We start from the raw sequence: 576,716 nt of genomic DNA on the forward strand, positions 1-576,716 counted from the left end.
CCATAATATTTGAGTACAATAATCTGCAGCAGCTATATACTTGGCTTCAGCTGTAGATAGTGATATGGATGTCTGTTTTTTGCTAAGCCAAGATTCTAGACAGTCTCCTAGGAAAAATGCATTTCCACTTGTACTTTTTCGATCATCGACACTTCCGGCCCAATCGGCATCAGTGTATGCGGTCACAGTAAGAGTTGAGCTCTTAGGGTACCAAAGACCAAAATCAAGAGTTCCTTTCAAGTATCTGAGAATTCTTTTTACAGCCATCAAATGGGATTGTTTAGGGGCTGATTGAAACCTTCCCACCATTCCTACTACTTGCATAATGTCGGGTCTCGTAGCTGTTAAGTATAGAAGGGCTCCAATTGTTGACTTGTAATGAGTTGCATCTCCCGGAGGGGAGTCATCATCTTTGCTTAATTTTCAATCTGTGGTCATATGTGTGCTCATGGGTGCACAGTCTTCCATTCCATATCTTTTAAGCATGTCTTTAAGATATTTGGCTTGAGATATGAACATGCCTGCCGTGGTTTGAGATACTTGTAGTCCAAGGAAGTAAGATAACTCTCCTATCATCAACATCTCGAACTCTTTTGACATATTTTGAGCAAACTCATGGCTCATTTCATCATTATTACTAGCAAAAATCAGATCATCAACATAGACAAGTGTCACTAGTAACTTATCATCATCGGTCTTTATGCAGAGATTACGTCCTACCACCCCCTTTTTGAAGCCTTGTTGTTGTAAATAGTGATCCAATCTTGCGTACCAAGCTCTAGGAGCTTGTTTCAACCCATATAATGCCTTTGTCAACTTACAAACAAAGTCTTTTCCTTCTGCTAGATTAAACCCTTTTGGTTGCTCCATGTAGACTTCTTCCTTGAGTTCCCCATTCAGAAATGTTGATTTAATGTCCATTTGATAGATTTTAAATCCTTTTGAGCAAGAGAATGCCAAGAACATCCTGATAGCTTCCACACGAGCTACTGGTGCGAAGGTTTCTTCAAAGTCAATAACTTCAATTTGTGAATAGCCTTTACAAACCAACTTTGCCTTATTTCCGATGATTTTTCCATCTTCATTATTTTGTTTTTGAATACCCACTTGGTTCCAATTATATTTTTAACCTTTGGACAAGGTACCAACTCCCATGTCTCATTCTTCTCGATTTGAGACATTTCTTCTTCCATGGCTTTTACCCAATGAAGATCCTTGCTTGAGTAAATGTTTCTGGTTCTATTATGGATAGTAGAGCAACATCATTTTTCTTTGGTGTACTTGTCATCCTTCTTCAGGTTTGCATCCCTTCATCTATATTGCCAATATTTGCTCTTCTAGGCGATATTTTTGGAGAAACTTCATCTTTGAAGGGGTTTGAGATGGTTCTTTTTCCTTGGGTTTTTCATGATCTTTCTCTTCTTTTTCAGGGTCTTCTTTAATGAGATGGTCAACTTCATGTTCTTCAATTTCTTTTTCTAGAAGGTCTTCATCAATATTCACATCAATGATTTCCACTATTCCGTATTCGATTATTGTAGCACTTGTAGGCTTTGCTCCTTGTAGAATATCCAAGGAAGATCCCTTCATCAACCCGAGAATCAAATTTCCCTATTGAGCCATCATCGATTTTTATGAAACACTTGCTTCCAAAAATCTTTAAGTATTTTACTGAGGCAAGTCTTCCTTTCCATAAATCATAGGGAGTCTTCTCATTATTTGGTCTTAATTGAGTTCAATTCAAGGTATAGACAGTGGTCCCCATTGCTTCTCTCCATAATTTTGGCTGCAAGTCAGCTGCTATTAACATTGTTCTTGCCATTTCTTGAACTGTTCGGTTTCTTCTTTCAACTACCCCATTTTGCTTGGGTGTTCTCGCAGCCGAGAGTTCTCTTTCGATTCCATGTTCTTTACAGAATTCATCAAATTCTTTTAATGTGAATTCTCCCCCTCTGTCTGTTCTGAGACACTTAATCTTAGAGTCATTTTCATTTTGTACAAAAGATTTAAGATTCTTAAAACACTCAAATGCTTTGGATTTATATTTTATGAAATATACCCACATCATTCTAGTATAATCATCAACAAATAAAGCAAAGTACCTTTCTCCTTGGAGTGTCGAAGTTCTAGTTGGTCCACATAAATCAACATGGATGATCTCCAAAGGCTTTGATGTAGAAAACTCTTTGGTCTTGTGGTTGGTTCTAGTTTGCTTTCCATGTTGACATGGACCACATACTCCTTGATTTGGCTTGAATAACTTTGGGATGTCTCGTACTGCATTAATCTTGCTGATATTGATCAAGTTATCAAAGCTTGCATGTCCAAGTCGCTTGTGCCACAACCAACTTTCATCTGTTTGACTTAAGTAACATTTATCTTCTTGAATTTTGTTTAGAATGTAGATGTTGTCTGGTGTTCTAACCCCTTTTGCCACAAGTTCCCCTGAGGAAGAGTTCCTTATTTCACAGTCTTTAGTGCTAAAGACAACTTTATGTCCTTGATCACAGATTTGGCTAACACTCAAGAGATTGTGTTTGAGCCCGTTTACTAGCAAAGCATTTTGAGCTTTTCCTTTTACATTAATAAGGGTAACAGTTCCTTTTCCAACAATTTGGGCAAATCCACTTCCAAAGGATACATTTCCTTCATTTTTGTTCAATGAAACAAACTTCTTTTTGTCCCCTGTCATGTGTCTGGAGCACTCACTATCCACAAACCAATGATTTTCATCACTATGAGCACATAGAGCTAGGCCACATTTATCCATGTTGGGATTCTCATTTTTTTCTTTTCTTCTTTTGAGGGGGCAATTTTGTTCATTGTGTTCATTATCATTACATAATGAGAAAATTCGATCAAATTTGGCCAAGGGATCAAAAGAGTTGTAGGTCTTGATTTGTTTGTTTGATCCTTCAATTTTGGTGTTTCATTCTTACGGGCCATGCAATGTCTAGCTTGATGACCAAAATTTTTACAATAAAAACAATGCCCAAAAACAATAGTTTTGTACATGTTGTAATAGCCATGATTTGAATCAACATTCTTTCTTGGAGTTACTCCCTCTTCATTCTTTGAATTTGAGATGGGCCTTTGATGAAATAATGTTTTATACCTGTTGTAATAGCCATGATTCGAATCAACATTCTTCCTTGGAGTTACTCTTTCTTCATTCTTTGGATCTGGGATGGGCCTTTGATGAAATAATCTTTCTTCTTTTGGGTTGCTGGAAAGTACACCGACATAGCTTTTCACATTGTTCTTAGTACTTGATGATTCTCCTTTAAAACCTATTCCAGATTTTTCATTTTGAGATTTTTGATTATTTAGAATAGTGTCAAGTATTTGAGAACTTTCCCAACCCTTCTTGACTTGCTCCAATTCCTTCCTCAGAGATACTATTTCAGCTTCACGTTCTTCACAAACAACCTCTTTTTCTTTTAGCTTATTTTTCAAGAGGTCTTCCCTTCTTTTAATTTCCTTGTTTTCTACCTTGAGAGATGATTTTATTTCGTAATTTCTCATTTTCTTCAATGGCACTCATTAACAATTCATCTACATTTCCTTCTAGCCCTAAATCATCATCATTTGTGAATGCCATGAATAATACTTCTTGGCTTCCAGCATGGTTATTTTCTTCATCTGATTCTTCATTACCTCCTTTGTGGTGAGGGAACTGATTAGTTGATTTCTTTTTGATGACTACAAATTCATCTTCATCAGATACATCTTGCTTAGAGAAGAAATTCTTCTTATTGAATCCTTTCTTTTTGTATACCATCCTTTTAGAATTTTCCTCACCATCACTATCATGCTTATGAGGATATTTTGCAACATAATGACCTCTTTTTCCACATTTGAAACAAATAAAAGGGTACTTACCTTTTAGCTTAGATCATTTCTTTAGTCTTCGTACAAATTGTGCCAATTTGGATTCAACATCGGAGTCATCACTACTGGCATTCCATTTTTTCCCTTTTTTTGATTTTGAGGCCTTGAATGTTGCATCTTTGGAACTTGGGCATCCTTTTCTCATCTCATAGGCAATGAGGATTCCATGAAGTTCATCCATCTTGAGAGTATCTAGATCCTTCATTTCTTCTATAGCACTTACTTTGGAGTCAAATCTGTCTGGGAGAGATCTTAAGACCTTTTGAACAATAGTGCTTTCTTCAATGTTTTCTTCCAATCATTTAAGAGAGTTGACTATTTCAGCTACTCGGAGAAAGTATGATGCAATATCTTCTTCATCATCTATTTTCAGACTTTCAAATTGCCTTCTATGAGTTTGAAGCTTAGCCTTCTTAACTTTGGAGTCCCCATCATATAAGCTAATTAGCTTGTCCCATACTTCTTAGGCCGAGTTACAATTCACGGCTTTTGTAAATTCAGAATCAGTGATTCCACTAGTGATGGAGTTTAAGGCTTTTGTTAGGATATTCCGACACATAGGAAATAGTTAAGTTCAACTTGGTCTAGTATAGAGTTAAGTATAGAGTTAGGTAAAGTATGTTTCTTTACCGTTGTACATTTTGTAACTTACAATCCGACGGTCACGATATGTAGTGATCCGACGGTTCATTCTCTCCTCGGTATTACCGACACTTGATCCGTGGCTTGACACCCGATTGGTCCATGAGTTCTATTTAAAGTGCATGGAGGGTCATTGTTCGGGTAATCCGTGCATGAGAGAAGCTTATGTAAATTTTCATTCTTTGATTAATAAATTGCCTGTAGTACCCACGTTGGGACAGGCCGTGGACTGTTTCCCTCTTTGAGGGTTTTAACCATGTCAAAAATACTGATGTATTGATCTGTGATCTGGTTGTGAGCGGTGTCCTTTTGGAATTCTTTCTGAGGAACTTACCCTGTAAATTCCTACATGGTATCAGAGCTATTTGAGGGCCGCGTTCGTTGGTGATCCAAATCTGAAGCCGGTAGAACTGCATGCGGCTGTCGTTTCCTAGATCTGCTGTTTCTGACTGCTTTCGGGCCGAGAGGACTGCTCTGTTGCGTTCGGAGCATCTGTTCCAGTGAGGAACCCCTTTCGTTTCACGCGAAAAGGTTTCCGGTAGCCCTCGCTGCGTCATTTTTCAGATCGGGAGGTATACAGTGTTTTTTGCAGTTTACTGTTATTTTCTCTTTGCTTATTTCGGTTTCGGTTTATTTAGCCTTTTTTTTAACCGGATCTATACCTTTCATTTCTGCGTATGCTCTTTGCCCTGCGACTCTGTGCGATCTGGGCAAATCAGAAACAGAAAGGAAGGATTTTTCTCATGCGTATGCTCTTTTCCCTGCACCTTAGTGTGATCTCGGAAAATCAGAAACATTGAGAAAAATATTTAGTTTTTCGGCTAAAGCTAACTTTGAGATTTTTTTTTCAAATTTCTAGTTTTTTGGCTAAAGCTAACTTCGAGCCGCAAGGTTCGTTTTTCTTTGCATATTCGTGTTGGGTTTTGTGTTTTGTGTTTTGTAGGGAAAAAGAACTTTCTCAAGGCAAGCACGCAAACCAAGGCCCCCCTCTCTCTCTCTCAAATTTTTTGTATAGATCAATTGGTTCAAAGCTATTTTAAGAGAGTAGAGGTCTTGGGTTCAAGTCTCCATTTTGTGGGGGCGGATTTTTTCATTCCCGCACATTCGCGCACTTTGCCGGCAACGTCAACAATTTTTTTCAAAAAGCCATAACTTCTTCATCCGGAAGCCTTTTTCAGAGCCGTTTTTTTTTAAACCGCCTATTTTTTCGAGATCTATCCATTGGAACACTTACTTTCAGCATCTTCAGCTTCAGTTTTTTTAAAAAAAATGGAAAGTCCATGCCAAGTCATTCTTGACAGCACTAACTACTTCCAATGGGTAGCCTACATGGAAGATTTACTTAGAAGTAAAGGTCTCTTCAGAATAGCCACAGACCAAGAGAAGAAACCAAAAGATGAAGACAAGGCTGCAAAATGGGAAAATAGACAAGATCAAGCACGTGGTTTGATAGGGATGTCTATTTCTCCTGATCTTAGATTCCACATTGCAGAACTTGAGACTCCTCATGAAGCATTAGAAAAAGTGGCTAAAGTTTTTGGGATTAAAAATGAAATTAGAGCCCATCAACTTGAAAATGAGTTGCTTACTTTGGATCCTAATAATTTTTCTTGCATTGAAGATTTCTTGTCCAAATTCAAGACCCTTAGATATCTCTTGGAAGGTGTTAAAGTTAAGAAAGAAGATGGTAACCTTATTTATTCCATCCTTACTAAGTTGGGACCAGCCTACTCTGTATTTGTTTCCACTTTCCATTCTACAAGGGAAGCTTTCATTTGTCAAGGAAAAGACTACAAGGCCCCTTCCTTTGACTCCTTTTGTGATTCCTTAATAAGAGAACAAGAAAAACTCTTACACCTTGGTCTTCTTAATCTTGGAAACTCTTCCACGAAAGCGTTAGCCGCCCAGCAGCAACCAAATTCAAAGAATCCTAAGAAGTCATATCCTCAAAAGAATGGTCCTAAACCAACTCAGCCTCAAAATGAAAGATCATTTCAGCAAAATGATAAGACCAATAAAAACAAATGGAAGAAGACTGATAGACATTGTAACTTTTGTAATCGAGATGGCCACTTAGAATCTAAATGCTTTAAGAAGATGGAAGCCTTGGAAGCCGCAATGAAGAAACATAACATCCATGTGGAGCCTACTTCAACTTCAACTTCCGGAATGGCACTTTCTGCATGTCGTTGTCAATCATCTCAGTCTGGTTATGCATTAAATGTATCTTCTTCTTCTTCTCATTCTCATGAGTGGCTCATTGATTCTGGAGCCTCTTATCACATGGCCAAAAACCAAGCCATGTTTTCTTCTTTAAATGATTGTAACACCAAAAATATATATGTTGGTGATGATAGATCTCTTAATGTTGTAGGGACTGGAACTGTTCATCTAGACAATGGTCAGTTTAATGATGTATTATGTGTTCCAACCTTATCCTGCAACCTTCTATCTGTCTATCAGATAACTCATTCAGGTGAAGGTAAAATTGTTGAATTTTCACCTCATGATGTTGTAATCAAGGATCTAAAAGATCCTAAACAGATTCTAGCTACTGGTCTTGCTGATGATTCCACAAGGTTGTATAAGTTTCACAACTTTGGGTCATCAAATCTTCCCTCAGTATTTGTTGCTCATAATGATGAAGTGAGCAAACTTTGGCATGAGCGATTTGGTCACTTAAACTATCGCTCCCTTCAGCATCTATGTAAAGAAAATATGGTGACAGGTCTTCCTATGGTATCTTGCAGAGATGGTGTTTGTTCCGGATGTGTACTCGGAAAACATCATCGGGACAGTTTTGACAAACGTGCCTCTTGGCACGCCTCAGCCCCTTTACAGCTTGTGCACAGTGATTTATGTGGTCCTCTTCCTGTTGCTTCATTCTCTGGCTGCAAGTACTTCTTAACTTTCATTGATGATTTCTCCAGACGCACTTGGGTATACTTCTTAAAACTCAAGAGCGAAGTATTTAACACATTTTTGGCCTTCAAAGCCTTTGTTGAAAAACAATCTGGACATCAAATTCTTAAGCTAAGAACTGATAATGGTGGAGAATATGTTAAAAACACATTCATCAACTTTTGCACCGAAAATGGAATTCAAATGCAACATACTGTTCCATACACTCCACAACAAAATGGTGTAGCTGAAAGGAAAAATCGCACCTTAAAGGAAATGGCTAATTGTATGCTGCAATCTAAAGGACTCAGTCTTAGTTTTTGGGCCGAAGCAATTAATTGTGCAAATTATATAATCAATCGCACTCCTACTAAGGTTCTAGAGAATATCACTCCAGAAGAAGCTTGGAGTTCCATTAAACCAGATGTAAGTCACTTTCGTGTGTTTGGAAGTGAAGCATGGGCCCATATTCCAGATGAAAAGCATAAAGCTTTAGAACCTAAGAGTGAGAAATGTACTTTTGTTGGATATTCTGAAGATGTAAAAGGTTATAGACTTATTCCATTTAAGTCCAAAAATGTTATCATTAGAAGAGATGTAAAATTTGATGAAAATAAATCGGCCTGCGAGCCTAGTCCGGCGGATGTGCCACCTCTTCCTATCTCTTCTACCTTTGAAAACATTTCTTCTTCAGATGATGAAAGCGAGGATGATAATCTTCCCCCACCTTCTCAGGATCCTCAACTTCCAAGATGGGTCCGTGCTACTCGGGATGCAGCAGGTGATCTTGCCGGTGATCCTACAGATCAGCGACGTACACGTTCTCAGTTTGAAAGAGCCTCTTCTTTACTGGCTCAAGCTCCAGTAAATCATGATCCTGACACTTTTGCAGAAGCTTCAGGCCATCCACATTGGGAAGCAGCTATGAATGAAGAATATCATTCATTGATGACAAATGATACATGGGATCTTGTTCCTCTACCAAAGGGACGCAAACTTGTTAGATGTAAATGGGTTTACAGAACCAAGTATGGACCAGATGGGAAAATTGATAAACATAAAGCTCGTCTCGTTGCTAAGGGCTTTTCACAGGTTGAAGGCATTGACTACACTGAAACCTTCTCCCCTGTTGCCAAAATGAACTCTATCCGCCTTGTTCTTTCCCTTGCTGCCTCTTTAAAATGGGAAGTCCATCAGATGGATGTTAAATCTGCCTTCTTGCATGGGGACTTGCAGGAAGAAATCTATATGGAACAACCCATTGGCTTCATACAAACAGACTCCAGCCTTGTTTGTCGACTTAAGAAATCCCTTTATGGCCTCAAGCAAGCTCCTCGGGCTTGGTATGCCAAAATGGATAGCTTTCTTTTAGAATCTGGCTTTTCTAGGTGTCATTCTGACAATACTGTCTACACCAAGAAAGTGGGCAACTCTCTTATCATCCTTGTTCTTTATGTTGATGATCTTATTCTTACTGGTAGTGATCCCAACCTTATAAACCATGTGAAGTCCAGCCTTAAAAAGAAATTTGAAATGACAGACTTAGGACACTTACACTATTTTCTCGGTCTTCAAGTCTTGCAATCCAAGGAGGGTATTTTCCTTTCCCAGTCCAAGTATGCTTGTGATATTCTTCGTCATTTTCACATGGAAGACTGTAAGCCAGCCCCTTCTCCCTTTCAGTCTGGAGTCAAACTTTCAGTCTCTTGTACTTCTCCTGAAGTTGATGCTACCTTATACCGTCAACTTGTAGGAAAACTCTTGTATTTAACCCATACTCGTCCTGATCTTTCCTTTGCTGTTGGCCTTGTTGCTCGTTTTATGCAAAACCCCCGTGAAAGTCATTGGAAAGCAGCTAAAAGAATACTTCGTTATGTTCGAGGTACAGTACAGTTTGGGATTCATTACAGTGCCAAAGCAACTCCTCTGTTAGTTGGTTTCACTGATTCTGATTGGGCTGGTGACCCTGATGATCGGAAGTCTACTGCCGGTTATGTCTTCACTCTTGGTTCAGGACCTATTACATGGGCTTGTAAGAAACAGGCTGCCATTTCTCTTTCGTCAGCAGAAGCAGAGTATCGTGGTGCCGTGGAAGCTAGTAAGGAAGCCTTGTGGCTTCGTCAGATCCTATCAGAGTTTGGCTTTGAGCAGCAGCATCCAACCACACTTTGGTGTGATAATCAAAGTGCCATTCAGCTATGCAAAGATCCAGTCCAGCATCAACGCAGCAAACACATTGAACTACACATGCACTTCATCAGAAAGCTCATTCATGACCATGTTCTTGAAGTGCAATATTGTTCAACAGATGATCAGGTTGCAGACATCTTCACAAAGGCTCTCACAGAGGCGAAGTTCACTAAACTTCGATATATGCTTGGAGTTCAGGAAGTTGTCACTAAGGGGGGATAGGCTCTAGTGCCTCCTTCCTTCTCCTATTGTGTCATATTTGTAAATCCTTCAATCCTATCCCAAGTTGTTCTTAAAGGGGGATGTTAGGATATTCCGACACATAGGAAATAGTTAAGTTCAACTTGGTCTAGTATAGAGTTAGGTATAGAGTTAGGTAAAGTGTGTTTCTTTACCGTTGTACATTTTGTAACTTACAATCCGACAGTCACGATATGTAGTGATCCGACGGTTCATTCTCTCCTCAATATTACCGACACTTGATCCGTGGCTTGACACCCGATTGGTCCATGAGTTCTATTTAAAGCGCATGGAGGGTCATTGTTTGGGTAATCCGTGCATGAGAGAAGCTTATGTAAATTTTCATTCTTTGATTAATAAATTGCCTATAGTACCCACGTTGGGACAGGCCGTGGACTGTTTCCCTCTTTGAGGGTTTTAACCACGTCAAAAATACTGGTGTATTGATCTGTGATCTGGTTGTGAGCGGTGTCCTTTTGGTATTCTTTCTGAGGAACTTACCCTGTAAATTCCTACAGCTTTTGCATTTGCGATGTAGGCTTTCCTTTCATCTTGATCTGTAGGAAGAGTGGAAGGAGCTGTGCACTCATTTAAAACAGAATGCCAAACTGCAGGTCCAAGGGACATTCTCTTTTTCCAAAAACCAAAATTTGTGCCATCGAACAGAGGAGGTCTTCTTGACACTTCTTGATTTTTCATCACGACTAAGGATCCTTCTTCAAGTTGTTAGTGTGATATGAAGAAACCTGCTCTGATACCAATTGTTGGAAATACTGAGAGGGGGAGGTGAATCAATATTTCTTTTCAATTGTTAATTTTTCTCGGTTAAATCATTTATATTTAGAACACAGAAATAAATAACAGGACTGAATGCCTTTATTAATATAATCTTTGCAATAAATCAAGTACAATATATATATAGCTTCAACTAGTTGCCAAGCACCAATTTGGACTTTTTGTGAGGCTCCAACCTCCAGAGCACCAACCCTATCTTATCAAGGCACCAACCTTGGATTTAGGAGCACCAACTCCCAGGACGCTAATCCTTCCACAATTCTGAAGCACCAACCCAAAAGGGCTCCAACCCTCTGCTGTAAATTGTCTGGATTTGTTTGGTAGTAAATCTTTGCTCCCAACCCTACTGGACCTATGACTTACTTCTGTCCTCTTGCTTCTTCCACTTCTGCCAGACCTTCGGCTTCCTCTGTTTCTTACAGTTTTACCAACACTAAGCTTTCCTTGTTCTCTGTTTTATATGCCTGATACCCCTGGCCTTTGGCTTCCTCTTCACTTGCTTGATATTTCAGCTTCCTTTGTCTCTTCAAATTCACCAATACACAAAGGACGCATTAATTCGGAGGGGAGGCCGAATTACAAAAGTGTTGCATATTGAAAACTATATTAGAGAGGCTCTTTTTAATATTCATACAATATACATTAATTGTTCACGGAAATCGCATCACAAGAGAGGTTATATACATATTGGAGATCCCACATGTCACATCATTCCTTTAATCGCAATTGTAGCATCCGGAGGTCTTTTACAAGTCGTGCCCATAACATACTCTGTCCTCCGATATGAACATCATCGATCTTCATATATCAACATATTTAAAACAAAACATATAATGGGTGGTCCCACTAGCCACATCATCACCTTAATCACAATCGCAGTTTTATCAGAGCTTCACACATAACACAGTGATTCTGCTACTGCCGATGGAGTGGATGCGATGCGATCTTAAGCAGTAGTTAATAAACTCGTCAGGTCCATAACCTTATCACAATCGGCGTCTTGCGGTGTCAACCCTTTTGAACTTTGCGATTCAACAGATGCGATGTTTAGTTAGAATGGTTACCATAAATTGATCGGGTCTGTAACCTTATTGAAATTGGCAGTTTTCCATTGTTACATCTCTTCAAGACTTGCAATATGCGACGGATGCAATATTTCTTTAGGAGGTAATATAATGGTGCAGCGGGTCCACATACTTATATCGCAATCGGGGTTTTAATGTGACAATAGCTTTAAGGCTTGCGATGTGGCGAATGCGATGTTGTATTACAACATATTGTAATGGTGTTGTGGGTCTGTATATATATATCGCAATCGCAGATTTCAAGTGGCATTCCTTTTTAATACATGCCTTCCAATGCAGATGTTATATAACATTAAATCATGTTGTAAAGGTGTAACGGGTCCATAATAATATAATGGGTCCATGCAGATCCAATATTACAATAGGGAGGTTTATAATGGAGCGATCGGGTCCGCACCTTATTTTGCAATGCGACGAGCCTTTCATAACTTGCGATGCGGTATTCCAAGTGCAAGACTTCATGAGTGTGGGACTTCACAAGTACTTTCCTACCCCCGCTCTTCCAACAACTGTTGTTCTTGTTGGCTCTTTCCTTGCTGCGTGTTCCTCTTTGCGGGACTTCATGAGTGCGAGACTTCACAAGTACTTTCCTACCCCCGCTTTTCCGACAGCTGTTGTTCTTATTAGCTCTTTCCTCAATACGTGTTGCTCTTTGTGGGACTTCTTGGGCATATATTACATGCGATACTCCTGATATGGCTCCTCCGATGTTGACTCCTTTGATATGTTGGCTCCTCCAATATTTCATGCGATATCTCTGATATGGCTCTTACTCTTGAGCATATGCAATATTTTACTCTTACTCATGGCTTGGCTTTCCTGTGGCTCCTCCTCGCTCTTCCGCTCCTTGGCTTCTTGCTCCAGTTTCTTCACGGATCTGTTCTGCTTCTCTTTGGCTTCATATCATTATTTAGTATCTAGAATATTGCCATATTGACATCAATGACAATCTAGATCAACATGTGAATAGGCTCATATATAAACACGCTCATTCCTTGAGCATTTCAAAAATGACCACAAAACCCATAAAAAATTATCTAACAAAATAGAGTGTTAATGGACCATTTACCTTCTAAAAATGGTTTATCATAGAACAATTCTAGATAGTATGTGCCTTGGCTAGTTCTCATATGTAAGTACCTTTATAAATAAAAACAAATTAAATACCTAATTTTCCAAATTTTAAATACATTTCCAAATTTGGATAAAATGGTCATAATTCATTTGCAAACACTTTCTTAACATGGATGCTTTAACATGACAAGAAGAATTCCCCACAATTCCACCTCAATGAGAGGCAAACTAGAGGTGAACTATCCCACAAAGAAAATGCTATTCACGTGCATCAAGTATTGGAAGCATGGTGGATGGAGCCCATGACCCTCACCATTGTACAACACACCGCTAGTAAAATTATTTTTGTTTATATGATCATCGCTTTCAAAGCAACTAAAATTAACTTTCACATTGTTATACACGCAAGAAAAATGTTTCAAGTTAATTAGATAAAATGTCCATGTCTTCGCGAATACCGGAAAGAACATTTACCTCTGGAAACATAAGCAATTATGATCATTTCAATAAAACAAAAGTAAATGCATCTGGCAAACATCAAGTATGCTAAAAGACCATATAACAATCAACAAAATGTTGGCTTCTATTGTATCACATGAAAACGCCGCGTGTATAAGAGTAAATTCATTTAATAAAAGCAATGATGGCAAAGCAACCTAATTTATATTGCATTACATGAAGACGCTGCTTGGTTCATTTAACACTAGACTTCACTAAAGGTTGCCACCAAGCATTTAGTCTCTCTAAACTTTTTGATTGATAAATATTTCCAATTCTGTTTTCATCTTATATATGCTCCCAAACCACCGTTTAGGGAGGACATACAACAACGAAATAATAAGAATCCCCTAAATTTGAAACTTCTAGGAACTATAAGCAAATCCTGTCATAAAAACTAATGCTGCAAACCAGAACCCTGCTTCAAAGTCAGTTTTCTTCTTATATATGCTCCCTAAGCACCTTTTTGGGAGAAGAATATAAAATAAAATATAATACGAAGTCCCCAAAATTTGAGATACAATGTCCCCTAAATTTGAAAATTTCAAGGAACTATAAGCGAATCATAAAAATACTAATATTGCAAACCAGAACCCTAATTCCAAATCTGTTTTTATCTTATATATATGTTCCCTAACCACCTTTTAGGAAGAAGGATATGCAATAAAGCATTACACAGAATCCCCAAATTCTGAAACTAGAAGGAACTATAAGCAAATCCTACTGTAAAATTCTAATATTGCAAACCAGGACCATAGATATACAAGGTCGATCAGAATCAACCAAATATCAATCTATCAAGCAGTATTCGTAAATATAGGGCATCAACCAAACATCAAACACCCTAAGGCTAATCTCTGAAATATTAATCAGGAGAGGACATTTCACATTGCCATACTTTCAACCAAACATGTACCACTTCTTGTATGACTCCACAATCTCCAATTTTCTTGATAGATATACAAGGTCGATCAGAAATCAAGCAAATATCAATCTATCAAGCAATACTGGTATGATAAATATAAGCAAATATCAATCTATCAAGCAATACTGGTATGATAAATATAAGGCAGTTCACATTTTCAGTTCTTTCAACCAAACATTTACCACTTTATGAGTATCTGTGAAATATTAATCAGGAAAGTGCATTTCACATTGCCAATACTTTTAATCAAACAGGTACCACTTTTTGTATGACTATAATCTCTAATTTTTTGAAATGTTAGTATCCTGAATGCTATCATATTGCAGACTTCCCTGCCTCTTTCTTTCTGCCTCAAGTTGAAATGCAGTGAAATCTGTGTTTGTTATTGGTGCATTTCAATTCACAAAAAGTAACTTCCCAGAAGTTTACCATACTTTTATCTAAATTGATTGACAGCATCACAACTCAAGACAATAGCCTCATTCAATTATGCAAACAACAATCCCAATAAGTTGGCGAAATATAAACTTAATGGTTTCTTGTTGAGTTTGAGGAGATACTTTTAACAACTTTGAATGAGTTTGAAGGTTTCTCAATCAGCAATTGAGAGAAGCCATGTATTTCACTTCCCACATATGGCTAGCTTTATATCATATAATAATCCATTTCCCTATAACCAGTGCTCTTGTAGACCTTTAACAATTACAGAAAGAATAGTAAACACGCTGTCGGTTTAAATCTTGAAAATCAGCAGACTACAAAATTGCTTGCTGTCAATAAAATAAAAAGGATGAAAATCATGATTGAAATCTGATATAGTTTCCCTGTCTATTATTTTTTTCTACACATTTCACATGTCAAAAAGTCTCTTTGCTATGACCACCTAATGCTTCCTTGGCACTGATATAGGCAATGAAATGGAAATGGCATAGCCTCATGGAACGTGTAAGTTGCTTATCCAAAAACTGTTCAAGTGAAAAAGAGACCTCATTGGAAAGCTGCAAATTCTAATAGCAAAGATCTCATCCTATTGCTAAGTGCCTTTGTTGATGCATTTAAAACAAATTTGCTAATTTAATGCAGTATTGTTAAAATAATGCAATATCTCCAATGCCTTTTTAACTAAAGAATTCATATCTACGATAAAGAAGAATATTAAGATGAAAGAATTTGAGTGTCTTGAAGAATATAAACAAATGCGTAGCCATCAGTATGTAAACAAGTTTAACAGCAGCAAACTTGATATTGGAGATGGGTCTGAAAGAAGCTCTGTGACCTGCACTGCTCTAGTATGTTAATTACATCTGGAAGATAATGAAAAACCAACCAATGGTAATGCATCCAAAGGACAACCACAACAGTAAATCTATTTACAACAATTACAAGAGAGTACATGTGCAGAACCAAATCAATGTCAGTTCCACAAACATTTAAATATTTATATTTGGTACATTTCTACATTATTAGACTATTTATTTGTTCCTATGTTATTCAACCAAAGAAAGAGGAGGTATCTAAGTGAAGCCATTTGGAAACAAGAAAAAGTTAAAGCTTTGAAAACTTGCAGAATGAGAGAAATTAGAACAGAGAAATGATAAGAGGGGTAAAATCAGAAAAGAGAGAAGTGAAAGCTGCAAGCGTGTGCTGTTGAAGATAACAGAAATAGGAAACTGACTGCAAAAAAAGGAGGTTTGGTAAAGCTAGAGCAACTATAGTTTAGGTCGAAAACAAGAATGAAAATGTATCAGACAATAGATGAAAACTAAACTGCCAAGAAATAACAACGGGCATAAAAAGTTAGAAAGAAACTTTAGGGTAGTAGCTGACTCTGTCAATCAACAAAAACACATGGAATATATGAGATGACTCCCGTTTACTCTTCAATATAAGGCTACCACAGGCCACTGGAAATAACCAAAAAAAAATGCTGCTCAACTTAAAATTAGCAATCGCAGTAAGCTGTTCTTGCAATCCCCACAGAAAAAATTAATGATTAACTGAAATAGAGAAATAAGCATTGACCTCGATTGACTCTATACACAAGTTATCATCTTTCTTATGGGATGCCATTTCATAGCTCCAGTCAGTCCAGAGACTTGCAGGTTAACAACTAATTGTCAAAACAGCCTTCGTACAAACAATCTCTTCAGAACAAGTTGACCATACAATAAAATCTTGTTACAACCATCTCTTCAGACCAACATATTCACCAACTGATACAATCTTCTTACAAACGATATCTCTTAGAACCAACAAATTCATCATCCACGTCATCACCTGAAGAAAAAATTGTTTTGCCTACATATTGGCCTGCTGAATATTCCCCGGTGGTTTTGCTAGTGTCTTCAGCTGATGATGATGGTCTACCAAATCGTAAACCAGAACGTGTTGATCGCATTTCTTGAGCCAAGCCAGTGGGCAATTGTTCCTCTGTAGCTGAAGCAAGCAGATCATGAGCAACATTGGCATCTATGCCTGCTGACCCAGATTCAGGTTGTAGTGATTGTGGAGTGACAATTCTTGTTTCTGATACAGATTTGCCTGAATTCTTTGGCAGATTCTGCCTTAATATGTCAGCAGTTTGATTCTTTGGCAAATTCTGTCTTAAGCGCACAGAGTTTGGTATTTGCTTTACATGAGACAAGGGAGTGTCATCATCTTCTTCTTCTTCTAGTTCATCACCATCAGATTCACTGTGTACCTCTTCGTCGTCTGTTGTGTCATGTCCTTCAAAAAGTTTCTTTCCCTTGATGTTTTTTACCTTTCTTGGACGAGGGATATGATGCTTTACTGCAGCTGTTTCTTTTTCTGCTGCACATATAGACGTCACAGTAATAATGTCATTCAGATGCATTCAAGATATATGACCTTCATTACTATATTCAAACTGAGATCAGATGGGATGGTCGAATACTGGGTATATGAGTCTGTCAAAAAATTTATAGCCATCAGACAACATGCAGAGTGAAGAGTATGAGAGAGAGAATGAGCAAAACTTTCTTTGTAAAGAATGAAAAGACATGAACATATGCAAGATACATGAGTTAGGTCTTGTCCACATCTAGGGAGTATTTCAAGATGTTGATTGATAGCAGTCATTTTATCGTAATTACCCCCTTTTGACTAACTGAACTAAGACAAATGTTTAATGAACACTACCGCTTCGTGATAAAAGAAGGGAAATAATTATAAAAAATCCTTAAGATAACCAACTGTAAGACACTTTGAATGCCTCATCATTAGAGGATATGATAATTATCAGAAGAGCAAGATAAACAAGGATACCTTCTATTATCTAATGTCTTCCATTTACTAATAGTATTAAATCTTGATCAACAGTTATGAAGATAGCTGCATAAAATTTCAATTAACTGATAACCCACTTGTCACTCCAATGAATTTCTAGCTATTTGTCTGACTTGAACAACAGGTCAAATTGATAACTGGACCTAAACCAAGGTGGGTTACAATTATCCCTAGTTGGCTGAGTTTCGGGAACAGCCAGAGCACACCCTTAAATTTTCAAGGGATGCCAGGTTGAGGACGGCAATAAAATATATTCTATTATGAGGAAATAATCTCACCTACCCTCAGCCACTTAAAAGAAGAATCAGGGGATGAGATTTGATCCCGGGACTTCTGTGGACTTAGCCTAAGAGCATCTACCAATCAAGCTATCCCTTGCAGCTAAAATTGTTGGAAGCATTCTCATCCCACCCTCCACAATGGCCTCAGATCTGGAAGGGAATCCCCTTGCTCTCTCCCATAGAATCCAGCATCAATTAACATCAGATTGTATTTGAGACCATCTCTGCTGCTCCATCTCTGGTCCATATCAGATGGCATTTGAGCCTCATGACCTGATGCCATATTAGCCATTTCCACATCTCCGCTTCAATAATCTTGGTAGCTGCCTCTCAGCCTCAACAATTTGTCTAAGATTGTCACTGATTACAGAAAGGTTACAATGAGAGTATAAACTACAATTTTCTGCCGAAGAAACTGACCTGAGGGCCTACTCGATGTTTTACATGATCAGAAATCCAGTTTACATGTAGGTTCAGCAATTTTACCCTGCTGTACTACGGAATTCAATTTTATATTTTTAGTGTTTTAAAATCCATAACACTATAAAACACTTTTCAAATTAATTCTTACTTGTGTAATGGGGTATATAGCCATAATGTAATATATATAATTTCTATCATTAAAATTATGCTGAGAAAAGCAAGCTCTTCTACTGCCCAAGCGGGGGAGACCTTAAAGTTTAAACACTTATATGCGCATCCATCCATGTGTGTAGCACTAAAAAATAAGAAAAAATACACAGTTCTCTTTTAATTACAATAATGAGTAAAGATAGTATTGTACATTTTATATATTTGAAGAACAATAAATAAACCAGCATAAATCTACCTTAAACTTGGATCAGGCATTGAAAAAATAATGAGGTTTGCAGCTCGAGTTTTTATATCCTTACAAATGGTAGAGGTATGACGATCTCAGATACACCGTAGAGAAATGTAACAATCACTACTAAAGGAAGAGGCCTCCTTAGAAGTTAGAAAAGATGGAGATATGATGATACAACCCATTGACCACTATGTGTCAACGACCCATAGCAGTACACCCCATTTTTTCGTAAAAGGGATAGCGCCTGATCAATGTGTTCGTGCCGTCCAGCGATCATCATCAACTTGATCATCATGTTATATTGTAAACCCTTTCTGCATGTGTAAAATGTAAATAATCTCCGCAACCCGTGTCGTGTATGTAATTGCCTAGGTAAACCTACTTTTCTGGTGACGATCTACATTCCAGGAGGTTTTTTGTCTCATCGAACCATTCTCGGATGGTCGGCAGAGTTTTCCTTCAGCCTTACTCCAAAGTCGGAATGGATTTTGTCACTGGGATTTTAGGCGAGTCCTAGTGTTATAGATCGAATCTATGTAAAAGAGATTTGGGAATAATCCTAACTATTTGGTTACGTTATTTTATTACAAATTACTTGGTCTGCTGGATTATATGTGTGGGGCAGAAATGAATAGTTTGTGAGGGTCTTTTTCAAATGGTTTTCCCCCTTATGATGTAAAAATATGAAAATTATGATGTAAAGTGTCTTGAGGGTTGGAAAAAATAATTTATCCCCTCATAAGTTAATTAATTAAATTTTCTGGCCAAAAAATTAATTAAAATCCTAAACCAGAAATTTAATTAATTCTAGGTCCTAGGGAAATTTAGATTTTCCAAAGGCAAAATTCGTCGGTCCTTAAATTTCAAATTTTAAAAAGTCCTGGGAATAAAGTAAATTTCCCTGGGGTTAAGTCAAAGTGAAAATTTTGAGGAAATTAATTCAAAAATTTAATTTTTGAATTAATTAAAATGCATTTAATTGAAAAATTCGAAATTCCTCAAGAATTTAAAATTTCGACGGATGAGATTAAAAGAAATTTTAATCCTCATCAACAGTCGAGATTGCTTTGACAAGAATCACTCGAACTAGCCATTTGAGAATTTATCTTTAAATAGGAAGTCTTTTGTTAGTCAATTCATCTGGTCTCTAAATCGTGTACTAAACTCTCAAGCTCTCTTGTATACTTTTTTGAATTAATGCAAAGTCTTTGGGGTTTCAACGTTTTGTAGTGTTTCTCTTCATGAATTTATGGTAACATTGTTTTAATTTTTGCTTAATATTATGTGAAAACTAACAATCAATAGCTCTCTTAGAATAATCTGAATAAAGGTATCTTATTTAGTTTGTTGGATCTAGGGTAACATTTTAAATTTTGATTGAAGTAGTAGGTATCTCTATATTTTCAAAATTTTATTGGTGTTCTATTTCTCTACTTGATTTGATGGTTGATCTAGTGTTTGCAAAAGATCTCTCGGGTTGTCATTGAGCGTCTGGGGATAGTCTTCTATTGGACTAGCCAACTCTCAACACATATTTTCTGAAAAGCCTACTTCATATAAGCCTCAGGATTTATCTAACGATAATCTTTTTTTCTGCAGAGTGTTTTTGGGCTAGTACCTCTAAAATTTCAAAATATAAAATATTTTAAATATTGTGGAAATTTTGATAGATCTGACTATTAAGAGCCTTAGATTATCAGATCTGGGAGCGGAGTTGGACTCATATTCCTTCTGTAAATTATTTGTATAGATATGTTATTTACTTGAGTAAATCTGAAATTTTGTGACATAATTTTGAATTTTAACACTTTAGTTTTTGGGATTTTCTCTATTTTTGTACATATTGAGTATTGGGTTTTTCTTTTTTCACTTGTGCAGGAATAAATCTGAGAAATCAGCCAAGAAAATCTTCAGATCTAAGCTAGATCTAGACCCTGGAGGGCAAGATCTTGGATCAGATTGTTTGCAAAAATAGATCTGGGAAATCAGCCAAGTAAATCTTCAGATCTGAGATTTTTTCAAGCAGATTTGGGGGTTTTGAGACAGATCTAGGCCTTGGAGGGAAATATCTTGTCCCAAATATTTTTGCAGGGCCAACCATTAAAGATTTTGCAATAACTCTAAAGATCTTAACCAAAATAATTTTTTTCAGAATAAGGGTTTCAAGTTTTGGGGCTCCTAAGCCCAGATCTGCCTTCTCCTAGCCCAACACTATTTCTATTGGGCCTAATGCTAGCTCTCATTGGCCCTAGATTCCCCTTGCTCCATTTTTTATTTGAATATTTGATTTTTTGAAGCTAATGTTGGAAATAACACTGAGAGGGGGGAGGGTGAATCAGTATTAGCAAATCAATAACTTTTTCATTTCCATAACCAGATTCATATACGCTACTTCAGTGAAGGGAACTCGCGTGTACACACAACTGTGTTTAATGCAACTAGCGTATATCCAGCAAACTTATGATTCAGTTAATTCATCATATGTTGATCTTTAATCAGTGCATCAGAACTTCATTAACCATATAAACAGTAATCAGGTGCAGTAAAAACTGAACAGACCATCACACACATGAACACCAAGATTTAAGGTGGAAATAATCAATGAATGAATTGAATTGATTTACATGAGCAAATGAAGCTCAATAAGTAATACAAAGATATTTACAGAAATAGAAACATCAAGTTTCTATTAGAAAATAGAAACAACTAATTTCTTCTAAGAAACTGCTAAAAAGATAAAAATAGAAACAACTAATAAGAATGAGCATTAAACACTAGATAGCATTATTCTAATACCCTCCCTTAATGCTCAATCTATTTACAACACCGATAGACCCTCTGAATTTACAAACTTATCAGGACCAAGAGACTTAGTGAAGATGTTGGCGGGCTGCTCCATTGTGGGAACATATCGCAACTGAATGGATCCGTCTTCAACAAGCTAGCAAATGTAGTGACAATGGGTTTCTACATGCTTTGTTTGTTCATGAAAGACTGGATTCTTGGCAAGTTTGAGCACTCCCTGATTATCACAGAACAAGGGAGTAGGATCTATCTGGAAAACATGCATATCCGCAAGCATACATCGAAGCCAAACTGCCTCACAAGATGCCTTAACTGCTCCCTGATACTCTGCTTCTGTTGAGGAGAGAGCCACTGCCTGCTGCTTCTTACTAGTCCAGATGACAACACCAGATCCTAAATTAAACACATACCCAGCTGTAGATTTACGGTCATCAACCGAACTGGCTCAGTCAGAATTTGTGTAACCACTGAGTATAGGATCGAAACTTCGAGTGTACAGAAGTCCATAATCAGGAGTGCCATGCACATAACGCAGCACACGCTTCGTTGCTATCCAATGATCAGCCTTAGGAGCTGACATGAAGTGGGAAATGTAGCTCACTGCAAAACTGATGTCAGGTCTAGTGGCAGTAAGGTAGATGAGGCTGCCCACTAATTGCCTGAATAAAGTTTCATCCACAAGGGGTGAGGATGACTGAGCTGAAAGTTTGAGCCCTAGTTCCATAGGAGTCGTGGCAGGTTTGCAATCCTGCATTCTGAATCTGTCCACAAGATTTCTGGCATACTTGGACTGAGAGAGAAAGATGTTGTTCTCAGTCTGCCAGACTTCAACCCCCAAACAACAATGAAGAAGTCCTAAATTTGTCATATCAAAAGCGTTGCACAAATTCTGTTTGATCCCATGGATCAAATGTGTTGAGCTGCCAGTAATGATAAGGTCATCCACATAGACAACCACAAATAGAATATCATCACCAGTGTGCTTGATATACAGGTTTGCATCAGATGGACTCCGCTAAAAACCATGATCTGTGAGGTATTGAACAATTTTACTGTACCAAGCCCGAGGAGTTTGTTTCAGACCATAGAGTGCTTTGACTAATCTACAGACTTTCTGTTCTTGACCGACAACCTTGAATCTTGGAGGCTGCATCATGTAGACTTCTTCCTGTAAGTCACCATTCAGAAAAGCACTCTTTACATCCCTCTGATGGACTTTCCAATTGAACTGAGCTGCTAAGGCAAGGACAAGCCTTATGGTACTCATCTTGGCTGTAGGAGAAAAGGTCTCCTCATAGTCAATGCCTTCCTTCTGTGAGAACCCTCGAGCAACAAGGCGAGCTTTATACTTGTCTAGGGTTTCATCTGCTTTGTATTTCACTTTATACACCCTTTTGCAGCTAATGGGTTTTTTCCCTGTAGGGAGATCAGAAAGGGTCCAAGTATGATTCTTCTGAAGACTCTGGAATTCAGCGTCCATAGCCTATTCCCACTCAAGTGTACCCTTAGCCTCTGAATAGGTTTGACGCTCAAAAATACTGTGCAGGTTAGCCATAAGAGCAAAATTTACTGTAGACTGTTGTTTGCTCTTATGTCTAGAAGTTCTACCTTCATGGAGCTCATTATCCCAGAGATCACCAATGGTTTTAGCCCACAATTTAGGCCGGAGAGTAGAGGAACCAATATTAGGAGGAGATGGAGCAGGGGCAAGAACAATAGGAGCAAAAAGAGGAGGGTTATTTTCCAGAGGAAGCTCAAGTAGTGCATCATCAAATACTGATGTTGCATCATCCCTCCCATTAGGTGGACCTACCAGAAGAAGAACACTGTGAGGCTGATCCTCAGAACCAGTGTGGAAAAAGTCCCGAAAAAATCGGGATTTATTCCTAAAATCACGATTTTTTGGGCTAAACGATTATATCGGCCGATTTTTTGGCGATTTTTTCATAAACGAAAAAATCGCGATATTATCGAATTAATCCCGATTTAATCGGGAGTCGATTGAAAAAATCGGCTTGCATTATGACCGCGTGGATAAAATGCCGGAAATCGTTCATTTCGGTTCATTTTAATTTTTCACTGTCTGTTTTGGCTTGTTCTGCGCTGTGGAGAATCGAGGGTTTCAAGTTTTCAGTTTGCATTTGCAACGTTGCCATTGCGTTAAGACTCAAGAGGAGCCCGCAAGCCTCAAGGTATGCTCAGACTTCAGTCTTCAGATTTCTACCCGTTACCTGTATGCTGTTAAAACTTAAAAACTTAAATGTTTCTTAACAGTTAAATGAAAATCTTTCAGGTTTCAGCGGATTGTTTGTAATAAATTTGTAATATCATTATTCAATATTCATATATCTAATATGTATTATGTAATATCATTATGATTAATATATAATATATATTTAATATTACATATGGCTATGCGCATTGCGGGCAGCGGAAAGCCATTATCCAAATTCCAAATTTGTTATATGTATTGTGTATAACTGTTAACAATGATACCAAATTCGTTATAAAGTTATAAACTTATATGTATAATTTAAACACATCGTTCTATTATGCTCATAGCAGATTGTAACTTGTAAAGTTGTAAGTCCCTTAACACACTGTCCAAACAGAAACTGTTGGGTTTTTTAATAAGCCAGCTGCCAAACAATTACATGGTCTACGTCCAGACACTGCCTAGAATATGCAGGCCCCCTTCTATTTTGTGTTTTTGCTCTTTTATAGAACTTTTCTCAGTTCTGGGACTAGATCAAATATGATCAAAGATATCAACCTTGACAAAATCAACCCATTGAGGGCCTTGTTTAATAAATCTATTATAGAGATATCACTATCCTTTTGAGTTTTGACTTTAAATGTCCCTAATCAACTCTCCACTGCATAAGTAATTTGTCTCTTTCAAAGCACAGTCAACGTTGTCACTCAAGACATATCAGTGAACAGTGAACACTGCATAAATTGACTACGTCAACAATGGACAATCAGTGGAAGGCCCAAAACAGTATAGCTGTTAACATATAATAATAAATATATATGGCTTAAGTGTTCACTGTTCGGTGGGTCTAAAAATTTAAAAAATTAAAAATTAAAATTACTGTAAATTTGTAATTTAAATTTTAAATTTACTAATTTGTTTCTAAATTCTGAGTGCAATACAAATTAATAATTATATTTTGCTGATTTGAAGGCTGAAGCAATTTAATTTGTTTCAATTTTTTTTGTGCCCAGGTTTAAACTTTAAATTCAAGCTCAAAGTTTAAAACAAAATGCCAAGGATTTTGGATGCTATGTGGGAGTTTGGTGAGCCTGATATTACACCCGAAACTGGGGGGGTCAATAGAATGTATTTGACTTGCAAGTTGTGTGGCAAGCATATGTTGGGAGGCATCAACAGATTAAAATTCCATTTGGGGCAAATTCCGGGGCAAAATATTGAACTTTGCTAAAAAACAACTCCAGAAATCATCCGACGGGCCATTCAATCATTGATGGATAAAGAGGACGGAAAAGACACCAGGGCAGCACTAAGAAACCAACTTGTAGGGGGCTCAAGAGTGGGGGGAATTGAGAGTGGCAGTGCTTCTACAGCAGCATCACATTCCTCACCCATGGGTACTCATCCTTCTATCTCATCTTTTTTTGTTCCTAGAACAACAGTTGGTTCACAACCTGGGATCAAATCATCAATGAAAAAAAAGGAAAAGGCAGAGGTTGACAGGTTGGTTAATAGGTGTCTTCTATGGAGTGATGTTCCTTTCAACATTGCCAAGACAAACCCATTCTACCAGCCTATGTTTGATGTTGTTGTTGTCGTTGGCTCGGGGTACAAAGCCCCCACCTTTGCAGGGTTGAGAGGGCCTCTTCTTCAAGATGAAAACATTGATTGCACTGCTAGATTGGCAGAGTTTAAGGCATCATGGGAACACACTGGATGCACAGTCATGTCAGATGGTTGGACTGACCAGAAGGGTAGGACCCTTCTTAATTTCTTGGTTAGTTGTCCCAAGGGGACAATGTTTATGAAATTTGTTGATGCATATGCACACATTAAAAATGCACATACATTATGTGAGTTGTTAGACCTCTTCATTCAGGAAGTAGGCCCACGCAATGTTGTCCAAGTCATAACGGACAACGCTGCAAATTATGTTGCAGCTGGCAAGATGCTTATGGAGAGGTATCCTAACTTGTTTTGGACACCATGTGTTGCTCATTGCATTGACTTGATGTTGGAGGATATAGGTAAGATTCCTACTGTGAGGGATATTGTTGAATCACCCAAGAGCATAACAAAATTTATATATAATCATTCATCTGTGCTTAGCTTGATGAGAAGATTCACCAACAACAAAGAGTTGGTGCGGCCTGCCATTACACGATTTGCCACTACTTTCATATCTCTTCAGTCTCTGTTGAATTCTATGTGGGAGGTGAAGAGCATGTTCCTCTCAGCGGATTGGCGTTCTTTAGCTATTAGTCGCAAACCAAAGGGAGAGGGCATGTGCACACTAGTTTCATATGATCAGAGCTTTTGGGCAGGAGTACAGGAGGTGTGTGCCATTTCAAAACCCTTGGTAAAGGTTCTTCAGTTGGTTGATGGAGACAAGCCCGCAATGGGCTACTTGTATGAGGCCATGGATAGTGCCAAAGAAGCCATTCGTGCTTATTATGCAGATAAGGGAGACGAGGGGTTAGAGAAACAACAGGTCATATGGAGAGTGATTGATCAGTGATGGAACAATACCCTCCATCGCCCCATTCATGCTGCAAGTGTCTACCTCAACCCTGCATTTTCTTACACTTGTGGTTTCAGATTTGATGTCGAGGTGATGGATGGATTCTTCACTTGTGTCGAGAGGATGGTGTCATCTGACCAAGAACATGAGGAGATTTCTAAAGAAATGGAGGTCTATAGGATGGGAGGTGGCACATTTGGTTTTAACATGGCTATTAAGAATAGGACGACCAAAATGCCAGGTAAGCTTCAGTTTGTTTCAAACTTTCAAGTTTAGAATTTCAATGTTTTTTTTATGTTTCTCATTTTTCTTTTAACTTGTAGATGCTTGGTGGACAAGCTATGGTGCCAGAGTACCCCATCTCCAAAATCTTGCCATTCGAGTGCTCAACCAAACATGCAGTTCCTCTGGGTGTGAGCGCAACTGGAGTGTACTTGACAAAATACACTTCAAAAAGCGCAACAGGTAAAAACTAAAAAGATTTCAAATTAAATTTTTTGAATTCATTTGATTAATTTTAATATTTAAATTTTCTAAGTACTAATTTACAATCTATGACCCTAATATAGATTGGAGTCCCAACGCCTCAATGACATGGTCTACGTCTACTACAATCTTTGATTGTGGGTGAGACAGCTTTAGAAACCTACTGATGTGGAAGCCATCTCATTGGACAATATTGATACCACCTCTTCACAGAGAGTCGAGACTAGAGGATGTAGCAGTTGCAGAGGAGGGAGAGCCAGAGATAGAGGAGGAGGAGGTGGAGCAACATCAGGGTCAGGAGGCAGTAGCAAAGCTAGATGAGGATGCTAAGGAGAAGGTGACACCATCTAGGATGGGCAGCTAGATGAATAGCAAAATTAAAAAAACACAAAACTATTTATTTTTTTAAATTTTTTTTTTAACATCTAGAGTATCCACAACATCAAATAAATGCATTTCCACATAAACATGTAAAGAAAGCGAATATATAATATGTATATGAAGTCTAGTGCTACATCACATATCAAAATAGTGAATCAACTCCTGAATTTTGAGTCCTGTCTGTCTCAACTCTCAAGAGTCAAAATATCAACAAAAAATATAATAAATGTACATCATGAGTCATCTAAAAGTCATCAAGTAATCAGTCACTGAGATCCTCTTCCCCTTTTACGGGAATAGGGAATGGTTTTGCAAAAAAATTTGTGTTTCAGGTAATGAATTTTTTTTGGCAACTTGGGCAAGTGATCTTCAAGGCCTAGGGCCTAAGGGTTTGATCTCTAAACCATCTTTCTCCTCACGGTTTGCTACAGCAATCATATACCTTTCTAATAGTGGTGAAAAGCACTTCTAAGTGGTTTGAAATTAACTAAAAAAATTGCCAAAAAAAGTGATAGGTCATTTATGTTTGATGTGTATCAAAAATTTGGCCTAGATCTACATTTTGGGTGACTATTATCTTTAAATAATTCTGCTCCTGAAGTCTAAAATATAACAGTGGCAAAATTTCATGTGGGTTAGCCTAAAATCATTTTCTAAGTTGTATGATACATTAAGGAATTAATTTCTTGAGTTGGGCATTCATCATTAGGCTTATTTCATGTTTTAATTGTTGGCTGTAATAAGTATATCAGATCTGATATAATTCTGGAAATCACATCATAACAGGCTGAAAATTTTTGATAATTCATGTGGGCAAGTTTGGAAACTTTTCAGTAAATTTTTGGCATAAAGATATCATTGATAGCTTACTGTTTTCATTGTCATATTGTTGTTGTCATAAAAAATTTCTTACTGCTGTCCTAAAAACTAATTTCTGAAAATTAAGTACTCTGTCATGGAATTGTGATAAAATGCATATCTTTTGTTTCATAAACCAAGTATTTTTTGAGCATCTGTTGACATTGATTGTAAAAAAGTTTTTGTTCTCTTTGAGCTATAATTGTATCAAAAAAATTTGAAATAAGCTTGTGATTTAATTGTAATAATTTCAAGGGTTTATTTTTAAATCTTCATCCAATAAAGCGAGCATTTTATTTTGGTGATTAAAGGCTTTTGCGACACAAGTGTTTTTAATCCTCGGGTCTAACTTCTTCTCATCATCTGGTGCATTTGCATATAAGTTAGTTTTGCATAAATAAAATTTACTTCCAAGCATAAGCTTGGTCGATAGAGAGATAGGTATCCATCCATCTTTGCTTGAAAAGCTTGCTTTTAATAGTACTTAAAACGGTGACCTTGCAGTCGTCAGAGCCACAGCTCTCTGCAGATTTTCAGGAGAGGTATCGTTAATCACACCTTAGTGTGCTTCACCTTATCTTCTTTCTACCAATTACTACGGAATCAGGCTCAATATAGAAAGGATCGAAGGGTTAAAACTTAGATAGGCATTTAACTAAAATTAACCAAGATTCTTGCATCTCATGTTAGCTTTAGGATCTGCACTTCATATAAGATAGTCATTCACCCAAGCAGCAGTTGCAAATCAATTACTTGGTCCTAAATTTCCTAGCAAGATAGTTGACTCCATAAGGCACTGGCATCAATTGCTTAAAATCTAATCAAACCCTATAAATCTTGATAAATAGAAATCAAGTACTTGGTCGCTTCACTGTGTTTCTCGCACTAGCTGGTTTCCAACTAGTTCTCCGTCATTCCATTTTCGTGGTCTACCCCCCTTAGTCTGTTGTCGAGAGACAGCTTAAACAGAGAGATTGGCGATCAAGGTGACAGCGCCCGATTTAAGCCATTGTCGCAGTGCCTAAACATTCTATGTGACAACTTTTTTTTGGCACCTTTGCTGGGGATATTTTGTTCTCGGCACTTCAACGACATTTTATCTTCATTGTCCTCATATCATCTTTATTATTTTTACCGGCAACGCTAACATTTTTTGGTGCCATTGCCGGGGATATTTTATTATCGGCACTTCAACGACATTTTATTTTCATTCTCCTCATATCATCTTTATCATTTTTACCGGCAATGCCAACATTTTTTGGCGTCGTTGCTATGGATATTTTATTCTCGACGTTTCAACGACATTTCCTCATCATTCTTCTCATTTCTCATTTGAGCCGACAACGACAACATTTTTTGACGCCGTCGCCGGGGGCCGATTTATTGGGCCTTGGCTTTACAACATTCATCTTTCACCTTTCATCTTTCTATCATTCATTTAGGCAGGTAACGCCAACATTTCTTGGCGTCATTTGATCTTTTTCGCCTTATCTTTCGTCATTTCGTTAATCGTTTCATCTACACTTTTAGCACTTGGACATTTCGGTTAGATTCGTGCTTGGATGGCGACTCCACTTATTCATCCATTATTTCTCAAACAAGAAACCCTCCCTTATATCTAGTTGTTTGCCTTTTGGATCTTAGAGCTAGATTCATGTTCAAGTGGCGACTCCACTTCTTTTCTTTTTTGCTGAAGCAAGAGTAGTGTCTTCTAAATCATTAAGCCAATCAAGAATTTACATAGTATACAAAAGTCCACCTTACACCGTGGACCTCGGCAAAAAAGGCTAACTACCAAAGATGTGACCATCATCCTAACAGAGCATGCCTTCTAACCTTTGAAATTACATACAAAGTTAGTGCCAAGTGGGCAAAAAAACAAAGGAAGACCGTTGAAACATCCGGACGCATGCTCACCAGACTTGCCTTTAGATCTTAACCGTCCAAACCCCCGAGCCATCCACCGGTCGAGAGAGAAATCGCCCGACGAAGTCAAACGAAGTTTAACGGTCCAGCCCACCAAACAGCACGATCGTTCCCAACCGTAGATCTGCCCCACGAAATCCAACGGTCGTGAGCCATATCGCACAGCACTAGGTATCCGAACAATAGCGCCCGGGGAGGGCGGTATTCATTTTCTCTCCCCTGCCACGTGTAGGATCCCAAATGGAATCGCTCCCAAAACACTAAAACCACTTTCCGCTTAAGTGTCGTGCGATCACCAGAAAACCACCATAGCAGTGGTTTTCCTTCCCGCGAAAGAAAATAAAGGAACTTGTGGTTGCCAGAAAAGCCGAGCTTCCGTTCCCACGCATTCACTCGTCTGTGTCTGTAATGAAACCCTAGATTATTATGAACCTTACTACAGTGCGCCCACCTGGAAAACTACGAAAACCAGTTAACGAAAACCAAGGTTTTCCAAGGCCAACCTCCAAAGACCCGTCTAAAGAACAAAGGTGAAACTTTCTGCGTTATAGTCATTTCATACCCGCCTCCTTTGCTCTGTTACAAAATATGTCCATATCCTCTGTGGCTTGCTCGTTACAGAGAGCCTTTAGTCTGCTTTGAGGTATCTCCTACCACTTCCTCAATCCCTCGCCTTCGGTACAACACACTCCTTGGTTGGCCAGAATATCTGCCAGCTTATTGGCCTTTCTTCTAACATGGTTGAAACTAACTGTGCGAAGACCAATGAGATGACTTTGAATTCTTTGGAAAACCTGGATGAGCCTCCAGTGTTTTGAAACTTTCTCTGGTTCAACACCACAGCTAATTCTTTTCACCGAATTAATGGTTAACTCGGAGTCCGCTTCAATAATTACATTTAAGCGGTTATCCTGCTTCAGAAACTCTAAGCCTTGTTCCAAGGCCATTAACTCTGCCATGTTGTTGGTAGCTCTGCCTAAATGACCATGGAAGATAAAGATGATGTTTCCTTCTTCATCCCTTAAAACCCCTCCAAAACCTGCAGTTCCTAGGTTGCCTTTCGAAGCACCATCAATGTTTAATTTCAAAAAACCTGTCATAGGAGGATGCCAAAAAGTCCTTCTCCTCTTCCCTTGTTATCCCTTCCCTCTCCATGCCTTGAAGAATGAGCCCCTGCAAACCCAGTTGTCTGAGAATTCTTAAATCTGCCTTTGAGGGAGGATTCTTGGGTTGATTACGAACTGTGGAGCTAACTGTTTCCTTAAGTTGCTTCAAGATTAGCTCAAACAGTCTCTGAGGGGGATTTTTTTCATCCTTGAAAATTCTCTTGTTCCTTTCTTTCCAAACATTCCATATAATGAAGCTTGGCATTAGGGCCCAAGCCAAGCTGAGGAATTCATTGTCCGAGAAGTTTCTACTCCAATTGTTAAGGGTGTTAATGATACTCCCTTTGTCCCTATCCGTCTTTTGAAAAATGACAGCGAAAGAATCCCATAACCAGGAGGAGAAAATGCAGTTGTTGAGTATGTGCTCCATTGTCTCCTCTTGAGCTTTATAGAGCTGGCAAATAGAAGGCCCCATAATGCCCCTCTTTCTAATATTGTCCCAAGTCAAGATCTTCTTTTGAAGAACTAGCCACATGAAGAGTTTGATCTTCATCCACCCTTGGTGCTTCCAAAGTTTCTGCCAGATCTTATCTAGAACATGGGAATCCAGCTCTAAGAGAATACTTTTTGCTTCCTTTAGATTAAAGGTGCCTTCTTTATTGTTGCCCCATCTTAGTTGATCTTGCCCCCCTGCTACTAAGATCATTCTTTGATCCAGTATTCTTCTAAGTTCTTCTGCTTTTGTTTTCAAGGGTCTATTATCATCACAATTAATGTTTCTCCAGATTCTCCACTTTTCAGGATTCTGAGTATGATCCCAGAAATCCTTTACCTTACTTAATCCTTGGATATCTGTTTTATTCTTAAGGCTCAAAAAGTCCTCTTTTAGCAATGTTGGTTCTTGTTGCCATCTATCCTCCCAGAATAGTGCTAGATCTCCCTCTCTGATTTCCCAGAAGCTATTATTTTGTACAAGACCCCTGTTCTCCCAGGCTTTATTCCAGATGTATGACCCCTTTATAATTTCGGACATTCTTATGAGGTCACTTGTTTGCCCGGAGTTGGCATATTTCTCTTTCCAAATACTTGCCCATTGAGCATTTGGATCATGGACCCATTACCACCATAGTTTGGCCCCTAAAACTTTGCTGAGAATCTCCTGGTCATCCAAGCCAAGGCCACCATGGTGTTTGGGTCTACAGATTTTTTCCTAGGAAACCAAGGCCCATTTCTTCCTAGTCTCCTCCTTAGCCCAGAGAAAGTCTTTGGATATTTCTGAATTGCTGCAAAACTCCTTTTGGAGCTGGGAGAGCTGATAGCATAAAAATAGGGACAGCTTGTAGAATAGCCTTTGTAAGGACCAACCTACCAGCCAGATTTAAAGCTCTGCTGGTCCATTTTCTGACTTTGTCCTGCATCTTATTGATCAACAGTTCCCAAATGCTCTTGTGCATCGGTTTGGCAGTTAGAGGAACTCCCAAATATTTTGAGGGGAGTGAGTCTCATTGAAAACCTAGAATTCCAGCGATGTTTCTCTGAATAGCAATATCAGTATTAAAGAAAAAAAATTGATTTGGAAAGATTAACTTCCATCCCTGAAGCCCGGGCAAAGTCATCTAAGATATGTTTGTAAGTTGAAGCTTCTTTGACTGTGGGGATACCCTATAGCATGGTGTCATCTACAAATTGTTGATGAGTCAGAGCCTGACCATTCTCTATTAGTTGAAGGCCCTTGATCTTACCCGTTGCTTTAGCTTGTTTGATAGCTCGACTTAGTCCTTCCATCATGAGAATGAATAGAAATGGAGAAAGCGGGTCTCCCTGCCTGAGGCCTCTAGAAGGAATGAAAATCTCAGAGGGAGAACCGTTCACCAAAATTGAAAAGCTAGAGGTAGTCACGAGGGCCAATACCCATCTCACCCAATTATGATCAAAACCAAAGGCAATTAGAAGTTTCTTGATGTAGGACCAATTTCCCTTGTCATATGCTTTGGCAATATCCAGTTGCATGATCATTCCTGCCTGCCTCTTGCTAGTCAGCAACTGAACCACCTCGTGAGCTTGGATGATGTTATTTAGAATTTGTCTACCTTCCACATAACCTGATTGTTCACTTGAAACAAGTGAAGAAAGAAGAGGTTTGAGCCTGTTGGCTACTACCTTGGATATGATCTTATAAACCACATTGCATAAAGCTATGGGTCTATACTTGTCAGGGGTTTGAGCAATGCCCTGTTTAGGGATCAGGGAGATGAAGGAGGTATTGAGCACTTTCAGAATAGTTTTGTTCAACCTGGAATCCTCCACTAGATTCAAAATATCCTGTTTAACTATATCCCAACAAGCTTTTAAAAAATCCACGTTAAAACCATTCGGGCCTGGAGCTTTGTCCTTCTGCATTTCTTTGAGGACCTCACTGACTTCCTCTTCCGTTGCAGGTCTATTAAGATTGAAATTGTCCTCTCTAGACACCAGCTTAGGAATGTTATTAGTTACTTCCCTGATGGACTGCTCTCTTTCTGAATTGTTTTCCTGGGTTATGCCACGGAAGTGCTGAACCAATATAGAATCTATATCCTCATGGGAAGTATGAAGCCTCCCCTCCTTGTCCTTGATCAAGGAGATTCTGTTGTGAGCTCTATTGGCCATGGTCGATCTGTGAAAGAATTTAGTGTTACGCTCTCCTTCTTTCAGCCATTGGATTCTTGACTTTTGTTTCCAAAATGTTTCCTCTTGTTTGCCCAAATTCTCCCATTCTTGATGATATCTGTCAACTTGATCACTCTTGACTTTATCAAAGCCTTCCGTAATTAGAGCTTGATTGAGTATCTGCATTTTGATTTCCATTGATTTTTTTTCCACAAAAATATTGCCAAAATCATTCTTGTTCCATTCCTTAAGCCTGAGTTTGATGTGCTTTAATATTTTATGCAAAAGGAACACTCTTGGTCCTTGAATCGACAAATCTTCTGACCACCATTTTTCAATATTGCTGATGAATTCTGGGTGAGAAAGCCAGATGTTCTCAAATCGGAAAGGTCTGTTCCTTGGAGTACCTATGCCTTTGATTTCCAGTTGAATCGGCCAATGATCTGAGCCTCCAAAAGGCATAACTCTCGCTGTTATTTCTTTATCTATAAACATGAGGTCTTCTGAGATAATGAATCTATCTAATTTGGAGGCGACTTGAGCCTCTCCTCCTCTTTTATTATTCCAAGTAAAGAGGCCATTGCTCATTTCCATATCAACAAGATTCATATTATTTGTAAAGGTTTGAAATGCAACAGAATCTTTACTTAGAGCTCTGGTTCCCTCTTTTTTCCGAAAGAGATTTGATCATGTTGAAATCCCCCCCCATGATCCAAGGAATTCCTGCATGTCTGTCCCTGAGCTCCACAAGGGAATCAAGAAACTTGAGTTTATCCTCAAACCTTTGGGGGCCATAAACATTCGTGACCAGATAGTTATCCTTATCTCCTATAGGCTGAATAACAACTGATAAATAATTCCTAGATGCCTCTGCATCTATTATGCCAATCTTTTGGGGGTTCCAAAGAGTGAGGATGCCCCCTGCTATGTTCTCTGCTTTAACTTTTAGAAACTCAAATCTATTGAGCCATTTGCTATGAATTTGGTTTGATTTTTGAATGGAACATTTTGTTTCCTGGATGAAGATTATGTCCGGCGCCGTTTGTTTCATTCTATCACTAAGCATTCTCTGTTTTCTTTTACTGCCTAAACCCCTAATATTCCATGATGTAAACTTCATAATTAAAGATTTGTAAAGGAGTAGCTGGCTAGATCTTTCATCTTACCTGAGTCTATCATTAGCTTTCCACACTCCATCAAGAGCTCATTCTGCTTTTTTCTACCTCTTTTTTTTCCCAAATTTCTGGTTGCTAACCCAGGGGTTGTTTTCATAGTTTTCACACCTTTATTATCCTACTTGTTACTGTCTTTTTCCTTTTCAAACCCCTTGGCCTGAGTTTTCCATAAAAACAACTGTTGTATTCTATTGAGCTCTTCTTGAGGTACCAAATTTTCCCCTCCTGTGGTTCCTTGAATTAAGAATCCTTCTAGATCTAGGTGTTCCTTGTCAAGAATCTCTTGAAGCTCTTGGGCCTCCAGTTCCATTTAACTTTGGGTCATTTCCGGGTCCATCTCTAGCTCTGCATCGCTCATCATGGCTTCGTTTAGGTTATCAATATCTTTTATTTGTTTCTGAGTATCTTCTTTCTCCTTTTCTTCTGGACTCCCTTCCATTGCTTGATCTTCTTTTGTATTCACTTCTTCCTCCTCAAGAACTTGGAACTTGTTCTAACTGACCTTTTGCCCGTCATTTAGATGTTGCTTTGGCCCTCTTCTTCCTCCTTTTCCTTTATTTACCACTTTGTGAAAACTGTCATTGTCCTTCACTGTATTAACTTTGCCCTTGTTTTCTGCTTTACTGAGGGGGCAGTCTCTGTAAAGGTGCCCATGTTCATGGCATCTATGACATCTGAACGGAATATGTTCATAGTCTACTGCTTGCACCCATTCTTCATCATAAACTTCCAAGATAACCTCATCCGGAAGGGCTCCAGATAGATCCATTTCCACACATATCCTTGCGAAGGAAGTATATTTCCCTCTTCTTGTGGCTTCGGAGGCTTTGACAAACCTACCTAATTTGTTGCCTATAGTCGTTAGCGATTCTATTTGCCAGTAATCAAGAGGTAAAGAATAGAGCCTTACCCAGACTGGTACAGAGGTAAAAGTTTCGCGCTCTGGGACAAAATTCATCATCCATGGCCGCATATAAAGGCCAACTACTGCATAGAAGTAGGGCCCTCCTTCAAACACTCTATCTTTGTCCTCAATGTTTGTGAACACTACCGTGAAGAATCCCTTTGACCCAAGATGTAGGTCAATGCTTCCTTTGGGTTTCCAGTGATATTTGATCCAAGTTTGTAGAGCTTTTTCAGTGGGCCATAGTCCCATGAATTTGCAGATGATAGCATAAGTCCTCATGTGATCCCTGTGTGCCTGCAGAGTTGGATCATTTAAGATTACCCTGGGTGAAATTTCCGCCTTGGGTTTACATGGTCCCTTTTGTTTTTTGTCCTTTGCTTCTTGTATTTTGTGTTCTTCCTCCTTGTCTTTTGCATCCTTCTTATTCTTGGTTTTGATTCCTCCTATCTCCTCATCCGGGTTCCTTCTCCTTTCCTCTTCTGTACCGTTGTCATTCTCTAGAGGCTTCTTGCCTCTACTGGCTACGGCATCCTTGTAGGAGGGAGTGGAGCTCCCTCCTCTGCACCCCTCCATGAAGATTAACCTCTGTGACTCTTTGAAACCCTCACTGTTCTTCCGCTGTTCTCCCCCGTCAATCCTCCAAAAATTCATACCATGTATCATTCGGCGACTCCACTTCTTTCATTTCTTACAAGAATTTCTATTAGAAGCTCGCTTCTTGTGGATCTCTTGATTTTCTTGAGCAAGGGTCTCTCTCTAACATCCATTTGGTCACTCCTTATCCCTTGATCATGGATGACTTGTTTACCCCGCGTCAGTTTACTAACTTTCTCCATGATATGTCGAAAGATGGCATTCAGAAATTGTCTTTGTTCTCAGGTGGTGATTTAGTCGCTGCTAGAAAGGATCTAGGCAGGGTTATTCATACAATAATAAAAAATTGTAGTTCTTCCCAATATAAACATGAAGATGTCAAAATGCGTCTATTTGCCTTTTCTTTAGAGGGTGATGCTTTGAATTGGTTTCATAATTGTCCTGAAGATTCTTTCGCTTCTTTACAAGACATCATCAATGCTTTTACAGATAGATATGGTGATCAAGGTAGCTCGCCTTGTGCCCCTAATACTATGCAACAGAATGAAAGTGATCTTGTAAAGGATCCAACTGTCAATGAAATATTTCAAGACAATTCTCCATATCAGAATGTGCCATCCACTTGTACCGTTGCAAGACAAATCCATGATAGTGGAAAAGCATGAACAAGTTATCAAATCAGTGTCGACAATGAAAGGGAGAATGATAAGCATCTTATAGAAGAACTAAAGCAATTGGTTAAAGACATGCAGTTCAATCAAACACAACTGGTAAAAAATATGGAGCTTAATTAGGAAAAATTTATAACTAATTACGTCAAGGATATGAGAACTTTGTACACTCAACTGGAAAAATGTGATGAGGAGATGGAAATCATGAAAATTAAACACTCTGATCACATAGCCACCGTAGTAGAAAAGTGTGCCCAAAATGTGGAGGATATGAAGACCGACAGGAAGAGTCAGCATGCTAAGGAAATGGAAACCATGAAAGATAATCATGACAGGGAAATTAATTCTATGCAAAGCAAGTTATTAGCCCTAGAGGAAAATATGACAATCATGGAATTTAATCATTCAAATCACGTGAATGCCATGGAAACAAGTTACCAACAAGAAATAAGTTTGATTCAGAACAGATTGTCAACTATGGATGAAGAAATGACCATCATGAGATTCAATTATAATAATCAGTTAGCTATCATACAAGCAAATCATGAGAAAGAGATAAACTCTATGCAACATTGCTTGATGACCATAAAAACAGATAATGACAAAGTAATAAAAAATATGGAAGCTGGTCAGATATGCCTTCAGAATAAGTTATTGACCATGGAGGAAAACCATGCCAAGGAAGTTAGTGCTATGAAGGTTGAACGCTCTACCCAGATGGATGCCATAACAATACAAGTACAGAAACTTTAGCATCAGTCAGAGGATGAAAGAAACAAGGAAACGTCAACAGATCATAAGCCTCCCTATCTGCTGCAGCAAGCTCCATCTTATTATGAGGTCATTTGTTCCATTGAAAAGTGGCTAATTGAAGGTGACTCGGATAAAATGGAAATTAATAAGAATCAAGGTGATGCTTGCATGTTTGATCCACCGGTCATAAAAAATCAAGTTATAACTCATGACACCTAGAGACTGATCAATCATTCTTGACAGAGCAAATGCAGAATGAAGAAAGACATGCCATGCATATCTTACATACTTTATCTGAGAGGTTTTGAAGCAGAATCTTCCACATCATCAGTGATACAGCCTGCCACAAAGAAAAAGCGCAATAGAAAGAGAATGAGAAAGCAGTTTGATGCATCAGATGGTCGCGAGCAGCTTGATTTTCGGATAGGAACAAGTCCTACCGTGTGCAGGATTGGACATGGCATATCTGAGAAACAGCCGACAGATTTGCCTAAAAGCAGGCAAATCCTTAGTATGCACTATATTGAGCGCATCTGATGCCATGGGGCATTTTTGTATTGTATTTCTAACCTTATGCCCTGTTATTCCAGTATTTCATTTTGTAGTTAGATTTATGTTTTCCATGTTATTAGGATAGTTAATAAATGAAGAGCTTATTATATCTTTCTTGTGCTTAATGTTATATAATGATTTTTTGGATAGACGCTACTTATGTTATATTGTGTGTTGCGTGGATGCAGATTCTGGATTCTCACATTCCTCCAGTGCAACAACGTGTCCCCAAGTAGAGCCAAATGTTGACCACTATGTGGCAACGACCCATAGCAATACACCCCCTTTTCTCGAAAAATGGATAGCCCTTGATCGATGTGTTCGTGTCGTCCAACTATCATCACAGCTTGATCATCATGTTATATTGTAAACCCTTTCTGCATGTGTTAAATGTAAATAAACTTACCAGACCTGTGTCGTGTATGTAATTGCCTAAGTAAATCTACTTTTCTGGTAACGATCTACATTCCAGGAGGTTTTTTGTCTCATTGATCTATTCTCGGATGGTCGGCAGAGTTTTCTTTTAGCCTTACCCCAAAGCGAGAATGGATTTTGACACTGGGATCCTAGGGGAGTCCTAATGTTATAAATCGAGTCTATGTAAAAGTAATTTGGGAATAATCCTAACTATTTGGTTAGGCTATTTTATTACAAATTGTTTGGTCTTCTGGATTATATTTGTGTCGCAGAAATGGGTGGTCTGTGATGGTCTTTCTCTAATGGGTTTTCCCCCTTATGATGTAAAAATATGAAAATTATGATATAAAGTGTCTTGAGGGTTGGAAAAAATAATTTATCTTCTCATACGTTAATTAATTAAGTTTTCTAGCCAAAAAATTAATTAAAACCCTAAGTTAGAAATTTAATTAATTCTAGGTCCTAGGTAAATTTAAATTCTTCAAAGGCAAAATTCGTCGGTCTTTAAAATTCAAATTTTAAAAGGTCCCAGGACTAAAGTAAATTAATTATTTTGCTAAATTTTAAGCCTTTGGTCCCTAGGATTAAGTCAAAGTGAAAATTTTGAGGAAATCATTTCAAAAAATTAATTTTTGAATTAATTAAAATGCATTTAATTGAAAAATTCGAAATTCCTCAAGAATTTAAAATTTCAACGGATGAGATTAAAAGAAATTTTGATCCTCATCAATGGTCGAGATTGCTTTGACAAGAATCACTCGAACTAGCCATTGGAGGATTTATCTTTAAATAGGAAGTCTTTTGTCAGTGAATTCATCCGATCTCTGGATCGTGTACTAAGCTCTCAAGCGCTCTTGTATACTTTTTTGAATTAATGCAAAAGTCTTTGGGATTTCAACGTGCTGTAGTGTTCCTCTCCATGAATTTATGGTAACATTGTTTCAATTTTTTCTTAATATTATGTGAAAAATATCAATCAATAGCTCTCTTAGAATAATCTGAATACAGGTATCTTATTTAGGTTGTTGGATCTAAGGTAACATTTTTAATTTTGATCGAAGTAGCAAGTATCTCTATTTCTTCAGAATTTTATTGTTGTTCTATTTGTCTACCTTATTTGATAGTTGATCTAGTGTTTGCAGAAGATCTCTCGAGTTCTCATTGAGCGTTTGGGGATAGTATTCGGTTGTACCAGCCAACTCTTAACACATATTTTCTAAAGAGCCTACTTTATATAAGCCTCAGGATTTATCTAACGATAATCTTTTTTCTGCAAGGTGTTTTTGGGCTAGTACCTCTCTAAAATTTCAAAATCTTTTAAATATTTTGTGGAAATTTTGATAAATCTGGCTATTAAGAGCCTTAGATTATCAGATTTGGGAGCAGAGTTGCACTCATACTCCTCAGATCTGATAGATCTATAAATTATTTGTATATATCTGTAAATTATTTGTATAGATATGTTATTTGCTTGTGTAGATCTGAAATTTTGTAACATAATTTTGCATTTTAACACTTGGGTTTTTTGGATTTTCTCTATTTTTGTACATATTGGATATTGGGTTTTTTTCTTTTCACTTGTGCAGGAATAGATCTGAGAAATCAGTGAAGAAAATCTTCAGATCTAAGCTAGATTTAGACCTTAGAGAGCAAGATCTGGGCTCAAAGATTGTTTGCAAGAATAGATATAGGAAATCAGCCAAGTAAATCTTCAGATCTGAGATTTTTTCACGCAGATCTGGGGGTTTTGAAACAGATCTAAGCCCTAGAGGGTAATATCTTGTCCCAAATATTTTTGCAGAGCCAACCATTAAATATTTTGCAATAAATCTAAAGATCTAAAGCAAAACAATTTTTTTCAGAACAAGAGTTTCAGGTTTTGGGGCTCCTAAGCTCAGATCTGCGTTCTCCTAACCCAACGCTAGTTCTATTGGGCCTAGTGCTAGCTCTCATTGGCCCTAGATTCCCTTGGTTCAAATTTTTATTTGAATATTTGATTTTTTGAAGCTAATCATTGGTGGGTTTTTGCAGAATTTTTGAAAAATTTGTGTTTCAGGTATTGAAATTTTTTTGGCAACTTGGGCAAGTGATCTTCAAGGCCTAGCGCGTAAGGGTTTGTTCTCTAAACCATTTTTTCCTCACAGTTTGCTACCGCAGTCATATACCTTTCTAATAGTGGTGAAAAACACATCTAAGTGGCTTGAAATTAACTAAAAAAATTGCCAAATACATTAATAAGTCATTTATGTTTGATGTGTATAAAAAATTTGGCCTAGATCTACATTTTGGGTGACTGTTATCTTTGAATAATTCTACTTCTGAAGTCTGAAATATAACAGTGGCAAAATTTAATGTGGGTTAGCCTAAAATCAGTCCTAAGTTGTCTAATACATTAAGGAATTAATTTCTTGAGTATTTCATGTTTTAATTGCTCGCTGTAATAAGTATATCAAATGTGATATAATTTTGGAAATCACATCATAACAGGCTAAAAATTTTTGATAATTCATGTGGGCAAGTTTGGAAACTTTTCAGTAAATTTTTGGCATAAAGATATCATTGATAACTTACTGTTTTCATTGTCATATTGCTGTTGTCATAAAGTTTTTCTTACTACTGTCCTAAAAACTAATTTCTGAAAATTAAGTACTTTGTCATGCAATTGTGATAAAATATATATCTTCTGTTTCATAAACTGAGTATTTTTTGAGCATCTGTTGACATTGATTGCAAAGAAGTTTTTGTTCTCTTTGAGCTATAATTGTATCAAAAAGTATTTGAAATAAGCTTGTGGTTTAATTGTAATATTTTCAGGGGTTTATTTTTAAGTCTTCATCCAATAAAGCGAGCATTTCATTTTGGTGATTAAGGGCTTTTGTGACAGAAATGTTTCTAATCCTCAGGTCTAACTTCTTCTCACCATCTCGTGCATTTGCATAAAAGTTAGTTTTGCATAAATAAAATTTACTTCCAAGCATAAGCTTGGTCAATAGAGAGATAGGTATCCATCCATCTTTGCTTGAGAAGCTTACTAGTACTTAAAACGGTGACCTTGCAGTGGTCAGAGCCACAACTCTCTGCAGCGTCGGAGGCACCGGGTATGTTAGATTTTCAGGAGAGGTGTCGTTAATCACACCTTAGTGTACTTCACCTTTTCTTTCTACCAATTACTATGAAATCAGGCACAATATAGAAATGATCAAAGGGTTAAAACTTAGATGGGCATTTAACTAAAATTAACCCAGATTCTTGCATCTCATATTAGCTTTAGGATTTGCACTTCATATAAGATAGTCATTCATCCAAGCAGCAGTTGAAAATCAATTACTTGGTCCTAAATTTCCTAGCAAGATAGTTGACCCCATAAGGCACTAGCATCAATTGCTTAAAATCTAATCAAATCCTATAAATCTTGCAAAATCTAAATCAAGTACTTGGTCGCTTCACTGTGTCTCCCGAACTGGCTGGTTTCCAATTAGTTCTCTGTCATTCGATTTTCATAGGGTCTATTATCACCCCAAGAAATTCTCCTAGGTTGTATATCAGAGATGCTAGGGAACATTCGAAACTCAACAAAATGGTGGAAAAATGGTGGATGAATGAAAGAAATGTTGCATATTCAAGCCAGATAACCACTTCTACTATGCTTAACCCCAGACATGGGTGAACACCCCCAGACTACAAGGCTTTAGACCACCAATTACTCACATTTTTAAGAAAATGTGATAATGGAGAATACTGATCACACCAGCAGATGCACAGGACCCTGTGATGGCCAGCTACAACCAGTTAAAAGGTCTGTAAATCTATTTCCTAATGCACAGACAGGATGACAACTCTTTGGCATTAAAACAACAAAAACCTGCATACAAATTCAATGACACAACTAGATTCTAACAAGAAGGGAATGACAGCCCCTCTAATGCTAAGTATCAATAGCACATGAATAAATACATAACAGGCACAGCCTGGAACAAAGAAGAAGTGGAAAGTGAGCAATCAACAGCAAAAGAAGCTTGTATTAGTTAGAAATGAAGACCAAAAGCTGCAGGTGTCACAATAGTTGTAGTCTCCAGAAGTTGAAGTTTACACTAGAAATAACATTCATCAACTCTCAATAGATCTTGTTTTTGGGTTTATATAGAGTTTGTTTACAAAATTGCTTTGTTGCGCTATACAAGGAAGGATCATAATGACCAACAACCATATTAATTCTCTGAAATGGGCTTCTGTTGCAATCTCAGTGTCTTAATGAACAAAATCGACCTATTCTGATAGTTTGATGTCCTTCTCTGAGCAGGTGGAATGCTGACTGAAAGAAACCATAACTGATAAATGCTTTAACTGCTCGAGGTTGTCCTGTTTCCTTTTCGGCCATTTTGTCATTTAAATGTGGTTGCTGAGGATTTAATTGTGCCGGGTACAGGATTCTGACCTCCTTCCTCCTTCGGGTACACAGGACAGGTTGTGGACATGGGCAGCATGGCGGAAGCATGGCTATGGCGGGGACAAAGCTCAGCTGTTGGATCACGTGAATCAACGGCAGGGATCGCTTTGCAGGCGTTATTGGGAGACAAAATGATCGGAAGAACGTGGGCTGTCGGATCGCTGTCAAGCAGATCCGACGGCTATCAGGCGGCGGAGGTGATCGACTGTTAACGAGCGGGAGATGGGCGGTTTTACGGGCGGGTGGTATTCCCCGCACCGCCTTTCGGAGGTGGGCGGTTTCCGTAACGCGGGGCGCGATCCAGTGGAATTGTGACGCGTGGCCGACGCGATAGGTGGGAAACCGCTTTCCCCGCGCGTTAACGAGAGGGCAACTCGCGCGATCGGGGGGAAGCGACTACCGTCCGATGGCGCGACGGACGGTCGGATGGCGGGAAAACAAACAATGTTTAACGCGCGGGAAAAAGACTGTGACCGTTGGATCGCGACGATCAACGGCTGCGATTGCGGCTGGGGTTATATGGGCGCGGAGTCATATGGTCGGGTCATATGGCGGTTTTGAACTGCGTGCTCGGGGGCTGGAGGAAATATGGGATTAAACAGGGTTTAAATGGGTTATCGGGGTTTATAGTTGTTTAAACAAAAACGCCCGGGAACCGGGAAAAGAAGGGTTTAGGCAGGCTTTATAAAGGATTAGAGAAAAAGGAAATAATGGGTTAAGGGAGAATAAGGAGGATGGAAGAGGAGGCGGAAACAGAGGTGTGGGGAGTTATAAGGGGTAAGGCAAATGAAAGGGAAGGATAAAATAGACTGTTGCAAACCCTTTGCAACCCAAACCAACACTGCCTGACCTGATTTTATCCATTAAATGTTGCAAACTATAGCAGAGCTAACACTGGCTCCTTCTGGGGATGAGATCCTCCCTATGAGGTCTCAAGAACCTACAGACCAATGCCTTCATACAAAATCAGCTTAAAAACAGTGCCTGGTATCCATTGGGCATGGAGTCACACCAAGTCTGCTCTAAAACCTGAAAAAGAAACTACTTACAATCATTAAGGCCTAAAAACTTAAAATTTTAAAAATTGCCCTTCTGCTGGGCTACCAAAATTGTTCCTCCTACTCTCGGCCCCTTCATCATTGAGCTGCAAAACAGGATTTATTTGATCCTCCACCTCGAATAGTTTAGGACACTTGAGCTTGAATGGTGTACCAATGTGTTCATGTGTGAAGGACACAAAGACATTATTTGCTCTTGAATCTTTGTTTGAACAATCCTCTTCCGAGGAATTCCAAGACTGCACATCCTCTTCCTCTGTCATCCGATAAGCTGCCCTTTCAGTCTGTGTAGAGGCCACCTGAGCGGGCTTCAGAAAATCAAAACTGAGGTGATCAGTCTCAGCCTTGAGAGTAGAGCTATTACCTGCCTCAGTGGTGTTCAAGGGGCAACTTCAAGGGGTTGTCATTTGAGCAGACAGAGGGACAAAAGATGATGGGGAGCTTTCTTCTCCCTTATTGATCACTGGACAAGGGACAAAAGCAGGCTAGAAAATTGGCAGATCTGCATAGCCATGTGAAGATGCGTTGGCTTCGGGCGCAAATTCTTGGAGGCTGGAAGGACCTGCTGCTGACTGCTTCTGCTGATCAACTTGTTGTTCTGCAGCTACAACAAGCTCACGAGCAGTGCCTCTGGATATTGCTTTCTCATAAACAGCCCTTGTTAGGAAAGGAGCACCTTCCAAAACATGGACCTCCTCCTCATGCTGCACTTCTTCCATGACTATATTCTATAAAATGGGCCTTACCCCTTCATCTTCATTTGTAACTTTATTTCTTTGCAAAATCTACAACTGCTCCTGTGTTCCTCTATAAGGATTTGCCTTTGAAAGAGTAAAGGAACAAGGAGCTCCTGCTTATTGAAAATGTTGCTCAGCCTTTAGCTTGGAAACTTCAGAGGCCAAAAACTCTATCATCCTGGTTAATTCATCGATCTCAGTATCATAGGATGATAAGGATTCACCTCTCTGTCTTCTACTTTTAGCATCACCTTCGAGTCTTTCTACAACAATGATGTTTGCTTCTACTTCAAAGGCTGCAGCTTGCATATCAGCCAAAGAAGTACATCTTCTTTCTCTTAACAGCAGGCAGAACTGAGAATCGAAGGCATTAGCATAAATAAGCATGGCAGAAGCAGGGGTAGGTCTTACTTCAGCTGGCATTCTGTTGTACATGTGATTGAATCTGATGTTGAAATCAGACAGCAACTCACCATCTTCTCTCTGCAAGTTCCCAAATTCATCATGATAAAAGACCAGATCTTTATTATTTCCCCAGTGCTTTAAAAACACATCATCTAAGGCCTCCATGTCTGCAATAGACCTAGGGGGTAATTCTCTAAACCAGTTTCTAACCTCCCCATCTAGGCTTTGGACAAAAACCCTTATCCAGACATCCTCTTCATTGATATCCAGGTTATCAGCATAGCTGTAAAAGGACTCTAAATTCTATTCAGTTGTTACTCCTTCTGCACCAGTAAACTTTGGCAAAAATTCTTGATAATCTCCTGCAGGCATGGCATTCAAAGGGACAGGCAAGACCAGAGGTCCATACCTAGCAGCAACTATTCTTTCTATCTTTATGAGGGCTTGCTGGCCTGCCATGACTGAGGTATACGAAAGGGATACTAGTGGACTGAGTGGAATGAATCAATGAAAAGAATGACAAAAACAGAGGAATATGATGGACAGCATGGAAAGCTTCTTTCAACTGAGGTCCGAAAGGGAAATGAATGACTAAGGAGCTAAATGAATCTCTGAAGGTGACATTCACTAACAAAGATACATGGAACTTCTAAGGCTTACCTGGTCCTGATGCTCCTTACTTCAATATTTTCTTCTGCTAAACGATCTTTTCAGGATTAGGCACTGGTTCAACTGATTATTTCTGAAGATATCTCTGAACATGCCTCACCAACTGCGCCAGAACTGCAATGTGGAGTGGCCAAAGCTTGGTCTTCCTCCAATGGAGTCGCTAGATAGATGATTACAACCAGAAACTGTGTCCAAACCTTGTCTATCATCAAAGCTTCGAACTGTGTCGTTCTCCCAGGGAAGCTGAGCTTCAATTCTCCTCTCCCCGGCAACGGTGCCAATTAATGTTATCACCCCAAGAAACTCTCCTAGGTTGTATATCAGAGATGCTCGGGAACATTACAAACTCAACAAAATGTTGGAAAATTGGTGGATGAATGAAAGAAATGCTGCATATTCAAGCCAGATAACCACTTCTACTATGCTTAACCCCAGACATGGGTGAACACCCCCAAACTACAAGGCTTTAGACCACTAATTACTCACAGTTTTAAGAAAATGTGATAATGGAGAATATTGATCACACCAGCAGATGCACAGGACCCTGTGATGGCCAGCTGCAACTAGTTAAAAGGTCTGTAAATCTATTTCCTAATGCATAGACAGGATGACAACTCTCTGGCATTAAAACAACAGAAAACTGCATACAAATTCAATGACACAGCTAGATTCTAACACAGAGGGGAATGATAGCCCCTCTAATGCAAAGCATCAACAACACATGAATAAATACATAACAGGCACGGCCTGGAACAAAAAAGAAGAAGTGGAAAGTGAGGAATCAACAGCAAAAGAAGCTTGTATTAGCTGGAAATGAAGACCAGAAGCTACAGGTGTCACAATAGTTGCAGTCTCCAAAAGTTGAAGTTTACACCAAAAATAACATTCATCAACCCTTAACAGATCTTGTTTTTGGGTTTATATAGAGTTTGTTTACAAAATTGCTCTGCTGCACTATACAAGGAAGGATCATAATGACCAACAACCATATTAATTCTCTAAAATGGGCTTCTGCTGGAATCTCAGTGTCTTAAGGAACAAAATCTACCTTTTCTGATAGTCTAATGTCCTTCTCTGAGCAGGCGGAATGCTGACTGAAAGAAACCATAACTGATAAATGCTTTAATTGCTCAAGGTTGTCCTGTTTCCTTTTCGGCCATTCTGTCATTTAAATGCGGTTGTTGAGGATTTAACTGTGTCGGGTACAGGATTCTGACCTCCTTCCTCCTTCGGGTACACAGGACAGGTTGTGGACATGGGCAGCATGGCGGAAGCATGGCTATGGTGGGAACAAAGCTCAGCCATTGGATCGCGTGAATCAACGGTGGGGATCGCTTTGCAAGCGTTATCGGTAGACAAAATGATCGGAAGAACGTGGGCCGTCGGATCGCTATCGGGCAGATCCGACGGCTATCGGGCGGCGGAGGTGATCAATTGTTAACGAGCGGGAGACAGGCAGTTTTACAGGCGAGCGGTATTCCCCGCACCACCTTTCAAAGGTGGGCGGTTTCCGTAACGCGGGGCGCGATCCAGTAGAATTGTGACGCGTGGCCGACGCAACAGGTGGGAAACCACTTTCCCCGCGCGTTAACGAGCGGGCAACTCGCGTGATCGGGGGAAGCGACTATCGTCCGATGGCGCAACGGACAGTCGGATGGCGGGAAAACAAATGATGTTTAACGCGCGGGAAAAAGACTGTGACCGTTGGATCGCGACGATCAACAACTGCGATTGCGGCTGGGGTTATATGGGCGCAAAGTCATATGATCGAGTCGTATGGCGGTTTTGAACAGCGTGCTCGGGGGCTGGAGGAAATATGGGATTAAACAGGGTTTAAATGGGTTATCGGGGTTTATAGTTGTTTAAACAAAAACGCCCGGGAACCGGGAAAAGAAGGGTTTAGGCGGGCTTTATAAAGGATTAGAGAAAAAGGAAATAATGGGTTAAGGGAGAATAAGGAGAACGGAAGAGGAGGCGGAAACAGAGGTGTGGGGAGTTATAAGGGATAAGGCAAATGAAAGGGAAGGATAAAATAGACTGCTGCAAACCCTCTGCAACCCAAACCAGCACTGCCTGACCTGATTTTATCCATTAAATGTTGCAAACTATAGCAGAGCTAACAGGGTCTACCCCCCTTAGCCTGTTGTAGGGAGACAACTTAAACAGAGAGATTGAGGATCAGGGTGATAGCCCCCGATCTGAGCTGTTGTCGCAGTGCCTAGACATTCTGTGCGACAACACCTCCCATTAATAATACTAAGGACTCCTCCTAGAAAGATGTGGCAATCACAGTTCTCAAGTATGGGGCCTCCTTAGTAATGTTGCAGATACAATGATACGAATACCCCTAGTTCTTAGTACTAAACACTTCTAGAGAGATGTGACAATCACATCACTCAATAATGCGGTTTATCATATCTCCAAGTAAAATATAAAATACATAAATCCTTTGTACAACAATTGGGATATTAAGAGTGGTGTCTTGGGTATTCCATTTTTGAGAGTTATTATGTATTATTTATGGAGACAGGAACCTACCACTCCATCAACTAGTATAAATAGGAGAATTTCCCAATTTCTATGTGTCATTTGGAATTCTTTTATTTGGATATAGCATGCATTGTCCTTGTCATCTAACACAAAGTACCAACGGATGGGTCACCAACAAACCTCTTGGTCAATTAAAGGGTGATGCAAAATATGGAGGCATTGAATGGTAGGGTTGAGACTGTGGAAAGAATGGTTGTTCAATTAAATTGGTACACTAAGAAAGATCACTTAAGGAGGAAAGTTGGTCAACAAAGTTTCGATGAATCTCTAAGGAGGTTGGCCTCAAACCATAAGAAATCAAGGAGAATCTTGCTCCCTACAGATCCATTGCAAATTGCCTCTCATGTCAAGGATAGGCTTTGTCAAGTGGCCAACCTAGATGACAATGTACCAAACATTAGCGCACGTTTGAAAATGGGTTGGGAATTTTGGTGGAGAACCAACAAGTTGTGGTGAAAAATGTTGTTAGTCCTCCATGACTACCCTCACAATGAAAAATGAGCCAAAATTGAATCAAGGATGTTTCCAACCAAATGGTAGATGTGTGGAACAAGGTTTCTGACCCACTGTTTTAGTGAATAGCAAGGTATACATTTGTGTCGCACTTTCATTTTGCTTGTCTTAAGGCTTTCTATCTGAACAGCTATGTATGGATGTCTCCTTTGAACGTGTGCACAAACTGTAACCATTAGCTCAAATTTTGACAAGTATTGCTAATTTTGTCTCTCTACAATTCCATGGTTTGGGCAGATAAACCACTTGCCCTAAATTGTTGACCCTCCAAATACTATCAATCTCATTGTATCTTAACTATTATTGTTAAATATGTATATGCATGGTAAAGAAAGTCAGAAAGATTTCAGTGGACATGTAGAAGGGAAAAGAAAATTCCAAGCATAATATGTCATGTTGGCTTCCCTAAAACCAAACATATAATATACTTATTTAATTGCTAGAGAATTGCCTTAGGGACAACTCATGAGGCAGAAATAATTTGAATATGGGTCCTACTCCCAAGGACCATGTTGCACTCATTTTGTCAAAGTTCCGAGGAAGCAGATGTACCATATTTTTCTTCAAAGGATCGAGATCATCAACTATCAGCACTATGTTATTGTAAACCCATTCTGCAAGTTTTTAATGTAAATGATGCTAGTAAGACCATGAATGTATGTAACAACCTAAGTAAGATTATTATTTTGGCGACAATTTCATCATAGGAGGTCTTTCGTTTGACTAACTCATTTGTGTTACTAAACACAGATGGTCAACAGAGTTTTTCCCTCTGACCTCACCCCAAAGCTAGGGTGGAATTTGTCGTCCAAGTCTTAGGTGAGTCATAGTGTTCTAGCAGAGTCTTATGTAAAAGTGATTTTGGAATAATTTAAGTTAATTGGCTAAATTATTTTATTACAAATCACTTGGTATACTACATTATATTGTGTCACAAAATTGGGTATGTAATTTGAGGGTCTAAGCCGAACAGGGATTCCCACTTCAAAGGTTGAATCGTAAAAATCTTATGTAAAAAATATTTTAATGTATGATCCCTCATACTTAAACACCATAGCTAAAATATTATAAGGCGGAAAAAAATAATCAATCCCCTCAAGTGTCAATTCATTAAATTTTCTGGTAAAATTAAATTAAAATCCTAAGCCAAAAATTTAATTAATTAGAGTCAAAATTAAAAGTCTAGAGAAATTAAATTCTCTAAGTGGAAAAATTTGTTGGTATAAAAAAAAAATTGGAGGTCCTCCACCAAGGGAATATTGGATATTTCAAGAAAAATTGGACCCTTGGAGGTTAAGTCAAAGCCAAATTTTTGATGGCATAATTAATTTTGAACATATAAAAATGGAATTAAATGAGAAATTAAAAAATTCTTCAAAAAATAAAATTCAACAGCTAAGATTAAAATATGATCAAGTATTCTTCGACGACCAAGATTATTTTGACAAACATCAAGCCAACTAGCCGTTATTTTCGACTTGGATGATTTATCTGTAAATTAGGGAGTCATTTGAGTCTCTAGCCATCAGATATCTCGCTAAGAAATTGTTGTTAAAGCATTGATGTAACACTAGAGTCCCAATGGGAACATTTATTTGAATCATAATAAAGTATTTAGAGTGCAATTCAAGGTGTTCAATGTTCATTGATTCGTGGTATGTGTAGGGTACGGTGTTAATTTTAGGTATGTTTTATGCTTAGAGCAATTTATTTCAATTTTCACAGTTAGCTCAATATTTTTTCCAGATTAGCAATCACATCAGCATAATAGTAAATTGCAGATAGAACATAAACATAAATCGCAGAAGACAAGCCATGACAAGAGAACACAAGATGTGGCGCTAGCCAGGGACAAACCCCAATGTGGGGAAACCCTTGATCAATTCTTCTTATATGTCCTTCAATAGTTCAGCAAAGAGAGAGAGAGATAGTACATATACAACAGAAGTCAACACTTTGACTTATCTAAGTAAGAGCATAGATCATCTCTAAGTAGATGATACATGAGGTAACTGAACTCAATTGAAGACATGCTGCTTCAACTGATTATCCAAGATGACTCCATCCCCTATCATTGTGCTGCACCTCGTCATCATGTTGCACGTCACTACGTCGCACCATGCTACACCCATCATCACTATGCTGGACTTCATTATGCTTCACTAATCATGACTGTACCCATCACTATACTGCATCTCATTGTAGCATTTAATATCACTGTACTATACTAGCAAGTGTTGCACACAACATGCTACACTTTACTTTGTCATGATGCCGATCATTGTGTTGTAGCTTTTCACATCATGTTGCCCCTTATCACAATGTCATACTGTTGCACCATGATTGCTTGTTGTCCCATGCAAGTGCCATGTCTTTGTTGTCCCATCTACCTTTGCTGCACCATGTGACCTTATTGTCCCATCTTCCTTCGCTGCACCATGAGACCTTGCTATCCCATCTACCTTTTGTTGCACCATGACAACTTGCTATCCCATCTATCTTTGCTACACCATGAGACCTTGCTATCCCATCTATCTTGTTGCCAACACACCATGCAAACGTTGTTGTTTGTCACTTCATTACTGTTGTAATTTCTGGGACTGGTTAGGGCACACAACAGTCCCTAACCGTCCTCAAATCTAGCCCAAAATTGCCCTTATGAAACGCGGCCTAGGCAAGTGTAAACCCTCTGCCTCCACGCTGAAGATGAGGGTATAACATGACCCCAAAACAACCCACATTGTCCCATGTATCTTTGTTGTAGCTTACAACCCACACATCAAACCAAAACAACCCTCCTCTGCTTTGACCCTCTAGGAAGATATCTCGGCCCTCCTAACAGTAACTCGGCCTTCACATATGACCCTAAAACAACCTGCAAAAACCCACGTTGTTCGGTCTTCCTTACTGCAGCTAGGGCATGATAGATCTGCGTATTTGTGCAGTGTGAATAGGTCTTCTTCACAGTGTTATGTCTCTCCTTTAGGCAGCGTAGAGGGCAGGTTGGGCAGCATATAGAATCAGGGGTCTTCTCCCTTGGACTGCGGCTAGATCTTCCACTTTAGGACTGCGGCTAGGGCATCCTTTAGGACTGCGATTAGGGCATCCTTCTCCTAGATTTCTCTTCCACTAAAACCCAAAGCGAGTGGAGAGAAAATCAAGAGAGAAGTGTGTGTGAAATGACTCACAAGTCATCTCCTTTTATACTAAAACGTTCATCACATGTGGGGGTTTTTTGGTTGTTGGCCGACCTTGACGAATTGTCTTATAACACAAATAAATTCATAACTCCATGAATACTTATCGAAATCGAATGATCTTTAGATCAATCCTACACCTCTTGATGAGAGGGATCCAAGAAAAATATCAGTTTCCATAAATAAGATGACCCACAAGAAGTTTGGCCCTGGTTGCCAATTTTAACACTCCCTCTCAACTAGGGAGAACTCCATCTGCTGATCCATCTGCCAAATTGTACTATCTCTGCCAACAGTGCCCTGCATTGCTCTGCTCTGCTCTGTTGAACCATGAAGAAGAAGAATTGATCGAGAATGTCTCATACCATTCTCTACTGACCCGAAGTCAGTTCCATATGAAGAGACTGTGTCATACCACTCTTACTGATCCCAGATCAGTTCCAAAAGAGAGTGAGTTATGTCACTCTTACTGACCTGAAGTCAGTTTCACTGATCCTAGATCAATATCAAAAGAGAGTGTCTCAAACCACTCATATTGATCCCAGATCAGTTTCATTGATCCCAAATCAATGGAGGTCATCCTAACATAGGGAGTACGATAGATACAACGATGTGTCCATCGATAGTACTACTATCGTTTCTAACCCCATTTCCCTGCTCATTGGTCAGATGAGAGGTACTTCCCATGAGTCCCAGACAGCATGGGTAGGATGCCTCGACAGGAGAACCACTCATCTTGTCCCTAAGTCGCCACGGGCTATGCTATCACAGGGCGAGGCCGAACCATTCACACTATACACAACGCACCATTAGGGGAGGGTGAGTCGCCCTATAGTCGCTTGTTGCTCCAAGAAGTACCCCAAGCCCCCCAGAGCTCCCAAAGCTCAATGCATGCATCATGCAGGACCCTCAAAAGAGGGTCTCTCAATGACTCCAAGTCGTGCGGGAAAGTCACAAATTTGACCTTTCCCAAGGCTATGACAAAATATCTACGACCTGTACATCAGTGTCAATGCGATGGAGCCTCCTCGCTCATCGACGTACCATATCCCAAATAAGGTAGTATTTGATGTCTATATGCTTGGAGCGATCATAACACACGGGATTCCTCAATAATTGAATCCCCCTCTTGTTGACACAGAAGATCACGGTGGTATCCATCATGTGTGCAAACAATGCACTGAAGAGCTTCCGCAACCAAGCAGCTTCACACGAGGTCGTACTCGTAGCTATGTATTCGGTCTCAGCGGTGCTTATAGCAATCGACTTTTTCTTCCTACTCATCCAGGATATCGAAGCAGAACCCAAAGAGAACCAGCACTCAGAAGTGCTGTTGCAATCCTCCACACTGCCTGCCCAATCAACATTCGAATAATCATGCAACTTCACATTTCTGGCAGTGTATCTCAATCCATGAGAGATTGTGCCCCGAAGATATCTTGAAGATTCTTGGCACCAATTCAGTGAGGCTAAACCATCTATGAGCTCAACATGCTAACTGTAAAACATATATCTGGATAGGAGTTCACCAAGAACATCAATGCTAGAATAAGTTTATGAAACTCAGAGGCATTTCCCAAATCAGGTTCGGCATCACTACCACATAACTTCTGAAAGTTAAGATCCATCGAGGTAGTCACGAGCTTGCAAATCACCATTCCAAATCTAGAATCCAACTCCCTCTTACTCTTGCAAATGAGAGGGTCTACACCTGTCAGAAAGAGGTCGTCCTCAGAAGGTGCCAGTATGAGAGGTCTATCATCCACAACCATCAATCAATGGTTTGGATTGACTTCACTGCTAGTGAATCTCAGCTGCATCAGACAGCTATCAATCCTCTCATATTAAGCCTGGGGTGTTTGCTTCAAGCCATAGAGGGCTTTCTTCCACCTGCATACATGAGATTCCCGATCATGAATCTCAAACCCCTTGGGTTGTTCCAAACCTGTGGACCCGCTATATGAGGGGAATGGTCCCCTTGTAAGATTTTCCTTCGGTACATATCAGACATGTACCTTCATGCTCTTTTTGAATTCAGGCATCCCTGTCACCATCTGACTCACATCGGGTAGGGCCCCATAATAAGTAGACCTCTGGTGCTATAGATGAGATGTGACAACTGACATGGTCCCTAATGGACCATCCTGCAACTTGATACAAACTGCTAACCCTGAACTCATAGATAAAAGCATCTTTGAAAATTATATTTTCAAACACGTACCTTTCCATCGATGAATGCCACCCTGTAACATTTGACTTCCATTGCCGAAATGGACACCAAGTTCTTCTTGCGATCAAGTACATAAAAGAGATTTTGTAAATGAATCAAGTTACCCTCATTCAATTGAGGGGTAACATTCCCTACACCCTTTCCAGGATAGGTGGCATTGACTCCATGTATAATCCCACGATTGTTTCCATCTCTACCAAATTAGAGAGAGCACCCTTCTATCCGGTGAAGTGCCTTGAAGCACTACAATCAATAAGCCAGATTCTCAAAGAGTCTAAAGAAGAGGGCCAATACAAGATAACGCTTCTTTAACTTATCAGAAACAATATTTGATTCTTCATACCTGGGGTTCCTTACTTTCTTTGAAGAGTCGGTTATTTCCTTGATGATCTGCATTACCTGTCATTCCTTCAATTATTGAACATGTCCCTGGAATGATTGTCATCTTCATAAAGTGATGTGTCCCTGCTATTTGGACACTCCTTCACATAATGGCCAAACTTATTACAAACAAGGCATCTGCCTTTCCTTCCACCCTCAGATCTGAACTTTCGTTGAAGTGATCTTTAGGTAGGCCATCGGAAGCTTCCGCTGCGCTATTTTGATAGGCCATCGGAAGCTTCCGCTGCGCTATTTTGATAATATTCTCTGCTTCGACTTCACCCTTGGTGAATTTGAAGTGGAATGAGGAATCCATTGATCCTTTTGTCCTTTCCCAATTGTCTTCGGTGATGCTCTTTCACTCTTGCTTGGGCTTTGTCTTCACCTCAGCTCTGATACCATGTTAATTTTAGGTATGTTCTATGCTTAGAGCAATTTATTTCAATTTTCACAGTTAGCTCAATATCTTTTCCAGATTAGCAATCACATCAGCATAATAGTAAATTGCAAATAGAACATAAACATAAATCGCATAATACAAGAGAAGAACACAAGATGTGGCGCTAGCCAGGGACAAAACCCAATGTAGGGAAACCTTTGATCAATTCTTCCTATATGTTCTTCAATAGTTCGGCAAAGAGAGAGAAAGGGAGAGATAGTACTTATACAACAGAAGTCAACACTTTGAGGTAGCCGAACTTAGTTGAAGACACGTTGCTTCAACTGATTCTCCAAGGTGACTCCATCACCTATCATTGTGCTGCACCTCGTCATCATGCTGCACCTCACTATGCTACACCATGCTACACCCTTCATCACTATGTTGGACCTCATTATGCTTCACTAATCATGATTGTACCCATCACTATACTGCATCTCATTGTAGCATTTAATATCATTGTACTATACTAGCAAGTGTTGCACACAACATGCTACACTTTACTTTGTCATGATGCCCATCATTGTGTTGTAGCATTTCACATCACGCTGCCCCTTATCACAATGTTGTCACTGCTCACGCTGCTACACTATGATTGCTTGTTGTCATGACTATACCCATCACTATACTGCATCTCATTGTAGCATTTAATATCATTCTACTATACTAGCAAGTGTTGCACACAACATGCTACACTTTACTTTGTCATGATGCCCATCATTGTGTTGTAGCATTTCACATCATGCTGCCCCTTATCACAATTTTGTCACTGCTCATGCTGCTGCACTATGATTGCTTGTTGTCCCATGCAAGCACTATGTCCTCGCTGTCCCTTTACCTTTGTTGCACCATGTGACCTTGTTGTCCCATCTTCCTTTGCTGCACCATGTGACCTTGTTGTCCCATCTTCCTTTGTTGCACCATGTGACCTTGCTGTCCCATCATCACTATGCTAGACCTCATTATGCTTCACTAATCATGACTGTACCCATCATTGTACTGCATCTCATTGTAGTATTTAATATCACTGTACTATACTAGCAAGTGCTGCACACAACATGCTACACTTTACTTTGTCATGATGCCCATCATTGTGTTGTAGCATTTCACATCATGCTGCCCCTTATCACAATGTTGTCACTGCTCATACTGTTGCACCATGATTGCTTGTTGTCCCATGCAAGCACCATGTCCTTGCTGTCCCATCTACCTTTGCTGCACCATGTGACCTTGCTGTCCCATCTTCCTTTGCTGCACCATGTGACCTTGCTATCCCATCTTCCTTTGCTGCACCATGAGACCTTGTTGTCCCATCTATCTTCGCTGCACCATGAGACCTTGTTGTCCCATCTATCTTCGCTGCACCATGAGACCTTGTTGTCCCATCTATCTTGTTGCCAACACACCATACAAACGTTGTTGTTTGTCACTTCATTACTGTTGTAATTTCTGGGACAGGTTAGGGCACACAACAATCCCTAACCGTCCTCAAACCTAGCCCAAAACTGCCCTTATGAAATGCGGCCTAGGCAAGTGTAAACCCTCTGCCTCCACGTTGAAGATGAGGATATAACATGACCCCAAAACAACTCACGTTGTCCCATGTATCTTTGTTGCAGCTTACGGCCCACACATCAAACCAAAACAACCCTCCTCTGTTTCGGCCCTCTAGGAAGATATCTCGACCCTCCTAACAGCAACTCAGCCTTCACATATGACCTTGATACAACCTCCAAAAACCCACGTTGTTCGATCTTCCTTACTGCGGCTAGGGAATGATAGATCTGCGTATTTGGGCAGCGTGAATAGGTCTTCTTCAACGTGCTATGTCTCTCCTTTAGGCAGCGTAGAGGGCGGGCTGGGCAGCGTATAGAATCAGGGGTCTTTTCCCTTGCACTGCGGCTAGATCTTCCACTTTAGGACTGCGGCTAGGGCATCCATTAGGAATGTGGCTAGGGCATCCTTTAGGACTGCAGTTGGGCATCCTTCTCCTAGATTTCTCTTCCACTAAAACCCAAAGCGAGTGGAGAGAAAATCGAGAGAGAAGTGTGTGTGAAATGACTCTCAAGTCATCTCCTTTTATACTAAAACGTTGAGCAGATGTGGGGGTTATTTGGTCGCTGGCCGAACTTGACAAATTGTCTTATAACACAAAAAATTCATAACTCCATGAATACTTATCAGAATCGGATAATCTTTAGATCAATCCTACACCTCTCAATGAGAGGGATCCAGGAAAATATCCGCTGCCATAAATAAGATGACCCACATGGAGTTTGGCCCAAGTTGCCAATTTTAACATACGAGCTTTTCTATATTGTGCTAGTAATGCTAAAATTTGTTTTTCATTAGATGGGGATAAAATCATTCTATTGATAGATTTTGGGTTTATCTTAGATGATTTGATTTGCCATATTGTCTAACAAATTTTCTTGAGAATTATATATAGTGTTTTAGGTTCCCAAGTCCTTGGTCTCTGAGTTCACAAACTGTGGGCATAAACCGACTTTGTTTGGATTCCAAATATTTATGTGGTTGATTTAAATTTCGCTAAGGTTATAGTGTGCATTAATTTTCTAGAGTGTTTTTAGCCATTTATCAAGGAAAAAACTCCATAAGAAAATTTCTCAAAAATTATTTTAAAACCCTTGTATATTTGTAAAATTATTTTTTAAATTATTTTTGTTAGTTGGGGTTTTGGGTGTTTGTGAATCTATTTGTGCAGGTGAGATCAATTGAAGAAAGTTGAAATAGAGCTTGATCTAGGCCCTTGAGGGTAAGATCTAGTCTCTAAACTTTTTGCAAGTCTAGCTATTGAAAGAATTGAGTGGGAATTCAAATTCGAAGCAAAGTAATTTTTTCTAAAGTTGGGTTTTCAAGTTTTTGCCCTCCTAGTCTCAAACCTAGCCCTCCCAAGGCCAGTGTCTCCCTCTTTACCCCTTGCGTCAACCTAAAAAGGCAATGCGCCACCCTTTTTGGCCTCTTGGAGGCAGGTCGTTGCCTCTAAGGGCCTCGACCCTCTCTTCAGCCCCTTGTGTTAGGGTTTTAAGGCCTTTTTAGCCTAGGAGGCCTTGACCCCCCTTACCTACCCTAAACGATTGCCCTTTGGGCTAGCCGTGGGCTTTTCAAGCCCTAATCTACCCTCTAGCCCCAGCGTCAAGCCCTTTAGGGATTTTCCCTTCTCCTTTTCCCTTTTCTTGACCCTTTTTGCCTCCTTTTCAGCCTTCCTTGGCCTCTATTCCTTGGCCATTGTCCTCTTGAGCCTTTTCCTTAGCCTCTAGCCCTAATTTGACCCTTAGTCATTTCTAAAATTTTTGGGACTGAATATTGGTGAGTTTCGCTGATAGTATTGACCCTAGATTGGTGTTTTCATGTGGCATATTCATTGAAGGATTTTTTCACAAATTTGGCAAGTGATTTTCAAGGCCTTGCCTAGGGTTTGCTCTTTAAACCCTAATTTTTCATTGTTTTACTACTGCTGTAAATTTAATTTATAACAGTGATATAAGTGCCCTAAAACTACATCTAATTGGGCAAAATAACTCAAAATTTGCAAAAAATAAATTCTCCTAAAATTTGGCTACTTGGGTATTGATTATCTAGCTCAGATATGATTTTTTGCTTGCTGGAATTTTACTGCATAACTGAATATATCAGATCTGAACTTTTTTGAATAATTCGCTTAAAAGGCTCAAAATTTCAAATTTTCAGTTTGGGCAAATTTTTCCAAGGTTTGGACTATATTTGGCTTTTGTGGTGGCATAACTAAATCACTTATTTTCTGATCTAATCACTGTTGTAAAAAATGTTTCAAATCTGATATTTTTTTAATATCATGCCTAAAGGTCCTAAAAAATCAAAATTTTCAGTTTGGCAAACTAATTTTAAGTGTTGGTCATGTTTCGGTACTTCTTGTAACATTGACATATCACTGTTCACACACTTTCTTACTGCTGTAATAAGTGAATAAGTGAATTGGATCTGAAAATTTTCTAGACACTGCATCTTAAAGTGGGCTAAACTCATTGGCTAACCATTGGTAAATTTCATGATTTGAAGTGATTTTCTTACTACTGTCACAAGACTAGTAAGTACTGAAATTTCTGAGGTGTTACTGCTGATTTTGGATATTTGCGATCTAACATTCGCTTGTCTTGTTTTAAATTACAAGAATTTCGAAATTTTGCACTTAAAGCACCCATACACTTAAGCTCTAAATCATTGATATTGTTGATGGTATAAGCTACTTTGGCATTTGAAATCTAATTGCCATTGTGATAAGAACATCTTGAGTAATTGTGAATGGCATCTTCTTGTCATTTGCTAATTGACAATTGGAAATTTTGTCCTAAGCATTGTTTTAAAAACCCGCCGGTTTGAACCGGTAACTAGTCAAACCGGCGGGTTCACTAGCTGACCGGGTCAAACAGGTAGAAAAACCCGGTTTGACCCCTCCCTTCGCCAAAAAATTGGAAAAATCAGTCCTAACTGGCCGGTTTAGGATGGAACCGACTGATTTAGGACAGAACTGGCCGGTTTATGGTCAAATCGGTCGGTTCCATCATAAATCGGTCAGTTTATTGTTAGGGAAGCTATAAAACCCCACCGAATGCATTTTTGTGAGTTTTGAAGCTGTTTTGAGGGAAATTTGGGGTTGTTTTCCTCCAAAAATAGTCCATCCAAGGAAAACATGCCTACACTCTCATTTTCCTAACACATCTCAACCCTAGCAATGTTGGAAAAGTGGCATTTCCTTTAATTTTCATTTTCATCTTATTACTTAAATTTTTACATTACCATGAAATGACTCAGGATGTTTGAGAGTAGTTTCGACCTTGTTGGATTTCATATGGAGAAACTAAAATTTTAGATTTCACTCAAAATTCAGTAGATTTAATGGTTTTCAAGATTTCATGGTTTGGGGGTTTGCAATGTTTCCATTTGATTCTATCATGCGTGAGGGTATGAGATTGGCATTTGATCAAGAGCATGAAGCCCTTTAAGAACCTTGATGTTGGCGGCACTGATTGTTGAACTTTGTTGATGTTGGTGGTATTGATTGTTGAACTCCTCTAAGATGGCCTTAACAAGAATGCACCCTTCACTCAAAGGAAAAAAACTGGTTAGGCATGCTAATCTTTTTCTACCACATTATAAGGTTGAGGAGATGAACCCTTCACTCAAACCAAAATCATTGGTTAGGCATGTTAAACCTTTTCAATTTCTATCATGTTATAAGGTTGAGCAATCCAAGTCTGAAGACTTTGAGCTAGATGATGTTTATGTATCTCTTGTTGATGATGTTTATGTATTTATAATAGTGTTGAAACGTGAATCAATGATGAGTTTCATGAGTGACCATGTTGATTAGTGTTAAAATTGGCAACTAGGGCCAAACTCCATGTGAGTCATCCTATTTATCGCAGCTGATATTTTGCCTAGGTTCCTCTTGCCGAGAGGTGTAGGATTGATCTAAAGATCATTCGATTCCGACAAGTATTTATGGAGATACGAATTTATTTGTATTTACTTGACAAATTGTCAAGGTCGACCAACAGCTAAATGTGTGGCACACATGCCCTGCAAATCATATAAATACAAGTGAGGTTGATTCATTTTCAACTCATCTCATCTCTCACATTCTTCTCTCTCTCCTTGCATATTGGGTACACACAAGGAAGAGGATCTCTCTCACGTGGGACGTAAGAGGACGCAGGCTGAAGGAGGACGCAAGAAAAAGGACGCAAAAATAGTTGACTGCGTTGACCGAGTTTGACCGGGGTTGCAGAAGGTCTCTTTGACCAGCGTTGACCAAGCATTGACCTTAGAAGAGTGCAGTTTTGGTGTGGCTGCCTCTCCTAGGTAGGCTGCAGATTTTGGCACGCAAACTGAGGGAATCTAACCTCTAGTTTGACCAACGTTGACTGCCCTAGTTTGGGGCAGCAGTTTGACTTCAATCGACTGCAGTTTGACTGTGTTTTTGGGGTTGTTTATGTGCTGCTTCTTCATCTTGGGGTTCGATGACTAAATGATCGGGAAATTGACCAAGCATATTGGAGGTCAATTTCATCTTGTTTGCTAATTTAGGGCTTGCTGCTGCTGATATAAAATTACAGAATTCTGATTTTGTACTATTTCTCTTTGTTGAACTATTGAAGATAAAAGAAGATTTGATCAAAGGGTTTCCCCGCATTGGGGTTTGTCCCTGGCTAGCCGCCACATGTTGTGTCTCATCTTATCTTGTTTTCTGTCGATCATTTAATGTTCTATCTGCACTTTGCTTTATGTATATGTGATTGCTAATTAGTGGCTAATAAGAAGAATTGAAGTAAACTGCTCAAAGCATAGAACATACCATAATTTTATAGCTAGTGATTTGTAGTTTTGATGTCTGTTTTTGCTACTAATACTAAAGTTGTAGAGGAGTTTTAAGAGTCCTCAAACTCTGAGCCATATTATTTTTGCAACTCATGTTGATGATCTCTTGTTTAGTAGTGGTGATTTGTTTGATCATGATGAGGAGTGATCATGTTGTTGATCAATGATATGTAGACTTGTAGTAGGTTAGTGACCCCATAGCTTAGAGCATTGTTTTCGGACTCTAGAGGCCATTTAGAGCCTCATTGATTATGTATTTTGTTGCTGATATGTATTGCACTCTATGCCATTTTGATATATTCACCTTTACATGGTATATAGATGAGCAAACCTTGCATATTTTGTCTCTATTGGTTTAGAATCATTGTTTTAAATCTTAAAAATAGTTTTTTATTAAAAACTAATTATTTCATGTATTTTTTTAAAGACCGGTTCATTTATACCTGACTAGTCCCAGTTTGATCGGTTCTAGTTTGAAAACCAGTTTATTAGGTCGACCGGTCCAGTCGCTAGTTCCTATTTTTAAAACTATGGTCTTAAGTATCTTGTGGGTTGATTCATTGACACTTGTATCCTTAAGCAACTATCTTGTTTTAAGATTGTCTTCTAATTATTGTTAAGTACTCTTGTCACTAAAGGCTAATCCCCCTTTAAGTACTTAAACACTTAACCAATCTTAACTCAAGTGACTTCACTCATAATCATTCCATTGCATTCTAGTCTTAGCTTTGCACTTAATAACTTACATCCAAGCATAAGCTTGGTTTATAGACTCCCAGGACAACCCTCTCTCATCTAGCTTGAGGGATTCAACCCTTCTTAATGGTTAACACAATGACCTTGCAGTCGTCAGAGCCACAGGCTCTGCAGCGCCGAAGGCACTAGGTGGTTGGAACACAAGGGGAGGCATCGTTAATCAAGCCACTACCTGCTTCCCGTTGGCTTCCATCTCACAATCTACTCTAAAGAATGTTTCTCAAAATAGTTAAGGGAAAGGTGTTGAAAAGTGTAACTAGGTTTGGTCTTCATAATGACACGTGTAATGTAATTGATGAAAGAAGAAAATAAAATTATTTTTGTAATGTTTAACTCATGGGTTTCATGAGTAAGGAATTTTATTTTTAGGTAAGGCTCCCATTGTGAGCCTTTAGGGTTGGTCATAATAAAGTCTAATGAGTCAATGTCAAAGGTTGAAGACCTATTTGGGCACATTGTATATTGTAAAAAGGAGTTTTGTTTTAGTCATTAACCCTCCAAGGCCATGCCACAAATATCCCTTGAAGTCGGCTTACAATAAGAGAATAAGATGAATTCCAAAAGGCATGTCGACCTAGTCTCCAAGTAAGGTCGGCTAATTTACATGGGAAAACCACTATTAATAGGTAGCTCGGCCTTCATCCTAGAGACAGAATTCAGTCATGCATCTGAAATTGTTAATTTTTGGTATGTTCTATGCTTAAGAGTAGTTTACTTGAATTTCTTAATTAGCCCAATATCAATGTGCAGTTTTGTTAAATTGGCAACTAGGGCCAAACTCCATGTGGGTCGGCTTATTTATGGCAGCTGATATTTTTATTGGATCCCTCTCGTCGAGAGGTGTAGGATTGATCCAAAGATCATCCGATTCTGATAAGTAATTATGGAGATATGAATTTATTTTGTTTTTATTATCAAGCCGACCAGCTCTTATGTAGGCTCTAGAAGCCCAACCGACGTGTCTATTCATCATCCTTGTTTTAGTATAAATAGATGAATATTTGATGTCATTTGAATAGGTATTCTGGAGTGATCTCCTCCTCTCCACGTCTTGGGTTTTTGGAGAAGGAGAGATCATAGAATACGCTGGCCTAGATGATGCCCTAGCTCTCACGCAAATGATGCCCTAAATTACAGTCAGTATGCAAACCTATATGCTGTTCATGATGAATCTCTATACGCTGTTCAGGAAGTGAAACCCTACGCTGTTCATGGAAACACTTCATACATATACGCTGGCCTTACGCCTAGCATTACGCTGGCCATATGATAAACGCAGTAAAAGGAAGCTTCTATACGAAGCCCTTAAGGGACTTCTATACGCAGTCTAGAGAGCCACTGTCATCTAGCCGCGGTGATAAATAACACGCTGTTTGTTGAAGCCTAAACGCAGAGACTCGTTCTAGATGGAGCAGAGCCGCAGGGATTTTCGGTTAAGGGACTTCTATACGCAGTCTAGGGAGCCACTGTCATCTAGCCGCGGTGATAAATAACACGCTGTTTGTTGAAGCCTAAATGCAGAGACTCGTTCTAGATGGAGCAGAGCCGCAGGGATTTTCGGTTAAGGGACTTCTATACGCAGTCTAGGGAGCCACTGTCATCTAGTTGCGATGATAAATAACACGCTATTTGTTGAAGCCTAAACGAGACTCGTTCTAGATGGAGCAGAGCCGCAGGGATTTTCGGTTAAGGGACTTCTATACGGAGTCTAGAGAGCCACTGTCATCTAGCCGCGATGATAAATAACACGCTGTTTGTTGAAGCCTAAACGTAGAGACTCGTTCTAGATGGAGCAGAGCCGCAGGGATTTTCGGTGAAGGGCTTGACTGCACCTCGGATGGGTATAAGGTGCAGTCAAGCTAGATCTCGGTTGGATAGAACAGAAGGAACCTCAGATGGATAGATAATCTCAGCATAAAGATATCTCTGCTCTTTCAGAGGTACAATATTGACATAATAACTAACCGCAGTAATAACAATGATCCTACAGTTGCTATGACAATCTCGACATATATATATATATATATATATATATATATATATATATATATATATATATATATATTATCTTAGTCACTGTCTCGGTATACATTCTCGGCATAATCATGACAACCTCGACATTACAATGAAGGGTATTCAATCTCAGAAGCAACCGCGGATAAAGGTTTGGATTTGCCGCTGATAACCTCGACATTCTCTTTCCTGTAGCAGTCTCGGAATAATGAACAACAATGAAGTAGGGCTACGTTCTTAGCATCACTATGTAGAAGATCTTTTCATATATCATCTCGGCATTCAAATCTGTAATGATATTAACGTTCAAGTTAGATGCAACATATGATCACTGTACATATCGATATCAAGGAATGATCTCTGTATAGTTATAGGATCATGAGTCCTGATCCCGAAACAACTCTTTGAATGGTGGTATGAAAGATGATCTCATAAATTTGATCTCAGTGGCACTAATGTGAATGTACATCAACGATGATCTCAGTGAAAGGAACAACAAGTGAAGATGTAGCAATATAAAGGAGACATATATCAGCATAAAGGAGCAGCATGGAAATCGTTGTAACAACGTGTTAAATACTGTTGTTCTAAGGCATGGATAAGGTACGTTTGGGATCAGCAGTCACTAGGGAGTCTACAGCTACAGCTAGCTGCTTTGCTAGGCTGCAAGCCATAGCAAGCAGCTAAGGCTGTTCCAAGGCAGTATTACAGTTTGCTTTGAGTTCGGATGGCAGCATGGATTAGGAGAGACTCTCCTAGGTGGACTGAAGCCCTTAGTTATTTAATAGCTTGAAACCATGATGTTGAATGCAGCATGGTGTTGAATGCAGCATAGTGATGGACGCAGCATGGTGAATCAGTTGAAGTATGAGGACTGAGAAGTGTGCCTTCACCTGAGTTCAGATCTGCAGTCCTTGTCATCGGAACTATCCTGTCATCTTCATGATGAAATATCTCTGATGTCTGATCTCTTATTTTGGCAAGTCAAAGTGTTGACTTCAAATGTATTTGTACCATCTCTCTCTCTGCTAAACTTTGAAGATAAAAGAAGAATTGATCAAGGATTTCCCCACACATTGTGGGGTTTGTCCCTAGCTTGCGCCATATCTTGTGTCCTCTTGTCTTGGCTTGTCTTCTGCATATTATATTTATGTTCTATCTGCAGTTTATCGTAATGCTGATGTGATTGCTAACTGTGAAAATTTAAATAAATTGCTCTAGCATAGAACATACCTAATCTTAACAAGTTTAGCAATCACATTAGCATGATAGTAAAATGTAGATAGAACATAAACATAAATAGTAGAAGACAAGCCGAGACAAGAGGACACAAGATGTGGCACCAGCCAGGGACAAACCACAATGTGGGGAACCCTTGATCAATTCTTCTTATATTCTTCAATAGTTCAGCAGAGAGAGAGATAGTACAAATATACAAAATTGATATTTATGACAATAATAGAAAGTCTATCATTCTGCTAATGATGATTGATCAAAGATGTAGCCCTAAATTCTCATGACAGTCTTCAACCAATCACTAAGAGTGTTTGAGCATACCCTTTTAGGAGATCATCAATCTAGAAGCCTTCAACATAATTACTGTTGCAACATGTTAGTACAGTGGTTAGTTGTCCTGTAGCCTTAGATCCACTACACAGTCAACAATAGATTTGTTGCTATCATCATGATGACTGGTTAGGGTATCAAACCTTGTTGTAACAGTTCTCCAACAATCATCAAAATAGCCTAGGAAAACTCCTTGGTTATGTTGTTGATCTGGGCATATATAAGCCCTCAAGCACCCATACACAATCCTTGACTGTGGTGTTATGGCCTGCAGCCTAACACATAGTCTTCCTGTAGCTTCCAGGCAGCATAAACATTATTCCTTGTCCCTCCAATGATACCCCAACAAATTTGTTCCTATGCTCCTCTAACTCGGCCCTCTTACAAGAAGAAAACAGCCTCACACAGTCACAAAAGGGATGCCCAAACAGTCCCTTAACCCATGCCTCTTTCACGTTGTTAACAGGTTTATACTAGCTGCGTTAGGGCTCCTTCTTAGCTGTGAATTAGGGCTCCATTGACTGTGGCTTTAGGTCTTCTTTTGCTATGGATTAGGGCCTTCATATTCACTGTGTATTGAGCCTCCTCTTTGCTGTGGATTAAGCCTCCTTAGACTGTGGCTTGAACTCTTCCTTCACTGCGGCTAGGGCACCTTGTCTTGCTGCAACTAGGGCTTCACAAACTGCAGCTAGAGCTTCACAAACTGCAGCTAGGTCTCCATTATGACAGGGGCTAGGTCTCCTCTCTGAGCTGCGTATTAGGCCTCTTCTTGACAGCGTATAGGAGCCTTCCCTTTGACTGCGGCTAGGGCTAGATCTCCTTCTTTAGGACTGCGGCTAGGTCTCCCACTTGACCTCTCTTGCCACCAAACCCAAACGAGTGGAGAGAGATCATGAGAGATGTGTGTAACAAATGACTTGAGGCCTCCTCTATTTAAATGCAACGTTGAGGTTGAGCTGGGGGTTATTTGGTTGTTGGTCGACCTTGACAAATTGTCAAATAATATAAATAAATTCATATCTCCATAAATACATGTTAGAATCGGATGATCTTGAGATCAATCCTACACCTCTTAGAGAGAGGAATCCAAGAAAAATATCAGTTGCCATAAATAAGATGACCCACATGGAGTTTGGCCGTAGTTGCCAATTTTAACACTCCCTCTCAACTAGGGAGAACTCCATTTGCTAATCCATCTGTCAGTCTGTACTATCTCTACCATCAATGCAATGCCCTGCACTGCTCTGCTGAACTATGAAGAAGTGATCGAGAATGTATCATACCATTCTCTACTGACCCGAAGTCAGTCCCAGATGAAAGAGAGTGTTTCGTACCACTCTTATTGATCCGAAATCAGTTACAAATAAAGAGAGTGTCGCATACCACTCTTACTGATCCAAAATCAGTTCCAAATAAAGAGTGTCTCATACCACTCTTACTGATCCGAAATCAGTTCCAAATAGAGAGAGTGTCTCATACCCCTCTCACTGATCCGAAGTTAGTTCCAATTGATCCCAGATCAATATCATCCTAGCATAGGGAGTACTGTAGTACATGATGCATCCATCGGTAGTACTATGGTCCCTATCCTCATTGGCCAGATGAGAGGTACTTCCCATGAGTCCCAGACTGCATGGGTAGGATGTCTCAATAGGAGAAGGATGAACCACTCATCATGCCTACATGTCACCATGGGTTATCTCAAGGGAAGGCTGAACCACTCACCCTGTACACAACAAATCACTAGGGGAAGGCTGGACCACTCACCCTATGATTGTGTCTCAGCAGGAGAAGGATGAACCACTCATCCTACCTACATGGCAAACCACTAGGGGAAGGTTGAACCACTCACCCTACGATTGGTGATCGCTCCAAGGAGTACCCCAAGCCCCCCGGAGCTCCCAAAGCTAAATATCCATATCATACAACACCCTCAAGAGAGGGTCTATCCACAACTCCTAGTCATTCTCGGAAAGTCAAGAATTTAACCTTTCCCAAGTGCTTCGACAGAATATCGGTGACCTGCACATCAGTCCCAATGTGATTGAGCCTTTTTGCTCCTCGATGTACCATATCCCGGATAAAGTGGTATCTGATGTCTCTATGCTGGGAGTAATCATGAAATACAGGATTCTATGATAATCGGATCTCACACTGGTTGTCACAGAGGATAACGATGGTATCCAACACGTATCCAGATAGCTCACTGAAGAGCTTCCCCAACCAAACAGCGTCACACGAGGCCATACTCACAGCTATGTATCCGGCCTCAACGGTTCTCAAAGCAACCAACTTCTGCTTCTTGCTCATCCAGGATATCGAAGAAGAACACAAAGAGAAACAACACCTAGAAGTGCTCTTGCGATCCATCACACTGCCTGCCCAATTAGCATCAGAATAACCATAGTCCCTCATCTTTGGCAGTGTATCTCAGTCCATGAGTGGTTGTGCCTCAAAGATATCTCAAAAGATTCTTAGCACCAATCCAATGTGAGTGATGAGGCTCAACCATATATGGGCTCAACATGTCAACTGCAAAACATATATTCAGACGGGAGTTCACCAAGAACATCAATGCTACTATGAGTTGACAATACTCAGAAGCATTACCCAATTCAAGTCCGACAGCACTACCGCATAACTTCTTAAAGTTAAGCTCCATCGAGGTAGTCACAGGTTTGTAGTCCACCATTCCAAATTTGGAATCCAACTCCCTCTTACGTTTGTAAATGAAAGGGTTTGCACCTATCAGAAAGAGGTAGTCCACATAAAGTACCAATATGAGAGGTCTATCATCCACAACCTTAAATCAAAGGTTTGGATTGGCTTCACTCCTAGTGAATCTCAACCTCATCAGATAGTTGTCAAATAGTTGGCGATCCTCTCATACCAAGCCCGGGGTGCTTGCTTCAAACCATAGAGAGTTTTCTTCAACCTGCATATATGAGATTCCTGGTCATGAACCTCAAACCCCTCAGGTTGTTCCACATCTGTGGTCTTGCTATTACTTGAGGGGAATAGTCCCCTTGTAAGCTTTCCCTCGGTACATCCCAGACATATACCTTCATGCTCTTCTTTGAACTCAGACATCCCTGTCACCATCTGACCCATATCGAGAAGGGATTTGTAATGAAGATGAGCAAACCTCTGGTGCCATAGATCAGATTGTAGAGATGTGTCGCAAGATATGGTCCCCAATGGACTTCTTGCAACTTGATACAAAGTGCCAACCCTGAACCCAAGAGTAAAAGCATCTTTAAAATTCCTTTTCCAAACATGTACCTTTCCATCGATGAATGCCACCTTGTAACCTTTGTCTTCCATTGTCGAAATGGACACCAAGTTCTTCTTGAGATCAAGTACATATAGAACTTCTTGTAAATGAAACGTGTTACCATGATTCAATTTAATGGTAACATTTCCTACACCCTTTATGGGATAGGTGGCATCATCTCCAAGAATAATCTCAAAGTTTGTTTCCTTCTCTATCAGATTAGAGAGAGCTTCCTTGAATCTGGTGAAGTGCCTTGAAGCACCACTATCAATAAGCCAATTTCCCAAAGTGTCCGAAGGAGAGGTAGTGGAGAGGGCCAATATAAGATAATACTCCTTTTGCCTTCCTGGAGTTCCTTGCTTTCTTGGAGGGTCGACCATTTCCTTGATGTCCCGCATTCCTTTTTCCTTTGACATTGTACTTGTCACTCCTTCGATCTTTGTTGTTGAAGTTTCCCCTAGAATGATTGTGATCATCTTCATGTGATGTGTCCCTTCTATTTGGACACTCCCACGCATAGTGGCCAAACTTATTGCAAACAAAGCACCTGCCCTTCCTTCCACCCTTAGATCCAGTGTTTCCATTGAAGTGACCTTTAGACCGTGCATTATTTCTCCTTTTGGCATGAGCAGAGAAAGCAATGGGGTTGTCTCTATTAGAAGGCATTTCTTGTTCCACCATTCTTGTTTCTTCCTGAATGCATCTTGACATCAATTCTTCAAATCCCAGAATTCGATCATTATTGAGAATAGTGGTTCTAAATATATACCACTCAAGTGGGAGTCCTCCAAGGGTAGTGATAGTAAGTTCCATGTCAGGAATGACTTCACCAATCAATAGAAGATCATTCTTGATCTCAGTGATCCTTAAGAAGTAGGATTGAATATCCTTGTCCTTGCCCTTCTTAATATCCTTCAACTTATTTTGAGGAACAAAATTTGATTTGCATCACGAACCTTTAACATGCTTACCAATCTGTCATAGATTTCCTTGGAGGTGTTTAGATCGGAGATGTAAGCCACCAGACGCTTGTCAATGGAATCTCTAATAATCTTCTTCGCTTTGACTTCACCCTTGGTATACTTGTTCTTTGTAGCAGCAGGTGCATTTGATGTAGGCTCAAGGATTTTACCCTTCACATAATCCAACGCTTCTTGCTCTTCCAATGTCAGATCAAGAGACATCTTCCATCCATGATAGTCAGACTTTTCACGGAGCTTGTCTTCAGCCGGGAAGTGGGATGAGGAACCCATTGAGCCTTTTGTCCTTTCCAATTGTCTTCAGTGATTGCTCTTTCACTCTTGCTTGGTCTTTGTCTTCACCTTAGCCCTGATACCATGTTAATTTTTGGTATGTTTTATGCTTAAGAGAAATTTACTTGAATTTCTTAATTAGCCCAATATCAATGTCCTGTGTAGCAATCACATTAGCATGATAGTAAAATGAAAATAGAAAATAAACATAAACAGTAGAAGACAAGCCAAAACAAGAGGACACAAGATGTGGCACCAGCCAGGGACAAACCCCAATGTGGGGAAACCCTTGATCAATTCTTCCTATACTATTCAATAGTTCAACAGAGAGAGAGAGAGACAATACAAATATACAAAATTGATATTTATGACAGCAGCAGAAAGTCCATCATTCTGCTAATGATGACTGATCAAAGATGCAGCCCTGAATTCTCATGACAATCTTCAACGAATCACTAAGAGTGCTCAGGCATACCCTTTTGGAGATCATCAATCTAGAAGCCTTCAACATAATTACTGTTGCAACATGTTAGTACAGTGGTTAGTTGTCCTGTAGCCTTAGATCCACTACATAATCAACAATAGATTTGCTGCTATCATCATGATGACTGGTTAGGGTATCAAACACTGCTGTAACAATTCTCCAACAGTCATCAAAACAGCCTAGGACAACTCCTTGGTTATGATGTTGATCTAGGCATATATAAGCCCTCAAGCACCCATACACAATCCTGGATTGTGATGTTATGGCCTGCAGCCTAACACACAGTCTTCCTGTAGCTTCCAGGCAGCATAAACATTATTCCATGTCCCTCCAATGATACCCCAACAAATCTGTTCCTATGCTCCTCTAACTCGGCCCTCTTACAAGAAGAAAGCAGCCTCACACAATCACAAAAGGGATGCCAAAATCACTGTATATAATATCGCCGATTTTTGCAAATATCGCGGTATTTTTGGGGCGCTGAAATATCGCCAGGAAATATCACGATATTTTCACTCCCCGAAAATATCGTGATATTTCCGAAATATCACCAATATTTCGGCAAATATCGTCGGCTAGGTAAAAAATCGTTGGGTCACGGCTAAAAAAGGCAAAATTTGGGTTTTTTTTTTTCTCATTTTTGTTTTCTAATTGTTGGAGAAGGAAGGGGAGAGCATTGTTCTTGCTGTCAAGAAGGAATTGAGGGTTGAGTAGCCATTATCGCCACCAACAATGAATATTTTGTTGATCAAAAATTGAAGAACAGTGAGACAATCTTCATTTCTTCCATTAACAAGTATGTTCTAAAAAAACCCTATGTTAATGATTTTTTTGATAGATTTAGGGTTATTCTTGCTTGCCTCTTTGCCTACCAAAATTTTGCTTCTTCTTCTTTTTTCCATTTGCTATGATTTTCATGCCCATGAGCCAATGCAAGGGTTTTGAATTCACATTGCAAATAATGTAGCAAAAAAATTATTATGTAAAATGAGGTGGTATTACTTATTCTTTTTTGTGTATGGGTGGCATAACTTTAATCATTAATTCCAAAAAAAAATTTGGTGCCCTAGGTTTGAGTTAGCTCACTACAAAATTCATATATGCCAAAAGCCTTGGACCCGTTTTGGGAGTATGGGGAGCTTGATGGTAGGACAAATTGGGCATATCTATCATGCCAATTGTGTGGGACCAAGATCACAGGAGAGGTTACGCGATTGAAATACCATGTGGCTAGACTCACAGGACATGATGTTGGGATTTGTACAGTTTCTAGTTCAGAGCTTATACAAAAAGCTTTTGAAGCAATTGATGAAAAATACAGAAAGAAGGAAGAGGTAGAAAGAAACAAGGTTGAACGTGCAGATAGATCTTTCGAGATATCTTCTTCTGGTTTTGAGGCTGAGGGTAGTGGGAGGGGCTCCATAGCATCACCTGCTACTGCTAGTGCGAAGTCATCATTTTTTGTTCCACGAACAGGATATGGAGCACAACCTTCCATAAAATCAATTGTTAAAAAAAAGGAGAAGAAAGAAGCAGATAGAGTCATGGGGCGGTGTCTTTTTTGGAGCGACTTACCTCTGAGCATCACCAAAACCAATCCATTTTGGCAATCAATGTGTGATGTTATTGTTGTTGTGGGTCCAGGGTACAAAATTGATATATATGACTCTATGAGGAGTTGCAAGGGCTAATTCTTCAAGCAGAAAAGCAAGACATCAAATCTAGATTGGTGGAGTTGAAAAAAACATGGGAAGTTTCTGGATGCACAGTGATCTCTGATGGTTGGACAGATAGGAAGGGTAGGACCCTTCTAAATTTCTTGGTACATTGGCCTAAAGGTACCATGTTTATTAAATAAGTGTATGCATCAGCGCTTATCAAAGATGCAGCAACGATATGTGAGTTGTTAGATGGGTTCATTCGAGAGATTAGGGTGCAGAATGTGGTGCAAGTCATAACAAACAATGCAGTTAATTATGTGTTTGTCGGCAGGATTCTTATGGAGAGTCATCGCACATTGCTCTGGATTCCGTGTGCAGTACATTGTATCGATTTGCTGCTTGAGGATATGGGGAAACTCTCCTTCATCAAGGAGGTGGTTGATATGGCTAGGAGCATCCCCAAGTTTATTTATAACCTATGTCACAGGGTTCGGCGAACCTGAAGGTTCAGGTTCGAAATTCGCCGAACCTGAAAAAAAATTTTGAAATTCGTTCAGGTTCGCCGAACCTGAAAGTCGAACCTGATCGAACTTGAAAATCGAACCTGAAAAATCGAATTTGAAGATCGAACCTGAACGTACTTTAAGGCGAATTTCAGCGGTTTTTTTAAGGTTTGATGGTTTTTTTTTGGCAGTTTTGGGTCGCACACCGGTTTTCTTCATCGCTTCCCAGCCTGTTTCTCATTCCGTTTCCAATTATGTGTTAATAATTTCATTGTTGCGGCTGCCTAGCTGTTTCTCATTCCGTTTCTGTTCCCGTTGTCATTCCCATTCCCCCATTGGGACTACATTTATACACCACCATTCTTTTTTATATGCATGAAATATGCAGGGAGGGGAGTGGCCCGTGGCCCGTGGCCCGTGGGTACACGTTGCTTATCCGCCAAAACTCTGTAGTCTTTTTTCTTGTTCTGTTTTGTTTCTCGTTATGTAACATGTTTATGTTTCCTGTTTCTGGTAACCGTAAAGCCTTTACTAAGAGGTTTCTGCAGATGCTCGTGAGATAGTATACAGTTTCATTGTTAAATAGAGGGGCGCATATTCAACAATCAAAAGCCTGGTCATGTGTAAGTCTGGACTCTGATGTGTTGAAGAACTCTATAGTCAGGTAAAAATAGTGATTATTCTTTGTCCAAGAATGGTTTTGCCTCGTCCTACTGTGCTTGTATTGTAAAAATAAATTCTTCTGTTCCTTGCAATTCATATAGCCCAGTTGCAATTATAAATTAGATTGCTTTTCTCGTTGGTAATGGACTTGTATTGTAATGTAGATAATGAAGAAGCTAAATTGCCTTCATTTAGTATATCTGCTTTTCACATTTCTTTAAACACAAATTCACTTTTAGTGTATTAAGAGGTTTTCGCAGAACTAGCATATATAGTTTTGTCGTCAACAAAACCAAAAGCCTGGTCTAATACAAATCTAATAGTGAAGAACTTGACAGTCATCGGTTTTCAGTTGAGTCTGGGCTTGTAGACTTGTAGTATAGACTCTAGAATCCATTACCTTTTTATCTAATAGATATGTATTTAACATTTTCTGATCCCGTTTTTGAAATGTAGCTTTGCCATGCACTGGTGGATGTCTGAACCTGTGGATGTCTACCACCATTTTTTCCCAGGCGTTTATAAATGCCACCAAAATTGAGGAATTTTTTAAAACCTACAACTTGTGAGCAAGATGTAACATTATCAACAAATTTATTCTGCACTTGCTTCTCAGTTTTCATATTCATACTGATATTTTTAACTTTTTGCTATAACATACCATTGTCTTCTCTATCTACCACATCTTCAGTCTTATTTACAAATTACAGGGGGGCAGCCTCTTTGTCAATAAGATCATCTTCCACTGTGTCTAAAACCCAAAGATGTTACAATTTTGGGCAATTTCAAACAATCTTCTCCAACTCCCTGCTACCCATAAGTTATAACAGCATCGTTGAAGTTCAGCTCCATTAAGTTATTGCAAACAGAATAGATTGTTGGCAGATACTCAAGAATAACTTCCCAAAATCCTGACAAATACTGTTTATGGATCGATTTTGAATTTTCTATTATTTTGTCATATATATATATATATATATATATATTGAAAAATATGTATAGTCGAACCTAATGCCGAACCTCATTCGAACCTGATCGGAAAATTCGAACCTGAATCGAACCTAATCGTTGTCGAACTCGAATTCGAACTCGAACCGTGTGACATAGTTTATAACCATGCTTTTGTTCTTAGCCTCATGAGGAGGTTCACTAGAAACAAGGAGTTGTGGCATCCTGCAATCACACGTTTTGCCAAAAACCTTATTACTCTTTCGCCTTTGCTTCCATACCAGTTCAAGTTGAAGCAAATGTTTGTTTCTAATGAGTGGCGTGATTGTAGATACAACAGGAGACAGGACAGGAGAGCCATTGCAAAAATAGTGTACTCTAACACGTTTTGGCAGGGAGTAGAAGATCCGGAGGTACATCTATGAGGATGTCAGGTCCATCAGTGAGCAGTGGCTCGCCGAGCCAGAGGGGTGGTGCTCCGAGCAGTTCACAGAGCAGTTCACTAGGGAGTCCACTGATGGACAGTTCACACGGTACCTCAGCTTCTACAGGTTCAGGTACAAGCAGGAGGACAGCAGACAGACAGTCAGGAGTTCAGGCTACTGATGGTGATGAGGAGGAGGAGTTCCATTCTCCTATGGGAGAAGCATGCTCAGGGAAGAGGAAGCCCAAGTGGCTTCAGGACACCTTGAGAGATGCCACATCTGTTGCTGAGCCGAAGAGGCCGGTCAGAGAGAGTAGACCACCTGAGAGGTTTTGTAGCTATATGACGATGGTTACCAGCATCCTTAACTCTGAGCCTTCTAGCTATGAGGAGGCAGCTAGCCAGCAGGTCTGGAGAGAGGCCATGCAGGAGGAGTATTCTTCTATCATGAAGAATGATGTTTGGGAGGTGGTGTCGAGGCCTGAGGGCAAATCCGTGGTTACTTCCAGATGGCTTTACAAGGTAAAGCATGCTGCAGATGGCAGCATTGAGAAATTCAAAGCGAGGTTTGTGGCTAGAGGGTTCTCCCAGGTAGAGGGAGTTGATTATGAGGAGACCTTCGCTCCCGTGGCTCGATATACTTCGATCCGCTCCATTATATCGATAGCAGCAGAGATGGGTTGGAAGATCCACCAGATGGATGTGAAGACCGCATTTCTCAATGGCTTCATACAGGAGGAGGTGTACATTGAGCAGCCACAGGGCTTTGAGGTGCATGGGAAGGAGTCCCATGTGTGCAGATTGAAGAAGGCCCTTTATGGCCTGAAGCAAGCTCCCAGAGCTTGGTACTCCAGGATAGATGCATACTTGCAGGGGATGGGTTTCACAAAGAGTGAGGCAGATCCGAACCTTTACTTTATTGTGATTGGTGAGGAGCCTCTCATTCTGGTGCTGTATGTGGATGACTTGATCATTACAGGTGCAGAGAGACTCATAGAGCACTGCAAGAGAGATCTTGCGACAGAGTTTGAGATGAAGGACATCGGCTTGATGCATTACTTTTTGGGTTTGGAGGTGTGGCAGGAGGAGGGGCATTTCTTCCTGGGGCAGGGGAAGTATATTGTGGACATCCTTAGCAGATTCCACATGGAGGATTGTAGACCCATGTCGACACCGATGATCACCAACTGGAAGAAGCTTCATGCTTCGAATTCCGAGTTGGTGGATCCCACATTGTACAGGCAGCTGATTGGTTCCTTGATGTATTTGGTCAACACTAGACCAGACATCTGTTTTGCAGTCAACACGATGAGTCAGTTTATGTGTGAGCCTAGGAAGGTTCACTGGGTGGCTGCAAAACACATTTTGCGGTACTTGCAGGGGACAATGGATTATGGTCTGGACTACAGGCAGGGAGATGGAGTGAGATTGGCAGGATACACTGATTCTGATTGGGCAGGTTGTGCTTCTGATAGGAAGAGCACTTCAGGGTGTTGTTTTGGGTTGGGTTCAGCAGTAGTGTCATGGTTCAGCCGGAAGCAGCAGTCAGTAGCACTGAGTTCAGCGGAAGCAGAGTATATGGCAGCCAGTCTAGCTAGTTGTGAGGCCATCTGGCTTCGCAAGATGTTGTTTAGCTTATTTGGTCAGCCGTTAAGACCTTCAGTGATTTACTGTGATAATCAGAGTTGCATTAAACTCACGGAGAATCCAGTATTTCATGACAGGTCAAAGCATATCGGGATCAGATATCATTTCATCAGAGACTATGTTCAGGAGGGAGCTGTGAAGCTTGAGTATATTTCCACTGATGAGCAAGTTGCAGATATTCTTACCAAAGCCTTACCACGGGGCAAGCATGTCTACTTCAGAGACAAGATGGGTGTGGTGAGGAACACCTTCCTCGGTAAGAGGGAGTGTTGAAATTTGGTACCGGAGGACAGGTAGTTCCCTAAGGCTTTGATCTTTGGCCTAGGGAAAAGTGTCCAAAAGAATTTAATTTTTCTCCTAAAGTAACTTTATAATTTTTTATAAAGTTAAATCTAATTTGAAAGTGACTTTAAGTGATAAAGTTACTAAGTCTAATTTTAAAGTGACTTTTATAAAGTCAATGAAAAATTAGAAAGGGAAAGTGACTTTGGAAATAAATGACTAAGTGGGTCTTTATTAAAGTGGGGTGAATTAAAAAATAGAAAGTGAGATTTAAATGAGCATTTAATCTCAGCCATTGATCTAAATCTATTTCAGCCATTGGATTTAGGGATCACCCAAAAGTCATTTAGGGTTGGGTTAAGGGAAGAAAAGGAGGAAAAGATCATTCATTCTTTCATGAGCAGATTGGGAGAAGGAGAGCAAGAGAGCAAAGGAGATTTCTGGACAAGGAGGAGAAAAAGGCAGCAGTTTGGCACACTTACCAAGGCAGCACTTCAGCAAATCCGTATAGCTCAAAGAACAAGCAGAAAAAGGCAGTTTTTGTGAGCAAAACAGTGGAAAAATTGATTTTCAGCACGAATATCGAGGAGGCGATTTTTTGCACGATTTTCGAGGATTGTCCGTACAAGTCCGTACGGCCGTCCGTACAGTCTGTACGATCCGTACAGAGATAAGGTTGCTTGCTGGAAAAATTTCTGTTTTGCTGATTTTTGCTGAAAAATTTTCTCTGTGTAAAAAGGCATTTTCCAGAAATAAAGAAGAGCTCTCAAACTGGTTTTCCCCAAGAGTTGTAGGGGGTTTTTCCAGGGTCAAGTTGACCAAAAATATCAGTGTTTTAATGTGTTTTAATGGCTGTTTTTGATTGCTGATTTTTTAATTCTGCAATTTCCAGCATTCTGAAAAATTTCCAGAATTTGTGTTTTCAGCAATATTTATTTTCTCAGTCTGTTAAATGTATGGTTATGGGAATGGGCATTTAACTACATGGGAGAAATAAGGAGAAACTGAAAACCGAGGTGGGAAAACAGAAAATTTTACATTTTGCTTTACAATTCCATTTATAAGATGGTTTCCAAACTATTAGAAAATCGTATCAATAAGATTTTTTCTATTCATATAACTCTTGAACAGTTTGGTGTTTTACCTAATAGACAAATCCAAGATGTTGTTGCGATCACCCAAGAATGTATACACTCAATAAAAACTCCCAAATTGTCGACATTCCTTACGAAAATTGACCTGATCAAAGCATATGATCAAGTTGACTAGAATATGCTGAGATTGATCCTCCATAAAGTTGGCTTTGCTCATACACATATCAAGTGGATAATGCCCTGCATTTCTTCGACAAATTTGTCAGGCCTGATATATGGTAAGACGATGGAGTTCTTTAGGATTTCCACGAGTCTGCAATAAGGATGTTCAATGTCGCCATTATTATTTATATTTGCTATCAATGGGTTTAGCAGAGGGATAAAAGTTGCAAGGTAGGCAGGCTTGATATTAGGATGTAGGGTGAACAGGCACACAACTACACATCTACTGTTTGTAGATGATGTTCTTTGTTTTGGACAAGCCGATATATTGCAATGGAGGGATTTTCATAATATCTTGTCCAAGTTCGAGAAAGCTTCAAGACTTATGATGAATAAGGAAAAATCTAAATTGATCTTAGACAAGTTGGAAGAGGAGTCTACGACGAAGATTGCTAATTTATTTGGGGTCAAAGTCCACTCGATGCAGGATGGAGTTAGGTATTTGGGTTTTAATTTGAAACCTAACAATTACATGTGCTTAGATTGGGATTGGTTAATTCGTAAGTTTGATAAGAAGTTGGGCCTGTGGGAAAACAAATGGCTATCGATAAGCAGAAAATTAGTAATGATTATAGTTGTTCTTTAAGGCATTTCAGTTTATTGGATCCACCTGTTTCATCTTCCCAAGGCTGTTATACAGAAAATAGATGCAAGTATTGCCAGGTTTCTATGGTGTGGTGTTGGTAAAAGAAAGAAATTTTATTTGGCAAGTCTAGATTTAATTGCCAGGAGTGAGAATGTTGGTGGATGGGGCATTCGAGACACAAATACTTTTAATCTTGCTCTACTAACAAAGAATCTCGAGGGATTTTAATGGTACTGGCATATGGAATTTGATAATCAAGGAGAAATATCTCAATAATTTAGACCTTGAGGAATGGATGTGTATTGGTGCGCCAGAAAAAAGGAATGGCTCCTATATCTGGCGCAGCCAAATGAAATCCAAGACGTGGATGTGTGGTAACTTAAAATGGGAGGTTGGTCGGGGTGACAAACTGGCCATTGGACTTGACACACTCGAATGTTTTGTGGGTAATTATCTCCTATTAGTACCCATCCTACAATTTTTAAATGATTTAGGTCATTTTTTCTAGCACATATTGGTTCCCATCGTGGCTCACCACTCTCCTACTCTTTTTGGCCGCACTCCAATGATCTCCTTCTCCCGATGACATTTGATTTAGAATGGGAGCAATATAGGGTCAAGTTATGCCAAGCTGGAATAGTGTTGTTTGAGAAGCCAAACCAGCTTGCTTCGGGTGGTATTGAACTCGAAGGGAACATTACGGTGAAGGAGACATACTACATATCACAGGGTCTCAGGCCAAGGCCTGGGGCTCCATGGTTGTCCAAAATGTGGTGATGGGAGGCACCAATTAATTTAAAATGTTTTTTATGGCTTGTTTATCATAACCGTATTCTTACCCAGGAGAATCTCTCCAAAAGGGGCTTCCAGGGCCTAGGGATATGTCCTATGTGCGGTAAGGAGAGTGAAGAAGTGGTGCACCTCTTCCTGACTTGCCCCTTTGCCAGCGAGATTTGGAAAGAGGTGTCTAAATATTTTAATATAGACGTTGCAGAGGGCAGAGCCTCCATTTAAGCGTGTCTCTCAAACTGGATGGTGCAGCAAAAGCAATTTACAATGCTCCCATTATATATCGTATGGGTCATTTGGAGGAGCCGAAATACCTGCATCTTCCAGCAGTCTGTCCCTGATGCAAGGATTACTAGTTTGAAGATCATAGCTTTCTTTTTGGAGATTGGGCCATGGCAGCCAAAGCTATTGGAAGAAATTATGCTCTTAAGGAGATCAGTCTTTCTTCTCCAGTGGGCTTTTTCGACGATGCCTCAGTGGCTGGGGAATGTGAATGTGGTGCTAATATTGTTATGCAGTCAAGCCTGTCCTATCATTTTTCCTGATATGGGAGTTCTGGTACTAATAGCAGGGCAGAAATGGTTGCTTTGTTGGGTGTTCTGCGGTGTGCTTCCTGGTTGGCTATCGAGGAGATAGTCATTGTTAGTGATTCTAAAGCAGACATTGGGTGTGCACAGGGCCACTCCTCTTTCGGGACGCCTCTTCTACACCACTGGATGCAGCTTATACTTTCCTTGGAGGCATCTTTTAATTGCATCTCATTCTCACATATCTACCGAGAACCATAAATAATCTGTCTTGCCTGGCATTGTTGATTACAAAATTATTACCAACGGAGTTGTCTGTTGCCTTGGGGTCTTCTCGCTTTAGTGGGCATGCAAGTTGATGATGGTGTTCTTTTTGTCCCAGTTTTGCTGTCCCTTTTGTTTTCCCTTTGGTCTATTTTTGGTTTTGGCCCTCCGGGCATCATCGTCATGTTTCTTTGTTTGTGCTTCTGTTTATATTTCAGTATGTTTTCTTCTGGAGTATTATCAGCATTACTTTTTTCAATGGTGGTCATTGTGGCCTTTTTCATCTGCTTAATGTAGATTGCTGCCCTGTTCTTTTCATCATTATGATCTTAATGTCCTGTTCCTGGATTGTTTCAGTTATATGGGTTTCCGAGTCGAAGAATCATGCAAATGTAACTGCTTTTATCACTAATGAAAGTCAGTAATTTTTTTCTTGTCAAAAAGATTAGAATATGAAATGAATGGATACATTAACATTGCAAGCTCATTCAATCTTTTCTTGAGATAGAGAAATTGTTCAACAAAGAAGACATCTGAGGAAGTCAAGGTGAATACCTCCCTAGCTAAGAGGGAGTGTTGATTTTTGGGTAGTTGCGGTAGGTATTCAAGTCGGCCAAATTAAAAGAAGAAAAAATATATTATTTATGAGCTCATCAAATTCAGGTTGTCCCCACCATTCAAATGGGTGTGACCCTTGGTCAAAACCCACTTGATTTGACCACTATATATACACATTCAACCTCCTCCATTTGGCATCAATTCAAATGAACAAAAAACATCGGTTCTTTTGTTCACACATGTGACACAGAGGAGTTCTTCTGAACTTTGACTGAGCACTATTGAAGTTTGTTTAAACAAAGTTGACCGAGCCTTCTTCTAATCTGTTTGACCAAGTTCTGGGCAGAGTTTGACCGAGATCGACCTAGTTTGTTGGCTACTGTTTCACCAAATCTGTGACAAGTTTGATTGATACTTTCTGGGCAAGTTTGATAGAGTTTTGGGCAGTTTGTTTCACTGTTGTTTGACCTAGATTCTGGTCTGTTGACCAAGTAAATTTTGGGCAGCTTTGACCGCAATTTGACTAGGCAATATGATTGAGTATTTGGGCAATTTGATTGAGTTTATGAGCAGCTATAGGAGGATGAATTTAGGCTAGTTTGACTAGATTTGACCAGTGCTAGCTTGTTGGTCTAGTTTGACCAAATTTTACTTGGAAAAATCAGATTGTACTTTTGTTGAATTGAACTACTTCTAAAAAAGATTGTTGGGTTTTCTCTCGAGTTTGGGTTTCCCAGGTGAAAAATTTTGGTGTTTATTGTGCATGGTTTTTTTACTGTTATCTTTACTATTTTCATTGCATCTATTGTTGAATTGTCCAAGTGTAATTGCTTAATGATGTTTTGAAAAGTGCTAAAGTAAGATTGTAATCCATCAATCCATAGGTGCACATGAAGCTGGCGGCAATGGAGAGCAACCAATATTTGTGGAGCAATAGCTCCATTAATGCATTGGGGCAATATATGCCACCCATTGGATTTAACCAAGTACAAAATCCAATGGATGGCATATACTGCCCCAGTGCATTAATGGAGTTATAGCTCAACAAATATTGATAGTCAGCAATGGAGTGGACATGACTTTAGGGCTAGGTGACTTAGCCAAATGACCAGCTAATGGTGGTCCAACATCTCGAGTGCATAGATGTAAGGAAAGAGCAATCATGGAAGCATGAGTTACTCCTTTCCTCGGCTTTCTTTTTCCACCCTTCTAGTGCACCTTTTACTCTTTTATGATAATGCTTTGATTTTGGGTGCATAGCTCAAGAGCCCCAACTTGCATTTGAGAGATTTAGCATTTAAGTGGTACTTACCCGTTACATCAACCTAATTTTTCCACCCCCCTGCTGTGCCTTTTACTTCTTTATGATAATTCTTTGATTTGGGTGCATAGCTCAAGAGCCCCAACTTGCATTTGAGAGATTTAGCATTTATTACCACTTCATGAGAAATGAATTTATTGCTCATCAACATTTGAACAATACAAGGATTATTTTCTATGAAGCATTAATTTCTTTAGGAACCAAGTGATCACGGGGGTAGAGTTAATGTTAGGCTTTTGCCCATGCACTAATTTTTGTCCCAACCATCTTTTGCATTTTATATTTTTCTTTCATTGTGGTTTTTCTTTTCTTTCGTCTTTCTTTTAGAACAGTGTTGCAGGAAATGCCCCCCCCCCCCCCCCCAAGGATCAAAACCCCGATCCACGATCCGCATGGATGCGTGGGGGAAGCATCGTACGAAGCACATTTCGACAGAACCGAAACGCATTTCGGGCTGATAAACACACTTCCTGTAATTTTCGGAAGCGTGTGACCGAAATGCGTTTCGGTTTTCCCAAAATGCGCTTCATACGACACTTCGGTCGTACGAAGCGTGCAGATCACAAGCGATTCCATACAGCTTCTGTCGTTTCCGCCACACGCATAAAAGATCGTTGATTTTTTTTTTGTATTTTTTAAAGGTTGGGGTGGGTCCACCTTGGGTTAGGGTGAGGAATGAAGGGATTTAACCCCCCATTCATCTCTCATTTTCTCACATTGAGTTTATGAGAGCTTGGAGAAGAGAAGAGAGGAGAAGAGAAGAGAGGAGAGGAGAAGAGAAGAGAAGAGAAGAGAAGAGAGATTGGAGGAGTGAAGGAGGGGGAGCTTGGAGGACTTCCATCTACAAGAGCTAAAGAGGTAAGTGCAAACCCCAAACTCCCTTATTTTTTTGACATTTTTTTTGTATTTTTCTCCTCCCTCTCCTACTCTTTCCCATTCTTTCTACTTGCTCATTTAATTGCAAGTTGTCCATCACCTATATCCATATTCCAAGATGGTGTTCTTTTGGCTTCTATGTATCATTCCACTTTTGGTTTTAATGATGGCAAGGGGTAGTAGGAATAAAAGGGAAGAAGCACAACAGGATAGTGGTCCCAATATGCGTGACCCAATGTATGATGAGGAGAAAGGGTTTGAAGAGGAAGGGGAAGAAGTTGAACCTGAAGGGGACACTAAAACACTAGAGGGGAAAGCTGCATTGACACCCTTGTGGAACTATGTGACCAAACTTGAAGGGGGAAAGGGCGATGGAAGCTACAAATTTTTGTGCCCTCATGGTTGTCATGGAGGAAAACCATTTAGTGGTTCATATACCTGTGTGAGGAGGCACCTTTGTGGGGTGATGGACAGTGATGAAAAAAAGGGTGTTGTGGGGATACAAATTTGCCCAAACATTTCGGCTGAACACAGAAGAGAATACATCCAAATAGAGGAGGTTGTACAACAAAAAAGCAAGAAACAAAAAACACATTATGAATCAAGTGCAACCTCTAGATTTGGTAGCTCATCTCCTCATGGTACTTTTGGAAGCTCTAGAGGTAAAAGAACAATATGGGATTTCCTTAATGTTGCTGGGAGGGATGATGTGGATGGAAAGATAATCCGGTTTCTTTGTGCTTGCGGTGTACCATTCAATGTGCTTCGCTCTCCCTATTGGCATGAAATGGTAAAGGCCATCAATGAAGCCCCAAAAGGATACAAGTCCCCCAACTATGAGAAAGCTAGAACAGTGTTATTAGAAAGAGAAAAAGCAAAGGTTCAAAGAGCTTTGATACATTTTACAAATGAGTGGGTAGAATGTGGGGTATCCATTGTATCAGATGGGTGGACAAATATTAGAAACCAACATTTGATAAATGTTCTTGGTGTCTCTGCTAGTGGTGCAATATTTATTACATGTCATGGCTCCTCTTCCATCAGTGCATCTTCCCAAAACATTGCAGATCTCCTATTGCAATCAATCAAAGATGTTGATAAGAATAATGTGGTTCAAGTGATCACAGATAATGCAGCAAATTGTAAGGCAGCAAGAAAAATTATTGAGCATACTCATCCACACATCTTTTGGTCTAGGTGCCTGGTTCACACATTGAACCTTTTGATGCCTGATATTGTGAAGCATAAAGAATGTGGGTGGATTAAAGAGCTTTACAAGAGAGGGAAGCAACTCATTAAATTCATCACAGGGCATACAAGGGTAAACTACTTCTATGGCACTTACTCCAAGTTGTTGTTGTTTAAACTTGCAAAGACAAGATTTGCCAGTTATTACCTCACCTTTAGGCAGCTAGTGAAGGTGAGACAAGCTTTAACTAATATGGTGTGCGCTGAAACATGGGATGAAATTAACACTGATAGAGATGGTGCTAATGCAGCCAAGGACACTATTCTTGACATGTACTTTTGGTCATAGATTAAATATGTTTTGCAATTCACCAAACCAATTTATTACATGATCAAGTTTGGAGATTCAGATCGACCAATAATTAGGGAGGTGTATGAGCAAATGGATAGCATGTTGGGGTAGATTAAAGACATTGTTGAGCCTAGAGATATCACCTTGTACAATTATATTCGTGCAGAGGTGGAAAACTGATGGGAAATGCTAAATGTTCCATTGCATGCATTATCATCCATCATGGTTTTCAACACCAGCACTTGGGGGGAAGCAAGAGAAAACCACACCAAGATCAAGAGGTTCACAAAAAATATATGATTGCATTGAGTAAATTAGTCCCTAATGAGGAGAAGGCTGCCATGGTACGGAGACAGTTGAGCAACTATACGCTTAACACTGGTCCATTTGGGAGCATGCATGCAATTAGAGATTGAGAGACTTTTTCTTCCCTTGAGTGGTGGAACATGCATGGAGGGGCTACTCCACTTCTACAGACTCTGGCATTGCGGGTGCTATCACAGGTGGTAAACACTTCTTCTGCAGAGAGGCGTTGGAGCTCTTATTCTTTCATCCACACTGTTAAAAGGAACAAGTTGAGTTTAGACTAGGCAAAGAGCTTGGTTTATGTTCATTACAACTTGCGATTGTTGTCACATTACTGTGATGATGCAAAGACTAATAAAGACCTTACGATTTGGGAAAGGAATCCAAAGGAGCCCAATTTGGAGGATGGAGTGTTGCAATTAGAGCAATTAGAGGATGCTCTTATCCATACCCATTGATCAAGGCACTTTTCTAATTGAAATCGCAACATAATTAATGAAAAAACTTCCATTTTCTATTTTACCAATCAGAAATTTGTTACCAGATTTAAGGTTAAATTGGTAATCCTAATAGAGAATCCCTCTTTGTGTTGAAACTTGGAATGAACCAGCTTAAACAGAGGGGTATGACCACTGAGGTGACAATGGGTGATACCTTACTCTAAATGTGCATCTTCTTGTTGGATGTGAATAATTACTTAAGTACAAGTTTAGAAGGGTAATAAATCCTACAGTAAATCTTTTCTTTCCATATGACTTTAAGGGATCATTACCATAAGCACCTTCATTCCTTGTATATTTTTCTTGCAAATATTCCATAAATGTGAAATATGGGCGCCAACTGCTAGGATCTTCATCGGTGTTGATACCGTTCACCTTTCTCTGAACATCCTTAATTCTGTAAAATTGAAAAGTTAAAACACCAACTTGTAATACAAGTCACAAAAAACTTGACAAACAAGAAATGAGGGACAAAAATGCAACTTCATAGATCAATTCCTCGCATTCACTAAAGCAAGAATACATACATTTCTTGTACATCAGGCAAAGGCAATTTGAGTGCAAATTGCAGCACGCCTCCCTCCAAGAAAGGTAACTGCTTTGGAGCATCTTGAAATGCATATGCAATTCCTTCCTTCACAATTCTTAAAATATTTGGCCTATGCTTGTTGCGAGCAGAACCCAGAAATGTGGCAGATAATCGACTTGCAAGCTCCTTGCATTGGAAAAAAGACTTGCTTGTGGTCCAATCTTCTTCATTTTTCAAAGTCTCTATCATATGCCTTTTATATGCCTGACGAAATATGACATTTAAAATCAGTACATTTCTCTAAAAAAGCCTATATAATACATGAGATCATTTCAAATAGTTTTAGACCAAGTAATGCTTTAGATGTTTTGGATTGTTATTTCAATTGAACATGATAAAATTTCTTTCAAAATTCAAATGCAAACCTTTAGATTTTCCACAATCAGGAAATTAAGACTACTAAGATTCAAAAATGAAATAATCAAACTGACCGTCTTAACAGCTTCCAAATACATCAGGGGAAGATCATCCCCTTTAGAACTTTTCTTCAAAATGCTAATGAGATACTTTACTGTCTCAGCAACACTTCTTCCATGAAGAATAAAATTTGAAATTATCTCAGGACCAAGAAATTCCTGCAATGATGTCAAAATCTGAGCGTAACAGCAAATTGTGGAATTTCATAATTTAATTCAAAATAAGCATAGCAGACAGTGTATAGTCCATTAAAAACATGATTACTAATAATGTCATATATCCCCGCACTCAACATTTCAAATAACAACGAGGCAAAGCATGTGTGAAGCACATGTCTAACGCATATACCGTTTTGATTTTGCTGGCTGAAACATTACTAACATATCAGCGCTGTTTCTAAACAAGCTTTCTGCAAAAACACCCAAAATGCCCCAGAAAAATAATCTTGCTTTTTTCAAATGTGGAACTTCTAACAAGGCTATAATAGTTAGACGTTGTATATTCGAAGAACTAAGATTATGATGCAATTATCAGGAAAAGAGATGCATACATACATAAAACTTTTTAACAAATAGAAATGAAACTACCTAAGGTGGTATTGAACAGTTTAACAGATACACATGAAACTACCTAAAGTGGTATTATAGTTTCAATTCCAACAATTGGTTTTCACTTTCAAAGAGAAAAAATTCATGATTTTCATATTTATGATTATTTGTACTATTCCCAAGCTTGTGTACGTTCATTTTCAATGTATTTAAACAGTTTGAAGGCTACTGCATTGAGGTATATTTTATACATTTACTGCGCATCTATCTTTTCCCTTTACCCTGGCATATTCCAGCAATGTTGCTCAAAAAGGTATCTGATATTCTGTTTCTCACCAGTTCATATCATGGATGCACTAAACACAAAATGCTTTGCGTTTGGTGTAAAATTCCAATTTCAAAAGCAGCTAAGAGTGAGAATGCTGCAGCAGCACCCACTTGCTGGGTGCAGCTAGGATTCTATCCCTAGCTGCCACACTGCTTGCATGCACGGAGAAGGCATGATTGATACCCCAACATGGCAGGGGACCCATGAGAACATGCTAGACGATTTCAGTCTGGAAGTGCCTTTTCTGGAGGATTTATTTTTGGCATCTAAGGCACACTTTCCAGAAATTGCTTGACATCCAAGTAAGCACATGCATATAAGTCTACTTTTATATTGTTTAGGCCCTAGGGTGTAAGCAACGTACATGCAAGAGGTTCCTTCACTTGCAAGCAAAGGAAGTACATTTTTCACTAGATGGTGTTTGCTTAAGCAGCAAGCAAGGCCTGTTTCAGTGTGCCTTTTTGAGTCTATTCATGGAGATGACGATGCCTTATTTCAGCAGTTGAGCAATAGACTTGACTAATGTTATCAGAACTGAACCGTTGATCGAACCAGGAACAAGTCAGAACCAGACTTGAACCAATAAACAGGACCAAAAAACCATAGACTAAAAAATACATAAAATATTCAAATTTGAAAGAAAAACATATATAATCATGTGCATCCATATGAATCCAAACCATTTATACACAAATATGCAAAAGCTCTCATTTATATAGCATGTAAGGGTCTAAGTCACCTGACACAGGGACATCGAAGTCAGGACACGCAGGACACAGAGATACGAGAGTCCAACACAGGACACAGAGACCCCCTAGAAGAAGACATGTATATATATATATATATATATATATTAAAAAAATTAGTAGATAAATCATATTTTGATATTAGACAAATTCTCATGATGATACAAGTAACAAATTCAATCATAGATTCATACATGTACATTGGAAGATTGTAACATTATGCATACAATCATGATTCATCAATGATACAAGTTTACAACAAGAAATTAACCATAAACTGCAGCTTTCTCATTAAGTCATCAAAATCAAAATGTATTACATAGATACCAAGTCTTGAGGTCCCTTGACTAGGAATGCCAATGGAAAATTGAAAATCCAAAACAAGGAAGACACTAGGACCTGGAACCTAAGAATCTCATAGGTTGTTGGTTGTTGCAGTGCTTCCTATAGCTCAAAGCCATCAACATCAAAATCAGCATCAGTACCACCACTACTCTCTTTTGCATCCTCCTCCTCTGTATCCATTGTAATATCTGCATTTGTTGGTGTAGGGAATGACCCCTCAAGAGTAAGCCATCATCAAAAGTGACAAGCTCTAGCACTGGGTCATTAAGATCCAAGTTGGTCAATGCCAACTCAACACTGTTCTCCAAACCCATGTCATCAGGAAAGACATCTCACATCTTTGTCTTTCCCTTCAACCACTCCTCCCTCTGCCTGTAAATAAGACAAAGGTTGGTGTGCACATACATCATTGTCTCTGCCCTGCACTGCTCAAGCCTGCTCTTCTTCAAACTATACAAATTCCCATATGTGCTCCAATTCCTCTCACAACAAGAGGATGAAGTAATCCGAGAAAGGAGCCTCATGGCTGACTACTGTAAAGTGTAGAAATTTTTGTTTTCCCACCCCGGTTTTCAGTTTCACCTTATTTCTCCCATATAGTTAAATGCCCATTCCCATATCCATACATTTAACACTGAAAAATAATTTTTTGTTGAAAACACAAATTCTGGAAATTTTACAGAATGCTGGAAAATGCAGAAATAAAATTCAGCAGTTACAAACAGCCATTAAAACACATTTAAACACAGAGATTTTTGGTCAAGGTGACCCTGGAAAAACCCCCTACAACTCTTGGGGAAAACCAGTTCGAGAGCTCTTCTTTATTTCTGAAAATTGCCTTTTTACAGTGAGAAATATTCAGCAAAAAATCAGCAAGCAAATTTACAACTTATCTCTTTTCCCGTGCCTCACAGCAATCTGGAAATTACAGCAAACAGGACAGCAATAAATGTTGTACGGCCTCCTCGACTTTCGTGCCCACTTTCAGCATTAAATGTTGTTGTACGGCCAGCATTAAATGCGTTGTACGGACTGCAATAAATGCGTTGTACGGCCTGCAATAAATGCGCTGTACAGCCCTCGTTTTGCGTGCAGAAAAAAACAGCAAACTGCTCCTCAATTTTTGTGCAAACCACTCCTCGAAAATCGTGCCAAAATCTGCCTTTCACTGTGTGCTGAATCAGTTGTACAAATCTGCTCAACTGCTGCCTTGGAATGTGTGCCAAGCTGTTGTCTCCTTCTCCTCCCTGCTCAGAAATCTCTCTTGCTCTCCTTCTCCCAATCTGCTCATGAAAGAATGAATGACCTTTTCCTCCTTTTCCTCCTTTAATCTAACCTTAAGTGACTTTTGGGTGATCCCTAAATCCAATGGCTGAAATAGATTGAGATCTATGGCTGAAATTAAATGCTCATTTAAATCTCACTTTCTATTTTTTAATTCACCCCACTTTAATAAAGACCCACTAAGTCATTTATTTCCAAAGTCACTTTTCCTTTCTAATTTTTCATTGACTTTATAAAAGTCACTTTAAAATTAGACTTTAGTAACTTTATCACTTAAAGTCACTTTTAAATTAGATTTGACTTTATAAAAATTATAAAGTCACTTTAGGAGAAAAATTAAATTCTTTTGGACACTTTTCCCTAGGCCAAAGATCAAAGCCTAAGGGAACCACCTGTCCTCCGGTACCAAATTTCAACATAGAGGACGACATGTTCCCCCATGAGTTGCCCACCAAGAATAGGGCTTCATAGCCCCACATCTCTAATAACTTCATAGCCTCTAAATCGCCCAGTGCCAATGGAAAACTCTGCAAAGGCATCCTCCACCTCAACAAGGATGCTTTATCCTAAAATATCTGTCTCAATGCATCCTTCCTCCCCTGTGAAATCTCAACATCCATGTGAGGAGGGAATTTGCAAGAACTTCCACCATTCAACCACTCATGGGTATTGTATTTTGGATTCAATGAGTGAGCCAAGAAATGCAAACGTGTGCAATTCTTGGCCCACCTGCTGACAAGAATACCCTGTATGCTGGTGAAGAATACCTCCGTTGATGTCTCATACTCAAGGCACTCACTCTGAAAAATAATGGTCCTCACGGACTCAATCATGGAATCCCATCCCTCATAAACCTCTCCTAGGATGGGTTGGTCTATATTTGCAAATCATAGAAAAGAAATGATAGGGTCCATGATCCTAATAGTAAGATCTACTCTCTCCCACCAAGCACCATCAAATACTGTGTCCTTGACTCTTTCTCCAAAAATACCAAAACTCTGAAATAACCATCGACCCAAGAGCGGTCTTAACCTCCCTCAACCTCTTCAGCGTGATGAATGCAAAGGCAAACCATGTATCAGCAACCTTCAACAATGATAGATGTGTGTACTCTTTGCAGATTGTGAGGACACAGGTATGATTTTGTACAAAGTTGCAGATATGTCGCACATCCTCAATAAGAGTTCCAATCCAAGGTACATCAAAAGCAATAGATCTGAGTGTTAAATTCAAGGAATGGACAATGCAAGGTGTCTAGCGTCCACAATCATGCCAACAAGCTTACAAATAGGTGCATTGTCTGTAATGATTTGCACACAAGAATCAACACCTACATCTTCAATAACTTTAATGAACAACTCACCCATATGTGCATCCTTGTATTTTCCAAGAGCATCCACTGCTTTCAAGAAAACGAGTCATTTCAAGGAAGACACCATGAAACATGTTGCATCTCTCCCCAGATTACTTGGGAGTGGGAGCAAATCAGGGAGTGAATTTTTATATAATATATATTTTTTTATATTTTGATGCATATATGTCAACAAAAGTATGTAGAATGGTGAATTAGATATAAAAAGCATAAAAACATAGATTGAACCATATAACATCAATCACGTAGAATTTATAATCTTCATCAACCATGTCCCCAAGTTAGTAACATATAACATATTGAGTCTCATGATTCATCAATCTTGAAGTTTCAGCTTTCAAAATTCAATATATAACATTTATCATCATTGATCACAAAAGTTGTGCTTGCAAGCTAAGTGTAACCATTACAACAAAGAATACCTAACATGCAATGAAATGTCATAAAATGAAATGAAATGAAACAACTTTCAACTTTCACAAAGCATCATATTCATAATTCATTACCAATGAGTTATAATTGCCAAATTCAAACTTCAAACTTAAATTGTCATATATTGTTTACAAAAAATATCATAATAAATATGAAGGAGTCAACAGTTATAAAAACTACTAGAAACTAGAAAAGACAAGTAAACTATTATCTATTACTAATGCTTGGACCTCTTGCTGCCAAGAGAAATGTCTAATTCTTTAGTCTTGTTGGAAAATCAGAATCACCCTCTAAGCATTAACATAAGATAGAAAAAACATAGCATGTCACGTCAAGATTTTGTTTGAGTGATGGGTACATTTTTAGTAGGGTCATGATAGAGGAATTCGACAACCAATGTCACTAATATCAACGTACATAGAGGGATTGGTGCTCTTGATTAAATACAAGTTCCATAAGTTAATACATGACAAAATCCAATGGAAACATTGCAATCACCCCAATCCTGAAAAACTGATAAGTCTGCTGGATTTTGAATGAGATCTAAAATTCTACTTTCTCCTTATGAAATCCAATGAGGTCGGAACCACTCTCAAACATCCTGAGTCATTTCATGGTAATGTTAAAAACTTAAGTAAAAGGATGAAAATGAAAATTAAGGAGATGTCACGTTTACTTTAAGAATTTAACATTACCATGAATCGCATATCAATACTAGGGCCATAGGCTTGATCATTACACCGCCCCACTGAAAAATTATTTGTTTCTTTGAAAAAAATGTCATTTGGAATGTTATTGCAAAAGAAAAAATTACAAAAAAGGCTAGCGAGCGAATATTTTGCTCCTAAGGTCGCTCACGAAATTTGCTCCCTACAGGAGCGAGTTCGAGGGGGGGAAGTTGGTCCCCTGCAACCCTGATCTGTCCATCCATAAAAAACAATACTAACCCCATATGTTGGCCAGCTTGATTTACTAGGCTCAAGAATTTTTTCCACCTCCTCCTTTGCCTTACTCAACAATGTAGTTCTAAGCTTCTCTAACCCAGGAGGCACATACCCCGATGGATGTTGAAATTTGGGTACCAGAGGACAAGTGGTTCCCCAAGGCTTTGATCTTTGGCCTAGGGAAAAGTGTCCAAATTTATTTTTTACTTTTCTCCTAAAGTGACTTTATCAGTGGTAAAGTCAATTTAATTTAAAAGTGACTTTATAAGTGGTAAAGTTACATTCTAATTTAAAAGTGACTTTATAAGTGGTAAAATTACATTCAAATTTAAAGGTGACTTTATTAAAGTGAATGAAAAATTAGAAAGTGAAAAAGTGACTATGGAAATAAAACGCTAAGTGGGTGAGTTAAAAAATAGAAAGTGAGAATTAAATGCACATTTATTCTCATCCCTAGATCTAAATGAATCTTAGCCATTAGATCTTAAGGTAACCCAAAAGGTCATTTAGAAAATAAAAGGAGAAGAGAAGAGAAAAAGATCAATTCATTGTTTCATGAGCATTTGAGAGAAAGAGAAGAGAGAGCAAGGAGAAAATTTCTGAGCAGTGAAGGGGAGTAGCAAGAATACATTTCAGCGAATCTAGGCAGCAGCATTTATTGGCACGCATCCCAAGGAAAAACCGTAGAACAAGAGAAAGGCACAAAAATCGAGGAAGAGGGACAGCAAGTTCTGGGCACGTTTTTCGAGGCTGGCCATACAACATTTAATGTTGTTTTATTGTTGTAAAAATTTCTATTTTTGTTGTTTGCTGATTGGCACAATTTTCAAGGTGGAGTTCAAGCACGAAAATCGAGATAAGTTGTAATTTGTGGTTTCTGGAATTTTTATTGTGTATTTCAGTTTTTTTGTAAAAGCATTTTCAGAAATAAAGAAGAGCTCTCAAACTGGTTTTCCCCAAGAGTTGTAAGGGGTTTTTCCAAGGTCATTGACCAAAAATCACTATGTTATTTTCTGTGCGTGGCTGTCATAATTTTGCTGTGTTTTATTTCTACAATTTCAGCAGTTGTGAAATCTCTAAATTTGTGTTTTCAGAAAAATATTATCATTCCCAGAGTTTAGAATTTTTATCATGTTTGGATTTAAAAATAAATGCATGGAGTGATAAGGAAAATTGATAACCAGAGTGAGGGTTGAAATTTCTTCATGGTATCAGAGGTTGGTTCGCTGAAAAGTGCAGTTTGAGACAATAAAGTGAAAATTACAAGAAGCTGATTTTTACACAGAAAACAGAAACCTTTACCATAGATTTGAAAATTTCAGTTTAGTAGGACAATGAAACATGTCTTTGGGTTTGAAAGTTGAAGACAGGTTGGATGGGCAGAACAACTACAGTACATAGAAGGAGAGAATCCAAAGCAACTTTGAGGAAGCAGAAGTCTGAGGCATTATGGTAAATACCACACAGAACCCAGTAGCAGTACCTTCTGACCCTGTACAGTTGGCAGAGTTTAATGAAAAGAATGCTAAGGCAAAAAGATTGATTCTGGAAGGAATCAAAGACCATCTCATTCCTCATGTGAGAGGAAAGACTTATGCACATGAGATGTGAATAACCTTGACCAGTCTTTACTAGAGCTCAAATGAAAACAGAAAAATGGTCCTAAAGGAGAAACTGAAGGCCATTAAAATGGTTAAGACTGATAGTGCTACAGCATACCTCACAAAGATCACTTCAGTGAGGGATGAGTTGGCAGCCGTAGGTGAGATCATTGCACCCACTGAGTTGGTGAGAATTGCTTTGAATGGTCTTCCCAAGACTTGGGAGAATTTTGTGGATGGCATTGTTGCATGGGAAAACCTTCCCGATTGAGAGAGGTTGTGGGATGATTGCATTCAGAATGAGATCAGAAAAAACCATCTTGGGGCAGCCAAACAGGTGGAGGAAGATGACAATGTGGCATTCTTAGCAAGAGGCAAGAAGGGCAGAGCAAAGAAGCAAGCTTCCAACAATGGAGGCAAAAGCAAAGGTAAAGGCAAGCAGCGAAACAAGGAGAAGGACTATTCCAAAGTCAAATGTTGAAATTGTCAAAAGTTGGGACACTATGTTGTTGTGTGTCCGAAGAAGAATAACAAGAAAGGGAAAGACAAACCCATGGCATCCTCTGCAAAGATAGAGAGCTTCTCAGAGAGCTTGGGTTCATAGCTTGTGAGGCCACTAGTGCAGGATCACCTGCCATATAGGTTCAGGATCACCTGCCATATAGGTTCAGAGGCAGTGTGCATTCCCCGCTACTAGCAGAGCATCTTCTAGCATTTGGTATGTTGACAGTGACGCTTCCCGCCACATGACAGGAGTCAAAGAGTACTTCTTAGAGCTTTCAAAGGGTGACACTGATATGGAGGTAGTACTTGGTGATGACAGCATTGTTAGAGCAGTCGATGTGGGGACATTGACATTTGATAGGGGACCCAAACCTCCCTTGAAAGTGTCAGATGTTCTATATGTGCCTGGAAAGAAGAAAAACTTGATATCCGTCTCAGCACTTGAGGATAGAAGGTATGATGTGTTGTTCAGGAGAGGGCAGGTGCTTATATATCCTAGGGGAACTCCAGCTTCTTCAGCTAGAGAGATTGGTGTGCGCCATGCCAAGGTGTACAAGTTCTCATCCCAGCCCCTCATGGCATTGAGTAGCAACACCCGAGACAAGACTGACAGCAGATCTAACAGTTCAGAGTTGTGTGAGATTTGGCACCGCAATATGAGGCACATGTATCATGGGGCCTTGAGTACATTGCAGGAGATCACCACTGGTGTGCCAGATTTCAGTTCTGATCACCTTGATGTATGCAGAGAATGTTCTATGGGGAAGTTTGCCAGATCCCCTTTTCCCAGCAGTGACAGTAGAGCGACCGAGATCCTTAACTTGATTCATACTGATGTGAGTGGTCAGATGTCTCATGTATCCTTGAGTGGCTATGAGTACTAGGTTTTATTCATTGATGACCACTCCAAGAAGACCTGGATTTATTTCTTGAAGACCAAGAGTGAGGTCTTCAAGCGGTTTCAAGAGTTCGAGGAGGAGAGAGCTTTCAGGAGGTCACGGGAGTTAGAGTATCCAAAGTCACCAAACCCTCAAGAGCAGCTGAGTTAGTCACAGGGATCCAGTGGTCAGGGATCAGAAGGTACATCGATTACACTGTCAAGTCCATCAGTGAGCAGTGGCTCTCAGAGTCAGGTGGGTGGTTCTTCGAGCAACATGCAGGGCAATCCGCAGAGAAATTCACGGGGTAGTCCACTAATGGAATGGAATCCAGAAATGATAAAAATAGAATCCAGAAATTCCAATTTTAATTTGTCCTTGAATTAAAATTGTGAATTAAAATCGAATTTAGTCTCACTAGCTGCCTGGAAATAATTAATTAATTCATTATGGATTAATTAGTTGGAGAAATTCAAGTTAGAAGTCTTTCTGAAGTCATGCAACAGTTATCCGTTAAATTAAGGAGATTATCCCTTAATTAAGGCGATAAGATTGAGTTATATTTGAGTTGTAATTAGTTAGCTCAGTTTATTGAGTTAAGTCCAGTTAAATTAGTTCCAAACTGTTTGAGGAACTAATTGTGAGTTATTAGTCAGTTGATGCATGCATGCACTCAACCAGTGTACTCCAGATAACTAAAGATTCCCTCATCAAGAACTCATGCATGTCTATTCAGAGAAAGGCCCAGTTGAGATTAAAGACAAGGGCAGTGTACTATCAGTTGCATGTGTTTTCCTAGAAATGAAACTCATGCATGCAGTCAAGGTAAGGTTCCTTGAGGATTGCACAGTTCTAACAGTGTGTTAGAGCAGTGTGTGGGAGCAGTGTTCCACTAGGTGAAGGAGATCATCCCAGAGGAACTACGCAAGGAAATAAGAGCTTGGAGGGCAAAGGAGAAGGCTTGTGAGAAGCTTTGTTTGCCTGTGAGCATCCAGGAGGATTGTACTGAGAGCTGACTAGCTGTGAGAGCTAAGGCTTTGTATAATTCTGATGTATTTCCACCTTGTACGATAACACAGATAGTGGGGTTTTTAGCTGATGCTTTCCCCCGAGTATTTTCTGTGTTTCATGTGCATTGATTCTTCTTCTTATGGTTATATGTATTCAGCTCTAATTCAGCTCGATCTTTAAGCTTCCGCAAGTTTGATAGTAGAAGTAGATTATAGTATTTTGTTTTGGTATATTGCATTATCGAGTTAATCTACAGTCAGATTTTCTACATAGATCTCAGAGGTAGATTTGTAGAGAATTTGCAGGAAATTCTACACTTCGGGCAGCATGCAGGGCAATCTATAGAGCAGTTCACAGGGAAGTCCACTATTGGACAGTTCGCACAGTACTTCAACATCTACAGGGGCAAATTCAGGCATGAGGTCAGTTGGTAGGCCTTCAAGAGTTCAGGCTTCTGATGATGATGAGGATTCTTTCACTCAGGTGGGAGAAGCATGCTCAAGGAAGAGGAAGCCCAAGTGGCTTCAAGATACCTTGCGCGAGGCCACATCAGTTGTTGGGCCAAAGAGACAGGTTAGAGAGAGTAAACCACCTGAGCGGTTTTGTAGTTACATGGCATTGGTAACAAGCATTGTTGACTTCGAGCCTTCTAGTTATGAGGAGGCAGCCAGCAGGTCAGGAGAGAGGCCATGATGGAGCATTCTTCTATTATGAAGAATGATGTTTGCAAGGTAGTGCCGAGGCCTAAAGGTAAATCAGTTGTTACTTCCAAATGGCTCTACAAGATAAAGCATGCTGCAAATGGCAGCATCGAGAAGTTCAAGGCTTGATTTGTGGAGAGCGGGTTCTCACAAGTAGAGGGAGTTGACTATGAAGAGACCTTCGTTCCCGTAGCTCGGTATACATCTATTCGCTCCATTATATCGATTGCAGCAGAGATGGGTTGGAAGATCCACCAGATGGATGTGAAGACCGCATTTCTCAATGGCTTCATTCAGGAGGAGGTTTATATTGAGCAGCCGCAGGGCTTTGAGGTGCATGGGAAGGAGTCCCATGTATGCAGATTGAAAAAGGCACTCTATGGCCTGAAGCAAGCTCCTAGATCTTGGTACTCGAGGATTGATACATACTTGCAGCAGTTGGGTTTCACAAAGAGTGAGGCTGATCCGAACCTATACTTCATTGTGGTGGGTGAGGAGCCTCTCATTCTGGTGTTGTATGTTGATGACTTGATCATCACTGGTGCAGAGAGACTCATTGAAGGCTGCAAGAGAGATCTTGCTTCAGAGTTTGAGATGAAGGATATCGGCTTCATGCATTATTTTCTGGGATTGGAGGTGTGGCAGGAGGAGGGGCATTTCTTCCTGGGGAAGTACATTGTGGATATTCTTAGCAGATTTCACATGGAGGATTGCAAACCCATGTCTACACCAATGATAACTAACTAGAAGAAGCTTCATGCTTCTGATTCCGAGTTGGTGGATCCTACTCTATACAAACAGTTGATTGGTTGTTTGATGTATTTGGTCAACACTCAACCAGATATATATTTTGCAGTTAACACTATGAGTCAGTTCATGTGTGAGCCCAAGAGAGTGCACTGGGTGGCTGCAAAACACATTCTTCGTTACTTGCAGGGGACTATGGATTCTGGTTTGGATTATAGACAAGGTGATGGAGTGAGATTGGCAGGGTACACGAATTCAGATTGGGCAGGTTGTACTTCAGAGAGGAAAAGTACTTCCGAGTGTTGTTTTGGGTTGGGTTTGACAGTTGTGTCATGGATCAGCTGGAAACAACAGTCAATTGAGCTCAGCTAAGGCAGAGTATATGGCTGCTATTTTGGCTAGTTGTGAGGCCATATGGCTTCGCAAGATGTTGTTTGGTCTATTTGGTCAGGCATTGAGACTTTCAATAATTTACTGTGATAATGAGAGTTGCATAAAACTCACGGAGAATCAGTTTTTCATTATAGGTCAAAGAATATTGAGATCAAGTATCACTTCATTAGAGACTATGTCCAAAAGGGAGCTGTCAAGCTTGAGTACATTTCCACAAATGAGCAGGTAGCGGAACTTTTCACCAAAGCCTTACCACAGGGCAAGCATGTATACTTCAGAGACAAGATGGGAGTGGTGAGGAACACTTTCCTCGATAAGAGAGAGTGTTGAAATTTGGGTACCAAAGGACAAGTGGTTCCCTAAGGCTTTGATCTTTGGCCTAGGGAAAAGTGTCCAAATTTATTTTTTACTTTTCTCCTAAAGTGACTTAATAAGTGATAAAGCCAATTTAATTTAAAAGTGACTTTATAAGTGGTAAAGTTACATTCTAATTTAAAAGTGACTTTATAAGTGGTAAAGTTACATTCTAATTTAAAAGTGACATTATAAGTGGTAAAGTTACATTCTAATTTAAACGTGACTTTATTAAAGTGAACGAAGAATTAGAAAGTGAAAAGGTGACTATGGAAATAAAAGGCTAAATAGATCTTTATTTAAGTGGGTGAGTTAAAAAATAGAAAGTGAGAATTAAATGCACATTTATTCTCATCCCTAGATCTAAATGAATCTCAGCCATTAGATCTTAGGGTAACCCAAAAGGCCATTTAGAGAATAAAAGGAGAAGAGGAGGAAAAGATCAATTCATTCTTTCATGAGCATTTAAGAAAAAGAGAAGAGAGAGCAAGGAGAAAATTTCTACGCAGTGAAGGAGAGCAGCAAGAAGACATTTCAGCAAATCTGGGCAGCAGCATTTATTGGCACGCATCCCAAGGAAAATCGTACAGCAAGATAAAGGCACAGAAATCGAGGAAGAGGGACAAGAAGTTCTAGGCACATTTTTCGAGGCTCGCTGTACAACATTTAATGTTGTTTTATTGCTGTAAAAAAAAATATGTTTTGGCTGTTTGTTGATTGGCATGATTTTCGAGGTGGATTTCAAGCACAGAAATCGAGATAAGTCGTAATTTGTGGTTGCTAGAATTTTTACTGTGTATTTCAATTTCTTTGTAAAAGCAATTTCAAAAATAAATAAAAGCTCTCAGACTGGTTTTCCCCAAGAGTTGTAGTGGGTTTTCCCAGGGTCATATTAACCAAAAATCACTATATTATTTTTTGTCCGTGGCTGTCATAATTTTGCTATGTTTTATTTCTGCAATTTCAGCAGTTGTGAAATCTCTAAATTTGTGTTTTCAGAAAAATATTATCATTTCCAGATTTTATAATTTTTATCAAGCTTGGATTTAAACTAAATGCATGGAGTGATGAGGAAAACTGATAACCGGAGTGGGGGTTGAAATTTCTTCAATGGATCCCCTTGAGTTAAAGCTCAGCACATCCTCAATAAATAAAGGTGATCATGCAACATTAAATTATATTAAGTTAAGATAGAAAAAGAAGGCAATGGTGAGATCAATCTCTTCTCGCCTCTCTTGCTGAAATATCTTGTCCATTGGACCAAAGTGCCCTCATTTTTGCTGCTTGACCTGCACCCCCACCAGAACTCCCAAATGGATAACTAGCATTGCTTTTCCTCAAGAATGGAAGGGGATCATCATCCCCGTTTTTCTTAGATGATGCAGCCACCATTGCCACACCAACATTGGCATCTCTTTCTAATTCTTTCCTCTTAGATGCATTCACTCCTCAACATGCCCCAATTCCACAAGATGGTAAGCCCAACAAATGTGCTTTCACACAGAATAAGGTGCTCTTCAATTGGGTGTTGCAAAATTTGCATTTCCAAAGAACACTGGCTCCTCCCTTTAACTTGTTGCCTGGCCATTGGTCTCTTGAAACATACTTCCACAAAGATATTTACTTTCCAAAGCTTGTTGTCTAGCCAAATTGAAGTTTCTCTCAACATTGGAAGTTGTTGTTGCAGCCTCACTTCCAATAGATTGAACACAAGCAGACCCTGATGAAAGTGAAAGAGGGGGCATCGCCAATGGGGATATTCCTCCGCTTTTTTTGCCCCTTCCCTGTTGCCCTTGATTGAGCCTTGACTACTATAAAAATAAATAAAAAATGCAAACAAAATGGCAGGGACATTGTTGTAGCAAAAATAGAAAGAATAAAAAGGAAGAGACATCCACATACCTGTTGCTTGGGTCACCTCCAAAACATGCCAATCTCCTTTGTTGGTCGCTCCCACAGTCCCATAGCTCCAAAACCACAACTGAAAGTGAGCAAAAGCGGCCCAAATCGGCCTTTTAGCAACCATGCAGGTCCCTCTTTGCCAAACACGTGTCCGAAAAATCAGGATTCGGTGTGGTAGCAAATCTTATTCTCATGGGACACGAATCTCAATTTTCGGACACTCATTTGCCACGAATCGGAGATGTGTCCCTTGAGAATCGTGTTTGATTCGCCTGATTCGCGACACATGGGTGTGGAGGGGGGTACAACTCTGGCTACTTAGGTAAGTGTGCATATGTCCAAAATAGCACCAAGTGCAATCCATCTCTAAACCAAATATACATCAACAAATAGGATCTAGGAGACTTCTAGTGTTGATGTCTTTGCAGCATCAGGCAGACATTCTCCCACAAGGTCACATGTTGATTTGACTAGAGGGGGAACATTACATTCACCCTAGAAGTAGTGATGATTTGGCTAGGGGTGAATGGCCCAAGAGTAGACTTTCTCCCAGGGGATCACAATGATTTGACTAAGGGAGATTGATACATTTACCCATGGGGCCATGCTGATTTGGCTAGGGCTAAATGGCCCACAATACTCACATTGTTAGCTCTAGCGTGGAGTGATCTATTTTATAGAGCGGGTTTGAATTGTTTATCTAATGGGGTTTTTACCCATTACTAGGGCTAACAATTCTAGTATAATGTTGAGTTGTCATGTAGGCTCCATAAGTGGGGGCGAAGGGCCACCTCTATGTGTTTCCACTTAACGTTAGAGCTCTATATAAAGAGATAGACATGTGAGAGGCAAGTCAATCAACATAGCAATTTCTTTGATCTTTTCTAAGTGGAGGAGAATTTGAGCTAAGGCGAAAATTGTTGGAGATCATCTTTATCACTCTTATCTCTCTTGTTCTAGTCACACATGTGAGAAGAAAGGATAGTTTGAACAGTTAAATCTCTTAAGCATTTAAGGACTTATGTCGGTTATTTCAAGATTATTGCTTTTGTCCCACTCTGTTGTTAAATATTTATTAACTCAAACTGATTGCTTAATGACTCGTGCTAGGTGGGTTACTAAGATTCAAGAATATGATTTAGAGATTAGACCCACCAAGTTAGTCAATGGTCAAGGTTTGGCTGAAATGATGACCAAGGGAAATAAAAAAGCTCTTTGTTTGATTTGTCTTAACAATTCATCGTCGCCTGAGTTGCAAATATTAAGAAATCATGAATGGTACAAGGATATTATTTATTACTTGTTAAATTTAGTTGCTCACAGGAGAAGGGCTCTTAGATTAAAAGCCACTAAGTATTGCCTTATGAAAGATGGCCTTGGATGGAGAAATCTTGAGGACATTGTACTTAGATGTATTGATGAGATAGAGTCTAAAAAGTTGATTTCCGAGTTTCATTCAGGATTTTGTGGTGGTCATTGCGCTGCTAGAACTACCACCCACAAAATCCTTAAAGTTGGTCATTATTGGCCTTCGATTTTTTCTGATATTCATAAATTTGTTAGAAGTTGCCAAGCTTGCCAACTGTTCACTGGGAAGCAGAAGCTAGTTGCCCTTCCCCTACAACCTGTTGTTGTTGAGGCACCTTTTCAGCATTGGGGTCTATGTCTCATCGAGAAATTCCACGAAAATTCTAGCAATGGCTACTCATGGATCTTGATGGCTATCGATTATTTCACTAAATGGGTTGAAGCCATTCCTGCTAAGAATGCCACTGAAAAGGTCATAATGGATTTTATTGAAAATCATATTATTACTAGATTTTGTGTCCCAGCTAAAATCACCACCGATGATGCCAAGGCCTTTAGTTCTATGGAGTTTTCATCTTTTTGTTTTAAGTATGGCATTGTGTTATCCCATTCATCTAACTACTATCCTTAGGGTAATGGCCTGGTTGAATCAAGTAACAAAAACTTATGACCATTATCAAGAAGATAGTAGGAGATAACAAGCAACCTTGCAACAACAAAATCAAGTACGCTTTATGGGAAGATAGGATAACTAAAAAGAAAGCTACTAGTAAAAGTCCCTTCGAACTTGTCTATGGCATGGATGTGACATTACCTGTCCATCCTAAATTACAGGCTTACCAACTCCTTCAAAATTTTTCTAGTCATAAAGATGTTGTCCAAAACAGGATTGATCAAATCGTGGAGTTGGATGAAACGCACAAGAAAGCTTTTGATAGTATTTGCGAGAATCAGTCTAACATTACGAAAAGCTTTGACAAATCTTCTCGGTCTAGATCTTTGTAGGTTGGAGATATGGTTTTACTATGGGATCTCAAAAATGAAAAACCAGGAAAGCATAAGAAATTTCACAGTTTGTGGTTGAGACCTTACATCATCTGAGGCATTGTTGGGCCAAATTCATTCCAGTAGAGTAGATTGGGTGGTGAACCACTTGAATTACCTGCGAATGGCCAAATGCTCAAGCTATTCTTCAAAAATGACATTTGATGCCATGAGGCATCCTTTGTATTGTATTTCTAACCCTACACCTTGTTATTTCAGTATTTCATTTCTATTTTAGGATTAGATTTGCTTTTCATATTAATATAAATATTTATGAGCTTTTATTTCATGTGCTTAATGCTATATGATGATATTTGGATGGACGCTACTTATGTTATTTTGTGTGTTGCTTGGATGCAGATTATGGATTCTCACATTCTTTCGATGAAACAAAGTGTCCCCAAGTAGACTCAAATGTTGACCACTCTATGTCAACAACCCCATAGCAGTACACCCATTTTTTCGCAAAATGGATCTATCATGTTCGAGTGTTCGCATCATTCAGATTCATCATTATTAGCCATATCTACATTGGAGTTTTGTAAACCCATTCTGCATTTTGTAATGTAAATGGTCCTAGTAAGACAAATGTATGTAACAACCTAGGTAAATTTATCTTTCTAATGATGATTTTTATCCTAGGAGGTTTTTTGTCTCACCGTTTCATGCGTGTTTCTAAACACGGATGATCGGCAGAGTTTTCTCTCCAGCCTCACCCCAAAGCTAAAGTGGATTTTGTCATCAGGATTTTAGATGACTCCTAGTGTTATTGATCAAGTCTCTAAAAAACTGATTTGGGAATAATTCCAGCTATTTGGCTAGATTATTTTATTACAAGTCACTTAGTCTACTACGTCATATTTTGTGTTGCAGAAATGGGTAAATGTTAAGGGTCTATAATGAACAGGTGTTCCCCCTTCATGGGTTAGAAATGTAATATTTCATGTAAATAATATTTTAGCTATAATGCTCAAGTATTAGAGGGTTGGAAAAATTAATAATCCCCTCATGAGTCAATTAATTAAGTTTTCTGGCTAAAATAAATTAAAATGCTAAAGCTAGAAATTTAATTAATTTAAGTCCTACGAAAAATTAAAATCCTCCAACATTTAAAATTCGTGGGTTTTAAAATTTTTTATTTTTGGAAGTTCCGGGGCAAGGGAATATTGAAAATTTCAAGATATTTTGGACCCTTGGGCCATAGTAGTTAAGTCAAAATCAATTTTTTGAGGCAATTAACTCAAAATAATCATTTTTGAGTTAATTAAAAAAAAAAAAAAGTAAAATTCGAATTTCCTCAAAAAGTAACTTAATTTCAACGGTGATGATTAAAAGATCATTTGATCTTCATCAACAGTTGAGATTGTTTTGACGGGGATCAAGCCATCTAGCTGTTGGAGAATTTATCTATAAATTATAGGTCTCTCTCCATTATTTGGATCCGATTTTTGAAACGTGTACTTCCTCTGAGAAAGTTCTTGTAACTTTTTTCTCATTAACAAAACGGAAAGACTTTGGGGTTTCAGATGGTGGTGTTCCTCTTTCAGATTTATGTGGTAATATTTCTCTTAATACTCTACTGCTTTTATTTGTATTTGCTGGATAATAGTCTTTGAGGATTGATCTGTGCACAAGTATCTTGCACAAATTTATGATGTTTTAAAATATCATTTTGATTTGATAGAACTAATAGATATCTCTATTTCTTGATGATTTTATGGTTATTTTGAATCTCTATTAATCTAACAATCAGATCTAAGTGTGCAGAAGTTATCATTCAGGATTTGGGCATTTGGGGAAGTCCTCAGCTGGACCAACTGACTCTCGGATTACAGAATCTGAAGAGCCTATTATTCTTACTTTTTGAAGTCATCTTAAAATTTCCAGTTTATTAATAAATTTGTGCAAAATTGTTTAATTCTGGCTAATATAGGGCTTTGATCTGTAGATATGCTGGATCTGTAAAATATTATTGTTTTAAAATATCATTTTGATTTGATAGAACTAGCAAGTATCTCTATTTCTTGATGATTTTATGATTATTTTGAATCTCTATTAATCTAATAATCAGATCTAAGTGTGCAGAAGTTATCATTCGGGATTTGGGCGTTTGGCGAAGTCCTCAATTGGAACAACTGACTTTGGATTACAGAATCTAAAGAGCCTATTATTTTTAATTTCTGAAGTCATCTTAAAATTTCCAGTTTATAAATAAATTTGCGCAAAATTGTTTAGATCTGGCTAATATAGGGCTTTGATCTATAGATATGCTAGATCTGTAAAATATTATTGTAGATTTATAAATTTCGAATATTTTAATTCATTGGGATTTTGGGTATTTCATATTTTTGTATATACATGTTTTGGGGTTTCTATCTTTTGTTTGTGCAAGAACAGATATGAAGATTGCAGACCATTTTTGTGGATTTTGGAAACAGATTTGGGCCTTGGAGGGCAAGATCTGATCTCCATTTTATTTGCAAGTTGAAGAAAAAATTCAAGAAGATCGTGGGCAAATTATTTTTAGGGCCTAGAGGCCCTACGCTGGCCATCTCCAGCCCCCTACTCCCTCTTCTTTCCTTCTCGGCAAGTTCTCGTCCTCCCTTTCTCCTTTTTCACCCCTTCTTTCACAGCCTCCCTCCTTCTTCTTGGCCTCGCTTCTTTTTCTCGACCTCCCTCATCTCTCTCTCGGGCTCCTTCTCCTTCTCTTCCTCTTCTCCCTTTCTCAGCCTCCCCTTCTTCTCCTTAATGCCTCCTCAGAAGGAATTTATAGGATAAGTCCCTTAGATAGAACATCAAACAACACCGCTCACAAACAGATCATAGATCTGTACACTATGTATTCTTGACGTGGTTAAAACCTCAAAGAGGGAAATAGTGCACGGCCTGAGCCAACGCGGCCACTTCACGCAATTTATTAATGTAAAAAAAAAAAATTTACATAAGCTTCTCTCATGAACGGTCACCTAACAAATAACCCTCCATGCTCTTTAAATAGATATCATGGACCAATCGGGTGTTAAGCCATGGAACAAGTATCGATAATACCGAGGAGAGAATAAAACGTCGGATCACTTCACGTCTAGAACATATTGTGACCGTCGGATTGTAAGTTACAAAAAGTACATACTAAAGAAACACACTTTACCTAACTATACACTAGACCAAGTTATACTTAATTATTTCTGATGTGTCGGAATATGCTAACATCCCCCCTTAAGAACAACTTGGGATAAGATTGAAGGATGTACAAAGATGATACAATAGGAGAAGGAAGCCTATCCCCCCTTAGTGATAACTTCCTGAACTCCAACCATAAATCGAAGTTTAGTAAACTTCGCCTCTGTGAGACTGAGAACTTTTGTAAAGATGTTTGCAACTTGATCATCGGTTGAACAATATTTCACTTCAAGAACATGTTCATGAATGAGCTTTCTAATGAAGTGCATGTGTAGTACAATGTGTTTGTTGCGCTGATGTTGGACTGAATCTTTACATAGTTGAATGGCACTTCGATTATCAAACAAAAGTGTAGTTGGATGTTGCTGTTGAAAACCAAACTCTAACAGGATCTGACGAAGCCACAGGGCTTCCTTACTAGCTTCAACAGCGCCATGATACTCTGATTCTGCTAAAGAAAGAGAAATGGCCTTTGTTTCTTGCAAGCCCATGTAATAGTTCCAGAACCAAGAGTGAAGACATAACCTATAGTAGACTTTCGGTCATCAGGGTCACCAGCCCAATCAGAATCAGTGAAACCAACCAATAGAGGAGATGCTTCTGCACTGTAATGAATCCCAAACTGAATTGTACCTCGAACATAATGAAGTATTATTTTAGCTGCTTTCCAATGACTTTCATGTGGGTTTTGCATAAACCAAACAACAAGGCCAACAACAAAGGAAAGGTCAGGACGAGTATGGATCAGATACAAAAGTTTTCCAACAAGATGACGGTATAAGGTAGCATCAACTTCAGGGAAAGTACAAGTGTCTGAAAGTTTGGCTCCAAACTGAAAGGGAGAAAGGGTTGGCTTACAGTCTTCCATTTGAAAGTGGCGTAGAAGATCACAGGCATACTTGAACTGGGAAAGGGAAATACCTTCTTTGGATTGCAAAACTTGAAGACCAAGAAAATAATGCAAGTGTCCTAAGTTTGTCATTTCAAACTGTTTTTTAAGGCTAGACTTCACATGGTTTATAAAGTTGGGATCACTACCAGTAAGGATAGGATCATCAACATAAAGAACAAGAATGATAAGAGACTTACCCACTTTCTTGGTGTAGACATTATTGTCAGAATGACACCTAGAAAAGCCAGAATCTAAAAGAAAGCTATCCATTTTGGCATACCAAGCCCGAGGGGCTTGCTTGAGACCATAAATGGGATTCTTAAGCCGACATACAAGGCTGGAGTCTGTTTGTATAAAGATAGGAGGTTGTTCCATTTAGATTTCTTCATGCAAGTCCCCATGCAAGAAGGCGGATAGAGTTCATTTTGGCAACAAGGGAGAAGGTTTCAGTATAGTCAATGCCTTCAACTTGTGAATAACCATTAGCAACAAGACGAGCTTTATGTTTATCAACGTTTCCATCTAGTCCAAACTTGGTTCTGTAAACCAATTTGCATCTAACAAGCTTTAGTCCCTTTGGAAGAGGAACAAGGTCCCATGTATCATTTGCCAATAGTGAACGATATTCTTCATTCATAGTTATGTCCCAATCTAGAAGGCCTGAAGCTTCTGCAAAGGTGTCAGGATCATAATTCGTTGAAGCTTGAGCCAGTAAAAAAGGGGCTCTATCAAACTAAGAACGTGTACGACATTGATCTGTAGGATCGCCTGCAAGAGCACCTGTTGCATCCCCAGTAGCGGAGACCCATTTTGGAAGCTGAGGAGCTGAAGGAGGATCTCGAGAAGTTGGGGGAGGATTGTCATCCACGCTGTCATCATCTGAAAAAGGAATATTTTCAGAAGTAGAAGGGATAGAGAGAGGTGGCACATCCATCGAACTAGGTTTGTAGTCCAATATATTTTCAGCAAACTTTACATCTCTTCTAATGATAACATTTTTGGATTTAAGTTGAAGAAGTCTATATCCTTTGACATCTTCAGAATATCCAACAAAAATACATTTTTCACTCTTAGGTTCTAAGGCTTTATGTTTCTCCTCTGGAATATGGGCCCATGCTTCACTTCCAAAAACACGAAAGTGACTTACATCTAGTTTAATTGAGCTCCATGCTTCTTCTGGAGTGATATTCTTTAAAATCTTAGTAGAAGTGTGATTTACTATGAAATTTGCACAATTAATTGCTTCTGCCCAAAAATTAAGACTAAGCCCTTTAGACTGAAGCATACAATTAGCCATTTCCTTTAAGGTGCAATTCTTCCTTTCAGCGACACCATTTTGTTGTGGAGTATATGAAACAGTTTGTTGCAATTGAATTCCATGCTCAATGCAAAAGTTGATGAATTTGTTGTTAACATATTCTCCGCCATTATCAGATCTTAACTTAAGAATTTGATGTCCAGATTGTTTCTCAACAAAGGCCTTAAAGGCCAAGAACATGTTAAAGACTTCACTCTTGAGTTTTAAGAAGTATACCCAAGTGCGTCTGGAGAAATCATCAATGAAAGTTAAGAAATATTTGTAGCCAAAAAATGAAACAATTGGAAGTGGACCACATAAATCACTATTCACAAGTTGTAAAGGGGTTGAGGCGTGCCAAGACACGTTTTTCAAAACTATCCCGATTATGTTTTCTGAGTACACATCCAGAACAAACACCATCTCTGCAAGATACCATAGGAAGCCCTGTCACCACATTTTCTTTACATAGATTTTGAAGGGAGCGATAGTTTAAGTGACCAAATTGCTCACGCCAAAGTTTGCTCACATCATCATTATGAGCAACCAATACCGAGGGAAGAGTTGATGACCCAAAGTTGTTAACCTTATACAACCTTGTAGAATCATCAGCGATGCCAGTAGCTAAAATCTGTCTAAGATCTCTTAGGTTCTTAATTACAACATCATGAGGTGAAAATTCATCGATTTTACCTTCACCTGAATGAGTTATCTAATATATAGATAGAAGGTTGCAGGATAAAGTAGGAACACAGAATACATCATTAAATTGACCATTGTCTAGATGAATAGTTCAAGTCCCTACAACACTAAGAGATCTATCATCACCAACATATATGTTTTTGGTGTTACAATCATTTAAAGAAAAAAACATGGCTTTTTTTTTTCCATGTGATAAGAAGCTCCAAAATCAATGAGCCACTCATGAGAATGAAAAGAAGATACATTTAATGCATAACCAGACCGAGATGCTTGACAACCAGATGCAGAAAGTGTTATTTCTGAAGATGAAGTTGAAGATGAAGAGTGCTCCAAATGGATGTTATGCTTCTTCATGGTTGCTTCCAAGGCTTCCATCTTCTTAAATCATTTAGATTCTAAGTGGCCATCACGATTACAAAAGTTGCAATGTCTATCAGTGTTCTTCTGTTTGTTTTTATTTGCCTTATCATTTTGTTGAATTGATTTTTCATTTTGGGACTGAAATTGCTTACGACCCTTGTTTGGTTTAGGACCATTCTTTTTAGGATGCTACTTTTTAGGATTCTTTGAATTTGGTTGTTGTTGGGCTACTAAGGCTTTCTTAGAAGAGTTTTCAGTATTAAGAAGACCAAGACATAATAGTTTTTCTTGTTCTCTTATTAAAGAATCACAAAAAGCATCAAAAGAGGGGGACTTGTAGGCTTTTCCTTGAGAAATAAAAGCTTCTCTAGTAGAATGGAAGGTGTAAACAAACATGGAGTAGGCGAGTCATAACTTAGTAAGAATGGAATATATAGGCTACCATCTTCTTTCTTAACCTTAGCAACTTCCAAGAGAAGTCTAAGAGTCTTGAACTTGGACAAAAAATCTTCAATTGAAGAAAAATTATCGGGGTCCAACATAAGCAACTCATTTTCGAGTTGATGGGCTCCAATTTCATTTTTAATTCCAAAAACTTTATTGAGTTGTTTCATTACTTCATCAGGGGTATCAATTTCTGCAATATGGAATCTAAGGTCTGGAGAAATAGACATCCCTATCAACCCACGTGTTTGATCTTGCTTATTTTTCCATTTGGCTTGCTTATCTTCATCTTTAGGTTTAGACTTTTGGCCTAAGGCTATTCTATAAAGACCTTTACTTCTAAGTAAATCCACAATGTAGGATAGCCATTAGAAGTAGTTGGTGCTATCAAGAATAACTAGAAATGGACTTTCCATTTTTTTTTTAAATTGAAGCTGAAGATGTTGAAACTAAGTGTTACAATGGTTAGCTCTTGAAAAATTAGGCCAATTCAAAAAAACAGCTCTGAAAACGGCTTCCGGATGAAGAAGTTATGACTTTTTGAAGAAAAGTTGTTGAAGATGCCGACGAACCACATAAATGTTGGGAAGTGAATGATAATGTTATATTTAAACCCCCCCGCCACGGCCATCTTCCAAACTTAATCTAATTAGCTCACTTTCAAAAATAAAAATATTTTATATGACCCATTTTTATAAATAAGTGAGTCATTTTTACAATGGTACTTTATGAACTATCCACTAAATTGTAACTTAAATAAAAGATAAAGTGACTTTAAAATTATAAGTGACTCACTTTTTATAATTTGTGAGATCACTTTTACATAAAGTAACTTTAAAACATAAGTTACATGCGTTTTTTGAAAAAGTAACCCAACAAAAAGAAAGACTTGAACCCAAGACCTCTATTCTCATAAAGTAACTTTGGACCAAGTGAGTTAGTTTAAAAGGTTAGTAATTTTTGGAAAAGAGTAAGGGGTTTTTTTTTTGCTCAATGAAGCTTTTGAATGCGTCTTTACTTGAAAAACCCCCTTTTTGCCTACAAAACAAAAAAAACCACACAAACCAAAACGAACACGCAAAAGTAATCCAAGTCTTACAACTTAAAGTTAGATTTCGCTGGAAACTATATATTTTCGTCTATGTTTCTGGTTTTCCAAGATCACACTAGGGCGTGGCGGAAAAGAGCATACGCATGAGAAAAATCTTTTCTTTCTGTTTTTGGTTTGCCTAAATCGCACAGAGTTGCGAAGCAAAGAACATACATAGAAATGAAAGGTATAGATCCGGTAATAAAAAAAATTATAGAGGACTCTAAACCGAAATAAATGGAGAGATAAATAACTAAAACTGCAAATAAACATTGTATACTCTCCAAGTTGGTGTCCTTCCCTTCACACATTACTCCTTTCTATGATGACTGGGTCTCTTATTTTCCCACCTCCCGCCCTAATAGTCCCACATATGATTCTTCCTATCTCTACTTTTTCATTTGTCGCATGAGTAATCATGGGAGCAGGTGTTCTCATATTAACTGGATGATCTATAGGTTGCATTGGATGTATGATTACACTTAGTAGTTGCATAATGTAGCCATGCATGTTAGAGTAAGATGCATAGCATACTTATTTTGTATTAGAATTTAATATCATATTGTGTTATTGTTACAGTCCAACCCTAACCCCCTTATTTATGTAATAGGATCGAGTCATAGTTATAGAGTCAATAAAGCCCATATTAATAATTGTAAGTGGTTAACCCGCATTTAATGAAGGGATCACAGTTAGTTGCAAATGGGCCATGGTATTAGATAGATGGTATTAATAAGAACCATGGTATTGCCCCATGGTATTGCATGTATGAATCCTATATAAAGGATAGAGACTCCCCTCGAGGAGCATCGTGTCTTATTTTGTATGAGCTCAGCTCTATTAGAGGTTGCCCCCTCGAAGAGGCAAGTGAACATTGCTTTCTGAACAATAAAATACTTCTTGTTATTTCTCATTGTTCTATGTCCTGGGTATATTTCTTCGCATATTTGGTATTCTGGTATCATCTTGCAGGTTAAGAGTATAACAGTTATCATGCTAGATTAGACGCATATAGACTAGATTTACATTCTAGAGTAGATTTTCTTTCCTAATGATTTTGATGGACTAACAAAGCATGGGCAATCAAGGGATGCCAGCAAAACATGTTGCCCTATTTGCTTCATCAATGATGTGTAGGTAACATGTTTGCGGTCCCACGAAATTGTTGGTGTTCTCATGACCTCCCCGTTCGAGTACATGGCTCGTGCACTCTACTGAGAGCTCATGTCCCAATTAGAGCCAGATGTTAACCACCACCAGTGGTTAACCCCTATAAGAGAAATTTTCTCCTAGAGATGTCTTTGTTAGTTTTTGTAGCATCGGATGTGTTCTAGCCACGAAATTTTGTGAAGAGGCTAAAATACATGAGATCTCCAAAACCCAGAAATCGTTTCTAGAAATTCTGCCTAGAAATGACTTAATTAGATTATTAACCAGTTTTAAATATTTCCTAAGTCTAAACTTAGGAAATACGATTAATTAATATGTATTAATTAAGTCAAGGCAAGAATCATCTAAAAACTCACACGAATCAATCCAAAGATGATCCTAGCCATCGATTATGTTTTAATCTTAGTCGTTGGTGCTCCAACAGAGGATTATAAGAGGAGTTCGATGTTGTGATGGAGAAGACACTTCATCAGTTCGATTTCTGAGCAGATCGATTTCCAGAGTAGTAGCAGCCAATTGTCGGAGAGAGAGCTAGAGATCGAAGCAGTGAGAAAGAGGCAGAGACAGTGAGGCTATAGGAGGCATTCCAGATCCAGCGAGTGCATTTGTAGAAAGGCAGAAATGACTAAATTAGATTATTAGTCAGTTTTTAAATATTTCCTAAGTCTAAACTTAGGGAATATGACTAATTAATCATAATTAATTAAGTTAAGGTGTGAATGTTCTAAAAACTCACAGGGATCGACTTCAAGTTAATCCTAGCCATCAATTAAGATCTAATCTTAGTCATTGAAGTCTCAACAGAGAATTATAAGAAGTCGATGGGCACTTGGAAAAGATTCTTGAGAAGTTCAATTTCATGAGTAGATTGATTTCCAGAGTAGCAACAGGCAGTTGCTGGAGAAAGAACCAACGAGATCGAAGCAGTGAGCGAGGGGCATAAACAGTGAATCGAAGGAAAGATTTTCCAAATCCGAGGAGGCAGTAGCAAGTGAGTCGAATTATCCCCAAGAGGCAATGCTATGGGACTGTGCAGTGCTTTAGTCAGGCAAATCGATTTGGAGAGACGAAAAATCGTTCTCAATTCCAAAGGCCAGGAAGGAGTCCCAAAGGGTCGGAGAGACGATTTTCTCAGCTTCTAGAGGCAGAACGACTTCATCTGAGCCCAGTCCAAAGCAATTCGTCCAGCTAGCCACGCAGAGCAGCGCAAAGGCTGACGCATTGCTCTAGGAGGCCGAGTTTCAAATAAGGAAAGTCCAGCCAGAGATTGCTTGTGGGAGAAGTGTAATTCCCTTCAGTATTTTACTCTGATTTCTTTTCTTTGGATAGCCAATTGGGCATCCATAGATGTACTCAGATTTCACTATTGCATAATAAATAAAACCCTCACTATTGCATCGGTTTTCCCAAGTTGGGTTTTTCCAGGGACATTGGTCCAAAAATAATTGTGTCCACTAGCATTTCTTCCAGCGTTTATTCTTCCGCAGTTTTATTTGTGTAGGTTGCAGTGTGAGTTATTCACTATTTGTTGTAGGAAACAGTAAATAAATTGTTAATTAAAAACAACAATTAGGTAAATAATTTCCAATTGTTACAATAGGATTCAGGTTTCTGAATTTTCACAAATACAAAGAGCCTCCAAAAGACTTCACTGGCATAGGACCACATACATCAAAATGGATTAAGTCCAAAACTTCTTTGGATCTACTTTCGTTGCTTGGAAAAGGATTCTTAACATTCTTTCCAAGCGCACATCCTTTACATACTCCTTCATGATCTTCCTACAAATATAAAACACCTGAAACCATTTTCTTTAAGACTGGAAGAGCTTTATAGTGAAGGTTAGCATATCTTCTATGCAAAAGCTAACATGGATTAATATCATTATATACAAGTGTTTGAGTAGGTTGTTATAAAAGTCTATACAACCTTCCTTCACGAACTCCAATTACTCTTGTATAATCAATACTAGAGCCTTTGGGCCAAACAAGAGTTTTGCCATCAACAAAAGCTACTCTATCTCCTTTATCTTCCAAGCATGAAATAGAAACCAAATTCTTCTTCAAACCTGGCACATATAATATGTTACTGAGATGAATGTTATAACCTAATTCTAGCTCAATGGATATCTTTCCAATGCCTTTGACTGCATAACAGTGGTTGTCTCCAAGTTCCATCTTTTGTGCTAATCTTCCTTCCATCAGACTTGTGAGGTTGCCTCTATCTCCTGTCATGTGCCTTGAGGCACCACTATCTACTAGCCACAAGCCTTCACTATCTACAACAGAACCAGTAAGAGCAGAGAAATAGAAGAGTTCTTTATTACCTGGATTTTTGTTCTTTGGTCTCTTTGGAAGTTCTTCAAAATCTGCAACAAAGGCATGCTACTTTCCCTATTTCTTTCTATGATTCGATCTTTCAGGACAATCGTGTCTAAGTGACCAAACTTGGGATGTTGATAACATTCAACCTTTGACATGTCTCTCTTTCATTGAGGGGAAGATCTTCTTTCTTTCGTTCTTCTTCCTTCATTTCTTCTTCCTCCATTTCTTCCTTGAAAACCAAACTCCTTTCTTCCTCCACCTTTCTTGAAATGTGTTGCGTATGCTTGAGAATAGCCTTCATTATATCTTTGAATCTTTCTTCTTGATATGACCCTTGATTCTTCTTGAGTACAATTGGCCCATAGTTCATCACATGGAGCATCTTTTCTAGCACATATTCCTACTGCAAAAGCGTCCCATGATTCAAGTAGACCATTGAGTGTTGTAGTTACTAATTCCTTATCAAAAATGACTTCATCAATTGCTTGTAGTTGATCTCTTAGTTGAGATATCCTCATGAAATATGAGGCTATAATATCATTCCTTGTCATTCTAACATCACAAAGTTCATTCTTCAAACTCATGGCTTGACCAATATTGTTGATAGTGAACAAATTGGTTAGGGCATCATACATCTGCTTTGAAGATTGAAGACTTGAAACATAGGGAATCAAATGATCCTTGATAGAGTCCACAATGATGCTCATGGTTGTGATATCATCCTTCTCAAACTTTGCTTTCTCTTCATTTTTTTTGGTTCGTTGACCTTTCCTTTTACAATAACCAAGAGACCTCTTTTTGCAAGGAGAAGGTCAATCCTTGTCTTGCAAGCCCTCGAGTTTGTGGCTCCTTGTAATTTGTTTTCTGCCATCATGTGGGAACCCATGGTCATAAACAAGCACATAGATTGTAGATCTAGGGTTTAAGAGTGATCTCTTACCAACCAGCCTAGAACCCTCTAAACTCTGGATCTATCAAGCGCCGAGAGGGATCAAATCTCTCAAGCTGCAAACCTCTTTTTTGAGTGCAAAACTTAACGAAAGGTTTGCACCTATAGAGATTTGATCCCTATCAGAGCTTGATGGATCCAAAGTTAAGCTGGATCTATGTTGCTTTAATTATTAATAATTATAATTAATAATTTTTTACTTTATTTTATTTTATTTTAATTTATGTTTAATTTTCATGTAATTTCACTGAGTCAAAATATTTTAATTAATAATTATAATTAATAATTTTATTTAATTTTTCATTTTTATTTTTATATAGTTTGACCTGGTCAGAACATTTAGATAACATAACATAACAAGACATTACAAAATCTCTTCCATATTGGATTGGAAAGTGTCTCTTAGCACAAAAATGTAATATATATATATATATATATATATATATATATATATAGTGAAATGAGAGATGGTTTTTGGGCATGTGATATTGATGAGTCATGGTATTGGCCCATGGTATTATAACAAAAACTATTTACAAGTTAATAATAGCCATGTAAAGTCGACTCCGAAGCACCGTGTTGCAGCGCCTCAGGGTCTAGGGTAATAGCCCCCATATGACCTCCTGCAGTAGCTATCCATCTGCATTCGCTACCTACCTGTTGCATCCTTCACCGTTACGACGTGCGCACTCGCTCCTCCTCCTTTGATCGACCGATACTGCATCCCTGACTCCGTTCGCCACTGTCGGAATGGACTCGGAAGTTGTCGACTATTCAGCCAACCCGAATCCCTACAAGACAATATGGTCGCACCCACATGCCGTGTCAGGTTCTGGCTCATATTGTTCTCCGCCTTTCTCGCAACCCAAATAGCTACCTGTCACGGATCTCCCTGGGCCATCTGTGCCCTACCCGCCAAATTCTGTCACTCTGGACGCCTCTTATGGTCTTGAAATCCCTTCGCTTTCCCCTGCAACGCTCAATCTTATTGCGGCATGCATTGCTCCCTCTCCTTTGTTTGATTCCCCTCTCACTGATTTCCCCCATTCCTCTGCTCCCTCTGTCACCCCCTTGACTATCGGAATCACACAATCAGGGCTTTCCTCCCCCCACTTCACTTCTCCGGCAAGCATTCCTAACCCTAACCCTACTTGTCCGCTGCACAACTTCCCAATCCCTTCGCGTTGTTTTAGTATTCTGGTCTCTAACCCTAGGAGTTCCTCCCACTCTCCACATGTGACATTTCACAATAGCAGGGATCCCTTCCGAGACCACTTGACAGCACCTTGGTCCAACAAAGTGAAGAAAGGAAAGTGCGTAAAAGCGATGGACAAGGACATCAATCTCACGCTGGGGGAAGATCTCACAATGGGAGATGTGGTGGATACTGCTAACAGGGTTTTGGTGGGGCGAGTTAGGGGTCGAACCTATACGGCTAAGAGACTTCGACTCTGGACTATGGAAAGTTGGGGTTCCCTTCTAAAAGAACTGCCATCGATCATTGTTCTCACTCGCGGGTGGTTTGCTCTCAGTTTCCACTGGGAGGAATATACAGATTGGATCCTCTTGCGTTATTGGCATATTGAACTCGCCCCGGTGCTACTTAAACGATGGAGCCCCTTGTTTGATCCAGAAAGGGAGCAGCTGGGTGCAGGTCCAATATGGGTTCTTCTTCCAAGGCTACCACTACACTTTTGGTTGGAGGATGTGTTCATTCGCATTGGTAATGCACTGGGCACTTATCTAGATCATGACAAGATATACGAATCTCCAGGCAACAGGTCCATGGCGCGCATCCTGGTTCCACTAGATACAAGGGAAGGATTGGAGGAGAAGATCACCCTTCACTGGAGGCATTTTTCTCGCAAGCAAATCCTTGACTATGAAGGGGTCCCCTTTAGGTGCCGAAGATGTCACAAGGTCGGGCACCTGTATAAGGAATGTCCTCTTGTTTCGACATCGACTTCTCCTTCAGCAAAGGGCAAAAAGCATCAGCAACCAAAAGAACCTCAGGTGGAAGATCAACCTTCTTGCCCTGCAAGTCCGATGGATATGGTTGGGGAAATTGTTCGGCCACCATGCATTGTCCAAGTAAGCTTATTTCCCAGCCCATGACGAGATCACAGACTATTGTGGCAGCTGTTCATTCAACGGGTACATCTCCTCCTCTTTGTTCCTTTGTTTCATTAATTGGTAATTTACTGCATTCATTGTCTGCTTTTGCATCCATCCCCAGTTTGAACTCTTCCCCTCTCACTTATCCGCTTGATCCTCCACCGGTTATTTACTCCACCACCCCCCTGTTGTCTATAGCTCTAGCCCATCTAATCCATCTAAGCCTACCATCTCTTCTCCTCACATCCATATAATCACCAATCCCAGACCCCTTCTTTACCTGATCCGATTAGATTAGGTATCACATCTCCTGTTGTGGAGACCAAACCCTCTCAGGGGCAACCTTCTAAGATTTCAAAAGCCATTACGCTTGTAGGGGTCGATGTGGCCCTAGGCAGATAGAACACCATTGATAGGGTTCTTAGAGCAAAGAACACCCTAGCTCTGGTTCCCCCATGAAGTGGCTATCATTTAATTGCAGGGGTTTAGCTAGTCCCTCTAAAAAACTAGCTCTCAAGAGGCTCTTGGACACTGAGCCATATGACATTATTTTTTACAAGAAACCCTAGGGATGGCCAAGCAGATTACCTGGATTCTTTGCTCATTGATGCCTGGTTGGTGCTTTCATGCCTTAGATGTCATTGGGAGATCAGGGGGAATTGCATTGGGCATGAATTCTCATTCCATAAACCCTATCTCTATTTGGGGAGGCCCTGGGTTCCTTGGAATGGACATCTTCTCCTTGGAGCTAGGCAGGAATCTTCGCATAGTCAATATATATGCTCCTAATCACAATAGGTTGGAATTCTGAAACAACCTATTAGGGCTCTCCCTGATAAATAACATTACCATACTGGGAGGCGATCTTAACTTCACCATTGACCATGAAGAATCCTGGGGTCATCATTCACATATGGATCTTTCTCAGATTGACTGGATCAATTATTGGAGCAACATCAGCTTATAGATATCCCTATGAACAAAAAGATGCCTACTTGGCATAACAGGAGGATTGTAGATGCAGCATTAGGAAGAAGATTGGATCGTTTCCTCATCAAAGAAGATTTGTTAGCTACTCTCACAAATTACAGACAGTGGGTGGGATTTGGTGGGATCTCTAATCATTCCCCCATCTATCTAGAGCTGGTTGGCCCATCCCAAAAGCCCAGGTCCCCCTTCAAATTCAACTCGACCTGGTTAAAGGATCCCAATTATCACAGGTTAGTTAATGAGTATTGGAGAGATCACCCCCCATCAAATGATCACTGTTTGGCAGAAGGATTTTGTCAGAACCTCATGAATCTTAAAAGACTCTCCATAACTTGGGCCAAAGCTAAGAAAGCCAGAGATGATCAGACTCTCTGTGATCTTGAACACCAAATTGCTGATCTGACTGATGACCAAGGCGGGTACACTTCTATTGAAGCAAAGGCCACACTGACTGAGCTGGAGGCACAAAGATCCAAGATTCTGCTGGATCGGGAGGAGACATGGAGACTCAGAAGTAGAGCTATTTGGCTACAAGCAGGGGATGACAACACAAAATTCTTTCACAACTTTGCCAAGGGGAGGAGGGCCAGCAATACCATTTGGAAGATGCCGACTGAACATGGTCAGCCAACTCATACCTTTCATCAATTGGCACACTTGGGGAATACACACTTTCAACAGCTCTTCAAAGCTCCCCCCGGAGCATCACTTGCAGAAATTATTCGCATAGTTGGACACTTCCCTAGATTTGTGGATCCTGATTTATTCGAGGATCTTAACAAACTTGTATCTATGGGAGAATTGGAGAGCACCTTGAAATGGTTCAAGAAGGACAAAAGTCCAGGTCCTGATGGTTGGTCGGTGGAATTCTACCTATCCTTCTTCGAAACCATTGGATCAGACCTTCTTAATGTTATCGAGGAATGCAAATCTACTGGGAGAATGTATGAAGCTATCAAAACTACTTTCATTGCCCTTATACCTAAGGTGGACTCCCCTCAATCCTTTAATGACTTCTGGCCCATCTCCCTTTCCAACTGTCTGTACAAGATTATTGCTAAGATCATAGAAATCGTATCAAGCCTATCCTCTCTGATAACATATCCTCTAAACAATTTGCATTTCTCCACAATCGACAGATCCACGAAGCCATTGGCACCACCCAGGAAGCCCTCCATTCTATCAAGTTGAAGAATCTGAAAGGAGCCATACTCAAGATTGATCTCTCAAAGGCATTTGACCGAGTCAGTTGGCTCTATATCAGGATGTTATTAACTCACCTTGGCTTCCCTATCCCCTTCATTCGATGGATTATGTGTTGTATAACTTCTGTCTCTTTCAGCGTTCTCATAAATGGCTCTGCTTCCAACTTCTTCCATGCAGAGAGGGGCCTCAGGCAGGGTTGCCCACTCTCCCCACTCCTCTTCCTGATAGTCATGGAGGGATTAAACAGGCTGATCTCGCATGAAAAAAGAGTTGGAAGGTTGTAGAGCCTCAAAATCACGGATCAATGTATCCTTACACACCTCCTTTTCGTGGATGGTGTGCTCATATTTCTCAATGGAGGCATACATGACTACAACACTCTATCTGGTGTAATGCATTTATTTTGTACATCAACGCGGATGGAAATTAACTGACCAAAGTCCACCATTACCTTCTCGGAATGCTCTCCACAGGAACATCGTCATGCCTATCTGAAGTTTCCCTTCCAAAGTCTACAGCTGGAGGAGGGTTTAAAATGCCTAGGATTCCGCATCAAATCATATCGATACAAAATTTCTCACTGGACCTGGTTGGTGGCTAAGGTAGAAAAAAGGATTAACAACTACAGCGATCGTTTCTTATCCAAGGCAGGGTGTTTGGTGCTTATCAAATCCATTCTTGAAGCCACTCTAGTTTACTGGATGTCGCTTGTCTAGATACCTTAAGGCATACTCTCTAGAATACAAAGGATTTGCTGCAATTTCCTCTGGAAGGGGCATAAGGAAGGAAAACCATTTTCCTGGGTAAAATGGAGCCGCATTGCTTTGCCAAAAAAATGGGGGGGTATGGGGCCTCAAAGATCTCCCTGCCTTTGCACATGCATTGGCTGCCAAATTGGGTTGGCTCCTCCTAAAGACCAAAAGTCTGTGGACAGAAGTGGTCACTTATAAATATATTTGGCCTCAAAATCTCATGGATTGGGTTCAATTACCATCTTGGAACAAACATGGTATATCTGTTATTTGGAAAGTTGTCATACAAACTCTCCCCACCATCAAGAGAGGATTAACTTGGCAAATAAACAATGGCACAGCAGTTTGCATTGGGGTCGACCCATGGATTGGATGCAACAATCTGTACCAACTCCCTCCGGCACTGATTGCATTTCTTAACAACAGGGGCATCGTCACAATAGCACATATTGTGGATCAGCTGAATTCGTCCATATTCCAACAAGCATGGAAGTCAGCAGTAAATCTCAATATCCCTGAACAGTGGGCTCAGGATTGGAGGCAATACACTACTGCATTATCAGAATCACATGTTCGAACAAGGGATGATGATGATGAATTGATTTGGGCCCCGGCAACACATGGAGCATATTCACCTAAAGAGGGATACCCCATTATCCACAGTGCTCATAAGCCCACTATTCTAGAAGGTTGGTGGCGCGCGATCTAGAAACTTAAGGCACCTCCTCGTATGCGCCTCTTCATGTGGAACATCATCATGAACAAGACACCTACAGGCATTAATCTGATGAAAAGATCCTTTCAAGGTCCATCTTGGTGTGTCATATGTCATCGGGAGGAGGAATCAAATGATCATTTATTCCTGTCCTGCACAACCACTCATCAAGTTTGGGAGCAGGTGTTGTCAGCGTTAAATATCATTCAGAGATGGGAAGGAAACAACATCAAGGAGGCATGGAACAATTGGTGGAATGCATCCCCCACAATGAAAATCCGCAATCTTCCATTGGTCACTTGCTGGAATATCTGGTTAAGCAGGAACAAAATCATTTTCAAAAACATGCAAATCAATGTTGTTAAAAGCGCGAGCGGGATTAAATCGGCGCCGGGAATGAAGCGGAAAAAATCGGAAAAAGCGGGAAAAAAGCGGAAAAAAGCGTTTGGTACAAAAATATTCATTTTTTTTCATTTTTTTTCAATTTTCATTATAAATCGCGCTGCCAGGGACCCCCTAGCTTTTTTACAAAAAATCGCGCTTTTTTCGAAAAAAGCGGCAAAAAAAATTTTAGGCGCTTTTTTCCCATAAAAAGCGCGATTGAATCGGCTTAGGGAAAAAAGCGCGCTTTTAACAACACTGATGCAAATCAGATGGCCACTAATTATTTCTAGGATTTGCAACAGTTACAATGAAATTCCGGAGGATGAACAACCCTCCCCTGCCCGATCTATCACCCCTGAAGTCATTGACCATGAACACCCATGGGCCTACTTTGACGGTTCAGCCCAAGACCAGGGGTGTGGGGGGGGGGTCTCCTACTTCACCTATCTGATTCTCATTCCTTCCGCATTCGTATGGGCCTGGGTGTTGGCACTAACAACTTTGTTGAGCTCATCTCGCTTCGTCATCTATTATATTTTGCACTGAATCATAACTATAGACACATTCAGATCTTTGGGGATTCTAAGATTGTTATCAATTGGTTCAATTGCACATCTGTATGCCATGTACATTCACTCAAGAACATTTTGGATGATGCATTATTTTTAAAATCACAATTTGATCAGATTACATGTATTCATATTTACAGGGAGCGCAACAAAATTGCGGATCAGCTTTCAAAAGAGGCAGCGCATCAACCTAGGGGTGAATGGTTGATTCAGGAACAAAGACAGGAAGAGGCTTGTTAGTACTACCATGGGCCTTCTATAGATTGGACGTAGCAATGGGCCGACAGGCCCTAATTTATCATAGATTATTTGATGCATAACCTAGCAGAAAATCTACAGCAAAGCAATTTTGAAATTTTGTATATTTTTGTATAACTTTTACTGAACTTTGAAGGTCCACCCTAAATGGGTAATCATGTACAAACTTATATATTTTTTGATGACTACGGTCACACATACAACGTATGCCATGGGCATCTACAGCGTGTAATTTTCCACATATAATAGAAAATTACGATTTTTCCTAGGGGAAAAAAATAGCCATGTAAAGTGGGCATGAATATCCATGGTTAAAAAATATTGTTATATTGTAAGTTTATTGTAAGTATTAAAGTTTTTATGTGCTTATTAATTAAATTTAAATATAGTTGCATAATCATTATTTTAATTTATAAGGTAAAATAGATCTTAACTTATATGTTATATATTTTAAAGTGATATGTAAATTATGATTTTCTTTTATCTAAAAAGTTATTCGTAATTTTATTAAAAAACAAAAGTATAATATAACAATTTGAATTTTATTATTTTTATTACTTGTAACTTTTTATGGACACTATAACATTTGTGCTCTATATTACTTTTAACCATTTATTATTATTTAATTCACTTGACATGTCAATGTTTACAAGTCTTTTGCGCCTTATAAATTGAACACATCAATATAAATTTAATATATTGAGCTGACATTTAAAAATGTTTACATACTTACATTACACCTACACATCTCTCCTAATACTAGGTTGTAGAGCGCCTCTCGACGCAAAGAGTGAAAGTTTCTTCAAGAGCGATATCAACGTCCTTGTCGTCACCAAAGCTCTCATACCATGTTGATTTTTCAAGTGCAATAGATACAAGCACAATATTTCTGAACTATTGGTAAATACTTCGAATGATATGGATCTTCTTTTAACAATTCCGAGTTATCATTAAGCAATTACACTTCAAAAAATCAACCATAAACCATAAAAACAGTAGTGATCACAATGCACAAAAAGAGAAAACAAGATTTACCCTAGGAAAACCCACATGGGGGAAAAACCTAGCAACCTTTTTCTTACAGAAATTATTTAGTTCAACAAGAGATACATCTAATATGGCTAGTCAACTATGACATCAACAAGATCAACATGCTTTGTCAAACCTGGTCTCCAGCCCTCAAGTCAAGTCAAACCAAGTCCAACTTCTACCCTTCAAAATTTCAGCCTTCTTAGATTTGCCCAAAATTTTGGCATGCCCATAAAAATTGCCTAGAAATTCGGCCTGCCCATAAAACTGCCCAGTTAAAGTCACACGTGTGGAATCTTTAGAGAGAGATAAATGTGAGCTAGAGAGAGATCTTCGTCCTTCTTCTTCCTCTTGTCCTTCGTTTGGATGCCTACAACTTGTCTTCTTGTGTGATGGTTGAATGGTGCTCTTGTGGAGGAGCTCGATTGTCTTTGTATAGTGATCCACCTGCCCGAATTGGTGTGTCTGTTCACTGGGCCGCCTTGACTAACTTGGAGCCAAAATTTCAAATTTCGAAATTCTCTCTTTTAAATCCAACATGAAGAACATGTCTTATACAATTTCTTTCAAGGACTAAATAATCAAAATCACATGATAAACATGTCTTCAAATGCCTTTTACATTACAAAGACAAAAATATAACTATGAAGACCAACCATAGCTACAAAAATTCAACAGTCAGTCCAATCATCAGCTCTGCTAGGGCTTCTGGTCATTGATTTGCAGCCTGCATTTTTCCGTATAAAAGGCTAAAAACCTCATAGATGATATTCTATTAATAGTGAAAGAAAAATTTTATGAGTTTCTTATTTGCTCCTCCAACATTCTAGGCCCAAATTAAAAACAGACAACTTAAAACTTGCTAACACAATCAGTCATTCTCTAATGATGTCATAGCCTAGGTTTTAAATCACAATCAAGGATAGAAAAGGGAAAAGGAAGATCCAGATATAATGGACATTTGGAAACCTTATTGATTGTGAAAACACTAAATATGAATTTAGATGGAATCCTATGACACTCTCAGGCAACATGGATCCCAAATAACATGATATAACACATGCTCAGCAACCAAATATCCAATAAAATGGATCAAACGCATTCAAGTAGAGATCATAAGGCATGCATGGAACAACCTAGGCAAATTGTTGTCAATTCTTGAAGATAGGTGTAGCATAAAACAAATAGAATGAGTATAATGTAGTCATGACGAGAAAACGAGATGCATAAAGCAAAAGTTGCAAAATATTTGCATGTTGCCAATATATCTGTCATCAATCGTAATTGTCTATTCACAGAACAACCTAAGCACATTGTTGTCAATTCTTAAAGATAGGGGTAGCATGAAAAAAATAAAATGAATATATGTAGTCATCAAGAGCAGAAGAGATGCATCAAGCAAACGTTTCAAAAGTTTTACAAATGGCAGATATATTTGTCATCAAGGGTAATTATCTATAGAATTATGCCCTTCTAGCAATTGAAATTGATTGCAATGTTGTATTTTCCTTTTGTGTAGATAATGGTTCAACAGGGAAAGGTGGGAGGGGGAGCGAAGAATGCAAACGAAAGAAACAACTGATCATGTTCAGAATGACTTTCACCCCTTTCAAAAGCAAGAGAAGAAACATAATCATTATTTTTTTGTACTCAATTTCACTTTTAGAAAATAGCATGCTTGAAATGGAAATAAAAAGAGTAAAAAAATTCACAGTATAGTTTTTACTCGGGAACAGATTACTCAATCTCGAAAGCATCTGTATAATGCATGCACTTATGACTTTCTCCCTGCTACTTATTTCAGATCCTCGTGTAACATGAAAAAGTAAGAGAATTTAGTAGGTTTCAGTGTTTACCTTAGGGACCATGTCATGTGCAACCAATTTCGCTGCAGCACACATGACAACATCCTTCTGAGTTGTCTCATCAGCTTCCTCATTCATATCCTCTTCCTGTTCCTCATCATCTGGATGGTCACAAACATCATTATTTCTTTAGTCTCATATTGAAAAAATTCTAAGAGTCTATGTACTAAAATGGAAATTTAGTTAGTCCTCCAAAAGCACATTACCAGCAGCATTGAGGCGGTAATCACAAAGTTTCCAGAATTTTTTCAACATTCCCTCACTTGGAACGAACCCTAGGTTTTGCAGCTTGGTTGAGGATAACTTGGATTCACTGAACAAACTCCATACATCGGATAATATAATACATATCTGTGGCAAAATATTCAATAGCCAGAAAAAAATTTACAAGCTGTACAAATGCATGTTGAAATAAAATTCCAACTCGTGAACAAAGATTGAACACTTGCAATTCTAATATGTTTGAGATTTCAACATACCGTACAGCAAAGCATAACTCTTGCAATTCCTTGTTCCCATCTTTCAAGAACACTATCTGCAAAATATTCTAGCTGATCCATTAAATTATCATGTTTTGATAATAATGATTATGTAGCTGCTTCGGAAGGATTTTCGCTATCAATTGATCTTAAACTCCAAGCAATATGCAGATACATGTTCAAAAGAACAAGACGGATCACCTGTAAACAACTACTTCCACTGTGTAAGTAGTGTTTAATAACTATAACAATAACATACAATTCAAACTATTTTTTTATATTTATTGTCTACAAGAGCAATTGTATCAATAGGCACCTCATCATCCAAGTTGCTGAAATTTTTTATAAGACCGAGCATGTCTGAGAACAGAGATTCACTTGACACAAACTTTGATAACTGCAGTTGGTAAAGCCTTCTAAGATTCACTATCAAGGAGTACTCATCTTCAGATACCTGAAAATTATAAACATTTCATCATATATTGGGTGTATCAACACACCATTGAATATGGAAAAATTGTAAAAACAATGGACAAAATTACCCCGGCTTGTTTTATGGCAGATCTAAGCTTGAGAACAAGCTCATCTTCCAATTCCTTCAACTTATTCTGGGCAGAATCTTGCAAATCTGCCTGGCTTTCACTAGCGCAGAATGTGATTACCTTTACACATGACTTTAAAGTGTTTGCTTCCCCATGTTTGAAAAATGCTTCCTTTATAAGCTGAAGCACAGTCGTGAAATTCTGAGAATGCAACACACATCATTATTAGTAAGTACCTTTACTCACTTGACAATTCAAGGCATTCAAATATGTAGAACCAGCAAAATTTCGAATACAAACACAATTAGCTCTAGGTGTACCTGCTCTTGACGTTTGAGTGAATAAAGTTCAAGCTTCATATGCATGATTATTTCCACTATTGATGATATCTTCACCTTGTCTGCTAAATATTTTCTCAACATCTGTGGATAATGCTTCATCATACTCGCTGTTACTTCACGTTTATTATTGTCTAGTACCTCCTGCAACCACTCAGCAAAAAAATTAAAAAATAAAAAAATAAAAAAAAATTAGCATATATAATTTAGGTAAACAAGTTAACAATCTTTTGAGCAATGGTCAATTTTGAGATAAAAGTGATCTCCTTTTATTCTAATTGCAACAACTCTGTTAAAGCTTGGCAACAGCATTCCTAATAATAGTTACTTAGCGCAGCACTAAACTTAAGCCAATTTTTACTACATAATCTTCTTCTAGAGCCTCGGGACCTAAGTTGCATGAAGCGCCGAAACGTTTCAGAGTTTCCAAAAAGAGTACGTTTAGAAACATCACCTCCCAAAAATGGAAGCGTATGCCAAAACGATATATATATATAAAGTGATTAACACATTATCTTTCAAGAAAAAAGGGAAAAAAGACCTATAGACAACAATTTAGAAGGAAAACCAAGTCTATATTAACTCTCATAGATGATTACATGATAGTCGAGTTTCAGCCAAGTTTCGGCTGAGTTTCAGGTACGGGTACAGCCCGAAACGTCGGGTTCCTAGAAGTTTCGTGCAACATAGCTCCGGACAAAAAAAATACAAATCTCACTTTGATGTTGAAAAAACATGGGTTATAAATATTAAATATACAATGTCAAATTGTAACAAACATAATAATCATAAATAATATATATGGAAAGGTGTAAAGGTGTGTTTCATTCACAGGACACAACTCTTCATATGAAAGGGCGCCCCGCCTAGTATTTATAACAGGATCCTTCATTTGTAACATCATCATTCATTCTATCAATAAATATATATTTTATACACTTGTCTACACATACAACAAAGATATATGTAACATTGGTATCAGAGCCACGTTTTTTGATCACCTGGTCAGAGCCATGTTAGGCTGCCACTATATCCTTAGGTCCTGAAATCATGGAAATCATGGATACATATTTCTAGGATTAAGGGATTTTCATAAATTTCTATTAGAACTGTTATAGGAAATCAAAGGATTACTTTCAAAATTGCTAGAGGATTTTGAAACACCGAGTTCAGCACCTACAATAGAGGCTGACATGGACATGAAAAAAACTAGCATTGAAGAATGTTCTTTTTGAAAAATGCTATGTTGCATGAGTTTCTGGAATGCCAGAACATTGGGAACTTGGGTACGGGTGTCGGGAACAGCTAGAGGTTTCCCCAAAATTTACAAGAAACGGCTAATCGGGATTGGTAATATTATATAATAAAAAATTTAAAAATATAAAAATATAAAATATTTTTTTGATTATATAATTTATATAATAATCAAAATTAATATTGAATCAAAATATTCAAATATTAAAATCAATTCAAATATATAAATAATAAATATATCATCTCTCTTATATATAAATATATTCTTTGGGTGTCTCTCTCCCTGAGTCTCTCCCTTTTATATATATAAAATATTAAAATATCAAGTTCATTATGACACATGACGAGTCTTTGAAACAATCTGGCTTAAAAATACAAAAGAACAGTTTTACATATGTTTCTCTAGTTATTCTTAAGAGAAAAAGTAAAGCAACTCTAATGTTTAAGCATTGACTGCCACATATAATTTCCACACACAATCATCTGCGATATATATACATAAACAACAACAAAAAAATACTCATCAGCATGACATCCCAAATATTGCCCTTACATCGAGGTGCCACACGCTTCCTTAACCCATCAAGAGATTGCTCCAGTTTCTCAATTAAGGATATCGGTGTTAAGGATGTCTTTGGCCTTTCTTCCTGCGAAGATTTCAACTTAGGCTCATGTTTTGTGGGCAGTTCAGCGTATTTCTCTACAGATTTTGTATTCCCCAACCCCAGGGAATGCCGAAACTCCAAAAAAAATAGTCTTCAAAGCTCCCGGAACTTTCCCAAGCTCCTATTGCAGCTCCCACTGAAAAGGGAACGTTCCCATACAGTTCCAAAGCTCCCGGGAGCACGGGAACCATTGGAACGGGTTTCCCAACTCTTGGGAGCGGTTCCCGTGTAACATAGGAAAAATGTAACTAGTGTCAGTCTTAATAATGTAATAAAATGTCATTTTTATCATTGATATATTTATTATTATACTTATTATTATTTTATTTTGGTCAAATCATGTTCTTCATGCTTATAGAGTCAAAAAGAGACAAAAAGAAATTATTTTAAGTCAAAAGAAATGAACTTGAGTCAAATCCCATTTCGACTTTTGTAAGAAAAAGAAAAGAAATTTTTATTTTGAGTCAAATAGTCAACACAAGACCAAGTCAGCCTTCCTTGGACATGGCAGCCTTAAAGGCAGCTTTTCGACCCTCCTAGATATGTATATATACAATTCAACTCAACCACTCGAAGTATATTTACTCACCCACAACATCACATTGATTTTTGTGCAAGAACAAGAAGAAAACCCAGCTGAAGTCAAAGGAGAGAGAAAGATTGAGTTTTCTGCCCTAATTCTACTCACACGTGCGAAGGTTCTGCAATTTTCTGAGGTTGTTACAAGGCCGGAATTCGACCATCTATTGCAGGTCCGAAAATTCTGTGATTTGACCATATTTCAGAGATTTGACCAGCATTGACTTTTGTTGACTTTAACTTTGTTGAAGTAGACTTAGAGGAGTGCTGACTTGGGTTCATTGTGACAGTCTTGATCTCGATCTTGGGTCATGGAAATCTCATGATCTGATTCTATAAGAGAAGGATTTCTTTGGGTTTCCGCTTTATGGAGTTTTTCCTTGGCTTGGAACCTAATTTTGGTGTTCTTTGTCTCTTGTCATCTTTATGTTTTGGTTGGTAATTGCTTGATGAAAAGACATAAATTTAATAAGAAGCTAACAAACATTCACAAGTAATTATCAAGAGAAATCAAGCATCATCTTTGTTACACTTGGAGTTCTAACCAAGAAAAGGATGTGCAGAAGATTGGAAATGCAGAATATATAAAGAAGGCACCTGCAAAGTCTTTAAAATTGGATACAAGCAGCAATGAGGAAGATTGTTTCCAATAGATTCCTAGAAACTTATATTTGGCTAATAATAACTATTCGGTTGGGAAGCAAATGAATGTCTTTGGCATGGGATCATCCTTACTAAACAGTTTTGAAAACTATTCTAAACATGATGCATATCTACCCCCCAATCAAGGAAGGTTATAATTCTATTTTTAACAGCACATTGCCCACTAACCCGGCTTCGGATTTTGTTGCTCTTAGTGATTTAGAAAATGCAGAGACACTAATCATCGGGTATCTTGATGGAAAAGTTCAATATGCACTCTACCATACCGACATAATTGATCAAATCTCCAAGTGCATGGATTTCCTTGAGCCCAATGCATAAACATCTATAAATGAGTTGATGCCAACAAACAGCGGCGATGGAGAGAACATTCTCCTCAGATTTTCAAAGAAGAGACATGAAGAGAAACAATGTGAGGGCAGGGTTGAATATGAGAAGAAATTGAGAAGAGCCCAACTGAACAAACAAAAAAAGGCGCTCAAAGAGATTTGCACATTTTGCAAGCATAGCTCCATATTTAAAACACGTTTGGACTCCAAAGGCACTTGCTTAGCCAAAAAAGTTATTACCTGAAATCCAGAGCCAAACACCTGATGCAAATGAAGTTATAAACTCCGCCAAACCTGGTACCTAAGATGAGATCAAAACAGGATCTAAAAGTAGAGACTTTCTTGGCGGTGAGCCCCTTCAAAGTTCGGAGAACAATAGAAATCAATATATTTGAGTCTGAAGACAAATATGAAAATGATGCAAATTTTATTTTAATGTTATGTTTGTTGCCTTGTACAAAACCCCAAGCCCAATCTGTACTATTTTAACCTTACATTGACCATTAACCTGTCTTTGCTAATTCCATCAAAAACATTAGCAAAGGTGTACACGAGTTCCTCAACTAGATACAAGAAGTAAGAGTTGAAGGTGTACAAGGGTTCTTCGGCTAGATACAAGAAGTCGAAGTTGCAATGTCAGCAGCGATGTTTCCCCGTCGTATGACATCATCGGTAGAAAGTAAAATTCTAAAGTTGCCAAAAGACGCGACCATCCGTCTGACTCGTGGTATAAAAAAATTTATGTTTAAAATAGACGACTTAGGATAATAAAGAAATTAGAATAATATATTAATTAACAAAAAAGAATAATAACATAAAATATAATAGAAATAATGCCCATGGGGTTAGCTCAATTGGCGATCGCCTTGATAATGAAGTGTTGTGTTCCATGAGATTCCAGATAAACACCCCCCCTCGTGGATCAACCAACAATATATATGTGTGTGTGTGTGTGTGTGTGAATTTATATTTAAATTATAAAGGAAAAGGGGGAAGAGATGGCGTCCACAAGGAAGAAGACTAACCCCAACATGCCAAATTCAAACCCATGAAATAGATGAGCAACATGTGCAACCAAAGACAATCTTGATTATTATGCTTTGAGGACAATGCATTCCTTAAGAGGGCGACAACGTAAAAAACATAATAATAATAAATAATATATATGAAAAAGGCGTACAGGTATGTCTTATCCACAAGACACAATTCTTCATATGCAAGGGCACCCCGCCTAGTATTTATAACGGGGCCCTTCATTTGTAACGCCATCATCCATTCTATCAATAAATATATATTTTATATACTTTTGTCTACACATACAACAAAGATATTTATAACACAAATGAAATTAATTATGAGGTGCTCTACACCAACACATCGATAGCATAGTTCACACTTTGGTGTTAGCTTTTGGGGTTGTTGACCATTGAAGTATACTTGAAGACTCCATGCCCAAGGATATGTCAGAGGATTCTTGCACCTACAGAGCTCAGATATCATCAAAGCTTTTAAGCTCTTTTTTCCCTCTCTTCTTCTTCATTGTACTCAAATTTTGCAGCCTACGGGCATATTGTAAAGTGATGCTAGCATGATGAAATAGAGTCATGTAAAAGGCCTAGGTCGCTTAGGAATTTGTTATCAAGTGAGTTCACTCTAGGGAGTTTTTTTCACTTAGTTAATTATTTATGCTTTTCAATGCTTAATAATGAATTGAGTTTTTTCTCCTAGTTAGAACCCCAAACTTGGAGTGCGGCTTGATAGCGAGGGCTTAAGTGAGTCCTAGTGTCTAGAGTCAATGTATATTACCATGTTAGATCACTCACAAAGTTTCGCGGAATTTGATTAGGTCTAGGTACCATTTTTTAAATTATTAAAATTTCCCGCAAGGTGGGACTTTTAATAAATTGTCTATAAATTGTAATAATTGATGCCTAGAGAAATTGTATGGGGTATGAGTAGTCAAAACTGGACCTCTACACCTCAACTTTCTACTAAGACATACTTTGAGGGGTAAAAAATAAATTATAAACCATCACTACCCACTTTTCCTAAGTCTAGGGGAAAATGTGGCAATAAATTAGCCATTAATTAAATAAATGAGAGAAAATAAAGATTATCTTCAAGTTAAAGATGCTCAAAAATGAGGTGGAAATTCACCAAAAGATAAAGTCATGTTCAAAAGTGATGTGGACTCCACTTAAGACCAAGAACCAAGGAAAAGACATCAAGATTGAATTATCTAGAGAAAGACCACGAGTTCTCCAGCAAAATCGCTAAATTTGAGGAGGCAATTCGAGTTTCAAGATAGAGTTAAGAGTTTAGTGGCGATTTGTTTGAGTTCACATGAGATGAGGTGGAGAGTGGCCTCCTACCACTCTTCTTCATCTTCACACATGTCCTCCTCCCATTCCAATAAATTTCTCATCAAGGATATTGTGGAGCCTCTTGGAGGTTCAATTTGCATGAAGGAAATCTTGGTTGATGCATTGGGATCATCTATTGTGCCACTTGGATCGAGACTCTCTCAATGGGATTTTGTTAATTTTAGGTATGTTCTATGCTTAGAGCAATTTATTTCAATTTTCACAGTTAGCTCAATATCTTTTCCAGATTAGCAATCACATCAGCATTAAAGTAAATTGCAGAGAGAACATAAACATAGATCGCAAAATACAAGCCAAGACAAGAGGACACAAGATGTGGCACTAGATAGGGACAAACCCCAATGTGGGGAAACCCTTGATCAATTCTTCTTATATGTTCTTCAACGGTTCAACAGAGAGAGAGAGAGAGAGAGAGAGATAGTACATATACAACAGATGTCAACACCTTGACTTATCTAAATAAGAGCATAGATCATCTCTAAGTAGATGATACATGAGCTAGCTGAACTCAGTTGAATACATGCTGCTTCAACTGATTCTCCCATGTGACTCCATCACCATGCATTGTGTTGTACATTGTCATCACGCTCCACCTCACTATGTTGCACCCATCATCACTATGTTGGACCTCATTACCATATTGTTGTACCTTATGTTGCACCTTCCTGTACTACAACATCTTGTTGTACCTTATCATCTTGTTGCACTCACCAGTGCTGCCTCATACTGTACCTCACTGTATTGCATCATGTACCATTGTTGTCCCATGTGCCATTGTTGCACCATGTTGCCACATTGTTGTCCCATGTGGCATGTTGTACCATGTTACCATACTGTTGTCCCATGTACTTGCAGCGTCATGCTTGCCACCATGTGCTTATTGCACCTTGCCCAATGTGCTTGTAGCACCATGCTTGCCACCATGTGCTTGTTGTACCTTGCTTACCGTACTACTGTCCCAATTGGCTATTGTTGCACCATGTCATAGCGTGGTCCCATTTGTATTGTTGTTGTCCCAATTGTATTGTTGTTGTCCCATCACAGTTGTTGTCCCAATTGTGCCATGCCATAGTTGTTGTCCCATCTTCCCTTGCTGCACCATGTGACCTTGCCGTCCTATCTTCCTTGCTGCCAACATACAAACGTTGTTGATTGTCACTTCCTTACTGTTGTAATTTCAGGGACTGGTTAGGGCACACAACAGTCCCTAACCGTCCTCAAATTTGGCCCAGAATTGCCCTCATGAAATGCGGCCTATGCTAGTGCAAACCCTCTGGCTCCACGCTGAAGATGAGAGTATAACATGACCTCAAAACAGCCCACGTTGTCCCATGTATCTTTGTTGTAGCTTACAGCCCACACATCAAACCCAAACAACCCTCCTCTGCCTCAGCCCTCTAGGAAGATATCTCGGCCCTCCTAACAGCAACTCGGCCTTTGCATATGACCCTGAAACAGCGTCCAAAAACCCACGTTGTTCGGTCTTCCTTACTATGGCTAGGGTAGGATAGATCTGCGTATTTGGGCAACGCGAATAGGTCTTCTTCACCGTGCTATGTCTCTCCTTTAGGCAGTGTAGAGGGCAGGTTGGGCAGCATATAGAATCAGGGGTCTTCTCCCTTGGACTGCGGCTAGATCATCCACTTTAGGACTGTGGCTAGGGCATCCTTTAGGACTCCGTCTAGGGCATCCTTCTCCTACATTTCCCTTCAACTAAAACCCAAAGCGAGTGGAGAGAAAATCAAGAGAGAAGTCTGTGTAAAATGACTCTCAAGTCATCTCCTTTTATACTAGAACATTGAGCACATGTGGGGGTTATTTGGTTGCTAGCCAACCTTGACGAATTGTCTTATAACACAAATAAAATCATAACTCCATGAATACTTATTGAAATCAGATGATCTTTAGATCAATCCTACACCTCTCGATGAGAGGGATCCAAGAAAAATAACAGCTACCATATATAATATGACCCACATGGATTTTGGCCCTAGTTGCCAATTTTAACACTCCCTCTCAACTAGGGAGAACTCCATCCGCTGATCCATCTGCCAGACTGTACTATCTCTGCCATTAGTGCCTTGCATTGCTCCGCTGATCCATCTGCCAGACTGTACTATCTCTGCCATTAGTGCCTTGCATTGCTCCGTTGAACCATGAAGAAGAAGAATTGATCAAGAATGTCTCATACCATTCTCTATTGACCCGAAGTCAATTCCATATGAAGAGAGTGTGTCATACCACTCTTACTGATCCCAGATCAGTTCCAAAAGAGAGTGAGTTATGTCACTCTTACTGACCCGAAGTCAGTTTCATTGATCCCAGATCAATATCAAAAGAGTGTCTCAAACCACTCATACTGATCCCAGATCAATGGAGGTCATCCTAGCATAGGGAGTACGGTAGATACAACAATGCGTCTATCGATAGTACTACTATTGTCCGTAACCCCATTTCCCTACTCATTGGCCAAAAGAGAGGTACTTCCCATGAGTCCCAGACTGCATGGGTAGGATGCCTTGACAGGAGAACCACTCATCATGTCCATAAGTTGCCACGGGGTATCACAGGGGAAGGCTGAACCATTCACCCTGTACACAGCGTACCATTAGGGGAGGGTGAGTCGCCCTATGGTCGCTTGTTGCTCCAAGAAGTACCCCAAGCCCCCCGGAGCTCCCAGAGCTCAATGCATGCATCATGCAAGACCCTCATAAAAGGGTCTCTCAACGACTCCAAGTCGTCCGGGAAAGGAACAAATTTCACCTTTCCCCGGGGCTTCGACAGAATGTCTATGCCCTATACATCAGTCTCAATGCCATGGAGCCTTCTCGCTCATCGATGTACCATATCCCAGATAAGGTAGTATCTGATGTCTATATGCTGGAGCAATCATAGAATATGGGATTCCTCAACAATCAAATCCCCCGCTGGTTGACACAAAAGATCAAGGTGGTATCCATCATGTGTACAAACAACTCACTGAATCATTTCCACAACCAGGCAGCTTCACACAAGATCATACTCGTAGCTATGTATTCGGTCTCAGCAGTGCTCAAAGCAACCGTCTTCTGCTTCCTTCTCATCCAGGATATCGAGCAGAATCCAAAGAAAGTCAACACCCAAAAGTGCTCTTGCAATCCTCCACACTGCCTGCCTAATCATCATCAGAATAATCATGCAGCGTCACATTTCCAGCAGTGTATCTCAATTCATGAGAGATTGTGCCTTAAAGATATCTCAAGTGATTCTTGGCATCAATCCAGTGAGCCTCAACCAAATATGAGCCCAACATGCTAACTGCAAAACATATATCCGGACAGGAGTTCACCAAGAACATCAATGCTAGCATGAGTTTGTGAAACTCAGTGGCATTTCCCAAAACAGGTATGGTATCCTTACCACATAACTTTTGAGAGTTAAGATCCATCAAGGTAGTCACGAGTTTGCAGTTCACCATTCTAAATCCAGAATCCAACTCCCTCTTACTTCTGCAAATGAGAGGGTCTACACCTGTCAAAAATAGATCGTCCTCATAAGGTGCCAGTATGAGAGGTCTATCATCCACAACCTTCAAGCAATGTTTTGGATCGACTTCACTCCTAGTGAATCTCAGCTGCATCAGACAGCTATCAATCCTCTCATATTAAGCCCGGGGTGTTTTTCCTCAAGCCATAGAGGGCTTTCTTCCACCTACATACATGAGATTCCTGATCATGAATCTCAAACCCCTCGGGTTGTTCCAAACCTGTGGACCTGCTACATGAGGGGAATGGTCCCTTTGCAAGATTTTCCTTCGAAACATCTCAAACATGTACCTTCATGCTCCTTTTGAATTCAGGCATCCCTATCACCATTTGACTCACATCGGGTAGGGCCCCATAATAAGAAGACCTCTGGTGCTATAGATGTGATGTGACAACTGACATGGTCCCTAATGGACCATCCTGCAATTTGATACAAATTGCCATCCTTGAACCCATGAGTAAAAGCATCTTTGAAAATTTCACTTTCAAACACGTACCTTTCCATCGATGAATGTCACCCTGTAACCTTTGACTTCCATTGCCGAAGTGGACACCAGGTTCTTCTTGTGACTAGGTACATAAAAGAGATTCTTGTAAATGAATCGAGTTACCCTCATTCAATTGAGGGGTAACATTCCCTACACCCTTTCCGAGATAGGTGGCATCGACTCCAAGTATAATCCCACGATTGTTTCCATCTCTAACAAATTAGAGAGAGCAGCCTTCTATTTGATGAAGTACCTTGAAGCACTACAATCAATAAGCCAGATTCCCAAAGAGTCTGAAGGAGAGGGCCAATATAAGATAACGCTTCTTTATCTTATCATAAACAACATTTGATTCTTCATACCTGGGGTTCCTTGCTTTCTTTGAAGAGTCTGTCGTTTCCTTGATGACCTGCATTACCTGTCATTCCTCTGATCATTTGAAGATGTCCCTGGAATAATAGTTATCATCATCAAGTGATGTGTCCATACCTTAAACACTCCTTCGCATAATGGTCGAACTTATTACAAACAAGGCATCTGCCTTTCCTTCCACACTTAGATCCGGACTTCCCAATGAAGTGATCTTTCGGTAGGCCATCAGAAGCTTCCGCTGCCGCATTCTGATAATATTCTCTGCTTCGACTTCACCCTTGGTGAATTTGAAGAGGGATGAAGAATCCATTCATCCTATTGTCCTTTCCCAACTGTCTTCGGTGATTGCTCTTTCACTCTTGCTTGGGCTTTGTCTTCACCTCACCTCTGATACCATGTTAATTTTAGGTATGTTCTATGCATAGAGCAATTTATTTCAATTTTCACGGTTAGCTCAATATCTTTTCCAGATTAGCAATCACATCAGCATTAAAGTAAATGCAGATAGAACATAAACATAGATCGCAGAAAACAAGCCAAGACAAGACGACACAAGATGTGGCGCTAGCCAGGGACAAACCCCAATGTGGGGAAACCCTTGATCAATTCTTCGTACATGTTCTTCAATAGTTCAGTAGAGAGAGAGAGAGACATAGTACATATACAACAGAAGTCAACACTTTGACTTACCTAAATAAGAGCATAGATCATATCTAAGTAGATGATACATGAAATAGCTAAACTCAGTTCAAGACATGCTGCTTCAACTGATTCTCCCAGGTGACTCCATCACCATGCGTTGTGATGTACATCGTCATCACACTCCACCTCACTGTGTTGCACCATGCTACACCCATCATCACTATGTTGGACCTCATTACCATATTGTTGTATCTTAGGCTGCACCATGCTGCACCCATCATCACTATGTTGGACCTCATTACCATACTTTTGTACCTTATGTTGCACCTTCCTATACTGCAACATCTTGTTGTACCTTATCATCTTGCTACACTGAATAGCGCTGCCTCATACTGTACCTCACTGTACTGCATCATGTACCATTGCTGTCCCATGTGCCATTGTTGCACCATGTTGCCACATTGTTGCCCCATGTGGCATGTTGTACCATGTTACCATATGTTGATTTGGGGTAGCATCGGATGTGCTCTAGACACGAAATTTGGTGGAGAGGTTGGGGCACATGAGATCTCCAATACCCAGAAAGGGTTTGGGCAGATTCTAAACAAATCAGGAGATATTAAAATAATTAATATTTTTAATGGAGTCCCTAAGTCTAAACTTAGGGAAAATAAAATATTAATGTGTATTAATATGAATCTGTGTTAGAGTGGTCCAAAAGACATGGATCAAGCCAGATCTAATCTTAGTCGTTGATTAGGAACTTAATCTCGGTCGTTGATATGTCAACAGGAAAAGTATACGAGGAGGCTTGAGGGTCACTTGAAGAATACACCAGATGATCAATCATTCTATTCTCTAGAGCGGGTTTTGCTAAGAGAGATAGAATCAGTGATCGGGAGAGCAGCTGAGGGGCATTGAGTACAGAGAAACAGAGAAGGCAGAGATTGTGCCAGGAAAGCAGCGCAACAACCAAGGAGGGTGACACAGAGCCAGCAAGGGCTCACGTAGGGCCACGCAGAGGCAACCAACTGCTGCGCAGAGCACCAGAGGGGCCAACGCAGCTGATGTAGAGGCTCCCAGAGCTGACGCAAGGCCTCCTGGGGCTAACGCAAGCCAAGAAAGGCTGACGCAAGGCCAGCGTGAGATAGAGAGGGGTTGACGCAGTCCAGTTTCGGCAAGATGCTGGGGTTGTAGAGCAGTTTTGTGTTGAGGCGCTACCGGAAGGGTTTTCTGGGGTTTCAGCCAAGAGATTTCTCTCAAACTGTGAGGTATAGCTGCTAAGGAAATTCTCTGTTGGATAGGCCAATTTCGGCACCCAGATTGTACTCTGATATTGCTTAATAAGAAAACCCTCAGATAGCTGCACCGGTTTTCCTGCATTGGGTTTTTCCGGGGACACTGATCCAAAATAATGGTGTCATGTGGTGTGTTTGTTCTTGTTTCTTTTAGTTGTTGATCTGTAATATGTTGAGTATGCACTGGTGTTTATGTTCAGTATTTACTTTGTAAATAACTTGTTAAGGAAAAATAACAAGTAGGTAAGAATAAATCAGATAAAGTGCATGAAGGGTTTCTAAGCTAAGTAAACTTAGAAACTTCAACATGGTATCAGAGCGTGATTGCAAATCACAGGAGGACTAAAAGACATCAGACGAGCGGAGCAATAGCAGTAGAAAACAGTTGCCCGAGGTGACAGAAGTTGTTTCTAGCAGCGCAAAAGCCAAGGAAGTGTGACACAGAGCCAGCCAGAGCCACGCAGAAGAAGTCGGGAGCTGCGCAGAGCCTCAAAGAGGCCAGTGTCGCTGACGTAGAGGGCCAGAGCGCTGATGCAAGGCATCCCAGGGCTAACACAGACCCATCTGGGGTCAGAGCCAGCATGGGACAGAGAGGGGCTGACGCAGTTCACAAAGAAGCAGTTGTTGGAGTCTAGAAAGCTGCAAAAATATTGCAGAGTGGAGCTGGTGAGGTACTGTAGTCAGAACAGTAGCTGACAGAGCAGGGCCAGAGGAGTTGTTACCGAGGGTTTCTAGCCGAGAAACCTGGATCAGCGGTGCAGTTGCACAAGATGATCAAAGTAGAGGGCATCTCGACAAGTGGCAGAAGGATTTCCAAAAGGGAAATCAAGACTCAGAGGGAGTCCCAAAGAGAACTTCCAGATGGGAAGTAGAGACTCAGAGGAGTCGAACAGAGAACTTCCAGGAAGAAAGTAGCGGAGCGTCATGGCACTACACGGGGTAAGAGACCAGGATAGACTGGACGGAGCATCGAACTTCGCAGTCTGGAAGGCCAGAATCTTATCAGTGCTTGACAAGAATCGTGTCAATAACTTCACCTTGAAGGTTATAGCTATCCTAGTTGACCCCAATGATAACGACAAGTACGAAGAGGCGATGGTGAGGGCCAAGTGCATTATCCTTGACGGGGTCAAGGATCATGTGGTACCACATATAGCCGAGAAAGAAACGACAGTTGAGATATGGGAGGCTCTCAAGAACCTATACCAGCATACTTCTGTGCAGAGAAGAATGCTGCTCGAGAACCAGATGAGGTCGTATCAAATGAAGAAGGGTCAACAGATTGACACCTTCCTTGGAGGACTGAATGAGATCCGAGACCAGTTGACTGCTATAGGAGCGACACCGAATCAGGAGCTTATGGTGAGGACAGCCCTGAATGTTGTCTCAAAAGATTGGGAAGTGTTTGTCCAAAGTATTCTGGGCAGAGGGACTCCCCTACATTGGGATGAGATGTGGGCAGCTCTTCGCCAGGAAGAGATCAGACGGTAATCAAAGACAGGTAGCAGCAGCAAAGGGATCAAAGTTCAGCAGGAGGAAGAAGATATGGCCCTAGCATCTGAGGGAAAGCAGGAGAAGTGGAAGAAGAAAGATCTATCCAAGATCAAGTGCTTCCACTGTGGGGAGATGGGTCATTATGCGACCTAGTGCCCAAGGAAGAAGAGTAAGGGAGAGTCTTCCGAGACTAAGGCAGCGCTAGCACAGGCAGAGAAGGAAGTTTTGACAGACGATGATTGTGCCATGAGTGCACACATGCCACTTGAGCGGAAGTGGGGAGACATCGAGCTGTAGTCAGGCGGACTACAGGCGATGAGGGGCAGGATCCTCGAGGTACCCAACCTCTTGGATTAGACCTTGCTACGGGAGCCCCGACGAGGAGTAGCAAGACTGGCTGATGTGGATAGAGACAAATGCGGATGGAGCAGCAGAGAGAGCTACAGTGCAGGAGTCCCGAGATAGTGCAGGCTAGCAAGCTGCAGCAGTGCAAGAGGCACAGGAGTGTTGCACCAGTGCAGGAAGGCACAGAGAGGTGTGCAACGGTGCGAGACGAAGGGAGTTGTTGCAGTAGCGCAGAGGTCAGAGAGAGGGAGCAATTCTCAGCGGCAGAGGGAGCTTCAGCATCAGTGGGTGTTTCTAGCCCAACAGGGAGGTCAGTTGGGATATATTACTTACTTCTCAGTAACTGAGTTGCGGTGCAGCAGTGGGCAGCACGATGCAACATGATGAGAGGAGGTGCAATGCAGATGCAATGCTGGGAGGAAGGACCAGCAGCAACACGGATGTAGAGGGAGTTGTCGTACAGATGTACAGTGGCAGTGGCAGAACCATGGGCAACAGTACAGGAGGCAGCAGTGCAGAGGATGTTGGGCAGGAAGGCCTAGCATCAGCATAGGGACCGATGTCGGATGATCAGAGTAATACTCAGTGAGGAGTATTACAAGACCATAGTCCTTGCTAAGAGGGAGTGTTGATTTGGGGTAGCATCAGATGTGCTCTAGCCATGAAATTTGGTGGAGAGGTTGGGGCACATGAGATCTCCAATACCCAGAAAGGGTTTGGGCAGATTCTAAACAAATCAAGAGATATTAAAATAAATAATATTTTTAATGGAGTCCTTAAGTCTAAACTTAGGGAAAATAAAATATTAATGTGTATTAATATGAATCTGTGTTAGAGTGGTCCAAAAGACATGGATCAAGCCAGATCTAATCTTAGCCGTTGATTAGGGAATTAATCTCGGTCGTTGATATGTCAACAAGAAAAGTATAAGAGGAGGCTTGAGGGTCACTTGGAAAATACACCAGATGATCAGTCATTCTATTCTCTAGAGCGGGGTTTTCTAAGAGATAAAATCAGTGATCGGGAGAGCAGTTGAGGGGCATTGAGTACAAAGAAACAGAGAAGGCAGAGATTGTGCCGGGAGAGAAGCACAGCAGCCAAGGAGGGTGACGCAGAGCTAGCAAGGGCTCACGCAGGGCCACGCAGAGCCAGCCAAGTGTTGCACAAAGGACCAGAGGGGCCAACGCAGCTGACGCAGAGGCTCCCAGAGCTGACGCAGAGGCTCCCAGAGCTGACGCAGAGGCTCCCAGAGCTAACACAGAGGCTCCCAGAGCTGACACAAGGCCTCCTGGGGCTGACGCAGGCAAACAAAGGCTAACACAGGGCTAGCGTGAGACAGAGAGGGCCTGATGCAGTCCAGTTTGGGAAGACGCTAGGGTTGCAGAGCAATTTTGTGCTGAGGAGCCGCCAGAAGGGTTTTATGGGGTTTCAGCCAGGAGATTTCTCTCAAACTGTGAGATATAGCTGCTAAGGAAATTCTCTGTTGGGTAGGCCAGTTTCAGCACCCAGATTGTACTCTGATATTGCTTAATAAGAAAACCCTCAGATAGTTGCACCGGTTTTCCCTCATTGGGTTTTTCTGGGGACATTGGTACAAAAATAATGGTGTCATGTGGTGTGTTTGTTCTTGTTTCTTTTAGTTGTTGATCTATAATATGTTGAGCATGCACTGATGTTTATGTTCAATATTTACTTTGTAAATAACTTGTTAAAGAAAAATAACAAGTAGGTAGGAATAAATCAGATAAAGTGCATGGAGGGTTTCTAAGCTAAGTAAACTTAGAAACTTCAACACCATACTGTTGTCCCATGTACTTGCAGCATCATGCTTGCCACCATGTGCTTACTGCACCTTGCCCAATGTGCTTGCAGCACCATGCTTGCCACCATGTGCTTGTTGTACCTTGCTTACCGTACTGTTGTCCCAATTGGCTATTACTGCACCATGTCATAGCGTTGTCCTATTTGTATTGTTGTCCCAATTGTATTGTTGTTGTCCCATCACAGCTGTTGTCCCAATTGTGCCATGCCATAGTTGTTGTCCCATGTTCCCTTGTTGCACCATGTGACCTTGATGTCCTATCCTCCTTGCTGCCAACATACAAACGTTATTGATTGTCACTTCATTACGGCTGTAATTTCTGGGACTGGTTAGGGCACACAACAATCCCTAACCGTCCTCAAATCTGGCCCAGAATTGCCCTCATGAAATGCGGTCTATGCTAGTGTAAACCCTCTGCCTCCACGCTGAAGATAAGAGTATAACATGACCCCAAAACAGCCCACGTTGTCCCATTTATCTTTGTTGTAGCTTACAGCCCACACATCAAACCCAAACAACCCTCCTCTGCCTCAACCCTCTAGGAAGTCTCAGCCCTCCTAACTGCAACTCGGTCTTCACATATGACCCTGAAACAACCTCTGAAAACCCACGTTGTTCGGTCTTCCTTACTGCGGCTAGGGCAGGATAGATCTGTGTATTCGGGCAGCGTGAATAGGTCTTCTTCACTGTGGTATGTCTCTCCTTTAGGCAACATAGAGGGCAGGTTGGGCAGCGTATAGAATCAAGGGTCTTCTCCCTTGAACTGCGGCTAGATCATCAACTTTAGGACTGTGGCTAGGGCATCCTTCAGGACTGTGGCTAGGTCATCCTTCTCCTAGTTTTCTCTTCAACTAAAACCCAAAGCGAGTGGAGAGAAAATCAAGAGAGAAGCGTGTGTGAAATGACTCTCAAGTCATCTCCTTTTATACTAAAATGTTGAGCACATGTGGGTGTTATTTGGTTGCTAGCCGACCTTGATGAATTGTTTTATAACAGAAATAAATTCATAGCTCCATGAATACTTATCGGAATCCAATGATCTTTAGATCAATCCTACACCTCTCGATGAGAGGGATCCAATAAAAATATCAGCTACCATAAATAAGATGACCCACATGGAGTTTGGCCCTAGTTGCCAATTTTAATAGATTTGCTCCCATCTTTCTATTTAAATGAGCCATTGGTTCCTATTCTCCTATGACAAAACGAGCTCTTGTGCTTGGGGAGACTATAATGATTTGTGCACTTACACTTTAATGCAATAAAAGCCTTTGGGGTTCAACTATGAGGTGTTATTCTTCTATGGATATGGTATAATTCTTGATCATAAATTTCATTTTCTATTGGTAATGTTGTGTTTATTATTTCCATATGATTGCTAAAGATTTATTAGTGTAGTGTTATCTTACACTAGCATTTGGTTTTAGAGATTTGTTCTAGATAAGGAATGTTTTAGTAGATTTTCATATTAATCTCTAAGATTTCCTTCTCATATTTTTATAACCCATGTGGGTTTAATGATTCTATTTGAAGTTTTGTAGAAAAAAAATTTATCTGAATTGGATCCATAAAGAACTGTCAAAGAACCATGACTGTATCAGGTCGGGACAAATCTCTAAAGAATCCAAAACAGCGATCAAAAACACCCTGAACCAGTGGCAATGGCACCCAGCGTGGAACGACGAGGACCTCGGTCAAAGCGCGCTGACCGAGGCCCATGGAGACTGCGCAAGAGGTCAAAGTAGCCCCTGGGAGCCCCGGATCAGGAAAATAAGGAGGTTTTTGATGCGCGATTAGCGCATCGCTGGGCGAACAGGGCCATGAAGGAGGAAGCCCAATCACTTGGATGCATGGTGAGTCCGAGAACCGTGGGCGGAAAGGAAAAAGCGCTAAAGGACAAAGGCGGGACCCGCGCTTTGGAAACCGGCGGTATTGATCGAGGTGCCCTCAAACGGTAAGAGGTTTTGGACGAGAGCGGAGCGATTCCATTCATCGATCGACGCGTGGCAAGTGGAGGTGAGAGAAAACCGTCGTTGATCGCGCGCTATCGGTCGAGCAAGTCAACCACGCGAAACGTGCGTATGGCGTCGGATCTGGAGGCCCCAGATCGGACGGCTAAGATCGCACCCGATGGAGGAAGCAGAATCGACGAAGGAATAAGCCGCGATTTAGAAGGATTTGGAATCCGTTTGACCGCCATGGTGGAGAAAGACTTCATCCACGACGTAACTGAAGAAACGAACCGACGAAGTAGGTTGGCGCCATTTAGAGGAGGACATGTGGCCACTCCCTAAGCGTTGATGATGACGCCGAACAGGGAACTCCAAGCGCAGTTGCAGAAGGTGAATCGACAGAGGCAGAAGAGGAACCGAATAGTCTTGGAACGGATGGCTAAAAGCCATGAACAGAGACAAAATACAAAGTCAAGCCAGTCCAAGAGACGAAGAGAGGGACAGAGAACCCCAAAGACAGAGAAACCAGAATCCCGAGAGGAGGACGAAACACAGAGAAAGAAGGCAGTAAAGCAAAGCAGAAAGAGGACAGAGGGCCGAGCTTACCAGAGGCAGAGTCGAGCACCAGAGGCTTGAGAGATCCGAACCATCCCATAGAGGATCTGTCCAGGCTGAGCACCACCTTGGGCACTCCACTATAGACCAGAAGGTCACAGAGCTGGCAGGAAGAAGAAGTCTGTGTACTCAAGTGGCTTGGGGAATCCAAGAACCACCCTGCCAAGCAAAACCCTGCTTCAGGAGAACTCACATTGAGTCCCTGTATTGTAATTTCTGTACTTAAGGCAGAATAAAAACAAGGCCACCACTGAAAGCTGGACCGGAGATGTAGCCCTGGAGAATAGGGTGAACTCCTTATTAAATTCTTGTGTCTTTGTGTTTGCTTACTATATTTCTCTGTTGTCTTTCCATTTTAAATGTCTGTGTATTGGCAATCTGATCGATCCATTGCTTCAATAACACAGAACACACACCAGCACATGAGTCTGTAATACCTTTGTTTAATAAATCTTCAACTGATGTCACTCATAGGGTGAATATTAGATCATTTTTGGATCAAGTCTCAAGTGTGAGGGGACATTCTTGGAGGAATCAACCCACTCTTGAGCATGAACATGGAAGAACCCACATTGTGATATCCCAAAGTTTTATCATTTGATTTGTGTTTGCAAGGCCTCTTTGGCTTGAGCATGTGGTCAAGTCTCTTCCATTTAAATCATTTCTTTTAAATGTTGTGCTTACATTGATTATATTTGCTAATAAGAGCATTTTGTAGGTTAGGCAAGGAGAGAGGTCTTCCCCTTATTCCTCGGTCTAGACTTGTAGATTATTTGTAGATATTGATCTCTCATTCTTGGTGTTTTTGACTAACCTTGAGGGCTTATTTTGTAGTAGAAAAACCATATTCTTGTTGAAGCTTTTGCTCACCTTTTGTTGGCAGGATTGATGGAACCTACGGCTAAAACTATTAACCCTTTTCTTGCAAACCCTTAGTGCTGATTTTGAGACAACCTTGCCTAGGTCGTGACCTCTTGAAACCTTATTTCTCCGATGGTTGTGAGCTTCAAAGTGTTGTCCCTTCACCTCTGCTAGGTTGTGGACTTGTGGAGGAGATTCCTCTTCTCTCTTTGCATGAAAAGTGGCCACAAATCTCTATTGTGAGAGTGAATGCAAGTTGTCTTCTATTGTTGTCATAACAGTGGCTAAAACAGACCTATTATCTCTTTTGTTTGGGCAGATTTCATCTAAAAGGGGCTAGTCCTTTGAGCATAAAACCATTTGGAAATTTTATTCTCGTATTGAGGAGTTCATGCATGTTTCATTTGCCATAATCTTTTGTAAGACCTCCTCGAAATTCGAAGCCCTTCCTCACTATAAAAGGGTCTCTTATCTTGTAACATAATAATAATTAAAAATGACTTTTTTTCTTGGAGCTTGAGGAGCCATCCCCTTGGCATCCATCTCCTTCTCTTTTGGGAGAAGGCCTCTTTTCTTGTGTAGTTTTTTTTAGCTTTTCTTTCCTCCTTTTTGAAGTTAGTTTAAATGTGCTAACGCTCTCTTCATTTTGGCAAGCTAATATTTTCATGGTTTCATCTCAAGTCATCTAGTTGCAATTTTATATACATGTTTTGAAGATTCGTGCTCAACTTGGTTTATTGACAAACAATGTATCTCACTTTTGAGCATATCTTTGGAGTAACTCTTTACAAGTCCATTTATTTGCAACTTACCTTTGAGCAATCTAATTGTGCATTCTTTGGTTCATTATCTCATTTTATCTACACATTGAAGCAACTCATTATCCTATGTTCTCTAATGTTTACATGATGTAACTTTCACTTGAATGATTGTCATGAGATATTGCATGTAAATACACATTTTTCATTTCTTGTGAGTTAGTATTTATAAAGCATTGAGCTAATCTCCATTTCATTATTTCCATTGAGTTGTTGATACATGTTTTATGGAGCATCATTTCTAGTTCATGTTATATTGTGCTAAGTGTAAATCTTGATCACAAATATCATTGTTGTATCTCTATTGGAAACACAATTGTCATCAACATATCTCATTGGAAGCATTTCACTCATATTTAGGCATTTCATGTTACGAATATAATTCATATAAAAATAATAAATATAAAGATAATAATAATAAATAATAAATAATTAACTAATGGTTAATTAGTTAGTAATGAATAGGCATGTCTTAAAGTAATGACCATTCATGAAAGTGCATCTACCTAGGGTATATAAGTAGGCCCTCATTCTCATTTGTAATCATCTCATATCTCATATCAATTCTTATACAATATTCAATATACAATTACATGTCTTACAATGGACATTTCTAGTTCATGTTATATTGCACTAAATGTAAATCTTGATCACAAATATCATTGTTGTATCTCTATTGGAAACACATTGTCATCAACATATCTCATTGGAAGCATTTCACTCATATTTAGGCATTTCATGTTATGAATATAATTCATATAAAAATAATAAATATAAATATAATAATAATAAATAATAATTAATTAACTAATGGTTAGTTAGTTAGTAATGAAGAGGCATGTCTTAGAGACATGACCATTCATGAAAGCGCATCTGCCTAGGGTATATAAGTAGGCCCTCATTCTCATTTGTAATCATCTCATATCTCATATCAATTCTTATACAATATTCAATATACAGTTACATGTCTTACAATGGACATTTACATCTTTGAAGTATTTTAAAGATTTTCGTTGTGTATATGATTTTTGGTCATTACATTGGTATCAGAGCCAAGTTGGCAGATCCCGGCCTTTGGCCATCGACTTGTTACCATAACTAAAGCATTTCACTACACGAGTTGGAGTTTCTCCATTTTCGGTCAGGCCCTTGGCCACTTAAAAAAAAAAAGAGCTTAAAAAAAGGAATTGGAAAAAAATTTATAAAAGAAAAGAGTTAAAAAATAATAATAATAATAAGGCCTTTGGCCATTGACATTTCAATGATTCTAGTAAAAAAAATAGTACGATGTAAATTTTGAAGGAGAACATTCATATATAAAAAGGTTCAACATTATTGATAAAAAGTGCATGACAAAGTCAAAAGGGAATCTTTCCAAATATCTTTAAAACTATACGTAAGAGAAGGAAGAGTAGATAACATTATCTTGATTCTTCATTAAGTGGTTTACAAGCTCGTGGTTTTAGCAACCCATGGTAATTGTCCATGATATTTTCAAGATAAAAGAAGAACAAAAGGAATACAAAATCTATTATGTGAACGGTAAGTTTTACTTTTTACGTGGAGAAAATTAACTAAGACAAAGGCACATAAGAAGACATATATTTTATATTATACCCCAAAGAGGTGAGTAGACACATTTCACTAGGGTTGTAACTTCCAAAAAGAGAAAAAAAAATGGATTATAACTATATATAGAAGAGAAGACGAACAAAAAAAAATTATAAAACAAAATAAAGTAAAAAAATAAAAAAGAGTTTAAGAAAAAAAATTGTTAAGAATATATGAAAAAAATTAAAAATTAAAATATATATATATATATATTATAAATTAATTAATTAAAAGAATAAAAATAAAAAATTAAGTTAAATTAAATTAAATTACCAAAGAATGTTATCAAGTCAAGAAAATGAAGCCTAATTCAAAAATAATGAAAGAAGTAGTCAAGATGAGTCCCACACAACAATCACTATTTTGGACTAAATGTCCAAGTTGTCTAGACGAAATTGGATATACATATATTCAAAAAAAGTGCAATTTGGTTGTCCAAGCTGTGGAAGATTATTTAATACAGAAAAACATCAACAGAATGAGTAGATGCAAATAAAATGATTAAAGGAAAAAATCGCAAAACTTCAACAAAAGAACGAAGCATCAAAGAAGAAATATAAAGATATCGATGTTGAGAAATCTAGGGCATTAGCATTTGGCGATTTCTCTTCCATTATTAACTGCTTGTGAATGCTTTTACTTCTTTAGATTAGAATCTTCTTCTTCTAAGAATATTAGTGTTCTTCTTCGTCAAATAGTAACCAATGCATGAACATAAATCGACAATAGACATAGAATGTAGGCTATCAACTACGGCCAAAACCTCTCACTCTTTTAGAGGAAAACCCGCACAAATACTTCTTATAGAGATTCCAATTGACGAATACCAAGACCAAGACCCTTGACCTATTAGCCACTCCAAGACCAAAACACTAGTTCTCTATTTTCTGCTTTTTTCTTCTTCTTGACTCCTCTTCCCCTTCGACCTTCTTAACACTGAGATCATCTCCTCAACGAACTGTAGATATACTAGACATGGCACCGAAACATGTTAATGTAATGTCTCCAAAATGTGACCACTATAGCAGCACCGAAACACAATGATACATCATTGAATAATAGCTCCTTCAGAGCAACGAACTGTGGCTTCTATATAGCATCGAACTGTGGTTTCTATACCCTTGACCAATCTGTGATCTTCTACTGTGGCACCAAGACTCTCCCTGAAATCCGAACTACTGTTCTTTTGCTTGTCATTACAACTGTGATCCGAATTACATACGTGAACAGAACTCCTTGACTTCTCACCCAATCGAACTGTGTTTGTTTGTTTAGGGCACCGAAACTTCTACTCTAAAACAGTCATCCGAATCGCAAAGATGATTCGAACTTCTCACTGTCACTATCCACCCAAAATCTTAGAGACATCCGAACTTGTTTTCATGTGGAGATCCAAACTTGTTCACTGTCACTGTTCACCGAAACTTCAGAGAGATATCTAAATTCTGCACTGTGGAAATGCAAAGAGCCTAGCCATGTATATATAGTTGTTGATGCATGTAAATAAGCCGACCTATGATCTCGAACCGGTGTGTCTCCAAATAGGTGAGCCGACATGAAGAGGAGAGCTTGTGCTTGTCGTTGGAGGGCTTCTAGACACTTTTATAGACTCATACATTCTTCATACATGGCATAACTCTATATGATTTTTATGACAAGTCCTAAAGTCTCTCAATGGGAGCCATCTAAAATAAAATCTCTTGCTCATGAAACCCATGAAGCAAGCATTACAAAAATAATTTTATTTTCTTATTTTCATCATTACAAAAATCATAATTACATGTCATTTATGAAGACCGAACCTAGTTACACTTTTCAACACTCGAAGATCGGTTTCATGAAAAATCAACAGAAAGCAACGAACAAATTTGGCGTCTAAGGGACCAACATAAGAAATTACTTTCACAGATTAAAAATTCCAAGGTTAAGAAACAAAGACTAAAACAAGAAAAGGAAAGTTTTGATAAGCAACTAAAGGAGAGCGTATCAGAAAAAGAACAAGAAAAATTGTGCCTAAAAACCCTTAATCAAAAATTATTAGAGAAAATCAAAACTTTAAAAGATAAAGAAAGATACTAAGGACAAAGTCAACGATTCAAAAAATGGCGAACTTTCACGTCTAAGGAATCATAACCAAGTCTTACTTACGCAAATAAAGAAGCTTAAAAGTGACAAGAAATCACTAAATGACAAGTTAGAACAACTTCAAGAAGTAGTATCGAAGTCTCCAGTCATTTCAATCCAAGTTGAAGATAAAGAAACAAATATCGATCCAGTCAAAATCATAACTCAAGCAGAGGATAAACCTAACGAAGTGAAGACACATGCAGAAGTTACAGTTCAAACGATGCACATTCCAAATGATCAGTAGCCAACTCAACAACAACAACGCCTGAAGGAAATCATGAAACAACCACTAACATGATAAGGGAAAGTCCAATTAGAAGAATTATTTATCGACATCTGAATCACAATAGCAGATTTTCCAATCAATCTACGTACCAGTATCACTCAAAACATAAACGACAAATTTATGTTCCAAGAATACTGAAGTTTGCAGAATCTAGTCCAACAATAACTATTAATCACAAATTTTCAAAGATCAGAAGATTCCACCGAAGATTAATCTAGGATGTTCGATATGTTCTTAGTACGACAATTTTGTCTATAACTCAGAGCATCATATCATCTTGTATCAATGAAGATGAAAGTTCAAATACGAGAAGATATTCTCAGTAAGATTTGAGGACAAAGCTTCTTGAAGAGAGAGGCAATGTTGTGAATATAATTCATATAAAATAATAAATATAAATATAAATATAATAATAATTGATTAGCTAATGGTTTGTTAGTTAGTAATGAAGAGGCACATCTTAGAAACATGACCATTCATTAAATTGCACCTGCCTAGGGTATATAAGCAGGCCCTCATTCTCATTTGTAATCATCTCATATCTCATATCAATTCTTAAACAATATTCAATATACAATTACATGTCTTACAATGGAGGACATTTACGTCTTTTAAGTATTTTAAAGATGTCCACTACGTATACGACTTTTGGTCGTTACGTTTCACTTGCATACTAAATTAGACTTGCATCTCTAAAAACCACCTCCAAGCATAAGCTTGGTTGAATAGACACTTAGGACAAATTTCTCTGATTTTTGTTTCACTTGTGTATGGAATAAGGTTAAAACACCTAACCTCGCAGTTCTCTTCGTGGCTTTGTCCCTTTGTAGAAATGAAGGCAAATAGATTGCAATGATCTTGGGAAGGGTATCATTAACAACGAACAAGTGCCTCTTCAACCCATCTTCCTTGCAAGTCACCCCAATCTTTACCTAGTTGTAGGAATTTGAAAGGGAGGTTTCTCACCATAGATTAGGCATCTAATTAAAATTAACCAAGATATCTTGCATTTCACATAGTCTAAATTTGCATCATCTCATTTAACATCAACTTGATTTGTGGGCATTCTATCTTACTTGCAATTCTTTTGTACTTGTTATCTAAGATTTTTCTCATGGCTATTTGATGTTGTTATATTTTATTTGAGCATTTCTTTCAAAGTACAACCTTTCCTTTCTTGCAAGTTATATCTTTAATCTTTTTGCTCATATTCTCAAGTTGTTTCTTGTACTAACATTTGTTTAGCAATTTTCCATTTTTTGCAATTTATTGTCTCTTGAAAGACAGATTTTACATGCGAATATTATAATTTCACTTTAAGCATATTATTTCTTGCAAGTATATTGGCACCAGTCTAACTCATATATAATTGTCTTACAGGATTTATCTTGTTGAATTCATTTGTGTTATCTACATTGTTAATACTTATATGCTCATAGTTATTTGAACTTGCTTATCATTTATTTTCTTTCAAACTATCTTTCAAGTTGTTGAATGGTGAATATTCTAATTGTCTTAATTATCTCTAGAACTTGTTATCTTAATAAGCCTTCCTTTTAGAATCCATCCTTAGGGTCCACCACTCTTGGCTTTAGCTAGGAGAGAGCCTAGACGAAGAGAGTTGGGATTAGGTGACAGCCCCTTCTCTAAGCTTTTCCACCAAGGCCACACCTAGTTGGTTGAGGATGTTTCCCACATTAACTTAGGTGTGTAAGCGAGGCAGCAACAAGGGTTATTTTGAAAGTGTTTACACCATGTTTAGTGGTGCTCCATGAGATGTTGGGTGCACACTATATGGTTAGACCTTGATTGATCCATGATAAACTTGCACATTGCAGGTGGCTTAGTCATCGTTGCTAGACCTCATATGGATGCTTGCATGACATTCTTTCTTAGAGCATTCAAGACAAATTGGTGACAATCTACATGTTGACCACACAGAGAGGTTGCTTGCTTGGAGAACACCCTACGTTCAAGGAGCATTTGGTATTCTAGAGGAGGGCATTCAGCCCCACAAAGCATGGATTTACTTGGATCACTTATATGGACGCTTGACATTGACATATGCCAGCTAGGGTTGAGGAGACGGACATGTAGGTGGGTGGATGCAAAAATGGCACAAAGACTTGGAGAGGCAATGGAGCACTAGAGCCTTTGGAGGTGTTGTACCTTGGTTGAGGAGCACCATTACATTGGGCCTTCATTGAGGATCATCATTACCTTGGAGCTTGACATGTGTCACCTGCAAGAGGAGAGCTTCACATTTGTGGCCCTACTTGTATCTTGTAGGTTGCTTGTAACTACACTTGTAGACATCCCTTCAATTCTCATATGTATAGATGAAGGAGAGAGTTGTTATCATCATCATCATTGTACTTTTTTTTCTCTATACTTGTCTTTTCAATGAAAGGCACTAAGTTGTTGAAATTTGGAGCAGTTATGGGATGAATTTCCCAAAGACCGAAAAGAAGCCCATCTTGCCCCAAAGAGAAAATTCAAAATTGGTTAAAGAGAATTTAATTTGGGTAAAGGAAAATATTATTTGGCTCTCCTCTTATTATTATTTAATGGCACAAACTTATTTGGTCAAGTAATCATTGAAGCATTTATTTAATATTATTTGAATTTGAATTTTCCCTACAAATCTGCAAGTCGGCCTCATAAATTTTAAGTCGGCCTGCCCCAAAGGACACAACTCTTCACATATGGCAACAACTAGAAATTGGCACCTTACCTCCATCATTTGGCATGCAATTCGGACTTCTACTATGGTGGATTTCGAGCACATGTGGCATCTTTTCTGTGGCATACAAACCTCTTATATTCTATCTTATGCGGCCTTTTCTGTGGCCTGTCTGCAGCCTATAGTAGCTTAAATGTGTGGCCTACCTCAGTGATACTTCTTGAGAAGGCATGGAAGAATTTTTGGCACATCTTTTCTGTTTGAAAGGCCTAGCTTGGGCAGTGATCAAGGCCAACTTTTGAGACTTTCCTGGGCAGTTTTCTAAGCATGGATTGGTGACTAAATTTCTGTGACAAGGGCTGCTATGTTTCAGTGTCTTGAAGGCAGACCAAATCTCTATTTTAGGAGGGCCAAGAGGCCTAGCAAGGAGCAGAAACAAGGTCGCAGTACCCTAGATCATCAAACGAAGGAATTGAAGAAGTTTGAAGGCCATATAGGAGGGCTGATGTAGAAGCCATAGAAAGCTCTAACCAGGGCTGAAATTTCAGGATCTTGTGCACTGGCCAAAAAGTATTTGTGGACAGACATGACATCTATCACAAGGAATGTAGTATGTTCAATCTTCAGCGTATATGATTGATTGGTAATATATGGTGATAGGGCTATTCCATGGGTATAGAACAGCAGTAAACATGAGCCCTGATAACTGTGTGATTGGGCTGCCATGTGTGCCCAAGATGATTTGTCTTCTATGTGACAAACCACAGCCAAATGGGTAGCCTTGAAAGCCCTAGATTTTTTTTTCTTTATAGGACCCAAAAAGGGCTAGTTATCAAACCCTAACTCAATAAGTTGCAGAAAGATCGTCATCTGAAATTTGTCAGTGATGTATGGTTTGGATGACAGTTATATATGTTAGTAATTTTGACAATGATGTGAGTCTTGACAGTGATATGTAACAATGATTCTTAACAGTACTTATTACAATGATATATGGCAGTGTCCATGTGACAAAGATGGAAGTGATATATATATATATATATATATGGCATTAATGTGACAGATGTGTGACAGTGATCTTGTTATATGGCAGTGACCTTGATGTATTACAGTGATCCTTGTTCAGAAATATGACACTGATCCTTGCTAAGATGAATAACAGTGATCCTTGATTCAGTGACATTTGTGCCTATGATGTGATGTATGATCATATCCTTATGACCGTTGTATCAGTGCCTATATGACAACAACAGTTTTGACAGTGCCTCTATGACAATTGTGATAGTGCCTCTATGACAGATGCGACAGTGTATATGACAATGATGCTTATGACAATGCTGACAGTAGTTCTTGTGACAAAGTTAGGATGGCTTGTCAATACCTCTTTGAGAGGTATGTCTGCTGCTATCTCATGAGGATCTAGTATGATCCAGGATTGGCCCTAGGTGGCCTAATGTGATTGTTGATGAAAAACTTACGCCTCATGATATTTGTACATTGTATCTCAACTGAACATTTGATGAATATCTAAGAAGAATTTGGTTGGATTTTCCCCCTTGTGGAGTTTTTCCCTGATCACTGACCTAAATCCAGGTGTCTCTATTGTGTATGCTTTTCTTTTATTGTTCCTTACTATTCCGCTGCATTTTTGATGTTATTGTTCACTCTACATAATCGCTAATGATGATATAATGTGGTGTATATATTGTGAAAATGTTGAAAAAGTTTAAAATGCAATTATCTACAGCAAAGAATGATCTAGCCCTAAAAATTAACATAAGGTTCATGAGGAAACCTAGGAAAAATTATGAAGAGGAAAAAGGACATCTTTGTTGGGAGATTCTCTTGTAAGATCTTGGATACAAAACTTTGGAGATAATGATCTCATAATTACTCATGCACTTGTGCTTATTCTTGATCTCATAATTATTCATGCACTTTGGAGATAATGATCTCATAATTATTCATGCACTTTGGAGATAATGATCTCATAATTATTCATGCAATTGAGCTTATTCTTCTTTACACTTGAGTCAAAATGTAGGAGTGTTAGCCTCTCACTCTCTTATTTATTATTTTTTGTACTTTACCTATATTGTCTTGAGGCAAATATAGGGTTAAGGTTTCTACCCTAAGAAGACAAGGATCTAGGATTTGGTGATAAAACCTAGTGTTGTACTTGTTGAGGAAGAGGAGGAGAGGACACAACTTGTTAGTGCTACTCTAGCTTGTTGGAATATCGTTGGTTCCCTAGCTAGGATTTTGAAGAGCTTAGAGGGATGTACCGGCTTATCTTAAGTTAAGAATTTGTAACAGAACTTCATCTCTTATATATATATATATAGACACACACACAAAGTTTTCAGCTGTACAAAAATGTCTCATTGAAAATTTGTTTTTCAGCTATCTTTATCTTCAAGCTTTAATAATTTCCAGTACTAGCATGTTTTGTTGATTTGACATAAATTAATGTTGAAATAGTTTAGGGGATTAGCATTAGCATTGAAGTTATTGGCGGAAGATTAACTACTGTAATTACTGATGCTATAAATTATAAATTTAGATCTAGTTTATGCATGATGGGAATTCCCTAGAGGGTGAAACTTGTTGGCACACATTTGGTACCTTTCCTCTTGAACTGCCTTGTTGATCGGGGTTGAGAATCAGTAAAATGTTGTACATTGCTCCTCCTGTTTTATTATATTTCAAATCAGCCCTGAGGTTGCAAATTCGCAGGGACTGGATCCTGGAAACCTATACTAAAGAAGGAAAATCTTTGAATTTGCCAAAACTGCCCTAGAACTAGAACATTCTTCATCATGAGTTCAATCGAAACATGGTAATAATTGCCACTGACTTAAAAATATTTGCAGAATGCCTGCCTAGTTCAGCAAGATGCTCGTTCCAAACAATTACAATTTTTTAGCAGAAACATCCTTATGCACAAGTTTAAGTGCCATTCCAGATATCTTGCCAAATCCTGGTAGCTGACCATCAGTAAACTTCATTATGATTCCAATCAAAAAACAATCTTCTTGTTGTAATGTGTAAATCCAACTCAAGGAGATTGTAATGCAAACCAATTGAACACTAATGAGGGTTTTCAACTTCCTTTGACCAGTAATTGAACAGCCATTGTATGAGTGTCCGCCCAATAGTAGACCCAACTGAGAACCATCGAGGCAGATTAGTGGTCCTAACCAATGTTACCAGAACCAAACCGGTAGACCCCCCGAACAGGGAACTGGTAAAAAAACCACAAAATACATAAAATATTCAAATTTTAAAGAAACATTTGTATTCATGTGCATCCATATTAATCCAAACTATTTATACACAAATATGCAAAAGTTCTCATTTATATAGCACCTAAGGGTGCATATAACCAAACTAACACCAAGTGCAAACCACCTTTGTGTCGATTTTTCCATGCACTTAAGAATTAGGTTTGATTCTAAGATCACAATCACAAACACACTCAGATGCCACAACACAAGCAATTTGCACAGTTGGATAACATATAGCAGTCAATCAACTAGTACATAAGGCAAATTATAACCCACAACTTGTTATATTACAAACTTTCATACAACAATCTTAGGTCTCCCGTACCAGGGATCATGGCCCTTACAATCAGCCTTGATACAAGAATGACTAGGGCTTGGTATCAACAACTATGATAACCAATCTTTCCCCGAATAAAGTACACTTGACTTACTTGTCGAAAGTGCGCACTACAGTCCTTTCACTTCATGTACCTTGAACACATCTGGCAGGTGCTTTGCCTAATCTTGTGAAAATTTCATCTATCACAACAACTAGAAGTTATTTTTCTAATTGTTAATTTTTTTAACAATTTATTTCCAGTTTGCTACAGAAAACACCAAATAAATCACACTGTGATTTTCACAAATAAACTGCAGAAGAAAATACCGCTGGAACCTGAGAAAATTCTAGCACACGCACACAATAAAAATGACAACTATTTTTGGACAAATGTTCCCAGAAAAAACCCAACTTGAGAAAACCGATGCAACAGATGAGGATTTTATTATTATGCAATAGTGATATTTGAGTACAATCTATGTATGCCCAACTGGCAATCCAAAACAGCAAAAAAATATGGCCAAAATTATGTAAGGGAATTATCCTTCTTCCACAAGCAACCCTGACATAACTTTCCTTCAGAAAATTGGTCCTCCTAGACCCTTTGCATCGGCCTCTACGCAATGCTTGTGCATGCCCTATGGCGTCTATTGAAATTTCTAAGTCTAACCCGTTAGAAATTTTCCTACACTATCTGGTTTATTTCGCCTACTTGTTTAATTACTGAACAAGTTATTTAACCATATAAACACTGAAATAAATACAATGCGGTCTCAACCATCTACAGATCAACAACTAAAAGAAATAGACAAACACATAAGGGACACCGTCATTTTTGGACAATCGTCCCCGGAAAAACCCAATGCGAGAAAACCGGTGTAGCAATTCTGAGGGTTTTATTATTACACAGATTTTCTGAGTACAACTAGTTGCCAAACTGGCTCTCGCGATAGAGATAAAAAAATATGGCAGTAACACCTCTCTTCAGAAGCAGATATCTTGAAAGTCAGCCCCACGAAACCCTCTCCAGCACAATCTGCAGCACTACGTCAGCGCTCCTAGCCTATGCGTCAGCCTGAAACCCTCTGCGTCAACCCTCTAAGGCCCTGCGCAACCTCTCTAGCCCTCTCTGTCACTTTTGCAGCCTCTGCGTGGATAACGCAGGCCCTTCTGGCCTTTGCGTAGTCACTGTTGGCCTCTGCATGGCTCCCTCTAGCTCTACGTCTGCCTCTCTGCCTCTGTGTTGATCTTGCGGCACTATCTCTGCCTCGTACTCATTGCCCCTCGCTGCAACTCTGATCACTGGTTCGATTTCTCTTAACAAACCCCTCTCTAGAAAATCGAACTGACTAATCACTCTGGTGTATCTCCAACTGACCCTCAAGCCTCCTCTTATACTTTTCTGTTGAGTCTTCAGCGGTCGAGATTAAATCTCTAATCAACAGCAAAGATTAGATTTGGCTTGATGCATGTCATTTAGAACCTTCCAACCCAGTTTTATATTAATATCCATTAATATTTTTATTTTCCTAAGTTTATACTTAGGAACCCATTAAAAATATTAATTATTTTAATATCTCTCTCACTGGGTAGAATTTCCCCAAACCATTTATGGGTCTTGGAGATCTCATGTGCTTTAGCCTCTCCACCAATTTTCATGGCTAGATCACATCCGATGTTACCCCAAATAAACACTCCCTCTTGGCAAGGAATGTGCTCTAGTAATGCTCCACCACTGAACATTACTCTGATCATCCAACACCAGTGCCTGTGTTGATGCTTGGCCTGCTGGCCAACATCCTCTGCATTGCTGCATCCTATACTGCTGCCCATGGCTCTACCACTACCATTGCTATATCTATACGGCAGCTCCCCCTGCATCTGTGTTGCTGCTGGTCCTTTCTCCCAACACTGCATTTGCATTGCAGCCCTCTCTTGTCATGCTACATCGTGTTGCCTATAGCACTACCACTGCTACTATTGCACTGCAACTCAGTTACTGAGACGATGGTAATTGATCTACCTTACTACTGACATCCTTGTCAGGCTAGAAACCCTCCTAATGCGATGCTCTCTCTATTGCTATCCTGTGCTCCCTCTGCGCTGCTACAACAACTTTGTGCCTCTCACACCACTGCAGACCCCTTTGTGCCTTCCTGCACTGCTGCAACCCCCGCTGCGCTGCTACAGATCCCTGCACTCTAGCACTCTCTGTCACTACATCCGCATCTGCTTCTACCGACATCCGCCATCCTATTACTGTCACTTCGAGGCTCCCGTAGTCGGAAATGATCCAAGAGTTTGGGTACCTCAAGGATCTTGCCCCACATCTCCTATAGTCCTCCTGACTACAGCTCGATGTCTCCCCACCTCTTCTCTATAAGTATATGAGCACTCATGGCACAGTGGTCATCATCCTCTACCTCCTTCTCTGCCTTAGCTAGCGCTACCTTGGAGTCAGAAGCCTCTCCCTTATTCCTTTCCGGGACGTTGGGTTGCATAATGGCCCAGCTCCCCACAATTGAAGCATTTTATCTTGGAGATGTCCTCCTTCTTCCTCTTCCATTGTTGCCCCGCATATGCCAGAGTCACATCCTCTTCCTCCTCTTTCTTGATTCGGCCACCTTTGCTGCTACTTCCCGCCTTGGTCAGTCGTCTGATCTCTTCTTGACGAAGAGTTGCCCACAACTCTTCCCATCCTGGAAGATTCACTATGCCCAAAATGCTTTGGAGGAATGTCTCCCAATCCTCGGAGACTACATTCAGGGTAGTCCTCAACATTAACTCCTGATCCGGTGTGGCCCCAATGGAAGTCAATTGATCCCGAATCTCCTGCAACTTGCTGAGGAAGTGATCTATCTGCTCCCCCTTCTGCATCTGATACAATTGCAGCTGATTTTCCAGTAGCATCTTCCTCTGCATAGAAGTGCCTTGATACAATGTCATCAAGGTATCCCACATTTCCTTTGCCGTATTCTTCGCGGCAATATGTTGAACTACATGATCCTTGACCCCCTCAAGGATTATGCATTTTGCCTTGGCCATTGCATCCTCATAGATTTTGTTATCAGCTAGGTCGACTAGGATAGCCACAGTTCTCAAGGCGAAGGCCTTGATGCGATGTCTATTCAAAACATACAGGATCCTGGCCTTCCAAATGACAAAGTTGGATGCTCCGTCCAACATGTCCTGATCCCTCAGTCCGTTCATTGCCATCTCTGCTCTTCTTTTCGACTCCCTCTGAGCCTCTACTTCCCTCCTCGAAGTTCTCTCTTCGACTCCCTCTGAGTCTCTACTTCCCTCGCTGAAGTTCTTCTGCCAACTGACAAACCGCTCCTCTCCAATCCCTTTGCTCTTGCAATACTGATCTGGATTTCTTGGCTAATAATCCGCCTAGGTACCGACTCCCTCCACCTTGGTTTTGTCCCGTTAGGTATTGTTATGTTTTGACAGCAACAGCACCCACCAGCATCACAATCCACAATCTGCCCACAACTTCCTATGCCCCAGCAACTGAAGAAACCGAGCCTCTTGGCTCTGTGCAATCCCAACAGTAGTTGAATCACTCTTTTGGCCAATTGTGTCACTCCTACTTGGCTGAGAAAGATGATGTGGCTCTTTGTGAGCCCCTCACTGCTTTTGCGTTAACCCTTTCTCTGGCACGGAATGATGATGCAGGCCCTCTGCGTCACTCCTTCCCTGTTGCTTTCTACTTAGGAACAGCTCTGTCTCTCAGGACAACTGTTTCTACTGCAAATTCTTGATTTAGTTGGTGCCTTCAACTCTCCTGTGATCTGCAATCCTCTGATACCATGTTGAAATTTCTAAGTCTACCACGTTAGAAATTTTCCTGCACTATCTGGTTTATTTTGCCTACTTGTTTAATTACTTAACAAGTTATTTAACCATATAAATACTGAAATAAACACAATTCAGTCTAAACCATCTACAAATCAACAGCTGAAAGAAATAGACAAACACATAAGGGACATCGTTATTTTTGGACAATCGTCCCCAGAAAAACCCAATGCAAGAAAACCAGTGTAGCAGTGCTAAGGGTTTTATTATTAAGCATATTTTCTTAGTACAACTGGGTCCCAAACTGGCTCACCCGACAGAGATAAAAAAAATCTGGCAGTAATTCATTTCTTCGGAAGCAGATATTCTGAAAGTCTACCCCACGAAACCCTTTCCAGCACAATCTGAAGCACTGCGTCAACCCTCCTGGCCTCTGTGTCAGCCTGAAACCCTCTGCGTCAGCCCTTTGAAACAGCCTCTGCTGCAGCCTCTGTGTTATTTTCTTAGTACAACTCTCTGGCAGCACAATCTGAAGCACTGCGTCAACCCTCCTGGCCTCTGTGTCAGCCTGAAACCCTCTGCGTCAGCCCTCTGAGGCTCTGTGCAACCTCTCTGGCCCTCTCCGTCACTTCCTCAGCCTCTGCGTGGATGACGGCCCTTCTGGCCTCTGTGTCGCTCCCTTCGGCTCTGCCTCTGCCACTCTGCCTCTGCGCTGGTCTTCCGGCACTACCTTCGCCTCGTAGTCACTGCCCCTCGCTGCAACTCTGATCACTGGTTCGATTTCTCTTAGCAAACCCCACTCTAGAAAATCGAACTGACTGATCACTGGTGTATTTCGAACTAACCCTCAAGCCTCCTCTTATACTTTTCTATTGAGTCTTCAATGGCTGAGATTAAATCTCTAATCAACGGCTAAGATTAGATTTGGCTTGATCCATGTCATTTAGAACCTTCTAACCCAATTTTATATTAATACCCATTAATATTTTTATTTTCTTAAGTTTAGACTTAGAAACCCATTAAAAATATTAATTATTTTAATATCTCTCTCACCGGGTAGAATTTCCATAAACCATTTTTGGGTCTTGGAGATCTCATTTGCTTTAGCCTCTCCACCAATTTTCATGGCTAGAGCACATCTGATGCTACCCCAAATCAACAGTGTCTATCCTCTCAACTGCCTCTGATGAATTCGTTTTGCCTGTCTCTACTGAGAAAATCACTTCTTCGGCACTCTGGAACCTTTCTGGAACTGAAAACGATTTTTCCTCCAGCTAAATCGAGTTGCTTTTCTAAAGCAACTACGCAGTCCTTTGCGCTACCTCACTGGGAATAACTCGGCCTCCTTGCCGCTGCCTCTCCAAATCTGGAAAACTTCCTTCGGATCACTGTCTCTGCTTCGATCTCTGGCTCTCTGACAACCGTTGTTGCTCTCTAGAAATTGATCTGCCAAGGAAATTGAACTACACAAGTGTGTTCTCCATCACCACATCAATCCCTTCTTATATCTTCCTGTTGGGACTCTAACGGCCAAGATTAAATCTTAATTGATGGCTTAGATCATTTCTGAATCTATCTGTGCTAGACTATTCTCACCTTGACTTAATTAATTCTAATTAATTAACCAGCTTTCCTAAATTTAGACTTGGGAAACATTAAAAAATAGGTTAATAATCTAATTAAGTCATCTCTAGTTGGCATTTCCATAAACGATTTCTAGGTTTGGAGATCTCATGCATTCTACCCTATCCACCAAATTTCGTAGCTAGAACACATACGATGCTACATAAACTAACACTCCCTCTTAGCGAGGACTGTGTTCTCTCTAGTGCTGAACATCCTACCACAACACCCTATCTCTGTATCACCTCCTGTCACGCTGCTAATGTTTGGCCATACTGCCCACCAACTATTGCGCAACTCTAAGGTTGCATTTGTGTTGTTGCTAACACTGCCAACTTTGCATTTGCACTGCAACTACCTCTCATATGTTGTTGCAACTGCAACTACTGCAACTAAGAAGTATCCAAAATATTGAATCATTTGTGTTCAGTATGATGCATCTGTCTCCAGAGTCTCTGACTGTTACTAGCATTTGAACTGTCATTGAAGACTCTACATTGTTGTCAACTCTACACTGAGCCACTTGCTCTGTTGTTAACACTGCACTGCGCTCCTTGGCATATGACTACTACTAGTCTGCAACTGTCACTCTGGTACTGACTACATCAACTGCCATTGATCCATCCTGCTACTAAATACTACGGGCCCCCCGTAGCCAAGTAATGATCCATGAGGTGTACTCCTCAAGGACCTTGCCCGTCTCTGTAGATCTCTAGGGCTACAACACCAAATCACCCCACCTCACTCCTGGAGGTATATCTGCAAACATCGCAAAATCTTCCTCCAACCTGGAGGACAACCTATTTATATCAGCATGTGTTGTCGCCTGGTTCTGCTTCTCCTACTTGTCCTTCTTCCTGAGAGGACACTGGGTACTGTAGTGAACAAACTTGCTACCTCTGAAGCACGTGACCTTAGATAGGTCCTTCTTCTTCTTCTTTTGCTCCCCCTGCCCCTAACTGGGACCCTTCAGTGCAAGGGCCACATTCTCCTCCTGTTTCACACTCTTCGATCCGCCGCTACTGTTGCCACTGATGGTGCTCTTTAATAGAGCTCACCTCAACTCCTCCTGCTGCAAATCGGCCCACATCCTATCCCATCTTGGCAAAGTGTCTCTGCCCAATATACTTTAGACAAACACTTGTCAATCCTCCGAGACATTGTTTAGTGCCAATCGCACTAGCTCTGATGGTTGAGGCATTGCCCCAACAATTTCAAGTTGATCTCAGACCTTCTGAATCCTAGTGAGGAAGGGATCAATGCCTTCTCCCTTTTGCATCCTTATGCATTTGATCTTCTCATCCAGGAACATCTTCCATTGCTGGGAAATACCTTGATATAGTGTGGAGAGAGCTACCGAGATCTCTTTGGCTATACCTTTATTTTCCAGATGTGAGACTATATGGTCTTGTACTCCATCCAAGATCAACCGCTTCGCCCTTGCCATCTCCTTCCTGTATTCTTTGAGCTAATCTGCATCATGGGGAACAACCACCACATTACCTATGTAGGCTTTCAAGCTGTATTCATCTACAAGGGAGGACATCCTACCCTTCCAAATGACAGTTAAAAGCACCATCCAACCTATTGTGATCTCTAAACCCTACTATGGCCATCTCTGACTCTGTCGAAAAGTCCCTCTTTCCCTCTACTTGCTTGTTGCTCTGCTACTCGCACTCCCTGCTGAAATGCGCAAATCTACTAGCTACTACTGCCAATTTGCCTGGAAAAATCAAACTTTTGAGTCTCGAAGTTCCCTAAGAGAAATTTTCCCTTTGTTGTGTGTATTTTTCTCTTCTACCCAACACTGGTTCTATTGCTGCAAAACCCTCTACGTCCAACCAAGGAATCTACTCAAAGAATAAGTTGGAGTTGTTGCTGCTCCCTCTAACTACTGGAATCACTATCTTGAGCAACTCGACTTTTTTGCAACCCTGCAACTGAAAAACGAATTCTTGCCCCAGCAATTCGACCTGCCTGTCAATGAATTGCGCAACCTCTAGGAATTTCGGCCTGCTGCTCCCTCTGAGCAGTGAAATTATTTCCTCCGCTTCTAAGCTTCACGGTTGGTCACTCATGCTCTGATACCATGTAAAAATTTCATCTATCACAGCAATTGGAAATTATTTTTCTAATTGTTCATTTGCTTAACAATTTATTTGTCGTTTGCTACAGCAAACACCAAAAAGTTCACATTGTTGTTTTCAGAAATAAACTGTGGAAGAAAATAGCGCTGGAAACTGAGAAATTCTAGCAAACACACACTAAATATGACAATTATTTTTGGACAAATGTCCGGGGAAAAACCCAATTTGGGAAAACCAGTGCAGCAGATGAGGGTTTTATTATTATGCAGCAGTGAAATCTGAGTACAATCTATGGATGCCCAACTGGCAATCCAAACAACAAGAAAGTCTAGCCAAAATTATGTAAGGGAATTACCCTTCTTCCATAAGCAACCACGGCACAACTTTCCTTCAGAAAACTCTTCATCCTCGACCCTTTGCGCAGTGCTTGCGCAGGCCCTATGACATCAAGCCTCTGAACTACCTCTGATGAAGTCGTTATATCTGTCTCTACTAAGGAAATCGCTTCTCCAACACTCTGGAACTTTTGTTCGGCCTCTGGAACTAAAAACGATTTTTCCTCCAGCTACATCGAGTTTCTTTTCTAAAGCAACTGCGTAGTCCACTGTGCTGCCTCACTGGGAATAACTCGGCCTCCTTGTTGCTGCCACCCCAGATTTGGAAAACATCCTCTAGATCATTGTCTCTGCTTCGATCTATGGCTCTCTAGCAACTATTGCAGCTCTCTGAAAATCAATCTCCCAAGGAAATCGATATGCCAAGGAAATCGAACTGCACAAGTGTGTTCTCCATCACTCATGCTCTGATACCATGTAAAAATTTCATCTATCATAGCAACTGGAACTTATTTTTCTAATTGTTAATTTATTTAACAATGTATTTGTCATTTGCTATAGCAAACACCAAATAATTCACATTGTTATTTTCACAAATAAATTGCGGAAAAAATAGCGTTGGAAACTGAGAAAATTCTAGCACACACACTAAAAATGACAATTATTTTTGGACAAATGTCCGCGGAAAAACCCAACTTGGGAAAACCGGTGCAGCCAATGAGCGTTTTATTATTATGCAGCAGTGAAATTTGAGTACAATCTATGGATGCCCAACTGGAAATCCAAACAACAAGAAAATCTAGCCAAAATTATGTAAGGGAATTACCCCTCTTCCACAAGCAACCATGGCACAACTTTCCTCTTCATCCTCGACCCTCTGCGCAGTGCATGCGCAGGCCCTATGACGTCAAGCCTTTGAACTGCCTCTGATGAAGTCGTTATCCCTGTCTCTACTAAGGAAATCGCTTCTCCAACGCTCTGGAACCTTTGTTCGGCCTCTGGAACTAAAAAAGATTTTTCCTCCAGCTAAATCGAGTCACTTTTCTAAAGCAACTGCGCAGTCCACTATGCTGCCTCACTGGGAATAACTCGGCCTCCTTGTTGCTACCTCCCTAGATCTGGAAAACTTCCTCCAGATCACTGTCTCTGCTTCGATCTATGGCTCTCTATCAACTATTGCAGCTCTCTGAAAATCAATCTGCCAAGGAAATCGATCTGCACAAGTGTGTTCTCCATCACTCATGCTCTGATACCATGTAAAAATTTCATCTATCATAGCAACTGGAACTTATTTTTCTAATTGTTAATTTATTTAACAATGTATTTGTCATTTGCTATAGCAAACACCAAATAATTCACATTGTTATTTTCACAAATAAACTGCGGAAGAAATAGTGCTGGAAACTGAGAAAATTCTAGCACACACACAATAAAAATGACAATTATTTTTGGACAAAGGTCCACGGAAAAGCCCAACTTGGGAAAACCGGTGCAGCAAATGAGGGTTTTATTATTATGCAGCAGTGAAATCTGAGTACAATCTATGGATGCCCAACTGGCAATCCAAACAACAAGAAAATCTGGCCAAAATTATGTAAGGGAATTACCCTTCTTCCACAAGCAACCCCGACACAACTTTCCTTCAGAAAACTCGTTGTCCTCGACCCTTTGCGCAGTGCTTGCGCAGACCCTATGACGTCAAGCCTCTCAACTTCCTTTGATGAAGTCATATTGCATGTCTCTGCTAAGGAAACTGCTTCTCCGGCACTCTGGAACCTTTGTTCGGCCTCTGGAACTGAAAACGATTTGTCCTCCAGCTAAATTGAGTTGCTTTTCTGAAGCAATTGTGCAATCCACTGCGCTGCCTCACTAGGAATAACTCAGCCTCCTTGTTACTGCCTCCCCGGATCTAGAAAACTTCCTTTTGATCATTGTCTCTGCCCCTCACTGTCTCTGCTTTGATCTATGGCACTCCAACAACTATTGCAACTCTGAAAATCTATCTGCCAAGGAAATCGAACTGCACAAGTGTGTTCTCCATCACCAAATCAATAAGACTTCTTGAATTACCGGATTCAACATCATCTCCATTTGAACAGACCATAACAGTGTCCAGCACCTCCTTCAACAAAAAACACTTTCCAAAGAACAACAAAAATGGATTGAAAAGATTGCCGCCTTTGACATGGAGATACTACATAGAAGGGGAAAAGACAATGTAGTAGCAGATGCCATGTCTAGGAAGGACAAAGAACCAGCATTACTTGCAGTCTCAGTTGTTGTTCCTGAATGGCTTAATGAGATTCAAAGTGAGTATGCCAAGGATCCAGAAATAACTGCGATAATCAATAACCTTCCAGACAACTCAAAATTTGAATGGAAGAATGATATTCTATGGTACAAAGGAAGAATCTATCTGAATTCAAACTCCAAGTTTAAATCCAAGATACTCAAGGAGTCACATGATTCATTGCCAATCGAACATGTATGATTCTTTAAAACTTACTACAATGCACGACAATCATTCTTTTGGAAGGGGATGAGTCGCGATATTCAGAAATATGTAGCAGAATGTGACAAATGTCAAAGAAATAAAAGTGAAAATATTACGACACCTGGATTACTTCACCCCTTAAACATTCCGAATCAAAAATGGGAAGAAATATTGATGGACTTTATTGAGGGATTACCTATATCGGAAGGAAAGGCTAAGATTTTCATAGTAATAGACAGACTCGCCAAATATGCTCATTTTATTGCAATGAAGAAATCAGACTCAGCTAAACAAATTGCTGAGATATTTTGCAAAAATATTTATGAATTACACGGTTTTCCGAAAGTCACTGTGAGTGATAGAGATGCCAAATTTAAGGGCAATTTTTGGAAGGAATTGTTCAACCATATAGGAACCTACCTAATATGAGTTCTGGTTACCACCCTCAAACAGATGGACAAACGAAAGTTGTCAATAAATGTTTGGAAGCCTACCAACGTTGTTATGCTACAGAAAAACAAAATAAGTGGGTTCAGTGGTTGCATCTTGCTGAATGGTGCTATAATTCTACTTATCATACGTCAGCAAAAATGAGACCATTCCAAGCTTTGTATGGGTATGAACCTCCAAAATGGAAGATCTAGCTATTTCCAGACAAATCTACCAGCTGTTAAAAACCAACTAGAAGAAACCCAAAAAATTGTCCAAACCCTAAAAAAAAATTTAAATAGTGCAAGAAACTCTATGAAACAACAAGTTGACCGAAACAAAACCGAGAGATAATTTGAAGTTGGAGAATGGGTATTTGTCAAACTCCAGCCATACAAACAATTGTCCTCGAAACAAAAAGGAAAAAATAAATGGACACCGATGTTCTATGGACCATACCAGATCAACAAAAAGATCAGCCAAGTTGCATATAGTTTAAGACTTCCAGATAAAAGTCGTGTTCACAACGTCTTCCATGTATCCTGCCTTAAAAGAGCATTGGGTGACCATCAATCAGCACAAACAATGCTTCCATCCTTAGATGATGAAGGGTCATTTTAGAACCAGAAGGTATCATATGCACCAGAGAAAAGAAGCTTCGATCTCGTGTAATCAAGGAATACTTGATCAAGTGGAAGGACTTACCAGAAGAAGAAGCTTCTTGGAAGACTGAAGCATTTCGTCAACAACATCCATCGTTACATATGCTTTGAGGACAAAGCAATTTCTGGGACGAAGGCAATGTTATATAAAAATTAGTTAGTTAAGTAGTTATTAGGCAAAGGGCATGATCAAAGATCATACCCATTCACCAAGAGGCACCCAGGGGCCTCCCACAAATTCTAATCATCTTCTATCTTTTAATAATAATAAATACGAATTTGCTGAGTATTTGAATGCGTTTGTGCCAGAGGATGATATCTGCAGCTTGCAATATTATAATGTGAAACAACAGAAATCTGAACCTATAGAAAAAGACGATGAAATTATTAAAATACATTTCCAGAAAATATTTATGCAGAAATTACAAATGGAGCTTGTTGGGAGGAAGAAGCTGACTTGCATCCATCTGAAAAGTTTGAAGGAAAGGAACAGGTGGAAGAAAGTCCAAATAGCCGATGATCAGGAACGAACGGAGTCGATTAAAATGGAAATACTGATTCAGGATTCAGAGCATGAACCTTCAATAGCCAAATCTGTACAACCTGATGAGATTGCTGATCAGAAACCAGTTGAAAATACGGCTTCCAACAGTGGGGATGATGATGAGCAAGATATTATAGAAACTTGGCCTGAAACTAAAATCTTGTATACCGATACAAATGAGGGACTGAAACATGGGCTATCAATGTTCTCCTTAGACATAAATACTGACTACCGATTTACTGTAAAAATGTCGTGTTTACGGAAATGGAAGGCACGTGCCAAATTAAGCTCAACATGTGTATCACAATGGGCGAGGTTAAACAGAGCCCTTGCAGCTACAAATGCATGCCCAACTAGTAGTACAAGGACAACAAACTCAAGTGAATCAAGACATACAGGCCAGTAGCAAGAACTTGCAGCAATAGAGAAAGAAAACAATCTTGTTAAAGCAAACACAGATTTACAACAAATTAAATTGGATTTTGTAAAATTACAAACAGAATTCAATCCATTGCCATCTGATGCAGGGACAACAGCTGAGGGCAGTGAACTAGATTGGGACAAAAGCATCACTGATCCAATGTTCAATTTCGATGGCAATCTTGAAATTGAAACTGCTAGTCATTGGGATCCGTTCTCTGTGGATTCTCATCAGGGAGCTCCTGTCATTAGTAATCCTAACATCCCTCAAGGTTTGCGCCCCAGAATCAAGCATCTGAGGATTTTGGAACAATGCCTCCAACGAATGATTGGGACTCAGGCTATCAAGCACTCTTCGTCTGCAACAGAAAAGTTGCTAAGGCATGGTTAATGCAGGGATTCTTTATTCTTTCTTCAACGGTGCATGAAATTTTTTCAATTTAAGATCGAGTTTCAAACCCCAGACCTCTGTCAATTCAAACAATAGTTGGGCTCTTAATCTTTTATACGATACTGTGTTCAAATTTAAACGCAATTATAATTTTAGGCATTTTAGCATGAAAATTCTCTCTTTTTTAATGCAAAGGTCAGAGAGGGTGGCCAGTGCGATACAGACATGAATACAGCAAGTTGTATTTGTGGATTTATAATTCCTTAGACTTGTACAAGTATTAACTACTCTGTAGTTTATCCAGCTTTCATCCACTGTTTCATGGTCCTAGTGACGAAGGGCCACACTCAGGAAGCTCATTCATTAATTCAATATCCAATTCTGGAGTTCAGTACGGGTGGCATAGCTAGGGTTTTCTTCAAAATGCAGTCTTCCAACGCCAACCCTAATGGCAATGGAGAACTCTGCCAAGATGCAGATGAATCATCATATGTGCATGTTAGTGAGCCACAGGTGCCTGTGCCTTCAAATTGCCAGGAGGGTGGCATTTTACCTCCCATGTCAGGAGAAAATCCAAATAGGAAAACATTGGTGTTACACTTGGATGGAACTTTGATTCATGTCAGTTTTATGCAACCGCCAGCTAGCTATGATTTTAGCGTATGTCTTGAGGGCCACAACAGAACCCTGTGTGGAAAAAAGGCCTGGCGTGGATGAATTGTTGCAGCAATTAGGTAGTACAGGGTTGTATGAGATTGTCATCTTCGCGACGGGACTCAAATCCTATGCAAATGATGTGGTCGACAAGATCTGGATTCATTGCCTCCTTTGAAACACAATATCACATACCGAAATATAATTCCCCCAAACCACTGCCTGACAGACGCCATTGCAGAAAAGTTGAAGGAGTCCCCAATGCAGTGAAGGACCTCTCAATTCTCGGACAGAATTTGTGAAACATCATTATTGTTGATGAGCATCCAGCGTTTTTTTTCTACAACCAGAAAACACCATTTAGATCATTTACTGGACTGGCGACAACACTGAGGACAAATTCCTCTTTCAACTCTTGTCCTTTTGTCTAAAAGTTCAAGATGCAGATTCGATATGGAGCAGTCGAACCATGTCAAAGGCATCTGTCACAACCATATGGTATGCTGAATGCATCTGTTACAATGGACACGACTGTAGGAAACTATGGTGACTGTTAGTAATAAATATACTAACATAAATATAAATAAAAGAATTTTAATGATAAGTTTCTTTATAAAAATTATTAAAGTTACATTATAAAATTATAAAGTTACTTTACAATCTGTTTATAAGTTACTTTCTAAAAAAATAATTAATAACATATAACATAATAATATATTAAAAAATATTAAAATTTAAAAAGAAAAGAAAATCGAAAGGGAAATGGATAAACCCTGATTCCAACATATTACTAATGACAAAATTACACATGCCGAAGTGATTTACGCATCAAAACGAGAATTGCTTTCATTATGCTTTGAGGAAAAAGCATCCCTTAATGGGGTGGCAATGTAACAAACATAATAATGCGTAATAATTAATTAAAATGTATAAAGGTGCGTCTTATCAAAAAGACACATTTCTTCGTATGAAAGAGCACCCCGCCTAGCATTTATAATGGAGCCCCTTATTGTAACAATCATCCTATTCATTTTATCCATATATATATATATATATATACAATTGTGTATATAACATTTTAAGTACAAACAGCAATAGTGTTTGTTACGGTGGCATCAAAGTATACTGTTGAAGTATACGGACTTTGTTCGTTACAGTGGTAGCAGAGCAGTTTGTTCCTCGACTAGCCACTGTACTGTTCATCCATTAAAGTTTAAGTCCAGAAATCATGGGAACATATTCCCAAGATTATGACGATATGGATAGATGAGAATTATTACAAGAAATGAGAGAAATACTGGCAAAATCGATAAGAATTCTTGAATTTCCAGATTCAACACCTACTCTAGAAGCTGACCTTAAGGTCAAAGAAGATGATATCTCCAGCTTGCAATATTATAATGTGAAACAACAGAAATCTGAACCTATAGAAAGAGAGGATGAAATTATTAAAAATACAATTCCAGAAAATATTTCTGCAGAAGTTACAAATGGAGATTGTTGGCAGGAAGAAGATGACTTGCATCCATCTGAAAATTCTGAAGGAAAGGAACAGGTGGAAGAAGCTCAAACAGTCGATGATTCAGAACGAACAGAGTCGGTTAAAATGGGAACACTGATTCAAGATTCGGAGCATGAACCTTCAATGGCCAAATATGTACAACCTAATGAGATTGTTGATCAGAAACCAAGGGAAAATACGCTTTCAACAGTGGGGATGATGATGAGCAAGATCTTACAGAAACTTGGCCTGAAACTAAAATATTGCTTAACGCTACAAATGAGGGACTGAAACATGGGTTATCAATGTTCTCCTTAGACATAAACACTGACTACAATTTACTGTAAAAATGCTGTGTTTATGGAAATCGAAGGCACGTGCCAAATTAAGCCTTTTTAAGATAATATCACCCTTTAAGCATTTAAATAAGATAGAAAAAGGTTAACATGTCAAGTCAAGATTTTGTTTGAGCAATGGGTACATTGCTACTAGGGTCATGAGAGATGAGTTCAACAATCAATACCACTAACATCAAGGTACATAGAGGGCATGGTGCTTGTTGCCTCAAAATCTAGCAAGCCTTGTGAGGGGACTCACAAGGCAAGGACTAAACCTTGTTGCAACAATGAGGTAGAATGCCACTGTCGCCTCAACAATCTTCCTCCTGCTCTTTTGTGGAATTTCACCACAAGGGTGTCTTCCCAATGATACCTAAGATATTCTAGGTCATAAGGTTCAAGGTGATGAAGATATAGGCTAGATGAAGACACTCTTGAATGGACAAAGAAGTAATTCTTCTTGATATAAGGAAGAGTGTATCACACACCTGTTGGAAATAAAAGTAATTATATTAGGGTTTGATTCTCCTTTCTTGATAATTACTTGTGAATGTGTTGGCTACTTTTACTTCTTTATTATCTTATCTTTTATCAAGCAATTACCATAATATGTGTGTATGAAGATCACAAAACAAGAGACACAAGATATAGGCACTATGTCAGGGAAAAACCCAATCAAGATAATTCTTCCCTTCAATAGAATTCTTTGAGACTCTTCACCCTACACCAAGACCAGACCTTCCCTCCACACCAAGTCAGCCTTCTAGATCTTTGACCCCTTCCAGCAACTTCGACTAGGCAACAAACGCCTTCTGGCAATAGCAAAACTTAGGAGACTTCAATCTCCCAATCCAGACCACGAGACAGAGAGAGAGGCAAATTTTTTATTTTTCCTTTCTCGTTGGACTTCCCCAAACTCGCATTCACTTCGACTTGCCAACAACAGACTTTGCACCTTTTCCCAGCTGCAAGAGAACTTCAGACTTTTTCCTAGCTACAAGACATATTGAACTTGTGTGAGAGAATGATGCTCCAAATGAATTCAATGAGCTTGTATTTATAGGCTCCATGTGAGGTCGAATAGGGTCCTTAGGCCGACTTGATCTTCTAGGCTGACATGGTGTGGAGGTTACATAAATCATATTTGACTCAATACTTAACCTTTTTACATGATTCAAAAGCCCAAGAAGGGTCTCTTTAAAAGTACAATGACTCTATTGACTCAGAATAAATCCTAGAAGTCCTCAATGGGGACTTTGACCTAAAACATGGTGACCCAAGCATGAAACCCATGCTTTAATAAGTCACAATAATAATAATAATAATAATTTTCTTTATTCTTTTGAAAAGTACATTACATGATGACTCAAGTACATTAATGAAGACCGAACATAGTTACATTTTCCAACACTCCCTCTTAACTAGGCAGGTATTCATAATCTGCAAATACAATGGAAGATCTCAAACTATATGAACCATGAAGAACATTAGGCACCGCAATGCCATGGACTAGATTCCTGGCCAGGGCAATCTATCTAAGTGGTCTCTCAACAATTTAGGCGCTGCAATGCCATGGACTAGATTCCTGACCAAGGCAATCTATCCAAGTGGTCTCTCAACAATTTAGGCACCGCAATGCCATAGACTAGATCATGATCGGGGTAATCTATCCATGTGGGAATATGATGGACTCAAGCTTTCAGCCCCTCTACGTACCATCACGCTTACTTGCTAACCACCAACCCAAAAATCCAGGTGTGTATCCAAAACAAAGCTCAATAATCAACACCACTTTTCCAACTTCGGGAGCCAAACATCAACACAAAGTGCTGACCAGATGTCTTCCCAGGCAATGCTTCACTCACAAAGCCTTAACGTCCCTTGATCTTGCAAATCAAGGATGACCAATCTCTCCCAATCAAACTGATTGGTAACCAGCATGCTATCAAAAACTTTGAGAGATTCACCTGTACAAACACAAGCCCAATCAATAATATATTTTCACATGTACATAATCATATACAAACCTTCGAGGTCGTTCTAGATGTTTCTCCTCAATTCAGTAGGACTATCAACCGAATCTTGAATAGAAGATTCCTCAATCATATACTTTCCTTTCCTACTTATGTAGCAACATATCCTCCAAAATTCATTCTTCAATTAACACCAAGCTATGCCCTCCCTCTCAACCAGGAAGCACTTCTTCATTCGGGCTCCCTCTTAATCTTAGGGAGATCTCTTCTACGCAGGCTTCCTCCAACAGAAGAGCTTCTTCTTTTCGTCATCGAAGAATCTCTCACAGCTTCCAACCATTTCATCAGAGTTATTATCATCCTCGTCATGCTTGTCACATCAAGCATCTTCACCAAGTTGAAGATTGTGTACCTACACAACTTAGATAGCAAGTACAACCAAATCTATAGAAGCATGAAGTTAGTCATATCAAAATCACGGAGGCATTTTAACTATATCAAATACCCAGACTTAATTACAAACAAGAGACATATACTCTTCAACATCTTACTAGGGACTTTTCATAAACCCAAGACTACTTCACAGCAACTTTCATTCCATTTAGGGTTCAATGTTTCTTCCAAAGGTATGACATACCTTACTTTAACATACAGCAAACCCTAGAAACAATTACATCTAATAACCTTTCAAAATTCATACGTTAGACTTCCCACTAGGGTTTCATACAAATCCTAAATTTCATACAAAAGAATCAATCAAAGTCAATCACATCTTAGTCATTAACATGAACAGCTTCCACTAGGGTTAGTTGCAAACCCTAGATTTCTGATCAACCATCAAATCCAACCAAAACTCAGATTTCACAAATCTCAAATTATCATATTGTCATCATACATCAGAGATTTTCACTTCGACTAAGGTTCAACTCCAAACCCCTAGAATTTCATTTTCACAATCTCAACAATCAATAGATCTCAGATTGTTACATCACACATACTAGTCAATTTAACTACTCCTAGGGTTTCGCTGCAAAACCCTAGATTTCCAAATATCATCCTAGAATTTTAGACAAGGACTTCCATTAAATCCTAAAACTTATGACCATTAATAACTAGGTCAACCCATGTATCAAGAATTCATTACCATGCATAAGCATATCATATGTCCGACAACATTAATACATCTGACCTAGACCAAGCTAGGGATTTGACCAAAAGGACATATCTATATATACCTAGGGATTCATCATCATGCAAAGGCATTTCATATCATGTGTTAGTCAAACCCAACTTCACAATGATCAATAAGAGTTAGATACACAACAATCTTGATTACACTAGGGTTTGATCAGATAAACACACACATACCAAGGAAATCATTTCTAAGACAATATAAGGGTCTTGCTCACACATTCCACCAAATTCTAATGAGCTAGGGTTTCAATGTAGAAACATAGCAAACCCAACATTACCAAAACTTCAAAGGTTCGGGATTTTCGACCTTATCATTCAACCCTAACAAGTTAGGTTTTCCTCATCATACCAAAATCCCAAACATGACATCATCAAACTTCAAATAGCATTTCACAATATCCCTAAGCAATTTAGGGTTTTAGACATTCACATTAGCATACCCTTTGGTTAGGGTTTTCCAGACCCTATCTAGGGTTCTACAAAACCAGTTGAGTGGGGTGGGTAGATTTATCAAGAGATGAATCACCCAAAGCAAGAATCATTATGATTCAAAATAGCTAGACATAACAATGTTAGTAATAGACTGTCAAATGAATAATCCTTCAATATACAGAAATCGATGTATTTAAAGCATACCTTTGTTCCTTGACAAACCTTGTCTTGAGAGGTCCTCCTTCATACTCCTTGAGAATATAGCAGATGTCTTTCGGAACATGAAATTATGTTGGACTTCCAAAGATTTGGAGGTGGTCCATACTCCGCTTTTTTTCCTATGAATACCTCTTCAGCTGTAGTATTATCAAGACTCTTACAAGGACTTCTATTTTGAATGTATACCGCTGTCATCGCTGCTTTTCCCCATAAGGAGCATAGTTCGAATGCCTTCTTCAATTGACCTATTCTTCCTTTCAGCCAATTCATTTTTGTTCGAGATAATAGGGAACAATGAGCTCCCTCCTAATACCTACTTCCTTACAATATGCAATCAATTCCTTAGAAGTGTATTTTCCCACCATTGTCAAACCTCAGAGTTTTTATTTCCACTTCAGCGCTAAACTCCTTGAATTTATCAAATAATTCATCTTTTGTCTTGAGAAGGTAGAGTCATGTCTTTCTAATATGGTCATCAATGAATGTCACATAGTAGATATGACCTCCAAGTGATTTGTCAAACATGGGCCCACACACATCGGAACTAATGAGGTCTAATATCTCTTTAGACCTAGTTTTACTAGATTCACAAACTCCAATAACCCTAGCTTTTATCAATACTAGAGTCTTTTTCCCAAACCAATACTTTTCCATCAACAAAATCAATTCTTTACCTTTTATCTTCTAAACAATAAAAAGCAAACTCCTTTTCAAACCTGGAACATATAGAATGCAGCTTTGATCCATTATCCAGCTTCAACGAAGTTGATACCAGGCCTCTAACAACATAGCTTTTGGTGCTCTTGATTAAATGCTAATCGCATACCTTCATACTTGATATAATCTAATGAAATGCCACAATCCCATTGATCCTGAATTCCTGAAAACTGTTAAGTCTACTGAATTTTGAATAGGATATGAAATTCTATTTTCTCCATATGAGGTCCAATGAGGTTGGAACCACTCTCAACCATCCTAAGTCATTTGATGGTAATGTTAAAAATTTAAGTAAAAGGATGAAAATGAAAAATAAAGGAGAATGTCACTTTTACTTTAAGAATTTAACATTACCATGAGGGAGCATCTAGGAAGCATCAAGGGAGCACCTTGGGAGCGTCCGAGAAGCCCCAACCCAACTTAAGTCAAAGAAAAAATAATAAAAATATTTAGAACCCTATGGAACCGCCTATCTCCCTTCGGATCTGCTTGGGATCCGTGCCCGATTCGCCGTGGATCTGAGGAGGATCCGTCATCGGATCCGCGGAGCTGGCACGGTTCCGAATTTCCAGGAACCGTCTTCGCCGCCCTGATCCGCGTTTCCGAAATTCCGAACCGCGGATCCAACGACAGATCCCCCACGGATCCGTACGGGTCGCGGATCCTGGTTTGGATCCTTGGGGGGGGCACGTTTCGTGCAACACTGGGTTAATCCATATGTCCTATGTGCCCATCCCCTCAACAAGTCAGCCCCTTATCAAAGGGTAATGTGTGAAATGTGTCCCAACTACCACATCAAAAAGTGAGTCTCCCTAGCACTTATCCCGAGAAAAACATAATTGGTTGTTGCGGACATTTCAATAACATCCCGATTTTATCTCGGAATCACGATTTTTTGGCCAGTGTTTGCCGATTTTTAACGATATTTTGATGGTATCTTGATTTTGCCGATGTTTTGCTGATTTTTACCGATATTTTCCCGATTTTTTGGTTTTCCGGGCCCTTGCCGATTTTATCCCAATGCCAATGTTCACAACATTGCTGGGTACCTTGCCAAATACCCCGGATTGGTCCTTTGGTTAACAAAACATGACCACAGGTAATGAAAGGTCTCAAACTATCAAATCAATCTAGGGACTTGCACCACAAAGCCAACTTCCATATTAGAAAATCTTTTTGGTGCAGGTGATGCCTCATAAGACATTTGTCTCTGAGTTGTTGTCTATGTGCAATTATTCAAAACAAATACACAGCAAGTATTCTATCACTAGCAGTTACAACAGTATCTTAGGTTCTAACATATTTGTAAGGAAAAAAACCATTTTCAAGCATCAACTAAATAGGTTAACAAATACTCCTTTCCCTCATACATACATACATATTCAATACATATTAGCTAAGCTTTCAAGGAAGATGGTGTTAATGGAGTCGTCAATAGGCAAGAAGTAATATCTCTTATAACAACAATTGAAAGCTCTTTTATGAAATTGCAATAAAGGGGTGTTTCTACTTTAATATATGTTAATTAAGAATGCCACAGTACAGTAATGTCATAATGCAGTATTTCATGGAATTTGTAACCTTGAACTTGGGAAACCATTAAGTATCTCATTTCAGTTTTCTTAATGAAATTGAGAGTTTCAGTCCTTAGGATATACCTTCTGAGCTTTGCTGAGTGAAGGCTTACGGTTATCAGCAGTAGGAACAATCTTCTCTCCTACTGCCTTCTTCATGGAAGCACATAAAACACGAACAAGATTTGTGGCATCTTTCTCTGTAAGTTCAATCCTTGGATTGTCATCTAAAAGCATAGAAATGATACATTTCCAATCCTGTCAAGTAAAAAACCCAAACATGAAAACTCTAGACAGTGGCCCCATTAGAGACATGCTTGATCTTACACAGATAGATTTAAACCATAAAATGAAACAGCATAAACTGATTTTTAGAATCTTCTACTACCGCTTAAAATTAAAATGTCCAAATATGCTTTCTTAGCTTACTTTCATTGCCTTCATATCTTCCCAGACAGCATCAATCACATAGTCACTGAGAATTGGGTCTGTGGAAAACTCCTTTAATATTTGCAGCAACCTGCCTAAAGGAACTTCAGACTCATTTTCCATTCCTACCAAGTCAATAGGGATGAGTAATTAGTTATATTTCTTCCTGTGTAAAGCATTTTAAAGAATATTCTATGAAATTATGAATACTAATACCTTTCATCATGGGCTGTGAGCTGCTAAATTTCTGAGCTATTAAGTGGTCATACACTAATTCTCCAACAGCACGGCGAATGAGTGGTGATTCATCAATCAATAGGTCATACAGTGGGCCGAGGTCCTCATCTGGGAGAAGCTGATGCCTGGAATGTAGATAACAACATATACAAAAAACAAAATCAATTTCTAATCAAAGACTACTATTTATAAATACAGATGTAGAAATATTTAAAAAAAAATTACCTTAATAACTGTTTCAAGAGTCCTATGGCACTAACAGCCACGGATATATCAATATCATCTGCTAGCTCAATCATACGGTTACAAAATCGTTCTGTGAAGAGGCTAAGTGATGGCACATTATCATCCACCTCATATAGATTTTGCAGTGCCATTATAGAGATTTTCCGGACAGCAGCATTCTTCATTACCAAAACAAGAATAAAGACATGCAGTCAGCTTATATTAAAGATTGGGGGGCACCACATGCAATAAACCTTTCAAAATGTTACCTTATCATTCAAAGTCCATCCAAGGTATTTCAAGTATAGATCTTGTAAGAATAGGGATGGATAAGACAAAATCCATGAACCAATAGCTCTGATACATGCAATCCGAATATCTGGATCTACGTCTCGATAACGATGCATAAAAAGCCTGATGAAGCCAATTTTTATGTAGCTAATAAGTACATCAGATAGTCTCTGTCTAAGATAAAGCAATTGCCTTTCATGTAGACAAAACGCATCCACTCCATTTCTCTCTAAAAGGGCTGAATGCTCAAGATTAAGAAAATTAACTGTGATAAACTATGTAACTAACCCTGTAAATATTTTACGCATCATTTCCTCTGCCATAGTTATCTTTTCATGCGTCATAGACAAAGTCTTATTCAATGACTCCAAACGAGGGCCATCTTTCCTTTTCTTTTTCTCAGCATTCAACTGGCGTTGTGTAGTCTCACGCTGTCCACCGAGAGTTTTTGCAACGGTAACAAGTGATGTCACAAGCTGGAGTCCAACCAATGTTGTAACCTGTCGAAAAACTCTTGGAGGTGTACTGAATGAAACACAAGAAACAATGATCAGAGATTGCGATGTATGAACTTGAAGCACAAAAAAGTCAAGACTGATTTAAAAAATCAAATATTTTAATGTCTCAAAAGTTAAAAAACGACTAAAGGAACTGAAAACAGAACAAGACCAATGATCACAGACGAAGTGAAACATAAAATCCCAAAAAATTTCAAAGAAAATAAATTGAACACAAATGTAGATTATATTTTATATATCGCATAGTCTCTGGAATATGTTCTATAAAAAAGACCAACCATGAAAGAGCAATCACATAATCTATGCATTTCTCCATGAATACTTGATCAAACAAAGGTCCATCCTGGCATTCAAGAACAAGGCTGTCCAGAAAAACAAGAAGGTTATCTTTGAAATTCTTCAAATCCTTTTGCTTGGATCCAAGGTAGTCTTCTATATTGCCCTGGTGTTTAGTCAAGAAGATTTTTATTGAAATTGTACCCAAAAGCACAGGAAGATTCATATTCCTGGAAACATAATATTTCCACAAGAAGATATAACATATGATTCTTAAATTAACCTCAACAATTTTAATTGGACACATAAAAGGCTAAATAAATTTCTAATGGATACATCCTTGGCTTGGTTTACTAAGGAGACCACCACATCATCCACATCAATTTCGTCCAACGGACCTTCATCTGCCTGGTATTTAACTCCACATGCCTGTATGCAAATTGGTTATGTAAGTTGTATATATAAATAAAATCATTCTAAACAGAAAAATGGAAGTACAAGGATTTCATGTTTAGAGTCTACACTCTAGAAAACAAACCTCAAATAGCATTGTTAGTAACTCTGTTAAAGCAGCTTTTGTATCCGATTCATATCTCTCTACCCAGTTTTTTGCAGCCTGTGGTACAAGCTTTCCTTGATACTTGATGACATCTGTAGAAAAACAAAATAAGAGATTTTAAATTTCGTCCAAAACAAATCACAACCACCAAGATCACCTACCAGCTAGAGAGACAGAAAAAGGGAGAATTGCAGGGGAGAAAAGAAACCAATGAATATAAATGACATCAAAATACATTCAATTCCAATTGCATTTTAATGATGTCTTTAATTTCTCTATTTTCTTAAAGCAATTCAAAAGTTGAAAATCAGTAAGTCATGTCTATGAAAAAGACACACAAAGAATATCAGTTTTATTTGACTCAGACATCAATTGCTGATATTTAAAAAAATACTCTTGCCATTTTGGTGCATGCCTATATTTCCTCATATTCAAACTGAATGATGACATGGTTTAGGCAACTAGCAATGCTTTTGCTTGAACCTATTTTATGTTGCATGAGAAATCCAGTGTTCAATACTGGCAGTAAGGCACTGACCATCTTAGAACAAAACTTGATGCTTATCTTGGCGCATATTAACCATTTTATCCGTTACATCAAATAAACATTGTACAAAATATGCATACTCCAGAGTCCATATATGTTTTTCTTGGTTGAAATTGAAACTTTACTTTTTCCTTGGATATTACTTGTAAATACCATGGCACACTTTCTTACATTGCACATTTTGCCTTGTTTCTTGAACTCTCTCTTTCCCATTTACTGTAACTGAATCTATAACCTATAACCAGGTTTACTCATTATAGTAAATATTGACCTATTTCCAAACGTGAGTGCTTTGATTTTTTCTGGAGAGTGCAACTTCCTGTTATGGACAATCGTATATGTGAAGTGTCATTGGAAACAACTGCCCATTTTGGAAATATTGTTAGAGACAGTTACTGATGCCCACAGAACAAAAGTTCCCAGTCACAGTTTTGTAGAAATTGCACTTCAGAAATTTATGGCATGCTGGTTCTAGAGCCTTTGCTTAGATTCACAGTGATTACAGACTTGGATGATAATACTTCCCTCCCTTTTCTTTCAGTCGTTGCATCCAGCTTCAACACCACTTGTCATGCTCTGTTATCGAGATGGAGTTTTCACTCATGTTCTTTCATTTCTTCTCTGTATTCTTTCCTTCTCAAACCAGCCACTTACCTCTTGAGTATCTTGCTGTTGCTCTTAGATCTTTTATCCTTACCTATTGCTGATTAGCTTAAGACTTAAGGGCTGATACAGCACTTCCACTTTGTATTACACTGCTGTTACCATTTTAGTACCATCAACCTGCTTTTCTGGCCATTCGTTGAACATTAATAAAACTAAATTATTATCCCTCCATCCAGTCATAAGAATGTAGATGCCACATTGGTGGGGATGCAATCCTAAATACCTGTATTCCCTTATCTTTCCTCCCCCTACAAATGTGACCAAGAAACTGATTTCAACATTGCATGGTGATGATTGCTTCTCCTTGTCCGCCCATGCCACCACAATCAAAGTAGCCAGGCTTCAAATTTCTAAGGGCAGAGTAGCTTGGTATCAAAAGTAAGCACATCTACAATCAAATCTGAGATTCTTGGTTATGTATCAATAAGAAGCCATGCATGTTTTTCTTCATCTCCTCTTGCAACATAATGAAATCTCCAGAGTCAAGCACTAAAAAGCAAATTCAATTTGTCAAAAAGGAAAAGATTTCATGATAACTGTAGCATCTCCATTGGTTTTGAAATTTGTGTTCACATCTCTTTGTATATATTAGTCTTTGATGTTCTTATGTTTTCTTTTTTTTAGAAAAATGATGCTGATATTAACAAAGAAAAATATGCTACAAAGATTATATATAAGTGAGCAAGAGTCTACCTAAAGCACAAGAGAAAGGCAGTTAGGCCAGACGACACCCCAACTGCACAAACTCTTGTTAGATTTCCTTAAAACCCAGTAACTGATTTACAATTTTCTAAGTGTAAAAACCAGAAACACAAACAACTGTTGCACTGGAAACTTAAATTGCAAATACACTGAGTTTTATAACTTATCATGCACAGCAGAAAATAAATCAGATGATGTTGGAAATACTGAGAAGGGGGTGAATCAGTATTTCCTTTTACAATTGTTATTTTACCAATTAAGATCACTTAAAATAGAACACAAAATGAACAACAAAAGAAAAAATTTATTAACTATAATGGCAAGGACTCCAATCCTCTTTATAACAAATCAAATACAATGATACGTCAGGGCTCCAACCCTAGATGAAGACTCCAATCTTCAAATCGACCAGGCTCCAACCTGTACTATACCAAGCTCCAACTTGGTCTTCTTGAGGACTCCAATCCTCTCAACAGTTCAAGCTCCAACCTAGTTTTCACAAGGCTCCAACCTTGTGTGAGGACTCCAATCCTCTAGGGCTACAACCCTCTAAATCTAGTTCAGTTCTATTGAAAAATCAGAAAGGCAGAAAGATTTTATTTATGTTGATAATTACTTGTGATATTCTTATGTTCGTATTAAGTTTCTTGTGTTCTTCTTTTATCTTAGTTCATCAAGCAATTACCAAAACCATAACACGAAGATCAAAAACACCAGATGTAGGCAGACAGCCAGGGAAAAACCCCTATCAAGGGGAAAACCCAGTCAACAACTCTTCCTTCAATAGTTTCACGAGATAATCCAAGACTCTTTTACCTAGACACAGACTTCCTCCAATCACCAAGTCAGCCCTTCCCTTCTTCTACAGATAATAACCTTCTAGCAACAACTTCGACCTAGAACTTCAATCTTGCAGCAACATAACTTTGACCTAGTAGCAATAGCAGATCTTTGACCTAGAGGCAACAGCACTTCGACCTAGAGGCAACAGCACTTCGACCTAGAAGCAGCAGCAAAATTTCGACCTAGATGCAGCAGAAACTTTGACCTTGATGCAGCAACAAAGACTTCTACCTTCCAGCAGTAGCCTAGTAAATTCACACTTGTGAGAGATGGATTCCCCAGAAACTTCGATATTGCAACTCTTCTCCTTCTCCTGCAATTTCGTATTCTTCTGCTTCTTCTGCTCGTATATCGAACTTGTGATGAGATATATTCCAAATGAATCGAATTGCACTTTATTTATAGCCTCTTTTGTGGGTCAAATTACCCTAATGTAGGTCGACTTGATTAGGTGAGGGTTGACTTGGTGTGGAGGTGACAAATGACTTATTTGACTCAATAAAAATTCTTTTTACAAGATTCAAAAGCCCAAGAAGGGTCTCATAAAATGGACAATAACTCTAATGACTCAATATAAACCCTAGAAGTCCTCAATGGGGACTTTGACCTATAACATGATGACCCAAGCATGAAACCCATGCTTTAATAAGTCATAATAATAATAATAATAAAAATTTCTTTTTCTTTCTTTTGATAAATACATTTCATTATGACTCAAATACAATTATGAAGACCAAACCTAGTTACATTCTTCAACACTCCCTCTTAACTAGGGAGGTATTCATAATTACACATATATTTACAAGTACATGGAAGATCTCAAAACACATGAACTACGAAGAGTTTAGGCACACACGATGCCACAGACTAGATTCCTGACCAGGGAAATCTATCTGGGTGGGACTAAGATGGACTAAATCTTTCAGCCACTCTAGGTACCATCAAGCTTACTTGCTAACCATCAACCCAGGGAACTAGGTGCGTAATGCAAGGTCAGAGCTCTATGACCAATGCCACCCTCCCTACTTCAGGAACTAGACATCAACACACAGGTCGGCCAAATGTCATCCAAGGCATTATGCATTACATACGATGCCTCAACACTCCCGATTATTCAAATCGGTAACAAATCTCTCCCGATCATCAAGCATGCAAAACATGCTTTCAAAACTTCGAGAGATTTATATGTACAAACACAACCCAATCAGTAACAAACCTTCAAATACATAAGTAAACACAAACCTTCGGGGTCTTCAATCATCCTGATGCTACTTCACAATTTGTCACAGTGGGGCTTAGAGGCATCACGGTGGGGCTTAGAGGCTTCCCAAACAAATCTTAACAAAAGTTTCCTCAACCATATAGCTTCCTTTCCTACTTCACATGCAGCAACATATTCTACAATTGGATCCTACTTTCCTTCTTTCCACAGCACCCCAATATACATTATCCAATTTCTTCTTCAAGATATCCATCATGACTATAATATGCCCTCCCTCTCAACTTGGGAGATTTCTTCTATCCAGGCTCCCTCTTAACTTAGGGAGATCAACTTCTTTTCCATAGCATCGAAGAATCTTTCATGGCTTCATCCCTTCTTATCAAAGTTATCTTGATCATCATCATGCGTATCAATAAAATCAATTTTACTTACGAATATCTTCAACATCTTGAAGATTATGTACCTGCACAATTCAAACAACGAGTACAACCAAATACATATATAGAAGCATGAAGTTAATTATAGTAGAATCATACATTAGACTTTAGACATCAAATACCTAAACTTAGTTAGGTTCATAATTAGCAAGAGACTAAACTTCTATACTTCAACTTCTTACTCAGGTTTTTGTTACAAACCCTAGATCATTTAAAGTAACTCAACCAAGATATCAGTTTTATTATTTCTAGGGCTTCAACATTATTTTCAAAGATATGACAAACTCTTTTATGACATATTGCAAACCCTAGAAGCAATTCAAACAAGTGTTGTTCTACAATGCATCTAACAACTTTAGAATTCAGATGTTAGACTTCTACTAGGATTTAATGCAAACCCTAGATTCCATTTTTGAGATAGTAAGCCTTAGATGTCAACCAATCACAGCACAATATATATGGCCAACTCTTTGTAAGCACTAGACTTTATTACCACATTTGAAACAATAACAACATATCCTAGAATATCAGACTTCTACTAAGGTTTAGTTACAAACCCTAGAACAGTGAGCATCAACAATTAGGTTAACACATATACATATCTAGGATTACATAATCATGCACAAGCATATCACAACAACATATATCAAGTAAATCCATATAACAATTCCAATCAGGCTAGGGTTTCGATCAGACAAACAAACATACACCTAGGGTTTCATTTCTAGGGGTGTACTCTAGATATTATAAGGGTTTTGCTCATAAACCCTAATTTACTAAAACCTCTAAAGGTCTAGGATTTCAATACATAGACATTACCATCAAAATCCCAAACAGCAAAGGAATAGTATTTTCATCAATAACCCTAGGTGGACTATGGTTTTCACATTAGCATCAACATACCCTTAGGTAAGGGTTTTACAAAGAACATTTTTAGGGTTCCATAAGAAAGATCAAATGTATAAAGAGGGTAGATTCAGTCTAATGATTAATCACCCAAATAAGAATCTTTATGATTCAAAGGTCCTAGACATAACGATGTTAGTAAAGTAAAGCAGATTTATTAAAAGGAATGAATATACCTTTATCATGAAGATAACAAAGCTTATGGTCTAAGACATACCTTTGAGTTGTTTTCTTGACAAACCTTGTAGGACATCAATTCCAATAGAGCTTCTATCATGCTTTGTCTTGTGAGGTCTTCTCCATGACCCTTGAGCATTCAGCAAGTCTTTCCTAAACAAGGAAAATATGAAAAGAAATGTTATTAGCATCTAATACAAAAACATCTAGATAAGAGAAGGAAACCAAATATAAAAGAATAATATAAGGAATAAGATACTTATCTTTGAAAAATGGTGAGGGCTCCCTCTTAATCCAATCTCGAGGGATACGTATAACTTTATCAAAACAATTCAAAAATGTTTTTCCAAAGCACGTTAAACCTACAAGTACTAGAGATCAAAGCATAAAAGGAAAATATTTTCAAAGTAGAGGACTTAGTAGTGTAAGTCCTTTACTTATGATTCTTCAGTCTTGTTCTTCTTTGGAGATCCTTCATCAACAATATTTGCTTGAGCCTTATTTCTCCTTTTATTCCTAGGATTATGAGGACAATCACTTCTATAGTGACCCAACTTGTGACCACTGTAGCATTCAAATTTCAATCTTGGATAGGTCTATCTTCTTTCTTGGCCCTTTGAACTTCTTGAAGATTCATTTATCCTTGTGATGAGCGGAATAGGCATTTGAAATTTTCTCCTCTTCATTCTCTTTGTTGCTTACTAATGAAATTATGACTTCTTCTTGACTACATGCATTCCATAATTGTTCGAATGTAGGAGAATCCTTCCAACTGTTGATACCTAATGCAAAGGCATTCCAAGAAGTTGGTAACTCTAGAAGAGCAATACTTACTAGCTCTTTTTTAGGTATTATCTCATCTATTGCTTGAAGATCATCTCTGATTCTAGTCATCCTTACAAAGAAGGATGCCACAGTGTCATCTTTTGCCATCTTCATAGTTCTTAGTTCATTCTTAAGACTTGCAATTTGACCAAGATTCTTGATTGTGAACAATTTGGATAAGGCCTCATATATCTTTTGGGCGGAATCTATGTTGGATATATATGGGATGAGGTTATCCTTTATTCCATCCACCATTAGGGTCATGGCCAATATCTTTGTTTCTCTGAACTTTGCCTTTTCTGCATCACTTCATTCATTTGTAGGCTTCTCTACTTTTCCTTTGACTAGATCCAAGACTTTATTTTCTCGGGGATGAGATCTATCCTCTTTAAACATGCCCTGTAATTGGATGCTCCTAATTTGTTTTCTCCCTTCAATGAGTTAGACATGGTTTTTGAAGATAGTAGGCTTGACTCCTTATATGATCCTTTTCCTTTATGACCCTTATCCAAACTTCTTAAAACTCCTTATTCTCCTTTCAATAGATCTTCAGGTTGCCTTTTTCCTTCTTCTTCACCTTAGCTTGGATACCAAGTTGGAAAATCAGAAAGGCAGAAACATTTTCCTTATGTTGATAATTACATGTGATATTCTTATGTTCTTATTAACTTTCTTGTGTTCTTCTTTTATCTTAGTTCATCAAGCAATTACCAAAACCATAACATGAAGATCAAAGACACCAGATGTAGGCGGACAACCAAGGCAAAACCCCTATCTAGGGAAAATCCAGTCAACAACTCTTCCTTCAATAGTTTCATGAGATAATCCAAGACTCTTTTACCTAGACACAGAATTCCTCCAATCAACAAGTCAACCCTTTACTTCTTCTACAAATGATAACCTTCCAGCAACAACTTCGACCTAGAACTTCCATCTTGCAACAACAGAACTTTTTCCTAGTAGCAACAGCAGATCTTTGACCTAGAAGCAGCAACACTTCGACCAAGAAGCAGCAACAGAATTTCGACCTTGATGCAGCAGCAGAGACTTCGACCTTCCATGTAAATTCACACATGTGGAGATAGATTCCCCAGAAACTTCGATCTTGTAATTCTTCTCCTTCTCCTGCAATTTCGTATTCTTATACTTCTTTTGCTTGTATTTCGAACTTGTGATGAGATATATTCCAAATGAATTGAACTACACTCTATTTATAGCCTCTTTTGTGGGTCCAATTCAGTGTGGAAAAAGTTGGCAAAAAGTCGGCATTAAATCCCAAAAACCCGATTTTTTCAGCAAAAGGATTAAATCGGCCGACTTTTTGCAGACTTTTTCACTGCCGAAAAATTCGCGATTTAATTGAATTAATCCTGATTTTATCGGGAATCAACCGAAAAAGTCGACCATCTTGAGAGTTGATACTCAGACAAGACTCAAGATTCAGGAGTTGATTCACTATTTTGATATGTGATGTACAATAAGGGTCGAGTCTCCTCTAGGCAAGTTGGAAAGATCTGAAAAGGGTTATCCATCTATTGTTCTATCAAAGAAGGCCAAGTCTACTTGTGTGAAGGCCAAAGTTCCGGGAGGGCTGTAGCCCTCGTTTTGAGTTTAGATGAGGGTCGAGACCCTACACTAATCTTGAAAGGGGAGGCTACAAGCCTCGAGAGTCACAGAAGGCCGAGAACAATAAGGAAAACGGGGCTCAGAGGGCCTCAGGCCAGGTGTAGGTGAGGCTGAGTATAGCCTCAAGAAATTGCAGGCAAAGACTAGGTTCTATGGAGGGTTGAAGCCTACGATGGATGTTGATTGTTGAAGGTATAGTTGTTGAGTTTTCTATGGAAGTCTATCCTTGAATGTGGGATATGACAGTGGTGTTTAAGGGCTATCATATAGTGATTTGATAAGCAAAATTACTATGAGTTGCCACTACTGTTAGGGTTGTTATACAATGAATTTGATGAGGCAAATTTGCTGTGAGGAGGTTGAACAATAAGGGTTTTGAACAACTAGTATTTAGTGTCTTCGAAGGGCCAAACCACTGTGAGTTGATGATATACTTAAACGCTGATTGTACAGTGATTTGGTGGTCAAATCCACTTGAGAAGTAGATCTGGTTAGGGCTGAGTATATTGTGTATTTTGGAGCAGCAAATACTCAATGAGAAATTGATGGCAAATGAGACAAAGGACCTGCCAAGTGTCAAGGACAAAAAATGCAGAAAGGGTTGATCTAGATGGGCTACTTCAACAAGTAAGCTAAGTAACCTGACACGGGGATTCAGGATTCGTGGTGTCGGATTCGGACACGTTGACTCCCCGGAACAGGACACGTAGGATTCGTTATATATTATTTTATTAAAAAAATATATATATATATATATATTTAAAAATACATATATATATATATATATATATATATATATATATATATATATTAAAAATTAGATATTTCTTACACTGATACAAATTTATTGATTTCAAACATAGATCTTCATCTATAGCTATTAGCATGCATAGTACATACAAAATTCAAATACATGTCAGTGGTATTGGTCACATAAATGATAAATCTATTAAATCATGATTCATAATTCATAACTAAAAGACAACTTACAACTACATGATAGTAAGATAAACACACTGACAACTATAGTTTTCTCATTAAGTCATCAAATCAAAATGTGTTACATAGGTAGTGCTGGTGCAATGCCAATGGAAAATAGAAATAGAAAATATAAAACAACTACAGGTATACAAGCCTCAAGGCATCAATCAGCATTAGAATCAGCATCAATGTCCTCATCATCATGGTCCCCACTGCTCTCCTATGCATCCTCCTCCTCCCCTGTATCCATAGTCGCCTCTGCATTTGCTGGTGTGGAGGTTGACCCCTCTAAGTCATCAAATCTAACAGGCTCTAGCACTGGATCATTGAGATCCATGTTGGCCAATGCCAACTCAACACTGGTGTCTAGACCCATATCATCAAGAAAGACATCCCACATCTTTGTCTTTCTCCTCAACCACTCTTCCCCTCTGCCTATAAATAAGACGAAGGTTGGTGTGCACATACACCATTGTCTCTGCCCTGGACTACTCAAGCCTGCTCTTCTTCACACTATACAAATTCCCATATGTGCTCCAATTCCTCTCACAACAAGAGGATGAAGTCACCTGAGAGAGGAGCCTCATGGCTAACTGCTGAAGAGGAGGGCTTGTTGCCCCATGATTTGCCCACCAAGAATAGGGCTTCTTAGCCCCCCGTCTCTAATCACATCATAACCTCCAAATCGACCACTGCTAGTGGAAAACTCTGCAAAGGCATCCTCCACCTCAGCAAGCAATGCACTATCCTGATAAATCCGCCTGAATACCTCTTTCCTCCCCTGTGAGATTTCACCATCCATGTGAGGAGGGAATCTGCGAGAAGGTCCACCATTCAGCCACTCATGGCTGTAGTATTTGGGGTTCAATGAGTGAGCCAAACAATGTAAAGGTGTACAATTCTTGTCCCATCTACTGACAAGAATATCATGTATGGTATCATAGAAGGCCTCTGGTTATATCTCATACTCAGGGCACTCACTCTGTAGAATAATGCTCCTCACAGACTCAATCATGGAATCCCATCCCTCATAAACCTCTCCTAGGATGGGTTTGTCTGTATCTGCAAATCGAAGCAAAGAAATGATAGGGCCCATGATCCGAATAATTAGATCTACCCTCTCCCATCAAGCATCATCTAGCATTGTGTCCTTCACTCTTTTAGAGGCTACCTGATCTGTCATTCTCCCAAAAAACCAAAACTCAGAAATAACCATGGACCCAAGAGCGGTCTTGACCTCCCTCAACCTCTTTAACATCATGAATGAAGATGCAAACTGTGTATCAGCAATCTTCAACAATGATAGATTGGTGTACTCCTTGTAGATAGTGAGGGCATTTGTATGATTTTGCACGGATATGTCTTGCATCCTCAATAATGCTTCCAATCCAAAGCACATCAGAAGCAATGGATTTCAGTGCTAAGTTCAATGAATGGACAATGCAAGGTGTCCAAACACTTGTGGATATTTAGCTTCCACAATCATGCCAGCAGCCTTGCAAACAGGTGCATTATCTGTAATGATTTGCACACAAGAATCAACACCTACATCTTCAATAACTTTAATAAATAACTCACCAATAAACTGTGCATCCTTGTAATCGCCAAGTGTATCCACTGCTTTCATGAAAACTGGACCACTCAAGGAAGACACCATGAAGTTGATGATTGGGTGTTGTGCTGGATCTGTCCATCCATCAAAAACAATGCTAACCCCATATGTTGGCCATGATGCTACAATAGGCTCAAGCATTTTTTGCACCTTTTTTTTGCCTTCGTCAACAATGTGGTTCAAGGGACCCTGCTGGAGTCCCTTGAGTTAGAGCTCGGCACATGTCAATAAAAAGAGGTGAACGTGCAACATTAAATGATATGAAATTTTGATGATAGAAGGCAATGGTGAGATCAAGCTCTTCCCGTCTCTCTTTTTGGAAAATCTTGTCCATTGGACCAAGTGCTCTTCTTTTTGATGCTTGTCCCCCAATAGAAGTAGAACTCCCAAATGGAAATTTGGTGGTGGCTTTCCTCAAAAATGGAAGGGGGTCTTCATTCTTGGGTTTTCTTGATTTTGAAGCCACATGTTCCATACCAACATTGGACTCCTTTTCCAATTCTTTTCTCTTTTGTAAAGAAACAGCTTTACAAGCTCCAATCCCACAACCCGGTAAAGCCAACAAATGTGATTTCACACGGTAACATGTGCTTTTGAAAGAAATGTGACAAAAGTTGCATTTCCATTGCACATTGCCTGCTCCCTTTCCCTTGGTGTTTGGCCCATCCTCTCTTGTGACATATTTCCACAATGGATATTTATCATTGTCTTTAGGTCCTCCTCTTCCCTCAACATTACATGCAACAAACTCTGATGATATTGGGGGAGGAGGGGCATCTCCACCCGTGACATTCTTGCCCTTCCTTTGCCCCCTAACTGCTGCCTTTGATTGAGCCATGAATATTGTAAAAGAAATGAACAAAGCATGCACAAATTTGTAAACAAAAAATCATATACAAACTGCTGTAAGAAATGCAAAAAAATGGAGGTGAAATGCACTTACCTGGTGCTTGAATCTCCTTGTTGAATGCTCTACTCCCTTAACTCCTTGCTGCAAACCCTTCTCCACTTGCCAACAGCTCACAAAACACTTGCCAAATGAAAATATGCGTGGCTGTAATGAGCAAATACGCCCTTTTCATACCTGCGCAGGTCACTTTTTCCGCCTAGCGAGTCCTGGAAAACAGGACACAATTCCCAAAATCGTGACACGCTGCCAAAATCGTGACACGCAGTCGGATTTGACGTGGCAAAAAAGGACACGACGTGTCATGGATTTTGGACACGAATTTCGAGAGAATCGTGTCGGACACGACAGATTTGGATTCGTGGGGCCTATAGGACGAATCCGGTTACTTAGCAAGTAAGCTATATGTTTGTTCTTGTCTATTTCTCATTGGTTAGATCGCAGATCTGATGTTGCAGACTACAATCCCTAATGGATTGTGGATACTCTAGATGTTAAAAAAAATAAAAATAAATGAATATTTTTGTGTTTTTTTAATTTTGCCGACTTTTTCAAAAAACTCCCGACTTTAACGAGTTTTTCAACTTGTGGACCCTTGCCGATTTAATCCCGACTTCGACTTTTTCCACATTGGTCCAATTATCCTAATGTAGGCCGACTTGATTAGGTGAGGGCCGACTTGGTGTGGAGGTGACAAATGACTTATTTGACTCAATAAAAATTCTTTTTACATGATTCAAAAGCCCAAGAAGGATCTCATAAAATGGACAATGACTCTAATGACTCAATATAAAACCTAGAAGCCCTCAATGGGGACTTTGACCTATAAATGATGACCCAAGCATGAAAACCATGCTTTAATAAGTCATATAATAATAATAACATTTTCTTTTTCTTTCTTTTGATAAATACATTTCTTTATGACTCAAATACGATTATAAAGACCGAACCTAGTTAAATTCTTCAACAAGTTCTTCAAGATAATTTCAGTAATTCTTCAAGACATCCAAAAACATCTTCAACGAGTCTTGAATGGTCTTCTTCAACAAGGCTCCAAAGATGTCTTCAGCAGGTCTTCAGCAATTCCAAAAGATTTCCATTATGTCCTCAAGAATTCACAAGTTTAACCTCAATCTGGCTTTATGACATTGTCTCCAAGACTGTTTTGTCATCTGCTCAGCAAGCCTTCTTCAAGGGCCCACAAGACGGCTCTTCAAGGATCTTCAAGTGCACTTTAACAGGTATCTCCACGGTCTCTTCAAATAGCCTTCAGGGGTGCTCCAAGAAAAGCTTCCAAATATAGCCCAAAATCTCTTCAACAATTCTTCAAGCTATTCTAAAATAACTTCAAGGACACCTCAAGGTCTGCTCAAAGTCTGCTTCATAAAAGCTTCAAATGGTTATCTTCAAAACTAATCCAAAGGATGTCCTTGCAAGATATCTTCAGGGATGCTCCAAGGTATAGACTTCAATACTCCAAAATTGCCTCCATTAGTGCTCCAAATAGAGACAAAAATGACTCTGATCTGTGTTGTTATTCCAAGCTTCAGCCACAGGTCTGTGTCACAGATCCAAGGTTCACGGTGCCACAGGTCTGCTGCTCCAAAAGTTCAAGGTCTACTCTGTCCAAAGGTCTGTAATGTGCTCTGTCCAAATGTCACAAGGTCTGAGCTCTGGTCTCCTACGGGTCTGCAGATTATACTTGCAACAGGTCTGAAATTTATGCTTATAACAGGTCTGAAGTTTGTGCTTGAAACAGGTCCAAACTCTTGAGATTATGTCCACAGATCCAAGCTTCTTTGTATCACAGATCCGAGCTATACTGTTGCACTGTCCAACAATTTTGTAATTACCACAGGTCTTAGGCTATACTGACCAACAAGTCCGAGTTATTAATCTTCCACAGTTCAGAGAGTCCACAAGTTTAGCGCAGGTCTGAACTTCTCATATACCACAGGACCGAGGTTACAAAGATCTTATACAGGTCCAATATTAGATCCGAGGTCTTCACAGTGTACAAGAGATGGATCAACAACAAAAAACTAATCAGAAATCTCCAAACTAGCTTTCTTTCTGTTCTTCTGTTTTTCTTCTCCAAGTTTATGCATAATTGGATGATCTAGGTTGCTAATATATAGTAGTTTCGTCATGTTGTGAAGGGGCACAAGGTGTGAAGGGACACGTTGAGCCTACATAAGTCGGCTCGCCAATTTTTCTATTTTCAACATATTTCATCTTCAAAATTCAATATCTCCACAATGACAGGTAGCTAGAAGGTGAGTAAGAGCTCATTGGAAAGGGCTTGAAGCCCTCTACAAGCTGGTGTAAAAATCTTTCCAAGATATTGACTTTCTTGTCAATGGTAGCCCTGTTTGTTATTAGGGTTTCTTTCATGCATCTAGGGTTACAGCATGTACATTCTTCATCTTGGGCATATTAGGGTATCAGCATTCAGGGATTCCTCAATGCCACTGATTGCATTGAGGACATCCTCCATATATTCTTCATGTTAAATACCTAGGACTTTATTACCATCAGCATATACATATATTTTATGCTTAGGTTATCTTACATACACATAGGGTTTCATCCATATATACTTCAGCCCTCATTCTTCGACAGATCTAGGGCTTGCCATCACCAATGACACCATTTACATGGAGGTTGCTTCAACAATGCTAGACATCATATTGACATCAATGACAACTTTGACCAACAAAAGACAAACACATCAACCATAGAAAACAAGAAATATCCAAGAAACCTTGACTTCAGGGAAAACTTGCACTAATGTGTGTTTTTATTATTCTCTTTTGCAAAGGATTTTCTTCTAAGAATTACAACAAGGGAGAAACTTCTCTTTTATCACAAGAAAATACTCAATCACCCTCCAACTAAATTGATTCCCCTTCCTGCACAAGGGATCTGCGAAACCCCTGCACAGATCAGCAATTCAGCCCACATGTGTGAGCGCACTTCTTCTCTTTTAGGTGCACATGTGAATGGAATACTATGTTGAGTTGTAAGAGATCGATCCTCATTCGATTTCTTCTACTCCGATGTTGACTCCTATGATCTATTGAAAACCTCGGCTATTCCTTCGCAAATTTCTCACGCTTGATTTTGCTCAACTGACTTGCCACTTGCTCTATCTCCTCTTATAATTTTGATCTCAACCCTAAACTCCCTCTCAACAGCTGAGATTAAATCGTGATCAAGGGCCAAGATTAAATCATAAGTTAACTTGAAAATCTTTTATTTTCCCTAAGTTTAACTTTAGGAAATAGTTAATTAAATTAATAATCTGCTAAGTCGTTGCCTTGCGGGTTCCTCTACTAGCCTTAGCTCCTAGGCAAGCAAAACCCTTCTTCTCTACTCAAATCAACATTCCCTCTTAGAAAGGAAGGTGTTCTACACTACACCCAACTTCTCTTTGAGGTATACAAATCTTGTCCCTGGCAAAGCCTCGGTCAGAATGTTTCTCGTTTGCTCCTCTATTGGTACATACTGGAGTGTAATGATACCCTTCTGAACAATATCCCTGATGTGGTGATAAGGTATGTTTATGTGCTTGGAGTGATCATGAAACACTGGATTTCCTCTACATGATATCGAATCAAATGATACTATGTTGATGTGTTTGGGTTGATCATGGAATTTGTGATTCTTGGCCAACTTGATTGCAAAAATATTATCAATCAAAAGAGGAGAAAAATTCACTTGTTTCCCCTGCAAGTCTTCAAGAACTTTCCTAAGCCATACAATCTCCTTTGTTGATTCTGCAGCTCCCACATATTCTACATCTGTCGTGGAATCTGCTAGAACTGATTGTTTGCATGACCTCTAAGAGATAGCTCCTAATCCAAGGCTCATAAGATAGCCTGAAGTGGATACTCCATTTTACTTGTCTCCATCGAAGTCTAAATCAGAATATCCCATCAAGTTGAAGTCGTCCACCAGTGAATATTTGAGTCCAAAGTTTTGAGTACCTTTCAAATACTTTAGAACTCTTTTTGCAGCAAACCAATGTCCTTCACAAGTCTTTTGAATAGATCTAGAATGAATTCCAATAGTAAATAAAATATTTGGTCTGGTGTAGGTGACATAGATAAGACTTCCCACAAGTTGTCTATACTTGGTTACATCCTCAAATTCATTCCCTTTTTTTGATGTGAGTTTTAGATTTTGTTCCATCGCAATAGATAAAGGATTGCATTCATCCATGCCAAACCTATTCAATAGTTCTCCAATGTACTTCTTTTAAGGGAGCAACATATATTTTGAATGTTGGGTCATTTCAATGCCCAAGTAGTAGTGAAGGTATCCCAAATTTATCATCTCAAAGGTCTTCTTTGTTGAAATTTGGGGCAGTTATGGGATGAATTTCCCTAAAGGAACCAAACTACCCCAAAAGTAGCCTCCCTTTCCCCAAGGAAGAATTCAAATTGGTTAAAGGAAAATAATATTTTTAAAGTGGTCTTGGCACTCCTCTTTAGGGTGACAAATTTATTTGGGCAAGAAATCGTCTAGACGATCCATCAAAGAATTCAAGTCAAGTTATTATGTGGCAAATAATGAATTTATTGTGGCACACGTTCAAGTCGGCCTCTCAACAGTTCATGTCAGCTTTCCCAAGGGTCGTGACCCTTCATAGGTGGCAACAACTATAAAAGGGCATCTATCCTCCAACATTTTGGCAATAATTCGATGTTCCCCGAGGCAGATTAGCTCGCACTTTGTGATACGCATATATCTGTGGCACGCAATAACTATAGTGGCTTGCATTATAATAGCTCAACAGTGGCTCTCATATTTTGTGGTTCGCATTCTCTATGGCGGCTCGTATTAAATCAACTGTGCCCCGAATCTATATCTTTGTGGCACGTTGTTTTGTCACTCGCATCTATCTCCTTGTGGCTTGATCTATATCTCGTGGCCCATTGTTCTTGTGGCTCGCACTAGTAGCTCTGTGGCTTGCACTAGCTTCTTTGTGGCACGCACCAATCTCTGTGTGGTAATATCCTATTGCCTATCTCATCTAATTGTGATATTTGTTGTAGCATACCTATGGTAATCTCTTGTATTAGATGTTGTCATCCTTTAATATGACGAGGATTGTTCAAACGATGATATACTTTGGAGCAATGGTATATGTAAGAGGTTCGGTCATTGTGGCCTAATGTATTTGTGACAATGAGGTATGGATAATGATAGCAATGACTTGACAATATGAACAAACTATATGAGGCAACATATTTGTGATAGTAATGTATGATTGTGATTCTAGTTTAGTTGTGACAGTAACCTTTGTTCAGTAACTTTTGTGACTATAACATACGTGCCTATGACAGTGGAGAATGATAGTATGATGTGCAGTGACTCTTATGACAATAAACTATATTAGTGTTACTTATCATATATGTTGGCATCGCTTTTGTGTTTAATAGAAATGATGTATGGCCTCATGATAGTATGGTTGTGATAGTGATATATGACAGAGGTACCTGTCGCCTAAGATGTACACCTAAGTGTGGGATAAGTTTCCAACCCCACAAGGTATAGTTTTTATGGCGCAACCATCAGAGTAGGGGTTGTCACCTATTCCCTACTGACTTCATTTAAGCTCTCTCCTAGGCAAGCTAAGGGGGGTAGTCCCTAAAGATAGAAAACTAAGGAGAAACTTGTTGAAACAACAAGTCTAGGAGATCTAAGGGCAAGGCAATCACTTTTCTTAGTAACTTGAATTAAGATTGGACAGCAAGTGAGATTATAATAACTGAGCAATGCAAGGTAAAAGATAGATTTAATTAGATCAATGTGACACTTGAGATTAGTCAATGAGAGACCAATGCCTTAATAACAATGCTCAAACAAATTTAAAGTACTTGCACAATAATAAATGATATTTCAAGCTACAAGATAAGCAATGTTGCAAGAAAAATGTTAGTATAAGAAATCAAAACAATTGAATATATGAGCGATAAACTTTTAGGGAAAAATTGCAATAAAAAGAGACTTGTGCTTTCAAGTAGAGATAATATTCAAAGACAATAAGCTAGAAATGACAAGCACAATAATGTAAAACTTGCAATTATAGGTTGGGCCCACAATTCCAATAAGAATGATACAAAATGATGGATGAATGCAAGATCTATCTATGTGAAATGCAAAATCTTGGTTAATTTTAATTATATGCCTATGCTAAAGGTGAATGTCTTCTCCTCAATTGGCAGAAACTAGTCTCCAACAAGGTTGTAGAAAGAAGTATTGGAAAAGGAGGCTAAGGCCTCATTGACGATACCTATCCGAGACTTCTAATGACCCAAATTGTAATGTTCCTAACAGGAAACTAAGTGATATACACAGCATGCAAACAATCCAGCAATCAGAAGAACGGAATTTACATCAAGCACCCATGAAAACACTAAAAATAGAGAACTGTTGAGCTATTTTATTAATTCTTCAAGGGAAAATGTGGTGCACCTGGGCTTGTCTCAATGGACAAGCATGACAAAACCCAGGTGAGCAAATGCTAAGCTGAAGGCTACCCCAATTGCTGCACTAAAACTGAATTACGCTGCCCAGAAACTGCACTATCTGCTGACTTCGAAGGGTTGGAATCACTACTTCCTGAGCTCAAAAAATTATGAGATTTCAACTCCTTGCTCCTTGGTCTAAACCCAGAAAAACCTAGGAAGGGTTTGGTCTAGTTCAGACTTCTGAAATTCGACCCCCAAGGAGCCCAACCTCAGTTGCAACTGCAAAACTCAGCCTACTAGAATGAGGCTGTAAAACCTCCTGGAAAATGCCCCAAATCACTGAGATGATCCCTCCTATGAATCTCCTTCCTTCCCAGCTGAGATTATGGGTTGTAGCTCCTCCCCTCAAGTCCCACGAATTGATTGAACTGGCCCTTTACGATGTCCTCTAAGCCTGGAATTCAAACTGTTGATCTGCTACCTTCTATTGCCCCAAAACTCTCCCTGAATGTTGGCCCAATGATGTCCTTCAAATTCCTTGGCTTCTCCGGGTAATGGTTGGCCCAAGGTAACTCTTCCCCTCACTGTGTGTTCTCACTACTGGCCCAGAAATACACATTCCCTGAAAATAGCTGAATGGTTGGGCTATAGATGCTCCTCGAAACTCCTCGAAATGTTGTGGAACTGCCTTCCTAGGGTGGCACTCGAAGTCCCCCAAAGGTAAGGTTGAATCTCCCACTTGGGAAATTTGTGGTTGAACAGCGAGTTGACTCGGCTAAGCAGCTCGAGCAAACAGTGAAGTAAAATTCGATATACGAGAGTGAATGAATCCCCGAGTGAGAGGCTCCTTCTCCTTATGACTTCGTGGGCCTTCCTTTGCCTCATGTGGGCCCCTCCAACAGCTATTCGAATTCCCTCCAAGCCATTCGAATTGCCTAGCTTGAATTCCCACGTAGGTGGCCCCCACCTTCCACTAGCAAATTAATCTAGCCGAAATTTCTCCTAAGTCCCTCAGTCGAAACTGCTTGGGTCCTTTTTCGTGGCAAAATTGTGCAAAATTGTGTAGAGATAAGCTTGTTACAAATGTTTTTTGGAAGGGACATGACACAAATCCCTTCATTCCTACAAGGGATTACCCACAAGAGAACTACAAGGTCACCTGTTTTAACTATTGAGTAAGGGTCTAGCTCTTAAATTGAATATGGAGAAGGTTGTCCTAACTTTCTATACAACCAAGCTTCTTCTTGGAGGTAAATTTTAGGAATGCAAAATCTAAGATGATAGTGCAAATGATAATAACAATAAGATAAGATCATTTCAATGGCATGTGATTATAGCAAGATGCTTCAATGTAAGAAATGTTAAATCACTTACAACCAAGCTTATTGAATATCACTTAAAACACAAGATTATAAGATTCCCATAGTTAAACCAATGAAGCACTTTAAAATTTACTCAATGAAACAATGATAACAACTCAAATGCTTTTAGTTATAGTGCTTATTAGGATGTTCTCCACTTATATGATATGACAATTGAAAACAAGTGAGAATTAAATGATGCAAGCACTAAATAATTAATGGAAAATGAGATTGTTAACAAAATTAAACAAGAAGATGCATCTCAAAAGACTAGATCTGACTTATGATATCAATGAAATTCTAATCTAATCAAATGAGAGCAATAGAAAAGGTTAGTATCCAAATCTAAGACTAGAACAAAGAGAAACTAACTAAGAATATGAAGGCCCCTCCCTTTTAAATAAGGAGGCAAATATCATGGGGTTGAATCCCAAGCTCGCTTCAAGTAAGAAGATCAGCTTTATTATTAACTTTACAATGAGGAAGAAACCCTTTAGGACAATGAGAAAGGTTATTCCAATACCTTGAGGAGATCACAAAAAAAATGATTAACACTTCTACAACAAACAATCATTCCTCAAGCTGCAAGATATCAAAGAGGAGGGCACAAGCCAATAGATAACAAGCTTCAGAGACAAACGACTTGTTCCCAAACCTTAAGAGGCACACGGCCTTGATGAATATGACCTCAAAAACCCACAGCTTATCAGGGAAAAGGCTAGAAAACATTTAAATAGAATTTATGTGATAAATTGCAAATGTTTTAAAGCCTTAAACTTTCCAAATAAATTTGTTTCAGATATGAAGGGTATGTGGCCTTCTTGAGCTCACAGTTAAGAGGAAAGAGGCATCTTAGGCCTTGCGGCTAGTCTCCAAGAAATAGTCTCAAAGGATCAACTTCAAGAGGCTCACTCCTAGCCCAAAAAAAATGATTGATAAACCCCTTAAATGTGTGAATATATCTCTACAAAAAAAAAATCCAAGGGTTAGTCCTTAATACCAAAAGCGAAAATCAGACCCTAAAGGCCTTGTGGCTAGGCCAAAATGAATTAAACGAGGTTAGCAGCTAGCCAAATAATTTCAACAAAACTTGAGCCCAAAAATATCTGTCTATTTTGCAAAATATAGAAACCCAAGTCAGATTATTTACAAAAATAAATAAATGAAAACCCTTTCAAAATTTTAAATTTTAATGTGTAAGATAGAGCTCAAACCCTTGAGGCTCCCTTAAAAAAAAATATTTGATGAGATCAAGCCACAAAAATTTAAATTTATCCCCTTGAGAGGCCTATATGAGGCCTAGGTGCTTGCGGCCTTGAAGAGGAAGGCTAACAAGCTAGATGACCCTCCTAAAGATGAAGCGTTGAGCTAGAAACCCTAGCCGTCCAGGCTAGGTGAAGATTAGAGCCTTCACAAATCGATTTCTCCTTAATTTTTGAGATAAATCCACCTACAAACAAACTAACATAAAAAAGAAACCCCAGACATCTCCTCAGATCTACAAGAGAAAACCCAAATCAATATATACAAAATATACTAATATATACAAGGGTTACAAATTATATATAAGAAATCTATTTACAAACTTAGAAAGGCTAGATCAAGGAATGAGGGTTCCCGATCAGCAAATAATGGCTCTGTTGTAGCGGCTACAACCACCCTCCAAAATTTTGCCTTAGCTTCGTTTTGGAGCCTCCCTACCGACCATCTTCAGCAACATGTCTTGCATTGTCAAGTACACAAGCTTCAGTGGTTTTCTAGCAGATTGTCAGCTTGTGCATGATAGCTTGTTGCATCCCCCTCACAGGTTGTTTCTTCGGACTTGGTCCAGCTGCAGGTTGAGCAACTCCCTCAAGAAATTGCGCAATTCTGGAGGGGAACCAGCCTTCCCTCCAAAAATTGCGCAATCCTAACTGAAAGCCTACTGGGCTCCAGAATTGCGCAATCCTGCCTGTCAACCTTCACTAGAAAAACTGTGCAATCCAACCCAGCAGGACTACTCAGCCCAAAAATTGCACAATTCTGGGCAACAATCAACTGCTCAGCCCAGAAATTGTGCAATCCCTCTAGGACAGCCAGCCCAGCAGCTAGCAGAAATTGCACAAATCCACCCAGGACAACTGCTCAACCCAGAAATTGCGCAATCCTGGGAGAGAGTGACCTATTCCTCTCACCATTTGCACAATCCCTCTGGGACAGCGATCTCTGCTCAGCCCAGAAATTGTGCAGATTTTCATCCCAGGCTCGCAGACCAATGCATGTGCCTTCAGGTTGACCGATTCCCTCCAGGACCGAGCAAAACTAATTTGCATGCATGGATTGCTTCTCCCAAGGCAGCATGCAAAGGCATCCCTTGATTCAAGGATCTATTTTTAGTAGTTGGAGGTTACATGCAAGGATCATTTCAGAAACCTCCTGCCAAGTGTCGCTTTTCCTAGATTTGTGGCATGCGCGTCACAACCTCGATTTTATCAAAACTCATCAACCGAATGCTGCAGAGCTCATTCCTTACATCGACCTTGCAGCTCTAACATCCCACATTGCATCTAGGAGTTGTTGGCACATTCAGCTCAGTTATTTCGGGGTAAGCCCGCTTTTCATGTCTCACGTTGCATTTCTGTTGCTTTTTGTGTTTCGCTTTGTGTGAGTGTTGTCTGCTTGATTTTAGTGAGCGCTTGTTGTCGTTTTGATGTATGTTAGCTTGTAGAGGCATCAGTTTTCGTTCACATCTCACTGTTGTCGCATGCATAACACTGTTTTTGCACAGACGATCGCTGTTGCGGCGACTTGTTTCACACACATGCATGCTTTCTCGTTTTCTGAATCCCGCACTCACTGTTTGCATGCATGATCATTCACTCTTGTTTTCACTCAATATCACCATGCATCTAAACTAGCACTGCACATTTCCAGAAGCAAAGGCTCTGCCTTCCCTCTAGAAATTGCGCAATTCTATCCCAGCACTGACCTCCAGACTTGCATTGCGCAATTCTTGGAGGCAGCGTCCTGCTAGCCCCAGAGACTGCACAATGCAATTTGCTAGTTGCATGTCACTGTTGACTAAAATTGCGCATTGCGCAATTTCAATCCTCAGCAAGCCAGGCTAGACTGTGCATTGCGCAGTTCCAGCAGTCAGTCAGCCTCCAAATAGCCCGGGCTGTGCCTTGCGTAATTTTGGCAGTGAGTCTCCCGACCTCCCGGCGGAAATTGCACAACCTTCATGATCAGTCACACAGGTATGTTGCAAGCCAGTTCTTAAGTTTGTTCTGGTTTTCGACTAACAGGTTGCTTGCCATGAGTGTTGCTATGTCTCCAGGCATCATAGGGGTTCATCAGCGTCCCAGCAACATAGGTACAACAGCTTCCAAGATAGTAGAGTCAAAGACACCGTTAAGAGTACACCTGGGGATGCAGTCGATCAAGTGTCTATGAACTTGCCTATCTATCAAGACATCAAGTTGTTCATGGACAAGGATATCAAGATGAAATGGTAACAACGTCATAGTGAGAAGCACCATCAGTAGCAGCAGAAGGCAGCACACCTACATGCGACAAATGCAAGAGGAAGGTTGTTGATAGCATAGAGGCGGAGCAAAGCTGCAAGTTCAAAGCAAATCCACTCATGACGAAAGCAGCTTTGGAGATTGAGGCTATGAGGTGACGATGCGACACGAAGATCGCGCAAAGGCAGAGAAAGGAACAGAGAAGGAGTTGCATGTGCTGAAGCAGCAACTCAAGGAAGAACAGGAGTTGCACAAATGAGAGAATGAGTTGCAGCAAAAATAGGTATAGCAGGGGGCGCAACATGCACAAACTGATGGACCTGCGCCGGTACAAGTTATAGATCCATCCCAGCAGTTGGCACTAAGCAAACAAGGTGAGCAGTGTTGTTGATCGCATGCAAGGGAATTCAGCAGCGAGGCGAAGACAAGAAGCAAGTCCGACTGGAGCTGAACATGCATTTTGACAAGTTGATGCGCATGATCACCAGCACACACTTGGAGATCAGCACAAACACTATGCATCAGTATGTTGTTGGTCCAACTGCACTCAAGACAACCATGCGTATGCTATCAGACGATTTGGATGGAGAAGCCACATTAGTGTACCCGAATGCAACGGAGGCAAGAGTTCGCTTTCAGCAAGATGTCACCATTGAACGCACGAACACCATCACGGACAACCAAGCTTAGCATCAACTCACCACCTTTGACCATCACAAGGATGTCAAAGAGTTGGTCTCATCACAACGGTCCGAGTGTAAGTGATGTCTTGCATGGCTTGCTCAAGCCATTTTGTCTCACCTGGGCACATGTGCATTGTAATGTAACGTCTTGTCAAGTGGAAGTTCAAATGTCGATAGTTGAATATAACAGTCATAGAGTAGTTGAAGAGTCATGAGGGTAGATGAATGGTCACAAAGAGGGATGTGAAGGGTCACCCCACCCTTTGCTATAAATAGTCCCTCATAACTCATTGTAGAGGCTTTTTGGTCAGCGAAGCTTCCAATAGGAGTATCTTAGAGAAAGCTTGGACAGTATTGTCACGAGCCTTGGTTTCTCCACAGCGCAGAGCTAGTGTATCTCTTTGGAGGAGCAAGCGGTTGTGGCTGTAACGTTCCGCTGTCAAAACTAGTGGTTGGACATGGATGTATTGTATGACTGGAACTTACACTTCTTAATATAACAAAGCCAGCACGTTTCATGCATATGTTGTATTGTATTTCAGCTATCTTGAGTTCTCTAAATGATATATGTATCTGTTTTCTTACACATGCATGTGTAGCTATTTCTGTATATGTATATATGAATCTTTCTTAAATGTGTTGTTGGTTTAACCATCACTTTGGATTGCTAGCTAACTTGCCTTCCATGTTGTGGTGCATCTTTGCTCGTGTGTTCCCTTCTTAACTTCGTGCTATCACAGGTATCCAAGGGGCGCACTCATCTCACCCTTCGTGTGTTAGAACCTCTCATGCACCTTCTTTGACTTGTCGCATCTGTCACACCCTTGCTACCAACAAGGACATCTTACTTGCCTTTGTGCGAAACCGTGGTCAAGGAGATATTGCACGACCCACTGTTGGGACTCCTACACCAAACGGTCTGAGGTCTAGTTGGGACTTCTTACCAGGGAGATCCCCTGACATGTTGGCGAGTCCAACACCGTCAACAGGCTCTTATTAGCAAATTTCTTCATTTAATTCACAAATAAATAAAAATAGATAAGTTAGATAGCATTTATAGATGATTAATAGCCAAGAATCATCATCAGATAAGTCTTTAGAATTTAACAAAATAGACTCTTAATCTTTTGTGTTTTGCGAGTTAGCTAGTCCAACCAAAGACTTCCCCTCACGTCCAAGATATGAATATTAAAGAGATCTCTACACACTTAAGATCCAATTGTTAGATCAATAGAGGTTAGATAACACAATAATTTTCAAAATCTAGAGATACCTGCTAGATCAATCAAATTAAAATGCTTCTCTAAACCCAATAACTAATGCAAGATACCTGTGCAAATAGTTAATCCACAACTAGCTAATGAAATAACAATTGTTTAAATTTAAACCAATAGAGCATTAAGAACATTATTCAAAAAACATTACCACAAGAAGTAGAAGAGGAACACCACCATGAATAAACCCCAAAGGCTTCTTATTATTCCAGAAAAAAATATTACAAATTGAGCTTTCGAACTCCGGAGCTCATTAAACCATCCAAGGATGTTACAATGAGAAGCCTTAGGTTTCCTTATATAGTAAAATGAGAGATATAAATCCCTCTCCAAATGAAAAACGGCTAAGTCCAACGAAAATATTTATTTTAATTTTTCCTTCTCGAAACCCCCTCATTCAATTTAACCACTTGGACCAAAAAATAGGTTTTCCTTGAGAAATTATTTTACCTTGCCCAACAATTTTTTTGTGGGATTTTTCTGCCTTGGAAATAAGTCCTTCAAATTTATTTTTCCTCAGGAAAGTCCACTTTCTCCAAAAAATTGTTTTTCCACTAGGAGAGAAATTTTATTTTCTCTCATTATAATTTTTTGACTAATTTTTGGCTAATTATTTAGCCATTTTTGCCGGATTAAGAAAAAAAAAAATAAACAAATTGAGGGGATAGACATAATTTTCAACCCTCAAAAATTTGTCTAAATAGAGATTTGAGGTGTAGAGGTTCTGATTATGAGTACTCATACCCCCATCAACTTCTATAGACATTATGTTTTACATTTTAAATAATTATTAAAATCTCAACCACTGGGAAATTTTAATAATTAAAAGTAAACACTTAGACTTTACCAAAATCTGCAAGACTTTAGACATGATCTAGCATGATAATTTACATTGCCTCTATACACTAAGACTCACCTAAGACATCAAAATTGAGCCCCACCCTAGCTTCAGGGTATGCTTGGGAGAAAAACTCCGTTAGTTATTTGATGTTTTGGAAAAACACAAATAATTAGTTGAGGTTAAAAAACTCCCTAGAGTGAAACTCTTGGATGAAAATCTTAAGCTTACCTAGGTATTTTACATGGCTTTATAAATATACTAAAATCATTTTTACGTATGGCCCACAAGGTGGGCTGCAGAATTTGGATTTACAACCTTGACAAAATTGGTGAAAGATGATGATGATCTTTAGATGTTTGGTTGCTTGAACATGATGGAAAGCTTTGAAAAAATGTATGTAATATAGGGTAGTTGACACAGAGTGGTCAAGAGCACTTAAGTATATCAAAGAACCTTAATCCATAAGACAGTGACGAATGTTTGTGATCCATATGATTGTGACTCTACGATAGTTGTAACAGTGTCTATGATGATGACAGTGATGTGATATAATAACCATATCCTTATGACAGTGATGTGATATAATAACCATATCCTTATGACAATGATGTGACAATGGTGACAATGACTCTATGGCAGTGATGTGTGACAGTTATGACAGTGACTCTTATGACAGTTGTGACAATGCCTTTGTGATAGTGTATATTACAGTGATGCTTATGACAGTCATTCTTGTGACAAGGATAGGAGGGTTAGTGAATATATGTTGCTATCTTATGAGGATCTAGTATGATCCAAGATTGGCACTAGGTGGCCTAATATGATGTAAGACTTAAGTCTCGTGACATTTGTACATTGTATCTCAGCTGAACATTTGATGTATATCTAATAGAAGAAGAATTTGGTTGGGTTTTCCCTGGTCCTTGACCTAAATCCTGGTGTCTCTATTATCCATGTTTTTCTTCTATTGTTCGTTATTGTTTGGTTGCATTGTTTATTTTATTGTTCTCTCTACATAATTGCTAATGATGATAAGATGTTACGGGGTGAATGTAGTATGAAAACGTTGAAAATTTTTAAAAATGCAATTATCTACAGCAGAGACGAATCTAGCCCTAAAAATTAGCATTCTTCAACTCCCTTTTTATGGATACAATAAAGTTTTCATTGTTCCATGTTATTAATATATCATCTACATAAACCACAAGAGATACAATATTTTTGCCAGCTTTCTTGACAAACCAAGATTAAAGTGTTTGAGACTCAATTTCAGAAGATGCCCAGTTAACTTTCCCTACCAGGATCTCGGTGCCTGTTTTAGGCCATATAAGGATTGGATAAGTTTACATAGTTTATGTTCTTTTTCCTTTACAGCAAAACCTTCAAGTTGAACCATGAAGACATTTTCTTCCAAGTCTCCATTCAAGAAAGAAGTCTTCACATCCATTTGGTGAACTTTCCATCCATTTTATGTTGCTAACTTGCTAAGGCAAATTGAGTCTGGATGGTGGCCCATTTTGTTGTGGGGGCAAAAGTCTCTTCATAATCAACACCTTCTTCTTGTGCAAATCTTTTTTCCACGAGCCTTGTTATGTGCTTGTCAAGTGAGCCATTTGATTTGTACTTGTTCTTGTAGACCCACTCGCAGCTAAATGGTTTGGTTCCAAAAGGAGGGTCCACTAACTTCCATGTTCCATTCTTTATGAGAGCATCATACTCCCTCTACATTACTTCTTTCCATCCTCTTGAGAGGCAGCTTCTTTAAAGAAAGTTGGTAAAATTTAGTAGATAAATTCAATACACAATCACATGAAACATCAATATCATCTACATCAACTAAACCATAATTATCTACATCACCTCCATCTTATCTAGTGTAACCTCTGGTTCGTCTTTTCGACCTCATCAAGATGAACACTTTCAAGTGTTTTGGTGAGCCATTTTGGGGGCCCTTTCTAAGATGATCCAAATTGCTCCACTAATTGAGATGCGGGTGCATCAAAATTTAGCCTTGCAATCCTCTCAATCACATCACTCAAAATTCTTCCTGATCTGAAGAAGTGGTAGGGACTTCATGAGGGGAAGACAATGCTTCAGAAGGATATTCCATAGATTGATCCAAGATAGGGATCGCCCCTTCAAGATGTGGAATCTCATTATCAAATTCATGATATGCTTTTGCATGATTGAATCTATCCAAATGATCAAACTGTCGCACAACAATGTTGTCAATCTTGGAAGATTCAAGAAAAATCACATCTCTAGAAAGAATAAATTTTTTGTTTACCACATCGTAAAGACGATATTCGTTGGTTGTATTTGAATACCCCAAGGAAATGCACTTCCGATTCCTTGCATCAAGCTTACTTTTAGGTACTCGGCAACATCACCAAGATCAACCTACACTCTTGAGTCTTGCTTCTTCATATTAGAAAACAATTGTCAAATTGATCTCATATGTTGAGATACCCCATTGTCAACATACCATGCATCCCTAAAAATGTGTTAGTAGAAAGGCAAGACATCATAATCAGCCTTGGCTACAAACGTGTTCAATTGAGTTTCTGCAAAGCCAGCTGCATGCTTCTACTGTTGTTTCCCTTTACCCTCCCCGTCTGGACAGTGTGATGCATGATGACCAAGCTTATGATAAATGAAGTAGTTGGTTTTGCTCATGTCCTTTCCTAGATGAGCTTGACTCCTTACTCTTTCCCTTACCCTTAATGTGTCCTTTAGCTTTTCCCTTATTTGACTAATCAAATAGAGCTAGGCCATCACCACCCTTCTTATTGGCTTTTGACTCCATCTGAGTCCCCTCTTAGATATAGCCATCCCAGTGTCTCTCAATGTCAGGAAGGTTTTAACAAGTGCAAATACCTTTGACAAATGGTTCCCGTGAAGCTAGGAAACCATTCAATGTTATGTTCATTAGTTTTATCTCCGCAACTTTTACCCAACCACTGCAAGTTGATCACAAATATGTGTGATCTTCATAATGTAACTGGTGACTGTGTTTGATCCGTCCTCTATATGGATCTAAATTTGTTTCACAATGTCATCCTCATGTATAAACTTGAGCATCAAACATCTCCTCTATATTCTTCTCGAATACATAAGGAATTAGATGGTCGTTTATGGCATCTAAGATCATTTGGCAGGGATTTACTTCCTTTTTGGTGTGAGATGCCAAGTCCTGGAGACCTATAGGTGGATTCATAATGTCCTTGACAATATCCCAAAGATCATTCTCTTTTATTAAGCGTGTAACACTCACTTTCTATGCTAGAAAGTTCAAGGCACCATTCAATATCTCCTCAACTAGAGGCCCACTCCTACAATTTCCGAAATCAGAAACTATTGAATCAGAAAATAAAACTTTGAAGTCCTTCCAAGCATAGTATTAAAAATCGGTCACTCTGAACCGAAAACCAGTCAAACTAGCTAGTTCACTAGATAAACCAGCACAACAAGGCAAAACATTGGGTCAGAGGGTTGATTTTGCCTTTTTTTCACAAAAAACAAGCCTAACCGACCGTGGAACCACCTGGCAGATTTTTGGTGGCTTCTGAGGTGGTTTGGAGGGAAACTAAGGGTTTTTTCTCTCCAAAAACACCCCCTCCAAGCCAATAAAAGGAGGTTTCCCCTCTCATTTGCCTCACACATCTCATTTGGAGTTTTTGTGAGTTTCATTGGGAGCTTGGAGAGTGTTGAGTTTTTGTTGGAGTAGTCATCTTGGAGGCTTGGAGCTATTTTGGAGATAGTTTGGAATTGTTAGCAGACTTGGCATCTTCAAGAAGAGGCGAAGGAAGCTAGTTTGCATTTCCAGGTAAGGATTTTCACTTGAACAAATCCATATTTCATTGTTGTCCATGTATTTAAATTTTTTTTGTGTTTTATGCAACATTGTTATCAAATCTTTAGTTCTATGCTATCAAATTTTGTAGGCTAAATATGCCCATTTTTTTCCCAAATTTATCGTAGGTTTTCCATTTTTCTTGGCTACAATTTTTTTTTTAATGGCAAATTTCTTCGCAAATTTCAAATATTTCTAGCCACCATGCCTCCAAAAGCCAAGGACAGTGCATGGGCTCATTTTAATGTGATTGACAGAAAAAAGATATGCAAATTTTGCAAGAATCTATTGAAGGTGGGGGTATTCTCAGGTTCAAATAACACTTGGCTAGGATAAGAGGCCAAGTAAAGCCATGTGATGCACCAAAGCAAGTGATAGGTCCTGTTAGAGCAAAATACCTTGCCAAGTTTGAGGAGAATAAAGCTAGGGAGAAGGCTATCCAAGAAGAAATTGCAAGGAAGAAGGAAATTTTACAAGCCATGACCCCTTTCACCAATGACCCCTTTCACTATGTTCCTCCTATTCTTGGGTCTTATCAACAAGGCCAACAATCTAAAGGAACAAAGAGAACGAACGTCCAGAGTTATTTCTCATCCTCTGCCACCATTGCCTCTACTAATCCCACTTCCTCTCAGCCAAGTCGTTAACCCATTTTGGATGAACATTGGAAAAAACAATAAAAAGAATAGTCTTTTCAATACATTGCTAGATGGTGGTATGATGCAAATATCCCATTTAACGTTGCTCGCTCGCCTTATCACCAAGCTATGTGGGACTCTGTTATAGCTACAAGAAAGGGCTTCAAAGGCCCTATAGTGCATGACTTGAGGGGATCTCTTTTGCAAAAATGGGTTCCTTCCATTGATGAGCATTTCGCTGGGTATAAAGAGTCATGGCTCAAAACAGGTTGTTCCATCATGTCAGATGGATGGACAGATGGAAAGAACCGCACTATCATTAATTTCCTTGTTTCTTGCCCTCAAGGAACCATGTTTTTGAGATTACTTGATGCATCTGATAAGGCGAAGGATGCAACCCTTCTATTTGAGCTTTTGGATGAGGTTAGTCAGGCATAGGGGAATCACAAATAATGCCTTAAACTATGTTCTTGCTGGAAAGATGCTTGAGTCCAAATAAGACCATATTTTGGACTCCATGTGTTGCACACTACATAGACCTCATGCTTGAGGACATAGGCAAAGTGGAGTGGGTAAAAACATTGTAGAGGATGCCAAGTGCATTACAAAATACATCTACAATCACTCATGGGTATTGAGCCTAATGAGGAAAAACACTGGCGGCAAAGAGCTTGTTAGGCCTGCAATTACTAGATTTGCAACTCACTTCTTCACGTTGCAATGTCTCAATTCTCAACAAAAAAGCTTGCAGATAATGTTTTCTTCTGATTATTGAAATTTCATCTCAGTGAGCTCGTAGACAAGATGGCAAAGACACCAAAAAGAAAGTTTTTGACAATTATTTTTGGAAAAGGTTTGCAAAGCTTGTGAAAATTACCGAGCCCCTCGTTAAGGTGCTACGCATGGTGAATGGGGAAAAATTGGCCATGGGCTACATTTATCAGGCTATGGATCAGGCAAAGGAGCAGATACAAGCATCTTAAAAAGATAAGTTAGCTAAATATGGGCATATATGGGAGATCATTGATAATAGATGGAACAATCAACTCTATCGTCCTATACATGCAGTGGAGTATTTTTTGAACTCAAAGTATCATTATAAAGCTCGGCTAGGAGATCTGCAAGTCGGGGAGATCAGAGATGGATTGTATGATTGCTTGGAGCGCATGGTCCCTAACCATGCAGACCAGTTGGAAATACATAGACAACTTACTCTTTTCAATATGGCAGCAAGTACCTTTGGCAAAAACTTGGCAAAGATGGCAAGAGATGTGTTCCAACCAGGTAAGCAATTCCAATCTTTTTTTCCTTCAAAGTTCAATTCTTTACAAATTTATAAATCAAATTGTCTGTAAATATTGTAAATAAGTAATGAAATGAACTAAGTTACTAATTAATGTCTTTTTCTTTGCAGCACATTGGAGAGAGTCATTTGGTGGCCAATGTCATCAATTGCAAAAGTTTTAAGTTAGAGTCCTCATCGAAACTTACAATGCTTCAGGTTGTAAGCACAATTGGTCAGTTTTTGAGCGCATACACACGAAGAAGATAAATCGTTTGGAACAAAAACGGTTAAATAATCTTGTCTTCGTGCAATACAACCTTCGACTAAGGTGCAACCAAATGATGAACAGAAGACCTAATCTAGATCCTATTGTGTTGGACGATATTGATTGAACATCAGAATGGGTAGAGGAGACTGAAGATCCTGAGTTTGATGTTGATTTTGATATTGACATGGCGTTAGGGGGGGTGAAGCAGATTTGGTGGCGCCATTGGTACCAGAATTAATAGTCGCATCAAGCAAAGGCAAACAACCAATGGAAGGCACTAGTCGGGCAGCTCGACCAACTCGTGCTTCCATTAGGTCCACTTCTATTGTTATTGGTGGCAATGCTACTACTGAGGTTGCAGATGAGGCAGAGGCATCCTCAGACTCTGATCCAGATGATGTTTATGTAGCTCCTGTTGATGATCCTGTGTCTAGTAGTGGTGATGAGTTTGATCATGACGAGGAATGATCATGTTGATCATTGATATGTATCAGTAGACTTGTAGTAGACCAATGGCCCACTTAGAGCTTGATTGCTTATGTATTTTGTCGATGATATGTATTGCACTCAGTGCAATTTTGATATATTCACTTTTACATGGTATATAGATAAGCAAAATTCGCATATTTTGTCTCTATTGGTTTGGAATCATGGTTTTAAATCTTAAAAATAGTTTTTTTTATATTAAAAATTAATTATTTCATGGATTTTTTTTAAAATCAGTACATTGAAATCTGACTAATCTCGGTTTGACCAGTTCCGGTTTGAAACCCGGTTTATTAGGTGGACAAGTCCGGTCACCGGTTCCGGTTTTTAATACTATGCTTCCAAGTAATAAATTTACAACTGCAAATCTATGAGAATCTCAATCAAAGACCAAGCTCTGATGCCACGTGAGAATTTCAAGTCCTAGGTGGGTAATGTCCTTATGATCTCCACCAAACAAGTATATTGGTGAACTTAATTAATGCTGAAATTAAATTTCAGACCACAGCATCAATCACAAAATATCTAGAAATTAAACAACAGAAACATGACAATTATTTTCTCACATAGGTAATTACTCCAAATTAGTTTTGCCTTCATTTCCAAAAACTTACAAGGAAAGCTCCACACACTGCCCAAAAAACAGCACTGCAGAAATACCAAAAATTAACCTGAATTTGAAATCTTACATGTTTGAGAGGTATAGTTGCCGAAAAGAACAGCAACAATGGTTATCTGTTGTATGGGTTGTATGGCTGCAGTACGGTGTTGTTGTATAGATTTGTACTATATTGTTTGTACAATTATTCAGAACCAATGTAGAAGACTGTGCATTGCTGGAAACAACTCTTTCCTCACTGCCTGCTCTCTCCCTCTCATTGTCACTCAACTTGCTCAAGTGTGTGTAGAAAGCTTCTACCTTGCCCTATCTTTATCCTTTTTGCGGAGAATATATTCTTAAGATTTCTCCCCTAAGTCATGCATGAGATACAATTTAAACTCAACTGCAAATATATGACTTTTTCTTTTTTCTTTTACTAAATGAATTACAAAATATAATTACTTTTCAAAAATATCTCTAACTACTACTCGTATGCTCACATTAAACATGTGTGGAAGTTCCTATCCGCGCAATAATTCTCAACAATAAAACTCCAATTTCTAGCTTGAAAACTCTCCAAGTGATCTTTGACTTCTTCCTCAATAACAAGACTTAAAAGGAGAAATCTATGACAAAAGAAAAAATACTAAAGCGATAATTCTCAACAATAAAACTCCAATTTCTAGCTTGAAAACTCTTCAAGTGATCTGTGACTTCTTCCTCAATAACAAGACTTAAAAGGAGAAATCTATGACAAAAGAAAAAAATAATAAAAATATCCCTAGAGGAAGAATATGTCCAAACTCCAAAAAGGGCAGTTCCTTGCTTGACACTCCTTCACATACTATACTTTCCAATGTCGATGCTTCAAATGAGCAAAATCCTTCCTTTTAGGGGGCAGGGGAGCATCCATTGCTGAATCATTATAGTTCTACATGTTGATTGTTCAACTGCTAAAGATACAAGCACAATATTTCTAAACTATTGGTAATTGCTTCGAATGATATAGATCTTTTTTTAACAATTCCATTTTATTATTAAGCAATTACACTTTACAAATTCAACCATAAATCATAAAGACAGTAGAGATCACAATGCACAATAAAGAACACAAGATTGACGCTGGGAAAACCCAGCAACCTTTTCCTTAGAGAAATTCTTCAGTTCAACAAGAGATACATCTAATGCGGCTAGTCAAAACTATGCTTACAGTCAAACCTAGTCCACAACCCTCAAGTCAAGCCTTCAACAACTCACTTTGATCTGATCTGCCCTAGACCTAAATTTGGCCTCTAGAAAATGCCCAAAAAAACTCGACCTCCCAGAATTTCGGCCTGCCCAGAATATGCTGCCCAACAACTGCCCAGAAATTCGGCCTGCTCAAAATATGTTGCCAAGCAACTACACAGAAATTCGGCCTACCCAGAATATGTTTCCCAGCAACTGCCCAAAAATTCGGCCTGCCCAGAAAGGTCAGACATGTGAGTTCTTAGAAAGAGAGATGTGAGCTAAAGAGAAATAGATCTACATCTTTCTTTTTGTCCTTCTTCTTCTCCTTTGTCCTTCGCTTGGATGCCCAGAAAATGTATTCTTGTGTGATGATCGAATGGTGCTCTTGTGGAGGAGGTTGAATGCCTTTATATTGATGTTTTGCCTTCATGAATGGGTGTGTCTCTTCACTGGAGCCAACTTGACTTGAGGAAGAGCCGACTTAACTATTTTGGAGCCAAAAATTCAATTTTGAAATTTTGAAATTTTCTCTTTTTAAATCCGACATGAAGAACATATCTTATAATAAATCTTTCAAGGACCAAATAATCAAAATGACATTAATAACATGTCTTGCAAATTCTTTATACACAAGGGCTAAAAAATACAAATTATGAAGACCGACCATAGCTACAAAATTCAACACTACATAGTTCGAAACTAGAAAATCCCAATGAATAATCTATATAAAGGAGATTCTTAGAATTTAGAAGACATACAATTTATTTCAGCTTTTGCCTTCATAGCCCTCTTCTTAGTTGCATCTAATCCACAATACGTTTCAGCACAGTGACTCTTGACAACTTTCATTTATGAACATATTTTCTCTCTTTTTACTTCTACATTTATTGTATGGTAGGCCTTCTTTATTGTCACTTTTTGAAGTATTTGGTTATCAGATGCATGAAGTACATTAATGCACATTGATATGTAACCACCTATGATTTTTTGTTATTAACTTATTGGTTTCATTTAACATTTTCAACAAAATTGGTTGTCATAAAGTAGGAAAATTCGAAAGAGACAACTACAGGAGATACTGTAATTGTGGTACTTTTAACAAAAAGACAAGTTTGAAGCTTGCTTCCAACTTGTTAGATTTTCCCCGAACCAAGCACCCAACATTTAATTTCCAAGCAATAAAATTTCTGAATAAACACAGCTAGATTCCTAACAAAAATATTTATCAGAAGCAAATTATGATCCAAATCACATGAATCGCAAACAGATTTATGCCCAACAAATCAGTTCATCATTAATAAAACTCAGAACTTATTTGGGCTCCCCTTCTGCACATACAAAGTACCTGCCCAAACTACAAAAATCAACACAACTAAACACCCATACAATTTAAAATGTAAACCTTTAACAAGGAAATGCAACCAGAACAAAGAAAAAATTAAAAAGTTATAGATATCATTCAAAACCAATGTAGTGAGGAAAAACTTGCATGTTCTTATCAAAAACAAAGAAAGAAGAGGATGAAATGAGTTTTAACTGAGTTTGCTCACAACAATCACAGAACACAAACAATATGTGGCCCACTTCATTGTAATCACATGGAAGAACATTATATAACATGACCAATGTCCACAAAATTAGGTCCACATTACAGAGATTCTCTAAATGCATGTTGTCAAAACTTCTTGTTCTAATATTTCTCCAAATAACGAATAAAAACATGGAATAGTTGGATCATATATGCAGGTTGTCCCAGCCAAGTTCAAATCCCACTTGTGACATGTTTGCTCTTCTTGAGCCAATCGTTAATGAGGAATTACCATAAGGAATATCTCACCCTTGCCTACAGCTGGAAGGTTGGGTGTGTAGATACAGGTTAAAAAAATGTTCCACGCTATGTTTCTTATGAACTATCATTCTTGCTTCAATACATACCAATTAAACTAGGATCTCTGTCGGAATCATGTCCTCCTGAGAAGGCCTGGGCCCTCCTCCTTTTAACTCCAGGCTCTTTGCCCTTTCCGACTGTAGCCTCGACATTATGATTTCTAGCCTCTTTTCCCTTATCAATGCTAGGAGGGTGAGGTTCTTTGAATGAAACATCCCTCCCACCCTCATGCTCAGAATCAGTTTGAAGTTGACCTCCTATAGCGCCTATTTCAACGTCTGAAGAAACAAGCTTGGACCTTTTCTGCATATTGAAAAACAAAAAAATACAGAATAAGAAAGCAGGAAAATACAGAAAATTATAATGAAAGCAGTATGACCTCTACAGTGAAACAAATTAAAATATGCACAAAAGAACAAAACTTAATTTTGGCTTTGAATAAGAACCAAGAACATGTTACTTCCAACTTTGACAAACACTAATTGCCAATTTTGTTTAATAACTTTGTGTAACTATAAATACATTTTTGTTTTTCTAACATTTCTTCAGGTTACATTCATTACAAGGAAAATTAAGAAACCTGTTCCCAAAAAAATTGTAATATAATTTTTGAAAGCATAGGTCACACACAGTCTAAGCCTAGGTGAAAAAGCCCTTAGATGCAAGAACGGAAAAAATCTTGATGACTGGAAATATTAAAATTATATAGGCCCAAAAGTCAAAGAAAATAACGTCGCCATTCGAATCAAATTTCAATTTAAAAAAAAAAGCCTTTGTGCCATGGCAAGCTTCTATCAAAAGCATAACTTTATGAGCTAGGAAGACCTTAAGCAAAAGTTTAGCGTCAAATTTTTTGGCGATGATGATTTTTCAAAGGGTCTGTGATATTTTACCTGATGACAACCTTCAAAGACTTACAAATAAGAATGGTGTTAACTAGTAGAGGAAGTGTGCTTGGAAATCATGTCAGTATGTACTATGCATTTACAGGTGCTTTGCAAATTATGCAGACCGATGCGATAAACAAAACAGAAGATTGACATTTTGGGCCCCTGGTGTTAAATGGGTTACAAGAGTACAACTCATTGGAAAGCCATTCTTCAGCCCAAAAAAGCCCTTTCTTCACTTGGTCTCTAGCATGCCAAGCCCTAGCCGCCATGGATGTGTTATGCACTGGCAGAGATCCATCTTCACCTGGATCTATTAAGCACTGAGATTAAAGAAACGAAGAAAAAACCTCTCACACATACAAGATCCAAGATTAAGATGGATTTATGCCGTTTTTTTTATTTTATTTTTTTAGAAGATTGTATTTTCTGTTTTTTGGTGAAAACATATATTTGTATTACTGAAAGGAATCTGCATAGGTTCAGAAATTATATCAAATGTTGTTTGTTGAGAAGATCAGCAAGATGAACAGTTGTCTGAATGACTGATTATATACAAAACACACCAAAACTGGCAGGCTGTATTTACAGGAAAATTAGATACATCAAGACGCAAAAATTCATAGGTTATCTAAACTACCATCCTGCTACAGAGACCAAAACCACAGGCAACAACTTATCACCAGGGATATGAGGAAACCACTGATAGAGGTCATTTTCTAGGATCAGGTTCTCTTCTGCCACCGGGTGCTTGGGCCAATCACTGCATGATGGAGCTGCATGATTTTACAGTTGGAATCATCCTGCTTCTCCAGAATTTGCTTTGCAGGTGTAATCTATCAGGTCATTCAAAATTTGCACATGATTGACTACATCCTCAATCTTGCCCTAGTATAAATACAGGAGTGTTTGCCTTCTTTTGACCATTGCACATTGGAGAGAGATCACTTCTCTTGGATACTTGTCTTTTTCTCTAATTCGCTATTGAACACTAGTTGGGTGACTTCACTTGGGAGACTTTGTGATGTGGATGTTCTCTTTTCATGGATGATTATTGGTGAACTTTGATAATACATGCCATTCGACGTGAATTATCTTCTTCTATCTTGTTTATTGTTAATGGATAAGGGTTATTAAGTATTCACCATATTTTTGGTTGGTATCTTTTACTCTTTATTCTCCTTAAACAATGTTTTATTATCAACTTCTTTGACGTGACAGAAGTTAAGTTCCCCCCTATAATTGTCTTTGAAAATAGGACGCTAGGGTTAGAAGTCTAGGGGACACAAGTTACTCTCCTTTCTTCCAAATTGTTACTCCTAGACTTCAATAGCCCTAGAATGAGAAAAACATCAGTCCTATCTCCTGTGTCAATAATTTATATCTTTGAAATTCATTTTTTTATTTGTTTTAGGGTAAATTAGAGTTTAATAATTAATTACAGCAAAATCATTTATTTTCAACATTTACTGACTTAGATGTTATTGTCATAGGGTTATAAATTCTTTGGAATATATTGGAAAAGCAAACGTGTCATTTTAAGTTATTTTCCAGCCATAAATTAAGGCTGACGTCTAGGATTTTATTTGTTGTTATATGTCTTTTAACGACAGAAATATGTTGTAGTTAAATCTCTTGTATGCTCTTATTTCTAGCCCTCCCTTTTCACTTTGCTATCATAGCTTCCGAGGCTAACTTTATCACTGTTATAAACTAGTCTTTTGCTACATTTTCTGATTTTACATGCTAGTTTACTTCAGCAAAATGTAATTTCTTGAATCTGTGTGTTTGGGGAAATTCGTTGAGCCTTTATTGGTTGACCTAATCATCTAGAAGAGCCATTGGACCCTTTGAACTCAAATCTGAAAATTACTTTCAAAATCCACCATAAATCCTAATTACTCGATCTCCTAGATTGTGCTAATTAAAGTAGAAGCTTTAGGAGGCTCTTGACATAGTTTTGTTGCCCCAAAATCTAGCAGGTCTTGGGAGGGGAGCTCACAAGGCAAGAGCAAGACCAAGTGACTAACACTATGAGGTGTGGCCCACTGTCACTACAGCCACTACCTCCTACTATTTAGTGGACTTTCATCACAAGGGAGGCCTCCCTATATTAGGTCATCTAAAGGATATATCAAGTTGAAGAGTTAGAGGTGACAAGGAATAGGCTTGGAAGAAATACTCTATGTAAGAACAAGGCTCTGCTCACTCAAACAAGGCAATGTGTATCCTCCAAGAGCCCTAATTAGGGCACAAAGTGACCTAGGGTTTTAAAATAGGCAAGTTCAATAGGTTTACTTAGGATCACAAGGCCGAGAAAAAGCTTGAAATAGATGAGTAGTATCAATTTCAAGCAAACAAACCTTCAACAAGCCCCAAGTTCGAACCTAGGGTAAGACTAGGGTTTACCTAGGACAAACAAAGTTAACAAAAATGGAAAAATTAGCAGCGGTAAGAGATTAATTTTGAGGCAACGAGCTCACAACCAAGTGTTGAATCCCTGCACAAGGCAACATATCAACCCTAGTCGAATTCTAACCCTAACCCTAGCCTAGCGGCTTTCCTTAAGAGGCCAAAAATCAAAAATAGGGGAGAAAAATGTGTTTTGAAGGCGATTTAAGGTGTGATCAACAATGTGAATAAGGTCAGTGACTTGATCTTGGGTTGATGGAGTCTAAGGGATATCTACTTAGGAGAAAAGACTAAACCCTACGATGGAGTAAGGGAATAAGAAACCCTAGGTATCATTTTATGAGGGAGCAAAGTCAATGAGGAAAGCCTAACATGAAGAATCACTCATGGGATTGTCACACAAATTCTACAAGGGTAATGCATACAATACCATTGCGAAGATTTCATAGAAAAAGTTTCAATAATTACTAGCACGTAGAAACCCTAACAATATCGATTATTACATATAATAGCCATGAAAGAAATTCTAATACAAAGAATACTTACAAGAAACATACATGAACCAAACCTTTATTGCTCCAAAATGACATCTCCAAAACAAGAGAATAGCTCGATAAGGCAAAAACTCCACAATAGATCACATCTCTACAAAATAGAAGACAAATTTCAACTAGGTTGAGATCTTTAAGAGATCCAATTTAATCCACCAGTGATGATTAAAAATTAAATGAAATGGAGTGACCTCTATTTATATGAGGTCTACCTCAAGTAATTTAGCCTAATGAAGCCACTAATAACAAGTTTGACATAAAAAGAACTTGGGTTACAAACCAACCCACTAGCTAATGACAAAATAGACCATAATTTCCCACGCATGTGAGTTGTAGCCTCTCAAATTGTTGACGTCATGCTCTTTTAGGGCTCCAAATGCCATGTTAAGGTGTGATGAGGTGTCCAAATGTGTCAGAGTGCCTAGATCATCCAAAATTTGAGGGAATGTCCTCAAATCTTCCTCTAGTGTCCCAAGTGTGGCTAGGGTGCCATCATGATGTCTCCATGGGTCTCCAACTGTCAAATACGGCCTCCTTCTCTCAAGCGATAAAGCTTCTTCAGGTGCAACAAGCCCTCCCTAGTCTCTCAATGGGAGAGGAGAGACCATCCTCATCTGGGCTCTAAATCAAGTCATTCCCATCAGGTTGTGTCAAGGCCAGCCTGGGGGCAAACTGGGTCTAGTGGTGTCATCGTGAAGAATCATCAAAGCTAAGTCAAAGTTGACTAACGTCTTGGGTCCTGAAGGTCCTTTGGGACATGTAACATCCGTTCATGTTGTCAGGAGGCTCTAGTCTCTCAACGTTGCATCTATTAAGGCCATATACTTCTCTGACAGGCCTAGGTACCCATGGAGTGGGTACCATCAATGCTTGGGTTGTTGTGGACCACCTGACAAAAACAACATGAACTCAAATGAAAGCAACCATCCATCAGAGACTAAGATCAATAATGCATCTAAGAGGACTAAACTTGAATGTCAAGGACATGTCAATACTTCAAACAAGGATCACCTTCCGATATCTAACTAGGCCAAGTCCCATAAAGGAGACTTTTTTTTTAATGATCCACATTGCAGACTGTAGTCATGGTGATAATTTACAACACTCTCCAAAAATAGTAGCCCACAGATGCCTCTCATATATCATGCTCAACTCACTCACTGGATGATGGTGACCCAACACAGATAAGGTACATTAGCCATCGTTTTATATGAAGTGTTTACGTTTAATGTATAAGGAATGTAAGTAGGGATCATTGATTGAATCAAATCATAAATCATGACGCTTGGAAGTTATGCCTCTTGTCTTGTTTCACCTTGGTGATCACCACATGTATTCCAGCAAAGTGTTTCCCCTATTAGGGGTAAGGGTTCCAATGGGGGGTTTGATAAAGGTAACATGCCCATGTCCCTTCCATACTTAACACGTTCCATCTGTTTCCCCTTCATTTTCCTTTCTTTTCGGCTGGTTGTTACATCTACCCCAAAAAAGTTTGCACTTCATGTTACCATGAGAAGGGGCATGGATGCCCAAGGTTGATGTAGCTATATAAAAAAAGCGAAAGTTATGATATGAATTTCAAAATATAAAAGAGAAAAGAAAGGGATATTGATGACAAGTCAAAAGCTAAATAACTTGGAGCTTTACCCCCTCACTACAAGGCAATTGCCCCAAGTTCTAATGCAATAAGATGCATAATTAAAAAAAGGATTTAACTGAAATATCCTAACCCATATGCAAAATGCATACACATCAAAAGGGGGCATGAAAAGGAAAACAAAGAATATAAGAAAAAGGCAAAACGGAGATGGAAAAACACAGTTTCAAGAAAAGGGTAACTCAAAGCAATAAGTGCTCCCTCTACAAAGGCTCATGGGGATGAATATCACATGTGGCCTTGCATGTCAAAGACATCATTCCCATGAAATAACCCCAAGTCATACCATTGTCATTAACACTTACGCCTCGATGGGTTTCTTATAAATACTCTACTTCCTAGGTACTGGCACACCTAATAGGATTCTATGATGGTCCTCCCATACCTAAACTTGGCAAATTGCATAAGTCATAAGCTAGTGTGAAGTTTAAAGAAAATACCTAATATCATCTACTTAGTGGCCTTTACATTAAACATGACTCATTTTTTATGTTACATTCACTCTTGTACACATGTTGGTTGGTCACACCTAAATGCTTGGAGCCCCTCCTCGACGATGATGATTGCACAAAACTGAGAAGTGATCTTATGGAGGACGTTGATGATGTTGTTTTCCACACTTATTGAGGATGCTCCATGCTACTTGAGGACATTGGACCTTCTGATGACATGGATCCCATGTTGAGACGTCCTAGCACTCATTGGAGACGATGTGACACCCTTACGATGAGGTCGATGTGTTGAGAAATCTAGGGACAGCTAGATTAGGTGATTTCTCTTATTTTGATAACTGCTTGTGATGTTCTTTTACTTAACTTGATGTATTTGTTATTAGCTTCTTCTTTCACTTTATTATTATTATGTTCTTATCATCAAACAGCTACCAAACTATGAAGATCAAAGAGACAAGAGGACACAAAATGTAGGCTGCTAGCCAGGGCCAAAACCTCTCCTCTTGAGAGGAAAACCCACAAGAATTCTTCTCTTCTTATATAATGTTTAGATGACGAATTCCAAGACCTATGACCCTTGATAAAGACCCCTCCAAGATCAAGTCAGCCCCTTTTATGAGCTTGCTTCTCCCAAAGTGAACTCAATTCAACCTTGCTTTACAACAGCTACAACTACTCCTTTGACTGCAATTTCGGATCTACAACTTTGGCTTCTACTGTAGAAACCCTAGCTCGCACAAGTGTGTGGAAGACAGTAAATTATGTCTCCTTTTTAACTTGCTCAAAGTGTCTTTTCTTCCTTGGTAACTCGACTTCCTTTCTTGATTATTTTTGCTTCAAATTTCGGCTCCTTGTGATGGCGTCAATTCGGTCTTTCTTGCAGCAATATGATGCCCTAATTCTCTTCACACTTCTGGGAGATAATAGCCCAAAACCAGCTCTAAAAACTTATGTCTTCTCCTTTATTTGTTCTTCTCATTCTTCACTCCTTTTGGGTATTCTTTTCCTTCCTTGATCAAACTTGTCTCTTACTTCAAACAAACTTGTGTGTGTCCTCCCAAATGAGGTCAATGGCGCTCTTATATATAGGTCGAATGGCCCTTTCATGAGGCCAACTTGTCACAATTTAGGCCGACTTGTCTTGGAGGGAGTCTTATGACACTTTTGACTTACAATAATTTTCTTGACATGATACAATATGCCTTGATAGGGTCTTTACATATGGCCATGCCATCTTTGACTTCTTGACTTAATGACAAAACCTAGAAGCACTCAATGGGTGCTTGACCTGCAAATAACCTTGAGTATGAAACCCATGCTACAAAAAATAATAACAATAAATTTTCTTTTTCTCTTTACATCAAATATAAAATCATGATTACATTAGACATTATGAAGATCGAACGTAGTTACACATTTCAACACTCCCTCTTAACTAGGGAGGTATTTATAATCCATACAAGGTACTTGAACATTCTCATACTGAAGAGTTCTCATAAGATGAGTCAGATTGGTAAGCCATTTCATAAGCTATTTATTCATCTTACCTTAATGTATCTCATCATATCAACCAACATTGTCATATAGCAAGGCCTTGACTAATAGCTCTATCTCCCAACAAGAATAGAGCACAATGTTGGAGAGACAATGACTAATAGACACCTTCATCATTGTCTCTCAAGGCACATACCCCATCTGGATGTTCACAAGGTATGTCCTTCTAGGACCATTCCCATCTTGGATTAACACATCCTCATGGAATTTCCTCTTCGACTACTATTACCTATTGGATACCCTACCTCATCCTCAAAGAATATCGGAATCAATCTCAAATGCTTACCCAATCCTCCATTCGTTCTTCACAACATGAAGACAAGAATGATGTGTCTATCTCTCCCTCTCAACTAAGGAGGATCAGCTCATTCCTATAAAATGAATATACCCAAGCTCCCTCTTAAAAAGGGACTTGCCCGAGCTCCCTCTTGACAAGGGACTTGTTACCAATAGAAGCTCTCTTCGGTGGAGATCATAGTATTATCAGTTGCTTGTAGGGATCCTCCTTTTGGTATCATGCCATGAACTTCGACTTCTTCATCATGGAACAATCTTCTTCTTTGTAGGGCATTGGCCATTTTCTCTATCACTTTCTTTCAACGAAATATCGTGTTGAACCAATAGTCATGTCATCCTTTTCTTCATCAGGAAGTGAACATCTTGTCCACATCTGGTTATTCTTCATATAGCTACCTCTTCGAAGTCATGTTTCTTTCAACATCTTCTATCCAATCTGATGAGTACTAGTTGTAGGAGACTTCTAAAACTCTCTTTCAGTTGCCCTGTTAAAACCCAACCAAATGATTTCTCAAAAATCAAAAATGGACATTAAATCAAAATTACCTCTTTATGATGGCCTTTCATCATGACATCAGCTTCTTGCAACATCAACATCTTGCATATCGTACAAATCCATCTCCAAGACATTTACGAAGGTTTTTCTTCTCTAACATACATATCAGGGTCTTCACACCTTCTTCATGGAGATGTCATAGCTAATCCTTCTAGTCATTAGATGTTGATCATTTATATTATCTTACATGACAATAGATTCATCTTCTCACAAACTCTTCTTTCACCTTTCTTCTAATATTGATTCCTCAAGATCGTTTATACACAGTTCCTTCATTATCGGAACCATAGTTGCCAACCACACCATATTCTTCATGAGGTCATATTATGTTGATTTCATCTTCTTAATATGTAGAAGAGTTCAAGGCACATTGTCTACATGCCTTTATGCATCATTCCAATGGAAGATTTTCTTCTTCTATCATCATGCTCATGAGATAGAGCATTTTAACTATTTTATCTGCAACCATATGATGACATGACATTATCTATCTATTACCATATATACATACCTCTTCCTTCCTCGACCTTGATCTACTGACTTTGAATTCAAGAAGAACCTTAGTTGATACAATTCTGAGGCATTCTAATATGTGTAATTACACTGGCATGACTGTATGAAATTGTATTGTATTTTCTGTGTTTTTGGCTTAAAGTTTTGGGCATCCGTTGGCCAGCGAAGGAGTTCAAGTCAATCCATGATCCACTATTTGTGATCTATTCGAGTTTAATAAAGGCAGAGATCTAACTCGCACTCCTATAGCATGTTAATTTGGCAGCTTAGTGACAAATTCCAACCATTGGACTAAATTCCCCTTTCCGGGAGGACCAAATTTGACTTTTGAAGCACTTAATTTGGACAAGGAGAAATATATTTTTGATGATGAAACTTGTTACCACTCAATCTAACAGGGATCCTAGGAGGGGTTCGAAACAGGGAACTACTAGACCAAGTGGCAACAATGGGACAAGGACCCACTGTCACCTCAGTCGATGTGTGCTTCTCTTTACGTACTTTCACCAATGGGAGGAGTCTTGATATAAGGAATTCACTAGGAATGATGAATCAATGAGAGGGTGGGTAGTGATTTCTAGAGCCCATTCACAAGAGAAACTCAAATGATAGGGCTTGCTTGCTTTGGAAGGAAGGTGAAAGCCTCTCCAAGAAAGGCTCAAGGGAGGCTCAGACCTAGGGACTAGGGGTACTCCTTAATGAGGGATGCCCTTGACCTAGACTCCTTTTAGAAGCAAGGTTTCTAAGTGGCCTTGTGAGATAAGTAATGATGGAGATATGGGACCACAAAGAAGCCCAAGTGGACCCAAGCAAAACCTAGGGTTTCGAGTGAATCTTCAAACAAAAGGTCTAGGTCAAGCAAAGGAGAAAAAGGGATCAATAATAGGTGAACTTCCTTTGAGTTTTCAAGTGAATAGACCCCTTTGAAGGCCACTAACCTAGAAGGACCAAGAACCATATGGTTTTGGAGCTAGGGCTTGGTGTATCTCACAAACCGACCATGGGATTGACTTCAAATTTGGAGGGCATGTGGAAGACACCCCAACACAGTTCCTAGCCAACTCGCTAAGCAAAGTGATGGCTCTAATGGAATTCGTTGGATGCCCTAGCTTGGCCATCAAGGGTTAGGGCAGAAAAATGAGGAAAAGAGAAATTTTCAAGGTGACCATCAAGGATTGAGACCAGTGCCTAGCCAATTGTGGAGAATGGATTCAACGTGAATTCAATTTTGAGATTTTTGTCTTATCAAGGAACCTTATTACAACTTTGCATGCCCTAGAGAAACAGCTACAAAGTTATAACAAGGATTTATACTTTGTTGTGCAAATTTAATGCAATTTCAAGGCCAAAGTTCAATAACCCACTCTTAGGAACATTCGATCTTCTTGCCAAATTGAATAGCATATACAACAAGCCAAGATTACATGTGATTATGAATTTCGCATCAATAATTAGCGCACAAAAATAATCCAAGAATAGCATTCCATACATTAGACAAATTACATGAAAATTTTCGCATAAGAAAGCCACTTACATGACAAGAAAATTATATCCATCCATTAGACTTGCAAAAATGAAGCTCCAAGACAAGTAACAAATACCCAAACATCAAAATGCATCAATTGATCTCCAATTAGTCCATCAATAGCAGGTCCAAGTTCTTTTTTAACAAAGAGATCCCAACCCAAGTAATGATGAAAGATCAAATGAACCTCTCTCATATTTTTATAATCCTCCAAGGGATTCAAATGGTCTAATTATGCCTAATAAAGTAATGTGCAACATAACATCCTTTTGGTGACAAGCCCACCAAATAGCTCCACAATAAGAATAATTAGCCTATCAAGAGGGTCGAAATGATAGATAAGTAGCTAAAAGGGTCGTTGGAAGGCCAAATAAAGTTCAACATGTGCCAAAATAATAGAAGGGCTCCAAAAAAAGTGACAAAGGGGATGGTCCCTTGATCTCCAAGCAAATGACCTGCGGTGCCCCTAAGTGGTTGTTGGGGGCACAAAAACATCCTCATGGGTCTCCAACTAAATCGAACAAGCATGTATCCCATCTGCAAGGGTTGGAACAATGATGCAAGCCCTCCCTTTGTCTCCCATGGTGAGACACAACCCCATCTGGACCCTAGATCAACTGCCTAGTGTGTGGTGCAAGGGTGTAGTCGATTGGACAAGGTGGTCTAGGTGCATCATCATCATCAAATAATTGGGACACGAGCAAGCAATGAATGGTGCTAAAGCATCTCATGGCATGGTTATCTGCTCTCTGCTATAATGGAGGCATGTGGCTCTCAACGCACACCCTATAAATACCAATATGACCCTCTGGAGGGCTTGGACCCCATATAGGGAGACCAAACACCAAGATGAAGACCCACCTGCAATCCTACATAAGATCCAATGCATCTCCTCACCTTTCAGTACAACAAATCATTAGCGTAATTGAGCAAATGAGCTTACAAGTCATGGAACCAAGTGGGCACTTCATAGTGGCATGCCCTTCCATAATGAGCTTTAGAATGCAGAGATGTCTCCAAGTTCAAGAAAGAGGTTAATCAAGGAACATATTAAGTGGTTTCACCCTCTAAGGGAGTGACAAGTCCATGGTACATCTGTCATAAGGCTTGTGTCATGTGATATAATAATGGAACGGAGTGGAGCATCAAGGAAGGGCTCCAAGCCACATGCCACGGTACAAGGGTTGCTATGATACAGGGGACCCACATTTGGGTGTAAAGATGTAGGACGGAGCAATCATGGTACATGAGTTACCCTGGCCTTTGTTTTTCCACCCTTCTTCATTTGTCTTTTATTGATTTTTCTTTTATAACTGCTCGGGGTTCAAAGGGATGAGAGCATGATGCAAATGATATAGCAGTGAATACCCCCTTTAAGGTTGGGCCATTCATCGCCCGCCAAGTGTTGGGACAATCATGGGTTCTTTAGTGATTCAGGGGGGCAATATAGGGGCTCTAGGAACTAGGGTGATGGCCATGATTATAAGGGTAGAGCTCATGCTAGCTTTTGCCCACGTGCTAAACTTGTATGTCCCGACCATCTTTTGCATTTTATGGTACATTTCCTGTTGAGAGCAGCCAAATTATGCTTTTTACTTACTATCTTTTTAGCTGCATCAACATTTGGGGCATCGTTCTAGGCCCGACCCAAAGTGTGGACAAGGGGAGTAGGAGGCTAACTCCTTGTGAACCCAATGGACAAATGTGGACCCGGATGGGAAATATGTGAAAAAGGGTTATAATGAACGGAGGGGAGTGATGTATGTGGTGTTGGGAAGCGAGACCACACAACCAAAATCGAGGTTTCCCGTGTAGTGCCAATCTTAAAGCTAGTAGCCAGTATAAGAGATCCCATGGGACTAAGATACAAGGTTAACCATCAAGTTGGACAAGGGGACAAGAGTACAAACCAAGCCCATTCTTTCCGTTGAATCCCCCCACTAATCCATGCCCCAAAAATGTCCATGATAAGCAAGCAAAGATACCCAACTACATAATGAAATCCATACCTTCGGGGTTGGAAGGCCCACCTTCAAACATACAACCATAACAGATGAGCGAGGACACATAATGGCAAGCTCAGGAAGCGGAGATGGTGGCACATCGAGATTTCTAGTGGCTGCAAGGGGTTGTTGGCTACCAACTGAAGACAATCTAGGAGTAAAAATTTTCCTATGGGTATCACCCACAGGTGGTGGGTAACAAAAACCCACACTAGCACATTTGTTCAAGTCAGCCTAGAGGCTAATTAGCCCTCCTCCAACACTTATAAATCAAGGTCACCTCAAGCTCATTTAGACATACATCAACACAATTTTCTCTCTCTTCTTGGGTTCGATCTATCTGAAAATTGTAGGGATTCTTTCACACGTGCGAAGGAGAAAGAGGACGAAATTACAGGTGGCCGAAATTTGAAGCCGACTGCAACTTTGGCCAACTTTGACCAGCATTGACTTTGACTTTATAGGTAGAATTTTGATTCAATCTTTTGAGGGTATCTTTGTTTGGGCAGGCCGCATTCTTTGGCACAAAAACTGAGGAAGTCTAGGCACTTTGACCGCAGACCTATTGCAAACTTTGACCGCAAGCTACATCATTGTTTTGACCAAATTTGACAGCGCAGATTTTCATTGTTTTGACTTTTGGTTGACAAGCAAAGAAGGTCGAATTCATTGACCTTTGACCGATCTCTTAGAGGACTATTTTTTTCACTGGTTAGGGCACACATTGATGTTGTTGACTATTGTTGACTTGGACAAATTTGCACAAGAGTTGCCTTTTGTTGACTCTCTCTCTCCCTTGTCCCTATTTTTGGATATATCGCATGGCATATTGACTTGGTTGGATATTGGATATTGGCTAGTCAAAGATTGACTTTGACTCTTGCATGATGTACTCTCTCTACTAAACATTTGAAAACAATCTAATAGAAGAAGAATTGCAAAGGGTTTTCCCCCTTGAGGGGTTTTTCCCTGCTCATTGACCAAATATTGTGTCTCTTGTCTCGACTGCCTTTCATTATGGACATTGTATAATTGTTCTATCTACTCTTGTTGTTTTTCCCTAGTCATTTGATCAAATATTGTGTCTCTTGTCTCGGTTGTCTTTCATTGTGGACATTGTATAATTGTTTTATCTACTATTGCTCTACTGTTATTGGTTAATTAAAGAAGAGGAAATTGTAACTTGGATGTTATTGGAAATTGTTGAAGTGATAGTTGCACCATACAACAATTCTTGATGAAAAATTAACATAGCATTGAACAAACTTTAATAAAAACTTTGTGATACAAAGAACACAACCTCTATCCCTTGAAGCAACCTACGGCCAGATCTTTGAGCTTAGTAAGGCTTGAAAATGAAGGTCTCGTCTCTCCACTCTAAAATTATTTAGAACAGCGAAATATGTTATGGATTGTCTCCATATTCCAAAAGGTGTAAGGTCTTATATCTCTGTTGAACCTCAAAGAATTTGCGGTCAAGTTGCATCAACAATTAGGTTGTTATTTTGTTCATCCACTGTGATCCTGTATCTACATATATATACTTGTTGAAGTGCATGTCAAAGGAAGTGTAGTCGACTTACTGTGAAGAATTTTATTCTGGAAACAAAACAGAGGTATGTGACTTATGGTTAAAGTGATCCCAATTGGATCATTATATTGTTTGTCATCCATCTTGATCCATTTGGAGTGGAAAAAGTGGAGAAATCAGCTCAGGGGACCGTTTTTACCAACGAGACCCAGTTTGGCGAAACGGGATCTGAAACCTTCCGAGAGCGTTTTGAGGCATCAAACGACAGTTTTTTGGGAGTAAAACTTTGTTGCTTTGGCGCAACACTTTTTCATGCTATTCTACACACAGAGACCTTTCTAACGGCACAAGAAGCGTGTCAATCGGAGTTCGTATGCAAAAGTTATGCCACTCAAAAGTTGACCTTCTTGTTTTCACACCTATAGTTTGGGAGGATGCCGCATCAGCCCCCATTATTATGGAGAAGAGGTTAGTCATGTGTTTGTGATGTAAAAGGCTATAGAAGAGTCTATTTTGTAACTCTAGTTAAGATTTGATGTAGTCAAACTTAACCATTAGTAGGTTAACGGATTGTGTTATAACCAGAACACTAGGAGGAAGGGGCATTCCATTCTTTCGAGAGCATTTTGTTCCATAGCTGAGCAAAGATAGAGCCAAGAGACATAGGAGGTAGAGCACACAGAGAGGATCTGTGCACTGTAGCAGCCCACAGGCCACGGGCATTATTTCTTTGTACCTACATCCATATTTCCAGACAGAGAAAGAGAGTGAAGCGGCCCCACCTACCAGTTGGGTTTTCTTCCGAAAAGGTTTCCCACAGAGCATATCTTGTGACTTGTGTGTGTGTGTGTGTGCTTATTTTGTCGTGCACGAATATAATTGTACAAGGTGATATCTCTAGGCTCAACAATGTCTTTAATCTGCCCCAACATACTATCCATTTGCTCATACACCTCCCCAATTATTGGTTGATCTGAATCTCCAAACTTTATCATGTAATAAATTGGTTAGTGAATTGCAAAACATATTTAACCTGTGACCAAAAGTACATGTCAAGAATAGTGTCCTTCGCTGCATTAGCACCAACTCTATCAGTGTTAATTTCATCCCATGTTTCAGCACACACCATATTAGTTAAAGCTTGTCTCACTTTCACTAGTTGCCTAAAGGTGAGGTAATAACTGGCAAATCTTGTCTTTGCGAGTTTAAGCAACTGCGACTTGGAGTAAGTGCCATAGAAGTAGTTTACCCTTGTATGCCCTATGATGAATTTAATGAGTTGCTTCCCTCTCCTGTAAAGCTCATTAATCCACCCACATTCTTTATGCTTCACAATATCATGCATCAAAAGGTTCAATGTGTGAACCAGGCACCCAGACCAAAAGATGTGTGGATGAGTACACTCAATAACTTTTCCTGCTGCCTTACAATTTGTTGCATTATCTGTGATCACTTGAACCACATTATTCGGACCAACATCTTTGATTGATTGCAATAGGAGATCTGCAATGTTTTGGGAAGATGCACTGATGGAGGAGGAGTCATGACATGTAATAAATACTGCACCACTAGCAGAAACACCAAGAACATTTATCAAATGTTGGTTTCTAATATTTGTCCACCCATCTGATACAATGGATACCCCACAATCTACCCACTCATTTGTAAAATGTGTCAAAGCTCTTTGAACCTTTGCTTTTTCTCTTTCTAATAACATTGTTCTAGCTTTCTCATAGTTGGGGGACTTGTATCCTTTTGGGGCTTCATTGATGGCCTTTACCATTTCATGCCAATAAGGAGAGCGAAGCACATTGAATGGTACATCGCAAGCACAAAGAAATCGGACTGTCTTTCCATCCACATCATCCCTCCCAGCAACATTAATGAAATCCCCAATTGTTCTTTTACCTCCAAAGCTTCCAGAAGTACCATGAGGAGATGAGCTACCAAATCTAGAGGTTGCACTTGATTCAGAATGAGTTTCTTGTTTCTTGTTTTTTTGTTACACAGACTCCTCTATTTGGATGTATTTTCTTCTTTGTTCAGATGAAATGTTTGGGCAAATTTGTATCCCCACAGCACCATTTTTATCATCACTATCCATCACCCCACAAAGATGCCTCCTCACACGGGTATATGAACCACTAAATGGTTTTCCTCCATGACAACCATGAGGGCACAAAAATTTGTAGCTTCCACCACCCTTTCCCCTTTCAAGTTTGGTCACATAGTTCCACAAGGGTGTTAATGGAGCGTTCCCCTCTAGTGCTTCAATTTCCCCTTCAGGTTCAAATTCATCCCCTTCCTCTTCAAACCCTTTCTCCTCATCATACATTGGGTCACTCATATTGGGACTACTATCCTCTTGTGCCTCTTCCCTTCTATTCCTACTCCCCCTTGCCATCACTAAAACCAAAAGTGGAATGATACATAGAAGCCAAAAGAACACCATCTTGGAATATGGATATAGGTGGTGGACAACCTGCAATTAAATGAGCAAGTAGAAACAATGGGAAAGAGTAGGAGAGGGAGGAGAAAAATACAAAAAGAAATGTCAAAAAAATAAGGGAGTTGGGGGTTTTCACTTACCTCTTTAGCTCTTGTAGATGAAGTCCTCCAAGCTCCTCCTCCTTCTCCTAGCTCCTCCTCCAAGCTCTCCTCTCTTCTCTCTTCTCTTCTCCTCTCTTCTCCTCTCCAACTCATAAACTCAAAGTGATAAAATGAGAGATGAATGGGGGTTTAAATCCCTTCATTCCTCACCCTAACCCAAAGTGGACCCACCCCCAACAAGTCAAAATACCAAAATATAAAAAATAAAAATAAGAAAAACAGCATTTTTTTGCCGCGTGACAGAAAAGGTGGAAGTGTGTACGGAATCGTACGTGATTCGTACGCTTCGTCCTCCGAAGCGCGGTGCTTCATACGATTGAAGCGTCGTACGAAACGCACTTCGGAAAAACCGACACACGTTTCGGGCACACGCTTCTGGAATTGCCAAGAAGCGTGTTTACCAATCTGAAACGCGTTTCGATTTTTCCGAAGCACGTTTCGGACAGCACTTCCCCCACGCATCCGTACGGATCGCGAATCAGGGTTTAGTTCCCGGGGGGGAGTTTCCTGCAACACTGATCGGGACAACACACGGAACCAGACGAAGAAAGAACCCGGAAAAGATCAACTTAGTTCGAGAGTCATGAATCAATCCCTGTTCAAAATGGAAGAAAAAGTTTATATCAAGTCGTACCACGGCGAAATCAACACTCTGAAGCTGAACCATTGGTTGCAACAACTAAAAGTTTATTTCAACGTCCATCAGATCGAGGAAGGGCAAATGATTCCAATCGCGCTGCTGAAACTAGAGGGCCATGCACTGACTTGGTCAGAGAGCCACACGAAAACCGTGAGGTTGGAGGGAGAACCTCCAGTGACTAAGTGGGAGGATTCTAAAACCCTCATTAAGTCACATTTTTATGCCATTGGGTACATGGACGACCAGTGGATCCAGTGGCATTACTTCGAGCCAAAGCAAGTAGGAGTACATCACAGAATTCAGAAAGATGGCTATAATGTTGGGTATCTCTCCAAAGAACCCAGATGTACTCCTCAAGTATTTGGGGGGTTTGCACCGCCATCAGCGTGAACAAGTGATGCTGTTCAAGCCCAAATCGGTGGACGAGGCTTTTGTACAAGTACAATACCTGGAGAACATAGACCTGAAAAGAGCGCAATCAAGTGGATCGAAACAGAAGGAGCAACAAGAAGTTTCTAAGGAGGGGAAGAAGAAGCAAAAAGGGGGAAAGATAAAAAGACGACAACCACAGGACACCAGTGCAAAGATCCTAGCAACCACTACAACATTGATGGCCATACAAAGGAGAAGTGTTGGAAGTTGCATCCAGAGCTAAACCTGACGAACAAGAAGAAAGATAACAAGAACAATCCCATGGCTACTGATTCGAGCAACCAAGTTGAACACAGCTCAGACGTGGATGAGAAGATCGTTTGTATATCAGTGCAAAAGGAGGTGAATTTGAGTAGCCTTCAGCAACAGGAAGAGAAAGAAATGACCAAACTCTTCCATTTAAAAATACAAGTCAAAAAGACAAAGATTGATGCTCTGTCTAACTCAAAATCGCAGGCGAATCTCATTACATCAGAGTTGGTCAGGAAATTGGGGCTAGAAGTTCGTGACCATCCAAACCCATATCCACTGGGATGGGTAAATAAGGATGTAGAGCTGAAGGTAACAAAACAGTGCAAAATTAAATTTGCTATCAGTGTTGATTTTATTGATGAAGTAGATTTGGATGTGGTTCCCCTTCATCTATGTGGAGTCGTGTTTGGGAGTCCATACATGTACATGCGTGATGCAATATTCATGAGGAGAGCTAACCCATACCGGCTCATCAAGGATGGAAAATCATTCATCATCAATGCACACATAGGAAGTCGAAAATTTTACTAGCATACAAGGATGTGCTCCGAGAGCCTAAAGGGTTACCACCTAAGAGAGAAGTGGAGCATGAGATCCAGCTATTGCCAAACTCCCCATTGCCGAATATTGCGCTATACAGGCAGTTAGTTATAGAAGCAATTGAGGTGAAGAAACAATTGCAGCAGCTGTTGGAACAGGGTGTCATTCGACCGAGTACATCACCATGTGGTTCAACCATCATCGTTGTGCCAAAGAAGGATGGGACCTGCAGATGTGTATAGATTATAGGGCGTTGAATAAAATGACGCTCAAAAACAAATACCCCCTGCCCAGGATAGACGATCTGCTAGACCAGTTGCAGCAAGCAAAGTATTTCACCAAGCTGGACTTGAAGTTTGGATATCACCAGGTTCGAGTCAAACCGCCTTCAAAACCAGACAAGGTTTGTATGAGTGGTTAGTTATGCCATTTGGCCTACGTAATGCACCAGCTACGTTTATGAAATTAATGAATGATAAATTGCGCCTTTTTTAGATTCATTTGTTATTGTCTATCTAGATGATATAATAGTATATAGTGCTACCTATGAGAAGCATATTTCACATTTGATGCAGGTGCTAGAAACATTGAAGCACCAACTGCTAGAAACATTGAAGCACCCGCTGCTAGCAAATCTCAAGAAATGTGAGTTTGCACAGTAGTCCTTGGTATATTTGGGGTATGTGATCGGTGGAGGAGAGCTAAAGATAGATCCTTCCAAGATGGAGGCCATCATGAATTGGTCAGTGCCTACTAATGTTTTTAAGGTCGGGAGTTTCATTGGGGCAGCACAGTGCCTGAGAAAATGCATAGCCTCGTTCTCAGAGGTAACAGCGCCGCTCCATGCCATAACAACAAGTGGCAAGAGTTTCCAGTAGGGAAAAGGTCAACAAAGGGCTTTCGAGGAGTTAAAAAATAATATTAGTTAAGCACAAGTTCTGGCTTTACCAAACTTGCAGTGACCTTTCAAAGTGGAGACAGATGCGAGTGGGTATGCTATGGGAGTTGTCTTGATGCAAGGAGGAAGGCCCATTTGCTACCATTCTGAAGTATTTCATGGGGCAGTTCTTAACTACCCTACCTATGATAAGGAGCTCTATGCCATGGTGCAAGATGTGAAGAAATGGAAGCACTATATGACGGGAAAGGAGACAGTAATCCACACAAATCACCAGTGGTTACAGTACTTGCAGGCCTAGAGTAAGCTACAGCAAACTAGGAATTACAAGTGGATAGGTTTTTACAGCAATTTCATTTGGTGATCAAGTATAAAAAGGGCAACACAAACCAGTTGGCCGATATGCTTTCAAGGCCCCCCACATCAAAGATTATAGCGTTGGGAACTTTTATGCACATGGAGCCATTCACCCATGATGCATACAGAGAGGCATATTCAGAAGATGAGGACTTCAAGGAGGTGTATCAGCAGTTGCAGAGTCAAAGTCACGTGCACGATGGAGACAGCACTGTTGACTACCATCTCCAAGATGGGTTACTCTACAAGTTGGATAAGCTATGTGTTCCTGAAGGTGAGTGTTTGTAGCTAATTAGAGAGGCTCACACCTCCAAGGTTGCAGGGCACTTTGGTGTAGGAAATATCGTGGCTAACTTGCAGAGGTATGTGTATTGGCCCAAGATGCAAGAGCAGGCAGCTAGGTTTATAAGAGGATGCATGCTTTGTTGTACCAACAAGCCTAGTAACAAGGAACAGGGTTTGTATCATCCCTTAGCTGTACATATTCATCCTTGGGAAAGCATTTCCTTGGACTTTGTGGGAGGTTTACAGACAACCAGGAAGGGACATGACTACCTATTCGTGGTAGTTGATGTTGAAATTTCTAAGTCTAACTAATTAGAAATTTTTCTGCACTATCTGGTATATTTCTCCTACTTGTTAATTATTGAACAAGTCATTTAACCATATAAATATTGAAATAAACACAATGCAGACTCAACCATCTACAGATCAACAATTGAAAGAAATAGACAAACACACAGGGGACACCGTTATTTTTGGACAATCATCCCCGAAAATACCCAACTTGGGAAAACCGGTGCAGTAGTTTTGAGGGTTTTATTATTATGCAGCTTTTCTGAGTACAACTGGTTGCCAAACTAGCTCACCCTACATAGAAATTAATCTGGCAGTAATACCTCTCCTCGGAAGCAGATACTCTGAAAGTCTGCTCCACGAAACCCTCTCCAGTGCTTCTCTGAGGCACTGCATCAACCCTCCTGGCCTCTGCGTCACCCTGAAACCCTTTGCGTCAGCACTCTGAGGCTCTGCGCAGCCTCTCTGGCCCTCTGCGTCGCTTCTACACCCTCTGCATCACTCACGCAGGCCCTTTGCGCAATCATTGTTGGCCTCTGCGTGGCTTCCTCTCGCTCTGCTTCTGCCTCTCTGCCTCTGCACTAGTCTTCTAGCACTATCTCTACCTCTCTACTATGCACTCACAGACCCTCGTTGCAACTAATCACTGGTTCGATTTCTCTTAGCAAACCCCGCTCTAGAAAATCGAACTAACTAATCACTTTGGTGTGTCTCCAATTGACCCTCAATCCCCCTCTTATACTTTTTTTGTTGAGTCTTCAACGACCGAGATTACATCTCTAATCAACGACTAAGATCAAATTTGGCTTGATCAATGTCATTTAGAACCTTCTAACCCAGTTTTATATTAATACCCATTAATATTTTTATTGGGCTAAGAGGGAGTGTTGATTTGGGGTGTCGGATGTGCTCTAGCCGTGAAAATTGGTGGAGAGGCTAAAGCACATGAGATCTCCAAGACCCAGAAATGGTTTGGGGAAATTCTACCCGGTGAAGGAGATATTAAAATAATTAATATTTTTAATGGGTAGCATCGAATGTGCTCTAGCCACGAAAATTGGTGGAAAGGCTAAGGCACATGAGATCTCCAATACCCAGAAAGGGTTTGGGCAGATTCTAAACAGTTTGGGAGATATTAAAATAATTAATATTTTTAATGGAGCCCTAAGTCTAAACTTAGGGAAAATAAAATATTAAATGTGAATTAATATAAAACTGTGTTAGAATGTCCAAAAGCCATGGATCAAGCCAGATCTAATCTTAGTCATTGATTAGGGACTTAATCTCAGTCGTTAAATTGTCAACGAGAAAAGTATAAAAGGAGGCTTGAGGGTCACTTGGAGAACAAACCGAGTTGATCAAGAATTCGATTTTCTGGGGCAGGGCTTGCTGAGGAAATCGAAGAAGTGATCAGAGTTGCAGCTGAGGGGCAGTGGATGCAGTAACAGAGAGGCAAAGACATTACCGGGAGTATCAGCGCATAAGCCGGGAGAGGGTTGACGCAGAGCCATCTAGAGGCCAAGCAAAGCAGCCAGGAGTTACCCAGTGCCTCAAAGAGCCAGCGTGCGTAACGCAAAAGCTCTAAGGGCTTACGCAGTGCCTCCAGAGGCTGACACAGGGAGAGCTAGGGTGACATTGGGCAGACGTTGGGCCAGAAAGTGCTGACGTAGTCCCTAGAGGCTGACGTTGGGGTTTTCATGGGGCAGATTGGAGCAGGGAGTTGTCAGAGTGTTTATCTGGGATTTTAGCCGGAACATCTGTCTCCCACTGAGAGGTACTGTCGAGATTATTCTCTGTTGGGTGAGCCGATTTTGGCACCCAAATTGTATTCTGAAACTGCTTAATGATTAAAACCCTCAGATAGTTGCATCGGTTTTCCCGCTTGGGTTTTTCCGGGGACATTGGTTCAAAAACAACGATGTCACTTGTGTGCTTGTTTTGTTTCCTTCAGTGGATGATCTGTAATGTGTTGAGCATGTACTTGTATTTATTTTCAGTATTTACATGGTAAATAACTTGTTAATTAATCAGAGCAAGTAGGCATAAATAAATCAGAAGAGTACATGAAGGGTTTCTAACAGTTAGACTTATAAATTCCAACATGGTATCAGAGCATGGTTGCAGATCACAAGAGAACTGAAGACATCAGCCGAGCAGAGCAACAACAGCAGAAAACAGTTGTCCTGAGTGACAGAAGTTGTTCCTAGCAGAGAAGCAGCAAGGAAGTGGTGACGCAGTGCCTGCGTCATCAAGTTTGAGCTAGGAAAAGGATCAACGCAATGGCAGAGGGGAGCAGACTCGACCTACGCAGTGCCCGGTCATCTTTCTCAGTCAGGAAGGATTGACGCCCATGGCCAGGAGGTGCGGATTTCGCTGGTGTCGGGATTGCGCAGAGCCTAGAAGCTCTAACCTTCAGTTTGCTAGAGCTAAGAAAGTTGTGGGTAAGTTGCAAAGTAAAGCTGGTGGGGTACTGTAGTCAGAACATTACCTAACAGGGCAAGACCAAGGAGGAGCGAGTTGCTACCGAGGATTCCTAGCCAAGAAATCTGGATCAATGGTGCAACTGCACTAACGATTGGAGTGGGGGCATCTCGATATTGGCAGAAGGGTTTCTAGGAGGGAAATCAAGACTCAGAGGAAGTCACACCAAGAACTTCCACGAGGGAAGTAATGGAGCAGCGAGATGGCAGTGAATGAGGTAAGAGACCAGCACAGACTATACGGAGCCTCAAACTTCGTAGTCTGGAAGGCCAGAATCTTATCCGCTCTAGACAGGAACCGTCTCAAGCAATTTGCCTAGAGGACAATAGTGGTCCCAGTTGACCCGACTGATAACGATAGGTACGAGGATGCAATGGCGAGGACCAAGAGCATCATCCTTGACAGGGTCAAGGACCATGTAGTACCACATATTGCCGAGAAGAATACGGCAAATGAGATGTGGGAGGCCCTAACAAAGTTGTATCAGCGTACTTTCGTGCAAAGGAAGATGCTACTAGAAAATCAACTGCAGTCATACCAAATGCAGAAGGGAGAACAGATCGACACCTTCCTCGGTCGATTGTAGGAGATCTGGGATCGGCTGACTTCCATGGGGGCCACGCCGGATTAAGAATTGATGGTGAGAACAGCCCTGAACGCAGTCTCTGAAGATTGGGAGGTGTTTGTCTAGAGCATACTAGGCAAGGCGACTCTTCCAGATTGGGAGGAAATGTGGGCGGCTCTTCGCCAAGAAGAGATTAGAAGGCTGAGCAAGGTGGAAAGCAGCGGCAAGGGGATCAGAATCGAGAAGGAGGAGGAAGATGTTGCCCTAGCATCTGAGGGAAAGCAGGAGAAACGGAAGAAGAAGGACCTCTCCAAGGTCAAATGCTTCCACTGTGGGGAGCTGGGTCATTATGCGACCCAGTGTCCAAGGAAGAAGAGCAAGGGAGAGGCCTTTGAAACCAAGGCTGCGCCAGCAAGGGCAGAGAAAGAAGTGGAGACAAACAATGACTGTGCCATGAGTGCACACACACCACTTGAGCGGAAGTGGGGAGACATCGAGCTGTAGTCAGATGGACTACAGGCGATGAGGGGCAGGATCCTCGAGGTACCTAGCCTCTTGGATTAGACCTTGCTACGGGAGCCCCGAAGAGGAGTAGCAATACTGGCAGATGTCAGTAGAGACGGATGCGGATGGAGCGATAGAGGGAGCTACAATGCAAGATTCCCAGGACAGCGTGAGGCAGCTATGCGAGAAGCACGAGAGTGTTGCACCAGTGCAAGATGGCACAGAAAGGTGTGCAACAGTGCGAGATGCACAAAGTTGTTGCAGTAGTGCAGAGGTCAGAGAGGGAGAACTTGTCAATGACAGAGGGAGCTTCAGCATCAAGAGTGTTTCTAGCCTGACGGAGATGTCAGAGTTGGAGATCAGTTACTTACTTCTCAATAACTAAGTTGCAATGCAGCAGTGAGCAATGGTAGTGCTATCACAGCACGATGCAGCATGATGAAAGGGGTTGCAGTGCAGACACAGCAGTGGTAGTGACAGGGCCATGGGCAGCAGCACGAATGCAGAGGGAGTTGCAATATGGATGCAGCAGTGGCAGTGGCAGGGCCATGGGTAGCAGTACAGGATGCAGCAGTGCAGATGATGGGCAGCAGGCCTAGCATCAGCATAGGGACCAATGCTGGATGATTAGAGTGATACTCAATGAGGAGTATTGCTAGAGCACAGTCCTCACTAAGAGGGAGTGTTGATTTGGGGTAGATCGGATGTGCTCTAGCCACGAAAATTGGTGGAGAGGCTGAGGCACATGAAATCTCCAATACCCAAAAAGGGTTTGGGCAAATTCTAAACAGTTTAGAAGATATTAAAATAATTAATATTTTTAATGGAGTCCCTAAGTCTAAACTTAGGGAAAATAAAATATTAATGTGAATTAATATAAAACTGTGTTAGAATGGTCCAAAAGTCATAGATCAAGTCAGATCTAATCTTAGCCGTTGATTAGGGACTTAATCTTGGTCGTTGAATTGTCAACGAGAAAAGTATAAGAAGAGGCTTGAGGGTCACTTGGAGAACACACCGAGTTGATCAAGAATTCGATTTTCTGGTGCAGGGCTTGCTAAGGAAATCGAAGGAGTGATCAGAGTTGCAGTTGAGGGGCAGTGAATGCAGTAACAGAGGGGCAGAGATAGTACCGAGAGCATCAGTGCAAAAGCCAAGAGAGGGTTGACGCAAAGCCAGCTACAAGCCACGCAGAAGCAGCCAGAGGCCACGCAGAGGCGGCCAGGAGTTGCGCAGTGCCTCAGAGAGCCAGCGTGGGTGACGCAGAGGCTCTAAGGGCTGACGCAGTGCCTCCAGAGGTTGACGCAGGGAGAGCTAGGGTGACGCTGGGCCAGAAAAGGCAGTCGCAGTCCCTAGAGGCTGACACTGGGGTTTTCGTGGGGCAGATTGGAGTTGGGAGCTGTCGAAGTGTTTATCCAGGGTTTCAACCGGAACATCTATCTCCGACTGAGAGGTACTACTGTCGAGATTATTCTCCATTGGGTGAGTCGGTTTTGGGACCAAGATTGTATTCTGAAATTGCTTAATAATTAAAACCCTCAGATAGCTACATCGATTTTCCCGCATTGGGTTTTTCCGGGGACATTGGTCCAAAAACAACGGTGTCACTTGTGTGCTTGTTTTGTTTCCTTCAGTTGATGATCTGTAATGCGTTGAGCATGTACTTGTATTTATTTTCAATATTTACATGGTAAATAACTTGTTAATTAATCAAAACAAATAGGCAGAAATAAATCAGAAAAGTACATGAAGTGTTTCTAACAGTTAGACTTAGAAATTCCAACAGCAACTCCTCTGCATCCGTGTTGTTATTGGTCCTTCCTCCCAACACTGCATCTGTACTGCAGCCCTCTCTCATCATGCTGCATCGTGCTGCCCATAGCACTACCACTGCTACTGCTACACTACAACTCAATTACTAAGACGATGGTAACTGATCTACCCCACTACTGACATCCTTGTCAGGCTAGAAACCCTCCTGATGTTGAAGCTCTCTCTGCAGCTATCTTGTGCTCCCTCTACGCTGCTGCAACAACTCTGTGCCTCTCGCACTGCTGCAGACACCTATGTGCCTTCCTGCACTGCTGCAACCTCCTTTGTGCCTCTCGCATTGCTGCAATCCTCTCTGCGTTGCCAGGAACTACTGCACCCTAGCACTCTCTGCCTCTCCATCCGCATCCGCTTCTACCGACATCCGTCATCCTGTTATTGTCTCTTTGAGGCTCCTGTGGCCGGATATGATCCAAGAGTTTGGGTACCTCAAGGATCTTGCCCCTCATCTCCTGTAGTCCTCCTGACTACAGCTCTATGTCTCCCCACCTCTTCTCTAGAGATACATGAGCACTCATGGCACAATCATCATCATCCTCTACCCTCCTCCACCTTAGTCGGTGCTGCCTTAGAGTCAGAAGCCTCTCCCTTATTCGTCTTCCTAGGACACTAGTTGCATAATGGCCCAGCTCCCCACAGTTGAAGCACTTAATCTTGGAGAGGTCATTTTTCTTTCTCTTCCCTTACTGCCCCGCAGATGCCAAAGCCGCATCCTCTTCCTCCTCTTTCTTGACCCAGGCTCCTTTGCCACTACTTCCTGCCTTGGTCAGTCGTCTTATCTCTTCTTGGCGAAGAGTTGCCCACAGTTTTTCTCAATCTGGAAGATTTGCTCTGCCCAAAATGCTTTGGACAAATGTCTCCCATTCCTCTTGTGATCTGCAACCCTCTAATACCATGTTGAAATTTCTAAGTCTAACTCGTTAGGAATTTTTCTAGACTATCTGGTTTATTTCTCCTACTTGTTAATTACTGAACAAGTTATTTAACCATATAAACACTGAAATAAACACAATGCAGTCTCAACCATCTACAGATCAACCACTGAAAGAAATAAACAAACACACAAGGGACACCGTTATTTTTGGACAATCGTCCCCGGAAAAACCCAACTTGGGAAAACTGGTGCAGCAGTTCTGAGGGTTTTATTATTATGCAGCTTTTCTGAGTACAATTGGGTGCCAAACTAGCTCACCCTACAGAGAAATTAATCTGGCAGTAATACCTCTCTTCAGAAGCAGATATTCTGAAAGTCTGCTCCACGAAACCCTCTCTAGTATTTATCTGAGGCACTGTGTTAGACCTCCTGGCCTCTGCGTCAACCTGAAACCCTTTGTGTCAGCACTCTAAGGCTCTGTGCAGCCTCTCTGGCCCTCTGCATCACTCACGTAGGCCCTCTGGCCCTCTATGCAATCATTGTTGGCCTCTTCGTGGCTTCCTTTGACTCTACTTCTGCCTCTCTGCCTCTGCACTGGTCTTTCGGCACTATCTTTATCTCTCTGTTATGCACTCACTGCCCCTCGCTGCAACTGATCACTGGTTCGATTTCTCTTAGCAAACCCCGCTCTAGAAAATCGAACTGACTGATTACTTTGGTGTGTCTCCAACTAACCCTCAAGCCTCCACTTATACTTTTTCTATTGAGTCTTCAACAGTCGAGATTACATCTCTAATCAACGGCGAAGATTAGATTTGGCTTAATCCATGACATTTAGAACCTTCTAACCCAATTTTATATTAATACCCATTAATATTTTTATTTTCCTAAGTTTAGACTTAAAAACCCATTAAAAATATTAATTATTAAAAAAGACCCGCTTTAAACCTTACAAATAATAATGACATAGTTAACTTTAATATTTTTGGAATAAATAAATATTGATTATTATTAGAATTTTGACCATTAAGTTTAAAGGATAAATTATGATATATCAACCCTAAATTATGATATTCATCTTGTAAGTAATAATATATTTACCTAAAGTCTTAGTTACCTTTAATATTTTATTGGAATAAATAAATATAGATCTAATATTGATTATTTGACCATTAGGTTTAAAGGATTAGTTATGATATTAGTTATACTATTATTAATAGACCTAGTTTTAACAACCCTAGATTATGGATTTACCTAATGTAACTAAATTCTAGGAATAATAATGGTTTAATAATTTGTTTGGTATTATTAATTATTAGTAGATATAGATTATTTAATAAACATATATTATTTTATATAACTTATCATTTTAATGGACCATTACATTTAAATAATAAATATGATATATTCTAAAGAACAAGATCTAACTTACCAAGGACCATTAAATAATTATGACACAATTACCTAATATAACTAAATTCTAAAAATAATAGTAATGGATTACCTTTACTTGTATTTTATATTGGTATAATAATTAAATATAGATTAATTAATATATATTATGAGATATAATTTATTAATGACCATTATAATTAAAATATTAATATTATACTATGATTTCTCTTAATATTTGGGATAATAATAATAATATACCTATTTATTTTTAAATTGACAAATGAATTCCTTTATTTACCTAATTTAGCTTTTTCGAGAAATATTAATTAACTAATTTAGTGGTTTGACCAGGATCATTAGGTCAAAATTAGCCGTTAGCATTATAGCTGTTGGAGTCTCTGCACACTCTATTTAATCTCGCTAAGCCGGATTGGTTCTTCAACTTGTCCTGACGATGAACCACACTGGTTGGTTCGAAACGCGTCGACAAAAGATTGGTTATGTGATTTTGCCGAAGATTATCTAAACAATGTTATGGATCACAGAAGTCTAAATTCCTAAATATTAATTATTTTAATATCTCCTTCACCGGATAGAATTTCCCCAAACCATTTCTGGGTCATGGAGATCTCATGTGCTTTAGCCTCTCCACCAATTTTCATGGCTAGAGCACATCCGATGCTACCCCAAATCAACAGTTGACAAGTTCAGCAAGATGTGTGTTTTGATGCCCTCTAAAAAGACCATCAACGAATAAGAAGCAGCAAACTTGTTCTTTGGAAATGTTTGGGTGCACTTTGGGATACCAAGCAGCATCATCTCAAACAGGGACACAAGATTTCTCAGTGCATTCTGGACTACATCGTGGGAGAAAATGAACACAAAGTTGAAGAGATCTACAGCATTCCATCCACAAACAGATGGGCAAACAAAAGTAGTCAACAGGACTTTGGCGCAGCTTCTGAGGGGATACAACCAGAAGCATATGAAGACCAGGGATGAAAATCTAGTGTATATACAGCATTCTTATAACAGAGCAATCCACACTTCTACAGGGAAGTCTCCATTTGAGACTTGTTTTAGATATTTGCACCTTCACCTTTGGATATTGCATATAGGCAGCAAAGAGGAGTGGGGGACGATCTTACAACAGATGCCTTGAGTGCTGAAAAATTTATAGAGAAGATCAGGCAAATCCATCTACAAGTATAGGGAACACTACAGAAGTCGAAGGAGAAGTATAAGGCCAAGCATGATTAGCACAAAACGGAGAAATCATTCAAGGTGAGAAACAGAGTATGGTTGCAATTTACAGAGGGGCTACAAGGGCTTGGTAAGAAAATCAAGGCTCTAAGGTATGGTCCCTTTGAGATACTGGAAAAGATGGGTGATAATGCCTATCGACTTAGTTTACCACCATATATGCGCATTTACTCAGTTCTGAATGTAGAGAATTTGAAACTCTATGAGCCTTCCATGCTAGATCAGGAAGAGGAATAGGTCCTACCTTCTATGGAGGATTTGGCACCAAATGCGCAGGCAGAGTTGATAGAAGATACAATCTTGCAAAAGAGGTACAAAACTACAAGACAGGGGCAGCATGACCTTTGGCAGATTGGGTTGAAGGGACAACTTCTAGGCAAAGCTAAATGTTACACCAAAGAGAAGGTAGAGGAAAAATTTCCTCACCTCATTCAGTAAAAAGCTTTTGGGACCAAAAGCCTCCCAAAATGGGGAGGTGTGATCCGAATTGGATCAATATATTGTTTGTCACCCATCTCGACACATTTGGAATGGAAAAAGTGGAAGAATAAGCTCACGGGACCATTTTTAACGACAGGACCCAATTTGGTGAAACCGGGTCTGAAACCTTCCAGGAGTGTTTTGAGGCATCAAACGACGTTTTTGTGGGGTAAAACCTTGTTGCTTTAGCGCCACACCTTTCATGACATTCTACACATAGAGACCTTTCCAACGAAGCAAGAAGCGCGTCAATCAAAGTCTGTATGCAAAAGTTATGCCACTTAGAAGTTGACCTTCCTGTTTACACACCTATAGTTTAAGAGGATGTCGTGTCAGCGCCCATTATCATGGAAAAGGGGTTAGCCACGTGTTTGTGATGTAAAAGACTATAGAAGAGTTTATTTTGTAACTCTAGTTAAGAATTGATGTAATAAAACTTAACCACTAGTAGGCTATCGAGTTGTGTTATAACCGAACTACTAGGAGGAAGAGGCATTCCATTATTTCGAAAGCATTTTGTTCCATAGTTGAGCAAAAATAGCCAGGAGAGATAAGAGGTAGAGCACACAGAGAGGATCTGTGCACTGTGGCAACCCACAGGCCACAAGTATTATTTCTTTGTACCTACAGCCATATTTCTAGACAGAGAAAGAAAGCGAAGTGACCTCACCTTCCAGCTGGGTTTTCTCCCGAAAGAGTTTCCTAGAGATCATATCTTGTGTCGTGTGTGTGTGTGTGCTTATTTTGTCATTCTCTACTTTTCTACATAATTTCCATTCGCATGCATGCACTAATTACAATAAAATCTATAGATCTATAAATTAAATAAAACAGCAAAAGTGTAGAATCTCAAATTTTTAATATAGTATTATCAGATTTGTTGTGATGAACTGTCCAGTGGAATATCCACGACAGTTTACGGATCATTTGGTATCATAGCAGGTTTCTTTGGGTATTTGTGGATATTTGCAGGGGATCTAGGTCGGCGAGGTCGAAAATCGTAAAACCCTAATCATGGTCGACGAATCTGTAAACGAACCTCGTGATCTTGCAGAGGTGAGGTTTTCGCAGATTGAACAAGAAGTCACGGATATAAACTGCAATGCAAACCTCCTGATAGCGGCCCTAAGCAATAAGCTGGGGATATTTGGATAAGATTAGGGTTCAAATGCAGAGGACAAATCAGAAGGGGGATCAGGAAATCGGGACAACACGGAGAACCAGCCGAAGAAAGAACCCGATAAAGATCAACCTAGTTTGAGAGTCGTGAATCAATACATGTTCAAAATGGAAGTAAAAGTCGATATCAAATCGTACCACGGCGAGATCAATGCTCTGAAGTTGAACCACTGGTTGCAACAACTAAAACTTTATTTTATCGTCCATCAGATCTAGGAAGGAAAAAAGATTCGCGCAGCTGAAACTAGAGGGGCGTGCACTGACTTGGTGGGAGAGCCACATGAAAACTCTTTACGAACTTTCACCGATGGGAGAAGACCCGGTATATAGAAAGTCACTTGTGAAGGATGAATCAGTCACTTGTGAAGGATGAATCAACCAATGGATGTGAAGTGACCTTAATGATCCTTTTCCTAGAAGGGTGGTAAGAATAGAGCTTACTTGCTTGTTAAGCAAGGCACAAAGATTTCTAGCATAAGGATGTGAGGATTTGACGATTAGGTTAGAGGAATATGCCTTGTTAAGGAGTTTCCCAATCCTAAAATCCTTATTGGACTTGACTTCCCGACTGGTTCTCGAAGATTTGACTTTTTAAAGGTGTGGGACCACACAAGACCAAGTGGACCCGAGGTTAGGTCAAGAGGATAGGATTTAGCAACCAATGATATGCTAGACCTAATTAGGGAGGGGAAAGGGATCAAGGAATGAATTTTCAATGAAAGGCAATGCAAGGATCCAAGTGAGGTTTCTAGCCTAAGGGAAACCAAGGGCAAGAAATTGATATTCGAGCTAGGGCTTGCGATATCTCAAGATCCTACCATCGAAATCTCATGAAATTCGAAGGGCTTCTTGAGGACACACCAGCGTAGTTGTGGACCAAAAATCTAAGTATTTGGATGGCGAGATTGTGAGATAATTGATTCCCTAGGTGACCTATGTCGATTAGGCCTAGAAAAAGAGGGGAAGGTGAAAGAAATAAGCTTTAAAGTAATCACCAGAGGAGGACCAGTGCTTTGTCCTTTGGGAGAGATGGAGTCATGGAAGATTTGGAATTTGGATTGATTTCCACTTGTCAAGGAGGCCTAAAAGACAACTTCGTTGGGCATCAAGACTTAATGGAAGTAGCTTCAAAGTCATTTATATTTCGTTCAACAATATTTGGTGACTTGTCAAGACAAGGATGTCTCTAGGAACATTCATTCATTTAAACATGGCCCAATCATGATACAACACTATTTAGAGATTTAATTTCCACAATATCATTCCAAGAAAAGCAGCAAATTAACCCTAGAATAACGAAAATCCCAATATCATGAATGCAGCAAAATAAAGAATCAAAATAGCATTAACATAGTACTTACATGTAAGAAGAATATATCCGATCACCAAAGATATGCCAATCATAGAAGCTCCAAGACAAAGAAGAATAACCAAACATTGAAATTCATCCATTCATCCAAAAAGTTTCATCCTCAAAAGATAGCGAAAAATCTCACAAGAAGATATGATCCCATCCAAGTGATGATGAGAAAATGAACTCATCTCATTTGTATTTATACACTAATTAAGAGTTCGAATTAGTCTCTTAGGCCTACATAAGCCCCAAAAATAAAATAATAACCTAACTTTTGGTGACAAGCCCACTAAACTAGCTCATAAATGAAATAATAAACCTCTCCAGTGGTCAAATGATAAACAATACATGTCGTAGGGCCCTCCAAGATGCCTGATGAGGTCCATAGGTGCCATATTGAATAATAGGACCCTCAAAAGAGATGGACAAGGGGGTGGCCCCTTGTTCTCCAAACAATAAACCTGTGGTGGCACAATAATAACCTCGTGGGTCTCCAAAGATGCTTGTAGACCATCTGTAAGGGCTCGGATGATGGTGTAGGTGATGCCACATCATCCTACAAGTCTTGGGTCAGTGGCCAATTGCAAGGTACATTTATGGGGCTGACTGGGCAAAGGTGAACCAAGTGCATCTTCTTTGTCCAATACATGGATCTTGAGCCAATCTCTGAATATCTATGGGGATCCATGGAGTGTTGTCTACTGTTGTGGAGGCTCGTGGCTCTCAACACACACCCTACATGTGCCAATGTAGCCCTCTAGAGGGTTAAGACCCCGTATAGGGAGACCAAACCCAAGATGGAGACCATCTGCAATCTTGCATAAGATCCAATGCGTCCCCTAGCTTTCCAGTACAACAAGTCATCAAATAAATCGAGTAAAAGAGCTTACAAACCATGGACCACATGTGGGGACTTCATAACAGCCTACCCTTCCATAATGGGCTTTGGCATGTGCTAATGTCTCCAAACTCCAAATGGGGTTAACCAAGTATCCCATTAGGTGGTTTCTACTTTTAAAGGGGATAATATGTCCAAGGTACATCCTTTAGAAGGTGGTGGCATGTAATAAATGGGTGAATGGAGTAGGTAATGAGAAGGGGCAGCCCTAGGCCACATGCCAGGGTACAAGGGTAGCTAACAAAAGGGAAGCCCTAGGCCACATGCCAGGGTACAAGGGTAGCTAACAAAAGGGAAGCCCATACTTGGGTATATAATGTATAAGAGGGAACAATCGTGGTACAAGAGGTGCCTAGGCCTTGATTTTTCCAGCCTTTTTTATATGTCTTTTGCCTTTTTATGATTTTTCTTTGATTAACTGCTCGGGGCTCAAGGGGTAAGAACATGATGTGTGAGATATAGCAATGGATACCCCATTTTAAGGTAGGGAGGTTCATTGCCCACCAGGGGTTGGGACAATCATGGGTTCCTATATGATAAAGGGGGCTCATAGAACCTGTAAGAACCAGGATGATGACCATGATGATGAGGTAGAGCTCATGTATTGGCTTTTACCCACGCGCTAAATGTGTTTCTCCCGACCATCATTTGCATTTTGTGGGTAGCTAACAAAAGGGAAGCCCATACTTGAGTATATAATGTATAAAAGGGAGCAATTGTGGTACATGAGGTGCCCTGACGTTGATTTTTCCACCCTTCTTTATATGTATTTTGCCTTTTTATGACTTTTCTTTGATTAGTTGCTCGGGGCTCGAGAGGTAAGAGCATGATGTGTGAAATATAGGAGTGGATACCCCCTTTTAAGATAGAGCAGTTCATTGCCCACTAGGGGTTGGGACAATCATGGGTTCAAATATGATGAAGGGGGTTCATAGAGCCTATAGGAACCAGGGTGATGGACATGATGATGAGGTAGAGCTCATGTATTGGCTTTTGCCCACGCAATAAATGTGTTTTTCCCGACCATCTTTTGCATTTTGTGGTACGTTTTCCTGTTGAATGTGGCCAATTGTGCTTTACTTCTTTTTTTCGCTACATCAACCTTTGGGGCATCATTCTAGCCCTAACCGAAGATGTGGGAAAAAGGAAAGGGAGATCTAGCCTTATGTGGACCCAGTGGAGGAATGTGGACCCAAGTGGGAGAGATGATGAATGGGGTAATAACGAGTGGAAAAGGGGTAATATATGCGGATGAGGGAGTGGGACCACGCAACCAAAATCAGGGTTTCCCATGAAATACCATCCCTAAAGCTAAATGGTCAGTAAAAGAGATCCCACCAGGCTAGAATCCAAGGTTAATATCCAAAAGGGGTCTAGGGGACAAGAGCACAAACCTAGCACATTCTTTCCGTCGAATCCCCCCACTAATCCATGCCCAGAAGTGTCCATGATAAGCAAACTAGAATACAAAATTACCAAATGACAAGGCATACCTTTAGGTTCAAAAGGCCCACCTTCAAACATACGATCATGACAGATGGGTGAGGGACCACATGGCTAGCTCAAGTTGCGGAGAAGTGGCACAACAAGCTAGTTGGTGGCTACAAGGCGTTGTTGGTTGTGAGCTAAGGACCATCATGGAGAAAAAAAAAAATATTCCTAGGGATATCACCACAAAATGGTGGGCAACATCTGGCTACAACTAAAGACGTGATCTCTTGAAGAAGTGGGCGAAGCTACTTGAACAAGAGGTCACGAGAACTCCAGCAATCTCTTGGTTACCGTAGACCTATTACCTGCACATATAATAGATGAAAACACAAGGGCAGCATGCTTTCGCGGCGTCTCATGATCGCACATGCTTAATGTTAGGCCATAAAATCAACAAGAAAGTAAATATAATGCAAATTTAATCTAAATGCATCTATTCTACCATGAGAAATATCATATGATGTTAGTTCTAATGAGAAAATGAGCATGCAATGCATCCTATCCTAACATACATATAGTAAAGTTAATACTAAGTGTAACCATAAAGCCAGTGCAACCAACATATCATCACATCAATGTACATGTGCCTGCCAGTATGATTACTCATGTAGCAACTCCCAAATCAAATGTGGACATAGCCACATGGCAGATGAAGCAGGTGGGAGGCAGGAAAACATGATCTCCACTCGAGGTAAAGGGAAGTCCTAGGAGAAAGAAAATAGGTCGATCTAGCAGTCCCGGGCTTTCCTTCTAAGAACACAATGGTGGAATGAATGATCACTCTTAAGAACTCCTTATCACAATCATTGTTTATAATATTATGCTTTGTAGATGCCACAAGGTTGTGATGAGAGGGGAACAAAGGGTGAGGGAAAGAAGGGGTGCAACATATAGGTTGCTCAAGGTGATGGTTACATTGGAGAGGGGAGGTCATGGGGTGATCAAAACCCTGAGGGTGTGTCCAAGGAGGTAAAGTATAATCAATGAGGGCACTTCCTTGACACTATACTCGGAAGGGGGAAAGGGCTAATGGCCACTTGAGATCGTATGACAAGGGGTGAGGGAATCACATGATGAAGATTCTAGATGATGAACAATAGAAAAGGGCAAAGGGGAAGGTGAAGTCTCAACTAGATCCTTTTCCTGAAAATTCAACTCTAGAGGCTCAAATATACTCCCGGAATCATAAGGAAGGTAGGTATGAGCAAAGGCCTTATCAATCCTATCATTGTTGTTACCAAAGATAAGGCCTTCCCAAAAAGTAGAGTCATCTCCAACTGCTCCTTTTCATGCAAGGGCAAATGATAATTCTCCTTCCCAAGGGTATCGATGGATGTGTTCTCATAAATAATGCCTGGGAGAAAGGGAAGGCCACTCTCAACCTCATCCTCCTTGTCGGTGTCATAAATGGGAGAACAGTCAAATTGAGTACCAATGATTTCCCACTTCTCCTTTTCAATGTGGAAATAATCTCCAATGTCATCTTCTGAGAGGCTAATGGGATCATCTTTCTCAAGGTTTTCAAAAGAGGATTCATCAGGAGTAATATCCTTGAGAAAGGTAAGGTTGGTCTCAATTTCACTTCCCATAAACTCATCCTTCCCAACACGTGTCCTCAAAATCATCATTTTTATCATGTGGACCCAAGGAGGACTCGTCTTCCTGCTCATTACCTAGATTCTTAATGTCTTGATGATGCTCGATGAAGGATTTCTCTTGGATGCTTAATGCAGGGTGTACTTGAAAATGTCTAAGAAATCCATCAACGAACTCTTCAATAAATGAGATGATCCTAAGTTCGTGATCATGCAACCATGAGTTATGACCACCGAGAGATCCCATGAACAATAACATAAGGACATCTTGGTGAAGAACCTTCTCCCTTGAAGCATGTGCATTAAATCTTTCTATGTGGTCAATTGCGGAGAGTGGATCACCATCAAACACTCATTACCTAGATTCTTAATGTCTTGATGATGCTCGATGAAGGATTTCTCTTGGATGCTTAATGCAGGGTGTACTTGAAAATGTCTAAGAAATCCATCAACGAACTCTTCAATAAATGAGATGATCCTAAGTTCGTGATCATGCAACCATGAGTTATGACCACCGAGAGATCCCATGAACAATAACATAAGGACATCTTGGTGAAGAACCTTCTCTCTTGAAGCATGTGCATTAAATCTTTCTATGTGGTCAATTGCGGAGAGTGGATCACCATCAAACACGGGCACCCCACGTAGCATCCTTCCCGCGACATGATTAGGATGCCCAGGGATACTAGCAATGTCCAAAGTGGAAAATTTGTCAAAGAAAGACAACCTATTTGAGGTATACATGAAAAATATGTAGGAGTCGCTAGGGTGAAATTAAAGATGCCTTAAAAAATGCTTGCTTCACCCTACAAGCATCGACCTTACAGTTCAATGAATAATTAGGGCTTCGTTCTTCTAATGGAGTCGCCAATAAGGAGATGTCAATATGTCGTATGGGGAACAAAACACGTTTCATGTCCCCAGCAACGACACCAAAATGTTATCGCTCAAACTAGCAGGGGGCATAAAAGGAACTCTTAAAGGGACAACCGCTAGATCAAAAAGCAACAATGGAGGCTTAGCCCATTGTCACCTCAGCTAAGACTCCATACTCTTTACCGACTTTCATTGATGGGAGGAGACCCAGTATATAGAAAGTCACTTGTGAAGGATGAATCAATTAATGGATGTGAAGTGACCTTAATGATCCTTTTCCTAGAAGGGGTTTAAGAATAGAGCTCACTTGCTTGTTAAGCGAGGTACAAAGATTTCTAGGATAAGGAGGTGAGGATTTGAGGATTAGGTTAGAAAAATATGCCTTGTAAAGGAGTTTCCCCATCTTAAAATCCTTATTGGACTTGACTTCCCGACTGGTTCTCGAAGATTTGATTTTTTAAAGGCGTGGAACCACACGGGACCAAGTGGACCCGAGGTTAGGTCAAGAGGATAGGATTTAGCATCCAATGATATGCTTGACCTAATTCGGGAGGGGAAAGGGATCAAGGAATGAATTTTCAATGAAAGGCAATGCAAGGATCACAGTGAGGTTTCTAGCCCAAGGGAAACCAAGGGCAAGAATTGGTCTTCGAGCTAGAGCTTACGATATCTCAAGATTCCACCGTCAAAATCTCATGAAATTTCAAGGGCTTCTTGAGGACACACCAGCACAGTTGTGGACCAAAAATCGAAGTATTTGGATGGCGAGATTGTGAGATAATTGATCCCTATGTGACCTATGTAGGCTAGGCCTAGAAAAGGAGGGGAAGGTGAAAGAAATAAGCTTTAAAGTGATTACCAGAAGAGGACCAGGGCTTTGTCCTTTGGGAGAGATGGAGTCATGGACAATTTAGAGTTTGGATTGATTTCCACTTGTCAAGGAGCCATAAAAGACAACTTCGTTGGGCATTAGGGCTTAATGGAAGAGCTTCAAGGTCATTTATACTTTGTTCAAGAATATTTGGTGAATTATCAAGACAAGGATGTCTCTAGGAGCATCATTCATTCAAACATGGCCCAATCATGATACAACACTATTTAGAGATTTAATTTCCACAATTTCGTTCCAAGAAAAACAGCAAATTAACCCTAGAATAGCGAAAATCTCAATATCATGAATGCAGCAAAATAAAGAATCAAAATAGCATTAACATAGTACTTACATGTAAGAAGAATATATCCAATCACCAAGATATGCCAACCATAGAAACTCCAAGACAAAAAAGAATAACCAAACATCGAAATTCATCCATTCATCCAAATCTCATCCTCAAAAGATAGTGAAAATCTCACAAGAACATATGATTCAATCCAAGTGATGATGAGAAAATGAACTAATGTCACTTGTATTTATACACTAATTAGGAGTTCAAATTAGTCTCGTAGGCCTACATAAGCCCCAAAAATAAAATAATGTGTTAATAACCTAACTTTTTTTACAAGCCCACCAAACTAGCTCATAAATACATAATAAGTCTCTCAAGAGGTCAAATGATAAACAATACATGTCGTAGGGCCCTCCAAGAGCCCTGATGAGGTCCATAGGTACCATAATGAAGAATAGGACACTCAAAAGAGATGGACAAGAGAGTGGCCCCTTGTTCTCCAAACAATAAACTTGTGGGGGTCACAATAATAACCTCATGGGTCTCCAAATGAGTCAAAGATGCCTGTAGACCATCTTTAAGGGTTTAGGATGATAGTGTAGGTGATGCCACATCATCCTACAAGTATTGTATCAATTGCCAATTGCATGGTACATTTATGGGGCTGACTGGGCAAAGGTGAACCAAGTGCATCTTCTTTGTCCAATAGATGGATCTCGAGCCAATCTCTGAATATCTATGGGGATCCATGGAGTGTTGTCTACTGTTGTGGAGGCTCGTGGCTCTCAACACACACCCTACATGTGCCAATGTAGCCCTCTTGAGGGTTAAGACCCCATATAAGGAGACCAAACCCAAGATGGAGACCACCTACAATCTTGCATAAGATCCAATGCGTCCCCTAGCCTTCCAGTACAAAAAGTCATCAAATAAATCGAGTAAAAGAGCTTACAAACCATGGACCACATGTGGGGACTTCATAACAGCTTGCCCTTCCATAATGGGCTTTGGCATGTGCTAATGTCTCCAAACTCCAAATGGAGTTAACCAAGTATCCCATTAGGTAGTTTCTACTTTTAAAGGAGATAATATGTCCAAGGTACATCCTTTAAAAGGTGGTGGCATGTGATAAATGGGTGAATGGAGTAGGGAATGAGAAGGGGCAGCCCTAGGCCACATGCTAGGGTACAAGGGTAGCTAACAAAAGGGAAGCCCGTACTTAGGTATATAATGTATAAGAGGGAGCAATCGTGGTACAAGAAGTGCCTAGGCCTTGATTTTTCCAGCCTTCTTTATATGTCTTTTGCTTTTTTATGATTTTTCTTTGATTAACTACTTGGGGCTCAAGGGGTAAGAGCATGATGTGTGAGATATAGCAACGGATACCCCCTTTTAAGGTAGGGAGGTTCATTGCCCACCAGGGGTTGGGACAATCATGGGTTCCTATATGATGAAGGGGGCTCATAGAGCCTGTAAGAACCAGGGTGATGGCCATGATGATGAGGTAGAGCTCATGTATTGGCTTTTACCCACGCGCTAAATGTGTTTGTCCCGACCATCATTTACATTTTGTGGTATGTTTTCCTGTTGAATGTGGCGAATTGTGCTTTTACTTTTCTTCTTAGCTGTATCAACCTCTAGGGCATCATTCTAGGCCTGACCCAAGGTGTGGGAAAGGGGAAGGGGGGATCTAGCCCTATGTGAACCCAGTGGAGGAATGTGGACCCAAGTGGGAGAGATGATTAATGGAATAATACGAGTGGAAAGGGAGTAATATATGCAGATGAGGGAGTGGGACCACGCAACCAAAATCAAAGTTTCCCATGAAATACCATCCCTAAAGCCAAACGGTCAGTAAAAGAGATCCCATGGGACTAGAATCCAAGGTTAATATCCAAATGGGGTCTCGGGAACAAGAGCACAGACCTAGCCCATTCTTTTCGCCAAATCCCCCCATTAATCCATGCCCAAAAGTGTCCACGACAAGCAAACTACAATACTCAAATACCAAATGACAAGGCATACCTTTAGATTCGAGAGGCCCACCTTCAAACATACAATCATGATTGATGGATGAGGAACCACATGGTTGGCTTAGGTGGCGGAGAAGTGGCACAACGAGCTAGTTGGTCGCTGCAAGGGGTTGTTGGCTGTCGGCTAAGGACCATCCTGGAGAAAAAATTTCTCCCAGGCATATCACCCAAAAAATGGTGGGTAACAAGTTTGTTGACCACTATGTGTCGACAACCCATAGCAGTACACCCCCCTTTTCGCAAAAGGGATAGCAAATGATCGACATGTCCGTGTTGTTCAACTATCATCATCAACCTGATCATCATGTTATATTGTAAACCCTTTCTGCATGTGTAAATTGTAAATAATCTCAGCAAATCCGTGTCGTGTATGTAATTGCCTTAGTAAACCTATTTTTCTGGTGACGATCTACATTCCGGGAGGTTTTTTGTTTCACCCGAACCATTCTTGGATGGTCGGCAGAGTTTTCCTTCAGCCTTACCCCAAAGCCGGAGTGGATTTTGTCACTGGGATCTTAGGAAAGTTCTAGTGTTCTAGATTGAGTCTATGTAAAAATGATTTGAGAATAATCCCAACTATTTGATTAGGTTATTTTATTACAAATTGCTTAGTTTGCTAGATTATATTTGTGTCGCAGAAATGTGTAGTCTGTGAGGGTCTATCTCAGATGGTTTTCCCCCTTGTGATATAAGAGATATGAAAATGATGATGTAAAGTGTCTTGAGGGTTGGAAAAATAATTTATCCCCCTCATAAGTTAATTAATTAAATTTTCTAACCAAAAATTAATTAAAATTCTAAACCAGAAATTTGATTAATTATAGGTCTTAGGTAAATTTAAATTTTCCAAAGGCAAAATTCATGGATCCTTAAAATTCAAATTTTAAAAAGTCTCAGGACTAAGGTAAATTAATTATTTTGCTAAATTTTAAGCCTTTGGTCCATGGGGTTTAAGTCAAAGTCAAATTTTTTAGGAAATTAACTCAAAAATAAATTAAAATGCATTTAATTGAAAATTTTGAATTTCCTCAAAAATTTAAAATTTCGACAGATGAGATTAAAAGAAATTTTAATTCTCATCAACGATCGAGATTGCTTTGACAAGGATCACCCGAACTAGCCATTGGAGGATTTATCTTTAAATAGGAAGTCATTTGTCAGTCAGTTGATCCAATCTCTAGATCGTGTACTAAACTCTCAAGCTCTCTTGTATACTTTTTTTGAATTAATGCAAAAGTCTTTGGGGTTTCAACGTGCTGTAGTGTTTCTCTTCATGAATTTATGGTAACATTGTTTTAATTTTTGCTTAATATTATGTGAAAACTATCAATCAATAACTCTCTTAGAATAATCTGAAAACAGGTATCTTATTCAGTTTGTTGGATCTAGGGTAACATTTTTAATTTTGATTGAAGTAGCAAGTATATCTATTTCTTCAAAATTTTATTGTTGTTCTATTTCTCTACTTGATTTGATGGTTGATCTAGTGTTTGCAGAAGATCTCTCAGGTTCTCACTGAGCGTTTGGGGATAGTTCTCGGTTGGATCAGCCAACTCTCAACACATATTTTCTGAAGAGCCTACTTCATATAAGCCTCAGGATTCATCTAACAATAATCTTTTTTCTGCAGGGTGATTTTGGGTTAGTGCCTCTCTAAAATTTCAAAATCTTTTAAATATTTTGTCGAAATTTTGATAGATCTGGCTATTAAGAGTCTTAGATTATCATATTTGGGAGCGGAGTTGGACTCATATTCCTCAGATCTGTAAATTATTTGTATAGATCTGTTATTTATTTGTGTAGATCTAAAATTTCGTAACATAACTTTGAATTTTAACACTTGGGTTTTTGGGATTTTCTCTATTTTCGTACATATTGGGTATTGGGTTTTTCTCTTTTCACTTGTGCATGAATAGATTTGAGAAATCAGGCAAGTAAATCTTCAAATCTGAGCTAGATCTAGACCCTGCAGGACAAGATCTGGGCTCAAAGATTGTTTGCAAGAATAGATCTGAGAAATCAACCAAGAAAATCTTCAGATCTGAGCTAGATCTAGACCCTGAAGGGCAATATCTGGGCTCAAAGATTGTTTACAGTGATAGATCTGAGAAATCTACCGAGTAAATCTTCAGATCTGAGATTTTTTCAAGCAGATCTGGAGGTTTTGAGACAGATCTAAGCTCCGGAGGGCAATATCTTGTCCTAAATATTTTTGCAAGGCCAACCATTAAAGATTTTGCAATAAATCTGAAGATCTAAAGCAAAATAATTTTTTCCAGAACAAGGGTTTCAAGTTTTGGGGCTCGTAGGCCCAGATCTGCCTTCTCCTAGCCCAATGCTAGTTCTATTGGGCCTAGATTCCCCTTACTCCATTTCTGATTTGAATATTTGATTTTCTGAAGCTAATCATTGGTGGGTTTTTGCAGAAATTTTGGTAAAAATTTGTGTTTCAAGTATTCAAAAATTTTGGGCAACTTAAGCGAGTGATCTTCAAGGCCTAGGGCCTAAGGGTTTGATCCCTAAACCATCTTTTTCCTCATTGTTTGCTACAACAGTCATATACATTTCTAATAGTAGTGAGAAAACACATCTAAGTGGTCTGAAATTAACTAAAAAAAAATTGCTAAATACATTAATAAGTCATTTATGTATCAAGAATTTGGCCTAGATCTACATTTTGAGTCATTGTTATCTCTGAATAATTCTGTTTCTGAAGTCTGAAATATAACAATGGAAAAATTTCATGTGGATTAGCCTAAAATCAGTTCCTAAGTTGACTAATACATTAAGGAATTAATTTCTTGAGTTGGGCATTCATCATTAGGCTTATTTCATGTTTTAATTGTTGGCTGTAATAAGTATATCAAATCTAATATAATTCCAAAAATCACATCACAACAGGCTGAAAAAATTTTATAATTCATGTGGGCAAGTTTGGAAAATTTTCAGTAAATTTTTGGCATAAAGATATCATTGATAGCTTACTGTTTTCATTGTCATATTGTTGTTGTCATAAAGTTTTTCTTACTGCTGTCTTAAAATTAATTTTTGAATCTTAAGTACTCTGTCATGGAATTGTGATAAAATGCATATCCTTTGTTTCATAGAATGAGTATTGTTTTGAGCATCTGTTGACATTGATATCGAATTGCAAAGTTGTTTTTGTTCTCTTTGAGCTAAATTGTATCAAGAAGATTTGAAATAAGCTGGTGTTTTAACTACAGCATCTTCAAGAGTTTATTTTCTAAGTCTTAATCTAAAAAAAGGCGAGCATTTCATTTGGGTAATTGAGGGCTTCTGCGGCATAAGTGTTTTCCCATTCTCGAGTCTAACTTCATCTCATCTTCCGGTGCATTTGCATATAAGTTAGCTTTGCATAAATAAAATTTACTTCCAAGCATAAGCTTGATCGATAGACAGATAGATCTCCATCTGTCTTTTTTTGAGAAGCATGTTTTAATAGTACTTAAAACAGTGACCTTGCAGTCGTCAGAGCCACAGTTCTCTGCAGCGCCAGAGGCACCGGGTATGTTAGAATTTCAGGAGAGGTATCGTTAATCACACCTTAATGTGCTTCTCCTGATCTTCTCTCTGCCAATTACTACGAAATCAAACTCAACACAAAAAGAATTGAAGGATTCACATTTAAATAGGCATTTAACTAAAATTAACCAAGATTCTTGCATCTCACGTTAGTTTTAGGATCTACATTTCATATAAAATAGTCATTCATCTAAGCAGCAGTTGCTAATCGATTACTTGGTCTTAATTTCCCTAACAAGATCGTTGACTCCATAAGGCACTGGTATCAATCGTTTAAAATCTAATCAAATCCTATAAGTCTTGCTAAATCTTAATCAAGTACTTGATCACTTCACTGTGTCTCCCGAACTAGTTGGTTCCCAACTAGTTCTTCTTCATTCCACTTTTCCATAGGGTCTACCCCTCTTAGCCTGCTATAGGGAGACAACATAAATGGAGAGATTGGAGATCAAGGTGACAGCCCCTGATCTAAGTCGTTGTCGTGGTGCCTAGATATTCTGTGCGACAACAAGGTCCATAGCACTACCGATGGACGCATCATGTACTGTCGTACTCCTATGTCTAGGATGCATGGTGTTCAACAACTTGATCTGGGATCAATTGAGGTTCTACATCTGGATTGACTTTTGTTAGTGGATATTGGTAAGGTCTTATGACTCACTCTCGATCTATTCTTCTTCATTATTACATCATGGTTCAGCAGAGCAAAAATGAAATGACAGAGATGATACATGACGACAAGATGGCATGATGGTCAACGATGATGATGGATGGATTGACAAGTCGAATTCTCCCTAGTTGAGAGGGAGTGTTAAAATTGGCAACTAGGGCCAAATTCCACTTTGGAACAGTTCGTTTGATGGAGATGATAATTGCATTAAATTCCTCTTTTCGAGAGGACCAAAATTGATATAAATATCATCTCATTTGGACAAGTGGAAGTATGATTTTGAATTTATGCCCACACATGTGCAAATTGTTTAGATCGGTCACATCTTCATGTAGGCTCAAGAAGCCCAATGGACATGTCTCTTCACCCACAGCGAATTGTATAAATTCAAGTGACCTCACACCTCATTTGGCATCATCATCACTCACACATTCTTCTCTCTCCTCTCATTGATTCGTACAGCAATTGGGCAACTTCTCTCTCTCACACGTGTGGCAAGAAGGACGAGTTGCAGGACCGAAAATTACAAGCAGCAGACCAAGTTTGACCAGCGTTGACCAAGGGTTTGTTCACCAGCTTTGACTGCAATTTTTGGAGGATCTTTTGTCTCTTTAGGCCGCATTTCTGGGCACAGAATTCGAGGGAATCTGGGCAGTTTGACCAATGCTGACTTCAGAGTTGACTGTAGCATGACCGCAGAAAATTACAGCAGTTTTTCTCTCTCCTTTGACCAAGTTGTTTTGGGCTGACTTTGACCTCCTGATCAAGCCGAGTTTGACTGGGGAAGACCGAGCTGTTTTGAGGATGATTTATTGCTGATTTGACCAGTGTCAACTTTCTGGTTAGGGCTGAAGTTTGACTGCAGTTGACTGCAGAAATTGACAGGGTTGTTTTGACTTTAATTGGGCAGGTCAATTTATTTTTTGTACTCTCTCTCTCTGTTGAACATTTTGATATAATAATAAGAAGAATTGGTCAAAGGGTTTCCCCATCTTGGGGCTTTTCCCTGGCATCCACCAAATTTTGTGTCCCCTTGTCTTGGGCCTTGGCTTGTCTTTTGCTTATTGTTTTATGTTCTATCTACTTTTACTATCAATGTGATTAATGGTTAATGTGATTGCTACTGGAAATCTAAATTGGAAATTGCTATTGAGCTACTTAAGGAACATTGAAGTAATTGTGCTAAGCATAAAACATATCATTGTTAACTAGAATTAACAGTTTGGGAGAAGACAGGGTGGCTAAACGACTAGACAGATTCCTCCTAGTTGAAGCACTAGTGAATAGACATGGTCTCCTAGGCCAATGGATTGGAGTGGGGGGAGAATCCGATCACTCTCCTATAATTCTTGAGATCAAGGGAGGATCCTCAAAACCGGCCAGCCCCTTTAAAATGAAGGTTGAATGGTTAAAAGATGAGGAGTTTAGGAGTCTGGTTAGTATAAACTGGAAGCATTATGATGGGGATCTAGATAAGTCTGCGGCACAACAGTTTGGAGACAACTTGAGGCACATCAATATTTTGACAAAGGCATGGGCTGCTCAAAAACGAATTAGAGAGGATGAGGAGCTTTCTGATATCGAAGATCAATTGAATTTATTCTCTGAGACTCAGGATGAAGGGTTTAAAGATCAGGAATTAAGGAAGTGTTGAAGAGGCTGACCTCCAGAAGGAAGGATATTCTAGCAATCAGGGAAGTTGAATGGAGGCTAAAATATCATGCAATATGGTTAGAAAAAGGAGACAAAAACACAAAAGTATTCCAAGCGTATGCAAAGGGGCATAAGTCCATCAACACCATTTGGAAAATGAGCAATCAACAGGGGAGAGAAATCTCTGATTTTGAAGGTCTTGCAGACCGCAAAATTTTTCCCTCGCTTTGTGGAGGAGGAAGAAAGCAGGGAGCTAATGGAGGAGGTGTCAGAGGAAGAATTAAAGACAACCCTTTCCAGTTTTCAAAAAGAAAAGATTCCAGGGCCGGATGGCTGGACAATAGAACTCTTTTTGGGTTTCTATGAACTCATGGGGGAGGATTTGAGGAAAGTGGTTAATGAATCCAGAGAAGAGGGGCGTATCCTTCCAATTTTCAGTTCTACCTTCATAGCTTTGATCCCAAAAGTTGACAACCCCTCCTCTTTTGAAGAATTTAGACCAATCTCCTTATGTAATTGCATTTATAAAATCATAGCTAAGGTGATAGCGCTGAGAATCAAGCCCATCCCGTCAAAATCTATTTCCAGTGAGCAGTTTGGATTTTTGGATGAAGAAGCCATCAGGGTAGCGCAGGAAAGGCTTCATAGCATAAAAACGAAAAAATCTTAAAGGGGTCATTACCAAGCTTGATCTGTCAAAAGCGTATGATCAAGTTAACTGGCTTTTTATCCACCTCATCCTTACTCATATAGGTTTTGAGGTTCCTTTCTTAAATTGGATTATGAGTTGTATTCTTTTGCAGTTCTAATAAATGGAGCAGCATCAACTTTTTCAGAGCTGAGAGGGGCCTTCGACAGGGCTGCCCCCTCTCACCCCTTCTATTTCTTTTTGTTGCTGAAGGTTTAATCAGAATGTTGTCAGCGGCCAAAAGAAGAGGAGATTTTAAAAGGTTAAATGTTGCTCATTCAATATTAATCACCCACCTATTGTTCATAGATGACATTTTAATTTTCTGTAATGGCGATTATAGAGACATCCAATGCCTCCACGAAATGTTGATACTGTTCAGTACTGCTACGGGAACGGTGGTAAATGACTGGAAGTCTACTCTCAGGGTTCATAATCTGTCAGTACAGAAGATCACCAATCTGAGAAGACTTTTTCCATATGAGGTGAGGACTTTTGATGCAGGCCTTAAATACTTGGGTTTCCAATTAAAACCAAATAGCTACAGAATTGAAGACTGGTCCTGGCTTCTGGCAAAATTAAGGAAAAGATTTGCCAGCTAGACTCATAGGTGGTTGTCTCGAGCTGGGCATTTGGTTCTGGTTAAATCAGTGATTGAAGCTAACCTGGTCTATTGGATTGTGCTAGCATGGATTCCTAGAGGTATTCTGGAAAAAGCAAGGAGAATCTGTTTGAAGTTCCTCTGGAAAGAGAATCAGGAAATTGCTATCCACAACCAGTTTATGGACTGAAGTAGTTTATCAGAAGTACATCAGGCCCCTTTCTTTGGAGAACTGGATTCGATTGCCTGTCAAGCCAAGAGGTAGTATTTCTGCGGTTTGGAGATCAGTACTAAACTCTTTTGACCTGATTTCTGTTGGTTTGACATGGAGGATTGGAAATGGGCTGAAGTTGAGGTTGGGCTGTGACCCATGGCCAGGGAGCGGAATTGAGCATATCCTTCCGGAAAATCTGATAAACTTCCTAAGGAATGTGGGTATCACCAGCTTGAGTAAAATAGCAAACCCACTCACAACAACTATCTGGTCGCAGGGATGGCAAACAGCTGTGGACCTGAATCTTCCCCATGAATATTGGGACTGCTGGAGGAAATATATTGAAGCACTGTCAATGGCTCATATCAGGTTAATTGACCAGGCCGACGAATTGGTTTGGGCATTCAACCCTCATGGTTTTTATACGCCTAAGGGGGGTTATTGTCATGTGATGACTCAGGCCCAAATGGAGGAGGGTAAATGGTGGTGGAGGGCTGTCTGGAAGGGATAGTGTCCTTCAAAGGCAAAACTGATAACATGCTGCATTATGGTTAAGAAAGTTCCGACATGGGATATTATGCAAAGGAGGTATGCAGTAGGTCCAGACTGGTGTGCCTTATGTAAGGGAGAAAGTAAAACAATAGATCATCTCTTTTCTTCGTGCCCTTTTACCCAGCAGACTTGGAAGGAATATCAAGAATCATTGCGCTTCCAGTGTGGGTGGGGGGAATCAGATTTTGTTGATTCCTGGCATGCTTGGGTTCAAAACAGGAAATACAGAAACATTCAGGCTCTGCCTCTGATTATAAATTGGGGATCTGGATTGCCCAGAACAAGGAAATCTTTAGAGTGGCATCTGATCCAAGCAAGATAGCAGCAGAGAGTGTAGCTATACTCAACCATTTCCCTCAATCCAAAGATGCCCCTCCACCTAGAATTATACGAGAAGAACAGCTGGACAAATCGATCCTGTGGGGCTATTTCAATGGGGCAGCCCAAGAAAATGGAATATGTCTGGAGGGGGTTTTATTCTTCACTTATCTGAGCACCACCTGTTTCAGGTAAAAATTGGTTTAGGCAGTGGCTCAAACAACTGGGCAGAGTCCTTAGCTTGTCAAGCATTATTGGGTTTTGCCATTGAAAAAGGGTGTGAAAAAATCCAGATCTTTAGGGATTCATTGCTGGTGATCAATTGGGTTAGTGGGGCTCAACGGTGCAAAATATATATCGGGGAAATATTATGGATGAGCTATATAGATTATATCTAATCTTCACTCGATTCTCTTGCAGGCACATTTTTCGGGAAAGGAACAGGGCAGCAGACAGGCTTTCTAAGGAAGGCTTTCTTTGGACAGGGGTCTATGGCATGTGACAGAGATTCAGGGAACCGATCAATATGCTTATTACCATGGGCCTTTTGATGACAATCCTCAGTTTCGCCATGGTCCAATATAGCATTTGTGTTTACAAGTTATGGATACTTATATTATGATCTTATATATATTTCTAGCAGTGTTTGGACAGCTTCCTCTCTCGGAGACGTTAACAGTTTCTATGGGTTTGGTTTTGTTATAAATCAGCATCTGTATATGTCAATGGCAGTTATATGAGCGCAGGTTGTAGACAGTTCTCTTTTTTATGACAGGTTATATGTTTCTTTATTACTGGCTCTGGTACAAATCTGTCTTATTGTATGACAATGGCAGTTTTTTGTGAGCACTATTATGGATTCCTGTAGCATTTCGTCTTACTACAGGAACAGTATGTGAAACAGGTCAAGCTGTTTTTGCTTTTTGCCCATTTTGTTGTATGGTAACATATGGTACCTCAGCTATGGTTGGGGACATATTTATAGCTATGTTGTAGCAAGAATGAGACTCATAAGCTCCTCCTGATTTCTGGAACAGATAGCAGAAATACACAATGAAAAGTGTATATGTAAAATGTAATTTCGTTTATGAAATATTAATGGAATTACGCTTTTTTCTGGGAACAAAAGAGGCAAGCCGAGCAAGTGAACGGGGTGCTGTCGCAACCCTCGCCAGGGTTCAATTCCCACGTAGCTATTTGCCCAGAGTGGCCGGCGCACCGCGCAATAACAGCATCCCACCTCTTTCAAGGTTGGGGTTGATCGTCCCTTGATTAAAATTTGGAAGCATCTTCAATAGTATTACAAAAGCCATGTCCATCGTAATTTGTTGCACAAGAAGCTGACAAAATACGAGCTAAAACATAATACCAACAACATTCAGCTCCAATTCATGAATGTCTTAAGAGTGCACTCTCAGTCCCAACAGGCATACCCCTCGAAGCTTTACAATGATTTTATAATCTAGCCTGAAAGCGATTAAGAATAAACTAGGGTTATAAAACTGACCTGGGGTTGAGCAGACCTTTCAGCAGCGGCACGTTTTTGCCGAAGCACGCGAGCACCTTCCATGGCTGAATGATGGCGTCCCCTGCACAATTCAAGTTAATATGAGTGTTTCTTACAACCCAGAGCCATGAGAACTAGCTGAAAACTTTAAAACCCTTTATACCTTCTAACATTTTCAAAATATAACATAAAAAGAAAATATAATATAAGCCGAAGAAATTCTAGAAACGTGACGCGTGATTTGAATTACAGTTGTAGTGTTTTACCGGGGGTTTTGAAGAGCTTTGCTGATTGTATTGAGATCAGTTGATGTTGGTCTTAATCTGCGTGAAAATGCTTGAAGTTTGCAACGGAACCAAAGGAAAATAAATGAAAGATGTTAAAGGCAAACAAGTAGCATCTACGGCTGTCAGAATTCTGTGCCAATTGACGCCATGGCTGCTTTTAATGGAATTTCGCTTCGTCCACGTTTGGCCACTGCCTTGGAAAATGGAGGGAACCGAAAGGACTTCAAGCAACCCGGGCGTGCTACGAAAGCTTGAGCCCAGAATCTTGACGTGTCCGTGTTCCCCGTCAAATTGTTCTAGGGCTGCTCTGCCACATCATATCGCTCGGGGTTGGATACGAGTCCTGGTTTAAGATATTTGGATGAAAATGTGGGCAACCTATTAGTTCATATTGAAATGATATTTTTAACGTTTATGAGACTAGTTTTTGGGATCACTAGTTCTAGAAAAAAATATACTCACCTCCCTGCTAGCTGAATATATTAGGGATATATGACTTAACAAGAATTGAAACGTCTCATATTAATTACAAAAAGAGCACTGCTTCATATTGACTATAAAGAGAGTAAACTCTTTGGGGTCAATTACTCTTCTAGCCTCATCACAATAGGAATATATGACTTATTCACTACAAAGAGAGTATGACTTATTGACTACAAAGAGAGTAAACTCTTTGGGGTCACATATTCCTCCACCCTTGTCACAATAGGAATATATGACTTAGCAAAAACTGAGACGTCTCATATTAACCACAAACAAAGTAAACTGACTTATTCACTACAAAGAGAGTATGACTTATTGACTACAACTCTCTTTGGGGTCACATATTCCTCTAGCCTCATCACAATAGGAATATATGACTTAGCAAAAACTAAGACGTCTCATATTAACCACAAACAAAGTAAACTCTCTCGAGTCACATATTCCTCTAGCCTCTCGTATTAACCACAAACAAAGTAAACTGACTTAACTACAAAGAGAGTATGACTTATTGACTACAACTCTCTTTGGGGTCACAAACTCTCTCGGGTCACATATTACTCTAGCCTCTCATATTAACCACAAACAAAGTAAACTAACTTATTCACTACAAAGAGAGTATGACTTATTGACTACAACTCTCTTTGGGGTCACATATTCCTCTAGCCTCATCACAATGGGAATATATGACTTAGCAAAAACTGAGACGTCTCATATTAACCACAAACAAAGTAAACTCTCTCGAGTCACATATTCCTCTAGCCTCATCACAACAGGATTAACATGTCATTTTCGGAGAATGGAACCCAGGTGGTGAGGGAGCTGATAGGACACCTCAACCACTTGGTCTACCCTTACTTGACATTGAAGATGGGCTATGTGAATATTTTTATCATGGGTGAAGTCAACACAATCCTTATCATAAATAGGTTGCCCTCCCTCTTTTAAGGACATTGTTATCGGTCACTTATAATGCCTCTCTATGTGTGGTGGTTTTTTATTTTTTTTGGGTGAAAAGGCCTCACAACACTCCTCGTTTCAAGCTCAACCCTCTAAGGGTTTACACTCGTTAAGCTTGATATAGCTTATTTGCACTAATTTGTAAATTCTAGTGTTTAGTTAAAACTTGTTGATCTCCACTCTAGGATTCCCAATTCATAAAAGCCTTTTTACGAAAGGTGTTAATGTTTATGTAAACGATTTTTGCATCCGAAATTTTTTTGTTGTCATTTATATAAAATAACATATTTGCAATTATCCTTATTTTGGGAGTATATTTGGTCTATTTATACAACCTTGCCACCAACCTTTTTATCCATTCTTTGAGGTTTTTTCCTCTATTCTAATGTGGATAAGGCTTTTGAAACTCCCTTTATGTTTTTGGAATGAGGATCCCTTTAGGGAATTAGCACATCTTAAAATTTTATTGTCCATGAAGTCTATTTTTGTCTATTGTTCCACTTTCATTATATCTATGTGGAGATGAATTTGGGTCTTAGGTTTTTAGAAGAAATCCTTCTAGATGATGGAGTAAATATAGAATCAAAAGTTGGACTACAAATAAGTTCATTTCAAGGACATGCACTATTTTTAGATTGGTCAAAATAGCATTTCTTATTGAAAGTGGGTTTTCTATGCTAGCCCTACGAAGGCATCAATCCAGGGAATCACAAACCTTCTTGTTGGAAAGGGGAATGCATCATCATGTAGTTAACACAAATGTCTTTGAGAGAGAGAATGTAGTAGTGTATGAAGCTCACCCATGGAAGGATACTTCAACGTTGGTTAAGGAGATCCATCATATGTTTCCTAAAGATAATTCATCTCACTTAGAGAATAATAAAAGTCTCAATGGTGAGTCATCATGGAGATGGAAATGGATTGAAGTGGAGAAAGAAAGGAAACAAATGGCAACACTACCAAAGAGAATCGCTTCTCAATGTTAAATATTTAATCACATGGAGTCCATCGTTTGCCTTTGATATGACGCCTCTTACCTCTTTGTTAAAAGTAAATTCATTAAGAGGCAACAAAAGTGATAACTCTCAAAACCCAAAGGACTTTGGGACATTAAAAGAATTTTTATTAGGGAAGTCATATTAAGATTTTGGGTCGATGCTAATGATGTCTTTTATAAGTTTTATTTGCCCCATTGTAAGTCAAATGGAAACCTTGTGTAAGTTTTTTTATGAATTTTACACATTATAGCCAAGATCCCTCTAACTCCTTCAAAAAATTAAGGATCCCAACCTTCCAAACTTGGTTCTAACATTTTTTAAGTTTGTTGTGATTTAAAAAAAAAAGAAGGCATATCCATGAAATATTTATCATACAATTATCACGTAATGTGTTGGAAATAGTGCATTTAAATAGCTCAAGGGGTTAGCTCAATTGATCATCACTAATGTCACTGGGAATTTGACTCATATGTCGATAGGTTCCTAATTGGAATCCTCCTAGGTGAGGCACACTAGTCTACACTAATGTGTTTACTAAGAATGACATCATGAATGTTGGGAAACATCCCTTGGGTTTCCCTAAGAGGCTTTTCTTCCAAAAAGAAAAGGAAACCACATTCTAAATATTTCCAATGTTATATGGAATTTACATTATAACATAATTATGTCCTTTTTGAGACTTTGTGACTCAAGTTTGTGCACATTCCAAGAGAAACTTACAAGTTTTGTATAATAAAAGTCAATAGGAGTAACATCAATATAGGTTCATTTTAATTTTGGATCTACCAAGTGTCGAGAGGGATCAAATATTTCAAAATCGAAATCTCTTATAGTGCAAAATTTGAGGAATGTTTGCACCTTGAGAGATTTTATTTATCTTGTCTTTTAATAGATATGGAGTTAAGATGGATCCATGTTGGTTTTAAGAAACACACTAATAAAATGTTTTAACTACAAGAATTTTTTTATTTTCACTTATTTTACACAAATCGTAACATTTTATTTATGATTTAGATTCTCCACATTAAGATGTTAGTACATGTCACCTCATATTCTGAAGTGGAAAACATATACTCTCTCTCTCTCTATATATATATATATTTGTTATTAATATTTTTACAAATATATACATATGATATTTGTTATTAATATTTAAGATGTTAGTACATGCTCTCTCTCTCTCATTAATATTATATTTGTTATTAATATTTGTTGTGTTTTTAAAAATGTTACATGACAATTCCATAGTAAACAATGAAAATTACAAATCTCTCTCTTACCTTGAATTCCAAAGCACTTCTTAATGGAATAAGTACTCTCTCTCACACACACATTTGATGTTAACATATTTTATTCAACATGTCAAGTAAGGGTAGACTGAGTGGTTGAGGTGAGTTGTTAACTCCCTCACCACCCGTGTTTGATTCCCCGAAACGACATGTTCAGCCTGTTGTGATGAGGCTAGAGGAATAGTCGGCCCCAGAGAGTCTACTTTGATTGTCGTTAATACGGGACGTCTCGGTTCTTGCTAAGTCATATATTCCTAGTATATTCGACTTGCAGGCAGCTGTATATACTCTTTGTGTTATAGTGGCAATCGAAAGGTTTGATTTTGTGCCTTGGTCAGGTTACTCCAATGAGTTACAAATTCGCCATGGTGAAAAAAAATACTATTTATATCAACTCCATATCAAGAATGGAATAAATTACACATCTTCAAAACATAATAATCTTTTTAATTTAAATTATTTTATTTTTCTCCGTATATGGTTGATATAAAATTATGTTATTTAATATGGAAATTGAAATATTTTATTTATGGTTCACACTAAAAAAAAATGTATATTAATATAATTTTGCTTTAAATATTACATGTCAAATGAACATAGAATAAATTACACATCATGTGATTTCAACTAGCATAGACGCATCTTAACTATGGATCTACCAAGCGTCAAGAGAGATCAAATCTCTTCTAGGTTTGCACCTCAAGAGATTCAATCCCTCTCGACGCTCACTAGATCCAAAGTTAAGATGGATATACGTTGGTCTAATGATTAATTATAATTATTTATTTTATTTTATTTTTATGTAAATTGACATAGACAATTTTTTTTAATTAATAAGTATAATTTTATTCTATTTTTAATTTTATTTTTGTGTAATTTGACCAAGTCAAAATGTTTACATAACATAAAAGGATAGGACAACATCTCTTCCATACTGAGTTGGAGAGCACCTCTCGGTGCAATAATATTGTTTTTACATGCTATTTGTAAACTCCATATTAAGTAGCAAAGGAGTTACATAATTCCCACGTACTAAAAGGTAAATCATTTTTTTTACTTTTCATTACTTTGTCTCTCTATATAAAGTTGGTGTAAAATTAAGGTCGAAATTGAAGTTTTTATTTATGTTTGACATTCATTATTTTATGTTATTAAGTTGATGTAAAATTAAGGTGGAAATCGAAGATTTTATTTATAGTCGACATTGATTATTTTTGTTATCACTGTTTTTAATTTGTGAAGGTAAGTATTATTTTATTGTTTTTTAATGTCACGTTACGTGACAACAACTCCCTCATATTGGGTTGTAGAGCGCCTCGGTGCAACAATGGAAGCTAATAAAATGTAATTGATCTCAAAGGTATGAACATAGTGCTACAATTGTCCATTCACTTGCAAAAATTTACAAATGCAAAACTTTAGTAATCAAGGAATTTAAGGGGGCTAAAATCCAAATTGCAAAAAGTAGAAGTATTGATGTCATTACCCATTTCAGTTTAAATAAGAGTTAAACAACTTACTCTCTCTCATGCTAGACAAAGTGTGACAAAGATGACAATTAGGGTGGAGGCGTTTTGGGTTTTTTTCATGGTGATTTTGGAATACAGTTAATGCTAGGTAAAGCATGACAAGCGATATGGTTTGAGTATTGTCTCGTGATTCTAGATGTTGCAAAGGTTTAGGGTTATAATCTAGGGAAGTGATGGAGGCTAGGGTTTGGAGGGATTGTAGGTCTTATAATGGTATAATAGAGTTTGGGATGGGTTGATAGACTTGGTCTCTCATTAGTTCTTGGTTTGTGCACTTGAGGTATAATCACAAAGGAAACAAAAAATATGGGCAATGCCAAAGGCATTTGTCAAATCGATGGAAGAACATTTTATCGAAAGTGATAAAAAAATTTAGAAGGTACCAAATCATGGTAGAAGGTGGTATTGGGGTTTTCATTCATGAGTCGTGACCATGATGTTGCAGTAATAAATTCATCTATGTCATGCATCAATGAGGAGGTAGGAGGTAGTTATGCTCATAAGAATGATCCAACCAAGGTAGAGTACAAGGAAAATGTCAAGATTTGTAGGGGGCACCAACATTTTCTCTGCCCATGAATGTAAGTGATGGTTTGAGGGTTTCATTGAAAGTGGTGGACTTGGCCTTTGGAGAGAATGCAAAGAAGGGAAGTAAACAAGTGGAGGTTATTAATAAGGTAACAAGAGAAGCAATGGTTATCATATATAAGGGTGGGGGAAACACAAATCTTAATGCTAGTTCAAAGGAGTTAGTTAATAGGAAGAAGAATAAACCTAAGTGTTTTGAGTTTAGGGTAATAGGGACAAAGTTGATAATGGAATAATATATGGTGATGGAGCAAGTGAAAATATACCAAGCCATGGTCCTAGTTGGAAAATCCCTCGGCAAATGGATGTATGAGAAGTCTATGAACTTTTGGACTAAAAAGGTATGGAAGCAATAGTTGGGTTATGCTCCTATTTTCCATTTGCTAGATAGAGGATGAATTTCATTTGTAGTCCACTCTAGAAGAGACAAGGAAAACATTTTGAGAGATAAATGATACCAAGATAGCTTGATATTGTCCCTAAAGGAATGAATACCTTTGCTTGATCCTATGAAATAATGGATGATATTCAACTTTTGTGGGTGAAGCTCCATTCACTTCCTTTGAAATTTAGGTCAGGGAGAACCCTGAAATTGATTAGCAACAAGTTGAGAGTGAAGTTAGATATTGATGAAAAAACTAGATAACTAGAGAGAAAAGCCATGGCAAAGATTTTTGTGGAGATGAATCTCAGTGATGGTCTACGAGATGGTTTAGACATTTAAGTGGTATACAGGTCTCATAGACAAGAGATAGACCAAGTGGAGATTATGTTTGGGTTCCCTTTATGTCATTCTTGCGAAAATTTATTGTGTATTTTCATAGAGAAAGATATTAATAGAGCAACCATATAGATTAAATGGTCGTTAAATGTCAATATGCATTAAACCACTTACCTCATGATACATATCACATTTCCAAGATTAAAAAAAATAACTCATAAAAATTAGCTAAAGTATAACTTTATTTCAAATTATTATTACTATTAATTATAAACAAAATTAATATATCAACTAAACATATATAAATTTAAAAATATGTGTAACAAGATTCTTAACCATTGAGATGTTTATTTTATTAGTGCAATTAGGGTTAGCACAATATTTTTGTAATTTTGATAATTACCTTTTGGTGTAAATCTTCTTTTAAACTTATTCCAATATATCATTCAGTAATTATACTTCGAAAATTCAACCATAAAGAATAGTGGAATAGTAGAGATCACAACACGCAAAAGAAGACGAGATTTACCCTCGAAAAACCCACAAAGGGAAAAAACCTAGCAACCTTTTTCAATATAGGAATTTTGCTTGTTCAATGAGAGACACACCTAGACCTATGGTCAAACATGGCCTTCTCCTCCCAGTCAAGTCACCCAATCTGATCTTGCACTTCGTTTTGCCTATCTAACCCAAAATTTCGGCCCTACAACAGTTGCCCCAGTAACCCATAGTTTTCGCCCCCTGCAATAGTTGCCCCAAAAAAATGTGAACCACAAAGAGAGAGACTAATCCACATGTGTGATTTGCAAGAGAGAGAGAGAGAGAGAGAGAGAGAGAGAGATTTTGGCCTCCTTCTTCATCCTTCTTGTCCTTTGCTTGCTTGTCTAAACATTGTTTTGTGTGAGAGAATGCGAATACCTAAATGGAGGAGGTCGAGTTACCTTTATATAGTAGTTTGTCTTGGGTGAATGGATGTGTCTCTTGGCCAAGGCTGACTTGACTTGGAGGGAAGCCAACTTGTCACTTTTGGAGCCAAAGTTTACATTTCAAAAATTCAAATTTTCATCTTTAAAAAGTCACAATGTGACTTTGACTCAATTTTTTTTTTAATCAAGCAACTATAAATATGCTTTACAATGATAAATACAATTACATCAAGTGACAAAATGTACATTATGAAGAGTGACCATAGTTATAAATTCAACACTCCCTCTTAACTAAGGAGGCATTCGTAATCACTACCATAGGTATTTTCAAATTGAACAAATTTCTCTAAAGAAAAGGTTATCTGTCATTATCAACATACTCATCTATCATCAACATCCACTAGTGGCCATTTTCGGGGTGGTAACAAACCCATGGAAATGTCATCAACATATTATGACTCACTCTTCCAGTGTGATTAGTCCTCAAATCCCATGGCCTCTACCTAGGCCAAAATGTTGAGACCCTCAATTAGCAAGCACTCACTCTTCCAGTGTGATTAGTCCTCAAATCCCATGGCCTCTACCTAGGCCAAAATGTTGAGACCCTCAATTAGCAAGCACTCACTCACGCTTCCTAGTGAGCACCTTGGGCCAAGACCTCACTCAACCCCTTCCTCACTAGTGATCAGGTCTAGATGTTGAAAGGACCTCACTCCACCCTACCCAATGTGTGATCAAGGTCTAGAAGTTGAAGGACCTCACTCCACTATGTCTGGTGTGTGATCAAGGTCCAAGACCTCACTCCACCATTCCTGGTGTGTGACAAAGGTCTCCTCCATGAGATAGTCACTCAACACTGCTTGTCGAGCCCTCTAGGTCTCTTGGACCCATTCTCCCTTTAGGGACAACGTCCATCCATGTTGCATACATATCAACGATCCCTATCAATGAGAGGGGTAATCTCCACAAGTCCTAACTTGTCTTTGAAGTACATGAACTTGTCTCTTGGCAATGACTTCATCAGAACATCAGTTATCTGCTCATTGGTGGAGATGTATTCGAGCATTATTTCTCTCCTTTGCACCATGTCATGAATGTATTGATACTTGATCTCAATATGCGTTGACCTATCATGGAACACAACATTCTCTAAAAGCTTCACACAACTTTGATTATCGTAGTGTATCACTGTTAGTTCCAACTCTTGGTCAAACAATCATGTAAACAACTTTTGAAGCCATACTACTTTGGTATAGTCCTCCTTCGCTGTGATGTACTCTGCTTTAGCAATGTTGAGTGCAATTGACCTTTTCTTCCAGCTCATATAAATATCATAGAGGATCCCAAGCAGAAGCATATTCCCAAGGTACTCTTTCTATCTTCGGCACTTCCTACCCAATCAGCATTTGTATATCCTTGAAAATGTACATCCTTATTTGCAACAAATCTCAATACATGATTCATTATACCACACAAATATCTCAAAATGTGCTTTGCGTCAATCTAATGCTCATGTATCGATTCAACCTGGAACTAGCTCAATGTGTTCACAACAAAGCATATGTTTGTCCCGGTGTTAACCAAATACATCAACGAACTAATCAATTGTCAGTACATAGATGGACCTACCAATATGTAGTCAGAGCCTTTTAACTTCTTCAAGTTAGTCAACATGGGATTTGCCTTGGATTTGCAATCCAACATACCAAATCGTTGAAGGATCTCTAACACATATTTTCCTTGACCAAGGAACATGTTGTTAGGCTTCTACCATACTTCTAATCCTAAGTAATAGTGCATTAACCCAAGATCCTTCATATTGAACTCAAAAGGCAACTGCTTCTTGCACTGAATGATAAGAGGATTCACAAAAAGATAGAAAAGATAGATCAACGCCTTAGAATTCAGCCTCTTCGAGGGGGCAACCTCCTTTACATTACATAAATGAACAATTCTTGGATGATACAAATGAAAAGACCTCCTTTCTATATATAGGAGTCTAAGGGGTCATAATATAATCAGAGCCATCATAACAATAATAATGTAAGGGCACAATAATAACATTAGTGAGTTTCTATGGGGCACAATAGTAACAATATGGACACTACATGGGTACATCAATATAAGGGGGTTGTACTAATAACAATAAGGGGTTACCCTAGTAGTATAGGGGCCTAACATGCCCCTCTCCTTCAAAAAGTGTTGTCCTCAAGGCTTGAGTACTTATTGATGCTTCTGTATAAAATTCTTGTCCTCCCATGTGGAATCTTCAGTGGGAAAGTTCTTCCACTTGATGAGATACTCTGAAATTGATCGATTTCGTAGCTGTCGGGTTCTTGTTTCTGTGACTGCTCTAGGTTCCAATATGATTTTTCCTTCCTCTTCAATTTCTGGCAATATTGTTTGAATTGGGATCTTTTGCAACTTTTGAATAAGTGGCCATACTTCTTCATCCTTCTTCCATTCATCCCTTGCTTCGTTTATCCAATCTGGTTGGATAATAGAAATAGCACAAAACAATGCTTCCACATCCTCATCCTTTCTTGAGAGTGCATCTACAACAAAATTTTGCTTCCATTTTCTATAGATGATGTCAAAGTCATAACCCATCATATTTGTGACACATTTTTTATGTTCTTCTAAAGATAATAGTTGTTCTAAAAAGTATTTAAGACTATCATGATCCATTTTTATCTTGAAGTGTCTTCCCATTCGGTAAGGCCGCCATTTCTTAAGTGCATGTAGTATTGCCAACATTACCTTCTCATAAATAGCTTGCTTGAGATGTAGTAGTAAAAATACCCAATCACCTACATCAAAACATTTCTCACTAGGATGTTGATCTACCTGTTGTTTCATTCGATTTTGCACCAAAGTGGTGTTATCCTTTAAAAGTTGGAGAACTTGTTGTTGATGCTCGATGTGATCTTTCACTGCCTGAACCTTTTTCTTCTTGATATGTCCTTCTATCTTTAGAGTTTGAGGAGTGGTAATTTCTTCCAATCCTTTACAAGATATGGTCAAATTCATTTCTTGATGCTTGATGTGATCTTTCACTTCTTGAACATTTTTCTTGATATGTCCTTCTATCTTGATAGTTTGAGGAGTGGTAATTCCGTGTTGGCATTATGGCACAGGTGTTGTCCTTGATGGCAACTCACTTTGGTGACAGATATCAGTTCAGGCTCTCAGAATGAAGGAAAAGATATATACGCAGGTTCACCTAGATGAAGGCGCGTATACACACGGGTTAGACGTTACAAAAGACGCGTATGCGTATACACGCACTTTCATGCAAGGAAAAGCGCCTACATGTTGGAGAACTTACTTTTGGTCCGTGGTATTTAGTCCTTGGTAATTGAACCTATGGTTTTGGGCCATGGTATCTCGTCAAGAGTGTTGATCCCAAGTATTGGGTCCATGGTATTGCTTTGTTATGGTTTTGGACCGTGGTATTGTGGAAGGCCTAAGACTATAAAAGAGGAAGGAGATCATTTGGCAAAGTATGATCTGAACTATTGAATATCTGATAAAGTGCTAGATCTGAAATATTGATTGGGTTATGGTGCAGATTTGGATTTGATTGGAGGAGGAACCTTAGCGCAAAGAGAAGGATAAGTTCTATTGATGGGTCATAATCTTAAGGATTGAATAATAGTATCTTTGTATGATTTTGATCCATTATATGTGGCGCATGCTTGATCTATAAATCTGGTAATCTGGGTTAATTAAGGTCTGAATATTTGAAATTATCCTTTATAGATCTGTACGCAGGTTCAGTGAAGCGAAGGCGCGTATACATGTTGGTTCTGTGAGTAAAAACATCGTATACACAGGTTGGTCCAAACACAGAAGCGTATGCACGCAGGTTTCTGGTTACTGAAGTAGCGTACATCTCTTGAGTTGTGTTCTAACTGCTTCTGTTTATTGTTGCAGTGTTCTGGGTTCAGAATTTGGTGTGTGGTTACTGTTACTGTGTTTTGGGTATAGCTGTCAGAGAAATGTCTACTTGATTCAGTTCTAATTGGTGAAAAGGAGATTGTTTGATGCAGAAATTCTTGATGATTGATTGATGTTCATGGATCCAGTCTGAAAATTTATGAAACGTGGTCCCTGGAAGAAAGTGAAGGTTGTAGCCTTCTGTAGGCCAACACCTACGTACTAGTATCTTGGCTAGTGCAAGAGCTAAGGGGGTTGTAGCTCCCTTCCAGGAGAAGCTGGAGAACGAGAGAGGGTTGTAGCCCTCTGCAGGTAGAAGCCTGCGTACTGGTAAAGGACTGCACCAGTACAGAATCATTGTAAAAAGAAGTTTCTAATTAAAAGGAAGATAGAGATGAATTGCAGCAAGTGGTTTTCACCCACATTGGGTTTCCACCTTATATCTTGTGTTCGTGATTGTCTTCTGCTCTGTTTCACTGTTTCTGGTTACTGTTTATTTGATTAAGATACACAGATTAATAATCAACATCTGTAAGATAAAGTAAATTATAAGTTTGCATGGTATATGCGGGTTTCCTTATACGTAGTTGCGTATATACGTGGTTTTAACTAACTGAAGTAGCGTATATGATCTGGATTTGAAAAAGGGAATAATTGACTTAATAATACTGATTCACCCCCCCTCTCAGTATTATTTCCAACAATTGGTATCAGAGCAGGTCCTTCTGAAGAAGCTTGATCGCTTGAAGGAAGATCCATCATCATGAGCAACTACGAGAGAGAAGCATCTATCAGGCCACCAATTTTTGATGGGACCAACTTCGTCTATTGGAAGGTAAGAGTTATAGCCTATCTTCAATCTCTTGGTACAGAAGTATGGGATATCATAGATACAGGGTACACTTTTCCATCCACAACTCCTACAGATTCGGCTGGTAAGAAGCAATATGAAACAAATGCAAAGGTTGTTAATACTCTATTAGGATGTCTATCTCAATCAGAATTCGTCAAGGTTATGCAGTATAAATCCGTAAAAGAAATATGGGACAAGATTGTTCTGAGCTATGAAGGAGATGAATAGGTAAAACGAGCAAAACTTCAAACCCTCAGAATCCGTATGAAAATCTCATAATGCACAATGATGAAAGTGTGGCTAACTATTTCCTTCGTGTAGATGAGATTGTTAATTGTATGAAAAACTTGGGTGAAGAAATAAAAGAGGCTGTTATAGTTGAAAAGGTTCTAAGATCTTTGTCCTCTAAGTTTGAATCTAAAGTTTCTGCAATAGAAGAAAAGGAGAATCTACGGAACCTTACCATGTCACAGCTGCACGGAATTCTGACTGCTTACGAAATGAGGAAGGGAGGACCATCAGACAGGAGAGAAGCTGCTTTCAAGGCTTCAGGCAAAGGAGATTACTATGAGTCAGAAGAAGAGGAAGAATCAAATTTTGTCAAGAACCTTCAACGAGGTGCTGGAAGATTCAGAGGTAAGTTACCTTTCAAATGCTTTGCTTGTGGTCACTATGCTGCCAAATGTCCTCATAAAGATAAGCTTGACAAGGGTAAGGAACCTGTTAGATGGAACAAGAAACAGAATGTAAATAAGAAAAGCTATTACACTCATGAAGATAGTGATGGACTTTCAAATAGTGATGAAGATGAACAAGGTTGTAATTATAAACTTTTAATGGCTTTTGAAGATGATGATTTTGTGGATGCTATAGATGAAGAAGGTCTTTATGAAGAGATTTCTAGACTCAAAATTTGTTTAGAAGAGAAAAATGTGATCATAGATACTCTTCAATTCCAACTTGCTGAAAAGGAAAAACATCATGAAAAGTTAGAATGTGAAATAGTGGGACTTAGAAAAGAGATGGAGAAAACAAAAGCTCTTAATCTTAGATTTGTTAAAGGATCTGACACTTTAGATGAGATTATCAAAGTGCAGCGTTCTCCACTAATCAAGACAGGTCTGGGATATAATGAAGAAACAACTCAAGCACAGAAACCATCTACCTCCAAAAGTTATCTTGATGCAGCAAGGAGAAGTGAACAAAGACCCAATGGAAATCACCAGGTAAATCAGGGACAATCTACCTCAAGAATGAACAAAGACTACCAGGTAAATCGGGGCCAATCTAATTTAAGGACAAACAGAAGCTACAACCAGCCACAGGTAAAACCTTCTCAATTTGCCTCAAGAATGGATGTCAATAGAAACTACAATCATTTGGCTGGTAGATTTGATAATCACAGGAGTTTCTTCAATGGCCAATGTTTCTCTTGTCATAACTTTGGTCACAAAGCAGCTCAATGTGTTGCCTATAAGACAATCATGACTAGAGAAGCTCAAAAACAGAGGAGTATGACTGGGATCATGAAAAGAACCTACAATAACTTTTCTACTCTTGAAAATGAGATAGAATGTTCTATTTGTAACAATTTCGGTCATGAAGATTCTGAATGCAGGAGCAGGTTTCGGCAGACAACTCAGAAGGAGCAAGCCTCAAGTGCCAAAACATGGAGAATGAAGGAACCACAACCAGAGAGATGTGGTATAGCTTTATATGCGGAAGGGCAGGAAAATCAATGGTACATCGACAATGGATGTTCAAAACATATGACGGGTGATAAAGAAAAATTTCAGTTATATTCTGCCTTAGAGAAGAAGAAGAAGGTATCATTTGGAAATGACACCCCTGCGTTCATAAAAGGTAAAGGTTCTGTTCAGTTGAAAGAAAGGGTAAAAGCTGGAAATGTTATGTATGTTGATGGCTTAAAGCATAATCTACTGAGTGTCAGTCAGATGTGTGATCAAGGAACTGAGGTTATATTTCGATCAAATGGATGTAGTGTTCGTGATCTTGATATAGGAAAAACAGTGATCAAAGGCGTAAGAACTCCAAATAATTTATACATATTCAAAGAAGGACAAAATCAATGTTATCTAAGAAAGAATGATGAACACTGGCTATGGCACAGAAGATTGGGGCATCTTAGTTTCTCACAGATAAGGAAAGCATGCAAATACCAGGCAGTTCATGGTCTTCCAAACATCAGAATTCCAGACAATACAATATGCAAATCGTGTCAGTTTGGTAAGCAAACCAGAACTAACTTCCCTGAGAAGGAAGGATCAACTAGCAGGCCACTTGAACTTGTCCATATTGATCTATGTGGTCCATCTAGGAAAAGGTCACCCTGAGGAGAAGAATACTTTATATTATTCATTGATGATTTTTCCAGGATGTGTTTGATAGGACTTATGAAGCACAAAGACGAAGCCTTTGAAAAATTCAAATCATTCAAAGCCTTGGTGGAGAACGAATCAGATCACAGAATCAAATGCCTCAGGTCTGATCGAGGAGGAGAACTTACCTCGAATGAATTTTTCAATTTTTGTGAAGAACATGGAATAAGAAGGGAATTCTCTACAGCTAGGACTCCTCAACAAAATGGAGTAGTGGAAAGGATGAACAAAACGGTTCAATAAATGGCTCGTGCTATGCTTGATGAGTATGGAACTCCCACAACCTTCTGGGGTGAAGCCGCATTTGCTGCAGTTGTTATTCACAACAAGACAAATGTCCGGGTGAACAACACTCAAACTCCTCATGAGCTCTGGTATGGTGAGACTCCTTCAGTAAAATATTTCAAAATTTTTGGAAGCAAATGCTATATCAAAAATACTGATGAAAATCTTGGCAAGTTTGAACCTAGAGCAAATGAAGGCATTCTCCTTGGTTACTCTCCCCACAACAAAGCTTACAAGTGTTACAATAAAAGGCTTGGAAAAATTGTTGAAAGCATTGATGTAGTGGTTGATGAAGAAGGAAACATTCCTAGGCAAGTGAATTCCGAAGATTTCGGAGATGATGAAGACTATCCTTCAACATCCAATCAGACTTATGATGAAGAAGAAGCTCAAGAGGCACTAGAAGAACATATAAGGATAGAAGATAAGACTCCATCCAGGTATGTTCAGAAGAATCATCCAGAATCTCAAATTTTGGGGCAGAAAGAGGTAGGTATACAAACAAAAAGAACAATTGCAGAAGCTTCAAGCTATTTGGCATTGCTCTCCTCCACTGAACCACAAAATGTAAAAGAGACATGCAGAGATGAATGCTGGGTTAAGGCAATGGATGAAGAACTTGAGCAGATTGAGAAGAATAACACTTGGGAGTTGGTTCCTAGACCAAAAGATAAGAATGTCATAGGGACAAAATGGATATTCAAAAACAAGTTGAATGAAAATGGGGAAGTTATTAGAAACAAGGCCAGACTTGTTTGTAAAGGGTATGCTCAACAAGAAGGAATAGACTTTGAAGAAACTTTTGCTCCCGTTGCTAGACTTGAGGCCATCCGAATGTTCCTTGCTCTCTCAAGCTTTTAGAAGTTCAAAGTATTTCAAATGGACGTAAAATCAACTTTTCTGAATGGAGAATTAGAAGAAGAAGTGTATATTTAACAACCAGATGGATTCATCCTTGGAAATGATCCAAAACTTGTATGCAGACTTAAGAAGGCTCTCTATGGTCTTAAACAAGCTCCAAGGGCTTGGTATTATCGTCTGGAAAAATATCTTCACCAACAAGGTTTCTCAAAAGGATCAGCAGATAGCAATCTTTATATAACAATTGAAAATAACAAATTGCTAATACTTGTTGTGTGTGTTGATGATATCATCTTTGGCAACAATGAAGAAGCTATGAGTCAAAACTTTGCCTTGGTGACGCAGAAAGAATTCGAAATGTCCTTGCTTGGAGAACTGACATATTTTCTTGGATTACAAATCCAACAAAATGAAGGCGGTATCTTTTTATCTCAAACCAAGTACCTCAAGCAGATTTTGAAGAAGTATGGCATGGAAGATTCAAAACCAGTATGTACCCCTATGGTTACAGGATGCAGCCTCGGTGCAAATGATGAATCAGCAGCAGTGCATCAACCAACTTATAGATCCATGATTGGAAGTCTGCTCTATTTAACAGGTACCCGACCAGACATCATGCATGCAGTGGGAATGGTTGGAAGATTTCAGGCAAATCCTAAGGAAACTCATCTTCAGGCAGTAAAGAGAATTTTCAAGTATCTTCAAGGAACTCAAAACTATGGCCTATGGTATCCTAGAGATACAAATCTCACTCTTCATGCTTATACAGATGCAGATTGGGCCGGAAGCGTGGATGACAAGAAAAGCACTAGTGGTGGTGCATTCTTTATGGGTTCCAGATTAGTATCTTGGTTCAACAAGAAACAAAGTTCGATTGCTTTATCTACAGCTGAAGCAAAATATGTGGCTGCTGCATCTTGTTGCACACAACTCCTTTGGATGATGCAGACTTTACAGGATTTTCAAATCACTTGTACTCCACCTATCTCCATCTTTTGTGATAATAAAAGTGCTATCAGTATCTCAAAGAATCCTATCATGCACTCAAAGACGAAACACATACCGATCAAGTATCATTTTCTCCGGGAACAAGTGTTGGAACAAAAGGTCAAATTGGAGTATGTTCCCTCTAAGGAACAAGTTGTTAATATTCTCACCAAACCACTGCCCAGAGAAACTTTTGAATACCTCAGACAGAAGCTGGGAGTAGTTGATGCATCATCTAGCTGTTGAAATTTGTCTGTTTCAGAGAAATGTGGGTGTACGCGTGTTCCCTGAGAAGGATCTGCGTACATACGTCGGTTTATGCAGAGACAGTCGCGTATATGGTATTTTGAAAGGAATCAGTGGGGACAGACTCTGGTTGAAGAGAGTCTGATATGGGTATGACAAATACCATCTGGCACAGGTTCAGGGGGAGCAGATAATCTTCTAATAATGCATTGTTGGCATTATCTCAAAAGCTTTTGGTTCAGGTTCACAGCCGTTGATCTCAGGTGGAACAAATGCAGAAGGAGAACATAAGGAAAACATGGTTGCTGATCTAAATAGTGATTGACAGATGCTGCTGATATTAGTTATTGGTGACTTTCATAAGTCTTGCTCTAGATATTTCGTCTCTATGTCATGTATCTCTTTTATGGTGTCAAGGTCATGTAACAGCTTATTTTGGTTTCCCCACTATGCTTGAGATGAATAATGTAATGTACTTGGTTGTCATATGTAAATTTCTGATGTATCCCCACTTGGTTGGGTGATGTATGTATGTATAGAGTCTTTTGGTGATAGGAAGGTCTTTTATGATGTATAAGTCATGATTCTTCTTGAAGAACATATTTTTGCAGATTTTCCCTATAGTCAGGGGGAGCATGGTTAGCACAACAGAGCAAAGATTTCAGCATGTACTCAGGGGGAGCACCACCCTTTGCCCTTGATGACAAAGGGGGAGAATGACTTTGAGGATCTTGGGGTTGCCATCAAGTCCAAAGGGGGAGATTGTTGGCATTATGGCACAGGTTTGGAGCTATGGCACAGGTGTTGTCCTTGATGGCAACTCACTTTGGTGACAGATCTCAGTTCAGGCTCTTAGAATGAAGGAAAAGATATATACGCAGGTTCACCTAGACGAAGGCGCGTATACACGCAGGTTAGACGTTACAAAGGCGCGTATGCGTATACACGCACTTTCATGCAAGGAAAAGCGCGTACATGTTGGAGAACTTACTTTTGGTCCGTGGTATTTAGTCCTTGGTAATTGAACCTATGGTTTTGGGCCATGGTATCTCGTCAAGAGTGTTGATCCCAAGTATTGGGTCCATGGTATTGTTTTGTTATGGTTTTGGACCGTGGTATTGTGGAAGGCCTAAGACTATAAAAGAGGAAGGAGATCATTTGGCAAAGTATGATCTGAATTATTGAATATCTGATAAAGTGCTAGATCTGAAATATTGATTGGGTTATGGTGCAGATCTGGATCTGAATGGAGGAGGAACCTTAGCGCAAAGAGAAGGATAAGTTCTATTGATGGGTCATAATCTTAAGGCTTGAATAATAGTATCTTTGTATGATTTTGATCCGTTATATGTGGCGCATGCTTGATCTATAAATCTGGTAATCTGGGTTAATTAAGGTCTGAATATTTGAAATTATCCTTTATAGATCTGTACGCAGGTTCAGTGAAGCGAAGGCGCGTATACACGCTGGTTCTGTGAGTAAAAACAGTGTATACGCAGGTTGGTCCAAACACAGAAGCGTATGCACGCAGGTTTCTGGTTACTGAAGTAGCGTACATCTCTTGAGTTGTGTTCTAGCTGCTTTTGTTTATTGCTGCAGTGTTCTGGGTTCATAATTTGGTGTGTAGTTACTGTTACTGTGTTTTGGGTATAGCTGTCAGAGAAGTGTCTACTTGACTCAGTTCTAATTGGTGAAAAGGAGATTGTTTGATGCAGAAATTCTTGATGATTGATTGATGTTCATGGATCCAGTTTGAAAATTTATGAAATGTGGTCCCTGGAAGAAAGTGAAGGTTGTAGCCTTCTGTAGGCTAGCACCTACGTACTAGTTTCTTGGCTAGTGCAAGAGCTAAGGGGGTTGTAGCTCCCTTCCAGGAGAAGCTGGAGAATGAGAGAGGGTTGTAGCCCTCTACAGGTAGAAGCCTGCGTACTGGTAAAGGACTGCACCAGTACAGAATCATTGTAAAAAGAAGTTTCTAATTAAAAGGAAGATAGAGACGAATTGCAGTAGGTGGTTTTCACCCACATTAGGTTTCCACCTTATATCTTGTGTTCTTGTGTGTGATTGTCTTCTCCTCTGTTTCACTATTTATGGTTACAGTTTATTTGATTCAGATACACAGATTAATAATCAACATCTGTAAGATAAAGTAAATTATAAGTTTGCATGGTATACGCGGGTTTCCTTATACGTAGTTGCGTATATATGCGGTTTTTACTAACTAAAGTAGCGTATATGATCTGGATTTGAAAAAGGGAATAATTGACTTAATAATACTGATTCACCCCCCCCCCAGTATTATTTCCAACATTCCGACCAATGAATTACAAGATATGGTTGGATTCATTTCTTCTTTCTCAATGTGATCTTTCACTTCTTGCACCTTTTTCTTCTTGATATGTCCTTCTATCTTGAGAGTTTGAGGAGTGGTAATTCTTGGCAATGATTTACAAGATATAGTCTGATTCATTTCTTCTTTCTCTGGGGTTGGGTCCTAGCGTATGTCCTCTTCTTTTGATGTTTCTTGATCCTTTTCTTCCTCCTCTTCATACTCTATGTAAAATAACTTCTTCTCAGCACACTTATGACCTTTAGTGCATTTGCTATCACAATTGTAACAAAGCCCTTTTTCTCTTTTCTCTTCCAATTGTTGTGGTGTAACCCTTGTAGGTTGTGGAAGGCTAGGAGAAACAACACTTCCATTATTATAGTTGTGAGGGGTAGACTTCCATGTTGCCATAATTTTATTTTCCACTATGTAACAAAGCTCTTTTACTCTTTCCAATTGTTGTGGTGTTGCTCTAAAGAAGGTGTTGCTCTTTGTATCCTCATAATGTTCTATCATTTCCTCCGTGAAAATTGACCACGCAACAAGTTGTTTACGAGAACAAAGCCCTTTATACCATAAAAATTGATCCGGTTCTAAATATGAAGATGTAGTACATACCTTTTGTAACAGTGGTACACCATGTAGATCAAAATATTTCTCCATCTGTAGTATCCAATTTACCGGATCCTTGCCATCAAAATTCTTCATCTAGCTTTTTCTTGATATTAGGAGCTCGATCTTGAAATGATTATAACTCTGTAATTTCAGGTCTCCTAGTTCTGAAATCGCGACCTGTAGTAGCCCTCTACGTCCTATTTCCAATGCCACCAGTATGATCTAAATTGGATTCTCCAAGGAAGAGTTATGCCAAATCTCCCGCAGTGACCTGATTATAGACTAGTTCAGTAGAGCGAACTTGTACAACATGCCACGTGTCACTGTTTCAACCTTTGGCTCTAAAAAATATATACAAGAAACTACAGTTCATCCTCTTTCTATACCTTCTTATGAAATTTCAATCTGATGCTCAGAGAGAAAGTTATGACGATTTTCCCCAGGTCACCTATTTGGAATGTAATTCAGGAGTCTGCAAAAAGACCAACTTCCTCAGATCATATCTCCGCAAATATAGTGCGAAAAGCTCTGAAATTTGGACCTGAGGTTCTACGTGATTTCGTCTCGAATGGGTTTTTTTTTTAGCTTCTGAAACTTTGTAGCGAAAGAGTGATAGCGAAAATCCCATGATGACCTGTTTGGAGCAGTGAAACCCTAGAATCTAAAGCTCTAATACCAAATGTTATGAAACCAGCTCACAAAAAGATAGAAAAGATAGATCAATGCCTTAGAATTCAGCCTCTTCAAGGGCGCAACCTCCTTTACATTACATAAATGAATAATTCTTGGATGATACAAATGAAAAGACCTCATTTCTATATATAGGAGTCTAAGGGGTCATAATATAATCAGAGCCGACATAACAATAATAATGTAAGGGCACAATAATAACAATAGTGGGCTTCTATGGGGCACAATAGTAACAATATGGACACTACATGGGTACATCAATATAATAAGGGGGTTGTACTAATAACAATAAGGGGTTACCCTAGTAGTATAGGGGCCTAACACTTTCTATCTTCGACACTTCCTACCCAATCAACATTTGTATATCCTTGAAAATGTACGTCCTTATTTGCAACAAATCTCAATACATAATTCATTATACCACACAAATATCTCAAAATGTGCTTTGTGTCAATCTAATGCTTATGTATCGATTCAACCTGGAACTGGCTCAATGTGTTCACAACAAAGCATATGTTTGTCCCGTTGTTAACCAAATACATCAATGAACTAATCAATTGTCTGTACATAGATGGATCTACCAATATGTAGTCAGAGCCTTTTAACTTCTTCAAGTTAGTCAACATGGGATTCACCATGGATTTGCAATCCAACATACCAAATCATTGAAGGATCTCTAACACGTACTTTCCTTGACCAAGGAATATGTCGTCAGGCTTCTGACATACTTCTAATCCTAAGTAATCGTGCATTAACCCAAGATCCTTCATATTGAACTCAAAAGGAAAATGCTTCTTGCACTGAATGATAAGAGGATCGACACTTGTCAAAAACAAGTCATCAACATATAATAGTAAGATCACAGGTGCCTTCTTCACAACCTTAAAGGAAAGGTTTGGATTGGCTTCGTTGTTGGTAAATCCCAATATCGTCATATAGTTGTCAATACGAGCATACCAAGCTCTCAGAGCTTATTTGAGTCCATAGAAGGCCTTCTTCAACTTGCAAACATGAGATTCCTTTCTAAATACCACAAAGCCTTGATGTTGCTTTATGTACACCTCTTCCTCAATCACACCATTGAGGAAAGCAAACTTCACATCCATTTGGTGCAATTTCCATCCCAATGATGTAGCAAGAGAAACGATGGATCTAATAGATGTTTATGTCACAACTAAAGCAAATGTCTCATCATAGTCCTCTCCCTCTTTCTGGGAGAACCCTCTAGCCACAAACCACACCTTGTATTTGCCAATGCTACCATATGTAACATGCTTAATCTCATATATATTCTTGGAAGTCACCATTGACCTCCCTTCAAGCCTTGGCACAATTTCCTAAACATAATTCTTCATGATCGATTGGTACTCTTCATTCATTGCTTCCTTCTATACCTATTGGCTAGCTGCTTCTTCATATGTGAAAGGTTCTTCATCAATGAGTTTTGTCATGAGACTTGCATAGCTTGAGAACCTCTTAGGTTCCTTAACCTCACTAGATGTGCCATCAAGAGTTACAAGCCCTTCTGACTCTTCTAATGTGGATCTAAGCCATGTTGGTCTGTTCTTCATCTTTGGAACTATGATTGTTCATGTTAGATATTAAGGCCCTTCCGGCCATCTGGTACATTCTCTAGAACTCAAATGCTCCTCCCTTGAGGACTCCTTCAATTCATCCAAGGAATCTATGGAGACTTCCTTAGAGTTCCAACATGCCATTTTTTCATCAAAGGTGACATCTCGGCTAACCTCAATCTATTGCTTCTCTAGAATGTACACCCTTTAAGCCTTCGACGATTCATTGTATCCAAAAAATATGCCTTTCTTTCCCCGAGGCTCAAGCTTGTTCCTATTATCCATGGGGACATGAATATACACAAGACAACCAAAGATCCTCATGTGACCAACCTTTGGCTTCCTTTTAAAGAAATATTCTTCAAGTGTTACACCTTCCATAACTTTACGAGGGCTTCTATTTTGAATGTACACAGTTGTCTGTGATGCTTCCCCCCGCAAGTACAATGGAAAGTCCAAATCATGCATGTTATGAAACCAGCTCAAGAAAAGATAGAAAAGATAGATCAACGCCTTAGAATTCAGCCTCTTCGAGGGGGCAACCTCCTTTACATTACATAAATGAACAATTCTTGGATGATTCAAATGACAAAACCTCCTTTCTATATATAGGAGTCTAAAGAGTCACAATATAATCCAGCCGACCTAACAATAATAATATAAAGCCACAAAAATAACAATAGAGGGATTCTATGGGGCACAATAATAACAATATGGGGGCAATAGGGGCACAACAATATTAATAAGGGGTATAACTACAATAGTAATGGGGTAATCACTAGTATTATAGGGACCCAACAATGCATCATGGCCTTGACATATTCTTCAATGGACTCGTTCTTTCGTTCTACTACACTATTCTATTGTGAATTATAGGGGACATTACCTCCCTCTTAATCTTAGCCTACTTGTAGAAAACAACAAGCTCCTTCGAGGTGTATTATCCTCCATTATCAAATCTTAGTATCTTGATATTTTTCCCTATCAATTTTTCCACTCCAACTTTGAATCCTTGGAACTTGTTGAATACCTCATCCTTGGTCTTCAAGAGATATATCCTTGTCTTGCGAGAGAAGTCATCAATAAATATCACACAGTACAATGAACCGCCAAGCGATTCAGGGGTTCTAGACCACATACATAAGAATGAATCAATTCCAAAGCTTCCTTAAATCTATTGTCAGTGTTTGGAAATGGTTTCTTGATGTTCTTTCCAAGAGCATAGCCTTTACATACACAATTGTTCTTTTTTTGTAGTTCACTAACCCTTGACACTATTTGATTCAACTCAGGCAATGCTCTAAAATGAATATGTCCATGCCTTCTGTGCCATAGCTCACTTGGATTTATCTCATCATGCACTAGTGCTTGATCTGGTTTACTCACAAGTCTATACAATCTTCCATCACGAATCACAATAATCCTAGCATCATCTATACTAGAACCCTTGGACCAAACGAGTACTTTGTCATCCACAAAAGAAACTCAATCTCCTTTATCTTCTAAACAAGAAACAAAGACAATATTCTTTTTCAAACTTGGCACATAAAGAACATTGCTAATATGTACATTGTTACGAGATTCTAGCTCTATGGATGCCTTTCCAATTCATTTGACTGCATAGTTGTTATTGTCTCATAGTTCAACCCTTTGAGACAACTTCTTTTCTGTCATGCTTGAAAGATTATCACGCTACTGGTCATGTGCCTTGAAGCTCTAATATATACACCCACATGTCATTATCACCTGCAAGGGAACCTATCAAAGAAGAATCATAGAAGAAATCCTTATCACCTTTGGTCTTCTTTGGTTTACTTCTTCAACATTTGCTGCAAAAGCATGTTGCTTTCCTTTTCTCTTCTTGTTATTAACCATGTTGGGGAAATATCTCTTGAAATGTCCATATTCCTAACATCCATAGCATTAGATCTTTGATAAGTATTTCTTCTTCTTAGAGGAAGAATATCTCTTTCCTGACTTCTTGTGTTGAGGTCCAAACTTCTTCTTTCCCTTCTTCTTGAAATGAGCTACAAGGTCTTGAACTTCTTCATCTTGACGATATATAGTCATCAGTATTGCTTCTTCTTGAGCACACGATGTCCATAGTTGTTCAAATGTAGGAGCTTCCTTCCAAATCCTTATTCCTGCTGCAAAAGCATCCCATGATTTAGGAAGACCACTGAGTGATATAATCACTAGTTCTTGATTAGGAATGGATTTTCCAATTGCTTGGATATGATCTCTTATTTGAGAAATCCTTACAAAGTAAGAAGGCACAGTGTCATCATTAGTCAACCTTGTATTTTGAAGTTCATTCTTCAAGCTCATTGATTGACCAACGTTCTCGATAGTGTAGAGATTCATTAGGGCATCGTACATTTTTTTTAAAGTCTCAAGTTTTTCAATGTAGGGAACCAAATGATTCCTAATGGAGTCCAATATGATGCTCATAACATTGATGTCCTCCTCCTTGAAGTTTGCTTTCCTTGCATCATCTTCTAGTTAAACAACCTTTCCTTTCACAATGTCCAAAATCTTGTTCTTAGTAAGAAGAATATATGTTCTAACTTTCCAAGATTTGAAATTAGGTGCTCCCTCTAGCTTATTTTTAGATTTCATGGAAGAAGCCATAGAAATCAATCTACAAGAAGGAATTGAATAAAATGATTTCTATGGTTTTGTCAAGGTGACCTCAATGTTCCCTTCTACTAGTGTCCTATATTATAGTAGTCAAAAAAACAAGTTTTGTCTTTTAAATTTATTTTGGCAAATGGCTAAATGTTTTGCTATGATCTCTTAGAGATCGAGCTATTAATCTTAGTAAATAATGAAAAAAAATCATTATTGATGCAATTATGTTAGAGTGTGTGAAAGATTAATGTAAAGATAGTTTATGATTTCCTACAAGTTGAGTTAAGTGAGTCTAGGGTCATGTCTCATAAAAAATTATGAGTGAGGTCATAGTGTGTCTTGTCTTCTCATCATTGGCACAATTTTGTGGGGTCAGGATAGTCAGTTAGGGTGTTAAATCAAATGTGCCATGACAACACCACCAATACAACGGTTATGAGATGTGCTGCGCATCTTTCACTTGTTGCGCTTTTTTTACTAGGGCTCCAAATCGCAATGATTGCCCTTGAAAGGCAGTTTTGGTCACCTTAGGATTTCAAAAACTTGTTTTAGCATCTAAAATACTGGAGATTCATTCTTTCTTTCATCGAAATCTTTACAGACATCATTTGGAGTTCGTTGCGCTAAGTCTACAAGGGAGGTGTTGCGCTTAGAAATAGTCGTTGTGCTTCTACAATTCACGAGTCTATCACCACTTCCAAGTTCTAATTCCTCATTTTATTGGATGATTTGTCTTGTATGTTGTCCAATTTTCCTTTACCGGTCGAAGAGAACACTCATATGACCTTGCAAACTTCAAATTCCTAGTTTTCTGCATTTTCTTTGTTGTGCTTGGAGAATTCGATGCGCTTTCACATAGTCGTTGTGTTTTCTCTTTTACCTATGTCAAACATTCAAAATTTCGCTTGTCACCTATATCCCAGAGCATGACAATTCAATATAAGTGGTCTGGAGTCTTGAAAACTTGTTGTTGCCACCCTAGAATCTCAAGAAACCTATTCCCCTTATGTGTTGCGCTTTCTTGCTGCGCTAATGCTGCAAACATATTTTCACCATATATATTAAACCCTGTACCTATTTGCCATGAAATCTTTACAGGAGATGCATGGGGATGAGATGAATAAAATTACTTAATTTTAAGTAAAAATTCTTCATGGTTTTCGATAAATGAGCCACCGTCATCTACAACCATTTTTGGATTTTCTCAAAATACTTGAGTCAGATTTAGCTCAATTTTTGTGTGGAGAAAAACTATAATGATATTAACATGCTGACAAAAAATCAGCTCAATCTGGTTCATCATTTCGGATATATTATAAAATATCAATTTTTGCGCTCAGGCGTTGTGCTTTACTATAGATGGTGTTTTTGAAAGATGGAAGGTTAGAAAAATGAAAGGAGGCTTTTCCAAGGGAAGTTGATGATGTCCAGGTTATTTCCCACATGCATCAGTCATTGAGTAGATCATAAAGCGATCAGAGCTATATAAACCATCAACTCATTGCACTTATGTGTTGCGTGTTTACTGGTCTAGGAAGTAGCGCAGCGCCAGCATTGCACTTCCACATAGTCAACCTTTTGACCATGGAATTCATGTCTAAATTTTATGTAATTAATTTTTATGGTCATGGTTAATGTTTTGAGATGTCTAAGAACTTTGAAACTCGATTTAGGCTTGGTATTTAATGTAATTTGTTTAAGAAAGCCTTGGTCAAAACAATTCCTAGTTTTTAGAGAAGCAGTTCTATATTCGCTGCAGTAGGCAGAAACAAAAATCCTTTTAAGGAATTCGGTTCCTAGAGGTGGGAACTGATTTTTTTTATTATCTATTTATGTTGTAATTTTGATGAAGCAAAGGGTTGGTCAGGTTTAGGAGAAGAAACATTGTGCATTGTATTTTTTGATCTTTTCCAATGAATGAAGAAGATTGAGGTCTAATTTTATAGGGATTCCTGTATCAGTTTCAAATGGTGGCATGCTTCCTTGTATTGTAAGTTTTATCTTTGTTATCATCATGTTTTGAATGTATGTCTTCCTGTTTGGTTAAACAAGGATTTATCTCAGAATACACTATCAAATTGTTTTGTTATAGTTTGTTAAACAATCATTGTTTTTCCTCTTTAATGACATTTAAAATTCATCCTTTCAGTTAGATGTGTTATGTGTCATTTTTCCATCATTCCTCTTCTCACCTTCCACAATGAATTTAATTGAAAACACCAGAAGGACTGCCTTGCCCCTATTGAAAAATCCCTCATCTCTTCATATTTTCACTGAAAAATCAATCAACTTGTTATGATTGTATGCCCAATGGATATTTCTTCTCTCTTGCCAACAAACTTTTCAAAATTATCCATCTGAGCACCATATCTAGCCTAAGAGCTAAGTGACTGAAGATTTGGATAGAGAGAGCCCTCTTTGAAGCTGGAAGGGCTAGATTCCTGCTTCAAAGTGGTTTGTGGTCACCTTTGGGTTACAAAGTGCTAACATAGTGGCATCGTTGTCGGGGAGTGAAAGGTCCCATCTCCCCTAGGAAAGAATCCTAAAGATCAGATTTGACTTCTGATCGTGAACAAAAGCCAAACACATGAAGGTTGTACCATTCACCTAGCGACTCCAATCAAGCTTCAAATCATATTTAGAGACTCCAATGGAAAATGAGAATTGTTGACAGAGATATGGAAAAACTAGGTACCAAAGATTGAGTTTTCTTCTAGATATAATATGTTTTGTTATCAATTATTTCCTGTCCTTGCTTGAGAATATTAAAAGGGTTTTCCACTATTTACTATATTCAAATGAAGACTGTAAATATGCACTTATATATCCTTCTTCTAAAGTTGTAAATGCATTTCCTACTCGTTATGCTCCTTTAACTTTACAAGCCTCATTACATGATTTGCCATAAAATTATGGTCAGCGCATGCCTCAGTTTGATGGTACAGGAGATATTACAACACAACAACATCTTGATAAGTTGAGTGACTTCATATACCTAGGAGATGCTAAATTGAGACTTTTTGCTCAGAGTTTTTTGGGAGAGGTCAAGAAATGGTTTAGAAGTTTGTCAATTGCAAGTATTACCACTTTCCAACAACTTGAACAAAGTTTCCTCACCAGATAGGAAGCAAAGAAGAACCCTCTGCAAATATTGGTTGAATATGACAAGCTAAAGAGAGGTCTAGGAGAACAGATTCAGGAGTTTTCAACGTAATTTAATAAGGTGCACAACTCAATATCTGTTGAGATAACCCCCCCAGGGTTGGCTTTACTTCATTACCCTAATGTTTTCGATGCTGAGCTTGCTTATTAGCTCAGAAAAAGGAATCCAACCACAATGGAGGATATGCAAAGAAATTTTGTTGGAGTGGAAGCAAATGTGTTGACCAAAAGGGCCTAGATGAAAGATGAAAGAAGGGGAGTGGTTAAGGAGGAGCCTCCTTCATATTCAGATGCTAAGTTGGATGTTTTAATGAAAACAATGGAAAAGCCGTTAGATCGTTTTGTTGTTGATTCATGTCACCATGAGCTAGAAGATGATTATTTTATGTATTCACTTGAAGACAATCATGAAAGTAAATTGTCAGATCAACCTATGTTTTATGACATTGTAGAGGTTTTTGATTCACCTATCTATGATGAGTATGTGGGTGATTATGATATTGATCTTATAAAGCAGCCAATTGTAGGCCTTTTATCAGAAAGTGATTCTTTTCAGACAATTAATGACAGTTTTCAGCCCACATATCATAATTTCAAAATTGCAAATATAGAAAGCAGTGAGCCTACTGGAGGTGATTCTTTACCCTTGTGCTTTTCTTCATTTGAATTACTGAGAAATGGTTTTAAGGTCACTAATCAAGCACACAAATTAGAGGGTGTGGAAAATCACATAGGATTTTTGGAGCTGAATTATGATGACATGTGACTTCAACAATCTTTTCAAGGTCCTAATGTGGGAAACCAGGTAGTTTCTCCTTTGGATGATAAAGGGAAAGATATAGACAATCATTTAAATTTTTCTTCATATATTTTTTTTGTGAAATCTTTGGAGAAGCTAGTAATAGTTCAAAAAATTTATGCATGAGAAACCTTGACAATGAACCAGTTTACGATAGTTATATTTCACAGTCAGAAAATGGTGAGTCAACTCAGGATTATTCTTTGCCATTATGTTTTACTTCATTTGAGTTCCTGAAGAAAAATCTTAAGATCATCACTGAAACAGAAAAATGTGATTTGATACAAAATCACCATAGTTTATTAGAACAAGCTCACAATGGTGAAAATTGGGAGCGACCTTCTCAGGTTTTCAAAGATCCTATAGCTGATTATATGAAATATTTCAACAGTCAAGATTTGCATCTTTTAATTAGTTGTAAGTATGAAAATGAAAATGATGGTAAGCTAGTATAAAAAACACTCCCAAGAATGATTTTATTGCAACAGTTTTACGCATATTTTCAATCCTTTCATGACAACTCTAAATTGGCTTTGTGTGAGAGCAAAGATGTAGTTGAAAAGTTGCTACAGTATGATTGTCTTATGTTTTCATTTGAGGATCCTTTTGCAACATTCTTGGAGTCAGAAAGTGGGCCTAAGTTCTTAAATCTTGTCAAAGTTGAATTTATTTGCAAGTTTTTACTGGAGTTGTCATTAAGTAGGTTTCTCATTTTTCCTCTGAAGGAGTGTAAGCAAGGAGATGGAATAGTTGACAAATTACTTATGTAGTTGCACTGGATTTTTTATTTTACCTAATCAAGTAGCTCAAAGATTAGCTTAGTGTAGGTAGTAGTTTGAATAAGCTCAATATTTTGAGCATTTCCTTCAGCAACAATTTTACAACAGTTGCAGTTTGGTTTTCATTCCCAACTTCAGCTGTGGGCAATAATTTTAGTTTGAGTTTCAGTTTGCATTTGCTTAAGTTGAAGATTAGGGCATAGCAAGTTGCATTTTTCAAGTTGGGAGCAGCCCAATGGTCAGGCACATGGTCTGTGGTGTTCTTGGTACCTCATAGGGAGAATGCCATCCCAATTGGAGCCAATGTTAGTGTCCTATATTATAGTAGTAAAAAAAACAAGTTTTGTCTTTTAAATTTATTTTGGAAAATGTGTAAAGGTTTCGCTCTGATCTCTTAGAGATCAAGTTATTAGTCTTAATAAATAATGAAAATTTTCATTATTGATGTAATTATGTCAGAGTGTGTGAAAGATTGATGTAAAGATAGTTTATTATTTCCTACAAGTTTAGTTAAGTGAGTTCAGGGTCATGTCTCATAAAAAATCATGAGTGAGGTCATAGTGTGTCTTGTCTTCTCATCATTCACACATATTTTTTGGATCAGGATAGTCAATTAGGGTGTCAATTCAAATTGTGCCATGACATCACCACCAGTACAACGGTTATGAGATGTGTTTCACATCTTTCAATTGTTGCGCTTTCATGATTAAGTCTCCAAATCACAATGATTTCCCTTGAAAGGCGGGTTTGGTCACCTTGGGATTTCAAAAATTTGTTTTAGCATCTAAAATACCAGAGATCCATTCTTTCTTTCATTGAAATATTTTTAGAATTTGTTTGGAGTTCATTGCGCTAAGTTTGCAGGGGAGGTGTTGCACTCAGAAACAGTGATTGCACTTCTACAATTCATGAGTCTATCGCTACTTCCAAGTTCCAAGTTCCAATTCCTCATTTTATTGGATTATTTGTCTTTCATTTTGTCTAATTGTCCCTTACTAGTCGAAGAGAACACTCTTATGACCTTGCAAACTTCAAATTCTTAGCTTGCTGCGTTTTCTTTGTTGTTCTTGGAGAATTGGTTGCACTTTCACATAGTCGTTCCGTTTTGTCTTTTTCCTTTGTCAAACATTCAAAATTTCGCTTTCCACCTATATCCGGGAGCTTGACAATTCAATATAAGTGATATGGAGTCTCGTAACCTTGTTTTTGCTTCCCTAGAGTATCAAGAAACCTATTCCCCTTATGCGTTGTGCTTTCTTGCTGCATTAATGCTGCAAATGTATTTTCACCATATCTCTTAAACCCTGTACCCATTTTCCATGAATTTTTTTCATAAGATGCATGGGGATGAGATGAATAAACTCACTTAATTTTAGGTCAAAATGCTTCACGGTTTTCGAGAAATGAGCCACTGTCATCTACAACCATTTTTGGATTTTCTTGAGATCAATGAGTCGAATTTAGCTCAATTTTTGTGTGGAGAAGAATTATAATGATGTTAACATTTTGACAAAAAATCAGCTCAATCTGGTTCACCATTTAGGAGATATTTGAAAACTATCAGTTGTTGCGCTCAAGTGTTGTGCTTTTACTGTAGGTGGTGTTTTTTAAAGATGGAAGGTTTGCAAGATGAAAAGAGGTTTTTCAAAGGGAAGTTGATGATGTCCAAGTTATTTACCACATGCATTAGTCATTGAGCATTTCAAAAAGTGATTAGAGCTATATAAACCATCAATTCATTGCGCTTTTGTGTTGCGTTTCTATTGGACTAGGAAGTAGCGCAACGCCAGCGCTACGCTTCCACACAAGCAACCCTTTGACTGTGGAATTCACGTCTAAACTTTATGTAATTAATTTTTATGGTCATGGTTAATGTTTTGATATGTCTAAGAAATTTGAAACTCGAATTAGGCTTAGTATTTAATGTAATTTATTTAAGAAAACCTTGGTCAAAATAATTCATAGTTTTTAGAGAAGCAATTCTATATTCGCTACAGTAGGCAGAAACAAAAAATCCTTTTATGGAATTATGTTCCTAGAGGTGGGAGCTAATTATATTTTATCTATTTATGATGTAATTTTGATGAAGCAAAGGGTTGGTCAGGTTTAGGAGAAGAAACATTGTGCATTGTATTTTCTGATATTTTTTCATTGAATGAAGAAGATTGAGGTTTGATTTTATAGGGATTCCTGTGTTAGTTTCAAATGGTGGTGTGCTTCCTTGTATTGTAAGTTTTCTCTTTGTTATCATCATGTTTTGAAAGTATGTCTTCCTGTTTGGTTAAACAAGGATTTATACACTGTCAAAGTGCTATGTTATAGTTTGCTAAATAATCAATGTTTTTCTTCTTTAATGACATTTAAAATTCATCCTTTCAGTTAGATGATTTATATGTCATTTTTCCATCATTCCTCTGCTCACCCTTCTACAACAAATTTAATTGAAAACACCAAAAGGACTGCCTAACTTTCCTCTGTTGAAAGATCCCTTATTTCTTCATATTTTTACTGAAAATCAATCAACTTGTTATGATCGTATGCCCAATGGATATTTCTTCTCCCTTCCCAGCAAAATTTTAAAACGTATCCCTCTGAGCACCATACCTAGCCAAGATCTAAGTGTCTGAAGATTTGGACAGAGAGAGCCCTCTTTGAAGATGGAAGGGCTAGATTCCAGCTTCAAAGAGTTTTGTGGTTACCTTTGGGTTCCTCTCCTCAGCATGGAGGAATTACAGGGTGATAACACCTTCTTCCTTCACCAAATCTCTGATACCATGTTGATTTTCTTAGTGCAATTAGGGTTAGCAAAATAATTCTAAAATTTTGATGATTATATTTGATGTAAATTTTCTTTTAAACTTGTTCCAATATAAAATTAAACAATTATACTTCAAAAATTCAACCATAAAGAATAGTGGAATAGTATAGATCACGACACACAAAAGAAGACAAGATTTACCTTGGGAAAACCCACAAAAGGGAAAAACCCAACAACCATTTTCAATAGAGAAATTATGCTTGTTCAATGGGAGACACACCTATACCTATGGTCAAACTTGGCCTTCTCCTCCAAGTGATGTCACCCAGTGTAATCCTACACTTAGCTCTGCTTATTTGACCCATAATTTTGGCCCTCCTACAATGGCTAGTTTCCCCAAAAATTTTGCCCTTGCAATAGTTGCCCCAAAAAAATGCGAACCACATAGAGAAAGAGAGAGAGAGAGAGAGATTTCACGCTCCTTCTTGTCCTTTGCTTGCTTTCCTAGAAACTGTCTTATGTGAGAGAATGTGAATTCCCAAATGGAGGAGGTCGAGTTGCCTTTATATAGTTGTATGTCTTGGGTGAATGGATGTGTCTCTTGGCTAGGTTAACTTGGAGGGAAACCGACTTGTCACTTTTGGAGCCAAAATTTACATTTCAAAAATTCAAATTTTCATCTTTAAAAAGTCACAATCGGATTTTGACTCAAAATAAATTTTCTTTTGATTCAAGCATTTATAAGTATGCTTTACAATGATACATACAATTGCATCAAGTGATCAAATGTACCTTAGGAAGCCTAACTATAGTTACAAATTCAACATGAGATTCACCCACACTTTACCATGATGATTCTTAACTTGTAAATAGGCTTTGTGAGAATACCATGGTTAATACCACATTTCTTAAGAAAAACGTAAGCCATGTTCATATGACATGTTTTTTTTAATTAATCAACATAATTAAAAGAACAAAAGGGGCATAACTATTTTTGAGATAAATCTCAACCTTTGGTCTGTGACTATTACTAAGAATATTCTAGAATATTTTGTGAAGGTTGAATTCCTACCATCCACCTAATAATTATTGATAATTAAATTAAAATTGTGGAAGCCCTATTCCAAAATAGACACACCTATCAAAATAATCAATGAAGATGAGATCAATATCTTTGAATAGGGGACGAAAGTTGAAGTTCACGCACACCTTTCTCTCAAAGGTCTTAAGGATGAGCCAATTCGACATTCAAGTTCTACAGGTAAGTCAATCTCTAAAGAGACTTCTTCCAATATTGTTGAATTTTTTTGATGGGATCTAGCTAGAGCAAAGAGACCATTCCTAGTCTAAAAAAAGAGATTCAAAGAGAGGTAGATGAAGAGGACATAGTAAGGTATGGTGGTTTACATCAAGGGGGACCTTTTACTATAAGTAGTAAACCTATTACTTTTATGGATTTGAATAAAAAGGGTGTTCCTATATGAACAAGAATAAACCCATTCAAGAGGCTTCACCCATGGTGGACCTAGACTTGGAAAATAACCGGAATGAGGGAATTGATACAAATAAATATTTTGATGGAGAAAACATCCCCATAAAAAGGTTTGAGGGTGGGAAGGTGATTAAGGATCCAAAAACATGGGGTTTTTCCTTCATAGATGGGGCGTGGGGTGGTGATTAGATGTAAATGAACAAACCTTTATAATGAAGAAATAGGTGGAAAGTACATATAATAAATACTATATAGTCATTAAGAACGATTTAAAGATGGAGGAAGAAAGTTTAAAGGGGGGAGGGTTTCGATTAATGTGGAAGTTTGGTGAAGCCTGGTACAAGATATTTTCTCACCCATGCAATGAAGCAAGCCAATCAAAAAGCTTTACTAGGGAAGAAAATGAACATTTAAGGGGTCATTATACTAGGAAAAACCCAACCAAGAGGCTTAAAATGATTATGCTCTCTTCTAACTTTAGGGACTTGCAAAATCCCCATAAGATAGACTCCTTGAAATGGCTAGTGAAGTTAGATATTCTATAGGTTATGTTAATTCAAGAGAATATTGTTGAGGCATATAAGGTAAAGGGCGTATTGTTGACTACTGTTTTAGGGTGAAGTTTTGAAGCTAACAATGGCAAGGGGAGATTTGAGGTTTAGTGGTTGGTTAGTTTAAGTCTTTTCTTTTCATAAGCATCTCTTATCTATAATCTCTTATTTATGTGTAGACTTTTTCACTAACGGTAGGTAGTTTTTAATGGCATTAATATATATGGTTATTTTACTTCAAGGGAGGTTTAATGGGAGTCTTTATTTGACTACTTTACCTTAAGAAAGGAAAATGTTATGGTTGGAGGTGACATGGACTTCATTTTGAGGCATGGTGAAGTGTGGGGTGAATCAAGAAGGATGGATCCATTGGTGGATTTTCTTCTCCAAAATTTTGAATAGCCTAGCTTTTGTGACACAAATCCTTTAATTCTCAAGTCACATTGAGGAACAATAGAGATAGAAGTGGGGGTATTTTAAAAAGATTACATAGGTTCCTCATAACATAATGTATTGTTGATGAAATGGAAAGAAAGATATTGGATAGGTGAGGTTGGTTTATTTGATTGCGTCCCCATTTTTCTACAGGAGGCGAGGCATAACATAAGCGCCCTAGTCCATTTAAAATAAACTCACATTGATTGAAGTATTGAAAATTCAAGGATTTGTTCAAACTGGTGGAAACATATCAATGGTGATCTAGAGAACTCTAAAGTGTTTCAATTAAATGATGATCTAGAGAGGATTAAAAAGAATAAATCGAATGGATAAAAGGTAAATATAAGGATTCATAAGAGTCGATGTGGATTTCGGGTGAGGATTTTTAACGAATATTTTTAACATTTTCAAATATAATATGAGTGGAGTTTTCAAGGTAGAAGAGTTGAGGAACTTAAAAGCAATTTGAAGCATGAAAGAAAGAGTAGCTTGATCGAGAAGAAATTTAGTGACAAAAAAATAGAGTGACTTGGTTAGCTATGGGGGGACAAAATCACTCATTCCTTTTGCAATGATTTAAAGAGTAGGTAAAATATCAATATGGTTTGGAGTATGGAGATTGATGTGGGAGACTAAATTCACAAGTATGGCAAGATGGCTCATGTCGGTACAAATAATTTCATTGATCAAGGAACCTCCTAGGGGAAATATAGTTGAGATAATTCAAGTGGTGGTTTTTTTTCCCATTTTTGTAAACCACGATGCAAATTAGCTCTTATGAAAGAGATCATAATGACAATGTTGGAGGGTGTTACTCAGTCCTTCCACAAGGACAAAAGTCCATGTTTAGATGGGTAATCTATTGGATTGTATGAAGGTTTCTTTGATTTGGAAGGAAAGTATTTCATGTGGATAATTTAAGAATAAAACACCATTGTAAAGGTTCTTATCAAAATAAATTCGACATTTTTTATCTTGATTCCAAAGAAAGATGTCACTGAATATTTCAATGATTTTATACATGTATGATTGTGTAATGTGGTGAATATCCAAAGCATATATAGCTACTCATGTTTGGGGTTGATTATGCTTCATGGTAGGTTCTCATGTGTGTTGGTTAATTGGGGGGAAGGATGTTTTTTATAGTATTACAGGGAATTCAGGAAAGGGGGTCCTTTCTCGCATTGACTCTTTCTTTCTTTATATATATATATATATATATATATATATATATAATTCATGGAAGAAGTAATGGATGTCTCAAATGCTTCAAGATGGAGAATAATATTTATGTAACACCTTTTATTTGTGGACGATGTTTCACTTTTTGGTGGTGTCTCTTTAATGGTTGCAATAATTCATAAAGTGATGGAGGGACAACGAAATGCCATAAAAAGTCGCGTTACCCTTCCAAGTCATGGGTTGTCAAATAGGGTCACTTTTAGAGAGTTGGATTGTGTCTTGTTATATGAAAGTAGGAAAAACCTTAGTTTTAAGAAGTTACATCGTTCACCACCTACTTAACTTATAGGAGTTAGAACCCACACAACCCACACTTTGTTTGATGGTTAAGCCTATACAATAGAGCTAAAAATTCATTTTTCACAAATATAATTTTTAATTAGCTTATTACTTGAAGTTCATTGCTTGATTTTATATGAATTTTCACTATCCTTATGGAACATATTATGCACAATTAACTATTTTAGGCTAATTAATTCACATTTTATTTAAATTTCGACTAATTGTTACTACTTTGTATATGTTCATCATTATTAGTTAACTAAGAGTAAATTGTTATTTTGTTTACAAGTATTATTGGTTTGGAGGCACATCTCATATTTTTGTGTATGCTCTTATCCTTGTGCTCTTTTGCAATCTAAATGAATTGAAAGTTGATATCGAGGTTAATTTTTATCCTCATTTCTTGCAATTTACATTTGAGTTCTTACTTCCATATATTTTCATGTTTAACAAATGCACGCTACATATGCACAAAAAACACACCTAATAATTACAAAATCAATTCATGATACTAATTGAGACATTATACCCCATACTTTAACATAAAAGTGACTTCTCTAGTTGGTTGAAAAACTTCCACAACTTGTTTAGCACAAGAGTTTGGAAATAGGATTATGATGTGAAGGTTCCAAATTCATCCCAACATTTCAAACTATAATTTTACTACATTAAGAAAAATCCCTTTAGTAATGAAAAATATTTGTTGGAAAAATGCATCTCACACTTGCATTTAGCTTTAGATCAAGACGAATAAGTGTTAACATCCCTCCTCACACTTAATTGGTGGGTGAATACACATTATGGGACTTTAGTTAATTGACACATTATTTAGAGTGACACCTCCTTTCTAATGTTTTGATCATATGATTCATCCCATAGGTCATTTCCTAACACCAACACTTGAATAATGGTTGTTCCTTTCATCATGAAGAGAAAACATAATGGCCATTTTTTAGGACTTATACTTAAGTGACTTGATCATGGGGTTGTGAGTGGTGCATGAGAAAGACATTTCATCATCTTTTGGATTTCATTGCCTTCGGTCAAGTCACTATAATTGTTTCATTATGACTTCATTTGGGTGTTGTCTCGGTGGATCTCACCACCCCCGACATAAACTTAGTTGGAAGGCCAAAGTTCTCCTGACCAAATTTGCTTGAACCATGTTAGAGTCATTAGACATGTGCCTATATCATTTTTTGTATATCATTTTAATTTGGTGGTATTTGCAATATTATGACACTTCTCACAGCAAAACTTATATAAATACCATTGTATGCACCGCCCACCTGAGGAAATCCCTTAAGATCCATGGTACTCCACCATCTCTTTGTTTAGATGTATTGGTACTAGAGATAAGGTATATACTATCATGGTAGGAACACGAGGACTAAAAGGAGCTAGAGGTCAAATACCTCTACCTTTTACCAATCCTCCCACTTGAGGAAACCTTTCCCCCAAGATCTTGTCATTTCTAGCAAGTTTGAACCTTCAAGACCTTTCAAAACTTATTGATGACTCCATCCTTCATGACACAACTTAGTGATTCATGTTTATGAAGTTATATTCCAATGATCCCAAGTTTGAAGGAAAAATTGTCGAGGATCCAACCATGTAATGACAATTCATTTTTGGTGTTCCTCTAGCTTCATCATAGAAGATCTATTTGACTTTGTTTATTACAATGAACCTTTACATGTCTTACTATCGTATGGTATGTTGAATTTCCCTTAAGTGCTCACACTAATTGTATGTGCATTATGACCGTCTTTTTGATATCCTTGCAACTACCTCTTTATCATGATAATGGAACCAAAATTCTCACATGTTGCTAAACCACTACAACACATATCATGGATCACGTCCATGAGCGGTGTTGATGATGCAACCTTTGCAAAATTGACCTCAAGGATCCACACCTAATGGATTAAATCTCAAGGTCTCTTCTCCATGCAATGTAAAATATTTAGCTAGTACTAATCCCTAGCTAAAAAAATCGTTATCCTGGAATCTCAACAATTAACCTTAGATATGATTAGTGATGACATCTATATGCTCCTAGAGACCCTTCCCATGAAGCATCTACTATTGGGGAGTTCCATGTTGTTGATGACATCATTTTTAAATGTTTCATGCCACCAATTAGTTTGGGCATATTCCCATTAACAATGATTCTAGTTTATGTTAATTATTTTGGAGGAGTTAGAAATTCTTATATTGGAGGACTCATGTCCCCTAAGGTTATTGCAATTTTACCTGTAGCAGACAACAAGGAACAAGTACCTCATACATAACACCCCCTACTATTTATGAAGTTCATCCTCCTCCTAACTAGTATGTCATTCCCTTCCCTCAAGGTGTGTTATAAGTGCCTCAATTTTATTAAGGACCTAAAACCCCTAATAAGTGTGCTCCCCCTATTGAAATTAATATGGTCCAACCTTCTCCCTCTCAACAAAAATTAAGTTATTACTAGTCCCATCAACAACAAAAAATTAAGCGAAAGAAGAAGAATGGTAAAAACAATGGTCATAATTCTCCTACTAAGCCTAACTAGATTTATGGTTAAGGGGGAAATCAACCTAGTCAACTAAACAATTTTAGAAGCAACACAAATCAAGCTAAGAAAGAAATAACATTGAGCTCAAGATGAACTTCACATGCACCCATTGTGGGTTCTATGGACATTATACACATCATTATACCAAAATACTTGAGTTATAGTGGATGAGAGCTATGTGATACCTCATAAACCCTAGTTTGCCATTAAGAGCCACTCCCCAACAACTCAAAGTTCTGCTACATCTTTCACCCCAAAAAAATCAGTGGGTAATGATTAGAAGACTAATCAACTTCTCCTCTAACATATTTCCCAACGGTAATCCTACCAAAGAAGTAATATACATCTTTGTATCGAATTATTTTCACCTCTAAATGTCCTCACTTGCATGTTGAATACCCAACATTAAATCCTACAAAACAGAGGAAACAAATCCATCATCAAGCGACCCTTTGCATATATATCAACCCACCTTTATTCCTCATGCTCTTGTGCCTAAATCATTTTTTAGGTGAACCACACACAACCCACATGCAAGGGCCACCCACAATTTTAGTTTGTTGATGATTTGGCCATATCTCTAACTACCATGCCAATAATAAAAGTCCTTTAAACTTCCTCTTCATATAGAAAGGATTTGTTGTTTACCTTAGGGAATGTTGATCCTTTGAATTTTTGGTTGATGGATTTTGATATGGATAATTTAGAACCTTGACTTCCCTCATTACTACCTTTCAAAATCCCTATCACCATTCAAAACATTCCCATTCATCCATATATCATAGATGAAGGTGTGTCCACTTATGTTATGTCCTCATATACTTGAAAGAAACAAGGATTCTCAAAGTTAATCCATATACCATTACCATCATTGTTTACAATGATTACTATTCCCAATCCCAAAGGACTTACCAAAACATCCCCATCAAGCTCAAGAGTGAGTGTGTCTTGATTGACATCAAAGTTGTGGACTTCCTACTCAATTATGATCATATATTTTTAAGTTGCAATTAGATATATTCCATGAAAGTAGTAGTGTCCTCAATATTTGCACCACGAATTTCCCTCATGAAGGGAAATTTGTCACCATTGGTAAGTTGTAAAACAAATCCCATTGCCAACATGGATAATAACTTGTCCATGATCATTGATACTTCCTCATATCCAATACTAGTGGATCTTTCCCTCAACATTTTCAAGGACTTATCCTTTCCTAACATTTACAAGGGATCTCCATCATGAAACCATTATCTATGGTTTACCTAAACATACACCATTTAATCATTAATTTGGTATGCCATCCAAAAGAACCCTTATTCCCCTCTAAGATTGACCTTTGGACATGTTGAACGTTCCCCTCGTTATCGAGCACACCACTTTATGACCAACAAATGGAACAATTGTTTGTCTAAGCTATGTTCTATATCATGTCTATTACTACAAGGATCTCTCTGCTCCATTGTGGAGTTAATTTGACCCATCGATTCCCTTCCTATTGCAATTGCGCCCTTCAATCCACTTACCTTGGTAACCCATATTTTTCTTTCTCATAAGGAAATATAGAGGAAATAACTACCCATATATATATATATATATATATATATATATATATATATATATATATAGAGAGAGAGAGAGAGAGAGAGAGAGAGAGAGAGTATAATGCTAATGTGGGGGATTTTGTGGACAAAATGTAAGTTTGTGCTAATATTTTACCCAATATTCATAATAAGTAGTAGAAAATACTCCTAAACCAAAGAAAAGAATTGGTGGTCTCCAAAAGTAATACTCATATCAAAGGTCAAATCTAAAGTCAAGTGTTTAGTCCATAAAACAATAGAGACAACAATACAATCAACAACTCTCATCTAATGTAGAGGATGAAGTAATATATGTCTAAAATAGGGATAACCCTTCGCAATTAAAGAATCAATCAAGACACATGGTGCAAATCCATGGATTGTGGATGCAATAAAAGTGGCTTTGAAAAAAACTAGCCATGCCTCCACAAACCACCTACAATTCCTAAGATAGTTTTAAAATGGAGTAATTAATAAGTGGTTGGATTGTTCATATGTTATGTCCATCATCAACAAAAGTAAATGAATAGTGGACATATATCCAAATGAAGGGGCATTATTTAGTATAGGTAGTTATTCTTGGTGAAAATAAAGGTTCAAGGGATAAGGATGATATTCCATAGGCCACCATTTCATTAAAATGTGTAGTCACGAAACTTGTAGAGATTCAAAACTTTGGCTCAAGTCTCAAGCACTATTTATTGCCAAAAAAATCACAAATTATGTGGGTATGCTTGCTCTTATATTACAACTTTTCCTTTGAATTTTTTATGTGGTCATTTTTTATCCATGATACCTCAATGTCAGAGCATATTTTTCATCTCCTAAGCATTTTCTCTATCCTATAGCGCACTAGGTCTCATCTCCTTAATTTTAGGGATCATATTTAGGGAAAATTTGACTGTATGAGGCATGAGAGTAATTCATTCCTAGAAATCATAGATAATTATATGTTTTTAGGGAGTAGAAATGCACTTCCCACATTATCCATTAATTTTAGGAGCCTACAAGTCTTTGTCTTTTTTTTTTTTGTGGAACCTTTCTCTCAGTTTCTTGGGAAAAGTGCACTCCTCCTTCATATTTTTAGGCATTTCTTATTTTTATGTGTTAAATACTAATTTATATGGCATAGAGAACTCTAGTGGTTATTATGGGTAATTACTAACTTAGTTTACTCACTCATGAGTTTTTGCTTGGCTATTAAGAGGAAATAAGCTCTAGATTAAACCTCACTTGGGTCATAGAAGGTTTTGTGCTTTATGAATTTGTACTATTATAAATTCAAACTTTCATATCAATAAGAGTTGGATTGCTCTATTATTCTTTCTTTCTTCTTTTCAATTGTCATTGTATTACTTTTCTATTAGATTCTAGATCTTGCAAGTGCATAGCAATTTCTACATAGTAACAAAGCGAACTTGAATCTAAGAAGGACTATATAGGATTTTTCTAGGTTGAAGACACAACAAGGAGACAAATAGATAAAATAGATTAGCACCAACAAGTAATCCTCACTCCTCTTAACTACTATGAATGGAAGACATAATTAGTTATTCTCTTATAAAGTAAGGGCTTGTATAGGATGACAATGGGAACATAGACTGAACATAATTTTGCAGTGTAGAAAGAAAACTGGTTCAACACAATGGATGAAACCATTGGATTGTTGTCCCTCAAATTTTATTCCATATCGAATATGCTACTATTACTCAATAAGTTTGGACCAAATTGGTAGAACTTTTCATGAAGTAGAATGTGCTTCGAGGTTATTAATTCGAGAATGAGCTCATTGCTTTGAGCTTGAGTAAATTTGACACTATTCAAGACTTATTCACAAAATTAAAATTATTATTATTGCAAATCAAGCTATGCGGAATGTAAAAGAAATAATAGCAACTGATTATTTGCATTCAATCAAAATTAGGTCCTAAATACTCAATGTTTATCTCTACTTTTCATGCTACAACGTTAGTAATAGGAGCTACTCGAACCATGCCTCCCATAGATACTTTTGTTGAGTCACTCATCCATGAGTAAGATAAACTTGTTCAAATGAGTGCCCTCAAGTCCTTAAAAGGCACATACACTTGCAACAAACGAGAAGTCTAACATTAATTCAAACAAAAATTCAAAGGCAAGAAGGACAAAGTACAACGAAGAGTTCCAACCTGGGGCAAGGGAGGAGTCAAATAAGGATAAGGTGAAGTGTGGTTATTGAAATAGACGATTTTGTAAGTTTTAAACCTTTATGGTAAGAAATGGATACACATACACAAAAACCCACCCAAATTGTTTTTCCTTGGGATGGCCAAACAAGGGAAGTTGCCTTCCCCACCCGCTGCACCAGGGACATATGAATTGTGCGTGGGACTATTCATGCAAATAATATAACACATACCAAACAACTTTATGTTGAAAATAGCAACAAGAAATGCTAAATATAGAAGTGCTAAAAATAGCATTGCTATAAATAACATTTCGGGATACATTCCAATTTTAGTTAGTCCCTGAACTAAAATTGAGAATTAAAATTCGAATTTGATCTTAGCAGCTATTTGAAAAATAATTAATTAATTCATCTTGAGTTAATTAGTTGGAGAAAATCAAACATGAAGTCCATGTGAAGACATGCAATAGTTTCCCCTTTGATTGAGGAAGTTATCCCTTGATTAAGGAGATTAGGATGAGTTGTACTTTGAGTTGTCATTAGTTAGCTCAGTTAACTGAGTTAAGTCCAGTTAGATTAGTTCCAACAGTTTGTGGAATTGATTGTGAGTTCAGTTAGTTAATGCATGCATGCATGTAACTACTGCACTTCAGATAACTGAATATTCTCTCATAAATAACTCATGCATGTCGGTTCAGTCAGAGACCTAGTTGAGATCAGATGATTGGACAGTGTACTATCAGTTGCAGGAATATTCCATTGAGGACATCTCTTGCATGCAGAAGGAATTCATTCCTTGGAGATTGCGTAGTGACTTTTGAGTTTGGTGAGTTGTGTGAGAGGTCAATTCACACAGGTGGCAGCCAGAGGACCTAGGAGAAACTCCGCAAGGAAATAGGAGGCTTGGAGGACTGAGGGAAGGCATATGTTGTGTCTATTCAGTCTAGGAGTAGCATTGAGGGATTGTAGTGAGAGCTGGATAGCTTGTGAGCTAAAGCTTTGTGTAATCAAGACATATTTCCACTTGTATGATAATACAAAGATCGGGGTTTTTAGCTGAGGCTTTCCCCAGAGTATTCTTATGTGTTCATATGTGATTGATTTCTCATTCTCTGTTATATGTGTTCTAATTGAGCTTGCTCAAAATCGATTAAGCTTCTGCAAGTTTGTTTGTAGAAGTAGATCAAGTATTTTGCTTTAGTATATTGCATTATCAGGTGATCTACAGTGAGAATTTATGCATGGTATTGGAGCAAATGTGATCAAAGCAAAGAATGGTATACAAAGAAGGTAGAAGTTTGAAGTTTGAAGTTCCTGATTATAGAATTCGAATTCTTATCACATATCAAATTTCACCAATGGTGTTCAACGGTTTAAGACTCGAGTATGCCCTTGATGGCAACTCGAATTATATAGCCTAGAAGGATCACATGGAAGCGGTATTAGAGGACAACAATTTGAAGGACTTCATTGATCAAGAAGTCCCCAAGCCAGCAGCCGCTAATGCCCAAGAATTGGCGGAATGGAATAAATGTGTGGCTAAAGCGAGGAGGATCCTTCTGGAGGGAGTTTGAGACTACATTGTCTCGAGTCTCCATGGGAAGGAGACACCATTTTCAATGTGGAAAACATTGAAGGATCTATATCAGAACAACAGTGATCAGAGGAAGTTGGCGTTGAAAGACAAGTTTCCGAAAATAAGTGTGAAAAGGGCGACACGATCTCTACATATCTGAAAAAGCTCACCACCTGCAGGGATGAGCTTGGAAGTGTAGGGATCACGACAGCCGATGATGACATGGTGAGTCTTCCTCTCCTCGGTCTTCCTAAGAGCTGGCATAGCTACCAAGGCTCAGTGAATGGAAGAGAGAAACTGCCAGATTGGGAATGACTTTGGTCGGATTTGATGCAAGAGGATATAAGGAGAAGCACCAAAGATGGATCTTCATCAATGCAAGATGATGAAGAAAATATAGCCTTAGCGAGTAAGGCGAGGAAAGGGAAAGGGAAGGCGTCCCATTCCAAATTGAGTTCTTCCCATGGTGGGAAGAAGATTGACAAATCGAAGATTAGGCCCCTATACTACTAGTATAACCCCTTATTGTTATTAGTATAACCCACTTATTATATTGATGTACCCATGTAGTGCCCATATTGTTACTATTATGCCACATAGAAGCCCACCATTGTTACTGTTGTGCCCTACAATATTATTGTTATGTAGGCTTTGATTGTATTGGGACCACTTAGACTCCTATATATAGAAAGGAGGTATTTTCATTTGTATCATCCAAGAATTGTTCATTTATGTAATGTAAAGGAGGTTGCCCCCTCGAAGAGGCTGAATTCTAAGGCGTGGATCTCTCTTTTCTATCTTTTTGTGAGCTGGTTTCATAACATTTGGTATCAGAGCAATTTATTGTTCCTCCATTTGCAATCATCACTTGACACTCTGGTGCTGGATATAGGAAGCAATTCAATTCTTTTGCTACCCTACAATGAATAAAATTGTGGGTGCTTCCTGAATCAATCAACACTATCACCTTTTTCTTCTTGATTTGTCCTTCTATCTTGATGGTTTGAGGAGTGGTAATTCCCGCCAATGCATTACAAGATATGGTCGGATTTATTTGTTCTTCATATAGGCTTTGTTCCTGGAATATATCCTCTTCTTTTGACCTTTCTTGCTCCCTTTCTTCTTCCTCTTCACAATCTATGTAGAATAATTTCTTCTCAGCACACTTATGACCTTTTGTGTATTTACTATCACAATTGTAACAAAGCCCTTTTGCTCTTTTTTCTTCCAATTGTTGCGGTGTCAACCTTGTAGGTTGTGGAAGACTATGGGCAACAACACTTCCATCTTTATAGTTGTGAATGGTATGCTTCCTAGTTGCCATAATTTTGCTTTCCATTTTTCTTGCTAACCTGAATGCCTTCTCTAATGAATCAGGTTCCCAAAGGCGCACATCATGTTGGATATTATCCTTTAAAGACCCTATGAACACATCAATCCTATGCTCCTCTGGAATATCTTTTATCCTTATGTTCAATTTTTGGAACTCCTCAATGTGCTCCATTATTGAACCCTTTTGTTTGAGATTCATCAATTGGTTAAAAAAAGTGTTGCTTTTTGTATCCTCATAATGTGCTATCAATTCTTCCGTAAAAATTGCCCAAGTGATAAATTGTTTACGAGAACAAAGCCATTGATACCATACAAACTGATTTGGTTCCAAATATAAAGTTTCCATACGTACCTTTTGTGTGTTTTGCACATTATTGAGATCGAAGAATTGCTCCATCTGTAATATCCATGTGGCGGGATCCTTGCCATCAAACTTCCTCATATCGATTTTTGGAACATGGTGAGTCTTCGATCCAGCATTAGAGTCTATGGAATCATGATTAACATTTCTTTTGTTCTCATCATGAGTTTCCTTTACTACCTTTTCACCATTAGTGACCCTTTCTTGTAGCAACTTTCTATATACTCCTATATATAGAAAGGAGGTATTTTCATTTGTATCATCCAAGAATTGTTCATTTATGTAATGTAAAGGAGGTTGCCCCCTCGAAGAGGTTGAATTCTAAGGCGTGGATCTCTCTTTTCTATCTTTTTGTGAGCTGGTTTCATAACACATTGTCATGAGGTGGGCCATTATGCTAAGAATTGTCCACAGAAGAAATCCAAGAAGGGATCAGATGGCGAGGCACTAGCCTCACAGTTCGAATTTGATTTCACCCTCATCGCATGTATGGTTTCATCGATGGTGGGGTGTGTTTGGTACCTGGATAGTGGAGCTTCATTCCACATGACCGACGACAAGAATCTTTTCATTAACTTGGAGGAGAAGGACCTCCATATGCGCATCGAGATGGGCGATGATGGGAAGTACCGTGTTTCAGGTGAAGGTACGGTTGTGTTTCAGAGGGAACATGGAGGTCCTCTCACCTTGACTAATGTAAAGTATGTGCCTGGTCTGAAAAAGAATCTTGTGTCTGTCGCTATGCTGGAAGACAAAGGCTATGGTGTAGTATTTAGTAAAGGAAAGGCATTCCTGAGGCATATCGGCACTGGACAGACCAAGAGGATTGGGATTCAAGTAAAGAATCTTTACAAGATGGAGGTAGACGACTGTGCTACATTGAGCTCCAAAGCAGAGTTGGTGCAGAGCCAAGATGTTGGCGAGATATGGCATAGAAGATTGGGCCACTTGCACCATGGGGCCTTGAAGATCATGCAACAGATTTCTACCAAACTTCCCAAGGGAAAACTGAAGAAAATGGATACTTGCAAAGGTTGTACCTTGGGTAAGTATGCAAAATATTCCTTTCAGGATCGAGACAGTGGAGCTGGAGCAATCTTGGAGCGAGTTCATACAGATGTGTGTGGACCATTCTCGACAGCCTCCACCGCTAAAAAAAGGTACTATGTTATTTTTATTGATGATTTTTCTCGTAGATGTTGGATCTACTTTATGTAGAAGAAGGATCAAACCTTCTCAAGGCTTTGTGAGTTCAAAGCCTTGGAAGAGAAAGAATCTGGAAAGAAAATAAAGGCCTTGCGAAGCGACAATGGTGGAGAGTATGTCTCCCAACAGTTTAAGGACTTTTGTGCAACATAAAGAATTAAATGGGAGTTGACGGAACCCCATAACCCACAGCAGAATGGGGTGGCCGAAAGGAAGAACAGATCGATTATGGGAGCAGCTCGGGTGATGCTGCATGACCAAACCCTACCACTTCATTTGTGGGCTAAGGCATGCAATACAACAGTATACTTGTAGAATAGAAGCCCGCATCATATACTAGGGATGAAGACACCAATGGAGGCCTTATCCGGGAAGTGACCAGATGTGAGTCACTTCAAGATCTTTGGATCATTAGTTTATTTCCATGTGACCAAAGATTCCCGGAAGAAGCTAGATCCAATAGCTGAGTTGGGGATACTTGTGGGGTACACTAATACACCCCACAACTATTGGGTGTTCTTGCCTACCAGTCAAAGGATAATGGTATGTAGAGATCTGAAGTTCGACGAGCAAAAAGCCATGCGAGTGTCCCTTGAGAGGGAGCTCAAGTTGCATGCAGAGGAGGAACTTTTAGTTCCTAAGTAGGAGGAGCCTCAGACCGATGCAGAGCAGCCACATGCAGAGGATCTGGGAGTGGAGACATCCACTCATGCAGAGTCTTCCAGAGATGGACGCGAACGCTCAAGGGAAGTTGACAGATTGGTGATGGATGAGAGAGAGAATGTGGGACAACCATCTTCTCAGCGCAGACAGAGGAGATCACCCGCGCAGTACACTAGTTACATGGCCCTGGTTGGGGAGTGTGTAGAGACCAAACCATCTTCCTTCGAGGAAGCAGTGCAACAACCAGTCTGGGTTGATGCTATGGTGGAGGAGTACGACTCCATCATTCGGAATAGTGTTTGGGATGTTGTCCCAAGATGGAGGACAAATCAGTGGTGAGTTCCCGATGGCTTTACAAGGTAAAGCAAGCCGCTGATGGCAGTGTGGAGAAACATAAGGCAAGGTTTGTTGCCCGTGGTTTCTCACAGGTCGAGGGGATCGACTATGATGAGACTTTTTTCTCCTGTAGCAAGGTACTCATCTATCAGATTGATGTTGGCATTATTAGCTCAGATGGGTTGGAAGATCCATCAGATGGATGTGAAGACTGCGTTCCTCAATGGCAAGATTGAGGAAGAGGTATACATTGAGCAGCCAGAAGGATTTGAGATCTTCGATCGTGAGTAGCATGTGTGCTAACTCAAGAGAGCTTTGTACAGGATGAAGCAAGCATCTCGTGCTTGGTACACCAGGATTGTCAGCTATTTCACCGGGTTGGGCTTCACAAAGAGTGAAGCAGATGCGAACCTTTACCACATCATGGTAGAAGGTAAGCCATTGATCATTGTTCTTTATGTTGATGATCTGATATTGACAGGTGATGATCAGTTGATCCAGCCTTGCAAGGAGGACCTTGCAAGAGAGTTAGAGATGAAAGACATGGGTCTTATGCACTACTTTCTAGGCATGGAAGTGTGGTAGAAGGATGGGGAAGTTGTTGGAGAGGTAAATCCCCTCTGCGGACAGAGGCGATCCCACTAGCCCAAAATGGGTCTAGCAACAATCAATTCACGCTACCATGCAAGTTCCTAGTTGCAAATCGAAAGTGGATTATGAGAACCAACCTGGAGTCCAACGCTAATGTCGAAGAAGAGTTGATACTCCCGTTCCCTTGCTTCGGCAGGTCACGATCCTCACGATCCCCGCGAATGGATACCTGCACATGCAAAGAACGAAGCGAATACAAGCATAAAATCCACTAAAATACAACTATATATCAGTCAGAAAGGAAATAGATCAAACATTATCATAATGAACAGTAAGATCGGAACCATAATGATAGTCGTTTATTAATGAATAATCAACAGAGAAAGATACAACCAAGGTTCTGACGTTGAACCTCTCCTCTGGCTGGGCGAGCAGCTATGTATGTCTTGCAATAGACCTTCTCTCTCTCAGACTTCCGGCAGCATAACCTCCCTATGCTTCAAGACTCTTACTATCACTCAAGACAAGCGTTATCACAACTAGCATTACTCCAAAACTAGCTTGTCAAATGCATGAGGACAGACTTTTATAGATGGAGAAGGGGAAGAAGATACAATGCATCAGGACACCCATTATGGATTGGCATTATCTCCAAAAAGCCGCTATGGATAGATGTCAAGGATAGATGATGACTCTCGACATCTAAAAGGTGAGCTTTATCCTCAAAAGACTTCATGACTTGAAGGGAAAAAACATCTAGGCGCGCGTTTGTCAAAAATCTTTACCAAACTTGGTTGGCGCGGGTGTTGTTCTAAGACAGAGCGCCAATGGTCGCACCCTCTTTTGAGGATCTCATTGATTGGCGCGGGTAGTACATAGTGGACCCGCGCTAATGGAAAAGGGCACTTTTCAGGGATATTTTGCAGGAGGTGTCTTCAGGGAACATGAAGTACATACTTAGGGGAACATAATGCAAGTGTTTTTAGGTTATGTCACTGCTCACAGGTCCCGGAATGAGTCCTCCAAAGTACGGAAACAGGGGTAATAGGGACGGTGACCAATGGTGACAAATTACTGTGTAACAGATGCCCCCTAAAGCATGAGGCCCGAGAGAGAGAGAGGGGTGAAATGCTTTACAAGAACACACGTAGCTGCCGCCGAGAATCTGCATTGAGAGATACAACTGATAGCTCAAGTACATGATATATGTGGTATGGTCGCAGCCATCCATAAGAGAGTACATAATAATCTAGATCCATAGTATGGACGCAGCCATCTGGTTAGGATCAATGAATCGACTCAGGTATGGTCGCAGCCATCCAGTGAATGAGTCATGTATCAAGAATCACGCCTGGATTACAACAGACAAAATCCAGGGTCTTGCGCTCCATCTCGACCCAAATAAAAGTACAAGTTCAAGCATGCGAATATATGAGCTGAAGTCGAACATGCATGAACATCGTCTGATTACCAGTCAATATTGAAAACTGTTAACAGACGCGAGAGGTACCACCAATAATGACAATGGCCCTCAAGGTACTACAGGTACAATCTACGGCGTGCGAATTAGTGATCTGACGTCGAACACCCGTAGAATCATTCGAGCGGAGGCCAATGATGAAAACCTCACGTCGAACATGAAGAACCTGCCATTGAGGCATGCAGGCTCCAAGGCACCGGAAGGGAGTCTCTAGATCAGCTTCCTAGATAATGAGCTAAAGTCGACAGGAAGTGACCTTGATCGAAGGTGGGCCATAATGTTTCCCACATCATCGACACGAGACAGAGAGATAATGTTGTGAATCAAGATTATGTGAGCTATCAGAGGGAGGTTGTTTCTTTGCAGAGGTCAACTTCTCTTGAACATATCGGCGGCACGACAGTGGAATTGGCAGTATTTGACATCAATGGATCAGAGGTCATGGTGACGAGGCAATGAGCAGATGAGAGGTCAAATAGGATTACCCAAATCCACGGAGGCAAGTGAAAAATGAGATGAGATATCCCCACCCAGACACGAAAGCAGACAAGTGCCATATTCAAGAGCGACATACTGCCGACACGACAATAATTATGGTTCCTTTTTTCCCCCGCCATTTCTGGCGAGTACCCCAATTATTTTTAACAAGCTTGATGGGGATAGCATATGCTTGTGGTGCGTCATTTCGACAAAATCCGATGTCATCAGGTTTTAACGAGTCTGACAAAGGAAGAACTCAGCGTCTTTTCATGTTTAGAGAGTTTGAAAAGACAGTAGAAAAGGAAACTCCAAGGGTGTCCTTTTTCGTAAAGTTGTGTCTCTCGAGCCCGAAAAAGTATAAAACAATGCTCGAAAGAATCGCCCGACCATTACGATCGAGGAGTACTTTTCATAAATAGTGATTTCGACCTGAAAAAGTAAAAAAGCAATCAAAACCACGTCGTTTCGTAACCATTAACGAGTCTGAAACGACAAAAACCCGGTAATCTTTTTATGTTTTAACGGTTGACAAAAAGAACTTAAAACGACCGCCCCTTATTAACGTTTAACGAGTCAAGAGGAGTAACTCGGCAATCTTTTCATCTTTAAACGGTCAGAAAAGAGCTGAAAGCGGACCTTAAAGTAACCTTTTCACATGTTTTGCCGAGCTTGAAAAAGTAGAAAAAGGAGCTCGTTTCGTCGCTTGAGTTGCACCAATCCCCTGTCATCATACCAAAAACAGCGTAAAACCCATTTTGACATAAATATATTCAAAAATACACTTAAAAGACATTATTTTAACCCAAAAAATAATATTTTTAATGCAATTTAGGTCAAAAAATGCTATAAAATAGTGAAATGGTAAAAAACAAATTTACTTTTTACTTTTCACCCTGTGAGTTTACCATTGGAGGGTTTTGGGTGCAAACTTCAACCGTTGTTCGTGATCAATCCAGGAGAGCAATCGAGCCGCCGTCTGAAGCAGGTAAGAGGCCTTGTCCTTAGCTTCATTTTCATTCCATTTTTTCAGTTTTTCATCCACAGATGGATCCTCTGCAAGAGGATTTGCAAAATTTAGGGTTGCGCCATTGGTGCGGGTTTCCCGCTTGGGATCGCGCCAATGGGATTATTTTCCCAAAGGGGGCGCGACATTGGCGCGACTGTTTTGAAAACAGTCGCGCCAACCGCGCGACCTAATTTTCCCATGGATTTGACCGTTGATTTTGCAATTTTCCTTTAATTTTGGTTTCACCAGTGATCTAATGATGATATTTTCGACTTTATGGTTGCAGGGATTCGTCAAAATGGTTGTAGAATGGAGAGAAAGAGAGCATGATGCCATAGATGCCATGGCACTAGAGGATGAAGCCTGCATGGAGGCTTTGAGGGACTGTGGCTTAAAGAAGTTTTTCCTCACCTCCTATTTGCGTGCACAACCGGAGCTTCTACGATTTATTGTGGATGCTTGGGACATAGAGGATCAGGTATTCCGCTTGAAGGATCAGACATTGGAGCTGGATGTTTCCGATGTCTATTTTATCACTGGGTTATCGCGGAGAGGTGCACGACCCGTTTTGACTGGAAGTAGGCCTTCCGGAGAAAAGATGGGGGAGGTGATGGAACGGGTTTGTCCAGGGGCACAGTTTGGATCAAACAGTGCCAAGGTAGATATCGTCACAGTTCCAGACCTAGTGCTACGGGTGATACTATTCACTATCACACGGACGGCAGGGGTACAGGCGCCCCACGAAGCTAGCAAGAATCATTTACTGCTGGCAACCGAGTGTCTCCATCCTACTCTATTTGACTGGGCCACAGCTGTGACCCTTAACATCAAGAGACAACTTACGAAGTGTAAGCGTGGAGGCAACAAACAGTTCGGGTATGGATCGATTGTGGTATCCTTCTTCTTGGAGCGATTGCCGATATTCCGGATTCAGGGAGGTATAGTGGCAGATCCGGTGCCACGGGACCCGAGGTTGACTCGATGGGCAGCACTCATGCCCAGAGGAGGAGGGGGCTAGCAGATGGCCTGGAGGCCCGAGTTCTTCATATGGCTCCGTCACCAGATGATCGTTATAGAGGACTGGCCCTATGCGGGCACCGATTTTACTGGAGACCTAGATCTCCCATTGCCTGTGGGAGAAGACTGGGATGAGGAGCTTGGTAAGAACTCTTTGTGTTTTTGATGTTTTTTATGTATTTAAGTTTTTTTTTTAATACATGCCTGTCTCTGACAACAGCTATATATATGTATGCAGATGTTGGTGCAGAGCGACCAGCTGATCTGTCTCACATAGCACGGAGGGTACAACCCGCAGCCGACCCTCAGGTAGAGGGTGGTGTGGGTGATGAGCTAGTACAGAACCTTGAGGCACTCACTCGAGGTATTCCAGACTATGCCAAGTTGGCGGATGTGCCCTTCGCGTACCAGAGGCACACAGTGGGAGTACCAACTTGCGTCCATCGTCTGCTGAGACGTTTGGTGCGAGCGGTGACATGCTATCATGAGCATCACCGTGATTAGACGCCTAGGTTTCATTTTTGCATATTTTTGTGAGACATGTTGTCTGCGGCCATATGAGATTCGGACATGTATTATTTTTTGGATTATGTAATGCGCGCGACGCAAACATTATGATACACACGTATATATATACATATGCCTATGGTTTATTATTGTGCTTTCATGTGCTTGCTTGTATAATGTTTTGATTACAAATTACGTAAATGTCTATCTAATATATGATTAGCCAATGCATCAGATAATGTGTTTAATTGTCGTGGAATATGCTGATATGTGATAAAATCAAAGTTCCTTTCTAACAATCTCACACGTAAATACAACCTTAGAATGTGATGGTCTCTGACGGAATATTGCCCGTTGAGTTGGTGGACGACAAGTTGAGAGTCTAGGTTCACTACCAATGCACGAATGCCGAGATTAATTGCTTCAGCAAGTAGCTCGATTACAGCACAATATTCGGCGACATTGTTAGTAGTACGACCCAAACACACACCTTGAAAATCTATCGGCTCGCCATGAGGATCATAGATCACCCACGCCGCAGAGGACAAGTTGCGAGTACTGTGGCAGGCACCATCAGCGAAACCAACATAAGGTGCATCAGACATCTGCACAAGAAGCGAAAGACACAATAAGTGGCAGTTACGCCTTTAAAACTGACACATATACACACAACACACTTGCTAGAGTACATGTATGTACAAAATAAAATGTACCAGCATCACGCATAGTACTTTTTCAAATACAGCCCGTTTCGGGGCTTCCCAAGAGGGTTCCCTTCATAATCAATTAGCTCGTAGGCCCCTTTCTGCAAAACTTTCTTGACAATGTAAGGGCCTAGCCACATAGACTCGAGCTTTCCTGCTCCTAGCTTATCTTTTGCCTGATCGTAGAGCAGGACTAAATCTCCCTCAACAAAAGAACGTGGACGTACGGTCTGATCGAAGTGAGTCTTGACTCGCTTCTTTTGTGTTTCGATGGCCAAAGAGGCCAGGCGACGAGTCTCATCTAGCCGTTCCAAGTAAAGAAGGCGCTCTTCTAACGGAGTGGTGTTGGGAAGTAGCTCGACAGCCAATTTTAATGAAGGGATTTCACATTCGATTGGAAGGGTAGCCTCTAGTCCATAAACTAGTTGAAATGGAGTGAAACCAGTGGCATCCTTCACAGAGGTTCGGTAGGCCCACAAGGCAGGGAACAACATCAAATGCCAGTTAGACTTATGCATGCCAATGGTACGTTGAAGCATTGTAACCAAAATCTTATTGATAGCTTCAACTTGGCCATTGGACTGAGGGTAGTATGGAGTTGAACTATCGTGTTGCAAGCCTAACTGGGTTGTTAATTCCGACATCATATGATTACGGAAATGCTTCCCGTGATCAGTGGCGATTGCTTGAGGGACGCCGAATCGCGAGATAACATGGTTGAATAAAAATTGCGCCGCTGTGTGACCGTCTTCAGTTAATGTAGGCATCGCCTCGGCCCATTTAGTAAAGTAATCGACGACAACGATAATAAACCCATGCCCCCCGGCCGAGCGAGGGTTACAGGTCATATAATCAATGCCCCATTTTGCAAAAGGGCCAACGGTGACAACAGGGTGCAATGGAGCAGGGGGCGCTCGCATCTTCCGCTGGTATATCTGGCACTCATGACAAGAGCGGACGGCAAGAATGCAATCCTTGAAGATAGAGGGCCAAAAGTAGCCAGCGCGGAGGATTTTTTGGGCAGTAGCATATCCGGACATGTGACCACCACAGGCACCTGAGTGGCAGTCATTCAAGACACGCTCAGCTTCCTCGAGAGTTAAACATCGGCGGAGAACAGAGTCGGCGCCGAGGCGATATAGTGTATCCCCAATGATACGGTATGGTTGAGACTGATGACGAATCCTTCGCCGAGCGTCTTTGGACATGCCAGGGCGAAAGGAGGACGTTTGCAGATATATAATGATATCGCCGTACCAGGGATCGAGGGTGCTAATGAGAAATAAAGTCTCATCCGGAATTTGATCCTCTACGTGAGAGGTCGGGGAAGAAGATGGCAAAGAGCAAATTAACTCAGCAAATACAAGGGATTTCTTGGACTTGGCAGTGGTAAATTCCAAGTCAAACTCTTGGAGGATAACAATCCACTTTGAGTACTTGCCCCCCAGCAACTGGCGTGACAAAATATACGTCATGGGGTTGCAATCAGAAATCACGGTAGTAGTACGCAGCAAAATATAATGACGGAAACGTTGGACAGCACAAACGACGGCCAAAGCCAACTTCTCAACATAAGCATATCGAGTTTCCGTGTCTAAAAGGTTGTGGCTAAGATAATAGATAACATGCTCAATGTCATCATCGTCAGTTTGAACAAGAACCATGCCGATAGTGGTGTCGACGGCGGCCAAATACAGAGTGTAGTCACGATAATAATTCGGAGGACGGAGCAATGGAGCAGAAATAAGGAGACCCTTGAGACACTCAAAAGATTCTTGAGCAATGGTATCCCAATGAAAAGGGACATCGCGCTTTAGTAATCGTGTAAAACCTTTGGCCACCTCGGCATAGTTTGGAACGAAACGACGTAGAAAATTTGCTTTACCCTGCAAGCTCTGCAATTGCTGTAAAGAAGCAGGGGGAGGAAGATTCACTATAGCCTCGACTTTAAGGGGATCCAAACGGATGCCCTCGCGGGAAACGACAAACCCGAGAAGTCGGCCAGATTCAACGCAGAAGACACATTTGTGAGGATTAAGCCTGATTCGGTAATATCGACAGCGAAGAAAGATTTCGCGAAGGTGCTTAGGGTGGTCCTGACGTTTGGCTGAATGGGCAGGGAGATCATCCAGGTAAGGCTGTACAATGTGTCGAATGTCATGGAAATCATAGGACATTGCACTCTGGAAGGTAGCACCGGCATTTTTAAGACCGAAAGGGAGCTTCTTATAGGCAAAAGTGCCCCATGGACAGATAAAGGCGGTTTTGTGTTGATCAACGGGAGCAATATTGATCTGGTTATATCCAGAAAAACCATCAATAAAAGAGTACATTTCACTTCCGGCACACTCGTCAATAATTTGATCAATGAATGGTGTGGGAAAATTATCTTTAGGACATGCCCGATTTATATCACGATAATCGACACAAACACGGATTGTACCCTGTTTTTTAGTCACAAGTACGATATTAGAAACCCAATCTGTGAGCGGGATAGGATAAATAAAACCGGCTTTAAGAAGCTTCTCTACTTCGGCCTTAATAGCTGCAGCCTTTCGGGGGTGTACAGGGCGTAAACGTTGACGAACAGGCTTAGCACCTGGGTACGTGATTATCTCATGCACCACTATGCTAGGATCAATGCCGGGCATTTCTTCATAGGACCATGCAAAGACGTCACGAAATTCGCGAAAAAGATTAGAATAAAGTCGAATCTCCTCCGGAGTACAAGTGACTCCAATGTGAAGATGCTCGACAATCCCTAGTTTCAAAGAGATGTCGATGGGCTGGGTTTGCGTAATGTTTGCCATATTCCCTTCAGAAGACATATGATAAATCTGAATAGGTGTTCGTAATGGGAGACAAGGAGCAAACCGCTCAAGGCAAGTCAGCATATCCTGAGGGGCAGGGAGAAACGAGGAACGATGGTGAGAATCATGCAAAGGAGGTTCCTCGAGAGACATAGTCTCGATAATGGCTTCGTCGGAAGGGAATGTTTCTTTTAAAGGATCCGAAGAAGTCTCATCTACCAGCCCTGAGGATGGAGCGAACGAGTAGAGAACCTTGCTCGAAGGAGCAAGTTCAGAAGAGGGAGCCAATGCAGCAATGATTTCGACATAGTTGAGCTCGGCAGGACTCAACGGCATCTGGTCGCCCCAAGAATCTACTTGGTCGGTGGGAGGGATGACCCATGGATCAGAGCAAGTAGTAATCATATTAACATAAGCGACGTTAGGAGGTGGGAGCGGAAAAACACCCATAAGGGCGGGATCTTTGAAAAGTTCGGCTCCAAGACTCTCAGATAATTTCGAGGTATGCTCCACAAAAGGGATGTTGCCTTCAGAAGAGGAAGCGAAGAATGATAGCTGGTCTATGGTAACAATCTTCCCTTGATGAGGGAAACAGATGATACGAAATAAAGATGAAGCTACAGCTTTCATCGCGTAGATCCAGCTACGTCCGAGAAGGAGGTTGTAGGTAAGAGTAGCATCAACGACTTCAACTTCCATTTCGACCGTCTTCCCTTCCAAAGAGATGGGCAAACGTTGGAGTATACCATAAGGACGAGATGCTCTTCCATCAAAAGCTTCCAAGGTTGTGGGAGACTAGCTCAGCGTAGGAGATCCAATAGCTTTCCAACAGGCGACAGACATGATGCAAGTTGAAGCACCTTCGTCAATGACTGTACGATGAATCGCTTTAGAATCAATAATAACCTGTATAAGGAATGCGATTTGGGGAGGCAGTCTCTGCGTATGGCATTCTAAGTCAAAAGTAATTAGATCCGAGTCGGCCGGGTCTATGCCACCGATAGCGGATAGCAAGGACTTCCTCTGAGAAGGGCAGCTCTGGAGAACTTCTAAAGTGGACATAGCCGATGGAGTCTGAGCTAAGTCCTCAACGATATTGTAGTGCTATGCAGCACGGGCATTTGGGTTGTAAGAAGATTTCCGGAGTACTCCTTTTGGAGGGGGTCGAAGAGGCGTCTCAGTACTAGGTCTCTTGATGTGGAGTGGGCCTGAACTGAACGGAGGAGCACTAGAGGGGACCTCAGGCTCTTTCCTGGCAAATGATGGATAATCTTTTGTTCGAGTATTGATATTGACAGGTATCGTTCCATCCATAAACACTTGAGAACCGAAGGAAGAGGGAGGCTGAGAGGGGTCAGCCACCATTTGAGTTTTTCGAGTTTGTTGTAAGGGAAAGGGTTCTTTGAGCACCGCAGGAGTCCCGGGAGCGCCTTTCAACAAACGACTAACTTTGGACCGCCTAGGGCAGTCTTTGGTATAGTGATCCTCATCACAGATAAGACAAGGATACTTGGGTTTGCGCTTGGCACCTTCCTCGGGCGGAGGTTTAGGGGAGTCCTGTTTAGGTTGATCTGGCTTATTCTTCGCTTTCCCTTTCTTTTTTCCTTTCGAGGCTTTGTCTGCCGTGGTGGACTGGACGACATTGACCTCGGAAGTAATATTCGAAGTGGGTGTTACCTGAGAAGTATGTTCATTTGAAACATTTGATTTTTGCTTCCCAGGGTTCGCGGGATTTTTCTTCGAGGACGAATTAACAGAACCAATAATACCGTCAACAGTTGGTGTTGGCGGGGCTTTGGATGTCCCTGGTCTCGGGGCATCAGGAAAATAATCATACAATGTACCTGACTGAGAATACACCAAGTCGAGGTACTGAGCGCGCGCGATAGCTTGCTCTTCAGTGACACACGCCCCCATGGCAATGTCCCGAGCTATTGGAGGAACGAACGAAGTCGTAAGCCAATCGGTAAGAAGTTGGTCGGGAATCCAAAATGTGATCATACGTCTACGCCGTCTCCATTCGTGGATATTATCGGAGATATGTGTAGTCGTTGTCTGTCTTAAGGATGTGAGGAGGTGTGTACCCGTTTCATATCGAATGGGCAACTGAAAATGCGTGAGAAATGCCATAGCCAATGAGTTGAAATCCTGAAAGGATCCGCGATTGAGCTCAATATACCACTTAGCTGCAGAGCCAGTGAGAGTCCTTTGAAAAAGGCGAAGCCGAATTGAATCATCAAGCCATGAATTGGATGAACACCACAGGTGATAAGTCATGACATGAGCTTGTGGATCTTCATTAGCTTTACCATCGAATTTTGGACAGTCACCGGGAATCTTCGTTGGAACCGGAGGCCAATATGGATTATGGAGAATAGGATCATTGGTCAGTTTGGACACATCCGGTAATTCTAAAGTCGCTAAGAAAGGTAATTGAGGATTAAAGGACATCTGGGGCTGCTGGTGGGATGGAGCACCAGGGTTCCAACCAACTGGTGGTTGCCCCCAAGGGCTTGGTCCAGACGGATTTGGCCCCATAGGGTTTTGTCCGTAGGGATTTGGGTTCTGCCCCCCAACGTTCCATGGATTACCAAACGGTCCTGCAGGAGCACCATATGGTTGCGGATAATTCTGATAAGGATTCGCCTGCGGTTGTTGATAATTTTGATATGGGGCAAACAAAGGTTGCCCTTGAGGTTGCTGGTAACCATATGGTGGCTGGACTCCAAACTGAGTTTGAGAAACAGGCTGAGGTTGATAGACTGGTTGGGATTGAACCCCAGCTTGCATTTGAAGATCGGATGGGGTCTGGGGTCCAGCCTGGGGCAAAAAACCAGGTTGAGCAGTGCCATAAGGATGTCCTATAGGTTGGGCTATCTGGCCGGAAGGATAACCTTGTTGATATTGAGGTTGGCCTCCCTGCCCAGAAGGTTGTACCTGCTGGGAATGGAGTTGTTGTTGCACAACTGAAGGTTGTCCTAACGGACCAGATGGCTGAGTGGGCTGGGCAGTTGGTTGGCCTGATTGGATTTGAGGCTGACCGACTTGCCCTGAAGGTTGACTATACTGGACGGTAGGCTGACCATGTGGTTGAGTAGCTTGTCCAAATATTGGACCATACTGGACATTGGATTGGTTTGGGTTAACATATGATTGACCAATTTGTCCAGTAGGATAACCTTGCTGGATACCAGGTTGGGCTTGTTGAACAGAAGATTGGCTTGAGTTACCAGAAGGTTGAACATAAGAGGGGAAAAATGGACCACCAGAGGCAAAAGGGTTTCCCTGGAAGGATTGGCCTTGTTGGTCTTGATGAGGTGGTCTTGGGGATTGCGCAGACGATACTTGGCCACCATGAAAAGAGGTGGAGCCCCAATCAATTGACAACGGAATTGAAATCTCAACAATCGGTTGAGACGGCAAATATCGATCGTATGGCCCCTCTGGTGGGACGTTTGATGTAGGATCGAAGACTCCGAATAAAGAAGCCGAAGGACGACTAAAAACAGGAGTCGAAGAAGCCACACATACCATTGGAGCGGTTGTGATTGAGGTGACAGACGTACTGCGACTTTGCGGAGTGAAAGGCTCCGTGGTGGGAAAAGCGAGTTGTGACCAAATAGAACCCGTGAAAGGAGTTCCAGAGGGCATAGTATCCCTTAATGATTTATAGCCTGGAGGTAAGTTCCCAGTAGTAGGAATGCTACTAACAAGCGTAGGTTCCGTTGCGGTGGGAATTTCACCGCTCGTCGCAACGGATTCGTCAGTCGAAGTAGGGGATACGTCCTCCATGTCGGAAGAAACTGGTGGGGCTGGAACACGAGGAGAAGTGTATTCCCAAAAAGGGATACCGTCCTCAGAAGGTTCCCAAACAGGGTTCCAATGAAACTCGTAAGTCTCGTCGCCTGGAGCACGAGAACTAATCGGTTGTATACTCGGAACAACAGAAAGAGTTTCACTAACAACCGGTATCTCGGAAGAAGACGAAATTGGTAATTCCGCCAGGATGAAACTTCACAAAATCCTAGGGAATCTAACGAGACAAAACCCTACTCAAACTAACGCAAACAAAATCTAACTGGGTAAATGTGTATCGTGGCCGAATAAATTTTAAGACGCAAAGACACAACTTGACCTTTTCATGTTTTAAGAGTCGAGAAAAGGACAAAAAGGTGACTCTAGTCTCCTTCGAATGTTTAATGAGCACGAAGTGACAAGACGCTCACTGGCACCTTTTCTTTTAAGGAGTCCGAAAAGGATCAAAAGTGACTACTCTAGAGACTCTAGGCAAAGGGTTTACCAAACAATCTGTAAAACTGCTTATACACCTTGGCAATCAGATGAAAACCAAGGACTTCCCGTACGGCAGTCAATCTTCCCGAATGCTATGTTCGGTGCATTACGGCTTGTAAGGCGGCAGACACGGCTTCCTGTGGATAAAGGATGATAACCTAGTGGGGTCTCCCTTATATACGCGACAGTACGTGGGAGCTCAGTCCGTGCTAGACCACTATCGAGTCACAAGAGGAGGAATCACCCAACCATAATGTGAAACAACAGTGACTAGGTTTAACGACGCCGGAACACGTCTCTAGCCTAGACCTCTAGAATGTATGCGTTAGGTTCCAATGCGTTGTTAGATTCATTCGGTTTATTTTACAGTTGATCTTCAATTAGGTTTCAGTTTTTAGGTCCTACCGTATGTGATCTCTCAAAACTTCCTAAATGCAAACTATATGCCAAAATTATATCATTTCGTTCAATGAATGCTAACTACAGAAGAGTTGAGATTTTCAAACAAACAAAATGAACACCAAACAATCAACAAAGATCCTAATGCAGCTAATAGAAATAAATGAAACTTTTTTTCTTTTCTCTTTTAAAAGTGACTAATTGCCAATAACAATAAATGCTAACTAATATAATGCAAAAAGATCATTTGTTTTTTTCCTTTTAAAATGGCATAATGCACTTAAACAAATCTCGAGAGGTATTAACAAGCATAAACAAGCAAAGTTCACTCAATGCAAATAGAACCAAGTCTGAAACACCAAGATAAACTGTCAAAACAAGGAAAATTACAAAGACCTCAATGAACCATGTGATCTAAGCTCAAATGAAGACAAGCAAAATCCAAATGAGCTAGAGGTGAATTGCTCGAAGCACAGAATAATAAGTCTGAAACACCAAAACAAGTGCAGAAAACAACCAAAAAGTTGACTGGACAATCAAAGAACCGAAAGCTCCCACGGAAGGCTCGATATACAAAGCCACTAGATGCACTAGGGCTGGGATATAAAATCGATGGAAATAGGCAAACACCCGAAGGATAACGGTAAAAAAAAAAACCAGTCAAACAGAGTTCTGATACACTCCAGCAGCTGAAAAGGATGTAAAAAGACAGAAATCTGAGTTTGAAAACCTTTCAACAAACAAACTGGCAAAGTTCACAGGACTGGCGCGATTGTCAGCCTGTAACTGGCACTATTAAGGAATTAGCGCGAGTTGGTTTTGTGCAACATGCGCCAACTGGCGCGACTATCAGGCAGAAAAACGCGCCAACACAGTTTGCTGGCCCAAAAAATAAATAAAGTAGTCCAGGGTCTAGTCGACAGTATTTAGACAGATCCAATAGCAAGAAAGAACTTTAAAACTGACCCAGAAAGCTCATTTACGCAAGCAAGCAAGAGAAAACTAACATGCAAGACAAACTCCAAGCTGTTCGGTTCGTAAACCAAACCGGAGATTGACTGAAGTAGGCATTGATCTACTTCGCTAATGCAAAGCAATAGCGTTTCAAAGGCTGCCTGGCCGTACTTCAGGCTCTGTCCAAGGTTTATGAATCAAACAACAAATAGCTCCTCCCCAGTGGAGTCGCCAGCTTGTTGGAGAGGTAAATCCCCTCTGTGGACAGAGGCGATCCCACTAGCCCAAAATGGGTCTAGCAACAATCAATTCACGCTACCATGCAAGTTCCTAGTTGCAAATCGAAAGTGGATTATGAGAACCAACCTGGAGTCCAACGCTAATGTCGAAGAAGAGTTGATACTCCCGTTCCCTTGCTTCGGCAGGTCACGATCCTCACGATCCCCGCGAATGGATACCTGCACATGTAAAGAACGAAGCGAATACAAGCATAAAATCCACTAAAATACAACTATATATCAGTCAGAAAGGAAATAGATCAAACATTATCATAATGAACAGTAAGATCGGAACCATAATGATAGTCGTTTATTAATGAATAATCAACAGAGAAAGATACAACCAAGGTTCTGACGTTGAACCTCTCCTCTGGCTGGGCGAGCAGCTATGTATGTCTTGTAATAGACCTTCTCTCTCTCAGACTTCCAGCAGCATAACCTCCCTATGCTTCAAGACTCTTACTATCACTCAAGACAAGCATTATCACAACTAGCATTACTCCAAAACTAGCTTGTCAAATGCATGAGGACAGACTTTTATAGATGGAGAAGGGGAAGAAGATACAATGCATCAGGACACCCATTATGGATTGGCATTATCTCCAAAAGGCCGCTATGGATAGATGTCAAGGATAGATGACGACTCTCGACATCTAAAAGGTGAGCTTTATCCTCAAAAGACTTCATGACTTGAAGGGAAAAAACATCTAGGCGCGCGTTTGTCAAAAATCTTTACCAAACTTGGTTGGCGCGGGTGTTGTTCTAAGACAGAGCGCCAATGGTCGCACCCTCTTTTGAGGATCTCATTGATTGGCGCGGGTAGTACATAGTGGACCCGCGCTAATGGAAAAGGGCACTTTTCAGGGATATTTTGCAGGAGGTGTCTTCAGGGAACATGAAGTACATACTTAGGGGAACATAATGCAAGTGTTTTTAGGTTATGTCACTGCTCACAGGTCCCGGAATGAGTCCTCCAAAGTACGGAAACAGGGGTAATAGGGACGGTGACCAATGGTGACAAATTACTGTGTAACAGATGCCCCCTAAAGCATGAGGCCCGAGAGAGAGAGAGGGGTGAAATGCTTTACAAGAACACACGTAGCTGCCGCCGAGAATCTGCATTGAGAGATACAACTGATAGCTCAAGTACATGATATATGTGGTATTGTCGCAGCCATCCATAAGAGAGTACATAATAATCTAGATCCATAGTATGGACGCAACCATCTGGTTAGGATCAATGAATCAACTCAGGTATGGTCGCAGCCATCTAGTGAATGAGTCATGTATCAAGAATCACGCCTGGATTACAACAGACAAAATCCAGGGTCTTGTGCTCCATCTCGACCCAAATAAAAGTACAAGTTCAAGCATGCGAATATATGAGCTGAAGTCGAACATGCATGAACATCGTCTGATTACCAGTCAATATTGAAAACTGTTAACAGACGCGAGAGGTACCACCAATAATGACAATGGCCCTCAAGGTACTACAGGTACAATCTACGGCGTGCGAATTAGTGATCTGACGTCGAACACCCGTAGAATCATTCGATCGGAGGCCAATGATGAAAACCTCACGTCGAACATGAAGAACCTGCCATTGAGGCATGCAGGCTCCAAGGCACCGGAAGGGAGTCTCTAGATCAGCTTCCTGGATAATGAGCTAAAGTCGACAGGAAGTGACCTTGATCGAAGGTGGGCCATAATGTTTCCCACATCATCGACACGAGACAGAGAGATAATGTTGTGAATCAAGATTATGTGAGCTATCAGAGGGAGGTTGTTTCTTTGTAGAGGTCAACTTCTCTTGAACATATCGGCGGCACGACAGTGGAATTGGCAGTATTTGACATCAATGGATCAGAGGTCATGGTGACGAGGCAATGAGCAGATGAGAGGTCAAACAGGATTACCCAAATCCACGGAGGCAAGTGAAAAATGAGATGAGATATCCCCACCCAGACACGAAAGCAGACAAGTGCCATGTTCAAGAGCGACATACTGCCGACACGACAATAATTATGGTTCCTTTTTTCCCCCGCCATTTCTGGCGAGTACCCCAATTATTTTTAACAAGCTTGATGGGGATAGCATATGCTTGTGGTGCATCATTTCGACAAAATCCGATGTCATCAGGTTTTAACGAGTCTGACAAAGGAAGAACTCGACGTCTTTTCATGTTTAGAGAGTTTGAAAAGACAGCAGAAAAGGAAACTCCAAGGGTGTCCTTTTTCGTAAAGTTGTGTCTCTCGAGCCCGAAAAAGTATAAAACAATGCTCGAAAGAACCGCCCGACCATTACGATCGAGGAGTACTTTTCATAAATAGTGATTTCGACCTGAAAAAGTAAAAAAGCAATCAAAACCACGTCGTTTCGTAACCATTAACGAGTCTAAAACGACAAAAACCCGGTAATCTTTTTATGTTTTAACGGTTGACAAAAAGAACTTAAAACGACCGCCCCTTATTAACGTTTAACGAGTCAAGAGGAGTAACTCGGCAATCTTTTCATCTTTAAACGGTCAGAAAAGAGCTGAAAGCGGACCTGAAAGTAACCTTTTCACATGTTTTACCGAGCTTGAAAAAGTAGAAAAAGGAGCTCGTTTCGTCGCTTGAGTTGCACCAATCCCCTGTCATCATACCAAAAACAACGTAAAACCCATTTTGACATAAATATATTCAAAAATACACTTAAAAGACATTATTTTAACCCAAAAAATAATATTTTTAATGCAATTTAGGTCAAAAAATGCTATAAAATAGTGAAATGGTAAAAAACAAATTTACTTTTTACTTTTCACCTTGTGAGTTTACCATTGGAGGGTTTTGGGTGCAAACTTCAACCGTTGATCGTGATCAATCCAGGAGAGCAATCGAGTCGCCGTCTGAAGCAGGTAAGAGGCCTTGTCCTTAGCTTCATTTTCATTCCATTTTTTCAGTTTTTCATCCACAGATGGATCCTCTGCAAGAGGATTTGCAAAATTTAGGGTTGCGCCATTGGTGCGGGTTTCCCGCTTGGGATCGCGCCAATGGGATTATTTTCCCAAGGGGCGGCGTGACATTGGCGCGACTGTTTTGAAAACAGTCGCGCCAACTTCGCGACCTAATTTTCCCATGGATTTAACCGTTGATTTTGAAATTTTCCTTTAATTTTGGTTTCACCAGTGATCTAATGATGATATTTTCGACTTTATGGTTGCAGGGGTTCGCCAAGATGGTTGTAGAATGGAGAGAAAGAGAGCATGATGCCATAGGTGCCATGGCACTAGAGGATGAAGCCTGCATGGAAGCTTTGAGGGACTATGGCTTAAAGAATTTTTTCCTCACCTCCTATTTGCGTGCACAACTGGAGCTTCTACGATTTATTGTGGATGCTTGGGACATAGAGGATCAGGTATTCCGCTTGAAGGATCAGACATTGGAGCTGGATGTTTCCGATGTTTATTTTATCACTGGGTTATCGCGGAGAGGTGCACGACCCGTCTTGACCGGAAGTAGGCCTTCCGGAGAAAAGATGGGGGAGGTGATGGAACTGGTTTGTCCAGGGGCACAGTTTGGATCGAACAGTGCCAAGGTAGATATCGGCACAGTTCCAGACCTAGTGCTACGGGTGATACTATTCACTATCACACGGACGACAGGGGTACAGGCGCCCCACAAAGCCAGCAAGAATCATTTACTGCTGGCAATCGAGTGTCTCCATCCTACTCTGTTTGACTGGGCCACAGCTGTGACCCTTAACATCAAGAGACAACTTACGAAGTGTAAGCGTGGAGGCAACAAACAGTTCGGGTATGGATCGATTGTGGTATCCTTCTTCTTGGAGCGACTGCCGATATTCTGGATTCAGGGAGGTATAGTGGCAGATCCCACTAGCCCAAAATGGGTCTAGCAACAATCAATTCACGCTACCATGCAAGTTCCTAGTTGCAAATCGAAAGTGGATTATGAGAACCAACCTGGAGTCCAACGCTAATGTCGAAGAAGAGTTGATACTCCCGTTCCCTTGCTTCGGCAGGTCACGATCCTCACGATCCCCGTGAATGGATACCTGCACATGCAAAGAACGAAGCGAATACAAGCATAAAATCCACTAAAATACCACTATATATCAGTCAGAAAGGAAATAGATCAAACATTATCGTAATGAACAGTAAGATCGGAACCATAATGATAGTCGTTTATTAATGAATAATCAACAGAGAAAGATACAACCAAGGTTCTAACGTTGAACCTCTCCTCTGGCTGGGCGAGCAGCTATGTATGTCTTGCAATAAACTTTCTCTCTCTCAGACTTCCGGCAGCATAACCTCCCTATGCTTCAAGACTCTTACTATCACTCAAGACAAGCGTTATCACAACTAGCATTACTCCAAAACTAGCTTGTCAAATGCATGAGGACAGACTTTTATAGATGGAGAAGGGGAAGAAGATACAATGCATCAGGACACCCATTATGGATTGGCATTATCTCCAAAAAGCCGCTATGGATAGATGTCAAGGATAGATGATGACTCTTGACATCTAAAAGGTGAGCTTTATCCTCAAAAGACTTCATGACTTGAAGGGAAAAAACATCTAGGCGCGCGTTTGTCAAAAATATTTACCAAACTTGGTTGGCGCGGGTGTTGTTCTAAGACAGAGCGCCAATGGTCGCACCCTCTTTTGAGGATCTCATTGATTGGCGCGGGTAGTACATAGTGGACCCGCGCTAATGGAAAAAGGGCACTTTTAAGGGATATTTTGCAAGAGGTGTCTTCAGGGAACATGAAGTACATACTTAGGGGAACATAATGCAAGTGTTTTTAGGTTATGTCACTACTCACAGGTCCCGGAATGAGTCCTCCAAAGTACGGAAACAGGGGTAATAGGGATGGTGACCAATGGTGACAAATTACTATGTAACAGAAGTGTTTGTGTCTCAAGGCAAGTATGCCAATGAGATACTCAGGCGATTCCACATGGAGAAGTGCAATCCCATGCAGACTCCTCTAGTTGGTAACTGGAGGAAGGAGGATGCTACTTCAGGTGAGGTAGTAGCTACTACTGTTTATCGACAACTTGTGGGTTCATTGATGTATCTAGTGAACATATGACCAGATTTGTGCTTTGCAGTGAACCAGCTGAGTCAAGCTATGGTTCAGCCTACCAAGTTGTTTTGGAAGGCAACGAAGCATGTGTTGAGATACCTTAGAGGCACATCTCAATATGGATTGTGGTACAGACGGATAGATGGAGTGAAGCTTTAGGGCTTCACAGATGCAGATTGGGCAGGGAGTCCCTCAGACCAGGAGAGCACTTCAGGAGGAATTTTTAACCTTGGTTCAGTTGCAGTTTCTTGGTACAACAGGAAACAAAGGTCATTTGCACTTAGCTCAGCAGACGCTGAATACATGGCTGCCAGTCAGGCAGCATGTGAGGCCATTTGGATGTGGAAAATTCTAGTTGGATTGTTTGGTCAGAGGATGGATCCAACTGTGATCTATTGCAATAATTAGAGTTGTATCAAACTCTCTAAGAATCTAGTATTTCATGACATGTCCAAGCACATCGATATCCGGTATCATCATCTTTGAGACTGTGTGGTGAAGAGGATCATGTTGTTGTTGTATGTTTCGACCAAGGAGCAAGATGCAGATATTTTGACTAAGGCACTGTCAAAATGCAAATTTGAGTTCCACAGAGACAGGATTGGGGTGACTGATAATCCCTTTTCTTATTGAGAGGGAGTGTTGAAAATAGCAACAAGAAATGCTAAATATAGAAGTGCTAAAAATAACATTGCTATAAATAACATTTTGGGATACATTCCAATTTTAGTTAGTCCCTGAACTAAAATTGAGAATTAAAATTTGAATTTGATCTTAGCAACTGTTTGAAAAATAATTAATTAATTCATCTTGAGTTAATTAGTTGGAGAAAATCAAACATGAAGTCCATGTGAAGACATGCAACAATTTCCCCTTTGATTGAGGAAGTTATCCCTTGATTAAGGAGATCATAATGAGTTGTACTTTGAGTTGTAATTAGTTAGCTCAGTTAACTGAGTTAAGTCCAGCTAGATTAGTTCCAACAGTTTGTGGAAATGATTATGAGTTCAGTTAGTTAATGCATGCATGCATGTAACTAATGCACTTCGGATAACTGAATATTCTCTCATAAATAACTCATGCATGTCAGTTCAGTTAGAGACCCAGTTGAGATCAGATGATGGGACAGTGTACTATCAGTTGTAGGAATATTCCATTGAGGATATCTCTTGCATGCATAAGGAATTCATTCCTTGGAGATTGCACAGTTACTTCTGAGTTTGGTGAGTTGTGTGAGAGGTAAATTCACACAAGTGGCAGCCATAGGACCTAGGAGAAACTCCGCAAGGAAATAGGAGGCTTGGAGGAGTGATGGAAGGCATATGTTGTGGCTATTCAGTCTATGAGCAACATTGAGGGATTGTAATGAGAGCTGGATAGCTTGTGAGCTAAAGCTTTGTGTAATCCGGACATATTTCCACTTGTATGATAATACAGAGATCGGGGTTTTTGGCTGAGGCTTTCCCCAGAGTATTCTTCTATGTTCATGTGTGATTGATTTCTCATTCTCTGTTATATGTGTTCTAATTGATCTTGCTCAAAATCGATTAAGCTTCCGCAAGTTTGTTTGTAGAAGTAGATCAAGTATTTTGCTTTAGTATATTGCATTATCAGGTGATCTACAGTGAGAATTTCTACACTTTCATATAGAGCATGCATGCATGAATAAAAAAATGATTAGATGGCACATACTCTCCAACGAAACAATTTTGGTGGGCATATACCAAAAAGTTCTAGGAAGAAGGATGTTGAAAACCTCTTATTTATAAAGGAGAAGGATGAGTTGGTCATGCATTAGTTTCTATTTTCTCATTGTCAACCATATGGACGTTTGATTTAGGAGCCTATAATCATATGGCCTCATCATAAGCGTGCTTCATTTCTTTGGAGCCATGCACTTGTTGCTCCATTTTAATTGGAGATGATACACTTATTCAAGTATATGGGAAAAGTACAATTGATTTAGAACTTGGACATTTTTATAATGTGTTACGTGTAGCTCACTATCCATCAATCCATCATCCATGTATCAGATCACACATTTAGGTACTAGAAATTGAGGAGAGTTCATTCTATATTCAATAATGATTTTAAAGATTTTTTATGGATCAAAGGTTGTAGTTGGGGTAATAGTTCATCAGTCTACGTTGTATCATTTTTCCTTATTCATTCCTAATTATCCTTTTGTTGTATTACTTACACATGCTTATGAATTTAGTAGGTTATGGCATGAGATATTTGGTAACCTCAATTACTACTTCTTACGACAGCTTAGAAAGTAGGGTATGGTGACAAGTTTGCTAAGCATAGAATTTTCTGATGGAATTCGTCAAGGTTGCATATTTGGCAAGCATCCATAAGAGAAATTTGAGAATTTGAAGAAATGGGGGGCCCCTATACCCCTTGGGCTTGTTCGCAGTGGCATCATGGGCCCATTCCCTCACCCATCCATAAGTGGGGCCAAGTATGTGTTGACTATTATTGATGAATGTCCAATGTGCACTTAGGTGTATTATCTCAAGCAAAAGTATGAAGTGTCTGAGTATCTCAAAGAATTTTAAGCACGTATAGAGAAGTAGTAAAGGAAGGGGTTCAATGAAATGATGTCGGGTTGATTTTCTATGTAAATAAATTAAACCAAGGTCATGGGACACATATTCCAAGCTGATTGGAGGGATAAACACTATAGTGGGCATCACTTGTGGTTAATTAATGGCTATGGAAATTGGCAAAGGAAAAGAGGCAATGGAAATTTGATATGAGAAATAAAGGAAAATAGGAGAAATGGGAGATGAAGAGACACAAATATGCATGCAAAGGAAATTAGAGAGAAAATGAAGGAAAATGAAAGAAAAAGGAAAAAGGAAAAAGGAAAGGAAGATACTAGACATCAATGATAAAAAGGAATCAGAGAAACAGTTCACAACTTTTGTCAATTCTAGCTTTTGATCACTTTCAAAAATAGATCTCTAAGAGAAGAGAGAGGAAGCACTTGGATAAGGAAGCAAGCAAACAAAGGAAATCAATGGAGCGTAAGGAAAAGTTGGAAGAGTAGCTACAATAGGAGGACATTACAGGTAATAGGTTGCATGTGTGATTTCATTGCTGAGATTTGGATGCATGTTACATGCATTTGGTTATTTGGTTGCTATGTTGTCATTGGAAAGGGATTTTCTTAGTTTGACAATGCTTTTTAGTCTTGCCTTGCTTTTCCCTTTTCTAGATAACCATGGTGTTGTGGGTTCCTTGTTTTGGTTTAAGCTTTGGGTGGATGGTAGACTTTGGGTCCTGGTGAGGTGGTCTCGAAAAATTACTAAGGGTCAAGGGTGTAGATGGGGTTTCTCCTATAACTCTTGACGGAGGGGTTGAGACAAGAAAATCCCTCTGGGTATGGTGAAGAAAGTTGGAGGCATCCAATCTTTTTTGTTGATAGTGATTTTTGGACTGGTTTAGGTGAAATCACCATGGTTGAGGGTTGAGGTGGTTTGGCCTCTGGAAGCCCTAATTAGTTATGTTTTGATTTATCCCATGAGATCCCAATTTCACGCTTGTAATATGACACATGGGTGATTGGCTGAAAGAGAGGTTTGCTTCAGCCCAATCTATGGTTGGGTGGTACATGGAAGTCCCTAATGTTGGTTTGTGGTAGCATCGGATGTGCTATATCCATGAAAATTGGTGGAGAGGCTAAGGCACATAAGATCTCCAAGACCCAGAAATCGTTTGGGGAAATTCCACCTGGTTGGAGAGATATTAAAATAATTAATATTTTTAATGGGGTTCCTAAGTCTAAACTTAGGAAAATTAAAATATTAATGGATATTGATATAAAACTGGGTGAGAATGTTCTAAATGACATGGATCAAGCCAAATCTAATCTTAGCCGTTGATTAGGGACTTAATCTCGGTCGTTGAAGACTCAACAGGAAAAGTATAATAGGAGGCTTGAGGGCCAGTTGGAGACACACCATATGGATCAGTCAATTCGATTTTCTGGAGCGAGGTTTTGTTGAGAGAATCGAGCTAGTGATCTGTTGCAGCGAGGATTAGTTCGACATTAGGCTGAGAATACATAGAAAAGAGGCAGAGATAGTGCTAAAGAGACAATGCAGAGTCTGGAGAGGTTGACGCCGAGGCAACTGGGACTTACGCAAACGCTGAGGAGGCTAGTGTGAGTGACGCAGAGAGCCAGAGGGTTGATGTAGAGAGCTAAGGGGCTGATGTAGAGAGCCAAGGGGTTGATGCAAAGGCATTTGTAGTTGCGTAGAGGCTAGTAGATCTGATGCATGACCAAGAGGCAGCACTGAGTGACTTTTGTGGGGCAGATTGAGTGTTGGTGAGATGAGAGTGTGATGCAGTCCCTAGTAGAGGGATGCAAAGCAATGGAGAAGCTTGGAGCAACTTTCACTGTCCAGCTAAGGAGTTGCCATATTTGCTGTGGGATCGGTCATCTAGTGACTGATCAGCTGAAATATCCGTCTCCGAGGAGAGGTACTTCTACTAAGGGCATTTTCTGTTGGGAGAGCCATTTCTGGCACCCTCGTTGTATTCATAAATTGCATAATAATAAAACCCTCATATCTGTTGCACCAATTTTCCCACATTAGGTTTTCTGGGGACGATTGTCCAAAACTAATGGTGTCCCTTGCGTGTTTGTCTTGGTTATTTCAGTTGTTGATCTGTATATGTGTTAAGGATGCATTTTTGTTTATTTCAGTATTTATATTTATAAATAACTTGTTAATGAAAAGAACAAGTAGGAGAAAATAAACTAGATAAGGCAGTAGGGATTTCTGACATGTCAGACTTAGAAATTTCAACATGGTATCAGAGCATTGCAGATCATAGGAGGACTGAAGGCACCGACAATAATATGAAGAATTTGTAGCGGTAGCAGCTATCCCGAGAGACAACGGTATTCCAGAGCTGAAGCCGTAGAGAAGAAGTGACGTAGAGGGCCTACGTCATCATTTCGAGTCAGGAAGAGGGCCAATGCAAAAGCAGAGAGGGTAAAATTAGACCCACGTAGTCCCCGGTCATCTTTCTCAGCGAGGAAGGATCGACACTGTGGCCAGGAGGAGCAAATTTTGCCATTGCCAAGATTGTGCAGAGCCTGAAAGGCTCAGTTTCTTCAATTGTCGGGGCTTGGGGAGATGTCGGCAGATTGTGATTGAGAAGCTGGTGGGGTGCTTGTTCTGTCAGAACGTAACATTACTTAAGGAGATGGAACCAAGGTAGAGGGAGTTGCTACATCGACAAATTTCTAGCTAATAAATCCAGATCCGAGTTGCAATTGCAAGGAGGATTAGAGAGGAGTGGTTCGACAGCTGGCCAGAGGATTTCTAGGAGGGAAATCAGGACTTAGAGGGAGATTTCGATGAGGGAAGTCGAATCTTAGAGGGAATCCAGAAGAGGAGCTGAAATGGCAGTTAACGGATTGAGGGATCAGGACATGTTGGACGAGGCTTCTAACTTTGTCATCTGGAAGGCTAGGATCCTGACAGTCCTGGATCGATATCGAATCAAGGAATTTGCCTTGAGAGCCATGGCTATCCCAGTTGACCTAGCTGAGAATGATAAGTACGAGGATTCAATGGCAAGGGTGAAGTCCATGATCCTAGATGGGGTCAAAGATCATGTCATACCACATATTGCTGAAAAGAACACAACAAAGGAGATGTGGGATACTTTGACAACCTTATATCAAGGCACTTCCGTGCAGTGGAAGATGCTATTGGAAAATCAATTCTGGTCATATCAGATGAAGAAGGGAGAGTAGATAGATCCATTCATTCTCAGGTTGCAAGAGATTTGTGACCAGCTTACTTCTGTGGGGTTTACACTAGATCTAGAATTTATGGTTAGGGATGCCCTCAATGCAGTCTCCAAGCAGCGGGAGACATTTGTCCAAAGTATTTTGGGCAGGGCCACTCTTGCAGGATGGGAGGAGATGTGGGCAACTCTTCGCCAAGAAGAGATCAGGAGGTTGACCAAGGCGGGGAGTAGTAGAAAGGGAAGTCGAATTAAGAAAGAGGAGGAGGAGGATGCGGCTCTAGCATCTGCGAGAAAATAAGTGAAGAGGAAGAAGAAGGACATCTCCAAGGTAAAGTGCTTCCATTGTGGGGAGTTGGGAAATTATGCATCCCAGTGTCCTAGGAAGAAAAACAAAGGAGAGGCTTCTAATTCTAAGGCAGCTCCAGCTAAGGCGGAGAAAGTGGTCGAGATTGATGACAACTGTGCCATGAATGCTCATGCACATCTAGAGAAGAGGTGGGGAGACATTGAGTTGTAGTCAGGAGGACTACAAACTAGGGGTAGGATCCTTGAGGTGCCCAAACTCTTGGATCATATTCGGCTATGAGAGCCCTTAACGACAGTAGTAGAAATCTGAGGCGGCACAGTGGATGTTGCAGCAGTGCGAGAGGCACAAAGGTGTATGCAGTAGCGCAGTGGTAGTGGAGGGAGCACAAAATAGTAGCAGAGGCAGCTTTAGTTTCACGAGGTTTCCAGACTAACTGGGATGTCAGTATTCAGGCGAAGTTAGTTACCTACTTCTCGGTAACTGAGTTGCAGTGTAGCAATTAGCAGTGGCAGTGATAGGGGCAGCATGGGCAACATATTAAGAGGGAGCTATAGGACAGATGTAGCAGTAGTTGTGGTAGTGTTATGGGCAACAGTACATGAAGCAACAATGCAGATGATGTGAGGCAGTAGGCCAAGCATCATCATAGGTACCGGTTCAGAGGATCAATGTGATGTTCCATGATGTAGCATTACTAGAGCACATTCCTCGCTACGAGGGAGTGTTAATTTGTGGTAGCATCAGATGTGCCCTAGCCATGAAAATTGGTGGAGAGGCTAAGGCACATAAGATCTCCAAGACCAAGAAATCGTTTGGGGAGATTCCACCCGATTGGAGAGATATTTAAATAATTAATATTTTTAATGGGGTTCCTAAGTCTAAACTTAGGAAAATTAAAATATTAATGGGTATGAATATAAAACTAGGTGAGAATGTTCTAAATGACATGGATCAAGCCAAATCTAGTATGAGTTGTTGATTAGGGACTTAATCTCGGTTGTTGAAGACTCAACAGGAAAATTATAAGAGGAGGCTTGAGGGTCAGTTGGAGACACACCATATTGATCAATCAGTTCGATTTTTTGGAGTGAGGTTTTGCTGAGAGAATCGAGCTAGTGATCTATTGCAGCGAGGGGTAGTTCGAAACGAGGTCAAGAATACATAGTAGAGAGGCAGAGATAGTGCCAAAGAGATAGCGCAAAGCTTGGAGACGCTGACGCAGAGGCAACTGGGACTTATGCAGAGGCCGAGGAGGCCAGTGTGAGTGATGCAGAGGGCTGACGCAGAGAGGCAAGGGGCTGATGCAGAGGCATCAGTAGCTGCGCAGAGGCTAGGAGAGCTGACGCAGGGCCAGGAGGCAGCATTGGGTGATTTTCATGGGGTAGACTGAGTGCTGGTGAGCTGAGAGCGTGACGCAGTCCCTAGCAGGGTGACTCAGAGTAGTGGAGAAGCTTGGAGCAGCTTTTGATGTCCAGCTAAGGAGTTGCCATAGTTGCTATGGGATCGATCATTCAGTGATTGATCAACGAGAATATCTGTCTCCGAGGAGAGGTACTTTTGCCAAGGGCATTCTCTATTGGGAGAGCCATTTCTAGCACCCTAGTTGTATTCAGAAACATCATAATAAGAAAACTATCATATTTGTTGCATCAATTTTTCTGCATTGGGTTTTTCCAAGGACAATTGTCCAAAAATAACAGTGTCCCTTATGTGTTTGTCTCGGTTATTTTAGTTGCTGATCTGTATATGTGTTAAGGCCGCATTTGTGTTTATTTCAATATTTATATTTATAAATAACTTGTTAATGAAAAGAACAAGTAGGAGAAAATAAACTACATAATGCAGTAGGGATTTCTGATGTGTCAGATTTAGAAATTTCAACACCTAACTTGGTTAGCATTTGCATATGTTAATGTGAGTTATTTTCTTATTGTGATCAATAAGCACATGTATTGGTCATTGTGTTGATTTTATGACTGGTTTTTCATGGATTCATTTTGGTTATATACTAGTTGTAGGCCTGGTTAGATGATGTGATCTTGTTATGGATCCTATTCATGATTTGATAAGTTATTTAATGGTTATGTGAATGCATGGAATAACAAGTGTTGTTGCAGCTAGTTTGAGAGGGCATTAAGACTTCTTGATGATTCTCTGGTGAAATCAAATATGCATTCATGACCTATAGCTACTATGTTTACCGTATGTTTGTGGAAATGTTTATCATGTATTTGACATGTTTGGGCGAGATCTGAGCCTAAGTATTAGTCATGCATACTTGTGTTTGTTTTAGACTCGATTCTTGAAATTTTGGGCAGAGGCCTATAGGCTAGCCCTGAAAAAGTGGCACTAATTTCATAGTTGCACCCTTTGAACTGAGAGATTTAGGCTGCAACTACACGTAAGAAGGCCTGTGCATGCAATTAGAGCCTTCCAACTACATGCACAACTTGGTATGCTTGCAACTGGGGTGTAAGTTCTGTGAAAAAGAAAGTTCTAGCCCGGGGCAAGCTCATCAACAAATATTGTCTGGTATATTTGTGATCTGTTGCTCTTGGGAGGTGTTAATATGTTTCTAGTTAGTAGATCCCACTTCCATCACTAGAACTTGGACGTTGGGTCATGTCATAGTAACTCTCAGCTCATGTTTACCCTAGATAGCTTGTGAAAGCAGGTAAATGTGGGATGGGGTGGTTACAATCAAGATCATATGTACAAATAATGTGGGGGGCTATCTGGACAAATATGTCCAACATCTATGTGTAGAGACACATATTGAGTTCTTACATTTGCTTCACCAATTCCTTGTAAACATGTACATATTTATCAAACCCTTCACTAAGTAGAAGTTCATAAAGTTACGATCTCACTCGGGAGTGAAGGAGACATTTACTTCAGAGTAGGAAGCTTAATATATTCCACATCATTCTCTTTCTTTGTTTTTGTGGGGGAGGGGATGTTTCCCAAGCATTTTCCCCTTTTTTCTTACTTTATGATAATTTTTTAGTGTACTTGGGTACCTTACATGGCATTATTTTTGGTTGGGACCCAATTTTTGCATATTTTCACCTAATTTAGGGTTAGGGGTTGGGGGAGGGTGTTAGAGCATATTTTTTATCTCCTAAACATTTTTTCTCTCCTATTGTGCACTAGGTCTCATCTCCCTGATTTTAGGGCTCCTACTCAGGGAAAATTGATTCTATGAGGCATGATAGCACTCCATTACTAGAATTTGGAGATGATTACATATTTTTAGGGTTTTAGAAGCACACTCCCTACATTATCCCTTGATTTTAGGAACCTACGTCGTGCTTTTGAGATCTTTGTCTTATTTGTGGAACCCTACTCCTAGCTTCCTGGGAAAGTGCGCTTCTCCTTCCTTTTTTTGGTATCTATTCTATTTTTATGGGTTAGATCCTAATTTACAAGGAATGAAGTGCTCTAGTGGCTATTGTGGGTAATTACTCATTTAGTTAACTCCCTCATGTACTTATACTTGGTGATTAAGGTAAATGAGCTTTAAATTAAGTCTCACTTGGGTTGTATAATTTTTTTTGTGCCTTTGTGCTATTATATATTCATATTTTTTGATCAATAAGACTTAGATTGCTCTATTATTCTTATTTTCTTCTTTTTAATTGTTATTGTATTACTTTTTTATTAGATTCTAGATATTTTGTGTGTACAATATCTTGTACACTCAAAGAAGCCCATTACTCAAGCATATAAAGCCAAGAACCTTGTTGATTAGACCATGATACTTTGAACCCCACATTACTTGAGAAACTCCATATTTTTGAGATGCCTATGATCTGACACCCACATAGAGTTGCGACCTTGCCAAAAATATTGTTCCTATAATATATCATTTTCCAAAATTTGTCTCGTTGCATGCCAAAATTTTCAATCGTTATGAAGGAGTGGTTATGTCCAAGTATGTCTCTTGGGTTATTCTTCCTATAGTCCTTATAGCCATTTTGGAAATGTTAATTCTTCCTAAAAATGATACACCATTGAAGGATGAAACCCTAGCTATAATCAAAAGGTTAACCTTAGTTCAAGTAAAACACTTGTTAATCCATTACCTACCAAAAGAAGTTTCTCCTCCCAAGATTGTTCTTCCTTTATAAGCTTCCATTTTCCATAATCCCTCAAGCGAAGTATTTTCAATTATTTTTATCATATTAAGGTATGATGATGATAATATTGGTTATAAGGCAATCTTAGGAATGATGGAGATATTTTTTTCTTCTATTAAAAGCAACTAAGAAGAAGTACAGCTATGCCAAATACCTTTCTAATAATATTCACATTTAGTTCATTAAGTTTCACTCAACCAAATGTTTCATTGATTAGTGTTATTTGGTATACTTGATGTTATATTTTCAACCACCTAACTCTAAACATTTGAATCCGAATAAACTTAGTCAACAACCAAATGCATGTCTAATGGTTGAATGGACACCCATTGTGAGAAATCATGCCCAAAACAAAGGTTTCAAAACTTTTGTTTAGTTGATATGTTTATGTTTACAATGCATATAATATTCATGGTGATCACCAGACTAAATTATTTTTAGAGCATAAAAAATGATTTAATTTAGTCCTTGTGAATTGGTTCATCTTTGAAGATTATCCTTTTATTAAAATTTATGTATCAAAGATCAAGCCATTTCTTCTACCAATTTTCTTAGCTCCTAGGATTTTTGCTTTAAATCATATTAGGCAAAGATTAAATTCAAATCAAATATATTTTTCCTCAAGAAACAAAAATAGCATCATTATTTTTCCTATTTAGGTGTTATAGCTTTTGTGGTAAAACATAAGTTAACGTTAACCATTGTTCAAAAGAAACTAGAATCTCTAAATTCAAAGAATCCAAGTGATGGAAGAATGATCCCCATCATGTAGTCTAAAGGTTGCAATTAAATCCTTTCATTATGTTCATCATACAAATTTAGAGATAGAGAGATTGGCCAATAAGGAAAGTTGGAGAGAAGTTCAAGAAATTTTGATGGCCAAGCACATGTAGCTAAAAAAGAAACAAGATATGGAAGATGATTCAATCCAAATTCCAACAAAGAAAAACAAAGATTTCCTGAATGGGTAATGATAATTTCTAATTAGCCTTCAAGTGAAGTCGAAATAGTGGCAAATTCAATTGCTACAATGGATATGAATGCAAATAAAGTACATAAAGGGAAGATATGGAGTTCTTGGTTAACACACCTCAAAAGCATGACCAATAAATGAAATGATTGAAGAAGGAGAATTAAGCAAGTTGGTTCAAAAGAGAGCTAGATTGAAAGATTTAATCCCTCATATTGTAAAAAAAAATGGGAGTCCAAAATTTCTTAAAGACAACTCATTATTTCAATACAATAATTCTTTATTAGGAATAATTGAATGAATTTGAATTACTCTTAGAGAAAATTTTCAGAAATCAAATATTTGAAGGCCTTATGATGATTGTCACTTATGTTTCAATAGCCTATACATCAAAAGTTGTTATGAAAGAAGTTGTCAATGAAGAAGAATCATCTTAAGTAGAAACTAAAGAAAGCCTAGTAGGCATTAAAAAAAAATATATATATATTTTTTGAGATGGCTTTGACAAAAAATCAAGCCAGCAAGTCAAGAAGATTTTTATATCCTCAAGTTTCTAAAAAGGGACAATATTGCTTGGATTGCTAACTTTAGTTGATTACAAAAAGGGAGTGTTTGATATGGTTGTCCTCCAATAAAATACTACGAAGAATGAATATGAAATTAAGCCTCATGAGTATGATGCCACTAGGATTAATTTTAATTTGATGAAAATGATGTACTTAATAAAATGTAATGACACAAACAAAATGGTGACATGGTGTTTATAGAATGAATTCAAGCCAAAATTGCTATAGGAAAGCTGTAGGAAAGGGTCACCAATCTCATGAGACAAATCAAGCAAGAAAATATCATTTAATAGAGCTATATTGGTCAAAGTTCAAGATCTGAAGGACAAAGTTGTGACTCTATGAACATATCAAGAATACAAAGGGATTGTTAAAGCAACAGGGAAGGATAAATATTAAGAGATAAAGGTTCTCAGGTAAAAAATTGAAGGTGTTGTGGAGTACTAAAAAGGTATGTTTTTGATGATCATTTTAGTGGCTTTTCAGTGGAACTTGTGAACCTTTTTGCATCATGAACGTAGAAAACAATAAAGAATTATAACAAAACATGTGGGATTAGTATGCAAGACTTAACCACTGATAGTTGTCATTCTCCTGTGCAGGAAAGGGTGAAAACGAGGAGCTGCTGTTCCAAAGAAAAAGACAAGAACAGGGTAACTGCTGTCCCTTTGACGGGGGACCGAGTGCAAACAAGGCTTAGCAGATCAAAGCAAACTGGCCCGGAAAAGGAGGAGAAGACACCAGCTCGGCGGAGAAGAAAAGAAGTGATTAAGGATTAACAGTTTGGCGAATCTGAGGGATCGCTGCTTTATTTATCTTGTTACTTAGACATCTCTGCCGTCACCCTTATATAAAGGGACAACACTGTTAGCTTTGGGGGATTATGCTTTTATGTAATTTTCTGTTAAAGATCAAATTTTGATCATCGAGTCTCGTTGAGAACTGGTTCATTGTACTTTTGTTTTATGCATTAATAAAAACTTGGTGATTATCTTATTTCTGCATCTGGATTAACTTAAAGCGGTGTACCCTTGGAGGCTAAGGGCCCAACCCCGGAGGACACTTGCTTCTGTATCACTACGATTTGATTTCTGCGTGGTTTGCTTATCATCGTTATTTGGTAATCTGATATGCTTTATAAGTTGACATCATATGCTCTGTTAAGATTCATTCATTAAGGTTTTTACAGACAAAACTGTTGTATTGACTCTGCATTATATTACTGATCCTTTCAGAGTTGATTGAATATTATTAGTCTTGACCGAATATTGTTACTATTTTGTTACAGAGCTTTTATGTTGTACATTCATGTTATAGGATTTATCCGAAAGTTGTGTTCTTTACGATTCAGGAGTAATGCTGTTCCATTTTGAAACACAGTCGTATTCCTGTTAATTAAGATTGATGCTAGATCAGATTACTCTTCAAGCGTGTTGTGCATGTATATGATTTCCAAGCGCTGTTCCATAACTTATCAGAAATTAGTGTTGTTCCATTAGTGTGTGCTGCTTGATTTGCTTTAAGAATGAAAGATTGCTGTTTGATTACAATGAGTGCATTTGAGTTAATAGATTAAGTTTGATTACTGCTTGTGGGACTTAGTTGTTTGATTGCTGTTCCATTTCAGAATTGCTGTTCCATTTTATCATTGCTGTTCCATTCCAGATTTGCTATTCTATTTCTTATTTGCTGTTCCATTTTTCTATCTGCCGTTTCATTTACTCACATTTGTTGTTTTGGTGTGAGAGACGATCTGTGGCTGTAGTGAGCCTCGGCATTTACTGTCTAGCTCCCAGACCCGTGGTCCATGCTCTAATTTCCTTTCCATCAGTTTCCAAAGGGACGGGCTATCGCTGCCGAACCCTTGACTGATAAGTTTCCCAGTTTCTGAGTGTGTGATTTATTCCTTTGAAGTAACTTAGTTATAGACAAGCATCCGTTTACTCTTGTATTTTTGAACGCTGTACTACTAGCATTACTCTGACAAATGATAGCCTCAGACTGAGACACTCTTTGAAATAACAAAACACTCCCGGATTGACATATTAATGTGAGGTAATTAGAGGTGAAAGAGACCCTTTTTATAGCTCTACATTTTGGCGCCATTGCCGGGGAAAGAGTGTAGCCATTTGTCTTTTTCAGAGTAGTGTACGAACCTGCTAGGGAAGAGTTGGATCTTAAAAATGGAAGGTAAGAACCTGCGTGCGGAGCATGTAAAAGCCCTGCTCCACTGTCCGCTTTCCTAACAGATTTGCTGTTGCTTTGTTTGAATAGAATTTAGTAGTTCATTTGAGTGCATGACTAAGCAGAAAAAACCAGAAAAGAATATCAAACCTCCATCCAAACCTGAAAAAGCTAAGGGGCCGGTGACTCTTCGCCGAATGACCTTCATAGACGAAATCTATAAGAAAACAGAATCTCAGCCATCAGTAGGCCCCAGGAAAATCATTTCTAAACAACCTACTAGTTCCCTTCAGGCCACAGGATCACCATCTGTAGCCTTTGCTGAGGTGCATAGTCAAATTGAAGAGCAGGACTTTCAAGAAATTGAAAATTCTACTCCAGAACTATTGCAGGAAGGGAATTTCAGCAACTTTTGTGAAGGAGAAGGAGAAACAGGGGAAACCGAGGAACCAAAATCTCCTATTGGAACAAATCAGCCATTAAATAGCCCAGATAAGGGGAGCGCTGCAAAAATCATTGTTGAAGGAATCCAATCTCCTCAAACATCAGGTATTCTCATTATCCCAGATAAAGGAAGTGCTATTAAAACTATCCCTATCAAAGCCATTCCCTCTCAACCTAGGAATACCCTCCTAGATATCCCAGAAGGTTATTGACATATATTCGATCCCATGGCTCAGAACCAGCCAAACTCTCAAACCTCTACATTACAATACCCTATAGTAGATTCTGCAGCAAATGCGCCCATGAAAGCCATCCCTCTTCAACATATCCCTACATTTCATGGTCTCACATCAGAAGATCCGGATGCATTTTTATTCGAATTCGATGTGTTGTGCAGGGGATATGATTACACCACCGATCCGCAGAAATTGAAATTATTCCCCTCTACATTAAAAGGGGCTGATTTAAGATGGTTTATGGGACTAGGTGGTGGGGTCATCAACAATTGGGATCAAATGAAAGAATCTTTCTTAAAAAAATATCAGGACTATTGTAGGTCTAGAGAATTAAAGGACGAAATATTCCAAATGACAGCCAAACCGAATGAAACATTAGAGGAGTATGTGGAACGTTTTCAGTACAATCTACAAAGATCTCCTTATGCATCACTACCTTTACCTGATAATGTGTTAAAAACTACATTGCTAAGGGGCATGAAGGAACAATGGATTGAAACATTGAACATCATGGGAAAAGGGGATATTTATCAAGAGAATTTTGCTGACATCATTGATTTATGTATCAGGAGTTCGAGAGGCAGCACAAGAGTAAAACGGACAGAATATGATCGGTTTGTAAGAGATAATAAAATACCAACAGAAGGAGTAACACGTGTAGAGATTGAGAATTTATTGGAAAATTTTAAAACTGATATTCTGGGGACACTAACTACACAACTTGATATTATGCAGGCTAAACAAAAGTAGATGGAGGCAGAACAGAATTTGGCGATCTTCTATCCCCGATGCAGGAAAAAGCATAGTCACAAGGAATGTCCACTGGATACAGTCCAAACATGCGCCATCTGTACAAAAGATCACCTTATGGAAAGCTGCCCCTCACTTCCTGGATTAAAAGCAGTATATAAGGAAGCAGAAGAAGAACCAGAATCGGTGTACTTGATCAACCAGCGCCGCCAGTGGCAGCCGAGACAATCTGGTATGTTTCCAGACCCAACTTCTTCTTTTCAGCCTCCACAGTATAATGCTCAACAATATAGTATGTGGCAAAGTCAGTCCCAACCCCCATTTTCAAACTGGTCACCACAGTCGTTTCCTTCTTCAAACCCGTGGCTGAATCAGGCAAGCCAATCTGGTTGGACGAATTTTCCTTACACTCCATCATATTGGCAAAATGGCCCATATCCTCCACAATGGAGTCCCCCTACTTCACAAAGTTCACCCTGGCAGACAAACTGGCAAAGACCGATGCACCAGCCAGTAGGAACTATTCCGCTCCCTCAACCTACTCTGCCAACCTTACAACAAAATCCCCAGTCTAATATGAGACCGCAACTCCCAGCCCAACCCAACCCCAATCCAAATAACAGACCGATCCAATCTCTTCAAATTGTAGAATCACCAGAAATAGGACCCGACTTGAGGGAGTGTAATGATCTTCAGTTACGATCTGGACGTATTATTGAAACCGAGGGAGATAAAACAGTTCATATTGAAGATCAGTTACCAAGAGAACATCAGTTGCAACAAGAGGATGTAAATAACCAACAGACTCATAATCAAGCAACCACATCCTCTCCTCCATTCCTAGAACGATGAGTCATACCTCGACCTTTACAGTATCCTGACTTCAACATTCTGGGAGAATTACAAAATCTGTACATAAAAATTCCATTCCTCCAAGCCATTCAAGACATTCCTATATACGCAAAAACTATCAAAGAATTGTGCATAATGAAACCAAGGAGGAATATAACAACTAATCCAAGTGTCCAAGTAGTCGGTACTTTATCTGATTTACTATCCGGGAAAGAAACACCCATTAAATATGAAGACCCAGGAAATCCAATTATAACTGTTCAAATTTATGGTCAGACCCTGTCTAATGCCTTAGTTGATCTAGGAGCTGCAATCAATATTTTAACAACCACTACTTGCCAAAAGCTCGGCATTACATCTGTAGAACCCACCTCTACTTTGTTATAATTGGCTGACCGATCTGTGGTTAGACCAGAGGGTACTCTACATGATGTCATGGTCTCTGTAGATTCCTGGGAATATCCAACTGATTTCCTGATAATTAATCCAAAAACCTGACTTGACGGACACCCACTAATCCTAGGTAGACCTTGGCTTGCCACTGCCGATGCTTACATTGGTTGCCGACAAGGAAATATGACCATAACCAAATGACCAAATATCAAGAATTTAGTTCTATACCCTCCAGTGCAGCCAAGTGTCACAATAATTAAAACTAACAAACACCCTGTATCATACCTTACTGATAACATTAGATCTCCATTAACTATACAAGAGGCACTTGAGTTTAAAGATCAAACAGAAGATGATGCCATTAACAACTTCATTAGTCAAACTGAATCCGGATCCTGCACATAGTGTCACATGATATAAGCAGCATTTGACAATGAATTAGAGGAAGATCCTCTGAAAGATACTCATGACCAAACAATACTCGTTACTTCTGTTGCAAATAGTAAAATTGTGGAAATTGAACCGGGAAAAACTTTAAATATCAATGCCAACCTCACACCTGAACAAGAAACGAAGCTCATCCATTTGTTAAGAAAATATCAAGAAGCATTCACATGGGATTACCCTGATATGAAAGGAATCGATCCCCAATTGTGTACACACCACATTTATATAGAAAAAGATGCCAGACCTGTTCGTCAACCGCAAAGGAGACTTAATCCTCATCTAAAGGATGTGGTAAAAGCAGAACTTCAGAAACTTTTAGATGTCAATTTTATCTATCCTATTTCTGATAGTAAATGGGTCTCTCCGCTTGTGGTGGTACCAAAAAAGAATGGGAAATGGAGAATTTGTGTGGATTACAGGGAACTAAATAAATCAACACAAAAAGGCCACTTTCCTCTCCCATTCATAGACCAAGTATTAGATACTTTAGCAGGAAAGAAATTCTTTTCTTTCCTGGATGGCTTTAGTGGATACAATTAGATTCAGATTGCCCCTGAAGACCAGGACAAAACTACTTTTACTTGTCCTTGGGGAACATTTGCCTATCGAATTCTACCTTTTGGCTTATGTAATGCTCCTGCCACATTCCAAAGGGCTATCCTTAGCATTTTTGCAGATCTAATAAATGATGGACTTGAAGTACACATGGATGACTTTACACCATATGGAGATGATTTTGATCCAGCACTAGACACCCTAGAAAAAGTCCTACAACGCTGCATAGCTACCAGGCTTTGCTTAAGTCACGAAAAATGTTACATGATGATGACTGAAGGACTTATCCTAGGACACTATGTTTCAGCAGCCGACATTCAGGTAGACCCAGCCAAAATCCAAATACTTTTGCTTATTCCCACTCCTACTACTCAAACAGAGGTACGCAACTTTCTTGGATTTTCTGGTTATTATAGACGGTTTATAGAACATTATTCGCACATTGCTGCACCTTTATATGCACTAACTGGTAACGTTGATTTTCTTTGGACAGAAAAATGTGAGCGTGCTTTCAAGGATTTAAAGAAGCTGGTATCCACAGCTCCAGTCCTTCGAGGACCAAACTGGGATTTGCCATTTCAGATATCATCTGATGCCTCAGATACAGCCATTGGCGCAGTCCTTGGGCAGGAAGAAGATAAAAAACCATATGCTATCTATTACATCAGCAAAAATTTATCCCCTACTGAATTAAATTACACTGTTACTGAAAAAGAATTCCTAGCTGTAATACATGTTGTCAATAAGTTTAGACATTATATTACAGGCTATCCTGTTATCTTGTATACAGATCACTCTGCCATAAAATATTTAGCAAATAAGCCTGTCACAAATGCCAGAATAACTAGATGGTTGATTTTATTGCAGGAATTCGATATCACAATCAAGGATCGGCCTGGCAAAGAAAACCCTGTAGCTGATTTCCTCTCAAGAATGCCAAAGCCAATCGATGCAGCAGCAGTTGAAGATCAGTTTTCGGACGAACATCTGTTTGCTGTTGCCGTTCAAACACCCTGGTATGCAGATGTTGCCAATTACCTCGCAGTAGGTAAACTACCAAAACACCTAACCCCTAATGAGCGCAAACAGATTGTTCAGAAGAGTACTCGATTCTCCTGGATTGGGGGCTACTTGTTTCACACAGGGGCAGACATGCATATCAGGAGATGTGTTCGAGAAGATGAAATTTTTGACATCCTAAAAGCCTGTCATGATGGACCATGTGGTGGACACTTCGCTGAGCGTAGAATTGGACATAAAGTATTACAAACAGGATATTATTGGCCCACGATTTTCAGAGATGCAAAGAAATTTGTCCAAGCCTGTGACAGTTGCCAGCGAGCAGGACGTCCTGGTCAAGCTGACGAGATGCCTCTGAAACCACAGTTAGTCATTGAACCATTCGAGCGATGGGCTCTTGATTTCGTTGGACCCATCAACCCATCATCAAATCAGAAAACATATATCTTGGTGGCAACAGAATATGTCACCAAATGGGTTGAAGCAGAAGCATTGCCAAGAGCCACATAGGACTCTTTCATACAGTTCCTTTTCCATCTATTTGTACGTTATGGTCTTCCAAGGGAAATAATTACAGACGGAGGACCACAATTTGCTGGGAATAGATTAGCTGCAACACTCAACAATTATCATGTCCAGCATAAAATCACTACTCCATACCACCCACAGGCGAATGGACAAGTAGAAAGCAGCAATAAGGTAATAGAATCAATCCTAACGAAAACCATTGCGTCACATAGGCGTGATTGGGCTGCCAGACTACCTGAAGCACTCTGGGCCTATAGAACAACATGGAGAAGCACCACTGGTTACTCACGTTATCAATTAGTGTTTTGAAAACAACCCATTTTTCCCATAGAATTTGAAATCCAAACATTACGAACAACACAGGAAGTTGGCTTAGATCTAAGCGAGGCACAAATTAATCGACTACAACAGATCAATGAGTTGGACGAAATTAGGCTCTTTGCACTTCAAAATACAACACTGATTCAACAAAAACGAGCTAAATGGCATGATGCGCTCATTAAAAACAAAGTCTTCCATGAGGGAGACTGGGCTCTGTTATACGACTCTCGGTTTCAGGACTTCCCTGGGAAACTCCAGACTCATTGGTTGGGACCATACGAAATCCAGAAGGTACATGACAATGGGACCCTTACTCTAATCACCATTGATGGTTCTGGATATGCCTTCAAAGTAAATGGCCACCGAGTTTGTCTCTATCATAAACCACTCACTCGGGAATCCTTCTGTCAGCAGCTACGCCGAGACACTGATATGGAGATTTTAGGGGAGGAAGAGAAGTCTTCCTCACCTGTAATTCATTAAGGAATTCATTTCTTTTTACAATATGTACATAAGTTTTTCTTTGAGTTCTTCTTGTACATATGTTTGAACTAATGTTTTCCTCTCATTTTTGTTGTTCCTTTTCTTTCTCAAAAGAACAACATTTCGATTTTTGCCGTTCCGTTTCTAAAAGAATGGCATTTGTGTGTTTCTGCTGTTCCTTTTCAAAAGGAACAACATTCTTGATTTTCTGTTGTTCCTTTTCAAAAGGAACAACATTCTTGATTTTTTGCTATTCCTTTTTCAAAGGAACGGCATTTGCTTGTTTTGCTGTTCCTTTTTCAAAAGGAACGGCTGTCCCTTTTCCAAAGGCGCACCATATTTTTGATTTCTGCTGTTCCTTCTTCAAAGGAACATCATTTTTGCGTCTTTTGCTGTTCCTTTTTCAAAGGAACATCATTTTTAATGACTGCTGTTCCTTTTTCAAAAGGAACGTCATTTCGAGTGTTTTGCTGTCCTTTTCCAAGAAAATAACATTTTTTTAATTTTTGCTGTTCCTTTTTCAAAGGAACGACATTGGTGTGTTCTGCTGTTCCTTTCTCAAAAGGAACAGCATTTGCACTTCTATCTATGCTCCTTTGTTGGAACACCATTAGCATACTTTTTCTCTCCTTGTGAAATAGCTCATTCCTTTTGCTGACCTAAATTGAGGATGCTCCTTGCTCCTGTTCTTTCAAAGTCTTTAAGATACAGCTATGCACTTATGCAATGAACACAAAATCATAACATACTGAAATCCGCAAATTATAAATCGCTATCTTTATAAGGCTCTGTATTGGTAAGAGGACAAAAGGAAGGACACACTTATTCATCATCTTTTGTTGTCATTGTCTTACTAATTTTGCTTTGATTGGTTATCTTTATCATGACATTCCCTTTAATTCTCTTTGATTATTATTTAGGAATAAGAGCAAAGGGTTTATATCTTCCTATTGAGATGATAAGACTTCTTCCACCATTCCCACTCTTAAGGAGTGTTGAACCACCCTTTGTGTATAAATAAGGAAAAGTGCTTTATGAAAAAGAAAAAAGTAAAAAGATGAATTATAAATTGTCAAATGCAGGATAGGGGGTCTCATCAAGAGCCAGCCTACCATGATCATGAGGATGGAAGTGAAGTGGCATTCCCACTATGGCCACCACACCAGGGATATGGTCCAAAAGGTATATCAAATAAACAAACCTTGGAACAGGAGGTCTCATCACGAGCCGGCCTGCCCACTTTTCGCTCCTTCCTCGTGAATGGCATTATGGCTAACTGGTTACCAAGCCAGCATAATGGCCTACACTTTGACATTACATTCCTTAATATGCACATAAAGGATCATGGTTCCAGGGGTGAAATAAACAACTCTGCCAAGGTTATGGACACCTGTCGGCAGCAGAGCACTGTTAATGGTATTGAGGTCACATTGGTTACACCAATAGGTAAGATACTAATACTCTTTTGTTTCTTGTATCCTAGGAACTAATCATACATTATCTCCCGACTTATATATCACATGAACATTTATTACCACCAATCATGGCAAAGGAGGTGACAATGACCACTTGAGATTTGGCAAGTATGATAGACGTCCTATCCCCAGCCTCGCATCATATCACAACAGCCTCTTACGTAATACGCGATCCAACTTTATGCCTCGATTTTGGTAATTCGTTGTTTTTCTAAACATGGCATATTTTCATACGCTGTTCCTTTATGACTCTGTTGCAGATCGGGTGCTGCTCCTTTCTTTGACGGCTAGGATAGCCTATCACATTGTGGGGGGGGAGGTTAACCTCATTATTCCCTGGATTATGTGTCAGCTCACTATTCGGGAAAGATAGTGTACTAGGGTATGGCATGGCTTAACGACATGATATTTTATTTTTTTTACACAAGTTGCTATTCATAAGCCATTTCTGTTGCATACTCTGTGTTTTTTCGAAATCTTGCGACTATTACCCTCTCTGTGTTTCAAACAACACAAGCAGTTGCTGTTCCATTGAGAATCCACAGTGAAACCATGGGAGGAAGGGCAATTCGAAGGGAACCTCAGGTGTTGACAGTCTCCGTTGCTGCCTGGGAGATCCTGGAAAGAGCAGGGTGGCTGACTTATCTCAACCGCTTGCAGGAGTCTAACGAAACAATGGCAATTGAATTCCTGCAGAATCTGCAGGAGGATTACTCCATAGTAAGGGGGAGACAGATAGCAGTCACCGACGATATAATCGCAGAAGTCTCGGGACTACCAGCCACCGGACCTGTATGGACACTAAAAAGGAAAGACTACAGAAGATTATAGAAATCTTCCAGGACGAAGGCCAGAGCTTGACGATTAAAGGGAAGGGAGTTCTGCCAGCAACGCTAGGAGAACCCTGGGCAGAATTAGCAAGAACCGTGCAAAGCTACATCACCTGCAAGGGGAGAAAAGACGTGGTAAGACCACGACATCTTAAACTCTTAGCTGTTCTAAAGCAGAAATGCTCTGTAAATCTGCCTGCACTTTTGAATTCATTACTTCATGACGTTGCACAAAGCTTAAAAAAGGCACAGCATGTAGAGTCAGTTGTCAGTCACCACGGGTTAATTCGATTAATTGTTAGTCATAGCCTCACCCAGCAGCAAAGCAGCTGGGAAGAGCTAATTGCAATAATTGAGGGAAGGGCGACAACACCATCCCCAAAATGTAAACATACTACCAGCACACCAGAACGTCCGGAAAAACGCAGAGAATTCGTAAAACAAAAACATGTTGCTAGTACATCTGAACGTCCAGAAACACGCCAGGAATCAGCAAAGCGTAAGCATGCCACCGGTACACCCGAACAACCAGAGAAACACAGAAAATCAGTCCGGTTAGCTCGGATACGAGGAAGGCTGGAAAAGCTCCAGGAAAGCACCAGCCAGCCAGTGGAAATTGAGGACGAGCAATCCTCACGGCCAGAAGTAGAAGTAGAGCAAGCTGAAGGAGGAGAGAAAGAAGAGGCCGAGCAATCTGAAGAGGAGGCCGAGCAATCTGAAGAGGAAAATGAGGAAGAAGCTGAGCATTCTGAAACAGAAGCTGAGCATTCTGAAACAGAAGCTGAGCATTCTGAGGCAGAAGCTGAACAATCCAAGCAGGAGGAGGAAATGGGACAGCAGGAAGGTAGCCCACCACAGGACCCAGTGGGAGAAGATGAATTGGCCGCAGTTTTGGCCAATATGGGTGAGTATGGCCAACCTTCCAGTCCAACAGACCTCCACGACAAACCCCAAGAGGAAACTGCATCTGAAAAACCACATGCAGAAGAGGCAGAAGAAGGAAATCTGCCTGTTCATGATGAAGAGGAGATAAGAGATACTGAATGGGAACAATCCGTTCCCAAGGCACCAGAGGAAATTCCGGAGGAAGTAGGAGCAGAAAAAGAAGTTTCCCAGGAAGTGACGGAACCAGCTAAGGTTCCTACCCCAGAACAGCCAGAGTAGAACAACGAAGAAACACCCCAGGAGAAAGATCCAGGGACTAGTCACGGCCCAAATCGCAGCAGACAACCTGCTGTTCCTTCTAATGAAACGCTGGAAATTAAGGAATTGTAAAAGGAACAACAGAGATTATTGAGCATAATAGCCCAGCTCCACCAGCAGATCAGGATCCTGAAAGCAAGGCAGAGGGTAAGGAAGACCGCAGGGAAGAAAAAGGTGACCATTCCAGTAAAACTTCGCAAGGCAAAAAGGCGGAGGACTAAAAATCGCCCTGCTGTTCAAAACCCTGCTGAAAATCTAGCTATTGTTCCAAGTGATTCTGAAGAACAGACTGCTGTTCCATTTGAAAAGGAACAGCAACAAACTAATATTCATGTTAAAAAAGAAACGGATAACAAGAAAATTCAGACGGAGGCACCACCCTCAGGGGTGATAAGGGTTCTGAACTCGAAACAACGCAATAAGAAAGTTCAGGTAAAACTCCCGGCCTCCACTGCTGCATGGAGAAGAGATCCAAAGACAGTGACCTTGCGCAAGGGATTGAAACAGGCTCAGCAAGAAGCAGAAAGGCTTAGAGAGCAAACGGTCCCTCGCGAGAAGTATGAAGAACTCCAACAGCAACTAAGGAACGTCAATCAATCCGAAAGCCAGGCCTTTGAAGGATGGCGAAAGGAACAAGAGAAGGTTGCAAAGGTAACTCGTAGGCTAGATACTGTTATCAAGCAGATGGATACCTTGTGTTCTTTATACAATGACGTTTTAGCATGTAGGGCCCCTGCCAAAAACTATGCTCTGTTTTTACTGGAACGGTATTTACAATTAAAAATAAAAGTTGTTAAAGCAGGCGCCCCTATACAAATTAACACTGTCAATGACTTTATAGACTGCTATAAACATTATGGGGTGAAGGTCCAGAGATTGCTGTGTGAATTCTATTTGCATAACCTCGTGCTAGATCAGGAGACTGAGTTGAACCCTGGCCCTTTTGTTGGAGACATCCAATTGCAAGCATTCATCTCTTTCGGGGTTAATCAGATTAAATGGCTCAAAGCCTATAATACTTTCCAGAGGCAGGAAAATGGCCTAGACTTATGGGTAAGGGCTGAGCCTAAGGACCCAGTGCAGTTGTGGAAAGCACATAGAAACCTCACGAGGACTCTGGGTGTCATTGAAACATTAGGACCCATGCACGAGGCACTCATTCGACAAAGTTGAGAATAATTTCTTTCTATCAAAGACCTCGCCATTGATGCAGCCAAATTTCGGTACCGAATCTCTAATCCAAACATCCAGCTCAGAGAACCGTTTAAGTATGAGAATTTTCAATTAGCTGCCAACCGTTTGAACCTCTATGGCAAAAGCATTTTGAGAGCAGGGCCATCCTGGTTAGGATATAGATTCCGCAGTCCAATTATCTGGCACCCTACACCCGGATATCAAGCCCTGTATGAGATGCCTGAGGGTCAAACAGGCCAGTTCTTTGACTACCTAGTCACTCACCACGGCTGTAGGCCTCTGCATGAGATTCCTTCTCTAGCCTATTCTCTCACTGCCTTGCATGTCAACTACAACGTTTTCATGAGGGCATGAAATAGGGTAAGCAGGGGGGTGTGTGGAGTACTAAAAAGGTATGTTTTTGATGATAATTTCAATGGATTTTCAGTGGAACTTGTGAACCTTTTTGCATCATGAACGTAGAAAACAATAAAGAATTATAACAAAACATGTGGGATTAGTATGCAAGACTTAACCGCTGAAAGTTGTCATTCTCCTGTGCAGGAAAGGGTGAAAACGAGGAGCTGCTGTTCCAAAGAAAAAGACAAGAACGGGGTAACTGCTGTCCCTTTGACGGGGGACCGAGTGCAAACAAGGCTTAGCAGATCAAAGCAAATCGGCCTGGAAAAGGAGGAGAAGACACCAGCTCGGCAGAGAAGAAAAGAAGTGATTAAGGATTAACAGTTTGGCGAATCCCTCAGGATCTTTGATCCTGAGGGATCGCTGCTTTATTTATCTTGCTACTTAGACATCTCCGCCGTCACCCTTATATAAAGGGACAACACTGTTAGCTTTGGGGGATTATGCTTTTATGTAATTTTCTGTTAAAGATCAAATTTTGATCATCGAGTCTCGTTGAGAACTGGTTCATTGTACTTTTGTTTTATGCATTAATATAAACTTGGTGATTATCTTATTTCTGCGTCTGGATTAACTTAAAGCGGTGTACCCTTGGAGGCTAAGGGCATGGCCCCGGAGGACACTTGCTTCTGTATCACTACGGTTTGATTTCTGCGTGGTTTGCTTATCGTCGTTATTTTGTAATCTGATATGCTTTATAAGTTGACATCATATGCTCTGTTAAGATTCATTCATTAAGGTTTTTACAGACAAAACTGTTGTATTGACTCTGCATTATATTACTGATCCTTTCAGAGTTGATTGAATATTATTAGTCTTGACCGAATATTGTTACTATTTTGTTACAAAGCTTTTATGCTGTACATTCATGTTATAGGATTTATTCGAAAGTTGTGTTCTTTACGATTTAGGAGTAATGTTGTTCCATTTTGAAACGCAGTCGTATTGCTGTTAATTAAGATTGATGCTAGATTAGATTACTCTTCAAGTGTGTTGTGCATGTATATGATTTCCAAGCATTGTTCCATAAATTATCAGAAATTAGTGCTGTTCCATTAGTGTGTGCTGCTTGATTTGCTTTAAGAATGAAAGATTGCTGTTTGATTTTGAGTTAATAGATTAAGTTTGATTACTGCTCGCGGGACTTAGTTGTTTGATTGCTGTTCCATTTCAGAATTGCTGTTCCATTTTATCATTGCTATTCCATTCCAGATTTGCTGTTCGATTTCTTATTTGCTGTTCCATTTTTCTATCTGCCGTTTCATTTACTCGCATTTGTTGTTTTGGTGTGAGAGACGATCTGTGGCTGTAGTGAGCCTCGGAATTTACTGTCTAGCTCCCAGACCTGTGGTCCATGCTCTAATTTCCTTTCCATCAGTTTCCAAAGGGATGGGCTATCGCTGCCGAACCCTTGACTGATAAGTTGCCCAGTTTCTGAGTGTGTGATTTATTCCTTTGAAGTAACTTAGTTATAGACAAGCATCCGTTTACTCTTGTATTTTTGAACGCTGTACTACTAGCATTACTCTGACAAATGATAGCCTCAGACTGAGACACTCTTTGAAATAACAAAACGATCCCGGATTGACATATTAATGTGAGGTAATTAGAGGTGAAAGAGACCCTTTTTATAGCTCTACAGGTGTTAGATGTTAAACACATCCAAACAAAAACGGTGGCAGTTCAAGATTAAAAAGAGTAGTTGGTCTACGCAATTTCCATGCTAAAAGACCAAAAATATTAGTTGGACCTTATAATTGACAAATTGAAAGGTGAAAAGGAAACAATAGTAATAGAGAACCAAGCTATGATCCAATAATTGTTCAAGGTAGCACAATAAAATAATACTCATGATAAGAGTGTTGAGCAAGTGGCACCTTTGAAGAGTAATGTTTTTGGGCTTTCCAATTAACTTTTGAATTTATAAGAAAGAGTACAATTGAAAGAAATTGAAGTAATTGAGTTGAGATAATTTATATATTAAAAGGAAGGTTATGATAAACAATTTTCAGGAGCAATTGTTTAAGAAAGAAAAAGTGATAGATGAAGATAATTAGATGATTAGAAAGTTGAAGAAATTTATCGATGATGCTAGAAAATAGATGTCGAGTAGTCAGTATTTGATAGGTGTAAAACATTTGATTTAGGATCAAATTATTGTTACAATGAATAATTTAAAACTTAAATTCAATATGTTATAACAAAATCAACTCTTAGACATCATGTTCAGATTGAAATCAATAAAATTTGGCAATAGATTGAGAAGAAGGCTCTAATAGTGGATGGTGTCATTAGATTTTTGAATAGTAAGCCTTGGCCTAAACTATTTCTTTGGGATATAATTTATTAGACAATTGTGATATTGAATGGGGACAAAAATTATAAATAAAATTTAACACAAGTAGCTTAGAATAAATGAATTGCAATTGATCGAGCTAGCAATGCATTTAAAAACAAGTTTGGTCATTTATATAATTTGGGTTTGGCTCCTCCATGAACAAAGGATGAGAGACTATATGATTTAGAGGTTTATGCTGGAGACCTATTGGCTTAGAGTAATAGTCCATAAAAATTCAATCATATGACTCACCCCTTAAAAGGACAACACATTATATAATAATTGCTTCCTAATTTTAAATTGTTAAATGTTGTCACTAATTTATACCAAAGTCAATCCCTAATATCTTTTTATATTTTTATGGAATTATATATGTATTTTGATGAAAACTTGACTAAACTGAGGGGGGGTGAATCTGTTTAGTGCATTCATGGACATTAAAATTCTTTCCTTTTAACTGATTAACTGAAACATTAAATGAGCATCTTAACACATAATGAACAATAGATTTAATATATGAATAACATGTAATAAGTAAACCATAACATCACATCAACACATATGGACACTAGATATAAGTTGAAACCAATAAAGGGAGAAAACCACAAATTTGTTATTGTTGTGATGCAAAGGCAAGCTCCTACTCCCTTATTACATATGATTTTTTATAGGCTCCAACCAACAGGAGGCTGCTACCTCAATTTTTCTACAAGCTACAACTTACAAGGAAGCTCCAACTCCCATATATTTTATGCAGGTTATAACCCACAAGAGGTTCCTACCTCAACAAGATACAACTTGTTCTTTATCAAGCTTCAGAAAGGAGCCCATGATACATACAATAAATAACATGTTGGTTTACCTAGTTATCAATTCTGCATACCTCCATCTTTATTTTTGCCTCCTTTCCCCTTCAAATGTGCTTCATATAAGTTTCAAGTGTGCAGAATAAATCACGAAAAATCAACCCTCATATGCAATCTAACTCTCTCACAACACCTTCCTTCCAAAAACAACATATTTTATAAACATAGTTTGCTAGATGTTTGTATTCCACATAAGAATATGAAGTGAACATGCTTGACTCTGTTGAAAAATGTGTAACTAGGTTTGGTCTTCATAAATATGAAATGTACTTTTGATTCTTATATATTTTAAAATAAAAGAAAAAATATTATTGTTATTTTGAAGCACGTGTTTCATGCTCAAGGTCTTTTATTTTAGAGGTAAAGCACCCTTAAGTGCTTCTAGGGTTTGTCCTAGGTCAAGAAGTCAAAAGAGTCATTATCATATGTTGAAAACCCCATCGGGAACATTGTAACTTGTAAAAAGAATTGTTTTTGTATTTAAAAGTGTCAAAATACCGTTCAAGACCAAGTCTACCTGGCAGCTAAGAAGTCAACCTATTTTGAGGAGCCATGTCCACCTTAAGAAGCCTATATAAAGGAGGGAACTTGAACTCCTTGGGATACATTCACTTCTCACTCATTCAAGCAAAGGAGAAGCACAAGAAGGCTAGCAAACAAGGAGGACAAAGAAAATAATTTTATGGGCTATTTCTCTATCACACGTGTGAAGAAGGAAGGCTAGGGTTTGCTGCTTCAAGTTCGAAATTCTCTATCTACTGGAAGAGGATCAAAGTTACTTGAAAAAGGGCCTAATAGGTCACCTACTAGCCCTAAACAAGGAAGTAAGGCAAGAAAATTTGTTGGGAGGCCTTGAAAGGCTAAATTTCACTCACGGGTGTGGATGTAGTAGTAGTTGCAGGGGGCCGAAAAATTCAGACCTGCATTAGAGGCCAAATTTCTGAAGTTGGGGGTCGAAGTTGTGCTGCTGGAAGAAATTTGACAAGGTTTTACTTGGACAAAGGAAGCACATCATCCAGAGAGGCCAGACTTGGTCTTAGAAGGGTATTGGTCTTGGTATAGAGGTTTTGGAATTCATCAATTGAAGAATTTATAAGAAGAGAAGAGATTTACGGGTTTTCCTCTCAAGTGGAGAGGTTTTGGCCCTGGCTTGCAGCCTATAGCCTGTGTTTTTGTGTACTATTATTATTCTTGTTTTGATAGTTGTTTGATGATAACAACGAACATAATAATAATAGAAGAAGTTAATAAGTAAGAAAAATTATAAAGACATCACAAGCAGGTACCATAGATAGATAAATCATCCTAACTACTGCCCTACAAATTTATTGACATGGTATCAAAGCTAAGGTTGGGTAAGGGCATAATGAAGATATCTACTACATTGAAGAAGTTCCTAAAGAAAGGTACGAAGGTAGCAAGTCATCTCAATAAGGGCATCAAAGAATTATGGGATCTCTTATTTTCGCTTAAGAAGGAAGTGACCAAAACATCTACAAAGGACGAAGTACTATTCTTAGCACTCACTGACACCTTTCAAGATGAGAATATTTGGGTAATCGATAATGGGGCATCAATACATATGACTGGGCAACATAAGAAACTAAAAACATTGTCAAGAGGAAATTCTACTTACTCTGTTGATCTTGGTGACAATAAGAGCTACCACGTAAGAGGAATTGGATCTACCTTGCTTGAGCTAGAGATTGGAGGAAATATTCATCTAAAAAATATCCTGTTTGTTCCAGGTTTGCATAAGAATCTTCTTTCCATTTCATGTCTAGAAGATAAGGGAGACATAATTGTTTTCATAGATGGAAAGGTTGTAGTTTGGGGTAAAACTCAAGCATAGAAGATACAAGGTTGATTGGGATCCATGAAGGAAGACTTTACAAATTGTTAACTCCCCTCGCTCAAGCTTTGGTTCACATTGAAGTTAGCCCTTGTGAACTTTGGCATAGAAGATTTGGTCATATTCACTACAAAATCTTACCAACCCTAAAATCAATAGTGAATGGCATCCATGAACGAAAAGAAGATCACGAAGGAGTATGCAAGTGATGTGCATTCGGTAAAAACACCAAGAGACCATTTGGAAGCAGTGCTCCAAGGTCAACATAAATTAAGGATCTCATTCATTGCGATGTCTGTAGTCCTATGACTCCAAAGTATCTTGGAGGCCATCTATATTATGTAACATTCAAGGAAAACTTAGGTTTATTAATGAAACCTTTCAAGAATTCAACGCTGATGTAGAGAACCTTACAGAAAAGAGAATCAAGATTTTAAGGTCTAATAATGGAGGAGAATACACATCCAAGGAAATTATAGCCTTCTGTAAGGAGCCTAGGATTAAGAGGGAGTTTATAGTCCCATATAATCCCAAACAAAATGGAGTTGTAGAATGAAAGAATCGATCCATTGAAGAAAGTGTAAAATCCATGTTACATGATCAAGATTTGTCAAAATTTTTGAGGGGTGAAGCTACTAAGAAAGTTGTATACAAAATCTAAGTCCCCACAGGTCACCAGATAACATGACTCCCGAAGAAGCATTCACTGGGAAGAAACCAAGCATGGATCATCTCCGAATTTTTGGTTGTCCTGTCTATCTTCACATACTAAAGCACTAGAGAAACAAGTTGGATCCTTCAAGCATGAAGGGAACATTTTTTGGCTACAATAATTCTTCTAAGGCATATATGATCTACATAAAAGAAGGACATCAAATAGAAGTTAGTTGAGATGTGATATTTGATTAAAGTATTGCATTCAAGAAATCAAAGGATCTCCCTATGGACTTTAATGATGAAGAACTTCCTGTATTTTAAGAGGAAGGTACTATGGAGGAAGAAGAATCAAATCATGAAGATGAAGGTCACAGTGAACCTATTCAACCTATGGTCATACTTGAGACTAAAAAGAGAGCTAACTGGTTGAAATCTACCTTATTAGATGTAGAGGGAATATGAGCAGCTAAAGGCACATTCAAAAAAAGCAAGAAGCCCAAAATATATTCTGGATATCCAACCTATGTGACAAAATTGATAGAAGCAGAGACATCCACCTGTAAAGAAGTTGTCACACACCAAGAATGGAAGGATGCCATGAATGAAGAGTATCAATCGATAATGAAAAATGGATCTTGGGAGATTGTGCCTAGCTTGAAGACAAATATGTGGTAACTTCCAAATGACTCTATAAGATTAAGCGTGCAGCGGATGGAAGTTTTGATAAATATAAGGCAATATTTGTGGCTAGGGGCTTATCTCAACAAGAAGGCATCGAATATGAAGAGACATTTGTACCTACAACAAGGTATATAACTATACATTCGTTGGTCTCTTTGGAAGCATCGATGGGATGGAACATCCACGAGATGGATGTCAAGACTGCATTTCTAAATGGCACCATTGATGAAGAAGTCTATAAAGAGCAACCCTTGGGATTCGAAGTCAAAGATAGAGAGGCTTATATGTTTATAGGTTGAAGAAGGAATTATATGGCCTTAAATAAAAAACAAGGGCATGGTATGCTAGGATCAATGCATACCTACAAAGAATGGGCTTCACAAAGAGTTTTGTTGATCTGAATCTCTATATCAAGGTTGTGAAGAATGAGCCTATTATCATTCTTATCTATGTGAATGATCTTCTCTTAACAAGTGTGGAAGGTTGAATCAAAGAATGTAAGAAACAACTAGCAACATAATTCGATATGGAGGACCTTGGGTTGATGCACTACTATTTGGGTTTGGAAGTTTAACAGGGACCCCATGAGATTTATCTTGGTCAAGGAAAGTGTGTGATCAATATGTTGAAAAGGTTTGACATGATGGATTGCAAACCTATGGCAACCCCCATGATCACAAACTTAAAGAGGCTAAGGAGTTCTGAATTGAGCCCAATAGATCTGACTAGGTATAGACAATTGATTGGCTGACTAATGTACTTGGTGAATACTTGACAAGACATATGTTTTGCAGTGAATGTCCTCAGTCAGTTCGAAGTGGATCCAAAGCATGATCATTTGATAAAAGGTAAGCACATTCTGAGATATCTGCAAGGAACAATCCACTACTTTCTGAAATATGACAGGAGGAATGATGCCCACTTTATTAGATATACATATTCCCACTAGGGAGGCAATGATAAGGATGGAAGAAGCACTACATGAGGATGTTTTAGTTTGGGATCCTCCATGGTCTGATTGATGAGCTGAAAGCAAGAATCAAATGTTTTGAGTAGTGCTGAGGATGAATAGATTGCAGTCTGTGAAGTAAGAAGAGAAGTTGTTTGGTTGAGGAATCCGTTGTCTGACTTGTTTGAAGTCTAATGGACCCTACAACGATACGTTGTGATAATACCAGTTGTATAAGGTTATTTGAAGACCAATTGTTTCATGGAAATACAAAGCATATAAACAACAAGTATCACTACATTTGAAAGTTGGTGCAGGATGGTGTGTTGCAACTACGATATATCTCCACTGATGAATAGGTAGCTGACATATTGACAAAATATCTCCCTAATAAGAAGCTTGTGTATTTGAGAGACAAGCTTGGATTAGCTGATATGTCCTCCCTAGTTGAGAGGAAGAGATAAACACATTATTATTGTCTTCACTTGGGAAGAAAGAATGGAGGATTGGGTAAGAATTTGGCATATGGTACTCTTTGAGGATGAGGTAGGGCATCCAATATAAGGGTAGTCGTAGAGGACCGATATTCTTTAAGGACTGGGAATCCAAGATAAGAATAGTCTTGGAAGGTCATAACTTGTGAACACCCAAAGGGGTATGTACCTTGAGAGACAATGATGAAGGTGTCTATAAATCATTGGTCTTGACAACATTGTGCTATGATCTTGTGCAGAGAAGAGTTGTTAGTTAATGCCTTTCTTTGTGACAATGCTGGTTGTTATGATGCTAAACAGATGGGTTACCAATCTGCTTCTTCTTATGAGACCTCTTCAGATTGAGAATGTCCATGTACCATTTATGAATACCTCCCTAGTTAAGAGGGAGTGTTGAAAAATGTGTAACTAGGTTCGGTCTTCATAAATATGAAATGTACTTTTGATTCTTATATATTGTAAAATAAAAGAAAAAATATTATTGTTATTTCAAAGAATGGGTCTTTTATTTTAGAGGTCAAGCACCCATTGAGTGCTTCTAGGGTTTATCCTAGGTCAAGAAGTCAAAAGGGTCATTGTCATATGTTGAAGACCCTGTCGAGCACATTGTATCTTGTAAAAATAATTATTTTTGTATTTAAAAGCGTCAAAATACCCTTCAAGACCAAGTCATCTTGTCAGCTAAGAAGTTGACCTATTTTAAGGAGCCACATCCACCTTAAGAAGCCTATATAAAGGAGGGAACTCGACCTTGTTGGGATACATTCACTTCTCACACATACAAGCAAAAGGGAAGCACAAGAAGGTTAGCGAAGAAGAAGGAGGATAAATAAAATAAGTTTCTAGGCTAATTCTCTCTCACACGTGCGAAGAAGGAAGGTAAGGGTTTGTTGCTTCAAGGTCTAAATTCTCTATCCACTGGAAGAGGATCAAAGTTGTTGGAAAAAGGGCCTAATAGGTCACCTACTAGCCCTAGACAAGGAAGCAAGGAAATAGAAGTTGTTGGTAGGCCTTGAAAGGCTAAATTTCTCTCACATGTGTGGATGCAGTAGCAGTTGCACGGGGTCAAAATTTTCAGACTTGCAGTAGAGGCCGAAATTTTGAAGCTGGGGTCAAAGTTGTGCTGCTGGAAGAGATTTGACTAGGTTTGACTTCGACAAAGGAAGCACATCATACAGAGAGGTCAAATTTTGTATTGGAAGGGTATTGGTCTTGGTTTAGAGGTATTGGAATTCATCAATTGAAGAATCTATAAGAAGAGAAGACATTTACGGGTTTTCCTATCAAGTGGAGAGGTTTTGGCCCTGGTTTGTAGCCTATATCTTTTGTTCTTGTGTACTATTATTCTTCTTGTTTTGATAGCTATTTGTGTTGTAAATAATACTAGGGGGGGGGGGGTGAATCAATATTAGCAAATCACTAACTTTTTCATTTCCATACTTAGATTCATATACGCTACTTCAGTTAAGGGAACCCGCGTGTACACGTAACTGTGTTTAATGCAACTAGCGTATATCCAGTAAACTTATGATTCAGTTAATCCATTATATGTTGATCTTTAATCAAAGCATCAGAACTTCATTAACCATATGAACAGTAAACAGGGGCAGTAAAACATAACAGATCATCACACATAAGAAGCACACATGAACACCATGATATGAGGTGGAAACCCAATGCGGGACAAAAACCACTTTTTGTTGTTTTCTTTAAGATAAGAAAAACCTGTTTACAATCTTGTACTGGCACAGACTCATACCAGTACGTAGGCACCCACCTGCGGAAGGCTACGAGCTTCTCTCGTTCTCCAACTTCTACTGGAAGGGAGCTACAACCCCCTGGCTCTTGTACTAGCTGATTCGTTTACTAGTACATAGGTGTTGGCCTAGTGAAGGCTACGACCTTCTTGTTTCATCACAACACCATAATATGAAGGCCACGTTTCATCCAATTTTCATACTGGACCCATCAACAACATTGAAGCTCAAAATCAATCACCACTGCAATACAACTATTGCATCAACCAATCACCCAACACTGAATCACTGAAACCCTGTCATCAAAACACAATCACCAGAACATAGAGCAGAACCCAGAACTTTGCAACAACAACCAGATCCAATATGCATGTTAGGGTCCCACCCTAACCCAACAATGGTCGCATTGCGAGGCCCCTCACTCAACTCCTAAAAAAAAATTCATTCCTCTGGAATGATGAAGCACAATAGGCCTTTACAGCTCTAAAAAATGCCATGTGTTCCACTCCAGTCTTAACACTACCCGACTTCGCCAAATCTTTTGTCATTGAATGTGATGCTTCGGGTACGGGTATTTGGGCAGTCTTATTATAGGAAGGTCGACCCTTGGCCTTCACAAGCCAACAACTAAGTGGGAAGAATCTGGGACAATCTACCTATGAGAAGGAGATGATGGCCATCTTACATGCAGTAGATACCTGACGACCTTACTTGTTGGGGTGACGCTTCCAAATCCGCACAGACCATCAAAGTCTTAAACATTTTTTGGAGCAATGCCTATCCTCACCACAACAAAATAAATGGCTCGCCAAAATGTTGGGATATGATTATGAGATAATTTACAAGAAAGGGCACGAAAATATTGTAGCAGATGCACTATCTCGCCAATTTGAGGACGAAAGTACCCTGCTTGTCATTTCCCTTCCCATTCCAGAATGGATTGAAGAGGCTCGCGGAGAATGGTTTTCACATCCCTGGCTCTCCCAACTCTGTACTCAATTGTAGGCGGATCCAAATTGCACCAAGGGCTACTCGTGGCAGGATGAGATTCTGCGCTACAAGGATAGAGTCATACTATCACCAACGTCCACCCTCAAAAGCAGCATTTTGGCGGAGTTTCACTCATCCCCCACTGTAGGACATTCAGGCTTTCAGAAGACGTATGCTCGCACTTGAAGATCATTTTTTGGACAGGAATGAAAAAGGACATTCTTACTTTTGTAGCGGAATGCGACGTCTGTCAGTGCCACAAAGGAGAGATTGTCAAAGCACCAGGCACATTACAACCATTTCCCATCCCGACATCAATATGGACGGAGGTTTCTATGGATTTCATTACAGGCCTTCCAAAGTCAGGAAACAAGTCAGTCATCATGGTGGTGGTGGACAAACTTTCTAAGTATGCTCATTTTTGCGCCCTACCCCACCCTTTTACACCAACTTTGGTCGCTCAATCTTTCATGGATCATATCTTCAAATTACATGGCATGCCCACTTCCATTGTGTCTGATCGTGACCCGGTCTTCACCAGTAATTTTTGGCAGGAACTCTTCAGGCTACAAGGTACCAAACTAAAGCTCAGTACTTCCTATCATCCACAAACTGATGGTCATACTGAAGCAGTCAACAAATTTCTAGAAACCTACCTTAGGTGTTTTACTTCAGAAAAGCAACATCTCTGGGTACAGTGGTTACCTCTAGCTGAATGGTGGTATAACACCAACTATCATGCCACCACCAAAATGACTCCATATGAATCAGTTTATGGTCAAATCCCTCCTTCCCCTACTTCTTATATCAAGGGGTGCTCAAAGGTACAAGCAGTGGATCAACTCCTACAGAATCACACAACCATGCTAGCCCATCTTAGAGAGAATCTTCATCAAGCTCAAAACCGCATGAAGCAACAGGTAGATCAACATCGATCAGAACACCAATTTCAAGAAGGAGATCAGGTATTTTTGAGGCTGCAACCATATAAGCAAACATCACTCAAAGACAAGGGGTGTCAGAAACTATCTCCAAAATTCTACGGACCGTATCAAGTACTTTAGCGCATTGGAGAAGTGGCCTACAAGCTAGCTTTGCCACCCACTGCAAAAATCCATCCAGTTTTCCATGTCTCATGCCTCAAGAAAGTGATTGGGAACAATTGCAGAATTCAAACCAGTCTACCTGAACTGGATGAAGAAGGGTCAATCTGGCTCCAACCTGAACAGGTCTTAGACACACGCGAACGACACCTGCGTGGCCGCATGATTAAGGAAGTCCTCATCAAGTGGAAAGACACGTCTCCGAAAGATGCAACCTGGGAACCAACCACTATTCTTCAGCAGTTTCCATAGCTTCAGCCTTGAGGACAAGGCTAATCTTATGGGGGAGGGCATGTTAGGGTCCCACCCTAACCCCCTTATTTATGTAGTAGGATCGAGTCATAGTTATAGTTGAGTAAAGAGTCAATAAAGCCCATATTAATAATTGTAAGTGGTTAACCCGCATTTAATGGCGGGACCACAGTTAGTTGCAAATGGGCCATGGTATTAGATAGATGGTTTTAATAAGAACCATGGTATTTCTCCATGGTATTGTATGTACGAATCATATATAAAGGATAGAGACTCCCTGCGAGGAGCATCGTGTCTTATTTTGTAATCGAGCTCGGCTCTATTGGAGGTTGCCCCCTCAAAGAGGCAAGTGAACATTGCTTTCTGAATAATAAAATACTTGCTGTTGATTCTCACTGTTCTATGTTCTGGGTATATTTCTTCGCATATTTGGTATTCTGGTATTGTCTTGCAGGTTAAGAGCATAACACTGCAACTTCAAATATCATACTTCAAATAGTATATGCGACTTTGATGAGCCGAACTTGCGTGTATACGCGCTTTTACCAAAGCGAACCCGCGTACACATCTGCAAATATTAACTCAGAACTTTGCAACTATACCAGACATCAGTCATACCTAGATCATAACATTTATACAATAAAACATGCGTCAATAATTCAGATCTAGTCTATCCATGATCAAACCACATAATGATAATACATTCCAAGCCTTATGATCCTGATCCATCATCCATCATCAACCGCATAGGTGCATCCTTGGTTCAGATCAAGCAAAGCATCACAAACCCATAACTAGCATACTAGATCTCACACTTCATCAAATATTCAAATCTTGCACACTTGCACATTGGCCTAACGATCTTCTTCTCCTTATATAGGTTTAGGCCTCTCTCAATACCATGGTCCAAAACCACGTAGGACCAATACCTTGGACCCAATACCTCAAACCAAATACCATGGACCAAATACCAAAATACCATGAACCAAATACCACGGACCAAAACTTAGTTTTCTAACATGTACACGCCTTTCCTTCTGTGAACATGTGTGTGTACGTTATACGCACCTTTGTATATAGTGAACCTGCATGTATACACTACTTGGTATATAGTGAACCTGCGTATATATGCGACTTGGTATATAGTGAACCTGTGTGTGTACACGACTTGGTATATAGTGAGCCTGCGTATATACGCGAATTGGTATATAGTGAACCTGCGTCTACCTTTCTTTCTTCATTCTGTGAGTCTGAACTGTGATCTTTCATCTGAGTGAGTTGCCATCAAGGATAACACTTGAGTCATACCTGTATCATAATGCCAACAATTTGATGATAATAGTAAGTAAGAAAAAGTAAAAAGATATCACAAGTAGTTATCATATATAGATAAATCATCCTAACTATTGCCCTATAGATGTCTCAACAGACTCTTTGCCTTCCACTCAATTGTTTCCAAACTCTTCATATTTTGAATATAAGAACAAAAATAAGTGTTCAAATATTATTTTCAGCCATCTATAATGGTTAAGTACACCAATATTAACATAACGCTAAAAGCAACACATTATAACATCATAACACATGCACACAACACAAGCACTCTCCAATGCAAGCAATATGCACACAACATATGAAAGCAATGCAATGCAACATCTTGTATCACTACTTCTTCATGTCATTGCCTCAGCAACCTTGAGCCTTGTCTTGCCTGTCATGGAGTCTTGGCTTTGTTGTCATGGAGTTTTTCCTTTGCTGTCATGGAGTCTTGCCTTTGCCTTGCATCACAACAATTCAACTCAATAACAATTCAACATCACAACAAATTCTTCAACATAGCAATCTCTGCAACATTATGCAAGCATTTTAACATATGTATCACAACTCCTTTATGCTTTTACCTTGCATTGCATGACAACTCGTTTATGCCTTTACCTTGCAATACATCAACTCAACATGGCTTATTAAAGCCATATTCATAGGCCATACCATCACATACCTCAACCTCTTGTTGCTACATAATTCATCTCATAAAACCTCTCTTGCTGTTCCTTTGCATACTTTTGTTGATCTTGTTCATTTTTGCATACACTATCATTTCAATAACAACATAAGCATATGCCTCGTTTCTCAAAAGCATCACATAACAAGCCAATCATCACATCTTTGTTGTTCATACCTTCCTCTCTTGCAGCTTCTTTACTATTGTCATCAAGCATCCCAAACATACCTTGTTGCTCTTGTTGTTCCTTTTCCATCAACCCCTTTGGTATTGATGGAAGCACACTCTTTACCTTAGCATACACCCCCCTTTGACATCAATGGCATGGGTGCAATAAAATATTTATCTTCGTTTACGAAGAAGAAGATTGTATGCTCAATCAATGCTACCACATACATAGAAGCCTCAATAGTTATGGAAATATGCTCCTCCTCTTATGACTTCACTTCAATTACAAGAATCTTCTTATAGGGAAGCATTTCTCTAGTGGGTTTTCTTTAAGAGCTACATACAATGTTTCATTAAGAGCCAACATCTATTTGCTATATAATAAGCATTCCATTACTATGCTTGCCACTTTTCTCTTTGGGTATATAGTGTGAAATTAGGGCACAAAACCCTAATTTACAAAAGGCACCAACAATTAAATCATATCAAAATTTTACCATTCATTATCCTTGGATTTTTGCATCGAATTTCATCTAAATCCATCTACTATGCTGGTATATAAATGGTGCCACAATGTATTTAAAGAACATGAAATATATAGGCATGGATTATAACTCCCAGTATGGCCAACAAAAGCCAAAAAACCTTTGATCCTGGAATTACCATTGTTTCAATATATTAAACCTCGCTCTATTGCAATTTAATTTTATCTTACAATTAAAAACTGCTTTTAAATGAACTCTGCTCCAAAATGTTTAAAGCTACTCCAAACATTGATCACACTGCCGAGAATGTTGTACCAGTCACCGACACGCTGCAAATAACTCTCTTTGAAGAGTGCATGGGAAGAGCGTTGATTTCTTTTTTAAAGAATGAACGCAATGTGAGGATGTATTAAATTAACGCAGTATTAAATGTTGGCAATTAATTCCAATTGCAGCTCCATTAAATAATACAACTCCAATAATGCAGCTCCAATGAATATATGAGGTTGCTCTCCAAATAATATATAAAGTTGTTCCTTGAATAATAAGGTTGCTCCAAATAATTAATAATATATCTGCTCTTATAGTATATGTTGCTCCAATAAATGTATAATAACGTTGTCAACAAAATATAAATATATATATAACGCAACATGAATAGTGCCAAAGGAAAGAAGAACGCAATATACATTCAATTCAAATATAGTGCCAACACAATATACATATTCAAAGAAGAAGAGGTCGCAATATAAGTTGGGCTCCCTACACATTGAAGCTGTTGCAATCATGAATGAATGGTAACTTTATTAAAATAAGCTGCACACAAAGATAACGCTGCTGCAAGAAGAAAAACGTTGCTCCAGGAAGAATAACATAACATTGCACACAAATATAGCATTGTTCCAATACGTGTTGCCGCAAATTTAAGGCAGTTCCTTACAATTGCTGGCTCTCCATATTAACAATACAAATTTTTTTTGTTGGGCTCTCCATACAACGCATATTACAAGGCTGCCATTAACCAATTGTTAGGCTCTCCATACAAGGCATATTATAAACCATATTGCTGGTCTCTCCATACAACACATGTTATAAACTGATTGCTGGGCTCTCCATTTTAATACTCTCCACAATAATGATAATTAATAATAATGCTCTCCACCATAAAAACAATGCTCAAATAAGCTGCTTCAATATATAAAATAAACAAATCCAATTTATACCACTGCTGCAATGTATACAACGCGAGGTATTGCAATTTAACGTTGTTCCATTGCAGTTTAACGCTGCTCCAATTTAAATCATTAACAAAGAAATTTAACGCTGCTAAATTGCATTACAGTTTAACGTTGAATTGCACAAACCATGAATTGCATTGTAGTTTAACGCTGCTCCAATTTAATGTATGAAATCATGAACAAAGCAATTTAACACTGCTCCAATTTGATTTGACTTGTATTATCACTGCTCCATTTACCAACAACGCTGCTCTATTTAACAACAACTCTCTCAATATTGAACAACAATTCTCTCCATTTGAATTCCATTTGAGTTACCAACAACTTTGCTCCATTAAACAAAAACGTTCTCAATAAAGGTTGCTCCAATATTGAACGCTACAATATTGATAAAGGCTGTGCATGCTGCAATATTGAACGCTGCATATTGATAAAGGCTACTCCAACACGAATAAGGTTGCTCCAGGTATAATAACGTTGCTCCATATTCAAACGCTCTAACATGATAAATTCTCTCCAATAATGCTGAACAATATGTTGAACACTCTCCAAGAATGATAAACGCTGTCCAAATAACGCTCAATGTGCTTTGTAGGGTTTGAGACCAAAATCTTATTGTACAAAGACAATTACAATATTTCTTCACAAAACAGTAAATCAAGGTTCTAAATGAAGCTCACATCATGTTTGTCTCTATTGCAACGTTACACCAAATGTATAGCAATGTTTATTTGTAGTGTTGTATTCATTCAGATTGGCTTTGTAGGATAGCATTGTATTTATTCTATTTCACAAACAATAATTCGGAGCCAACACATAATATTTTGGAGCCAAGACTTTGCATTGAGGCAACACTTTATATTTGGAGCATTGTATTGAGTCAAAATATTGAGCCAAAGCATCGTATATTCATCCAAGGTTGTCCATATGTCGAGAACCCTAATTAGTGCACCAAGTATCAACGTATATTCAAAGTATCAACACTACTCCAATAAAGTATGTGACGCATTACGTAAGGCATACACATTCCTTCACGCATATTCAATCTTCAACACTTGTAACACATTGTAATGAATGCATTGTAATGAAAATAACACTGATTCCTTTGTATAATATACCTGACCACTAATAAAACCTCTCCATTATTAAACTGCTGACAGTGTTGACTATAATGCGATGCTCCAATGTATTATTCGTTTTTTCAATGCAAAATATTTGTATCGCTGCCAATAACATTATAATGCAATACAACAGAGTATAAATTTAATATAACACAACTTCCTACTGATTCACCTTGGCATATTAATGCAATAATGCCATCGTATATTAATGCAATAACGCCAATGTTGTTGTTCATAATGTCAGCTCCATTGTAATATCAACGCCATATAGGATTATTGTCGTTCACTCTCAGTTGTTAGCCCAGTTTTAATGATTCCCTGTGCAGTCGAACATTTAATACATAATTCTCTGCAATGATTAATAAAGCTCCTTTAAATAAGCATCCATCTAAATTTGCTTCATTCTGCCACCTCTGTCGAACTCTGTCCATTCTGCTCACTGGCAATTCTGTCAATAATATTAATTTTTGATTCTCTACGTTACCTATTCGCCATATTCACATATCTGTCAAGTTCAATCATTTGCGACATACACAAATTTCAACTATCTTTTCCAAGAAAATGTTCTAAATGTCCCAATAGTATGTCATCAATGCAAGGCAACCAAAAGTTTAATCTAGTCTTATTCTTCGCCTCATTCTCACCAACTTTAAGTAGCATAGTTCATATACTTTGCAGTTCTTATTTGATTTATTTGCGGTTCATGATATCGTCTTCCAGTCTCTCAGTGGATGATGAAGGTGGAGACCTTCTTCTTTCCATTCACGGGCACAGTCTCTCCCTTCTTATTTCTTATTTCTTCTCTTTTTTTTTAGGCTTGCAGAGTGACTTTGTGATGTTGCAGAAATTGCGCTTTTCAATTGCTTGTCGAAATTGAGTACGAATTGTCTCAAGAGCAACAAAAAAACTCAAAACTACTGTAGCATATGATGTATAAAATATCTAAACATCTTATCCTCCAGTTGAGTTACCAACACTGTTGAAGCTTGACTACCTAGCTTTTCATTTGGCCTATTGTTGGATTATAAATACCTGTTGTAGTGTGATCCAAAATGTTCACAAGATCCATGAATTCGACAACATAGACAATGGGAAGGATCAATATATCAAATCGACTTAGCAGAGGTAGAAGGACCGACTATCTCTATCATATTAACAGCGCATAAAGGCACTATGTGAAAGGGCAGAAGTTTCCTTGTGAATGCCAAATGTTGATTTATCACAAATTTTGCCAACATTGTCTTCTATGATTGAACCAAAATGCGGTATACTATTTACAAAGCCTGCTTGTTATAAATCTATTTACCTTCTTTGCTCGTGCACCATCCTCAAAATGACTTGCTCCATCATTGGCAGCAAGCATTCCATCTTTTACCTTTTATATTAGTCTTACTAGCATTTTGGAATCTTTTTCAACTTTTCTACTTTGTATGCAGAGACCACCTATTTTTTTCTTGTTCTTCAAGATAAGTCAAGGAGGATCAGGGTTTGCTCCAAGTCATGTGCAAGTTTGGGCTCAACATGCCCATGATCTTTTCTATGACATTTTTGGAGCTGCTCTCCCCCTAAGATGGAGTCTCTCCAGCACTTCCATTCATTAGTTTCTTCTTTTCTTTCATGAGCAACTCCCCCTTAGACCATGATGACTTCATTTTGTTACCTTTTTCTTCTTTTTCCATACTTTAGTAGATTTCCTTCTTTTGTATGCATCCTTTAATTGTTTAGTCTTCTTTGATTGGCTTCCATCATCTGTCTAGAGTTCTTTAGGATACATAGAGGCTTGCAGTCTTTGGCCATGTGGCCAAGGTTGCTACACAAATAGCATATTATATGGCCAAGAAATGGAACAAATTGTATGTGCTTAATACTTTTCTTTATATAGATTTTGCATTCAACTTTATGTCCAAATCCATTGTACAAATAAAAGTAACAATAAAAATGATTTGTGTATCTTGTAGATGATTGTCTTGTTTGCTTGAGGAAGCATTCTTGTTTGTTGCATTTTCTCTTGATTAAACTTGATTTCCTTTGTCTTACATTGTGCTGCAACATCTTCACGTTCATGGAAAGAATGGAGAGAAAAACATGTCATAGGTTCATGGAAAGAAAGGAGAGAAAAACATGTCATAATTTTCGCAGGAGCAAAGCATCTCCTTTGAGATCTTTTGAGTTTTCTCAGTTCATCGCCAAGAGTAAATGGCCTCTTTGCAAAGAGCATTTTCTTCTACTCGTTCTTTTCATTTTGATTATGTTATTTGCCTTTGTTTGTTTCCTTGTTAAGTACTTTGATTTTCTCTTCTCCTACATGTCTTTTCACGGTTGTTGTGTCCTTATTAATGGTTGATTTTTCTAATTTCTTCATGAAGACATTCTCCTCTTCTAATTGTTTACACAATTTGTTTTTTTCTTAACTCACTTCTAGCTAAATTGTGTAACACCCTCCTCCCACATTTACCTAAGCTAATCGGTCCATTCGGTAAACATGTGACGAAGAATTACTATAATATGATTCAACTACCCATGTACAGTTAAGGAGGTGGAATCGACACACCAAAAACCAAACTCACCTTTCTTAGGAGCTATAGGATCCCAGGGACTAACCAACCATATAGGTGCCTAACCCCTGAGTTAGCTTGATTTTTTTTGATTAGACCCCAGTCGCTCCCATGAAAAGACCTCCAAGCAGGTCAAACTCTCTAGTCGCTCCCACAACAAGGAATCCATGTGACTACAACCTTTTTTAGGCAGTTCTGTGCTAGCGACCCTGAACTGTGAGCCACTTTTTCAGGGTTAGACTCAGGCCTCTGCCTAGAACTTGATGAAATTCTCATAAATGATAACTAACAAGAAGACAAGGCCTCTAATGTAAAACTTGAACAAGGACCCAACCATACTCACCCTAACCATTACAAGCCTTTCGTTAAACACATTATAAATATGTAATGTAAAAGTCATATAAGCACATCTGAACATAGGGACCTCATACATATCTAAGATTCGTTAAGAAGGTCTAATGCCCTCTCACAATAATTGCATTATCATCTATTACATCATATATTCATTATCATTTTATTTACTAATCAAAGCATCATGAGATCCATAACCAAAGTCTGTCATCAACCATGCTTATAACCATCACAATAACAATGATAGCACAACCATTAAAACCACATAATAATGAGTACATTTACAGATGGAACACAAGAGGAAAATAACTCTTATTAACATATGCAAAGGCCATCCAAGTCAGGAACTTTCACGTACCACTCGACCATAGATTAGGATGAACCAAACCTTTCTTTCAACCAATCACCCCAGTGCCATATTCCAAGCATGAATTTGAGACTCACAGTAAAACCCACTAGGGCTTCCTCAGGCTTTACTATATATCCCGACAATACCGGTCAAGGATTCCTAGGCCTGAAACCCTCATTTATACAACCAAGCTTTACTGTAATCCCACCAAGGGATTCCTAGGCCCAAACAGGAAACATACACTACTAGGCTTTATTGCAATCCCACTATATACCAGTCCAAGCATCACTAGGTCTATACAAGCATGGATGCCTCCGGATCTCACCGCCTAAAATGTGAGGAATTTTTCCATCTCCTCCCTTTAGTCTTTACCGTATATCTCGCCATTTACCGGCCAAGGATTCCTAGGCCCAATGAGGGTACACAAAACCAGGCTTGTTATCGGGAAAACTAGTGTCCATTCAGAGATGCTAGTCCCACTAAGACGGGTAGCTATCTTAGAAACAAACAAACTAAAGTCACTTGTGTTTTCCTTTATGAGAGATAGATGAGAGAGAAGCAGAGAGTACCAACCTCAGTCTTTCGCTAGTCTCCTTGCTCGTTTCCTCTCTCCCTTGATAGAGCTTTCGCCACTCCTTTCTCACTTGTCCCACTTCAAAGAACACCTGTAGAGTCAAGGCAGCAAAATACCATCAAAGCATAGAGATCTATAACCATAAACAATGTAGGATCAGATGTACATTAACCATACAAATGCATATACAAATACAAGATTCAGAGATATACAAGCATATGGAGGAAAACTCAAATAGCTTTATTGATAGAAGTAGTAGAAGAGAGGATTACAACCAGGCTGTCTGATCCAGCATCATCCTCCTAGCATGAAAGACCTCTTCACCTCATACAAAGCAAGATCACCCAACAATGTCTTCAAAGAGAAACCAACAACACTTCCTTGCAAATTACAAAATTCCAGCCTCTGGATCTCTAGGATGAGGGATCCATATATAGATGTTTACAGGAGAGTGAGTCAGCTTCTGGGATTTTGATTAGTGTCATTTCACTGATAGTTCTTGGTTCCACTTGGAGATTTCAGATCTCTTACTCATCCCTGGGCAAATTCAGAGAGGCAAGTGTCATATGAGTAGTTTCTAGAAGATTCTTTGGGTTTCCACCTAGCAAACTACTTTTGCCATTTGTCTGCTCTCGCTCATCGCCCCCTACAGAAGGGATTTTCAGTATGCATCGCACCCCCCGTGTGTAATAGGTGAGATGCATCACACCCTATGCATGGAGCAATTTGTATGGTCTTGTTTTGACCAGTTCTGAGTAGTTTTTCATGGAGAACTTCTGGGAGATGATGTAATCGACTGACCTTGTTCCTTTAGGGTATGAAACAACACTTTTAAGGGTTTAGAAGCCCTTGGTTTATGGATATATGTGATTGGGTTTGTATTGCCCAAATATGTCTATAACAAGGCTTCACCACAATCCCACCTTTACTTGTCTAGGTATTCCTAGGCCTTGTGATTTTTCCTGAGACCACCCCACAACACCACCTGCATAACGTGTACACAACACCACCTGCACAACGTGTACACAACATCGCATGTACACAAAACCACCTGCACAATGTGTACAAAACACCACATGCACACAACATTACATAGATGACGTGTACACATCACCACATGCACGATATGTATACAACACCACATGTACACAACACCACCTGCACAACGTGTACACAACACCACCTGCACAACGTGTACAAAGCACCACATGTACACAACTTACATGGACGATGTGTACACATCACCACATGCACAATATGTACACAACACCACCTGCACACAACACCCCATGTATAACATGTACACAACACCACATGCACATAACACCATATGTACAATCATGCACACAACACCACATGTACATAGCACCATATGTACAACATGCACACCACGCCATATGTACACAACACCACATATGCAACATGCATAAAGCACCATATGTACACAACACGACATATCCAACATGCGCACAACACCATAAGTACACAACACTACATATCCAACATGCACACAACACCATAGGTGCATAGCAACACATATCCAATATGCGCATAACTGCATCTGTACACAACACTGCATAAAAAACATATACACAACACCATCTGATACCAACACTACATAAACAACATGTACACAACATCATTGAGCCGGAAGGCTCATTCTACAACCCAGTATGAGAGGGATGTATAAGTTTGTCCGTCTCTCCATTCCCCTTTAAAACAAAAAACAAAAAACAAAAATTATGTTCTAAATAGAAAAATAATGTAGGCTATAATAAAAATAAATGAATATGTTGTAAAGTAATTAGAAGTAGAAAAAATGTATGAGTAAGATGTTTAAATCTTATAATTTGGTTATTGATAAAATATTTTAATACAAATTAATATTGACATATACTTAAAAATATGTTAATAATAAAAAACCATTTTAATTTGCGTCATAAATGTCTAGATGTACATGTTATGTAAAATATTTTAATGTCAATTGCTTATACATTATATATCAATTTTGTTGTTGTTGTATATATCATGAAAAAATTAAGTTTTTATGGTTAAAACGTTTATTTGGTCATATATATACCCTGTTTAGCATTCAAAAATACAATTTCAACAATGAAAAATAACACATTGTATTTTACACTCTAAAGAAGTTTGCATGTGAAGAAATTTGATCCCTCTCTGCTCATGTTAGATCCATGCTTAAATGGATCTATGCTAGTATATACATAAAACCGCATGTACACAACATCACAGGTACAACATGTACAACATATACACAATAATAGTACTGCACATCCAGAAACCACACTGAGTCTACCAAGCAACCTTGCTTCTAGTGTCTTATCAACTTTCCATGCTTGTCCAAGCATGCCGCAGATCACATTGCTTTCATTCCGCTGATGTATCCCTCAGCATTACCTGCTATAACATAAACATAGACATAGTACAAGCACATAATGTGATTTCATATCCACATGATACTAACCTCATAGATATGTCAAGGCTACTCTTCCCACTTGATTCCTCATAAACCAGGAACCTCTTCATGTCATTCACCTGCATAAGCAATCATTCCTCCACAAGAATGATCCTTGACGACCCTCTTAGACAATGACATACATACATACATATATATAAAAATTAGCATAAAACAATCATGATCCTGTCAGAAAAGGACATACATACATACATGTATACATATATAAACATCAACATAATCATGATCACAACATAATTACCAGATATCATAAGGTCAAGGTTAAGAGAACTCCCTTTATCCATGCAGAACATTGAGAACAATGCTTCCCAAAATAGCCAAGGCATTTGACGCCTCAAGTCCATTTACTTTACCTTTCATGTTACCTTTCTCATGACTGTCCTGCCACTGTTCATTCATCCCCATGGACCCAACCAACCCAACTAGCTGTCACATTCTTGCCTTTAGCTGCTCCTGGTACCAACTCAATAGAAAAGTCTACTTCCCCGTAAGGTGGCAATATATCCTGGGAATACATCTTGAAACTATTGCAAAAATGGATACCTCTTGAAGACTTTCGCATCCTCAACATCGTTACCTTTATCACTGTAAATTAGACACACCCTTTCCCGTGACTACGCTTTGCTTGCATAGTTGTAACCATTCTAACTGATGTTTCCTTCTTCTTACCCTGCAAGATCCTCTGTTCTCCATTGTCATACAAGCACTCAATGGCCTTGTCACAATGATCCACCTTAGTCCAGTGAAGATACAACTAGTCCAAACCTAGAAGCATAATGTACAAATCCAACAGAAGAACATTCAGATGCGCTGATGTAGGAATTTCTTTTAACTCAAATGCACCAACTCTTACCTAATGATGGGCTCTCTTCTTAGTGCCTATAGCCAACTGCACTAACATGCAACCTGCAACCTGCAACTTGTCACCTGCACCTATAATCTGTAACCTACCATCACCTCTGTTTTGCTGCTCTATACTCATTCACCAAGATTTATCCGGGTCTTACATTACCTATTGGGTTTCATTAAGCTCTCCTTGATCTCCATTAACCTTCTCCTTTCCCCAACCAATTTTCAAGACCCTCAAAACATAAAAGGCAAGAATAAGAGATAAACAAGAGGAAAACCACGAAGACCAATAACAATACAACACCACAACAAAATGGCAAGCCCATGCACCAGACATAAACAAAATTGCAAGTTAAACACAAACAAAACAAAAAACACTAAAAGCAAAAAACTAACAACATACACCATGACTCACCCCCATGGGTTCCCAATGCTTCCAAGGAAACCTTCACCCCATCCTTCTTCCTTCCAAGTAGCCATGCCTCTGCATCTTCCATTTTCTTCAAATCTCCATCGAATGTAGTTGGATTTTCTTTCTTGAACTCATCTGACAAATATACCTTGTCACTCTTCTTGTAAGGATGATAGTGATGATAATCATGATACATGTCTGAACCAGAAATATAGTAAATCCCATGTCCACTGCCTCGTCTATCAGGTGTATCCAATAATATTCCATCTCTGACCGAGTCATCTTTGTCTAACCTGTGCCCACAATGAGACCTACTACCATAGGCTCCATTAGTCCCGTCCTCTCGTCCACAACTGATCCTAAGAGGTCCCTTCTCTGTAAGTATGACAAGCTCTGAAGGATGACTGCATTAACCTCTTCTTGTTTCTCTCGTTCCCTGACAATTCTCTCTTGTGACTAAATGATCCTGTCATTATCTGCTTTACAACTCCTTATTTCTGCTTTTAAACTTCTCAAAGGGTCTATTGTGTGAGGGGAGTACTCATCACCCTGTTTCTCATCTGATCTATAGGGAGAGTCTCCTGAATTGTAGTCTACCATTTTGCTAGTCATCTTTTATCTTCTTCTTACAAGTATACCATGACAACTAAACCAAAATATAAACATAATCAACATACCTCAGTATAGTTCAGGGGAGGATATCTCGTATGCAATATCAACCAGATTAGCACAATACACGTATAATCATAATCATAAAAGAATATAGACATCAAGCATGACAATATCAACTGCGTACCATGACCTCACGCATGAAAACCATGCCCATAACAATGAATGCATAACAACATATAGACATTGACATCCATAACAAATGCATATACAACCGACATTCATTCATGACAAACACATCCCAACAACAACATCATCAACTCCTACATGGCAACACAATTGTAACAATGACTACCACCATGCATACATAACAAGCACATATACATCCTTCATGCATGCATGACAAACAAATTCTGCCCATCTAGTCCAAGTGTTGAACCATGCTCTGATACCACTCTATGGTATCAGCTATCACCCAAAGAGAATGAAAACTAGACATCACCCAAAGAGAATAGAACTTGGCTTTGATACCACTCTATCACACCCTCCTCCCATATTTACCTAAGTTAACCATTCCACTAGGGTAAACATGTGACAAAGAGTGACTATGATATGATTCAACTCCCCATGTATAGTTAAGGAAGTGGAATCGACACACCAAAAACAAAACTAACCTTTCTCAGGAGCTACAAGACCCCCAAGGACTAACCAACCACTCTAGGTGCCCAACCCCTGAGTTAGATTGATTTTTGCTGAGCTAGACCCCCAGTCGCTCCCATGAAAAGCCCTCCAAGTGACTGAAACTCTCTAGTCACTCCCAAAACAAGGCATCCATGCAACTGTAGCCTTTTTTAGGAAGTTCTGTGTCAGCCACCCCGAATTTCGAGCCACTTTTTCAGGGCTAGGACTCAGGCCCCTGCCCAAAACTTGATGAAATTATCAGAAATGATAATTAACAAGAAGACAAGGCCTCTAATGTGAAACTTGAACAAGGAGCTAACCATACTCATCCTAACCATAACAAGCCTTTTGTCAAACACATCATAAATATGTAATGTACAGGTCATATAAACACATCTGAACATAGGGACCTCATACTTATCTAAGATTCATTAAGAAGATAACTGCATTATCATCTATTACATAATACATTCATTAAAATTTCATTTACTAATCAAAACGTGATGAGAGCCATAACCAAAGTTTGCCATAAACCATGCTTATAACCAACAAAATAACAATGACAACACAACCATTATAACCACATAATAACAAGTACATTTACACATGGAACATGTTATCACTCAGAAATTTCTCAAGGCTGAAGAAAGAAATCACCGAGGTAACTACAAACCTACTTTGGAAGCTGGGATCTAGCCCTGCTAGCTTAAGAGAGGGCTCTCTCTTTTAGATTTAACTTTGTTTGGAAAAGTTTTAGGCTAGCTATGTGGCACTGATTGGTTTTGATTGATTTTGGTTTGGTGGGGAGATTAATGGTTCAGAAGGATAGATGCAGATCTGTTTAAGATTGGGATATGGAGTCAAAAGTCAAGCAACAGAGCAGAATCAAGTTTCTAAAGGAAATGTTTACAGGGCAAATAACTGAGCCATTTCACATCTTTAGGTTGAATGATGAAAAATCAGAATCAAGGAGCAATTAAGAATTCCTCAATCTAGATCATGGAAGAAATGGAAGGGAGATCAATTGGGATCAGAGGGCAATTAAGAATCCTCTGAACCGGATTATGGATGAATCAATTGAAACTAGGGAGCAATTAAGAATTCCCTAATTTGGATATCAGAGGAAAACATAAAAATGGAAAATAGTTTAAGACAGAGTGCTTTTAGACAAGTTCTGAAATATGCTTCTTGTTATACCATTTAGATTTAGAAAACATATGATAGTGAAAACTTTAGAAAATAACTGAACATTGGAAAATACTTCACTGGAGTAGCTCAACACAAGAATCCTATAATATGATGTTTTATTGCTCAATCAAATCTGCTAAATTGAAACTAGTACAATCACCCTTAGGTTCCAGAAAATTACAAATATCAAACTGTTTAGAAAATCACCCCCCAGCCCCCGAATACTTCAAAATGTGAAGTATTTATACAAAAATTTATAAATTGTTTACATAAATGCTATCTCTAACAGACACGACATTTTTGGACTATAGCTAAACTAAAAAACTCTAACTGCTGCAAAATTATAAACTTGGTGAAGTGCTCTACAAACGCTGTTGCTGTAGAAGTGTAACATTTAGGATGTGGACCTAAATTTGTGGCTGTGTTGTCAAATAAACTAACAGATGCAGATGTATTTTTTTTCTAATAACTGACCTGCTTGCTGATCCTCTGCCTAAAACTCTGAGATTTCCCTCACTGTTGGCTGATCCTGTGATTGCGCTTCCTCTGTTTTATGTCCATTAGTGTCACAAAATATTTTGGAATATATATATATATATTTGAATACTATCTCCAAAATATTTTAAAATGAAATCCATAATTTAATTAACAACAAACCATGTGTTGTTTACAAAACCATGACTTGTTTGTTCTTTACCTTCCTCTGTAAATTCATTTTACACCTGTAAATTCCTTTTTCCCTTGTAAAACACCTGGATGGTTTTACAAAACCATGTGTTGATTTGTGTGATTGGAAGAGTATTTTCACTTTCCCTTTTTACTTTCACCCGCAACATGATTTTATACCTGCCTGTAAATGTAAAAACATTTTACATTTGAATTCCATTTCAAAAACTTAGCCTTATATCCCTGTATTATTTTATCTCAAGTATGGTTTTTCAGCAGTGTAATTTACCACTTTCTCATATCTATGATATTTCACTTAATTAACCCTAATTCCCGTACATTTGATAATTTTACTATCCACCATACCTTATGATATAAAATATATAATGGAGAAACTCTAGGATAGGTGAAAATCGCAAGGAAATTTAGGGTGGGTGAACTCGAGTGTTAAGTGGTTTATCGGGCATTTTGAAAGTGGTAAATGGTTTTATTTGAAAGAACGCGATACAATCTGGTGGCTGCCACGTAGCAGGGAGTGGGTTGGGTAAAACCACCCATTTTGTGTGAATTTGAAATGTTAAAGATCAGATATAAAACTGCGCAATGGCCGTTGGATGTGGGAGAGTTGATCGAAGGGCTATAAGGTGTTGAAGTTGTGGAGTGATTCGTTGGGGTGGGACCTGGGTATATTATAATAAAAAGCGGGTTTTAACAATGCTTATGAGGGAGTTAATATAATATATGATGGGAGATTTAATAATATGGTGTTAATAAAAATAGGAGAGGATTATATAATAGCAGAGAAGTTAAAACATGAAGTGGGGATAATATTTATACGCACGATTTAAAAGGTATCTGAAGGGGAAGGTTTAAGGGGTTAGTGTGGAAAGGGTAAATAGGAAAAGGAAAGGGTTTAGCATAAGGGGAAAATATTTTAGCAAGGGAGAATAGTTGGGATAAGGGAAAAATAGGGAAGGAGGTTTTTTCTTTTAGGGAAAAGGATTTAGAATATTAGTGCCATAAAATGACCAAATTTGATGCATGAATTGACCAAATTTGATGCTTTTCCATGCCTTGTAGAATCTGCTTTCTACCCACCCTTCTTTACATTTTTTATTTCTAATATGGAAAAACATTTTGCAGAAGGCAAAAAGGATGTACAATATTACCACACTGATCCTCACCCATTCAAAATTATGAATCCTATCACTATAGGACTCTAATAGTGGCTCCACATGGGGATGGCATTTCCTGGTGAAATGTCAAGAACTCTAAAGACCAGTAGCCTTTCTCCATTGCGCTGTTTCCAAATCTGCAACCCGTTTCTGCCATTTCATTTGCAAAAATCTCAAACTGAAATCAAATCCACTTTGCAAACTGAAATATAAAACACATTAAACTGATACTTGTACTGCTAACCGAACCGAAACTAAAAATATGCTAAGAATTTTGAACTTATTTGCACATTGCTACCTACCCTATACTACTGAAATTCTTGCCGAATCAGGTAATACAGTAGTGCCAATGAAGCCAATCAAGTAGTTGTAGAAAGAAATAGACTGCTTGACTGCTTGTCAGTAAACTCAAAAGTATAATTTGATCATGTGTCCACACAATCAAAGCTATCATATGTAATGGCAACTGCTGATATATTTGGTCCTTATAAAAAATACATGGCTAAGCTCTTGAACTAACAAAAATTTCCATGTAATCAGCTATAGGATCAATAAAAATATGATGTATGATATTTGCTTCTAGGCCTTCAATGCCTAATTGATCAGTTGCATCTTCAAAATTAAACCTTGCATCCACATCTTCAGTCTTGTACTCAAAAACATAATCATCCTCAATCTGCAAATCAACAGGTAGTACAATTTCCTCTTGCTTTGGAGAAGGAAGATTTTCCAAGAATTTTTTAGGATCTTGGAAACTATAGGACTGAATTTGAAGATCCAAAAGTTCAATATCCTTCTCAAATCTTTCAGCAACTAACTCAAGAAAACAAATTTTACTTTCAGAAGGATATTTGCTCGATTTCAAACGATGAAACACGACTGTTAAAAAAGATTCATCAATTTGAAATTTTTCTAACTCATTCCTGATTCCTTTTAAAATTTCACAAGATAGAAGATTTGCCACATACCCTGTCATCTTGTTTAGCGAGAAATCTTATCAACGTGTAGTGGAGTCGCCATGAATGCTCTAAAATATGGATTCTTTGACAATGGAGTCACCCTGAAAACTTTGAAGCTCTGGATACTTCGAACATGGAGTCGCCAGGTGAATAATTCAACCTTCTTGTGTCTGATCACTGTTCACCATCAACAATCAGATCTAGAACTTGATACACTTTTATGAGGAAGATAAAATGTCTTCCCCAGTATGGTCGCCATTATGTTATCACTCAGAAATTTCTCAAGGCTGAAGAAAGAAATCACCGAGGTAACTACAAACCTACTTTGGAAGCTGGGATCTAGCCCTGCCAGCTTCAGAGAGGGCTCTCTCTTTCAGATTTAACTTTGTTTGGAAAAGTTTTAGGCTAGCTATGTGGGACTAATTGGTTTTGATTGATTTTGGTTTGGTGGGGAGATTACTGCTTCAGATGGATAGATGCAGATATGTTTACCATTGGGCTATGGAGTCAAAATTCAAGCAACAGAGCAGAATCAAGTTTCTAAAGGAAATGTTTACAGGGCAAATAACTAAGCCATTTCACATCTTTAGGTTGGATGATGAAAAATCGGAATCAAGATGCAACTAAGAATTCCTCAATCCAGATCATGGAAGAAATGGAAGGGAGATCAATCTGGATCAAAGGGCAATTAAGAGTCCTCTAAACTTGATTATGGATGAATCAATTGAAACTAGGAAGAAATTAAGAATTCCCTAATTTGGCTATTAGAGGAAAACATAAAAATGGAAAACAATTTAAGACAAAGTGCTTGTAGACAAGCTCTGAAATATGCTTCTTGTTATACCATTCAAATTTAGAAAACATATGATAGTGAAAACTTCAGAAAATAACTGAACATTGGAAAATACTTCACTGGAGTAGCTCAACACAGGAATCCTGTAATATGATGCTTTATTGCTCAAACAAATATGCTAACTTCAAACTGGTACAATCACCCTCAGGTTCCAGAAAATTACAAATATCAAACTGTTTAGAAAATCATCCCCCCGAATACTTCAAAATGTGAAGTATTTATACAAAAATTTATAAACTGTTTACATAAATGTTGTCTCTAACAGACATGACATTTTTAGACTATAGCTAAACTAAAAAACTCTAACTGCTGCAAAATTATAGACTTGGTGAAGTGCTGTGCAAATGCTGTTGTTGTAGAAGTGGGAACATTTAGGATGTGGACCCAAATTTGTGGTTGTGCTGTCAAATAAACTAACAGATGCAGATGTATCTCTCTTTTTCTAATAACTGACTCAAAACTGCTTGCTGATCCTTTGACTAAAGCTATGAGATTTCCTCACTGTTGGTTGATCCTGTGACTGCGCTTCCTTTGTTTTATGTCCACTAGTGTCACAAAATATTTTGGAATATATATATATATATATATATATATATATATATATATATTTCAATACTATCTCCAAAATATTTTAAAATGAAATCCATAATTTAATTAACAAAAAACCATGTGTTGTTTACAAAACCATGGCTTGATTGTTCTTTACCTTCCTCTCTAAATCCATTTTACCTGCACATGTAAACTCCTTTTTCCCTTGTAAAATACCTAGATGGTTTTACAAAACCATGTGTTGATTTGTGTGATTGGAAAAGTATTTTCACTTTCCCTTTTTACTTTCACCTACAACATGATTTTACACCTCCCTGTAAATGAAAACATTTTACATTTGAATTCCATTTCACAAACTTAGCCTTATATCCTTATATTATTTTCTCATATCTCTGATATTTCGCTTAATTAACCCTAATTCCCGTAACATACATTTGCTAATTTTCCTGTCCACCATACTTTCAGATATAAAATATATAATGGAGAAATTTTAGGATAGGTGAAAATTGCAAGGAAATTTAGGGTGGGTGAACTCGAGTGGTAAGTGGTTTATTGCGCATTTTGAAAGTGGTAAATGGTTTTATTTGAAAGAACGGGATACAATCCGGTGCTGCCAGGTAGCAGGGAGTGGGTGGGTGAACTCGAGTGGTAAGTGGTTTTGAAAGTGGTAAATGGTTTTATTGAAAGAACACAATACAATTTGGTGGCTGCCACGTAGCAAGGAGTGGGTTGGGTAAAACCACTCATTTCGAGTGAATTTGAAATGTTAAAGATTAGATATAAAATTGTGCGATGGCCGTTGGATGTGGGAGAGTTGGATCAAAGGGCTATAAGGTGTTGAAGTTGTGGAGTGATTCGTTGGGGTGGGACCTAGGTATATTATAATAAAAAGCGGGTTTTAACAATGCTTATGAGGGAGTTAATATAATATATGATGGGAGATTTAATAATATGGTGTTAATAAAAATAGGAGAGGTTTATATAATAGCGGGGAAGTTAAAACATGAAGTGGGGATAATATTTATACGCAGGATTTAAAAGGTATATGAAGGGGAAGGTTTAAGGGGTTAGCGTGGGAAAGGGTAAATAGGAAAAGGAAAGGGTTTAGCATAAGGGGAAAATATTTTAGCAAGGGAGAATAGTTGGGATAAGGGAAAAATAGGGAAGGAGTTTTTTTTTTTTTTAGGGAAAAGGATTTAGAATATTAGTGCCATAAACTGACCAGATTTGATGCTTTTCCATGCCTTGTAGAACCTGCTTTCTGCCCACCCTTCTTTACATTTTTTATTTCTAATATGGGAAAACATTTTGCAGAAGGCAAAAAGGATGTACAATATTACCAGACTGATCCTCATCCATTCAAAATTATGAATCATATCACTATAGGACTCTAACAAAACACAAGAGGAAAAGAGCTCTGATGAACATATGCAAAGGTCAACCAAGTCAAGGATTTCCATGTAACACCTGATCATAGACTGGGCTAAACCAAATCTTTCTTTCAGATAATCACCCCCGTGCCATATTCCAAGCACGAATGTGAGAATCACAACAAAACCGACCAAGGTTTCCTCTGTTATGCAACCAACTCACAAAAAGATAGATCAACGACTTAAAAAGTATCCTCTTCGAGGGGGAAACCTCCTTTACATTACATAAATGAACAATTCTTGGATGATACAAATGGCAATACCTCATTTTTATATAGAGGAGTCTAATGGGTCACAATATAATCAAAGCCTACATAACAATAATAATGTAAGGGCACAACAATAACAAAGTGGTCTTCTATAGGGCACATCAATAAAAATATGGGGGCTACATGGGGACAACAATAACAATAAGGGGGCTACACTAACAATAACATTAAGGGGGCTACACTAGTATTATAGGGACATAACATTCCCCTCTCCTTCAACAAAGTTTTTTCCTCAACGCTTGTATAGTTTTGGATGCTTTCTATAAAATTCTCATCCTCCCATGTGGAATCTTCAATGGGTAAGTTCTTCCACTTAATGAGATACTCTGAAATTGATCAATTCCATCGCTGTTGGGTTCTTGTTTCTGTGACATTTTCAAGCTCAAATATGATTTTTCCTTCTTCGTCAAGTTCTGGCAACATTGTTTGAATTGGAATCTTGTCACCGATAACCTTCTTTAAGCATGAAACATGGAAAACTAGGTGTACTCGGGAAGATGCAGGCAACTCCAATTTGTATGCCATAGTACCAATCTTTTGGAACACCTTGAAAGGACCATAGTACTTTGATGATAATTTATTATCCTTCCTAGCTTGATTGAGGGACATTTATTTGTATGGTTGTAGCCGTAAAAATACCCAGTCACTTACATCCAAACTTCTTTCACTGCGATGTTGTTCTGCATGTTGTTTCATTCGATCTATGCCATTATGAGGTTATCCTTTAAGAGTCGGAGAACTTGTTGTTGATGCTCGATGTGATCTTCCACTGCCTGAACCTTAGAATTTTCTCTTAAATATGATGTGATGGTGGTGGATGATATCCATTAAGTGCCATAAATGGGGTCATTTTTGCTACAGTATGGAAGGAAGTGTTATGCCACCATTCAACTAGAAGTAACCACTTGACCCATTATGTTTATTTATTAGATATAAAGCAACGAAGATATACTTCCAAACATTTGTTCACTATCTCAGTTTGCCCATCAGATTGAGGATGATAAGATGAGCTATGAGTTAATTGAGTGCCAAGACAAGAAAACAATTACGTCTAAAAATTTCTAGTAAAAATGGGATCTATGTCACTATAATCTTTGGGTTTCCATGGAGCTTTTGAATTGTTTCCATAAATGCAATAGCAACTGTACATGGTAAGTATATCAACTACCACCATGATGACACTGTTTCCTTCAGGCTTGGGTAAACATGTGATAAATTCCATTGAGACCTCCTCCAAATGCTGACTTGGAATGACTAAAGGTTGTAACAGACTTGGGTTCTTAATTGTCTAAACTTTATTTTGTTGGCAAACCAAACATTTTGTCACAAACTTCTGAATATCAGATTTAAGGCCATCCCAAAAGAAATCCTTCTTGACCCTATGGTAAGTTTTTAAAAATCCTGAGTGCCCTCCTAAGGGAGAGGTGTGCAATTCCAAAAGAATATTTTGTTTGAGTTGGGAATTCTTACAAAGATATAAGCAATCTTTGTACCATAATGAATCATTTTTCCAGCTAAATGTATCAGATGTACTGGGATCTTGCTGTAACTTTTGAATGAGTGACCACACCTCTTCATCATTCTTATATTCATCCCTTGCTTCGGTTATCCACTAAGATTGGATAATAGAAATGGAACAAATAAATGCTTCCACATCCTCATCCTTTCTTCAGAGTGAATCTGCAACAACATTCTGCTTCCTTTTTGTGTGTGGATGATTTCAAATTCATAACCCAACATCTTTGTCACCCATTTTTGCTACTCTTCTGAAGATAATATTTGTTCCAAAAAGTATTTAGGACTATCTTCATTCATTTTTACCTTGAAGTGTCTTCCCATTAGGTAAGGTTGTGATTGCTTTAGTGCATGTATTATTGCCAACATTTCCTTCTCATAAATAGGTTTGTGTAAATAATTTCATTTGAATATACGACTTTCGAAAGCAATGGGTCTTCCTTCTTGTATCAGAACAACACCAATTCCATTTCTTGAGGCATCACATTCCACAATAAAAGTTTTTGTGAAGTCTGGCATAGCTAAGATTAGTGCTTGGCACATTGCCTCTTTAAGATGTTCAAAGGCCTTCTTTGCTTTTGGAGTCCAAGAAAATGCATCTTTCTTCGGTAATGATGTTAGAGGTGTCACTATTCTCCCATAATTCTCAACAAAATTGCAATAATACCTTGTCAACCTGAGAAATCCTCGAAGATGCTTTATGGTTGTGGGGATTTTCCATTCTTTAATGGATTTAATTTTGTTAGGGTCTACCTTAACACCCTCATGAGATACAATATGATCCAAATATTCCACCTCTTGTATTCCAAAGAAACATTTGGAGGTTTTTGTAAATTATTGTTTCTCCTCCAATAGTTTGAGCACCATGTCAACATGTTGAACATGATCCTTCCAAGACTTGTTGTAGATTAGTATATCATCAAAAAATTCTAACACAAATTTTCTAAGGAAGGGTTTGAAAATGGAATTCATCAAACCTTGAAATGCAGAAGGTGAATTAGTAAGGCAAAAAGGCATGACCAAAAAATCGTAGTGACCCTCATAAGTTTTGAATGTTGTTTTTGCAATGTCTTCAACCTTTATTCTATTTTGATGATATCCTAAACAAAGATCCAACTTGGTGAAGTAAATTTCTCCATGTAATTCATCCAACAATTCATCAATGACAATAATGGGAAATTTGTCTTTAATAGTGATCTATTTGAGCTCCCTATAATCTGGACACATACGCCATGATCCATCCTTCTTGTGCACCAATACTTTTGGAGCAGAGAAAGAACTTTGACTAGGTTGAATTATCCTAGCCTCTAGCATTTCTGCAACCATACGTTCAATTTCACTCTTTTGGGCATAAGGATATCTGTAAGGCTTGATGTTTGGAGGAACACTTCCTATAATTAAATGAATAGCATGATCATGATCACGAATAAGTGGGAGGCCTTTGGGAGTCTCAAACAACTAGAGATGATTGTCCAATAATTTTTGGAGATCTGGAGAAATAGATGATTTCAATGTTTGAACCTCTAATGAGCATAATTGTGTAGCTACACCCATTGTTCTTTCTTCAAAACCTTTTTCATACCATTAGAGCTGATTATCTTTCCTAGTTTCCTTGCGATACCCCTTGATTCAACTTCATTTCCTTCAAAAAAAAATTAAGAAAAATTCTTGAAAATTGAAAGCTATTGTCCACAAAAGTTGTAACCATTGGACTCCTAGTACAACATCAACACCACCCATTGGAATTGAAAGCATTGTTCCATTCAATACATTTTCCCCCATGATTAGCTTAATATTATGGCACTTTCTAGAGCAATTTATAGTTTCGCCATTTGCAACCATCATTTAACACTATTGTGCCAGATATAGGAAGCAATTCAATTATTTATCTATCTTACAATGAATAAAATTATGGGTACTACCCAAATCAATCAGCACTATTACCTTTTTCTTCTTGATATATCCTTCTATCTTGAGAGTTTTAGGAGTGGTAATTACTGCCAATGCATTACAAGATATGGTTATATTCATTTCTTATATCTCTGGTGTTGGTTCCTGGTGTATATCCTCCTCTTTTGATGTTTCTTGTTCCTTTTCTTATTCATCTTCACAATCTATATAGAATAATTTATTCTCAGCACACTTATGACCTTTAGTGTATTTTCTATCACAACTGTAACAAAGCCCTTTTGCTCTTTTTTCCCTCTAATTTCTATGGTGTAAACCTTGTAGGTTGTGGAAGACTAGGAACAACAACACTTCCATATTTATAGTTGTGAGTGGTAGACATCCTTATTGCCATAATTTTGCTTTCAACTTTTCTTTCCACCCTAAATGCCTTCTCCAATGAATCAAGTTCCCAAAGGTGAACCTCATGTTGGACTTATCTTTTAAATTCCCTATGAATACATAAATCTTATGTTCCTCTGGAATATCAGTTACCTCAATATTCAATTTTTGGAAGTCCTCAATGTGCTCCGCCATTGAACCCTTTTGTTTGAGATTTATTAATTGGCTAAAGAAGGTGTTGCTCTTTGTATCTTCATAAAGTGCTATCATTTCCTCCGTAAAATTTGACCATGTGACAAGTGGTTTACGAGAACAAAGCCATCTATACCATACAAACTGATTGAGTTCTAAATATAAAGATGCAATACACACCTTTTGTGAGGGTTTCACATCATGTAGATCAAAATATTGCTCCATCTGTAGTATCCATGTTACCGGATCCTTACCATCAAACTTTCTCATATCTATCTTTGGAATGTGGTGGTTCTTAAACCCCACATTGGAGTCTCTAAAATCATAATTCCTATCCCTTTTGTCCTCATCATGATTTTTATGGATTACTTTGTCACCACTAGGAAGCCTTTCTTCTAGCAACTTTTCCAAACCTTCCTTCAACCCCTCTATCTTGACATTCATCATTGATTCCATGTCTTCTTTTAAACCATGATTCAAAACTACCATGTCCATTTTTATACCATCTATCTTAACATTCATTAGTCTTCCAATTCAATTTTTGTTACTTTTTACGAGAGCGAAATTTGTTGCATTTGGTTTTGTAAATTTGATATATCATGCTGCATTTCTTCCTCTTCTTCATGCGTCATAGAAGAGCTTTCTAGTTGCTTTCTAGGTGTGTCAATGTTTTTGTTTCAAGGAATTTTGGAATCAAACAATGATATCTGTGCTTCATTATGCCCCTTGAATTACATCAAACTTATTTTCAAACAAAAGTTATGCAATTTTAAAAAAAATACACACCTTTTTCCTGCTTTTAGGAGGTTGATCTTTAAATGGATGTAACTCTGTAATTTCGGATCTCCAAGGTCTAAAATTCCTTCATGTGGTATCCATTCGAGTCTTCTTTCCAACACCACAAGTCAGACCACAATTGGATTCTTCAAGATAAGGTTATGTAAAATCTCCAACATGACGTGATTATCGATAGGTTTAGTAGAGTGAACTTATACGTAATGACACTATCACTGTTTCAACCTTCAGCCCTATTGAGCCTCATGTTTGCTTCATTTTGACAATCTCCCTTACCTATTTTTCCTTTCCTTGACCATCATCATCAACTTAATAGGCATCAAAATACAAGGTTTTGACATGGTAAGGTATTTAATTGTCTTATCTTTCATATTTTATAATGTTCCTTATTATTGAGTTAATATTTGTATTAGCTACCAAATTCGCACGATTCTGCAGCTAATCTCTGTTTCTGTAGTTGATTCCATGGTTTACCAGGATCGAAGGTGCCAACTAAGAGGAGAAAGATATGGATAGGTGGAGATTGATCCCTTTAACGATTTCCTCCTATTCATCCAAACCAGATCATCAAAAGGATTGTTCGATTGCATGGTCAAAGGATAAAGTCAACGTGGTTGCTGAACAGGTGAGCGAGAGTCCGAAATTCCTACACTTCACGATTTGCTTTGCCAAATAGCAAATCGTGAGCAACCATATCTCGATGGTTTTTAGAAAGTTAATTTAGAATTTTGTTAGCTAAGTTAGGTGTAAAAGCCTCAAACAATTATTGACACGAGCTTTTATAAATACAGTGCAACAAACATGAATAGGGGGTTGATTTTATGTATGTGATAGTGAATATTAAAACTCCGTTTTTAGAAGAAAATCCTTTGAAGTTCCAATGTGTAGCTGACTGTTCGATTGAAGTTCTATGACCGCTTATTTGTGGAGGGCCCTTGTAAACAATGAAGGTTTTGCATTCACATATCTTTTCTTTATTGTTTGTTACAGTTATTCATATGTTTTAGAATTGATTTGCAATCTTGATTTCATTCAGACAACAATAGCAATATTTCATTAATCGTTCCTTTTTCAAGTTGATGTATAATGATCTTAATGGTAATGTAATTTCTTTTCATAGATTTCCTCATGATTGCAAAGTGTTTCATTTCAAAGTTGATAGATTTCTTTATAGTTTCATTTTACAGTGTTTCATTTCAAAGCATGAGTGATTGATAATAAGTAAATGTATGATTTTCATTTTGAATAGAAGTTTATTTAATTTTGGTTTTTATGCAAAGGATTGTTAGAATGTTAGATGAATGATTCTGCTTTTAGATTAATTTTTTTTTGCAATAGATCAGTTAAATTCTCTTAATAAGATAATGTGAGTTTGCTTTAAGTTTCATTTTGAAAGTGTGAAGATCACTTTTTAGAAAGGAGTAGGAATATTCAATGTGTTAAATCCATTTTATTTGAAGAGTAAGATAGGAATAAATTACATCCTTAGAAGTAAATTCTAATAACTCAATCATGCACATTAATAATCTGATTTAATAAAAGGACTTCTAGCATATATAGTGCACTTTCACTTCACAAGCTTACCAACTCCGGTCGATAATTCATGTAACAATTAAATATAATTAAATTGACAAACATTTTGGCGCCATTGCCGGGGAAGTGTAAATAGAAGTCTTAGTCTTTTTCATTTTGATAAATTAAAAAAAAAAGGAAAAACAAAAACATGATATGCGTAGGGAAAGAGACTCTAGGGGTAGACTTGTAGGTAGAGGAAAGAGTTTAATTCCAACAACATCATTCACCCCACCACGAACTCGTAGTGCCACACCAACCACACAAACTCAAATCCCATCTATAGCAGGAAAAAGCAAACTCCCTGAGGTATTAAGATCCGAAATCCAACCTAGAGATTCACCAACTTCATCAACAGAAGCCATAATAGAAGAAGAAGATCCCATATCCCCAACAACAGGATTAAATTTCCTATCTTCAACTGGAGAACAACTTCTAGCTCAAGAGCTGGAAGTTCCTACTGAGGAAGAGGAAAAAGAAACCTATTTTAACATACCATTGATAGAAGAACCAGAGGAACTAAAGGAAGTTGAAAACCTAATTTTGGAACTAGAACCCTATATTATTTATGAATAACCTACAATGGCTGGAGAAGGGGAAGGAGAGGTACATAATTTGAATGGTGAACAACCTAGGATTGGAGGTGGAAGAGGAGGAAGTAGGGGAGGTGGAAGAGGTGGAGGAAGAGGAAGAGGAGGAAGTAGGGGAGGTGGAAGAGGTGGAGGAAGAGGAAGAGGGAGAGGTGGCGGAAGAGGAAGAGGGAGAGGAGAAGATATAAATGCATAACCCTTTGGATTTCCTATCCTTGATGAAGATACAACTGTGATAATGAAAAATTATATCACCCTCTATCCTTCCAAACTTTCATGGACTAAAGAGTGAAGATCATGAAACATTTCTCTTTGAATTTGAAGTCTTGTGTAGATCATATGATTATCTGCATGATGCTCAAAAGTTGAAATTATTCCCTGCAACCCTTAAGGATGCAATGTTAAAATGGTTTACGAGTTTAGAATAAACTCCATAAGAACATGGGAACAAATGAAAACTACATTCTTAGAGAAATATAAGGACTACTATATGCCCCATAATATTAAGGATGAAGTCTTTAAAATGGTACAAAAAGAAGATGAAAATCTTGAAGACTTCGTTGAAATATTTGCTTATAATGTTAAAAGGGTAAAAATGAATAATATAGATGAGGAAACTTTGAAAGCTCTCTTATTGAAATCCATTAGAGATGAGTGGATTGGTCTTATCAATCTAATGGGTAAGGGAGACCTTTTTCAGTTGTCACTAGGAGAAATTTGTGAGTTATGTTTACATATTCAAGAGGCAAAGTAAGAACTGGGAAAAATCCAAGAGATCCTCTTTTATCAAGGATTAATAAATTTGTAGTTGGGGCAGTAAGTAGAGCATAATTAAGAAATTTGCTTGATAATTTTAAAACAGATATTTTAGGTAGTCTTAGTGAATAGATTGACACCCTTAAAATACAAAACAAGCAAAAAAATGAAAATGTTGCATTGTCCATTTTTTGCGCTAAGTGCGGAAAGAAACATGCATGGAGAGAATTTCCTCTTGATTTAAAGAGTGTAGAAACTTGTGTTATATGTGTGGAAAATCATGATACAAATAATGTCCCTCAATACTAAGTCTTAAAGCTGTTTATCAAGAAGGAGTACAAAATCAGGTAGACCCCCTTTGTTTTATTGCTAAAAGACCCTGGAAGAATCCACAACCAAATACAACTCAAGGTTTTACCACTCAACCATTTGCACAATCATCAAAAAGTAATTGGATTGCCCCAATTCCTTGGAAACCTTGGCCACAACCTTGGTCACAAGGATGGAGAAATCCTTATGGAAAGTACCCTCAATATCCTCAATTTCCACAATTTCAACAATCGTTTCCTACTTTTCCTCCATAATATTATCCTCAGACTGTTCAACAAACTCAACCTCACAATTTGAATCCGCAACTTTCATTACCATTTCCTCAAAGAACAAACCAATTGTCTTCCCAACCACTCCCAAACCCGAAAAATAATAAAAACTCACAACTTGTTTACAATATGGAAGGACACAATTTTCAAACTTACATGATAACTCCACTAGATCTAAACAATGTTCAACTTAGATCCGGTAGAATATTAGAGAAAAAGTCCCCATTAGTTGTTATTCAGGGAAGTGAAAAAGAAAAGATCTCTGAAGAAAAGAAGCCTCTTATTGAAAAAGAAAAAACTCAAAAACAATTTACTCCAACAGATTCAAATAACTCAACTCCTATTATGGAATAACGTTCAGTATCTGTTTCAAAACCACCTTTTCCTAAGAGATTAAAAATTGATGAAGGGGTATAAAAACATATTTTATTGCCTGATTATGACATGTTAGATGGACTGAAGAATGTTTTCATAAAAATTCCTTTTCTACAAGCCATTAAGGAAACACCAATTTTTGCAAAGACAATTAGGGAATTGAGCATAAAAAAACTAGTAAGAAAAAGAAAAGAAGTCAAAAGAATCTAACTAGTTGGAAAAATTGCAGATATCATGACGGGTAAGACAACAATTTAGAAATATCTTGATCCAGGAAGTCCCATTATGAAAACACACATCAATGGTGTAGAGATCCCAAATACATTGATTGATCTAGGAGAAGCTATAAACATCATGAGTAAACAAACTATGAATCAATTAAAACTTTATAATCTTCAATATACACCTACACTATTACAATTGGCAGATAGATCTGTAATCAAACCTGATGGTGTATTAGAAGATATATATGTATCCTTAGATTCTTGGGAATACCCTGTCGATTTTATGATTTTAACACCCAAGAATAACTTAGGAGGACATCCATTGATTCTAGGAAGACCATGGCTAGCTATAGTTGATGCTTTTATAAGTTGTAGATATGGTGATATGTTTATTTCTGATGGGAGCTCAAAAAAGAAATTCACATTGTATCCACCTGCAAAAACAACAATAGAAGTTGAAAATGAAGAATGGATAGATGATGACATTGATATAAGACCAATCTTTGCCACTTCACAAATAGATGAGGAAGATCAAATTTTGAATTTAATGGAAAATAATGAATCTTCATCATATTGTGAATCTAGTCAGAGTTTTCAAGAACAATGCAATATTGAATATTTATCATCTCGTCAACTATCCTTGCATTCTATGGAAAAATTTGGCAATTCTACAATTGAAATCTTTCAAGGAAAAACTTTGAATATCAATAATAATTTGGAAGAATTTCAAAAGAAAGAATTAATAAAGATGTTACAAGAACATTCCTCTGCCTATGCATGGGAATATACTGACATGAAGGGAATTGATCCTAATACTTGTATACATCATATCTACATTGAAGAAAATGCCAAACCAATTCGACAACCTCAAAGAAGAATGAATCCAAATCTAAGGGAAATTGTTAAGGAGGAACTACAAAAACTGTTGAATGTTAATTTCATCTATCCAATATTAGACAGTCAGTGGGTTTCACCCTTAGTAATTGTTCCTAAAAAGAATGGAAAATGGAGAGTGTGTATTGACTATAGGGAATTGAATAAATCCATTTTAAAAGATCACTTTCCACTACCTTTTATAGATCGGGTTTTAGATACATTGGCAGGAAAGAAACATTTTCCATTCTTATATGGTTTTAGTGGGTATAATCAAATCCAAGTAGCTCCAGAAGACCAAGATAAAACTACCTTTACCTACCCATGGGGAACTTATGCTTACCGAGTACTTCCTTTTGGATTATGTAATGCACCTGCAACATTCCAAAGAGCAGTATTAGGCATTTTTTATGATCTAATTCATGATTGTGTGGAAGTGTATATGGACAATTTTACAGTTTATGGAAATTCTTTTGAAGAAGCTCTTAAAAATTTGGAAAAATTTCTCATTAGATGTAAAGAGGAAAATCTCATTAAATCACGAAAAATGTTTTATGATGTTTACTGAGGGAATTGTTTTAGGACACCATATTTCAAGAAATGGAATTAGAGTGGACACATCTAAAGTAGAAGTTATTTCTAAATTATCAATTCCAACTTGTCAACGAGATGTTAGAAGTTTTTTTGGTTTCACTGGTTACTATAGAAGATTCATAGAAAACTTTAAAAAATTACATCTCCACTTTTCAAACTGCTCAGCAAAGACTATGAATTCAATTGGAATTCTGATTGCCAAAAGGCCTTTGAAACATTAAAGGAGAAAATCTCTGAAGCACCCATTCTTAGAGGACCAAACTGGAAACTACCTTTTCACATTTCAACTAATGCTTCAGACACAACTTTAGGATCTCTACTAGGATAAAGGATTCAACTCCTTATGCCATTTATAACTTCAGTAAAAATTTGACTCCTGCAGAGTTAAGTTATGCTGTAACAAAAAATGAGTTTTTAGTTTTTGTCCATGCTATCAATAAATTCATACATTACATTATTGACTACGAAACTTCTTTACATATAGATCATTCTACAATTAGGTACTTAATGAATTAACTTGTCAATAATGGCAGAATTACAATATGGTCGCTATTGTTGCAAGAGTTTAACATCACAATTTTGGATCGGCCTAGGAAACAAAATACAGTTGCTAACTTTTTGTCTAGAATTCAAAATGATAATAATGATGTACCTGTAGAAGACAATTTCCCTGATGAATATCTTTTTGCAGTATCTACTAAATCACCTTGGTTTGCAGATATTGCTAATTATTTGGCTACATGGAAGTTACCATCATATTTATCTCCTCGAGAAAAAAAGAAGGTAATTCAAATTAGTGCATCTTATTCATGGATAAATGAAGAATTGTATAAAACAAGGCCAAATCTGATCATCCGAAGGTGTGTTAGAGAAGATGAAGTACCAGAGATATTGAAAGCTTGTCATGATGAGCCATGTGGAGGACACTTCGCTGACAAAAGAACTTCCTACAAAGTCCTTCTCTTAGGATACTATTGGCCTTCCCTTTTTAAGGATGCCAAGGAGTATGTTAAGAGATGTGATAGTTGTCAAAGGATGGGGAAACTTGTTCCCTTTGATGAAATGCCTCTACAACCTCAGGTACTTATTGAGCCTTTTGAAAAATGGGCTCTGGATTTTGTTGGTCCAATCAATCCACCATCGAGACAGAAAAGGTACATTCTTGTTTGCATTGATTATGTTACAAAATGGGTAGAAGCTAAATCACTTCCTTTTGCTATTGAAAATGTTGTAGTTTCATTTCTTTTCAAGGATATCTTTACTCGTTTTGGTGTCCCAAGGGAAATTGTAATAGATCAAGGTACTCAATTCACATCCAAGTTGGTATAGAAGATAATGGAGGAGTACAAAATCAAACATCGGAAGTCCACTCCATACCATCCATATGCAAATGGAAAAGTGGAGTCCACCAATAAAGTAATTGAAACAATTCTCACCAAATCTTTAAGGGCATACTGTACCACATGGAGAAACACTACATGGCATACTCCCTATGAACTCGTTTATGGGAAGAAAGTCCTTTTTCCTATTGAGTTTCAAGTAAAAACTTTCAAGACAACCGTTAAATTGGGTTTTGCTCTTTTAGAGGCACAAAAACAAAGAATTGAGCAACTAAATGAACTTGATGAGATAAGACAAGATAAAATCCAAAGAAACAATCTAGTTCAACAACAGAGATCTAGATGGCATGAAAAATACATCAAAGAAAGAAAATTCTAGCTAGGAGATTGGGTATTACTTTTTGATTAAAAGTTCAAAGATTTCCAAGGGAGATTTCAAACTCATTGGCTTGGGCCCTATGGGATTGAAACAATCTTTGATAATGGTGCAGTTAGGATCAAAACTATTCATGAAGAAAGGACCACCTTTCTTGTGAATGGTAATTGATTAAGAATCTATCATAAGCCATTGACAAAGGAGGAGTTTATCAAACATTTACAAGACAACATTGATTTCCAGTTGATTAAGAATGATTTTCCTTCTCCTCGAACTTGACTCATAAGTCTTCTTATTTTCTAATATATATATATAATTTGCAAAAACATGAAAACCAACACTGTTGGCATGTTTATACAAAAAATTTAGGGTGAAAACCAAGTAATTTTGGCATTCTAAATTTTCTTTCCCATTCCCATTTTCTTTTTGTCCCTCTTTTTCTTTCTAGAATAAAATAGCTACAAAATTGCTAAGGATCTGCAACTTTGACAGAATTCTGCAGCTATTGTTTGACAGGGACTACTAATTGGAGCAATTGAAGAAATCATCAAATCTATCCTCAGAAGCATCTGAAGGAAATACAAAAAGGGGCAATCAAATGTTAGAATCATTAATTCAAAAAGTATGCAAATGTTTAATTAAATAATAGGGGTCAAAACATTAGCGTATGAATTATATGGACTTTATACCACCGGTTCAAAAACCATCATTGCCGAAAGCAAAATGAAAATATCTTGTCATATCAAATAAAAAGTCGTAAATCACTCATTCATCCCTCATCATTACACAACACTTGTCTCAAATTCCAAATTCATTCTTGAAATCGCCCAACTCACATCCATTCATACCCTAACGGTCACTTCACTTGTTTTTCCCCCCTCTCTTGTTTATACTCTCACCGAAGCCATTATCCTGAAACCCTGACTCATACCCTGTCAAGAAGCAAATTTTGAGGTAAAACTTCTCAACCATGGGCGTCATAGTAAGAACATAACCAAATGGAAGAAAATTCATGGAAGGATATCCGTAGGTGAAGGAAATGTTGTAGAAAGCACAGTGGCTAGAGTTCGTGGAAAAGTTTGATGGTTTTAACAAGGAAGTGACTAAATCATTTGCCAAAGCTTTTGATGGCGTAGAGGTTGAAATTGGAGACATCAAGTTTGCAGTGATAGAATCTCTTATTGCTGAAGCAACCAGACTGTCAAGAGTCAAAGAGAAATGGTTTAAGAATAGGGGCATTGAAGGAGAAGAATGGAAGACCTTCTTGAAAAACCTAGGTATGGATATCACTATTTTTAAGAAAGGAATTCCTAGTACAACACTTAAGGGTAAATGGAGAAATTTGTTGCTAGTAATTCAGAAATTTGTCACTTGTGAAGGAAGATTTGGTTGTATGTTCTTTTACCACATTCGTTTGATGATGCATTTTATCAAAGAGAATGAAATCAATCTTCCTTATTTTCTGTTAAATAGCTTAAGGAAAATGTCTGGGAATGTTCAGAAAATGATCCAATTCATAGAAAACACCATGTATCACCACGACCTTATAAAAATACTCATTGAATTTCATCTTGAAAACTAGGAGATAATTGGGATAACTTCCTAGTTAGAAATCATTTTAAGGAGGAGGATCAAGAGTCACCTAGCAGTAGCAAAGAAAAAATAGGAAGGAAGAGAATATATGAGAATCCTATTAAAAACTTACCTCAACAACAAACATAAGAACAGTCAGAAGATGAGACTCCTATTGCAGAAATTTTAGGAAGCCTTAAAAGGAAATATGTTAGAAGAAAGAAAGCCAGTAAAAAGGAAGAAAGCACATCCAAGAAAACAGAGGAAGCTAAAATAGAGAAGAAAAGAGTTAAAACTAAAAACCCTCTTCCATCAAATGTAAGAAGAAGTGCCAAGCTTAATAAAAAACCATCTCAACAATCTACATATGTTGTTAATTTGGAGGAAGAAGAGAAAATGGAAGTTCCATCACCTACTGTCATCTCACCTGTTCATAGCCCAGGCTGAAAAACACCAGAGATAGATTCAGTACAACAATAAATCTATGACTACATTGAGTCTCTAGAGAGGAGAGCTGCAGAAAAGTCATATTGTTCTACAGTCCATGAAAAAGAAATCCAGTCTAACAGTCCACAAGAACCTCCACTCGTGAAAACTCTGAAACAAGAAGTCTTTGAGTTGGAGACACTGAATAAACATCTAAAGAAATAACATGAGACATTAAAGATGCAGAATGAGATACAAAGGAATGAGAATGATTACATTATTCTACATATGGGCTTATGGTATGCAAATAATAAGAAATAAAGAAAAAGAATGAATCTCTAAGAAAGAAGGCCATGAGTCTAAAATGCAGGATTTTGATGAAGAAGCCCAGAGTGACAGTTGTAAGAAAGAAGATAAGAAGGACAAACTTGGATGTTCTGGCTCAAGTTTCAGAGAGAGAGCAGTGATAGAGAAAGATTTCCAGTTTTGAATTTTTGCATGAGAACATGCAATGGCCTCCATGTGGGGGAATATTGAGCCTCATGATTGCTTCATTTTGATACTCTCCCTTACCTATTTTTCCTTTCCTTGACCATCATCATCAACTCAATACGCATCGAACTACAAGGTTTTTGACATTGTAAGGTATTTAATTGTCTTATCGTTCATATTTTATAATGTTCCTTATTATTGAGTTAATATTTGTATTAGCTACCAAATCCGCACAATTCTGCAACTAATCTCTATTTCTGTAGCCAATTCCATGGTTTACCAGGATCGGAGGTGCCAGCTAAGAGGAGAAAGATATGGACAGGTGGAGATTGATCCCTTTAACGATTTCCTCCTATTCATCTGAACCAGATCATCAAAAGGATTGTTTGATTGTGTGGTCAAAGGATAAAGTCAACGTGGTTGTTGAACATGCAAGCAAGAGTCTGAAATTCCTACGCTTCACGATTTGCTTTGCCAAATAGAAAATCATGAGAAACGATATCTTGATAGTTGTTAAAAGCTTAATTTAGAATTATGTTAGCTAAGGTAGGTGTAAAAGCCTTGAACAATTATTGACATGAGCTTTTATAAATACCGTGCAACAAACATGAACAAGAGGTTGATTTTATGTATGCGACAATGATGTTTTAAAACTCTGTTAATGAAGAAAATCCTTTGAAGTTCCAATGCGTAGCTGACTGTTCGATTGAAGTTCTATGACCGCCTGTTTATGGAGGGCCCCTGCAAACAATGAAGGTTCTGCATTCACATATATTTTCTTTATCGTTTGTTACAATTATTCATACGTTTTAGAATTGATTTGCAGTCTTGATTTCATTTAGATAGTGATAGAAATATTTCATTAATCATTCCTTTTTCAAGTTGATGTATAATGATGTTAATGGTAATGTAATTGCTTTTCATAGATTTCCTTATGATTGCAGAGTGTTTCATTTCAGAGTTGATAGATTTCTTTATAGTTTCATTTTACAATATTTCATTTCAACGCATGAGTGATTGATAATAATTAAATGTGTGCTTTTTTGAATAGAAGTCAATTTCATTTTGGTTTTTATGCAAAGGATTGTTAGAATGTTAGATGAATGATTCTGCTTTTAGATTAAATTTGTGTTGGAATAGATCAGTTAAATTTTCCTAATAAGATAATGTGATTTTTCTTTAAGTTTCATTTTGCAAGTGTGAAGAGCATTTTTTAGAAAGGAGTAGGAATATTCAATGTGTTAAATCCATTTTCTTTGAAGAGTAAGATAGGAATAAATTACATCCTTAGAAGTAAATTTTAATAACTCAATCATGGATATTAATAATCTGATTTAATAAAAGGACTTCTAGCATACATAGTGCACTTGCACTTCACAAGCTTACCAACTCCGGTTGATAAGTCATGTAACAATTTAAGGCAATTAAATTGATAAACAAGCCCCAAAATTGATACACAAGAAACTGCAGTCCATTCTGTTTTTGTCACTCTTTACAAAATTCCAATTTGATGCTTGGAGCGAAAGTTATGACGATTTTCCCTCGGTCACTTGTTTGATACTGAATTCTGGAGCATGAAAACACCCTAACTTCTTCAGACCATATCTCAGAAAATATAGCAAAATAAGATCTAAAATTCCGGCACGAGGTTCACCAAGATTTCAAATCCACGAGGTCACAATTTTAGCTTTGAAGCTTCATAGAAAAAAATATAGCGAAAATTCCATGATGACCTGCTTGAAGCAGCAAAATCCTAGAATTCAAAGCTCTATTGTCAAATTTTATGCAACCAATGCACAAAAAGATAGATCAAAAATTTAAAAAGTATCATCTTCCAGGGGGAAACTTCCTTTACATTACATAAATGAACAATTCTTGGATGATACAAATGAAAAGGCCTCCTTCGTATATATAGGAGTATGAGGGGTCACAATATAATCAGAGCTTACATAACAATAATAATGTAAGGTCACAACATTAACAATAGTGCGCTTCTATGGGGCAAAAAAATAACAATATGGGGGCTTCATGGGCACAACAATAACAATAATGGGGCTACATTAACAATAATAATAAGGGGGCTACACTAGTATTATAGTGACCTAACATCCTCAGGATTTACCGTATATCCTGCCAATACCGGTCAAGGATTCCAAGGCACAAAACCCTCATCTATAGAAACAGGATTTATCACAATCTCACCAAGGGATTCCTAGGCCTAAACAAGAAACATACACTACCTTGCTTTACTGCAATCCCACCATATACTGGTCCAGGGATCACTAGGCCTATACAAACATGGATTCCTATGGATCTCTCTACCTAAACCATGAGGAATTTGTCTATCTCCATCCTCTAGGATTTACTGTATATCCCGCCATTTACCGGTTGAGGATTCCTAGACCCAATGAGGGTACACACAACCAAGCTTTACTACAATCCCACCTTTTATCAGTCCATGGATTCCATGTCCTTATGATTTTTCCTGAAGCCACCCACTCAGTTTCAAAACCATTCGGCAATATAGCTCAACCAAGTAAGAGAAACCCCATCACATTATGGATATATGGAAATGGAAAGGAAAAGCTAAAAACCATTGTCACACCTGGAAAAAACCATGCCAGTGACAATAAGAGAACCAAGAACACACATGCATGTACCATGCATGCGAAAACTAGCAAGGAAATTATACATGCAACTCGATACCTGCAAGTAATCCCATTGTAGCCACTTGATCCAACTCTTCTTTGCTTGATCTTTTCTTCCCTTTGCTTTCTTGTCCTTCCTTTGCCTTCCTTCCTTCAATGCTAGAGTGCTCTAGGTGTGCAAGGATACGAGAGAGTAAAGAGAATAGAGAGAGAGAGCTCCAAAATTGAACTGACAAAAGGTTGTGAACTAATCCTTAGAAGCCTTTTTATTAATGAGGCCCCTATTTTCTTCATTTTCCATTATCTTTCCTTCATTTTCCTCGTCACATGCAAATTCTAACCTTTCACCTTCATTTTATCCTAATTTCCTTTATTTTCATAAATAACATGCTAATTAATGCCTCTTTTCCTTTTCAATGCCTTTTCCATTGCCTTATCCAATTTCCCCTTAGCCATATTAAACCAAATGAACACCCACTAGGATGCTTTGCCCAACATCCAACCTGGAATAAGTGTCCCATGACCTTGGTCTTATTTTTGTCTTTATTAGCTTTATTTCATGAAATTTTAACCCGGGGTTGTTACAAACCCCTCCCCCTTAGGGGAACACCGTCCTCGGTGTTCAATGACACTTACAACCAACAAGACCACTGAAAACCAAAACATACTACCCATGGAGCTTTATAACACAGCTCATTGTAGTATTTACAGTGACATCTTGTTGAAAAATGATAATCATACAGTTTACTGGAGCTTTTTAACACAACCCATTACAGTATTTACAATAGAAACACATATATAATCATGCACATTTGCTTCAACCAACAAATAACCATACTGTCTATGGAGCTTTATAACACAACTTGCTACAATATTTACAATAATATACATATATGTACATTTTCTCAACCAACAAATAAAATGATACGATACATGCATCAACAACAAGGGAATTAAGAGACTCACACCTCCACCCTCAAAAGTAGTACCATGATTTGCCTCCTTCCCAGGAAGTCCAGAATCCACTGCCAAATTCAAGTATGCATCCATTTTCTAGTGCTATGATCCTGCACCACTTGCTGTTGAACAGTTACGGGTTCATTGTTCCAGGGCACACTCCCAATGTGCATCTGATTCAATTTGGCAATGCTAATTACCAAACAAATCCTTCCCCGAACTTCCCTCCTCTGCTACACAGTCCCTTGGGAAATCCAATCAGCCCCTTTTGTGTAGTCACTCACCTTCCAAGTTCCCCGACATCCCTTTTCTTGGGTGATCCATCCCTTGGCAAGGCTTCCTCACATCGTAAGATAAAAAAGCCAAGGCATATCCCTGCCTCAAAACCATCATACTAGTCATAACATACTCATGGAAATCAATGGAAACTATTGGGTACCAGTGTCCCACACTGGCCCTATTGTTGAAGTCGTTTATCGACATACCACTGCCTGTTCCAATTCCTTTTGTTGCCGCTGATAACTCTTGTAGTCAGTTTCAACCACACAAACCGAGAATTTCCATGCTTTCCTATGCCAAGCACATGATTCCCATTCGATTCAAAATAAATTGAAATAAATTCACATCATATCTCATCGACGACATGTCAATAATGTACACTTGCAATTCTATTCACTTTCTGTCACAACAAGTCAAACTAGTTATTTGATCAAATCATCATGTATAAACATATCACATCTGATTAGCTCAAAACACAACCATCATAGATCAAAATCATGAATCACAAGCAATTATCACTAACCAGAATCATAGATCACATGTAACCATCATAATTCAGAATCATAGATCACAAGCATAATAAAACTGAAATAAAATACTGATACTTATCCTTTAATCGATCCTTTGTCCTTTTTGTACACACACTGGATTGGTTCCCACCCCTGACAAGAATCTAGTGCCTTCTCTCGTCTTCAATCACGTTCACATACACAATATACATCACAATGCATGCACCTAAATCCAGTGTACAATACAACACAATACATACACCTACACCTGACGTACAACACAATACACATACGTACACAGAGTACAACACAACAAATACACATGTCACAATACAAGGATTACACATAACATAGTACCACATGTATACAACAAAATTGCGTATGATATGTACACAATACCATATGTACAACAACACCACGTTTACAATATGTACACAACACCACCTCTACACAACACCACCTGCACAATGTGTACACAACACCAAATGTACACAACATGTACACAACACCACTTGCACAATGTGTACACAAAACCACATGTAAACGACACTACACGCACGACGTGTACACAACATCACATGCACGATATGTACACAACACCACCTGCACACAACACCCCATGTAAAACATGTACACAACACCACATGCACACAACACCACATGTACATAACACCATATGTACAACATGCACACCATGCCATATGTACACACACCACATATGCAACATGAAAAAATAACCATATGTACACAACACCACATATCCAACATGCGCACAACACCATATGTACACAACATTGCATATCCAACATGCACACAACACCATATGTACACAACACTATCTGATACCAGCACTGCATAAAAAACATGTACACAACATCATATATACACAACAGTGCATGTACACAACATCACAGGCACAACATTCACAACATATACACAACAATAGTACTGCACATCCAGAAACCACACTGACTCTACCAAGCATCCTTACTTCTAGTGTCTTATCAAATTTCCATCTTTGTCCCAGCCTGTCATAGATCACACTACTTTCATTCCGCTGATGTATCTATCAACATTACTTGCCATAACATAAACATAGACATAGTACAAGCACATAATATCATTTCATATCCATATGATACTAACCTCATAAATCATTCAGGGCTACTCTTCCCACTTGATTCCTTATAATCCACGAACCTCTTCATGTCATTCACCTGCATAAGTAATCATTCCTCCACAAGAATGATCCCTGATGACCCTGTCAGACAACGACAAACATACATATATTAAAGATTAGCATAAAACAATCATGATCATGTCAGACAACGACATACATACATACATGTATATATATATATATAAACATCAACATAATCATGATCACAACATAATTGCCATATATCATAAGGTCAATGTTAAGATAACTCCCTTTATCCATGCACAACATTGAGAAAAGTGGTTCCCAACATAGCCAAGGCATCTAATGCCTCAAGTGTTGATTTTTGAGTAGCTTGGGAGGTACTCCAAGCCCTAGGGTTCGGGGATTGGAGGACAAAGCACCACAAGAGTCATTTATGGGCTTGGAACCCAAGCTAGGGGTTTTTCACCCATCAGGATTTGGGCTAACACCATGAGCACATTTCAACATGTGATGGATGAGGATGATAGCTCTCGGCGAGATGAATCTAATGCAACAAGAATCATACGATTTCGAGTTGTAGAAATGAAGATATGATTTTTTGAAGTTTATAATTGGGTTTTGCACATGTATGTCTAGGTTGGCTTGGTGTTAAAAAGATATGTGACAACTGTTCAAACCCTATTATGACATTGGAGGAGCCCTTCTATTGGTGTATAAATATAAGGTGATGGAGGAGTCATTTTCTCATCCAAAAGTGCAACACACACTTGAAGATAAACTCGTTGGAGAGGAGGAATAACATTGTCTTAACTAGAGCAAAGGAGGACTGAACAACATGGGCCAAAGAAGTCTATTTTAGGGTTTGTTTAGAGGTTCGAGTTGTTGGAAGGGAGGCTGAGGCACCTCCCTAGAGGGCCAAGGTAGAGGAAAGTTGTTTGAGGGCTGTTTGAGGTGTTTCTTGGGTGGAAAAGCCTTGGGAGTGCAGCATAGGGTGTATTGAGGGCTGTCTATACTTAGAACAACAACCAAGGGAGTCAACACCTCTCCAAGGGTAGGCCACAACCAAGGATGGTTGTTGAGGTGACTATTTAGGGGTGTTTGCAGCAATCCAAGATGTCCTATTAACTAATCACAATCACAACAACAATATTGTAGAATTAAGACAACAATTTTGATGTGTGTTGGATACTTGCTTTTGGGTCAGATTTGGATCAGTTTACCTTGCAGCCTGTGGGTTCCATTTGAAGTAATTTTCGTGGTGGTCAAAACTCCATCCTAGGAGTAGAACTTGCAGTGAAGTATTGGGCATCATTGGTCTGGTGGAGGGTAGTGTGTTAATAACCCAAAGTAGCCCTTGATGAGCTACCTTGAAGTGACAAAGAGGAGATAAAGGTTGGGTGAAGATTGGTGTTGAAGTGTAGTACCTTGATGGACAAATGTGACTACTAGCTTGGCAGTTTGGAGCTTGGGTATTGGCTAGCCTAGAGAGCATATTGGATTAGCTCGTGTACATGCAACAGAAGTGTCTTGCAGCAGTGTTAGGTGGCAACCCTCCTGGAGTCTTGATGTGTTGTCCTTTGAAGGACTAAGGGGCAGCTAGTGAGTAGTACGGGTGCGAAGGACCAATGGGACAAGATACGACAAAGAAGTTGCAATGAATATTGTCATTGTATCTTATATACCATAGGTTGTTATATTATTCAAATTTGGTTAATATAATGAAGATTTTGTTGTACATTATTTTACAATTTTGTTAAAATAGTATGTATACTTGTGCATATGTGATTCACTGGTTTATATTTTCCGTTGTGCAAAGTAGTTCTTGTTGAGATTCTTGGTTTGGTAGCATCATAGATTCTAAGATTCTAACCTAGACCCAAGATCATGGAAATTCAACATGGTATCAGAATGTGTCTGAGCTAATTTGGAAGTTAGTGAATTTGAGTCGTGCACAGTGAAGTACAACTTAAGAGGGAATTGGTCACATTGTAGGTGACAATGTCAAAGTTGTAGGTTGGTACCCAGTATGAAGATAGGTTGGAGGGGTTGTCCAACTATAGTCCATGGAAGGAAAGGATCAAGTTGGTCTTACAGGTCAACAGGATCTGGGAGTTCACCGAGAAAGCCATCAAGAAGCCAACAGACCTAAAGGAGCTGGAAGTGTACGAGGATTTGGATAGGAGGGCGATATTGATCATCCTAGATGGTGTGAAGGATTCCCGAATACCTCACTTGTCGGGAAGAACACTGCACATGAGATGTGGATGGCTCTTCATAATTTGTTCCAGAATAAGAATGAGAATCGAGTATTGGTATTGGAGGATAATATGAAGTCAACCAAGATGATAAAGAGTGAAGGCATGACTTCCGACCTGATGAGATTGTATCAGGTTAAAGATGAGCTTGCTGCCATCAATGTGACTATTTCAGATGGAGATATGGTGAGGATTGCCTTGAAATGGTTCACTTAGGAATGGAATCTCTTCATCAAAGGAATAATTTCCAAAGAGAAGTTGCCATAATAAAATAGGCTATGGGATGACTTCATTCATGAAGAGTTGTGAGACGAGGATCTTCATCCAAAGAAGAAGACCTTCGATGATGACGTGGCACTTGCAGCACAAATGAAGGATAAGTAAAAGAAGGACTTGAGTAAGGTCAAGTGTTTCAACTGTGGCAAGATGGGTCATTTTTCATCAAGATATATGATGAATAAGAAGGGAGATGATGGGAAGAAGAAAGGAAAGCAGGTCATCGGTTTTGCAAATTCTGTTGAGATAGGCGGTCTCACCAGGAGATTGGAGGAGGAGGACTTTGCCACGATCTCTCATTTCTTGCAGGGTACTATTGATGAGGATGGATGGTACGTGGAGAGTGGTACGACGAAACATATGACAGAGTCATAGGAGGTTTTTGAGACTCTAGCTAAATGGGATTTGAAGTTGCACATGGTGTTAGGCGACAAGAGTCGGAAGGAGATCCAAGGATCAGGAGTTGTGCCATTCAGGATGGAGACAGGACGAGTGATGCAGGTCCAAGATGTATTGTTCATACCAGGACTCAGATATAGCATGATTTATGTCTCTATTATCGAGAAGAAAGGGTTTGAGGTCTTGTTCTAGGATGGGAAGGAAATACTTAATCCTAGAGGCTCTAGCTCCACTGGTATCATACTCGGAGTTAGAGAGCATGGTCTATATAGGATGATGGGCAAGCCTATGGATCATGAGAAGAATGTGGAGCAGGTGCAAGTGTAGGATTCAGAGGAGCAGGTACAGGTTCTCGAGAAGAAGGTCCAAGTTCTAGAGACTCAAAAGGAGTCAAGTTCGAGAGGGAGCTTGCAGGTTCAGAGGAATACTTTGTAGTCCAAAAAGAGCGCGTGTTCAGTGGGGAGCAATGGTGCTCCTACAACTTCCAAGAAGGAACCATGGAGAGAGTGGAAGACATTACAGGAAAAGAAGATGAAGCAGAGTGCTTCCAGTAGTGGCACTGACACTTCCGAGAGAGTCCTAGTTCACAGAACAAGGATCGCTGCAATTGTGAGGGCCAAGAGTTGGGTAAATGTTGCGAATAGTGATGACGACGATGATTTACTTCCTAGTCTTGGAAGTACCTCCTTTGCTGAGAGGGAGTGTTGATTTTTGAGTAGCTTGGGAGGTACTCCAAGCCCTAGGGTTCAAGGATTGGAGGACAAAGTGCCACAAGAGTCACTTGTGGGCTTGGAACCCAAGGTAGGGGTTTTTCACCCATTTTTCACCCATCAGGATTTGGGCCAAAACCATGAGCACATTTCGACATGTGATGGATGAGGATGATAGATCTCGGTGAGATGAATCTAACACAATGAGAATCATCCGATTCCGAGTTGTAGAAATGGAGATATGAATTTTTGAAGTTTATAATTGGGTTTTGCACATGTATGTCTAGGTCAGATTGGTATTAAGAAGAAATGTGACAACTGTTCAAACCCTATTATGACGTTGGAGGACCCATTCTATTGGTGTATAAATAGAAGGTGATGGAGGAGTCATTTTCTCATCCAAAAGTGCAACACACACTTGAATATAAACTCGTTGGAGAGGAGGAATAACATTATCTTAGCCATAGCAAAGGAGGACTGAACAACGTGGGCCAAAGCAGTCTGTTTTAGGGTCTGTTTAGAGGGCTGAGTTGCTGGAAGGTAGGCCGAGGCAGAGGAAGGTTATTTAAGGGATGTTTGAGGTGTTTATTGGGTGGAAAAGCCTTGGGAGGGAAACATAGGTTGTTGTGGGTAGGCTGCATGCCGTACCTCATCGTTTGAGGGCAACAAAGGGTGTATTGAGGGTTGTTTATCCCTAGAACAATAGACAAGGGAGTCAAAACCTATCCAAGGGTAGGTCATAGCCAAGGAGGGTTGCTTGGGTGACTGTTTAGGGGTTGTTGCAGCATTCCAAGATGCCCTAACCAACCATAGTCACAACAATAGTATTGCAGACTTGAGACAAAAGTTTTGACGTGTGTTGGATTGTTGTTTTTTTGTTAGATTTGGATTAGTTTACCTTTTAGCCTGTGAGTGCCATTTGGAGGACTTTTGATGGTGGTCAAAAGTCCATCCTAGGAGCAGAACTTGCAGTGAAGTATTGGGCATCATTGTTTTGGTGGAGGGAAGTGTATTGATAGCCCAAAGTAGCCCTTGGTGAGATATCTTGAAGTGATGAAGAGGAGTTGAAGGTTGGGTGAAGATTGAAGCTGAAGTGCAGTACCTTGATTGACAAAGGTGACTACTAGCCTGATAGTTTGGAGCTCAATATTAGCCAACCTAGAGAGTATATTGGATCACCCGTGTACACGCAACAAAAGTGACTTGTAGTTGTGTTAGGTGGCAACCCTCATGGAGTCTCGATGTGTTGTCCTTTGAAGGACTAAGGGGCAACTAGTGAGAAGTACAGGTGCGAAGGATTGATAGGACAAGATACGACAAAGAAGCTACAACGAAGATTTCTATTGTATCTTGTATACCATAGACTGTTGTATTATTCAGATTTGGTTTAATATAACAAAGGTTGGGTTTTACATTGTGTATACTTCTGTATATGTGATTTACTGAATATATTTTCCGATGTGAAAAGTAGTTCTTGTTGAGATTCCTGGTTTGGTAGCATTAGAGATTCTAAGTTTCTAACCTAGACCCAAGATCGTGGAAATTCAAGATCAAGTCCGTTTACTTTACCTTTCCTGATACCCTTTTCATGAGTGTCCTTCCATTGTTCATTCATCCCGATGGACCCAACCAACCCAACTAGCTGTCACATTCTTGCCTTTAGCTACCCCTGGTACCAACTAAATAGAAATGTCCACTTCCCTATGAGGTGGAAACTCTGAAATATCTGCTAGGAATACATCCTGAAACCGCTATAAAACTGGATACCTCTTGAAGACTTTCGCATCCTCAACATCCCTACCTTTATCACTGGAAATATGCATTGGAAATAAGACACACCCTTTCTTGCAACTATGCTTTTCCTGCATAGTTGTAACCATTCTAACTGATGTTACCTTCTTCTTACGCTACAAGATCCGGTTATCCTTTGTCATCCAAGCACTTAATGGAATTATCATAATGATCCACCTTAGTCCTGTGAAGATACAACCATTCCATATTGAAAAGCATATTGTACGAATCCAACAGAAGAACATTCAGATGTGCTAATGTAGGAATATCGTTTAACTCAAATGCACCAGATCTTACCCAATTAAGGGCTCTCTTCTTAGTTCCTATAGCCAATTGCACTAACCTACAATCTATAACTTGTAACTTCATCTGTAACCTGCAACTTGTCACATGCACCTATAATTTGTAACCTACCATCACCTCTATTTTGCTGCTCTTTACTCATGAACTGAGCTTCATTCAAGTCTTACATTACCTATTGGGTTTCATTCAACTCTCCTTGATCTCCATTAACCTTCGTCTTTCCCTAACCAATTCCCAAGACCCTAAAATTATAAAAGGAAAGAACAAGAGACAAATAAGAAGAAAACTATGGAAACCAATAACAATACAAGACCACAAAAAAATGGCATGGGCATGCACCAGAGTTAATAAAAAAAATTGCAAGTCAAACACAAAAAAATCACAAAACATTGAAAGCATCAAACTAACAACAGACACCATGACTCACCCCCATGGATTCCTAATTTTTCCAAGAAGATATCAACCCGAGCCTTCTTCCTTCCAAGCAACCAGGCCTCCACATCTTCCAGTTTCTATAAATCTCCATCGAATGTAGGTGGATTTGCTTTCTTGAACTCATCTTGCAAATATCCCCTATCACTCCTCCTGTAAGGATGATAGTGATGATGATCATGGTACTTGTCTGAACCAAAACTAGAGTAAAGCCCATGTCCGCTGCCTCGTCTATCAGTTTACCAATAATCTACCATCTCTGACTGTCATCTTTGTCCAGAATGTGCCCACAATGAGACCTGCTACCATAGGCTCCATTAGTCCCGTCCTCCTGTTCATGATTGATCCTAAGAGGTATCTGTCTTTACAAGTCTGCCAAGCTCTGAATGATGACCGCATTAACTTATGCTTATTTCTCTCGTTCCCTGACAAGTCTCCCTTGTGACTGAATGATCCTGTCATTATTTTCTTTACAACTCCTTTTTTCTGCCTTCAAAATTCTCAAAGGGTTTGCGATATGAGGGGAATACTCATCATCATGTTGCTCATCTAATCTATAGGGATACTCTCGTGAACTGTAGCCTACCATTTCGCTAGTCATACTTGATCTTCTTCCTGCAAGTATACCACGTCAGCTAAACCAAAATATAAACATAATCAACATACCTTAGTATAGTTCAGGGGAGGATATATTGTCTGCAAGATCAACTAGATTAACACAATACATGTATAATCATATTTATAACAATATATAGACAACATGCATGACAATATCAATTGCATACCATGACCTCACGCATGACAACCATGCCCATAACAATGCATGCATAACAACATATAGACACTAACATGCATAATAAATGCATATACAACTAACATGAATTCATGACTAACACATCCCAGCAACAACATCATCAACTCCTACATGGAAACACAACTATGATAATGAATGCCACCATGCATACATAACAAGAACATATACATCCTTCATGCATGCATGACAAACAAATTATGCCCATCCAGTCCAATTGTTGAACCATGCTTTGATACCACTTTGTGGTATCTGATATCACCCAAAGATAACGGAAGCCAGACATCACCCAAAGTGAACAACAATTAGCTTTGATACCATTGTTTAACACCTTCCTCCCACATTTACCCAAGAAAACCAGCCTATTGAGGTGAAAATGTGATGAAGAGTTACAATGATGTGATTCAACTCCCCATGTACAATTAAGGAAGTGGAATCGACACACCAAAAACCAAATTGACCTTTCTTAGGAGCTACAAGACCCATAAGGACCCAACCAATCAAAGTGCCCAACCCTTGACTTAGCTTGCTTTTTTCTGATCTAGACCCCCAGTCGCTCCCATGATAAGCCCTCTAAGTGACTGAAACTCTCCAGTCACTCCCAGAGAAAGGCATCCATACGACTGCAGCCTTTTTTAGGCAGTTTTGTGCCAGCGACCATGAATTTTGAGCCACTTTTTGAGGCTTAGGACTCAAGCCTCTACCTAGAACTTGATGAAATTCTAAAAAATGATAACTAATAAGAAGACAAGGCCTCTAATGTGAAACTTGAACAAGGACCTAACCAGAATCATCCTAACCATGATAGGCCTTTCGTCAAACACATCATAAATATGTAATGTATAGGTCATATAAACACATCTGAACATAGGGACCTCATACTTATCTAAGATTCGTTAAGAAGGTCTAATTCCCTCTCACAATAGCTACATTATCATCTATTAGGTCATACATTCATTAACATTTAATTTACTAATCAAAACATGATGAGAGTGTTGGAAACACTGATAATACTGAAGGGGGGGGGGGGTGAATAAGTATTAAGGCTAATTTTAACTTTTTTATGCCAATTTACTTTTCTGATTCAAACTTGGAAACCATTCATATAATGAGAAGCAATATGAAATCAACAAACAAGCACACACCATGAGCATCATACACATGAGACACAAGGTTTTACGTGGAAACCCTTTCGAGAAAAAACCACCAAAGCTTGTTGTTTTTATTGATGTAAATAAGAGCACCTACTCTATTACATCAATCTATTTTGTGAGCACCCACTCATAGGAAGCACAAACTCCCTTTGATTGTTTGCTAGCACTGACTAGCAAGAAGCACCAACTCCCTCTTTTTGTAGACACCTGTCCAACTTACCAGAAGCACCATGTGAGGCACCGACCTCATAGATTTTTTGCAAGCACCAACTTGCAACTCCTTGGATTTTTGCAAGCCAACTTGCAGGAGGCACCAACCCCCAATCCTTCTCAAGCACCCACTAGAGATGGAAGCACCAACTTCTTGTATGCAGGCACCAACCCACACTCAAATAGGAACTGTATGTTCTTTGTAATTGGCAGCCACTCTGCTTGATCTCAGCTTTGTTCTCTGCTCACTCTACTCACTCTGCATACTCTGCAACAACCCACTGATCTGCTCAACAACAATCACTCATCACCATCCATGCAACTCTTTATTCTCTACTCTTCATCGACATGCACTTAGCTCTCGGCCTCTTTCTCTCCACAACACAGGCTCAACTCTTAGCCTTCTTTATCTGCACAAGCACCTTCGGCCTTTCTCATAGCACAAGAACTTTTGGCCTTTCTTACACAACACAGGAAACTTCGGCCTTGCTCATAGCAACACAAGCAACTATGCCTTTCACACAATGCACATGCAACTTCCACCTTTACTCACAACACTGCAGCTCTCGGGGTCTCTTACCTCTGCATAGGCACTCTTGGCATCTCTATATAAAATATGCTCTCACTTAGCCTTACAGAACAATGCACACACTCAAAGTTTTTCCACTTATCTCTCTAGAAACTATGCTTGTCCCCCCCACATTTCTCATCTGAGCTCCTGGGTTTTGTTCCTTTGCTGCCTGCATGACCGAAGTTATCACTCTATCCTGTATTCACACTGCTACGAGTGTACCTTGGTATGGCTCTACCATTCTACTGTCGCAGCTAACTTGGTCTCTGCCACTACATTAACCATGAGATTGGGCACTTGATAGTTTCTCTATACTGAGAATGAATTCTTAGTCCACCTGCACACTCCATCAGGCACAATCTCTTTGTGAACATATCTCCTATCTTTGAGGCTCTCCATGCTTATTCGTGGTTTTGCATGGATTTCCTATACTTAGGCATGACTTCTCTGTGGACCATTGTCCTTGTTGCCTTGTCTCAGAGTTTTTCGCTGATCCATATTACTCCATGAACCAACTCCGCCGATATGCATTTGTTCTATGGTAGCTGACCCATTCATTCACTTAACACACTGAGACGTGCATCAAAGGACAAGAATAACTTGTATCACCTGAAGGCAAACCCAATACTCTTTCTTGAAGATCATGGTCCTTGCCACCTTGACCTAACGATCTTTAATAGTCACCATTAATCCCAAGACCAACTCCTCTGCTCCTGCATTCAAGTTCACAGCTACCAACCCATACACCTTTAAATCTTTGTACTGCGTTATCAGAAAAATTCCATATCACAATATTCATAGTGGTGCAATATTCTACTCTTCCAATTTCCGACCTCTGATATTAATAGCTCCTTTCGCTTAGCCCTTCCCGCATTTCTCACCATAAGACCAAGGGTCGTGACTTGTCGCTTAGCCTTGAGGTGCTAGAGAATTTTTTATCCGGCTAGGGCTATTTTCCCTTTGTTAAGTGCTTGAATCCCTTGGTTCTTTAAGTTCTTGACCATGTTCTAGCCAAATACTAGAGCCCCTCTATCGGAAGTTTCGAATCAGGGATTTAACTTTGGAGTTGCGATACTCCCACTTCCGATATATTCGATAGCTCTTGGTGCTTGGCCCTCGATCCACGCCTTTGGTTCTTTGAGTCTTTGCGACTGTGGTGCCAACCCAATATCGGAGCCCCCTTATTAGAACTTTTTCAAGTACCAATTGTTATAAAGTTTCGATATCCTAATCCTTCGATTACCGACTTCCAATATGATGTCATCACTACCACATGGTGACTCCTTAGAGGTGACACGTGTCACCCGTTATGGTCGATTAGAACACTCAATATGGTTGAATATGCCTGCCCCGTGTCTTGCTGTATTTCCACGTCAACTGCCACTTTACCTTATCAGAGGTAATCATATCCTTCCATGTGTCCTTATCGGAGCCAATCACATGCTGCCATGTGTCCTTATCGGAGCCAATCACATCCTGCCATGTGTCCTGCTAGAGGAGAGAGAAAAGGGCTCACCCACCTTTGGTTTTGCAATGAAATCCTTTGTTAATCCTTTATTAGTGTTCCCAATAGCTTTTAATGCTATTGACACTTCACCCATATCGCAACTTTTAAAAGGTTCTCATTTTAGAAGTTCCGATTCTCCCATTGCCGATATGCCTGATATGTTGACCTTCGATCCCTGATATGCTGATATCTTGGTCTGCCGATCTCTGGTATGTCGATATGATGGATCGTTGACCTCCAATGTGTCAATATGATGATGTTTCGATATCCCGATCTTCGATATGCTAGACCTACGATATTCCAACCTTCCTAGGACTTCAAGTCCCTGATCATCGACATGCCATAACTTTTGAACTAGGAATCCATATCTAGACTTCCGCATATCATTGGAAATCTCTTCCAGAGAAATTTCCAATATAGAGGGTCCAATGTAGGCTTTGGGCCGATATTATACCTCTAAGATGGATCCAAAATCTCTGCCACTCTTCTGATCCTTTACTCTCTAGACAATTGAACTCACAATCACCAAGGTGATCCTTTGCATGAAGCTTGCAACTACCATGGACTTCCATCTAGTCCATCACTGTAATCATCAATTTATGGATTCTCTAATAAGCGTGCCACTGTGATGGTTCTCTACATGAAGCCTATAGCTACCATGAGAATACTCCTGGGACATAACTACCAACATCTACTGCGACAAGTATCCAAGCTAGTGTGGCTGACATCAATGTCAACACTCCTGCCAATAGTCAGGAAATATTCCTACCAATAGTTAGGAATTGCTCCTGCCAATAGTTAGGCACTGCTCTTGCTAACATCTAGGCAATTCCTACTCCCCAAAACATCTCCCCAGCATGATTGTTGACATCAATACTAAAACACTTGCATATGCCTTCACTAGGTCACTGGCCATCCAGAAAATGCCAACTTTCCAACAATCTCCCCCTTTGGAATTGATGGCAACACTCCATCCTTCTCTTCATGTGATGGCCAAACCTCATGCTGCTTCCACACATCTCATTGCATGAGACACCAATGGCCTTCTTTCTTCTACACATGCCATCACAACTTCTCCACAACTTCTCTCCCCCTTTGACATCAATGGCAAGGGGCTACAAGCTTCCTTTCTCTCCCCATGCAATCACTTGGCTGTGAAGACCAGAGTCTAGCTGTTGAGATGTGCATTCTGCCTCGCAGACATCTCTTCCAAGACTGTCACTATTGTTGCTCCATAAACTAGGCATATGTGATATGCTCCCCTTGAACATATACTACCTCTGATTTGAATGCCTCCAGTTTTGGACACCTTATGGTTGTTGGCTGAGCACTCTCTCCACTAATGCATCTTTTGTATCAAAAATATTGATACCCATTAAATTGCTCATGGTATTGTTGCTGCTGCAAATACCAATTAATGATGATGCATTTCGGCTCACACTTCTTCACTGCTGCTGCTGCTTCTGAGACTGTGCTCATACTATTTGAGCATATCCACTTCTCCCCTTGAGATCATACTCATAAAATAGGGATTGCTTCTTATACCAATTGCACCAAAGGAAATGATACAAATGGAACAATGTACCAGGAAAACTCCAATATTTCTTTTCTAAAAAAGAAATGTCCATTTGCACTCAAGGTTACTCAACATGAGCCCAACACAACCAATTTACATAGCATACCAAATGAGAGTTAAGGGACATGAAAAGCTTACATCAATTGTGTTTCATGAACACAAGACTGATACGCATAATCAATCTCACAACTTAAATGAAATAAGGGTATTTCACCAAAGATGCAAACCTTTCATTTGCTCAGCAATCTCCCTTTCTGAGGCTACCCATTATTTCCCGCTGATACTTATTAAAGCAGCTCCCCTTGAGCCAATACTCCCTTATCTCCTACCACAGGTTTCTTGCCTCTTGCGTGGGGACTTATCTTGTGGACCTGACTTGACTACGATCTTACTATCATTCCACTGCACCCCATCTTCTTCCCACAACATAAGGTATTGTTGTGTACTCCTCATGTCGTCTTCTCTCCTCCTTTTCAATTTTGTTACATTCAAAATAAACCAATTTATTCTTGTAATCAACAAGAAAGCACAACCATACCTTCACAATCAGATGCATCTTTATGTTTATTCCTTTTGGCTTCCTACATCTGACTTATTCGGCCTCCCTTGAGGCCATTCTCTTCCTTCACTGAAGAGAAACAGAGGATCTACTCCCCCTGAGCATATCATCTCCCTTCTTCCTCCATACCTTCAATGGTCGGGTCTTGACAGAAGCATTGTTCTCCAACTTCTTCTTTGCCCATGTTTGGGCTTCTTCTCGGCTGCACATGGATAGAGGAATCTTATCCTTCAATTCCACCTTCTTAGCCCAAACCGTCTTGCTACCATTTTTATTTGTTTGCAAGAGAATGGTAATTGGGTTATTGTTGCTTCCTTTCTTTACCTGAAGCTTGCGTTCATTACAACAAGCATCTAGAAAGGGTTTTCTCACAGGAATATGAGAATCATCCTTTTTAATTTTTCTTTGATTTTTCTTCAGAGACAAGTCGACACCTTGATGATTTCTCCTTCCATTGTTCACCATGCTCTCTTTACTCATAGCTCTGAAGACATTCTTCACTTTGTTTCGTCGCATCGCCTATAATGTATGCTCCAACTTCCCATGCCTGAAGCAAGTTTCCTTGTGCCCAAATTTGCCACAATTGTCGCATTTGATTTGGCCTAGGAATGGGGTAGAGGAGTTACTCTTTTTGAAAACGCTTTTATCAGAACTCCTATTGTGGCCAATATGCCTTCTCCTAGCCTCTTTATGCATTCTTAGGTTGCTATTATCCATCACATCTTGTTTCCTTGCATGCCATCTACAGTCTATGGCTTTATGTCCAAAATGATTGCAAGAAAAATAATACCCATAAAAAGGATTTTCACGACAGAGGTTATCTTTTATTTAAAGGCTATGTCCTTGAGGAGGAAAGGAACTCTGTTGGATCTTCATGTGCCTTTGATGACAACTTGCATTGTTGCCTTGCACTCTTTCTTCTAGTTGCCTTTCCCTCTTCTGCTGCACTACCGGCTGCTGCTTCTTTGCCTTCTGCTGCTGCCTTTTCTTCTTTTGTTGCTGCTACTTTCTGTTGGCATTATGGTACAGGTTTGGAACTATGGCACAAGTGTTGTCCTTGATGGCAACTCACTCAAAGGGCAGATCACAATTCAGGCTCTCAGAATGAAAGAAAATGAGGTATACGCAAGTTCCTCTTAACAAAATCGCATATACATGCGGGTGTACCGATCAAAAGACGCGTATACGTATGCACACACTTTCATGCAAAGAAAAGCGCGTACATGTTGGAAAACTTATGGTTGGTCCACAGTATTTAGTCCGACATATTTGAACCGATGGTTTTGGTCCTTGGTATTGCATCCAAAGTGTTGAACCCAGGTATTGAGTCCCTAGTATTGGATCTCTATGGTTTTGGACCATGGTTTGAGTAAGGCCTAAGTCTATAAAAAGGGAAGGAGATCATTTGGCAAGAGATCAACTGAAGGATTGAATATCTTATGAAGAGAAATATCTAGAATACTGTCATTGGTTTATGGTGCATAACTAGATCTAAATCAAGGAGGAACCTGAGCGCAAGGAGAAGGATAAGTCCTATTGATGGGTCAAGATCTTAAGGTAGTTTGAAGAGAAGTATCTTTGTGTGATTTTTGATCTGTTATATTTGGCACATGACGTGATCTATAAATATGATAATCTGGGTATAACTAATGTCTTAATAAGTAAAAAGGATAAATTATCTTTTATAGATCTGTACACAGGTTCAACGCAGCAGAGGCGCGTATACACGCTGGTTCACTAACTTAAAACAGTGTATACACTGGTTGGCCTTGATACAAAAGCGTATGCACACAGGTTTCACATATTGAAGTAGCGTACATCTCATGAAATATGTTTTAGCTGCTTCTGTTTATTGCTGCAGTGTTCTGGGTTCAGAATTGGTGTTTGGTTACTGGTACTGTTTTCTGGTTACAACATTCTGAGAAGTTATTGGTTGATTTAGTATTTGTTTGTACAAAGGAGTTTGGTTAATGCAGATATACTTGATGTTTGATTGATATTCATGGATCTAGTCTAAAAATTTATGAAACGTGGTCCCTGGAAGAAAAGAGAAGGTTGTAGCCTTTTGTAGGTCAGCACCTACGTACTAGTACCTCAGCTAGTACAAGAGCTAAGGGGGTTGTAGCTCCCTTCCAGGAGAAGCTGGAGAATGAGAGAAGGTTGTAGCCTTTTGTAGGTAGCAGCCTGCATACTGGTATAAGACTGCACCAGTACAGAATCATTGTAAAAGGAAGTTTCTAATTTAAAAGAAGATAGAGACAAATTGCAGCAGGTGGTTTTCACCCACATTGGGTTTCCACCTTATATCTTTGTGTCCATGTGTGTGATGATCTGTTCTGTTTTACTGCTCCTACTTATTGTTCTTATGATTAATGAAGTACTGATGCACTGATTAAAGATCAAACAATTAATGAATCTTAAGTTTTCTGATATATGCTGGTTTCTCTAGACATAGTAGTGTATATACGCAGTTTCACATAGCCGAAGTAGCATATACAAATCTGATTGTGAAAAGGAAATTAATTGATTTGATAACACTGATTCACCCCCCCCCAGTATTATATCCAACAATTGGAACCAGAGCAGGTCCTTCAGAAGAAGCTTGATCGCTTGAAGGAAGATCTATCATCATGAGCAACTACGAAAAAGAAGCATCAATCAGGCCACCAATTTTTGATGGGAGAAACTTCATCTATTGGAAGGTAAGAATCACTGCCTATCTTCAATCTCTTGGTACAGAAGTTTGGGATATTGTGGAAACAGGATACACATTTCCATCAGCAACTCCTACAGATACGGCTGGTAAGAAGTAGTATGAAACAAATGCAAAGGATGCCAATACTCTATTAGGGAGCCTATCTCAATCAGAATTCGTCAAGGTTATGCAACTCAAAATCGCAAAAGAAATATGGGACAAGATCGTTCTGAGCTATGAAGGAGATGAACAGGTAAAACAAGAAAAACTACAAACTCTCAGAATTCAATATGAAAATCTTAGAATGCACAATGATGAAAGCATGGCTAACTATTTCCTACGTATAGATGAGATTGTTAATTGTATGAAAAACTTGGGTGAAGAAATAAAAGAAGTTGTTTTGGTTGAAAAGGTTCTAAGATCTTTGTCTCCTAAGTTTGATTCAAAAGTTTCTGCCATAGAAGAAAAACAGAATCTACAGAGCATTACCATGTCACAGCTGCACGGAATTCTAACTGCTTACGAAATGAGAAAAGGGGGACCATCAGACAGGAGAGAAGCTGCATTCAAAGCCTCAGGAAAAGGAGATTACAATGAGTCAGGACATATGTTAGAAGAAGAGGAAGAATAAAAATTTTTCAAGAACCTTCAACGGGGAACTGGAAGATTCAGAGGTAAGCTGCCTTTCAAATGCTTTGCTTGTGGAAGGTTTGGTCATTATGCTGCCAAGTGTCCTCATAAAGATAAACTTGACAAAGGTAAGGAATCAGTTAGACGGAATAGAAAACAAAATGTAAGTAAGAAGAGCTATTATACACATGAAGACAGTGATGGATATTCAAATAGTGATGAAGATGAACAACTTAATGATTATAGACTTTTGATGGCTTTTGAAGATGATGATTTCTTGGATGCTATAGATGAAGAAGGTCTCTATGAAGAAATTTCTAAACTCAAAATTTTTTAGAAGAAAAGAATATGATTATAGATACTTTGACATTCCAACTTGCTGAAAGAGAAAAATACAATGAAAAGTTGGAATGTGAAATTGTGGGACTTAGAAAAGATATTGAGAAATCAAAAGCTCTTAATCTTAGATTTGCTAAGGGATCTGAAACTTTAGATGAGATTATCAAAGTGCAGCGTTCTCCTCTAATCAAGACAGGTCTTGGATATACTAAAGAAGCATCTCAAGCACAGAAGCAAGCATAGAAGCCATCCACCTCCAAAAGTTATCTTGATGCAGCAAGAAAAAGTGAACAGGTTGACAATCGACAACAAAAGCATAATGCAGATCACCAAGTAAATCAGGGACAATTTTCTTCAAGAATGAACAAAGATTACCAAGTAAATCGGGGGCAATCTACTTCAAGGATGAACAGAAGCTTCAACCAACCACAGGTAAATCATTCTCAATTTGCCTCAAGAATGGATGTCAATGGAAACTACAATCATTTGGTTGGTAGGTTTGATAATCACAGAAATTTCTTCAATGGCCAATGTTTCTCTTGTCATAACTTTGGTCACAAAGCTACTCAATGTGTTGCCTACAAGACCATCATGACTAGAGAAGCTCAAAAACAAAGGAGTATGATTGGGATCATGAAAAGGACCTACAGTAACTTTTCTGCTCTTGAGAATGAAGTAGAATGTTCTATTTGTAACAACTTCAGTCATGAAGATTTTGAATGCAGGAGTAGGTTTTGGCAAACAACTCAGAAGGAGAAAGTTTCATTGAATTCTAAAACATGGAGAAAGAAAGAATCACAACTAGAAAGATGTGGGATAGCCTTATATGCGGAAGGACAGGAAAATCAGTGGTACATCGACAGTGGATGCTCGAAACATATGACAGGTGATAAAGAAAAACTTCAGTCATATAGTGCCTTAGAAAAGGAAAAGAAGGTCTCATTTGGAAATGAAACCCCTGCACTCATAAAAGGTAAAGGTTCTATGTTTTTGAAAGAAAAGGTCAAGGCTGGAAATGTTATGTATGTTGATGGCTTAAAGCACAATCTATTGAGTGACAGTCAAATGTGTGATCAAGGAAATGAAGTAATATTTCGATCAAATGGATGCATTGTTCGTGAACTTGACACAGAAGAAACAGTGATCAAAGGCATAAGAACTCCAAATAATTTATACATACTCAAGGGAGGACAACAACAATGCTATCTAAGCAAGAATGATGAACACTGGCTATGGCATAGAAGATTGGGGCATCTAAGCTTCTCTCAGATAAGGAAAGCATGCAAATATCAGGCAGTTCGTGATCTCCCTGACATTAGAATTCCAGACAATACAATATGCAAATCATGTTAGTTTGGTAAGCAAACCAGAACTAATTTCCCTGAGAAGGAAGGATCAGCTAGCAGGCCACTTGAACTTGTCCATACTGATGTATGTGGTCCATCTAGGAAAAGGTCTCCTAGAGGAGAAGAATACTTTATATTGTTCATTGACGACTTTTCCAGGATGTGTTGGTTAGGACTTATGAAGCATAAAGATGAAGCCTTCAAAAAGTTCAAAGCATTCAAAGCCTTGGTTGAAAACGAATCAGATCGCAGAATCAAATGCCTTAGGTCTGATCGAGGAGGGGAATTTACCTCAGATGAATTTTTTGATTTTTGTGAAGAACATGGAATAAGAAGGGAATTCTCTACTGCAAGGACCCCTCAGCAAAATGGAGTAGTGGAAAGGATGAACAGAACGGTTCAACAAATGGCTCGTGCTATGCTTGATGAGTCTGGAACTCCTGCAACCTTCTGGGGTGAAGCCGCATTTGCTACAGTTACTATTCTCAACAAGACAAACGTCCGGGTAAACAACACTCAGACTCCTCATGAACTTTGGTATGGTAAGACTCCCATAGTTAAATACTTCAAAATTTTTGGAAGCAAATGCTACATCAAAAAGATTGATGAAAAACTTGACAAGTTTTAACCTAGAGCAGATGAAGGCATTCTCCTTGGTTACTCTCCTCACAACAAATCATATAAGTGTTACAATAAAAGACTTGGAAAAATTGTTGAAAGTATTGATGTAGTGGTTGATGAAGAAGGGAACACTCCTAGGCAAGTAAAATCTGAAGATTTCGAAGATGATGAAGACTATCCTTCAACATCAAATCAGATTCATGATGAAGAAGAAACCCATGAGGCACCAGAAGAATAGATAAGAATAGAAGAAAAGACTCCATCCAGGTATGTTCAGAAGAATCATCCAGAAACCCAAATTTTGGGGCAAAAGGAGGCAGGTGTACAAACAAGAAGAACCATTTCAGAAGCTTCAAGTTATCTAGCATTACTCTCCTCCACTGAACCACAAAATGTAAGAGAGGCATGCAAGGATGAATGCTGGGTAAAGGCCATGGAGGAAGAACTTGAGCAGATTGAAAAGAATAACACTTGGGAGTTGGTTCCTAGACCAAAAGATAAGAATGTCATAGGAAAAAAATGGATATTCAAAAATAAGCTGAATGAAAATGGAGATGTGATTAGAAACAAGGCCAGACTTGTTTGTAAAGGGTATGCTCAACAAGAAGGTATAGACTTTGAAGAAAATTTTGCACCAGTTGCTAGACTTGAGGCCATAAGAATGTTCCTTGCTCTTTCTAGCTTTCAGAAGTTCAAAGTATTTCAAATGGATGTGAAGTCTGCCTTCCTAAATGGAGACTTGAATGAAGAAGTATATATTGAACGACCAGATGGGTTTATTCTTGGAAATGATCCAGCAAAAAGTCTCTCTATGGCCTTAAACAAGCTCCAAGGGCTTGGTATTATTGATTGGATAAGTACCTCCATCAACAAGGTTTTATAAAAGGATCAACAGATAGCAATCTATATATAAAAATTGACAATGATAAGTTGCTAATACTTGTTGTGTATGTTGATGATATCATCTTTGGTAGCAATGAAGAAGACATGAGTCAAAATTTTTCCTTGGTAATGCAGAAAGAATTTGAAATGTCCATGCTTGGTGAGCTCACATATTTTCTTGGTTTACAAGTCCAACAAAACAAAGACGACATTTTTCTATCACAAACCAAGTATCTCAAGCAGATCTTGAAGAAATATGGGATGGAGGATTCGAAACCAGTGTGTACCCCTATGGTAACAGGATGCAGCCTCAGCGCAAATGATGAATCAGCAATAGTACATCAACCAACCTATAGATCCATGATTGGTAGTCTGCTCTATCTAACAGGTACCCGACCAGACATTATGCATGCAGTGGGAATAGTTGGAAGGTTTCAGGCAAATCCAAAGGAAACTCATCTTCAGGCAGTTAAGAGAATTTTCAAGTATCTTCAAGGAACTCAAAACTATGGCTTATGGTATCCTAGAGATACAGATCTCACACTTCATGCATATACAGATGCAGATTGGGCAGGAAGCATGGATGATAGAAAAAGCACTAGTGGTGGTGCATTCTTTATGGGTTCCAGATTAGTATCTTGGTTCAGCAAGAAACAAAGTTCAATTGCATTATCGACAGCTGAAGCAGAATATGTGGCTGCTGCATCTTGCTGCACACAACTCCTTTGGATGATGCAAACATTGCAAGACCTTCAAATCACTTGTACTCCACCTATCTCCATTTTTTGTGATAATACAAGTGCAATCAGTATTTCAAAGAATCCTGTCATGCATTCAAAGACTAAGCACATACCTATCAAGTATCATTTTCTCCGGGAACAAGTGCTTGAACAAAAGGTTAAATTGGAGTATGTTCCCTCTAAGGAACAAGTTGCTGATATACTCACCAAACCACTGCCCAGGGAGACATTTGAATACCTCAGACAGAAGCTGGGGGTAGTTGATGCATCATCTTGCTGCTGAATCTTGTCTGTTTCAGAGAAAAGTGGTTGTACGCGAGTTTCATGAGGAGTATCCGCATACATATGTCGGTTTATGAAGATATAGTCGTGTATATGTTGGTGGGCCAACTTTAGGATGAAAAGAGTCTGATATAGGTCTGGCAGAGACCATCTGGCATAGGTTTAGGGGGCGCATATACTCTTCTAATGATGCATTGTTGGAATTATCTTAGAAGATCTTGGTTTACATTCACAGTTGTTTTAATTTCAAGTGGAACAGGTGCATGAGGAAGAGCATGGTTGCTGGTCTGAATGATGATTGAGGGTTATGATGATTGATGATTGACAGATGCTAGTCTTGCTGTAGATATTTCATCTCTATGTCATGTATTTCTTTTCTTATCAAGGCCATGTAACGGCCTATCTTGGTTTCCCCACTATACCTGGGATGGATGAAGTAATGTATCTTGTTGTTATCATGTGTAAATTCTTGGTTGGGTAGATGAGTCAGTCCCCACTTGGTTGGGAGATGGATGTATGTATGAGTCTTTGGTGATAGGAAGGTCATTTATAATGTATAAAGTCATGTTTCTTTTGTAGAACATCTTCTTGCAGACCTTGCCTATAGTCAGGGGGAGCTTGGACAACATAGCAGAGCAAAGATTTCAGCATGTATTCAGGGGGAGCATAACCCTTTGCCCTTGATGTCAAAGGGGGAGAATGATTTTGAGTGACTTGGGGTTGCCATCAAGTCCAAAGGGGGAGATTGTTGGCATTATGGCACATGTTTGGCACTATGGCACAAGTGTTGTCCTTGATGGCAACTCACTCAAAGGGCAGATCACAATTCAGGCTCTCAGAATGAAAGAAAATGAGGTATACGCAAGTTCCTCTTAACAAAATCGCGTATACACGCGGGTGTACCGATCAAAAGACGCGTATACGTACGCATGCACTTTCATGCAAAGAAAAGCGCGTACATGTGGGAAAACTTATGGTTGGTCCACAGTATTTAGTCCGACATATTTGAACCTATGGTTTTGGTCCTTAGTATTGCATCCAAAGTGTTGAACCCAGGTATTGAGTCCCTAGTATTGGATCTCTATGGTTTTGGACCATGGTTTGAGTAAGGCCTAAGTCTATAAAAAGGGAAGGAGATCATTTGGCAAGGGATCAACTGAAGTATTGAATATCTTATGAAGAGCAAGATCTAGAATACTATCATTGGTTTATGGTGCATAACTAGATCTAAATCAAGGAGGAACCTGAGCGCAAGGAGAAGGATAAGTCCTATTGATGGGTCAAGATCTTAAGGCGGTTTGAAGAGAAGTATCTTTGTGTGATTTTTGATCTGTTATATTTGGCGCATGACGTGATCTATAAATATGATAATCTGGGTATAACTAATGTCTGAATAAGTAAAAAGGATAAATTATCTTTTATAGATCTGTACACAGGTTCAACACAGCAGAGGCGCGTATACACGCTGGTTCACTAACTTAAAACAACGTATACGTTGGTTGGCCTTGATACAGAAGCGTATGCACGTAGGTTTCACATATTGAAGTAGCGTACATCTCATGAAATATGTTTTAGCTGCTTCTGTTTATTGTTGCAGTGTTTTGGGTTTAGAATTGGTGTTTGGTTACTGGTACTGTTTTCTGGTTACAACATTCTGAGAAGTTATTGGTTGATTCAATATTTGTTTGTACAATGGAGTTTGGTTAATGCAGATATACAAGTACCTCAGCTAGTACCTCAACTAGTACAAGAGATAAGGGGGTTGTAGCTCCCTTCCAGGAGAAGCTGGAGAATGAGAGAAGGTTGTAGCCTTCTGCAGGTAGCAGCCTGCGTACTGGTATAAGACTGCACCAGTACATAATCATTGTAAAAGGAAGTTTCTAATTTAAAAGAAGATAGAGACAAATTGCAGCTGGTGGTTTTCACCCACATTGGGTTTCCACCTTATATCTTTATGTCCATGTGTGTGATGATCTGTTCTATTTTACTACTCCTGCTTACTGTTCTTATGATTAATGAAGTACTGATGCACTGATTAAAGATCAAACAATTAATGAATCTTAAGTTTTCTGATATACGCTGGTTTCTTTAGACATAGTAGCGTATATACGCAGTTTCACATAGTTGAAGTAGCATATACAAATCTGATTGTGAAAAGGAAATTAATTGATTTGATAATACTGATTCACCCCCTCCCTCTCAGTATTATTTCCAACACTTTCGATGTGGCTGCTGCTATCCAATAACCTTTCTTTCTTTGTTGTTGTTGTTGGAATCTTGGATTCCCTTTACCTGGGAAGTTGACCCTTCAACCTTTGCCTTATTGGAGCTAGGTTTTTCCTTGAAACCCAAACCATTCTTGATGAGAGGGGATATTTTCTTGCCAAGCATCTCATCCAAGAATTTCTTGCTCCCTTCAAGGATTTTTCTTCTTCCTATTTTTCTTCTCTTTTTTTGTATTACCATGACTAGTCTCTCCTTCATAAATGAGCTGAAATCTATCCCAAATTTCTTTTGCATATTTAAGGTTTATAACCATCTCAAGATCCTTATTATGAAGATTGATATACATTTCACATTTTGACTTAGCATTACATTGTTATTCTTGAATAGAGGGGGAATCATCTTTATTGTATCCATCACACAAAAGCTTCCATAAATTAGGCCCATAAGCTATCAATTCTGTTTTAACTTTATTTCTCCATTCATAAAAGTTTGTCGCACTTAGCACGAGAACACTTTGATAGTCCATGACTTAACCATATCTACCTTCAAGCTATTAGGCTTACACTGAAGGAACTAGCACTAATACCAATTGATGAAAACATGACTAAAATGGGGGGGAGGGGTGCATGGGTGAATCGGTTTAGTGCATTCATGGACATTAACATTCTTTCCTTTTAACTGATTAACTGAAACATTAAATAAGCATTTTAACACATAATGAAAAACAAATTTAATATGTGAACAACAAGTTATAAATAAACTATAACATCACATCAACAAATAAAAGGAAGCACATATGGAGACCAGATATAAGTGGAAACCCATAAAGGGAGAAAACCATGATTTTGTTATTGTTTTGATACAAAGGCAAGCTCCTACTCCCTTATTACATCTGATTTTCTATAGGCTCCAACCTACATGAGGCTGCTACCTCAATTTTTCTGCAAGCTACAACTTACAAGGAAGCTCCAACTCCCATATATTTTCTACAGGCTACAACCCACAGGAAGCTCCTACCTCAACATGCTACAACTTTCTCTTTGTCAAGCTTCAACATGAAAGGATAATAAAATCCCCTTATACACACAAGAAATAACATGTTGGTTTACCTTGTCATCGATTCCACATACCTCCATCTTTATTTTTGCCTCCTCTCCCCTTCAAATGTGCTTCATGTAAGTTTCATGTGTGCTAGATAACTCACGGACAATCAATCCTCACATGCTTTGGCAGTAGAGCCATGTTCCAACTCTTGTGATTTTGTTTAAAACTTCATGAGTAGTTGCAAATATACACCATAATTTCCTCAAGGATGGTGTGTGAAAATTATAGAATATCTGTTGGCAGACAATATGCCTACTTCAAAATATCTACGAAAACTTTTGCGAGAAGCAGACACTAAGGATAAAAGATTGGATTGTGGAAGCACTAGTCATAAAATTCACAAGGGAAGTAGTTTTGGCTGCAGGTGTGGAGGTAGATGGATTAAATGTAGCCTTCACTAGTGCAATTGTTGGTGTTGTTTGGTGTAATACATCTAAGCTAGATTCTTTTTTAATCCTGATTCTGGATGATATCAGGGATCTCTACTGGTTTTTTTGTTTCAAGGTACACTAATAACAATTTGTTTTACACTCTAGTTGTTGGTCTACTATGTGGTCTATCTGAGACACACTAGCTAGTTGTTTACGTGGTCTTTCTTTTGAACCTTTTCTCCTGTGGATCTTCCTGCTCCTTCTATGGTTTGGGATTAGTCGATTGGGGGATTTCTGAGGATCTTAGCTGCTACTTGTTGGTCTTCTTTGTGGTATATATGAGACGCACTAACTGGTTGTTTTACATGGTATTTATTTTGAAACTTTGCTATTGTGGATTTTCCTTCTCCTCTTTTGTTTGGAAATCATCGATCGAGGGATTTCTGAGGATCTTTACTGCTACGTAAGTGCATTCATTTTGGTTGGTGGAGTTGGTAACATATTTGAATTTTGAATTCTATCACGAAGGATTTTCTTGGGGTCATTAATTGGTCTGGCGGGTATTTATTCTCCAAGTTGGCCATTGATTATATGAGGGTTGTTAGAAAATTATATACTACGGAGCAATGGAACACATAAAATATTGCAGAAATATAAACACAGAAAACACATAAAACAAGAGAGACACAGATATATGTGGTTCACCCAGTTTGGGCTACGTCCACGGAGAAACAACCAGTCCTTCCTTTTATATTATCCAACAAACTGAAGAGATACAACCTACAATAGATCAACTGTAACACCCTCTTCGCTCTCAATCTCCTCTCTCTTTCTCACTCAGAATACAGATCTACATAGACGCAATACAATTCCCTCATATATAGTGAGGGGTTGCCTTCTAGGGCAAAAAACCCTAAATTAAACATAAATTCTACCGTCAGATCTCTGCCTAATGAACGACCCAGATTGACTAGAAATTACTATACTTTTACAAGGCAATTTTACATCTATTCTTAGCTTCGGGGGCGCTGCCCCCGAAACCCCCTGCCAAGGGGGGGGGGGCTCCCTAAAGGTTGCAGCTGCCCCCCCTGGACCCCCCCTGCAGCGAATATTTTACGGGCGGTGTTGCTGCCCCCATTTCGAACTAGGGTCCAATGTGGCAATACCTTTGAATACAAAAGATAATCAGGCTCCACACCCAACAAGGGATAATCCATTAATGGTTTGCGTCGTCACTAAAGATCTTTTCCAATTGTGTGCTTGATGAGATTTTCTAAAGGAAATTGGTTAGTGGTGATTAGTTAATCTATTGTATTTGAAGGGGTGTCCTACTGGATTGAGCTAGTGACGACCTAAATTAAGTGTGGTCTATAATTGACAAGTGACATTAATTTACCTTGTCTACATATTTTATCAAGCTTTTTTTAGACACTACTACATTAGGTATTTTTTGGTAATGCTCTCTACTTTGGTGCACATATAAGTGATATTGCAGAGTGTCGATAATGTCAATTGTACAATTTGCCTTTACATCTATCGGTAGGATGTCACTTTATATTGAAGGCAACTGGGGTGGCGATGTGCACTCGATGCATTGGTACATGCGACTATTGAGGCAGAGAGTCGAGGATGCCCCAAGTCGGGATTCCAACCCTTTGGGACATCTCGTGTTCACGCAAATATACACATGGATTGAAATGTTTCAATATCCCCACTGATTATTGAACTTGAATGTGGTAATCCACAAAAAATGTTTTTCCATCATTCACAGAAAAAAAGGCAGTTAAGGTTGATCTAGATTATCAGAAACTCGTTTTTGGTTCCGATGTTTTTTGGGAATGGGTGGTAGGATTACAACAATAGGCTTTGGTGGGTAAGTTGTATTATATGTTAATGGATGTCTCTCAAAGGGAATCATGGGTTAAAGAACACTAGTACCCTATTCTTAAGTACACTTCTCTTTTTATCATTTTATACAATTAATGGTTTTGCTTCCACTTTATTAACAATGACGATGCTGCGAAGATTTTAGGATTGTATTGGGTTCACGATCATGGTTTCCTCTCTTTACATCACTGACATGTTGGATTTGATCCATATCTGGAATTTCCATGAGAGAAATTCGTTTGGGCTAAACTCCCTGGTTTACCCCTCGTAATTTGGTCACGTGAATCACTGATGATGATCAACAATTCCATTGGTAAATTTGCTTTCCTGGAGGAAGCAAGCCTGTTACAGAGAGATAAACGTATTGCATAGCTTTTGGTGGAGGTGGACTTTTCTATTGGCCTTCACACAAAGGTGGAGCTCAATTTGGGTGGCTTCTCTATTAGGTAGTGAATTGACTATTGGGAAATTCCTTTTCTTTGCTTGGGTTGTCATAAAGTTGGACATCTTATTGGCGAGTGCTTGCATAGATTTGGAAATTGACGACATGGAATATCAAAGACTATTTGTGTTTGGGGTCGTCCATTGACATATGTACACTTTCTAGCAGATCAAGAGATTGGTTATATCCCCGGTGATATTAATTCCACTTTCATTACATTGATTCCTAAGGTTTCACATGCATCAACGTTTGCCGATTACAGGTCTATCTCTCTTTGTAACACCTTATACAAAATTATTTCCAAAATCATTACTAATAGGCTCTTTTATAACAAAGTAATATATGCCACAACTCTTTTATAACAATGTTCATTTTTAACAGCTCGCATTCCAATGCATACCAATCCAACACATTTCAACGCAGGGTTTGCATACAACAAATCAATGTTGTTGCAGGAGAGCACACACCATTGAAATAATTAGACACAATTTGTAGGAATTCCAGGTAAAATTCAACAGCCTTCTCAGGGATTCAATTGAACTAAAAAACACACATATTTGAGACAAAACAATTCAATTTGTCTTAAATTATCCTTTTGTCTTAAAATAGTGTTTATTTTTAGTTGAAGGCTTCTTATTTCATCTTCAAGTGGATTTTTATTTTTAATTTTTTTAATTGATGACCTAAATTGCTTCTCAAAAGAATATCCTCAACAAATCCTTTACCTGAATGCTTATCAACGACTATGGTGTGTTAGGGAGCCTAAAGCTTTGCGTTGAATTTTAATAAATTTAATAAATTTGAATTTTAATAATTTTAATAGATTTAATAAATTTGAATATATTAATGCGCGCCATTTGTCATGAGTTTCCTTGGTGTCGAGGCGATGGGTGACAATTTGTTAGAACATATTTTTGCAAATGTTTGAGGAGTATGAAACATGGCAGGGAATCAAATGATAGTTTACCCCATTCAAGGTAGGCATGTCCTTAATGAGAATACGAGGATTTCCATTTATAATTGTAATGTTGTCGTGGCCTTAGACCTCATTCTAGTGAAGAATTCCTTCAAGGTATAACTCGAGAGGCCATGGAAAACGTAATCTCGCACTTTGTTCATGCATTGTTTTCTGGGTGACTTGATTTAGCTAGCCGACGTGCTTGAATGGAATGGAAGGTTCGAACTGAATGGGGAATATAGAACTGTGACCCTAGCACAAGCACTATAGGCTAAGTCAAATGGAAAGGCTATCAAGTGATTAAGAGCTCAAGTGAGGCTATAAAATTCAGTGTCAAGATTCATTGGAGGAGATTCATGGTTACCTTCTACCGGGGTTCCATATGTTTCAAGTTTTACTTGACCTAATTAATCATCAATCTGTCACTGCCAACAAGAAATTTAAGTGCCAAACAATTTTGGGTTGCGAAGGAATCTTTTTGTCACAGTACACAGTTCTTATAAAATTTAGTGACTTTCCATGCAATCGTAGTCAAGGAGCTCTCAATGGATCTCGTTCCCTCAAGCCACGGAAAGGCTATGTAGTGGTTAGAATATTTTTATTTTCACCATATGGTGTGTAGATCTTGCTCTTTGGAAATATGATAATCTACAACTTTGTGTGTTGAGTGATGTTTCTGTGGTCATGTCGAGACACACAATGTGTGTGGTGTAATTAAATATATTATAGTATTATGTGTGTTATATTATTATTTTATAATTTATAATAATATTTTTAAAAGGATAGATAAAGCTTGAAGTTTAATAAAATTTGATTGATCTTAATATCATTTTAAATTTATAACATCTCAATTTTTAGGTTTATATATTATTATTTTTATTAATTACGCTGAAGGCGTTTCTCTCTGTGGGCTTTCGATATGCAAACACTATTCACTCCAACGAATCAGAGAGCTTAATTTTCATCCTCCTCAAACCTATCCAAATTTGACACGTGGAACCTTCGTACAACTCCATTTGCGCTTCATTTGGAACTTTCTAAGACATGTTAGCCTCTGTGGATGCCACGTAAGAAGAAACCATGCCAAACATTTCACCACTGGCACGACATGCACTAGCGCCGTTTCCAACATCCCCACCATTAGCCCTATCGACGTTGTCGTAGCGCTTCAAACAAACATGCTTCGTCAACTTGTCCTGAAGTCCATCGTCATAGGGTCCACCATTGAAACTGCTTCGATGCGGCTTTATACATGGCTTGGTGAAGCTCATCCTCGATCTTGGATAATTGGTGTTTACATATGAGGCAATAAGAGTCTTGCAGAATGAATGCACCATCCTTTTTGGCTTTAGTGGAGGAGGAGGAACCATATCACTGAATGAGTCATTTTGAGGCCATTTAAACATAGACAAGCAAGTTAAATTCCACTTCTGAACTAATGAATCTACAATTGAGATCTAACTATTTGATGAATAATCAACTGTAACAAAAATCCCACCTCATATTATCTTCGTCATTTCCCATTCACCTTCTCCCTATCATTGATCCTGTTGGCTTGCCTTCTCTCCTCACCAGTAACGAACAAATAAACCAAATTCCTCTGGTAATATTTGATATATGTCCTTCATCCTTGCAAACCTTGCTCAATTATAGAGACACAAATCAAATGTCGCAGTCATAGTCTGAATACTGCAAAATACTGAAACCAAAAATAAGATGCTTGTGAGGGTAATGGGTGGGTAAATGTATAAGGATTCATAAGCCGATTAACGATGGCCAGCTAAATTTATTTATAGATTTGGGAGAAAGATGAGACATAGAGTGACGAAGAGATTGTTGCAGTAGGTTTACAGATGTGTTTGGCAATCCTAATACACATCTATGTATTAGTATATGCAATAGTCACGTGTACATGCCCGTTGCCACACTATTATATCTTCAGATCACATTATTATATGAAAGATTTTTCTCCATGTACTGGACAAGAGGGAGGGAGACAACAACTTTGGGATGTTAACCTGTGGAATTTTCACAAACCAATATTATTTCCTAGATTTACTTTTCAGTGAAAACTCCATGGACCAATTTTTTTCATTTCTTTTAAAAACTTATTTGATTTAACTATAGTTTTTTTGAAGAGCATAGATAAAACTTCACTCTCACACTGGTCAATCTAATTCCAAAAGAAGGTATTGAATTTATTTGGATCACTAATAAAACGATGAATAATATAAACCCCACTTTTTGGGTGTTGAACTTATTTGGATCGCTAATTTTGCCGAAGATTTCATCTTTTAAATGAAGTCATAGTCTTTGAAATTAAGATTGGCCACTATCTTTATGAATCACATTGAAGGGATTTTTTTGATAACGTTCAATAACATACCTTATCTCTTACAAAATTTAATCAATTCAATATATTTTAAATGTAAAAGTTGCTTATAAAATAATTACGAATTAAGATTATTTGTTAAAGTTATTTGTTAAAGGTGTTTTTGGTTTTAATGATGTGTTATATTATTTTGTTTTAATTTTTATAAGATCAATTTTGATTAAGAATAACACTATTTTTTAGGGATTGGAAATTTGTTGAGAAAAATGATAAATGCTATTTTTCTCTTTGGGATTTTTATTGTAGCTGATGGGTTTATTGCTTGCAACATAGTGGTGGTGATGGATAGGAACCATTTCAATATATTGGGATTCAAATTGCTAAATACTATGGAGGTTGATGAATTGTAACTAAATGTGAAATAGATAATTATGGATGAACATCTTAGCCAATTTGTGTGATTTATGTGTTATTATCATTAAAAAATTAAGAGAGTATATTTGTTTCAATGAAATTTTGTATTGAGCTATTGTCAATTGTGGGATATCAATGTTTTTTGTTGGTGTTTGGAAAAACATATTCTCTTTCCTAATTTAGTATGATTAGAACCAAGAATAAGCATTATATTTTGAATTATTGCTAAGAAAGATGCATTTATAAAACTATACTCTTCAATGACTCTCCATCTTCCTATGGTATTGGGAATTAACACTTCACTGAATAAACCCTAAACTAATATAAGAATTCAAAATATTAACAATTAAATTTTAATCCATAATCTTTTAAGATTACACAAACATTAAAATAATAATAATAAAATAATAATGAGAAAATCAAACATTACACATCTTAATAATATAAGATTATACCATCTTAACTATCGCTAGTAGGATATCCCAATATATGTTTTAATGATTTTAAAAAAACATAACCAACCTAGGAAATTTGCATATCAATAACTCACAAACAAGTCTATTTGCATTAGACACAATATAAGAATATGTTAACTATCAAGTTATTTATCAATAGCTCCACATAATATAAGCATAATAATATCAAAGAGATGCACCACATTCACTTCGTTGTTTAATCCAGCATTTCACATGATGTGTTTTATCGAGTCCATGTTAGCACAATGTGTATACAGCTTATCCTCTCCTTAAATACACCGAAGGTCTAGGGTTCGATACCGGACATCATCCTCGAAAATGGCAATTGTGTAGTGATCCTGTTCATCCCCAAATGGAACGACGATAGAGATGAGCTTCGTGACCATAAATGCAAAGACAATCGCAAACAATACCTGTGTTTTTGTTCTTGGCTTTTTGAGCTTTTAACGTTTTTTTCACCTCTCTATGGCCTTGACTATATCAATCACATTAATTATGCAGTTTAATTATACTCTCTTTTTTTGTAATATACATTTAATGTGGTTGAAAGTAAAAAATGATTTTTTTTCTCGAACTTGTTAACACAACGATTCATCTTTCAGATAGTTAATACAACTTGTTAACCTGTCAATAGATTGATGCATCTTCGAGCTAGTTCCCGCCCCTCATTTGGTAGGGGTTTCTCTCTATGGGAGTCTTTCATTTTTCCTCAGCATTAGGCATCCATGCCTTGCTTATTGCACCTCTTCGCACCCTTAGTACAAGTATTTTTTTTTTGTTTTCCATCGAAGTTTTTGAGTTTATCTGCACAATTAACTTATTTGTGTGTTATTTGTGTTAGAAAATCATTGGAGTGAGAACACCTTGGGGTTGCTTAATAATCTGGTGGCAACTGAGGATTTAATTTTAGGTGAGTGAAAACTCATTCCTCTTAACCAAGGTTATTACTCATTCCGACTTTTCCTTTTAAATTCCATGGGGTGGAGAAATTTACTAATTAACATTGCGTTTGGTATTTTTGATAGATTCTTTTGAAAAATTCATGAAAATTTCTGGAAATCTGATGATTTGTTCAGGGTTTACCCTTTCCTAAACTGGGGTATCCCTCGGCATATTTTTCTCAGAGTCCTTATAGAGAGACTAACCTAATAAGGGTTTTGTTCTGACAAGGTGAATAACTGACTAAGGGTTTCATGACAGATAAGTCCAGGATTTTCTCTTCTTAGTTTCTCTCTTAGAATTCATAGCATGGTTATTGTCCACTTAATTTCCCCTTGTTTCTACTTAATTACCCCCTATTTCTTCTTGTAGACCTTGCGTGAAAGATGACTGAGGGTACTAGATAATAAACCCTTGGTACTCTGTCTTGGATATGAGGGTTTATTTTGTTTTTTTGTGTGTAATATTCCCCTTCTTTAAATACTATTTATTGTTAAGTTGACATTTTGCTCAAAATTCCCAATATTCTTGTTAACCCTTGGCTTTTTTTTTCTTGTTCATGCCTTCTCAGGATTCTGGATTAAGGATTTTTGTGTGGAACCTCTTTTTCAGTGCTAGAAAAGTAGCGTTAAAGAGAGAAGTGACCCTACAGTCCTGGCTTGGAGATTAGCTATGGGTACGACACTTCAACACTTCTTGTTGCGGTAAGAAATTTTAATAACAACCTCCAAGGGTTTACCAGAGCCATGCACAAGAATTCTTGGCTATCAATAAATAATTGTAATCATAGCTTAATTAATTGGTTACTCTGCTCAAAATTCCCAATATTCTTGTTAACCCCTTATTTTTTTTCTTGTTGACCGCTTCTCAGGATTCCGGATTAAGGGTTTTTGTGTGGAATCTCTTTGTCAGTTCTAGAAAAATAGCGTTAAAGAGAGAAGTGACCCTGCAGTCCTGGCTTGGAGATTAGCCGTGGGTAAGACACTTCAACACTTCTTGTTGCGGTAAGAATTTTAAATAACAATCTCCTGAGCCACTTTGGAAATGCAGTTCCTAATAACTATGAAATGTTAAGCACTACATAGAAGTAATATACATCTAGCCAATCACTGGTGATTTATTTTTAAGATAATGGTTTCGAAAGGATTAATACCACTGATGAGTCCATTGTATCAAAGGACATATGTGCATTTTCAATCACCTAATCTGGTTGAAGTGCATAGACATAAAACATTTTTTGGTGGTAGCATATCAGAATTAGGTACATAAATGACTTTAGAGAAATACATTGGAGGGTGAATGATTCACTTTTTTATTACTAGGTGTAGAAATAATTGCAGAATAAAGGCGTATCAGATTCACTATTTTATTCTATATTATTTAATATTCTGTACACCCAATTACAAGTAACTATCTATCGAAACCGATCTAAGTTCCATTTGGAATGATCGATTATTATGCCTGGCTGGATAACTTAGATAAAGTGCAAAGCAATGTAATATTCTTATCCTTATAATTTAAGAATTTTCTATTTTTAGGTTGGCAAATCTCATGGGTTAGAAATCTGCAGTTTCTAAATCTTAATGTGACCCGATTAAAGCATTAAAGCGTTAAAAGCGTTAAAAGCATTAAAGCATTAAAGCATTAAAGCGTTGAATTGGTATATGATGGACGTACCAGATTTAGTGTTAAATAATATAGAAAAGGATTGGGTCCTCTCTCCCCCTGCCAAGAGTCGCATTCTTCTCCATCAAGAAGCGCATAAAGAAACAGGGCTAGAAAGAGAAACCGAATTCAGAGAAGAAGAGTAGGAGTCAGAAGAAAGTAGATGGCAGCCATTACATCTTCCGCTGTTAATCAAGGTATGTCATCTTAAACAATAGATCATATTAAGTTTTGTTTGTGAAATATTCGGTATTGATGATCTTTGGGCTGATAATTTGAATTGTTCATAATTAATCAAGAAAGTTTTACATTTGGTATCGGAGCCACCAATCAATAACTGAATATTTCCTATGATTGCAATTGATCTGTTCTGTGCTTTACTCATGATGTTAATCAAATCCTCCGCATGCCCACAATTTTCTAATCAAGTGATTTGCTTTCTTCGCGTATCTGCTTTAATTGATCCACCATCCACTGCTTTATTACTAAGTAAAATAATTCTGTCATTCCGTGATAAAATATAATAACGAATATGATACCGGCGATTGCCCATATCCGATTCGTTGGTGAAATGTAGAGCTCAGGAATTTTTTCGGTGGAATTTTGATTCATAATTCGATTCATAATTCTCCACGTATTCGCAACCTATTGCGATCAATTTAGTTTGAATATGCGGGCATGAATATTATCTCGAAAGTCTCTTTTAATAGAGGGATGAATCACTTTGTGCTTGTAGTATACCGGAATGCCGCCACTACGGTTGTGCTTGCTCCTTTCGCCTTCCTCATTGAAAGGAAAGTGCGAGCGAAACTCACTTTTCCCATATTCTGCCAGATTTTTGCATTGGGTTTTGTTAGGGCCTGTAATCGACCAGAATTTTTACTTCGTGGGATTGAAATTGTTTTGCATAAAGTATGTGTTATAAATCATTTATGCACATGAGATTTATGATTTTGTTAATCACCAAAGTGGTCAAAATCAGAATAGTCATTTAGTGCATAAGTGACATAATGATTATTGATAGAAATTGCCAGTTATAATAATACCAATTAACACTGGCGTCACTAATGATAGAACCTGAGAGCTTACCCAAAGGAAAGTCTTGTTCTATAACTAGTTGACATGATGAGGTTTAATAGATATTTTGATTAAATAAATATTGATCATCCAAAGATGTCAGTTCTATTTAATTGAATATATTTATTACCTACTTATGTTTTGGTATTTAATTATGTTAAGTATAAGATAGTATCTACCCAAAGGAGTGCTATATTATGCTATTATGTCTACATCTGAATCGCGTTAGTTATGAGCTTACAGTTATTTCATTTTTTTTTAATTTGCAGGAGTTCCCATGAATACGCATGCTTCATCTGTTACATTGTTCACTGGTGTTAATTTTTCTGAATGGAGAGAACAAGTCAATTTCCATTTAGGTGTTCAGGATCTTGACTTGGCACTCCTTGAGGATAAACCTGCTGCTCTTACAAAAGATAGTACTGAGGCAGAAAAATCACACCATAAAGCATGGGAACGCAGTAACAAATTGAGCCTTATGTTTATTAAGATGACTGTTGCTAACAACATCAAGTCAACAATTCCACAAACAGAAAGTGCTAAGGAATATATGCAGTCTGTGGAAGAGCGTTTTCGTTCAGCTGATAAGTCACTCGCTGGTACTCTTATGGCAGAACTCATGACCATGAAGTTTGATGGGTCGCGAACTATGCAAGAGCACATTATAGAGATGACTAATCTTGCAGCAAGGTTAAACTCCCTGGGACTTACAGTAGAGGATTCTTTTCTTGTCCAGTTCATCCTGAACTCGCTACCTTCTGAATATGGACCTTTTCAGATTAACTATAACACTATAAAGGATAAGTGGAATGTTAATGAATTGGCCAGTAGACTTGTTCAGGAAGAAGGACGTTTGAAAAATCAAGTGAATCACTCAGTAAGTTTTGTGAGTAATAAAGTTGGTAAAGAAAAGAAAGGAAAATCAAGTCATTTCAAGAAGAAAAAGGCACCTGCTAAGAATGGGCAGGATAAGGAAAAGAAGGAACTAAAGGATGTTCAATGTCATTTCTGTAAAAAGAAAGGACATTATCAAAGTGACTGTCCGAAAAGGAAAGCTTGGTTCGAAAAGAAAGGTAATTATCTATCTTTCGTATGTTTTGAATCAAATTTAGTTGAAGATCCCATTAATACATGGTGGCTTGATACTGGTGCTACAACTCATGTTTCCAATAATATGCAGGGATTTCTTATGATCCGAACCATAAATCCAAATGAAGATCGTTTTCTCTTTATGGGAAACGGAATGAAATCTTCAATTGAAGGCATTGGGACTTATCGTCTAATTCTAGAAAGTGGATATGTATTAGACTTATACAGTACCCTTTATGTACCTTCATTATCTAGAAACCTTATTTCTGTAACTAAGTTGGATAATTCTGGTTTTAGATGTATGATTGGATCTGGCTGTTTTGATTTATATAAGAATACTGATAATGTTGGTTCTGGTATTCTAATTGATGGTTTATATAAATTGAAACTGAATGACACTTATGCAAATTCCTTGTTGAATGTAGTAAATAATGTTGGATGTAAACGTAGCATGGTGAATGAAAATTCTGCTTTCTTGTGGCATAAAAGACTAGGTCATATATCCAAAGAAAGAATGATGAGACTAGTAAGTAATGAAATTTTGTCAAATTTGGACTTTAGTGATCTAGAATTATGTGTGGATTGTATTAAAGGTAAACAAACCAAACATAATAAGAAAGGAGCCACCAGAAGCAGCCAGCTTCTTGAAATAATACACACTGATATTTGCGGACCTATGGACATTCCAGCCTTTAATGGAGAAAAGTATTTCATCACTTTTATTGACGATTTTTCCCGTTATGGTTATGTCTATTTGCTTCATGAAAAATCTCAATCTGTGAATGTCCTTGAGATGTTTGTAAAGGAAGTTGAGAGGCAATTAGATAAAAAGGTGAAAATCATAAGGTCTGATAGAGGTGGTGAATATTATGGTAAATATAATGAGTCAGGCCAGTGTCCAGGTCCATTTGCAAAATTCCTCGAAAGTCATGGCATATGTGCGCAATACACAATGCTAGGTACACCACAGCAAAATGGTGTAGCAGAAAGGTGCAATAGGACGTTAATGGATATGATTAGGAGTATGATGTCAGATTCTACACTACCTAAGAATTTGTGGTCGTATGCTCTCAAAACCGCTAATTATTTGTTGAATAGGGTTCCTAGTAACGCTGTTCAAAAGACTCCTTTTGAGTTATGGACTAACAGGAAACCTAGCTTAAGAAACCTGCATGTTTGGGGTTGTCCAGCGGAAGCGAGAATTTATAATCCACATGAAAAGAAATTAGATTCTCGAACGATCAGTGGGTATTTTTTAGGTTACCCTGAGAAATCTAAAGGGTACGTGTTTTACTGTCCTAATCATAGTCCAAGAATTGTAGAAACTGGTAATGCAAGGTTCATTGAGAATGGTGAAGTCAGTGGGAGTACTCGAAGAGAAATAGTAGAAATAAAGGAAACAAGGGTAAATGTTACATTGCCTAGAATAGTTCCTCCATCTACTATTACTCCAAATGTTGTTCCAGCTGTTGTAGAACAGCATGATGATAATGAACAACATATAAATGAAGAAGTACTTCCTGAAGGAAATGACTTACATAATGCTGATATGCATGAACCACAACAAGTAGCATTAAGAAGACCTCAAAGAAATCATAGGTCAGCTATTTCTGATGATTATGTGGTTTATATGCAAGAAACAGATTATGATATTGGAATCAATAAGGATCCAGTTTCGTTTTCACATGCTGTAGAAAGTAAAGAGTCAAAGGAATGGATTAATGCCATGAAAGAAGAACTGAAATCCATGCAACAGAATGAAGTTTGGGATCTCGTTGAGTTACCACATGGCTGTAAAAGAGTCGGATGCAAATGGGTTTTTAAAACCAAACACGACTCTAGTGGTAATATCGAACGGTATAAAGCTAGACTTGTTGCTAAGGGTTACACTCAGAAAGATGGTGTTGATTACAAGGAGACATTTTCTCCTGTTTTGAAAAAGGACTCACTAAGAATAATAATGGCATTAGTAGCTCATTATGATTTGGAGTTGCATCAAATGGATGTGAAAACAGCCTTTCTGAATGGAGATCTTGATGAGGATGTTTACATGGATCAACCTGAGGGTTTTTCTATAGAAGGTAAAGAACAATTGGTGTGTAAACTTAAGAAGTCAATATATGGGCTTAAACAAGCATCCCGGCAATGGTATATTAAGTTCAATACCATTATTACATCCTTTGGTTTTAAGGAAAATACGGTTGATCACTGTATATACCAAAAGATCAGTGGGAGCAAGTTTATTTATCTGGTCCTTTATGTTGATGACATCTTGCTTGCTGCAAATAATTTAAGTATATTGCATGAGACTAAGGAATTTCTCTCAACGAACTTTGAAATGAAAGATATGGGAGAGGCATCCTATGTGATTGGAATAGAAATATTCCGTGATCGATCACAAGGAATATTGGGATTGTCTCAGAAAGGATATGTCGAAAGGATTCTAGAGAGATTTGGAATGAGTAAATGTTCACCTGGGACAGTTCCTGTACAGAAAGGTGATAAATTCAGTCTCATGCAATGTCCTAAGAATGATGTTGAACGAAAGGAAATGGAATCAATTCCATATGCATCTGTTGTTGGTAGCCTGATGTATGCTCAAACCTGTACTAGACCGGATATCAGCTTTGCGGTCGGTATGTTAGGGAGGTATCAAAGTAATCCAGGAAGGGAACATTGGCAAGCTGCAAAGAAAGTTTTGAGGTACTTACAAGGCACGAAAGATTACATGCTCATGTATAGAAGATCCAATGAATTGGAGGTGATCGGATATAGCGATTCAGATTTTGCTGGATGCATCGATACTAGAAAATCGACTTTTGGTTACCTGTTTATGTTTGCTCAAGGTGCCATATCGTGGAAAAGTGCGAAACAGACTATCGTTGCTTCATCCACTATGGAGGCAGAATTTGTGGCATGTTTTGAAGCCATAATTCATGCATTATGGTTGCGGAACTTTATTTCAGGACTTGCGGTTGTCGACACCATTAGCAAGCCGCTGAAAATTTATTGTGATAACTCTGCAGCAGTATTTTTCTCAAAGAACGACAAGTACTCTAAAGGTGCCAAACACATAGATCTGAAGTATCTTGTTGTGAAAGATGAGGTTCAGAAACAAAGAGTGTCAATCATGCACATCAGGACAGATCTTATGATTGCAGACCCTTTGACGAAAGGGTTACAACCAAGACAATTTAAGGAACATGTTCAAAGAATGGGTCTTGGTTGTATTAGTAATAATTGATGTGTGACATTCTGAGCTCTTTTATGTGTTTCTGATATACAATTATGTGTCTCTTGTTTTAATATAGTAGTACGTATTTTATGTAATTTTAAACAAGAAAGAGTCTTATAAAGATATTATGTTTAATCATTATGATATAAGACATTATGTGGACCATTATGTTGTTTTATATAAATTATGAGTATGAATTGATGGTTTGCTGGTATTGTAGTATATGGAAGGAAATGCATTGAATTAATAGTGCACAACCGCCATAACTCTCAGCAATTTATCATAGTATGATGTTTAACACTTAATATTATGAATAGTCGGGTCAAGTGGGAGAATGTTAGAAATCTGCAGTTTCTAAATCTTAATGTGACCCGATTAAAGCATTAAAGCGTTAAAAGCGTTAAAAGCATTAAAGCATTAAAGCGTTGAATTGGTATATGATGGACGTACAAGATTTAGTGTTAAATAATATAAAAAAGGATTGGGTCCTCTCTCCCCCTGCCAAGAGTCGCATTCTTCTCCATCAAGAAGCGCATAAAGAAACAGGGCTAGAAAGAGAAACCGAATTCATAGAAGAAGAGTAGGAGTCAGAAGAAAGTAGATGGCAACCATTACATCTTCCGCTGTTAATCAAGGTATGTCATCTTAAACAATAGATCATATTAAGTTTTGTTTGTGAAATATTCGGTATTGATGATCTTTGGGCTGATAATTTGAATTGTTCATAATTAATCAAGAAAGTTTTACATCAAACCCAACACTGTTTTGATTAGGTATATAAATTTTCACCATGGCTTGGTCCATCTACAGTAAAACACAAATAAATAAATTAGCATTTGAGTTCCACACTAATTATATGAATTCATCGAATAGCTAGAGAATTGTGAATTGACCCCATTTCACTATTCTTTTGGGTGGTAAAACTATGGTGATGAACTTCATTTGAAGGTTGTTTCCATCCCTTAGAAATTGACACAAAAAATGCTCATTGGTTGCGGTTAATGTTTTCGACAAATGATGCTTTCAAAGTTTACCTCATGTTGATGGAAACCATACATGACACAATTTAAAGTGTACATCACCAGTGTCTCTATGGAAATAATTCCTTTTAGAGGCTTCCTCTAAATGAGGTCCAGGAATCCTTATATTTTTTCTCATACATAGAAATGATTTTTTGTTTTTTTTTTTGCATAAATATTATAATCCAATGCACATTGTGGTGGAAAATATTCCATCAAAGTATGGCATGTTGTTGTCTAGGTCATGGGCAGGGACATTGGGAGGTAGTCTCTACATGGATACCTCTTATGCCACTATTCCTATTTATGGTGGAGAGAAGAGGAGATTGTAAATAAAATAAGTTGGAGTTTTTTGTGAGTAAGTATAAGAAGGCCAAAAATGATCCTGTTTATTCCATAGAAAAAAGATAGGATGCTGCAGTCTTTTTCTAAATGTTGATTGCCTAGAAAAAGTAGAAATTTATCAACCTGTTTTAACCAAGCCTATAACTAGGGATGACAACTAGGAGCTGTATTTTGATGGTGCTCATTCAAAAGAAGGTGCTAGTGTTGGAATTGTTTTTTTTGTTGTTCCCGTATGGTGAGACTATTACATTTCAAACTTTGAATTTGATACTACAAACAATGTAGCGAAGTATGGAGCTATTATCTTAGTCCTAGAGACTACGAGAAAGATAGGTGTGAAGATAATAACTATCCTTGGTGAATCAGAGCTCACAATGAAGAAAATATGCAATAAATAAAAGACCAAACATCCAAGAATGAGATCTTACATAAATAATGTTTGGGATATCATTGAAATTTTTTTCAATGCTTTCAACATCACTACTATTCTTAGAGAAAAGAACCACCAAGATGATTCACTGGCTAATACTGCCAGCACATTTAATCCTCCTCTTGTGCTCAAAATGAAAGAGGAGATTGAGATGAGATACTAACCCTTTATACCTTACGATATAAGACACTGGAAATTTTTTTAGGATGACCAACAAAAAAGAAGGTTCCTAGAAGTTATAGAGGAGTTATTAAACACACATATGGATAAGGAGAATCAAGCCTTTTATGATGACCAACTTACAGATGAGGAGGATGATCTTGGACCCAAACTTCTAAAGCAGATTGCAGGCCACAAAGTCCTGCAGCTGAAAACTAATTTAATCCACAAGGGTCTTGTCCCATTAGAGAAACTCTCTGACAAAAATGATGTGCCGATTAGGTCTATTGTCAAGCCATAATCAAACAATGTTGACGAAAACATTCTTGGCACCCATGCTGATCCTAAATATGAAAATATATCCCTAACTTTAGATGAAGCAGACAAGCTGATGTATTTAGAGTTGTTCCAGGAATTCAGAGATTTATTTGCATGGTCATAAGAGGATTTGAAGACCTATGACACTTCTATGTTCTAGCATAAGATCCCATTGAAGCTGGTAACTAAACCCTTTGCGGGGTTGAGGCTCACACCTCAGAGAAATGTTTTGGGAGAGTTGTAAGAAAGTGCTTGGGTGAAATAATAATGACAAATAACATATTCAGTTCTTCGTCTGCTAGAGCAATGAACTATAGCGATTGCCAAGATTTAGTGTAGGGATTAGCTGTAGATAGAAATCATGACCTTTTGGATATGATCAAAATATGTGATGATAGAATTTGGTTGCGTTGTGAGAAAGTGTACATAATAATATGATAAAGAGGAAAGTTATCATCTCCAGCAAGGCATGAATGTTCTCATCTAGGCATCATTGTTCTCATTTGGATAACTTCGATAAAGTGCAAAGCAATGTAATATTATTATCCTTATAATTTAAGAATTTTCTATTTTTAGGTTGGCAAAGCTCATGGTTCAAACCCAACACTATGTTGATTACGTATATATGTTTTCAACATGGCTTGGGCCATCTACAGTAAAACAAAAATAAATAGATTAACATTTGAGGTCCACACTAATTATATGAATTCATCGAATAGCTGGAGAATTGTGAATTGACCCCATTTCACTATTCTTTTGGGTTGTAAAACTATGGTGATGATCTTGATTTGAAGGTTGTTTCCATCCCTTAAAAATTGACACAAAAAAATGCTCATTGGTAGCGGTCAATGTTTTCCATAAATGATGCTTTCAAAGTTTACCTCATGCGGATGGAAAACCATACATTTCACAATTTAAAGAGTAGATCACCAATGTCTCTATGGTGACAATTCCTTTTATAGACTACCTCTAAATGAGGCCCATGGATCCTTATCTTTTTTATCATACTTAGAAATGATTTTTTTTTTTTTTGGCATAAATATTGTAATCCAATGGAGATTGTGGTGGCAAATATTCCATCAAAGTATGGCATGTTGTTGTCTAGGTCATGGGTAGGGAAATTGGGAGGTACTCTCTAGATGGACACGTCTTATGTCACTATTTCTATTTATGGTGGAGAGAAGAGGAGATTGAAGATAAAACCAGAAATTTATCAACCTATTTTGACCAAGCCTATACCTAGGGATGACATCTAGGAGCTATATTTTGATGGGGCTTATTCAAAAGAAGGTGCTAGTGCTGGAATTGTTTTGTTGTCCCCATATGTTGAGACTGTTACATTGTCTTTCAAACTTGAATTTGATAGTACAAACAATGTAGCAAAGTATGGAGCTCTTATCTTAGACCTAGAGATTGCGAGAAGGATAGGTGTGAAGATAATAATTGTCTTTGGTGAATAAAAGCTCACAATGAAGAAAATATGCAATAAATAAAGACCAAAAATCCAAGAATGTGGTCTTACATAAATCATGTTTGGGATATCATTTAAATTTTTTTCAATGCTTTCAACATCATTGTTATTCTTAGAGAAAATAACCACTAATTTGATGCATTGGCTACTGTTGCTAACACATTTAATCCTCCCCCCATGCTCAAAATGAAAAAGGAGATTGGGATGAGATATTAACACTCTATACGTTACAATATAAGACACTGGCAATTTTTTTAGGATGACCAATTGAAAATAAGGTTCCTAGAGGTTATAGAGGAGTTATCCAACACACATATGGATCAGGAGAATCAGGCCTTTTATAATGACTAGACTGCAGTTGAGGAGGATGATCCTGGACCCAAGCTTCTAAATCATATTGTAGGCCATAAAGTCATCCAACTGAAAACTAATTTAATCCCCAAGGGGATTGTCCCTTTAGAGTAGCTCTCCGACAAGAATGATGTGCCCATTAGGCCTATTGTCAAGCCAGAATCAAACAATGTTGACCAACACAACCTTAGCACCCCTTCTGATCCTAAATATGAAATATGTCTCGAACTTTAGATGAAGCAAACAAGCTGAAGTATTTAGAGTTGTTCCAAGAATTCATACATGTCATTGCATGGTAATAAGAGGATTTGAAGAACTATGAGACTTCTGTGTTCTAGCATAAGATCCCATTCAAGTTGGGAACAAAAACCTTTGCAGGGCTGAGGCTCACACCTCAGAGAAGTGTTTTGGGAGAGTTGTAAGAAAGTGTTTGCATGAGATAATAATGAGAAATAGCACATTCAGTTCTTCATCTGCCTGAGTAATGAACTATAGTGATTGCCAAGAGTTAGTGTAGGGATTAGTTGTGGATAGGAAGCCTACCTTTTTGGATATGATCAAAATATGTGCTCATAGAATTTGGTTGTGTTGTGAGAAAGTGTACATAATAATATGATAAAGAGGTAAGTTATCATATCCACCAAGGCATGAATGTTCTCTTTTGTATAATTTCGACAAAGTGCAAATAAATGTAATATTCTTATCCTTATAATTGAATAATTTTCTATTTTTAGGTTGGCAAAGCTCATGGGTCAAACCCAACATTGTGTTGATTAGGTATATACGTTTTCACCATGGATTGGGCCATCTATAGTAAAACACAAATAAATAAATTAGAATTTGAGGTCCGTACTAATTATATGAATTCATCGAATCGCTGGAGAATTGTGAATTGACCCCATTTCACTATTCTTTTGGGTTGTAAAACTACGGTGATGATATTTATTTGAAGGTTGTTTTCATCCCTTAGAAATTGACATAAAAAAATGTTCTTTGGAATCGGTCAATGTTTTCCACAAATGATGCTTTCTAATTTACATCATGGGGATGGAAAACCACATTACACAATTTAAAGCGTACATCAATAATGTCTATATGGTGACAATTCCTTTTAGAGACTACCTCTAAATGAGGTCCCCAAATCCTTATCTTTTTTCTCATACTTAGGAATGATTCTTTTTTTTGCATAAATATTGTAATCCAATGGACATTGTGGTGGAAAATATTCAATCAAAGTATGGCATCTTGTTTTCTAGGTCACGGGAAAGGAAATTGGGAGGTACTCTCCAGATGGACATGTCCTATGCCACTATTCCTATTTATGGTGGAGTGAAGAGGAGACTGTAGATAAAATAAGCTGGAGTTTTTTGTGAGTAAGGATATGAAGGCCAAGAACAATCCTGTTTATTCCATAGAAAAAAATATAGGACGTTGCAGTTTTATTCTGAATGTTGATTGCCCAAAAAAACCATAAATTTATCAACCTATTTTAACCAAGCCTATAACTAGGGATGACACCTAGGAGCTGTATTTTGGTGGGGCTTATTCAAAAGAAGGTATTAGTGCTGGAATTGTTTTGTTGTCCCCATAGGGGGAGACTGTTACATTGTCTTTCAAACTTGAATTTGATACTACAAACAATGTAGCGAAGTATGGAGCTCTTATCTTAGCCCTAGACACTGCAAAAAGGATAGTTGTGAAGATAATAACTGTCTTTGGTGAATCAGATCTCGTAGTGAACAAAATCTGCAATAAATAAAAGACCAAACATCCAAGAATGAGGTCTTACAGAAATCATGTTTGGGATATCATTGACAAATTTTCAATGCTTTCAACATCACTGTTAGTCTTAGAGAAAAGAACCACAAAGTTGATGCATTGGTTATTGCTGCCAGCACATTTAATCCTCCTCCTAGGCTCAAAATGAAACATGAGATTGAGATGAGATACTAACCCGCTATACCTTACAATATAAGACACTAGCATTTTTTTAGGATGACCAACAAAAATGAAGGTTCCTAGAGGTTATAGAGGAGTTATCCAACACACATATGGATTACGAGAATCAGGCCTTTTATGATGACCAGTCTGCAGATGATGAGGATGATCCTCAACCCAAGCTTCTAAATCAGATTGTAGGCCATAATGTCCTACAAATGAAAACTAATTTAATCCCAAAGGGACTTGTCTGTTTAAAGCATCTCTCTAATAATAATGATGTGCCCATTAGGCCTACTGTCAATCCAGAATCAAACAATGTTGAATAGTACAATCTTGGCACCCTTGCTGAACCTAAATATGAAAATATGTTCCTAACTTTAGATGAAGTAGACAAGCTGAAGTATTTAGATTTGTTCTAGGAATCCAAAGATGCCTTTGCATGGTCATAAGAGGATTTGAATACCCATGACACTTTTGTGTTCCAACATAACATCCCATTAAAGCTGGAAACTAAACCCTTTGCAGGGTTGAAGCTCACACCTCAAAGAAGTGTTTTGGGAGAGCTATAAGAAAGTGCTAAAGTGAAATAATAATGAGAAATAACACATTCAAAATAACACATTCAATTCTTTATCTGCCTGAGTAATCAACTGTAGTGATTTCCAAGAGTCAGTGTAGGGATTAGTTGTGGATAGAGAGCTTGCCCTTTTGGATATGATCAAAATATGTGCTGATAGAATTTAGTTGTGTTGTGATAAAGTGTACATAATAACATGATAAAGAGGTAAGTTATCATCTCCACCAAGGCATGAATGTTCTCATCAAGTATGAGATCGATGAGGGTTTTATTTCTAAGCTACTATATTTATTTTTGTAAAAGAGTTGTTGTTGGAATGACTCTATATTCTGATTATCTCAGTATTATGTTGTGGTGGTTATTTAACCTTAAATCCTTTTGATAGGTTAAATTTTGCACCCATCCCATGGATTTTTTCCTTAGATACTGTATCTTTTTTTCTCTGAACTACCAACATGCACAATTTCCTAATAATTTCTATCTAGCATGTAGAATTTGGCAAGGCCTTTGTTAAGATGGGAGTTTTCCTGTGTCTTTTTTCAGATGGAATTTGACAACCTTTCTTTTCCAAAGAGGCTGTAAAAGTCTTTCAAGGTCTACATAACATGGTGGGTAAATATTACCTTCCCATCCTTGACTGAATTATTAAGCATATGTGAAATCATAATTCTTCTCTATGAGCAAAATATAAATCCAATATTAAGGTGATGAATAATATGTTATCTTCCTTTGTTTTTGTTGTTCTCTCTCAACTTAGATTGTAGATGTCTCTTACACAAATGCTCATCATAGTTTTTCATCAGATAGAGGCTGATTTGTCGACCCTTCCCCTACAGCCCATTGTTTTCACTGACCTCAAGGAGCACACAGGGAATTCTAATGTTAATATTACCCTATTTGTACATAATTTTGTTTCTATAATCACAGAGGACTTCAATGTGGCTTTTAATCCTTCTCTAGTGAAATTAATTTGGGGCCATCATGTATATTCTGATGGGAAATCCCTTCTTGGGGCCATGATGATGCATTTTATTGTTAACAACAATGTTAAATTTCTTCATTATATCCTTATAAATCTATATGCATTTTAATTCAACTAAATTATATTATGTGAATTCTAGGTATTCCATCTAGATGTACTACTCATGAGCATCTTCCAATTTAGAAATTGGATCTGCTCAGAAAAAAATTCACATTAACTAGTGTGATATTAAAAGCTATCAACCTTTAGTCTTTGGTAAACCTTCTCTTCAATAGCAGATATCTGAAAACGAGATATAAATAGACATGGTAAATACTCCAAGGCAACATATTTAGTGTCACCATGTATGACTAATTCTTAAACACCTCAGACTGTTTGGTGTAGGAATCCCAATAGTGGGTCGTATGGTAATTCCTTGACTGCGATTTCACACAGAGGCAAGTAAGATAACTCTGTTGGTAGCAAGGGTGTGACATATATAGTGAGCCAAGGAAGGTGCATGGGAGGTTCTAACACACGAGGGTTGAGATGAGTGCACCCCTTGGAAACCTGTGATAGCATGGAGTTAGGAAGGAAACACATGAGCAAAGATGCATCACAACATGGAAGGAAAGTTAGCTAGCAATCCAAAGTGATGGTTAAACCAACAACACATTTCAGAAAGATTCATACATACATACACAAAAAGCTATACATGCATGCGTAAGCAAATAGATACATATATCATTTAGAGTACACCAGATAGCATAGAATACAATACAACATATGCATGAAACGTGTTGGATCTTGTTATATTAAGAAGTGTAAGTTCCAGTCATACAATACATCCATGTCCAACCACTAGTTCCGACAGCGGAATGTTACAACCACAACCGCCTGCTCCTCCAAAGAGATGTACTAGCTCTACGCAGTGGAGAAGCCAAGGTTCATTACAATACTATACAAGCTCTCTCCAAGATAGTCTTATCGAAAGCTTGACTAACCAAAATCCTATACAATGAGTTATGAGGTGCTATTTATAGCAAAGGGTGGGGTGACCCTTGACATTTCCCTTTGAGACCGTTCATCTACCCTCATGACTCTTCAACTACTCTATGACTGTTACATTCAACTATCAACACTTGAACTTCCACTTGACAAGGCGCTACATTACAATGCACATGTGCCCATGTGAGACAAAATGGCTTGAGCAAGCCATGCAAGAAATCACTGACACTCGGACCATTTTGATGAGACCAACTCTTTGACATGATTGTGATGGTCTAAGATGATGAGATCATGCTAAGCTTGGTTGTCTGTGACGGTGTACGTGCGCTCAACGGTGACACCTTGCTGAAACGAACTCTTGCCTTCATTGCATTCGAGTGCACTGATATGACTCTTATGTCCACCTTGTCTGATAGCATGCACATGGTCATCCTGGTGCGATCGGACCAGCAACATGTTGATGCATAGTGTCTATGCTGCTCTCTAATGATGTGCTAGTGACCGTGCGCATCAACTTGTCGAGGTACATGTTCAGCTCTAGTCAGACTTGCTTCTTGTCTTCGCCTCGATGAGTGTGCCGAATGGGTGGGATCACATGCGTGCGCACAATGACATGCATGCTGCTGCATTCCCTTGCATGCGATCAACAACACTGCTCACCTTGTCTGCTCCGTGCCAGCTGCTGGGATGGATCTATAACTTGTACGGGCGCAGTTTCATCCGTGAGTGCATGTTGCGCTCCCTGTTGTACCTGTTCATGCTACAAATCATTCTAATGTCTATGCAGCTTCTGTTCTTCCTTGAGTTGCTGCTTCAACACATGCAACTCCTTATTTTTTCCCTTCTCTGCCTTCACGTAATCTTCATGTCACGTCGTCACCTCATAGCCTGTGTCTCCAAAGTTGCTTTCATCACAAGTGGATTTGCTTGAGCTTGCAACTTTGTTCCGCCTCTGTGTTGTCAACAACCTTCCTCTTGCGCTCGTTGCATCAGGTATGCTGCCTTTAGTTGTTGTTGATGATGTTTCTTGCTATGATGTTTCTACCATCATATCTTGATGTCCTTGTCTACGAACAACTTGATGTCTTCGCGGGTAGGCAAGTTCATAAACACTTGATCGACTGCATCCCCAAGTGTGTTCTGAATGGTGTCTTCTACTCTGCTCTCCTGGAAACCATTCTACCTGTGTTGCTAAGAGACAGATGAACACTTGCGATACTTGGAGACATGGAAAAACTTATGATAAGCAATTTGTCAATCGAAAACCAAAACGAACTTGACAACTGACTTGCAACATACCTGTGTGACTGATCATGAAGGTTGCGTAATTTCTGTCAGGAGGTCCGGAGACTGATTGCCAAAACTGCGTAAGGCATAGTCCGAGCTGTCGAGAGGCTGAATGACTACTGGAATTGTGCAATGCACAGTCCATCCTGTCTTGCTGAGGACTGAAACCGCGAAATGCGTAATTTCAGTCAGCAGTGACATGCAACCAACAAATTGCATTCGTAGTTTCTGGGGCCAACAAGACACTGCCTCTAAGAATTGTGCAATGCAAGCCTGGAGGTCAGTGCCTGGCTAGATTTTCACAATTTCTAGAGGGAAGGAAGAGCCTTCGCTTCTGGAAATGCACAGTGCTAGCCGGGCAAGGCACGGTTTGGGCCAAGTCAGCCCAGTTCGGTTGACGGGTGACTGAAAATACGAGAAGTGTGAATGCATGAGGATATGAGTGCAAACAAGACTGAATGATCATTCGTGCAAACAACAAGTGTAGGATTCAAGAAACAGGAAAGCATGCAAGTGTGTGAAGCGAGTTTCCGCAATGGCAACCGTCTGTGCAAAAACAGTTCCATGAATGCGACATCAATGAGATGCAAATGAAAACTGAAATGGTGCTAGTACAAGCTAGTATGCATGTAAACAATAACAAGCGCTCACTGAAATCGAGTAGACAACACTCACACAACACGAAACACAAAAAGCGACATAAACACAACACAAGTCATGAACAACGAGCTTACCCCAAGACAACTAAGCTGAATGTGTTGATGACTCCTAGATGCAATGAAGATGCCAGATCTACAAGGTCGATGTGAGGAATGAGCTCTGCAACGTCTAGTTGATGAGTTTTGTTAATATTGAGGTTGTGATGCGTATGCCACAAATATAGGAAAAACAACACTTGGCAGGAGGTTTATGAGATGATCCTTGCATGTAACCTCCAGCTGCTAAAAATAGATCCCTGAATCAAGGGATGCCTTTGCATGTTGCCTTGGGAGGAGTAGCCCATGCATGCAAATAAATTTTTCTTGGTCCTGGAGGGAATCGGTCAACTTAACTGCACATGCAAGAGCCTGCTCAACTGTTGGGAGGAAATACGCATTTCTGGGAGGGAGTTGGGCTGGCTTCCCAAGAGATTTGGGCAATTTCTGGGTAGTGCAGCTGACTGCTGCCCAGGATTGCGCAATTCCTGGGCTGAGCAGCCATAATTGTGCAATTTTCTCAATGAAGCTTGAATCGAAGATTTGCGCAATTCTGGAGCCCAAAAGGCTGCCAGACAGAATTGCACAACGTCTGGAGGGAAGGCTGGTTGCCCTCCAGAATTGTACAATTTCTTGAGGGAGCTGCTAAGTCTGCAATTGGACCAAGTTTGGAAGAACAACTTGTGAGGGGAATGCAACAAGCTCTGATGGATAGGCTATCATTTTGAAAGAAAATCACTGAAGCTTGTGTACTTGATGAAGCAAGACATGCTGTTGTGCAAGGTTGGTAGGGAGGATCCAAAACGAAGCTAAGGAAAATTTTTGGAGGGTGGTTATAGCCGCTACAACACTTGGTGACACATTGGTAGAACTCTAGTTCTTTGAATGGACCTTGTTTATGAAAAACAAGTCTAACACCTCCAGAAGTATTTTTAAGTTCTTAGTTCGTCGTGGTTTCACACTAGCCTGATTGTAATATGTATCATCTGCCAAGCTCTTGGTCGAATGACACACATTCCAAGCCAAGGAAACACAATTGTTTCGATTGGGGTTGAGGGGTATATTGGTGCAGAAGCAGTATAGCCGTCAGAGTCTTAGTTTCATCTCTGGTGTTGCTCTGTTGCTAGCAGGCTTAGATAATACCTCAACAGAGTCACATAGGAATACAAGCATGGCTCCGCTACCAGCAAGCCTGGTCAGTACCCTGACGGAGTTACTTGCATCACCTCTTGTGCAGGAAGCCTTTCTCTTCTTTCTCCTTATTTATTTTTCATTTTTTAAAATTTTCACTTTTCACTTTTATTTTTATTTTCACAACTGTGCATAACACTTATTCATTTGAGAGGTGGAAGAGGGATCCCAACTTATTGAGAGCAGAAGAGGTTGTTCCTGCAGAGAAGTAGTTTATTGTACCTCTGACATGCCTGTTAAGGTTTTCCCCTTCACCTTACTCTACTTGACTGAGCTAACAAGTGTTAACCCAAAAAAAGCCGACTAGAGTAGGTGACACTAGCTAGCGCACAAGTGTTGTGTTTTCACTAAGGTTCACTTTGATCAATACATATTTTCCACCGATGTATCACGAACTAAAAGTAACAAGTTCTTCATACAAAGGTAGGATGACAGATAACCAAGTAATGATAGTTGTACAAGGCCTCTTGTACTTTACCCAGCTTGTTTCAAGAGTCATACATGGTTTCATGCGAAACTAACCTACAAATAAAACAAGAAAACAAATAACAAAGCAAAGAAGAAGCAGAAGCAAAAGTGAAAGAAAAGTGAGTAAGCAAACAAGCAAGCAGGCAAACAAAAAATGTAAGCAAACAAGCATGCAAGCAAACCAACTGAAAGAAAACACTACTCCTACTCCTAAGCTAATGGTGCATGGGCCTAATCACGTGAAGTGATATTTCCAATGCAGCCACCGGCACATTGGTTGACCCATGTTGGTGAAGGCTTGGTCCGCGAGCAACCCGGTTGTGTGGACCAACAAGCAAGAAATATATAACAATGAAGACAAACACACTTCATGTTTAAAAGTGCCCATAGGACATAAGTGAGTTCAAGTACATGACAAGTAGTCCATGGACTTATCATGGTGCTATGCGACACTGCATGCAGGTGTGAAGCATATGCACAGCCTTGACTGTGACGTGCAAGCAAATGAAAGAAATAAAGACAAATTGGGTTGTGCACATGTGCTTGCAATGTAAGATTCCTCCAATGCATGAGCGATGGGATCATGTAGTTTGAGTGGAGGAAGCATGATCTGTGTGTGAGATTGATCTTCAATGCATACAGATGAGTGATGAGGAGCCTTGGGTGATTGAATAATTTCCTGATCGGAAGTGAAACTAACCCCAAGAGAGCGAGGGCCTGACATAACCATCAACTCGGGCTGGAAGGCAAGTTAGCTAGCAATCAAAAAGTGATGGTTAAATGAACAAAACATTTCAGAAAGATTCATACATATATAGAAAGAAAGCTATACATGCATGCGTAAGCAAACAGATACACATATCATTTAGAGTACACTAGATAACATAGAATACAATACAACATATGCATGAAACATGTTGGCTCTTGTTATATTAAGAAGCGTAAGTTCTAGTCATACAATACATCCATGTCTAACCACTAGTTCTGACAACAGAACGTTACAACCACAACCGCCTGCTCCTCCAAAGAGATGTACTAGCTCTGCAAAGTGGAGAAGCCAAGGCTCGTTACAATACTGTCCAAGCTCTCTCCAAGATAGTCTTATCGAAAGATTGGATGACCAAAAGCCTATACAATGAGTTATGAGGTGATATTTATCACAAAGGGTGGGGTGACCCTTGGCATTCCCCTTTGAGATTGTTCATCTACCCTCATGACTCTTCAACTACTCTATGACTGTTACATTCAAATATCGACACTTGAACTTCCACTTGACAAGATGTTACATTACAATGCACATGTGCCCATGTGAGACAAAATGGCTTGAGCAAGCCATGCAAGACATCATTGACACTCGGACCATTGTGGTGAGACCAACTCTTTGACATGCTTGTGATGGTCGAAGGTGATGCCAAGCTTGGTTGTCCATGATGGTGTCCATGCGCTCAATGGTGACATCTTGCTGAAGCAAACTCTTGCCTTTGTTGCATCTGGGTGCACTGATATGGCTCCTCTATCCAACTCATCTGATAGCATGCACATGGTCATCCTGGTACGACCAGACCAACAACATGTTGATGCATAGTGTCTACGCTGCTCTCCAAGCATGTGCTAGTGACTGTGTGCATTAACTTGTCAAGGTACATGTTTAGCTCTAGTCGGACTTGCTTCTTATCTTCACCTTGGTGAGTGTGCCGAATGGGTGGGATCACATGCGTGCGCACAATGACATGCATGCTGCTACATTCCCTTGCATGCGATCAACAACACTGCTCACCTTGTCTGCTCCATGCCAGCTACTAGGATGGATATATAACTTGTACGTGCACAATTTCATCTGTGCGTGCATGTTGTGCCCCCTGCTGTACCTATTCCTGCTGCAACTCATTCTCTCATCTATGCAGCTCCTATTCTTCCTTGAGTTGCTACTTCATCACATGCAACTCCTTCTTTGTTCAGTTCTCTTCCTTCGCACGATCTTCATGTCGCATTGTCACCTCATAGCCCGAGTCTCCAAATTTGCTTTCATCACAAGTGGATCATCTTGAGCTTACAAATTTGTTCTGCCTCTATGTTGTCAACAACCTTCCTCTTGCGTTTGTTGCATCCGGTATGCTACCTTCAGTTGCTGTTAATGGTGCTACTTGCTGTGATGTTGCTGTCGTCATATCCTGATGTCCTTGTCTACGAACAACTTGATGTCTTCGTGGGTAGGCAAGTTCATAGACACTTGATCAACTGCATCCTCAAGTGTGCTCTTAACAATGTCTTCTACTCTGCTCTCCTAGAAACCATTGTACCTATGCTGCTAAGAGATAGATGAACACTTGCGATACCTGGAGGCATGGAAACACTCATGGCAAGCAATCTATCAGCCAAAATGAAAATGAACTTGAGAACTGACTTGCAACATACCTGTGTGAATGATCATGAAGGTTACACAATTTCCGCCAGAAGGTCGGGAGATTGACTACCAAAACTGCACAAGGCATAGTCTGGGCTGTTAGGAGGCTAACTGAATGTTGGAACTGCACAATGCACAGTCCAGCCTGGCTTTTTGAGGACTGAAACTGCGCAATGCATAATTTTAGTCAGCGTTGACATGTAACCAACAAACTACATTGTGCAGTTTCTGGGGCCAATAGGACGTTGCTCCAATAATTACGCAATGCAAGCCTGGAGGTTAGTGCCTGGCTAGATTTGTGCAGTTTTTGGAGGAAAGGAAGAGCCTTTGTTTCCAGAAATGCGTAGTGCTAACGTGCAAGGCACGGTCCGAGCCAATTCAGCCCAGTCCGACCGACGAGCGACTGAAAATATGAGAAGTGTTAATGCATGAGGAGATGAGTGCAAACAAGAGTGAATGATCATTCGTGCAAACAACAAGTGCAGGATTCAGGAAATGGGAAAGCATGCAAGTGTGTGAAGCGAGTCACTGTAGCGATGACTATCCATGCAAAAATAGTTCCATGCATGCGACAGTAGTGAGATGCAAACGAAAACTGAAACGATGCTAGTACAAGCTAGTATGCATGTAAATGATAGCAAGTGCTCACTAAAATCGAGAAGACAACACTCAGACAATGCAAAACACAAAAAAGTGATAGAAACATGATGCAAATCATGAAAAACGAGCTCACCCCAAGACAACTGAGCTGAATTGGCCGACGATTACTAGATGTAATGTGGGATGCCAGAGTTACAAGGTCGATGTGAGGAATGATCTTTGAAGCATCTAGTTGATGAGTTTTGATAAGATCAAGGTTGTAACGTGCATGCCCCAAATCTAGGAAAAGCAACACTTGGTGGGAGGTTTCTGAGATGATCCTTGCATGTAACCTCCAACTGCTAAAAACAGAGCCCTGAATCAGCGGATGCCTTTGCATGTTGCCTTGGGAGGAGCATCCCATGAATGCAAATCAATTTTTCTCGGTCCCGGAGGGAACTGGTCAACTTAACTGCACATACAAGAGCCTGCTCAACTGCTGGGAGAAAATGTGAATTTCTGGGAGGGAGCTGGGCTGGTTGCCCAAGAGATTTGCGCAATTTCTGGGTAGAGCAGCTGACTGCTGCCCAGGATTGCACAATTCTTGGGATGAGAAACCCTGTTGGGAAGAATTACACAATTTTCTCAGTGAAGCTTGACTAGCAGATTTGCGTAATTCTGGAGTCCAGTAGGCTGCCAGACAAAATTGTGCAATTTCTGGAGGGAAGGCTGGCTGCCCTCTAGAATTGCACAATTTCTTGAGGGAGCTGCTCAACCTGCAGTTGGACCAATTCTGGAAGAACAACTTGTGAGGGGAATGTAACAAGCTCTGATGGACAAACTATCATTCTTTAAGAAAATCACTGAAGCTTGTGTACTTGCTGAAGCAAGACATGTTTCTGTGAAAGGTTGGTAGGGAGGCTCCAAAATGAAGCTACGACAAAATTTTGGAGGTTGGTTGTAGCCGCTACAACAATACACAATGCAATAAGTTGCTCAAGTTATATGCCGTATCAGCCTCATTTAAAGCTAATATAAACTAGGAATAAATAGGGACACATACTCCGAGTTCAAGTGATGTGCAACAATGAATCCAATCCAGTTCATACGGTGATTGGGCTTCAAAGTTAACAACTGCTGTCTTGTTTCCACAAATCCTGACAAGTCTCACATTTGTGCCTGCAGATGTCTTCAAGTAAATAAGGACTGAACACATGAAATATCTATGGAGAAATTTCTACCCTACATGCACCTAATTTCATAGAAGCTTCCATCATCAATGAAAATACAACAAGGTACATAATTAAATGAACACAAAAAACAACACGAAGATAAAATCAGCAAATACAAGCCCAAAAACAAGATGATAAAAACTCTAGATATGTCCCTGAAACATTTCAAAACTTTCTTCTATATATCTTTATATAAACAAACCTTTCTCATTCATCTATTAAAAAATTAAAAGCATGATGCTCATCTTGAAAGTTGAAACAAGGGAAAGCAAAGTAGAAAGAAGGCAAATTAAGTATAGTAAAACTATTTGATAAGATAGAATGTATGACAGACCAGCCCTCATTAAGCATTTTTTTGAGCAAATCTATCTTCTATTTGATTAATGCAGAGAAGAAAATACATCATGAAATATTACCTTTCCAGCAAAATTTTCCCAGTGAACATGACTAAGATGTAGATGTTAACAACTAACATAAGATGTTGGTTATGACAACTTTTTATTCTTTTTTATGCTAGTGTAACTTCCAAAGTCATGGACTTCAGTTTTGATTGTAAAGCACAAGCCACTGTTATTTATTAATAGTATAGAAGATAGAAGATACACAGTTTGAAGTTCTTTTCTTCAAATAATATTTTTGGGTTTAGTGCTTGTATTATGTTCGAAATGTAACTTCTTTTCTCATCTCAAAATATAGAAGTTACAAATTTTTTTCTATTGCATGACGACCTGACTAGAAATGGAAAAATGCCACAACTTTCTCCAGTTACAAGCCTACTACGGGGCACACGTGACAATGTCCCAAGTTATTCCTTGAAGGTCCACTGAATAAGTGCTAGAGACTGAAACCAAAGAAAAAAATATGGTTGTTCAGTCCTTTCAGTGTATCAAAGTCTATATTAGAGCCCATAAAGGCATTATTTCCCTTATGTATAACTATGGGAAATCTCCCAATTGATAAGAAATTGGCATGCTTGGGGGTGAAAATCCCTTACTATCCACATTGTGTGTATGCTCTGCCTCCTTTCCAACTTAGGATGGGCCTGGGCTAATGCATTATGCCAGAAGTATCTCCATATTTTGTCCAATGGTAGGTTGTTGGGTGATAAAATTTCAACAAAGAGCCACTTGTACCATGAGAAAAGAGTCACATAGCTCAAACAAACCTAAAGGGAATGCTTGGGGTTGCTAGCATTCAAAGTTCTTGTGCCTTCTCCAATCAGTTGGAATTTTAGTGGACCACCTCCCTCCTTTTAGGTATTCTTTGATTAACTCCAAACATCTCCTACCAAACAAGCACGAGATGAACAAGATCATCAAAGATGACATTTACAAGCCATCTATTTAGGTCACCTAGTTTGACCCACCTAAAGGTTTGAGGCACAAGTTGGCATTCTACACAAATCTTGGTGCTCAGAGATGAGCTTATTTTCCAATCCCTTGGAAGCATTGGAAGCACATGCTTCATACCCCCCTGGGCCAATTTTGAGTGGCCTCAGGCTTCAAGTTGAGACCAAGCATCAAATTCCATGATAGGACATGATATTCTAGCTATGTCATTTGCAGAACACCAAGTTGGGGAAGCATTTTAATTTTCACTTCCCTGTCTACAATGAGACACAAAATCAATTCTATTGCCTCTTTGAGGTGTCTTAAAACTCTATCTTTTTTTGGTACCTGGACAAGAGGTATTTGGATTTGTTTATGAGAGAGGCATTGGGTCTCCATCCTTCCTGGTTCAAGACACCAATCAGATGATCACATCCTTTTTTTCAATTAAACCAACAAAGTGAAAATCTATGAGACCCTTGCATAATCACCAACTCAAATCCCAAGAAAGGGCCAACCATTCTAGCAACATCACTCTCCCCTGAGACAACGATTCACACCTCGTATCAGCACTTCTTCCATTACTTTGTGACAATCCTATATCAAACATTTTCCTTTCCACCTCATATGGAAAGAGAGACAAATATTTAGAGATAGATGGCTCACAGGAATGTAGTGTTCCTTCCTTATCTTCAACAGGCACATCCAATGAACATCAGGTTACATTCCCTTCCTTTTGTATCCTCCTCCAAGGCATCACTCCAAGGAGTGTTGATTGTCACCCACAATGGTTCATGCATCACGTTAGTTTTCAAATCAATGTTTTCTTTTTTGTATATCTTAGGATATATCTTCTTAACATCCTTTTATACAGGAGCAGTCTTTTACACTCCCAAAGTGTGCTGATACTATTGTACTTACTAGTCACATTGAGCTATTTGTGGTCATTTTCTTAACATTGATAAAATTATCTTAACTCATCTTATCTATTATCAACACAAACACATGACTGATTTGAGTATTATTTTCATAGAGATGTCTTTCTCCATCTTTTAGGATATGAAGGTGCGATTCCAACCCTTGGTGTGTAAGTTCCCTAAGTCACATAGAGCTATTACTGCTGACAAATTTCCTAAGCAGTGTTTCTAGGTAGGTTTGTAAATGCTCTATCAGTGTTTCTCTACCTTGTAATGTCAAATATTTTCTAGGCTGATACATGTGAATTGTACATGTTACACTTAGGGTTGCACATGAACTTATTGGGGTGTGCATCTATCTGCTTTTGTGGGGCATATTTCTCTCTCCTGTCATGCTGCAATATTCATCTCACCTTTCACTCAAGAATCTAATCTTTGATTTGTGTGTTCAAGAGGGATAATATTTTAATTTTGTTCTTGTGCTGGTCTAGTGATCCATAATTTCTCAGTCTATGACCTATATGATTCATTAACATGTAGACTAATTTATTTTCTATTGTTCCTTCTTTCTGCATTATGGTGCTTCTGTGCAAATTAGCTATGGTTGTTTGTTTTCCTCTTAGTGCTATTGTGTATTAATCAACAATACAATGTTCACATACATCAATGAACACAGATTTATAATGGAAAACCAATACAGAAAATTGGCATCAATAGAAGGCTCTCAGTGCTTCTTTACTTTAGTTAATGCACATTGCAAAGGGACTCTTCTTGAACCTCTTGTGTTGGAAACTTATATATACACCAAGTGATTTACATCTTTAGCACTGTGATAGTATTTCCTCTAAAGCAACAATGAGTTAGAATAAATGTTCTCCTTCTCAACCTACTGTTAGTGGGATGGTGAGTGCTTTAGTATCTGACGGCCAGTGGGATGCTTCTTCTTCCTACTACAAAGTCATAGATGGCTGCAATATTAGAACTCTTCTTCTTTTTTCATTAAATGGAACTGCTTTAGAATTATGAAATAAGATTTCCTTGCAGTTAGAATTCCAAATATTTTCAAGCTTCTGACCACTACTTTGGTTCAGTAGTTGGTCTTGCAAACTATGATCTTTGTATAAAGTTTGTAATAGTTTAACCATCTAATTTGACTCTACTTTCTTATGGAGTGGTGGTTTCTATTGCATAATTAAAATTATACTCATTTAGATATTTTCATTAATGTTGAGTAAAATTTTGATCTGTTTATAAGTGCTTATGTTATTCGGGCCCAAATTGGGTGAAGTACATACTTACAAAAATAGTTGGGAAGTCTAAGATAAGAACTTGAGATGAGATTTTTCCCAACATAGACTACAATTCTTGGCATATCGGTCCCATCATTTATGAACAGACTAAAAAACAAAGTATTTATTCATTTCCTACTCTATTTACTATGTATTTATGAAAAAAATGGCCAAACAATTTGGCTACTTCATTTGTCATGACAGACATAAGGAAAGACCAAAAAAATCTCTTCAAAGTAGACATTCTAAACCAGAAACTCAGAGTATCAAGGACCAAATTCAAGCACCAACACTATTTGTAGAGTCATCAATTCCCTTTTCCTCAATGTAAATAGGATTTTAGTGCTCTCTTTCAAACACGTTTCCAACCTACCTTCCACTATGTTAATGACCTCCTTGATGAAGTCCTCATTTTTGGAATTTTCCTCTCAGAAAAATAACCATTGCCAGCTAAAGATCCTTTAGCCTTTTTGTCTGCAAGCTCCTCCAGTTTCTTTTTTCTTTATACTTTTCCTTATCTTCTAGGAAGACCCCCCAACCTGCAAGAAATTGGTGAACCTTTTGCTTCATGGGAAATGCAACAATGAAAATGTTCTGACAAGATGTATATTCCTTACGATCTTGAACTTCCAAATCTCCTTTCACGTGGATTACTTCTGTGTCTGCCTTACATTTATCTATAGAACCACTCATCTTGAACATTGATTCCAATTGACACTCTCGTGAAACTTTGCTTTCTTAGTTCTTCAAGAATCAAGGGAGATGGGTTATTCCTTCTCTTTCTTGTCCTTTATCTCTTGTTTGATCTCTCGATGGCATACTCTCACATGACATCTCCTAGAATTAGATTATGTCAACCACTCAAAAAGAATTTTCTGCCTATTCCTTCCCTTGTGATGATTGCATCCTTACCTTATTCTCACATCACCGCTCATCTCTGATAAATTGTCTTTATTTCTACCCTGAGGTAGCTCCTATTAAATGCAATATTATATCTTCTTCAATGCTTTGAGGCATGCATCTTTCTCTTGTATTAAGGTTTTCATTTTTCATTGTACTATTCTTTTTCAGTGTTCGTTGTAGGGAAGTTTAATCCATGGACTATGTCACTTCGTCAGTCTTTTGTTTTCTATTGTTCACTAGCACATCTTTCCTTTTTTCCATTCTGATGTGAGTTACTTCAATTTCATTTTTTTGTAGTATTTGGAGGAGAAAGTTGTACTTGTTTAATGATCTCCATAATTATCTCTATGTACTATGAGTTATCTGAGTTTCAAATCTTTGTATTCATTTCTTTTCATGTTTAGATTGTTCACCATTTATAGTATATGGCATGTAGGTGCGGGACTTGATAAAGTTGATGGCTACCTTTCTGTAAGGGAGGACATTAACCCATTGTAACTTAGGGATCACTGGTGAATCACTAGGAGGTGATAACTTCGTCTTCATGCAATGTGTTCTTTTTGGTTTCTTTATGTTGGATGTTTTATGTTGATTATGATGCCTAAGCTCTTGGTTGCAATTCCGTCTATTAGTAATAGAAAATACATAAGATCACTAGGTTTTACATATTTTTAATGATCTATATTAACGTTTCATTTGAAATACTTTGAGGTTTGACAAGTATAAATGTCAAATCATTGCCATTTTCTTGAATGCGAACAATTGCTTTTCTGTATTTAGTTACTCTCACTTTTGAACTTTGCATGATTTGAAGGGATGAATGCATGGTTTGTTGCTACTGCTAACCCATTATATGTTGTAGCCGTTCCAATTATCTGGGTTCATGTATTGGTTGGGCATGCTTTACATAGCGTTTGAAGAGATGATTTTTTTTTTTTCTTGAATAAAGACCCACTTAAGAGTTCATTTTTTATTACTTAGTAGGCATATAGATTTGTTTAAGAATTTTCAGGAAAAGATTTGCAGGGTTTTTGATTGTCCATTTACAACAATGAATGGCATGCTGAAGTCGCAAGTATAAATGATGTATTTGAAGGTGAGATTGGATTCATTTCCTTTGGATTTGATTTAATATTGTGCTCAATTATTTTTCAATATTTTCCTTTGGTTGCAGAGGCCAGAAGTAAATTTGGCAAGTCTTCCATTGAAGCTAAAGTGGTGCAAGTTATATGTCTAAGGCTTAAGTTGTCTTTCTATCCATTCTAGGAAAACAGTCTAGGCATGCTTGGTGTTCTTGGTATAGTTGCTTATGAAACCATTGTGCATTTTTCTAAATGTTGATGCTTATTAAAAACCCTATGAATCAAGTTTGGGACAAAACAATGCAGATAATTTTGATGCTCCATTTTCAGTTCCATCCATTTCACCTTGTATGCTCTTGATCCTCAATGGTATGTTCAATGGTTTTATTATGTTGATGCAATATTATTATTTGCACGCCTTCTAACTGTATGATGGAAGCATGTATGGAGTGTGTCAAAGGTTTACCTTCTGAAGAACTACTCAAGTTGTGACATCTTATATTGGGAGGTCGAGATGATCCTCAATGCCCAGTAGAAGGTTTGGAAGACACGTGCTCGAAAGCTATTGAGGTATACAGTAAGGATAATGTTTTAGAGATGTTCAAGGTGTGTTTATAATTTTCATTTGTGGGAATTTCATTATGTTTCCCTTGATCGGAGCCTGGTTAGTTTGCTGGTTCACCTAGAAGTCTGTTGATGAATAATACATGTTAATTCTCCAAAACTATAGTGCATTTTGTTTTGATGTGCTTTCCAATCACTTTGTATATGATTACACTATAATTTTTTCTCTCTTCTCCTTTCATTAAGGATTTTGTTTCTACCAAGTGCAGAAATCCAATCTGGAAAATGTTGGTACATTTTGTTTTGATGCACTCTCCAGTCACTTTGTATACGATACACATGTTTTTTTTTTTTTTCTTCATTGCACATTTTGTTTCTATGATAAATATAGATCATATTACTTTAGGTTGCATTCTGCACATAATAGCCGACAATAGATGCTTCCTGATTTTTCAGGACTAGAGGCCCCTCTTTAATTTCCTATAGATATTTCCTTTTGTACCAAGAAGTATGGCTTGAGTGTAGAAATTTATATAACATATTATTTGTGAGTCAATTTTAAGGCTTGGATAAAGGTGGAAACATAAATTTTCTCATTGTAGTTCCTCATGACTTCGAAAACATGTTTTTGTTTTGAACTTGCATTTAGAATTTGTTGGGATGACTCTTGATGCTATATCAATTTTTAGATTGACCTCTTTTACTATCATTATTTCTAGAAATCTCAATAAACAGTACATGTAACACACCATTCAACATGTAGTCTGCCATTATGTGGAGCATTTTTCTAAACTCAATACTTTTATATGCAATTTCAAGGACTACTATAACTCTTCACATAATTCTTTTTGGTGCTAGCTTAATGGAAGAGCACCTGCCTTATAAGAAGGAGGTTGGTGGTTCGATTCCACTATGCCCTCACATGAATTAATCAATGATATTGTAGTTTATTTTAATTACCTATTTTTATATTGATTCATTCAATGGTGAGATAGTTTTTTGGATTCCTTATTTTATATGTACAAGACAATAGAGATATTGTATTATCTTTAAATATAATTTTTATTGTATTATATTTAAATATAATTTTTTATTGTCCCTAGAGTGACAATAATTAGGATTAAAGACATAATGTCTGTATAAAGACAATCTGTTTCTAATCCAAATTACTGTCTTTCGAAAAACAAAAATGAAATTGTCTCTTAAGAGACAATAATGCTTGTGTTATATATTGTCTTTATAGAGACAATATTTTAAGACAATAATGAAATTGTCTCCTAAGAGACAATAATGCTTGTGTTATATATTGTCTTTATAGAGACAATTTTTTAAGACAATAATTTAAGACACCCGCTTAAAGACAATATTTAAGACAATACAAAAGTTTTTTTTGTCTCAAGTTAAGATAATTTAGCCAAAAATTGTCTCAAATATTGTCTTAAAACCCCCCCTTTGTGTTGTAGTGCAAGTATAAACTCCTAGGTATAGGGAGAAGGAAAACGAGGTTTGAAACCCATATGGAAGGAAAGCATGGTGAGCTGAACAATTAGACTTGGTGCCATTATAGAAAATATCAAATGTAGTCACCCACAATCATCAGGCTTACATAGAACTAGCCTAGTAACCTTTGCATGTAAAAATTATTAACGGAAGATTGAATGCCATAACGATGAGAGTAAATGTTATTTAATGTTGTTTTTTGCAAATGGGGCAAGATGCACTTTGGAATTATCAAGGAAATGATTATTTATTTATTTATTTATTAATTTTGGTACTTACGATAGAAGAATAATGGGAGATGTCACAAATGGTATTAGAGCCCATGTTCTCCACTAGGCCTTAATGAACCATCACAACAACAAAAATATACATAGGAAAAGTACATTAAACTAACAAGTGATTTATTGTGCTATGTGAAAAATATGTTGATTAAGCTAAGGATATACTCAACAAGATGACTGAGGACACACTTTCTATTCCAGCAAGAGATGGTCTATACGTAGAACTGTGGGAAGGAGCTACCCCAACTACTAACCCGTTCATGAAATTTTTACAAAATTTGCAATGAGAGTTGGCACATTTAAGGGAGAGTAATGAACATTTGATATGTGCTAGCGATGAACAAGAAAGAATGATCAAAAGTTTAAAGGATAAATCAAGCCAAAAAATAGTGGAAACGAAAGTATTGAAAGAAGGGACCAAACATGGAAAATTTGAGAGAAGGGGATTCAGACATAAATTATTCTAAAAAATCTAATCGGAAGAGACAGTCAGAACTCCATGGATAATTTTGAAATATCAAGCCCCCTACTTTTGATGGGGAGAAAGAGGAGGATGTCGAAGCCTCACTAGTAAATATGACCAAGGAGTTTCAATTGTATGATTACGAGAGCAGTTTGAAAGAAAGGTTATTTATTAGTAGCAAGGAAAAGCTTCTCTATGGTGGGAAGAGGCAAAGAATGTACAATTTTTGGAGGAAAAGACAATAGTATGGGAGGATTTCTGTAAACATTTTAAAAATCTCTACTTGAGTGAGTGATATTATGATGACCATGCCAAAAAGTTTCACGAATTAAGGTTGGGACAACTCACCATAGATGAGTTTGTATCTAAATTCACAAACTTACTTAGATATGTTCCATATCTTAAGGAGGAAATAACTAAGGTGCAGCGGTTCATAAACTTCTTGCCTATAGTGTACAAGGAATGGATTGAGTTTGATAACCCAAAAGCCATGGATGAGGTTGTAAGGAAGGCAAGGTTATGCTACCAACAATTTAAAAATAAGGGGGAAGGGTCCAAAACTTGGCCAAATAAGGATAGACCCAAGGCCAAAATGGGAGGAGATGACCAAAACCATGATATCTTAAGAATTTTGGCCGGGATCATCAACGGAAAAGGTTTTATAAGGTGAATGTAAATCAGCAAGCAACTTCCCAGGCAGGGTAAAAAATCATAGATTTGAATGCTAGGAAAGGTAATGGAGACAAGGAGAAAGGATCACTGAAATGTTGGGGGTGTGGTGAGCCTCATTTATTAAGAGACTTCCCACACAACCCCAGGTTTGTGCAAAATATACAAGTTGTTCATGAAGCTACTACAGTGAATGACATGGACGAGAGAATTCCAAGGATAAGTACATCCCTGGTGGATAGAAACGAAGAACATCAGTCCACAATGATTGAGCTAGAAGGTATTCTCGCCAACCAACCTGTCTCTATTTAATTGACCCAGGAGCTAGTCTAAGCTATGTTGGACCGCAAATAGTAGAAAGTTGTAAACTAAAAACTAAAAAATATAAAACAACTTGGTTAGTACAATTGGCCATTGGTACCAAGAGAAGAGTCACTAGGCAGGTGAAACAATGTCAATTAAATTTAAATGGATACTTGAACACAATAGATTTAAATGTACTCCCCCTTGGGTCTTATGACATATTAATTGGCATGGATTGGCTGGAGCGACAGGTAGCGCTTATAAACTGCCCATAAAAAACTATAACTTATGTAAACCCGCATGAACAAACCCACATCATTCAAGGTGTGCCAAAATAAATCTCAATTAGGCAATTTACAAACCTAGAAATGAAGAGAAGTGCAAGGAAAGGATGCCAAATATTTATGGTTCAGGTAGAAGAAACTGAACAACAAAGCAAAGAGCTAAAAGTGAATGTTGTTTCAATTATTAATGAATTTTTAGATGTCTTTCTTGAGGATATTCCCATTTTACCACCCCATAAACATATAGAATTCTCCATAGACTTGGTACCTAGTGCAGCCCCAATGTCCACAACACCTTATAGGATGAGCCCACTGGAATTAATGGAGTTGAAGATGTAGCTGTAGGAGCTGCTAGATAAAGGGTATATTAGGCCTAGTGTGTCACCATGGGGAGCACCTATACTTTTTGTTAAGAAAAAAGATGGTACATTTAGGATGTGCATTGACTATTGTCAGCTAAACAAGATGACTATTAAAAATAAATATCCCCTGCCTCACATTGATGATTTATTTGATCAGGTAAGGGGAGCCACCATATTTTCTTAAATCGATCTAAGGACAAGATATCATCAACTGAGAATTAAGAATGAATATATTTATAAAACAACATTTAGAACCCAATATGTACACTATGAGTTTGTAGTGTTACCTTTTGGAATTACAAATGCTCCCACAAATTTCATGTTCCTAATGAACAATGTGCTCAACAAATATTTGGATAAATTTTCACTAGTATTTATTGATGATATTCTGGTATATTCTAGAAATGAAGAGGAGCATAAGGAACACTTAAGGCTAGTTCTACAAACCTTAAGAAAAAAGCGATTGCATGCTAAATTTAGTAAGTGTGAATTCTATAAAAATAGAATACAATATATAGGGCATGTCATTTCAAAGGAGGGGTTAGAATTTGATCGTGATAAGGTGAAGGCCATGGTTAACTAGCCTATACCAAAATATGTAGTTGTTGTCTGGTAATTTATGGGACTCACAAGGTACTACTCTAGGTTCATTGAAGGTTTTTCCAAAGTAGCATATCCCATTACCTCTCTATAGAAAAGGGAGTAAAATTTGAATGGTCAGTTGAATGTGAGAGGAGTTTTGATAAATTAAAACATGCACTTACCACAACTCCTATCTTAAAATTGGTAGATCCAAACAAGGAATTTACAATGTGTACAGATGCATGTATGGAGGGACTTGGAGGAGTTTTGTTGCAACATAATTCTGTAATATCATATGAATCAAGAAAGTTGAAGAATCATGAAAGAAATTATGTTGTATACGATCTAGAATTAGCTGCTATTATACACACCTTGAAAATGTGGAGGCACTCGCTTTTAGGTAAGAAATTCACCTTGTTAATAGATCATTTCAGCCTAAAGTATTTATTCAGCCAGCCAGACCTCAATGCAAGACATGCTAGATGGATGGAATTTCTTAACGAGTTTGAATTTGATATTAAGCACATGAAAGGTAAATAAAATAAGGTAGTTGATGCTCTAAGCCAGTATACTCACAACTCTATGGCAATATCAGTTAATAGTATTAAAAAAATTTCTTAGAGAAAATTAAAGATTCTACGCATAAATATCCAAAGTATGTGGAAATACAATAGAAAATGCAACATGTTCATGTACCGGGCTATATAGAAAATGTGGAAAAATTGCTAACTTACAAATGGAAACTGTATTTAACCAATATTCAATAATTGAAGGAATTTATACTTGATGAGTATCATAAGAATCCATCTCCAGGACATTCGGGATACCATAAGAAATTTTTTCTAGGTATGAAAAAGTAAGTGGCACAGTATTTATCGAAATATATACAGTGTCAATAGGTTAAGGTTTAAGATCAATACCCTGCTAGGTTACTGAATCCGCTACCTATTCCTAAATGGAAGTGGGAGATAGTATCCCTAGACTTTATAACAAGATTACCACGAATAAAGAAACAACATGATTCCATGATGTTGGTAATGGATACATTAACTAAGGCCACCCATTTTACACCTATACAATCGACATATGGCACAACTCAAATTCATGATTTCTTTATTAAATAAATCTTTAGATTGCATTGAGTACCTAAAATGGTAGTATTAGATCGAGATGCCAAATTCACCTCAAATTTTTGGAGGGAAACATTTGGAAACATGGGTACCAAATTAAATTTTAGTACATCATACGATATTAAAAAATTCTAGAGGATATTCTGAGAATGCATGTAATGGATAAGCCTACCAAGTGGGAAGACGATTTACATTTAACTTGATTTTCATATAATAATAGTTATCAGACCCACATAAAAATGAGCCACTTCAAGGCTTTGTATGGCACTAAATTCCATACACCCCTCAGCTGGAGTCAACAATAGGACAAATTGATCTTAGGGCCAAAATTATTGCAGGAAATGGAACATATGGTGCAAAGAATTCACCATAATGTTAAAGAAATGCAAGACTGACAAAAGAGTTATGCAGATAAGAAAAGGACACATAAGGAATTTAAAATTAGGGATCATGTTTATCTGAGGGTGAAACCTTGGAAGAGAACTCTGCGTACAGGGACTTGTTCAAAATTATCTCCACGGTTTTGTGTACCATTTGAAGTTTTGGATCGAGTCGGACTTGTAGCCTACCAATTAGCTTTGCCTAGTCACATTAAAGTTCATAATGTCTTTCATCTATCATTATTAAAAAAATATGTACATGATAGTACTCATATTATTGATTGGAAAATGCTATAGGTGGAACCCGGAGGTGATTTCCTGCCAAAACCACTCTGTATTTTAGACAATAAAGAGATGTGGCTCCAGAATCGATTCTTCGCTAAGTTTAAGTTGCAATGGAGGAATTTTACTCCTGAGGAGGCCACGTGGGAGCTGGAAAGTGAAATGCAAAGGAGGTAACCAACACTCTTTCAACATCAAGAAACTGGAATTTAAACATCGGGGACGGTGTAAATAAAAGGGAGGGAGAATGTAATACCCCCCACTGTTGGGAACATTAGTATTTTCTATTGTGTGCTAGAATTAAACTATGATGACAGAAAACACATGTAGGATGATGACGTAATTCTTTATATAAATGTTTTATAAATAAATAAGCAATAAATTGGAAATACTTGGAAATTGAACACTTGTAGATAAGATTATATTATGATAACCTTTCCATGATTAGAATTCTAGAAATAATTTTGCATAAACTTAATGGATGGGAGAGAAAGATCCATTAATAGCTTAGGTGGAGATAAATGCTAAGTCAGGATTTGTATAAAACATCGATGAGGTTAAAAGTGAGATTTTGGTTGAAAAAACAACCCACAAAAGCGGGATACCGCTTGTAGAAAAATCCCAAATGGAAAAGGCATAAAATTCCTATTGCAAGAATTAGGAGGTTGTTGATATCTTGGCAAAGGAAATCTCTGCTCAGGGGTGAATGGGAAGAAACAGTTCTACGATTGGGAGGAAAACAATGTTCTATTTCTAATTTAATCCTATCATCATATTTGTGGTTAGAATGTGATTTCTTTTCTTAGCATTTAAGGTTACTACATATATTTTTGTATTGTGAATCAAGTGTTAAAATGGCATGTAGGATAGGATGTAGTAACTTAATGGGTAATTATAATCTGTTTGGTATTAGATGAAGGAAGAAAAAAACATCATTGTAATTATTACTAGTAGGTTATTTTATGTTATGGATACTCTCGATTTATACAAGAGAATATGGTGGTATTACAATAGATAGCCTCTATTTTTTAGCAACTAATTCAAGATTTTAAAATATTATTCCTTTATCTTGAGAAATGGTATCAATTTCCAGTTCAGAACTGTTGTAGATTAAATGCTAAGAGCTCAAGAAATAAAATACTAAATTAAGTATATCTACGACACACAACATTTAAATACACATATTTTACATCATTCTTGGTAAATTAAGATTTATAAGCATAACATCAAGTAGAATGGTACCTATGCATAAGATTATATATATAAGTTTCTAAACAACAATAAAAAAAAACTCTGCACTAGTTTATAACTCAGGAATTCTTTATTTTAAAGATGATCACAGATAAAATAGATAGAAGAGATGCATGCATAGTAAACAATATGTGAATTCTTAAGTTGTGAAGGGTGTGAAGTTCCATACTCATGGCCACGTATAGGGACCACAAGTTGGCATTAGTTGTGAAAGAGAGTATAGACTCAGGAAAATAATACCATAATGGCTATAAGTCACTAACTATAAGAATTTGAGGAAACATTCAATGGTTATATTCATTTCCCCTTCAAGAATAGACCTTGGAAGGAGATAGAACATGTATAGGAAACCATAATATAGTATAGCTAAAAAAACTATCAATTCACAAAGTTAAAACAAATACACAACAAATTTATAGCTTTCTAGTGATAGCAAAGGCCGACAATTCCAGTTGGCTCGAAAACATTATTAGAGTCTCTTTTCCTTAACATTATCATTACAAAAAATTAAAAAGGAAATATATTCCTACAGGGTCACAAGAAACTGGAGATTTATACACATATAACAACATGGAAATAAGTCCAGCAAAACCTTACAGATAATTTATATTAAAGTCGTTAATGTAACATAAGTGTTTTGGTCACTGGAACCCAAAGATAGAAACCCAATGAAAAAATGTGAATGGAGGCTAGAAAAGTTATTTTTTGTAAATTGACAAAAACAAAAATAGGAAGACAAGACACACTATACATAAATTTTCATAAAACACAAATACCACCCAAAAAGGGCCCTTAGATGTCCTTGAAAGTGACTACAAAGTATCATTAGTCAATTACAGAGTAGGTAATAAGTTGACAAAAATTACAATTCCTTTAGTATAACGGTTGGCTACAAGCCACCCGTTAGATCCAAAATTGCAACAAAAACAAAAATGCAAAATTGCAACAAAAATGAATTCTCAGATATTTCTATGAGATAAGAAATGGACTGGGTCATTCCCAAGACTAGAAATGGGAAAATCGAGTACAATTACAGGAAGGTAACATCAACCATTCACATTCATAGCATTCCCACCGTTCAGGTTCCAGCAATATGAAGATATAACCGACTTGGCGAAAGGCAACAAGAAAAACCAAATTAATGACAGAGAGCACGAATGTTGACAATAGTCACACGAAACATAAAACAATGGTATATTGCGGTACCTGCACACAATATCAAAAAGGAAAATAAAATAAAAACAGAGACGAACAAAAAAAAAACATAATATGCACAAGATTGGTAGTTCTTTCAAATCCACTACACAAACCATGAAAATATTGTACATGTAGAGATAAGGAGGTGGCGTTGGGGCTAGCGATGAATGCAAACTGAGAAAAAGAAAAAAGAGAGGGTTAGTGTGAACCCTTGCACCAGAAAGAAAGAAGCTAACTTCAGGGTTTAGGGAAAGGAGCAAAAAACCCTTTACCTATAGATGCCATGAGATAGAACCCTGTTCCAATTTGAAAAGCCTATAAGATGACCATAAGGAGGGTTCCACTAATCAAAATGCATGTCAAACCATCAACATGGCTGAGTCCACCACTTTGCATACCGAGAAAATAGAAAAACATTATCTGAAATAGAAATTGATGATATGAAATTTACAAGAAAAGAAGCAATAAGGAAACCCTTTTACCTGAGGTAGCCACCATGAATAAACCCGTGCATCTGAGAAGAAAAAATGGAACCAGTGAATATCATTATGAGCAATGAGTATTTAAAATTGTGGAAGTTGCGAGTGGAACACAACCTAGCCAAAGACAAGATTCTAGTGAAAATGGCGTAGACAGGAGGGAGAGAATCCATAGGGAAATAACAAGGGTTTGGATAAAGTCACAGTAACTCGATAATGAAGGAGGGACATGCCATAAGGTAGCACCTAGTTCAATTTGGGGGAAATGGTGAAACTCTGTCAAAAACCATGCCAGAGGGCTCTGCAAGCCTTCCTCCCCGAGAGCGGTTACAACAATGACCAATGGCAAGGTAGGGTGAGGGATAAGCTGATTAAGATTACCATGCTCACTCCCGCCATTGATTTGAATACATATGCATTCTATCAATTGAACATAACTTTAAGAAAATCTGAACCATCACGTGAATGCGGTGAGGTGGTGAGCTAGAAGTGGTGTGTACCGTGCCCTAATCCAACCAGGTTTAAGAAGTAACTGGGGTTAGAAAAATGGCTTTGAAACATACAATAAATCCACCCCATGAGAACCCTTATGACGCTCATTTCAACAACTAGACTAGCCATGAACCTAAATCAATACATACCATTAAACATTAGCACAAAATATTACATAAATGAAGAAGTATGTACTCTATTTCCTAACTTAACCATGAACATTAATATTGGCAAGGTAATTCAGCCAAGTATAAACTCCTAGGCACAGGGAGAAGGAAAATGAGGTTTGAAACCCATATGGAAGAAAATCATGGTGAATTGAATAACTAGTCTTGGCACCATTATAGAAAAGATCAAATGTAGTCACCCACAATCATCAGGCTTGGATAGAACTAGCCTAGGAACCTTTGCATGTAAAAAGACTTAATGAAATATTGAATGCCATATCTATTAGAGTAAATGTTGTTTAATGTTTTTTTTCAAATGGGGCAACATTCACTATGGAATTATGAAGGAAATGAATAATATTTTTTTTAAATTGAGTTATTTATGATAGAAGAATAATGGGAGATGTCACAAGAAAACACCATCTCCACTGAGATCAATGTATTTAATGCAAGAAATAAAATAGGATTATAAATCATCTACATTGAAATCAATGCATCTAGGGAAAGTAATCAAACATCATTAGAAATCACCATCTACATCAAAATCAATGCATCTAGTGGAAGAAATATTATTCCCTCTCTCCCCCCTCCATCTATAACTATATCTCCCTTTGTCTCTCCTTATTTGTCTCTCTATCTCACCCCGCCAAACTCACATGCTCTCTCACCCCATATATATCAACCTGTTTGTCCCTCCCTTCATGTCCCCATCTCTCTCTTTTTCGCTCTCTTCACCTTCCATATATATCTCTATCTCCCTATGTCTCTCTATATCACACCCAAAACATACACTCTCTTTCTCCAATATATCTATCTATCACTCCCTCCTCCACTCAATCTCTCTCTCTCTCCCTCTCTCTCCCCCATTTGTCCCTCTTCCTTGCATCTATCTCTCTTCCATCCCGCTGTCCCCTTTGCCTCTCTCTTCCTCTTCCTTATCACTCCCTATCTCTCTCTACCTTTCTCTCTGTATGTATTTCTTCTTACCTCACTCTCTCTCCCCTTCCATCTCCATCTCTCTTTCCCTACCTCTCTCTAGCCTCTCACATCCTTTCTCTTCCTTTCTCTCCCACCTCTCTCTCTCTCTCTCTACACCCTCCAACTCTATTACCATATACCTCTCTCTCTCATTCTCTCCCCACTTCTCTCCATCTCTCCTTTTTTGTCTCATTATCTAACCCAACACATAGACACTCTCCCTCCATATCTCCCTTGTCACTACCTCTCTCTCTCCACTTCTCAATCTCTTTGTCTTTCTTCTTTCCTCCCACTCTCCCACTCCAGCTCCATTTCTATATCCCTACCTCTCTCTCTCTCTCTCTCTCTCTTTCCCCTCCAATCCTCTCCCTTCCTCCCTGTCAAGTCCTTTCGTTCGTCCTTCCTCTCTCTCTCCCTTTCTCTCCTTCATCCCTCAATCGCCCCCCCCCTCTCTCTCTCTCTCTCTCTTTGCCCTACAATCCTCTCTCTTCCCCATCATTCTCTCTCTCCAATTGTGTTAGTATATCCCTCCCTTTTTTCTTCTCTCTCCTTCACTTCACCCTTGTCTCCATCTCTCCTTCTTTGTCTCTTTATATCACCCCTAAACATACACGCTCTCTCTCCATCTCTCCCTTTTCACTCCCTCCTCTCTGCACTTCCTAGTCTCTATGTATTTCTTCTCCCCACCCCTCTCCCACTCCAACTCCATCTCTCTATCCCTCCCTCTCTCCTCCTCCCTCTCACCTCCTCTCTCTCTCCTCCTATCTCTCGTCCTTCTTCTCTCTTCCTTTCTCTCCTACCTCCCCCTCTCTTCCCTCATCTCTCTATCTCTCTGCCCTCAAACCCTCTCACTATCTCTCTCTCTCTTGCCTCCATCATTTTGTCTCGTTCTCACTCTCTTACCCTTCTCTACCACTCTCACTCCTCTCCCTCTCTCTCTCTTCATTTGTCCTCTCCCCTTTCCTTCATTTTATCTCCATATCTCCCTTCTCACTCCCACTATCTCTCCACCTCTATCACTCTATGTCTTTGTTCTTCCCTCCCATATATGTCTAGAGAACTTGAGGAACGATTGCGGGGTTTTTATACAACAGAAGAGGAAAGGAGTCTTTATACTCTGGGAGTAGAGCGGAGAATACTTCAAGTTATCCTAATAAATATATAATTAATATTATAAAATATTATACCATAGCTTAATTAGTATTTGTATAATATTAATATATATGTTAATTCATATATTTAATCTTAAATATATAATAATATTGTCTAGTATTTATCAATATTATCTTATATTAATTTATTATTATTTATTTATATGATTTGATTATCTATGGTGAGGATATATATATATATATATATTGTGTTATAAATTATAATATATTATTGTTATTTTGACTTAAATTAGATGATTATTATAAATGGTATATCAGTTAATGTTATAGTAGCATATAATTTTTTTAACGGGTGGTTCATGGGTGACCGCTACATCTACAGAAATCTAGGCAGATCAAACCCGAAGGGAAGTGGTCCGCTACATCCACAGAAAATCAACCCAGAAGGGAAGTGGTTCATGGGTGGCTGCTACATCCACAGAAAATCCACATAAACATGGGTGGCCGCTACATCCATAAAAAATCCACAAAAAATTTTGGCAGATCAACCCCGAAGGCAAGTGGTTCATGGGTGGTCGCTACATCCACAGAAAATCTAGGCAGATCAATCCTGAAGGGAATCTATCTTTAGGCCTAACACCAAGGGCTTTGAGAAGAATTGACCCTATGACCTCCAATCGGCGAGGTACTTAACAACGGGGGCTTGACCAATTGAGCTAACCCTTGGGGCTATTATAGTAGCATATAACTATTATTATTATTAAATTATTTATATTTCTTTTCTAATAAATAATATATCTATATATATATCTATATCTATATATATATATATATATATATATATATATATATATATATATATATATATTCCCTTGGAAAAATTCGTAATTTCATTAATATAAGAAATTACATTTTGTAGATGCTTATGCATATTTAGAAACTGTTCAGTGACATAGCTGTCATCATCCAGAGTAGTAGAGTTCAAAAGAAATTTGTTACCATTGATCCACGCAGGGAGGTAATAGTCCAAAAAATACTAAGATAAACATGATATAATAGAGGCATAGCTGTCCAGAAGTGCGATATATATACAAAATTTAAAAACCAGGTGCCCTGCAATCTATGCAATAATATCCATAAGAGGCCGATGGCAGTATTGATAATGGGCACCATCATTCTATTCGCGGATCATCCAGATGCACGACTCCCAGAGCGCAGCTTCTTTAGAAAGGCAGTTAACAATTGTGTTCCGCTCCCTATAGATGTGATTGCAAGTAAAAAAATCAAATTGAGTTATCAATCTCAGAGTCTCATAAAAAATATGTCTCAGAGAGAAAGTCCAACATCTAGTGGTTCTATTCAACCAGTCACAAACAATTTTAGAATCCCCAAATAATTGTAAGGCTCGACAATTCTTCTCCAAAGAAAAAAGTATGAGGTGTTTTGCTGCTGATAACTCCGCGAAATTGTTGGTGCCTCTTCTAAAACCCAAGAGCATGTTGTATGAGTGTTTTGCAGAGATATGTAATATGGCCCCTCCTCCGTAGCCATCATCCTGAGCGGCTCCATCAAAATATGCCCTTGGTATATGGGGATCAAAAACTTCCGAAGTAATGTTTCTTGGCCGTGAGGGAGGGGGGTCATCTAGGATGAGTGCAAAATCAGCCATGACCTTAGCAGCAATGATAGGCCAGCGTGGAGGGGTGTTTTGAAAGATAAGGAGATTGCAGGTGATCCAAATGGCCCAACAGTACAGCAAGGGGAGGTTGCGTAGCTTGTGGGGGGACACCGAGGAGTACCATAAATTCCATGCCACGTCGATTGTGTCTGCAAGCCAGTCACAAGGAGGGGAAACAGCTGATGATAACAGAGACCATAGCTTGCGGGCTTCCAGGAAAATAAGAAACAGGTGATTTACAGATTCGCTATCTCTTTTGCACAGATAACACCAGTGAGGGCCGTGAAAGGTGCGTTTCAGTAGGTTATCCCCTGTAGGGATTTTATTATTCAAGATGCACCACATTAGTAGCCTAGTCCTGGGGGGAGCCTTCAGCTTCCATAGATGTTTCCACCATGCCTGTATGGTCTGTGGTTTCCTTGTTTCTGACAAGACCAAGTATCCATCCTTTGGGGTGAATCTGCCCGATTTAGCTAAAGCCCAAATGAGCTCATCTTCTCCTTCTGATATGCGAATATGAGCTTCAGATAGAGCCTGTGTATAGTCCTCCCAGAGCTATTGCCACTGAGGGGGAATGTTTAGTTGGTGGGTGGATTTCCAGGCCTGGTAGAGAAATGTAGAGTTTGCTGCATCTGCAATATGAGCAATGTGAGAGATATTGTGTTCCCGGAGATGCTGTAGCAGTTTAGGTGGCAATCTGTGAGTGTTCCTGCACCCAACCCACGGGTCAATACCAATATGGACACTGAGACCTGAGTGTATCCTCCATGTAAGGCTTACCCGAATGGGGTCCAAAGCCTTAATGACAGCCTTCCAAATCGTCGAAATCCCGGAAGTGTTCCGGTTCGGTCTTCTGATCCAATCCAAGATCTGTAAAGGGGCAATGTATTTTGATGAGGTCACTCTCGTCCAAAGGCTGTCAGATGTGACCAGGTGCCACCTGAGCTTTGCAGCCAGTGCAGAGGAAAAATCATCCAGTTTTTTAAGTCCCCAACCTCCCCATTTTTTTGGTAGATTGAGGGCGTCCCATTTGACCCATGCAAAAATCTTTCCTGGCTGGCTTCCCCTCCATAAAAATCTGCAACAAATCGCTTGAATTCTGGTTAGTATTCCTCTAGGAATCCAAGCCAGGGACATCCAGTAAACAGGAGTGGCTTCCAAGATGCTCTTGATAAGTGTAAGGTGACCAACTCAAGATAAATATTTGAGATACCATATGTTGAGTCTTTTCTCCAACTTAGCAATGAGCCAGGTCCAATCAACAATCTTGTATCCTATGGGCTTTAGCTTATACCCCAAATATTTCAGTCCATCAGATAGACCCAGCTGAGTAAACCGGAAGCGGTGCAGTGCAAAATGAATTTCATGCTGAGTGCATGCCGTTGCTGTAAGTGTAGATTTATTTTCATTGATCATCATGCCCGTAGCTTTCTGAAATAAGGTAAAAGTGGCTCTGATATTGGTGAGGTCTCCAATACTTCCATTGAGGAAGATCAGAACATCATCCACAAAAAGTAGATGTGTGAGCGTGCAATCATCTGTCATCTTGATACCCTGTAGTTTGCCTCTTCTGTGTTCATCCTTGATGATCCTGTTGAGCCCCTCCATGACCAGTAGAAAAAGTAGCGGTGAAAGAGGATAGCCCTGCCTCAAACCTCTTTCCGAGAGGAAAAATGGGGATGCACTTCCATTGACCAGGACACTAAACAGAATGTTAGTGATGCAACACATGATCCATTTGATGAAATTGAAGGGAAACCCAAGATGGGTTAAAAGCATTCTTATGTACAACCAATTCACTCTGTCAAAAGCTTTAGATAAATCTACCTTTAGTATCATACCTTTGCATTTTTTGGTGTGGAGAGAATGTAAAACTTCCTGGGCAGTGCCAATAGCCTCATGAATCTGCCTGTCTTGGAGGAAGGCAAATTGTTCAGGTGAAATGTGATTGGATAGTATGGGCCGCATCCGGTTGGCTATGATTTTGGCGATGATCTTGTACAAGCAGTTGCAGAGAGAAATAGGGCGATATTTGTCAAAGGAGGACGGATTATCAGATTTGGGAATAAGAGCGATAAAAGTAGAGGTGATGGATGCCTCCAAGTGTCCACTGGTTCTGGAATCTTCAATAACATGCAGTAAGTCTGCACCTATGATGTCGAAGAAAGCCAGGTAGAACTCAATAGTCCAACCATCTGGTCCAGGGCTCTTGTCCTTTTTAAACCATTTTAATGTGGCCTCCAGCTCCTCTAGAGTGACCTCTTTCATCAGATCAATACCCTCTTCATGCTCCACATATCGTGGGAAATGTTGGGCTACTCTGATGATCTCGGCCAAATTAGTGTCCCGGGGGGCACTGTATGCTCTTTTGAAATGAGAGGTGGCTAATGTGGCCAGTTGTGGGAAAGTATTAGCAATCTGTCCCTGTTCATCTTGTAGCTGCCATATAGTATTAATCGCCTTCCTCCCATTGGCGAACTTATGGTAAAATTTGGTATTTGCATCCCCTTCCTGCATCCAAATAGCCCTACTTCTCAGCCTCTAGGCTTCTTCTCTATCCTTAAGAATTTTACTTCGAGTAGTGTAGAGGGATGTGATCTTCTCCTTATGTTCCTCTGAACTGTATAATCCACCCAGATCATTTTCAAAATTTTCCAACTCGAGTTCAATTTGTCTCAAAGTGAGATCATCTTGAGTTCTTTTATGATGTGCCCAGTTTTTTGACAATTTCTTCAGCTCTGTGAGGTTATTAATGAAGCCCATTGTGAAATTTCCCCTTGCCCCAGGTGGATTTGCTTTCCAGAATTCTGTAACCATGCTGATATATGAGGCTTCCTTGAGCCAGGCAGAGCAGAATTTATATGGTCCCTTGGGTTTTTCTCTGCCTCCATCAATTTCCATGTAAATAGGCAGATGGTCCGAGATCCCCCTGATCTGACCCATTGTCTGATATGAAGACCCAAATCCAGAACATTTTCTTTGACTAAGAAGTGGTCCAGTCGTCTAGCCAACCCATTCTCTCCTGTCCGATTATTTCTCCAGGTGGCTTGAATCTTGGGAGAAGGAATGTCGATCAGGTGGTGTAATTCCAGAGTGGTAGAGAAAAAATCCGAGAGAGAATCTCTCTGAGCACGATGACCCCAGGACTCTGAGTGTCCTATGGAGAAATTGAAATCTCCTCCAAGAATTAGATGATCAACAGTAAACAAATCCGAACCTAGGAGATGTTCCCAAAATTCAGGCCTGTTTTGGCATGGCCCATATATGTTGAAGATTCTAAATGTCATACCCAGGTCGGCAGTATGTATATCCGCTCCAATATGACCAGCCCCTCCCAAGGCTAGTCCCCCAGATCTACCATGGGCATCCAGTCCAGTGAATTTCCACCCAGGTAGAATATGCTCAAGTGTGCGAGTAATATCAGCAACAGGACCGAGGGTTTCCTGTAAAAAGATGAGGTCCAACGAGTCGGAGTAGATTAACCAACGAAGTGCTAGTTTTTTCTCAGGCCTAGCAAGCCCTCTACAATTGAAGGATAAAATCTTCATGTCGGGGGTTCAGAGGGGGTTTCTCTGGCTCTAAGGACCCTAGGAATAGTGGACTATATACCTAAAGCAATTTCATCATCCACCTGTGATTTTGCAATAGAGAGAGAAGAGGGTCGACCTCGATGAAGCTTAGGAGGGGGAGGGGAGGGGATAATATCGAGACCGACATGGTCTAGCACCTGTTTCCTAGCCTTTGAACGAGTGTGATACCCAGTTGCAGGAGGAGTCAGCGTGGAGGTTGAGGGTGCCGGAGAGGGGGAAACCAACAGAGAGGGGGGGTGAATGAGATGGTAGGGCGAGGGGGAGCTATATCACAATCAATCTGAGCTGTGGCAACCAAAGAAATTGCTGAGCCCGAACCCAAAGAAAGTCTAGATAATGAAATATCATGAATATTAGAGAAGCAATGCAAGGGTACAAAATGAGTGAAATTCTTACCCGATGTATTGGAGTCTCTGGAGGCCGCCATGGATTGTTCAGGAGGCGGGGGAGGAGGACGGTGAGGAGGCCTGCCTCGCTTCTTCTGGGTGGTCTGTGCAGGTGCCGAAGCCATCTCCTCAGTGCCAGGCTGTGCAAATGTTCTCTCAATGGAGGATACTGTATTCCAAGGCTGTTCCTCAGATACTCGAGGTTGTTCCTCCAGTACCGGTTCCTCATGCACTTGTGTCTCCTGCTCCAATGGTTCCTGTGGATCCTCTCTATTTGTCCTCCTGAGCTTCCCACCATTAAGTGGGAAATCCTTGAAGAGATGCCCCACTTTATGGCATCGCCTGCATCTGAAGGGGACTCCTTCGTAATCCAATATTTGTCTCCTTGTAACATTCCTCCATTGAATGTTTATGTGCTCCAGTAATCCATCTGAGAGGTCTAGATGTACCAAGATTCTAGCAAATGCCATATGCCCTGTAGTCTGAAAGGAGGCGTCGTAAGTGAGGTAAGTTCCCATAGCATCCCCAATTCACTTAAAGATATCTTTTGTCCAGAAATGAAAGGGCAGCCCCGGGAGACGTACCCAGATTGGCCCAGCATCAACCCTTTCCAGCTCGGGGTCAAACATTGGCGTCCATTGCCGGAGAAGCATAGGGGCTTGGTCTATGTGCCAAACAATCAAGAGAACCCAGTTGGTATGGGCCAAGCAGTGGAACCTCAGCGCGGACCATCCCTTGACAAATGTTTGTACTCTAGGGGGTTCTGCCATATGTTGGCCCCAAACCTCCATCGTCCATTTCTGTAGACGCTCCACACTATAGTGCCTGCCATGAACTCGTCCCACAAGGACCTTCTCCGCCGAGTCCATAGTTTCAAGAAGCGGTATATCCTCTGATAGCTTGAGGAAAGTCTCACTGCTCTGGAGTTGAAGGCACCGTTTCCTTTTAGAAACCCCTCTGGCTCTGTTGCCCGAAACTTCAGAAACCCCAATAGGGTGTGCAGCCGCTTGAGAGGCAGAAACCCTAGCCGCAGATGTGTTCTTCGCCGGGATGGAGTCGAAAAAACTAGGAATAGAGCTGATGCCAATAAAATTGCCAAGTGGTGGAGCCACCGAGGCTGAAGGTGCAGATGTGGCGGGCGCCTATGATGCAGTATTCAAATGTTGGACGTCTGAGGGTTTGTTTAATCCGGCCGAAGAGGGATATGGACCAGAGACCACCCCTAGGGTTTGCCCTAGATGATGAGAAGGCTCATCCAAAGCCAAAGAATGCGGCAAGGGGGGTGGGAGATGAACTCTTGGATAACATATGCACCTTCAGGGAGCGAGATGGAAGGTATAAGAGGCTGGGAAATGGACCGAGAAAAAGAGGGGAGGGCTTCTACTTCCTCAGAGAGTTCATGGTCAAATGTGAAAAAACCCTCCGTAGTGGTCCTGGGATGTGTCCAAATGGGCACATCCTCTGAAGGGTCCGCAGAATAATCAAGAAGATCCTCCATAACTGTCCAGCTAGCTGACAGCTGCTTGCAGGTTCGATGCAAGAGAACAGGGAATGTCGGTGAGAAAGACCGAAACCGTCGAAGGGGAAATGCCTAACCGGTTGACAGAGCCCATAAGCAGTTGAGATGGTTACAGGAGCCGCAGGGAGGTGTGACTGTTAAGGGGGCTGACTGTGGAGGCGAGTTGCTTTCCCTGAAGCCTGTGAATGGAAACCGCCTCGCAACCCTAACCCCATCTCCACGAGTCTCCAATATATATATATATATATTAAATATAGTTTTTTATTAGGAATAATATTATAAATATTTTTATTGTTTTATTATTATTAATTAATTTAAGGTTTTCTATATTGGATTTTAGTAATGCCAATTCATAATTATATTAAGAAATTTATTGAATATCAAAGTATTTTTTTGAGAGATTAGTTTAAGTACTTAAAGAAAACTTCATTTTAATTTGATGGGAGGATATAAATTAAATGACAGTGAAGTCGAGGTTTGGTGAAGTTGTTTTTCTCTACCCTGGCCTTATTCCTTCATACATTGGAATTTGAAAGAAGATGTGACCACGAGCAATTATGTCAAGTTTATAGGTTGTTTTTCTTCCTATTTACACATTAAGCTATTGTAAAAGGTTTTGTAGATGAAAATTTTATATTGGGCTTGAATATTCGGAGGAAATTCAGATAATTAAGAGGACATGAAAATTTTATATTGGGCTTGAATATCGGGAGGAAATTCTAATAATTAAGAGGAGGTTCAAAATACTACTGGCTAAATCTAATCTTTAACAATAAAAAAGCTATCATAAACAAACCCATTTGACACATAGGGTTTTACCTTGGCTGGTAGAATACCTCCTCGAGGTAAACAATTTTTTTGTTGTGTTAGTGACCTATGTGATTCATCTTTCATCTATTTTCATACCTACATGTGGAATGACTAAGAAGGGAGATTAACTTTAACCAATCTGAGCAAGAAGACATGCACAAGAGTAAGACCTTCCACTAATCTAGATTGATATAGGCAGAGCTAGGTTTAGAAGATGCTAAAAAAATAAATTATCATAATTTTCCATTTTTGGAAATTCATATCAAAAGTGGGCAACATTGCATCTACTGGTTAACATGCTCTCAATAATGTAATGCATTGCCAAGATTTTAAAAGGTCGGTATTTAACATTCGATCCAAATAATCAGGTAGCCCAGGTCATGTATTTTATATTAGATTCTCCTCATCATAAAAATTCCAACAATAAATGGCATGAGGTTAGCCAACTCATCACAAAAGATGTTATACTTGAAAATACAATACACCTTTGTTGGGATGACCTAAATGGATAGCCAAGGAGTCATCCTTTCATTTTATTTTAGGTATGTAGGGTATGATACAAAGTTGCAGCGTTGGGTTTTAAAAGATTTCAGAATTTGGAAAGATTATTCCTTTGCAACGTTCGGGTTCAAGGGATTGCATCCCTTATATTTAAATCAAAATTAGTACCGAATTCTTTCTTTCCCAAAATAATCTCCTCAGTTGAGATACATACGAGGGAGGTCAAAGATTATATCTATGTACACTCTCATTTAGAAGGTAATTTTATACAAATTTAATAACTCTCTCAATTTCCTAATCATCCAAAGTGAAACAAATTACAATAGTTTGTTATGAAGTGTTGTAGTTATAACATTGTCAAGTCCCAATACAAGAAAGAGAGTTCGTTTTGTGACTTCTAGTCATGGGTGACAATTTATTTCGTGGAAGGGAGGGTTACGGGGGATTTCTAAGAAAGGTTGTGATTCATCCAATAAAGAGGTTATAATTAGTCCAATTAATGAAATCACTCCTAATAATAATATTCTAATAATCACAACTTATAACTATTATAATGGACAATAATTTTATAAGGGACTATTTTAAACTTATTTTATAATAATTTTATAAAAGAAAATGGTTATGATAAGGAAACATAAATATAGGTTATTAAGGATGTAATAATAATAATTAGGATACAATAACTATAATATAACCTTGCTTCAGCTATATTATAAATATAATTATGGTTTCAGTCTTGTTCTTGACCAAACAAATGAAGACCATAAGTCATTAGTTTTGAATATTGAACAAGAGACAATCCTCGTGCTAGTCATAGGAGGTCTCACCATGTCAAAGATTTGGAGGAAAATTGTTGTGGTCTCTCTACTATTATAGAGAATGATGTTGAACTATAGAGGTATCTTATAGAAGTCATTTTATGACAAGAGTTGGGGCTTTGACTATATGGGAATCAACATACCCAAATCTGGTACAAATTTGATATCAACAATCTCGCCATGGTGATATCCTTAATTTCATTTCTCTCACTACTCTTCAGGTGTGTGATAGGAATGTTGCAAAATTTTGTAGATTTCACGTCCTAAACATCCAAAGCCATTTCTAGGCCCTAAACGATGTTTGTTTTAGAACATTTTCTATAATGATGGAAAATAGAAACCTCAGATAGTGCTACCTTGACAGTGGCGATAATAGAGATCACTCCTTGCAGTTCCCCCCCTTTTGACTAATGCAGTCAACAAAAAAACTCAAGAGGAAGCTAGCTTGGTCCTTCCAAAATGTAATTATATTAAAATAGAAGCAATCAATAAAATAAAGATAAAAGTTGTTATGAATACCTCCCTAGTTAATATGGTTGATATAGGGATGGAGAGATTTCCTCAAACCAAATTTAGTGGGACCCACATTCATAAGTTTGGCAGGCTTGTTCTAATACTATGCCCCAATGGTAGTTCATTTTTTTATTTTTACTATTACTGAATTCTTAAATTAAAACCCTAGCTTTCAACTTGGTCGTGTAGATGACACTTGAGATAGTAAAAAGAAATATGGACAATAAATCAATCGGGAAAATAACAACAATAATAACAACAACAACAACTACTTACTATAGTTAGTATCAAAAATTACTATAATAGGATAAATTAATATATTTAAGGATAACTTATAGTTATATTAAGCTAATTAATATATTTCAAGTTTGGAATAAGGAATTATTTTAGGGCCCACAATTACTTTGACAACATGAAGGTGTTTTTAAAGACTCTAAGATTACACAATGTGAAGGACATGGAAGGCCTGATTAGCATTGCACATTGGGCAAGTGCAACAAGTACCAAGTTGGATATGTGAGTGAGGAAGAAGAGGAGTCTTAAGAAGAAGCAACATCAACTACATGTCAGATATGTTTTCTGAAGGCACAACCCCAATCCTTGGTTAACATCGTTTAAGGTTGAGACTTCAGTGAGTCCTAGATTTTAGGATTTATCACTATGGATCAGGGATAGATTGGATCTCATAAGGATTTAGGGAAAGAAATTTCATAAATTTTTCATCATGGAATCTTGGACCCACATGTATTGGGTATAGTTGGCATGCTCACAACATAACATTTAAACTTGCATTGAACTATCCCCATGGGATTTCATGCCATGAAAAGACACATTGGGCGGCCTTGGTCCATCATGACTAAGAAGTTTTATCCATGTATTCACTTTGCGAATGTCACATCCCTCTTTCTTGCAATAGGGAAAAATGGTTTTCATCACCCTTCTTCACAAAAGTGTAACCTATTTGAATTACTAACAATGTAGAGATTTCATTAGCTTTAGAAATGAAGTTTCATTGTTTAAGGACATTCACAGATAAATATTATGTGGAGACGTATTCAACCTCTAGCCCAAAGTAATTTTTCTTTTGAAAATATATTAATGCTCTCTGTATCAGATTGAAGAGACTACACCAACTATAGTGAATCCACTTGCGTAGGGTACAGGGACATGGTGTGAAATTTTCTAAGTGTGGGGACTCACAAATGTGGGTGAAGGGTTCTTCACTCCTTTGATTGAATCTGTTATGTGCAGTTTGACTAAGTTGCTAAGAAATATGGAGGAGAGTTTTTATGCAAATATGGGAAGGTTATATGGATATCGTTATATGAATTCCATAATAAATGAACAATTGACATAGAATTGGGACAGTCTCATCTGTACCTCATGATACTAGAATACCAAGCTTATTACCCCACCTACCATAAGGAGATGTATTCCATCATGGAGGATTTCGGAGGGGTTTGTTATTTTTCTAGGAAAATAACATTTCCCTTTTCCTTTTGGCCTATTGTCATTACTCCCACATTTAATGGTGAACATAAGGAATGAGATGAGAGAAAATATATTTTGATGCATACTTCTTGTTTCCAAATAAACTTTGAAAAACAAAGAGAAAAAAATTCAAAACCTAGAGAAAGAACCTTCATATTTCTATGGGGTTAGGTCCATCAGCGACACCAGGGCATGCGAAAAATTCCAAGTTGTGACTGCCCTAGCTCTATGAGCTTCATATATTAAGTGAAAGTGAGACCTTAGAATCAAATGTAATCATAAGGAAGGTTTATTTTTCTACTCCATGACCTTCTAGGGATAATCTCTAATTGAAGGTATACAATTTCTTATATTTATAAATTTTATATGTCAAAGGGGGGATAGAACCTACAATAACATTGGTCAAAATAGATTTTATCAATTTGGTTTTTTGAAAATATTTATCACAACCAGTGCTACAAGTCAAGAGGCAGTGACCTAACTGATCAATGGAAATGTGGAGTACGCAACTTCAAAAGGTGGATTTCATAATTTCTGTTATGTATTCATGTTTAATATAAATTATGAAGAGAATTTCTTAAGATTAAGATACTCTTCTCTCAGTTATTCATATTTCCTTTGAACATATAATGGTACGACACAAGAGTGACTTCCATTTGGTAACCCTTGAATCCTTTGAACAAAAGTTGAAGTTGTCACCCAAGAAGGAGGTTATAATTATTCCTATTAATGTAATAACTCCTAATAATAATACCTAATAATCACAAGTTATAACCTTATGCAAATTATAAAGGACAATAATTTTATAAGAGATTATTATAAAATTATTTTATAATAGTTTTACAAAACAAAATGTTTATCATAAGGAAATTTAAATATAGGTTATTAAGGATTTAATAATAATAATTAGGATATAATAATTATAATATAGCATTGTTTAAGCAATATTATAACTATAATTATGGCTTCAAGCTTGTTCTTTACCTAGCCACTCAAGAACATAAGTCATTAGTTTTGAATATTGACTAAGAGATAATGCTCGTGCTGGTCGTAGGAGGTCTCATCATGTGAGATATTTGGAGGAAAATGGTTGTGATCTCTCTATTATTATAGAGAATGATGTTGAACTATAGAGTTATGTCATAGAAGGAATTTTACGACCAAAGTTGGAACTTTGACTCAATGGGAATCAACATACTCTTGATTGTATTTTCCACTTGACTTGTAGACACAAGTGGGATTCTCTCACCAAATAACAACATATCCCTGAGATCCTCCTTTTGTTGAATTATTGCACCCACTTATCACAAATTAAATATTTTTCATTAATGTTAACATAAACATAAGTTTCATTAGCTCTATGGTGGCATATCTGAGTATGCATGTTTCATTAACATTTTCAACTTCACCAACTTCATCAACAAGGTCTATTGCTAGATTCACCAATTTACAAGTCACTTTATAGTTATCATTTACATGTGTCTTGTCATAGTGATATTGACCATCATTTTCACGATCCAACTTCTTGAGCATCTATATGCTCTTGTTGTGCTTCAAACACAATGGCTTCGATTTCTCTCTTTGCAATTTTTTTATGAATTTTATTCATCCATATGCATATATGTGTAATGGGTTTCAATTTTACATTCTCCACAACCATCATCCACATTTGAGTGGGATTTTCCAAGCTCTATTTCCATCTCAGAGTCTTTCTCATTTACACATAGGCCTATACTTAATAAAATCTTTACATCAAAGAAGAATTTTCATTTTTACCTGTAAATTTTGGATGTGTTATGAGATCCATCCCATTCCATTCATCCTTGAATTGTTCTCCTTCATCTTCTTTCCTTTTAGATCCTTCAACTGCAGTGAGAACCTTTATGAAATCTTTTAAATATTGTGGCTCTTCGTTTCGAGTTTTTTCTTTGTCTTCTTGAGTCTCTCTTTGTGACCCATCAATGTCATCTTTGTTTTCTCTATTGTCTTCTTTCCTTATTGAATTAATATTCTTTCCATATTACCTCCCCCCAAAAAAAATATGGTTTTCAATAACGTGAACAACTGTCCCCTTTGTTGCACAAAATTTTAGTAACATTGAGTTGATATTTCCTTCCTAATTCAAATTTTAATTGTCCTTTAAATGTTAATATTTTATTCTTAAGAGGCGATTTTAAGACCCTTTTTTTTAATAAATTTTGATTTCGTAATCAATTAACATGATTTTAATTGAATATTTTTATGGTTGAAACTGTTAGGATATTTCGACACATAGGAAATAGTTAAGTACAACTTGGTCTAGTGTAGAGTTAGGTATAGAGTTAGGTAAAGTGTGTTTCTTTACTGTTGTACATTTGGTAACTTACAATCCGATGGTCACGATATGTAGTGATCCGACGGTTCATTCTCTCCTCGGTATTACCGACACTTGATCTGTGGCTTGACACCCGATTGGTCCATGAATTCTATTTAAAGCGCATGGAGGGTCATTTGTAGGGTAATCCGTGCATGAGAGAAACATATGTAAATTTTCATTCTTTTATTAATAAATTGCCTGAAGTGGCCGCGTTGGCTCAGGCCATGGACTGTTTCCCTCTTTGAGGGTTTTAACCACGTCAAAACACTGGTGTATTGATCTGTGATCTGGTTGTGAGCGGTGTCCTTTTGGTGTTCTATCTGAGGAACTTACCCTGTATATTCCTACATGGTATCAGAGCTATTTGAGGGCCGCGTCCGTTGGTGATCCAAATCTGAAGCCGGTAGAACTGCATTCGACTGCCGTTTCCTAGATCTGCTGTTTCTCACTGCTTTCAGGCCGAGAGGACTGCTCTGTTGTGTTCGGAGCATCTGTTCCAGTGAGGAACCCCTTTCGTTTCACGCGAAAAGGTTTCCGGTAGCCCTAACTGCGTCATTTTTAAGATCTGGAGGTATACAGTGTTTATTTGCAGTTTACTGTTATTTTCTCTCTGTTTATTTCGGTTTCGGTTTATTTAGCCTTTTTATTACCGGATCTATACCTTTCATTTCTGCGTATGCTCTTTACCCTGCGACACTGTGCGATCTGGGCAAATCAGAAATAGAAAGGAAGGATTTTTCTCATGCGTATGCTCTTTTCCCTGCGCCTTAGGGTGATCTCGCAAAATCAGAAACATTGAGAAAAATATTTAGTTTCCGGCCAAAGCTAACTTTGAGCCGCAAGGTTCATTCTTGAAAATATTTAGTTTTTTGGCTAAAGCTAACTTCGAGCCATAAGGTTCGTTTTCTTTGCATGTCCGTGTTGGGTTTTGTGTTTTGTGTTTTGTAGGGAAAAAGAGCTTTCTCAAGGCAAGCACGCAACCCAAAGCACCCCCCCCCTCTCTCTCTCTCTCTCTCTCAAATTTTTTGTATAGATCAATTGGTTCAAAGCTATTTTAAGAGAGTAGAGGTCTTGGGTTCAAGTCTCCATTTTGTGGGGGCAGACTTTTTCATTTCCGCACATTCCCGCACTTCGTCGGCAACTTCAACAACTTTTTTTCAAAAAGCCATAACTTCTTCATCCGGAAGCCGTTTTCAGAGCCGTTTTTTTTAAACTAGCCTAATTTTTCGAGATCTATCCATTGGAACACTTATTTTTAGCATCTTTACCTTCAGTTTCCATTGAAATGGAAAGTCAATACCAAGTTACCCTTGACAACACCAACTACTTCCAATGGTTGGCTTACATTGAGGATTTACTTAGAAGTAAAGGTCTCTTCAGAATAGCCTCAGGCCAAGAAAAGAAACCGAAGGATGAAGATAAGGCTGCTAAATGGGAAAATAGGCAAGATCAAGCACGTGGATTGATAGGGATGTCTATTTCTCCAGATCTTAGATTCCATATTGCAGAAATTGATTCTCCTCATAAAGCAATGAAACAAATCAATAAAGTTTTTGGCATTGAAAATGAAATTAGAGCCCATCAACTTGAAAATGAGTTGCTTACATTGGACCCTAATAATTTTTCTTGCATTGAAGATTTCTTGTCCAAGTTCAAGACCCTTAGATATCTTTTGGAAGGTGCTAAAGTTAAGAAAGAAGATAGTAATCTTATCTATTCCATTCTTACAAAGTTGGGACCAGCCTACTCTGTGTTTGTTTCCACCTTCCATTCTACAAGAGAAGCCTTCATTTCTCAAGGAACAGACTACAAGTCCCCTTCCTTTGACTCTTTTTGTGATTCTTTAATAAGAGAACAAGAAAAACTCTTACACCTTGGTCTTCTTAATCTTGGAAACTCTTCCAAGAAAGCGTTAGCCGCCCAGCAGCAACCAAATTCAAAGAATCCCAAGAAGTCATATCCTAAAAAGAATGGTCCTAAACCAAACAAGGGTCCTAAGCAATTTCAGCCCCAAAATGAAAAATCATTTCAACAAAATGATAAGACAAATAAAAACAAAGGGAAGAAGACTGATAGACATTGCAATTTTTGTAATCGAGATGGCCACTTAGAATCAAAATGCCTTAAGAAGATGGAAGCCTTGGAAGCAGCAATGAAGAAGCATAACATCCATTTGGGGCAATCTTCAACTTCAACTTCATCTTCAGGAATGGCACTTTCTGCATGTGGTTGTCAAGCATCTCGGTCTGGCTATGCATTAAATGTATCTTCTTCTTCTCATTCTCATGAGTGGCTCATTGATTCTGGAGCTTCTTATCACATGGCCAAAAACAAAGCCATGTTTTCTTCTTTAAATGATTGTAACACCAAAAATATATATGTTGGTGATGATAGATCTCTTAATGTTGTAGGGACTGGAACTGTTCATCTAGACAATGGTCAGTTTAATGATGTATTATGTGTTCCAACCTTATCCTGCAACCTTCTATCTGTATATCAGATAACTCATTCAGGTGAAGGTAAAATCGTTGAATTTTCACCTCATGATGTTGTAATCAAGGACTTAAGAGATCCTAAACAGATTTTGGCTACTGGCATTGCTGATGATTCCACAAGGTTGTATAAGTTTCACAACTTTGGGTCATCAAATCTTCCCTCAGTATTTGTTGCTCATAACGATGAAGTGAGCAAACTTTGGCATGAGCGATTTGGTCACTTAAACTATCACTCCCTTCAGCATCTATGTAAAGAAAATATGGTGACAGGTCTTCCTATGGTATCTTGCAGAGATGGTGTTTGTTCCGGATGTGTACTCGGAAAACATCATCGGGACAGTTTTGAAAAACGTGCCTCTTGGCACGCCTCAGCCCCTTTACAGCTTGTGCATAGTGATTTATGTGGTCCACTTCCAGTTGTGTCATTCTCTGGCTGCAAGTATTTCTTAACTTTCATTGATGATTTCTCCAGACGCACTTGGGTATACTTCTTAAAACTCAAGAGTGAAGTATTTAACACTTTTTTGGCCTTCAAGGCCTTTGTTGAAAAACAATCTGGACATCAAATTCTTAAGTTAAGATCTGATAATGGCGGAGAATATGTTAAAAACACATTCATCAACTATTGCACTGAGAATGGAATTCAAATGCAACATACTGTTCCATATACTCCACAACAAAATGGTGTAGCTGAAAGGAAGAATCGCACCTTAAAGGAAATGGCTAATTGTATGCTACAATCTAAAGGACTTGGTCTTAGTTTTTGGGAAGAAGCAATTAACTGTGCAAATTACATAATAAATCGCACTCCTACTAAGGCTTTAAAGAATATCACTCCAAAAGAAGCATGGAGCTCAATCAAACCAGATGTAAGTCACTTTCGTGTTTTTGGAAGTGAAGCGTGGGCCCATATTCCAGATGAAAAGCATAAAGCTTTAGAACCTAAGAGTGAAAAATGTACTTTTGTTGGATATTCTGAAGATGTCAAAGGCTATAGACTTATTCCATTTAAGTCCAAAAATGTTATCATTAGAAGAGATGTAAAATTTGATGAAAATATATCGGCCTGCGAGCCTAGTCCGGCGGTTGTGCCACCTCTCCCTGTCTCTTCTACTTTTGAAAACATTTCTTCTTCAGATGATGAAAGTGAGGATGACAATCCTCCCCCACCATCTCAGGATCCTCCTTCAGCTCCTGAGCTTCCAAAATGGGTTCGTGCTACTCGAGATGCAGCAGGGGATCTTGCCGGTGATCCTACAGATCAACGACGTACACGTTCTCAGTTCGAGAGAGCCTCTTCTTTACTGGCTCAAGATCCAGTAAATTATGATCCTGACACCTTTGCAGAGGCTTCAGGCCATCCAGATTGGGAAGCAGCTATGAATGAAGAATATCATTCATTATTGGCAAATGATACATGGGATCTTGTTCCTCTACCAAAGGGACGAAAACTTGTCAGATGCAAATGGGTTTACAAAACCAAGTATGGACCAGATGGGAAAGTTGATAAACATAAAGCTCGTCTTGTTGCTAAAGGTTTTTCATAGGTTGAAGGCATTGACTACACCGAAACCTTCTCCCCTGTTGCCAAAATGAACTGTATCCGCCTTGTTCTTTCCCTTGCTGCCTCTTTCAAATGGGAAGTCCATCAGATGGATGTTAAATCTGCCTTCTTGCATGGGGACATGCATGAAGAAATCTATATGGAACAACTCATTGGCTTCATACAAACAGACTCCAGCCTTGTATGTCGACTTAAGAAATCCCTTTATGGTCTCAAGCAAGTTCCTCGGGCTTGGTATGCCAAAATGGATAGCTTTCTTTTAGAATCTGGATTTTCTAGGTGTCATTCTGACAATACTGTCTACACCAAGAAAGTGGGCAATTCTCTTATCATCCTTGTTCTTTATGTTGATGATCTTATCCTTACTGGTAGTGATCCCAACCTTATAAACCATGTGAAGTCTAGCCTTAAAAGGAAATTTGAAATGACAGACTTAGGACACTTACACTATTTTCTTGGTCTTCAAGTCTTGCAATCCAAAGAGGGTATTTTACTTTCCCAGTCCAAGTATGCTTGTGATATTCTACGTCATTTTCACATGGAAGACTGTAAGCCAGCCCCTTCTCCCTTTCAGTCTGGAGTCAAACTTTCAGTCACTTGTACTTCTCCTGAAGTTGATGCTACATTATACCGTCAACTTGTAGGAAAACTCTTGTATCTAACTCATACTCGTCCTGACCTTTCCTTTGCTGTTGGCCTTGTTGCTCAGTTCATGCAAAACCCCCGTGAAAGTCATTGGAAAGCAGCTAAAAGAATACTTCGTTATGTTCGAGGTACAGTTCAGTTTGGGATTCATTACAGTGCCGAAGCATCTCCTCTATTGGTTGGTTTCACTGATTTCGATTGGGCTGGTGACCCTGATGATCGGAAGTCTACTGCCGGTTATGTGTTCACTCTTGGTTCAGGACCTATTACATGGGCTTGTAAGAAACAAGCTGCCATTTCTCTTTCATCAGCAGAAGCAGAGTATCGTGGTGCCATAGAAGCTAGTAAGGAAGCCTTGTGGCTTCGTCAGATCCTGTCAGAGTTTGGCTTTCAGCAGCAGCATCCGACTACACTTTGGTGTGATAATCAAAGTGCCATTCAGCTATGCAAAGATCCAGTCCAACATCAGCGCAGCAAACACATTGAACTGCACATGCACTTCATCAGAAAGCTCATTCACGACCATGTTCTTGAAGTGCAATATTGTTCAACAGATGATCAAGTTGCAGACATCTTCACAAAGGCTCTCACAGAGGCGAAGTTCACTAAACTTCGATTTATGGTTGGAGTTCAGGAAGTTGTCACTAAGGGGGGATAGGCTCTAGTGCCTCCTTCCTTCTCCTATTGTGTCATATTTGTAAATCCTTCAATCCTATCCCAAGTTGTTCTTAAGGGGGGATGTTAGGATATTCCGACACATAGGAAATAGTTAAGTACAACTTGGTCTAGTGTAGAGTTAGGTAAAGTGTGTTTCTTTACCGTTGTACATTTGGTAACTTACAATCCGATGGTCACGATATGTAGTGATCCGACGGTTCATTCTCTCCTCGGTATTACCGACACTTGATCCGTGGCTTGACACCCGATTGGTCCATGAATTCTATTTAAAGCGCATGGAGGGTCATTTGTAGGGTAATCCGTGCATGAGAGAAACATATGTAAATTTTCATTCTTTTATTAATAAATTGCCTGAAGTGGCTGTGTTGGCTCAGGCCGTGGACTGTTTCCCTCTTTGAGGGTTTTAACCACATCAAAATATTGGTGTATTGATCTGTGATCTGGTTGTGAGCGGTGTCCTTTTGGTGTTCTGTCTGAGGAACTTACCCTGTATATTCCTACAGAAACCTTCTGTGGAGATTGCATCTTTCTTGATTGTATTTTGCAGTTGTCTTGTGGACACAAGTGGGATTGTCTCACCAAATAAAATTATATCATTGAGATGCTCCTTTTGCTTCATCATATGCACCCACTTATCACCAATTAATTGTTATTCATCAATGTTAAAATCAACATAATTTTCATTAGCTATATGATGAGATATTTGAGTATGCATGTGCTCATTAACAATTTTGATGTCATCAATTTCATTCACTTTATAGTCATCATCTACATGTGTCTCATCACAGTGAGATTCACGTCATTTTCTTCGAAGTTTATTGTAGAGTGGGTATGATTTGTTTTCCTGAAATACCTCAACGTAATTTGAAAATCATAAAAAATCATTATAATCCCACAAAATAATATACTAGTGGCTTTGACTATCGATGGACCGCCACTCATTGCTATAAACTTCTTTGCAAAAAAGGCTGTATCTTTATCAATTTTTTTTTTAATTTTTTTTGAATAAATTCTTATATGTACAAGAATAGGTGCATTCTAAGTAAATGGATACACATTGCACATATCTTACGCACGTGTTTCTGCACTTGTTAATATCAACATAATTTTCATTAGCTTCATGGTGGGATATCTGAGTATAGATGTGTTCATTAATAATTTGAACTTCAACAAATTCATCAACAAGGTTTATTAATGGATTCACCATTTTAAAAGTCACTTTACAGTCATCATCTACACATGTCTCTTCACAGTGAGATTCATCATCATTTTCATGATCCAACTTCCTGAGCATCTATATGTTTTTTCTATGCTTCACACACAAAGGCTTCAACTTCTCTCTTTTAATTTTTTTATGAATTTTCTTCGTCCATATGCATGTTCGCATAATCAATTTCACTTTTACATTCTTGACAACCATTATCTTCATTTGAGTTAGATTTTCCAAGCTCTTTTGTCCTCCTAGAGTCTTGCTCATTTACAATTAGGCCTGTACTCAATTAACTCTTTACATCGAAGAAAAAATTTCATTTTGAAAACCAACGAATGATTATTTTTTTCTAGTAAATTTTGGAGGTCCTACTAGGTATAGCCCATTCCATTCATCCTTGAATTATTTTATTTCATCTGATTTCCTTTTAGATCCTTCAACATTCGTCAGAACCTATATGAGCTCTTTGAAATATTGTGGCTCTTCCTTTTGATTTTTTTTCTTGGTTTGCTTGAGTCTCGCTTTGCGACCCATGAATGCCAATTTTTTTTCCTTTTTCTTATTTTTTTATTGGATTAATATTCGTTCCATATTGCCTCACCCAAAAAATACATATCGTTTTCACCATATTCACCTATCCTTCAAAGATATATATTTGTTAGGTCCCTATAATACTAGTGATTCCCCTATTAATATTGTCATTGTAGCCCCTTATTGTTATTGTTGTGCCCCAGTTGTCCCCAAATTGTTATTATTGTGCCCCATAGAAGCCCACTATTGTTGTTATTGTGCCCCATAGAAGCCCACTATTATTATTATTGTGTATCATAGAAGCCACTATTGTTATTGTGTGCTCTTTTATTATTATTGTTATGTTGGCTTTGATTATATTGTGACCCCTTAGACTCCTATATATAGAAAGGAGGTTTTGTCATTTGTATCATCCAAGAATTGTTCATTTGTGTAAAGAAGTTTCCCCCCTTGAAGAGGCTTATTTTGAAGTTGTTGATCTATCTTTTTTTCTATTTTGTGGGCTGGTTGGATAACATTTGGTATGAGAGCTTTGGATTCTAGGGTTTGGCTGCTCCAAACATGTCATAGTGGTTATTTCGCTATAACATTTTTTATACGACATTTCAAAAGTGGAAACAAAAACCCATTTGAGCCTAAATCTTGATGACCCTCAGGTATGAATTTCAGAGCTTGTGTCACTATATTTTCAGAGATATAATCCAAGGACGTTAGGGTCTTTGCAAGATCTCGAATTACATCCCAAATAGGTGACCTTGGGAAAATCGTCATAACTTCTTCTCTGAGTATCATATTGAAATTTCGTAAGAAGTTACACAAAGAGGACAGACTGTAGTTTTGGGTGTGTCATTTTCACATCTGAAGGTTGAAAGAATGGCATGTGGCACTTCATACAAGTTCTCTCTACTGAAAAAGTGTATAATCAGGTCATCTTGGGAGATTGGCATACCTATTTCTTGGAGAATGCAATTTCGATCAGACTTGTGGCATTGGAAAGAGGACTCAGATGGATACCCCAGTTCACAATTTCATACCTTGGAGATCCAAAATTTCAAAGATACATCGGATTCAATATCAAGCTCCTACAAATAAAAAAATGGTGTTCAGTCTTTTTAAAAATTTGCATTTATTTGAAAAATTAGTTTGAAGTGATTAAAAGGGAATAGTGGAGAAAATTATCATTAGTTGATGCCCCGAAGAAATAAAGTGGTAACACCTAGTAAGCAACTCGAAAGCTCTGCTATGATACATGAATAAGAGGAAAAAATGAAACATGATATATAAAAATTACGAGACCAAGTGCAACAAATTTCTCTCTCACAAAAAGTAACAGAAGCTAAGATGGATGGTTTGAAGAAAAACATGGAAGGTTGAAAGGAGACAAAGTTACTACAAAAAAGGCTTCGTAATGGTGAAAAGGTAGTAGAGAAAACTCATAATGAGAACAAAAGAAATGTTAATCAAGATTCAAAGAATGACAACATTGAAGATTTGAAGAAAGACGTGGAAGGTTTGAATGAAGGTTTGACAAAGTTGCTACAAGAAAGGCTTCCTAATGGCGAAAAGGTAGTAGAGGAAACTCATGATGAGAACCAAAGAAATGTTAATCATGATTTCATAGACTTTAACGTTGGAATAAAGACCCACCACGTTCGAAAAATCGATATGAGAAAGTTTGATGGCAAGGATCCCGTAACATGGATACTGCAGATGGAACAATATTTCGATCTCCATAATGTGAAAAACACACAAAAGGTATGCATTGCAACTTTATATTTGGAACCCAATCAGTTTGTATGGTATCGATGGCTTTGCTCTCGTAAACAAATTTTCACTTGGTTAAGTTTTACGGACGAAATGATAGCACACTATGAGGATAAAAAGAGAAACACCTTCTTTAGCCAATTGATAAATCTCAAACAAAAGGGTTCAATGATGGAGCACATTGAGGACTTCCAAAAATTGAATATAAGGGTAAATGATATTCTAGAGGAGCATAGGATTGATGTGTTCATAGGGAATTTAAAGGATAACATCCAACATGAGGTTCATCTTTGGGAAACTGATCCATTGGAGAAGCTATTTAGGTTGGCAAGAAAAATTGAAAGCAAAATTATGGCAACAAGGAAGCCTACCACTCACAAAAAAGATGGAAGAGTTGCTTCCCCTAGCCTTCCACAACCTACAAGGTTGAAACCACATCAATTGGAAGAAAAATGAGAAAAGGGGATTTGTTGTAGTTGTGATAGAAAATACACTAAAGGTCATAAGTGTGTTGAGAAGAAATTATTTTACATAGATTGTAAAGAGGAGGAAGAAAATGAATAAGAAACATAAAACAAGAGGATATACATCAGGAATCAACCCTAGAGAAGGAATACATGAATCCAACCATATATTGTAATGCATTTGTAGGAATTACTACTCCTCAAACTCTTAAGAGATAAGGACATATCAAGAAGAAAAAAGGTAATAGTGTTGATTGATTCAAGTAGTACCCATAATTTTATTCATTGTAAGATAACCAAGGAATTGAATTGCTTCCTATATCCCACACCATAGTTTCAAGTGATGGTCGCAAATGAACCATAAATTACTCTGGAAAGTGCCATAATATCAAGCTATACATGGGATAATATGTATTGAATAGTCTTATGCTTTCTATTCCAATGGGTGGTGCTGATGTCGTGCTAGGAGTCCAATGCCTACAATATTTGGGTACGATAGCTTTTAATTTTCAATAATTTTCATGATATTTTGTTGGGAATGAAAGGAAGTTGAAATAAGGGGCATCGCAGGGAAGCCGAGAAAGATAATCAACACTAATAGCATGACAAAGCTCCTAAAGAAAGAACAACGGGGCGTAGTTTCACAATTATGTTCACTAGAAGTTCCCACATTGAAATCATCTATTTCTCCAGATCTCCAAAAAGTCTTGGATGATCATTCCATGGTGTTTGAGACTCCCAAAGGCCTCCCACCTATTCGTGATCATGATCATGCTATTCATTTGATTCCATGAAGTTTTCCTCCAAACATCAGGCCTTACAAATGTCCCTATGCCCAAAAGAGTGAAATTGAATGTATGGTTGCAGAAATGCAAGAGGATGGTATAATTCAACCTAGTCAAAGTTCTTTGTTTGCTCCAGTAGTATTGGTGCACAAGAAGGAATGATCATGGTGCATGTGTCCAAATTATAGGGAGCTCAACAAGCTCACCATTAAAGAAAAATTTCCCATTCCTGTCATTGATGAATTATTGGATAAATTACATGGAGAAATTTACTTCACCATGTTGTATCTTCATTCAGGATATCATCAAATCATAATGAAGATTGAAGACATTCTGAAAATAGAATTTAGAATGCATGAGGGTCATTATGAATTTTTGGTCATGCCTTTTGGCCTTACCAATGCACCTTCTACATTTCAAGGTTCGATGAATTCCATTTTCAAACCCTTCCTTAGAAAATTTGTGTTAGTATTTTTTGATGATATACTAATCTACAAAAATTCTTGGAAGGATCATGTTCAACATGTTGACAGGGTCCTCAAACTATTGGAGGAGAAGCAATTATATGAAAAATCCTCCAAATGTTTCTTTGGAGTACAGGAAGTGGAATATCTGGGTCATATTGTATCTCATGAAGGTTAAGGTATACCCTAGAAAAATTAAAGCCATTAAGGAATGGAAAATCCCCCCATCCATAAAGCATTTGTGAGAATTTCTCAGGATGATAGGGTATTATCACAAGTTTGTTAAGAATTATGGGAAAATAACAACACCTCTAACAACATTACTAAAGAAAGATGCATTTTCTTGGATTCTAGAAGCAACGAAGGCATTTGAACATCTTAAAGAGGAAATGTGCCAACCACTGGTCTTAGCTACGCCAGACTTCACAAAAACATTTATTGTGGAATGTGATGCCTCAAGAAATGGAATTGGCATTGTTTTAATGCAAGAAGGAAGACCCATTTATTTTGAAAGTCTTACAATCAAAGGAAAGTATTTACACAAAGCTATTTATGAGAAGGAAATGTTGGCAATACTACATGCACTTAAGAAATTGTGACCTCACCTAATGGGAAGACATTTCAAGGTAAAACGGATCATGATAGTCTTAAATACTTTTTAGAACAAAGATTATCTTTAGAAGAGTAGCAAAAATGGGTCACAAAGATGTTGGGTTATGAATTTGAAATCATCTACAATAAAGGGAAGCAAAATGTTGTTGCATATGCACTTTCAAGAAAGGATGAGAATGTGAAAGCATTTCTTTGTGCCATCTCTATCATCCAACCAGATTGGATAAACCAAGCAAGGGATGAATGGAACAATGAAGAAGAAGTGTGGGAACTAATTCAAAAGTTGCAACAAGATCCTAGTACATTTGATACATTTAGTTGGAAATATTATTTGTTATGGTACAAAGATCGATTATACCTCTGTAAGAATTCCCAACTCAAACAAACGATTCTTCTGGAATTGCACATCTCTCCCTTAGGAGGGCACTTAGGATTTTTAAAAACTTACCAAAGGATTAAGAAGGATTTTTTTGGGATGGCCTTAAATCCGATATTCAAAGGTTTGTGGCAAAATGTTTGGTTTTCCAACAAAATAAAGTTGAGAAAATTAAGACCCTGGGCCTGTTACAACCTTTATCCATTCCAAAGCAACGTTGGGAGGAGGTTTAAATGAACTTTATCACATGTTTACCCAAGTCTGAAGGAATGAGTGTCATCATGGTGGTAGTTGATAGACTTACCAAGTATTCACACTTTTGTGCATTATCTCATCCATTTAAAGCTCGTATAGTTGCTACTGTATTTATGGAAACAATTCAAAAGATACATGGAAACCCAAAGATTATTGTAAGCGACAAAGATCCCATTTTCACTTGAAATTTTTGGACTGAATTATTTTCTTGTCTGGGTACTCAATTAGCTCATAGTTCATCTTATTAGCCTCAATCTGATGGGAAAACTGAGATAGTGAAAAAAATGTTTGGAAGGATATCTTCTTTTCTTTGTATCTTACAAACAAACACAATGGGTCAAGCTGTTGCCTCTTGTTGAATGGTGGTATAACACTTCCTTCCATACTGCAACAAAAATGACCCCATTTATGGCACTTTATGGATATCATCCACCGTCCATCACAACATATTTAAGAGAAAATTGTAAGGTTCAAGTAGTGGAACATCACATCGAGCATCAACAACGGGTTCTACAACTCTTAAAGGATAACCTCACTTTGGCGTAGAATAGAATGAAACAACATGCCAACAAACATCAGAGCGAATGAAGTTTTGATGTAAGTGACTAGGTATTTATACGACTACAACCATACAAAAAAATGTCCCTCAAGCAAGCTAAGAAGGATAATAAATTATCACCAAAGTATTATTTTCCATACAGGGTGTTGCAAAAGATTGGTACTATGGTATACAAAGTGGAGCTTCTTGCATCTTCCCAAGTGAACCTAGTTTTCCATGTTTCATGTTTAAAGAAGGTTATAGGTGAAAAACTCCAAGTTCAAAAAATATTGCCAGAAATTGACGAGGAAGGAAATATCATATTGGAACATGAAGCAGTCATAGAAACAAGAACTTAGTAGCTATGATATTGATCACTTTCAAAGTATCTCATCAAGTGGAAGAAATTACCCGTTGAAGATTCCACATGGAGGATGAGAATTTTATACAAAAGCATTCATAACTACTTAAGTGTTGAGGACAACATGTTTTTGAAGGAGAGGGGAATGTTAGGTCCCTATAATACTAGTTAGTGCCCCATTACTATTGTCATTGTAGCCCCTTATTGTTATTTTTGTGCCCTAGTTGTCCCCACATTGTTATTATTGTGCCCCATAGAAGCGCACTATTGTTATTGTGTGCCCTTATATTATTATTGTTATGTCGGCTTTGATTTTATTGTGACCCCTTAGACTCCTATATATAGAAAGGAGGTTTTGTCATTTGTATAATCCAAGAATTGTTCATTTGTATAATGTAAAGGAGGTTGCCCCCTTGATCTGATCGATCATATATTAAAACTTAAGCAGAAGTTATTAGCGTCGATTACTGAATTGAATGAAACCAAAGGTGTGTTAAGCGAGAAGACATAAGCAATGAAGAAGGACATGCGACGAAACTCAAATCTTTAAATGCATAAGAAATGAAGCATTATACTGTAAAAACACAGTATTCTAGATAGCGATATTGATGACAGAGTTTTTCCCTGATGGACTACGTCTCCGGGTCCACTTTCAAGATGGGCGACCGTTTTTATTAGGAATGAAAAGAAGGAGTTGTTTACACAGTGATTCTGTCATACTGAACTTGCACACAGGAAGTTTTGACCTCAGTAACTAGAAATCTCTCTGAACCAACTTTCCAACTCCACTTACGGTTTCCAATTTCGCCTCCGGATGCCCAAGATATGATCAAAACACCGAGTGCCTCTCTGTCTCAGCCTCTGAATGACAAGTACAAAAAACACTCAAAATACTCACTAACTCTTCACAAGGCTGCAAATGCTTATTTATACAATGGTTAGATGCATCATAACCACTGTACTCCATTTAGAATGCATCAGCTGACTTAAAGGTACAAATTAGGGATTTTTTAGGTGTATTTTGGTGTGTCACATAGTGACATTACAAGTTGGTTTGAAAAATATTTAATAAAAACCCACTTCCGACTTTGGAATAGCCCGCCGACCGTTAGCTATCAACAAACCAAGCAGATGATTTAACTGTTTGCATGTAATCAAGCACCTGGTGGAAAACTGCTAACCGTTTGAAGAATTCCCCGCGCTAACACCTGTCACATGTCATCCGGTTATGCTAACCGTGAACCTGTGGTTATGCTAACCATTAAGAAACTTCGCGCTGCAAACCTTAAACCGTAACCATGGCGGTCATGTTAATAAAACTGTCACATGTCGCTTAATTCTTCCACTGCGATAACCTTCACTCTATGGTTTTATGTTTTACAACTGGTCACATGTTACCAGCTCATTACCCGTGCGGTTTATACCATGGTTTGGATCCGAACTTAGGTTTATCATATTTTAATGGGTTTTTAATTATTACATATATTTTGGATGGTGTTGTCATACCAAAACCCTTAGGTTTAGGTTTTTACATATATGTGTCACAACATAGGCTCGAGAGTTTTAATGAGGTTAGAACTAGGCTTTTAGGACTAGGTTTTCTCCTTAGCTGAGGTTTTTAGCATGTTAAAGCTAAGGTCCATTTTTAATAACCTTATACATATTCTTTTACTCCATTTAATCATAACTGAACCTTTACCAACTTTGATGACCACATCTGCTACTGACGATGATACTGGAACCAAACTGATCAATTGTATAAATGAATCAACGGAATCCTCCTGGATCATTCCTCTCCACTTGAAAGCTTTTGGACCGCAAAAGTTGGATTCTAAGTAAAGTCTAGGTGAGGGTAGAGCTCCCTCACTCTCCCGATCTCTATCCACTTTGACTTACTCGGATTTATACCTTTGAGTCCCACTCGAAGGTACTCAACATCACCTCTCTTTGAAGAGCGAGTTCTCCTATCCAAGATAGTATCTTCTTGCAATTCTGTCATATACTTAGGTGTTAGATCATCAATAGTTGGAATCTGAGTATCCTCCTCTGGATCCATGATCATCAGAGGTTCATACAACTTCATATTTTCCACATTAAACACTGAGTAAATACACATAGAAGAAGGTAAATCTAGTCGAAAAGCATTATTACTAATCTTCTCAATAATCCTGAAAGGTCCATACCTGATTGGTTTCAGTTTTTTACCTTCTCCTTTAAATCTCTCCTTGCTAATATACAACCACACCTGATCTCTGATCTAAAAATCATGATCGACTCGATGCTTGTCATGGTGACGTTTGTACTTGGCCTGACTCTTCTCTAATTATTCTCAAACTGCTTCATGTATTTGTTGTATCTGTTCAATGAACTTGAGTGTCCTGTTAGCTTCACTATGTCCATCTATTTCCTCATCTTTACCGAACATGAAATCCATTGGTGATTTAGGTAAATACCCAAAGCATGTCTCAAATGGTGACTTATTAGTCGAAGAATGCAAGGCTCTATTATAAGCATGTTGCACATAAGACAATGATTCATCCTACAACTTGGGATGTTTGCTACAATAACCTCGAAGGATCTGTATCACGATTCTGTTTGTCCATCTGTCTGTGGATGAAAAGCTGTGCTCTTCTTCAGTTTTGTGTCCATGAGTCCCCACAAAGTGGACCAAAGTTGTCCTACAAAACGAGTATCTTGGTCATAAATAATGGAAGCAGGTAACCCAAAGTGAACCCATACCTGCTGAAAGAACATCTGTGCAGTCTGCTCAGTAGTGACTTGCTTTTTGCATGAAATGAGAATGCACATCTTGTTGAATCGATCCACCACAACATACATATAATCATGTCCTTTCCTGGACATTGGTAATCCTCCTACGAAATCCATGGAAATACTGTCCCATGGTCATAAATGAACCAGAAGTGGCATATACAATCCAATCTTTTGATTGCTTGGCTTGCTTGTGGAACACATTATACATCCCTTGATGTATTTAACAATTGTTTCATACATTCGGGGCCAGTAACAATACCTCTGTATTTGCGCCATTGTCTTACTTATGCCAAAATGTCCTGATATACGAGAAGAATGAGCTTCCCGTATGACATGTGCCCTTTCTGTCTGTGGTATGCACAACTTACCCAGATGATATAACAACCTGTTATGAACATGATAATTGATTTCTTCAATCTGAGTACCCTGAGTCAGTGATTCATAAACATCTTTGAAATCAGCATCCATAGCATATTGTTCTAAATAAATTTCATGTTTTAAAGAACTATTTTGAAGTACTACTACAACATTTAAAGACGGTCTTGATAACATATCATCTACTTTATTTGTTGTTCTCTTCTTATACTTGATGACTAAATGAAACTGCTGAAGAAATCCCATCCACCTATAATGGCGAGATTGTTGCAATTTAGTCTGTGGTTGAAGGTACTGAAGTGGCTGATGGTCTGTATGAATCATGGTTTCTTTTCCCATTAAAAAATGTTTCCATTTTTTAACACTTTCTACCAATGCAAACAATTCTTTGTCATAAGTTGGATAATTTATCATTGCTTTGGAAAAAGTCTTTGAATCATAATAAAAATATTTTCCTTTCTGTAATAAAACTGCACCCATGGCATAACCACTAGCATCGGTCTCTATCTCAAATGGCTGTTGTAAGTCAGGAAAAGCTAAGATTGGAGCTGTGACTAGCTTTTGCTTAAGATTATCGAAAGCTTTTTGTTGCTTTCCTCCCCACTGAAAAGTAACTTTAGACCCTGTTAAAGCATGTAGTGGTGCTGCAATTAAAGAAAATTGAGAAATAAATTTTCTCCAATACTGAACTGCACCTAAGAAACTTCGAACTTCAGTTACATTTTGTGGTCTTGGCCACTTAAGAATTGCTTCAATTTTAGCTGGATCTACTTTTAGATTGCCTCCTCCAACTATGTAACCAAGATAATTTAGTGAAGTTCTTCCAAACTCACATTTGGCAAGTTTTAGATACAACTGTTCCTTTTGTAACACTTGCTAATACCTGCTTTACATGTCTAACATGTTCTTCTTTGCTTTTACTAAATATGAGAATGTCATCTAAGTAGATTATAACAAATTTGTCAAGATATGGACGGAACACATCATTCATTACCCGCATAAAAGTTGTTGGTGCATTAGTCAAACCAAAAGGCATTACCAACCATTCGAATAATCCTTGTCTAGTTTTAAATGCAGTCTTCCAGATATCATTCTCTGCAATACAGATCTGATGATATCCACTTCTTAGATCTAACTTAGTGAAATAAACAACATGTTTTAGTTGATCAAGAAAATCATCTATTCTCGGAAGAGGATACATGTTTTTGATGGTAATTTTATTTAAGGCTCTAAAATCGACACACATTCTCCATGTACCATCTTTCTTTGGCACTAAGATTATGGGTGAACCACATGGAGAAGAACTTGGCCGAATAAAACCTTTCTCTAACAAGTCTTGGATTTGCTTCTTGATTTCCTCATTTTCTATGACCGACATACGATACATTCCAACATTCGGAAGAGTAGCATCTGACAATAACTGAATCTCATGTTGTATTTCTCTCTTAGGAGGAAGATGTTTGGGATCTTCAAAAAGACTTGAAAAAGATTCTACTATTTCAACCAAACTATCTTTAAATGGAATTTCACAACTTGAAAAAGCATCTTTAAAATCCTTAGGTTGTTCTTTGATCATTAAGAGAACATATTTCTTACTGGAACTAATCAACCGCTTCATTTGATTTGCAGTAACTAAATCCAGATGAGTTTTAGTTTTATGTGCTCTAATAATAAATTCAATTCCATCCTTCTTTAAGATATACTTATGCTCTTTTCTGTAAAATACTGCATCACGGTCATAAAGGTAAGGACTCCCTAGCACAACCCCACATATATCAGCTGGAATCACATCTAGATCTACTTCATCAATAAAATGATTTGCAATGGCAAACTTTAAGTGACACTGCTTAGTTACTTTCAGCTGTGTATCCTTAGTAATCCATCCTAATGGGTATGGTGTTGGATGATCATAAGTTTCCAAACCCATTTTCTTTACTAGATCTGCAGATATTAGATTAGCTTGTGACCCGCTATCAAATAATGTGTCTATTTTTTTATGCTTAGAGATAATCCTTATATGGAAGAGTTCAACTCTTTTATCCTCATTTGGAGGACTTATGTTTGAAGAGGTAGTAGTAGCATTAGAACTAGAGGCTACATCAGAAATTTTACCTACTGACACCATGGCAGTTACCTTTGATTCATCTCCTGAATCTGAACCAAGATCATGTTGGACAACTGTAATAGCTTTCTTCTCACCCTTCTTCTTCTGAAACTTCTGAGGTCTGAGTTCCGGATGAAGCTTCCAACATCTAGCTTGGTCATGGCCAACTCTCTGACAATGTGTGCATGTAGGTCGATCATTGTCTTTCTAAACTGTTGCCGATTTCTTTCCTTTGTTAAAAATGTTAGTGTCAGTATTTGAAGCCTTCCTCCAATGATCAAACATGCTCTTACAAAGTGATTTTAAGGTGTCAAAGTCAAATTTTGTCATTTCAGTGAGTCTTCAAGTAAAATTTGGTCTCTAGGTATTAGGTCTAGGATTTGTTTTCACTTCTTCCAAAGTTTTCAAGTGTTGGTCCATGTGACCATTTAGCTGAGTGTACCATTTTCAAAGGGTTGTCATCATCATTTCAGGTTCCAAATGGGTCATTTTACACCTTGTTCATGCTTCGGTTGTACTTGGGTAAGACTCATTTCCCTCTCCTAGGGTTTTGAAGGTACTTTCTCTTGTAAGGTCAAATCAACAACAAAGCTTGCATCCTGATTCTCATAAACCTTCCCCTATCCTTAATGTACCTTATTAAACACATTCCATCACTGATATCCCTCAAATTCCTCATTTTCCCACAAACCCTAGTTTCTTTCTACAATTTGACAATTATCTAGGCTAAGCCCGTGTTTTTCCTTGTTGGACCCCTTCCCCTCACTCAATCTTTTATATTCCACTTTCCCCTACTTCCTAACATCCCTCCCTACTTCCCAATTTTTTTTCAAGAATTTAGAAGCCCCTTATCCCCTTCATTTCACTTCATTTCGACAAATCCCCTGTTCCACACATCGGGATAGGTTTTACTCAAATGATGTTTCTAAGCATGAGAAAATGAATTTGGAAAAAGTGAGAGAGGTTTTTGTCCACAATAGGCCAAGGAAGAAAAAAATCCTTCACTTCTTACACAGGTGTCATGGTTTTAGAGAAATATCAAAAATACAAGTTGCCTCAGGAGGGTTGCTGCACCTCTCGAGTGACCTTGGGAAAATCACGATTCCTCCTAGCTTGGTTGGCCAACTGATTTGATTGATGAGTCAAATGATAACTAGTCATAAAGATATTTCCAATGAGCTATCATGAGCTCAATTTGGAGTTGAGGAAGACCTTTAAATGTTGACTGCAATAGCACTTTGCATTTAGGCAGCCTCATTTTGCACATTTTGACCAGTCTTGGGAGATTGGATTTTTGACAGGGAAAATGACCTCCAAATTGGAAAATTCCAGATGTTATGGAAAGTAGAATCGATAATATTTCCAACGAGCTATCACACACCCAATTTGGACACTGGGAAGGGCTCCACAAGTGTCCTGAAAAAAGAGCTACACACTTGTCAGCTGGCGCTACGCATAGAATTAGAGCTACGCACCTGGGTGAGTGCGCTACACACCTGACAGTTGGGCTACAAATTGTTGAAAATTTCAACAAATCACCTCAAAACTCCCAAATTTCTCCATTTCAAGTAAATAACATCACTTTTATTACAGAAAAGAACTGTTTCATAAGTTTTTGGGTTGTGTTGTCTCTCAAAACATCAAACCCTAAGTGTCACTAAAGCATCTCATATATTGTAAAAATACACTCATTGCTGTTGTCCCATATCAGTTTTACTGTTTCCCTAAATCCTATCCTCCTATCCATAATTCCCTAGATAGCATACCCTATTCCCAAACCCTAATTCCCACATTCTACATTTTCACTACCCCCACTTCATTACAAACCCTACTCACATCATCAAACTCTACCCACTCTCCCTAAAACCCTACTCATCCCTAAACTCTGTTCAGCATACATTTTCACACAAACTCTGCCCATTTCATTCCTTCACCTTATTTCCACACTATTATCCATAAAACATCCATATATAACCACATTTTTCAAAACCAAGGGAAAACAATGGAGAGGGACAGTGAGTATGAAATGGAGGAAGAAACCCTTAGTGACAGTTCCATGGAAGGCCTTAAGGAGCAAAGAGAGAGCATGATAAACTCAAGATCTTGGCTAAAGCATCATTGGGCCATCAAAGCACCTAAAAAGGATCACTCATGCCAAATTTCAAGGAATTTGGAGCATTTTTTGTCATTTTTGAAATTTTTAATGCAAAAAACAGGTTTTTTCAGTAGGTGCATAGCGCCACTGGTGCTACGCTTTTGTTGGGGGCATCCATTTGCAAAAAGGTTTGCATTTTTGGAATCAACATGAAAAAATATGCATGCTTAGGAATGGATGAGATTTTTGGACAAGTTCTGGGTCTCCAAAAGGGCAAAAAACACTCAAAAAGTGCCCTCTCTGCCACTTTTTTGCCACACAGGAAGCAGTCTTGGGAGATTCCATTTTTGGAGGGGCAAATGAACTCCAAATCCAAAAATTCAAGTTGTTCCAGAAAGTAGACTCACCAAGCTTTCCAACAAGCTATCCTACACCTGATTTGGACTTTGGGAAGCCTTCCAAAAGTGGCTTGGAAAAAGCGCTATGCATAGGATCAGTGGCGCTGCGCATAGGAGAAATTTTGCCAGTTTTGCCTGTTTGTTCATAATTTCGCCCAGTTTAGCTGTCAGTTGACTTTTTCTTCTCTCTTTGGTAAATTAATGATGTAATATGATGTGATATGATGTAATATGATGTAAATATGATGAAAAATGACTTGAGGGGGTAGATACATCAGTTAGAATTGGTTGGAGGATGAATGAATCAGTTTCCATAATTTTAGAGGCAAGCTGTTCCACTGCCTATTTTGTAGTTCCTAGTTTAGATGTTGTTAAAACAGCTCCTTGACTCATGGATTCGACCCCTGATGGCTAGCATAGGTGGTTTTTTGCCTATATCTTGTACTTTCTTATTCATTTGTCAAGGTTGGACTCTGGTGGATGCATTGAGCACTATTGTAAATCACTTTTGCAGTTTGGCAAGGAAATGAACCAGAGTTTTGCAGCATTTTGTGGGATTCTTGTGGTAAAGTGTCTTGGCATTGTTTTATCTTCTGTAATTTAATTTCTCTTATGTGTATGTGTTCCAGTATCTATTTCTTTCTTCATAACTAAATGAATCAAGAGAATTAGGTAGAATCCATTGATATTCAATGCTCTGCCTAGAGGATACATTTAGTTTTTAATGTTTTCTACTGTTTGAAGAGGACTCATGAACCTTTCATGCCCTCTCCAACTCCTCACCAGTCTTTAGACTCACCATCACATTCGTTTCAAAGTGCTAAAACATTTTCGTACCTCGCCCCACAGAAAACTTTGCAAATCTGAGTTGATTTCACAAACCCAGAGCTGCCTTCTTCATTTGATCTAGCAACCAACCATTAAAATCAATCAAAATCATCTAACCTCCCTTTCTTCGGCCTGAGGTAGATTTAGGCACTAACATAGTGGCGACTGTACTGGGGAGCATAGTTTTATGTTCCTCAGCAAAATGTAATCAAGTTAAAATCTGATTGTTGATGGTGAACAACGATCAAACATAGCAAGCCTGAAATCATTCACCTGACTACTCCAAATCAGTTTCAAGATCAGATCGAAGGACTCCACTGGATGATGAACCTAACCAGCAGAAACATGAAAGGACAATATGGAAAGATCAGGTATTCAAGTTGGAATTTCATCCAAGACATTTTGTTCTTTGTTATAAATTATTTCTTCTCTTTTCCCGAGAATATCAAGAAGGCTTTGCAAAGTATATTGTATTTGAGAAAAGATCCTTAGTCTGCATTTGATTCCTTCCCTTTGAAGATTGTGAATACCAAAGATTTGCATGCCTTTGAGCTTGATCAAGACCCTTTTTCTAAAGCTTGTGATGACCGTCTTCAAACTGATGAGCCTCAAGAGACCAAGACTGATTCTACAGCTTTTGTATATACTCCTACACTTTGTAAAATTCCAGATCGATACAAGCCTCTGATTTTACGTCCTATATCCCATGCTTTCCCTAAAAATCATGACCTATATCTACCAAGATTTGATGGTGAATGCGACAACATCGCTGCTGAGAGGCATGTATTGAATTTTGAGTCTTTTCTTGACCTTTTTGAAGTTGATGAAGAGGATGTCAGTATTAGGCTTTTTTCTCTTACTTTGCAAGGCAAAGTCAAGAGTTGGTTCAAAACCCTACCTGATGAGAGCATCTCAGAGTTCCAACAGTTCGTCAAAGTTTTCCTCGACAGGTGGGTGGTCAGACATAACCCTTTCTTGATTATAGAAGAGTATAATCAGCTGAAAAGATTTCCAGGGGAGACAATACAACAATTTTCTGCCAGATTTATCCAAGTCTATTTTTTGATGTCAGTTAATATAAGGCCTCCTCCTGGATCTGCTCTCTTGCACTACCCGGAAGCCTTTGATCTAGAAATGGAGTTTCAGCTGAGAGAAAGAAATCTTGCAACACTTGAAGAGATGCAAAATAGTGCAGTAGATGTAGAGGCTAATCTGCTGATTAGAAGGGCAAAGTTGACGAAAGAAGAGATGAAGAACATAGATCTAGAGGAATCAAAATCTTTAGAGGTAAAGCTTGACATTTTAGTAAGTGCAGTGGAAGAGATGATGCAAAATATCACTACAAGGAATGAGTATGATGTTCAAGATCATGGCTCACTGATTGAAGAAGAACAAGTTGCTCATCTAAAACATTTTCTTTCTTATCCCAGTTGTCATAGATCTGATAATGATTGTTTTATAGATCATCTTGGAGAAGAGAGATCTGTCGATATGACATTTATGCTTGATGATGTGTTTTATACTGATGATTTGCCTCGGTTTGATCAGTATGATGATGACTATGTTCTCCAAACAGAAGCTAGTCTTGTAGATAAATCAACAACTAGTTTGTGGAAGGAGGGAGTTCACTTTCAGCAGTTTGAGTACAGTGATCAGCCGTTGCATATCAGCTATGGAAGTGAGGAGGAAAGTGCATCAAATTTTGAAGTAAGTGATGGATCTTTTCCTTTTTGTTTTGCTTCATTTCAGTTCATCAGAGACAACTTTCATGCTATCAGAAGTCAATCGTCGATAAGTTTTGATCTGCACCATTTTGAGGGCAATCAAATCCTTGTTCAAGCCTTCTTAGATCCAGATTTGCAGCCCCCTAATGCCATTGATTTTCAAGTTGAAGATGAAGACTTGGAAGCTGGAACATGTGACCAAATGATGCAAGATGATTCTGTACCATTTTGTTTTGAATCATTTTAGTTTTTGAAGGGAAAATTGCATAGTATATCTTCAAATGAGCAGCCTGTAGAAAATCATGCAATCTCATTAGAACCAATAGAAATGGGTTGCAACAATCTTTTCAAGTTTTTCACGATCCAATAGCTGACATGTTGGATGATGTCTGCAGTCAAAGTCCTTCTCCATTAGTTAACTGTGAGCTTGAAATGTGTATTGATACAAACTTGATATGGCAGCCGGTTTCTTTGTCATTTTCAACAGGAGTCTCGTCACAAAAATTAGATGAAAGTTTGTATTCACGGTATGAGGAGAAGAAAAGTAATCCATTGGATGAGCTAAGTCCCAGTGCACATGAATTTCAAGATCCTTATGCAGTTTTTTTGGAGGATAGAGAATCCATAGTATTCAACGGATCTGTTTACAAGTTTTCATGGAAGTTGCCTTTCAGTAGTTCTCTCTTGTTGTTCATAAGCAAGCACTTGTGGAGAATGTAAACAACAGCCAAAATGCTTACTTGGTTGCATTGGTTGTTTCATTTCACTTGATCAGGTGATGAATGGAACAACTAGAGTAGGTTTTATTGAATAAGCTCCATTTTGAGCATATTGTCTAGTTTGTCAGTTGTGTTTTAGTATTGAGTCAGTTTCAGTTAGTTGGTGTTTTTGAGTCATCAGTATTTAGTCATGTAATTTCAGCTTGAGTTTTTGACTCCATTGCCCAATGGATAAGGCACTAGTCTGCTCTCCCAAAGATCTGCCATTCTTGGCACCTCCAAGGAGCTACCATCCCCATTGGAGCCAATGTTAGTGTCAGTCTTTGAAGCCTTCCTCCAGTGATCAAACATGCTCTTACAAAGTGATTTTAAGGTGTCAAAGTCAAATTTTGTCATTTCAGTGAGTCTTCAAGTAAAATTTGGTCTCTAGGTATTAGGTCTAGGATTTGTTTTCACTTCTTCCAAAGTTTTCAAGTGTCGGTCCATGTCACCATTCAGCTAAGTGTACCATCTTTCAAAGGGTTTTCATCATCATTTCAGGTTCCAAATGGGTCATTTTACACCTTGTTCATGCTTCAGTTGTACTTGGGTAAGACTCATTTCCCTCTCCTAGGGTTTTGAAGGTAATTTCTCTTGTATAGTCAAATCATCAACAAATCTTGCATCCTGATGCTCATAAACCTTCCCTTATCCTTAATGTACCTTATTAAACACTTCCCATCACTAATATCCCTCGAATTCCTCATTTTCCCACAAACCCTAGTTTCTTGCTACAATTTGACAATTTTCTAGGCTAAGTCTGTGTTTTTACTTTTTGGACCCCTTCCCCTCACTCAATATTTGATATTCCACTTTCCCCTACTTCCTAACATCCCTCCCTACTTCCCAAAATTTTTTCAAGAATTTAGAAGCCCCTTATCCCCTTCATTTCACTTCATTTCGACAAATCCCTTGTTCCACACATCGGGATAGGTTTTACTCAAATAATGTTTTTGAGCATGAGAAAATGAATTTGGAAAAGTGAGAGAGGTTTTTGTCCATAATAGGCCATGAAAGAAAAACCTCATTCACGTTTTACACAAGTGTCATGGTTTTATAGAAATGTCAAAAATACAAGTTGCCTTAGGAGGGTCGCTGCACCTCTGGAGTCACCTTGGGAAAATCACGATTCCTCCTATTTTGGTTGGCCAAATGACTTTCTTGATGAGTCAAATGATAACTAGAAGTAAATATATTTCCAATGAGCTATCATGAGCTCAATTTGGAGTTGAGGAAGACCTTTAAAAGTTGACTGCAACAACACTCTGCATTTAGGCAGCCTCATTTTGCACATTTTGACCAGTATTGGGAGATTGGACTTTTGACAGGGAAAATGACCTCGAAATTGGAAACTTCAAGATTTTCTGGAATGTAGACTCGCTAAGATTTCCAATGAGCTATCACATGCCCAATTTGGACAGCAGGAAGGCCTCCAAAAGTGTCCTGAAAAAAGAGCTACGCACTTGTCAGCTGGCGCTACGCACCTGGGTGAGTCCGCTACGCACCTAGCAGTTGGGCTACAGATTGTTCCAAATTTCATCAAATCACCTCAAAACTCCCAAATTTCTCCATTTCAAGTAAATAACATCACTTTTCTTGCAGACAAGAATTGTTGCATAAGTTTTTGGGTTGTGTTGTCTCTCAAAACATCAAACCCTAAGTGTCACTAAAGCATCTCATATATTGTAAAAATACACTCATTGCTACTGTCCCATATTAGTTTTACTATTTCCCTAAATCCTATCCTCCTATCCATAATTCCCTAGACAACATACCCTATTCCCAAACCCTAATTCCCACATTCTACATTTTCACTACCCCCACTTCATTACAAACCCTACTCACATCATCAAACTCTACCACTCTCCAGAAAACCCTACTCATCCCTAAACTCTGCTCAGCATACATTTTCACACACACTCTTCCCATTTCATTCCTTCACCTTATTTCCACACTATTATCCATAAAAAATCCATATACAACCACATTTTTCAAAACCAAGGGAAAACAATGGAGAGGGACAGTGAGTATGAAATGGAGGAAGAAACCCTTAGTGACAGTTCCATGAAAGGCCTTAAGGAGCAAAGAGAGAGCATGATAAACTCAAGATCTTGGCTGAAGCATCATTTGGCCATCAAAGCACCTAAAAAGGATCACTCATGCCAAATTTCAAGGAATTTGGAGCATTTTTCGTTATTTTTGAAAATTTTTAATGCAAAAAACAGGTTTTTTCAGCAGGTGGCACTACGCTTTTGTTGGGGGCATCCATTTGCAAAAAAGTTTGCATTTTTGGAATCAGCATGAAAAAATATGCATGCTCAGGAATGGCTGAGATTTTTGGACAAGTTTTGGGTCTCCAAAAGGGCAAAAAACACTCAAAAAGTGCCCTCTCTGCCACATAGGAAGAAGTCTTGGGAGATTCCATTTTTGGAGGGGAAAATGAACTCCAAATCCAAAAATTAAAGTTGTTCCAGAAAGTAGACTCACCAAGCTTTCCAACGAGCTATCCTACACCTGATTTGGACTTCGGGAAGCCTTCCAAAAGTGGCCTGGAAAAAGCGCTATGCATAGGATCAGTGGCACTGTGCATAGGAGAAATTTTGCCAGTTTTGCCTGTTTGTTCAGAATTTCGCCCAGTTTAGTTGTCAGTTGACTTTTTATTCTATATTTGGTAAATTAATGATGTGATATGATGTGATATTATGTACTATGATGTAAATATGATGAAAAATGACTTGAAGGGGTAGATACATCAGTTAGAATTGGTTGGAGGATGAATGAATCAGTTTCCATAATTTTAGAGGCAAGCTGTTCCACTACCTATTTTGTAGTTCCTAGTTTAGATGTTGTTGAAACAGCTCCTTGACTCATGTATTCGACTCTTGATGGCTAGCATAGGTGGTTTGATGCCTATATCTTGTACTTTCTTAGTTATTTGTCAAGGTTGGACTCTGGTGGATGCATTGAGCACTATTGTCAATCACTTCTGCAGTTTGGCAAGGAAATGAACCAGGGTTTTGCAGCATTTTGTGGGATTCTTGTGGTAAAGTGTCTTGCATTGTTTTCTCTTATGTAATTTAATTTCTCTTATGTGTATGTGTTCCAGCACCTATTTCTTTCTTTATAACTAAATGAATCAAGAAAATTAGGTAGAATCCATTGATATTCAGTGCTCTGCCTAGAGGATACATTTAGTTTTTAATGTTTTCTACTATTTGAAGAGGACTCATGAACCTTTCATGCCCTCTCCAACTCCTCATCAGTCTTTAGACTCACCATCACATTCATTTCAAAGTGCTAAAACATTTGTCTACCTCGCCCCACAGAAAACTCTGCAAATCTGAGTTGATTTCCTGGACCCAAAGTTGCCTTCCTCATTTGATCTAGCAACCAACCATTAAAATCAATCAAAATCCTCTGAACAAATATACCTAGCCTAAAATTAGCATTTACTTTCAGTCATCTCAAGCCTAAGTTGTCATATTCTTTTGAGATTGACAAGGAGAGAGCCCTCTCTCGACCTGGTAGGGCTAGCTACCAGGTTAAGTGTGGTTTGATGTTACCCTAGACCTACCTTTCTTTAGCTTGAGGTAGATTTAGGTGCTAACAAAAACCCTTCCTCTTACTATCCTTTGAATCTTTGTTTTCCAACTGCTTGGAAGTTTTTGGTGTAAACTTGAAAGGTCTACCTCCTGATTCAACATGAATAGCCTGTACACAAACTTGATCAAAGTCATCAGGATTAAACATTAACAACATATGTTGTAAATAAGAATGTAGACTACCGATATACTTTAACAAAGTTTCTTTTGACTTCATTGAGATTCCAAGTGTAAGTGCTTTCTTTCGGAATTCCTGAGTGAAATCCTGAACACTTTGTCCTTTCCCTTGTCGCAAGTGCTGCCAATCAATTACAATTTGCTGCATATACCCTAAAGGATAAAATTGCTTTCTAAGGGCTTTTAGAAACTTGGTCCATGAAGAAATTACTTTACCCTTATGCTTTAAATATGACTGGGTTTGACTCTCCCACCAAATTAGGGTTGTACCTCCCATCCTAAGGGTAGCTAATTGGATCTTAGTTTTATCATCAATGATATTTTGAATTCGACAATAAACTTCTATTTGCTTTATCCAATTATCCAATTTCTCAGGACTCATTTCTCCATTATAAACAGGCAACTCAAACTTTATGTCAAGTTTTAAAAGAGAAGTTTTATGAGGCTTCTTTTCTTCACCTGATTCTGAACTGGAAGAAGAAGATGAAGAAGATGATGATGGAGATGATGGAGGTGAAGGAGGTTTATCAGCCTTGCCTTTACCTTTGTCCTTCTTCGATGTCTTTGAAGAAGAAGCTACATCTCTCACCTTCTTGTCTTCATACAATTCTCCCAACATCTGCTGCATAGTCAAGAATTCCTACTGAAACTGTTCTTCACTCATCTTAGTTTCAGTGTTTTCACCTACATCAAGTCCTGACATGGTTGATTTATGAACGATCCTTCGCTTTCCCACTTCGGGATCGCCTTCTTCAACTATTCCTTCTCCACGTCGCGACCTCGACCTGGTTAACATTCACTAGCTTACTCTGCTATCGTAACTTGCTCTGATACCAAATTATATGATCTGATCAATCATATATTAAAACGTAAGCATAATTTATTAGCGCCGATTAGTGAATTGAATGAAACCAAAGGTGCGTTAAGCGAGAAGACATTATAAGCAATGAAGAAGGACATGTGACGAAACTTAAATCTTTAGATGCATAAGAAATGAAGCATTATACTGTAAAAACACAATATACCAGACAACGAGGTTGATGATGGAGTTCTTCCCTGATGGACTACGTCTCCGGGTCCGCTTTCAAGATGGGAGATCGTTTTTATTAGGAATGGAAAGAAGGAGTTGTTTACACAGTGATTTTGTTAGACTAAACTTGCACATAGGCAATTCTGACCTCGGTAACCAGAAATCTATCTGAACCAAATTTCCAACACTGCTTATAGTTTCCAATTCTGCCTCCAGATGCCCAAGATATGATCAAAACATCGAGCGCCTCTCTGTCTCAGCCTCTGAATGACAAGTACCAAAAACACTCAAAATCCACACTAACTATTCACAAGGTTGAAAATGCTTATTTATATAGTGGTTAGATGCATCATAACCACTATACTCCATTTAGAATGCATCATTTGACTTAAAGGTACAAATTAAGGTTTTTTTTAGGTGTATTTTGGTATGTCACATAGTGACATTACAAGTTGGTTTGAAATATATTTAATAAAAACCCACTTCTGACTTTGGAATAGCCCGCCAACTGTTAGTTGTCAACAAACTGAGTGGATGATTTAATTGTTTGCATGTAATCAGGCACCTGGTGGAAAACTACTAATCGTTTGAAGAATTCCCCGCACTAACACCTGTCACATGTCATCCGGTTATGCTAGCCGTGAACCTGTGGTTATGCTAACCGTTAAGAAACTCCACGCTGCAAACCTGAAACTGTAACCATGGCAATCATGTTAATAAACCTGTCACATGTCACTTAATTCTTCTGCTGCGGTAACCTTAACTCTGTGGTTTTATGTTTTACAACTGGTCACATGTTGCCAGCTCATTACCCGCGTGGTTTATACCATGGTTTGGATCTGAACCTAGGTTTAGCATATTTTAATGGGTTTTTAATTATTACATATATTTTGGATGGTGTTTTCATACCAAAACCCTTAGGTTTAGGTTTTTACATATATGTGTTACAACATAGGTCCAAGAGTTTTAATGAGGTTAGAACTAGGATTTTAGGACTAGGTTTTCTCCTTAGCTTAGGTTTTTAGCATGTTAAAGCTAAGGTCCATTTTTAATAACCTTATACATATTCTTTTACCCCATTTAACCATAACTGGACCTTTACCAACTTTGACAACCACATCTGCTATTGACGATGATCTTGGAACCAAACTGATCAATTCTATAAATGAATCAATGAAATCCTCCTAGATCACCCCTTGAAGAGGCTTATTTTAAAGTCGTTAATCTATCTTTTCTTCTATTTTTTGAGTTGGTTGCATAAAAATATTTGAGGATATAGAAGGTGGAGGGAATATTATCCCTTACAAGTCATCAATCCCACATGTTCCCCATGACACATAAGCATAGAGGAAGGGTCGAGGCATGAAATTCTTGTTGTCGATGGGTAGTCTTTGATTTCCATTTTCTAGAAAACTTCTAGTGCAATGTCACGTGCTTCTGTTTAATAGAGTGTTCCTTGATAAACACAGTCACATGCATCCATAACACTCCATCAAATATAACAACAGTCACAATATATATACATTTAATGGTGGTTGTTATTTTTAGTTAAAGTGACCCGCCTTAACCTTAATTTTTTGCTTCCGAAGTGGAGATCACAGGCTAAAGTTGGCGATCATGTGCGATTAATGGAAATATATTAATGATTATGTGGGATGAATACATTAATGACAATATATTAATGTTTCACCCTCATCCATGTCATCCATGTCTTATCAATAAAGTTATTTAACAACATATGAATATTGTGTTTTTTTACTATTATTGATTATTTCAAAGTTAACAATAAGTAACTACTTTTTCTATGTTTAGTATAAGTTATTATACTAGTAAAATGTTAACACACCTTCAAATTTTAGAAGATAAAACGTTTTGTAAGTGCACTTGTGTCATTTGACGATCAAAATTAAAATTTTATGAATTAGAATGTGATGGAGTAGTACTATCATATTGATCTGAGTAGAGCCAAATTATGTCATCAATATTTGGAACCCACTATTTTGCTAAAAATTTTCCATTGTATTTCCTTGAAGTAGGCTTCCACAAATACCCCTTTACATGAAGAGTGTCACTTTAGTTATCCTTGAATAAACCTAAAGTGAATTTTTCCATCCAAATCATCTCTCCTTGAATGTTGGCTTTGGCTTGTTTCACTTAGGTCTAAGTTATACCACTTCGTCTATCACATTGTCAAAATATTCATCCATGACACTTGAGAGTTCATGGACTACATTATGGTCATCATACACAATTTTCCTTATATTGGACTTGAAATTCTAGGAGGATGAATCACTTGTGTTCACTATTCTATGATCATTATATATTTCATCTAATGTATTTAGAACTCTTTCCCAATACTCTAGTATAGTTTTCCATTCTTTTGTAAGAATGGGTGAATCCTCATTGTTGATAATTCCTTTCCACATTTTTATCTATGATGTTATTCCTTCCTTTAGTTATTTTAAGTAGACATAATTTTCTTTGGGACAAAAGAAACATGGCATCCCTATAGGTAGTTTAGGTCGACATTCATCATCTATATGACACAACTCACCTGATTGTAACCTCTCAATATCTCTTATGGATTCTATGTATCTTAGTATTGTAACATTATTGAGAATGTAAGAAATGGGAAGTATCAGACATTAATATCTTCAACTAGTGTATTATTCGTCAAGGAAACTTTTGAAGTTATACACCTTGTCAATAAGTGTAGTTGGAAACATTCAATTTTCTTCAATTGTGCAATATGTATCCATCATTTCAAGTAAAGAATATACACCATTACTTTTCAAGTTAGAAGAAATTATTTCTTATGTTCCATATGTGTCATCATGGGTGTGCCCCACGTGCGAGAATCCAATCTGAATAGTGATGAAGACACCAAGAGCAATTAACCAATGGAAGCATGAAAAGATAGTGATTCTTCTTATCACTTGTTGAATTATCCAATTGTAACAAAAAATGTGGAGGAATAGGTTTAAAATAAACATTATGATTTTTTTATCATCCATGACACATAAAAGCAGCCTTGTACACTTTACATTTTGTGTAATTACAAGTGTTAAGTAATGCATTTGAAAGGGAGTTTCTTAAATTTCCATTCTCTTAAGTATATCCCCATACATATCAATATGTGGGTCTTCCAAATCCCTCAAACAATTTGCAAGGTATGTAATATTCAATTTTTACCAAATATGTACAAATGGTAGGGAGAAATGACCAAAACCTCTTGTCTCATGCCCATGTGCTAGCATACCTATCAATGTCAAACATAAATTTGTTATTGAAATAAATATTTGTTTGACATGTATCGTTGGGATTGAGGTTCTTTTTTTGTCCATTTAATAATGGATAATGCCAAAATACTCATTTGGAAATTGCTCAAATATATGTGTGCATAGAAGAAATGTCTTCCACACATAACATTCTTGTTATGCTTGTTCAATCTACCTCATGCCTTTTCTTCCAACTCTTTTGTACTCACTAACTTCATTTTTTCTTCCAACACAATACATTCAATGCATTTACTAAAGTTGGTGCTCTTTGAAAATGCCACACCACAAAAATGAGAATTCCAACTCTTGATCATTGTTGGTTGTGATAATTAAGATTTTTAAGAGCCTTATTGGTCTATTTTAACAAATAATTTTGCTCTTAAGTTGAAGAGAACAATATTGACGGATAAAAATTCCATCTTCTTCAACTTGAAATGTTTCGTTCGGTGAAAAATTGGAATTATCCATTCCAATCTTGTACAATATTTCTCTTGGTGCCACAATGTGTGCACATTATTTGCATGTCTTGGTGTTACCATGAATAGATTTAATATGTCAATGTTGGAAATAATGTTGGTAGTTATAGACGGTTCTTGGAGGAATATTTTGTATCTTGTACCATGCTCTCCTACAAATATTATTTCCTTTAAATCTCATTTAATTTACTTTCGAAGAAGAGGTGGTAGACCATGGACATGGCTTTTGACATTAATTTATTTGATATGAGTGAATTCAAGACAAATTCACTAATACATGTTATATTTATGTCTTTTAGACCCCTTCTAGCTACTGCAATACTGAATAATATCTTGTTTGCAACATTTAGTCGTTATGAAAAGTTGAATTCCATTTTCTTCATCTATTTTGTATTGGTATTTTGCAAGTTTTTTTGTAGCCATAACTAGTTCAATCCTTTTATGACCTTGTTAAATGCATCTCAATTGAGTTTATATATTTTTCATTATAATTATACCCATCTATTCTATTTGGAGTACATGTTTTGTCTATAACACCCCATATTGACATTTCCTTGGGTGGTTCCTTGAACTTTTCCTTGACCTTTAAAATCCCACCTTTGTTGTCCAATAACATATTTATTAGACACCTAAAAAATAAATGTTCATAATTATCCCCAATCCTACATATTTGGTATTGTTTCCCTATCTATTCTACAAAACAACAAATTGTATTCCACCTATTGTTTGACCCTCAACCATGTCATCCTCACAGGCATTAACTATCACCTTTATGAATGCACATGTGTGTTCCATTTCATTCATGTGTAAAAAAATATTTTTTACATATCAAGGTAACCCTGTGTTGGGAATATTTATGGCATGATAATGATAGTAAGGTGCCAAATATGATTATGGAAAAATCTCAATAAGATTCCAAGGCACCCCCTAGTGTATGCTCAAATCCTATTGGATGTGGTAGAGGAGAATCATGTTTTAATACCTTCTCAAACATAACTGTTATGCATCCTTTACATACCATATTTCCATGCACCTTATGCCCAATCTTTGTATTCTATATGGATCCCTCACCAACTTTCACTCCATGTCGCAGAATATATACATTGTCTCCAAGAGAAAATGCAAAAGAACCATTTTCACCTATAAAACAAGGTAAATGATATTTGTATTTTCTTAAAAAAAAAATTTAATATACTCCTAATAACACTTAATACATGCTTCAAGATTTTTTTTTACCAATGTTCAGCCTCAAATACATGATCTTCCATTGATGTGTGTCCCCTTCATCAACATCCTCTACAGTCAAATGTGGTTGAGTGGCATCAATTACCAAAATTATAACATATTGTACATAAACCCTTTATTGAGCATAGTAAGTTCCAATATTTGTAAATTCAACCCTTCTAAGTCACATAAATTGACCATTAATCAAGATGTAAAGTTAATCCCCTTTTTTCCAAATTATTTTTTCCATTGTAACTCATACCTATTTTGTAACAACCTAATCGTATTTTTAAATTAAGGTTAAACCATGTAAAGTGTGATTGTATATTTTAGACAAAACACAACTTTCAAAAAAGTAATATCGATGAAATAATTTAGAATATTATGGTAGTCATTTTATATTTACTGAAGCACTGTTCGTCACCATCTACTGCTTCGTATCAAATGTATATTACATACACATTACACTATCTATATATATGCATGAAAATTAGATATAGATATTAAACCATATCAAACTATCGTATTTAACTTTGAAAAATGGCACTTGTAATATTGATGTACTTGTACAAATAATGTTCATAAGAAATTTTTAGAAGTTGGAGAACCAAAGGATGGTCCTTTGTAAAATGAAAGAATGTCAAAAATTGATGTTGCACAAGATTTAAAAAATCCCTATGTGAAGCACAAATTATATTTATATTCCACTTAGTGAAAATGTTGATGTTTAAACATTATATTTGGAAGTCATTCTAGAGGTTTTTCTCCAAATAAAAGTTTTAGTGCTATATATAATACATAATTTCATTTTTATTCTAAATGTTTTGCAGTTACATTCCAAAACTTTAGTTCCAATGTTAGCACTCCCTACCTTTACATATATGAGGACATACTATTTAGGATGGATTAATAGGGATGTTAAAATTTAGGTCTTTGAAAAGTGTAGACTTGATTTTTGTTAGATAGTTACATTGATGAAGAATATTGTGAAATTATGCATCTATAAATTAGTGAAATTGATTTTGGAAGCTTATAGATATACAAGAGAAAACTAATCCATGTTTCTAAACAAATTGTTCTTGTCACTTTATAGTTGCATACTTGTGCATTAGAAGAAAAGTATAGAATATGTCAATAATACATTTATTCATAAACTCCAAAATTAGAGATTATATTTTTTTCATGGCATAGTCCCCATCATATGTGTTTTAAATTCTATCACAAAAAAAACATATCTCCAACAACAACATTTTACAACAAAACAAGTCTAGCAATCGTAGATTTCTTCCAACTCAAACACAAGCATGTTTCCAATAACAACACTACAATGTTATAAGAAACCTAACACCCGCAAGATTATTTCTAGTGAAAACAACCAAGTAACAACATTTTAGGGTGAACAAAATATAGCACATACAATATTATCTTCTAGCATAAACATAACCATGTTGCCAATAACAACATTGCAATGCAAGACAAATCTAGTGCATGCTAGATTGCCTTCTAGTAGAAATAAAAGAAAAAAGGATTAAATGTATGCAATGTGGTTATGTTTGTGCAAGAAGGAAATGTAATATATTTTCTTTGACTTCGAACGCATGTATTTATTCAAGAAGGAAATTTAGTTCATGATATATTTTTTTCACTTTGGAATGTCTATGTTTGTACTATAAAAAAATATATTGTGTGTTAGATTTCTTTTACCCTCTAATTCTTTTGTTTGTGTTAGAAATAAATCTAGCATGTGCTAGATTTGTTTTAATCTACAATGGTTTTGTTTGTGATAGAAACAAATATATCATGTGTTATGTTTGTTTTACTCTAAAATTCTTGTGTTTTACCTCAAAATACTTTTGTGTTTTTCCTTAAACTAGGTTTTTCCATTTACCTTATAATGCTTATGTTTGTGCTAGAAAGAAATGTAGTAGATGTTGGATTCATTTTACCTTGCAATTCTTGTTTTGGTGCCAAAATCAAATTTAATGCATGCAAGATTTCGTTTACCCTGCAATACTTTTTTTGTACTATAAACAAATCTAGTACATGCTAGATTTGTTTTACCCTGTAATGCTATTTTTTTTAACTTTTGTTTTACATTTCAATGCTTTTGCATTTGTTTTTCCTTAAAATATATTTGCCTTACCTTACAATCCTTCTCCATGTTAGAAACAAATCTATTGCACACTAGATTTCTCTTTCTAACCTTGCAATGAATGTGTTTATGCTAGAAAATAAATCTAGCATAGATTAGATTTATTTTACCTTTCTATTCTTTTATTTGTGCCAAAAACAAATCTAGCTTGTGCATGTTTTGTTTTACCTTGCAATGTCTATCTTTTTGCTAGAAAAAAATATAGCATGTGTTAGATTTATTTTACTTTGCAATGTTGGTGGTTTTTCAAGAAAGAAACTAGGGTGTATTAGATTTACTTTACCTTGCAATGTTTTTTTTCGAGAAACAAATATATGGTGCCTTAGATATGTTTCACATTGCAGTGTGTTTTTTGTGATAGAAATATATATAGTACATGCTCGATTTGTTATTCCCCTCAATCATTTTGTTTGTGCTACATTTATTTTACCCTACGATGGTTTTGTTTGCAGTAGAAACAAATCTAGTGCATTTTATATTTGGTTTACCCTACAATTTTTTGTTTCTGCGAGAAACAAATCTATAACATGCTCAATGTGTTTTATTTTGCAGGTCTTGTTTTCGTTCTTTTGTTTTACACTATAATTCTTTTGTCTTTTTTCTTACACTAGACTCTTTTTATCTTACAACACTTGTTTGTTCTAGAAACAAATATAGCGAGTGCTAAATATATTTTACCTTGCAATTCTTGTGTTTGTGCTAGAAACAAATCTAGTGCACCCTATCTTTGTTTTAACGTACAATACTTTTGTTTGTACTAGAAACAAATCTAGTCCATGTTAGATTATTCTAGTGTGCAATGCTTTTGTTTGGGCTACATGCAAAGCTTGTAATGCTTTTGACTATACTATAAAAAAACCCTGCAATTCTTTTGTATTTTCCCTTTCATTATATTTGTTTTACCTTACAATCCTTGTGTTTGTGTTAGAGACCTTGAAATGTTTTTGTTTATGCTAGAGGGAAATGTAGAGAACATTAGATTTGTTTTACTTTGTAATGTTTCTTTTTTTGCTAAAAATAATTCTAGCATGTGCTCTATTTGTTTTACCATGCAATACTTTTGTTCATGATAGAAACAAATTGAGTGTGCACTAGATTTTTTTTACATCGCAATGCTTCTAATTGTTCGAGAAATAAATCTAGAGTGCGCTAGAATGATTTTACCTTGCATTATTTTTGTCGTTTGAAATAAGTCTAAGACTTGCTAAATTTGTTTCACCTTAGAATGCTTAATTTTGTGATAGAAAGGAAGATAGAACATGCTAGATTTATTTTAGCTTGCAATGCTTGTGTTTGTGCTAGAAGGAAATCTGGAGTGGGTTAGATTTATTTTTCCTTAAAGTGATTGTGTATGTGTTAAAAAAAATATAATGGTTGTTATATTTGTTTTACCATGTAATGATTATGTTTGTGCTAGAAATAAATCTAAGATGCAGTAGATTTGTGTTACCCTTCAATGTTTGTGGTTGTGCTAGAAACAAATCTAGTGTGTGCTAGATTTATTTTACCTTGATTTTTTTTTAAATGTTTTTTTGTGTTAGAAATAAATCTAACATGGGCTAGATTTTCTTACCTTGCAATCCTTATTTTTGTGTGAGAAGGAAATATAGCATATTCTAGAATTTTTTTTCCTTTCAATGATTTTGTTTGTGGTAGAAGGAAATCTAATGCATGCTAGATATGTTTTTCCTTACAATGCTTGTGTTTGTGTGAAAATAAATCTAGCAAATGTTAGATATTTTTTACCCTCACTCCTTGCATTTGTGTTAAAAACAAATGTAGTGCTTGCTATGTTTGTTATGCCCTACAATGCTTCTGTTTGTGATAGAAACAAATCTAGTGGGCACAAGATTTGTTGTACCTTATAATGTTGGAGTTTGTACTAAAAATAAATGTTGTGTACACTAGAGTTTTTTTTACATTGAAATGCTTTAGTTTGTGCTAAAAACAAATCAAGAGCCCGCTATATTTGGTTTACCCTTCAATGTTTTTTATTAGGATTATTATTTACCCTATAACGTTTTTGTGTTTTTCCCTATGCTAGATTAGTTTTATCTTACAATGTTTGTCTATGTTAGAAACAAATCTAGCATGCCCCAGATTTGTTTTACCTTTCAATGTTATTGTTTATTCAAGAATGAAATCTAGCACACATTATAGTTGTTTTACCGTGCAATGCTTGTGTTTATTCTCAAGGAAAATTTAGCCCATGCTAGATTTATTTTATTGTGTAATGGTTTTGTTTGTTCTTGAAAAAAATATAGTGCATGCTAGATATCTTAGATTTCTTTTACTTTGTAATGCTTATAGTTTTGCTAGAAAGGAATATTATAACACACTAGATTTTTTTTAGCTTCCAATGGTTCTCTTTGTGCTAGAAGGAAATGTAGAACATGTTATATTTGTCTTTCGTGATAATTTTTATGTTTGTAGTAAAAACAAATCTAGCAGGCTCTAGATTTGTTTTTCCCTTCAATGCTTTTGTTTCTTCTAGAAACAAACCTAGCACGTGCTAGATTTTTTTTACTTTGCAATTCTTGTGTTTATGTTAGAAACAAATCTAGTGCATGTTATTTTTCTTCACCCTACAGTGTTTTTTTGTGCTAGAAATAAATATAGTCCACGTAACATTTCACTTAAGTTGTAATGCTTGTGATTGTTGCAGAAAAAAATACCATGTTCTATATTTTTTTTCTCTGTAATGCTTGTGTTTTCGCTAGAAATAAATCGATTGTGTGTTAGATTTGTTTTAGCATGCAATACGTGTGTTTGTGTTAGAAAAAAATATAATGCATGCTATATTTTTTTACCCTACAATGATTTTGTTTTTTCTAAAAACAAATCTAGGGCATGCTAGATTTACTTTACCTTGCAATGCTTTTGTTTATTATAGAAATAATCTAGCGCACACTCGATTTCTTTTACCATAAAATGCTTGTATTTGTAATTTTTTTAACCCTACAATGCTTGAATGCTCCTTACACTAAATTTAATTTACCTTACAATGCTCGTGTTTATGTTGGAAATAAATCTAGTGTGGGCTAGATTTTTTTTACATGCAATGCTCTCCTTTGTACTAGAAACCAATCTAGGACATAAAATATTTGTTTTGGTGTACAAAGCTTTTGTTTATGACAAACAAATCTAGCACAAACTAGATTTTATTTTACCGTGCAATGCTTTTAGGTTCTTCCTTACAGTAGATTTGTTTTACCTTACAATGTTTGTATATGTGTTAGAAACAAATCTAATGCAGAGTATATTTATTTTACATCATAATTCCTATGATTATGCTAGAAGGAAATCTAGTGTGTGTTATATTTTTTCTACTTTTCGATGTTAGTATTTGTACTAAAAAGAAATATATCATGCACCAAATTTGTTTTACTGTGCAAAGCATTTTTTTATGTTTTTCCTTACACCAGGTTTTTGTTTACCATACAATGCATGTGTGTGTGCTAGAAAAAAATATAATGTCCATTAGATTTGTTTTAGTCTACAATATTTGTTGTTCTGCTATAAAAAAATCTACCATGCACTATATTTGTTTAACATTGCAATGCTTTTCTTTGTGATAAAAACAAATCTTGCAAACATTAGAATTGTGATACCCTATAATGATTTTATTTTTTCATATGTTTGTGCTAGAAACAAATATAGTGGGCAATGGATTTGTTTTAACCTACAATGTTCTTGTTTGTGGTAGAAACAAGTATAGTGGGTGCTAGAATTGTTCTACCCCACAACGCTTATGTTTGTGCTAAAAAAAATCTAGCACATGATGGATTTCTTTTACCTTGCAATGGTTTTGTCTATCCTAGAAATAAATCTAGCATGGGTTAGATTTATTTTACATTGCGATAATTTTGTTTCTATTTTCTATGAAACTACATTTGTTCTACCTTACAATTCTCATGTTTGTGTTAAAACCAAATCTAGGGTGTGCAAGATTTGTTTTACCTTGCAATGCCTATGTTTATCTGAAAGAAGAGGGAGGATCTCAAAATCAATTAGATCTAAGGGGATGTATGCCTCTAAGGTATTCTTACTGCTAATGTGGATATTGCCTTAGATGGGTTAGTCCCACTAAAAATGGAGGATCACTAGAATATTCTATTATAGTGTCATCAATGTCACAAAGTTAGATAAATTTAGAAAAAATTCCAGAGTTGAGGCCCTACTCTAGTGGCTGAGATCATTTCTCTTGGTCTCCACAAATTATCTCCTCTTGAAAATTCTTCTAGTACTCCTCACTTGAAGGGGATATCATGAGATCATGTGCATGTTGCTCTCCATTGAAGGTTAAACTTAATAGCCTTCAACCCAATATGTTACCCTCTCCCCCACTTATTGTTCTCCCTCATATTATTTATCTTAATGCCTGTATCAACCATAATGTTGGTCCCTCTTCCTCCCTCACCTCACCCTCCCCACTCACCAATGGACTATCCTTGGCCCTTATGGAAGAATCTATCCTTGAATCCCTCTTTTGTACCCTATTGTTTTCCCCTCCCCCTTCCATTTCTCTTCCTTGTTATGAAGAGATGAAATGAAGTTATGCTTTATAGTCAAGGAATAAAATGTTATGATTCCCCCTTCTAGTGATGGCCTAGTGATGGACCCCTTTGTAGTATGCCTTGTTGGTGGGAGGTGAAATATGATCAAAGCTAAGAGAAACCCAAAATTGAAATTAAGGAAGGAGAATAAGCTTCTATTGCTAGGTCCTTAGAGAAAATTAGTCCTGGTTCAAAGGTTCTATATGATTCTCCTCTCTTCCATATCAAGGGAAATGAGGGTGTTTGAAAACAAACTATTCTTAAGAGATCGATTGCTTCCATCAAACATAATAAGTTAATGATAAAGAAAACTATGTTCTCTCCTTCAAATACAAGAATAATACTTGAAGGTTTTTTGAAGAACTGGTACTTCACTCACATTGACTCTTACGGTTTTTTAGGGGGTCTAATAGCATTACAAAACTCAAATTTCAAGGCGACACATGAAATTTCTATCGATAAAAAGGGATTGATTAGATTCTCCAGTTTTGTAACTTACAATGTATCATTAATTTAACTATCATTTTTTAATTCAGAATAACTAATGATGAAAAACTCAACACAACAAACATGTCAATAAAGTCATATTTTAAGAGATCTGTGAACTTGACAAAATAATCATAAAAACCTGGCTACATAAATCATTCAAAATGGATGACCGTCTTTCATTCTTACCATTTAAATTTGATTGCAAGAGAGTTTTTTCCATCCACTCATGATTTACACTCCCTCGCAAAAATAACCTAGAAGACACTTGTGAGTTAGCGTCTAAGATAGGTAAAAATCAATTTCGCTAGTTGATAGTGAGTTTAATTTATCAACACCAATGCAAGCTTGCCACTAAGGTAACATGACAATGGGACTAAATAGAGGTTGACTGAAGTATAATTTAATAACTACATTATTTTTAACTATGATAATTATAAAAAATAATTCTCTGATTCAATGTCATCGAAGTTATGCATGGGATCCCTAGGGGATGTTTCGCCATGTGTACAAATAGAAATATAATGGATATTAAGATTTGTATACATGTATGCATAAGTGAATACTAAAACTCATACAACCAAGACCTATGGGTATGCATTTGCATGTGTATACTTGCATCTGTTATATGGACTATAGATGTAAGATCTTTAACTTAATGAAATATATGTTACGATTGTTGAAATGCAACTAAATATGTCACAAGCTCTACATGCGGATCTTTAGGATCAGAAGAAAAAAGGACATTCAAAAAATGTCACATTGTTAGACATATATTATTGTAATGTAGTAATGTATACCTCAAGGAAGTAGAGAGAAAATGGTTTTTTTGTTTGTTTAATAATTGAGAAGAATTGAATAGATGGATTTCTTAACAATGTGTTTGAAAAGATTTCATCTATAATAAAAAAATTCCAAAATATTGATTTTATAAAGAATATTACTATGTGGAAGGTTAGGTAGTATAAAATAAATTTTACTCAATTACCTTCCCTACTTAATTTTTTAGTGAATGTGAAATATGTTGGGGGCATAGTATGATAAATGTCATGAAATAGTTTAAAACTTAAGTAATATCTATATTTAAGAGTATATTAATTCTAAATTCATTTTTCAAATCTTGAAAGGATAAAATGTAATAAACTATTATCATTTTAGGCCTATAAATCCCTAAAACTATGTGTAGCTCACCTTAGATAAGTTATAAATTTTGAAAAGAACTGAGAACATTTCCAAAAGGCACAAATTTTTCTCACTGATTTTCAAAATATTCCCAACTATTTCAAGCTCTTTAGCTAAGGTTCTATGAATTGTCATGCAAAAATAGTTTTTTTAATCATTAAAACTACAATGTAGTGCAACTAACATCATTAAAAATAGCTAGAGCACAAAAAACAAAAACAATCCACCACAAATCTAGGAAAGGTGATTTGAAGGTTTAAATGAAGAACAACATCAACAAATTTTGTCATGTATGATATAGCCTTTAGGCATTTTCTACCCTTACAAGATAACATTTTGATATAGTTCCAAAATTTATTATTATTATTGGTCCTATGTTAATATAAATTATCATGTAGCATTCCAAATTCAAACTGAATATTGGAAATGAACAATCTATCATCAATGCATCAATATACAACTTGTATATTTCATTATATGAATGAAGTATGAATATATGAAAAAAGTCTTATTTATATAATTTATTTGATCATATCAAGGCTATATATGGCATTTGTATCTACAACAAGGGATGATTATTTTTGTTATACAATTTTAAGGTCACTACCAAGGAAGACACTAAATTGGTGTATGAGGCCCCCTTGTTTATGGGACAAGGGACCCACATTCGCACAATGATTTGACTATTAAGTCTATGAAGGCATACATACTCTACCCCCTCTGGTTTTGAACCTGTGACCTCTTAGGAGGAAACATGTTTTATTAACCATTAGGCCCACTCAAGCTGTATTAACCATTAGGATTGATTAGAATATCTCATTTTGAAATTTACAATGTATCTTTAATATAACTATATTTTTTTTATTATAAATTACTAATGTTGAAAAACTCAACTCACTATACCACTAGATGAATTCAAAATTTAAGACATAAATGAAATCAATGAAATTTTGATAAAAACATGGCTACATAAATCATTCAAAAATGGGGAACCTTATTTCATTCTTGGCATTTAAATTTTATTGTGATGATTTTTGTCTATCCACTCATGATGTAGACTTCTTAGTAAAAATAAACTACAAGTTACTTGTGAGCTAGTGTTTAACATAGGTACAAATAGATATCCCTAGTTGATGGTGAGTTTGATTTTTTGATACCAATTCAATATTGAGACTTAGTTAGCACGAAAATGTGGCTCAATAGAGATTGACTCAAGTATTCTTTAATGACTACATTTTTTTTCAGCTATGGTAATTACAAAAAAGAACAACCTCATTCAATCTCATGGAAGTTATGCATGGCTCCCTAGGAGAGCTTTGGCGAGGTGTACAAAAATAAATATAACAAATAATAATATTTATATGTGGGAATTCTTATTTATAGCATTTATGTGGTCATTTCAAGGCCACACATGATGTTTGTATAAAAAAATAGATTGATTAGACTCTCCCATTTTGTAATTTACAATGCATTATTAATATAACTATCTCTTTTTTATTAAAACGTAAGAATGTTGAAAAAATCAACTCAACAAACTACTCAATGAAGTAAGAGTGTAAGAAATTGACTAGCTCCATAAAATCTTGATAAAAACATGGCTACCTAAATCATCCAAAGTGGGGGACTTTCTTCCATTCTTGGCATCTAAATTTGATCTCAAGAGTTTTTTAGATCTACAAATGATTTAGACTCACTAGTAAAATAACCCATAAGTAATGATCCAGGTGGATCTCTACACACCAGTGGCATGGAAAAGGCTCAAAATTCAAAGTGGTGTAAAGTCGATTAACTTGACATCGGATCGAAGTGCTCGCCAACCTGATTCCAACTGTGTGAACGACAATCCAATCCGAGTCCGGATGAGGAAGATAGAGGTAGTCAAAGTTTTGGTTGACTTTTGCTAATTGGGCAGGCTTAATGGAGACACAAATTGGAAGTTTTCTAGCGGATGAAATCCAGCCAACTCTGGCAGGATTTTGGGCGAAATTGTCGCCTCGTTAAAAAGTCTCCTTCGGTCCAAATTCTGGATTTTCAAAATCGGCCATATTGTTTTTTTATAATAAAAATTATTAAAAAAGGGGGTGGTGGGCCACTATCCCTGGCCCCTCCCCCCATACCTGGCAGACCTGTGATTTTAGGTGGGGCCGTTGCATACGCGGAGGTGGGTTGACCCTTGGGGCACGAAACCAACCACACAACTGCCCACGTGAATAGGGATAAGGGGCAACCGTTAGAGCGGAGGTGAGGTGGGCGGGCCACCCAAGGCGGGCCCAGCCTGACCTCCTGTCCAAAATTAATATTTGTTATGTAAAAAATGGGAAGGGGCGGGGTTTGACTGCCCGACCTCCTCCATAAGAAATGGATCTATAACCACTCCACCAACAGACATTTTGTAAACTCCGCTCACTTTTTATATTTAAAACTAAGTCATCAGTGTGCCTAGGTAGAGGAGAGGAGCACACACATAGTTTGAGGCAGGTTCTTTTGTAGGTGGCAGAACCATGAGCAGTGTAGAGAGGGGGACGGAACCATGATCTGAGCAATTTCTCCAGGGGGCCAAATTTTCACTTTGTCAGATTTCAACAAATTTTATATGGTTTTAGCATTTCTCGATGCCACGAACACAATGGTGCTATCCGTTTCTCCAACAGAGTTCTGCATTTTTCGGCCATTTTTTCAGTATGGAGGTATAAGACTCCTTTTTGTAAATGATGATTGTACTCTTCTTTCTCATGCCACTTAATGAATGAAGGCCTCCCCATTGATCAAGCAGGGCCTGGAGACGTAGTCCAAATCAGACGAACTCCATTATCAAGTTTCTTGTCTTCTTTCATGCTTTATGTGTTTCTCCTCTTCTCTCATGTGCACATTAAATTTCTATGTTTAAGCTACAATTTATGCATGTAATTCTTTAATACATCTATAAGCAAAAGATCTTGGATCAAGTGGTATCAGAGCAGGTCTTTGTAGATGTGAATTGCATGTTTGTATGCTAACAAGAAACAAGCTCTGAAGAGGCGAAGGGAAACTAAAGTCTTTCGATCCTGAAGCAGGGCGTGCACATCGAAGGAGAAACATGGCAGATGAAGAGGCTTGTTATGAAGAGGAGCTCAATTTCTGCAAAACCTTCTATGCAATGGCAGAAAATGTCAGTCAGTTGCTTTCAAGGCTGGAGAAAGCAGAAGGGAAAAAGGCAGAAGAACAAGGTTTAGTGCATGGAAATGGTGAAGAAGAACCCCCTCCTTCTCCTTTCACGAGTGAAAGTTCTTCTTCCTCTCATCACCATCATCATAGAAATACAAGGGATGCATCTAAGAAACCTTTCTTTAAACTAGATGTCAAATTTGATCTTCCCATGTTTAACGGTGAAAGTAATGCAGAAAAGCTTAATCACTGGATTAGTCAGATTGAAATCTACTACAGGATTCAGTAGATCGAAGAGGACGAAGCAAAGATTCAACTGGCCTCTCTTCGGCTAAGTAGCACCACTCTCGTCTGATGGGAGAGAAAATTACGAAGCAGTAAGAGTGTGGGTAATATTCTTTCCTCATGGCCTAGTTTCATTTCTGCATTAAAGGAACAATTTTATCCCTTGGGTTATAAGCAAAAAGCCTTAATGGATTGGTAATACTTAAGGCAAGGCAGAGGCCAGGATGTTCAAAGCTTTACAAAGGAGTTTAGAAAAAAAGCACTTAATTTGGGCATTGCACTTGACTCACCTGAAGTAGTAACCAAGTATATTGGATCATTACATAGTTACCTTAGGCATTCATTATTATTGTTTGAACCAACCACTATTGACTCGGCCAGTGTAAAGGCCATCCATCTTGAGAACATGGGAAAAAATTAAAGAAATGATCATTTCAAGAAACCACCTTTCAAACCTCCAAATGGAAAACCCAAAGTGAAAGGAAAAGGAAAGGAGAGGATGATGGCATCAATCAAGAAAGATGAAGGAGAAAGGCCTTATTGCACTCACTGCAAAAAGTAAGGTCATGATGACGATCATTGTTGGAAACTGTACCCAAAAAAGAGACCAAAGAAGTATGGAGGAAAAGGAAAGTAGAAGACAGTGGCAACTGTGCAGCAAGACCTTGGCTCCGATTCTGGAGATGAAGCATTGGTCACAGCAGCAGGAACAAAAGGTACTCTTACACCTCATGTTAATTATGAATCACATGAAGGCATTAGTTCAATAGATGAGTCTCTTCCTAATTAATGAAAGAGAATTTAGCTATTTCATATTAGAGTTATCATAAATCATACAAAAGTGGAAACTCTATTTGATATCGGATCCCAAGAAAATCTAATTTCAGAGTCCTTGGTAATGAAGCTAAGCTTAGAAACCAAACCACATCCAAAACCTTACCCACTTGGATGGATACATGATAAAGAAAAATTGAATGTAACTAAGCAGTGCAAGGTTAAATTTGTGATCGCTTCTAAGTTAGTGGATGAGGTAAAACTTGATGTGATACCATTGGATATCTGTGGGATGGTGTTAGGGAGTCCATATCTATATGATAGAAAGTAAATCTTCTTCCTTCATGAAAACAAATACCAAATCACAAAAGATGGGGTAGAATATATTGTAAGCGCTTATCAAACTAAAACCAATGCCAACCTTGTAAGTGCAGTACAAATGAAGAGGTTGGTGAATTCCAGTAAGGGTTGCATGCTTATGGTTGTAAGAGGGAAAGATGCAGAATTATCCGATGCTTTCCAGGGTTGTGATCAAGTGCATAAAAATGAATTATGTGAATTAATTTCTAACTATGATGAGATGTTTCAGGAACTAAGGGGATTACCTCTGAAGAGGGAAATCCAACATGAGATCCACTTGCAGCATGACGCTCCTTTACCAAATATTGGCATGTACAGGATGTCGACCCTTTAGATGGAGGAGATCAAAAAACAGGTGTAGGAAATATTGAACCAAGGGGTCATCAAACCGAGCACTTCTCCATGCGGCTCACCGATTGTCTTAGTGCCGAAGAAAGATGGCACATGGAGGATGTGCGTGGATTACCGAGCACTAAAAAAATCACGGTGAAAAATCGTTACCCTCTTCCGTGCATAGATGATTTATTAGATCAGTTAAAGAATGCTATCTATTTCACCAAATTGGATTTGTGTAGTGGCTATCACCAGGTCCGAATTGCAGAGCAAGATGTGTGGAAAACTGCCTTCAAGACCAAACAGGGGTTGTTCGAATGGATGGTGATGCCATTTGGACTTTGCAACGCTCTAGCCACTTTCATGAGGGTCATGAATGATCTCTTTAGGCATTTCATTGATGAATTCGTTCTTGTATATCTAGATGATATTATTGTCTTTAGTAAAAGTTGGAATGAACATGTACACCATGTGAAGAAAGTGCTTTATGTATTGAAAAAAGAAAAACTCTATGTAAAATTGTCAAAGTGTGAGTTTGGGAAAACCTCTTTGGTTTACCTAGATCATATTGTTGGTCATGGTCAACGAAAAATTGATCCTTCTAAAGTTGAAGCAATTGTAAATTGGCCTAAGCCTACTAGTGTAACCGAACTTCGCAACTTTTTGGGTGCAGTACAGTATTGGAGGAGATTTATTGCCAATTTCTCTATTATTGCAGCACCTTTACACACATTGACAAGTGTAAAGAAAGTCTTTCAATGGGGAGGAATGCAGAAAAAGTCCTTCGAAACATTGAAAGAAAATATCAACACCGCATTGGTCTTGGCCTTACCAGATCTCCAACAGCCATTCGAGATCGAGACAGATGCCAACAGATATGCTATGGGAGCTATACTGATGCAGCAAAAGAAGCTAATATGTTACCATTCAGAGAAGTTTTCTCAGGCTGTGATAAACTATCCCACTTATGACAAGGAGTTATATGCCTTGGTCCAGAGTGTGAAAAAATGGAAACACTACCTGATTGAAAAGGAGACCATCATCCATTCGGATCATCAGCCCTTGCAGTATCTTCAACCACAAACCAGTTGCAACAATCTCATCATTTCAGGTGGATGGGTTTTCTTCAGCAGTTTCATCTAGTATTAAAGTATAAGAAGGGCACTAGCAACAAAGTGGTCGATATGCTATCTCACCCTCCTATTTCTACTTCTGTTATTTTTCATAATGCGTCGTTATCTTTTGAAAGTTATGCTGAACAATATGCTAACGATGATGACTTTGAGGAGATTTATGCAAAAATAACCCACGGTTCATAGGTGGACAACTATCACTTGCAGGGGAAATTGTTGTATCACCTTGGTAAATTGTGCATACCCATAGGGGAAAGGGTACATGTAATCCAGAAGGCCCACATCTCCCTTGTGTCTGGTCATTTTGGTGTTGAAAAAACTTTGTGTCATGTACAAAGATTTTGTTTTTTTCCTCATATGAAGAACATTGTGACTCACTATGTAAAGGGATGTGTGATGTGTTCTGTTTCAAAGCCCTCTAATAGAAAACTCAGGCTCTACACACCACTCCCTATTCCAAGTCGTCCATGGGAAAGTGTGTCGATGGATTTTGTAGGAGGTTTGCCTTTGTCTAGAAAAAGTCACGACTATTTGTATGTCATCGTTGACCGTTTTAGTAAGATGTGTATTTTAATGCCTTGTAAAAAGCAAATCACTACAGAGCAGACTACTTATATTTTATTTTAGCATGTTTGGGTCCATTTTGGGTTGCCCACATCAATTGTGTTAGATCAGGATTCTCGTTTTCTCGGAGAGTTTTGGACCAGCTTGTGGAAGAAGATGGACACCAAGTTGAAAAGAAGCACAACATTTCATCCACAAACCGGTGGACAGACAGAGGCAGGACCATTGCATATGCAGAGGTGGGCCGGCCCTTGGGGCACGAGCCCAACCACACAATCGCCCATGTGAATAGGGATAAGGGGCCACCGTTAGAGTGAAGGTGAGGTGGGCAGGCCACCCAAGGCGGGCCCAGCTCGACCTCCCATCCAAAATTAATATTTGTTATGTAAAAAATGGGAGGGGGTGAGGTTTGACCGCTCGACCTCCTCCACAACAAACGAATCTATAACCACTCCACCAACGGACATTTTGTAAACTCCACCAACTTTTTATATTTAAAACTCAGTCATCAGTGCGCCCAGGCAGAGGAAAGGAGCGCACACATAGTTCGAGGCAGGTTATTTTGTAGGTGGCGGAACCATGAGCAGTGCAGAGAGGGGGGCAAAACCATGATCTGAGCAATTTCTCCAGGGGGCCAGATTTTCACTTTGTCAGATTTCGACAAATTTTATATGGTTTCAACATTTCTCGACACCACGAACGCAATGGTGTTGTCCGTTTCTCCAACAGAGTTCTGCATTTTTCGGCCATTTTTCAGTATGGAGGTATAAGACTCCTTTTTGTAAATGATGATTGTACTCTTCTTTCTCATGCCACTTAATGAATGAAGGCCTCCCCATTGATCAAGCAGGGCCCGGAGACGTAGTCCAAAGCAGACAAAATCCATTATCAAATTCTTGTCTTTTTTCATGCTTTATGTGTTTCTCCTCTTCTCTCATGTGCACATTAAATTTCTATGTTTAAGCTACAATTTATGCATGTAATTCTTTAATACATCCATAAGCAAAAGATCTTGGATCAAGTAACTTGCAAATTAGTTTCTAATATAGGTACAAATGAATCTTATTAGGTAGACTCCATAATAAAAATAACCCACAAGTAACTTGCAAATTAGTGTCTAAGATGAGTACAATTGAATCTTCTTAGGTCACAAAGAGTTTGATTTATTGACACCAATTCATGTTTGGGACTGAGTTAGCACTACAATGGGGTTGAACATAGATAGACTCAAGTATACTTTAATTACTTCATTTTTTTCATCTATGATAATGATAAAAATGAATGTTGTCATTCAATGTCAAGGAAGTTATGCATGGGCTCCCTAGAGGAGGTTTGGCATAGTGTACAAAAATAAATATAATAGGTAATAATATGTGTATGTCTCTATGCACATGTGAATACACACACATGCAACTAGGATGTGTGAGCATACATTTCCATGGTTGTTGAGCACAAACACACATACATTCTCCCTTTCTATGTGTAAGCATGGGACATGTGGGGAAAGTGAAACACATGCACATAGGCATATGCATGTGCATGTGTGCATGTGTTACACAGATTATAGATGTAAGATCTTCAACTTAACAAAATACATGCTAAATAGTGTAAGTGAAAATAAAAATGTCACAAGCTAAGTGTATGTGCATATTTAGGATTAGGATAAAAAAGAAAATTCATCAAATATTAAGTTGTTAAAAATATATTATTGGAATCTAGTAACTTGTACCTCAAGGAAGTAAGGATATATACATAGTCAATAAATAAGAAGAACCTAAATTTATGAATAGATGAATTGCTTAACAATATGCTTGAAAAGATTTCAACTATAATAACAAATGCCCAAAATATTGATTTTATAAGGTATATTGTTGCATGGAAGGCTATGTATTATAGAAGATAATTTTCTAGATTTCCTTTTGTCTTCATTTTTTTAGTCAAAGTGAGATATATTGAGGCTTAGTATGATAAACCTCATGAAAACTTGTAAAATCTAATGAATCTTAATGTTTAAGGGTATATTAGTTCCAACTTTATTTATCTAATTGTAAAAGGATGAAACTTAACAAACTTTGGTCATCTTAGGCCTATAAATCCCTAAATCTATGAATCACACACAAGTTATCAATTTTGAAAAGCACTTAAAGCATAAAATTCAAAAGGGCCCAAAAATTGTTGAATGATTTTTTGTCATTTTCATAAAGCCTCCCAACTATTTTGAAACCTCTTTGACTAAGGTTTAGTAAGAATTGTCATTCAAAAACTAGTTTTTGATCATTTCTTCATAGAAATATTTAACAACTAAACCCTAGTGCAACTAACCTCGCTAAAAATAAGTAGAACACAAAAAATGAAAACAATCCATAAAGCATGAGAAAAATGATTTCATATTTTTAATGATGAACAACATCATCAAATTTTGTCATGTATGATATCATCCACTTTTATGTAGTTCTGAACTTTATTATTTACTTTATTTTTTTGTTTAGTTCCATGTCAATCTGAAGCATCATGTAACATTCAAAATTTTATGTGGTGTTTGGGGATGAATGATTTATCATCAATGAATCACTATTCAACTTGTATATTTCCATATTTCCTTGTATGAACTAAGTATCAATATATCAATAAAACATTTCATGTGATTTGCTTTTCTATTTCCTATGAATGTGTAGGCCAGATTTCTTTCCCATTGTTGGCTTAGCAGCTCTTGTTTCTATGAACTAATTTGATTTCCTATCAATTCTCATTTGTTTTCTTTAGGACACTTAATTTTACTTTTATTTCTTCATCCCATGCAAGCTATAAAATTATCACCAAACCCATGCCAAATAGATTTATGTATGTAGTGTCACAAATAATGTTCCAGGAATAAGGGACTTAATATAGGATAAGAAAATATAGAAAAATACTAAAAGAAAATATATTAGACCAATAAAACTCATTATGCTAAAAAAATTTAAAACTTTAATTGGTCCTATTTTGTCTAGTAAAAATTTATTAGATCAAGGATTATAAATCTTCTTGTTAATTTACAATTATATCTGATTATATGAATCCTTCAATCTATAATAGGGATTGTTGTATAGTTAGCCTACCCCACCAATAATCTTAGTAAAAGATTTGCGAACATTAAAAAAAGCAAAGCCAGATATGCTCATTTAAATTTCTAACTAATTATCAAACATTCCAATATTAATCTATCTATCCATCGTTGTTTCATAAGTAGGGAAAATGCACCGGGGGACTCCAGTCATCGATCGAAGCTAACCGTGAAACAAAAATTCGTACTTGAATCTATTCATAAACAATGCATTCATTCACCAACATTGGAACAGATCGAGAGGATTACCAAAATTTTACAAAGGTATGGCGAAGTAGAAGAAAGGAACTCCAATGCTCGGGAGAAAGAGATACAAAGGAAGAAAAACACATCCCAATTTATTTAAATTGGTAGATTATATATATATATATATAAATTATAGGTGGTTACAATGAGAGGCAAGAAACTGTCAATTGTAAATTTACTATTTTACTTTATTTTTATTATTAATTTTATTTTAGTTTTAAATTGATTTATTCTTTTTTTTTTTTTATGTATTTTGATCAAATGTAAATATTAAGATAAGAGAGCAGAATGATAAATATATTATTGTTATTATTTATTATATATATATATATATAATTTTCAAGTGTCTCTAAATTTTGAAACTAAATTTGGTTTTTGTTTGTTTTATTTTGATTTATTTTATTATAATTATTATTTTACATTTTTATAAAAACAATTAATTTAATTTACATATATTATAATCATAAATTTTTATTTTATAAAAAGTAATTTTTTTAATTTAGTTTAGTCATGTTAAATGCATAGTATATGTATTTTATTTTAATATTTGTATAAATATGAGGGTGATTGAGTGTATAATTATTTGTGGATTTTCATTTTTGTTGTATTTAGTTTTATTTGAATAAATTTAAATATATTTTAAATTTTGATTAATATTTTGAAATATTGGGAGATGCACGAGTGCGAGGTCTCATTTATCACCCTAATGAAGAAATATATTTTAAGCAAAAGTATTATATTTTTGGAAAGGACTGAAAATTGCAATATCAAGGGAGATAATTCAGCTAATCATCTTTGGTGATTAGATGATAGTTATAAAAAAGCTCCATAAAATCAAAGATCAACTAGAAAAGGACTTGGCTCCGATGTATTTTAGAATTTGGTTGGCAAATTCAGAAGTTTGAAATCATTGTTTTCTACCATATCAAAAGGTAGAATAATCAATGTGTTAATGAACAAGCCAACAAGGGAGTAACTCTAACACAAGGGATAATAATGCAGGACCATAAAGACACAATTTTTTTCATATCCCACGACGAGTGTATCAAATATGAAAAGGATCAACATGAATAAAATAAATTCCTTCGAGGCTTCGATTAGATTGGAATCATGTCCTATTAGGCCACTTAATGACAACTCTAATCCAATTCTTATGAATAGACTTGGAGAATGGCGATTTGCTAGTTGGTGTTGGAAATAATACTGAGAGGTGGGGTGAATCAGTATTATTATGTCAAATATTCCTTTTTCAAAATCAACTGCTATACGCTACTTCAGTTAATTAAACCCGCGTATATACGCAATAATGCAGAAGAAAACCCGCGTATACAATGCAAACTTTTAATTTACTTGATATTTCTGATGTTGATTGTTAATCTGTGATTCATAAGCAAATAACCAGTAACCAGAAATGGTAAAGCAGAGCAGAAAGACAATCGCACACAAGAACACAAGATGTAAGGTGGAAACCCAATGTGGGTGAAAACCACCTGCTGCAATTCGTCTCTATCTTTTCTTTAATTAGAAACTTCTTTTTACAAATGTACTGGTGCAGTCCTTTTACCAGTACGCAGGCTACAACCTGCAGAGAGCTACAACTCTCTCTCGTTTCCCAGCTTCTCCTGGAAGGGAGCTACAACCCCCTTTAGCTCTTGCACTAGCCAAGATACTAGTACGTAGGTGCTGGCCTACAGAAGGCTACAACCTTCTCTTTCTTTCAAGGACCACGTTTCATAAATTTTTAGACTGGATCCACAAATAACATCAATCAACCATCAAGAATTTCTGCATCAACCAATCACCTTTTCACCAAAACTAAATCAACATAAACACCTCTCTGACGACTGTACCCAGATCACAGTAACAGTACCACACACCAAAACTGAACCCAGAACACTGCAGCAATAAATAGAAGCAGCAAAAACACAACTCAAAATGTATACGCTACTTTAATGGCCTGAAACCTGCGTGCATACGCTTCTGCGTATGGAACAACCTGCGTATACGCTGTTTTCCTTCACTGAACCTGCGTATATACGCACCTTAGCTGAACTGAACCTGCGTACAGATCTACAAACATAATTCACTCTTTCAAGTATTCAGGCACTGATTAACCCAGATTATCAGATTTATAGATCACGCATGTGCCAGATATAACAGATCAAAATCATGCAAAGATATTATCATTCAAGCCAAGAGATTATGACCCATCAATAGAACTTATCCTTCTTTTCGCTAAGGTTCCTCCTTCATTCAGATCCAGATCTGCTCCACAATGCTAATCACCAATATTTCAGATCTCGTACATTATCAGATATTCAATAATAATTCAGATGATTCCTTGCCACATGATCTCCTTCCTCTTATATAGTTTTAGGCCTTCCACAATACCACAGTCCAAAACCATAATAACCAATACCAAGGGCCCAAAACCTGGGGTCAACTCTTCTAACGAGATACCATGGTCCACAACCATAGGTTCAAGTTCCAAGGACTAACAACCACAGACCAAAAATAAGTTTTCCACCATGTACGCGCTTTTATGTGCATAAAAGTGCGTGTATACGCATACGCGACTTCCAAACGAATAACCCACGTGTATACGCATCTTCAGCAAGGTGTACCTGCGTATACAAGATTTTCTTCATTCTGAGCACCTGAACTGAGATCTGTCACCAAAGTGAGTTGCCATCAAGGACAACACCTGTACCATAGCGTGAGTTGCCATCAAGGACAACACCTGTACCATAGCGCCACACCTGTGCCAAAATGCCAACAATCTCCCCCTTTGGACTTGATGGCAACCCCACGATCCTCAAAGTCATTCTCCCCCTTTGTCATCAAGGGCAAAGGGTTGTGCTCCCCCTGAGTACATGCTGATATTTCTGCTCTGCTGTGCTGAACATGCTCCCCCTGACTATAGGCAAGATCTGCAAAAAGATGTTCTTCAAGAAGAACCATATACATCATAAAAGACCTTCCTATCACCAAAAGACTCAATACATACAACCATCACCCAACCAAGTGGGGATCATCCACCCAACCAAGTGGGGATACATCAGAAATTTACATATGACAACCAATCACACCAATTATCCCAGGCATAGTGGGGAAACCAAAATAGGCCGTTACATGACCTTGATAAAATAATATACATGACATAGAGACGAAATATCAAGACTTATGCAAATGACCAATAACTACTATCAGCAGCTTCTGACAATCACTGTATATATCAGCAACCATGTTCTCCTTCTGTTCTCCTTTCTACAGCTGATCCACCTGAACCAAAAACAGCTTGAGTACTAGAACCAAGAGCTTCTAAGGTAATGCCAACAATGCATTATTAGAAGATTATCTGCTCCCCCTGAACCCGTGCCTGAAGGTCTCTGACAGACCCATATCAGACTCTCTTCAACCAGAGTCTGTCCTTGCTGATTTTCTTCAGAACTCCATATACGCGACTGCACCTGCATAAATCGGCGTATGTACGCGGATTCCCCTCATCCAACTCGCGTACACCAACTTTTCTTTGATACAGACAAGCTTCAACAGCAGGATGAAGCATCAACTACTCCCAGCTTCTGTCTGAGATATTCAAAAGTTTCCCTGGGCAGTGGTTTGGTGAGGATATCGGCAATTTGTTCCTTAGAAGGAACATACTCCAACTTGACTTTTTGCTCAAGCACTTGTTCCCGAAGAAAGTGATATTTGATAGGTATGTGCTTGGTCTTTGAATGCATGACAGGATTCTTTGAAATGCTTATTGCACTTGTATTATCACATAAGATAGAGACAGGTGGAGTACATGTGATTTGAAAATCCTGCAAGGTTTGCATCATCCAAAGAAGTTGGGTGCAACAAGATGCAGCAACCACATATTCCGCTTCAGCTGTAGATAAAGCAATCGAACTCTGTTTCTTGTTGAACCAAGATACTAATCTAGAACCCATAAAGAATGCACCACCACTTGTGCTCTTCCTATCATCCATGCTTCTGGCCCAATCTGCATCTGTGTAAGCATGAAGTGTGAGATCTGTATCTCTAGGGTACCATAAGCCATAGTTTTGAGTTCCTTGAAGGTACTTGAAGATTCTCTTGACTGCCTGAATATGAGTTTCCTTTGGATTTGCCTGAAATCTTCCAACTATTCCCACTGCATGCATGATGTCTGGTCGGGTACCTGTCAAATAAAGAAGACTTCCAATCATAGATCTATAGGTTGGTTGATGCACTGCTGCCGATTCATCATTTGCACTGAGGCTACATCCTGTAACCATGGGGGTACATACTGGTTTTGAATCTTCCATGCCATACTTCTTCAGAATCTGCTTGAGGTACTTGGTTTGAGACAAGAAGATACCGCCTTCATTTTGTTGGATTTGCAATCCAAGAAAGTATGTCAGTTCTCCAAGCAAGGACATTTCGAATTCTTTCTGCATCACCAAGGCAAAGCTTTGACTCATAGCTTCTTCATTGCTTCCAAAGATAATATCATCTACATACACAACAAGTATTAGCAATTTGTTATTTTCAATTTTTATATAGAGATTTCTATCTGCTGATCCTTTTGAAAAACCTTGTTGATGAAGATATTTATCCAAACGATAGTACCAAGCCCTTGGAGCTTGTTTAAGCCCATAGAGAGCCTTTTTAAGTCTTCATACAAGTTTTGGATCATTCCCAAGGATAAAACCATCTAGTTGCTCTATGTACACTTCTTCTTCTAAGTCTCCATTCAGAAAGGTTGATTTTACGTCCATTTGAAATACTTTGAACTTCTGGAAGCTAGAGAGAGCAAGGAACATTCTGATGGCCTCAAGTCTAGCAACAGGAGCAAAAGTTTCTTCAAAGTCTATTCCTTCCTATTGAGCATACCCTTTGCAAACAAGTTTGGCCTTGTTTCTAATCACTTCCCCATTTTCATTCAACTTATTTTTGAAGATCTATTTTGTTCCTATGACATTTTTGTCTTTTGGTCTAGGAACCAACTCACAAGCGTTATTCTTTTCGATCTGTTCAAGCTCTTCATCCATTGCCTTAACCCAACACTCATCTTTGCATGCTTCTTTTACATTTTGTGGTTCATTGGAAGAGAGCAATGCCAAATAGCTTGAAGCTTCTGCTATTGTTCTTATTGTTTGTATACCTGCTTCTTTCTGCCCCAAAATTTGAGATTCTGGATGATTCTTTTGAACGTACCTGGATGGAGTCCTTTCTTCTATCCTTATCTATTCCTCTGGTGCCTCTTGGGGTTCTTCTTCATCATCTGTCTGATTTAGAGAGTAGTCTTCATCCTCATTGATATTTTCATGATTCACTTCCCTAGGGATGTATCCTTTTTCATCAACCACTACATCAATGTTGTCAACAATTCTTCCAAGCCTTTTATTGTAACACTTATATGCTTTGCTGTAGGGAGAATAACCAAGGAGAATGCCTTCATCTGCTCTAGGTTCAAGTTTGCCAAGCTGCTCATCAGTATTCTTAATATAGCATTTGCTCCCAAAATTTTTGAAATGCTTTACCGAAGGAGTTTCACCATACCAGAGCTCATGAGGAGTTTGAGTGCTATTCACTCGGACATTTGTTTTGTTGAGAATAACAACCGCTGCGTATGCAGCTTCACCCCAGAAGGTTGCAGGAGTTCCAGACTCATCAAGCATAGCACGAGCCATTTGTTGGACTGTTCTGTTCATCCTTTCCGCCACTCCATTTTGCTGAGGAGTCCTAGCTATAGAGAATTCCCTTCTTATTCCATGTTCTTCACAGAAATCAAAAAATTCATTTGAGGTAAATTCCCCACCTCTGTCGGACCTGAGGCACTTAATTTTGTAATCTGATTCATTTTCAGCCAAGGATTTGAAGGATTTGAATTTTTCGAATGCTTCGTCTTTGTGCTTCATAAGTCCTAACCAAACAAACCTGGAGAAGTCATCAATGAATAGTATAAGGTATTCTTCTCCTTGAGGTGACCTTGTCCTAAATGGACCACATACATCTGTATGGACTAGCTCAAGAGGCCTACTAGCTGATCCTTCCTTCTTAGAAATTTAGTTCTAGTTTGCTTACCAAACTGACATGATTTGCATATGGTGTTGTCTGGAATTTTGATATCTGGAAGACCACGAACTGCCTGGTATTTGCATGCTTTCCTTATTTGTGAAAAGCTTAGATGCCCCAACCTCCGGTGCCATAACCAGTGTTCATCATCCTTGCTTAAATAGCATTGTTGTTGTCCTTCTTCAAATATGTATAGATTATTTGGAGTTCTTCTGCCTTTGATCACTGTTTCTCCTGTATCAAGATCACGAACACTACATCCATTTGATCGAAAAATTACCTCGGTTCCTTGATCGCGCATTTGACTAACACTCAGTAGATTATGCTTCAAGCCATCAACATACAAAACATTTCCAACTTTGACCTGTTCTTTCAACTGAGCAGTGCCTTTTCCTTTTATGGCTGCAGGGGTATCATTTCCAAAAGACACCTTCTTTCCCTTTTCTACTGCAGTATATGATTCAAGTTTTTCTTTATCCCCTGTCATATGCTTTGAACATCTGCTGTCGATATACCATATATTTTCCTGTCCTTCTGCATAGAAGGCTATCCCACATCTTTCTGATTGTGGTTCCTTCATTCTCTATGTTCTGGCACTTGAGGTATGTTCCTTCTGAGTTGTCTTCCAAAACCTGCACCTACATTCAGAATCTTCATGACCAAAGTTATTACAAATAGAACATTCAACTTCATTTTCAAGGGCCGAAAAGTTGTTATAAGTCCTTTTCGTGATTCCATTCATATTCCTTTGTTTTTGAGCTTCTCTAGTCATGATTGTCTTATAGGCAACACATTGAGCTGCTTTGTGACCAAAATTATGGCAAGAGAAACATTGGCCATTGAAGAAACTCCTGCGATTATCAAATCTATCATCCAATCGATTGTAGTTTCTACTGACATCCATTCTTGAGGCAAATTGGGAAGATTTTACCTGTGGTTGATTGTAGCTTCTGTTTGTCCTTAAGGTAGCTTGTCCCCAATTTTCTTGATAGTCTTTATTCGTTCTTGAGGTAAACTGTCCCTGATTTACCTGATGATTTCTATTAGGCCTTTGCTCGCTCCTTTTTGCTGCATCAAGATAACTTTTGGAGGTAGAAGCTTGAGATGTTTCTCCATTATATCCCAGACCTGTCTTGATTAGTGGAGAACGCTGCACATTAATACTCTAATCTAGAGTTTCAGATCCTTTAACAAATTTAAGATTAATAGCTTTTGTTTTCTCAATCTCCTTTCTAAGACAAACAATTTCACATTCCAATTCTTCAAGATGTTTTTCCCTTTCAGCCAGTTGATATTGTAGAGAATCAATAATTGCACTTTTCTCTTCTAAGCAGATTTTGAGATTAGTCATCTCTTCAGAAAAACCTTCTACATCTATAGCATCCATGTAGTCATCATCTTCAAAAGCCATTAAAATTTTATATTTATTACCTCGTTCATCTTCGTCACTATTTGAAAGTCCATCACTATCTTCATGAGTGTAATAGCTTTTCTTATTTGCATTATGTTTCTTGTTCCATCTAACAGGTTCCTTCCCTTTGTCAATCTTATCCTTGTGAGGACATTTGGCAGCATAGTGACCGACTCTTCCACAAGCAAAGCATTTGAAAGGTAACTTACCTCGGAACCGTCCAGTACCCCGTTGAAGATTTCTGACAAAATTTGATTCTTCTTCTTCTTCTGACATGTGTCCTGACTCATAGTACTCGCCTTTGCCTGAAGCCTTGAAGGCAGCTTCTCTCCTATCTGATGGTCCTCCTTTCCTCATTTCATAAGCAGTTAGAATATCGTGCAGCTATGACATTTTAAGGCTTTGTAGATTCTCCTTTTCTTCTATTGCAGAAACTTTAGATTCAAACCTAGGGGACAAAGATCTTAGAACTTTTTCAACCACAACAGCCTCTTTTATTTCTTCACCCAAATTTTTCATACAATTAACAATCTCATCTACACGAAGAAAATAGTTAGCCACACTTTCATCATTATACATCTTGAGATTTTCATACTGAATCCTGAGGGTTTGAAGTTTTGCTCGTTTTACCTGATCATCTCCTTCATAGCTTAGGACAATCTTGTCCCATATTTCTTTTGCTGATTTTAACTGCATAACTTTCACGAATTCTGATTGAGATAGACATCCCAATAGAGTATTGACCGCCTTTGCATTTGTTTCATATTTCTTCTTCTCAGCCGGATCTGTAGGAGTTGCTGCTGGAAAAGTATATCCTGTATCTATGATATCCCAGACTTCTGTACCCAACGATTGAAGATAGGCAGTAACTCTTACCTTCCAATATACGAAGTTTGTCCCATCAAAAACCGGTGGCCTGATTGATGCTTCCCTCTCGTAGTTGCTCATGATGAAGGATCTTCCTTCAAGCGATCAAGCTTCTTCAGAAGGACCTGCTCTGATACCAATTGTTGGAAATAATACTGAGAGGGGGGGTGAATCAGTATTATTATGTCAAATATTCCTTTTTCAAAATCAACTGCTATACGCTACTTCAGTTAATTAAACCCGCGTATATACGCAATAATGCAGAAGAAAACCCGCGTATACAATGCAAACTTTTAATTTACTTGATCTTTCTGATGTTGATTGTTAATCTGTGATTCAGAAGCAAATAACCAGTAACCAGAAATAGTAAAGCAGAGCAGAAAGACAATCGCACACAAGAACACAAGATGTAAGGTGGAAACCCAATGTGGGTGAAAACCACCTGCTGCAATTCGTCTCTATCTTTTCTTTAATTAGAAACTTCTTTTTACAAATGTACTAGTGCAGTCCTTTTACCAGTACGCAGGCTACAACCTGCAGAGAGCTACAACTCTCTCTCGTTTCCCAGCTTCTCCTGGAAGGGAGCTACAACCCCCTTTAGCTCTTGCACTAGCCAAGATACTAGTACGTAGGTGCTGGCCTACAGAAGGCTACAACCTTCTCTTTCTTTCAAGGACCACGTTTCATAAATTTTCAGACTGGATCCACAAATAACATCAATCAACCATCAAGAATTTCTACATCAACCAATCACCTTTTCACCAAAACTAAATCAACATAAACACCTCTCTGACGACTGTACCCAGATCACAGTAACAATACCACACACCAAAACTGAACCCAGAACACTGCAGCAATAAACAGAAGCAGAAAAAACACAACTCAAAATGTATACGCTACTTTAATGGCCTAAAACCTGCGTGCATACGCTTCTGCGTATGGAACAACCTGCGTATACGCTGTTTTCCTTCACTGAACCTGCGTATATACGCGCCTTAGCTGAACTGAACCTACGTACAGATCTACAAGCATAATTCACTCTTTCAAGTATTCAAGCACTGATTAACCCAGATTATCAGATTTATAGATCACGCATGTGCCAGATATAACAGATCAAAATCATGCAAAGATATTATCATTCAAGCCAAGAGATTATGACCCATCAATAGAACTTATCCTTATTTTCGCTAAGGTTCCTCCTTCATTCAGATCCAGATCTGCTCCACAATGATAATCACCAATATTTCAGATCTCGTACATTATCATATATTCAATAATAATTCTGATGATTCCTTGCCACATGATCTCCTTCCTCTTATATAGTTTTAGGCCTTCCACAATACCACGGTCCAAAACCATAATAACCAATACCAAGGGCCCAAAACCTGGGGTCAACTCTTCTAACGAGATACCATGGTCCACAACCATAGGTTCAAGTTCCAAGGACTAACAACCACAGACCAAAAATAAGTTTTCCACCATGTACGCGCTTTTATGTGCATAAAAGTGTGTGTATACGCATACGCGACTTCCAAACGAATAACCCGCGTGTATACGCATCTTCGGCAAGGTGTACCTGCGTATACAAGATTTTCTTCATTCTGAGCACCTGAACTGAGATCTGTCACCAAAGTGAGTTGCCATCAAGGACAACACCTGTACCATAGCGTGAGTTGCCATCAAGGACAACACCTGTACCATAGTGCCACACCTGTGCCAAAATGCCAACAGTTGGATTGCGTTGATAGATCAACAAGCTAGGAGAACAAGGAAATCAATGGCATGGTTATGGATAGGTGGAGTATTATCTCAAAGGAATTTATACTAAGAATAAAGGAAGAGAAGGTTGGTGCACCACAAGCCCTAAAGCAGTTAATATCACATGATTTTGGTAACACGAAGAAGAATTTAGCAATGGAAATTCATGTCAAGAGTACTCAGGGACACGATAATGAAATTTAATGTGAAGAGTATGATCTTAGAGATGGAAGAGCCTCAGTAAAGGGTTATAAGTGGTGTTTGATGGTAATGGAATTTCCATTGGTATATGATAGAGTTTGAGCATCTTGCAGAATGGTAAATCCAAGTAAGGAGGGTCATGGAGAGGATATTAGGGAAAATTGGTTTCAATTATTGAAGAAATATCATCTCTCATTGGAAATATAGGAGAACAAGTGGCCTCAAAAGCCATATTTGATTTTACTCTCGTGAAAAGGAAGTGTGAGGTGCTACTAGTGGATGTAAATGGTCTCCAGCTCATAATGGATAATCTGGAAATAAACATGGACAACCTAACTCTAAAGGTGGATGGTATTAAGTTGACAGTAGAATCTGTTAGCGCTTCGAATTCACCTAGGCTGAGATAGACAAACTCTCAAGGCTACATCAAACCATTTCACCTCGTAGCTAGCCCTACGAGGTATGAGAAGGCTCTCTCGGGTCAGATTTGATAAATCTTATAATATAATAAGCTGACCAATTAGGATCAAAGATATTAGGCTAGTAAATTGATAAGGGGGGTTGATTTAAAGATTTTTTGGGTTTTTGGTGGCAATTGGAGGGAGTGCAATTTAGGGTGCGGGGATTGAGCTCAGTTTTTGCAGGTGGGTCTTTGGGGCGAGGTAGGAGTCTATGCTGATGCCTTTAACTGAAAGAGATGATCAGGGAAGAAAGAAGAGAGGCTAAAGAGGGCAAACAATGAATTCGAATCCTCTCTAGACAGTGGAAAACATAAATTTTAAACAAAATTGAAAGCTGAGCATGGCATGCATGAATTCAAACTTTATCACTTCTTTTGTTTAAATAGCAGCAAGAGATCAAGAAATGGAACACATAAACACACTTACAATAACAGTAGGAGACACACCATCAACATAATAATCCACAAGAATCCACAATGAAGTCTGCAAAACCCTGGCCTTCCTTTTCCTCAAATTGCAGAAAATACAAGTCAAAAATACAATAGCACTTCTCCCTCTAGAGTCCAACCATCAAAATGAGAAAGAGAAGGCATAATATAGAAGGTCAAACCTCTTTCCCCACCTCTAGGGGTCGAGCTCAGCTTCCTAGGAGCTGTTGCAACTAATTCTAAATCAGTCACTAGATAATAGGCCAGCTCAACAACCTACCTCTAAAACTTAGGAAGCTTATCTATGCATTAAATATTTACTATTTACATCAAAGAAGCTTCTAGAAGTGGTAAAGAAGAGTAAAAGTATCTAATGCCATGAAATTTACACAATAATCCATCATTTACATGCCCAAATAGTCAACCAAAGTAAAAATAGTGCTTTTCTGGCCGAACTAGTCAAAAATTGGCAAATCTGGAGGTTTTGGTCGCGCCCCTGGAAGTTCTGGTCGCGCCCCTTTGCAGCTACTTTTGAGTGGGTTCCACTGATCCAAATCAGGTGCAAGATGGCTCATTGGAAAGCTTGGCCTGTCTACTTTCCATCCCAAGTGGAATTTCTGGATTTGGTGTTGATTTGACCCCTCAAAAACCATTTCTCCCAAGGTCACTTTCTGCAAGTCAAAAAGTGGGCAGAAAGTCATTTTTAAGGTGTATTTTGAGCTTTTGGAGGCTCAAAACTCAAAATTAGGCTGCCCCCAAGTACTGGTAATTTTTCTTTTTGCATGCCCTTTCCAAAAATGCCAAGTTTGCAAAATTCCGAGCAGCCCTTCAAAATGGTCTCACCCGGGGTGAGACCAAACCGTGGGCAAAACCTGTAATTTTACCAAAAATTTGCAAAATGCTCCAAAATTCTCAAAATTTTCAGATTTTGATGTTAGATCAAGGCTGATCAGTACCATGATGAGTGAGGGATGCCTCAGCCAAGATGCGGAGTGGATTTGTCCTTTTCTTCTTCTTCCGGGCCTCTGACAGCTCTCTTTGGAGAATTTTCATTCTCGCCTTGCAAACATGTAATCTTGCCCAGTAGTGTGTCTTCATGTTTCGGAGCAGCTCTTTGTCACGGTTTGCCTTCTCTAACAGTCCCTCCAAGCGCCAATTTGCTCGGATGAGCAATAACTCTCTATCCTTGGGCAATGGGTCCCCAGGCCTCCTGCGGTTGATGTCTCGGTCGAATCGAATCCTCCATAACTCATCCAACTCCTTCTCGGTCTCCAGCTGTTTGGTCCGCTGCTCTAAATAAGTGATAGTCCACTGAGCCATCTCAAGCTTCCGCTGCAACACAAGGTTCTCTTCCTTGAGCTCATAGAAATCTGAAGAAGGAGGAGAATGAGCATCACGACCAGTGAAATCATCATGTGCCTCGCCAACTGCCTCATCCTCAACCATGGGCTGCTTGCCCTCTCGTACTGCCTGTGCCGATGAAGAAAGCGAGGCCCCTTCCACCTGATGTGGAGATAACACTCGCTGCTCTGATGATGAAGACGAGACCCCTTCCACTGGCTGTAGAGAAAGTACTCGTCGGGCTGCTGCAAATAAGGTCCTGTGACCTCTCTGATATGTGACCCGAGGAGAAGAAGCCATGTGTCTCGGGATGCTGGTCTCGGGCTGATGTGATGGCCCTCCCTCCTCATGAACTGCCACAGGCCCTGAATGTGGCTGTGTGAAAACATCTCGGGAGATGAAATCCGCCCAAGGGATGCCCTGCTGGCTCAGCTGATGGGAAACTACTAGCTGAATAAGACCATGATGGCATAGGCTCCAGAGCTGCTGTACTGGAGTCTGTCTCCAAAAGGTAGTGGCTATCCTCTAAATGTCATGAAATAAGTATGCCGAGATGTTCATCATCCTCACTCTGGTGAAGTGCATCATCATGCGGATATGACAAGAAAATACTCGTGAGAATCTCCCCTCGCATGTGAAGTAGTGCATAATGAGTCTCATGGTGTCTATATACTCTGCTCGGAGGAACTTTATAGGAAAGTTCCTTGTCAAGTGATGCACATAGGCAGGCCTAACATATGGCTCATAGTATACCAGGTCTACCCATTTGCGCTTTGGCCATACCTCACCCACATTGGGTATCCCGGTAGCATCTGTGATAGCCTCTGGAGAAAACACAAAATTTACCCCTGCAAGGGTGACCTGCCTGTCATGGAGATGGAGGACAAACAACCGGGCCAAGTCTCTGTGATGCTGGATGTGTGATAGCCTCTCACAAAACTGAAAACAAGCCATATGCTGAAAACAAGACACTGCCAATGGGCAAGCCTGCAACTCTGTCAATGATGTGGGCTCTTCCCTCCTGTGATGACCACCCTTGCCTCCCCTACGAGGCCTCTGCTGTGTATGAATCTCAGAAGATGATGATCGGTCATCACCTTGCTCATTAGTCTCAGTGGTTGACATGGTGTTATTGAGCAAGGTGGAAAAAACAAGTCAAACTGACCGCTGCCCTGCCTGCAAAATGCTGTGAAGTATGCTGTTTTCAAGGGGAAACATCATGAGGGATATGTTAGGGGAGGGAATTTACATATAGGAAAGGGAAAAAATATATATATAAGCAGGGAATTCTGAAGGAAAACATCACATAATGTTAAACATGCCATCTCATCTTTCATCATTTGCAAATCAATACTTTATTTAGGGAAACTGTGATTTTTAATCACCAAGGGAAAGGACAATATAGAATTTTCATCATGATGGAAGGAAGGATGTCATGGGCATAGGGGGATAAGGCAGCATCAAATATCAACATTTAACAGGCTGCTCATTACATTTTGTCTTTGAATGTCTATTAAGAGCATACTCTGTTTTTTATAACTTTTAGAATGGCCATTCAATGCTTTTGGGAAACAGTGATTTTGTATGTTTGATCACCAAGGGAGGGAAGGGTTACGGTGATAGGTTTGCAATGGAAATAGAGTATGATGTCTTGTGAGTTAGGGAGATGAGGGGATATAGAGAAATAGGTTTAAGGAGACAATAAAACCCATCACCAAAATCTGCCAAACAATTTTCATAACAGCAGTCTTTCCATGGTGCTGGCAGTTTCCATCATGCTTTACCATAGGGAATTAGGGTTTCACTATGTGCTTTGATCATAGGGAGGGACATTCAATTGCATAAGGAGTTTTAATGAAGGGAAATGCAATTGAATTAGGGTTTTAATATAAGGAATGGATAGGGAAAAACAGAGTTTTATGGATAGAGAGATGATACCATGCTAATGAGAAACCCTAACACAACAAAACTGTTTCCTTTGACAATTATGCAGCTGTATTTTTGATGAATTTTGTGATGACTTTAACACAGCTTTGAATCTTTGACATATACACAGCAAGATGACACTTTTCTTTATTTTTTATAAGGCTATGCAAATGACATTTTCACTGTTTTTACAATTTCTTATGTGCATGCCTTGTCATCACTTTTCTTTTTGTTTTTTTTACAATGTTTTCTTTTTTACTTTGTTGTGTATTAATGTATGCAAATTTGCTGTGTAGAGAGAGTAGGGTTTTAATCATATAACATGGGGAAAAGGTAGGGTTTGTAGGGTTTGAAAGGACTAGGGTTTGCACATGATTTAGGGGTAGGATTTGATAGGATTTAAGGGGCAGGTTTGGTATGACTAATTTGCAAATGAGATTAACAAATATAACATGTTAACATATGTAATTTAATTTTGGGAAAATGAATGGAGGGATATAAGGAAAAAAAACTGCCTTGAAAAACAAACAAACTGTCATACATATTGCTTGCAAAACATCAAGTCATTTAGCTTATTCTCTATTGATTCCTTGCATAAAATCATGAGCATTACCTTCCTTTGCAACCACAAAACCATCACACAACGCGTGGAAGAGACATACCTCAACAAAATCGAGCAAATTTGAGGGAGATTTGGCGTTTGGGTGAGTTTTTAGGGCGGGCAGACTTTTTGGTCGCGCAAGCTGCCAGTTTGGTCTCACCCCTCCGTTTGGTCGCGCCTGTGTAATTTAACACAGCGCGTTGGCCTTTTTTTGGTCGCGCCCACCCACGTGGTCGCGCAGCAGAATTACCCTTGTAATTTGCAGAATTTTGCCCGAGTTGCCTCCTCTTGCCTCTAACATGAATTTTTGACCTTCATATGCACAATAAGAGTAACTAAAGAGGGAAAATTGCTTTTATAGGTTCATTTCAAAAAAAATTTAACTTTAGAACCCACTTTCTAATGTTTCCACTTGGACATTCTTTTTTAACACTGTTTTGGAGTCATTTTGTCCTGAAATGAGCCTTTTGATGCGTTTGACTCCTTTCTTTTTGCAGGTTGACTGCCTGAGGGACTGTAGTGAAGGAACCAGGGTTATTGCCGGCACTTTTACAAATTTTTGAGAATTTCTTTATTTTTTTGAATTTCCACATGGCCTTGGACTTAAAAACAGGGTTTTTAAACCCAAGGCATAAAATGAGCTATAGCTGAAGAAAATGATAATGAAACGTATGTACAAGACTCCTTCCGGCTTGTTGGGCACCTACTGACCATGACTCATGACCTTGAAATGATTTTGACTCAAAACCCTAGACCTAAGACCATGGGACCTTAAGACAAAAACAAGAACAAGCCTGACTCAATTACATTGTTGTATGTCCTGATCCAGCAAAGCCAAGAAGACAAAGACCAGCTCCTCCATTCAGTGTTATGGCATGCCTAGCGGGATGCAAAACTGACACTGATGAGACACCTATAAATGCATATGCAAAGAGTTATTGATCACTGATGGAGGGCTCAAGACCGACACTAACATTGGCTCCAATGGGGATGGTAGCTCCTTGGAGGTGCCAAGAACCTCAGACCTCTTGGGAGAGCAGACCAGTGCTTTATTCATTGGGCAATGGAGTCAACTAATAGAAAAAATAACCAACTCAAAAAGACTTTATTTGACTTGACTGTAAACTGAAAACTTTGAAAGGACTATGACTCAAACAAACTGACTTTTTGCAGAAAATAAACAAACTGAAATCCCACACCAACCAATCTTCATGCTTGGAATTATAGCCTTCACTTCGGGCCCCAAACCAAGAATGAAAGATCAGTTCACGCTTGCTGTAGTAAAGTAAAATGATATGTACAATGAAGATGATTTAGAGCAGCATTGTTCAAACATGATATCTCTTGAGAAGCCGGCCATTCACCGACCCACCGGGACATTCATCGCCATTCAACTCCTTAAGAAGGAAAGCATTAGGACCACGATATGCAGCAATCTTAAAAGGACCTTTCCACAGATTATCAAACTTACCGTGTTTACCTTTGTCCTCGTTTCGAGCATCCCATCTCAAAACAACATCTTCTAGTTGAAAATTTTCTGATTTTGCCTTCTTATCATAAATCTTCTTGATACGTTCTTGCAGCTTCAAAGAGTTTTGGAGGACTTCTTCCCTTGTCTGCTGTAGGTGGACCATTTGACTGATTCTCCGTTGCATTGGATCCATGTCTTCTCCCGTTTCTTGGATTAACTTTGCGACTGGTACACTAAGTGATGTAGGAAAAACTGCATCAACCCCGTAAACAATCTCAAATGGCGACATTCCTATTGATCTCTTTTGGCTCACCCGATCAGCCCACAGTGCATTGACCAACTTCTTGTGCCAACTTTTCTTGTTGATCTCCAGCATCTTTTTGATAATGTTTACTAGTGATTTATTTGATGATTCGGCCAGCCCATTACCTTGCGGATGATAAGCGGTGGAGTGACCCAAACTGATATTGTACTTATAACAAAAATCCACCATCTTATTTGACTTGAAAGCAGCTGCATTATCCGTGATCAATTTGAATGGACAGCCAAAACGGGACAAGATATTAGTTTCAAGAAAGGAGATAATTACCGAGTCTGTGGCCTGTCGAGTAGGAACTGCTTCTATCCACTTGGTGAAGTAGTCGGTAGCAGTCAAAATCCATCTATGCTGCCCGGATGAAGCTGGGTGTATTTCACCAATGAAATCAAGGCCCCACTGCTGAAAAGGCGCACTAATTTCCACCGGCTTGAGTGGCAATGGCTGCAATCTTTGTTTCCCTTGAAATATTTGGCACTCATGGCAGCTCTTCACCGCTTTGTATACATCAAAAAAAAGGGATGGCCAATAGAAACCAGCTCTCAAAATCTTGTTGGCTGTAGTTTTCCAAAATAAATGACCTCCACAATCACCTTTATGGAAGTCTTCTACCGTTGTTTTCGCTTCTTCTTCAACCAAACAATTCAGTAGGATGCCTCCGGGATCTTTCCAATACAATGCTGATTTCATGATGCAAAACTTAGCGGCCTTCAATTTCAAAGTCCTTGCTTTGTTCTTTAACATTCCAGGAGGCGCGGACACATTCTGAAGTACATATACTATATCAGTATACCAAGGAGAATTAATGAAAATGTCTGATACCTGAACCGCTGAATTTTCTCCTTCACCATCGGACAAGGCTGCAATCAAGTTGATGTCAAGCGCATGTAGGTTTGTTTCAGCCATTAGTTTAGCAAGTCCTTGTCCTTTAACCAGCTTGGTTGGCTTGATTTCAACATCATACTCCAAGAGAGCAGCAATCCACTTGCCTCTCCTACCTTCTGGCTCTGTTTGTACCAAGACATCCTTTACCGCTGCACTAGGAACATAAGCTAAGACATGAGAATGAAGAATATAAACCCGGAAATCTTTCAATGCTTTAATCAGGGCCAGCGCTTGTTTCTCAATGATGTTATAGTTTAATGCCCCATCTCTAATGATCCGGCTGAAAAATGCAATTGGCCTTTCAACACCCTCTCTTTTTTGCATCAAAACTGCTGCTAGTGTATGCTCGGAAGCGAAAGAAAACAATATGAAATCCTGAGTATAATCAGGGCTGATTAAGTTCGGGGCTGAAGACAAGATTACCTTGATTAAGTTGAAGGATTTGACTGCCTCCTCAGTCCATTTGATCTCGCTGTCCTTCCGAAGCATGTTAGTCATTTCTCTTAAGTGCTCTGCAAGATTAGGAATGAAGCGACGCAGAAAATTCAATTTACCATTAAAAGATTGTATCTCCTTCTTGTTTCGGGGCTGTTCTAGCTGCTGAATTGCCTCCACTCTTGCGGGATCAATACGTATACCATCTTTGGAAATGATATGTCCCAACAATTTACCTTCACTCATGGCGAAGAGACTCTTTTTTGGATTTAAAGAGATGCCATATTTTCTGCATTTTTGAAAAACTTTCGTCAAATGAAAAAGATGCTCCTCATCGGATTTAGAAAATACCGTTAAGTCATCAAGATAAACAACTAAAAATATGTCCTTTTCATTGGCAAAAGCCATGTCCATAGCTCGCTGAAATGTTGCACCTGCATTCTTTAAACCAAAAGGCATTTTAGCATAATGAAATGTTCCCCAAGGTGTAGTGAAGGCTGTCTTATCACGGTCATCCTCATGGACCAGGATCTGATTGTAGCCGGAGTATCCATCCAACAATGACATCTTGGAGGCACCTACTACTCGCTGCAATATGTGATCCATCTTTGGCAGCGGATAGTTATCTTTGAGAGATACCTTGTTCAAATTTCTAAAATCTATGCATAACCGAATCTCACCGGTTTTCTTCCTCACTGGCACTAGATTAGAAATCCAATCTGAAAAGCGAACGGGAACTATAATTCCGGATTGATAAAGTCTATTTACCTCTTTTTCAATCAAGGGCAGCAACTTGGGATTGATCCTCCGCAACTTCTGCCGAAAAGGTTTCTGATTTTGTTTGATTGGAATAGTGTGTTGAATTATGCTTGTATCATAAGTCTTTAGATCTGAATAATCCCAAGCGAATACATTAGTAAATGATGACAGCAATCTAATGTATTGATTCCTTACCTTGGGTGGCAGGGCCTTCGATAATTTCACCATCTTTGGATGTTCCACTGTCCCAAGGTTGACATCTTCCACACCTTCTTCGGTTGGCATCAAAGTTGGCTTGCGAGCCACATCGTCTTGATCAAAAAGCTCTTCTAAAGGAATCAGTCCCTTTGGAATATGATTGTCTTTCAGCTGCAAAACATCCATTTGATTTATTCCTTCAGGCTCCATGTCAATTGAGATTTCTTCAAACTTTCCTTCTCCATGCAAGAAGTCTTTGATTTCCTCATCATCCTGAAAGACTTGCCAATTCCTTTGGTTGTCCGGGATTGTGGGGCGGTGTTTTACATAGATTTCAAACTTGTTACTCGAATTCATTGGTATCTTTAAATTGCTTGCTGCCTTAGCCAAAGCATCGGCAACTCCATTTTGTATCCGGGGTATGCATGTTAAAGTATGCTCTGAAAACCGCTTCAAAATATCTAGAACAGCATTGCGATAAGCCCGCATACGAGGATGTTTAGCTTGAAATTCCCCCTTTACTTGTTTGATCACTAACTCGGAGTCGCCATAAATTGCTATCTTCTTTGCTTTTAATTTCCGGAGGATTTTCAAACCAGCTATAAGGGCCTCATATTCAGCTTCATTATTTGAACAATCAAAAGCCAATTTATAAGAGCAAACTTGTACCTTAATTGGAACTTGTTTAGAGACTGAAAATGGGCTGCGGATCCATACGCCAATGCCTGCTCCATCGCTGCCCACTGCCCCGTCGAAATCCATGGTCCAAAGACCATCTTCATCATCATCCAAGGGCTGTACTTGTGATGTTGTTTCAGTCATGACTTGCTGTCCATTTATCTCAGCAATTGACTTTATGACAGCAGCCTTTTCTTTGCTTTCCGTTCTCAATACTTCTCTAACATCTTCAGCAATGCCTGGGATATCTTCTATCTGAACTAATTGACTATTTACTTCATTAAAACTATCAGCAAATAAAACATAGGACTCTAGATCTGTCTGTACATAGTTTACAGGATGATTTACCGGTTTTTCCTTGCTTGTAATCATATACTTCATCTTTTGCTCTCGATAGACTTTCCTCATTTGTCCAAACACCGGAATAGTGGCATATGAAAAGTCCAGCTGTAAAGTGCCTTTGAGTTTTGATCCCCATGACCTTGAAAGAAGCATGCCAAACCTTGGCGGAATGTCCGCTACTACCACATCCATCAAGAGATTCTTTGCGGGAATTTGATCCAAGCTAACAACTAAATCTTTAATCAGACCGATGCATCTAACTCGGCTGGAATCAAATGAGTATAGATCATGGTAGTTACGAGTTATATCAAGTCCCAACTTCTCCATTATTGCCTTGGGCATTAAATTGTGTGATGCTCCCGAATCGAACATAGCATTATGAAGCACATAATCATGAATTCTCAAGCTGATATAGAATGGCGGGACATCGCTTTCCGGTGACTCACCATTGAGAGCTGGCCCAAAGATCAATTCCGGCTGATCATCCTCCAAATTAACCGCATCTAACATTGGATCAGTATTGAACATCTTAGAAATTTGTGCTCTGTAAGTAGTGTTCTTCATGACTTCAGTAAGTGGAATGGACAATTTCAATTTTGAGACTTCATTCTCAATGCTGAACGCTTGACTTCTTTCACTTTCTTTGGCCGGATTATCTCTTTTTTCTGCTCTATCTTTAGGTACATTTGATGGCTGATCCATCTTGTTTGCTGGAGCTGTTGGGGCTGATGAAGAATCCATGATTTCTTTACCTTTTCTTTGCGGAACATCAGCACCATTCTTTGCCGCATTTTCTGCCTTCTTTTGAAGTGGATGTATAGGTACTGTTCGGTTTCTCAGCTGTCTCTCTTTGCCTTGTTGAGCTGATAAGGCATTTAGATAACCTCTTTGATATTCCTCAGACTCATCTTGAAGTGCCACATCATTAGATAGAATGTAATGCTCATCTCGAGGCGCATAAGCATTACTTACCAGCTCGTCTTCTTCCGTGATGTAAGTGGGCATGTCATCGGGAGTGAAAAAATGATTTTCTTCACCGGGACCTTCACCCTCATCTTCAGATTCTTGAGTGACATAGTTTTGCTGAAATGGGGGTTGGATCGGTTGTTGTACTGCTGCCTCTTGTCCTCGTGGCTCCCGCTGTTTTATCCTATATTGGGGCTGCTGTTGTTGGCCTCTAAAGTTCAGATTTCGAACTTGTGGTTCCGGTTTGCCAAGACTGAGATTTTGGAGTGCCTTTGACATCTCTTCCATTTTCCGAATAACTTGAGAAGTGGATGCTACCTCCTCTTTGATTGTGACCTTCTTTTCCGCCTTCATTCTTGCCCTTTTGTCATTCAAATTAGCCTCCACACTGACTGCAATTTTCTGCATTTCCTCCAAAGTAGGAGGATCTCGGTCTCGCAGTGAGTAGGCCATCTCCGGATCGAAACCATCCGGGAACTTGAGCAAGGCAGATTTTCGAGAAGGCTTAAGATCATCTGGTATAGCATTATACACTGCATTAAATCTTATGATGTAGTCTTGAACGGACTCACCCGGATTTCTCTTAAGGTTGTTATATTCGGCATTGATTTGCAGCGGATCCTTTCTGATTTCCCATCTGTCCAAGAATTGTGTTTGAAGTGCTTCCAAAGAAACAATACTATTTTCTCTCAACCCTCTGGACCATTTCCGGACCTCTCCTCCAAAAGTCTGAACGAACAACCTCATGGTAACATCTTCCTCATCCAATTCATACAGATCAAAAAAGGTAGTCATCTGGTCAACATGCTGCTGAGCTGAGACACTCTGTGGAGTGCCATCAAACATTGGTATCTTGCTCTGGTAGTCAGCTGGCATGTCATGAAGGTTTGCAGGGAGAACAAGGGGAGCAAATCGGGCAGCCATGACTCTAGGCGGGGGAGGTGGAGGAGTAGAAGGAGTATGATGAGGAGGAGGTGGAAGTATAATAACAGGGGTTGTGATAAGGGGAAGGGATGTTGGCGGAGATAAAGGTGATGATGGAGTTTGAGGTGTAGATGGAGGTGAACCAACAGGGGTATCGGGAAGTGTAACTATAGGCGAAACAGGTGAAATAGAGATGAAAGGAGGGAAAGAAGCTCGATGAGCCGTGAGGGAAGTTTGAAGATTTTCAGCTTGATCAATAGTAGACCCAATATGATCAGATATGTTTTCAATAAAATCAACAAGAGTTGAAGCATGTATACTACTTTGAAGATGCCGCAAAATATAAGATTCAACCACTTTGTTATGCCTTTCGAGGTCAATCACAGCTGCAAAGTCAGGATCAAGAACCAAAGTATCGAGTGCACTTTCAGATTTAGATTTAAACAATGACAATTCAAAATCCTCGTCGAAATCAAGATCTTCAAAATATTTAATTACAGCAGGCGATGAATTAGATCTAACAATCAATTTTGGATCAGAAGCCAGCTTGTAAATACAAATAAACGAGGAAAGGAAAAACCACTCAGCCAAATAGAAACTCTTAGCTTATCATCTGAAGCTTAGAGTCCATAATGATACTGGGATAAAGATGTCACTGAAGCGCTATGTTCACAAATCCCACGGAGATAGACTGAAGCAGCGTTTATCTACTAACGCTGATGTAAAACAAGAGCGTTTTCAAAGGCTTCTGGCGTAACTTCAGGCTCCGTCTAAGACTTATGAAACAACACACTCAATGAGCAAAGATTTAGATGTTCTTCCCCAGTATGGTCGCCAATATGTTAGCGCTTCGAATTCACCTAGGCTGAGATAGACAAACTCTCAAGGCTACATCAAACCATTTCACCTCGTAGCTAGCCCTACGAGGTATGAGAAGGCTCTCTCGGGTCAGATTTGATAAATCTTATAATATAATAAGCTGACCAATTAGGATCAAAGATATTAGGCTAGTAAATTGATAAGGGGGGTTGATTTAAAGATTTTTTGGGTTTTTGGTGGCAATTGGAGGGAGTGCAATTTAGGGTGCGGGGATTGAGCTCAGTTTTTGCAGGTGGGTCTTTGGGGCGAGGTAGGAGTCTATGCTGATGCCTTTAACTGAAAGAGATGATCAGGGAAGAAAGAAGAGAGGCTAAAGAGGGCAAACAATGAATTCGAATCCTCTCTAGACAGTGGAAAACATAAATTTTAAACAAAATTGAAAGCTGAGCATGGCATGCATGAATTCAAACTTTATCACTTCTTTTGTTTAAATAGCAGCAAGAGATCAAGAAATGGAACACATAAACACACTTACAATAACAGTAGGAGACACACCATCAACATAATAATCCACAAGAATCCACAATGAAGTCTGCAAAACCCTGGCCTTCCTTTTCCTCAAATTGCAGAAAATACAAGTCAAAAATACAATAGCACTTCTCCCTCTAGAGTCCAACCATCAAAATGAGAAAGAGAAGGCATAATATAGAAGGTCAAACCTCTTTCCCCACCTCTAGGGGTCGAGCTCAGCTTCCTAGGAGCTGTTGCAACTAATTCTAAATCAGTCACTAGATAATAGGCCAGCTCAACAACCTACCTCTAAAACTTAGGAAGCTTATCTATGCATTAAATATTTACTATTTACATCAAATAAGCTTCTAGAAGTGGTAAAGAAGAGTAAAATTATCTAATGCCATGAAATTTACACAATAATCCATCATTTACATGCCCAAATAGTCAACCAAAGTAAAAATAGTGCTTTTCTGGCCGAACTAGTCAAAAATTGGCAAATCTGGAGGTTTTGGTCGCGCCCCTGGAAGTTCTGGTCGCGCCCCTTTGCAGCTACTTTTGAGTGGGTTCCACTGATCCAAATCAGGTGCAAGATGGCTCATTGGAAAGCTTGGCCTGTCTACTTTCCATCCCAAGTGGAATTTCTGGATTTGGTGTTGATTTGACCCCTCAAAAACCATTTCTCCCAAGGTCACTTTCTGCAAGTCAAAAAGTGGGCAGAAAGTCATTTTTAAGGTGTATTTTGAGCTTTTGGAGGCTCAAAACTCAAAATTAGGCTGCCCCCAAGTACTGGTAATTTTTCTTTTTGCATGCCCTTTCCAAAAATGCCAAGTTTGCAAAATTCCGAGCAGCCCTTCAAAATGGTCTCACCCGGGGTGAGACCAAACCGTGGGCAAAACCTGTAATTTTACCAAAAATTTGCAAAATGCTCCAAAATTCTCAAAATTTTCAGATTTTGATTTTAGATCAAGGCTGATCAGTACCATGATGAGTGAGGGATGCCTCAGCCAAGATGCGGAGTGGATTTGTCCTTTTCTTCTTCTTCCGGGCCTCTGACAGCTCTCTTTGGAGAATTTTCATTCTCGCCTTGCAAACATGTAATCTTGCCCAGTAGTGTGTCTTCATGTTCCGGAGCAGCTCTTTGTCACGGTTTGCCTTCTCTAACAGTCCCTCCAAGCGCCAATTTGCTCGGATGAGCAATAACTCTCTATCCTTGGGCAATGGGTCCCCAGGCCTCCTGCGGTTGATGTCTCGGTCGAATCGAATCCTCCATAACTCATCCAACTCCTTCTCGGTCTCCAGCTGTTTGGTCCGCTGCTCTAAATAAGTGATAGTCCACTGAGCCATCTCAAGCTTCCGCTGCAACACAAGGTTCTCTTCCTTGAGCTCATAGAAATCTGAAGAAGGAGGAGAATGAGCATCACGACCAGTGAAATCATCATGTGCCTCGCCAACTGCCTCATCCTCAACCATGGGCTGCTTGCCCTCTCGTACTGCCTGTGCCGATGAAGAAAGCGAGGCCCCTTCCACCTAATGTGGAGATAACACTCGCTGCTCTGATGATGAAGACGAGACCCCTTCCACTGGCTGTAGAGAAAGTACTCGTCGGGCTGCTGCAAATAAGGTCCTGTGACCTCTCTGATATGTGACCCGAGGAGAAGAAGCCATGTGTCTCGGGATGCTGGTCTCGGGCTGATGTGATGGCCCTCCCTCCTCATGAACTGCCACAGGCCCTGAATGTGGCTGTGTGAAAACATCTCGGGAGATGAAATCCGCCCAAGGGATGCCCTGCTGGCTCAGCTGATGGGAAACTACTAGCTGAATAAGACCATGATGGCATAGGCTCCGGAGCTGCTGTACTGGAGTCTGTCTCCGAAAGGTAGTGGCT

At 38.6% G+C, this 576,716-nt stretch overlaps 1 protein-coding gene across 1 annotated transcript; it reads right to left on the reverse strand.

The window, feature by feature from the left end:
- Positions 1 to 16,203: 16,203 nt before the first annotated feature.
- SCC3 (sister-chromatid cohesion protein 3) lies at positions 16,204 to 267,600 on the reverse strand. Its single transcript, XM_089424129.1, is given in 22 exon segments — positions 16,204 to 17,052; positions 86,004 to 86,128; positions 86,259 to 86,524; positions 86,752 to 86,895; positions 125,462 to 125,571; positions 125,677 to 125,821; positions 125,950 to 126,150; positions 126,266 to 126,403; positions 126,492 to 126,692; positions 126,812 to 126,973; positions 178,717 to 178,890; positions 179,062 to 179,186; positions 179,278 to 179,423; positions 179,524 to 179,702; positions 179,793 to 179,937; positions 180,103 to 180,339; positions 180,611 to 180,774; positions 180,945 to 181,037; positions 181,147 to 181,259; positions 217,056 to 217,311; positions 266,982 to 267,063; positions 267,248 to 267,600. Coding segments are annotated over 21 exon segments (3,771 nt in total). The 5' UTR covers positions 267,045 to 267,063; positions 267,248 to 267,600; the 3' UTR covers positions 16,204 to 16,468.
- Positions 267,601 to 576,716: the final 309,116 nt, after the last annotated feature.

Source organism: Pinus tabuliformis, chromosome 4_2 (genome assembly GCF_031772625.1).
Source record: "Pinus tabuliformis cultivar Carrire ecotype Pingquan chromosome 4_2, CPIR1, whole genome shotgun sequence".
Taxonomy (NCBI): domain Eukaryota; kingdom Viridiplantae; phylum Streptophyta; class Pinopsida; order Pinales; family Pinaceae; genus Pinus; species Pinus tabuliformis.